This window comes from Falco peregrinus, chromosome 14 (genome assembly GCF_023634155.1).
Source record: "Falco peregrinus isolate bFalPer1 chromosome 14, bFalPer1.pri, whole genome shotgun sequence".
NCBI classification, from domain to species: Eukaryota; Metazoa; Chordata; class Aves; order Falconiformes; family Falconidae; genus Falco; species Falco peregrinus.
In genome coordinates this window covers 20,133,343-20,710,058 of record NC_073734.1, presented here as the reverse complement: position 1 = coordinate 20,710,058, position 576,716 = coordinate 20,133,343, and the positions used below count along the sequence as shown (strand labels likewise).

Sequence of the window (576,716 nt, the reverse complement as noted above, 5' to 3'; positions counted from 1 at the left end):
AAACATTAGTTCAAGAAAACACCCAGAAGTAGTAAATACGCAAATCGGTTGTGCAAAAAGAACCTACAAGTACCCATTATGTTACAGAATTTGTTTAAGGATATTTGATCCTCATGCAGAGTTTATCAGATTATGGGTTTAATTTGTCATTCAGGTATTGTTTTTTTAAAAAAGGGATGATTTCGCTTTTTAAAATCTTCTCTCCCTCTCCTGCTCCAATACTTGCACTGGAGCTATCTCACTTCTGCTAAGATACAAGAAGTGTGTTTACAGTGTAATATAAATCTGGGCTGGAGAATACCAATTTCATATAAATTAGATGGCAGAGTACTGTTCCGCTATTTTGTTGTCTAAATTATATGGAAATTGGTCTTATGCAAGGAGTAAGTCCTCACAGAACAGGGCCCTTAGGCTTTTGGTTTAATTATCATAAGCTTCCATTTAATTAAACTTATTAAATGGTTTGGTGTAAGAGCAGACTATCATTTTGCAGAAGCTTTCTGGAGGAGAAAAATGTTTATGCCCTGGCTGCTTGGGAAAGAGGGAACTCTTTCCTTCAGAGTGTTTCCCTAGGTTTAAGAGTGAGGGTCACCTGGGCCATCCCCCCAGGCACCTTCAACCTCCTCGTACCCAGAGGCATTTCAACCAGTTCCTTACTACAGGACCAGTAAGTTCAGTTTGTCCTGCAGCTGGTATTTCAGTTTACAGGCTAGAAATTCTAGGACAATGTTGGCATAAGAAGAAGCAGATGTAAATGAACCACGAATACCTGGAAACTAAGAGAAAGCCCTAAGCCATCAGAATAGGGAGGTTTTGTGCCAGAACAAATCCCCAAACCAACCAACCCCCCCACCCCCCCACCCCAAACCCAAACCGAAACCAACCCCCCCTCCCAAACAAACCCTTATTTGCTTTCAGATCAGCTCGATAAATTAATTTTGGACATTACGTGAGAAGGTGCCTGTATTAACAGGAGATGGGACCTGATGACATGGGAAGCCTCCTCCAGTCTTTTTTTCATAGTCCACCCTTTTGTAAGCCTTTACTTTCATGAAAATACGTAGCTAACGTGGTTCACCCCAAATGTGCTTTGGGCCACCTTCATATGCAAACATTGCCCAGCATATACATCCATCTATGCAGGAAAGACCTTATCTGAGATTTAGATATTATAAAAATCCTTATTCTGATGATTTTGACTCTCGGTGACTCCCTACAGAATCCTGGCTGGCTTTATTAAGTCAAGTCTATAACACAATTACTGGTACTGCTGGCTTCTGAGAAACGTTACACCTCTAATTTTATTCTGCAAAACATAAAATCTTGTCTGGATTGAAAAAAAATAAATTTATTGATACTATTTCTCCAAACACAATGCTGTGGAATAACACTATGTATTGAAACTTGTGGCACTGTGTACTGACTCCTTTAAAAAAGGAATAATTAGAAGAATAATTAGCTGAACATGTGAAATTGAGATGCTTCTTCAGGCACATTTAAGAAACTGATTAATAAGAGGAAGGAGGGCCACTGTGTGTCATGGACCTAATACATATATTTAAGGACAAATAGGTAGAAAAGGAAAGTACACATTACTAATGTTGATAGAAAGCCTTAACTGCCTAATGAATTTCAGAAATTGGTTGAGAATAGTTAATCTGTGTGATAACATGACCCTCAGGGTTAGTTAGATCTGTGAATTCTTATCCCCCAGGGGACTTAGCAAGTTTCCAGAGATTCACACCAAATTCTTACAAGGAAAAGGCATTCACAGTTAGAAGATTTCATGCAAGTTTTGCTTCTGAACGCTCATGTTACACAAAACCCAATATACTGAGATAGTGGCAGAGAGCAAAACTCGGTACTAGCCGCACTGTTAATTAAAATTTTCACTTTCTAACAAACAATCACACACATTTGGATTTATTATGGAATCACATATAACTCCAGATGGAAGGAAGTCTTTTACCATAACAATACTTGATTCTTACTTGCTTCTCTGTGCTAAATTAAACTCTGCATGTATGCCGAAAAGCAAACGTATCAGTTGGTATTTTCTTCATTGGATCAGGCATTTCTTACACACCCTTTACAAAAATTTCATGGGAAACTCACAGAAAAACCCACCTAAACTTACATAGACTAGAGCTATAAAGTGCTTCGTAATTGCAGTCTCATCAGTGTTTTAGGAACACTGCCAACAGTAAGGCAAAACACGTATTTTAGAGGGTTCAAAAGAAAACCCAGGCGGTGTAACGCGCCGCTGACCTGAGCAGAGGCGTGATCGACAGATTTCTTCTTCCAGATGCAGCGGGCAGCGGTGCTGCTGGGGGATCAGAACGCATCCCTCTGTGAGCAGGGGAGCCTGGAGATGCCGTTTCTTGTGTGCTTGAAAGGCTGTGTCCTGGCTGGCCTGGGAGAGAGGTGCACAATGAACACTCCCCTTCACAGAAGACAGTTTTTACACCCTGTCCCAGAACTATTAGACTGGGATTTCCAAAAGAATTTAGGGCAGTTAGGCACCCAAATCCCACTGAAATCACCTCTGGAAAATCTCAGCTGTAGCCGTTAGTGACACGGTATAGCTTTTTCTTTTGAAGAATAGGATGGATTTAATCTAAAAGGTGCAGAAGGGGGCTAAAAAGGAAAGACCCTGAGCCCGCAGAGTTGGCAGTACTGTGGATTGAAAGGATGTGTACATCCCCATTTGTGTGGGGAATCCATAGATCAGGAGCTGCATTCATTTCCAACCTGTCCTTTTGTCCATACTGTAGCCCAGCGTTTGCATTCTTGCACAGCATAAAAAGAGGTAAGTGAGCGCAAAGGGTGATGATCCTGAAAATAAAATGCAGATACACATTTGGTGCATGTATCTCTGAATATATACCTCCTGCTCACCCTCAAAAAAAGAAAAAAAAAAAAAAAAAGGCAAGATTTGTTTGTAACAGTGACATTAATAAAACCGGTATTGAAGGTATGATTTTCAGCTGATACTGCAAAAGGGAATGCTCACCGCATAGTTCTGCATAGGAGGTCCTGCTGAAAATACTTATATATAATTTAACAAAAAAGAAGCTTTTGTACTAAGAAATTATGGCTTAAAGCTTTCTTATTTGGGAAAATTCCAGCCTCTGTGCACATATCCCAGTTATTACAGTAAAGACTTCCAAATGGGAGATATTTTAGAAGAAAACAGTACCAGAGTGATAAGGATACTGTGCTTATTTTTCTTCAAGCAGTGGTATGCTTTTAGTTTGAGAAGGAATTTTAAAAGGTTCTAGATGAGATGGCACAAATCAAACATATTCTTACAATATTTACATGAAGTATGTCAAGAAAAAGGAATGACAGGGACTATTATAAAACATTGCCTGAGACACAAGAACACGAGCAGGGCCAGAATGCATCTTACTGACCACTGCTCTACAGAGCAAAAAATGCATGAATTGGTCTGCAGTGCAGGTCAATAAAAATAATTTCAGAAACACAAATGAACAACATCTCATTTGTCATTCCATTTAACTGTCCATTAAACATGGCTTTTGTGGGAAGACGTATACCTAGAAGACTTGCATGGACTGCTGTTGATAAAAATACAAACATTGGCCAAACCGAGGTGATGCCTCTTGACTCTGGAATTAGTATTTGCTACTACAGTATCTTTTCCTGTAGGGATATTAACGTACAGATAACATTAACAGAAAGAAAATTTATTAGCAATGACAGAAAGGCAAGGAAGATTGGTGAGGAAGATCCAAGGGTATGAGGGGAAAGATCAAAAAAACATCACAGAGTCTATCATCAGTCTGTACCTACAAGAGAAAGTGAAGCTTCAAAAAGATGAGAAGAAAGCTGATGGTGGGGTGACAGAAGCAGCTCCTCTCCAGGACAATGACAGAACAGTAATTATAGACAACGATGACATGTGATGGAGAGCTTTACCCTCTGACTTTACAGGAAATGATCTAGGCAAAACACATGTATCAACACACTCTGTGATAGGAGGGATAGGGAATGATCGGGAAGGTGAAACGCGGCCTCTGCCACAGCTGTATCACCATGCTTATGGTGCCAGGAGTGAGGCCAGCCTAAGGCAAGGGAGGCAGATAGATGTGTCCCTCTTCAGAAGACAAGGGGGGCACTTCAGGGTCGAACGTGTGGCAGCTGGGCAGCCCCTGCATCCTGGAGGATGCTCGGGGCTGTGCCTGGGAGGCTGAGCCCTCCCCCCACGGCACGCCAAGAGCCTGCCAGACCCACAGCTCAGCACTGGATGCCACCAGCAGCGATCCCCAGAAGCAGTACTTACATAGGCATTTAAATCTGTAACATATATTTACAGCGCTTCAAGATTTCACAAAACAAAGAGAGCGTCACAGGAAATGAAATGCCCGAATGGCAGCTGCTCCTCCAGAGACACCGAGTGCCGGCCGAGGTCGGACGCCAGCCGACAGCCCCTTACCACTGTGACCACCCCTGCAGGCCCACAAGTTGGAGCAGCAGAAAAGCAGCACACAGAGGTGCTGATTCAAGCAGGGTTTTTTTTGAGTCCCTTCTGAAATACGCGGGCAGTGCCCGGCTGCCCCCCCCCACCGAGGGCTGGTGCTCGCCCACGCTCCCTGCCCACTGCCATCGCCTTCCTGGTGCCGCGAGGGCAGCAGTGCCGCTCGTCCTGAGCTTTCCAGCACTGCACCTTGCGGTAGGGCGTGTTTTTATTCTGAAAAGAGGCCAAAGGGAGGCTGGGTGTGAGAAGGACGTGGTCAGGAGGCTGTTTCAGACCGTAGGGTTGGGTGCCTTAGCGTGACTCCCGCCACGGGGCCAAGCCGGTTGGGATCAACGTACCACGGCTTCGCCCTCCGTTACCTCCTCCACGCAGGCAGGGGCAGCCCGTTTGCCTTGGGCTCAAAGCAGAACAAAAGCAAAATACAGAGATTCCGTGTTTCAGTTTCAATAAGGCACCAGAGAAGTACCAGTTAAAGAAAAAAAGTGGCTTCAGTGAATAAAAGTCCGCTTCTGAGACCTGCACTCTTTTCATAGATAATATTCAAAGTCGTAATTTTAATTATATCTCCAATCAAGTCCTACTGACAGCAACCAGCCCACTGCTAAACTAGCAGATACTATTTTCCGTTAAAACATTCCTAGCTCGTTTGGCTATAGTTATTAAAATCTCTTTTACATACCTCATCTTGGCAAGAACAACTGCTTACGTGAAGCTCCTGTCAAAACCGCGTGGCTTTCTGCTTATGGTACATCAGCATCTACAGAACCAGGCAGGGCCCGATTGTTGGTGTAGGACGGTACATCTAATTAACAAAGACCATCTAAGGGGACACACTGAATGCTCTCCTGTAAACTGGGAGCTCAAGGTTGCGCTCCACGGATTTCTGTCCCACCGTACCGCTCACATCCCGACCTGTCCTTTGCTGCTGTGTGTGCCAGGCAGTGGGGCGACCAGCTGTGGAGCGGTGGGAGCATCCTGCCAGTGCCGCCCGCTCACGCCATGTGGTGCGGAGAACTGGGGCCCACGCACAAGCATTAGATGTAGCCGGACATCCCAACTGTCAGCTCAGCACAGCGCCATCGAGAGCGTGCTGTGAGAGTCTGGAAAGAAAGAAACGCAGACATTTTTCCTGCTTGCATGCACACATGTGTGCTCTCTCTCTCTCACACACAGGTACTATAAGGAGCAGTAAAAGATCCAAAGCAAATAAACAAAACAAATTAATGAAAATTAAGTGAAAGGCTGTAATCACACCCAACCATGCCAATAATAATGAAAAAAAAGGGCAGAAAAAAAAAAAAAGCAGCTCTGAACAAATTAGTATGTAATACACTATTTCAGACAGATGTTCAAATAGGAACAAAAGGAAATGAGGAAACCCATACAATGCTGGCTTGAGAGCTTTCAGGCATATGAAAAAAAACCCACCAAAAAACCAGAAGGGATAATTTCCCATTTAGCCTGGAGCAGAAATAAAGCCAGATTCTGATCCATTGAAGATACTCTTCCCGTTGCCTTCAACAAAATCACCATCCAGCCTCTGCAATAACAGCTGAGAAACATGTTTCCTGAACAAAAAAGGGCAGGGCTGTGCCTCACAGGGCCCTGGGCTCCTGGGCATGGGTTAGCAGTTAACCCCAGTCACAGGGCTCTGATTCACTTGCGCAGTATTTTTCTTTCTGTTCCTCTATTATTGCCCACTATTTTTAACCATGAAAATCACAAGCGTTTTCTTTTGGAGCTTTTGATTTCAGTTGTGATTGTAAATAGATAAAAGAAATCCTTCTGCCAGTGTGAGAGCTGCAGTGTGTAACTTTAGGGAATGGCTACAGCGATAAACAGGGTACAGAGCATCACATCGCACCTTTGCAGGCACGACTGCCAGCTCTCCCAAACCTCAAAAGTTTCTCAGTCTGCTCTGTCTACCCCGCAAAAAATTAAACATGTCACTGTCTGAAGGGAGAGGGTACCCACAGCCCTCAGTGCTTCGCAGGAGTTTCACGTGCTCTGCATTTTCAAGCATCAAAATATTCAGTTTTATTGCAGCCATGTAACTTGTTTTCAATTGACTTCTTTAAGACAAACCATATTGGATGTGGATTGATGCCGGTAACTTTTTGTAGATTTATCACTGTTATTTTGCCATTTCAGAATCACATTCTCAGATACTAGAAATGCGTGTCCTAAGATGTAATATACACAACAGATTAATAAAATGGTCTTCTCAGTGGTGCCTGATATTGTTAAGAAACAGAAGGATTTGGGAGCAAAACCAGTTGTTGAAAAACAAAGCAAAACACCTTCCCAGAAAAGATTCACATTTTGGAAAACCCATTGCTTTCTTTGCCTCACAGCACAAATGGCCGCAGGAGCCAGCCATGTGCTGACTCTCATGTCCTCCCATGGTCCGGTTTGTCCCGTGACCTGCAGCATCACCACCTCTCTGCTGCACATTTGGTGCATCACCTGCCCACTGCCTGCACAAGCAGCCCCTGCTCTGCTGCCCTCTGCAAGTTTGGTCTCAAGCGGGTGGTTATCCTTCGTCAAGCAGATGCTTAAACAGCTGGGACTTCCCCCTCAAAAACGCATCAAACAATTATCTTTTTTTGTACCTGTTTTCTGGTTGTCTCATTTCTGATGTGTTTCCACTGGCTGACTTTACTCAGCCATCTGCAACACCTCATTTGAAGGTCAGCAACCTTTACACGTTGATCATCCTGAAGGTCCGTGTTTGTTACACAAGCCATCCTTACAAACAAATAAAACTTGAGCAGCTTGAATTTTCTCCAGCGGACTATCCTTCATCTTTCCTTACTGACTTGAAGCCCTGTGTTTTCCCATGTGGATGGGCTTTCTCATTAGCGTAAGACTCTGCACTGCCCACCTTGTTGCTTGGTTTAGGTCCTGTTCAGCTCTTTCCTCCACAGAGAAACATTGCCCCAGCCACACTGGTGTCCAGTCTAAATTATTTACTGGTACTGTGGAGGATGCTCCCTGGCTCAACAAACCCTTCATCTCCCAGAGGGGCAGGGTCATCGGTGAACCTCAGATTACTGTTGGATTGCCAGATTGTCTTCCACCTGAGGTCTCGACCACCACAGTTCTTTCCACTGCCTTCTCAAGATAGATCCAGAAGGGGCCAGGAGACACCAAAACTTGTCCATTGTTGCCTGTAACCTTGAAGCTGCCACCTTGCCTTGCTGTTGGGCAGACTTGATGATTGAGTCTCTTCAAATGGGGTTTTAAGAGTTCTTGATTAATCTTAAGTGGTTCTTGACTCGTCACCCAGATTGAGCAAAATGCTTTTTGCAAGCAAGCAAAACAGTTGAAGACTTTCCTCAATTTGCCTGCAGTCGGTTCAAGCACAGGACCTAGTGTGCTGCCCTACCTGCACTCTGAATCTTGGAAGAATTTCTGAAGAAATCAACTCCCTGAGTGGTAAGATCATGAGTCTGTATACTGTAAAAGGCTGGAGTCCAGGAACATAGCCACAAAGCTGAAACCTCATCCCTCCATATCTCAGTTACATCTGATAGCTGGGGAAAGGGAGAATTGCTTATCAGTAATGTTATACTGCAGAAGTGCAAGCTGGACCACCCTGCTGCTGTGCATGAGGATTACTCATGACACTACCAAATCAACTGGGAGTATTATTCTGCTGTTCTCTGTTAAAAAGCAGGGTGAGAGGCGCTGGAGATCTGGAGCGCTTATGAGCATCGCAGTGACAACACTGCAAATTTCCTTGTATTGTAATTATTAAGAAGGGAAAAGAAACTGGCCCTTGCTGAGAAGTATGCTGCTGCAGCAAGATTGCTCCTGACCTACCTTGTTTATAAAGTTATACATTTACTTTTGAAGTCAGTGGAGCTATCACGGATTTGAACTTCATGTAATTAGAAGAAAGCATCAAGTCATAAAAATGCGGAGTATGTCCTACCAAGTGAGGCAGGCAGGCTTTGGTGGTCTTGATTGGAAGGAACAACACAGAACCAGAGAAAGTATATTCAAAAGCAAACTGCAAAAATTGCCGTTTGGCTGTGACACCCATCTTGATGGGCTTTACAACATTATCATAATTCATCTGTCCTGTTCCCTTCTACCAGCTTCTTTCCCACCCATGCAAATACTCTTCTCTGAGCTAAAGCTCCTTACTTCGTCCTGAGGGACATGCCTCTCTGGCTTGGTATTATTATTATTTTTTTTAAAAAAAAATCTATTCCCTTATGCCAAAAGATAAACATGACAACTCACTCAAATAATTAAAGGCTTATTATTAAAACAGAAAATATGGAGTAAGTTAATGAAAATATTTAACGCATTGTGTCTTTCCACTATTTTACATAGTGCACCAGGAAAATACTGACACGCTCTTGAAGTGAATATACTCGGAGACTCAGATTCTTTCCTAACTGCCGTAGTACAGAATGGAAGCTAGGAACTGTTTAACAGAAATGTACATTGAGGAAGATTTAACAGAATTAACTGACAGAGAAAGATGCCTGTGAGCCACCATTTACCCTCAAACTGCACATATTTTTTTCAAATACCCTCAACCCTTTTGGGGTAAAACGAAAATGTACTTGATTGAGTACATACATAGTTGTGTGAGGCAATAACAAAGTCTGGAATTATATTATACCAAAATATTTTTGTAATTGCCCCTAAAAGTCAGCAATTTTCCGATGCTTTATTAGATCATAATATAATACCCCTTACCAGCTGAATATATGTCCAGGGCCAAGCAGCCCTGGAACAGTATTTATGTTAATTAAAAAGAATTTATTTGCAAAAGTCTTAGTCTTAGCAAACAATTTAAACTTAATGTGCACCTCTGAATTTACCTTTCTTCTTATGTCAAGAAAGTATTTGCAGCAACATTGTCATTAGGCAGTTATGTCTGTGATATTAGGTACATATGATGGCAATTAGAGGCAGAACCTCCGAAAATCCTGGTAGTACACCCAGGCATGGTTATAGCTATTTTAAGCAGATTTATACTTAGAGCATCAAAGAATGTCACAGAGAGAAGAAAATATGGTAACTGTTGCTTTAAATTATAGCTATCATTACTTCAAAAGGATATTCAATCAGAAACCACTGCAGACTAAAACTATTTATGTCTTCTGACACTGAAAGGAAAGTAGGCAGTTTCGACCTGTCATCTCTTAATTATTTTTTTTCCTCTTTTTTTTTTTTTTTCTTTTTAATAAAATAAAAGTACTGTTTGGTCTGTAAGAAACAAGTTATAAGTAAAGGAGGAATGAGTCAGAACAGGTCTCCTGCTTGTTTTTGACCTTTTTCCCTGCCTGTCAGCCTCATTAAGTACTGCAGGTTCTTTGCTAAAAATTCATATTATATATATAAAAAATATTTTGTATATACAAAAGCTATTGGAAAAATGAAACCAAACTGAGCAATGGTGCTGCTCTGGCTGCTTGGACATAACACGCAGCAGTGTTTGCCCAGCAAAACAGTTCCTGTGCCAAGTAGTAACAGGTAGAGCTTTTTTAACTCACAGGAAAACTTTTCCCTACAAATCAAAGTGACAGAAGTGAAGCCACGGTTGCTTGCGGAGTAAATTTTGAACAAAACCTTAAGCTCATGATTAAATTATCCAGGGGGACTCATGACCTCTTCTAGCAACAAGAACAAATCTCCCATTAGTAAAAAGTTTAAAAGCAAGGAACGTTCTATTCATCAAAACCTTTAGAGGTTGGCCATGGGGTGGCCTGCAAAATTAGCAGTTAGAAGCTCCAGAAATTAAGTACAGTAAGAAAAAATAATATTATAATAAAAACAATTAAAAAAGGGTCATTTTCTTTTGATCTGCTTTCTACCCCTTCCCTTCCTGATGCACTTAATGTGCTGAGCAAAGAGTGACGATGAAGTGTCATTAAATAAAAGAAGAAACACCTAAACATGGGTGAAAAGGATCTTGTGGCATGAGGGAGGAGAAAAGGATTTGTCCTCCACGCAGAAAACATTCCTGGAGCGAGATGAGCCCCCCCATTGCCAGCTGTGGGGGAGAAGGCAGGCAGGCAGGTCTGCCATCAGGGGGGTGGGTGTGGGGTGGTGGGTGCTGGGGGGAAATTCAGGCGACATCGTGGTCCAGGCTTTGAGAGGCTCCAACTTGGAGGTGAGTAATTACACCAGGCAGACGTAAAGAGCTCATGGCTGAGCTTGTGCGGTTCCTGTGTTATGACGTAGTTTGAATTACAACACGTGCATTATACAGATGTATGTACACGAGGCAAGAGCAGAAGAGCCCACATCAAGAATCAAGCCTGTTTTGTTGTTTCCAGAAAGTGGGACTGTTTCTGGAGAACATTTCTGATTTGAACCAAGTGGCTCCAAAAGCCCTGGCCACAACCACAACAGTGACGAAGGGTTTCTGTGAGGGTCTGTGCAGCATGGAGAGCAATACACCAGGTAAGCGGCCAAGCCCCTCCACTCTCAGATGCTTCTTGGTTATTTTTGTTCTCAGGATAGCTGGTTTAAGACCCAGCTACCCAGCAGAGTAGTGCTAGGCAGGATCACAGCTTGGAGGAAGGCAGGGGGGTGCTTCAAACCAAAAAAAAAGGGCAATTTCCAGCCCAGCATCCCACAGCATGTAGTGCCTGGAGTGCCTCCGGAGCAGCCGGCTGCATCGGCCAGCATTGCTAACACCATCCTTCCTTATCCAAGCACTGATGCCACCCTGGTTCTGCTTGAAGTGGATCCTCTGCACCTATGGTGAGAGAGAAGTCAAAGTCAAACACGTTCAGCACAGATCACAGGATCTGAAATTTAGAAAACTGTCCAGCAAAAAAACCAAGTGTACCATGTGTGGCCGCCTTTTTCATTGCTGGAGTTGTAGCTGTGTTTCAAAACATGCACATAGCATTTTTCACTATTTGCTGTTGTGATTTTTTTTTCTTTTTTAAAAATCTTTCCTTGGTAAAATCCATTTGTGGAAAAAAAAAAAAAAAACCCAAACAAGCCACCCACAAACTTTTGCCTTTCTCTGCTTCCCTTTCCAATTCTGCAATATCAGCTAATCAGCAAGCAGTTTGCACTGTTTATAGATTTCTACCGATCACCACAGTGAAAATGCAAGTTACCCAACTCACATCTAAATAAATTAGCAGTCTCCTGTTGATATCTACTCTCAGCAAAATTACTGACAGTAGTTTGCTCAGGCACAGAGTCCAAAACAGCTTTTCCCCACTGAGATTCATGTGCCTTTTGGTCAGAAACGTCATCTCAGCTCGCTATGCTGTTTTTTGCTGCATGAGCAGGAGAGAGCACAAAGACTAGGGAGCAAGAGCAAATATCTTCCCTTATGTGAATTAAAATAAATAAGTACTGCTAAGAAAAAAAATAAATCACTGCACACCTGAAGGAAATTAAAGACATAGCAAACACACAAATGCTACATGGAGAAGTAGCTGAAGAATAAGCATGTAAATGGCACTGAAAACAGGAAGAAACGATCAATACCTTCTAAATGTTGCATTCCACGGGGCCACAGCCCCTTCCCAAGGGAATCACTGCTCTTTTAAGATGTCCTAAGCTACCTCCCTGATGATAGTTGGTCTCAGCGGAGACACAGATGCAACAAGACCGCTGGCACCGGAGCGGTCGGTGCGGTAAGTCATGGAGCGGGCAGAGGGCCGCTGGCAGTCAGCGACGCGTCTTTCCATTACAGGTAACTACCGCTTTAAGCACATTGTTTCAGGGATTGGAATGTAGCAATAACTGATCTAATTAGCGTAGGCTGTAATTTAGGAGGGTTCGTTATGTCACACGCATTATGACTCTCGGGTATTACTAAAGGACTCATTTGTAGTACTTGAAATGAATTTCTCTGAACCCATACAATGTCACCCATATAACTAGTACGTAGCTTTAAGATGATCTGACGTACTTAAAAATCACTGACTTTGAACAGCATGAAGTTTCCAGACAGTAATAAACAAATCAGCAAATAGTACAGATTTACTTCTTGCCAAGAGAAGGGGAAAAAAAAAAAAGTAATTTTAATGGCTATATCAGATTGAAATGGCAAGTAAGCTCTCTGACAAAACTACAAAGGAAACTAATAAATCATGCCAAAGGAAATATATATTGTGATTAAAGACACACACATACAGAGCTCACATACGATACCTGTTTACTTCATCCAACAAGGAAAAAGTTTAACGGCTTCTCAAGAGAAGTCAGTTATTTATTATTTCTGCTCTAAAAGCTCCTGTGAGCCTTCCCGCGGCAGGAAAGCAAGCCTACACTTCAGGTAACCAACCCAGTTCCATGAAATACATAACAAGACAAGCACATAAGCAGGTTTCAATAGTACAATGCTGAAATCAAAACAGTTATAATTAAGTTCAAATCGGTAATCTGAAAAGGTTACAAATATAGCCTCTATTATTTGCTTCCCTTCAGGAGTCTCTCACCGACTAGGTATTTCATAGTTCTTTGCTTTTATGACCTGAAAAGTTCATTCTCACAAAGATACAAATGTGTTTTTCCTTTTTACTTACATAGTGATGTAAAAAAAGGAAAAGTCTTCTGGAGAGCGCTTATGCAAGTGCTTAACATTAAGCAGTCCATGGAGCCCCTGCCTGCACCTTCTTAAATCAATATTAAAGCCTCTGATAATTTCATTTGTTCATGATCCCCACTCAAGGGGAAAACGCTATCATGACATTGACACTAGTGACTTCTACAATGTTCTATTCAGAACACACTGATCTCCAGACCTGATCTAAAATTAACTGAAACTAATTAATTCTTTACTTACTTTCATATGATTTGCATTGGACCTGTCTTATTTGGGGGAGTCAGAACTCAACGTGTTATTTCTTTCTCAGCTTCCTTTTGAAAATCTGAATTTTAGAGAATTAATTTTAAAAGTCCTACTTTATAAGGTAGAATATTGGCATTAGATCCTGCACACAGAATACAGCATTGCTCAATCAGAAATGGGTATGTCAAGTTGTGCGTGAAGCCACAAGGAAAATGCTGCAGCACGAGCTGCTTTTGTTTCGTTGCAATATGTTCCAGGGGCTTGGAGCACCCCTGGGCTTTAAAAGGTAAAAAAAACCCAAACCCTTTAGAAACTTTAAAAATTATTTTGAAAAAAATCTTTCCTGTGAAAGCTAAAGACCTAACTGGATGACTTATTCCCATTACTTCCCAATACAGATGGGGGTTCAATATCTCTTAAATGTTTTTTAAAAATCCCAGATATAAATTTAATTTCCAGATACAAATTAGATTCCCATTCTCTTACAAAACCTTCCTTAATGTTGTTACCACTGGTGTCCTTTTTGGCTGCCTAGGTATCAAATATATTTCTAAGTGGGTACTGAACCAGCTAGGAAGACTGACTGCATTTAGTCTTTAATTAAATGCTGGTGGATTTCCTTCAATAGCATTAAGCTCAGAAGTGAAAAAACATAATTAAATGATGCTTCTACGCAGGCAATGATCAGCATTCTTGCATGCAAGGTGTGGTAGCAGAGTAAGCTAAGGATTACTTCTCAGTTTTAGTTTTCATATTGAAGTTCTCATAGTTCATGAGGAACCTTATTCCGTATGCATGAAACATAAACCAGGCAACTGTCCTAAGGATGCAGTGGATTTATAAAAGTCCATTAATCTGATTAATAATTGGATTGCTGACAAGTTAAGTGTCTCAGTGCTGTTAAAACTAAGTATATTTTAAACGTATCTGACTTCCTCCCATTATCTGTCATCTCACTGAAGATGTGGGCAAATAAAAGGTTGCCATCATAAGAGGTTGCTGTCCCGTGGAAGCCCCTGTAGTGTTAGCAAGCAGAGGAAAGCCCCAACACAAAGAGCTGGTGGATTGTACAAGGTTTTTGAACATACTGAGGAACAGAATGACAGCAGAAAAAGGGCTGTCAGGGTTAATCTTTAACACTCCTGTTCTAAATGGAAATATTTCCAATACTGGCGAACTCCTGCAATTTCCACATGTATATCTAAAACATTCCTTTCGTGTGGACATGTTCTACGTGATGGCTTGACAGAAACCCAGAGATACAGACTCTGATCTGAGCTTTGCCACTGACCCGCCCCATGACCCTGGATAAATCATTCCACTGTTCCATTTCTCTTTTTGCTTCTTTAGAGCACAAGTTCTTCATACGAGGAGCCAACCTCTAGTTACCTTTTTATCCAACATGTTGAGCCCTGATCTCTGATGAAACCTTTAGATACTCCTGGAAATAAGGGGAAGAGTGGCGAGGAACAAATGGTACTGACATTCACAACCCTCATTCCATCTTGGGAAATACACTAGAGTCAGCACAACTACACCTACAACACTTCGTCATGGATTTTGGCCATGAGTTAGGGGCTAGAGCAGCAGATGACTTAGCTGGGGGTACGGGTGAGGAAACAGACCTCTCTAGTCATTTCTGCTCACTGCTGGAAGTCTAATTTACGTTAAATAACAGAGTTATTTTTCCATACTGCAAACATCATACTAAGACCACAAACTCAATTAGTCTGAAGAGCCAAAGGAAATTGTATCACCTACCCAGGCTAAATTGAGTCATTCTTTGTCTTTGACTCCCTTCCCTAGCACTGGCAGAATGCAAAGAAAAAGAAAGAAGAGCTACTCACGCTAGAATAAAGCAAATCTGCTAGTTAGGACAGTCCTGAGATGTGAATTTGAACCCCTCCAGCCAAGTAGATGCCACATCTCACCCACCTCCGCAGAGCACTTGAATGATCAGTGTCCTTTACGAAAGACTGGACATACTTCTGCCTCCTCTTGAGGCTACGTTTCATGAAGGGTTGACCATGCTTTGCTGCTTTGGGCCACAAGCTCAGGAGATTTAAAACCTGCTCTGACTTAGGGTCTCCATTAGGAACACACAGATTCCCAAGAAGGGCACAACTCCAGAAGGGCTGTCTCTAGCACCTCCTAAATTTTCCTTACTCAGCATTCTGGCTGCTATGATTTCTACTCCAAGTTGCCTGAAATCAGCTGACTTGGCTGAATCCCTCTACACCCTCATCTTCCAGGATGACATGCTCCAGCACAACCTTAGCAGCGGCGTTACAGAAGGAGCAATGTAAGGAGGCCCATCCTACCCTCCAGCATGGGGATGGCCAACCGATGACACTGGAGTGTTGTCATGTTCATAAGCTGATGAAGTATCGCTCCCATGCTAAAATTGCATCACGTGCCTGGCACCAGGACTGTGTTGGTGGAAAACCACCTGGGTAATTCACATCTTCAGCTGTGGGACGCTGTAGGTCAGCAAGAACTGCCAAAAACAGTATTCCAGGACTGCGCTGGGATGCAGCTGCATGCCCTCTCCAACCCCAGCGAGTGCTGCAAAGCTGAGATTCCCCCACACAGCTTCCATCACCCTATGCCTGCAAACTTCTGCCTGTGTCTCCAGGAAACGTGTACCTGCCCAGTGCCTCTCAGCCACAGGGAAATTTTGGTGTATAGCCTGAGCTGGAGGAGGGGTTGACCATTTCCTCACTGTCACCTCTGTCTCTGCCAGCAATACCATAGGCCTCTTTCAACACCAGAATTTTGGTTCCCTGGGAACTTCAGCAGAGAGGTGAAAGCTGTCCTAAGGAAATTAGATAAATGAATATATACCCTAAATTGCTAGGGCGGATTATTTATAAGAGCTCTGCACCACTTTTGAGTTGAGCCACATAAAAAGCAAAGGAAACTAGTGCCAGCTTTGGTAAACAGGCTTTACTAAAGAAACTACTGTGGACCCCAAAACCTACTCAGAAATACTGAATAAAGCTAGGACTGTAAGGCACAAGAGACTAACAGTTTTCATCCTTTCCTCCCTTTACCCTTCCTCCCTTTTTTTAAAGTAAGCTTGACCTAGTGTGACTCCTAGAAGTTACCCGCTGGGCACATCAGAAATATATCAGTAACTAGAGAATGAAGAATATATCTTAGGCTATGGAACAGAAACCAAAATGAAAGCTTTACCATTAGGAATATTAATGTCAGTACTGTCTGAGTTAAGACAGCTACAGACTGGAAAAATCAGTTGCTGCTCTTCGTTTGTGTAAGTAGGAATATCAGCAATTCATCCTGTGAAAAATAGTACTTCAGCTGGTAGAGTTGGAAGGGAAGAGAGAGAAATTGAGGCCTTTTGTCTTGGATTACATGTCTAAGGGCTAGAAAAAACCCTACTACCTCTTCTCCCCCCCCCCCCCCCCCCCCAAGAAACGAAGAAATAAAACAAAGCAGAAGGAAAAAAGCCCCACGACCAATATAGCAACATGACAGTGATGTGTATAATGATCTCTGGCAGCCTAAGGTAAGATCACAGCCCTTGGGACTGGTGGAGCCTGAAGCTAACAGACCCCTGCTTTGGGGAAAAAATGAGAAGTGTACAGGGAAAAAAAGTTCAGTTCTCAAAAAGAAAAAAAAATGTTCAGTTCTCAAAAAGAAAGGAGAGGTATGTTGCTAAATCTGTTCCTTCTGAAGAAACCTCCAAAAACATAAATGTATGAAAACATCTGAGTCACTTCTGCATCCATGAGTGAGTGGTCCCCTCTACCCTCACCAGTAATTCCAGGAAGGGCTGCTCGACGCCCCGTTTGCCCCAGGAACTACTCTGTGTGCAGATAGCTCCATCGTTTTTTTTCAGTACAAATCACTCTGCAGATATTATTCTCCTGTTGTAGTCACTTTATGTTTCTTTTTTTTTTTTTTTCAATGCCAACTTGTGTGTAAATTTAAAATTGAGCATGAATGAGGTTCATCTAAATTACTGCTTTCACTATCCTACCTCCAAATCTCCCTCAGATATTGCGATCATGCCTGTTCTTTCAGGAAGGTTATTTGAAATGTCTGTAAGATAATGAAATTAAAAAAAAATAATAATCAGTGCAGTTCCAAGAAAAGATGCAGAAATTCCTCAAAGTCCATAAGTGGCTTTGTTGTTTCGATTGATTTTAGATGGAAGGTGTGAAATACGACAACTAAAAGGCAGTACTGCTGAAAAATCAAGTTATTTACGGTTCTCTTCAGTTGGATCAGGTTCTCTAATTCCTTGGTTATCTGCATTAGTGTTTGGACTAGTGCAGTGCAAGGCAAGAGCGGGATGGAGAAAACTTGCTTTTTTGGGATGCTATTTAAGCACATGTCAAACCGTGTCCTGGCTGCTGCTGAATATCCTGAGCTCTTAGGAAAATCCAGTCCTTTCACTGGGTACCGAACAAAGGCAAGCCATGTTCCTGGTTAGCTTCAAAGCCTGGTACCAAAAAAAAAATATCACAGGGTTGGCAGCCCCATGCACATCTGAACAGAGGAAAAGACACTGTAATCAAATACTGAGTGGGTGGAAAGAGCAGGGAGCAGTGGTTCCGTGAATCACTGCCTCCCCAAGGCCTTGCTGTCACTAGGAGTACAGGTGTGGGGTTTTAAAAACACATGTTGTCCATACTGATAGTTTAACAAGCGTTAGTCAAAGCAGTAGCAGTTTTAACAGGCATTTACTGGTCAAGATAAAGCTTAAGCTCCCCCCTCTGGGTTATTGCAGTCAGCTAACATGTTAAAACTGTAGCTGCCTAGTCCAAGAAAGGATTTTAACATGAGTTAAAACGAGAGTCCTTTTTGTACACGCAGGCTTAAGAAAGAAGAGTCCAAATCCCTTCTTCCAGCCAGAAGAATAGAAAGAAGCAGAAGAAAAAGGATTAGAAGCAGCATATGTGCTCTGTCCTCTCCCTGCTTTCTTCCCTAGCTTTTATTTTGCTTTGCTCCACTTACAGAGGGTGCCGCTGGATGCCGACCCAGTTCATTTCTGTATTACCTTTCAAACCAGGCCCACATACGGAACGGGGTCACAGCAGGGATTCCTGCTGCCAAGTGCCCGCTGGTAGAGGAACAGGTAAATGTTTTGCGAGGCAAACGCTCCTGAACGCGGCGGTTGCCGTCAACTCCAAAGCTGTCATCTCTTTAAAAACATTAGAAACAGAGCGAGGGAGATGTTCTCGCATCTATCCAGCTCTGCCACAGGCTATACGTCAGAAAAGCTCCCTGGCATTTTCCAAGGTGTAAGATGAGGCAGAATTTGCCCCAGAAGCATGAAGGCAAAGTTTACATCCATTGCTGTGCGACTGTATTTACACTAATATTGAATTCGGAGCTCAATGCCTGGTACTAATCACTCATTCTGAGTCAATTTGAACATACCTCTCTCTGGAGGCAACAGAAGTCTAAACTGAAACACCGTAGGAAATAAAATGTCATTTAACTGGGAAGAGGAAAGAGCCTTGTGAAAGTAAGAGAATCCAAGGGGCACTCCTTTCTGCTGTCATTTGTCATGTATGACACAGGAATGTTGACATCATCCTCTGATAAATGACACTGGCACCTGCATCAGAGAGATATTCTTCAGCAAAATAGAAGTTTGAAAATCCAGCAGCAGGGCACTACTAGGAGGTTCCAGGAGCTTGCAAGAAAGGAAAGATAGATGATGGTAATTTTCTTCCAAAGAGAAACATAAGACTTTTTAAGAACCATTCTCTGTTGCTTCCCCTTCTGCTCCCTCTGGGCTTTGGGAAATGATTCTGCTTTCTAAATATAATAGTGGCTTAGACACAAGCTATACGTTATCCGAGAGCTAACCTGTGGCATTCATGCCACCACCCAGTCCAGGGGGTAAGTGTCAGGCAGAGCTCTCTGGAAGGCATGCCTGGGAAAGGGACCCTCAAAGAGGCCAGCCTGGCCGCCTCCGGTCCCAGGCCGGTTAGAGACCTCAACAAACAGCCTAGTCCAGCACTAATCCTTCCAAATCTCACCTTTGCAACCACAATCTGCAATGTGGACACTTTCTCTTCTTAGAGAGCGCAGGAGCACCCGTCTCCATCCCACCCCAGGAGGGATGCTGGGCAGCTGCAGGTTGGGCGTGTGGCAGAGGGAGGTCCTCAAACAACTTCTGCACAGCTGTGCAAAGTCTGCCACGGTGGGGTCTGGCATCAGCAGGCAAAGGTAACTGAAGAGGCCTTTTTACCTAAGACAGATGCATCACAAGTTTTCCGTTTTGAAAAGCTGAAAAGCGGTGGATTACCAGTGTTTGTGAGGGAAAGTCCTGCTACTCTTAAAAACGAAAAGCAACTAGATCCATTTTCTCTGTCAGAATTTTCCACTTGGTTGGCTCATGGAATTTATGTGTAGCTTGACTTTTCTTCTAATTGTATGATGTATTTATCCCAGAAAAGAAGGAAAAAACCCCACCCCTTATTTGCTTTGGAACAGCAGGTTGGGAAGGTGAGTACACAAGCTCTGTGAGCAAGTAGCCTGGTTCAGCCCCAGGAAATCTGCGTCCCGTGCCAGGGACCTCCGTAGCTACCGGCCAGGCCCACTTTGCTCTAGCTCGCTAACTACTGTCCACTCTATTTATCATTTGCCATCTCTAGGGAGCACGGCGCAGTGATACGGACTGATAGCCCAGCAATATGCCAAGGCACATCCTTTTCATCCTGCACAGCCAGCACTGTCTTCCAGACCTCTTAGTGCATGAGGGAAGCTGGAATCTGGATGAAGAACAGCTGGCTTAAAACACACCCTGACAAGCCAAATCTGGCTGAAGGGAGAAAACCCTGGAAGAATGAAGCAGTACACAGGCTCACCTCCATTTGCAGGGCTCTTTCTCCAGGACAGTTAAAATATTATCCTGCTTTGGGCTCTTACTGAATCCACCTTTGGTACTGAGCACCGGAGCAGAAGCACCCTCCCCACTCCTGATTCTCCTGCCGGGATAACAACCCCACATATGTATCTTCATTTTTTTCAGGTTGGATTATCATAACCTGGGCTTCATAACACCATCACTGGGAAAGTAATTCCATCATCCAACCCAGAGAAGCGAAAGAGAGCACATCATACTGTTGTGCTTTTCGGGCTGCTTTGGACTAGAGGGTTATTACTGAAGCTGCAGCCTTGTGACTGGTGAGTCCCAACCAGCCGGGCCGGGCGCCTTCCCCTTCGGAACGCCCAAGCCCTTCTGCATCCCAGTGCAAGGGGAACCAGAACCCCAGAAGCTGGTCCCTTGACTCGGTGGGGTTAGGTCAGCCCCATTGGAAAAGGTTGCTGGGCAAAAAGCAAAAAGGCATTTTGGCTCATGGCGTCACACAGATGCACGGCTGTGCTCAGCGCAGAAGACAGTGCTGCAGTTTCCGTACTCAAGCACATACCGGATTGTAAGTGTTTCGGCTTGGATGAACAACTTTCAGCAGCCTGTTCTTCAGAAGAAAACCGTAACTTCAGGGGTTGAGGGAGAATATGAGTTATTATGATGGAGGGTGAGACAGGGAATTGGTTTTTATCGTACACATTTTCTTCAGCAAAATACAGACATTTATTACCTTTGCAGTCTCGATACTTTAACAACTTTTCTGTAGCAACCTATTACTTGATTAGCTTATACTGTTTAGAGCACAGCAATGATGACATAATTCTGCTGTAATGAAGATAAATATTGTCTCAGAATGTCAGAAGGCACCACATTACCCATAATGATTTCAAAATACCCTGAAGAAAAGTCTTCTGGGCTAGCTGCAGGAAAATACACACACATACGCGTCTGATTTTGATTAGAATACAAGTTATTGAAATGCTCAGTTCAGTCCAAGACTAGAATCAACTGTTAAGCCCCATAGATCAAAACACAGAATAAGAGGGGGGAAAAAAAAATCATCCTAGGGCTCTCCATATTCTTTATGCATCGGCCAGACAATGATCTAATAACAGCAGCGACTCTGGGGATATTTGTTTATCTGCTCTGAGCCCAGTGAAGTGACTCAGAGGCGACAGGGCATTGCACTGCAGTTCTGTTGAACCAAGCTGTGTCTTACTAGTAACTTTATCCTAAAGGAGGCTATTCATGGTAAGCGTTCAGTACTGCTGCCAAAGTGACAATTTGAAGCCAGTTGCAAACACATTTATGCATACAAACGAGGCAGCCACAAGTCTTCCTATTTTACCTGTGCAAATGCAAGCATAAAATGGCAGGGAGGGGGTCCTGAGGGTTTCTCCCAGGGTGGCGACGCTGGACTGATTCTTCTAACATGCAATGGGGTGGTATCTTAATTGTTTTGGTTATTAGACTCCTGACTATTAGTCAGAAGAGCAGAATCAGGCCCTCAGCAGTTACAAAATTCTGAGCTCAAACTTTTCTGACCTCTGATTTGAAAGTATGTTTGCAAAATACAGAAGATTGGGGAGATGGGGGCTAGAAGGAGAAGAGCTGAAGGAAAATCTGAACTGGGTCATATAAAATGATTAAGTATAAAAGACAGCTTTCTTGTAACATCCAGCTGTTTCTCCTAAATATTTCTAGCAAACCTACATATGTACCATTTTAGAAATGTACCAAGAGGGAATATTAGTACTTCGCTTAAAAAAACCCCAACAACCCACTCCATAGGATTACTAGTGGTTTTGAAGCTCTAGCTCTGAGATCTGTCAGGATAGGGCAGGAGTTATTTCAACAGTGCTAAATAGCTCTCCCACAGCTTTACTGTGGATTGATCCATTTTCACCCTTTCTTGCCTTTTCTGCAGTCACACACAGATGTAAAACAGATTAAGGCTCTGTGGAAGTAAAATAAAATAAAAAAGACACCTAGGACTTCTTTGACTTCTCGTTCTATAAGAGTGCAGGGTGAGCTGAATAAAGCCACAGGAGAGACAGTAACAAAATGACAAAGGTCCTGGCTGATAGTTTATTGAGATGACAACTCAGTGAGTTTTTAGACATCTCTGGCATGAAGACTATTTTTTGTCTTTCCACAAGTTAAAACACATGTACGATCAAGACGCCTGCCTGCCTATCTGTTGAAGCTTGTTTCTTCCCATTACCTCCCTCTAACAGAACCCTACCTGGCTGCAAAATGTTCCTTCTGCATTTTAATGTACTTTAAACCAACAGATGACAATGCTTGAAAAGAAACCAAAGCAAAACAATACACCATTATCAATATATTATTTATGCAGGATCCAAAAAAGCTGAGAAACATCGCTAACAAGTCACTTATTTTCAGCCACAGATCTTGAGCAACGTTATCCCTACCTGGCTGCCGGGGAACGGCTGCAGGGTCACAACCAGCAGGGTTTGATTGCTGCCTCTTGCAGCAATTCTCACCACCGTGTAGCAAAGGCAAGAGGCTTTGGCTCTGCCTTGGCAGCATTTTATACCCTGTTTCTTTTGGTGCAGAACTCTGCACGAGCTCCAGAACCACAGAGGACTGATCCCTGGGCTCCTATTCCCTGCTAAGCCCCCGACCTCCGGCACTGGGTCCTTTGGTTCCCAGCCCAGAGCACTGTCAACTGGACCTCGCCGCACACGGCATCTAGGCTCTGGAATCCTCAGATTTAGCTTCAGAAACAATAAGAGTTACAAGTTAGAGAGCACAGTGGGAATAAAAGAGATGGGTTGTCCCTCTGACTATCCATCACTGTTTCTCATGTCTCTGGGCAAAAGCAAAGTAAAGCTTTCTCAACAGCTCCAAGTAAAAAATAGGTTGTATGTGTTTTTAAATGTTATATTTTCCCACTCTTAGGCTAATAAAAGTCAGAAAATAGAGAAGGCATTGATTTTACACTTTCCAAAGTCACCAGCATGACAGCGCCCCTACAATTAATATTTTCAAATGATAAAAATATATTGAAGCAGAGTGAAGTAGTTAAAGTAACATTTTTCATCTCAAAGTGCTTAACACTTCCATGAAATGCAAATTTTGCCATCTCTTTTTTTTTTAAAATCTACAGTTAGTTTAGGCACCAAGCAATTAAACAAGCTGCTGCACAGTCCTATGGCAAGTGAGAACCAGCGAGGTTGTATATTTGTTTTGAGGTTTAAAATGTGAAATTGACTGAAAACTGGATGGTTTTGAAATGAAGAGAATGCTCATACCGAACCTGAGCCTGTCATATGATCGTCAGCTCTCAGAGACGCCAAACAGAATTTAAAAAGAACGATTTTTGTGACGATAATGCCAAAAGTCAGAACAACATTGGATACTTCGAGGAGTTCTGGTTTGTGTCTTCCTGGCCAACTCCAGGAATCTGTCAGGGACTGTTGACTGCTGAAGGCACGACTGTCATTAGCCTGAGATTAAAAGATCTCAAGGTGATGGCTGTAGATGGGGCAAAGACAGAGCGCTGAGTTACAGATACATATGTCTAGTAGTTTATTATTATTAAATTTTAGAAAAGCCCTGAATACATACACAGATACACACAAACACTCATGCACAAAAGCACGCATTTTAGAACAAGGCTTCCCTGACAGCATTTGGTGTACTTTGATGTCAGTCTAAGGAAATATGTTGGCAGCTCCTCCACACAAAAATCTATTTTCCACAAACAGCATATTCTGCCAGTATAAAAATCATCATCCAGCCATACAAAGGACACAGGGCCAAGGGGCTTGAGTGACACACCAAAAACCTCAAAACACATGTCTGAGCTGCCACATGACTTGTATAACACTATTCATGTACGGCATGAAACCGGAGCTCTGCAAGCTGCATCTTCATAATATTTTGCAACATCCTGTAAACTCATTGCAGGGAAACAATAACGGATACTCAAAGCGGTTTGGCCACTGCAACGACAGAGATCCACTAATTTTATGATTTATTTTTTTTTTTTAAAGGGGCAGATGATGAATGGAGGGGAAGTTGGTCATGCTGTTCATTCAACACTAAATACCTGAGCCATGCATCTTGGTAAAGGAAAAAGGTACGTCACATCTCAGCTGCTATTCAGTAGAAACAAGGTACTGCTGAAGTCATATAGCCGGTGACTTGTGACCACAGGTCACCTCTGAAATTGAGATAATTCAAGGAAATATTTTAATGATATAAGGAAAAAGGGCCACTATGGGGAAATATCTTTAAAAAGTATGGGAAAAAAAATAATCTTCATGGAACATTGCTTTAGTTGGTCCTCCAGGACTGAAATGGAAAGATAAATGTCACAGCCAAGCCAAATGGATTTGTGAAAGAGATAAGAATTATCAACATCCTCTATCCTCAATTCCTTCTGGTTTTATCCCACTTTTCAACACTGGGAGAACAATTTAGAAATTGTTCATGAAATGAATACTAATAAACACCGAGGTGTTTTATCGTTTGTCCTGATGGATGATTCCTCAGAAGGCAACAATTTCTGCAGGCTTTAGTGGTGTGCAAATAAACCAGCAACAACCCAAAACTCGGAATCTAAAAACTGCAGAAAAGGAGAATTCAGCTCTGTTTTCAGATCTCAGTTGAATAAATCTTTTTGGTGGTTTTATGACTAATGTAAGACTGAAAGTAGGCACATTCCATCTGTGGTTCATCTGAGCAGGGGCAAACAGGCAGCAACAATGTCATTCTATGAAAAAAGAGCTGGACAATTTAACGTGAGACCTACAATATTTTAAAGGCAGGAAGTATCTTTGTGAAAACGCCCTTTTCCCTTAATTAGAAAAATCAATATAAGTTGAACAGACAGAATATTTGTATTTTAAATAAGTGTGACAGATTGTTACAGACCACTTCTAGCTTACTAATACCTAGCTGCTTCGCCTGCCAACACCAAGAAATATCTTTATGCGTTGGGTGAGCAGCCGCCTTGCACAACAGTTGTGCTTCCTTGTCCAAAGCCGGTTTGTGTGCAGGAGGGTTCTGCAGCCTGAAACCACCAGCGCACAGCCCAGGAATTACCCCTCGCTGTGCTCTCGCGGGTCAGCCTCATACCTGGGCTATACACCCATGACTAGGGGCTTGCAGCATCCAGCTTGTATTAATTTGCCTCCTTAGAAATTATTATTAGACTGCTGGGGCAGTACCTGCCCCAAGGGGGATTTGTTCTCCTTGCAGCAGCCCTCTCCATTGCTGCTTCTCGGGACCCTACGCTATGGAGAGCTGCAGCGAGCCCTGTGACAATATTTCAGGGGTAAATTCTCTTTTGATGCTGTCGGAAAATCCTTGCCAAGCTGACACTACATATTAAAGAGTCCACAATAACAGAAGGCAGAAATTAAATTGAACAGGATATTAATACCTTGTAGTTGAGGAAATGATATTTCCTTTTGATTTTACTTTTTGCTTTGTGCATTAGCCAAAACCTGCAGCCCTGCATAAACTGAACCAGCTCACCAGGTTCTCCACAAAGAAACAGCAGTGGCTCTCCTCCCGCCAAGCACGCAGCGACAGCAACCACCTCCAATGCCTCCCCCGCTAAAAACTCTCTTCAGAAACCTGGCAAGTTTAAAATAATCAGGTCTACTTCATCCTGCATCCCCTCCAGATCTTTTTATCCATCCTATTAGTTTCCACAGCAGCAAATATTAGTTGGCTTGTGATTAACTCATCTGAACAGCCCACAGATCCGAAGAGAAGGTTCAAAACATGAAAAAGGGTTTTCGCAGTCCGATGTTTCTTTCTGCTGTGCGCTAAGATCTTTTATTTTCCCACTCCCTTTATTGCTACAGAGAGTACTTGAGCACACCCATCCAAACCCACGAACAAGCGCTACCTGGGCTAAGGCAGCTGGAGAGGCAGAGCCCCCCCTCTGATAGCCCCTCTGTGTTTTGAGCTGAAACACCACAAACTTAGTAACAAAATTATTTCCAAAAAGATTGGAAGGGTTTTCTGTTGCATGACATATTCTGGCGGGTTGAGGACACTTTGCTTACACAAGAAACTCTTACTGACCCGCTGTGACTTTTTAATGCTTCCCACTCTGGAGCGTGAAGTGGCGATTGCACGTGGCCGGTGAGACATGTATGTTAAGGTTTATGTAGGGTAAAACATGCTATGGTCTTTCAGAGAAGGATCTATCACACTTTGCCAAGCTAGACATGAGAAACCACCTGTGTCAAGGTAAGAAATACCATTTTCACAGCTGCTAAAACTGCCTCTTTACCTTCAGTGGTAAAGAAATTGACTACTGCAGCCAAAAGGTGCAGGTTTGCAAACCTGTAGCAATAGAGGGCTCCAGCCCTGTGCACAGACCCTGGCACCCCCAGCCTGCCCTGCCCCCCCTGCAAAGCATCTTCCCAGGACTCCATCTCCCGGTGTCCTCCAGGGGCAGGACATGGGTCCACGGCATAGACCAGGCTGTTCTTCCTTTCCCCTCTATGCAGCAGGTGACAGGAGAGAGCAAGGGCTGGCTGCCATCCCTTTGTTCAACAAGTTTGAGGAGGGCTGTTTTGGTTATATCTAGGGAGCTCCAGCACGTAACAGAAGAACCACTTCAGGAATAATGTGCCAACATACTTTTGTTAACTGGATCCTTGCTACAATCTGTATACTGGCAGGAGAGGCGCATGCATATATGCACGTATTTAACAGAAACTCATCTGGATGTATGCTCTTTAGGGACTAACTCTTAAAAAACATTAGGTTGCAGTATTTGTACATTATCCAGGCTCAATTTAATACAGCTTTCAGAGTGCTGGCATGGCGCAAATTAGTTGGTCTGCATGCCAGCAGCCATCACTAGTGTAACAGCAGAGCCAAACTGGGGAAACATTAAGAAGCACGTTTTGTGTATATAATTGTATGTTTACAAATGAGGCATTTGAATATTATATAGTTAGTCCAGTGCAACATGGAGATGGGAGTCATAAGACTAAGAAAATTTGGCATCCTGGTATGAAACTCTGGCCAAAACCATCATTTAATCCAGACAAGGAAAGAGATTGATCAATTATGCCAGTAAGTTTGAAACAGCACTATAAAAAGAAAAAGTGACATGGCACAGGTCTGTGGTTCCCAGCTAATAGAGCTAAACCCTAGCATCAGATGGTTTGTATTTTACATTATTGTCAAACAAAAATAAATCATCAAAAACATGGTAGAACCAAGCCTAACTGGCAGGACATACCATAAAAAAAAAACAGCTAGCGGTTGAAGTGAAAATTAAGAAGTGCTGTTCATTCTCCCAGAAATGCCAGGGCTAACCAGAAGAAGCAGCTTGCACTTACAGGCTTTGCAATTAATTCTCTTTTTCTGCAAGCAAAAGGCTGTTAGGCCCTATAGCTGAGTTCTGCTCCAGTGAGATTTTGCTTCCTGATATTCAGAGATTAGCATACTAAGTACATTATGTACTGGATTTACATAACTATTGTATTAGGGCACAGTTAAAATTTTGTTGCCGTTTCTATTGTAAACCCCAGTTTCAGAGCCTAGAGTCGTGATTAAAGATTATCTCCAGACGACCATCTTTACAGGGGTCGGAGAAAGGGGAGATTATGTATTTATTTTTAAAACATATTTCGCATTTCCAAAAGAAACAATAAGCTGCCAAAGACACAGCAGTCTAATCAATACATCAATACTGGAAGGGAACAAGTATTCTTCCAGGAAGAATTGACAGGCAGATGCTCAAATGACTTTATCATTCTTTACATTAACCACCAACCCCAAACATTCACTCACCGTGACCTGGGCCCCCAGGTTAGAAGCTCACCTTAAAAGTCATGGGACCTAAAGATTACAAATGTAGAGATGGTTTTATGTTCCTTCCCCTTTTTGAGGCTATCAGCTTCAACATTATCAAGCTTTTCTTGGCCATTGCACAGGCTATACATTTGCTAACTAAAGAGTACACCATCCTTTGCAGCCAGGAGATAGACCTATGTAAATGAGAGTCATGATACAGCCAGGAAAGTTGCCAGCCCTGTATTATACTGTATTCTAGATTATTCTATGCCTTTTGTACCTGTCAGAAGGAGAGTTTAATTTCAAACCCCTTCTAGTCTGTGTTTCTAATCGCTCTCATTGCCCTGTGCTTTCCCTGGACCAGCATGATGTGCGAGGTGGCACTTTCAGCGACACCCTGGCGTGCTGCATAGCTGCTTGTCCCCCTGGCCCTGCAGCCGCTGCTGCACTTTATCACGTTAAAGCCATCACTGGGCCATAGGCTATGGCTCATCATCAGTGGGCTGCGCTTGGCTTCAGCCACGGACTGATGCAGAGGGCTCAGGAAACCAGGAAAATCTTCCTGGCAGGGTTTGCCCAGCAGAGCTCTGTGCTAGTCTCTCCTGTGGCCCTGGCATCACGGGCCACCCACAGCCCTGAGCGGCCCTGACCCCTGCCCTCCTGGCCAGCGCAGGATGGTACAAGGACTCCATGATTTCATCTACTGCGGTGGGTTTCCCTGCCGGCACTGAGCACCCGCGATGGCAGCAGCACTGCCGCTGCCTCTCCCACCAGCAATTTCCTTGCAGCAACCGAAGCAGAGCGTTGGTTTGCAGCGTTTGCGCTTGATGTCCTCCCGTCTTTGCTATAGTTAGGACGGGGAATTAATTTAGATTTAAATTGCCACATCAAAAACTCAAGCAAGTTTTACTTTAAATTGCTAGCGTAGACAAACACATTGCTCCAGCTGACTTGGCACGGTGTCAGCTCACTTTCTGAGCGCAGGACATTCAGACGTGTCTCAGGGCCAGATTCCCAAATGCAGTCAGGTGTCTGAAAGAGCAGGAAAACCTCTACGTGCGTTTGAAAAACAATGCAAGCGACTATTTGAATCTTTAGATGCTTTAATTCTGGTGTATAGGATTCTAAATCCCAGTGACTCTTGATGAGACTCAGGCTCAAAAGTGCCTTCGTTGCTTTATCGAGAATGAGTCTAAAGGCCAGATTGGAAAAGCCATTTACATCCTTAACTCTCATCTGGCCCTAAGCCACTGAGCAGCTTCGGAACTGGTACCCACTCCCTCTTCTAACCAGAATGGAGAAACGGAGAGGATGGTGACATCTTTTATAACAAAAATTAGATCCTGCTTAAATGAAATGGGACTCTAGAGGAACACTGGGGTTGCCCAGCACCACAGCCCTGCTTCACAGACATCACAGATGCCTGTGCATTGTCACTCAGAAAAATGAATAAATCAAGTCCTCATTCATAATTTTTCTTTGAGAAGTTACTTCTTCAGGATAGAAGTAATACCTTTCTACTTGTAAACTTTGTGTGTCAAAATAGGTTTTGTTAAAAAAAAAAAAAGTTTTTTTGGCTTATGTGACATCCCAGATCTTTGTCATGAGGAAATGTTTATCTATAAATTATAATGTCCTGAGAAAACATGGTTATAGTAGGAATAAAACCACATCCAGACCATTAGCTGTAACGGCAGACTGGGGCAGCGTTGATACTTACACACACATATCATATTTATTGACAAGTTACAGAGTTTACCAATTTTTAAAGTTCTGAAGTTGGAAAGTCTGTACCATATGCTGAGCCAAAGGCTAAGGGCAATATTTCACCACTAAGGTAACTTTTTGAACCCATGAATTTACCTGGCAGTAGATCATCTTAAAATATATCATGTGGCAAGTCCACATCAACGAGCAGTTCTCTCAGTCCCCAAGATTACCATAAATAACATTCATCGCACTGTGCGGACGGAGGTAAAAAAATCTTTAATACACTGAAGCATCTCACCTTGCTAAAGTAAACACCTGCCTTGTTTTGATTAACAGGAAAGCGGTCCAACCCGTGTCGAGCAAACTTGGCCATTCTCCACTCAACCAAACACTTAGGAAACTTCAGTTAGTTTATCCTTCCAACATATTATGGAAATATTAGTATTTGCCGCTCTGAAAAATACTTTTTTTGGCATCTTCATTTCCCATCCCTATTCTAAGATAAACACTGACAGCTGATGGTATTCAGGAACATTGCCATATGTTCCCTCAGAAATGGAATTCTGAAATATGGCTGTTATCCACCAATCGGCATATTTACTAATTAGCACAAGATTGCTCAAATATATTCATTTCTCCCCCAAGGGAGAATCCCTCTGAAGAGTTCCCATCTGATGCATCAGGATCTCCTGCTCACCACTTACCCACTCTCACAGTTTCCGATTTAATGGTTAACACAAGGAATCAAACAACTCTCCTAGGGAGCAAAGTCAAACTGTTCAAACTGTACATCTTCAATTGCTATTTTTTTCCAGACAAGCAAGGCAAACAGCACTCATAGAGTTAATATTTGAATGCCTTTTCTAATAAAACTGGCTTCCAGTTTTTCAGTCTTTTGTGCAAGTTTAATAAAATAAATTTTGAATATCAATGGAGTACATTCTATTTTTCTTGGCATGTCTCTGCCTTGCTATGTCCTTCTATTGCAGGAGTCATGCCATAGGGAGAGCACTTTTCCACAGTCCATTGAAGTTGTGCCATAAGGGCTGGAGATGATTTGCTAAAATGCTCCAAAGGTATTCAAATTTCTTTAAAGAAGAAATTCAATTTATGTGCATTTATATTGCAGTGTCTGTCAGGAAGAAAGGTTATAATCACCAACATATTTTAGATTTACATTTTCTTCTATACATGAGGTAATGGTATTAGAGGTAAACTATGAGGTTTAAAGTTGAATTCGATGTATGGTACTATTTTCATTGCTGCTAAAAGCATGTTTTTGAAGTTCTTGAGGAAAGCATATGTTAGCATATGTTACTGAAATATCAAGAACAGGATGCTGGGTGGCTTAAAGGATAAACCATTTGTCTTTTTTCTCCACATTCTTATATAAAGCATGGCTGGATTTCACGAGCAAAATGAACAGAGGATTCTCAGCTCACAGATTAGCTCACATCAGAAAGTTGCAGCGCGGTTTTGTTAAGCAGAGCTCTCTGTGAGGCGCATTTCTGAATTAACATGCGAGCTAAACGTGCCTTTCAGTGGTACCACGGAGGAAGGGAAGGAGGCGGCTTCGAATTTTGTGATGTCGCTTATGTAACCCTCAGAAGAACAAATACTCATCAAAAATTAAAAGGAAACCCTCTCAACCATATTGCTGTGGGACGCGCTTCGCCTCGTTTTTCTCTGAAAATTTACTTCATTTAAATTTCCTGTGATGGTATTAAATATTTAGATGTTGATATTTTCACTGAGCAGAAAACATTATCACAATTCTTATTGAGTTGGAATCCTTTTAAGCATATGTTAAAGTTATCTGATAATTAAATTGCCACGCTTATCTCATTTAGGACCCCACTAATTATAGCCTGAGTTTTTCAGTGCATCTGCAACCTGTTTTGGAACTGTAGCCGAATGTCCTCTCTTAAATAAACACTCATGGCTGGCCCATAGATTTCTATTATAATTTCATTGCTGCCCCTGCAATCTCTGTCAATAAGGAAGCGTCAAAGCTATTATGCTGGGTTTTTCCATAGCAAGCTAATTGTATTTTAAGCCTGCTTCCAAATGAATTCCCGATAGCTATCCAACTTTGTAAACAGTGGTTTAAGCAGCACTCTTTGGGGAAGCCAGCGTGCGCGTGCACACGCTATTTGCTTCATAAATTTCCACAGACAGAAATCCTGTTTCATTTCTCACAGAGTGTTTATTTTTAATACCTTGTAGCCAGATACAACAACATGTATTTTCTGAGTACCTGAGTGGCCCTAGTCGGGACTGAGCTTCATTCCCTCAGTCAGGTTTAGGAGCTAACACCCCCTGCCATGACTTTTCTGTGCGCAAAGAGTATCAAGATGCAGACATACTTGGGGAAAAGAAAGGAATCTCAAGAGAGCGGCTCTTTTATTTGTGTAATTGTCTATGGTTTATCTATGTGTCAGCCTAATTCACAGAATACTCTTATCCTTGCCCTTCCCTCACAGGCTTCTCCTATCAGATATGACGCGAAACATCGCCATAACATGGGGTACTTTGGGAAGCCTGTGTGGAAAGTTTTGTATGATATTTAATACCATTGCGTGTGCAGACACACATGCAGAGGGCTTCCTTTTGTGAAGCGTGGAAGTTTCGCTTGGTTGCACAAAGGTCCAGATACAATGCAGGACATGAGCATCTCCTGACAAGAGCCAATCCCTTACCTTCTCACCAGGAAATGGCTAACCCATCGGTTGGGAGTTCTCCACTGACATGGATGGACCACCAAGTGAACTCTTGTTTTCAGTCTAAAGTCCTACCCCAAGTATTCTCCATTACCATCTTCCCACCAACTAACCCCCCCCCCCCCCCGCAACAAAACGTCATCTACAAAACCTGACTAGCGGAGACACAAGCAGTATGTAAAAAAGCTTTTGCTGAAGAAATAATACAGAAGAAAAAGAAACTTGGGGTGTACCCTGCACATGGGGCCATGCTGCAGGGATTTACTATAAAGCAGACAACTAAAGCAACTGAAACCAGAACTACCTATAAAACAGGGTAGGAAACACGGGTATGTTTCCCCCATTACTTTGCAGTTTGAGCTTTGAATACAGCTCAGTGTGCTCAGCTTTGGAGGGCTTGTTCTGAACGTTTTGCATTCTGTCCCTTTCTAAATGGAAGTAATAGTTCAGTAATGCATGCATTATCATTTATTTAGGACCTGAGGACTTTTTCTTTCTTTCTCTTGTCCATTCCTACCTTCCAGTTATTTTCCAGAGCAGCCCAAGTCTGTTTTTCTTTTGTTTCTTCTCTGCGGTGAAACCAGCCATCATTAAGAAGGCCAATAAACTGCACCTACCATAAAAGACTTTCATAAAAATAAAGTATAAATTTCCAAAATTGTATGCTTAAAGTCAAAGTTAAAAATCAATCACAAAATTGCTACCAGATTGCTATTTACATTTCTGTTCACTCATCTGAAGGCCATTTGTTTAGCATGGGAAAATTAAAATGTTGCACATGATTTACCTGCTCTACACTTGCCTGGGAACTCTTCCAACTTGCACTATATTTTGGTGCAACCAACAGCGGCAGGAGTATTAACACACAACAGATAACAACGTTCTTACTATGCTGTATTATCTGGGCAGGTTTTGTGCTCTTCCCATTGTTGTTAACAGGCACTGGAAGATATTGCCCATACAGTAGAAATATTCAGAATGAATCCATCTACTGGGTAAAACCAGGACTTTTGTGCACCTTCCAGTCTTTAGTCTATACAGTACAATATGACCAGAGGTTAAAAAAAAAAAAAAAGAAGTCCAATAGCTCAGTTGTCGACAGCATTACTTAATTCTACATGTAGTTTTCTGAGAGCTTGATTGCAAAACGGATTTCCAGCAGCAGCAAAGCCAACTTAAGGAGTTCCCATCACCCTCAAGCTGATCACTTCCATGCTGGGTAACAGCTTGTTCACAAAACCCATCCGTACAAGGTGCTGGGGCCACAGCTGCATCACTACCATGATTAAGGTTAAGAAAGCAAGCATTTTGCCACCAGAGGGAACATACTGACACCCTCCATGCCTCAATAACATCAGCAGTGGTGACATCACCAGCTGGTGACCAGGTTTCCTGAAAGGGTTCCCATGCAAGGGGTTCAGGTGACACCTGCCAGCACCAGTGAGATGCAGCTCTATGACTGTGCTCCTGCATAAAGTCTGTTTGCAGCAGGGAGGGGAGGAAGCTTCCATCAGCCACACAGAAGCGATCAAACAAAGGAGAGGTTAGCATGGAGGAAGGGGCAGGACAGCATGTACAGTATTAGATAGCAGATGTCATTTACAAGAATTCTGCTGACTCCTGAATCTGATGAAGTTTGGAGTGAAATCAGATTGTTTTAATTCTTACACTCTCCATATTCACCTGTAATAACAACAATCTATGCTTCCATACTGTAACTAGAACGGCTGTTTTACCTAGTGCTAAATAACGAATACAAAGAGCAGTGGCCTGCTACTGGGCTTCTCTGCATTCCTTCCTGCACGTTGGCTGTAACAAGTGTCTTTAATGCTGCTAGAGGTTGGGGCTGATTTTCAGCTGAGAAGTGCAGAGTTGCTCCTGAAACACAAGAAAGGAAAGAGCCGAGTGACGGGCCCCCTGCCACTGCTGGATGGGGCTTTTCTACTGAGATCTTTTCAGGAGGAAACACCAACTGATAGAAAAAGAAATGTTCTGTGGCAGCACAATAGATTTTAAACTGGGAGGAGTCCAGAATTTCCAGGTCCACTGCATGGCACGTGATGTGCTCTGGAGCCCAGCACCAAGGACACCCCTGCCCCAGGACAGCTCTAGCAACTGTATGGCACAGGTGGTCTTGGAGAGAGTTGGGAACATGAAATTTGGGGCTCTTGCTCAATGCCATGTGCAACACACCGGTCTCAAGGATACCTGCTGCTGTGTTCAGCCCTCAGCTGCTTCAAATTCAGGGAACATGAGCCCCGAAGGCAGCCAGGAGGTCGGGGCTGCCTGCAGCTGCAGGAGGGCCAAGAACAGACTTGAAACTGAGGTGGCTGAGCAGCCCCATTCATTTTGAAAACGTTGTGTTGATCTTATTTCTCTAAACTTATTTCAACAGGAAATACCAATATCTCTGCATTTTATTCCAGCAAGAAATAACCGCCTTAGTATGTTCCTGTTTCCTCCAGCTGTAGCTAGTGAAGAAGATGGAGATGAGCTGTACCACTGGGAAAGGAAGGTTTCCGAGGCTCAGCAGTCTCGTAAAGGTCTGACCTATGCTCAGAGCTTCAGGAATGGTTTTTTTTTCCTATTTCAGTATTGCTGAGCTTTTCCCCCTCATGATACTAGCTTGTGCTGAGCTAAGCAGGCACAGAGATGCTACATGGTGTTATTGCTGAGCCCAGGACAGCTCCTTTCTGCTTAATGCTCACAGGTAGGCAGGTCTGTACTGGTACGACTGGTGTACCAGGAGCTCTGTACCCTTCCTGCCCTCACTTGGTGAACGTGGGCACTGCTTGCTGCCCAGGTACAGGTACCATGGTGCAAGTCCTCTCCAAGGCCTGGCTCCACAAGACCTCGCAAGCTAAAGAAGTGGAGATTCATCCCAGGAGCACGGAGTGGGCTAAGGCAAAAGGAGGAGCATGGGAAGGGGACCAGTGGAGCAACAGCCTAGTTCACAGACTTCCCAGGTCACCTGGTGCAAAGACAGAGCAGGGTTTTTCCTCCTCACTTGCATCCAAGTCTGCCTTTATACCTCCATATGAGAATTTATGTTGTCAGCACAGTGCAGCAACACGGGCACTTCCTTTTGCTAAACAGATACAGTTTTCTAGAGGCAAAAATTTCCTCCCCCCTTAACACCAGCACCAACGTCTACAAGCAATACAAAGGCTGAGAAGTTTAGTTTATGTGTGAATTGAATCACTTGCCATCTCATCGCAACATGTAATATTCACATTCCTCGAAGGCTCCTCAGATGTACTTTCTGATGCCCAGTTGCACCACTCTGAGCAGCAGTTTCTCACATGAAGCAGCATCCTCCCACCCTGGCACTCAGAGCTGTGCTCTGCCAGGTCACCAGGCACAGCATGGCCACTTGGAGCAACAGTGGGGAAATGCTCCTGCTTCTGAAAAGGTACTTTTGAGTAGGGATGGATTATATTTCCTCACATTTGCATTTTCAGTTGATATTCAGAGACAGAATGTAGTTCCCTTTACACTGGCAAAGCAAATAAGTGTTTGGATTCATGACGATACGGACAAGGATGCAGCCTTGTACTTCCACAAGGCTTTGTAACACTGAAGGGTCTCGCCCACCTTAAACCTCTTGCAGGGCACAGTCTGCAAGTTCCTCCCAGACTGAGAGGAAACTGCAAAATAAGTAACAGTGATAAATCTGTACGCTCATCTGCTGCCCCAGTCCGAAAGATATACATTCCAATTGCTGACACGTGAAATCAAAAACATAGGAAAAAACTTTAGGAGCTTGAAAGAATTTTCTGAAGGGAAATCAATTAAAAAAAAAGGCACATCTGAAATTCAAAACAGTCCTACACGTTTGGATCTGTTGAAAGATATTACATGAGAAATCACAACCACAGTCAGTTCAGTGAGTAGCACAGACACTTGTCTGCACTGTGTTTCATTGCATCCCTGCACATGGTACTTCAAAAAGCATGGTAATTTGCAGAAGTAATTTTGTAAAAGCTTCCATACATCTCCTGTTAAGAGCAATTTGGCTAGTATCTGTTGCTAGCTGTGAGCATGCTTTTAGATATTAGATGGATGAGTGCAGACTAGCAGAAGGAAAAAAAATGGAGAGGATAAATACTTGGCAGTTCTCTAACAACTTTCACTAGAGGATCGCAAAGTGATTTACAAACATCAATTAATTAAGCCTCAAAAAGCCCCAGCGAGATAGGTAAGTATCATTACTCTCATTTCACTAATGCGTAAACTGAGACACCGAGAGAATAAGTCTTTCACCCAAGGTCACACAGCAAGCAGCTGGCAGAGCCAGGGATAGAAACCAAGGATGCTGCCTTACCTTGCTCCTTTCCTACTAGACCATTATATCTCTCTTAAAACAGTCTAAAGCTTCTCTCACAAGTGATATTAGTAAATACAGTGCCCTGCAAACCCAGTGAAGTTTCCCTCTGCGTCTGGGATCACCAGCCAGAAGGCGTCACCGGTGCCAGGCCGCACATTACTCCTCCTGCGTAACACATGAAGGTCCCTAACCCCTTGGTTCCTAGTTTCTATTACCTAGTCCCAGACAGGTCATAGGGTCAACAACTGGAGATAGAATGGACACCCCTGCTCCATTAAAAACAAACCACTCAAGCCAAAACCAACCAAACAAAAAAACCCCTCCAAACCATCACCAAATCCCACGAACCCCGGCTGGGAGCGTGACTGGTACTGTGCTCTGGCCCTGGGATATGCAGCACTGTAGCATTGCTCAGCCCTGACGAAAAATATAACTTATTTTTTATTGTAGCTCAGCTGAAGGAGCAGTCAGATTCACAGGCAGCACTTTTCAGGCTGGGATATATGCATGGATATACAGGCTTGCCCCATACAGAATAAAAGCCAGAATGGTCACGTTGATAGCACTAGGTAACACCATGCGCTTGACAAGTGGTACATGTTTCTGTTTTAAACCAACAACATTCAAGAAAACACCTTTTGGTGCCTAGGGTTACTACTGAATACATTACCAGAGATTAGTTTACAAGGATTAGGGCATTACTTAAAAAATTGGAATAGTGTCTAGAAATAAATATTTGCAATATTTAATAGGTACTCAATACAGCTGCACCAGGACACAGACACTATGTATAAAATATACATATATTTTATATCAGCATATTACGTGTTATCAGCAGAAATAAACTCCCAGAAAACAAACAGCTCTAAATAGATTTGTTTCAGCTCCAATTACGTTCATTTATACACATACATATATACGTAGACAACCAACAATAACCCTTCACAGGCAAACAGATAAAGGATAGAAAACCTTTGCACTGCTGCCCAATAATCCTCAAATTTGGATGAGCCAGTAGGAGAAACAAGTGCCAAAGCCCCTGAACTACCCATATTCATACAAAAGTGCTCTGCCTGGTAATAAAGTTAACTAGTTGGCTGCTGAGATTTGGCAGCTGACCACAGAAAAAACAACAAAACCAAAAAAAACCCCGCACAACTGCCACGTAGCTAGCTACATGGTCATAGAACCAGGAAGGAATTTGTTGTCCAATGACCATAGATATGACAAGAAATGCCCACGTTGTCCATTTAGCTATTTAAAATTGAAAACAAATCAGTGCAGAAAGGAAAATCCTTGCTGTTTGCCCATCCTGCTGTCCCATGGAGAGAACGGCCAGGACTGGCAGAGGAGAGGTATCTTCTTTCACATGGATCCATCGTTACTACCAGATTCCCTCACCAGAGAGCATGGCTTTCTTTTCAGCGAGAATTAGGTGACAGCCCCTGTGATTTTGTGGCTAGGAAGGCCCCTCACATGGCTGCTTTAGCATCACTTGGGTAATGGGTCTGGGAGCTGGACCAAAACGGTTTCGGGAGTTACATCCTCCCAGAGCTTCTGTGCAGCGAGAGTCTACAGCAGAATGGGAAACAGCAGCCGCGGCCCCTCCCCCCCCCCCCCCCAGCCTTCAGCTCTTGCATTGGCCTAATGACTCAGTCTCACTGTATTTGGTACGTGCGGTTACAGCAAAGAACTAATCAAACCCCATTCTCAGTTACTCGTGGGTGAGCTGTCAGGTTGTGGATTAACCCCTTTCCTCTCTAATCAAACGTTCTGCCAGGGGCCAGGAGCATACACCACTTGCTCGCTCTCTACAGAAACCCACCTACAAGCAAACGCACCAAATTTGTCCTTCAAGGGTAACTTACATAGGTTTTATAGTATAGGAGGCTTGGCTTTGCATTTGCCTCGTTCCACCGCTGCCCTGGTTCACAGATGAGTAACAGAAGACAGATGGGCAGAAGGAAGCCAGCATCCCCACGCTTCCCTCCGCGCACCCTCGTTTCTATTCCTTACAGCCAACGCCACAAACTAGCTGCAACCCCAATCTGCTAGGCTAGCACATCCACAAAAACAGAAACATAAGAAACAACTAAAATCCAGGCAGACTACACGCAAGGTCATTCTTTTTACATTTATCCATTTATGTGTAAAATAATATTAGTAAAACTGTAGCTTTTTCTAAAACAATTGGCTAATGTATTTACGTGCAAAAAAGGATATATGCGGTACGCTCAGCTATTGCAAATAATTCTGGTGTACTCCCCAAAAAAAGAATTTCAATTTAAATTATTTATTCAAGATCCCATATTAAATCATATAATAAAATACCATTCCTACACAGAAAATAGATTTATTGCATACAGATGTGCTAAAAGCAAAACATCTGCACATGAAAAATCATCAATACCACCATGTTTTATCTACTTTGTGCAGATAAAGCAACCAACTAATTGCTTTCTGAAAAATTCAGGGCAGAAATTTAATGCACCAAATATTTATGGGTTAAAGAGAAATGTAGTAATTACAGAATCCTGTATCACTTCCATTTGTACATGGTATATTGGGTGTACGCACATGCCATCAGACCTCAAGTAATGCTTTGTAGATTGATGAAGTCTGACTCAAACAATATGTCACAACAGGAGCCTGACAACTGAAAGCATGCTTAATGTAAACTTGTAAAGACTTCGAAAAGAATGCTAGGTTTTTAGCCAGTTAATGATTTGAGCAGTGGGCTCTTTTTAGTGCTACTGAAATGAAAGACTTCAGCAATCCTTGCGCAATTTACAGATGTCCTTCTGTATCAAAATCACGTGCCACTTTTGCTTCTTTTAGAAATCAGATGAAACTGAGCTGGATCTTTTACTTCTTCCTAACTGGCTGCAATTAGTAGATAGACATTATTGAACAGGACTATTGAATGATTTTCTCCCCAGTCTAATCTGTTTTGCAGTTTTCTGATTAAAAATGTAAGCCAAGCACCTCAGCAAACAACTCCGTTCATTACTTTTGATACAAAGGTTCATAACATCTTGTAAGGTGGGTGGTTTTTTGTTTCTGTCTGGCTACCAACGCTGAAGCCATTTGGGACGTTTATTAAAATGCATTCAGCTGCCCTTTCATGTGATGTTAATTCTGAATTTACGCTTCCGTAGAGCTCCGTGTATAACACTATGTTTTTTAGTACTTTACCCACATACAACTTTAGCTTGTTTAGTACTTTACCCACATACAAAAATGCTGGCTGGAAAAAAATTCAAGGAATACTAAGAGTGGTTGAGTTGTGTGAGAAAAAAAACACCCTATAAAGGTAAAAAATCTACTGAAATTGAGGCAAAAGTATTCTTGCCTCTTTTGAAATATACTTTTAAAGAGCAAGGACGTAGGTGGAGAAATTTGATTAGCAAATATCATTTTAAGATCCCTAGCTTCTAGAGGAAAGATGACTATAAGGATGGGTTTTGTACTGTAGGAAGGGATTGTAAAATTTAAAAAGTTGTGCCACATTTTATCCTAAGATGTTGTCTTAAATATTTGATGGATACAGGTGCTCAACCCTACAGCTTATGTGACACACCTGATCTTCTCAGATAACAATACTACAGTCCTCATTTTTATTTAATAAATCTCATGTTGAAAGAGAAGAAAAGAATGGTTTCTGAGTAGGGAGTGTATAATTTGAAGGAATAGGCAAATTGTGACACTTGGGCAGCTGTTACTGTGCCTAAACAAGATGCCATAGCAAAGCTGGAGCTCTCTGTGGGAAGGATGGATACAAAGGTACAAACATTTGGTTTGTGATCAATGTAGAAAAGACAATGGAAAAAACGTCAGTATATCAGATATAGCCAGCCTATAGCACCAACCTGGAAACCAGCCTCACCGGACAAATTTCCCTAAAGGAATATCCCACCTAGTCATCAAAGGGAAGGATGAGGAGTTGCTTCTTTCCCACAATATTTATGAAAGGTGTTGTGTTCAAGCTATTGAAGGGGAAGACGGCCTTTCAAATTGGGTCTTGGAACTGTTATTGCAACAACCTAAATGACTCTATGATAAGCTCTTTAACTATACTTTTTCCACATGTCCAAAATCCATGTGGTCAGGGTTCTGCTAAAAAAAAAAAAAAAGACAAAAAAAAAAAAAAAGACAAAAAGGAAAGCCTTCTAGGAGAGCCTCATACCAGAGACTATTAATTTGTCAGCTGTATATTATCAGAGGCAGTTTCCACATGCCTCTCCAGGCCTTTGAAACTTCATGGTACATCTGTCTCCCTGTAACAGCATTTACAGATGCTCTTTTTCTGGCATGTCTATGGTGCCCGGACCTACGCTATTAGCACAGCAAGCTCTGTTTGAAATCTTGGCTAGCCTCTATAAAAAAAGCACATGTAAAAGAACAATTAATATTTTCTACCCTCTTTATTTTGCAAACCATTAAATATATTAAGAATCAAATGAACATATAAATACCTTTAGTATTAAAACTGTATGTTGAACGCTCCTACATTAAGAAACCGAGTAACAAGCAACAGCAATATTATATTGTACAGGATTCAATAAGACCAATAGCTAAAGAAATTCAGGATTTTGTTTTGCTGCATGGAATCGTGAATGCCTTGATGCTTTAAAATGAGACACTTTGTCAGCGTTGCTGCTATTTAATAGTGCTGTGCTTGTTTGATTTGGGAACCGGCTTTTATCGCAGCTGAAATCAGCTGAGTGTTTGAAAGAGGAATAAAGACAAAGTCTAGTTTCCAGATCTCTTTGGGGATGTGATGTTCATCTGAGGACAGTGGAACAAGCTCAGCGCTGCAGGCCAGCTGGAGAAGGGGAGTGGAAAATGGCAAATGGCTGTAAACCAGCTATCTGTCGGTGGCTTGTTCAGCGCCCGATGAGTCAGGCTCTAAAAGCACAGACCCAGACAAACGCCTTGATTTGAGTCTATGAACGGCCAGTGTTAGGCCTAAGGGTGGCAAGATAAGAGTGAATGAACCTGTTTTCTATGACCTCCTAGAGCCTTGCTGTGTTCCAGCTTTTCCTTCCTGAAAACTCCATGCCTTTCCTCCATGGCACCACCCAGTTTGAGGAGAGGTTTCTGCTCCAGGGTGCTGCTCATACATACAATCTATATCTGCGTTTGTAGAGATTTGGGGACGTGGCGCAACAGGACTGTGATTGCACCTGGGATATTCAGGTGTTATCACAGGCTAAGTACGTTACTCAGTTTAGTAGCATGTGAATGCTCACTATACAGTCATATGGGAGCCACAAAGGGAGTCACGTATTTGTCTTCTTGTTGATGTATGCTTAATAGTAAGAAAAAAAAATAGCAGAAGAGTGACTGGAACCTTGACAATTATCTACAGAGTACCTAACAATTCTGTTGATCCAATTCTGAAGCTTGGAAATGAGCAGGTTGCTCTAAATCACTCACCAGGTGCTCAAGAAAACCCCATAAAAACCCAAAGATGTAAAGAAAGCTCAGCTCGCATCTTCTGGTATTTTACCATAGAGATTTTACATGTATTTTACACAGCTAAAAGTCACTCTCGTGAAGGATCTGGTCGCTCAGATCCCCTGCTGTAGGAGAATTTCAGGGACACAGCAAATCGGCACTAGAAAAGACCTGTGACCATACCGACTGTGGATGTGCGGAACCACCCAGGTCACCTTAAAGCACCTAGGGGTTACCAGGCCAGGGAGAAGAACGTCCTTTCTATTTACTGAGGATCTCAGTCTGTATGTCTCATACCTCCCTGTAGCTCTTTAGCCTTCCATTTTGCAATCACATCTTATTTTGTAATTATTGAATAGTTTTGTGATGCCTGCCCTGTTTTTTGAGAGGCACCTGGAGCATCCAGCCCCTGGCGAAGGCCAGGTGTGCCGTGGTGCTCTGTGCTGGGGCAGTTTCGTTCCTTGCACTGCTACAACTGTTCTCACAAAGCAAAGGTAAACGTCTGACATTTTTGTCTAGCACCCATTTCGCTGTCACTTCTATTAAATGTGAATTGCTGCAATTAATACAAGGAAGTAGAAGCAAATCTTTCAGTAACAGAGCTTTGCACAGCCTTGTTGTGCGTTTCAGTGTTTTCATCTAATCGCTCCATGAAATCCTTCTGCTGTGTCCCAATGCATATGGAGGGAAATCAATTCTAAACAGAACTAGGAAAACAGAGCTCAAAAGGAAATACTTGGATATAAATTATTTCATTTACCGTCTCTCCTAGGAATGTTGTTGCCCACTATTTAAAATTATGTCTCTCTTTGTTCTTTTCTTCCCTTTTATGTGCTTCAAATATACCAGGCCAGTTTCTACACAATCCAAGCTAGAGAATATTTTTGGGGAAGATGGCTGATGTCACATCTCTCGCATGAGAATGGGAGTTTACATCACCAGGAAAGAAGCGTATCACTTAATTCCTGGAGTCAAACTGTGTCCTCCCTCTGTCCTTACAGCACTGAGCAGACATAGAAGAGGAGTTACAGGGATGTTTGCAAATCCAGGTCACATTTTATGCCACGTTGTGCTACCTGAAGGCTGGTGGTACAACAAACTTTTCTGTAAGAGGATTCTGCCCCTTATTTATTGTACAGAACTTCAGATGCAAGAAAACGACAGAATTGAGTGCATCCTGAGAATAACAGTTTGCATTACAACTTTGCCAATGTACGCTTTGACATCGGAGAAATAAATGTCTTCTTGCAGAACATTTAAGTTTCGTTAGAAAATAAACACTGCCAAGCGTGGACTGTGATATGTGTGACTAAAGATCGTTCTTAGCCCTGAAGCAGCGTACTGCAATTCCGTCTGGCAAGAAGGGTTTGATGGTGGGACACAAACACTCCGATAGCTGGGCAGTTGGGTCAAGCAAACATCGAGAAAGCTCTAGGAGACCTTCCCCATCACCTCCGTTTGGAAAACCATTCCACATGCTGACACTGATGCTCAGCTGTTCTAATCCAAACTTAAAACCTGTAACAGGACCTAACATTTGGGAATCTGAAAAGCCTTATTTTTTAACACATGTTTTAAAGAAACACTAACTAAAGTTTGGCTACAGTCAGATTCTAAGAACCCCAGCCTATCCTCCCAGCCATAAAGATGTTTTGCTGCAGACTGTGAAAGAATATACAGTCTTTCATTTAACATTATTATTTCAAGAACTGAAAAATCCATCATCTTTCAGTCACAGATTGTGATGGTGTTAACCATTTCATGTATGTGTACAATGACACACATGCACACATACAAAGAAAAAAGATTAAGTAAAGTAGATGTGTAACCATGCGAGTGCTTATGCAATGAAGACAGATAAATGTCAGCAATCCCCAACCTTAACTGAAATAATCTGCCAAAACAAAACATATAACATAGGGCTGCAGACCAACTCCTCTTTTCTTGCCATGTTCCAGGAATCTTTCCCTAGTAACCCGTTACTTTTCTTGCTGATTTTTTCTGTCCACGTTCTCAAATTTGGCTAAGTCTTGCCAAAGGAAATGTAATGACACTGATTTTATTTAATGTTGTCTATCAGCATTCAAAAGCCATATTTCTTTTAAACTCCTCTAGCTCCTATTTCAAGCCTTTTTTTAAATAGCTATTACATTTTAATCATTTTAGGAAAATGGATGGAGGTAAAATAGCAAAACAGAAGAAATTGCTAAGTTCAGCAGTACAATTAATGCAGTCATCATTGGCAGGTTGGAAGAAGACAATCAACAATCGATGGCTGGAAGGTGACCTGGCATCACAGTTTTCTGCCATCACAATCAATATTATTCTTACTGCGGACAGGCTACTCTAGATATGTGATGTTTAATCTCCATGGCTTTTATTCTTGTATAAATACTTTAAATAAATAGCACAAGGAGAACACCTAGGGCTTCTTTAAATTACAGCCATATCACACAAGGGTGAAAGTACTTCTACTCGGTAGAATTTGCCCTTCTGTCCAAGACAAGATACTTTAAAAAGGAAAAAATGGAACTTACGTGTTATTTACACATTGTGCAAGTTTGCATTATGCTCTTTTCACATTAGCAGAAACCATATCCAGTTTGACAGAATCTAGCCTTAGTAAAATGGCAAATTCCTGTAATTCCTTGTTTCCAGATGAAACTTCAAGGGGCACTGATTTTATTTATATGTTATTTTAAGAACAGCAAAAACAGTCCCAAAGCAAGTACCATTTGTCTAACCATTTTTTTCTTCAGAAAATACTGTATAATTCCCTCAAAGATTTTATGATTTTTTTTTTTCAAAAATTATTTATCAGATAAAACAAGCTTTATCCTCCATCCCTTTTTTGTAATATATAAACAGATTGGAAAATCATTGTGCAGTTGTTCCAAGATAAAAAATAACACAAAACTATTGACAAACAATTGGTTTGGGATGTTGTTGACTAATAATATTACTTATGTTTGGACCAATATAGTCAGGAGCACATCGGGCAGATCCTTTACAAAGACAGTTCTTCAATTTTTTCCATATATGCAAGGTTTCCCCAAGCATTAACACCACCTTTTTCATCTCTACACCCAGACTAGCTTCTACAGAAGCCTGTGGGAGTCTTTCCATCAGCAGAGAGACACAGAACTGTGAGTTTCTTTCAAGTGTACTCTGTTAATTTAAGACAGGCTAAGAAAATGCCCTCACATCTGAAACAAAAAAGTTCCAGTAAGCTAGTAACTAACTTCCATGCCAGGCACTATATTCTCCAGATATGTCCCAAATAAAAGAAATAAGATAAAATTCTTCAGATAGAATGTATTTGTAAGGAACAGTAACACACTGTTTAATTATATGAAATCAAATATTTGAATGGCAGTGCATGACCTTACGATTACTGCTGGAAACCATACTTTTAATTATCTGAACAAATGCATCTTAGTAGCTCCTTATGGCACACAGATTGCGAGACAGTTAGGCACCTTCTTCAAAGCCCCGAACACGGGGTGACCCTGATCACAGAGCAATTTGTCCCCAAGGCTGAGCACTCCCATGCTAGATGGTCTGAGAGGAGCAGCTCATTGCTCCCATGTGCAGATTACGTGTGGAATCGCAAGCAGGTGGCATCAGTTCAGGAATTATTTTCAGATTTGTTTTGTGGTGGCTATGTTTCTAGCAAATACTGAAAATATTATACTAACTACTGAAAGCATGCCCATGGCCCTCAGGGATAGACAAGTACATTTTATAATCAAATTACTATATGCTTCTGGTCCTTAATTCAACAAGCTGTACCAGTACACACTCACATCCTTACATATGGGTATATGTAAGCACATGCTTAAGGATAAGCACATCAATAGATTTATTTTTTTATGGCCAGGATCTGGGAAAAGAAGAGCAAAATAATTTGGGTGCATGATATCTTTAGGAGAAGGACAAAAAATATCATCCAAATGAAAACATACCCTGGACAATAAACTTCTGACACTAACCAAATGCCTGTTTCAAATTATGCCCCAGTCCTGCACCAATTCTTTCAATCTCAAAGAACTTCAGAAAAAAAAAAAAAAAAAAAAAAGGTAAAAGCCAAACAGAATGGAAGTATATACTCAGTAACATTACTTGTCTTACAGTAGTTAATGTTACATTCCTTTGGCTCAAGGAAAAAGAATTTATATTCAAATTGCTTTATTAGTGAAAGATTACAAAATATCTATTGAAAGCACAGAACATTTTTGCCTCTGATTAATAGGTGGTTTTTTTTAAATTATGAAGGAGCTCATCACCAAGCTTTCTTGTTGCTAGAGTCTATTAAAGAATTTCAAAAGTTGCAGAGCGATGTGCTTTTAACAGCCACTAAGCATATGTAAGGATAAGGCCTGGTTTTAAATGCACGGATGTAAGTTATCAAACATAACCATTCATTTGATGTCAGTTGTAATATTCCCAACTTCATATACTTTTGATGACTAACTGCTTGACTTGTATCCTTAGAAGCGATAGCCTTTGTCTCACGACACCCAAAATGAAGAGTGGCAACTAGAGTTTCAGCTCATCTAAGCACGTCAGTAGTCTTACCAACTTTGATTAAACTACTTACACGTTTTAAAGTTGGGCAGATGCTTTAGTAATTAGCTGGATGGGGCACAAAACCCAGTAAGTATAGTTAGATTTCCTCACGTTCCATTATATAGAAATCAAGGCATAAAAATTTTTAATGAACATCAGAAGACTGTGTCAGCATTGTTCTAGGAGAACTACAGATTTGTACAGTTTAGATATGTTCTAATTTAAAGATTTCCACAATGGGGAATTAAAAAGACCTGAATTATAATTCCTTTAATGGCAGATCACTTGATAACACTGCCATCTCCAGCAGTTCTATTTTAAAATGCATGGTAGTGCAGACAAATACTTTTTGAAGGAAAACTGTTTAACATTATCTTTTAACTTTGTCTAATTAGCTGAATACTGTGTTTTTTCACCCTGCAGCTCTTAAAAAGCCGATCTAATTTCACAATGAACACTTAATGCCATTATATTTGGAAATAGTTGCATTTGCCAACTCTTGTGCAATCACCGTTCACCCGGCTGCCCTCACCCCTTGCTTCTGTTTCCTTGGGAAGGATTCTCTACTTTCTGCCTAGATAAGCTCCTTCCATTAAAACAACTGTTTTGCTGATTCAAAAAGTCAGAAAAGTTTCTCTGTGGATGTATGCAGATATCATACCACTACATACTAGCTCCTTTTCAAAGAGAGGATGTTCACCCTCCACATGTATATTCTACCCCTTCCATCCTTGGAAGCTCTCCAACAGCACTGAAATTCAGATTCAGAGGAGATGCCATGCTCACTGTGTCCCTCTTTGCAACTGCCAAGTGCCAGAATCACCCAAAACAGATGAGGTGGGAAGGGACCTCCAGAAAGCATCTAGCCCAATCCCCCTGTTCAAACAGGGTCAGCTGGAATAGTGTGCCCAGGACCATGCTCAGGTCTCTTTTGAATATCTCCAAGGGTGGAGACTCCACAACCTCCCTGGGCAACCTGTTCCAGTGTTTGATCACCCTTACGGCAGAAAAGGGGGGGTTATGTTTAAACAGAATACTCTGTATTTCACTCTATGCTCTCTACCTCTTGCCTTTTCACTGGGCACCACTGTGAAGAGCCTGGCCCTCTGTCTTCTTTACCCCCCGTGGCACCGGGTATTTATTTGCACTGATGAGGTCCCCTGAGCCTGCCTTGAGAAGCTCGCTTCAGCTCAGCTCGCTCAGCCCCTCCTCGTATGACAAACGCTCCAAACCCTTCCTCACCTTTGCAGCCTTCTGCTGGACTCGCTCCAATACGCCCATGTCTCCAGTACTCAGAACTGGACACAGCACTCCAGATATGCTCCCACCACTGCTAGGCAGAGGGGGAACGCGCATCGTTACCACCATTTGCAAAATAAGTTTATCCTTTGCAAAAGCCAGCAAACCACCTGAGCCCTAGGCTGTGAGCACACACGTCCTTCTGAGCTCAGCTCCCTTAGCTGACAGATGCCTAACCCTAAATGCCTGGCAACACTTCCCTTGGCAAAGCGAACAGGACTTGCTTACGCAGTTTTCGTGACTGGTCTATGCCAGGTTCACCCACCCGACACGAAGCAAGGTGCCCAGCAGGGCAGCAAAGGTGGCAATGGCCGGGGAAGGGCAGTCCGCACCCTGCAGCAGGAGCTTCCTTCAGCCAAGCAGCTGGATGTTGAAGAGGGGGTCTCTCCACTGCTTAACTCACTAGTGGTGAGCAGGCTTAACGGTGCCAAACTTGTGGCATGTTCTCGTTGCTCCAAAGCTGGGAAAGCCAGTTTCGGCAGCACCGGCTGTAGTGATGCACATCTCTGAAATTACATCTGTAGTGATATGTACAACTGGGGCTGCCCAAGATGAAATATTAATATAATTGATCAATCAGGACAGCTATTGAGCATTTCACCGCTTCAAAAGATAAATACATTATATAGTAAAAGGAGACATTGCCTCAACCTTCCTTTGACTCTATGGCTGCAGAGGGAGAGCAGCTCCCAGCCGGAGAAAGGGGCCCTCAGCACCTATAAACTGCCCGAGACATGTCTGCATACATTTTAGACAAACATTTCTTCGAAGCCAGGCAATTGTTTTTTCTTCCATTTTCATTTTCCATTTGCTTGCTCAACCTCTGCAGCCCCTTTGTTGCCTGGTAATAGGTGAGATAGGCAAATACAGGCTCCGGGCACTGGAACGAAAGGGCCTTTCATGTTGTCGGCACCGCAGAATGAGCAAGTGGTGTAAGCCCTCGCTGCAGTTTACATACTGTAGTGGCCTGCTATAGAAACTATGTAATTTGGTTTGCTTTGTTATTTGATAAACGGCAAAGGAAGCTTTGTAGCATGTTGACTGACCCTACTTGTAAGGTCATAGGCCAGCGCCGGAGTGAGAGGACACAGCCGCCTGCATGGTCCCGGCATGCCTCGAGATTGCCTGGGAGAAAGCAGGCTTTATTAGAGGTACAAAGAACTCGTGATGAAGAGCAGCAGCTCTTAATCAGGAAAAAAACATTGGAGGTGTTTTCAACAAAAAGATACTGAGAAGTCTTAACACGACACATAACGTAGCACATAGCGCACAACATACAACAGTAAGTCATATAACTAATGCTGCCTGCTTACAAATCTACTCTAGCCCATCCCGGAATGCTCCTTTTTTGACCCACTTTTTCATCCTGGATGGGCCTGTTCAAAATACCCGAGCTGTAAAACAGTCTTCCTTTTACATTTGAGAAAAATATATTTCAGGGAGCACTGTGTTCACTTCACTAGACTGTTACTTGTAGCAACACCCAAGGAGGGGTAAAGAAACAGAGGGTGGAGAAGATGCAAACGAGCCTGTTCATATCAGCTTTTACCTCCAAGAGCTGCCTGACACAAATTTGTTAAGAGGAGGCTATGCTCAACATTAGCTCTGAACAAGGGGGACTTCTGGACCCCAGTTGGGGTTGAAACATGTGGAAATCGAAGAGAAAAGGAATTTTAGTCAACAGTTTCCATCCCTGCTATATTCTCCCCCGGCTCCCACTCCCCTCATGCACCAGTGGGATCACAAACTGGAATTTTCCTTTACCAGGTCCGAATCGGCTGGTATATATTAAAAAAAGCTTGCAAAACACAGCAAGGAAGAGGCTGTGGAGCACCAGCACAGTGAGCAGACTGGGTAGAAGCGATCTGAAACAGGGCTGCCCACCTAGATTTGAATCAGAGCACAATTACAGTACAAGCTGCTGTATTTTTATGTATCACAATTTTTCCCTCTGAAAGTATTTGACTTACCCTCGTTCAAAGCCCTGCATTTCTTATGTACAGTTAGACCTGTCCTACTGCTGAGGATGCACTGACACCAGCTGACCCTGAAGACATTCCACAGAGGTACCAAGTTAATGGGAGTAGCTACTGTATAAGAAAAATTCAGCCTTCCACAGTGGAGTATATAGGGCAAGAATTCAGTTGTCATTTTATTCAACACCTTCTGCTATACAGTTAACTTAATATTCTGAGATGCGTACAGATTATAGACCTATAACCATCATTCAAAGCACTGTGAATCCAAACTCTGTCTCTAACGAAGGGTGGGAAGTTCCCAGAGAGCAAAGGAATGGAGGGGAGCCTGAGCCACAACAGTTCTGACCAGCTGGGAAGATGCTGATCCCAAGGAGCGGGCTCAGTGCTCCCGATGAGCCTGCTGCCAAACGACAGATGTATGACAGGAATAAAAGTCAGTGCCTGGGAAGCCTGCACATTAAAGCTGGAATTTACACCTACCATTTTGATAGTAGATACAAGGTAGATGACAAGACAAACTGAGCTCTCTCTTCTGAGTTATTTGGCTTGCTTCTTGTTTATTTTACTTCATTCCCTACCAGCTCAATGTTGTGAGTCAATGAGAAGCACTAAGTGGAAACTCCTTCTTCATCACTTGGTCAGAGCTGGACTACAGAGAGCGCCTTACCAAGAATCTCTTAAAACACAGAACCAGGGCTGAATTAGCCCAGGAAAACTCACCTGGAAAAGCAAGCTTTTATGAAGGGTCACCAAAGTCTGACAGGCAAGGGACGAGACTCTAATTAAAGCTAGAGAGGGGAAGAGAGGAAGGAATTAAATGCTATTTGGGATCACACAAAATATAAATAACTCAAAATATGAAATATTTATTATTTGTAGCTGTGAGGGGTTATTTGAAAATATTTTATTGCTCTTCCTCTGTCCCCAGTGCTTTTTCTGGGAAGGGAGAAAAAGTGGATTACTTCAAAGGATGTGAAACAGGAACAGGAGGAAAAACTGGGCAGGGGTTAACTCACATACTTCTGGTCTCTCTTTCATTCTCCAACTCATTCCACCTGAGCCTTGGATCTTACTTAGGTTGAAAAGCCAATGCACACAGATTTGGAAGCGGTAGGACTATTCTCACTCCAAGTGATGGTTCACTCTCCTTATCAGGAAGCTGGATTTGGGGTAACTCATGGCACCCTTCCCTGGCTTTGAAAGCCTTCCTCTTCTGGGCAGCAGAAGGGGACGCATTACCGGTAGGAGGTGTGGAGGTATCCTCACCCCCTCTTCAGGGGTCAGGTTGCTCACAGCATAGCCGGGCTGTAATACGCTTTGAAACGTGGCAGCACATATGCGTATAAGCCCTCCTTTGGTTCCTGCAGAAGAGGGATTCAGCCTACTCCTAGCCTCTTTGAGGTGTCAGGCTTACTGAATTATTGAGCTTTTCTGCTCCTTTGAGCATGCTTTCAAAATAGGTACTAGCTAGTCGTTAAACATATGGATGTATGGATTCCCCATATTAAGCAATACTCGTTGCAGTATCTGGGTTCTGTTGATTGCAACACTACTATCCTCCCTTTAATCATTGCCATAAAACCTTTGTAAAATAATAAGTTCATTCTGGATTTTGTTCCCTTTTCCCTGATGCTAACTTTATTACACTCACATTATTTTACAATTTTCTCCATAACTGGATAGGCTACAAATTTCTGTGTGTATATTTTAAATGAAATCTTAAAGCTGGGGTCCAAGAAAGCCATCAGTTATCATAAGACATACAGAAATTCACAGAAGTTGATAAAGCTGGAATCTTCATCCTAAAAGCACATTGTAAATGTTAGGTAATCACTGCAATATCCACCTGAGTAAATAGTATTATCTTCATGTAGTGGGAATGAGCTAAATCCAGAAAGGGACGTGTGTACTACTCAGCCAAGCAGTGCTGCCTCCAACTGCTGCTGGCTGCGGGGAGCCCAGCATTTCACTGCCTCGCAATGCTCTGCGGAGCCGAGCCTAACATAAATTGAAAACTGAACAAGTCATCAAACTGCTGCATAACTTCACACAGTGACACATTTTCTAAGGTGTTTAAAGTTTGTCTTCTATTAAATACCATAGTTATTCATGCCAACTTGCTTATTCACCTAAAACTACCTTCCTTTCAAGCTTTCTTTCCCTGGAGAACACTAAATGCTCTTGTGTGACCGTATCTTTAAGTTAAATAAGGAATTGCAAATGCCTGTCTTCCAAAGGAAATGCCGTACAGATCCAGTGCAGCAGGGGAACGACATTAACAGAATCCTACAAAAGAGAACAGCTTAAAGCAATACAGACAGGACAAAATGAGAAGGTATCCAAGAGTCCCCTGTCCCTCCTCAAGCATCCTAAAAAATTCTGAAGTGCATTTAAGAAAGAAAATTCTCTTTATTATCTTCAAGATGAACTAACACTTTCAGCATCTGGGTAAGGAGGTACCACATAAACAAGGTCTCCAGCCAAAGATTTGAGGAATAAGGTAGCACTGTAGAAACTGTCAAAACTGCACACAGCTTCAGGCAGCAGAAAAGATAAAGCTAAAGCCACCAAAGGACAATGAAGTTATGAACGTAGCCTACAACATTTTTGTGATAGAGACTGCTGCTACCACGCTACAGACAGTGGAATCCCTTTCTTTATATCCACCAGAACATCTGCATTAGCTGCTGCACCAGAAGGGTAGAAGCAAAGCTGGCGTGCAGAGCTAAAACTGCATGTCTACACGCAGGCTGGGGTCACCACCACCGAGCACAGATCCCCTGCTCCAGCACTCATCCAGGCCACCCTCTGCACCCCGAACCAAACCAACACAGGGGCACTCCAGCCTGAGACAAAGAACATCACTGCTTGTTTCCCCAACGCCACTTACAGACCATGTCAAAGGAGAAGCCCCCTCACGTCCAGCTGCCTGCTGTCCAGGCCAACAGAAGAGCCCACCCCAACAGGCTGTCGTGGAGGGTGCGGGCCAGTTGCTCTCCAGTAGTTGGTAATGTCAGAGCCACCAGGGCAGAGCTCATCCCACGGTACAAGATGAAGCCGAGGTCAGGCCAGGAAATCAGTTGAGTTCTGGCTCAGCAGCCCATGGCTTGGCAGGGGACCGGGCGAGCTGGAGCCCAGCACCCCTACAACAAAGCTCTGACCACCCAGGGCTTAGAGGCTAGGGCTGAGCTGAAGCAAAGCACCTGGGCTGGAGGTGTGGGGAGAGCCCAGGTGGGGCTAGTCAGGGCCATTGAGACTTCAGAGTGCCCTCAGGGCCCTGACAGCTCCAGGCCTTTTATCCCACCTACAACACACCCAAAGCTTTCCCTTGGAAATAAGTTTCTGCTGAGAACGGTCTGTGCCCATCTGATAGCAAGAGATGGAAAGTTTGAACACCTAGTGAGCATCTTTTAGCCAGGAAATCCATGGTCTGGTATTCAAACCTGAAAATAACTTGAGGAGATAAGTAAAGAATTAATTCTGGATTAAGGTATGATGGGAATTTAATTTGCTACAGCATTGCAAAGCAACTGAATTAGCTTAGTTAGAAAAAAAGCCACTTATTGTCTGGTTCCTGGCTGAAACTCAGATGGGTTAGGAGGTCATGGGTGCCTCCCCCACACGGCTCACCTCCCCTGAGCCCTGCGGCTGCTCCCTCATCTGCCATGAGCCATTGCTTTAGGAAAAGAAAGTGTTTAAATGAAACCAGATAAGCCTGACAAAATATGACTGAGAAATGTGTACCGTTGTGCCAGGAGATATGGCAAACAGTGACCTTTAGTAAGGTGAGTGTATGTGTGTGGGGGAAGCTCCTGAACTGCCCAACCCTGCTCAGCTCAAGCAGGATGGCACAGCTGGCTCTGCTCCCCTGAATTCCACAACTGGGCTGTTTTCATCTCCCTAAGCTGGATGTCCCTGGTCGGTTCTGTGCTCATGGGATATCCCACTGACTGGATCTGGTTATGTACCTACTCATAAATAATCCCTTGGAATACAGGTAAATGCTCTTTTACAGTTATATCTAAAAAAAAAGAAGGGATATAAAACATAAACTGAATGCTGTTTGTGTTATTTCCCATGTAAAACACCAGGCCAATATTGAACAATCACACAAGCTTTCCAAGAGAACTGGCCATAAACCAGTTCTTTTACCAGGTGTCAATACTGCAGCCAAATAAAATCTTTACACATTGCATTGATCTGCATCTATCACATCTTGATCAAAGTTTCCTGCCTTCTGTATAAGGTGCTAATGATTTCCTAAGCAAAATCAAACATGGCTACTTCAACCGCCTGAACAAGTTAGATGAAGTCACTTTAATTGCTGACTTTGATGCATCTTTTCTTGCATACCAATTTCAGCTAAGTAAGACAGTGAACAAAGATTAAGTGATGAGAAAAGGCGGGTAGCAGAGCTAGCTACAGGTAATCTTGCAAAAAGCATCTCATTCCTAAGCCTCAGTTTTAGGAACTTTTTGTTCTGTGTCCAGACAGACCTGTGACAAAAGGTCTTGCTCCACAACCAAATAAATAAGAATATCCCAACGACAGTTGCAACTAACAAATACAAAGATTCACACTATTTTTTCCTGCTATTGTGCTATTATTATCTGCTGCTGCTTTTGTGGGGAACCTTTTACTCAGATCCAAAGGGGGAATCTGAGGAACAGAATGAAAATTTAAAATATATAGGCCTGAAGTGCCTTCTCAAAACAGCTGTGGCACACGCTCACCCTGAGATTTCCTGGTGCCTCAGCCCTCGGCAGCATCTCTTCTGACGTGGCTCCATCTTTGCCTCTTTAAAATTCCGTATGGAGAGGCTCATGTTTTCTGTCTGTGCTTGCAACGTGATGAAAGGGAAAAATTAAAGGGAATGGGATTCTTATAGTAACATATTTGTATTGCTATTGTTAAACTTGTGTCAAGAGCTTAGAACTTTGCCATAGAATTATTTGTACTTGGAGGAAATCTGGAAAGAAAGTGCTTGGCCCCGGAGGGACTTTCATAAAATACCAAATTAAGAAATGTCAATTGGGTTTTTAAATTACGCAAAGGCAAAGCAAATAAGATATATCAGTGGCTTGAAGTGCTCTTTTGTAATCAAATGATTTGTGTTTTGAACCTGAAATTTGGCAAGTAATTAATTCCTTCTGCAGATTTATTTTGTATGTATTTTTCGCATTTTTTAGAAAAGATAGATTGCATCATAACGTAGAAGAATATAAATTCTATGGCATGAATTTTTTAGTCTGTGTCTGGTTTTTTTTTTTTTTTTAATTACTTGTTAGAATATATGAGTGCTCTTGGAAATTCTTTCTCTGATTTTACAATCTGCGTCTTGCAAATTTTATCTCTGACACGTTTGCTTAATTTTTGGATGGCTGCCATTGTGTGCACCAATTAGGCCTCCTGTTTTGAAGTGCCAAGCCCCTTATCCATTACATTTCCCATTGCTTTCAACAACCATTCAAGCTGGGATGTAAAGGTCCTTCCCCTGCACGGTGCAGGACCGGGCCATTGGGTCACATGTGCGTATCAAGGAGTTGAACATCTAACCTGCCACTTGGTTCTCGCAATTACTGCTCGTGAACTTACGTGCCAGTATTTGCACACATGAAGGTTTCCCACAAAAGAATAAGTTAAAGAACGGTTTTCAACTCCAGTGGGAGAGCTTAGTGCTCAGGACTTCTACAAACCTGTCAAAGAAATGCTTAGCATAGATTTAAAGCTGAGTTGATCAGCAGCCTGTGGCTTCTGAAAACATGGGGAAGTCTTTCGAATAGGCACATACAAGCAGTCAGCATCTGGCAGATACTCTTAATTCACTTTTCTCCTTTTCAAGTCCATGCCTGAGTCATGATGTTTCGTACCTGCATTACACAACCTAGAAAGAAGCTCACGCACCACTCTGTTCACAGTGCAGGTGTCCAAGAGATTGATCACCTGCAAACTACGGGTTTCCATTAGGCAAATTGCAGTGGAAAGGATGTGTGTACTGAAACAACAGCCCGCACGCAAGTACATTTGGAAAAGGTCAAATGCTCACAATATTACATACCACACTAATTTTTGCTGTGCTGTCATATGATACTTCCAATGGATTCGTGCTGAAATTTCCCTCTATTCTGCAAGTCACTACGTACATCTGCCAGGCTTTGGTATGGCCCTGGTTGTCTCTGCAGTCTAGAGGAGGGAGCCCTTCCCAGGGCAAGTAAAACTTTGCCTAGCTGTGCTTCAGCAGCAGTGGTGGAGAGGTATCACTTATTACCAGCCAGCCAGCCCAGTTCTGACCAGAGTGAAGGACTTCACCAGCCTCAGAAGATACCCAGGAACACCTCAGCAGCGAGGGGGACGTTTGCCTGAGTTGTGCTTGCAAGAAGCCTGCTATAGAGCCACCTTTCTAGTCTCAGGCTCCTCTTCTCCAGGCACAAGTAGTCTGTTCTGGGGACAGAAAGAGAGCATTGCCAAGACAAATGTGTTTGTACAAGCAAAAGTAACAACTTGACCCCCTCAGGCTGTTCTGTCCCCTAGCACTAATGACCTGTCTCTTTGTGGGACTTCAGAGGAAGGAGGATACGCTGACCATTCCTCTGCCTTGGGTGAGTTCCCTGAGAGAAGAGATCTGGTGGAGTTGACAGTTGCCTAGCGTGATGGGAGACAGCTCTAATACAAGAAAGTCTTGTATTTTGATCTCCACAGGCAAAACTCTGTGACCACTGAGAACTCCACAAAGTTCTCATGCACGCAGGGATGTACTGGGTGCAGGGCAGGGGCAAAACAAAATAATTTGGCCTAGATCTCAAGAAGTCATTTTCTTCAGCTACGATGTTGCTCTCATTATGACTACCAGCATATTAAAGTGTTAGCATGAGCCTAACCTCATCATATTCATTGTATCAAAGCATAATATTTGTTATCAATGGAAGGAACGCATCCCTACCTCAAGTAATGAAAACAAGCGCCCTTTCAAAGAAAGTAGAACAAGGTACCTTTTCATATACCACAGGCCAAATTACTTCGCTCACTGAAAGGTACATAAATCTCCTTGCAATGTCATGATACAGTTTTTAATTCGAAAATTATTTTCTATCCTGTCATATAATCTGAAAGTCCTGAACCTTCCTTATCAGAGTGAAACAAGGTGCATCTTTCCCCCTCTCTTTTTGTATCTATTGTACCTAATGTTGCTACCATGCAAAAGGTAAACTATTTTGGATTTGTATTTCCCTTTATGCCATAACACTATTCATTTAGCATTAACAACAGAAGTGTTTGCAATCTCCAGGTTTGAATGAATGCATTAATTGTTCTTTGTGTTTGTGAGAGGCTTCACTTTTGAGGTTGGGAAATATTTCTACTGTAAACATTAGACCAAGCAGCACAGATTCCGTTTTCATTTTTCTCCATAGTGATCTTTGCATACAACTTATGACACAAAAGTGAGTCAATGCGTAATACAACAGCAACAAAATGTTTCAATAAAAAGAAATTCCCTTTTGTTAGTATTTCAGTTGCATCTACAAACAAAAGATTTGCTGCTATGCCTGTGAATGGCTGGTTCAGCTGTAAGGTGCAAGGTTTGTGTAAGGCTCACAGTGTATGTGTTGCCCTTGTACTGAACTGCCCTGAAGCAGGATGGCCATGAAATGTCTTCCCATAAACTTATTTATGTAAGACTGAAAACCAGCAGGACTTCAGCTGCAAAGCTGTGAACTCTAGCATGTACGTGGATATATATTATGGAGTAGAACTAACAAGAACTAGTGCAAGTCTGAGACAAAATCTTGCATGCCTCGCCTACTTCATGTGTCTGAGTTTTTTGTTTGTAAAAAGAAGTTCAGTTATTAGGCCATTTACTTCAATTATACATAACAAAATGTTACTCTGTGCCATCATATGTATAGCTCACTCCTAAAAAGCACACATGTGCACAATGTTTTCTTTTTTAATAGGTAACTTTTGTATTAAAGCCTCATCAACAGCCAGCGAACCAGGAGAATGCTTGTTCTCAAAGTCTGATTTCCACTCTGATAGAGGTTCACACACTTCCCAGTGTTACCCACTCTTACCAACACACCCATCTCAGTGCTGCGCATAACCAAAAGCCACTGAAATTCCAACCTGAAATCATTAATTAAAGAGGATGCTCTCTTAAAATAAGTGATCAGTGGCTTAAAATCATATTCATGTTGGAGACTCAACAATCCATTTTTCTACTTTCGTGTTAAACTACTGCATTATGAAGTTATAATAAGAAAAAAGTCTGATTTCCCTTTATCAGCCGTGGGTCTAAGTCAGAGTAAGATTTTTGCTATTAAAAAGCCTCCCTAGGTACACCGCTCTGTCACAGATCTTAACTCAAAATCATTTATTTAACATCTGTTCCACAATAATTTCTTAAAGATTTACTCCTTTTAAACACAACTGGGACACTTGATCCTCCCTTGTTTCAATCTGCAATATCCTTAAAAATAACAGTAAAAGATGTTATGAATACAAAACCAAAGCTGACACCAATAAATTTCAGTGACTCATTTCTCTTGCATTATTCCTGCTTGGCTGCTTTCTGGGAGGAGATGAACTGTAGAGACACTCAGAGGCAATGTAGTGGTATTACAGAAAGAGCCATTCATTCTGGGTTGAAAAGATATTCTCAACATTACAGAACACTTTTTTTGGGGGGGTGGGAGGCGGTGGGGGGGTGGCAGCGAAAGAGAAAGAGGAATTTCTCAGGTAAGAAGCCCCCCATCACTGCCAGAGCTCTGTTCAGAGCGGAGCGTGCCCCCAAGCCTGGCCCGCTGTCCCTTGAGAGCAGGTGATGCACGAACACCATCACTCTACGTGGTCGCTTTCAGATTAAAAAGTTGCTTTTCCTTCGCATAGCAGGTTATCTCTGCAAAATTCACCGTGGGGTTTTTTTTTTGCCTCCTTAAAACTTCTAGTATATTGAAAGTACGAACGGATTTACCAGGTGTTAGGAGATTTTATGTCAGCCTACGATGGTGTTGCCATGGACTTGTCCTCATTTTTCCACCTGGAAATTTTGCCTGGGCTGAATTTAAAGATTCTGGCCCTTGTTCCAGGATTTCTGGCAACCCAGTCAGAGCATTAACTACTGCCAAGCTGATGGACATCCAGAAATGCCAAACAAATGGCTCCCAAGCAAGTACAGATCAACTGTACAGCGTGAGCACCCACCAGCCGCACGGGACACGTGCTGTAGGTCTCGTGTACCATTGATTTGCTGCAAATGCACAGACCATCTGTGCTACACATGAGCATATATTTAAGTCCAGGAAATCCTGGACAGAAATAGGACTACCTGAGCTTGCTGCTGCCCTCCCCCTTCCTCAGCAGGCATGCTCCAGATTACAGCTGCCTTCCCGTCCGTACCCCGACTTTACCAGGTCTACCACGGTGGGCTGCTTTGCCATTGTCTTCAGCAAAGCTCAGGATCCGCAGTGCACCCTCTGCTCCCAACAGCCAAGCCAGGTTACATTTCCAAACAAAAAGATGAAGGTGACAGTGCAAATCTTATCATTTCATCAAGGGTCTTGCAATGGTGGTTGTTCCTGCGGTTGAACTGCTGGAGTCACAGGATTTTGTGAGAATTGTAACTTTTCATTTAAGAAAAAAGTTTTTCAGATTAGAACTCTGTGGCTGGGAAAATGTCAATTATCTGATGATCTGACTCTAGACTATAGCTTGTCCAAACACGTAGAATAAAGAGCTTGCAAATGTGACCTTAGAGACTTGAAAAGCATAGGTATATAAAAAGAATCCATAATATTTTGTTCCTTGTTAATAATTTAAGCCACTCATAACTCAAAACTACTGATAGGTCTGAAAGTCCATATCCTGCTGATAAGCTGGGCAATTTTGTGCGGATGAAAGTTTGACTTAAAAATTAGATTTAAAATGTTGGGGTTTTTTTGTGTGCCTCTGAAGCGTTAATAATAATTGTTGTGCAACAGATTTTCCTAGATGGAGGCTGTAGCAAATGATCACAAGCGCCTGTGCTGGAGATATTTCTCACAGCGAGTGCCCGAGGTCTGCTCCCAAAGGGCTGGAGGGTCCGTTCCAGCCGGCTGTCGGGTCGTCTCAGTGCCAGCCTACTACAGTGTTTCGAATGGTGTGTGGTTGGGATTGAATTGGCATGGTCAGAGATCATGGACCCCAATAATTTGTGTCAAGTATCAAGGAGGGTAAGCTGACATGCAAAAAGTGTGACTTATTCAGAAAAAAATAATGGTGTTTTTCTCAGTCTTACAGTTTCATGCAAACATTTGTAAGAGATGGCAACTGTATTTTCAATTCTATTCTTAATAGCAATGTTTGTGAAAACAGATTTTTGTTTAAAGTGAAATAACTAGAAATCTAAAAAAATTACTCATTCTAATTTTGGTTAGTCTTAAAATTAGCAACACAAGTTTTCTGAATATATATAATCTGTATAGGTTTCCCTTAAAATTATTCCAGACGTATTAGCTTATAGATTTATTTCTCTTTTTTCCAACAGTACAAATCAGAAGAAACCCACTGAAATCAGTGGTGACATGTCAGTATAAGAGCCGTATGAGTAGGTGGAAAATCCATCATGACTGGAGTAAGGCATTAAGCCTGGTCCTCCCTCAACCATAGCACAGTTATACAGCTCCAGCCAACGAAAAGTACTTAAGAAGGGAAATGAGACTCACTGTGTAACGAAAGAAGTCTCGTGGGACGTGGTACCTCTTACTGAAACGCTGTTTCAGGAAAGCCAGTCGGTGCGGATGCTGCAGGAGGGCTCTGCCTCACCCAGCAGCCCTGCCCCACGCACACCAACCACAGCCGCATTGCCGCGTCCTGCCCAGAAGTTGCTTTATTAAGGAAAAGCAGTTCCACATCACTAATATATTACATCATATATTATATTTATATTACATAATATTGTATATTATTATAGTACACAAGAATAGGGAACTGAAAGCTTTTCAGCTATCTCCTACGCCATCATGACTTTACAGATCGCGTTTTCAAAGTGACTCAGAGTTTCCCAAGGTGTCTAGCTTCAAAGAAGCTGGGCAGACCCAGTGACCCTGTGCTAGCTTCCTCTCTCTGCATTACGAATCCCCAAAGTTACTGTGCCGTGCTCCTTCACGCAAAAATCCTGATGGGAACCAGCCAGAATTCAACCAACTAGTGAGCGAACAGGCTGCGGTCCTGCTCCCAGTTGTAAACCCATGGGACAGAGCCCTCATTAGCTGTGGGAGGAGAGATTGCAGGGCTGTGGCCACACTTGGAATAAAGTATAAATAACCAGGAGTTATTTCAGTTGCTTCGATGCCTAAAGGGCCATCACTTTTCTATAGAATCAGCTCCTTAATCCTCCAGTGCCCAACCTGAACCTGGCAGAGAAGCTGGAGGCAATGTCTGCAGGTGGCTTCCTCCCTGCCCTGGGTTTGCCAGCTGTCCTGCTGCTGCATGCCCTCCCTTTCTTGTCACTGCAGCCTCTGTCCCTTTGTCACCAGTCCCCCACATGTGACCCCCCCACCCCAAACGCACCCTATCAATCACACACTGCTCACAGAAATTCCTCACCCACACAGCGCCTGGCTCGCCTCCAGAAGAGCGAGACAGCAGAGGTCTCCACCAAATTCCTTCTCAAATGCCTTCTTTGCCATCACACCCATACAGAATGTGACAGCTTGGTGGTGGCTTAGCTGTGCTCAAACCTGGGTTTGTTGTTCCGACCCTTAGCGCTGTCTGTGCCTTTCTGCCTTGGCCCCCTTGGCTAACCTGCCCCACCGCCACGCGTTTGCACAGCGCCGAGCGCAGCAGCATTCCGGAGTCCAGTGAAGCATCTGAGCCCATAACTACAGCTTCTCAACACTAGAATACTGTAAAACAAGGCGTGACAACTTGCCTTAATCCTTTTTGCCAGAGTCATTGAGTATCATTATTTTAAGAGAAGAAAAGCTATCTCGATTTGAGGATATGCTTGTCCTACTTGTGAGCATCCAAATTTGGAATATTGCTCAAAACAGTAAGCACAACAGCAGATTCCCACACAAACGCAAATGTACACACACTTTTACTTCACCTAGTCAACCTTTTTTGCTGGCGATGAATTGTTTTAAATACTCATCAGTGCTGGCAGCAAAACCTCCTGCGTACAGCAGCAGGAACCACCCCCAGCTGTGAGTGGGTGTCTCTAACTTCTCACTGCAGTGGGCACAAGACCCCGAACACGTTGCCCACTGTCTTTTTTGTGCTTCAGTGCTACTAGGATGATTGCACCCAGGTTTGTGAACTTTCTAGTAACAGCAACGCTGTGCATTCCCACAGCTCCTCCTGGCAGCCCTGGTCCTACACGGCTGAAAGCTGCGTTAGCAGCTGGATGGGTGGGTGAGAGCTAGAGGAATTTCAGATCATGTTATCCTGAATGCATCAAGGTTGCTGCTTGTATTTCAGACCTGAAAAAGGAGCTCGTATGCTCAAATACTTCTCTGTTTCTCCATAATTATGTCTAATGTAACTATAATCCCTGGAGGTATATAAAAGATGTGTAGATGTACACCACTAGATGTGTACACCACGTAGGGATGTGGTGTGGTGGTGGTCTTGGTGGTGCTGGGTTAATGGTTGGACTCGATGATCTTAAAGGTCTTTTCCAACCTAAACAGTTCTATCATTCTATAATGTCTATATTGCCTATAACTAATAAGAGATACTGAATCTTCTCGAAATATCTTGCCTCACTTGTATTCTAAGACTACCATGACTACAACACCACTACTAATATGAACACTTTAAAATCATTAATGGATTAATCTTCACAGCACTATTGTAGAGATAGAAGACAAAAGCACAGAGATAAAGCAAATAGCTATTTAAGTCAGACACATAGTAAAAAAGGGAAAAAAACACCCCAGAATTTCCAGTTGCTTTACGTTCTTGTGTCTGCATTGCAGCTCAGGCTTGTTGTTTGATTTCCATTTTAAGTTTTTTCATAGCATTATTTAATATTTCAGAACTCAAATTTTTCAAAGCTATGAAAACCTTTTTGTTTTGAATTGCAAAGAACACTAAACCTCCACAGAAAATCCTGTTGCAATCTAGAAGAAACTGTTTTGCTCAGCATTTTCCATATAACAATTTTGACCAGTTCTGGTTTTGACAACACAGCTACCAAAGCAAAATATGATTTTGCTGAAGGCTTTATTGTAAAAAATAATGGCTTCTTCAGTAAAGCCAACTTTATAAGTCTAATTACTTATAGGCAAGAAATTATTGTCATTTTACTGGCATAGGGATACTAAATAACTTGTGAGGTTAGGATCAGATAGGAATCTAGAGCATGGTCATTGAATTCCCACAAAACCCCCGGCTTCCCGCAGGTGTGAGCTTTTGTGCGGTTGTTTTCATTTGTGAGCAGGGAAGAGCATCTGGATTTTCAGACTAACACATTTTCACTGGTTAATGGGCTAAAGTGACCAACACGTACGTGCTTGAATACCAGTGAGAAATATGTCCAAACATACACACTTGTGTGAATACAACAAAGTTAATGCTATCTGTGTGTTGGGTTTTTGTTCCCAGCCAACTATATGAAAAAATGGAATTTATTTATCTTAAAGCTATTGAAAAAACCTCCTCTGCTGGATCTGCTCTAGATTTCCAATTCCTTCACTTTTCTGTATCAGCTATCCTGCACAGATGCTTCATTCTTCAATGAGAAAGCCAGAAAATTAAAATCAATATCTTTGTTATGTTTACAGTGTTTTTCTTTTCACCTGAGTTTTCCCTATCTTAATGTCTTACTATAACTTAAAAATCACTGGTTGGTTTTACTGAAATATTCCATCTTTATTCCTCTCATATAAAGGTTAGGAATATGGCAGTGTACATCTTAATTTTTTATAATGTGGATTATGAAAGGACTAAAGTATAAATTTCAGTCTGCTTTCCAAAATGTCCAACTGAGTGTGGTATAAACAAGTGTTTTTATAGTATCTTCTCTTGTATTGTAAAAATAATAATAATTACTCAAAAATGGAACAATTACCAGGGATCTTTTAAATTCATATTCTCATTTCCTGACAATAAGAATTCTTCCTGCACAGCTCTTCTTGGTTTTTTGCATATACAAAAAATAAATAATTGACATTTTGTACTATATGAACTTCATGTATTATTAATTTGATGGAAATGAACACATGATGGAGCACCTTCTTTATCTTTGTGATTGTTTTCACAGATATGTCAGTAACACTGATACTGAATTGTATGATGTGTCCTAGGGACTGTAATATTTCAACAAAATATCTCCAGAAATATATGTGCACCCACAATGTCATCTAACAAACTCACCTTTCATTAAAGTCATCTACAGTAAATCTGAGCTTGAATTTGCAAGGCAAATCTAAAAACCTATTAAATGAACGCTGAAGGTAAAAAAATAATAATTATTAATACAGCAATAGAGCCTTAGAGATTACTTTTCCTATAATTCTAATGATACAATAAAAATAAAAATTCAGAGAATCAGACTTGACGGTAACATAGAACTTCCTTCATGAGAATATTTGGGGTCTTCATTAAATGATCTCATCTAAAATTCTGGCACCTCTTGACAATGTATTCTCCCAGTGATATGCACATGTGTAATCACTCATTTACATTAATGGGATTATGGATGTTTTGTATCTAGAAGGGAATACCTTTTTTTGTTGTGGTTGTGGTTTTTTTTTTTTTTTTTTTCCTAAGAGTAGTTGCTCACTATGCACTTGGCAACTGAGATGTATTACAGTTTTTCTCTAAACAGGAATTAAGTCTGTGCTGTACAGCATGTCATACTTGCCTGAAAGCAAAAATGCTGCCTACTAAGCAATAGACACCCTAATTAAAGTTGCCCAGCATAATATCAGCCCATTAGTATAAACTAAAGACCAAAGAGAATAATGGAGGTGGTATTAGGGTACCCCAAAACATAACCTAAGGTCAAACAAAGATTACTTTGCTTTGGGTAATTTTTTTCCTAATTTATACATTTTCAACCCATTTTCAGAAGCTTTCTGAAGACAAATGTAGATAGGAAAACGCATATCAGTTTTTAAGCCCCTGCCCAAGCAAAACCGATAACAAATAAACTGCAATAAAATAATTGTCAATCAGATGCTTTTGCATCTTGCAATAATGAGATATAATAAATATTCATCAACACATAATCCATAAAGGCGCATAGAAGCATATTTTATGCTTGCGTGTAACCTATTATGCTGGACAGTTACAACTGATCGCAGAATAGTAGCAGTCTTATTAAGCTTTCTTGCACATTTACAGTTTCTTTATCCCTTACACATAGTGTAGCAAATCTGAACCCTAACAAATTGTGGGGAAAGGAGGGGGTAAATACTGTGCACTTTTCAGCCTAGTCCTTTTTGCAAGGCATTTTTTAAAGCGGGTGGGCAAAGCTCCAGAAAACAAGCAAGCTTGGAATTTCTGTTTTCAGACTTCATGTTTCTTCCATAATCACACCTTTAATGGTGTAATTTTGAATATTCTTGGATTGTTTCAGATTGAATCACTTTAAAATACCTCACAAGCAAGAAAGTAATTAATTAATTAATACTGCTGAATGATGACCTGTAAAAATAAGTGTTGGGTTTTGTTTTTTTGGTTGTTTTGGTTTTTTGGTTTTTTTTTGTTTTTTTTTTTTTTTAAGATCCTGATCCTTATAGTTTAACAAATAAAGCAGTAAATTATCCAGGTTCATTAAAAATGGCTTTATGGCACTTCAACAAATAGCAATGTGCTTCAAACCAGGAAAATCCTCCCAGCACAGCTGATAAAGGGAACAGCTTGCAGACAAACTGTTTTTGTTTCATATTATAAGCAGCACCTAAATTGTTTCTGCTGCGTGTCTATCATACAGTTCTTCGAGCTATTTATCACTGGATTCAGGGAAATAAGCATTAGGTGGAGCCACAGGCACTCCTCAAATTAAGACAAAGGGCCAAATCCTGCCCACACAGCCCGCAGCCCTTTCTGGCATCCCACCCCAGAGCTGAGGTTTTTCAATAGACACCTGTCCGAGGTCACTCCCAGCCCTATTTTCTACAGCTCCAGAAACCTGGCTCAAAACATAGGTTGAAGCCTTCCTTTTCTCACCATCCTCACCCAGGAGGACAGGGATTGCGCGCAATGCAGCAAAGCCCAATGATGACCAAGGGGTACCTACAGCTTCAGGCTTCTCCATCCCCCCCCCCCCCCCCAGCCCTATAGGGCACTGGAGAAGATACCTGGTGACAGGGTCCATCCCAGCCTCCACCTGCTGTGAGGAGGAGGAAGGAGAAGGTGATTTGGGGAGCCAGGCTCCCCCTGGGCCGCTTCAAGGGTGACACAGGGCTGCCCAGGAACGGCACAGTCCAGCCCTTGATCAGTTCCCCTCACTTCTAGGAATAACCTGAGCTCTTCGGCTTGTAATTTAGACTTGATTGCAGGAATTCATTAAAATAGCATATATTGTGCCAGGGATTCCGCCTCTGGTGCACCAAATTAATTAATATGTATATCAATATTTAGCTGTTCTCTCTGTAAACAGCTACCAGAAATGCTTCTACATCTAACACTTTCACCGGCTTTTATTTTTCAGAAGTTAGGGGGGGTGATTTGGTGCATTCATGTTATAGGCTCATAGTCTAGATTTTCTCTACGAGAAGTGTGCCCAAAGACCAAATGTAAAAGGAATACATCAGTAAGGATATATTAACAACCTGATCGCCCGCGCCTGGAAAGCAGAGCTCTGATACAGTGCAAGCTTTGTAAGGGCACCTGGAATTTAGACATGATACGTCTTGTCTATTTGCCAGTGGTCTGCAAGTATTTGATAGTTACAAAATTGTCACTGGTAGGTTGTTTGGCTAGAAAATAACAATAGCTGCAAGAAACATTTGAAATCTTTTGCCCGAGTGACTGCTTTAGTGAAGGTCTGAGCTGTTCTCATTAAAAGTCAGCAGAGAGGATCCTACTGCTTTCAATGCTACAAGCTCAAATCCTGCAAGCATCATTGTGCAACTGAAAGTAGGTCTGTAGAAGAACAATTACATAGCACAGATCCCAGATACTTGAGCTCTCTTCAGCTGTGCAAGACTTCTGTTATCACATTTGGCAGTGGTGCTCAAAATAAGGCTTTCACAGGTTTAAAATGGAGATGACAGAATATCTCGTAACGGGACCCTTTGGGTGAATGAATTCCTGTGCTCCTTGAGCGGTGTGATTAGATAGGCCTGGCTGGAAGGCATGGAAAGAATGACCTATCTGTACTGCCGGCGGGCACAGGTTTTTGGAAAAGATGGGTGAGACCTCTCATGATGGATGATGACCTTCCTAATCTTATACGATGGCGTAGCAAGGTGGGCAGGAGCGGCTAGAACGGTCACACATTGGGCAGTAACTGCAGTGCTTGTGATTTGCTCTAAGGAGAAATTAGGGAACCTGGGTATGACTCAAACCCCCCAAAGGTGGCGAGTAAGTACGAAGAGAAGCTCTCTGGACCCAGCCTTGCTATCATTTCTGCCCAGGACCCTTCCAGTAGCACTGCAGGGCTGCAAACCCCGGCCGCTGCCTGATGCTCTGGTGCTGTCTGTGGGACACTCCTTGCCGGGAACAGCTGGGCAGCGATCAAGGTGACACTGGCACATCTGAGCCTTAGCCACCCGCCAGCCCTCCTCAGCCCCCAGGGTTCCAGCGGGCTGGGCTTTTTAGCTGGGCCAGACGCATAGTCTTGTGGGTTTGATCGTCTCTACGTTTCATCGAGGTAGCCTTGGGCCACAACCCAGTAATTGCCAGGGCTTTCCAAATGCCAGGATGAAAACAAACCCCCGTCAAAATTGAGTGGCTCTGCCAAGTTCAAAAGGTGAAATAAATGAATCTTTACACATTATAAGAACAAAATCAACATTCTTCTGTGGCATAAAGTGCCTGAAAAACTAGCAAGTAAAAGCAGGTGTGATGTGCTCCCTGTCAGCTAACGACACTGATAAGCTTGCCATGCCTGGTTCTGCTTCATTTCAAACAGACTGCTGGAAAAAAGGGGGAAAAGCCAGAGCAGAAATAATTGCTGGAGCTTCGAGTTAGCTGAGAGAGCCTGCAGGCTAAGATCAACGCGACTGATTTCATCCTCTTCCTTTTATTTCTATAACCTTAAACGTTCTGCTATTATAAAAGTCATCATGTCAGCTTTCCCCCAAGCCTTAGCCGCGGCCTATTTTAAAATTGTATCAATTGGTAAAGCTCTTGGCTGGAGTATTTTCATCTTGATTTATGGTTTTCGAGCTTTAAAGATGAAGAAAACTCCACTGACCTGATCCAAGCATGTATGCGCGTTGTCCCACGCATATGTTTATAATCAGACCCTACAGAAAGAGCGCACGCTTAGGGAAGTTTTAAAATTACAGGGAAAGCAGCAAATTGCGAGTGAACGCTGATTATCCTGTATTTGTCTTCGACAAAAAAGCTCCACCTATTTTGATTCTCGATGTTTTCTTTCTCTGCTTAATATCAGGGATTTAGGGCTTCCTGAGGCCATTGATAAGGTAAGGGTTTTAGAATTAAGAAACTCGTAAATCAGTGTAACAAATGCGGACATATAATACTGTGGCCTTGTCCTTGCTTCTAGATCAATGTAACTGATAAAAGAACTCAGGCTGGTGAGGAAGGGGGCAAAGGGACTCCTGCTTTTTTTTTTTTTTTTTTTAAGCAGGGAGTGATCAAAAGCAAGCCCATAACTTAGACTATTTCAGCAAAGCAGCAGCCATCCAGTGCTAACGCATATTGCTTCCTTTTAAACACTTGCAGCACGGACCCCAGAGATTGCGTTATTAAAATGTTCAAGAGGATCATATTGGGGCTTCAGAATAAATACTAACTTCCCACAATAATCTTCACACATTCGTCCGTAGGGAACGATGGAATAATGACCCTTTGAATTTGTAATACAAAGGCGAGGCTTTTCTTCTCCCCCTCTCCTTGCCAGCAGTGCAGTGGCATCACACACTACAGAGCCTGCCGTTAGCAGAGAGGTTAAACTGCTGGAGGAGGGGGCTCGAGAAGAGAAACTTCATGGAAAAAGATGGCAACGCAAGCAGGCGCATGGAGGTGAGGCTTCCTCACCGAAGGGGGAAATGCATATTGCAAAGAAGACACACTGGTGGTGCCCCCGGGTTATGGAGGGGATCACCTGCAGGGCCGTTCTGACCAGTCCATGTCTGCCCGTCACACATGGAAAACACTCTCCCTGACACAAAAAAGGTTGGAGCGTTAGCAGCATTCATGAGGTCCTCCGTCCAGAGGATTTCATTTTTTGCTATGAGAACTAACCCAAATAAGACCTTAAATAGTCTCAGGTAAGCCATCCATCACAAGCGCCATTTCTTACAATGTGGGCAGAACAGAAGCCCCATCCAAATCTGAGAAAATTCTCTTTGGCTTAAGTGGAATTTCGACGGTCCCCTAAAAATGATCTATATCTACTCTTCAGACAGACAGCAGGTCAGAAAATGTTGTTGTTCTTTCAAGGCGAGCTGGTAGCCGTGTTTCTGAAACAATTCTTTTTCCCTGTCTCTTCTCTTTTGAGAAATGGCTCGACAGAGCTCACCTTACCGAGGGAGATGCTTGATAGATTGCACGCGAAAAAATCTGATCTATCCCTTTTCCCAGGACAGAATTGTTCCCTACAATATACTTTCGTATCCATTATCAAACAATTAAAACATGCAAATAGGAGAAAGGTCTTTCAAGTTATCCTGTTGCTTTGAAAGAACCTAAAGCCACAATTTATGGCAAGTGGGAGTCTTTTAAAAAACAGCAACTGCTTTAGCTGAGCTGGGGGGAAGAGAGGTTGTGCATGCAGTCAAAGCCATAAACGCAAGCCTTAGTCTGAAAAAAGGTAATTGTGCTGCGAATGCTGACAGGTTTGACAGAAAGTGTCTTCATTGAGAAATTGCATTTTGAAGTTCTTCCCGTTCCTTCAGAAATAAATGGACTAAAGCAACAGGGTTGGCTCTGACAGGAAGCGGGGATTCGGGACTTCAAATACAAACATTATGAAAAACAAGCAACATCTGCAAACAGTAAGTACTTATTTATATTTTATGGAGTGTGTGCTTGGGATTTTGACAGGTTTTTAAACAGAGCCTATATTAGGCCCATACAAAGGCGAGAATGTCCCTTTTTAAAAATACATTATGCTGCTGAAAAGCAGTCTAAATCTGCAGTCCAAGCCTCAGGTGAGCTCTGACCCCTCCTAACCTGGTCTAACAAAACACACATGTGGTGTTTGCAATAGAACAGTTTACTGCTACTTTCTCAAGGTCAGGACAAGACAGACACTTGAGGGTTAGTATTCAGCAAGCTTTTCCCTCAGCTGCCAGAGTGCCTTTGAACTTTTCCCTTTTGAACAAATAGGAAGCGAAACTGTGAGGAAACAAGTGCTTGGAATCATAGAGAGGAACACATACCAAAAAGAGAGCAGGGGGAAAAAAAACCCCAAACTATAAACAGACCTTTTGCAAGCAAATAAAAAAAAAAAACCCATATAAAAAATATCCAAACCCCCAAACCAGCCTGACATCTAATTTAAGGGTTTAAAATTATTCTGTGTGTAGTTCTGAAATTTTAACACACACTCCTTTTCACATGCTGCCCCCTTTTTTTTTATATAACAAATAATATCCAGTTGGCAGGTATGGTGCACTGTGCACTATAAAATATTTAGTAAGGCAATAACGACTCCCTGGGCAGCATAAGAAAACCGCGATTATATTCAGAGAGAAAGCCATGAACAAACAGAGGGGAAAAAAAATACAAAGAAAGATAAAGGAAGGCCTTTCATCAGGTCTTCCTGTCCAATAACACACTCAGGCTTGATCCATATGTTTTGAGAAAAATCAAAGTGTCACGACTACCAAAAATGTCAATAGCTCCAGTAAGGAATATTGTCTAACATTTTCTATTACACTGTTGAAGAATTTGCCTCCCAGCGCAATTTGGAAGAAAAGTCTTTTATTTCTAAAACACTAAAAAAAATGAACAAGGCACGCTTCTGTGCAATGTGTAATACAATAATGCTGTGGGCTTCCAAACTATCCTGGAAACCGATACTTTGATGAAAGTGAGTCCTTCTCCACACCTCTCATATTTTCTGTCCTCTGCGCATAGACAGGGCTGCGAGGCACATCCTGGTCAGTGGGATCTGATAGCCCAATGCGCCGCTCGACTGGAAACTGGAGAAGGCAAACTTTCATCAGCCTTAATATTTTTATAATCCTGCATAATGACCCCCAGGAGTGGCCAACCCAGCAAAAAAGCAAGGAAGGGGAGGGGGGGACACTGTCCGGGAAGGGGGCATTAATTGTCATTTGCTCAAAGATGTGCATCTGCCTGTGCACTCTTTGCATCCCTGTGCATAGCTCGCTTTTAAGGACATCCCATTTCTGCCTGTCATCTGTAAACAGGCAATTTATTGCTGTCTTGGCAAAATGTAAACAAAACTTAGCACCTTGCCCTGGGGAGAGCTGCAGCTAACATACGGTTTGTCAGTACCTTGGTGCACAATTTCTTTTGTATTTGTCTTTTCCAGCACCCTTCAAATTCCAGAGGGAAAAACACATCAGTGCTGCTGTGTCTTTATCCTGTGGAATCTAAACCAGAATTGAGCGTGTTGCAGGCAATCAATATTACTGTGCAAATTAGCCTTTATGACTGAACCACTGTTTGCTCACAGGAAAAGAAAAAAAAAATAGCTGTCCTGAGTACAGTGCACCTAACAAATTGGTGCTGTGAGCACACTGCAACTTAGCTGGTGTCCTGGGGTTCTTTTCCAGAGGGTTCAGCATCAACCTGCGTGAGGAGTGCCCCCAGGGTCAGAGAGCTACTCAGCACTAAGAAGGACCCAGAATTAATTTTTTAGGTTTAGGCTAGCCCGCTCCTAGCGTCTCGCTGGAGGAGCTTGCTGACAGCCAAGGAAGCGGGTGGGCAGGGGTGCTGCTGCCGCCCTCGGGAGGGCTCACCGGGTGCTTTCGGTGCTTGATACCTTCCCAAAGCAGCAGGCACAGCAAGTCCCTGCTCCTGTCCCAGCAGGCTGCCCAAGCCCTGACAGCCTTAGGGAGGAGGTCCAGCAAGATGGTTGGGGATGGAGCGTGTGCCCTGTAAGGACAGGTTCAGGGAGCGTCACTTGTCCAGCCTGGAAGAGGGAAGGCTTTGGGGGACCTGGAAGCGGCCCCCAGAACCTGCGAGGGGTTTAGTGAGGAGGTGGAGGCCAGGCTCCTCGCAGTGGTACATGGTGGTAGAACCAGGCGCTGGGGCAAAAGGCCATGACACAAGGCAAGTACAGACTGGAGATCAGGCAAAAATTCTCCCAGAGGCCAGCCAAGCAGGGGCACAGGGTGCCCACAGATGTGCAGTCTCCATCATTGGAGGTTTTCAAGAAAAAGCCCTGAACAATCACTTCAAAGCCCACAGGTGACTTTCAGCAGGAGGCTGGAGAAGAGACCTCCTGAGACCCCTTCCACCGCAAATTACCCACCCTGGCCGAGTTACGGATAGGAACGCCTCTTACTTCAGTGAGACAGCTTTTTGGAATGAGATGCATGGTAGAGCATTTCAGAATCTGGCCTTTGGCACACTATTTGGCATTAACTTTTGTACTCAACATATTCCAGTACAGTATTTACAAGCTTTTATGTGAACACGCCTGATTACATATTGCTGCATGCAGAAAATCCAACAAGGCTGCCCTGTCAATATTTGGTTTTATAGCTCAGTGCAAAGTAGTTTGTTTTCTACCTGTGTGTTATTAAAGGGGAGAGCTAACACAGTAATGGACATTAGTAGTCAATAAACTAAGCATTGATACTCATCATGTTAATAAGAAGGCGTTCAAAAGTGAAAATAAATATTGCTTGCCTGAACAAATCATGCAGCAAGCGGAGGAAATGTTATAAGGATTTATTTTGCAGAGGATAAACAATAGAAAATAACTATTACTGCGATATGTGCAATGAACTAGTTATTCCACAAATATAGCTCCTTTTTCTTGTTTGCAAATTATCTGCAGATAGAGAGTGAGCTTGTGTATCTATTTGCTACTTAGAATTACTCAGCAAATGGGTCATGTCAGCAAACTGCTGCCCGTGGTGCTTTACTGGCAGGTTTTTTACCACAACTGTTACTTTGAATATATGTTCTTTGTGCAATCAACTACTTGTGCTCAGCACTCCCTCACCTGAGTCACACGGTGTTTTCCCTCCCTCCCTCTCCGTTGGGTTAGCCAGTTCCCATGCCAGCAGGGAATGCACAAGATGACCACCTACTTTTGGCACCAGTGGTTTGTAATCACGTGGGTTCTTTCCACAAATGCTTTTGTGCACAGAAAAGAGCTCATAACGTTCCCAGGAAGCAAACAGAGATGGAACAAATACTGCCAGAGTCACCGCAGCTTTCAGTTGAAGTAACACTCGCATATAATTTTTGCAAGCATTCACACCCCACTGAAAATAACCCCTCTTGACTTCCTGCTGTAATAGTGGGCTATATTCTAAATAACAGTTTTTAAAAGGATCATAGAATCCATGAAGTCTTCCTTCCTTTATGCACTGGACTTAGGGTGTTTTCTTCAGCTATCATACAACCTAGAGATTGCTTATGAGGTTACCATACGTAGGAAAAATAGCCAGAAAGGATAAGACCGGATCAGCAGTCCTAGCTTCATATTCGTTAATCCCCCTTCCAAACGGATGCCAGGATGCGATCCTGCTCCTCCTAAGGCCAGCTGCGTTACTCAGGGCACACTGAGCCATCACTACTTTGTCAACAGCATTTTTATTTGCACTCACTGGCTTTCCTGTGGGTCTGTTAGCCGTGTTTTCATTGTACATCACTCTAGCTGGAACACACAAAGACCGAGCGGCACGATAAGCGTTTCAACCATTTTCACTGCTTACGCTGTGGTTTTTTTTTGAGAAGTCATCCAGCAAGAGATACTACAGCTAAGATCTCAAGCATAATACTGCCAGAGATATGACACCGTCTTATTCCTTCAGAGGAAAAATGGTCCCCAGATGACTGAAATTTTCTTCTAGTCAGTGTCAGTAAACAGCAACAGAAATCAAAAGTCACAAGGGTGCAATTGTCATTAGTATGTAAATTTTAAAAGCTCAGCCAAAAATATCAATACTTTCCACTTAATTTATTACTATATAAAGATGGATGATAGTAAAGTGAAGCATTGATTTTCAATGCCCTTTAAAAAATGGTGACGAAGAAAATACTCAAGGACAACTACTTCAAAATACACAGACTCAAAATTAATTATTGTATTTTTTTACAACTACTTGTTCAGTTCAATCCTATTTGATTGCTTTTTTTAATGAAGAAAAGGAATAGACCATTTATGTAAAGAGCCATTTCAAAATTGATTAGATGTAAAGACAGGTTAGCATTTTTACAGTATTGACAGAAAACCATTAACCAAGCAGCCTATAGACACGGTCACTGAAAGTTAATCGAAGTGAATGGTGATTTGGTAGGGCTTTGCGTGACAGTCATACAAGCTCACCGCTTCTATTCACAGATTTCTGTTGTAACTGATCTCTGAGACGCATTGAACTGTCTCTTTTGAATGCAATGTATAATTACTTTTTGATGACAATCACTGAATTTAAACATTTTTGATAGCGTGTAACTATTGTCACACTCTTGTTTCTAAAAATTAACTACAGCATCTTTAACATTGCATAGAGACTTGGATTTAAAAGCACTGTAAGCAGTCTTGGGTAATAACTTTTCTTTGATTATTTACCTTTCAGATTACTTGAGTCTACATTGTAAGATAAGGCTAAAGCTAAGAAATTATTTTAAAGGAAACAATACTTGTGGGCATTTTAGGTCGATGGTTCTGCAACAAATTCCACGCCACCTGACAAACGTCACATGCTTGCAGCAAACATGTTCTTACTAGTGATAAGCTGCACCCAACCGCTTTGTCAGGTGGTTCTGAAGTACGAAACAACCCGCAGAAGTGAAACACGCAGGGCAAACTCAATAGAGGAGCTGCCGATTAAGGGGATACCCTGTCTAATAATGTAGATAGCAAATAAACATATTTCCTTCCACATGTGTAATTAGACTGCAGATTATTAAAATCAGGGCAATTAAAAAAATTTTTTTTTCTTTTAACTCAACTTCATGCAATTAACTCAACTTTCTTTGTTTCATTCACATTCTTAGTGCGTTATTTGAGCAAAATGCACTGCAGGTGCTCTTTTTTTTTCATTTTATTAAAAATATAGGAAGAAGTGTCCGCCTGAGTATGAGATAGTTCAGTCCCATGTTGCAGGGATAAAAAATGTGGAGCTTTAAGCTTCTTTCTAGATTTGAAATATTTAATCAACTAGCAACCTTGTCGACAACTTCCTGGAAAAGGCTCATTCTAGATAATTAAGCTCTTGATAAAATTTTATTTGCTGGTATCGGGAAGGTCGTGAACTTAATACAGAAAAGACGAAACCAGGGTTGAATTTTATTTGCATTTTCCATCCCCTGGCTTGCATGCCCACTGGCAAGGTTTCAGCAGTGACACGGCTAAGCTGGAGAGCAACGTCCTTGTAAAACTAGTTTTTCATCACCTTATTCTCTAATAAGAACAACAAAACCCAAAAGGACGGAGCATTTTGACACAACTTCCCGAGTGATGCTGAGGGAAAGCCCTGCTTTCCACCAAGCCCTTCAGCAGCAAACGCCCATGCTGGTTTCAGAAGAGAACTGACTGCGGCGAGACCATCCAGAGGGACCCATGTGAACGAGTTTGACTTCCCTGCACCTTTCCCTGGAGGTAGTTTTTAATACAGCTAGAGGAGGCAAGTTAGCCCCTGTTCCCTGCTAACCTAAGGCTACCCAACTACTTGAAGGGCACACAAAGCCACTCTACGGAGAGCCCTGGCTGTGAGCAGCAGGAGTAACCGAGGAGCTACCGCATTAATCCTCCAAAGAAAAAGGCAGAGGCTGTTTTCCATCCCTACTGAAAAGTGCTCCAAAAACATACCTGGGAATTTTTTTGCTGAAGGTCAAAATTTGGCCCTTGAGCAGAACAATATTAATGGGGAATTTAGAACAATGTCCAGCGAGAGAGACAAACTGGTCATTAGGACAATCTTTAATCAGCCGAGCATCCAGCAGCTTTGGGAGACAGAGCTGCCTCCGCACACCTAAGCAACAGCAAGAATCATTGCTCCTGGTTAGCTCCATCACGTAAACGTCATGAAGAGCATGCGCTAAGGAGCTGCAGCGCTGCCAGCGTGCACCACGCCATGGTCGCTGGGAGCCCACCAGGCTCACCGGGTGATGGGTCCCTGCACTCCTCCATGCATTTCAGCTGTCAGGGCATTTTAAAGAGAACAAAATGAGAAGCTGGAGTATATTCCTTGTCAAACCGAGGTGCGGTTCAACCTAGAGTTTGAATATGCGGACCTTCCTAAAAGGCTCGGTTTGAAAAGGCTAAAATTGTTTCCTTATTTGTCTTGAAAGGGAAACAGGAGGAAAAACGCAAAGATGCCAAAAGCTCGGAGGCATGCAGACTCAGAAACACAAACTAACGGCTGTCTCAACCTGCAGCTGTTCCACAAAACACGCTCAAAGCCTTCCCTGAGTAAATATCTTCCTTGCCTGCCTCTTTATTAGCAAAAGCTATGAACCCTGACCCAGCTTAGAAAAATTTAATATTTTCCTCCTAAATACTTTAAAAAACAGATTCAAGGGGCCTGGTGGAGTCAGGAAGTCTGGCGAGAGGTAATTTGACATCTGAATTATTTCAAGGCCAATATGGAAAGCTATTCAAAGGCTTGTTTGGAGATACATCAGTCAAGAGACCACTTCTACCAGAAAGATGGTGTTAGGAACCTAGGCAGCTTCCAGAAAGCCACGCTATAGAGCAAGGGAACTACGGTGGATGTCACATCTCAATCAAAGATGTCTACGATTAAGAAAATTATCTTGGTAACAGGCCTATTTCCACACCTGTAAAAGCATTTAAAATGTATTAAAAATGATAAGCGTAAACAATGAACATGGTGTAAAAGCTTCCCTCTGCTAATTTGGTTGCACTGATTAAGACTTTACGTGATGCTTCTAAATCGGAATGTCAGCCCCGCGCTTCATGGTGGGGCTTCGCAGCTCAGGTCCGCGGTGCTTTGGTTAAACAAGTGGCCTTTGAGGGCTTTGCTGCGTCGGGGGGCTGGCAACAGTAAACATCCCTTCTTTCATTTTAGATAGAGTGTGGATTATTTAATTATTCTTTACTGTCCATGCAATGTGGCTTAAAATAAAATGGCCAAGCTTCTGCATTGCCTTCTCTTAAGGTACTTCACTCCATAAAAAAATAATCTAATTATCCACTATTAAAATTTGAAACTGCATCATGGTTGTAATTATGTAAATTTGGAGCCATTTTGCTAAGAAATGCCCAAGCTGTGTCGAAATGTAAGCAGCAGTGGAAAAGGAAAAAAAAAATTCTGTTCATTTCTGCAAATTATTAGTAGCAGCACGTGGCTAACAGCTACTTGGCAGGGAGAAAGGAGGTGAATGGATCCTGGGATTACCTATGTGAGATTCTTTTTTGCAAGTAACACAGAACAGTTGCTCAGCCTTTCAGTTCATGGCCTGATTGTTTTTATACGAATCCTGTTGTAGGCACTGCTACCACGCGTCGGTAGCAGCAGTGACGGGGTTTGTTGTTCCACCGCCCGGTGCTGGGGAAGAAGTACAGGCAGTTGTAACTGTTCGGGGATCAGCTCTGGCATGAGACAGTTGGAAGCAGTTTATTTTCATGGGTCATTGCCATACATTACAGACAATTAAAACTATTTCTGCATTGTGCAGGGACACATATGACACAGGGCTACACAAGCAGAGCAGTACCTCTGACTGAACAAGGCAGGCTACCACTTTCTGAATGCAGACAGAGTACTTGAAAGCACCCATGCACACATACATTTTAGCTTTAAATGCCCAAGCAACATGTATATATGTAAAATGACATTTCTCATCTATTGGTATAGCTGTGTTTGTGGCATTTATCACCAAATATTAATGATAAAATTAGACATAATGTAGTCTAAGGTGCTGGGCAGGCAGTCCCTCCTAAAGGCAAGGAGCATTGCCTGGATCAGGTCTCCAGGTCTTTGGAACTGCAGCCACAGAGCTAGGTTTAACTTCACAAAAGGTTCTTTTTTCTGGATTTACACACACAAAGCTGCTGATTTGTTCCTTAAAATAAAAATAAAGAAAATAAATAAACTTTCTTTCTTCTGCCATTGGCATTTTCTTAGTACAAGCAGCTCTTCTTACCTTGTTCAGCATGTTCTATGTTATGGCACCCAGGCTCAGATTCCAACATCCAGAATTTTTAGGTAATATCAGAAATATCACCTCCCCCCCCACCCCCCCCCGCCCCCCCGCCCCAGGTGCTCTCCAAGGACAAGAGCCAGGCGTGTGCTGGCCGCCGTGCGCCGAGGCACCTCTGTGCTAGCTGTGCCCCTGCACCTCTGCTGAGGGATCCACTGGGATACAGCCGAGCCGCGGCGATACTGCCCACCTCCTCCCAAGGAAAGAGAGGCCGGTATTAAAAAGAAATCGGCACTGTCAGCTGTAGAAACAGATGGGCTCCCTGCTGCTGTGCCATTTATCAGAAGGGTGAAAGAGCTCCCGCAGGTTGCGCCCTCTGTTCTCCAGTGCAGCCATCTCTCAGAAGCTGCTTTTCTTTCCCGTCACTTGCCACCACTTACATCCCAGCGCGGCAAGAAGAACAGGCAGGCCCAGGCCCTTCCCTGGAGGCCAGCTTCGCTCCAACCTCCCATCAGCTGCCTTAGCTCAGCCCCACTCTTACGCTTCCCAAAGATTTTATCCACCAGCAGATCTCTTGCTAAAGGCTTGCTAATGCAGCGCTGACTGGAGAGATAGCTAACGCCTTACTGCCAAGTGATTCCTACTCTAATTGCATGTTAAGTCTCTTTTAATTGGTCCTCTCAAAGTCTGGCACACTGTAAGCTGCATAAAGTTATACCGTGTGTCTTAACTAGTTGTCTCGCAAAGTGTGTTCTGTAGCAGATTCTGCCCTGGCGTTCTGGCCTTTCCATTCATTACCTGGAAGGAGAAGATTAGCCAACGATTTGGATGTTACTGGTGAAACAGTGGCTCTGGAGTTACAAATCTTCTCCTTCCACTAGAATTTTTAACAATTCCACATATGCAACACAGTGGATGACACCATCCTAATCCTCACTAATAGTTTCTGACCTTTAGCTGCAGGCATATATTTTCCTGGGTTTTCAGGAATGAACCCCAACGTTTTGCTTCCTAGCAAGCTGTTTCATCTCTCGGCACACTCCTGAGTTTAAACTTTCTGCTCTGTCTTGGTATTCGCAAAGCCCACCTATATTAAGGCCATACTTCCATTGACTTTACTTTTAATATTAAACAGGCAGTACATGATACCCTCAGTATTGACTCTACTAAGTCCATTAATGACCCTTTTGTGGCTTCACTTTAATTTATGCTTTGAAGGAAACCTGCTGCATTATGAGTCAGGGGTGAGAGAGAATATTGCTTATATTAAAGATCTGTATAAAAAGAATATCATCTCTGACCTACTAAGGCAAAGTTGAACACTCAAAATAATTCCTACTGTAAGGCACATGAAAAATATTATTATGGAATGCCCAGGCTTTCATCTGACAGGGATGATTTAAGGATTTCATTGTTTATGTACATAAGAGGAAAAGGTCTGTAGTTTTTTGTTGCAGCCAAGCTGCAATAGAGCCAGAGTCACCCAAAGTCACAATACATATATCTATCTCAAAATCCATGTAATTATACCGACCCGAAGTGCCGCACAGAGTGTATTAAAAACATCGGCTGTTGAGAGACATCTTGAGTACTTAAACCATACAGGTCACATTAAAGACAGAGTTTCAAAACTTCCCAAGTCTTGCTGGTTTAAGTGGAATTCTTAATAATTCAGTATAGCTCTGTACGTGTATATCAGACCCTGCGGTAGACCTTAGGCACGTTGTAATGAGATAGGAGCAGATCTGCATTACAGTGAAGGATGACATGGGCTAATGGCTTCAGCTACAGCATAAAGCATGAGATTTAAATTGACTAAAGTGAAATGCAAGGGTGAGATTTGCTTGAATGCGGTCATCTGAGGCATATTCCTTCATATTGCCCTAGGGAAGAAGCAGGTTAGGAAGGACACAGTGGAGTCTGTCAAGGAGACCATGAGGTCTCCAGCCTGCTCCTTTCAGAGCTGCTGGGGGTGAACAGGAGGGTCCTGCCTGTCAGGGCTTGGGGCCCACAAGGCCTTACCATTACCAGCCTACAGACAAGCATTTAAAGAAAGAAGTCCAAAGGCTCCTACTACATGCCAAAAAGGTGCTCGAGACACTGAGCAGCTGCAATAAAAAAGGTAAAAGACTTACAGGTCAATGATGCATTAAGAAATGCTAAAAATAATTAAAGGCAGGGGACAGATTCAGAGGGGGGTTCAAATCAACAAACCTCTAAGTGTACAGGCACAGAAGATGCCCTGCAAAAGGCTGATGAGCTGTATAGCTACTACATAAACATTTCTAGTGCAGGTTTTGCAATAATAAAGGTGTGTTGCTTGGGAAATTGCAATGAACTGTAAGACCATTGCAAGGAACACTTAGAAAATTTTATTTTAAAAAACTTCCTCAAATAGCAGTTGGGAAGAAACTAAATACTAACAGTCACTGGTCCAGTGAAACTGAATTGCATTGGATGATAACTATAAAAAGGGCAATTACTGCACTTTTCCCGTGAGTCTGAAGAATTTTCTGTACCATCTCTGCCAGCCTAACATCAGCTATTGACTACAACTTTGAATAGGAAAAAGACAGGCACACTCATCCAAAACCAAATCTACTGGAAGGAGAATATTTTTCTATAAAGATCAAAGGTGGAGAAATACACATATATATGCGTGTGTGTGCATAAATTGCATCTGGTGCACTGTTTCTCTTCATCTGGCCAACACTCAGTAATCCAATTATATTTAGGTAAAAATGTGAAACATCCCTTAGCATTTTCCAACAGAGTCCATGCAGTAAATTCTCAAGCAGCAACCCTCTCCCCCACCCAGCCACTCACCCTCAGTCCCAAACCCCCTGTTAATTTCCATTAATTAAGTCCAATTCCAACTGAGGAAACCAAAGCAAGGCCTTTTTTAAAGCTGAGCGAAGTGTGGAGTCTCCCAGTCCAACAACAAGAACCAAGAAACCTGTTATAATTATACTGACCCTTTTCCAGCCAACAGCTTCCATAGCCAAAATAAAGCCTGGCAAGATGCAGCTGGGCAAATGTTCACATAATATGCTATTATTATTATTATTATTATTATTTACATTTCTGAATGCCTTGTAAAAATCTTCAGTGAAAAACACAGATGTGGGAGAAACATCTCTGCAGCCTGGAAGGAACAAGGCTACTTGTTGTTAAGGGGGCAACACAAGTTGTTTTGGTCTTCTCCGTAATTGCTCTGGACTGGTGCTGGGGAAACAGACTGGGATCAACCTGAATAGCAAACAACTTGCCTTCCCAAGCCTGAGCTCAGAGGTCAGTGCTCCTTACAGTGAGCAGTGCCACTGAGTTGCAGTGGACCAGCGCTTTGCCCTGCCAATACTTTAACAGGGGGCTGCATCTTTCTAACACTTCCCAAAGGAAACTGTTAACTGAATCCCCACCTGCGTGTCTGTGTCCTGTAGTCACATCCCTGTGCGAGAACCCAGACACGGAGGAAGAACAAAGCTGCTGAACAGAGCTCGTGCGTAAACCAAACATAGGGCTTCATGCCCCCCAGGTAAACACCGTTCCTGTCCCCACACCAGCTGGTTCTGCTCACCTTTCCTCCGCTGCAAAGCTGCGCTGTCTCCCTGCACAACGTCCCTTCCGTAGGGCTCTGCCAGTCTCATTGCCATGCAGGGTACGGACATCGCACCTCCACAGATTCCCATGGAAAGGTGACACAGCAGAGCCTGGGATCCCATTACTTTCACTGCACAATGAGCAGGTGTTCCTGTGCCCCTGGGAGCGTTACTGCAGAGCAGCCACACTACATGGTGCCAGCGGGAGCCACAGCTACTACAGGTATCCTCAGTGTATCAGTGCATGTTTCCTTTTGTGTGTTAGTACAGACATGGAGCACGCTTTTGAGGTGACCTGACCACCACCACTTCCCATGCCTTGCTTTACACTGCAGAGCAGAAAGCCACCGTGTGAACTAGGATCCTCTCAGGTGAAGCTAAACCTCACGTTCTCCAGCTGCAGGCAAGCATCAGCGTAGGGGAACAGACCCAAGCTACATTTGCAAGAAGCTTGCCTGCAACACCCACGGTGTGGCCATCAGGGCTTTAGCATCATCTGTTTTGCTTTACAGAGCCACTCTGGCTGGGTTGGATGACCTGCTGATGTAGGCTTGGCCTTGCAGACCCAGAGACGGCTAACGACAAACAGCTGGTCAGGAGAGCAAACCTGCTCTGCAGGAGCCGTGCAAGGCAGTGTCTCTGCAGGACCTCATCCCAGCCCCCTGCAACCGCAGACGGACAACATCAAGCAATGCTTAAAGTGCTCCAGCTTCCCCCTCTTCTCACTGTCTAACCAGAAATCACCAAAAAACCTCCAGTATTTGGGCTATTTTCTCGATAGGTGCCACTGTTCCCAAGCTGGGGACCAAGTTCTGCAGCTCTTCCCTAATAAATACATGATTGCAGTAGGAATTTTTTGCTGAATGAAAGACTGCCGACTTTAGCCCATTAATTTTACAAATGTCTTGTCTTCAAATGCTACAGTAATTAGCTTAACTCCTTCACACTTTAAGATGCTTTAAAGTGTGCTGCAGGAATGTCTTAGATTTTAGGGCAAAGCTAATTTAAACTTCACTAGCAGTATGATCTCCTGGGATACTGCAGGCAATATTGATTTTTATCTGCAAACTCTCGTCTCTTAACTGTTGCCAAGGTTTTAAATTTTATCATAATGTATTCACAAATATTTATGGAAACTATAACTCAAATATGCATTGGTTAAAATTAAATGTATTTTACACAAGGTAATATCAGGGCCAGTTTATATAAATAAGACTTCTTAGCTGCTTCAGCAGGCTTATTTGTCATGTTTAGGAAAAAAACACCTTTAAATCCCGACAAAGCTGTCTCATAAAAGAAAGCTAAATCTGTGGTTATGGCTTACTTGCCAACATACCTTTCTAGCATTGCGGTAGCTATTGCAGAAGTCACCGTGGCGCTCAGAGCACGGCATTTGTCTGGCCCAGGGGGTGACGTTAGTGTTGAGGTGCACGGGCTGCTCTGTAGAAAAGTCAAGGGTTCATCTGCCGTACAGAGCGCAGCAGAGCAGCACGGAGCAGGGCTGAAATCTCCCAGACGTGGGGAGACCCATATCTCTGAATCCTGTACATTTCTGGGGAATGAAGATTTTCCCATGATTGATCTGACTATGGGAACACTTTTGACACCAAAATGATGCAGGTAAAATAATACTCATTGAAACTTTTCAGAGAAAATAAGGAAATGCAACATGAGAACTCGTCAACTTCTGGACGTTACAGATACGGAACTTGTTCAGTGTAATAAAAGAATCATGGGAAAAGCAGAGGCAGAGGAAACAAAGCAAAAAAGGTACTCAACATTCCCATGGCATATAAACCTAAATTCAGTATTTTATGTGTGAATATTTATTGTTAGCCCTGAAACCTCAAAAATGCCTATAGTATGTGCATGTCATTCATGATTTTCTACAGTTTTAATTCAGCATGGTACTCAAGTTGTGGGGAGAAAATTTGTGGGGATAAAGGGCGACATTGAACAATGGTAAAATTAACTTTGCGGTGACCAAGGCTGGAATCCAGCTTGGCTTCAGAAAAATGGATTTATATGTTCTTTGCACTGGAGTTGGTGCTTGACCCAGATTAGGCTAGTTAAGGGTTTACCTCTGTGAGGACAGTTGCAATGCAGGAAATCTTTAAGTCATGCTGCCACTATTTTAGTTTGGCCTAATTAATTGTAACTGGCAAACCTTCTCATTAACCCCATAACACCATCACTCCTATGTCATTGACTAGTTTTCTACCCACTTTACCTTTCTTCACCGGGTAAATTAGCCTATACAGAGGTCTGTGCTGTTACAGTTTGGATGTACGTTAATAGGATCACTGAAGGGTTGAGGTTGGAAGGCACCTCTGGAGGTCATCTGGTCCAACCTCCCTTCTGTAGCAGGGCCACCTGGAATAGGTTGCCCAGGACTGTGCCCAGATGCAGGTACTAGACCTTTTAAAGTTATTCAGCCAAAAGGAGGATGAATCCTTCCGAGCTCATTAAAAAAGGGAATGGCTACCAGGCAGAGCAGATGCACAGGATACAGGGGTTATAAGAGCACATCTGGTATTCGCTTACAGTGAACCTTTCCTCAGTGGCAGATGACAGTGACTACAGTATGTCTACCTGATGCTGGAGTCACCTGTATGCATGGACCCAGGGAGCTGAAGACAGTTTTAACTATTTTTCCCTACTGCGTTGGACTAGGTTATTGCTCTGTAGAGGCGTTGTGCTATCACAGGTACTAGCTAGGTGTGTCTATCACCTTTAAAAGCCCTCAACTACACTTTTAAACCACTTGTTCTCTGGTTATTTTCTTGACTGGAGTTTTTTAAGTTCCTTTGACTCCAACAGAAATGAAGAACCACACGAGTGAAGCCATCAGCTTAGATTTCCTCCCCCAGCCCCCATAAAAAAGTGTGACTAAACTGACAGTCCTGCCTTGATCTTCTATGCAGGTCAAACAAAAAACAGGGAAGGAAAAAACACTATCAGTATTTGAAACACTTATTCCTTTTATATGTTGTTTTCAGTTACATACTGTGTTGCATGACCCTCTATTTTCTAGGCCTTCTTGGATTTTTTCTCCATTTCCACTCGGTGTATGATATGGCCACTGTTGGAATTATGCTGCAGCCCACCAGGATTGAGAGCTAGGTACTTCTCATAATGGGAGGTCAAACTAAATGAAAGTCGGAGCCCCACCAGTTCTCACAGCTGAATTCCAACACTGGATATGACATGGCCAAGGGGAAAATATTGGATTTATTTTTATGAGTTAGTCATAACCCTAATGCCCTTAAGAGGTACTGTGAGAAGTGAATCCATTCATAAGGCCAGCAAGGTCACTTTTAACTTGTAAAAATAAATCCAATATTTTTCACTATGTCTTATTAGGTTTGTACAATGCAGCAACCACAGTGGTTCGTTTTAAAGACGTCACTTCCCACAACTGCTTATATTGCTTTTTAGCATGATTCTCCCCTGTTCCTCTGCCTCTCAGCTCCCGAGGTCTGTACCGTCTCTTCCAGCCGTTTGTGCTGTGAGATGCACCGACAAAACGTGTCCCCTTACTGAAAGGCCTCTCGAGTTTTATGTTTACCCCTTGCTCTAACACAGCTTTCTTGTCACAACTCTTTCTTCCCTGCCTTACACGTTTAAGGCCTCCTTGGCATTTCTCCTTATTGTTTCCACACAGCCGTAGCCTTTGCTGACCTGTCTCAGTGCCTACTGCTAATTGAACTGCAACCAACAGAAATTCCAAGTAGCATATATAATTTGTGGGTTAGCCTGGTCTGAGAAATAGTCTAATCATCAGCTTAAATCTGATAACTTCTTGAGCTTTCTCTTCCCCCCTCAAGGCTTCAGTAGCCGTCCACTTAGAGAACAGAAGAGCCGGGAAGTGACCTGGGATACCTGTCCGAGCCCATGAAATCTGCCATTTCAGGCCACGGGAAGTCCTGCAGCCCTCCGGAGTGTTTATATTTGACCATCGTTCCCCCCCTCAGCCAGCAAGGGACCATTACACATTTGCCTTATCTCTCTTGTAGCGCACAGCATCATTTCCAAACGGGCAGGAGAAGGCAGAGGCTGCCCCATGTCTGCCACAGCCTCACCGCCGAGGGAGGGAGGCTTCCGGTGACTGTTGACACGCAGGGGAGTGGGAAGACTTGGGGTGGCATAGTCACACCTCCATGTTTGCAAGAGAAAAGCAGGGCAGCACTCCGTGCCCGGTGGAGTTTGAACAGCTGAGCCTCAGAAAGGTCAGGAGAGATTACCGGGGTAAGGCAGGGAGCGCCTCAGAGGTGGTGAAAGGCGGAATGAGATGCTCATCTCTTCAAAACACAGGGCAGAATACTATTTCAGGGATGACACTAATACTTGCCACCAAGAAAGCGAAGGAAAGCAGTGGATCAAAGAACATGGACAGAGCAGAACAGTTTGCTCTTAATATAATTCAAATTTGTTGGCCAGCTTCTGCTTCTGGGCAGAAGCTTTACGGGCATTCATAAAAACCTAATGAGGAAATAACATCTCTCTCATGAATTATTAGCTCTCCTCATATCTGGTTGTAATGCATTAAATTAAAGTCACAAAACTAGCAAAATATACTAAATCAATTAAAAAGGAGATTTTTATGTCAATCACATTCTGTTGCTTCCTTTTCAAACACTTAAAAAGAAATGCTGGTTTGTGCCAAGAAGCCTCTTTAGAAAATATTTGCTTTTTCCCTATAGGAGTGTTCAGAAGTTTCCGAAAGCAATGAAACTTGTGTTTTCTCTCCCCTTTAAGACTAAGCAAAACAGAAACCAAGCTGTGAACAGTTAGAGGAATTTAAACCCCTGTCTCTCTTCTTGGTTTTCCCCATGTACCCATCTGTACGTCCCCATTCAATGTGATGATCTGGCATTTTTCCTGGTGAAGGCAGAGCAGGATTTGCCTTTGACCGATCCATAAATCAGATCTACACCACTATAATTTGTTCACCACCCTTTACCCAAATCCTGAACTATATTCTTTCCCATTTTCACTCCCTTAATACCAATGTAAATGGTTGCATAAGGCGCAAGGGACAAACAGCTCTCCAGCTGTGCAGCACGGGGAGAACCAGCACTGCGCCACCAAAACAGCTCGAGCCGCTCGCACACAGTTCCCCTAAAAATGGCACGGACATATCTGTATAATTTCAAAGCTCCAGCTCCCTCTTTGAGTAGCAGCTCTGGATCATACAGTGCAATTTGAAATCTTGGCACTTGGCTTTCAATAATTCCCTGTTAGATTACTGTCTGTGGAAGAGTATATAACACAACTGCTACAAATGCTGGGAGCAAAATCCTCAATAACAACTTAGCGCATATGATAACTTTCCCAATTTCCTGCATCTACACCACCTATCTCTTTACTCTGGTCTGTAGCAGCTTGTTTCTTTATTGAACATCTGCCTTGGGATCCCCTGTCATAAAAAGTAATAAACACATCAATCCAAAAGAAAGCGTATTGCAAGGCCCAAAACTACTTAACCAATCAAATTGGCAGCTGGTAGCATGAAACTAAAGGGATAAAACTCAGAGGTACTTTTTATACAGAGCATTTCTAATGATATTACACACCTGCTGCCATTTTGCACACCTAGCTGCCTGAGTGCTTCTAATAAGTTAATTATAGTTTCTAGCACCAACTATAGATTTCAACCTTTGTGGAAATACCAAGCAATGGGATTAATTTGTAAATCTGCTATCTCACTGATATTTGACAGCTATTGCTTTGGTTCTCCTTCCTACAAAATACAGATAGATCATCTTGGGAAAAAAAGAAGCAGCATTCTTTAACTAAATAATAATAAAAAAGTACAATAAAAATGCCTTGTAGCTTATTATCTACAGACCCCACAACTTGTAACTGTGACTGTAATTATAGTTGTTCGAGTTTCCCCTGTAGGTTTTGCTAAACAAACAAATGAAAAAGATATCCAAAAGGAAAAACAAAAGCAATTTATGCTTTCCAGTTATCATAATATAAATATCCGTAGATTACTTGCATAAAGAGTAGATCGGATCTAATCTTTCATTGGAGTCTCTTGTAAATTAGAAATTACATTTACTCCAGGTGTATGTTGTTTGCCCAGTTCATATCCAGCTGTAAATTAGAGCAGTTGCCCCTTTTGGGAGAAAAAACTCACTTTTGAAATGTGTCTTATTGACTGTGTATAGATTACCAGCAGCTGATCCATGAAGTAGATTTAGAAGGTAGAACTGCCTATAGGCAATGTTCTTTATTGATTGCAGATTGATATTCAGTTGATTTTAAAGAAAAGCAAAACAAAATAAAGCCGCAATGTAATTGCCAACTCTTTGTAGGAATAACAGAAACATTATTTTGTGTAATGATGGGATTTGACAAGCTATTTGTTCTTCATCCTAGGACTCGGTTAGTATGTCTGGGTCACCTTTCTTTTTGGTGTTCCCTTCCTGTGAGCTGAGGGAGGTGGTAAGGGGAGGGAGCCTGCAGCCAGCTGGCGACTGAGCATCCCACCGCCCCCACAGCCACGGAGGTCACCCGCCTCGCTCCTGGGCAGTGCTAAGCTCTGCATTAACCTGCAGCCTGCCACACATCTCCCTTAGCGAGAAAAAGATCCCCACTTGGGGTTAAAAATTCTGAACAGTTGTTTTGAATATGGTGTTTGCTTTTTAAGCTTTATCACAGTAACAAAAAAGACCCCGGTAGCTCCCTGAGCCATACGACCCATGAATTTTCACTTGCTGTGGAGCTCTGTCCCATAATTTCACACCTGTGTAAGTTAGCCGACTTCTAGTAGGACTGAGCTCTCAAAACAGCCTTTTCCTTACTGGTATTAATAAAACCTCTATTCTATTTTTATGAAACCCGCAGGCATTTACCCTCTCCTTCAGTGAAATTTGTTTCAAATAGGTCCTTGGTTGTTAAGGTATAGAACCAACAGGCATGTGTCTGAGAACACAGCGCAGCTGTGACCATACTGCTTTAGGAAACCAGGTTAATGGTTTATTCTTCTGAAATGACCTCTGCTCAAAAAGTTAGAAAATTGAGGTGCAGAGCACCAGCCCAGATCCAGCAAAGCACTTACATATTTTCTCAAACTTGTAACTTAGATGTAAATATACAACTCTACACAGTGTGTCATGCTGACTACTACAAGCAAACATGAATTAAGAATGTGTGTCCATCATGGATAATTCTTGGAAGCCTGATATACCTTAGCTTTCATACAGCCAGATCACTTTAAATAACATTACCCCTGATTTACAAGTGTAAAACAGAGAAACCCCTGGTTTTCCCAGGGTAACCAGAAGGAAGTTGTTTTGTGAGCAGCAGAACTAATGAAGCCTAATTTCCCATGGATTCACATTCTTTGTCGCCAAGATCCTGCCCCTATCCCTTCCCCACAACAGCCCCGCTCTCTCCCCACCGCTGGGTGTTTCCTGCACCGGACGCAGACCCTGCTGTGACCCCCTGCCCCGCTGGCTGCTGCAGAGGGACGGCGAGGGTCACCTTCTGCCGTTCCTGTACATCTCTCTTCTTCTGCTGTGTGCTGAACTCCACAAAAAATGCTGAACTTTCATCTCTGATACTTGAGTTTTTGTTTCATATTTGATTAAAGTTGGGCACAAATTAACAAGTCTTTAGGACACATTCTTAGAGGCTTCTCCCAGTTTAGGGGAAAGAGTCAAAAAGCATCAGAGCAAGCAACAGAGCCTGCTTTCCCAAGCCAAGCTTGGCCCACAGGGGCACCACAGACTTGTTCCTACAGGTGGAAGTCATCCTGGAAGACTTCCATGCCTGAATTTGATTTAATCACAGAACATGTTAACTTACTCTACCAAAAGCACAACTTTCTGCTAAACACTGTAGTAAGCTCAGGACTGTGAAGGAACCCTCCCACCTACCTTTCTGCCTTCAAGCGTGTCCACCAGCTTCTTCCAGCCTCTTTGAGTTCCTTCCCATCACATTTCTAGCTCACTCCATTGCCACAGGCAGCTGGGAAAGCAAACAGAGCTTGTGGACGTGCGCTTCCATCCCCTGCCACCTCAGGCTTACTACAGCTGTGGATAACCCCGTCCGCCATGTTTCAGGCCCGGAGGGCTGTGGCATCTTGTGACATCAATGAACTGCAATCATCCTTCACCAAAGGGAGCCATCCTTGTGCGTTTGATGCCACTATTTTGATTCTTATGTAAGCCCACACTTGTGGGATAAGCACCTTCATGGCTTACGCAAGGCAAATTGAGGACACAAGAAGCCCACCAAAGCAAAACACTACTATTTCCACTAACACCACCCAAAGTATCGTTACTGCAGAGAGCACTAAGTGGTAACTGTGAACTGTCTATGGAACGAACTACTAAAGCATGCTCAGCAGCGCATCAATGTGATGCACTGCTCCTTCCTAGCTGGGACTTCTCGGTTTTCCTTTAACAGGAATATTCAAAGGACAGTATTTAAGAGGAGAAACTGCTATAACAACAAAAGGTTATACTCTGGTGCACAGTTTTTGAGGTGGGCCTATGTCTTCTTTCACTGTTGATCAATTCATTTCTAACCCAGATTTCAGTTTCCATATTGAAAAAAAAAAGTCCTCCAGCTCCTATCTGGTACTGGTGCCTTTATATAGCTCCACAGCACAGACTCCAGTAAATACACCACCTTTGAAAGGTATATTAAGTATTTTATATCTAAATCCTAATTCCTAACGAAAATCAGCTGGTAGACAGCTAATAATTACATGCAGCTGCTTCTCTTATTTGGGGCAGTTGATTTTGATGTATGTGGTTCCTCGTAAGTGTTTGAGGGGTTTTCTTCTCTCTGATTACATTCTCTCTAAAGCTGCTGGCCAGGCCCCTTGCTCGAGGAGGGTGGAACTGCAGTGCAGTACTTCAGAGTACATCATTTGGTGATAGGCAATCAAAATTACTTCACTGGGTGTTTATCTGCCCTCCTAATGGACGTCAGGTCTGAAAACCTTTCCCTGTACGGCTTTCCTCCTATGCTTAAGTACACGAGTTCTCTGAGCTATTGAGTTTGCTTTTTAGCACTGGGCATGGCACAACGATTTACGTTGCTCTGTGTGACCATACCAATCATCCATCACTATTAGTTACAATAAAATCTTTCTCCTTGTTTTAAAAAGCCCTTTGAATTAGATTCCAGTACGAAGTTACACTGCAGATGGTCACGCGGAGAAGGCAAACGCTCTTCAAAACTACCTTTGTGATCTATCTAGGCTTCTGTGTCTGGAGAAATTCAAGGGGCTTTGATGACTAAAGATGACTTTCTCCAGCCAAATTTAGCTACTTGAAAGTTAGATAAGCAAGTTACCTTAGCTCTCCCTAGAGTCCGTGGGAAGAGAAAGGCTTCTTCAGAGACAGTTCATCCTAACCTGAAATAAATACCAAAACCAGGTGGAACGATTAACCCTCTGGGGCTGCTTCTTGCTTTTCATTTGTTAGGGAAACCATCTTAGAATATGGACCTAATCATCAAAAGATCTTCACTTAGATAAAAGGGACATGCAGTTTCCCCAGTGGTTCCAAAATTATGGCAAACTTGTATGTAAAAAAGAAACAGATAAAAACATCTGAGGGGAATTCATAAATATCTGAACACAATTATGCTATTTAAAAACCAGATGTATCATATTCTTCTACTGAAGGTGGGGAAATCATACTAAGGGTGAACACGACAGATAGTTTTGTCTCTCACAAAAGAAATAGCATAGGCTACCTCTCTTCTCCATCTGCAGAATTTCCTTTAAAGTAGTTACAGCTAGGTGAGAAGACAGTACTTCATTTCTATTCCAAATAGGAAACACAAAAGTATATTTAAACTATGCCAAATCCTTCCAGTGAGGGATTCAACTGCACATATACTGCATCTTTTTAAGCACTGATCCCATCCTATCGCCCATCAGCTTGTATTACGTTTATTTTTGTTCGAGCTGCCACGCTAAACTGCAGGCACTCCCAGTACCGCCACCACTACACGGGGCAGGCAGCAGCGACGGGGCTGTAGTTTTGTTGCTCATATTTCTAACTGCTGTGTCTGTATTTGCCACCTAGTGTCTGAGCCTGCAGAGCTCCCTTCCATTCCGTTCAGCTGTCAACACAAAGCCTAGAGACTGGCTTCTTGTCTGAGAGCTAAAACAACGTTCCGCCAGGAGCACTCATTTCCAGGGCTTGAGGCTTTAAGTAAAATACCAGATATTGCACGCCTTCCAACCGACGGGAGGACACTGATGTGAACTGATCAGTGTTACGGCAAATCAACCCCCTGTCTTTTGATACCTTCCTTCTTCTTGGATTTGGAAGATCCACACAGAATGGCCTGCTTCCCACGTCACCGACCTGCCAGACCCTCAGCCTCTGTCTGGGCCGCTAAGGGCAACTGGAATGCATGTCATAGGTTAAAGATGTTCTTTCATCTGTAAGAGCTGACCTGTGTCTTCTCCCCCCGCCTTTACAGCCGTTTCACTTGTCAGTAGATGAGCAAGGACAGCAAGGGGTGTTGGCAGAGGCAGAGGTGTTGAGGGGGGGCTGGGGGGGCTGGCTCACGCGTGCAGCTCTGCCAGGCAGGCACAGCATAGTCCTTGCTGACATGCACTTGCAGGAGCAGGAGACGTTCAGTCAGCAATACCTTGGCCACTTCTTAGGTAACAGGAACATGCCAAAACCAAAGGCTGAAAGGATTTTTTTTTTTTTTAAATTTTAAAAGAATTGGTTCGCCCCCTCCCACTTCCTCCAGAACGTGGCCGCCACTCCCAGTCAGCAGGGCTAGAGCATTAGCATTGCTCAAGGACAGACATACTGGGATAAGCTTGCACACAGTGTCTTTGTACTACCTGATTTTTCTGGATTCGCTCAGTTTTATGCCCGTATTCTGAAGAAGACTACTTACCGCTCCCCTGAAAACACGGCTCTTGCAGTGCAGAACAACCCTCCGTTGACCTCGCCAGTGGCATACCCACCATACGTCTCCAGTTTAATTTTGCTACTTTGATCTGGTTTATGTTGTAAGGATATTATCCCCTATGACCCCCTGTTTATCTATTTTTAAACCAAACGTATTAGGTGTATTAATGTTTCATCATCTGCTCTTACTGCCAACTCCGGGAAGCCGTGCTGCAGTAAACTGTGGATATTTCAGTGGGACCTTACTCATCCTATGTGTCAAGAACAGCCCTCCGAATGGCTTTTGCTACCTGTCTGATTATGAAGGAGTTAAAATCCTAATTTTTCTATTGCAAGGCACTTGAAAGATAAACCCCTTTTATTACAGCGTGGCTCAAACCCTTGGCTCGCACCAACATTGCTCAGCAGAGCATTTGGTTTTCTCTTTACATCGCATTTTAGCGAATGTTGTGTTTTATAAGATAAAATGATAAATGGCCTGACTTAAATGACCGGAGGGTATCTACTTTCCTGCTACTCCATTTAAAAGGTTTCTGTGAACATTTTACACACCTTATTGTGTGACTGTGGCTGTCTAATAGCAAAGGAAACAATAGCCTCTGATGTCCACAAAGGCAGGGCATACCACACAGGTGCCATGTTTTACAACACCACTATATCTTGTCATTCAGAAGTGCTCCCTGAACAAATTGCCTGTCATATTTAAAGATAAAATCTGACAGTGCCAGAGCTGACAAGTAGTCCTCAACCCTGACATACAACACAGAGCTGAATTTTGCTAGATTCACTGTAGATGGATTTGTCTTTAGAGATTCACAGCAAAGCCAACCGCTGGCAGAGCAGCAAAAATTATTTCAAAACATTGCTAAGTGTCAGACTTTATTAAATGGTTGCTTTAAAAAAAAAAAAAGCAAAAAGAAAAAAAAAGCTTCTGTTAGCTCTGGAAAAGAACTGTACAGAAATGTTTTTACATATTTTACTTCATAAAATAATGCTCTACGGTGTTTCTAAATAACAGAAAATACTGCAGTACATTTCAAGAAATGTATATTCATCGCTCCTTAACACCAGGACGTATTTACACTACAGGAGCTTGTATTCTTTTATCTTTTACCCTGTGAGTCTCTGAAAGGTCTGTACAGTAAATAAGAATTAAGAAGGAATGACACAGCTGTTTCAGCCCTTACCATACACTGCTTGGGTGGGTACTGGGGGAAGTGGGGGGGTTGCCTTGGGTGAGTAAACACGGCTGCTTCGGTTCTATTTACCCCCAGCAACATGGGAGGGAAGAGAGGATTTACGTTACAGACCCATTGAACACAAGTGGCGGAGGCCGCAGCAGACGGGCAGAGGCAGGCGGGTTCCCTGCAGGTGTGTTCACATCCCAGCTCAGCCCCTTTAAGTTCTGTTTTAGGGTTCTGAGGGGGGAACGAGTCACACACACATTTGTCTGCTCACTGTAACCCTTTTATACCCACATTAGAGCACTCCTTCCTCGGCCACAGAACGGAAACTTTCCATGTATAATTGGAGAAATTTTTCTCTTCCTGCTCGTTAGCCATGAATAAGGAGCTGCATTTGCTTGCAAGGAGGAAAAAAAAAAAAAAAAGGTCCTAAACCATTATCTAGGGTTCAACGTGCCACCTTGTGTCAAATCATTTCACGCAGATGGCCCTGACACCGAGATGTCTCTTCATACCTATTCCCAGTCAGGCGCTGCCCTGAGGTAAAGGGAAGATTCCAGAAGCATCGCCCCAGTGCCACTGCCCGGCCAGCCCGCCTGGCACCCCCTGTGCTTTGCCTTAAATCAGCCCCCGCCTGGGGGATGGGGGGACAGGAGAGGACCCCACCGACCTGAAGACAGGAGGCATTACACAGAGCGCGGGTAGGGGCCAGTCAGGCCGCAGGACATGAGTGGGGAGAGGCTCGGCTCATCGCCAGCCTCCCCAGACGGCAGTCACGGCCAGCCCGGACGGCGTGCCGCGGGGCTCCTCTTCTGCAAGGAGAGGGACCCTCGCTGCCGCGTGGCAGAGGCCAGCAGGGAGTGCAAGTAGGTGTGAAAAACCAGGGAAAGAGACAAAGGGGCTAGAAGGGAGGGCTGAGGCGTCTCCCACACTGGGTGAGAGCCAGAGCCGGACAGCGAGCACGAGGGCTGCGGCCACGTTTCCAAAGGGGCTGTGGTGCCACCGTGCAGCTTGATCTGCTGACAAACTAGTGCCAACGTAGGAGGCTGGGCCAGGAGCATGATGCAAGTGTTCTGGGTATCCAGAATGGATGACTGATGCAGGTTAAGCTAGGAGCGATGACTGGAGAGCCTACTGTTACATCCCACATGGAAAACCAGCACGTGCAGAAGGCTGTGGAATTACAAACCCGAGGATGAAGTGGTCAGCCCCTCGGCTGAGATTTAAGCCATGGGACATGCTAAGCCCCAGCAAAGGGCTGCTCAGGTGCGAATTCTAGTTATGGTTCTAACTTGATTGCGGCAGCCGCTTCTTAGTGGCTCTTTCACTCCGTGTCTCAGCCGCCTCCCTGAACTTCAACTCCAGGGGCGGCTTTTCTGTTTTTCACCTGTTGGATAAAAATACCTGTCAGCATCGCCAGCTGTGCTTAGCACAAGAAGAAAATAACTTTGACTTTACCAAGATGACCCGCACAGGGACACTTCTCACTGTCTCCAACAGAAGAGCCACTTACGTGAGCTTCATTTTCTCTCTCACAAAACGTTTCCATAGCACGGACCTATCTGCTAGTCACTACACTACAAAAGCTCCCTGAGAACTCCATCATCCTCTTTCCTACAAAGCATGACTTTGCCTTAGGAACAGTGTTAGTAAAAGATGTAATTGTCATTCTCCTGGGCTGCATTAAATCTTATTTAAGGGTGGATCTTCTCTCAATTTCTCTTAGAGGCACTTTGCCTGAGAGAGAACAAATCCATTATTGGAAGATGTTTTGACCTGATTAGCTGGGCAGATGTGTGTTTGAAGTACAGACCTCTGAGCATCCTCAGCCCAAGAAGACAGGCTCGGGCCATGGTGTTGACAAGGGATGCGTCCTCAGAGATCCCTTTGCATCCCGCCAAATGCACGCTGCGTAGGCAGCTGAGACATCGGGATGTCCAACGGGTGATTGAAATGAGTGAACATAAAGGTATGCAGATGAATAAAAAAACCTGAGAAGTGTTACTTTGGACATACACTTTGTTTAAAAATCAGCGTTGAAAAGATATTCTGTATGATTTATAGTTCTCATATTGGCACGTACTAAAAATTAGTGTGTAATACGGACATTTTTTAAAAGACTGCTCTGCTCCCAGCTTGCTTCATGCATGTTTGATTCTGGCCCTCTGAGAATACCAGAAGCTGCATACTACAAGCGTTTGTAACCTTTAAAAGTGGAAATGTCATAACTTAGTCTTAGTTAGTTAATTGTGGCCCTGACTCTAATGAAAGTGCTGATGCCCAACAAGCTTTGCACTACATTGATTTTTCTTTTATCAGCTGGGAGTTCTGGTAAAAGAACAATAGATCTAATAATATCAGCAAAGGAAAGAAAGAAAGGCACGGTGAGCTCTTCAAAATAAGTAGGTCAAGCCACAATCAATTTCCAGATTTGAAATTATGTTTTTAAAATTTATGTTTAATACAAGACCTTGTTCTATGACTATCAAGTCAAAGCATGTACAGTTTAAAGTTCCTGAACGACTGCTTTATCAGGTAGCCCAGAGTTAGGCCCCAGAGGTTCAGCAATAAAGAAGAAACAAAAATAACTTCACAGTTTCTGCAGCTAGTAGAACCCAGCAACAGCTCCTTAAAACAGCGTTTAGATTCCTACGGTTTGAAATGCCATAAAGCCACAAGATGCACTGAAAAGCTATGAATTTGTAAAGTAGGATTTCACTTCCTCCTGTTATTAGCGGTTATAAAATTTATTAGATGTTAGTAAAATCCTTGTAAGCAGAAAAGATGAAGGCTTATAATAGTGCTCTTTATTCTAACCCTAATAATTAAGATGCAACCAGGAATAGGATAACAGAAGCCTAATTTATGAAGTGCTGTTAGTTCCAAAATCTTAGTGATACTTACACAAAAATTTTCACACATATTTGCTGAAATGAAATATAATTGTGCAAAAAGGATATCATAGAGATTAGATGAAAACTTGCATGTATGCTATCTTCAGTGGGTGAGATGATTCAGTTACGAACTCTCAAATTGTACTCTTCACTCACTGAAAAAGCAAGTATCCAGAGTGATACAGACGGTCTCTACTTCTTTTTACCTATTTACAAACCCCGTGTGGCTCTTCTGAGATGATGGTTCTTTCATTTGAACGATCTTGGAATAAAACTCCCAGCACTTCAGAAAGCATTTTGTAAAAACCTCTTCTGGTTATGACCATATGACCGCAAAATAAGGACGCTCCGGCTGACAGACAAATTGCACGCCCGCAACTTCGATATATCTTGAGACCTTTTAGTTCAGAAACAAAGTCTTATCACTGAAAGGGAAGGGAGAATATCTTTTAGCTACAGCATGGCATATAACCTTTGTGAAACTTATTTGAGGGGTGGCAGCTGTATGTAACAGGGTGCTAGAGTTTTTACAATTAAAAGGACAACTACAAGTCTCTCTCCTCAAAGACAATTTAGGTTTTCACAGCAGATTTTCTACAGAAAGCATGGAATTAGGGTAAAATTCCAAATTCAGCAAGCAATGCAACCTGATGTAGTCTCTGCCTCACATAAGACAAACTGCTTTTGAGTGCAGAGACTAGAAGAGTACGTTACCCACGCCCCCCCCTGTGAAGATACCTACTCTCACGTGGAGCGATGTCTCCTTGTGTTTGTATCCCTCCAGAAAAGGTTCCCTGATAGTTGCATCTTTTTTGGAAAGGTCACTACTGCCATGAAAATATTTTCCTATGAAAAGGAACAGGAAAATCTAGGGAATCTTTGGCTCTGAGAGGACCAGAATAAAAGGAACTGCTCAAGGAACTCTAGATCCCAGGGGTGCTCATACTGGTCTCTCTAGGTAGATGTAATATATGTTACAATGAATTGTAAGAAATGTTTCAGAATAATGCGAGTTTCGCAAACGAGCCTCCATCCAGTTGCTTGTATACTGACTTTTGATTAAACCAATCAAACTTTTTCTAAAGCCAATATAAGAATATTTTAGGCTAAAAAATCAAATTTCTTACCTCTTGGATGCCTTGCTGACTCTAAGCTGGAGTATCTGTGAGTAATGCTGTCAACTCTTCTTGGCCTGGAGACTCCATTCCATCCTGGCAGGGAATGACCTGGCCTCTGTTATTCACGCTTTCGTCACCTCCTGGCTGGAATCTAGTAATGCAGAATAACTTGGGCACACAGCCTTTGGCATCAAGAGAACTCCAAGTAACAGAACACTGCAGTGCATCTCAGCCACACGGGCATGTGCAAATCAAGTCATGCTGCTGCACTCTACATTGGCACTCTTTAGAGTAGGAAATTTGCAGTATTGGTCCTCGCCTTGCTCTGTGACCTGGATCTGGGGTAGCTTGGACTTTAGTCTATCCCCAGCCCTGAGACAGAGACACCTGATGCTAACTATTCCCTTGACGCAGTAGAACACTCGACAAAATCTGCTGAGTGAGAGATTAAACCGTGAAATGAAGTTCCCTGGAAAAACCACCGATCACAAACCTCACCACCTTTTACTCTATGTGCAAGACACATTTCTTTGATATTGCCTTGTTTAACATGACTGTGTATGTTTTAAACTGCAAACTACTGTAACAACCAGAGAACAATCTGTTTATTCACTCAAACAGGTAGATGCAGTGCTGGGAGGCACCAAGTTCCTACTATTCACATAACATAAGCGTTTGTGTCAAGTATGGGAAGTATGAGGTTGCACAGCCAGAGGAATATCTTCTAAACATAGCAGCAGCGTCACAAACTTTTGCTGAAGGAAATTGCTACAGGGGGTAGAAGTGAGTCATGAACATTTATGGCATGTCTTACTAAAGTAACAGAAATTAATCTGCCTTCCTTACTAGAAGATTTGCAATGTAACCAGAATTTAATTCTCTTAATTTAAAAAAGAACAACAAAACCCCAGCATCTTTTTTATCTATTTCCCATTATTAAATTGCCAGCATAAGCAGATGAGGATAACTATGTATTCTAACTTGGACTTGCAATACAGGTCAGGTGGAGAGAGATGCCCCGCTCAAGACTAGATTCAGAGCATCTTTGAGTTTGCTTCTTTGAAGAAGCTCACCTCTCACTATTCAACATCTAAGAAGCTTAGTGAAATTAATTTTCTCATTTTCTCAGTAGGCATCTGAAGTTAGATGGTATGAAAAATAAACTCCTCTTCTTCCATGCACTGCAACAAGAAGGTACTGAAGACAAAGCCTATCACCTTCTGGAGGACAACTGATGGACAAAGAGATTCTTTAAGTGATTTATTTTATAAATGTCAGTAAATTAGCAAATACATACAAACTTAAACATCACTGCATATCTCACAGTGTTGTATAAACAGTCCTTAATAAAATTTACATGTAGTAGTACCAAGTAAGCAAGCAGCAAAAATATTCTAATAAACTGGTTTGCAAATATACATACTTGAGAGAATGCCAATCTGATAAATAGTTTTTAAGTTTTCTCACTTTAAAGACATGTCAGCCTAACAAAGCACACAACTTGTTAATAATTTTACTGTTAATCCTGAGACAAAAAAGGAAAGAAAGGGCACCAGCGGATAGAAGAGAAAGAACAGCAACGGAAGAACTGTGGAATGCTTTGATAATGTTTGGGTAATAAATTATTAGGATGCTCGTCAAAATAACTAGAAAAGTAGTGCTCTCAGTAAAGTACTACCAGACTACCAAATAGGAACCAGACAAAAGTGCTAACAGGTGCATAACCAGCATTCCAGTTTGTTCCAGCAATGCATCTTCACCTTAAAAAACAGCACCCCAATACCCACAGGGTATTTTTTTACGAGTTTACTAGTAGAGCAGTCATACCACCTTGTGGGGTGCACAGTGGACACACTTCAGATAGAGCTAAATGAGTGTGGATTGTATAACATTACATTATATCGTACTATATAATGCATATCTGCATATTATCCATGGAAAAATTGAATAGTTCCAATAAAATTTACCTCTCCCATTGAGACCTCAGGGACTTGCAATGTAACTAAAAGATTCACTGCAAAGTTTAATCAAACATTAGAAGGCCTGAAAGATCTCTGTTACATGAGATGTATTATTGTATGTGATGCAACTAAATAATATGTCAAACATGACATGAGGAGGACAGATTCCAGCTCCATAAGATATATCTTTGGAGAGAAAAAGTTCTACGAGAGCATCTTTTAATCTGTAAACTGAGCTGATTAACGGGAAGTAATTGAGACACATAGCGATGGAGGATTACGTATGCTCGGTTCCAGTGTCAGCAGTCAGAACACAGCCGCACTTTTGACCCCTGCCTCAGTTTCTCTGTGTAAAGCATCCTAAGATCTTAAGATAAAAAGCCACTTGAAAATATTACTACAATTAGATGTTACATTTTTCAGTGAAGCTTTTGAGCAGAGGACCTTGGAAAATTTCTTCCCATTCCATATACCTTATATGTATATGTACATATATATGTATCCTTGATGGATACAATGAAATAGAAGAAAAATGGAGGAAAAGCTTCTGCAAATATACAGGTGATTTCACTATGTTTGTTTTCTACTTTTTTATGTAGACATTCATCTTCTGCAAGAAACCAGGCTCCTCAGGACGTGCTGGATAGCAACAAGCCCTAGTCATACATGCTTAGTTTCAAAGTTACGTTACTCCTCAGAGGGAGAAATCAATGTATACTATATTAAAAACAATCATCATAGCCCTTTAAATGATTGGATGGTTTAGCTTTGAATGCAATTCAACCTAATAGAGGCTTTAATGACTTTTGACAGATTGTTCCACTGATCAAGGGACATGTACGAAAATAACTGCCTACCAAGCCCTGATTTGATTTTAAGAAAAGAAAACTGAAGGTTAATGGTAAACAGAAGTTGATTGTTCACATTTTCACTGAAATAACTCTATCTGACCTGTTCTTAGAAGCAGTGAAATAAAGGATAATGGGAATCCTATACACCTGACTTTTTACTTTAGACTCTAATCAAGGAGACTAATCAGACCAAGATGTGTTGGCATGAAAGCAAGTATTTGATGATACAGAGGGGGAGGAGAACAACTTTCATGACCAAATTCTGATTTGGCATGGACAAGCACTGTAAAACTGGTGGGGTATTAGAGGATGTACACCATGGCTTAGTACGTCCTTTTCTATCCTGTGAATTATGAATGCTATCTCCAAAGCAACAAGAAGATAAACCATAGTTTTCACGTCATGTGTGAAGGGCTCGCACCCAAACATCAGTGTTTTAATGTGGTAATTTTATCAGTTATTTGTTGGCTTTTATTTGCGATGTTACTCAGCCAGTTCCGCAGCCTCACTAAGTACGGTCTTTTTTCAGTCGTATAAATGATCTTCTCTTGTTCAATGAGTGCCCCCAGGCTAAGGTGAAGAGGACATATGGCTGTAAATGAAGACGCAAGCCCAGCCACATTGAAGGCAATGAGTCTCGGTTTGGGCTGGCAAGAGAAGAGCAGAGGCTCCATTCAGGATTCCCTGGGCACTCGCAGGTGGGTGAGGAGACAGCCAGCACCGGGCAGGTTGGGAGTCCTCACCAATATTGAATGTTGGTGGTTTCGCCCGAGTCTTTCATCACTAGCTGACAGCTCCCACCCTCTACTGCCAGGTTAGTGCAGGGCTGAGCTTGTCGCTCTGCCGTGGGCAGTGCAGTGCTGCCTTGTTTCAGCCAAGGCACCTCGCTGTGACACTGTTCTGTTTGTTTGTCTGACCCTTCCCCGCAGCAGCTCGCCATCCCGCTGGGATCGTTCGGAAGATGAGCTGCAGCAACTTCCATCTCAAACGGGAAACAGATGCTGTGTGGAGGTACTCAGTCCATGGAGGTGTAGTAGGATAGTGGCGGAGGTTGAAGCTGGGGATCAGGGTTTCTCCTGCCTGTGCTACAGTGGAACAACTGCTCTTCCCAGCCCGCTAACCTTAGTGCAAGAAGACAGTGGTCGGCTCCTAGCAGAAAGCTGAGGACCAGCTGTCGGGGGCACGAGGAGGGTTAAGGAGCCAACATTAACTTTGCACCAGGTGGTAACAATTAAGGGGGAGATCCTGACCTGCACTGTACATGTTACTGCTCAATGACTCCCATATGGGTTCAGTTAATAAAGTTGTGGCCTTGAGAAAGCTCATCCCTTGTATCTCATCTCATCTCTCTTCCCCTCCTCTCATCCCAGCTTGGAAATCAGCTCCTGGGCTAGTTTAATCTCTGTTACGTTAGCCCAAATTCCACTGCATGGACTATCGGCATGACACTACTATAGCTGAGAAAGGAGCAATGGCCGCTCTTAACACACTATAATATTTGAGCCATCTATCATGATGGATTTCAGTATTCTTTTAATTTCTTTTTTTTTTTTTTTTTTTGTTATGGCACCGGAATCCCTGAATCTGTCCCACAGCATTAAGAAGTCCAGTATGATTTTTAAGCACATCTTGCATCATCACAAGTGGAACTAAAGCTATACTCGGATGATAATAAGACAACTGATTTGGATATTTATTATGTTGCATGTTACCCATCCTGGACAGTCTCCAGCTGGCAATTCCTCATGGCATTCTTATTTATACTTTAGATAACCAGAATCTACTGTAAAGCTTAGAGCATGAGCATGATGCCTTCAAAATCTACTGTACTGCGATTAATATTTTTTATTTACATAACCTTTTAAAAGGAAGAAAGGACCTACAGGATAAAGTATTTTCATATACAGAGATATGAATAAAGCATTACAAAAACATTTCTAATTACATTGCATAACACAGCAGTTTTCTATCAAATACTTAAAAACGGCCTTCACCTTTCATCCCCCAAATCACAGAAACAATGAAATTTTTCATTTTCTGCCAACATTTTCTTTCTATCAGTGTAAAACCAACTCTGTATCAGATTTTTTAAAGAAAGCCCTTGCCTCGAGCATTTCATTTGTATTGGTTCCATGTTTAGTCAGTAGCTTTTGTAAAACTGATGAATATTGTCTAAAGGCAAGTGCAGACAGGCAAACAGATCTGTATCTTCTGCAATCCATTTAGCCTGACACACACGTGCAAGTGAACTATTTTACCTTAATTCTTTCATGGCTGATGAAAAGTAAATGTAAGCAAAGTCGTGAACTTCACCATTTAAAAAGAATCACCGAACCTAATGTTAGAAGCTAATTTATGCTCTCACCTCTTCCCTGAAAAACACTGACCTTGGTCCTCGTGCCTCTGGAGCACCCAGACTTGGCAAACAGTTGCTATACACAGAACAGCGATCAGAGGCTGTGTCTTTCAGCTCATCCTAAATGGAAACGGGTTATCTAATGCTGAAATATGCATTAGATATTCATATATATGAAGAATATATATAATGAATAATAGTGCTAAAATATCATGAGCTGTACTATAACTATTTGAATAAAATAAAGAAAACTTCCAAGTATTTGTCTGCTTCTAGTACGTAATCCAAACACAACAATAATTTACACTTGATCTCTCCATTGCTTTAATAGATCTTTACCTGTAACCACGTCCTCCCTTTGGGGTACCCTTTGGCATTACTACATGCTTCAAACAGTTCCATCCACCTTACTTATGTCTTTGCTATCAGCTCCTGCGGGTTTTGGAGATATGAAATCTTCTTACACTTCTGTACTTCAGCTGAACTCAATCAAGTTATATCCATTTAGGATATACATATGGATATACTGGACTGCCACACAGAGCATTAGTCCCCTTTAACCACTTGATTATTGGGATTTTGCCAGCGAATCCTAGGTCTTAGCCATTCCAAAGGTGTTCATGTGTCTATGTCATTGCCATCCATGGCTCAAATGAGCGCTATCTGACTGCATCGAGGCTAGTACTAGTTCAGCTAATTTAGTAGCTTAAATCTTCAGCACAGACAAGACGTGGAATCACGTATTTTTTAAAATTCTATTATTGCTGCCAGCAGTCTCCTAATACAAGAAAAAACCCAGTGGTTTTTCTTCACTACTGCTGGAAATAATTATTTGCCAATCATTTTTTTATAGCTGTGCCTCCACTTCAGCTAAAAACTACAATGTTATGTGCCTTCTCCACCCTTTATGGCTGTCAGATTCATTTCAATACTGTGATCCCCACGGTTTCTAGCAGCGCTTAATTAAACACAAAATAATCATAAAGTAACAGCATAAACAAACAATCCCCTTAAATGCTGCGTTAACAGTGTTACATCATTAGCTTGTTTGAATTCATCTTGCTCATTTCCAAAGTAATATCTGTTTCTGTGAGAACTGCCTTTTCAAAAGCAGAATTCCCACATCTTCAGCTCATTTTTCTCTAAGTGATCTCCAAAGTAAACAGCATTTAGTGTGGCATTAATCCAAATATATGCTATTTGCCCACTGGTAAAGCCAGCTTTAGCTAGTGCAGGAAAGAAAAAGCTATGCCCACAACAGTATTTCCAAATGTTAAGAATTAGGTGGCACAAGAGACAAAGGACAAATGTACGGATCAAGGGTACAACATACTCAAACCTGCTTTAAATAGTAATTTATTCTTCAGAGACTCTTTACATCCTACAGGGTGGCTAACAGCTTTTGCAGAGTGAAATGCTGGATGCAGGTCTTTCTACTTTTGCTGGCCTAGCTACGTCAAAGGTGTTAAGAGGTACAATCTCTACTCGATGTAATTGTCCTGGCAAAAGCTGGTAGGTGTGGACACAGTTTTATACCACTAGAACTGAATTTTTGCTGGCACAGCTTCTTTAGCTCCAGGGAGGTCTGGCATATGTTATACTGTCACAAGTACAATTTTTGGCGGTACAAGCCCCATCCACACAGGGAGCACGCTGCCAGTACAGTATACTGGTATGCTCTGGGTAAGCCTGGCCTCAGCAGTCATTTTAAACATAAGATTAACACAGGAGGCACATTCATTTCTTGGTGGCAACGTCAAGCTCCGAGTCTTACTGGTTTCTTTTGTAGTGGTAATGCAGACTGAGTGCTGTTTCACCATAATATGATTTGTTTCTGCTTTTTATGACAAAGGCGTACACCAGCTCAAGTTAAAACAGCAACTTAACCAAATGAAAAATCTCTTTTATTCAGGAGCACCCTGTATCATCCAATGTAGAACGGCTCTTTTTTATAGCATGTTACTACAAAACAGATCACAAACAGCCTAGTTTCTCAGAGTCTTCTGGTTTTGCTCTCCTACAGCTCACTAGGTCAACACAGATGCTGCGGTGCTCCGTATCACACAACCGAAACATAATCTGTCAGGGGACCCCACACCCCGAATGGAAACCCCTACTTAGGTCTGTCAGCTCTTTAGACAATGTGGTGAGAAACCTGGCCTCAGAACAGGATTCACAGCACGCAGAAACAAAGTAATGGTTAGGAACCAACCTCTGAGCTCAGGGAGCCCAGGAGGTGCAGATCCACGTGGGAAATCTCCCCCAGTACTACTCAATTGCCATGAAGAACAGCACAAAAGTCTTGGGATCTGCATCAGGACACTCCCCCACAGCTCCTCCTCTGAAAAAAATGCTCCAACGAGGAGCCAGCCATTGCAAAAAGGACATTCTCCACCATCTGCTGCACCTCTGTGTTAGTGGATGAAGAAATCAGAGCTCTATTCTGAAGGCATCCAGCAGGCCCACCCCGAGTGGGGTCTCACCAGGATGCCCAGAATCATGGATCCTGCCTTGTCACAGATGTGAGCTATGCCTTGCGCTGCTCAAACCTGCCAAGCCAGAGGCAATTCCAGGCACTCATGGAAGCGGAAATTTAGATGCCAAGGGAACTTGTGGAAACAGGGATATCCATGGGCTGTAGGGTCAACGGGAGTTAGAGCAGAGAAGGAAAGATCTGAGGCTGGTAGTGTGGACCTCAGGGCTCCAAAGCCACCTGTTTCTGTAGATTTGGGGCCTGTTTTTTTTAAATTATGAGGCGGTAGCAAAGGTACCATGTGGAGCCCAGTAAAATCTGCACTGATGCATAAAATAACACCTGATCAAGGAATCATAAAGCTGAAAAGATTTATGTTGGACTAAAACGCTTCTCTCCAAATGACGAGCATCAATAATTCTAGGCTGGAAGGTCACTTGTTATTCAACCCACTGAACAAGATTTTGTAGATTAGCAATTACTTCTTCAAGATCATATGGCAGAGGCATATTACATTCATCATCTGTCCAGAAGGGACGGCATTCTGGTTTCTGGTCTTCTGGCAAGCTCTCTGCCGCTTCTGACTGGCATCTGAAAAGAAAGGTAAGAAGATGAACTACTTAAGTAAAACTGTATCAAGAAACTGAATACTCAGCGAGGATATATTTGTGATTAATTTAAAGAGAGAGATGATAATAAAAAAGAAATACCCCATCTTCTGACCAAATGGATTGCTCATTTCCAGTGAAGTTGATTTCTGTTGTAGGCTTTCTGTTTTCTATAGGGATTTCTCAAAAAGCCAATCACAGAGAAAACTCAGTTAGTGTACCTTTATATGGTGAATTATTTTTTCATTATCTCAGCTGTTATTTAAAGTATGTGATTAAACCATTATCAGATTTAAATGTTTGCCAGTTTCCAATGTATTACTAGATTATTGAGAAAGATTAAACTGAATTTACTGCATTAAGGTCAGGGGGGATAGATTAAACAATATTAAAGAAGCTGGACTAGCATTGTAGATTCCGGAGATTTACAAGTGTATCAACCTGCTTAGCTCTGAAAAAGGCAATATAAAAAGAGAAAATTCTATAAAGATAAATGGAAATGGAGGTTAATAACAACTTCCAATGATGAATAGGTGGGCAAAACTTCAATAAAATTAAATTAAGAGGTTAGTGTATGTTAGTCCCCAGAGAAAATGTTTAAATTACAGTGTTTTTTATTAAATGGATTATTCATCAATACTAGTGAAGTCTAATTATAATATTCAACTGAACTGCAGCCTGCAGAGGAAAGTTTTATGTGGCAACCATCACATCCCTTAAGATTAGGGTGTAATACAACATGCTGCATCAAAAAAATTGTCACAGTGCAAGGACGATTTCTCCCCTTCTCTTTTCCCCTCCCCTCAAACAATTTGCATGTTGCTGATTAATTAGTTAACATTTGCAATGTGGCAAGACAAAGGAAAACGCTAAGCACCACTGTAGTTTTGGAATATACTGCAGGTCTACATAGCTCTTTGGAGGAAAAAAGCAGATTGTAGAAATACACCTTTAACTCTCGGAAGACATTTTTTAAAATTCATGTTCTGTAAAGCACATAATTACTGCAACAATTTAAAAGTTGTTTTAAATGTATATGCGTCTTTCATCTCTGTAAAACGAACTCTAAAAACATGGACACATGCAACTTCCTTGTCTACACCGTCGGCCTTCTGGAGGGGACTGTTTCCAAATGAAAGATGCCTTCTTCTCTTGGGAATTATTAATGGCAGTGTAATCCCCATGAGAAAACATACTTCAGCTTTACACCCATGTTGGTGTGTGGTTAATTGCCGCACCAGCATCCTGGGCACTCAATCCATCGTACATTACACTACAAGGACAGTATTAACACATAACATTCCAATATATCTTCAGCTCTCCACATCAGCCCCTGATAATAGCATCTGTTAACATGCACTAAGTACTATTATGTAGCACATCACTTCATAAATAATAAGATTAGCCGACCTCAGGGCCCTGGGAAGAGTAATGTGTTTAAATGTTCTCATTATTTATTTAAAACAAGAATTAAAGGAACAGAAGCTACTTGTGACAATCCTCTTAGCATAAATATTAAACTGTTTGCATTGATAAGCTGCACTGTACAGAATAACAGAGGATTTGTTTTGCCGGCTGCTTTATAATAGTTGTTAGAGCAAATGCAGTTTAGTGTATGAGTTCTGAGAAGTACTTAACTGATTGTGCCATCATGTTCTGAAGACATTTTCCAAATTATATAAAGGAACAGGAGAAAATTAATATGCAGGGGAAGCTGAAACTAATTACAGCATAACTCTATAAGGCTTTAAAAATCTCGCTTTATTTTCTGTCTTGGCACAAAATAATATGCTCAGTTTGCTGGGTAGTATAAGATATTCCAGTTAAAGCATTTCAATCTAAAAATGGATAAATTAACCATGTAGAGATTATTGCAGATGACAAATCAAGAAGCGCAGTCGGTAAATACTGCAGGCGTGTTATGTGGTCTGCAAAACTCAAATCATAACAATAAACATCCTCTCCCTCGCACATCTGCTATTAACAGCAGAGCTCTCACTGAGAGGAAAAACATATCAGCCCTTAGCCTCCTCACCATTTCAGTCCGTTTTTACCCTTTGTGTCCTCTTTTTTCCCCCTTGCCCTTGCACATAAATGGATAGACCAGCTTTCTCCTCACATCTGAGGCTCGGGCATTGGTGTTGCCATAAATGTGGCAGCAGCGACGGCCCTGCCATGGCTGGACAGCCCATCAGCAACTCTTCTCATCGTGCTTTCCCTTCTCTGCTTTTCTTACCAGCAGAGCCACCTCTGAAAGGTCACCCCACAACGAATTGTGTGCCCAAACTTCCAGGCACTCATGCGCTTGGGAAGTTTTAGCCATATCGTGTTCCACGTGAGGGATTAGAGGGATAGAAGTGTGTCAGGTCCTCAGAATTCCTGCACAAATCTGATGACATAAATGCATCAGTGCATAATGCAAAAGTGTAGAAAAGGGGAAAGCAGTGCCACAATATTGCAAGTTCTGCAAACCCATAGCTCCTTCATCTTTCTCTCCAGGGTTTCTATTGCTTTGCTTTCTAACACTAGCAAGAACAGCAGCGAACATTACATTTTTACATTTTCCAAGGCACCTATTTTGACCAAAATTGCAATCCCTTGTTCTGGACCTGCTGCCATCAAAGTCAGCTCAAGTTGCTCGTATTTCATATGTAAAGATACGGGCCTGTGTTCTGAGCAGCCATCGCTGCACCTAGCAGTTCATGAAGCAATTCACCAGAGTGGCATCCACAAGCTCGGACGCAGTCACCCAGATATGTGCTTTCTGACTCAGAATTAAGAACAGTCCCAGTCCTTTCCAGAGGATTATATTACTATTTATTTTAATAAATTTCTGTGGGAGAAATTGTTCCTACAGTGGTCTTTAACTTACAGCAGAGTAACAGAAGATCCTGCAAAAGGACAGCAACATTTTTAACTGAAGCAGAACAATCAAAGGCACTTAAATAATTGCACAAAACTGTTTCAAAATCCTTTGTACCTGGGAAAAGATAGCTAATGTAAGTTAGCAATGATCACTTGGGATAAACAGAAATGCTGTCTTTTCCCAGATACAAAAGAATTTATGAGGTTCCACGTAGGAAACACTGCAAACATCAAAGTACGGTGGTAGTGGGAAAGTGCCAAGATTTATAATATTTTAACTAAAATATTAAATATCAATAAACCCCTGTTATAATAAAGTCAAACCTCCGAAGAGCAGATCTAATCTGTGTACATCGCATGCACAGAATGTGTTGAGTGGAAATAACACATGCTCTGAGATACAGAACAGATGCCAAGTCAAGGGACGCCTTTCATACCTTATTTGCAGCAGGAGAGCAGAAAAACTGCTATGATATATTTCAGAGCAATTTAGCTCAAACACCTTGATAATAAATGTTCACAAACATATTATAGAAAGGATGATTTGTCTAAAGATGTGCAGCATGCACAAAACTCCACGGTCCCTACTTTCTTGCTAGAACAATCAGGACCTGTGCCAGTTACAATTAAAAAAGCCCATTTTTAAGGAAGTTAGTTTCTGTTGCAGTGCACATTCTTACTACCCCTCCTCTGTAAACTTCACAGATTTTTGATCCCCTTCTTGACTATTTTTACCAAATGGACTTTGCTCATTAATATTTACCCATAGCTGTATATTAATATAATCTCAACTAAGTCATGACAAACATTTATGTGACTGGATGACTATTTGTATGATAATATATGATAATTTCCCTTGGAAGGTGGCTACTTTCACTGTAGGCAGGTGAACATTCACTGAGACAGACAGTTGCCTGGTTATGGTCCCCTGGGCTACACTAACATTTTGATGATCAGGGTGTCAGCTACATTAGAGGACACTGATCATGATGCTAAAATTAACCAAGCTAGCTAAAGTGTGTGTTAATTATGAGTATGCAAGCAGTCAATAAAAGGTTAATGCAAAAGTCAAAGGAGAAATTTATTTCAGTATTGCATCACTCTACTGACTAAATGACTAACATTATGCTTTGTTTTTAATCGATATATTTTACAGTAATGCGTGAGCAATTGATTTGAAAAACAGTCTTCTTTCTAACTGTTAAGTTTTGCAACTATTAAGTATCAGTATACTTCAAACACTTTTTTCAGAGCAGGTATTTTTTTTGGTCTGTTGTCAGGAACAGGAACGCATATGAGCCAGGAGGTGGCCTCGGGTTCTGCTGCTGAATGTGATTAATGCAAATAAGAATTAGTACCTAGGAACCTAAATAAGGTGCTGTGAATTAGGGTCCCTGGATTCTATTGCACTGTTTGTCTACTCCACAGAAGTGTAGTCAAATCAGATCAATAGGGGTCAAATTGTGGCTCAGACTGCACAGGCGTGTTAAGAGTGAGGAGATGACATGAACAGTCCTGTTTCCTAGATGGTACTAATTTAGCTGCCTACACCTGGCAGCCCAAGGACCAACGGAGATCACGTGGAAGTTCATAAGGTAAGTCAAAGAGCAGGGGTCTGGCCATTTTCCCCATGGACTGATATGGTCAGAAAGGGAGGACGGAATATTTGCTCTACATGTACAGAAGTACACACTCACGCATACATGTTTACTCCAGCAGTCCTGAGATTATTGCATTTTATATGAGAGTTATTTCCTCCCTCCATTCATGCTAGAATAAAAGTGTTATTGAGCTGCTATTCAGAACTTCAGAGCATCATTTCTAACAACGGCCCAGGTCAAACCAGCATTTGGACCACCCTACTAAGCCAAATCCATTCATTAAACCCATGCTGATGTTGGTTAAAATGACACAACACTGGTAACAGGGATGCTGTTCTGAGTAAGAGTAACAGCAGCAGCTTCTTTAGACAGCATCTTCCATTCTTAAGTTTCACAATGACTTTGCAAATTTAGCTCTAATAAAAAATGGGTTACTATTGCTCCAACACAGCGCTCTGCTGTGGGAACACAAATCCTGACAGTGCAGGTACCTGGTACACCAAGGTTTGCTTGCAGGTTTGGATTTGTTCATCCTTGTCCTTCAAACCTTTCCTCTGCCTGGAAATTATTATGCAAACTATGTGTAGTTACTGTAATCTCAGCGTTAGGATTATCCCATGTCATTTCAAGCTGACATTCTTAGTTGCCAGAGCATGTACAAGAGAGTACAGTGCATTCCCAGCAATCTGAATTGTTATGCAAAGCGCAGAGAAAATATGAGATTACATATATGAGAACAATTACTCAAATCAGCCTTGATTTTTCTTTTTTCTGAATAGTGTTTCATCGACAGGTATGATGACAAACCTACTTCTGCTGCTGAATGCGTCACAATTAAGACCACTTAAGTCAAAGTTGAAACTTCCAGTGATTTCAAGAAGGCAAAGATTTCAATGCAAATGCTTTTCCAGAAACCACTCAGAATAGACATGAGCTAGTAAGCATAATAATAAAAAGGATCCAAAAGAAACTATGGAAGGAATGAAATACGCTGAATATAGTATCTCAAAGTGAAATTTAGCAAGGGATACTCCACTTAGATTTTTTATCCATTTAAAATGGTGGTTAAATTACTGGCACTGTAGGTCAGCTAATACAATGCGGAGTAACAAGATGTGACGTTCTGTAACTTCAGAGTTGCCACAGAAAGAAAAAAAAAATATTTATTTTATCAATCTGAATTGCTCAGTAAAGCACAAAAAATTCTACTCAAATTGGTGCTGTGAACAGACATTCTCCTTTACCTCTGGACATGGATAGGCTATTGGGATAAAGTCCCTAAAAAGGATTGAAAAAGTCACCCCATTAAAAGAAGAACTGAACTTTCATTTATCTTCATGAAAAATTAAAAGGTGGAGGGGATAACCGTCACTCACGATAAAATGGAGTGGCGGTGAGTAATCTGAAATGCAGCTGCTTTCCAGTCGAGTGCCCTTTGCAGCGTCAGCAATATCAGAAATTACAAGGTGCCTAATTTTAAGTTTTCTTCTAGTCCAGGCACCTGTTTGGTCACAGTACCAGCTAAGAAGCGAAAATTTCCAACCACTGATGAAGGTTTGAGGCCATCGCATAGAGTGCTGAGAACAACCTTTGACCTAGATCCATTTGTCAGCATGCCCATTACATCCCAGTGGTGGTCGCCACTGACCAGTTCAGAGCTTCTGGCCTCTGCCATCAGGCGTGGGGCACCTGAAGCCTGCCTTGCTGCTCCCTGGCCACATGGAACAACACAGGGGTAAAGTGGCGAGGGTGACTACACATGTCCTACCTCAGGCAACGCTGCTCGGGCGGTAGCGTACCCAGAGTCGAATTCCAGAGCTCAGCACAAACCCGAGACAGCTGTAGGAACGGACGAAACAAAAGGTGCTGGGTTTCAGAGGTATAAGGTGGCTCCCTCACCACTTGGGAGAGCGGGGACATTGTTCTCAGACAACGAAGAAAACAAACACGGTTGAAAAAAATGGCAACTCTCTCACTGGGAGCAGAAAGTGAAATAGCCCTCGTGTCACTGGTGCCTCATCCTGCACGGACACAACTCCAGCTTGGATCAGCTATATCAGGGGAAACCATTCCTACGCTCTCCCAGGAGCACTTTTTCTGGAGAACTAATCCAAGACATGAGATGTACACAGGGAGCTGGAGCTAAACTCTTTTATAGTTCAAAAATGTTGAAATCTTGACTTCTGGTTTGGCTTGTTTTAGAGGAGATAAAACGTAAAAAAATAATGAGTATTTCAGCTGGAACTTCACCAAAATTTAAGGGTGTTCGGAAAATGGGCATTAGTTAAACGTAGAATCATTTAGCTTGGAAAAGACCTTTAAGATTATTGAGTCCAACCATTAACCCAGCACTGCCAAGCCCACACCACCACACCGTGTCCCTGAGCACCACGTTTACACGTTTTTTAAACACCCCAGGGATGGTGACTCCACCGCCTCCCCGGCAGCCTGTGCCGATGCCTGACCACCCTTTCGGTGAAGAAATTTCCCCCCACACCCAACCGACCCCTCCCCTGGCGCAGCTCGAGGCTGTTCCCTCTTGTCCCGTCGCTTGTTCCCTGGGAGCAGAGACTGACCCCTGCCCACCCCCTCCTGTCAGGTACTTGTAGGGAGCGACCAGGGCCCCCCTGAGCCCCCTCCTCTGCAGGCTGAGCCCCCCCAGTGCCCCCGGCCACCCCTCAGAAGCCTGGTGCTCCGGCCCCTTCCCCACCCCCGCTGCCCGTCCCTGGGCACCCCCAGCCCCTCTGCGTCCCCCCTGCCCTGAGGGGCCCAGAACTGAGCCCAGGGCTCCAGGGGCGGCCGCACCAGCGCCGAGTGCAGGGGGACGGTCACTGCCCCGGCCCTGCTGGCCACACCGTTTGGGATACAGGCCAGGGTGCTGCTGGCCTCCTTGGCCACCCGGGCACACGGCCGGCTCATATGCCCCATTATGACACAGGGTTAGGGGGGAATGTCTTCTGATCTCTGCTTCAACTTTTAAACATAATCAAACCAATAATTTACAAATCCCTCACTTGGTATTATGATGAACTTTCATAATTTATAACCTAAAAACTGTTTACCAGAAAAACACAGGATGGAGAAAATAGAAACACACTAAAAAATAACAATACAAAAGATATTTTCTTTATATGGCTATAAATGCTTTGCCTCTATCACCAACAAAAATCTATTTTTTCATGCTAAAACTTTTGGAATTTTGAAAGCTAGTGAGTTCAGTCTAAACCTTAAACCACAGATTTTCTTAGCTTTTTTGATTATCTGATCAGAAAGTTGTCAGCCTTGGCACAGAGTATTTCTTTCAGTTGTTCCATGCTTGTCCCTACTGTGACTCTGCAGAACTAAAACCTTCCCAGGTTTACTCAGCCTTTTAAGAGCAAAACAAATTACATCAATATTTGACTTTGCAAACCAGATTTCAGAAGTACTGGTCCCAAACAGGCAGTGAAATGAAGTGGCCAGATAGAAAGACAGCAGTTCTTTTGAACATCTAATCCCCAGAGTGTTCCCAAGGAGTCTGTCCCATTGACATTGTCACTGCTGATGTTCTTTCATGTGCTGTGAGTGTGCCCAGCCGCAAGTAATAGCTGAGACCAGGGCTGTATTTATAGGAGGGACAAAATGAGTTTGTTTCCAGGTAAGAAATTTGAAAAGACAATGCCAGATTTAGAAAAGGGATGGAGGCAACAATACCAGTTAAATTTTAATCCATGAAAAACACATGTATCAGCTGTACAAATATGCAAGTACATTACACATGATGGCATGTTGGAAGATCTTTCCTGTCTGCCTTTTTCAAAAGTTGGTGATGAGTTGTACTACTGATGCATTTGGCCCTCACTACAGAACCAAAGTTAACAGTCACCGACCCAAGAGCTTTATGCCTCCAAAGTCAGCTCTTCCATTGGAAATGAGGATTCTGCTAAAATATCCTGAGGCATCACTGGAGACATAGTAGGATAGCCTGAAAACAGCCGGTGTCATCCTTGTGTGTACTTCTACCCAGTGAATCTATAACAGAATCCATCTTTCTTCCCTGGCCTGCAGAGTGCATTTTGCTGTTCCACAGGGAGGCAGGAGAGAGATCAATGAACCTGACACTAAAGAGGTTTAAGTGACAGTTCCGTGAACTTGAAAATGCCAGTTTCTATTATTAGTCAAATTGTAAATCAGGCAAACATGAGAAAAACTCAAATTGTTAATACCCTCCAAATGTTGAAATAGCAGCAACCAAAGCATTGGTGGAGTCCAACTGCGAAGGGTTTTCAAGTGGTGCACCAACATGTTTCACACATATTTGTAGAAATACATTAAAAACTCACAAAACTATATTTAAAGAATGTTTTGCTTTGCCTTAACTCCAGAGAAATTAAAATAAATTTTCAACTTTTTTTTGGCTACAATATTAATTAAAATCTGTAAAAATATACTTTAGTCTTTCAAAACTGTTTAGCTGACAAACCATGGGAAAGGATAAAGATTTGCTGCACAGTATCTTCAGCTGCAGAGTGGGGATTGTAAAACAAAGCCCCAAAACCTCAGCGACCTTCCAGCTTTGGGCAGAAAGAATGGAAGGAAAGAGGACACCAGAAGCTCCTTTCTCTGCTATATTAATCTCTACTGTGGGTGAATAAATAAACAGAAATCTACCCAAAAGACACCTCTGATGAGATTACCAATGACCTTCCTCACCGTGTCCACTGATTCCACCCTACCAAAGGGGTAGTAGTAGTAGTAATAGTAGTAATAGTGCTGGTAGTAGTAGACAGCAGTGCAGCAACCGTAATGCCACTGAGAAGAGTGCAGGCATCGGATGCATGATGTAAACTTGACTTCTCCAGACAGAGCTTTTCCTCTGCTTTGTGGCCTCTGTCCAACAAACCTAGAAACTGTCCATGAGAAAATCAGCATGCCTCCTATTCCCACAAGAGACCAGTAGTGTGGGGCAGCCTCCATTCCATGTTTGTTCGATTTTTTAATTAAGAAACATCACTACTCTCTAGAAAGTGTAGGGGGTAGGGAAATCCCCCAGAGAAACACTGAATAAATAACATGGCATTTGCTGAAAGATGAAGTTTAATCCAATTTAACCTATAGGTCTACAAATTTTTCCCTTTCAGCCCTGCTTCTCAGCTGCTTTTGCTTCCTTTTTTTAGAATAATATGTGTACAAGTAGTGTGTCCTGACTGTATGAGAAGCACGTTTATGCATATTTATATACACAGCCCTTTATACCCATACTTGCAAAAAATCCCACCAGTCCAAAAGAGACAGCATTTAAGAGGAAATTTTCAGCACCACAGACATGGATTTAGTTACATACTTTTCATGATCAGCAATGGGATGAGAGTTATTTCCTCTGTGCTGAGAATATTTGGCTTTGACTTCAAACAACGTAGAAATATATCAACCTCAATATAATTTATATTCTCTCCAAAGGAACCTAAAATGCTCTAAGCCTTTGCCGAAGCAACTGATGTTCCAGTCCCCTCTTTTGCACTGTATGATCAGCTTTTATTTCACTTGCAATCCTTGCTTTCCTATGATTTTTTCAGACAAAGAAACAAGATGTCTGCTATATGCTGAGTATAAGCACAGCTGACTCGTTTTCCCCAAAGTATTGATTTTATGCACTTTTAAAATAACTATTTTCATTCTGTTTGCATAATCAGCTGGGGCATTGTTCCTCTACATTTGCAGAAACACAGATGGAATTGCTGATTTGGAGCCTTTGGAGAGATTTTACAGTATTCTCCAGAATCTAAGCTTCTATTAAAATAAGGTTTCAAGCACTTCTGGTTGTGAAGATAGCCTGGACAATGTAAATTGATGCATGGTTATCTTGTTGAGTCCACCGCCAGACAGACAGACGCAATAGCACCAAGGGAGCCGTCAACTTCCCCCACTTATTTTATTGGGTGTTTACGTGGGGCCAGATGCTCCCCTCTGTTGCGCAGAACGGTGTTAAATGACTGAGAAAAAGAGAGGAAAAGGAAATGGAAATAAAAACCAACAAAGAGGAGAAAAGGAAGTCTCCGCAGCCTGCTTCCCAGGGGGCTACAGATGCCCTCCCTTGCCAGTATTAGTCTGCTGGGAGATTTGGGGCTGAGCCATGCATATGGCACGTTTTCCAAAAGACATGGTATTTTCTGAAAGAATGCCACCCGAAAAGTTAATGATGCTTCCACCATCACTCACTGTTCCACTTTATCTTTTGCACTCCTTTTATGTGGATGTCATACAGCCCAAGGAAAAACGTAAACACAAGGTGGTTTTAGATGACATCCTGCAGGATGATGGCTCTTCCATGTAAACAAATCCCATTTCCCAAAGAACTTCAGGGTCTGCAGGCTCTGCCCTTCTGAATTCTGCCCTGAAATGTCCTCCTTGTTGATTGTGCATTTTTCCATAAGGCAACTTTTCACCTTAATAAAAATCAAGTGCCGTATGCCAAACCCCTATTTTGCCATATGGGGAAAGTAAAATCAAAAGAAGCATGACTGAATGCAAATAACAGCAACCACATTACTTGATCCTTAAATCAGACTGGACAGAAATGGGCTATATCTTCTCATCATCAAAGCTGTGTAATCCTCTCAGCCTGAAATGCTTCCTGCACCAGTCATGCCAGCTGCCGCTACAGTCCCCCCTCAGAACCCCACAGCTGCCATGGGGCCGAAGCAAGGTGACACAGAAGGGAGCAGAATGGAACCGCAGAGCCCAGGTATCTGTAGTAACTACTGTGCAAGAAGGACACCGCGTATGGTTTGACATGGAACGGTCCTTTGTGGATGCGAGGTTCTTAGGGAGAGCGGTCACAAGGGGAGAACCGTGCCGCCTGGCTGCCCGCGGGCTCTTACTGAAACACCTGCAGCTCTCACTACCCTCGGTCCATTTCAGCGCATTTGCATGTTCCATCAGCCAAAAGGAAACGGCGACAGAGCACCAGCGAGCACCGTATGGGAAAGCCAAACCACCACGAGACTAACTGTATCTGCAGACTGAAATTAAGATCTTGCTTCTCACCATAACTTGCGATATAAATACGTATGTGTACATACATACATCTTTCTCTGTATATATAGATACATACATAGTCACATACATATATGTGGGGCTTATACCATATTTTCTTCGAAGAGATAGGGCCTTGAACTCCTACGTGGCTTAGGGAACAAACAGGGGGGAAAGAAAAAGAAAAAAAAAAAAAAAGGGTTTACAGTGCTGCAGAACTACATTGTCTTCCCTGTGTTGTGCAACTCGGCTGTAGCCTGCAACCAGAATGTTTATAACATACATTGGAACTAATACTATAAAAGCAATGCAATCCTATGGACCAAAACACAGTTTCCTTTAGGTCAACATGAGGTCAAACAGAAGCAGAAGGGAACAAATAATAGGGAAACGAGAAAACAGATACAAGAAAGGCAGAGACTCTCAAAAAGAGGAAAAAGAAGTTTAGGAATAAACCAAGAAAGCCTCATGGAGCTAATCACATTTCAATCGCTGCAGAATTTCTCCATGGCTGCTGCTTTACTCAGTGATATTTTATGGATAAATCAGTATAAAAATATACCACCAAAAAAATTCCAGTGCTGGCAGAGAAACAAGACTTGATGTCCCAGGAAACAGTACAGTACATCCAGGCACAAATACAAATCGTATGGCAACAATATGCTCTGTATGTTTTTCCTCTGCTTCTGTAAGTGGAGTAAATCTCTCCGATTACCAAACAAGACCTCAGGATTTCTTCTATTTACCATTTGCATTTCAAATAACTGGAGACATTATACAGAGATGTTAAATATCCTTTTCTACTTCAATTTGTGAATAACTACCATCACCATCCATGTACAATGCAAATAAATGCTTTTTTTTTTTTTTTTTTTTTTTTTTTTTTTTTACTTATTTTCAACTGCATTAAGGGAAGAAATTATGTGTAAAAATTCAGCATCACTATCCTTCAAAATTATGCAATTAATGTAATTCTGCAATACTCTTAATACCAACTAAAATTCCTGTACAGACTGAATGATGATTTAAAGTTACTAGACAGGAACACACTTTCCCTTATGGAATACGATTGCATTCCAACAATTTAAACGCACGATAAACTACATGCATCGGATCCTGCCCTACTTTCACAGACATTATTTCCATGAATGCCTAAAAAAAGTGGAATATCCTGATGTACAACGTTCTGTCAGTGGACTTGAATTCTCTCAGCACCACGAAGACTTATTCTCCCAAGTGAGTGCCAAAACACTACCAGCAGGCAAACCTGAAAATATCTATTGCAACAAATGCATATAGCTCTTCATATTATTTTCTGTGGTGTAAAGAATCATTCTGACTGCAGTATCAATGACTTTAAACCACAGACTAAGACTTCAGACCTTTCGGTTGTGCCAACTCACTTGTTTTATATGCTATGATACATAGTCCTGGCTTTCAGCTCTCTCTCACTACTGATGCTTTTGATGCTTTGTTCTCTTTTTACTTTAGGATGGAAAATAACAAATAATGCTGAGTTCCCTTCTTACTCTTGAATTCTTCTGATGTCTATCTTCAGAACTCTTCTAACATCCAATTTATGTCATTCTTTTTCTTTCTTATGCTGTGAATTTGAAACGAAAGAAGGTAACATAATATCATAAGATCTACGGACGACTGAAATGGCCTTCAGAGTAAACTTCAGAGTTACTTGTAAAACTATCTTGCCTCAATAGAAAGTAAAAAATTGCTTTTCGACAGATAATGCAACTACTCTTGAAATTCTTCTTGGATGAAGTTATTGCCATAGGGAACACTCTAATGTTAATAAAGTATATGGTGCCAACGCCTTAAGAGCAGTTCAGGTGGATTATTTTGTTAGTATTTGCAAGGCACAATTCAAACTCATTCTCAAACATTTACATGCTTTCTCTTGACTAACTCTTTATTACCAAATGGCTAAAAAACCTGAAGTTTGTTAATGAGAGAAGCTGTCCTCTGCTGTGCTGATTGACCTGCAATGCTACTCTCACATTATTCTGCAATAAAATTCCTCTTAAAACATCGCATCAGAATTCAAAAGACCTCTTCTATTAGTTAATTAAGGACCTGATTCAATCCTCTATCAGTTTTGAGCAAAATGCATAGTCACATATTGAAATCTCACTTAGTTCAGTGGAACTTTCAAATATATTTCAAGTTCTGCACAGGCTTAAAAGCTCACTGTGCAGGGTCCGCAGAGACCAGCTCTACAGCCCTGCTGGATGCACAGCCGTATATGTACACATGATTAACTACAAGTTTTCTCAAGGACCTGAGGTAGCCATCCCACCCCTACCCCAGTCCCTCTCTGTCCTCACGTTTAGTCTCCAGCCCCTGCACTGCACTGACCCCTTCTCTCTAATTCATCACACAACGGGCACGAATCTCCCATGCGTTATCTGAAGTAACGCAGGACTACAATCGTGTAGTAGCAGCACCTTTCCAGGGTTTCTGTCAAGTAACCTACACGGTCTGGTTCAAATTCTGTGAATAACGGTGTAAATTTTTGACCCTGAGGAAACAGAAAGCTCTTGTTGGGTCATCCAGAAGCCGCCCACCACTCTGTATTTTGTGCAGATTCACGCTAAATCAAGATATACCTAATGAAAAGTACCCGTTTCCTTACTCTCACAAGAGTCCTACTGCTTTGTTCCATGTCTGCTAGAGAACAGTTATTTAAACTTCAAGAGAAGTGGCTGGTCTTGGCCTTCCACATGTTTTATCTTGTCTATGAATGTTGCATTTCAGACTCCATTTCCCCCAGTTTATTGCTTGCCAGCTGAGCTACATTAGTCACTCCTTTCAGTGAACTGCTGATGAAATTTCTTCTCTCCCGGTGTTACAAGAAACACTACTTCCCTGAGCGTGCAACAGACCTAATATCCCTCCTACTTAGTTTGCTTTTTCAAATGATATTGTGATGATATGAATCTAAAATGCAAAGTATGCGTTCACCTTTTTCTTTGCTGAAATGCTGTTACCCTAACGTGTCTTAATACCACAGAATTAATGTAAACTTTAAGGGCTTGGCAATAGCTACATAATCCTCCCTTTTTTTGGTGCAAACAGGAGGTGTCTTTTCTTCTTTTTTCCTTTCTTGAGCACTCCTGAGGAGTTATTAATTTGTAGCTGTATTTCTTGGGTACGTGCAGTTCTACAGGGACATTTCACACACTCTCCTGTTTATTGAAGTGCCAATGAGAGCATCTAGGGAAGCTAATGACATTCCTCAGCAAGACGAAAAGCCCATTTTCTTAGATCCTCTCCCACAGCGTTTGTCCTTTCCACTTGCACTTCAGCTTTTCCAGCATTTCACCACCACTGAGCATGTAGAACGCTGCCTGCCCAGACGGTGCCAGGCCTGGGTTAGCTACTTGCTGTTAGCAGATGTGAATCTGATCTCCCTTTTCCAAGCCTTAATGACTTTACCAGGCTCAGTTTCCTTCGTGTTGGCTTGTCTGCCTAGCCAGAGCGAAACGCTGGTGAAATCACACTGTAACCGCAGGTTCTTTTCAAGCCCTTGAGGACTGCTCCATGCACCTCTTCCCCCTCTTCCCCCCCCCCCCCTTCTGACAAGATATTAGAAAAATACTGTAAATTTACATTTTTCTCCTAATTTAAACCAGGTACCAATCTTGTAGAGATATCTGTGACCTTTCTAGCTGGAAGGCTTAGAATACCTTCAAGAGAACATCTCTGCATTATGAAAACTTTGGTGCTTAAAAACTTTTGTTTGCCAGTCTGCCTTTTGTATTTTTTTACTCAGAAACAACAAAAGGTGTTATTCTCTGCAACTCTGGATTTTAGGAATCAAATCGTCTTCTACCAATGTAAAAAGCCCTCTCTGCAGAGGTCGGCTAGGGCTGTGCCAGGAAGCTTTTAGCAGTGTTGAGACCCATTTTTTTCTCCATTTGCTCCGGAATACACATACACACACACACACACACAAAAGAGCAGTATCCATATCTGCACACCGCCAGCCCTCTTCGGGATGTTAATGTCTGCCACTATGCTGTGGTATTAGAACAGACTGAAGAACTCTGTGGCCCAATAACATTGATTTGAATTCTGGAAATTATAGAGACCGTTACAGTGCTACTATCACGACAAAGGACACGGAGTGATCCATGTATCTACAGGCCCTGTAGCACATCATTCGGAAACAGAGAAGCTGGTACTGGATTCACCTCACAGGTAATGTGAATATATAAAACATGCCAATCATTATGGTTTTTTTCTGGAAAACAAATATTATTGGACAAACCCTTCAAGATGAAAAGTTCAGTTACTAGAAGAAATTATGGAGGAATAGGATGAATTGATTTAAGCTAGCTGGTGAATGACTTTTTTTCCCCCCAAGTAGCACTGAATGTCAGCAGAACACACCACAAGTAAGTAATGGCAATCAAGCAGCGTAAGGACAATCATCAATGGGGAATCACCACTGAATGGTGACCCTCAGAAGGGATTCCTCCAGGGACCAATACGGTGGCTAGTACTGGTCACATTTCTTCAGTATTCTGAAGGTAAATGGTGATGCTGGCAAGCTACTGGACAAAATTGCAGGTAACACAGAGACTGATATGGTTAAAAAGCCTGTGGACAGGACTCAGCCATGCCAGATCACTTAATGATCAGGAGCAAATGTGTTCTAGAACTATCTGCAATGATAGGGAGAAGGATGACTGGGCAATTGATGAGTTTATGCTCACAACCACTGCATTGGAAAACAATGTAGATATTATCCTAGACAACTCAAAATTAATTCCCAGCACAGTACCTAATCCTGCTGTATTTCACTAGGTAGACAAATATGAGAGTAACGTGGAATAACCTTGTTTCCAGCTTTCTAGAAGTATATTGAAGACAGCAAAGAGACTGCGGAGACAGGTGGAAAACAGGCAATAATAATTAACTCAATTTGCTTCACTTACCAGATTTAAAACTGATAGATTGAAGGAAAATATCTTGTATGAAAGAGCTCTCTTGTCTAGCAGAGGAAGCTGGAATTTGAAAAAGAACCCAGAGAAATTCAAATATGCCTGCTTTTTACAGTGAAGTCAATCACACACTGGGACAAACTATTAAAAGAACAGAATATTCTTCATTTCTGACATCTTTGAATCAAGAAAAGATTCCTGCCTGGAACCCATGCAGTTACACAGCTAGCACAGGGATGAAAGGATAGAATTTAGTAACTTGTGATAGAAGTCAAAACAACTGACATAAAAAATCCTAAGTAAAATGATGCTCCAACTTTTACTCAACCATTCTTTAACAAGTTTACTTTGAGTAAGACTTTAAAAATTTCTTGTAATACATCTTGCTGTAAAATTATACATTCTGATTGGAATGGATATTCCAGGAGAATGAAAGAAGACAGAAGACTTCTGTTGTCAAAGCCCCCAAAGTATCAGCTTAGCCTTTGAACCCAATACCACTATGGAGAGCAAAACCCTGATGCAGGGAATAAGCAACTTCAGAAGCATCTGTATTTTCCATTCTCTTGCACTTGGTATAGACAGGTACAAGCCTAACTTTTAAATATACATAGGTTTAACTGAGAAGAGAATTAGCCAAAAGGTACACACTCACACACACACTTAATTAATATTACAGTTTGCCATGTAATTTATGAAAAACATTCAAGATACGAAAATGTAAGTAAACAGCATGTTTATAGTTTCTTTTACTTAATTTCTCTTAAAGCACCCTGGAATCACCAGGTCACACTGAATCAAAGGACATCATCTGCTTGTTCAAAACATCATTATGGAAGAATCAGGAAAAAGCAGCTGTATCACAAGTCGCCTTTCCAGCTCTCAAAACCAAGCTATTAATGGAGAAAGCCAGTCCTTTACAGCGCATTACAAGACCAAGATCACCTGGGAAACCATAAGGCCCCACTGGCTAGCCACAAGACCAACCTGAATAGTCCCAGTGACCTCCTGCCCTTGCCAAGGGACTGATGGAAAGTTCAGTTCTTCAGCAGATTGCTATCTTGGTGTTCAAGCTTTTTAGATGCACAGTTATACAGACTAAAGTGTCTGAGATTCATCTGAGGCACCTGCAGTACTGCACAGTGTTCGCTACTGTCTATCGGAACTACCATGAGCATTGTAATTATGTTGATAGTCGCAAATTCTCCAAGTACAAAGACAGTCTAAACTCAGGGTTTATGTCAGAACTCATGTCTGCTAGAGTGTAACTCTGGCATAGTAACTTGTTCCTTTTGACTGCCATAAATCAGGCAATAGGAACGCATCACCAGGAAATATGTTGTCTTGAAAATAACCTGTAACCACATGCTAGACACTTTTAAGTGCTATCTTCAGAATACAGATAGGCTAAAACCACGCTTCCAATTTCAATACCTGCAAAAATTATGCACTCTGTGTTTTCCATGTACAGAATCCTCCATCACATTCCCATAACAGCAAGCAGTTTGACCTATTAAAACATAACCAGCTCACTCCAATAAACAAGTTACATAGATTATATGAAATGTGTGAGAACCCAGTGCACTTTCCTTCTATATCTTTATTATGTTTTAGTAACCAGCTACATTAGAACACTGGAGAATGTTTCACTGCATCAATGACAGGTTATATTAAATCTGTAGACTGGGGGAACCTCATAAAATAAGGTGATATGGAAAAGGGGGAAAAAAAACCCCTCTAGGTTGTAACCATTTCTTCCACACATAAATATTTGGTTTCAGATTCTCTTTATTACATCCTGTGTACTGGTAAATGAACAGGACTAAGTTCTTTATGTATCTGCCATAAGCCCTTTGAAGATATTATGGTTTTTTGTCATGAATCTAAGAAAAGTCCTGTGATTTTCCTCCTAGGATGGTCATAGTAAAAAATGTGGTATCTTTACCATCATTTTCTCAGTAGAATTATACAAATATGGGCCCACTCAGCAAACAAATTGGTGTGTTTTATTTTACAGATTTTTTTTTATTTGCTAGCAAAAAGCAATTTCTGAATAATGGTGAGAGCACCCCCACCTTCACTGACTTTCTGTGTAACTCCTGAATTTGACCCCAGATCTGAGCCTGGCCTGGGGCATCTCATCTAACTTTATGTTGCTGCAGTCTTCTGAGCTGCAAAGAATCAATCATAGTTTCATACCAAAACACTGATGAGAGGGTGTCCATTATGTTTAATTGTTTGGCTTTCTCTTTTTTACAGCTGTCTCCACTTCAAAATGTTCAGCTGGATGCACCTCTAAGGGTAACTAAGCTGTGAGTTCAGACAATGAGAACCAATATTAGGAGAGACCTGAACATGACATTTATGCTGCTTAAAGAATATATAAACATTTTTCCTGTAATGCTTAAATCTGCCACCTGAAAGGAAATGCAGTTTTACAAATAGCTATAAATTTGTTTTATTTAAAGCCCTATACAATTAAATTAAAGTTTTAATTATGTACAAGTAAGTGCAATTAATTCAGCATTATCCTAAAACAGTGGAGAATTTTGGACAGCTTTTCATTTTGGTAATTTAAAAATTTTATTTCTGCAAATTAGTCATCATAATATGAATCTTCAAATATGTGTATATTTAATTTATTAGGAATAATTCCCCTTAATTTCATTATTACTATGGATATAGAAAGTGCTTTCTTTGACTAAGGCTAGAATAACAGAAGTCATACATCCTATTTGCTCTAATTCTCTGTAAATTTGAAAAGAAGTAACAGCTTGTTTTAATTCTCTACGTCTTTTTAATAACTTGTTCCATTTCCAAGACACCTTTCTTGCATTTTTCTCCAAAGCATTTCATTTGGTTTCAGTTAAGTAATTCTTTGAAACCTCCACACCTAACTTTAAATATACCAAATTTAAAATGAAGACTTCATGTTTTAATAAATGCATTCAGTACTATATACCGCTTCAGTATATTGTATTTACCTGTAAGCTCATCTGCTTTTAGTGCATATTTAATTACTTTCTACGCATCTATGCATCAATGCATGGGAAATCAGCACTTGAACGAGTCAAGAACTGAATTAACTTCACTAATCTTGGTATGGTGCCTAACCCACTGGACAGGCTGCCTTCCCATCAGCATGCTGCTGCCTCCTCCTCCTCCCCGTTCAGTTCTCTCTCCATTTGGCCAACGTGCCACGTGCTTTCAAATCAGCATCCAAACTTACAAACAGTGTGATAGGGAAAGAAAAAAGCCCGCTGAAAAGCAAAAGAAAAGATAGATTATGGGTGTGCTGAGCATCTTTGCAGAAGTTCCAGAAATTTAATTCTGTGATGAAACATATTTAAAACACTTCCTTCAAAGTTCAGAAAGTGCTCTGTCACTTAATGCCTCTTCATCCACTCCTTCATAGATGACAACCGGTTTGAGAAAAGAAACAAGTATTTTTCATCACCGATCCTCATCTGATCATTGCTGTGCAGCAACCTGGCACAAAGCTTCCCTACTTTTCTACAAAAATAAAAAGTTATGACAAACATACCTTTAAAACATTTCCTCATTAATTTGCAGCAATCTCTCACTACTTTGGAGCTGCTAGAACTCTCTGTTCTCTAGAGATTTAATGCTAGAAGGTGCTGAACATTCATTCTCAGTGATGGAAATGGGAGCTGACGGCTCTCAGCAGCTCATCGCATTAGACAGGAGGGATTGCTCACAAAAAGAATGACAGCCATACCTGAAAAATGTTAAGCAAGGTCCTAACAGCTCAGTTACTGCCTGGCGTGCACCCAGAATTGGACCACAAAGTGACGAAGAAAAAGAAAGCATCACAAGTTACGCTTACTTAAAAAGCATTACACTAAAAAAAAAATAAAAGAACCACCTATGCATTTTATGCTTACTTAAAAAGCATCACATTTTAAAGCTATGCTTATTTTAAAGCATTTATATTGTTTCCACTTATCCACAATCTATTCTGAGAGAATGAGCACAGTGACACAAAATTCTCTATCAGAGGTACTCACAGGCAAAGTTTCTGTTCATAGCACGATGCAAAGAACCTTTGCAACAATGACCTAGTCATCTTAAATTTGAACATACCAGTGTAGAGCATTTCTGAGAATTGATCATATTATAATATTTTAAATATATGAATTTCTGTTTAATATTTGCCATTATACCTTATAGTTGCATTAAAAGAGTCTTACTTCCTCATTTAAAAAAATCCACTAGTAAACGTGGTCATTCTACAGCGAGTATATAACTACATTTCAGATTTAAACTTCTTAGATGGAAAAAGATGCATAGTCCAAGTCTCACACCAGTTCTACATTGCCTTAATCAAACTGATTTATCTTCAACCTTGTCTATCAGTTTTACACTTACTTTTAAAATTATTTTTAATACCATTTAATAACCATTGAATTGAGCTCAATGGTTATTCTTATTTACACCTAAATAAGTGATCAAGGCCACCGCATTTCTTTTCATGACTCGAACACGTTGTCCAAGGATCCAGTAAAACTACATGCTTTCAATTCCATGCGGGTTTTTACAGACACATGACACACACACAGACAGACTTTGAACAGTTATGCAGGTGATGAGGACTGATGCCATTTAACCTGAGTCGGTTTTTTTTCCCCCTCAAAAGGCAAGGACATTCAGGCCATTTCATGCAGTCATATCAGGATACATACAGCATGATCTCTACTGGTAAGAAATTTCAATTAGTTATTCTTGGCTTTCAGGTACTGTAGCCACTACAGCAATTTAACTTTAATTCCATCTGACTTCAATTGTGTTCAAATTATAGTAAAAAGGAAGAAGACAACAAGCTGTAAATATGAAAAGAGACAGAAAATCATTGAGAATCATGCCTTTATGAATATTTGATGAAGAAAGGTTAGATCTACTGCTGGTAAATTACAAGAAATTATGTCCATCATGTGACTCTGTCAGCAAAGGTTAATACAAATAGGTTTGGATTTAGTTGAGATGACAACAAGGATTAAAAAAGATTTGTCCTGTCCTTGCTGCAATTAGTTTTTCTCCTATTATTATTGTAACGGAGTTTATCATTGGGATTATGGCAACGGAACTCCTGCTGAATGAAATAATTTTGTTTTTCATAATACTGTGGCAGTTTCGCAATAAATGTTTCATCTCTACTAATCTACCTCTTTATTGCACATTTGCTGGAGTAGAGAAACATTCATTAACCCATTACTTGCTGTAGTAGGTCTTGTTTTGCCTGATGGGCACTTGGGGCACTGTCTCACGGGCTGCAGCCATGCTGCCCCACCGCAGTGCTCCATCCGGCAGCAAGGGAGGAGCCCTTACTTAGGTGGGACATCACACCAGACCCTTCAGACAAAACTAGCGATCACATCTGATTTTGCCTGCAGTATCAGCCCCTCTGCGCTTGTGGCAATGGGAAAGGGGGAATCTGGAAGGTTCTACCGTATACGCATGCACACCAGCCCAAAGGAAGAGGTCTTGAAACATCACACCCATCCTCTCACACTGTAACTGCTTTGCAGCACAAGCTAAAGCTGATTGAGAACTTGATAATGTTTTCCATGGTAAGAATTTTTTCATAGAACAACTATCAAACAACTACGCAACAGATATCAGAAGCTAACGTGAAGTTAGGTTTTCTTCAGGCATGCATTTCAAATTTTAAATTCCAAGTTCCAATGCTACATTGGCTCCTGTTCTGACAAACGGCTTTAAATACAAAATTATGCCATCCTGGAGTCCCTGTTTTCTTTGCCCACTTTTGAGTTCAAATATAGACTTTTAAGAACGCATGTTGTAAGTGAATCAGAAATTTAATTCAGACTTTGTTTATGTCTGATGAAAATAAAACTTTTTGGGTAATCTCATAAAAGCATGAATTAAAACTCTGGAAGTTACATAGTATATTAGCAGGAGTACACAGAATTGCGAGAAAGCATTAAAAGTGACTGGCAAATGACTAATTGGAATTGGCACGCGCAGCACGGTTGATGGCAAGCAGTCATACTTTGGTGGTGTCCACTGAGAGTTACTTCTGCAGCTACACATACTTCTGCCACACTTAACGCCACGTGAAAGAAGGGAATTTAACACATCAGGAAGCTTGCTAGATTATCAGACCATCTAATCAATACCATTGACAATGATTCTGTCTAAAAGCATTGGGGCAACCCTAAGTAAGACATGGAAAGAGACATTCAGGACCTTTGCCAATAGATTACCTTTGACCCCGTGTTTCCACGCCGTACCCCAGAGGCAACGTGGCTTCCTTTCCCCAGCTTTTCCACCTAACCGCTTTCCAGCTGCCTAGTTTAATAAAATGAACCCTTCGCGGTAGCTTTGACCCAGCTAAAACCAAAACAAATAAAAAAAACCCCAAACCCCCACGAGCGCCACAGCTCCTGAGGCACGAGAAGCAGTGATTCAGGTCACGCGGTTGCTACCCCACTGCAGCCGTCTCATCACTTGCATAGATTGGACTTGTGTAAATCTCGGCGATGTTCTCAATCTTATGGGACTCAGTGGGATACAAATGGCTTCTTCATGTACCAGGCTTGCTCACGGAGATTTAAGTTACCTGTGGAGCAACTTTCCCACTCTCTGACATACACCTGGTGGTCCTGAAAGACATCACGACAAATTTCCACTCGCCAGATTTAATGCTCTAAAAAGCACCCAGATTTTATTGCTTAAGTTGAAGTTAACTCTGAAAGACAGAAGACAGGGATGCATATGTCTCGAAATACCTCAGGCAGCGTTAGGGAAATGAAGTGCAATGGAAAAAACATTAAACTCATAGTATGTGCAACATATCAAGTTTGACTGTTGCTCCCATGTACTGGGATGGTAATGGCCACCTTTCTTAAAAAAAGAAAAGAGAAAAAAAAAACAGGGAAAAAAAAAAAAAGGAAAAAGAAAAAAGTGATCAGCCTGTACTGAAAAGGAACATCTTGAAGCACCAATGTACTACACAGGAGTCACGGATCAGTATATAAACTTATAAACATGTTGGCTGCTACAAAAAAAATCAGGAAGGAGTACAACAGGGGGATAATAACTATTAACTAAAATACGCACATAACTCCTAGAAAAAGAATTGCACATCACAGGGCAGGAAAAATGATTTTGTCATGTTATCACTGACTTGACTGTGTGTTTAGCCCTGAGCCCAGGCAGCCTGTGAGAATAATTCTTCTACGTACCACTGCAAGGCAGTCCATGGAGGGCAGGTTATTTTAAGGACAATATCTAAATTCCAATGCTGCATCAGTCACTAAATTTTGTAACTTTTAAATAAAAATGCGAATATTGCTTTATGATTGCCCAAACTGTCACTTTTTCAAAGACTGCTGGATGAGTCCCCAGAGACAGTCCTTTAACTTAAGAATATCTTTTTACAGTGATATCAAAGTGAAAAAAAACACCACCAAAAACAACACCTGAGGCCTTCAGCTTTAAAGACAACATAATGAGATCAGAGATTCTGCCTGCAAAGAAATTAACTTATGGCTGATTAATGAAAGTAACCTTAAATATCTGGCATATTGCCAAGAACAGGATACTATAACATATGGGTAAGAGATAACAGGTAGCTTTCAAGGGGCGTGAGAGCGGCAGCCTAGAAGAGAAATTTGAGCAGGATACCGCTTGCAAATTTGATCCTAGATTCTAGGAATCACCACATAAGTCACATCCGCTATAAAGTCCTCTGTAAATTTCCCCCTTCCGCGCATCCTATAATAATGCAGATAATGGGTTTAATTACTTTTTGGTGAAAAACGTTACTATATACGATCCATAATAAAAATTTTGCTTGTTTTTATAGGAATTCCCAGAAATAAAAAAAATCTCCTAGGCCCTATGAACCCTAAAGGTCCTCAGCTGTACTCAAAATTTGCTCCATTTTATGTCAGCAGTATCTCTTGTCTATTGCTGTAATTCATATTAAGTACCTTAGGACTCACTCAATTACTATTGCTCCCTCTTCACTTTGGTTGGCCTCAAAAGAATGAGCTTCCAAAAGACAGTTAGTTGGTCTCTTTGACCTTTTTGCTACCCCTTCTGGCCTCAAATATGCTTGGTTTCATGTTCATACAGTTGCTTCTTTACCAGCCTCCCACAGGCCCTTATTACATTTTAGTACATTCTCTGGCCCACCCAAAAAAATGATCCACGTTAATACTTTATTCCACAGGATTGTTCAATTTCCTTTACCGTAAGTGCTGAGGCCTCAAGCAGATGTAAAATGACAGGGGTTTTGGTTTTGTTTTAATTAGCTTTGCATATCTTCAGCTTGTTTCACCTTGGTAACTGAAAGTAAAACTTCTCAAAAAATAAAAGTGAGAGGCAAACACACGTTGTTGCTTGGATTGTGCCTCATTTTCTTCTCCTTAATTTGTTAGCAGGAAATGCTTCTAGGCACACAAACTGTATACCATGATTATCATCACCAATGGTTTGTAAGCTTGCCTGGGTGCTTATGTTCATTTCAATGATAAAACTAGTTTCATTTTTACCGATCTGGATGACATTTTTCTTGCCATTTTCACCTGCCTACATTTCTTCCAAATAATATCATAAGCTGCCCAAAAGCTGGTGGAGGTCATTTGTGTATGCTTTTTCCAAGCCCCTGATATGAAATAACAAAAAGACTTTTTATTCATAGTGGACCTCTTTTGTTTTGTTTTGTTTTTTTAATAGGCTTGCTGATATTTTCTTACTATATCTGCCAAAGAATAAGCAAGCTTATAGTCTGGTACCAAGGGAAAATCCTACAGGCTGTAGTAAAGGACGGAGATGCCGTGGCACTCTTATGTGCCCTTCTTTTTTCAGTTACAACCCAGTCTTCATCTGCTTAAATTTATTTTAGATCTCCAAATTATATCTTTAAAAGTCTTCATACTGCCACTTAAAATATTCAAACAGAACTTACCCTTTGCTACTCTTAATAATTCAGGGGGAATGTTTTCAACACCGGTGCTTTGTTGTACCTGAACACTTTCACTGCCCCTTCAATTTTTTCATGATTTGTTCATGTTGTCTATATGTCTGGTGGGGGTTTGGTCACCTGCAATAATCTTAGCACCAGGCAGCTCATTAAAGCACAATTTTTGGCTTTCTGTAACTAGACTTTAGCTACAACTTCCACAATTAAGGTTCTTGCCTTCATCCTTTTGTATGGTATTCAAACACTGCCATGTTTTGTTCTTTGTTGTTCCAGTTCTTATCTTTTACCTGCTTTTATCTCTGATTATCTACCACTCACTCTTCTTAACATTCTCTCAGTAATTTTTCAGACTTTCAAACATGTTAATTGCTATCCAGTGTTCCTGCCTCTACTTTATATCCATCAAAGAGTTTCGGTTTAGATCTGTTTCATTCAGCACTTTACTGTCACCAGGAGAGGAGGACTGGAAACAGTACATACTTTGAACTTGCGCTGATCAGATATCCTTGCTAAACTGAGGGAATGATGGGAGACAGGTTACGTGCAAACGTCACTGTCTTGCAAAAGACAAAATGGCAGGGAAACCGGTCACTGTATTAGCAAACCTACTTTCTTCTACAGGGTAGGAAAGAGTAAGTAACGCTATATACTCAACCATTACTAGATTTGTAATCTAGTAATCAGTAAACAAATTTGCTATTTAGGAATCAAAGGAAAACAACAGAGCACTGAATTCATCAAAATACACATTCTGTCAAAGAATGAGCAAATTTGAGTACGGTATAAACTTGATGAAGAAGTTCAATAGATACATGATAGTCTTCCAAAGTAGGATGTTCAAATCAACCTGTATGACGGTGATGCTAAAACTGAGAAGAAACAATGCAACACCGACAGAAACAAGCCAGTTTAAGAAAAAAATATTTTCATTGAATATATGGTATGCCTGTGAAGAATCTTATTTATTCATGTTAAGAATAATCAAAAGGTATGATGTATGTGCAGAAGGGGGTTAATGTCAATCAGATTAACCATACACTTCTCGTTTCAAGACACGACAGTAATATCGATTACAGCAAAAATCTAGCAGATTAACTGAGTTCAGATTGCTGTCTTCTAGGAAGATGGCAACATGTAGATTTTCCACAACAAACAGCTGAGCAGACGAGCTGCCTAGACCATTTAGACCTAAACATTAACACACTGGCTTATGCTGTCTTTTAAAAGCTGCTACTTCTTTTCCCCTTCAAAAACAGTGAAAGAACGATTACAGAAAAACATTTTGACGGAGCATTAGAGATTAAAATAAAATCAAGACATTTTGCTCAGGCACACTTAAGTATCTTATCGACCCTGCATCTCAATAAATTGCTAACTCAATCCCACAAAATTTTGTGTACTCTGGTTCTGACTCAACGAAGTCACTCAGCACGCACTCATCTTCAGACATGGGCCTCAACAGAATTACTGATTCTCTTACCCAGAGATCCATATAGCCTGCATAAGTAGGCCTGGAATGCTGAGCCATCTGCAGAATGAAGCACACATGCAATATTGACATGAATGTATCCATAGAGCAATTCATGACTTCTACAGGAGGAGGTTAGAAGCTCCAGTTGCCGTCTGAAATCAGCAAAATTACCCATTGCAACAGAAACTGCTATAAATTTGTATGTTATTAGAAATAGATTTTCCTGAAATAAAATGAAATCGTTTCACTATGACCAGGTGAAGACAGTAATTTCAGTGGTCTGAAGGAACGGAAAATGTGTTATTCTACAAATCAGCTGGCTTTATCAATGGCTGTCAGAAGTAAAGAGTTTGATATTATCAGGGGGGTTATATTCATCTCTCAAAATTGCTCATGTGTGGCTTTGTATTTGATAGTTCAAGAAGAAACCAGGCAACCATACATCGGTTTTCATGTACTTCCTCTAAACCTAATGCCGGACACATGAATCTGATACAGCTTGTAATACTATGACATGCTGACAATGAGCTTTTTCTCATCAATCTTATATTAGCTTCAGTGCTCAGTTTCCTGTGCAAATGTAAACTGTGCACTTCTGTAAGAGCATATACTACATGCCATGTTGCATGAAAATTAGCGAAGTTAACATGAATAAAGTGATCAAGATGGGCAATGTTATACCATACCTTGTTTGTTTAACTAATGTCTATTTTAAGGTGTGTGTGTGTGTGTGTGTGTGGGCAGTTTTATCCCTCATATTAAAGACATTCATTCAGAACTGAACCTAACTGAACTCCTACTCCAGGTCTGTGGAACACTGAATTGAGATGCGTGTGAAATATGTATTGGCAGGCTCTTAATAGTGATTATTGTAAATGAGCTCATGGTGCAGACTGCACGGATGCAACGTAAAATTGATTTTATTTTAATTTTTCAAATATGAAAACTTTAAAATGCTAGTTATAACTTGGCGTGAATATGGTTATACATCACTTTTATGCTCCTGTAAGACTAATGATTTAATTGCGTTTCACCTACATAGAACCTAATTAAGACACTGAAAAACCAAATGCTTTGTGCACATTACCAAATGCAGGATTTGTCTTATACAGGAACCTACAAACAACCACTGCAGGAAAAGATCATCCCAGGTCGAACAGACAACACCTAGAAAGGTAAGAAAAAATAAAACCTGCTTTGATGATGTGTGTGTGTGTGTGTGAGAGAGAGCATAGTGGTTAATAGTTTGCACTCCACCTGGATGTCAGTAAACAAGTGAAGTACCACAGAGGTTTATAGTAGGACCTCTTGTTTAATGGCTTCATCAATGGTCTGGACCAGGTAAAGGACTGCATGCTGATCAAGCTGGTAGAAGACACCAAACTGTCAGGGGACATGACTACTAGTCAATATATTCAAGGGCATGGGACACCTACAGACTGGAGGAATGGGTCAACAGGAACCTTATGAAATTTAACACAGAAAAATGTGAAGTCCTCTACGTGGGAAGGAATAATGATATAGGACTAGCTGAAGGATAGCTCTACTGAAAAAGACCCGAAGCTCTTGGTAGACAGCAAGCTGCATGTGAGCCAGTAATCCCTCTTGGCAGCAAGGACAGCCTACAGTATTAAGGGAAGCATGGCCAGCAGATCAAGGGAAGTAATCTTCCCCCTCTACTCAACAGTTTTATACATCTGGATACTGTGTCCTGTTTGAGATCTTCCAACACAGGACAGATGTTGAACAACTGAAGCAAGTTCAGCAGAAGGCTGCTAAGATGGCTGGAGGCTGGGGCACCTGCCCTGTGAGAAGCAGCTGATGGCATGGGGCTTGTTCAGCCCGGAGAAGCAGCAGCTTTAAGGGGACCTGCCAGCAGCTTCCTAGTATCTATGAGGAAGTTAGCAAGAAAACACTGGAGCCAGGCTCTTCGGAGTGCTGCACAGAAGGAGGGCAAGAGGGAACAGATATAAACTGAAGCAAGAGAGATTCTCATCAGATATAAGAAAAAAATTTTCCTTCCATGAGGACAACCAAGTAGTGGAACAGGTTGCCCAGAGAAGTTGGGCAGTCTCCATCCTTGATGGTTTTCAAGCTCCAACTGGTTGAAGCCCTGAGCAATCTGATCTGACCTCACCGACTATAATGCTTTGAGCAGGCTGGCCTAGAGAACCCCTCAAGTCCCTCCTTCCAACCTCACTTGTTCTACAAAACTGCAAACTAAAGCTTCTGACCTTGTTTCATTAAAGATATTTTAAATGCAGATTGTCTGTCTCTTTTCAGAGATGTAATCTTGTATCTGCTTCCATAACAATAGACAACTGAAACCTTCTTATGTTGCAGCTAAAAATGTTGACTTACTTCCAACTTCCCAAAGCAGGATGGGCAAGAAAGACAAACCCCAAACCTTTATTGACATAAACCAAGACAGTGTGGCTTAAGTTTTCCCAAGTATTAACATTATAATTAGGAAACAAGAGGTTTTGTTCCAACTCTGGGTTTCTCACAACATCCTGCCTTAACAGGATCTCTCGGAATTTGTGACTACTTTAAGCACAAATTGTTCTTCCAAAGAGATGTTGACTTTTGTGGTCTATTAAGCAAGCAATACAAAATTGTACAGTGACGCAAGTGCTTCAGGCTAAGCTGTACATAAATCAGCTCCTTTTCCCTAGGGATTTTGTAAAAGTATAGACAAGATTAAAAGTAAACTTCAGTGCTTCAGCAGTAAGTGGTCAGGAAACAAAAGCAATTCATACAAGTTTGCTCACTGTTTCATTTCCAGGTGAAAAGAGATCTGCCTACCTACAGAGAGACGGAGTAATTGCAAGGGGAAAAATACAGACAGCCCAGCCTTTGGGGTGAGTGAACACCAACATGCATTTCCACACCTTTGGATCCTTGTTCCAGAGTATCTCCCATTTACAGAAGGCTGCTGGGGTAGCCCTGGCCAAAGACACAGAAAAATCTGCACTGCTGTCTGTAGGACAAAAAGGCACAGAATCAACAAGTCAGCACGAGCAACCACAGCAGGAACTGTTTTAGCCTGCTACTGCCTCCAAGAAATCCTAATGGGCACGCACCTGGGCTCAGACGGAGGGCAAAAACCAGAAGGTAAAAAGAAATCTTCACAAGACAATGTTTTACAGAGCAGAAATTCCACAGAGGTTTTTTGTTTATTTACTTTTAAATTTTGCTGTTGTGCACTTTTTTCCTCATCGGTGTGGAATGACCTACCAAACTCTCTGCTGGAAGACCAAGTTCACCAACAGTATGAGGAAACAGAAGCAAATAACAAAAAACTACCCACATCGGTGAAAATTCTGATGACCTCATTTGCAGAAAAGTTTTCTATGTCATTTTTTGGCTAACATGCTAGATACAAGGACAGTTTGAGTTTGCATTTGAACTATACAGATTCTAGAGGAAGTCAAGGAATGGGTGGATATGAGGTTTTTATTTTAGGATAGTTCTGTTCTGCAATATTCCACGTGAAAATTAACCTGGAAGCTGCTAATATACTGACCGCAACCAAGGGCCCAGCATAGGACTACTTCCCAAGTACTTAGGCTTTTAGACACATTTTGCTTAATTGCATTTACAGTCAGTGGTCCCCACCCATTGAGAAAGCTGTCTTGTATATAAATAACAAGAAAGTTTCATGAGGCTTTATTTACTTTTGCCAAACATACTCGCAGTTCGCCGTGCCTCATATTAACATATACAGTTTTATTCTGCTGTTCTTATTCAGAGAAGACTTGTGTTCACTTTGATACGATGTTCAGTATTATGTAGGAAGCATGTTCAGAATTAATTTATCCCAAAAGGTAAACAGCAAATCTTTGGAGAAATTATATTAATATGCCAGCAAGATTAACACTATACATTTTTTTCCCCCAAATATTGGATTACCATTGCTTTTTAATGTAGACCTTACTTCAAAGTGTTCTTTTCTTTCTATTCAGATTTCAAAGCACACCAGACGCTTGTGCCAGTTTCAGCAATTAGAAGCATTATTTTCTTCTAAAATAACCTATTTTAATTGATGTTTCATAATGATACATGAGTTCAGGTATCTGTTATATGAATGTAGTAAGTCCACCGTTCATAAAAGACCAAGATGTCATGCTTTGTGAGATACCTTCTTATATTCCAGTCAGCAAAGCTGTAAACTGGTAAACATATTACGCATCAAAATTTTAACTTCAAAAATAAGTCCTTTCCACTGGGAGCTCATGCTCAGTTTGACAATTCATGAGATTTTATTTGGAGGCTTTAATTGTTCAATTGATCTCCGCCTGTATCTCAGTAATCAAAACAACAGCATCGAGTTTTTGACAACTGCAATAAAATATTAGTAATGTGTGTGGAAGTTAACACTTGTACAATTCAGAAGGGGAAGAAAAGGACTTTCTTTTTAAAGTCTTTGACAATTAAAAGTTTTTCTACAGAACAAAAATAACTCTGCTTATAATGTAACTTCCATGTTCCAGCTTCTATTTCTCCCAGCTCAAAGCACTTTATAACATTGGTCCAAATAGTTCATGCTTTATGCTTGGAAGCACTTTCATTAACTATTTATGCAGGTACAGAAAGCAAGATTTGGTCCATGATAAATAATAAATCTTCAATAGATTTAGCTGGGATCTTTTCAATGAAACATGTTTTCCCCAGAAAATCCTAATTTCTTGAAACCATAAAAGTTGGTGGAAAAGGTCAGCTTTAATTTACAAAACAGTTCAAAGGTATTTTGGAAAGACATTTCCAAATTGTAAAAAAAAATTTATCATTTTAACATATTCAAAACAAGTAACTTCCATTTGGAAATTTCAGCTAAATGTATCCAAAAGACTTCTCAAAACTCATATATGTTTGGGGAACACAACATACTGTCACTAGCCTGTGCTACAGTGCCTTTTGAATTGAAGGTTACAGTAAATTATTTTAAAAGAATTTGGCTTTTTGTCTTTATAGAAAATATCCCAAATGTTGACATTTTTCCTGAGACCCTCATCTGCCCTTTACATCAGTATCACTTACTACTATCTACATTTTTCCTGCAGAGATACAGGTAAATTACTTAAGATGACAAAGTAATTGGATTTTAGAACAGCAAGAAACAAACCCAGAAACATGCTGAAACCGTATTGTTCTTCACTTCTGTGAATATAAACTTACTAAAGCCTAACTCACAATCCAAAGGTGGGATCGCGCTCCTCTGAGGATCCCTGAGCTAGCCGGGATGCAAGGAGCGGTTTGGCTAACAGTGGGTAGCGTAGAGTAAATGTCTTTGATCTTACCAAGTAAACCAGGACCTCAGCAAGGTGACCAACCCTATATGGCCATGCCTCACCCGTACCCAAGGGCAGTTCATCTAAAGCCATCTAAGGGATGACTATCCAGCATGAATTTACTGCACTGCACTGTAATTTACAATAGTGGGTCCCATCAGCCGATCTGTAGATGAAATAAGAAGGGACACACGGAGTGTTTCTCCCATCATTTTAATTACTGGTAAAGAACTGGACACAACGCATTCTGGCTGAGTATTTGCTTGTTCTCTAATCACAGTAAGTGCTTAGAACCTGAGAGAGGGAGGAAGCTGAAGCTAAGCAAAAAATCCAAGCCAGACATGGCACAGAAAGAATATCACATAGATGCCAAGAGGGTAATTAAGAGAGCCCTATCAAACTAAGGAACCAGTCTCACCCAGTCTCACCTCCCCAGCCTGCTGCTAAACCCCACAGCAGCTTGCCACCTCAGCCATTCAGTCTTCTATGGCCCCACCAGGCAAATACTGATGTTCCTGCTCCAATTCCCCACCAAATGCTAAATTCAGCTCTAGGTCTGTTCCGAGACAAACCCTTCCAGGATATTACCAGCCACCACAGAGATTCCCAGGATCTCCCACAACAGCAACCCCAAAGTAATGCAGTCATTTGGGTTAAACACCAGAAATTACTGATTTTGGACCAGAAGTGAAGCAAAGGTGATTCCTGCAGCAAGGCGGTCCTGTCCAGCCTGTCCTGCACAATTCCAGAATTTGGCTAGCAACTTCTCATATATGATACATATTACAATATCATAAACATTACAATTACTTATGATAGCAAACAGGAGAGTCTACCATTTGTACATAAATGGATTCTGGAAAAAAATATTTGTAGGATATGTTCTCAGAGGTGGCTTAAAGAACAAGAACTTGAAAGAACTTTCTCTTTGTGATTTAGTTTCAGCAGTTTTATGCAGTTACAAATAACCTGAGGCATTCAAAATTGTCACGCTAAGGTATCATAAAGGCTGAGTCAGGACTTACCGCCACCATCAAAGACCCTGAAAAGTAACCAGAATGCAGTCATTTGTCCTTTGGATGTTGTTTTGGTACTAGCTCATTTAACAGGGTGCAGGGAACCCAACAAAATCAATGTCTCTGCCAAGGTAAAGTTGAGGGTTTGGCTTAAATTAACAAAGCATGCCAGCAGATATATAAACTTAACTAAACACAAAAGTCTCAACTGAGTGAGAATTTTAAAACAGCCCAAGTGGAGAAGTTTTCATTTTCTATAAAAAAAGTAGGAAAAAAGTAGTGATTTTGTCACGGGGGGTGGGGGGGGGTGGGCAGGGGGGCAGGTTTTGAGCCCTCCCTTTGCAATGGCAACAAAGAACCCACTGGCATCCACCAGGAGACCACCCACAGCACATATAGTATATTGGAAATGTCAAGAAAGAACTGCATGTGAAAATAAAGAATATATGCCCTATTTCCTATGAAACACTTTAATATGGCATGCATAATGTTTTAAAATTTTCCACTGAAATATTGGCTGTAGCTCTGGACCAATCTGGATTGTCACTCAAATGTCAGGACAGAAGGAGAAAATGCCAAGCTAGGTTTTTTCCTTTGCTTTAAACTTACCCGTAATTTTCCTGTCAGTCACCACCTCCTTCTTGCTACTACTGGTAGCCCCGACAAATCTGAGAGCAGATTTCTAAAACCAGCGCTCAGCCTACCTAGGGGTGGGCAAGGAGACGGGGACATTACACTGTGTGACCTCGTAGCAGCTGGTCCCCGCAGGTCTGAGTTGTCGGATTCCCACTTCCAACACAGACACTGATTTCTTGAACTGTAAAATAAGGCACTACGTGCCACACTGCTATCACACTGCTGTAAGGAAGGGTCTTTTCTCTACCAAAAAGATGACAAAGCGCTGAAAACAAGGGCACATGCAGCTGCACAAATGTAGCCCGACAGTCCAATTCTTGAGCAGTCAGAATGTTGTTACTGAATTATTTTCCTGAGAAAAAAAATCTTCAGAGAGACAATGGTGAGATGCTTTATCAGATAGACACGTATATTAATACTAGGTCATGCAGCAAATTCCACAAGGTGAAGCTGCAAGGTACAAATATGACATCATATTATAAAAAAAATAATCCTGGTTTAGATTATTTTCCAGTATGGAAAAAAACCAAAATCCAAAAGCGTGGAAATGAAATATGCAGGTCATCTGTGTTAATTTGCTGCTCTGACTCAAACCTCTAGATTTTAACATAGAAATGCAAAGCACAACTTGCTAACATTCCCTGGTAAGCAGCTGCTTTATGAATAACTGGAAGAAAACCTTTATGCTTGGTCACACCACCAGCAGGAGACAACTGGCTTTTCTCATGTAATACAGGGAATTGCAGCCAGTACTTCATTAAAACACAAGACACTTTGGCAGACATGGATGCTGAACATTGCTTACTGTTCACATCTGTGGGTAAATGACAGCAGGCTGAAACTGTTGCCTTCCACTAAAGAGCAAGTACATGATCCAGTGCAGTTAATCAATAAGATAATGGAATGAATCAATAGCAAAGATTTTTAGGAGGTCTTAATTAAACAAACACTTGCAGATACAAATGATGTCTTCAATCTATTGATGATACCAGGGTGAGGGGTTAAACGGGAACAAAACCATCAACTTTATTTTACCAGCATGTATTTCTCTAAAGTACCACATAGCTTCTTGGCCTCTGCATCCCTACTCATTTTTACCATCACGTCACAGAGGCAAATCAGCCCATATTAAAGGAAAAAAAAATAATAAAAAATTACTGAACAATTCCAGATGTGATGACAAAGTAGACAAAAGTCACTGTTATCCACTGCTGTTTCTTCTCTGTGAAAGGTGCGACTACCTAGCCAGAAGTCCTAAGAAAGTCAGTTTCCAGCTGCAAGGTGTACAGTTAGAATAATTAAAGAACACCTAAATTGATGGACCCATTAATGCAGGAGATCTCCAGTGGGCCTTCTGCACAAACATGGTAAGTCGATATTTTTGATTCCCCCAATGGTTCTGTGCTAGGCACTGTTTTAAAGAGACATCAATCTATGATGTCAGCATTTATCTAATGAACCTTCAAAAATCAATGTCAAGATGGCCTGCTACACATATGCACCCAATTTGTCTGTCCTCCAAGGGATACTAGGCAAACCAAAAACATTATAAGAGCAGTGAAAACTGACGGTGACCACTCTACCCAGCCTTCAAGATGTTAACGGAGGGAGTGAAACTTGACCTGGCTGTAAGGCATAAACAAGGTTGCCAAAGACAAATGGTATTCCAATACCTACTATGTAATATATATGTATAAACAACAGATGTTCCAAAGAGAAAAGAAAATGAGGGGACTTAATATAAGCTAGAAGTGCCTTTGTCAGCCTTACAGCACAATGACAACCCGGGGGTTGTCTTTTAAATGACTATCACCAGGATTCTTAAGGATAATAAAATTGCTGTGGCTATTAATACAATCCTCGTCCCCGCTGCCAGTAGCACTTTCCTTGGCAGAATTCTGGTCTACACCCGACAGCCAGAGCTCAGTCCATCTCACGGCCGTTGGCAAGGATGGCCACAGCTCTGCGGAAGCTGCAGATTCCTTTAGCTATTTTCTTGTTAGTGTTCAGACTCAACTTAGCCTCGCTATTCTGTCCACAAGATTCCCCGAAACCGATGTTTTGACACTGCGTCAGATGGAAAGTGGGGGTCTAAGTTAGCTCCTTCCTCTCTCCTGTTTGAATAATAAACTGGTCTCTCTCGTTGCTACGAGGTAGGGCTGCCTCCGGCTTGTAACGGGAGGTGACAGGTATTCTCGAGCAGATGGGCTGTCTTGTAATCTTTTTCTTTATTCACAGCAACTCTGTCTCTTCCTTCTGTTCAGAGTATTTACTCTTGTTGGTAGCATGTAAACAGTTTGGTATGCCTTAGACAGTTCAAAGATATGTTATGTGGGTGAATTAGCTGTTGCAGGATGCCTGTCTGCCTTCATTCATATGCTTCTTTCAAATGTTCCCATTGCCAGATTTCTGCACAATTAACTGACGATGGCGGAGCCCAGTCCTGAGCTCCTCGCCCAGAGGAAACCTCCCCTGGATTCAGGAAAGTCCTCAGGGAGCTGGGGATCGGTCTGAAGATGTCACAGTTTCTGCACTGTAAAACGCCACATTCCAAACGTGTAGTAGACTTGCAAAACTTTTACAGTCTTTTATCAAAGTACAAAGCATGTAATTTAACTGCTTTATCATAAACTTTGCATTTCTTAGTGCTACACAGGAGCTGGAATGGATTCAGTTGGTTTTTTTTTTTTCACCTAAAAATTACAGGGAAAAATTTCCTTAAATACATGTATTCTATGGCAACCAGGGCAACGCTGACAAACGGGACAGTTTCTCCAAAATACTGTCGTCTCACAACACGTACACTAATGTTTCATAATGGCTTTTTTTTTCTTTGCCTGTCGAAGTACTGCTGATTTGTCTTTATTCACAACCTACACTGTGGGGCCAAGTTTTCTGTTTGATGAGATCACATGAGGACTGAATTTGATTGCTGATATTTTGGCAAATGTAGCCAGGTTTTGTATTTTAATGCCAACAATGTTCCAACTCGTCTCCTTTCAGGAAAACTAATTCCTCATGGAATTAAGTTGCCCTCCACATAAACATCCACTCTTGCATGTATATGAAATATTCTAACTTTAAAATTTTTTTTTTAAGCAAGTAAAATTTTTAAAAGTGTCCAAGCACTTCTGGCGCAAACCCCCACTGACCTTCCTAGGGATTCTGTATTTAATTGTGTTTAATTTATCACCTTTCTTTTATTAAACAGAATGCAACTCCATTTTCAAAAATAGGCATGCAAATTAATTTCAAAAACTACGATTCAGCTCTTCAAAAATATATCTTCTGTGGATATCTAATGCTATAACAAGCTTGGTAACACAGTATTTGCTGTGCAACGTGCACCGCTGGTCAAATAAGTAAAAATTTGGCAGTTAGCTCACATTTTAGTGGCACAAGAGAAGAAATTTTTCTATACTTTATAGCACCTACTTTACTCTGATTCTTTGGAGGGTTATGTCAGGTTTCCTAATGATATGTAAACTGAAGATAAAGATTATGGTCTACTGCTGTTGGCTAAAAGAAATAAAAATAGATCTATTTATATATCTAATTGATAACAGTCAATATACATGCTCTACTGGTCAATTTTACTAGGTAATACCATAGGCTTCTACTTCATCCTTGGGTATTTCCTACTGTAAGTATTTTAATTTTATATTCAGGCTTTTCATTCTCTGGGGGATGCTGCTAAAAGCATGTGCCTCCACGGCACTTTGACAGGTTAACTTATTAATCAAAACTTCTGTGGAACGACTGAATAGGACAAGCATAAACCAAGTGAAGTCACTCATTCTTTAAAGATAAGCACTTGCAGAAGGTATTCAGCACTATACACCCATCTCTAGCAAGTGCTGAAGATGAAAGTTGCCCCAAAGTCCTTGTTTTACAAATGGTAGGACATGCAGGGAATGAAATAACTGGCTTTTCAACGTCTTTGTGAACCTAAGCCTGAGCAACTACAGACTTGTACAAAAACAGGTCACCACTGTCAGCATAGCATCCCTAGTATTTATGCCAGAATATTCCTTAATAGCTCAGAATGCCTGCAAAAATAGCCAACTATTCTTTAGGAAGCATTAAGATACTCCTTCATGATGTCTCAAGAACTGACTGGTCTCAATCTTGCTTGAGAGACCTTTGCAAAGCAAATCTAGACTGGAAATATTACGCTCTGGCGATTTTAATATGTGGGATTTGTATTCTTGTTAAAAAGGTTGAACTGAAACTCTAGCCGGACACAGCATGTGTGCTATGGTCTTCTGAAGCATGATATAAACCCAATCTAAAATCAATAGCAAGAAACAATTACAGCATCTGAATACCATTTGGGTGAAATAAGCTGATGGTGGTGAAGCAACCAGCAGATGTATGTCAATACTTGCAACAAAGTATTCTACAGCGTTTGCACAAAGAGGGGTTGAGTAAATATCAATAAAGTAACTCCTACTACAAACAGTAAAAATGATAAAATCAATATTATAAAATAAAAAGTTAGCACACGGATGAACTCTGTGATCTAGACAGTGCCACGTTAGGAGTCTTCCGAAGCTCCTGGATCTCAGTAAACGAACAGACAGTGGCTGGATTTGTCCAGTGCCCTGATTAACCAAGAAACCGAAGTATACAACAAATGGTATGCAAGCATTGTACCATAGATGCTCGTACAAAAACACATTTATGTCCTACAGCAGGAGGAATCACATCTCTCCTGCACCTGCTAGTCCTGTGCACTGTCAAGAATCCATCTAACAGCCCACAACGTGCTGCACACTGCCAGCACTGTCTGCTTAATGGGAAGACCCTGAAGGACTTCACATTGTCCGTGAAAAAGGACAGATTAAGAAAAAATAAACCACCCTTGCCAAAAATTTATATGGAAACATCAGATCTCAGTAAATTCTTTAAAAACCCAGCAACGAAAAGGGAAAAACTGTGAGTGACAGCCCATCTGCAAGATGCTGTCTGTAGCTCTGACCTGCATTTAAAACAGGGCTGTTTAGCCTTTTGAGCACCCAAAGTTGGTTCTGTTGTTTGCATTTCATAGAAACTACTTTTGAAAGTAAACAAGAACCTTTAGTGAATTATTTAGCATACAAATAAACCAGCAAAGAAGCCTAAGTAGGCCAATATGAACTAACTGGATTGAAATATTCATCTGTAAATAACTTTTCAATCTGCTGCTTTCACGTACAAATACTACATGGAACATTAGACACAACTAGCTTCTAGGGATATTTAGGCTCACTGGAGAGCAATTTTTATGTCTACTGGCATCTGTGGGTAGTGATATGGACTGACTGTTAATATAACCAACATAAAATTTATGTGAACACTCACTGCAATAGCAACACACTGTCAGACAGCTGGTGGTTGATGCGTAGCACATGCGGATTTTATATGCACTGTGTAAACTAACCTTTGCAATAAAGATTTAGCAGGTTTATTAGTTTAGGAAATCGCTATAATTAAGGATAATTCATAATGGCCGCTTATCCACTCTGCAGCAATAGCTGCTTTAATTTAGACTCTGTTTCTTTGAGCCATAAATAAGTGTGCTGATATCTTCTGCACAGATGTGGCATTCAACCTGTTCAAGTTGGTTGAGTTTTGCTTGTGTTTTAATCAAAAGAATTAGTAGATAAGCCCATAAAATGCATTTTGCTTGAAATAAATTAGCAAGAAATGCGGTTTGGAAGTTTTGAAACTCTACTAGTAGCTTCTTCTTCTGGGAGGATGGAGGAGAACACAGAAATTTTCCATAAAAAAGGAACACCCTACATGGTCATAGACCTGACCTGAGACAGAACACCAGATTTGCATAATTAATCATAGGAAAAGAGATATGTCTGTGACCTGAGTGTATTATTTACAATCTATTCAGTTTGTAATTGAGGGTTTGACCTTTGTGAGCCCTCCGAGTAACACTGTGACTTTCCTCCTTTTGTGCACAGCCCAGGGCTTCTCCGCAGAAGCATATGTGTGGTGTCTCATTACTTCAATTCTATTAATAATTCCTGGGAAGCAATTCCTTGTGTCCACACCACTTATTCAGTGGAAAGTACTTTTCTTGAATTTTCAGCCACCCCAAGTTCTACCCTGTTGGAAAGACTGTGGGTCTCTCTAACCATAAACACCCACAGAGGCAGTTTTCTTTCCATGCCCTCCCCTTGGACAAATTACATGGTCTCAGCTTAGGTATGACACTGACACTCAATAGCATCACTCCTAAAGAACGGAGAGGGAATTTGCCCTTTCGGGTACCTACGTAAGGCAAGGCAGCCCAAAGCATTTCCCGTTGGGGTCCACTGAAAGGACCACAGATGTGTCCCAGCAGATGTTCCTGGGGTTTTTGCTGGTATCATAAACAAGGGGGCTTTAAAATGTTAAGTTTTTAAAGTGAAGACTCAACCTCTTGTGACTGGTAGTTGCAAGAGCCACTTTCTTTCCAGCAATTAATTTACTAAAAGATGACTCTACTGTAAATGTAACCAGGGCTTTCAGATAGCTGGCCCAACTCCAGAAATGCCCATTCCCCTCCTTATCTAATGCTCCCCAATGCTTCTCAGAGAATTTCCACACCATCTCACGATAAGGGCCACGTCTGCACACACAGACACACACACACCCATCCCCATACCTACACTTACACAATTCTAAGAGCAGAAGCCTCCCTTGGACTAATAGTCTAGTGAGAAGTGCAGTACATGACGTACCAAGCTGTAGATTTGTAGGAGAGAACAGAAAGTGACTGTACAATTATTAAGGAGGATATTTGCAGGAATAAATATCATAAACAATAGAATCAATACCATAACTGCCCTACATTGCTTTTCTCTACACATCTGCTCGTGGTCACTGCTGGAGAGGGACACTCAGCCAGATGGATCCTTACCCTTCCTCCTCTGCACGTGTCTGTATTTGTGTGAGATGAAAAAATATTCTACACTAGCTATGATCCTGATGCAGGAACACCTGGCTTACTGCAGTGTCACACCCAGATATAACACAAGTACTGGCTCTCCACGGGCATTCTTAGTAGAAACTTTCCACAGATAACTACTTTACTAATCATGGAGTAGTACCAAGGCCTACAATAACAGACATATCAAATTAGCTGTTTTGACAAAAAATCTGCTTTGTTTGCCACTTGTGACCCCATTCATACTTTCGTGACATATACATATAAATACACATAGTTCATTTCCATGGACAATGAGTATCGGCCTACCCAACTAAGAAATTACCACCTGAGGTGTCTATCCGAAAACGTTTAATAAGATGGTTGATGCAGCAGCTTGAACTATCAAAACTTTAGAAGTAAATATAATCCAGATTTCCCCGATCCCAATTATGCTTCTTCTCTTTCTTTGGGAGGACCCCAAAGCAAAATGCCCAGTAAGAAATTTGGGCACTGAGCTTTGCGGCAGATGAATAACAGCTCAAGGTATTATTTCCTCCTGTGTAAAGAGAAAAATCTGGAGTGTTATGGAAAACTATCTAGCCTTGTAAGTCTCCTGCCACAAAATTACTAATACATTGCCTTTTCGGGGGGTGAGAGTCTAAATTTTTTTTCCATTTAGATTTTGTAGTTACCTCAAAAGCGACAGCAAAATGACAGACATTCACAGAGTGGCATGGCAGTCAGTGGAACACAGTACACATTCACTCATTGGGACCAAGTCAGTAAAAGATGAAATTCTCCTGGAATTTTTCCCTCTTTTTTTCCCAACAGCCCAATCTACACTTTGCCTGAAAAATGTGTACCAGCCAAAGCACTGGATCTATGAGTTTAGTAGCATGGTCCTTCTCTGAAAAGAAGATACACCATTTTTTTGTAAGGAAGAAAATACAACAAAATGAGAAGTAACCTTGCTTGCAGTCACCAATAAAATGCATGATAATCATGGTTATCAAAGGGAGACGATGTAATCATCATGCATACTGTATTTCAGATTATGTAACCCAACCATTTTCAATCTCCTCATGACAAGTGACCACATCACTACTCATTTCCAGTCCAATCTGAAGAGGTATTCCTTCTGACATTCATAACTCCATTAATAAAAAAATTCTTGGCTAAACAAAATACTAATTTTGTAGGCTATAAAATACTGCTGAACTTCAGAATGCAGAAGCAGGTTCGGTCAGACTATGGCTTTAGCTTTGCATCATCAAACACCCAGGCTAAGAAAGGTAAGTCTTGAATGCAAAATGTATTTACTAGCAAAATCTGTAAGGTTAACTAAGATCAATTCAAGAACACAACTCCTAAAGTCTTTAAAAAGTTTCAATTACACTAGTGTGCACAAAGACGGCATACATTAAAAAACATAGGTCATTCATTATTAGCAATATTTATATTGTATATCACGCACATATTTTATATATGCATAGGTTATACATCAAGCATGGACAGGTCAACATAGCTTCAAAATTCTTTTCATGGGGAAGACACAGACACATAAATGGAAAACAGTCAGAACACCTAGGCAAAATGAACATTGTTTAAAGAAATGTGAGCACAGATACCCCATTATCAGTTTTCTAAAGTAAATTATGTTTCTAATATGTTGAATTATTACATTCGATTTTTTTCATGAGTGTACGGAAGAAAGTATAAAAGCATAAAAAAAAATCTTACAATTCCCTTTGCAAATCCATGTGGCAGTAAAGCACAACTACTGCTTTAGCACCATTCAAAACACAAGAATTGCAGTCATTGTGTACCTTCTGGGGAAAGGCACTACAAAAAGAGAAGGAAAATAAAAAAAAATGTTTCTAAGCAGCGACAGGAAACAACTTTATTTTCCTTCCCCAACTCAGAGCCAAGATTAGAATGGAAATGGGAGAGATGAGCTCTAGAGCTAGAAGTTTTGCTGCCAGTGCAAGACACCTTTTGGCAGTATCCTCTTGCTCTCTGGGTTCCGACTAATATGTTTCGAAGGAGATAAAAGCTCCTCCATTAGCATTCAGTTCAACCAACAAGAGCAAATGACTATAGAAGAGAATTGCTTTGCCAATGGCATATTGCACATAAGCTGAGTGAAAACGCAAATCTCTGTGCCAGAGGAAGATTTCAAATTTCCATTGCTTTTTTATATATTGCATTTTTTTTAATCAAATAATGCCAAAATAATTCCAGATTGCAATGTTCACTGATTTGTAGACCTGAGCTGAAACACTTGGGTTTTAGTCAGTAAAATATTGACCTGGATTCTTCATAGTACCATATAGCTTGATGGGAGTTGTGGCAGGTGACCCTGACATTCACATTCACACTATAGTCAACATCCCTTATGGGAGACCACATCTCCTACAAATTTATTCAGCACTCATTTAACTCCTACAGGCCATTACACAGCTTTATCTTACAAAGTCCAAAATACATCAAAGATATACTATTTTTGCCAAGAAGCTGAACAAACAGAACAGTTCTAGAAAACAATTTCAAATCACGCAAAATGAAATGTTTATAAATAATCAGAAACCTGAACTATTATACTTGAGATCAAAGTCATAGAAAATTAAACAGTTTTTCTTTTAATAATCCAGAGATATTTACCATGGAAAGCTTTAGCTTTGGAAAAAATTGCACTCTTTAGTGAAAAAAGATTTGACTTTATTTTCGATTAGCTCAAATAATTTTATCTCGGCCAAAATGTTGTAAAATGGTAAGAGTTAAGACACCACTTTTAAAATTCTCATTAAAATTTCACAGTAATTGCTGCATCTTTATTAAATAAGTTTTTTGATGTGAATAAAACAGGAACCTTAACCTCTGCTTTAAAAAGGTTCTACCGTTCAAGATTGCAACAGAAATACAAATCCCACCTGCCTAAAGTAGAAGCTGAAAACACATTAGAAAGGGTATTTTAGAATCTAAAAATGTAAGTTAATTAATGACTGGAGGACAGGACATAATCTTTAACACTTGTGACATAAACTGATGTTTATTTAACCAAAATTTATAAATATCTCTGCTTTTCTCCTGAGACTTTTTTTAATGTAAAACTGTTCTACAAGTATTCCACAAAGTGCTGCAACAATCAGAAAGAATCAGAAAAAACCCCAACCCTTACACTAGGCTAAAATGGCCACACATGATTCTCAACAAAGGTAAAGCCTGTGATAGCCTTGGACAAGGAGAAGGAAGCAGATCAAGGAAAAGAACCCACCTGCACAGGCTGGTAGACATCAACAGAAGACCTGCGAGTGACGGAAGGCGTGTCGGAACGGGGACTCTACCGCAAGGGATAGGCAAAATTAAAAAAAAAAAAAAAAGAACAAAACCAACAGAAAAGGCTAAAGCAGTGCAGGAATGTAAGGGGGAACATCCTGGGGGCTACAAATATTTTGACTTAAGCCTGAAAAGTATTCTGTGATGAGGAACCTGAGACAGGGAGGGGCAAGGCAGAAAATACATTTCAAAATCTATCTATTAGGGTTTGCTCTGTGCTTCAGAGAAGACATGGCACTGGAGAAGCAAGCTAGACATTTGCTAAATAGTTCTGAAGTGCTGGTGATGATGACCAGTGTACCTTACCGCACAAAAGCTCGTTATGTGGCTTGTCATTACTGGGATGGGTTCCTGAGGTAACCCAAATTCATCTTCTTCAGGACCTCCAGAGGAAGGCATCCTCAGGAAAAGATGTTCATGCCAGAGCAGCGCAGGGAGAGGGTGCCTGTGAGGTGGGGAGGAGGCCAGAGGGGCCACCATGTCCCACCTAGCACAAATCATCCAGAAAACCAGTGCCCAACGCTATGCCAAAGAGGCAAAGAATAAAAAAATGGAACCACTAGAGTATGAATTCAATAATTTGATAGGGTTTGCATGTGACGTATGTAAGCGTTCAGCACGGGAGCTGGGCCTGGCACCCGGGGCCGAGCAGGAGCCCGTCCCATCCCGCTGCCGCCCAGCTAGGTCACGGCGTTGGAGGGAAGGGAACTGGCGCTGCCGTTCCAGCGTGCTGCCGGCGTTATTCAGGGGCTGGTGGTGTGGAAGGGAATTGAGGACACAACAATGAACTTTCAGTTTAGAAGAAAAAAACCCCAACAAACCCAAACCACTATGGAAAAAATAATCCTGAGAGTCTGGGGTGTGAGGAAATGTAAGAGTGGCGGTTCTTTCTGCTCTCTGTTCCAGGGTTCAAAATGACTTCAGATGCTGCCTGCAAAGGATGGCTTCTTAAAAGTGAAAGCCAGAGGCCAGACCGAGAAGAAAGGGGGAAAAGCAGAGATTATGAACTAAACAGAATAAACCCCCAAGCACATCATCTGCCTTTGGTTGTAACTTATTTCTTTCCTGTGAAATAATCTTTAAATTACCAAATATGAGTAACGAAAAGAAGGTCACGAAGAGCGCCCAAATTCAGAAGCAGTCTTCATGGTTAGATGACATCCCTTTGTCCTAAACAAACAAAAGAAGCACTGAAAGTGTCATTAAGTTTCTAAAGGCTATTTTAAAAACGGGAAGTCACTATCTTTTTTACAAAAAGAAATGCACTTGCAGTAGGAATTAAGACAATCTTGAACATAATAAACAGCAAAGGGTTCGGTACCAACTTCTAGCACCTATGGTTGAGTGCAACAGCTGAAGTACAGTATTTTTAAAAGCAGAATGGATTTGTTAAGTCACAAGTTTCTTCATTTGATTTGCAGATGGGGACCTCTATTGGTACAAAATAATTACTAAACAAATGACACCTAGGAACGGACCCATTGGCTCCCATGAAAATGCCATTGGCCAAGTTCTTATTTTCATTACGTCGATGTTAACCTATACTGATTGCAATTAAAATCACAGGAATCGGCCCAGTCAAATGTAATTAACAGAAGAATTTGGCCCTATTGTGAAAAACACCAAGTATTCTTCTAAAAAAAATAATAAATCCTACAAAGAAGAACTAATATACTTTGAAGTTAACCTTCTCATACTTATGCCTGAGGGCTCTTCTGTGCGCGTGCCTTATGTGTATTTTTACTACAACCTTCGTGTAACCGTGCAGTATTCTAGCTTTGGACTGACATATCTCTGTGTTGGGCAGGATTTTCAATCCTTCATGACTATCTATTTGTCACTGCAGGTGAGTGGTAGCACTCAGGCTGATCCCCAGCCACTTTCACAGTTACTTATCTGTCTTTATGGATTCTTCCTGTGTGTCAAGTTGGTGCATAACAGCATTACTGTCAGGGTGACAAAATTGTCCCCAGAGTGTCACAAATGATTCCCTAGCCTTATGGCTGCAAGCAGGTAGTAACACACCGACACTGCCTTTCTAAGCTCATCTTTCTCCAGTCCTGCCACCTGCCCATTATTCCACACACATGTGCAGACATTCCCCTGTACAGATGTAACTCTCAGTTAAGAATTAAGACGGTTCTAATTTTGGTCCTTTAAAATTACCATGAAAAATGAGCACCGGTTACTTTCAGGGTGAAATATTTTTCTCTGAAGACCGTTCCACTGCCTTATTTTTGAAGAGTTTGGGGGGAAGGAAGAATACACTGCAGAATTCCTGTTTTCCAAATACAAAACCCGTGATTACAAATTCAAAACAGTGGCTAAGACAGCTGTACATAGTGAATTTTGTTGAATTCCTTATGCCACCCAAGCTCTTACCTTCTTGATGTGTTTCTATCATGCAAAGCCTGGTGGTTTTTTTCCCCCTATAATTTTGTTGCATTTTTTTACTTAATTATATTCTGCATGCAGTAACATCTTTTTTTTTTTAAATAACATTTTCCCCACTTCAGCGCTGGGTGTGAATCTGTGATAAATGAAAATTCTTATTTGACAAGGGCTGGTTTAAATAGACACCCCCCACACGTGCCCCCCCACCCCCCAATGTAAAATCATTCCAAGGAGAAAAAAATCCATCAAGTTAAAACAATTTATATGTTATTTGGAGAAGGCTGAGAATCTTGATGAATGTATAAAAAAAGAACGCTTCAGCAGCAAAGCTTGCTCAATAATCTAAAAACTATTTCATGGTCACATAGTGCAATCTAGGATTTCGATGACTCTTACATGAACCGTGTTTTATGTAAATAAGTTTTGTTATCTTTAAGTCCACTGTACTTCAATTCTTCAAAATGCCTTCCAGGGAACCGTTGGTGGAGCTGGCAGGGCTCCATGAAGGAGAGCCGCCGGTGCTCCTGGGCTTCCACCCCCTTGCTGAAACAACTCACCTCCCCCTGCCTCAGTTTCCCTAACCGCGAACCAAAGAACATTACACCTATTTTTCACAAAGGTGCCGCACAAACTGCTGAGCAGCGAACCTAGCTAACGTGAGCCGTGCGCTGAGATAAAATGGAAGCCTTTTGTTTGGAAGATGAACCTTTCGAGAACGATGGGGGGAAACGCACGGTCAGGCTCTGCTGCCTTGAGAGATGCAGCCGGGCCAGGGGTGGGTGATCCTCGTCGATGCTGGCACAAGGGAGGACAGAAGCGTTCCGGCCAACACGCCTTTGGGTGTCCACACACACCCCTGCCACCCCTCAGCCCAGCCGTCCTTCACCTGATGAACGCAGTTGTCTGCATTTCCAGAGAGGTTCGGTATGATTTCTGACACTAGAAAAAAACAACCTAAAAGCAATTTAGAAACACCTGCCCATGAAGTCAAAAGGCAAAATATCTAAAGCTTCTCCTGGAATCTCTGACCTCAGAGGCTGACATGGTTTGATGGGAAATTTAATGTAATAGTCTGAGAAAGCCAAAAGGCCTATTGTCAGCAATGAAGTCTGAAAGTTAGCAGAATTAATATAACTGTACAATGGAAGTGCCCTCGAGGGACAAGGCGGCGGAACCAGGGCAGAGGGAAAAATGACTTTTGAAGTCATTTCACTATGACATTCTGTCATCACTGCTAAACGGAAATAAAAAATCATCTGAATCACCACATGCTCCAGTGTGTGTCCCTTCCTTATCTAATAGAAAGTAATAACACTGACGTCCCGCGCCCCACCTAAGCTGGGAAGGGGCTCTGCAGGGACTCGGGGAGCTCCATTTTGAATTGCCAAATGCAATAAGAATAAATGCAAGTGGGAGTCTGTTTAGCAGAGAATGATGTCTGGTCTGTAGCCCATCAAAGCCCAATAAATCTCAATGCTTCAACAAGAGATGAAAATGGTTATCTCATCATTTCAGTGCCAGGGTGAAATTTTCTCCGAGCCCGAGTATTTTTACAGATGATTTATGTCTGGGAAGGGTAGTTGTTTAACAAAATGGCAGATAATGATAAATAGAAAGCAAATAGAAACAGCAGCAAGGGAGTGGTTCTTAGCTGCAGCAGCGGAATAAACAATATACTTACATAAAGTATATGTCACATATAAGTGCCATTATTCTAAATCCTTTGAGTTATATGTTACTCGTAACACCACGTAAAAGATGCGGTAATGCGATTTACAGGATAGGGAATTTAACATGTATGCAAGGCAAATGAGTATCAAAATTCTTCTTTCTGTTCCACCTGTGTTAATCCCACTTCACTGAAATTACTGGATTTACAATTTTACAATAAAAAAACTGCCTCTGTGTTTGCTAGGTTGAATGCATTATTATATTAACACGACGGGGATCAGGAGACGGGCTAATTCTGCCGTCCTTAGAATATATTTTTAAACACAACACTTGTATTGAGCTTGCTAAAATACAAACACTTTTACGGAAAAGGGAACGACTGATACATACACTATCTGGACATGTTTTTTAGAAAGTCAACTGAAAAGAAAACTTTTTTTTCTTTTTTTAATATCTTAGTTGGGATGACATGATAAAACAAATATTCCTGGAGTTAATGATGAGAAGGAAAAGCGTAAAAAGCACACAAAGCTGCCTTTTTGAGTTTTTTGAATGAGAGACACTGTAAACAACGTCAAATTGGAGATAGAGATTTGAGGTCAGGGTGCTTGGTTTGGGTTTCTTTTTCTTTTTCTGCATTTTTTCCTGTGGCTGTACACAAAGGAAAAAAAAATCTAATTACAGCTTTAAATGCCCAAAATGCCATGTCCACCAAAAGCCCGATGCTCATTAGTACTAGTAATTAACTTTACAACTGTCAACACAAACACCACACAGGCTGACAGATAGATAGTAGCTCTGAGGGTGCTAATAAATCCGGAAATAACAACTTGACACGCAGATGCACAAAAGGATGCAGGTGATAAAGAAATGTTGACATCAAATCTAATTATCTTCGAAACGGCCAACTACTGCACAATCCACAGTAATGCACTGTTATTGCTAGTGATGAGCCCCACTGGAACGGCTCTTAACCACAGCATACAACGGAGCTTTTACAGCCCCTTGTCATATCTAGTGAGGACAATATCAAAAAGGAAATTATGAGTGTCATGACCCCTCCAAGTCAAAAATCTAGTGATGAATATAGGCTCAGCAAGGCATAGCAGATTACCCCCTTACGAGTTTTAAAGCCAGGATGATATATGACATTTTTATCAGGCACTTTCTCAGGAATGTCACCAAGAGGGAAAATAAAGGCCCTGAAAAGAGACGACTAGGTGAATTATGCAACTGTAATTGCCGATCATAACCTGATATGAGCTGAAATTGCTCTGTTTTCATATTGAGATAGCATAAAATTGTCGGGAAATGCAATGGCTCCTTAATGTGGCCTAGATGAGTCTAATATTCTGATCATTTTTCACTCAGCTGCTAGGTAAATAGTGCTTCTTTAACACAACCACCGTGGCCCAGGGCAATCTGGGGGCCCAATTTTACACTTGAATTGAGAAAATATGTGTAAACTACAATTTTTCATATTTTCTGCATACATAAGAAGATGAAACATCTTTATCATGTGTATTGTCTGGCTGAGCTTATACAAAATATTAGTTTATCTCTCCTACTTTGGTTTATTCCATAAGCAAAACACATAGATCTAAAGGACAGGCAATATTCTATACCCAAAATAGGTCCATCTTTTATGCAGCCTCATATGAAGAATTCTACCATCTTGTCTTTGAAAAGCGGGCAATTAGCAAGTGCAGATTTTGCAAAATAAATTAAAATATTCTAAAATGCTCACACTTTTCTGCAAATAGGTGCGAAAAAAACAGAAAACAAAAGGTCACAGAAATATTTATCTGCACAGCCTGAGATATTATTTTAAACAATAACCTCTAGGAGAAAGGGAAGGTGAAGAGCAGTTCTTTATTACCACGCTATAAGAGAAATTTATTTTATCAGAAATCTGCTGTATTAAATGGTTCATAAAATATATTTGCTTAAAAAACAGCTTGAGCCATAACAATAATAATAAAAAACCAACACAAAACCCCCAATGAAACAAAAAGCATGCTACTACCCATTCTCAGATAATAATCAGCAATAATACCTGGGGCAGAAAGGTCATAAACCATACTTCCAAGACAGGAATAATTCATTGTACTACTATGTGTTTAAGAATTAGTTTGATAGAGTCACTATCTAGACTGTGAGATATTGTCTATCAATCTGACCTTCTAAAAATGAACGAACAGACTCACACTTGGTTCAAAACCTCTTTGCTTTTATGATATGCAGCGTCTTATTTATGATGAATTTTAGGACCGGTCTTACGATGACTGCAGCATCATTTGCAAAATACATCAATGTAAAAGTGAAGCAATACAAACTATTAAATAATTACACCTGTCTTTCTAAATTTCTAAACATCTTTTTCCCCAAAAGGTACCATACTGAAATCCAACCTCTTTTGCTCTTCTGCTTAAGAGTCAGTTCAGAAATAAACAAGTACACAGGAGGTCAAGAGGTTTAAATTTCTTTGTTTGCATTTATGTTATCTGCTCATAGTTCCTATACATCCACCTTATCTACGTGCTCCAACGCTAATTGCAAAGCAACACTGACTAGCAGTAATAACCAGCCCTTGGAAAAACCCGGCGTCTTGCTGGTTACTGCAGATAAGAGCCCCTTAACAAAGTTGACTATTTCTGCCTCAACTTAACTTCAAGCTCCCTTTAACATTTTATGCTTTCTAAAGGCTGAGATTTTGTACTAAATAACATAGCGAAGTGCGATACCTCGCTCTACAGAGAGGCTCCAAGCACAGCAGGTTTCCAAAGGCTTTGGGGTGTGGGAAGTACGGTACTGAAAATAACACTGTCATACTTTAGTAATCACACGAGTCTCTGTAAAATATTTCACTGGATAAAACAAAACAGGATTGAAATAGTGTTCCTAGCAATTAATACTGTGTGATCCTAAATGTCGACTTGCTCAGATCTCAAAAGAATTTAAAATTGTAGACCCATCCATATTTATTACATTACCACTAACCCTATTATGAACAGTCTTTATGTAATTAACATACCAGCAGGGAATTTAAGAGGTACTTGGCATTAATTTTCAATCCCTATTCTCCATGAATTTGGTACTCAATTGTAGTGATAAATAGAAGACACATGGTTATGATTATGCATTTTCTGTAACGATTATGCACCACAGTAGAAAATACCTCGTAATGTAACACAGGCTCGCAGTGAGCAAGAAAACATTTACTGCTACATTTTCGTTCCGTTCTAGTAATTCAGAAAGTCAATGACCAGCTTCCTTTTTTTTTCCTTTTTTTTCCTTTTTCGCAGGATCTATTTACAGAAGACTTTTCCCACAGTCGCTGGCACTTAGCAGAAAAATAACTTACAACCTTTATCATTCTCTTACAAAGTCAGCCACGCCGAAACTGTATTTATTTCATCTTCCTGTCTCTGTATCCCCCTTCCGGAGAGTTGGCGAAGAGGCTGCAGCGCCTGTTGCTAAGCAACGACCCCATAGCACTGCATCACCAATTACAGATTTTTTTTCCCATCATTTTCAGCCTCACAAATTTGGGAGCTGGTATAATAATAGGAAGTAGTGTGGATAACAGAAGTATTATCCATAGACCGGTAAGTCAGCAGATAAAAACTAAAAAAGGGACTACTGTAACAGTAACACTGAACAATTATATTTCAATCAGGGGCTTTTTTCTTCTTCTTTTTTTTTTTTTTTTTAATCAGTGCAGTCTCAACAAAGAACTTTACATATTCACTATGTGTGAATGCAAAATTAGTTTTGAATTCTGACGATTTCTTGTGGGCCTTTCTGTGCGAGAGAGCACTGCAATATCTGTGCTGCTGAAAGCTAACATGAGATCTATTAGTAATCACATTTCAGCCCAGATTTTATGGTTAGTCTAACCGAGTTAATTTCTCTAATGTTAGCAATTCATGGAAGAGGTCTCTTGTGGCAGCACAAACCTGGGATCCACAGCAGCTGTCAGAAGAGACTCTGAGGAATTCCTTATTAGCCAGAATGCAACCAGGCAGAAAACTCATTACACAGTGCTAAATATACTTAATCACATCTATTAGAGAAAAATGAACTTGATAATTACAACAAATAACTAAAGAGCAAAAAGTGTTCATGGAAAAACCCACACCAGAACGTGTAAGAAATGGGGCTGCATGCGGACTGTGCGCCGGAGAAAGCCGTGCCTCGCAGGAAACCCTTCGGATTCTAACAGGGAAGGATTGCACCACAATGGAGAAATGATTTAGGTTCCCCTTGAAAGTGAAGCATTTACATTGAACAGCTTACATAAATTTAATGTAATAAGTAAATTAACTCCTTAAATTTTAAAAATTAATTTGGAAAGCTCTTCTGAGAGCTGAGAGAACCAATTCTTCCCAACATGCTTCTTGGAAGAAGGAAGTCTGCTACTGACATTCGGCACGATAAATGAAGGTAATTTCACAATAGCTAATACTGTATTGCAACATGTAACACCAGCGCTCAAGGTCTTTCTTGCTGTCCAGCATTTATTTTCCTTCCAGTGGGGCTGGGTTGTGGGGTGACACGTGCTCTGCAATTTGGCCCGTGGAGCTATCTATACGTTAAAACACAGTTGTTGAAACTGAAGGTATCAGATATTGACCTCATCAGGTAATTAATCATAGGCTGAAACCAGACATAGGGTTCACGTAGTCTTCGTGGAATCACACACCAGACACAACCAGATCTGAACACCACCAGCCGACACCTCCCTCGCTGCGCTGTCCCAGACGCGCCCGACGCCTGCACGTTTTCACCTGCCAAGTGGCAGTGCTCCAGCCTCCCAGCAGTTGATACCTGGATAGACAGGCACCTGCAGGAGACAACAGAGCCCCAAACTGGGCTCCTAAGCCCTAGAGCTGGCCGGACTTTTGTCACTTCCCAACAAACTCCCCCCATATCTGAGGGGCAGCAGCTCATCCTCAAGCAGATCTGTGAGCTTGGTTTGGAGACATTTTGAACCCCAACTTTATTTTAAATTCCCACCCAACCATATGTATGTTTAATTCTATGACATCTAAATAAAGAAATCAGGCATCCTGAAATCACCAAATAAAATCTGAGAAGGGATGCTCTGAGGTTTTCGTATAATTTTTGACTTTGTTGGAAAAAGGCAGCTAAATAATGCACGAAGCAAGGCACTTGTGTTTTCTTTTGTATTCAGCCATAGAACATTTTCACTTTGATTTCTATGAAATAAAATATTACATAGCACCTAGCAAAAATAAGACAACTTCTTCACAGCTATATACAAATAAAGGCAGTACACAATGGCCACAGAAAGTCATTACCTAAAGGCTCTCAAAGACGGAGTAAAAGTCAATGCTTTTGGAAGCCAGAGTTCGGGACCTAGGTAGGTTCCAAGTGAGAGGTCTACACTGCCATCTCCCTCTCTTCACCTCATTCCTTTCCTCCAGCTGTCATGAAGAGAGGCAAGAAATGCCAGATTTCCATTTCCTAGGACCATAACTTAGAATGGTGGAAATTAGGAAATAGGATTTGATTCATTATGTGGCCTAACAGCAGTGAGAGATCCAACCCCTGCATGATGATAAATTAAGAGCAGATGGACAAGACTTTGAACTGACAGAAGAAAACTTCTTTTACTGTTCCTTTGCACTTGCTTTCCTTTGTTTTAGCTGATTCATACCTTCCCCGGGTCATTTCTGCTGTCTCTGTATCTTGTCAGATTCTGAATTTTAAAATAAAAATAAAAAAAAGTAGCCACAAAGCTCAGGCAGTAGCTACTTCACAGACGTTCAGCGCCACATATATACCATTTTCAAATATGTTCCTTCCAATGAGTTGTACTTATGGACTGATGTTATTTAAAGGAAGAAAAAAATGCAAAAGGTATTCTAAAATTGTCTAAAAATTGAACGCTTTTTCTTTTCCGAGGAAAACCTACCATCCCATACATACATGCATACAGTCCTTTGCTTGGCTGGGTTTTAGGGCAACAGAGTGTAATTTGGTGGTGACAGTAATTCTGGGGATCTTTTTGCTCTCTTACAACCCATTGTTTATGGAGCAGACAGTGTTCTTATAGAAAGAAGCTATCTAACCTTGCAAAAATCATTGACTTTATGATGTGCATTACTTATCCTGTAAATCTGAAGAGTGAACCTTACTATAGCGAACACAATACAGCATTCCTCATGTGTGAACAAAGGTATCACAGAACATATATAATTGCTTCCTCAGTTCTGTACATCTATTAAATCATTTGTTTTTATTTGTACAAACTGAAATTCTAATTTTAGGCCGTCACTCAGAATTTAGCATGTACATCACATCATGCTGAAATCAAAATTAATCCAGGCACACATGACTTAAATTATGGGCACAGAACTGTACGTGAAATTTTAAGTTGGCACAGAATTGTACATGAATTTTAAAGTTATTTTTACAACTTTCTACTGTATTTCAACAAATTTAATTCCCACTTAGTTATACCAGATCTCCTTCACATAAATATCCAGTAAGGTTGAGAAGTGGAAAACTGGTTTTTGTCTTCCAGCATCCTTTCTCTCTGCTTTTTATGCTTTCAAAACTGGGCACAGTTCAGATTGGATTACTGAATTAGCTGGACCTTTCACCTGAACTTTCATAGCAGTTTTTGTATTCTTATGACTTAGATACTCTTTACCCTAGAAAGTTAAGTTGGCAACACAGATGTGACATTAACTGATATGAACAGAAAGAGAGCTATGGTAGCAATGATAAGATAAAAAAATGAAACAAGCAAGTTTTAAAGGGCTTAAAAGGCCACGATCTTTCTTTATGTGTACAGAAAATGCCTACAATTGCATCAGGATTTTGTTCAAAGAGTAGAAGTCGTCACTGACTGCTCCTTTTAGAATATCAGCCTTCATTGCCACGGTTAAAGGTTTGGACAAGAAAGGTAGGTTCTGTAATACTTCTGAGTGATACAGTATGAACTCTGAGCATAAAGAATCCATACATGTATAATTGTGCAGTGCCAGCAGTGACACAAAGGAGGTATAATATCCTTATAAAACCATCATGTTCAGGAAGGCTAAACATGATGAGAACACCGTCAGAATTTTACCGTTAGTGTTTTGGGGATAAAGGTCCATTGCAATCTTTTCTGTCCTGCTATTCAATAAACAATAGTAACCCCCCTGCACTTGAAGCAGAAATATCTATTTTAACAAAAAAGTTCATTAGAATTTACTGGGAGTTAACAGGAATGGAAAGGCTGCTGTAGAACTAGAGTATTAATAGTAAATTAACCGCAGATATTTCCTTTTTAATCTAGATAATTCTTGCAGGGTTATAAATCCCTATTCTTATTTTTAATTCTTACTATTAATTTTAATTCTTATTATTCTTATTCTCTCTGTTGGGGAGCTTACGGATTTCTTTTTTGGTTTTTTTGGTTTTTTTCTTTTTTGAGGAAAGTTGTGTTCTTTTCCATAAAACTGTAGTATTCTAAACAGGAAAAAAAGAAATCTGTGAGATGTTTGTAGAGCAAGTTTATGTTTGAACATGAAGAACAGTTTGGAAGTCATGGCAGAGCGATGCACAGCAGCAAACACAAGAGCAGAGGAATCATTCCTTTTGCCCTTTTGCAGTCCTCACTGACGGTCCCAGGATTCCACAGGCACCAACTTTTCCTAAGAAAAAAAGAATTCTATTTCACAGCAGCAAAAGCAGAAAATCTGACTAAAATGCCTAAACCAGAGCTTTGTTGTTACGAAGTACGGGAAAACCTCAACAGCTCCAGGCGTTCCAGTTTGTTGTGAAGCTTTTTGTAGTTTTTTTTCTGATTTTCCAACACAGTGTTGCACCGAACACCCTTGAAAAATATGGAAGAGTTAGGAACAACAGTGACAAACAGCGCAAGCAGCAGCAGCACGGTGTGCGAGCAGCTGCAGTAGCAGAGGACTGGCAGTAGGACTGAACACATGGCTGGCACTTATCAAACAATAGAGACAACCACGATATACCAAGGATGGGGTATATCTCTGCGGGGTTCCACCACAAGAAATGACAAGAAGAACTGTATCTATGACTTTCTCTAATGTTCATAACTCAAAAACTCCGACCTTGATCACTTTAGCAGATGGTTTTGCTCTGCTGTGGTTGCAATTAAACAGAGTGTGCCAAAGTGAAGAGCAAATTACCCATGCTATCTATCCCAGTTAAAAAAATCTGCAGTCCTCCAGTATCTAGTGGGACAATATCCAAGATTCTCCAGCCCCAGCCCATGCTGGATTGCCATTATATTTTATGTCAGTCAGTACTTCAGAGAGTCTAAGACCCTTGGCATATGTTCTTAGTTAACAAAATGGAAAATTAAACTTTGTAGCAACCCCCTGCCACTCCCAAAATAAAAGAAAAATTCTATCTACATCAATGAGCAGGAAGTCTGATCTTCCTGTGCCAGCCAAAAAGCCTGCAATATAAGGATGTTTGGTTGAAGAAAGGAATTTAAAATAAGCAAACTAGCCTAAATTCACACTCCTGCATTTCAGGTACTGAGGAATATCCGTGAGGAATGAGAATTTTAAAATCACCTCTGATACGGACAAGTGTAAGTTAAAACTTTGACAGAGCTTTCATGCTTTTTAAAAATGAGTTGATGGTTCGAAAATGTTACCCCACGGAAGAACTGCTCCCGAGTTTCTTCAGCGCACTAGAAATACCAAAGTCATGAACCCAGTACATAAAAAGAAAAAAAAGTACCGCAATAAACCAGGAAGAGGTATCTAAGCATCGCAGCATTTTCACTAACCAACGATCATGTATAAGACCCCATGGAGTTGGAAGGACAGAACATGACAACTTCTGAGTATGAGACCCAGCCCTCAGTTCCCAGCTATCAGAACATACTTGCCTCTGGGCTACACTGGGAAGGAAACATGAGCAGCATCTGCTCGTTGCTTCCCTGGCACCGCTGAACTGGAAATGCCCAAGTACAGTAGTTTTTCAAATTAAACGCATGAAAACCGCAATGAGCAGACCTACGAAAATGATATTTGAGAGTAGGCATGAAGATGAAGAAGATATGTAGATAAACTACCTCACTGGCAAACTCGCATCAAGTTTTTTACAGTCCAGATGGTAAGGGGTAAATGAAAAGGGCACATTTATGTCAGAGCTTATACAATAGGAATAAGAACGTTGATATGGTTTCTTTTTTTATATATAGCTGGGTAAAGAGATCACAGAACACTGGAACGTTAGCCAAAACAAGTTATCCAGCTGCACTGTGTTTCATCACATATCAATTTTTACTGAAAGAAAACCATACAAATTCAATCAGTTCTTCATATGGTAATATTTAACATTTTTTCCCAAGTTGTTTGATATTATTGTTTTAAAAGTTCCTTTTCCCCCTCCCTCGAACGTGATGTGTGATAGTGGTGAACACAGGGAAAATATCTATCCCTGGCAAGACTGAAAGTCTCATTTACAGTAGACTCAGTAATAAATGCACTGGCGTCTGTGTCAATTGACTGTCTCAATGAAGAACAGGTCGCTATAGGGAACAGTACAAGCAGCGTCTACATTTGAACTCCCACATCCTCATCCCATGCATGTTTGTAGCATCAGTAGAAATTAAATTACCCTAATAAACCTTTCTGCCTCCTTCCCTCCCCAAGAAACGGGATTTTTTTTTTTCTCCTGACATCTTAAACCACATGGGTTTTCCCTCTTTTTTGTAAGGCTATCATATGGCATTTGTATGGCACTTTTAATTATTTGAAAATATATAATAGAGTGGAGACATGGATCCCACTTATATAAATGCCTATTAAAAGGCCATTTATTCTCTCAGTAACCATAAAACATAAAACACCTCTTAAAAGAATATAATTCCTTTGTTTCTAAGCCAAACACATATAATAAGACAGCTTGCTCCTTTTAAGTAAATAAAAATGATTTGTATTAAATAAAATGAAATATTGTATGCACTATATAATTTAACAATAAGACACATCAAAGTATGCATTACGGCGAGCTAACCCATGCCTCAGAGGTGTTGCTAGCCAAATACTTTAAACGATCCAAGAAACATGTTGTTACAGCAAAGCAAAAACCACAGCGCGTCATAAACCATCGGTCAGATGAGATGTAAAACCCAGCTCCTAACCACTTGTGGTCACTAAAATCCCCTGGCGCTTACTGTACCCTCAGAATGTTGATTTTGCCCACGCTGGAATGTTTTTAATACACAAGTTTTCTGCCACCTAGCTTTATTCCTGGGTTCTTTAGCGGGAGCTCCCCCACCCACTCTACGCCGTGCGCCCTCGCTGCACTCCGCCGTCAGAGCGGCTGCCGCTCAAATGCTTTCAAGAAGCGTCTTGCACGTAAACGCGTTCATATGGATCTCTACATGCTCTCCCAGTTACAGCCCATTAAAATGGGTGAAACTAATGGGATTTCTTGGAGGTACTTGATCGTGAAACTTGAGCCATAGTTTGTAACACAGTTTCGAATCCCTCAACTATAATGCAAGTAATAAATAACATGATTATGTTGTATATAACCCCCAAATAAAATGAAACCAAAAATGTAATCATTGAGAATATGGCAAACCCCATGACAGAACACAAAGGACGTTAAAAAACACAGCAAAAATAATCAGCATGGAAAAGCTTATACATTGTTTGTGTCAGTTTTATATGGATTTAAACCACCACAGTGCATCCACATTCCCCATTTATGAACTGTTCCATAGTTCTGACTGCTCTATTTGTAAAACCTTTCAATGGAAATACTGTCCGCTCCATCGGAATGCTTACAAAGATGATGAGTCAGTAGTTTTTCTGAAAAAGGAGGAGTTTTCTCCCCAAGACCACTGGCAAGTACAGTGTAGTTTAGGTTCTAGTTATGCCAACTGCCTAGGAGAAAAAAAAAATCCACCGTTGCTAGCAATAGTAGTAAATTTCTTTTAAGAAATATGCCCTGCGGCAACGAAATACACTGTAAACCTATGGATTTCTATTATTTGTGAGGAGTGCGTGAACGGTGCCACAAAGTGAAATGTGAACTGGAAAGTTAGTGAGTTAGAGAAGAGTTTACAAACACTAAAGCTATTTAATGAAAAGAAACCTCTCCAAAACACGACAGAACCGCAGACCTCCCACTGCATCCCAAACCGTCAGCACTACATCATTAACTAAGATAGTTGCTATATCTTAATTGTCATTTCCATGACTAAATATTTATTATACAGTGCTCCTAATCCTGAAGAGATCAATTGTTGTGACACTTGCCCTGCGGCTGGCACTGCGCGTAGAGCAGCACAAAGAGCCGCTCTCCGTGGCACAGATGGGTAGGAGACGGGAAACTCACGCTCTGCTCATCACAACACTTGTACGTTCCACCCACAAAATGCCCCACCAATGGCAACAGTAATTTATTTTATGCTGCTTGAGAAAACTCTTTTTAAGTAATAAAACAATCCTAACTAAAGAAATAATGAAGCACAGTGGAGTTTTTCCAAATAACTGTAACCCCCAAATATTTTACTTTATGAATCTAAATACATTTGCTGGGTGGGAGGAAACCCACTGACACGAGCACACCATCCTTTTCAGTCTATTTTTACAGAAACGGCAGAAAAGACATTAACATATTTTAAACATTTATATAAAAATATCCACGTTAAATAATAATATTGAGGTAATTTTTTTTTTTCATACCACAATGTCAATGAAAAATGAGAGCATGATTATGTAATTTTTTTTGTTAACTTTAATTAGCAACCGGACCTTTTGCTGTTATTTTGCAAATTAACCTGCACCTGCAGTTTCTTATGGCAATAGACTTCACCACCAAAAGTCATATGGTGGTACAGTAATATTTAATAAACACTTTTTATTAACCTTTCTTCCATCCAGAATATTACTACAGTCAGTAAATGTTACAACAACATTATTATATTGCCTAAAAATTGTTATTAATTTGCATTTGATCGACTCCATGTGTCCTACGAGCCTAACGGCATTGCTAACTGTTTCTAGCATGGAGCTGAAGCTCTTGTGAAGCAGATTCACACCCATTCACACCCGAGAGGATGTGCCCATCGCACAAACAGAAGCCAAATCCTCCTTGGTTTGGTTGCTCTAGGAGCGCTGGTGAACTGTTCATACTGATGGGCATCATTCAGTTTTCAATAAAGTGACAGATACTTGTGGAAATAAACCGTCGACAGATTTGCTAAGTTATGTGAGTAATTAAGTATGTTAAGCTACAGATGTTGAACAATAGTGCCTTCCACCAAGATGTATGCCATAACATCAAAAAATAACCTGGCATCTGGTTTCTTTATTTAAGTACCTTTCTTAGGGTTTGGATCTTAATTTTTTACAGTTGACAGCAATGTTATTTGAGCCAGTCAGTGGCATCTGGTTGCTGGGGGGGTGGGAAAAAAAAAGGAAAAAAAAAAAGAGGAAAAAAAGGGGGGGGGGGGGGAAGGCTCTGTGCACTTTAATTAATTGTGGAGAGATTACATGGTCTTCCAACCGTGTAGTTTGTCATCAGAGCACATTACAGATTTATATTAGATGTTTCTCCACAGTGTCAAGAATAATTAAAAAGGGATAGGAAATGATGCCAGCTAGCAATGCTTTACATCAGTGGTGAAAGTTTTATATTTATTACAGCCAAACAATTTTAAAAGAAGATGTCAATTTTGTAGTTATACTGTGCAAGGAATAAATATTAGGTGGGTAAAGCAGCCAATACATTTCAGCTGCTTGAATAATGAGAGGTTCATGTTTAATCTATCAGACCTACCAGAATTGGTGTGACATGTCAGAGTTATTAATGAAGCAGCATCCCCTTTTCTCATAAAAACATCCTCTCAATACAATAACTAACATATGTTTTTCTTTTCTTCCTAAAAGGATCTCTGCCCAGCTCTTCCTTCTGATTTCTGTAAGAACAGACATGCCAACTGTACACAAATTTTTTTTGCTCAATTAATTTGCAATACCTTTGGTCTTGGGCTGTGCTAACAGTGCAGTGTTTACGTGTACTCGAGCTCCCAAAGCACTCACCATGAAGGGCCACATTTCTCTCCTCCCCTGTGCACAGGGGATTTCTCTGTACGTGGGGATGAGAGAAGCATACGGACCTAAATGCAGCTTGCAGCCTAAGGAACAATTTCTACCCAAATACTACAGGTTTCATTTCTGCCCTCATGTAGAATCATTCACAAATTGCATCTCCCAAATCCCCTCAATGCATTTGCATTTATTTCATGCAGTTTTATTAATTTAGTTTCTGTTGCTTTAAACACTCCGTAGCAAGAAACCAGTGTGAACAAGTCGCCTCCTTTTGCTATGAAATAGCTTTCAACCTCTGAGCTCAAATGGAGACCTTCTTTCATGTGTCAATGTTAAAATGAATTATTAAAAGCAGGTGTAAATTGTCCCCTCTTTCCTCCTCTTTCATGTTTTCAGAATCACGATGAGAAAATGATTTCAGACAAATTACTACACTTAATGGTGATCAAATCACTTGGCCCTCGCTGTTGTTTTTACGAAGCCCCAAACGGGAAACAAGCACTCCTGAATAAAAGGGCTAGCTCTCACATTCAGCACGTCTCCTTCAGTGAGCTATATTCTATGCAAGTAAAAACGTAAGAATTTACATCCTACATCTACAGTGCCATCCAAACACGTGCCGAGCTCCCAAAGCCACGTGCTGGCCCGTGGGAAGCTGGAGCTTCTCTCCGCACAAGGTAGGCGGGGAGCTCTGGCCACACAGCTCCGGAGGGAGATCCCGAAGATGGTGATGCTTGACCTCGGATTGCTGGGAACTCATTTACGGTCTTGAGTAAGTCTCTCTCTTTTCTTTCCAGTTTGCGACTACAGACAGGGCCATTCGTTTCATTTAATTTCAGGCACTTAGGCATCTGTTCTTCGCCATACACAATGTTATCCCAATTAAGAGATGGAGTCCTGTATGTTATTATAACGCGCATAGCTTGAAAAAAAATTTTCAAACAGTCTTTCAATCTTCAGTTGTTCTGACTTCATTTGAGGTGTGTAACCATGCAATACAACATTACTGGCTTAAGGTACCGCAGAACTTTTCTGCTTATTGAAGCTTTTCTGGCATGCTTCGTAATTGCTTCCTAGCTAGCAATGGACACCACACCACCTGCTTTGGGTTGGTTGTGTTTTCTGCTGAGTGATTACTTCATTTACCATAGAAAACAGTGCAACGACAGTTCTGTAATGTTTCGTATCTATAATAAGTCTATTTGGAAATGGTAGCCAATGCACGATTAGTTTCCTAAGTGATGGTTCTCTAAACACTGCAAAGCTCTGCAATGGAAATTTCTATTTACTGCTGTCTTTTAAGCACATTTTAAAATGCAGTTTGTCCTGTAAATTTCTAAAACTTGGGGGAAATTACCCGTCCGAGTGCCCTTTTTCTCTCTTTTCACCTGCCCACGGTAGCGACTGCTGCAACTGTACACAGAAGAGATGCCTAAGAGAAGCAACACCGGCGAGTGAGTGGGATCTCTGAAGACAGATTACTGGCATTTTTTTTTTCTTCCCTGGCATTCCCTTTTCCCTCAGAGTTGAGGAAGCATTCCGAGCAAAGTCAGGTAATGGCTGTGGGGAATACTCAAGAGACTAGCTCTGATTATTTCTAGGTTGATAAGGTATTGGATTTGATCGGAAGAGGGAAGAAGAGAAGAAACTGTTGGTGGTCTTATCAAATAGGATCAGATTTATTTTAAGATTATTTGGAGCACTGACAGCAAGATATAGTAAATAAAAGATGAACACCAAAAAAGGAGGAGGAAATTGTTCACAGCTACATACTGCATTACATACTGCACTTTACTTAGCTGATGTCTTGCAAGTGCCAGTCAAAACAAAGTTTCAGCTCCGCTCAGATTTCTGTGTGCGAGTACATGTGCCACTGACAATTCAAAGCCTTTTCAGTCTTCAGAGAACTAATAAACATATTCCAGTGAATTCAAGAGGTGCTAAAGAGGCAAAGAGAAGATATCTTCCCTTGTGCCCAAATGTCCTTTTATTTTGAAATTAAAAATTAGTCCTCTAATCTCAGTTCAATTTCCTCATCATAAAAGATCACTTGATGAAAACCCACGGCTAAGAGGAAGAGATCAGCTATTCACAACGACCGACACAGCTTTTCACGTACGGCTAATGTCAACGCACCAAACATCACACCGAGTAGTATCTCCTGGAGAATTAAACCTGGACCTCAGTGTATCTCCCGAACTACAACTCCCAGCTCACTCAAAGTTGTCCATCTAAAATTACAGCGTAATACTCCAGCCTCTGGTTTCAGATACAACCCAGGGACTCGAGTATCACAAATGTGTCTGGGAAAATGATCTCCCCACCATGTTACTTTGTCCTCTGAACTGCTCTCCCCCTCCCTCTCTCTACAGTTCGGTGACAGGCAGACAGCAAGAGCCATTAGTAGAGATATGGCTGGTACAGTAGCTACTGCATACTTTGATGATCTGCTTTGATCATCTTGCATCATATTCATTAGAGAGCTTTTTACCCTTTCCATTCTGTAGAGGGTGGATATCTCGTTTAAAAATCCCCTTCTCTGATTACTATCAATACTAGGGAATTCATAGCTTGCAATGTAGCCTTCAGCTCTGACACGCCCAGAGATGACAATGTTCAAATTTAATGCTTCAGTTGCATCAATATACAACTGCTTTACGGTCAAATCAATCCACTGATTAACAATATTTTATTATTGACTTGCAATTTTGCCAGGCAGAACACAAGCAAGTTATTAATATTTGTTCTGATTTTCCCTACCCTAACCAACACTCAGCTGCTACCTATTTTAACTATAGAATATGTATTAACTAGTATTTAGAAAAAGAAAAGGATTATCTAAGTTTTGGACATCTTCCAAAGCATATTAATTTCTTATGAGACCCATTCAGCCTTCCTAAAAAAAATAAGCACAAAAGCCATTAGTTTGCATGAAATCAATGAAATGGATAAAGCATAATTTTGGCTATTTCTCAAAATATTTATCATAGCAATGGCTGCCTTATCCACCCCCCACCCCACCCCGAACTTTTGTAAGGAGTAGGATTTAGAAGAAAAGGTCACAACTTCAGCTTTTCCTAGTCTGGTTCTTTACATTCTATACAAAAGCATTAAGTAATTATTCCACTTCCAGCCCACCCTGCTAACACATCTGGGGGCTGCAAAGGCAGCTAAACCACAGTTAAACCATAAAGACTAATGACAATTTAAAATGTCTTCTTTTAGGAGGGGATTTTGAGGAAGGGACATTGGATGTGGAAGCTGAGGAACATTCCCAAGCCAAACACTTACTGAAACAGATGGTGTTAGAATGCCAACGCGGTTTTCCAGACTTAAAGTTCCCAGATACTTTGTGACTCATGCTACAAAACGATGGTGAATATTAGCAGGACAGTCAATGGGGTAAGAAACAAATTAACTCTTTTCTTCTGCATTTGTATGTTTGCTCAACAGATGAACTAATTTACAAAAATACTTACTGCTTACTTTAGACTGAGCAAGGTCTAAATGTAATCAAAGTTTGTTGACGTTTTTAGTCAAATGAAAAAAATTAATCACAGTATTTTAATCATAAAAATTAAACTCATTCATGCAACTGCCAAAAAAAGTGATGCTTTTTCACCAAAAGCTTTACATCAGAAATTAAAATGCTCTTTCACCGAGATGTTTCTTGAGAGCTAAAGGTGTGCATGGGCTGGCTGCTGTTGCTCTGTTCTAAGTTTCTCAAAGCCGAGATAAACCCACTGGCCTTTGGGAAGGGGATTTTTCAGGTCTCTTCCAACAAACTGTTATTATGACAAATAATTAAAGTGAAATATGCTCTCAAGAATGATAATGTACTGTATATTATCGAGGTCTTCATCAAGATCATATGTTCTTGATAAAGGATATACGCACATTTTTTCCAGAAAAAGAGTTAACACCTCTTGTATTCCCATCGGGTGATAATGCAATGGGTGATTTTTTGATCTACGCCACCATCTTCCAGTACTTATTATGACTCAGAATTATGAAATATTTCACACACAGCAACCACGATTGCAAACATTCAGATACTAAACAAAAAAAAACCCCAAACACTTCAGTGGTGTTGGTACCGTTCCCAGTTTAGCAGGGCCTGTGAGACTACACTGCCTGCTCAGGTGGCACGGAATACCTGGGAGAAAGACAAAACCACACTGGTCAGACTCGGGACCCAACTGAAGCACAGCCAGCACTGGCGATGAAGAATTGGCACCGGTGGCTTTATGCCAGAGCCCACCACTATGTCTGGACAAGCTCGGGGTAGTGCGGCTGCTGGGGCTACAGCCCCTGGCTGGGTGCTGGATGGCAGCTGCAGCCAAGCACTTACCCGGGCAGTGTAAACAAAAACTTTGAGAGGCAGATCTTTTGGAAAGACCACAGCTTTGGTTTCTGAGCAATTCACACGTGAAATGGCACTACGTGCAACCGGGACTGTCGGATTTCCCTGGCTGCACTAACATCACCCAGGCACCTCTGCTTTCGGGTGCAAACCAGCAGCTGTTCAGGCGCACAGGTGAATTTTAGATTCACACACCTTGCTACAGGAGTTTTCATGTGCAGTCAGGGGTATAGCCTTGGGCAGCTGTCCTTTTGGAAGTTAAATCAATCCAAAAATAGCAACAGAAGGAAAACAGAAAAAAAAAAAAAAAGTCTAACTAGGACTTGCCCAGAGTGCATAGCATGCAGAAGCGCAATAAGGAAACTACCTAGGTTCATTTGGAAGAGGGAAACTATTTCCACTTTCTTTTCCTCTACAAATCTTGAAAGCATTTCTTACGCATATCACCAGGAACTACACCTATGTAAAGAAAGATAGGTAGACAGATAAACTTAATGTACTTTAACATATGTTAATATTTCTATTTATTTATTCAAAGCTCATCAAAGTCACCATCATGATTTCTCTTCACTGCCGATGACAGCAAGATTGGATCTTAGTATTATAGTCTTATTTTTCTTCAAAATAACAGCATCTGTTCTAACCCTAGTCAAACTCCAGTTTCTTCACTAACTATAGCTCTACTAATTTACAACAGCAAATATTCTTGAGCTTAGGTACGTGCAGCTGAAAGTTAAACTGAAGTGGCTTAAAAAGTCTCTTTAAGATCTGAAATCATAAGGAGTATAGAAGTGATTCTGTAAAACTAGAGATTATTTTTTGGAAAAAAATGGAAAGCGCTTTTCATTTTTAATCTGCCAAATAAAATGGTGACATTTCCCGGTATTTTTCTTGTGTACCTCCCATCAAAATCAATGGAAAGACTTTATTGGCAGTTGACCTGGATGCTTACTGTTTTTTGTGTCAGTACTTTTGAAAAGAATTTTACTTCTTTAAAAGGCTACTATGTGCTGTACCACAGGTGCAATACCAACATATGTTAAGAGTTTTCTAAAGTACTTTGGGATCCTTGAGGATATCCTTGGGGATAAAAGGTGCTACATAAATGTAAGATGTATATTTTTAAATAACAAAATAGTGTCTCCCTTATAACACACATACATCTAGATGTTTGCTGTCTGTACAAGAAGCTACATTTTTGTCACCGTGAATATCTTATCACTTTGACTCCTTGTGGGAGACCCACTAAAAAAAGAAAAGTTAGTAAAAACCAAACCCAAACCAAAAATAAAACCAAACCCCACAACCCATATATTTAGATTTCAGGCTGAAAACCCGACAGGCCTTTTGTTATAACACCCATATTAAGCTCCTAGTAAATCCTGTTCTAGGTGTTTATGAAAAAATGCATAGATAAATAGGTACATGTTAATTATCACTAGAATGGTTAAAGAGCTTTTATGCTGAATTCTAAAATATGTGCAAGTGCTTCAGAAATAAACAGCTTTATATTTTATTCCTTGATTTCAAATAGTCCAAACATTTTCACATTTGATGTGCCTTTACGCTCACAGACTTTGCAGTGCACCTTTTGACCTTTCAGCACTCAAAAGTGAGGCTGAGATAACTAAAATCTGGGAAAGGTAGTAAAACATGGAGCACATAATAAATTAAGGAGTTGGAAAATTGTGGTAATAAGCCCTTTGGGGTAAGTCTCCTTTAAAGCAGTAGCACTGTTTAACGCTACTGGAACAATTCTTGTTTTATTTAAGACTTGTGTTATGGAGCTTCACCTACAGGTTACAGATATGAAATGTGTTTCTGTTAGGATGACATGATTCTGTTCCAATGAGTTTCTGGCTTAGTTCATGATATCTTTAGCTCTCTGTCTAAATAAAAAGACAACAGTTGGGTGAAATGTTTAGTTCCATGTACCCAGAAAGACAAGCTACTCCCTGCATCAAATGTTTCCATTCTCAAAGCGTGAGGTTTGGGGAAGGAAAGTAGGTGAATCAGTTGCCTAAAATGAAAATTAATTTTGGCAGTCTTCCACAATGCCTTGTTTCTGCAAAGCCATGTATGAACAGGAACCATCATTACTGTCCAGATGTCACCTACGCTCCTTTATAAAAGTGCATGCTAGAGAGGGGACTGCCCTCGCAGAAAGGCAGAAAAACCAACACCTGGATCCAGATGCTGGAACTATCATGGTCATGAGAAAGAGGCAGAAATGATAAGGAATACCTGACACCATAAAGAATATTTGCATGAAGCCCTTAAGGAATGCCAGTAAGTTGTGATAAAAGTAGACTTGTTTTTCATGGAAATTTGGTAATGCAGAGACGGTGGTCATGTACAGGCACAAACTCTGGGGAATTCTGTTCTAAGCCGAGTAAGCTGAGAATCATCGAGGCACAGGAAACCTGAGCCTGTTCTTTAGGTCTTTGACATCTATATGAAGGGAGGCAGACATGTATACCTGGGGAAAACACCCAGCCACCAGGCTCCAGCATTGAAGCTATGAGGACAGGCACTTGATGAAGGAGTTCTCGTTGCTGCCTAACAAATCCGCAATGAGAACAACGGATAAGCAACCAGCAATTTCACAATGCATGAAAATCAGAAATTAATGACTGTTAAATAACTGTTAAAAAACAAGCCCAGGTGACTGTCTAGTCTATCCTCCTGCAATGGGGCAGTACTGATGTAATTATCAGCATTCATGCTCTCAAAACAACCAATGTGAAAACATGCTAAAGGTGTCAGTTGACAAATGATAGCAAACATAGATCAAAATGAAGCAAGCAAATTGGCAGGAAAAATGAGTGACTGAATTGCCTGAGGGATCACACAGGTGTTATATATATGACCATGTGAACAGAAATGCATACAAGTATTCACACAGAGCATCTTTTTACCAAGAACATTTTTTATCTCCTCACCATTATAAAACTGTCAACTCAAATACATTTATTAGCATTCTAAAGAAAAAAACAGAATGACTCATTGCTATTTATTAGTTTGATATGTTAACTAGCAAAAGGGAAAAAATCCGGATGAATTAAGTACGTGGAGGCTGCCGACTCTTAATAACTCTAGCAAATCTTTGATCTATGTTAATCTCATGTTATTGTAGTATGCATGCAGGACCATCACTCATCTCACATGAGCAAAGCACTCTTGCGTGTCATGATAGATTTTATCAAGAAGAAAATGAAGTCAAAGGTGGCTGTCAAGGCAGCTGGGTTTTGAGTGAGTGGAGAACCCCAGAATGGGATTTTTAACTTGCAGAATTTGATGGAGGAACACACACAATACTTCAATGATCATCAAAAAGCTTTCCTTATCTAAATTTGTATAGAAAAAATATCTTGCCCTCTTTACCAGGTAGAGGGAACTTGTAAGGTAATCAACAGCAGTTTGGTGCACAAATGAAACAATAGAGGAGTTTGGTACTGGAAAAGGTGCCCTTTCGTTATTCCATTTAAATGTTACGGAGAGATGGGATTTGAGCACAGCAGTAAATGCAGGGCATGAGACTGTTGACAGGATATTAGAAGGAATCCTGTGGTGGCAAAGTCAATGTAATTCTCATCACTCCACAGAAACAGGTCTATGGTATTTTATGAGCAGTGAGTACAAATAACATTCACTTCGGCTTTTAGCAAAGTAGTGACTGGCAAAAATACAAGAATTCTTTTAAAAACAAAAGCCATAAAAAGGTGTTGTTGTTTTTCTTTTCTTTCATATTTGCCAGGCTATGCTAAAAAACCAAAAAGGTAAAATTAAAAGTACATTTTTCTTTGCCCTTGAGTGTCACTTATTTAACTTTGGGTTTTTTTTTTTTTTTATTATTTTTTTTTTTTAGCTAGTCAGTGTTGCATTACAGGATGGCACACAAAAGTTCTCTCTGACGTGCAGCAGATACTGAAGGCAATTCACTCGTGCTGAAGTGAACCAGCAAAGCATCTCACCGATCATCACTGAGAGGAGTTATTGTCCTCACTGTCTGCAACAGAGTCAGTACAGACTGGATGAGCATTAGAACCTGACTCAGTTCACCTGCTGATACTCTTTGAGTGGTTAGTGCTACTGGCATCCTTACTCCATAGCAGTTTTCAAGAAGTATTTGCACTGGGACTTCAGACAGCATCTGTGCAGGCGTACTGGAAGTCAGGGAGCTTTTGAGCTCCTAGGTAACTGCAGGAAAGCATCTAAAGCATGGTTGCAAAGACCTAGCGTTATGGTTGCTTATTTAACCTCAAGTGAATACAGGCATTTATACCATGGTGTTCTGAGCTTATCACTAAACAACAGTCTATTTCCTATCCCATCTTGCTGTTAGCAAGGTATTAGTGCTGCAAGTTACTGCTACACTGTACTGAATTCCCTCACAGCCAGAACAGTAAAGGGCATTTGGACATTAATTTCTGCTATATAAAACATTGCATCTGCACATTGCTGTTTTCTGGGCTTAGGGGTGAATACCTAGACAATAACTGGTACTTTGTGGCTTTTCCTTTTACTTAATTATTTCAATTTTTAAAAAGGTGATTAAGAGAGAAACTGTACCCAGGCAGAAGAGTTTACATTCTGCTGGTAAGGGACTGCTTTTAGCTCTGCGTTAAGGGCTTTGACAGAATTTAAATGGCACACAATTCTCACGGTAGCCTGCTGCACAAGAACCAGCATCACGTATAACCACCGTCTGCACAGAGGACTTCCCATCACATTAATATGTAAATGCTACCTGGTCCCCACAATCACAAGTACCGTAAGATTAGCATAGCAGAAAGAAGATGTGTTGAGCTGATGATGAAATTAGAGGTCCACACATATATTGTGCTCATAGTAGTGACACACCCTAAAATTAAATTAAATGAGAATAAAAGGTCTATATTTAGGCACTGATGCTTGAAGGTTTTTTCTTCTTCTACATGGAGACAAGACTCCACCCACACTAAAAAAGAACACAAATGAAACATCAATTCTCTCCTTCATTTTCCCACACTAATGCATTATTGACTACAATGTTCCAAACTTGCACTTGCAGTCTTACCCACTATTACAGCACCTTGTATCAGTACTTTAAACATTGCTTAACAAGAAAAATATGTCAATATACAATGAAAGCTTTCATTTATGCTTTCAAATTCAGCAAACTGCTGCAAGCTATGTTGTAAATTACCCCCAAGAATGTTTAACTGGGCAAAATAAGAGAACAAATTTTAGTGACATCAGACGTGACTGGATTCATAATTAGCAACACTTAACAATATATTAAGTTTATCTCCTTTCTATTCCAGTGACCCTTTCAGTTCTGAGCACTGTTTGCATACGCTACCATAAATCATGTCTCAGATTTGTCAACAAGCTCCGAGTACTTTCGTTATTCGTGAAAATTACAAAGTGAACTAACTCCAGGTTCAAAATTTTTTCGACAATGCTTTACAGGATGGGTGGGAGCTGCCTGATCTCAGCTTCACTCCAGTCTCTCCTGAAACTGAAAAAGAACTACAGATAGTGTCTGTGCCGAAGTCCATTGCTGCAATAACTGATGCTACTGACTGGTGGGGCCATGCCAAACTTATCAAAACCAGGTGCTAATGCCAAGTTAGCACTCTGCCTAAAGCAACTGTCAAGCAGTGATAGATTAGACAAATCTGATTGCTCTATCAAAACATTCATCTCAAATCTTGATTAGTAAACCTATTGAATTATGATTAATTCACAAGAGTGCTGCTGACAGATAAGGTACTTTATCTGACAATGTGTAGTAGTTGCTTTGCCTGAAGCAGAAAAGCTCTGAAGTTGCTGGTAAAATAAACAGTATCAACTGCAACGTACCAAGAAGGATAATGAGGCTACACGCACCTTTTAATTTAATAAAGGCTGATCTATGAGAACCTAGCTTCAGCCACGAAAACATAGGAAATGGAGGATAAGGGCCAGGGAATCACAGAAGTAAACGGCAGGAGAGGAGGCAAAACTACCAGACGGAAAGTACAGAGCTGAAAGCTGCACTGGATGGGCTGCAGGGACTTTTAGAGCATCTAGGATGACTCAGGAAATCCAGATATCTCTGGCTTTGAGGAAAAATCTGTTTCAGAAATTCTGGCATATGGCCTCCACCTATCGCATCACCTTGGTTTTACCGTCTCATGCAGGAGTGCTACGCTACAGAATATAATGCCTGCATGAGATGTGATTATCATCTGCCTTGAACATCAAGGGAATGAAACAAGTGGTTAAAAACTGAAAATTTTCTTTTAATACGTTACACTAGAAGAAGAGACTTGCTTCGGTGAGACAAAAACGATATTAAAAGAATATCTTTCAGTGTTTATAATTTGTCATAAAATTCAATAATAATAAAAAAAACCCATTATGTCTCTGCAGCTTTTAAAAGCTACCTACAACAGCAGCATTTTTACAATTAATGAAAATGCAGTGTCATGGAATCATCGAAAATCTCTCAATGCCACCTCTGCACACTCAGCATGAATTTGTCCCAGACTCCGTGTATCATACAAACAGACCTTCCTTCACAGGGTAAAGTGAAACCCTCCCCGTTTCAGCTGAGTTTTGCTATCTTGATAGCTGCATGTGCACAGAGGTAGATCAAGAGAGAGCTCCCCATTACTGGAATTTACAGCACGGTCAGTGAAAAATAGGTATTGTAATACTCGGCTCTGACTTAATGAAGAATCCACCTTCTCCAAGGCACTTGTTAGCTTATCCTGACCTAATAATTTTACAAAAACCCTAATGCACTATAATTATGTTTCTCCCCAGCCAGTATTAACCTTTCTGTGACTCTTTTTTCTTTCTTCTCTCTCTCACATATTTATTTATTTTACCTAGCCTCTGTTAATCAATGTGAACTGCAGATGGGGTCAAGGAAAGCTACTTCCTCCTTTGATAGCCTCCAATGCTTTCACTCCTGGGGATAAAAATGCTTTAAATGGAGTTATATTCTAGGAAAATCAATATATGATTACTGCAAAGATTTGTATCGATTGCCCTGTTGCACTGCAAAAAGGCTAAAGAAAAATTGCATGGCACATTCCCTTCATTTTCTACTTCACAGAACTTGCTGCAAATATTTTGAGTGAGTAAGAAGCGCTGGAACTTTATTTAATAACCTAAACTTTTCTTAGTTTAATCCTGCTTCTTGTATTTTTACTTTGAAAAAAAATCCCCTTTGACTTCTCTTTTGTGATGCCTGAAATCAGAGTGCTGCTTGTGACCCTGACAAACAAACGCACCGCAGTAAATATCTAGCTCTCAATAACTTCACCAGTTTTACGCATTTCACAAAAACAGAAAACCAAACCAAAATTCCTATTTTCACTAGTTTACCAGAATTGTTGATGCTTCTTCCCAGCACAGACACCACACCAAGGATTCAGGCTGGATCTTGTTTTCACAGACTGTAGTGGTGGAGGAACTGGGTTTCCTGGCCTGGTTTCATTTCTCTTGATGTAACCAGAGCTAGGCTTGTCCTCCCCACCAAAAGTCCTAAGGATTGGAAATACAGCTTCAACAAATATTTCACCAAAATAAAATAAATTCTCCAACAGAAATGGATTCTCACTCTCTTCCCCCATGCTCCCAGCAATTAGCTTCAAGTTTGAAGAGGATCTTATTCAAATCCTTTACAGGAATCTCAGTTTTTTTAAATGCATCTTTATTTTGCAAGAATAGCCTTAAATGCTTTTGACGAATCATTTTCAGACAATGGTTTCCGTAAACTTGTTTCGTGTATCACCTATTTTTAATTTACATTACATGGTATATTATCCAAATATCAGACCTTTGGTCTTATTGTTGGAAAGAATAATTTTAAAATGTTAAATAACTTAACACACCATGATACTTCAAAGTCACTTTGGATAAGTTATTGCATTTCTCTGCTCATCAGTTTCCTGAAAGTTAATATTATTTACCTCTTTGTAAATTGTTCAGAGATCTATTGCCAATAAGTACTATGCAAGAACTAACATAACAACGTTTGCGCTAGTGAACTCAAAATACAAAAAAATATTTTAGAAAGTACTGGATTTGTACCAAAATGTACAAGCATTTCCCTGAATGCACACAAATACTTTGAATATTCCAAAGCATTAAAATGAGCTCCGAATTTTCAACTATCTAAACTTACTGCTTTTATTTCCAAACTACATTTTAAAATCAGTTAATCTAATCCTAGTACCCTAATATTTAAAAAGGAGTTGTTAGTCAAATCCTTCCCGATTACAAAATGTATATCATGCAGATCTGATTATTTTCATATGTTGAGTGATTCACATTTAACATACAGCTTCTACTGCGGCTCTGGTAAAAAATAATGAAAAAAAGCACAGAATGATTTTTCTAAATATGTTGATGAATGTAAAGCTCCTTAGATTCTTACTTTCCCCAGTTTTATAAATCAGTGGCTTTACAGTTTTATTAACATTTCTTTTGTACAGAGATCATCTCAAAGCCTTTCTTTCTCTAGTCTTCTGTCCTAGAAGCAGATCGTCCTGCATGTGTGTTTTATGACCTTTGTCCTTTTGCTCAAAGTCTTCAATTTAACCTTTGTTATATGTCTTCTGCTTTCTGTTCCTTTCCTTATCCCTAATATATTTCAGTTTTGAAGAAGTCCTGAGGATATCACACTGGATCCTTCTGTTACCTACATTTTTCTATTTCAGGAGTACTGCAAATTATTTTAATTACATTCAAAGGTACTTCATGGCATGCTCCATTCCAGTATTTGGTAGAATTCTTCAGGCTTTTCTCATATTGCTCATTTTCACAATGAATAAATTCCTGACACTAGGTTTCTTTTGTTAATCCTTCCCAACCTTTCTGTAGTAGGTGCTAAACATACTCATTAACTGAAAAGTCATGTCATTTGCATAAAGAAAGGGTAATACTAAGCCCCATCTGATTCGTAAGATTCAGAAGGTTTTCTTCCAGAAATATACATGGCTAAAAAAAATAAATTATAAAATTCTGTTTAGGTGGAAAGTCTGGTGGATGTCTGGCCATCTAACTGTTCTGGTGAGAGATGGTAAAGACTAGGAATAAGGTTTGTTGCCAGATTATGATTTATGTTAATTATTGGGTCCCAAGTAGTGTGTGTGTATAATTGCACCTTTGACAATTCACAAAAAGTGCCTGGAGAAAGACAGGCACACCTCTTTATGGAATGTATATATAAGCAGAGTAAATATATACATGTACTTGAACTCCTGTGAAAATCTGTCTCCTTTAATGATATTGCTAAATAGAAAGTGTTAATTGCTGAGTTTTTTAAAAATGTGAATTTTTGTATTTTCCCATTCTTTCTCCTGCAAGACAATTTTACTCGGTACCAGACCATGACACGGCTAGCCAGCCTCGTGCACCACTCCTGTATCGCTAGTGTCATCTGGAAGAGAGCAAAAGCAAGTCACACCCCAGTCATGTCTCCACGCTGCCCCAATGCAAGTGTGAAGTGTTATGAGGCTACTTCAACACACCCCTCTGATATACCAGCACCGATGGGACAGCATGGCACGCGTCGGGGCACTCGGCACCGATGGGACAGCATGGCATGTGTCGGGGCACTCGGCATACCAGGTAGAAACCCCCTTCAGGATGCCCCTTCGAGGCTGCATGGGAGCTTACGGCAACTTCTCTAGGGAAAGGTGTCCCTGGTGGCCGTGGCAGGGGGGAGGAACTAAATGATATTTAAGGTCCCTTCCAACCCAAACCAGTCTATGATTTACGATTCTGTGATTTATACCTGCCCTTTTCTTATTCCCTATGTAACTGCATATGGCCACTCTCAGAAACCGAACAGGTTAGAGTTTGATGGTCCCTTGGTCCGAACTAACACCGCTGCTCCTGTGTGTATCTCCATGTCACCCCACCCACCCCTGAAAGGCAGATGCTCCCCACTGCCTGGAGCAGTGATGCTACTCCTCACCATGTCCAACTGCTCTCCATTCTTCTGCAGCAGTGTAAAATGGCGTTAAACTTGGTTTGGGGTTTTTGGGATAGGTGTTCTGTTAACAGAGTAATGCATGGAACATGCACTAACAGTTACAAAGCTAAGGGTAAAAACAGGAAAAGAACTCAATTCTTATTATGATATATAAAATAAATTTGTACAGGAAGCACCACGTGCCCTTCTCTGTAAAATGAATTACACTAGCTAGTGCATTCACATATGCACAGAGGCTTGGTCCTGATAAAAGCAAGTAAAATATAAGATCACTTTATATATTTTTAATAATTCTGCTTTTACCTATGGAAAAATAAACAAACAAAAAATTTGAATTGAATACTGTACATTCAGAATGACTGGCTGTCAAAACACCCCTTAGAATTACAGACAGCTTTTGCTAAAACAAATGGAAGACTATACATAACATTTTGAAAATGAGTTTCTCAAATTACCTTTCAGGTCAACTTATGTCAGATACAGTACATTGTTTTACAGGAGAAAAATCATTACCAGCAAAAAAATAAAGTTTTTTTTTTGTCTGCTATATCCCATTCTAGAAATTCCAGCCAAGTACTTATGACCAAATTTAAAAGCCTGCTACTAAACATTGCTAGTTTACCCCACATGACAACACTAATTATCAAATAATTTAAGACTGTACCTTTTAAAAGGATAAATCTTTACTGAAGCCTAGACCAGAACCCTGGCGGAAGCACACGGCTGTACTGTATAAGAGACATGAACTTTAGTGCCACTCTGGATCTCCCCCAGCAGAGACAAGTAAAGATCCATGCCATACGTATAAGCAAGTTTGTTGGTTCTGAAATGCACATTCTTAACTACCCCATGAAAATAATGCCGTAAAGAAGAAAAACAGCCTCAGTCCAGCTTTTCAGCTACTCCCCAAACTCCTGTAAGAATCAATCATTAGCTGGCATTAAATGTCTTTGTTCCACTAAATTCAGTAGAACTACAGTAGTTCCCGCTAAGTGAAAATCTACCCAAGATTTACATACGAACTCACTCAGTTCTCTCACAAGGATGTTTATGAAAAAGTGTGGTGGTACCAGATGAAGAGCAATCCTCCTGTATGTGTTAGATGAATTCTCTGAGTGAGCTCTGGATACGTAAGGTGACAGAGCAAAACCTCCTCCTCAAGCTTTTCCCCATTGTAAAAAAAGAGAGAAATTATTCAATTAGGCAAACCTAAGCATGTTTTAATTTGGCGATTTTCTGACTGTGACAAATAACTACCCAAAAAGGCAGCACTTTCACCTTGCATTTTCAAACTGTATCGATGGTCACCCACAAACACGTAGTCAGACCCATCGCAGAGCAGTCGGTGTTTAGATCGTGACTCTGCAGTTCAGGGAATTCTCTGGCATTTGAGGAGCACCAAGGACTGACCACAACACTGGGAAAAGGGTAATACCTGCTAAAGGAAAGGTGACGTGATATAGCCCACAGAACAGAAGTCAGGGGTTTGCAGAATCTCTTCCAGACACTCGGGCACCACTGGGTGGTCAGGGAAAGTAAGATTATCATCACCATTAGAAGAGGTGTTAGGCTTTCACAAAATAAATTTTCATTTTAATTAAACCAGATAAAAGATATCACTCAAAACCTGGAGCAATTACAACCAGGCAACCTAGCAAAATACCCTGGGCACTAGTAAACAATTCCAGAATCAAGGCTTCAATTTAAAAATTCCAATAATACCTATGTATAAACATAAACACACGCGTGCACACACACTCTTTCTTGCTTTAGTACTGTCTCATCAAAGTATTAAGTCAAAATTGAATATAGACTCAATCAAATACATGGAAATCTAGACCCCATTTACTCCATACATATATAATTGCTATGCTTGTGTAATCTCCAAGTAATGTTACTTTCAGAAACACAATTTCTTCAATGTACACAACTATAGTTTATTAAATAAACACAAACGGGGATATAATGGCATACATTTGTTTTCATTACAAGTAGTAACACAATTATTTCTCTAAGGCTTACTACATTAGCATTTCTCTCCATGTTCCAAATGCCTTTGAACTTTCTGAAAAGCTGCATCTGTTAGCTCCCTTGTACGCAGCCGAAACTTACCAAGTGAATTAACTTTTAATATAAATTGCTTTGTTCACTATTAAGATTGATGTTGGACACACTGTACTGTAAGTTGCAAACTGCAATTACAATTCGCTGCAATTATCTCTGGTTGTTAATAGCACAAGATAGCATGTCACTTTCTACCAAGTGTATAATTTATCTTTTTTTCCCCCCTTCTTTCTCCCCACCCCCACCACCCCCCCCCTTCATGAACTCTTGTGGTATTCCAAATGTATAATCTTGTTGTATTTATTTCCCAGTGGTCCAACAAAATGCACAGCAAGTGCTGACTAGAACAAACTAAAAGGCAGTGCTATTGACAAGCCGTCACTTGAGCAGTAATGAACACTCTGCCTCTACTTTCACCTCACCAAACTAACAGCTTTAATTTATGATAAAGCAAACGAGAGACAACCTCCAGTTTTATTATACCCTCAGTGCTGTTTCAAATCAAGTAATTAGAAGGTCAAGAGGCAGGTCTAGAAAGCCAAATACAAATGCAAGCCCTCTGCACTGACATTTTTAAAAAAACTTGACTGTTCAAAGAGCATTTTATCCATCCCTCTTCTGCAGAGCAGCGCAAGGCAGTTTTTACCACCGTAACCAACCTGAAACAGTGCGGTTCAATTCTATGCTGAGTAATTCAGCCCATATGTTATGAGAGATACCTAGCAATGTCCCTTCGCCAGGCCTCTAATTGAAAAGAAAGGTACAGGTGAGTTTTAAAAACATGTTTTTCCAACAGAAACTTTCAGATAGAAGTGGGGTTTTTTTTCCTCTTCTTTTTCTTAGGAGTACAAGAAATTTCATGGGATACCATAAAAAAAGCAAAACAAACTATGAGTGAAATATCTGAATTGAATAAATAAGAAAAAAAATATCTGTGCTGGCAAGGTGAGCTTAAATCCTCTAAAAGCTTATTTATAACTTGATGAGCAAACTCTTCCTAGAACTACTGAAGAACTAGTTTTTCTTGAATGTTTATAGACCAGCTGGAATAAAAGCACATAACTATATTTGGTCTTTGCAGTATTGTTATATAAATATTTACAACTAGAGAGATACAATTATGCTAATGCAGCGTGTCTCCATTTTCATTATATGATATCATCTTGAATTTAAAATTCAGTCAAAAGTATCTTCTAACACCTTAGAAGCCAGTGAAAATCGTTCCTCAGCTAGATACAATGAAACCTGTACAATTAGGCATTCTTATTAGGCAGCCGTCTGTCTTACGCTACATCAAAGGATACTCCAGTGCCTTACTACAGTTCTGTTATATGTTGATTGGAAAATTACTTCCCATTAAGAAACTGTTTTTGTTGAGCCTTTGATGAGTTGTCTCAGACTAGCTTCACAACCTAAGATAAATCACTGAACTCCAGCCAGGTCTGAATAAAAGGCAGCAGCTGTTTAACACAGATCAACAGTTTTAGGGAAAGATAAATTGGAGTCCAAAGGAAATGGTTGGGGAACCAAGTCTCAGTCTGCACGGCCACTTGGACAAAGGCTCTCCTCTTCATGAGCCTGCTTCTGGAATACAGGCTAGGAATCTTCACAGTCCCTTGAAGACAGAACTTTTGTCTCATCCAAAATGCTGCTGTTCCGCCAACGCCCTTGGATTTGTGCAAATACCTCTGCACTGATGCTGCCACCCCAGGAACAGAAAAAAAAGGGCCACCTGCCCCACACGCTGACTCTTGCGGCACATTTTGCTGTAATGCCATCTTGCAAAAATGTCATTTAATTTGTATTTCCTTAGCTAAATATGGCAGAAGTCATACACAAAGTTTTACCTGGCTACATCCAGAACCACCGTTCTCAACTACTAGTACTATCGTTACTTGGCATAGACATTAGATAAGTTTAATGTCCACAACCAAAACGGCGCCTAATTAAGGCCAAGGTCTCACCAGCGCGTGCATTAAGAAAACACTGAGATTTTGCACATAGCGGTGCACCACGGGGCGTTTTGAGCCTTTAGTGTATTCTATATTTTGGTAAGCATGTCCTACATGCTTAACAGTCTTTTAATTAAGATTCTGTTGTGTCCTTTTTCTCCAAGTAATTTTTGCTCTATCGTGGCAGACTGACAGAGCAAGTGCAGTCACACTTAACGACACGAGTGGTGTAAATGTGTGATTACATAATTAGAACGTGCAGTTATGCTGTGAAAGTCCTTGTGGAACTGAAGAAACCCCAGAAGATACTGTATACATACATGAGATAATCAACGTAACGCAGTGACCTCCACTTTAGTTTTTACAGACAATACAAAAGGAATTGGTTCAGAGGTTTTCTTAAAAAAGCTGTTCAAACAACAATTCTCTCTACAAACCATTATAAGTAGCTTCTACCTTCCCCCTCCCATAGTTGCTAATAATGGTTTAAATGTTTGTCGTGCTGACAGGGACAGAAAAGTCTGAACGACTATGGTGAAAGCAGAGAGGGAGTTATATGGATGTTCTGGTGAACAAGGACTTCTCCTTCCACATTGTAATTACTGGCTCTTCATAACTGATGCTGTTACCCTGTTACTTGCTCTGAATTCAATTATTTGGTCTAAAAGTTCAAATGTACATAAGCTGTTTTCTCAGTATGATTCAATTCTATACAAAGAAGGAACATCACACAAATACATCTACAGTAGTAACAAAAAACACTTTGAACTGTGAAGTTTCATCCTGGCTTACACAGAAAGTCTGAAGCTATTTTACCCCCGACATAAGCCTTGCAGCGGGTCCACCAGGACTCCATTGTTTTTCTCTGACAATGGTCTTCAGGTTCTACTTCCTCAAAGTGGTGTTTACCATATGAGGTTGAATTTCTTTTTCTCTCTGTTGCGTACCCCCACCTAACATTTTCCACCACACAGACAGAGAACCTGCTTTCTTCCTACTTCACAGGTCAACAGCACCTGCAAAGATCACTCTGTCACCCTTTCTCACAAGAAACTCCAGCTCTCAAGCTTCCACTCTCCTGTACCCTCAGGGTAAAGAAATGGTTCGCTGAGATGCAGCTGACATTGATGGCTGCCCCTTGGCTGTCCCCTCACCTGTATCCATCTTGTGTTTACTGCCTGCCTTAGTCAACTGGGTCACGCACCAACAGTGAACACACAAGTTCTGCAAACCTTCCATGGAACGTAAACTATAAATACACAATGTATGAAGTTCAGAAACATCAGTTGTCTCTGTTCAGCTCATTTTCAGATTGACATAGTTGATGTCAATATACATGATGCCAATATATGATGTCATAGTTTGTTTTATTCTATGTGTAGGGGGCTAAAAAGTAACTGAAACTGTGAACGTTGACAGGTTGCAGCAGGTAAATGTGCGTGTGTGAGACTATAGGAAACTGAACCTTTGAATTAAATACATTAGAGACTCTTCTTTGCAGCATTACCTGCTGAAATGCCATCCCAACTCGCAAGATTCAAACCAGATAATATTCGGTGTTAAGCATTTCTTTAGCAAACCTTTGATGGGTTCTCAAATTTATGACCTTTCGACAAATGGAACTTATGAGGATCATTATGAGATTGTTTTGTGTTTCTTCTTCTTTTTTTTTTTTTAAAAATCATTCAATCCTTGATTCAGATGCAGCCATTGCAAAGCACAACAGCAGCTATCTTCAAACTACTGTTCTAAGATTGTTAAGCAGTAGAGGAAGTACTGAGGATATAAGGAAATCTGTGAATCAGTGAAAGATGTTGGTATGCAAGAGCGAAGACATACCAGCTGGTCTCCTGCTTCAGCTGGTTACCAGAGGGCCAGGAAGAAATTAGTCTCAGACATCAGTTGAAAGAACACCTGGACATTAACCTGGGGCACCAATTCCCTTATGAACAAGGTAATCTTTGTTTCCTCACCCATACATCTAGAAACGAAGTAATGACTATTAAAAAAAAATATAAAAACCTTGCTCCCAAGTCTCCTTAAATCACTTAACTTCAATAAAGAAAAAAACCCCAACAAACCCAAAAACCTATTTAAGAGAAGGGTAGGGGAAAACACAACAACAGACTTTGGTCTAACTTTGAGATACAAGTGAAATAAAATGCAGCACCATCTCTTACCTACTTGCACAAAGGCACACAAACATAGGGCTGTGTGGACAAACTAATTTGGAAGTCTGCATCTAATTTGTGTCTAGCAAAGACAATAATAAGTACTTGATGCTTTCCTCAAGCATTTGGCTTGCTAGATGAAAATGTAGCACCAGGTAATGGAGTTCACTGTTTGGATAGACAGGACTTCTACACTGAAGATGATACTGGTCTCCAGAAACCCCACTATGCTGTATTTCGGCTGAAGACGATACTGGTTTTCAACATAAAAACTATTCTGTATTTTGACTAGTGGCTTGTACTTTCTCTTATCTGGAGATCTTGCCTTAGGATACAGAATGAAGGCACAGTTTGTGTTTGCATACAAAGATCATCCCCAAAATACGAGTATTGCACAATTTCCATAGACATTTACAAAATCTCACATATGGCTAAGTCAAAACTATTAGTGGTGTGTGAATCATATTATATTTGGCAGCACTGACATTTAGACTGCCAAATACCACCCAATTCAAAATACAGGACTAAACCTCTGTTTTAATACTCCAGCAAACTCTGCCCTTCAGAAATCTTCAAAAGAAAATGCTAAGATTTAAATTAAACCATTACTTTTGTGCCTATAAACAGGGCTTTTTGAAAAAAGCTCAATATATTTTTCAGAAGAATGATATTCTTCCTTCTTACAAGGTGTCTGATTGCTTTGAAATCCAAACCCAAGAAAATGTTATATTGATTCATAAAAATTTTATATTTGTCTTTTGGTTTCTGTTATCCTGTGGTGGGGGAAAAGAACAGAATGATTCCTACTGCCACACTGATATACATAAAGAAAAATCTATTTGTGACTTAAATTGGAAACAGAGCTGATAAAAATAATTGATTTTAAAGATGAAATTCAATCCTTAAATTATTTTTATTTAACTGTCAGTACATTTTAGAAGAAAATCCAACTTCCACTACAAATTTGGCACAACCTGCTTGCCATTTTATTTTTTTCTTTAGTATTCTTGGTGGGGGGGATGTTCTCAGTATTTTCATCCTTCTCGATGGGAGCCAGCAGCATCCCACCATAGCATTTGATGATGGACGTTCCGTCTGCTTACTTTTTATCAACAAATTATTGCAGTAAAAATTTACATCGCTGATGACAGGTACCCTGTTACTAGAGAATTAGGAAACCTAGATAATGTGCACACAGAAGGAATGGGGAAGGGAAGGAAAGGAGAAGCAGACGGAACCCCCCGCAAGCTGAAGAAGCTAGAAAAGCTTACTCAGAGACATGAATTGTCAGCTAGAAACCAGCTTGATACTTATTCATCATGTCAGATAGTGGTGCTTCTCATGGGCTACACAGCTTCTGGCATGAAATGTGGGTTACTAACGTTGTAAAAATCTTAGAACGATATTTCTCCAGCAGCAGATCCAAAAATCCAGAAATAGTTTTACATGATCACTTACATTTTCAAATAACTGATGTTTTTTCTACCACTCATGTCTGCAATAAAGTGCCCAGCATATTCTACGTTTCTACAATAAGATACTCTTTTCTCCCAGTTAGTGTTGATACTAAAGCTTCCCTTTGGCTATCACCGTGCAGTGATGGATAACACTAGATCGGAGTTTCCTACCTATATTTGGATATATTCTTATGTTATTACTACCTCATACAAGTACATGCTAATTATGGAAACACCTATTTTGCAAAGATTCCAAAGGGAGCCAAAGTAGTCTTAGCATGCTCTTTTATGCCAATTTTCTATTATGTTTTGCATTAGTTTTAACCATCATCCTTCAGGTGACATGGACCAGAACAGAAATACTCTTTTCTCTCACAACAAATTTTCTTACTCTAGTAATGCAATACAAATGCTACTCCAGCCAGAGAACGGAGTCTTCCATTTTTGGGTCAGCCTTCATTTGCATGTTATAAACACACTAAAGATGTATATTTTATCTCTCAATCAGTTCATATCAGTACATGAAAGACACTTCCTAGAAATTCTTTGCTACAGCTTCTGATTCATGATGTATCTTATGGAAGACAGATTTTAGGTTGTCTGTCCTTTGATATCCTGCAGAAGCTAATAAATAACCAACAAAAATATGATTAAAGACATTGCTTGAACTCTCAGCCAAAATGAATACTAGCTAGCTGAAAATCTTTCTGATCCAAATCTTTTTCTTAGAAACAGAATTCTAACTTAGGTTTTAAAAAGCCTGATGAAGGGTTGATCTAAGTTTTGACAAGGCATTTTCATATTCAAAATAGATCTTGAAATAAGAGGGAAAAGGTTATGAAACTTGAAATTACAGAGGAATGAGATAGAGCTTAACAAACTAGAAAAATATTTATCTGTACTTGCAATTCTCTAAAAAAAATATCCTTTGGAATCTTATTCAACTAATACTTGATGTATTCTTGTGAACACTGCTTTAGGCAACTTCGTTTAGGCAACTATAAGATGATTGCCAACAACAGATAGTAGATTAAAAATATTCTGACTTATGCCTGACTTCCAGAATCAAAAGGTGAGGAAAAACTAAAATTAAATCTTCAAACCAAGTATTTCCTGTAATTCAATTCTCTGTAAGTCCATCTGTTTATCTAAACCTCTATTCTAAACTTCCCAAACATATTCAGCGAATTAGGAAGTGGGCTTATATTATGTTTATTTTGAGAATATACACAGGGCTTCTTCCTTGTCTAAACTTGCCTTTAAAAGTATAGGAAAAAATAGAAAAGATCTGGTTAAAGAATATAATTTATCAAAACATATATGACCTCTAGTCTTTTTAAAGAAGTATTTATTTTCATATAGGCAAACCTGAGATGCTTTTATAGATCAGTTGTTGCTATCTGTAAACACCCAAGATCTGACACATGAACCTTATATTTTGCATTGGAAGAATAGTTTTAGCTCAGAGGAACAACATCAACTAAGTAAACAGAAATTGAACCAGCAAAGGAAGGGATTCTTTGTAAGAAGCTGAGTAGTACTAATCACAATTTTCAGTAGTTTTCACAAAAAAATATTGCTGATTGACTAGTAACTATTAAAAAGGTTGTGTTACAACTCAGTACAATAAATACAACACTTGATAGACTCATATTTTTGTCAATCCTATCTTATTTAGCCAATTCATTACATTTTAGGACTTGGGAAATACTCACCAATTATTTAAATATTTAGTAAAAATGCCAAGTGTGATTTAGGTCTACATTTGGAAAATTGAAAATTACAACATGTTCAGTTTTTAATAGCTTTTTAAAATAAAATAATAACAAAGTTAGTGCATTGGATAGATTAAAAAAAAAAATATTTTAATTTTGTTTTTCACGTCCAGCAAGCATTTAAAACTTGTAGCTCAAGCTCTCTTATATATCAAGTTATTTAAAGGTTAGAACAGGAAAATAAGCTTTCCTGCATTTTCAACTCTCAATTGGTTTCTCAGCTTTGAATGAATTAGTCACTGAACTGAACCATAATGGAGGAAAAACTCTCTCTGCAGGCTGCTACTGCTGCCAGGAGCCAGCTTAGCAGTTCAGCAGACTTGCTCCAGGTGTTTAACTCTTTCAGCCATTTGACTTCAAAACTTCTGCTGTAAAGGAGTGTGCCGCCTGATTATTGTTTGAATACAAATGGGTTTCATCCATATCGATCTTAAGCTGCCTGTACGTTAACACTGACTGGCATGTTTATTTTTAGGTACTTATTTCAAACCGGAATGATTCAAATACAAACCTAGTTTTTTATATATTTCCTTACACCAATTTCTTTTTTTTTTTTTTTTTTACCTACTCTAACTTCTATATAGCACATTTAAACTTGCCTTTCTGTTTTTTAAGAACAGCACGGGCATTTACCTGGCTATACAAATTCTTTGCCAATCGCTTTTCCACAGGGTCTGAGGAGAACAGACCAAACTCTGCTCATTGTAGCTTTCTGTGCTGGTCCTGCTCGGCACTTTCAACAGGTAGATCTCACAGCAAATTTTACAACTGGGGCAAAGAAGTTGCTTCAACTTCAAGATTTAAGGGAAGATCAGAAGGAAATTTTACTTCCTAACAGCATCCGAGGGAATTTTAAACACATAAACCCAAGCAGATCGACAAAATGCCTCCTTCCTCAAAGCCACGCAGATGCAGCGTGTTAGTAACATGTCCATAAGCACATCAACCCCATATGCAGTTACTTAGCGCTCCAGTAAGATGACTTTCTCCGTTCATGGTAATGAGCGTTAGCAGTTTAGAAATCTTGGTGATAAAAAGCAGATGCCCAGAAAAGCTTAATTTCATTTGGAAGAGAGATGTATCTCTAATACATGACCTAACACAGGGACTGGCTCTGTTTTAACACGAGCTGACACAGATTGACTTGCAGTCAGTCTTCTGTGGTAGCACACCAGGAAGACCTCTCAATTTAGAGAGCATCCCCTGCGGTACAGTTGTTTACACAAGACTTCAGATGGTAACAGCTGAGTGATAAAGTTTACACATAATCAGTAGGAACGAGTCATCTTTCAACCCTTGTTTATTCTGATAGAAAATCAAACTGCTAAAAGTTCACAAGCAGGGATAATGCAGTGTTCCCAAGAATTCCATTTTACCAGCGTTACTGCATTCTAAGTACCCTTTTCATATGACTTGAAGCAACTATATTCTCAAAAAAACCCCCAGTTTTCAAACCCAGTGCGGCATCCAACAAAACACAAGGATTAAATTAATCCTTGTGTAGAAAACCTCTCAGTGTGCCAGACTGTTAGTAAGCCCTAAAATATACAGACCTGGTTTGGGTTTTTTTTTTTGACAAAAAGGACCTAAGCATAACTATTTACTACACAACTGAAATGCTGTTCCCCCCTGTGCCCCCCCCCCCCCCGCCCCCCCTTCTATGCAAACATAGTACCTTTTTTCTTTATCGCCTATAGATGGTAGGCAAAATGACTTTACAGACTTGCAAAGAAATTTTGCAAGGGAAATATGAGAATTTAGGTAAGGGGAGTATATACACCTCTATAGTAAACAGTTTATGCCTTTGGAATGTTTTCTTTCATTATGTAATTTATGGGAAAAATCAACAGCATTGAAACACTGCGACAACATTACCTGCTCTAGCAAAAAACCAAAACAAAACAACAAAAACATATATATATATATATATATAAATCTAGCATTCCTGAAAGATGATCCAACATTTGTCAAACGAAGGAACGCAAGCAAGTTTACTATCTCCTGCTGAAAGGAGATTCACACCAGAGTATCTCAATCCAGTCTCGATGCACCAACACATTTCACTAAAACCCTTTTGATTATTGGTGTTGCTCCCAGCACCCGTTAAATGTAATGTGCTAGTGTAGTGCAAACATATCATTTAGCTTGTGAGTAAATGTGATTTTAAACATACTTTACAGATGGAGGCTGGAGACATCTATTCTCCTGTCTGTACAAGCTGCTCCTTGCACTTAACTAACTAATGCTTGCTCACATTTCACGAAAAGACTCATCCAAACTCACTGAGGGAATTCCTGAAAGGACTCCAAAATTTCAGCCAGAGACCCAAACCAGAGCACGAACCACAGGAAGACTCAGCCTTCTTCAAGACATCAAACAGCCTCCAGTCCATAATTTAAAAAGCAATTAAAAATTATGGAAAGCACAAATGTCTGTCTGTGCAATCGCAGCAACCACTCTGTGGGTTGCTTCGTCCCAAAACTGTGTAAACTATATTTTGAAGAAGTATTTCCCTCCCTGTGGAAGTCCTTTGTGCATATTTCATCTCACTTACGGTATTTAAAAGGGAAACATCAACAACATGAGGTGTCCCAGTACAGCTGGCTCAGAACTGAATGGCACACACATTGGCAAATACGAGTGCAAGGTAACTTCCACGAAGAAGCAAAAGGATTTCCTAGCAGAGAATACAAACAGTTGAAAGAAGTTGATTAAAAATTATTTTTGTGCTACTTATACTCAACAAATAAGCGGATAGGATTCAGTTTTCTATATGAAAGTATAGGTCCTTTACGAACCATTTTAACATAAGAATTTTAACAATTCAACTTTACACCAAACACTCTATACTGGCAAATATTTAAAACATCATGGCATCCCACCACGTGCAACAGTTGTATGTAGAGTTGAGCGGTGATACAGTAGGCTGAAGATAAAGGCGCTGCTTATGCACAAATTCGCATAGTTTTAATTGGAGATCTATTGTATATGAAGAGAGAGCTAAAGGCATGTGTTACTGTGCATGAGTGATGAGCATCGATGATAAGCCCTGTAACTCAACCTAAGCTTTGCTTACCTACTGCCTATTTAGAAGAGGTATATTAAAAAAAAAAAGTTTTTGCACTTTTTTTAGAAGAGGTGTATTAAAAAAATAAAATATCTCATAGCAACAGAACTAAAACCATAACTCAGTGAATATACCAATATATTTACTGGTTCCAAATAGTAACATTATTTCTTCCTATGCTCCTCTGTTCTGTTTTGTTACCTTAAAAAAAAATAATTCTGGGATACCATAATAAATACTTACCCATCACAAACAGAATATATGGAAAGGCTACAAATGCCAACAGAAGTGCCAAGAATGCACAGTATTGATAACAGTTTTTGTAGACAAGTTTGTGAATAGCCACCTTATGAATCCTGCCATGAACAGTTATGAGCTGGTGCTCACTAGTCACATTTAAGAGAAAACAGTGAAACCAAGCATCTAGAATTTTAATTCTAAACCTGAACAGTACCAACATCCATTTCTACATAATTAATCTCTGGCACGCATCTGATTTTCCGTAAGATTATTAGGCCACTTCCTCTGAAATGTGATACATACACTCTCTTCGATCCTAGACAACATTTGTAAGACAATATTTGTAGTTCTGTACCTGAAAAAAGCAAAATCTCTACGAAACTCCTGGGTGAAATCCTGGGTCTGCTGTAGTTAATAGCGATATTGTCACAGATATCAACGTGGCCCTGAATTTCCTCATATTAGGAAACTTAAATGATGCAAAATATGAATAAAAAGGGCATGTTCCAGTGGAGACTAAAATACAGGGCTACAGTCTGGCTCATATTGCCTGTTTTGAAGATACAAGGCTGAGTAGCAGCTAGGGAGAGTGAAGAAACTACATGGGGAAGGACAGCAACACAAATTCTCAAGCAAAGCTCCTGAATGGATTTGTACACCTTAAATCCCATTATTGTCCGTTCTCAAGACAATACTACTAACGGGAGAGCGGAGTATCCATTTTGTTTAATGCAATCCACCATATTTCCACTGCATACTGTCCTTTGAGAATGTCTGAAGTGTTTTAGAATTATAAAAACTACCCCCCCCCCCAATTATTGCATCTATAAAAACCTATTTAATGACTATATTAACAAAAAGGAAAAAAATGAAAAACAGTGGTCAGCTGTGATGACCAACAATCATACACTCCCTTCAACCACAGCCACTCCTGTGTCTGAAATACAAACTATTTGTCTTTGAGAATTTTTTTTAGCTTGTATGAGCACAGTTAACTGTTTGACTTGTTCTGCAAGTTGCTTTTAATTGCTCTAATGTGAAAAAACAGTGATAATTAAATTATCATGCAGATCTTCCAACTGTGTTGACAGTTTCAGTAAGAGAAACATCACAGCATAGAGTAAACCACAAACAAATCCTTGGAAATTGGCCATGGTGATACCAGCAGTGAAAGCTGACTAAAAATATTACGTTAATGCAAGATAAAGTGCTATAACAAAATTACAATTATCATTCGTTTCAATGATTATTTTCAGAGCCATACAGAAAGAAGAAGAATATCTAACATACAACTTTTGTAAACTAGTAACCTGGAGGACCGTGTTCAGCTCTGGGGCCCCCAACATAAGAAGGACATGGACCTGTTGGAGCAAGTCCACAGGAGACCACAAAGATGCTCAGAGGGCTGGAGCACCTCTGCTGTGAGGAGAGGCTGGGAGAGCTGGGGTTGTTCAGCTGGAAACGAGAAGGCTCCAGGGAGACCTTGGAGCGCCTTCCAGTACCCAATCAGGCTGAGTGGGAAGCTGGAGAGGGGCTTTTAACAAGAGCATGTGGTGATAGGACGAGGGAGGATGGCTTTAAGCTGAAAGAGGGGAGATTTAGATTAGATATTAGGAAGAAATCCTTCACTGTGAGGGCAGTGAGACACTGGACCAGGTTGCCCAGAGCAGCAGTGGATGCCCCATCCCTGGAAGTGTTCAAGGCCAGGCTGGACGGGGCTTTGAGCAACCTGGTCTAGGGGAAGTGTCCCTGCCCATGGCAGAGGGGTTGGAACTAAATGCTCTTTCAGCTCCCTTTCAACCCAAACCAGTCTATGATTCTATGGTCCTGTTGTATGAAGCCAAAATAAATCCTTTTCTTTAAATTTTATATCGTTGTGTGGATTTGGTATACCATTCTGTGTATATCATCTAGTTTTTTTGAATGCCATTATATTCAGATTTGCTAGAGACGGAACTGAATTCTTCATTGCCGAATACCTCAGATCACACAGCACAACATGACAACCCCTTTGGCTCCTACAGAACTATTCCAGAGAGCAGAAAGATGTTCTGGAAGTTTACAGCATACCTTTTAGCCATTCTGATTTTCACTTGTCTCTTCTGGAGGCGGATCTGGGGTACATGGATCTGCACAGGTGGATTGCCAGTCTCTCAGAACAGTCTTTTCTGCTCAGGCTCCTTTACCCTTCAGCCCTGTCCGACTTCCCACGGTACGTTTCAGAGCTGTACTAGATGAGTTCTGCGCACAAATGCCAGCATTTACAAAGAGTATCTACACACTAGATTCCCACCACCACTGCTGAACTTTCTCAACTTAAGTCTTCCACATTTCTTTGCCACCTTTCTGAAGCAGGCTAAGCTAATGGAATCCACGTCCCAGCTCCTCATCCTCTAGACTACGAATCTCTGGATAAATCCACATAACGTTTCCTGAAGGACACAGGCAGTGACTCTGATGTGCTGCTGATTTTAAACGAAGGCTGAATTTTTATGCCTATGGCAACCATATGAGTTTTCGAAAGGAACATTTATTTCAGATCTTATCTTGAAGAATGACCAGAATTTTGACTAACTGACGGGCTGATGCCAACAGCAGCTCGCACCGAGCGTGGGGCCGAGTCCTGGGGGACGGAAAGCCGAGCGGATGGAATGCAAGGTGACTAACTACCCACTTTGTACTGCCAGCCAGCACATTCCAAAAATAGGGCACTGCATTGGCTAGGGAAGGATCTGGTTACAGCAGCCAGAGGATATTACTAGCACAGTGTATGGCAGCTACTATTTGTCTCTACCAAATAATACTCGGGGCCAAGCGTTTTCAAAGACAGTTGAGACCGCCCCTTGGTTTTGGGCCAGAAGGTTTAACCCCAGAATTCACTGCTACCGTAACATCTGTGGTGTAAATAGAAGGCTAGCAAAACAACGTTTGCAAATGTGCTTACAAATGAAATAAATTATTTCATTTGCAGCTAACCTTTACTGAAAGTGCAGAAGCATGAGGCTACTGATTTTTATTGTAGGTTTCCACACAGCTGTGGAAGCGGTATTTCTGATAGAAAAAACTTCATTAAAACAAAATGAGGCCAGTCCCAATACTTGTACTACCCTTCAGAAGCATAAAGAGCCTCTTCTAGACTAAAATACCCCATCCCCATATATATATATATATAACACATAGTATACACACATATATGTACAGAAACACTATCTATATAGTTTAAGACAAGCTTAGCTAATGTGATTTTGATTGCTTTTCCAAATGTTGTTAAAGGATGTGACTTTTAGTTCAGTTTTATCTGTCGGAATTTAGGCTTGCCAACTTCCCTAGCCTAGCGGAGCGCAGACATTGCCATCTGCAGGGCACACATTCCACCCACCTTGATCCTGCTTCTGCTAAGTGCCAGCAGTCGCCTCGCACGGAACAGCGCTGCGGCCCTTCTCTTTACATGCTCATGGCTCTTCAAGCTACGCACAGCTCTGCTGTGGAAAAATAGGTTCAAAAGACACCATGAGCTACCTTTATTCGAGCATTTTCTCACACTTCCTAGCACATACTAACCAATTTCTTATTTGAGATATACTGGTACGTAATCTAGAAAACGTGCTTCTAAATTTGTGTAACCAAGATTGCGCTGCCTCAGGATTTTGTGAGCCCCTCCCCAGACAGATATTGAGATGTAAATGGCATGGGTATAGCTAGGGGGGTACTAACGGGTGTGTCAGCAGAAACCCAGGCAATGGTTTCAAGCCTTTTGGGAAACCGGGTATCCAAAGGAGCACGTGCCCCTGGTATGGCTAACAGCTCCAAGGACGTGAGAGAAGGCACCAGTCATCTCAGCCTCTCCTTTCACTTCTCTGTCCTTCTCCCTGCGTTCATAATCATGCCAAACTGACACTTTTTTCTTCCATGCAGCGTATTCAGTACAATTAAAATCCAAATAGAAGAACTTGAAGTCTTTCTCTAAATGTTTCAAATGTAAGAACCACCACCTCTTCAGGTTTAGCAGCGCAGACTCCACTTCCAGCCATATTAAACACCGATCTTCAAGTTATTAGAAGCTTAATCTAATAATCACAAAGAAACTATTATCATATTATTAAAGAAACATCTGCCAAATGTGTTTATACTTTTTAAGAAACCATGCGTTAATGAGATGCTATGCTTTGTGTTCAGACAATGCCCAGTAGATTATGTCTGTGCCCTACAAATCCTGCCATTACAAAGTACAAAGCACAGCTTTTACATTTTATCACTCTTATAAAAAATTCAACAAGATTTTCTTTCAAAAATAACACTTTTTTTTTGGATTGGAGTAACAACAAAAAAAAGGACACCTTCTTAGCTGACATCATAGCACCACCTAAATAAAACTGATACTGAGGTTCACGTTAACATGATAAACATTTGAAACACAGAATTTGATTATTTCAGGGGTCTTAAAAGGTTTTTTGAAGAGTGAGACATAAAAAAAAAGAAATAAAAATGTAAAATAACCCACTCTTCTGCTATAAATCATCAAGCTGCTTTTCCCAAATCCATTAATAAAAACAGTGATTGTATTTCATGTTGCAGTTATCTACAAAAGACCATTCTTAATTGCTCTTAAGGCATCATGTTTTATTTTAGCCAGGTTCATGTTTTATTATAGAAGACTAATGGGGCATAGACTCCCAGCAGAACTTATTTTAAACCTTGGACCAGTCAACTATAAAAAGGGTATAAAAATAGTTATAGAGGCAAAATAAAAATTAAAAACTATAGCTAAGCTTTCAGATTTACAGGTGTAATAAAATGTGTCATAAACTTTTGCTTTCATTCCAGAGCTTTGTCGTAAGAACCTGCAGATTCTTTCTCCATTTCAAAAGTGTATGTTCAAATGTTAAATCTTTCTGTTTCCATTCTTATAGTCTTGTTTGGGTACATGTAATTTCTTAAAATGTATTGCTATTTCATTAAATATCCTTGCTGATCAGAATGCAAGAGTGATAAGCAGGAGAACCATTACAGGATAATAATAATAATAACTTAATGGCATTTCTTGTTAATGAGGTAATAACAAGAAGCCTTCAGGCTTTCTGCTTCAAAGTTTATTTAACCAAACTACTTTGTTATTATCTTATTAACCAGAACCCTCAAGTTGTCATTGCCCTAACAATAATTCAAAGACCCACTGGATTCATTTATCAAATTAGTTAAGGAATCAAATAATAAGTTAAAGCTAAAAACTTATAAAACCTAATGATATTAGACAGAGATGACCTCATCTGTGTGTAATACTGAGCTAGCGCTGATTCGAGGCGATAGGTGCTGCTATGCTGTTTGCAGCAAGATCTCTCAGGAAAGACTGAAATCCTAATCATTTAACATACACAATTATTTTCTAATTCACTGGAGAAATTAGCACTTGTGTCCTTAAAAATTCTAGCTCATTTATGCCATCTTGCCTACTTGCTTCTGCTTATCAGGTGCAGCTGGGTATTGTTCCATTCTATTTCCAGACTTAATTGTATTGATGCAGCTGAGCTGCAACTCAATTACAAGTTTCTTGATATTGAGGATATGATTTGAGAAAAGAGTTGCCTTAAAAAAAAGTAAATCAATCAAGTTAGACTTTATTGTCACAGCGGAAAGTGATCTGAACAGTCAGAACTGCCCCAGTCTGGTGGAGGCTGGCTTTATATATTTCCTAATTTTCAATCTGTTCTGCAGTTTTTGAGGTCTATAATTAATTCCAAAGACTGTTTATTTTAATGGTAAAGCCAGATCTTCAAATGGCTGGCACAATTTACCTGGCAAAGAGCCACAGAAACAACACTATTGCCTACCGTGGCAACGAGTAAGGAAAACAGAGAAGGTTATAAGAAGAAAAAAAATGTTTTTCCACAAGGTTAAATGTACCTGAATATTTTGCAACAGCCAGCCTGATAACAAAGAGACAAAAGGACTTGAGTCAAAGTCTACTGCTGGCAAGGTGCAGTCACCCAACGGGTTTTGCTCAAGTCTAACTAAAACCGTGGTTATAGCCACGGAAGCACCATCTCTTGTTCGCAGAGGGGTTAGTTTTTTAGTACAGCACTACAATCCTCAGTTTTATGTACCATTGTGGCAGGTTGCATTCTGCTAAAGGTAACAAATCTTCAGGCTGAAGGAGCTATGAACATCGGTACCACGTGAACTGAGTATAGGTTCTCTAGCTGTTCTGCTCCAGTTCTGGCTGTACTAGAATTAACCAAGGCAAATTATTCATATGGAAATATTCTTATTTCCTAGGTGAACAATAAGATCTCCACAAACTGCTTCATTATGCACGTACGCAAAATGACGTGCGCCAAAATGTATGTGCAATAGATATCTCTATTACCCCAAGATATCAGGAGCTAACAGGTTTATTTCTAATTCCCCGTCGTACTCTCCTGCCACAAACACTTTCAAATAGAAGAATCTTGAACTGGCTCAGGTTTGTTACCAGCAGGCATACTTGTAAAGATAAAAAGAATAGGATTCCCCCACCCCCCACCCTCCCCCCCCGCACTTATGCCCTATTTTGGTAGTTATTAACGAAGAGAAGGGCTAAGGAAGGAATGGAATGTTTAGCCCAGCACCACAGTCTGATCTTGCTGAAAAAGAAAACAAGAGAAGTCAAGCAAAGTAACTATGTTCCTATTTCTGGGTCTAAATTTCCATGCCAGGTTGCCTTTTAATGTCTGGTTTTCGAAGTTTTCTTACTCTTAATCCTTCTTGCTAAAAATTTGTTTTGTTTTTTCATCCTACAGCTTCTGGCAGCAAGTGGTATGTAAATGTTCAGTAGCCCATCTGAGCCCTGTTTCAGAACAAAACAATTTCAGTTTCTAAGTGTCTGAATTACTTCAACTAAATCTGAGGATTTACCTATTGAAGCTTGAGCAGCTCCCTTTCAACTCTGAATGAAGGAAGAATTATGAGACTGGAGTTATTCAATGAGAGCTATCTGTCCTGGCACTTAATCAAAGGGATTAGGATTTGGAAAGAAAAGCCTACAGGTGATCCTCCAGGAAGCATACCAAGCAGTTATCAAAAACATACAAGTTCAAAGCAGCTCAATTTTCATATGTTAAAAGTATTTGGATGAAGCCTCAGGCTTGTTTCTAGGTAAAGAATTGTGTTAAAGCTGTTTGTACTTGCATACTTAGTAGACAAGGGAATGAAATAGCATGTGGTGAAGCAGTACTAGGTCCATCTAACCCTGATGTAACACAATAAATCAATCTTGTTCTCTTAGTGAAACATGATCTGATACTGAGTCCAGGTTTCAATGCTCTTTTCTCACTCTGGCAGTCATAACAGACACCCGTTTACCTCTTCAGCAAAGAAAGCTGCCATAACATAAAGGGAAAGATGTTACATGCTACATCCAGTGTTTTAATAATTGTTATGAATCATGTAGCTATGTTCTCCCCCTCCACACAATATTTTGGATTCAGAACATCTTCAGTATCTTTAGTTTGTAAGACTATTTTTAAACTACGAAAGCACTAATAATCAGAGCTCTTGGTCGATTAGAGGTGCCAATAATCAAAGTCAATGTTGAATCATAACTCAACTACAATGATTTTATTTCCCACAAGCATTACATCGTACTGGCATAAAAGGGCAGGTTAGGGACAGCAAACAGCGTGTTCCACTGCATTGCCAAGAGAGCAAGGAACACCTAAGTAGCAGGGCTGGACCAACTGGGGATTCAGGACAAAGTACTTCAGGGTTACAAGCCTGCCCAGCACATCTCTGAGATGGCTTTCCTTGCCAGCCACCGGCAGCTACACTTCACATGTAATAAATGGAGATACAGTCGTGCAGGAGGAGACAGAAACAGAAAGAATCCACTGTACATAGTATGTTCCTACCTAAAGTCACCATAAATCATGCAGCCAGTCACCACGTAAGCTAACACTGAATCACTGTGCAAACTTTACCCACACGATCCGCGAATACCAGGAGAGGCGCAGGAGGCTGAGTCCTACTCTGCAGCAGCAGCAGCTGAGGTGCACTTGGCACCAGCAGTCTGGAAACCCAGACAGTTCCTAAAAGCACTGAGTGCATGGCTCTGGGCCACACAAAAATGCTTAAAACTCAAGAGGTTTTAAATATGTATAAATACATCTCTCTATTTATACATCTGTGTGTGTGTGTATATATATATATATTTATACATCTCTCTCTAAATCATTATCTGAACTTGAGGGTGAGTACTTCAGAGCCCAGTCCACAGGAAAGGAGAATGCCACTGATTTCCCAAAAGGGAGAAAAAAATATTTCCACACAGAAAGGAGGAGGAGGGGATACGTTCAGCACCCCAGCTTTCAGTCTTTGCCTAAAAATATTTAGAAAAACACCTTTGTTATTCTTTCCGTGTTGTTAATAATACCGTCCTACGTACATATCATATGTATAACCCTGCACAACAGACAACAAATCAACTGAATTCTGTGTGGGGGAAGGAAAAGATTTCTGCATCCATCAACTTCTCTGGCAAAGTAATGAAGAAAATTTGGAATATCTTCTACAGCACAGTTAACACAAAATCAAAAGATAAATTCTATGAAATGACTAAGCTTGGAGTTGCACAGTATATGTAGAAAAAGTACTTTAAACCTAGATGTTTAAAAAACTCTATATGCTTAAAAAATGTTAAGATTTGTCAATATTTACAAAACTACTTAGCAATAATTTTTAACCAAGACTTGGATTTCATGGATAAGTACTAGTCTTTTTTCATTCAAACCAATAAGGAAAACCAAATAAATTATGGATTTGGAGAAAATTGAGTTGAGTGGGCCATTACGGATCATTCAGAATAATTAAGTTACACACTCCTGAAATACAAACCTTGTAGCAAACAAACTGTAGCAGAGCTATCAGACACAACTGAGGAACAATACCATAGTACTGACTCTCTGTGGCTTCTTATCACCTTTGCATTAAATTACCCTTCAGACACAATCTTGAAGTCCTTATTTGGGCCAAATTCACACTTACAGGCAGCAAGATTTAGCCCTGAAGTATTTAATACTGAGGAACTGGACTAAATTCTGTCTCCGTATAGTCTCATGTGCTTATGTTCTCAGCTGCAGAGTCAGGGCCTTAAATGTTCATAGGAAAAAAGTAAGAAGAAAAACATGTAACGATTTTCTTATTGTCTTTCACAATTATTCTCTAAAAGGCAGTTATTGAAGAGAAACATATATTGAAACAATAAAAGTCTACTAAAATACACCCTTGCTCCAAGTAAAATATACATAGTTTATTTTGAACTTATGTTTATATAAGTAAAACTAAACGACTAAGAAGTCTTACTTTATTAACGTGGGTTTCAAGGCATTACATTATCAAAAAGTTGCATGCTTCACTACAAAAGAAACATATTAATGCTTAATGTTTTCAGCCTATTGGTAGAAAAAATAGCTATTTCAAAGGAAATCCAAGTTTTTAAATGATACTAGCCGTCTCTAGAGAACTGCCAGGTACCTGAATTTATTTATATTTTTCATATAGAACTTGACTTACAGCTGTATCAATGGACGCTACTCTCAGTCCTGATACTGTGCTAGATACGATATAAACACAGAGTAGTAACCAGCAATGAAGAGTCTATAATCAAAAGAAATGAAAAGGACAAATACAGCAGGAGGAATTCTGTGTTCCGATTACAGTAGTACAGGACATCAAGTACCTTCTCCAAGTACCTACACGAAGACCAAGGGGAAGCTGGAATTGAATCCGTGCCTCTTATCTCTCTCCCCAGAGCACAGAAAAACCCCCAGAGTCAACAACAGCCGAGGGCACTCGACACTTTCTAAGATCAGCCCAGCAAGAAGTTCATCTTTCTTTCAAATAAAGGTATTGAAAGCCAAATATCACTGTCATTCATAATGGTGTAAACCCACAATGATTCTTTATTTCAGCAGAGATCCTTAGAACGGAATTTGGCTCTGGAAAGAGTCAGTTATTGAAACTGATGAGTTTGGTAAGGAATTTGAACTAACTTCAACAGAGCTCCTTTGGATTTGCACCAGCGTTAACAGTGTACTTGTCCTTGTAGAACAAAAATAAAAGGCAATACCGGTTAGTTATAACCCATGCTGTCTCCCATAAAAATAGAAAGGGTTGTTACCATCACAACATAAACCCTGGAATACATCTTGTGTACGCTATTAAAAAAAATAAAAAAGAAAAATAACGTATTGCATGATTGCTACAATTCTATTCTTATGTCTTTTTGCCAAAAAGAAAATATGGCTTTAATATAAGTTTACATCTGCGTGGTATTACATGCATGTAAAACAGATGTAACCTAATTACATTTTCATTTAAATTGCTAAATAGCTACTTAAGTAAAAAGCTAAAATAACATACAAACAACAGTTACTATAATAACAAGTGTACTTAGAATTAAATGAAAGGGATCAAAGCTACAGCATACAAAATTTGAGCTGGTCTTTGAAAAAGATACAGTGACATAACAGTGCTGTATTGATTTACTCAGTAATTTAATGTCTCTACAACTCAGCCAGAAGACACATCTCAGTTTAGCAGAGACACATGGAGGAAAATCCAGAGAATTTATACAAAGACATTGGGTCTCATAAAGATTAGACATACTCTACTAGAGATTATGTAGCAAAATCCCAAATTGGAAATTAGAATACCAGTGCAATGCAATCAACTTGCTTATAGTTTTAGGCAGACCTGTCTGAACTGGCTGGACTCAGAAATCATGTCTAACAGTGCAATCAGGGTGCGCTTTTTTTATTTTTAGCAGAGAACTGCAGTCTTCAGAAGACACCACATTTATTTCTATTTCTCTCTGTGCAAACAGATGTTCACTACAGCTAAATTTGGGGGACTAATCAACATATAGGCAGTACAGTGGGGAGACTAGAATCAACTCTCCTGGGTCTTTAAAGAAGGGAAAATAAACCTAATATTCCTTCAAACATATTTACCAGAAAGGGTAAAATTTCAAAGCGTCGACACAAATACTAAAGGGTGACTTGCACGGGTAAGGCATGTTTAAGCATGTGAGACAGTCAGGAAGTACAAACATAGGATTCTGTACTTCTGCTGTCACTCTCAGGAGCTTAAGATAGTGGTAACATTTTGTGTTAATATACTCCCATCACATGCAGATAGCTGTGATGTCTATTAGAGTACCACTTTAGGGAAAAAGTAATCATATGTTTTCATCTGCACTAAATCCTACCTTACTTGCTCACACTTTGTATTTTACAGAGTTCACCTTCTTCATGCTTGTCTGTCCAAGCAAATTGTGCAGGCTTTTGTAGGGGGATATAAGACAGTGAAATTTATATGTACTGTTATGAAGCAGCTATTATGTAGGTTTTGTTGTACATCTATGCTTTGCTAGAGACCATTCTCTCTATCCTATTACACTGCTGTTTACTTGTGAGGTTGCATATGACTAATGAAGGTTCAACAAGCTGATAAGCAGAGCTTTGTAGGAACACGCAAAAAAAATGTCCATTTTTTCTAAAAAATATTTTTATATTAAATAAACAGCTACGGACATTATTGAGTATTCTTTCAGAATAATGCCAATGTAAACATTCAAATTAAACTGATGCCTTCAGTACCTGTAGGCCACTTATCACTGGTTGACTTGAATTAAACTCTGTCCTTTTTAGAAACACATCGGTGCAAGGATGGGCACTTGCTGCTTTGTTAAAAAAAAAGAGAAGACAATGACACTCACGCACATGACTGCTGCACAAGGAGGTGATAGAGACGTAGCAGTTCTTCAGCACCAAGGAACTTACTAAAACGTTCAAATTCACATTATTTTCACGAGATCTTATTTAGTTGCCTCTATACATAATCAGTTATAAACCACCTAAATTCATAGAATTGGTTAGGTTGGAATAGACCTTTAAGAAAATTGAGTCCAACCATTAACCCAGCACTGCCAAGTCCCACACCAAACCATGTCCCCCAAGTGCCACATCTACACCTCTTAAATACCTCCGGGGAATGATTCTGTTTTTCCCTAACCTGGCAGACCCTAACCAAACCCCTTAAAAACATTTTAGTAGCAAGTTCAAGCACCAGGTTTCGCAAACCACATAGTTTATTTTGCATATGCCTCTACATACATTTGCTGAAGTTGTTATCTGTTTAATATCTACAAACATCCAAATTCCATCTAGGAATTGCTTTTTTTCTATTAGATCATTTTGTTGACATTGCAAGCAGCAGCAGTCTAACCATATTCCAGTTTGACTCCAGGTAGCCACTCAGTGATAGACAGCACCTCTTGTCCTGTCATTATTTGTCTTGAAATTTTAATCTTGAATTACAGCAAATTCTAAGGAAAAGCACAGCTGGACATGTGTTTCATCTACCAGCAGTTTGGAGACGGGAGAACAAGTTAAGTAAAGAGCACAAGCTATTTAACCTTCCCACTCACACAAAACCATATGTAATTTGCAACAGAAACTTGGGAGTTGTTAAAGTGATGGGAGACACATTTGAAACAACTTCAGTTCCCAACCAGGTCATCGGGAGTTCAGATGGCTCAGCATTTAATTACACGGACTCACTATGAGTCGAGCTCAGGACTAAGTGGAATTCCCATTTAGGGTCCCCAAAATCTATATTGCTTCATTTCTCTTTTATTAACAGACTACTCTTCTCTTGCTTTTATGCATCCAGACATCACTACCAGAGGTTAAATATGTATAGACAATTACTTAATGCATAATATACACTGCGGTTCTGTACAAAAATCCGACCTTGAAACCAAACGTTGAAAGCAAAACAGATACTGCTGTTACGGCACAAACCAACCTGGGGGAATACACGAAGTCAGGAGGCAGAGCTGCGCACTCCCTGCCGCCACTGCACATCGGAAGCAAATAGGACTACTGGGAAGCCCCATTATTAGTAGCCTACCTTAAAAAGACAGATCAAATAACATCATTGACATTAGGTGCAAGACGGTTTTGCAGCAAAGGTTTGGTTTCCTCCTGCATCCTTTATGGCACCTAGGACAAGTGGGAGCCTTCGCTGATGATGCCAGGCTGCTGAGATGCAGAAGTCTGTGGCTTCCAAATAGATAACCTGGCACACCTCTCTTTGTGCACTGAGGCTGAGCGTATACAGGCTGAAGTACACTTTTACATCTTTTGGTATTAGACATGGATCAACCGGAGAAAAGATACATTTATCTCACTGAGGCACAGCTTTTTCTTCCCTTGTTTTAAAGAAATTATCTTCATTAAAAGAAACAAGAATTAACTTGCCAGGCAGATGTTATTCTGGTGGTCTCTTCTGTGCGGTCTGGGTAGAATGAATCATCTTTCTGAAAACTTCAATTTTTGCATAATGCTGAAACCCTGTATTACTATTTATAGAAATCTTGTGATCTTTTGAAATAAAAAAGAACTCAGTGTGGTTTTTTCCACTGGAAAAAAAGCAACAGTAGTTACTTTATCATGAAAGGTTCAGTGTATGCAGAAATACACAGTAGAACACTGACACTTCTAACGGAGGAATCGGCCTCTGACCCTATTTTGAAGTGCCAATACAACTTTAGTGCTTGCATTTTAAAATATTTATTTCCTTCATAGATATTTTATGCGTAGATTTCAGTCCCTCAGCAGTAAATATTCTTATTTTCACATTAGCAGAAGCCCAAGACTAACATGAAATTCTAATATGAAAGACTTTCCTTCTTGGAAATCACATTGTCTTCTCCTGTCTTAAACTCCAAATCAAATGCAAAAAATCATGTGTGCATTTGGTGATGGACAGATGTAGAATCATAAACATGGAAATGCAAATTATTCACTGAAATGCTGAAGAATAATTTTTTAACATTCTTTTCTCTGCGGAGGAAATACTCTTTGTTTTGAATCGTCATTTTTATGCTTTGATATGATTTACATCACTTTCCAATTTGGCTCTATTTCCTCTATTTGTATATATAGCTTTGTAACTTTTTTTTTTTTTGAGGGGCCTACAGAGAAGACTGTGATTATCTAAAAGGCAAGAAACTGAATCTGAAGAGTTTTTGAGTTTTTTGGTTTTTTCTTTTTGCAATTACCAAGTCATCACACTTTCAAGTGAGTTTCTCTCCCTCACAAACAATAGTTACACTTCTGAACGCTGCCAGAGCTGAAGGTAACAGTTCTGCACAGAAACCTGTTGCCCTTGAATCGGTAAGCACTAGCACAGTGGAGCTGCCATTTTTTTTTTTTTTCTTTTTTTTGTGATACCTTCTACACAATCAAAATCAATGCTGCCTGACAGGCTGAATCACTACAAAGCAAAGCACTTCACCTCCTGACACCAGCTGCCTTCCATAACACAAGAGCAAGCCGAGTTACCCCCAAGACATGTATACCCCTTTGTTCCTTAATGGCCAGTATACTCCAGTAGTAAGTCCTTTTGATCGTATTTGATGTCAACTACTAACTTCCCCTTCACGTTCAAGCCCTTTCTTTCCCCATCTTCCCTTCTCTTTTCTCTCAGTCATCTTTATCGGCAAAGCCCTCCCAAAATGCTGATGTTTATTACCATGAGAAAAAAACCTGGTGTTTTAGATCTCAACTTCCTCTTCAATCTTTACTTCAAGTTTTATTCCTCCTACATGCACCAAACGTCAGTTTACTACCATTGTGTCAAGTTCCTCTCGATTCCCTTTCTGATCCACTCGGCCTCGATGACCTTTTGTCCACAGAAATCACTTGCGCTAAATGTTGTAATACTTTCCCCGAAAATTTTTAGAGCCTTTCCCATTTCCATTCTCCTTTACATCTTTACTGCCCTTAACCTTGCTGTGCCTACAGTCCTTGAAATCTGTGCCTGAGCATTTGAGATTCATTTGATATTCCCTCCCACATGTTTTCTAGCAGGTCCTTTTCCTCCCGTGAGCCATTCTTGGTCCACTCATCTCTTCAAACGAGCAGTTCCTTCATATGGAACTTATTAACTTGGCCTTTCCAACAGAATAAACCCTTTGCTGTTTGTTGACATGACTCCACTGTCAAACTCACATCATGTCCCTAACATCTCTTTGCAAATTTCTTATCAACTTAAAAACTTCAAATGACTCATTCATCTTCTACGACTCCCTGAGTCCCTGTTTTTTGCATGGTGTGTTAGGGAATTCAGAAAAATTACTTCACGACACACAATGAAAATACAGTAACATAAAATGTGTTAAATTTAATCTTCGCCAGTAATTGATCTGGGAGCGTACATGCGCAATTATGAGCTGATCAGGCTGCTGCTTCTAAGGAAATGAAGAAATTTTTCTTTCTTTGTGAAATTTAATATTGCAACACATATTCCTTCGCTCATTCCTAAGAGTCAGAGATGTTCCTCACCTCTGTCTTTCTTGTCCTTGTTCTACACTGTGTTTTATCTTGGCATCATGCAAGTCAGTATTAACTTACTAGTTTGATAAAGTAAAACATGCAACTTTTTACTGACCTATTAGAAACTTATCCTATCCATTCATATGCTACGCAGACACAAAGTGGCCACATCGGAGATAATATGCTTCCAGAGAAATGCCAGACCCAGATGAAGGAATACGTAAGAATGCAATCTTTCTGAATTTTCCTCTAGAGGATGAGACAAAATACCAAACTAACTTTAACTATTTTCAAGGGGGCTTCTGGAACCTGTAGGGATGGAAAAGTACTCCCAGGAATTGTTTCTTTGACTGATTTGCATGTTACAGCAGATACTTTTCCCCATGCCTGGCATAACAGAAAAGAGGATCAATTCCCAGACTTGTGAAACAAATTTAGAATTCAGTCACACATGTATATTTCACTTGATTCTTTATATATAAATCTGTTGAAACAAACCTCTGCCTAAAAGGCTAAAAGAAACGTTATTTTATTAAGTAGCATATGGGAAAAAGCCTAGCAATTTCTAAGACATAATATGGAGCGAGTAGCAGGGATAAAATGAAAAGAATAAAAGTATAGAGAGATCCTTCTGGGACCCTTAAAGTTTTATGAGAATAGCCCTAGTGAAAGATCTCTGAACATGTAAATGTAAATTAATTGATGGAATTGAATCTTTACCTGCATAAATTTGTTACATTTAACAATTAAAATCTATTTAAAAGTTAATGATCTAAAATTTTAAGTGTGCCCCCTATTAACAGCAATGAAACCCTCTACAGTTTAATCAATATTAATGAAAGAAAAATGTTAAGGTAACAAAACCTGGTGCATTAGTAGCTATTGGGGAACAGGATTTTTTTTGAATTAAGTTTTCTATAATCAGACAGATTATAGCATGAGACAGATGCATATTGTATAAAGCAAAACCTGAAAAGGATGATTTTGAGAAGAAAGAGACTAACAATTTTGTATACGCTCTGGGAGGTCATTTATCATTAGGAATGTTCCCTTACATACACTAACCAGCAACTTGATATCAGAAGTTGAACAAGCAACTCTTAAGCTGAAGAATGCCATTTGAAATAATCCACTTATCACTACCTAATACATGCCTCCTCTATACATAACGTCAGTAGCAAACTCACTGCCCCCCAAACTGCTAGGCAGCAATCATCTATGGAAATGAAGGAATTATCAGATGTGTTATACTGTATCCTATAGTTGCATCCCGTATTTGAATTCATCACATTTTTATGCAATTGCTAGCAGTGTCTTCTAAAACACACATCCTGTCTGATAGACACATCTTTCCATTGAATGATAATTTCTGGGTGAAGATAAGTAACAAACAGCACTAACTGCTATATACATTTTTTCATATTTCTCATGCCTCCACCCCCTGGCTTTTAAACTTCACATGTAGGCTCTTTTTACTTTCTGTGTGCAATTTATTTCCCTCCTACAATTTTCATATCTCAGGGGGGAGGTAACCTCAAAACCTTTTAGTTGCAGGTAAATCCATACAAACATTAAGACTTGATCGTGAAATCCTCTTCAACCTAAGGCCTTCTAGGAATCATTTCATCTCATGTATTACTAGGTCCTCTTTCAAGATTTGTCTCCTCTCCCTGACAGTAGAAGAGGAGAAGGTGGGTACAGATGAGACCAAATTCAGCCAAAGAAAAATGGATGACTGTTACTGATAAATTTTGCATCCTGGGAGCCAGGACGTAATCTGCAAAACCATTGTAGGTTATTCAAAACCGATCTCAAACCTGGGTGTCTCAAAGAGCTTCTAAGATTAATCTAGGCATTATTGACTTGAAGGACAGGTGGTGGAGATGGATCTGAAAATAACCTTAAAGGAACTCAGCATACAGATGCTTGCCTTTTCTCCTCTAATGTTGCATCAAGGTTTTTATGAAAGCTTAAACATGACCTGGGTAGTGATGGGGTCCCTACCCCTGAGCCGCCCCCACCGCCGGCTGTACACTGTGCCGTACTGCCAGAGGGCACCCACACGGTCAGGGAAGACACCTCGCTGGCATGAACCCACCCACATTTGTAGAAGTCGGTGCTTAGGTTCCTTGTCTCTCCTGAACCCAGAAAAGGAATAATGCCAACAATCAACTCTGAAATGCAAAACTGCTGACAAGAGCATTCAGGGTTAAAAGTCACAGCAATCATGCAGAGTCATTTTAAGGCATTTCTACTCAATGGCACATACCAGACTGGCCTTCACTTATGGTTCTCCAAGTGACCACGGATTCAGCCTAATCACATCCCCAAAATCCCTAAAAATCATATCCCAAAGGTCTTAAAAAAATCCCATGGAACTTTTTACAAACCCCATGTTCTTGTCCAACACCCAGCTTGAATTATGCTGCACAGTGTATTCAGCTTCTCTTTTAATTTGCTTAAGTTACTGTTCTTTCTTTCCCTACCTGTATGAAGAAGATGCAGGCTGGCAGACGTGATACTTTGCATTCTCTGTCAGGTGGCACAGGGCTAAGGGATTTTAAACAATCTGTCCGGCAATCACTTCCCTTTTGAAGAGCTGAATCTATATACAGCATACATTTGACTATTATTATGCCATTAAGGACCATGCAAAACGTTTTGTTTTCATATAAAAGAAAGTCATTAACTGAAAATTTATTAAGTGACTACATATGGCAACCACAGCAAATAAGAAAACACAATGAACGTTAATAGGTTTCCATGCCTTACAAATCACTAACATTCTTGGTATATAATTTTTTTTTTTAAAAAAGACATTTCCTGAAAGGAAATATTTAGTTGCTAAAACTTAACAACAGTTGCTATTCTTAACAGAAAGCTGGCTAGTGACTTAAATAAACAGAAATGCTGCGCAGGAGATAAGGTTTTGAGAGTCATGATGAAACTTCTGATTACTGATAGTCGGGCACTAAAATGAAGTGACAGTCACCATATGCAAACAAGCCTTCTGAACTAAATATTACATGCTTCTTCAACGACCTGTTTATAAGCAGGAGTCCTGCTAGCACAGCTCCTGAATTTAACTTCTGCATAAGTTTTCTACATCCAGTGTGTTCCAGACAGAATACAACCTCAGTTCAGAACAGTTGTGAAGTTTCTTTACATGTACGCTGATATCTCCACACCAGTGTTCTGCCTTGCAAAGAGATCCTAAGTGTCTTTGCCCCTTTATCCAAGGCAGGTAAATAAACTCTGATCTGACTTCAATTCCACCTTGTATGTTTAATAATATGCACAATTAAATGAAGATACAATTTTATAGCTCAGTAGCAGATTCTAGACATCTACTGTGCTGTGAAAGCAATAATTACTAACCATGCATATGTCAATTCCTACATTTCACTTCACAAAAAATACTTGGGTACTTTTAGCCAAAGAAGTAGTAAAACCCCTATTCAAACTAGGAAGAAAAAATTATATGAATATGGTCATTCATATAAAACTCATTTATATGAATATGGTGGTTTGTATATTAGATGCCAAAGCATGAGGAACTAAACAGTTTTTGGTTCCCCTCTTCAAAGGAGATACACTACAATTAAGAAAGACGTAAAGAAGAGTAATATGATTCTCTGTATGAAGAATGACTAAATAAAGACTGCTCAGCCTACAAAAGTGATCGCAAAAGGGAGATGCAATGGAACTCAATAAAATCATGAATGAACAACAAAAAAACCCAACCCCAACTTACCTAGGAAATTACTTTTCACTGTTTGCTAATATAAGAAACAAACGAACAAAAGCAGATAGGATTTTTGGTTTGGGTGGTTTGTTTGGGGTTTTTTTTTGGGGTGTGTGTGATCATAATCTTTAATATGTAGCACAACTGCTCAGAATAGAATATTAAGGCTATTAAAAGCCTATATAAATAAAAAATGATTGCATAAATTCAATGAAAAGAAGTATCTATGCAGACCATTAAATTCAAAGATATCACCTTTGCATTAGAAATTGTGAGCCACAAATTACTGGGGCTAGATCAATATCCAAAGAGAGAATCACTGTATACTTCCCTTATTGTCATTTTTTAATTTTGCTATCTGCTATTGTCCAACATTGTATGACACTGAGCTAGCAACACCTTTGGTCTGACCTGGCATGGTGCTGCTTACCACGGGGGAAGGACAGCAGCACAATAGATTATTATAGCAACATCCCAATGCTCTTCTTCCCGCGCCTCTTACTGATGGTCACATTCTTCTTTACATTACTGTATTAAAACCACGAATGGAGATGGTATTACAACAACAAACAAGGATTCTACTTACAAATTATTAATCTTGACTTGCATAAATATGATATTCAGAATATAGGTACTTGGTATTCAGACCATGCACACACTATGATACTCACTGAACGGAGGGACCACTGGGAGCAACTATGGACCCTAATGAGCTACAGCTGAAGTGCAAAGATGCAGAATTATTCCTGAGTAAATGTGTGTTGGGGATGGAAGTTCATACAATAAGGTACGTCGCTTTCCTGAAGCGGGAAGGTGGAGTCTCTAACTTGCAGTTTTCATGGATGAAACAATGCCAAAATAGGTGGCTGGCTCAAATAAATCTCTCATTCTCAACCCACTACCTTCCCCTCTCTCTACCGCAACAGACTTACCTAGAACAACAACTTAACTACCAGCCTACCATATTCATTCTTGCCAAAGCCTTCCTTAAATCATACATGCACGTGCTTAGATTATTAAGCTATTCAATTTACCTGCCAATAATTACCAGAACTCTGGAATGCAAAAAACCCAAACCAAACCAAAACCAAAAAACCCACAACACACAGACTAGAAAATAGGAGTTTAAAGAACCTAAAAATTCTTTGTAAGTTTTGTAACTTTCTGTAACAAAGAATTTTTATTCAGAATAAAGGACAAATGCTGTCCTTTTAATTATCAACATTTATCTCTGGGACAAGAACATCAGGTATATAATATAGAAGATTCTTTTAATATAGAGGACAGATGGCAACTTCACTCCTGGGACTTCCTTAGACTGCCCCAGAAAAAAAAAAAACTATCAACCCAAAACAAAACAAAACCAACACCAAAACCCCCATAATTTTAAAAGGCTTTGAGAATTCCCAAAGGAACGCTAGTCTGGATACAGGAAAGCTGAACTGCCTTGTTTGCAAAGCAAATGATAAAACATTTCAGGAATGTACTGAAACTCCTCAGGATAACGATGTACCAAATTAACTTAAAGAATATGTTTCCCTGTTGTCTAATCATACAAACATAGAATCCATTCACACGCTTTCAAATTGCACTTGATTCTTTATATATAAATTAATTGAAACAAACCTTTTTGGAAACAAAATTATGTTAGCAGAATTTATCACGATGTAATAGGTGAATGCAGTTTGGCAGGTAGGAACACTTAGGCATGAAGCTCTTTGCTCATTTTGCAACACAAAAACATTTCAATAAACTAACACCACCAAAACAGCCTTCACAATCCTTTTAAAAAGCACTTCTACTTGCCTGAAATCATACATACATCCATATATGCACATGGCATTTCACAGGCATGTTTCATACTTCACTTACAGGGTGTTAATATTGTAAGCTGTGAATCAACACTTTCTCCCTGAGTGTTAATACTATTAATGTCCTGCTGAGTAAACAGCCAGAACCAAACCGCTGCTCTAAACCGCCTCTGACAATAGTTAGCCTTCTTACCCTTGGGTTTCAGCACAGTAAAAACATTTACTTATTTACTTCCATAAATATTAAATTTTCCATGGGGAAATAAAAAGTCTGAATAAAAGAAAAGTTTAATATTGGTTTAAGAAAAGGGGAAGAGCTCCTTCTTGCAATAGCATTGATTGAATATTCTGCAATTGCAGCGTAATGTGATTGTTACTGAGGGTTTACACTTCTGTATAAAAGACTGGAGTCTAGTCGACTAAATCACGTTTATCTCCATTTCTGGTGCTTTGGGCCACAAATGATAATTTCCACCTCTCCCAGTTTTGTTTACACTGGCTTAAAAAGCAGAGAAAGTAAGTTTGGTAATTTTTTTCCTTAAGCCTTTAAAGGTACAGAATGAAAGAATGCAAATATTTTTCCTCCTTCAATTTACACCGAAGTTTCAAAACAGCCATATTTTATATTTCACGAAGTGCCCTTTAAATAATTAAACCATTCAGCTCCATCCCTAAGTAAAAAGATATATAGAACAAGCACAGCCATCGATACAGGATTTGCCCCTCTCTGAATTAATCCAATTATTCAAATGTCAGTTATAACTGTCAGAGAGCAGTTCCTTGGGCTGGACCAAACTGTTAAAAATTAAAACTGTTTTACCTCGTTTAGTCTCTCTGCCTTTTTAATGTAAAATCCACGGTCTTGACAAAAAGTTGTGGGATTTGACACCCAATGCAACACAACCCTATTTCTGTCATACATGCATAATTCACTTTGGAAATTTGCACTTGCTTTAAAATATTACTAAAATATACATGTAACATATGCTAATTTAGCCGCACTGGCTTGCAAGCTCCTGCCACTAGGTTATATGTAAACTTTGCCAAGTGCATACACTGTACATAAAGGGATTATAAATGAAAGAAAAGATCACTGTCCCTAGCTCTCAGTTTCCAGCCTTGGCCAAACTGACAGCCCCAAATCCCAGCAACATCTAACACGCCCTTCCTGTGGAGAAGACAGCCTGTTCTCAGAGTCTTAATTACATCCCAGCTGACTGCCCAGCGTTGCCAAAATCAGGCAACAAACGATGCACCTTCACTTGCAATATGGTCTGCTAAACAGACTCCCAGTCACACAGAAAGAAACTTTCACAACAAGGAGAAAGAAAGGGACAGGCTAGAGAGTGAGGGAGAGGGCAAGCAGCAATCAAGGCGAGGGAAAAAACCTCTTCCCAGACTCCTGAGGGACCGGCGAGCAGCAGCATGTAACAAACAAGGCTATCCCTGGCTCAAAACAAATTCGCAGCCCAAGGTGCCTCATGCCAAGGACTGCTGTTCTCCAAGATGGGCCACTGTAACTAAGACTCGCTAGATTAATGATTGTTAAGGAAGGCTAACCAACCCCTCACTGCTCAGGCCATTATAATTACAGAAGAACAGCATGCCGCATTCTGCAATCGCAAATGGTATCATATGTTTTCCTGGCTGGCTTGCAGGAGGAGCTTTATTTACACAGATGAAATACGAGAGCTGCGGATTTAAAGCAACAGAATTTTAAAATTAACAGAATTACGTGTGCTCGCGGATACCCGCAGAACAAAGTGACGCTGAGATCTGTTTTAGCTTGCAGACCTACGAAGATCAAAGCCTCCACGAGGGAAAATGCTCACCCACCCTATCGGAGCCTGATGGTGACACAAAACATTTACAACCTAGCAAAAGTTGTATTCTCGTAATGAAATGAGCTCAACTGTACAGAAGTGCTAATAAAACACATACTTTTACTAAGACTACATGACTTTTTTAGAATCTGTAATATGCAACTTCGCTTTTACTGAACACGCTAAGGAAACGTAGAAATTATTTTCTACTAATTCAAAGAATATTGCTATCAAAATTAAGTCAATAAGCTTCAAAAAGATGGACGTCATATTATTTTTCACAAAACTTTACTACATGCAAATATATCATTGCATTCTAGAAATATAACGTGTGCACTGACCTTCAGTAAATTTTAATTAACATATTTCCAGCATAGCTTACAGTAGTTTAAAAAATATTTTGGTTCCTCCAAGTACCAAGGTATCCCATTGAAAAAGCTAGTTAGTTCTACCTAGTGATTATGCTTCATTTTTAAATTTGCATCCTTCTCAAACACACATTTGATGAACTAGCATAATATATTTATATAAAAAGATATCTACCCCATCAGCTTAATATTCCTTCAATTTTATCTCCATGTTTTAACTTGTATATGATAGACTGTCTTCTTCCACAAGAGTCAAAGAAATTTTGCCATTGCCTTCACTGGGAACAAAACTAAGCCTGAAAAACCAGCTATGTAACATTTAAACCAAGAAGGATATGCCTCAAACAAGAAATCTTGAGCTTGATGAATGAGGGTACAGGTATCTCTTGAAAATCGTTCCAGATTAGTCAACCTTATTGATCGAAGTTTACCGGATGGAACCCAAACATAACAACTTGCACAGAGCCTGGTTAGACATTTTTTCCCTTTCCAGCACTTTATAAAAAAGATGCATTATAAAAATCCTATAGTCAGAGTACATCACATTTAAACCAAGGACTAGTTACTACCTTTTAATATAAACCTATTAAGGAAAATTCTTAAAACAGAGGACACTTCCCATCAATACCTCAAAGGCAGAAAAATTTAGCTGAATTCATCAGACTGTGCTCGACAGAAGGTAACACTCCTTTTTTAGCACAGGAAAAAAACCCTCTGTTACTCTAAAATTTTATTATTCAGCCCTGAAACCTATTAAATAGGATGCACTGACCTGCTGGGGGGCAGAAGGCCCCGCAGAGGGGGCTGGGCAGGCCGGTCCTGTGGGCTGAGGTCAGTTGTAGAACACTAATTTCTAGAACATTCTATTTCTGTGAATAGCCCTAAAGATCTGGCGACAACGTCTGCTTAAAACAGAGTAAATTCTACATGAAATGAGACAGATTTTGCACCAACTAGGTCAAATAGTTTATTTCTTTGAATAGCAAACTACGAATTTCTGAATAAACTCCACTAAACGCAACGCACTGTACTTTTGCAGCCCCACGTCATTCAGCTGGCAGACCACTGCTTCAGCAAGCACAACGAGGACAGAGAAGTGGCACTGGGGATGCAAGTTCATAGGCGTTAAAAGGTGTGAGGAAACTATTATGACAAGGTGAAAGATTCTGTGACCTTCCTGGAGATGTAGGTCTCTTCTGCATATTGTGTAGACGGGCACATAGCTTTTTGGTGAGTCACGTTAAGTTCAGTGTTATCTCTCTTGCAAAAATATTACAGAAAAAAAGAGCCATATCCAAGCTTTTTATGGTACGAACAGAATTAAAATTGGTCATAACCCATCTATTTCAAGAAATCCAATCCTACAATACCAAAATCCTATTTCAAAAAGAAAACAGACAGTATTTTTGTTGGCTGCTGTTCGCTGTAAAGGACAAATGCTAAACACAGAGGGAAGATAACACCTAGCAATCAGCTGAAATTCTATAGAACTCTTTATATGTGGTAGGAATAGTATTTGTGAACAGAAAAATAATGAACAAATTTTTAAAGCAAAATAAAGTGCATCAGACACACTACTAGTCATACAGAAAAGATGTGAATCAGGTAGTTCTTGGTTATGTAGTATTAATTAAAAATTAACCACAATACCATTTCAGCCAGCAGATGCAGGAAGCCATTGAAAGCAAACCTAAAAATCCTTTTTTATATTGCCAAGTTTATATTACAGCTTTCAGGTATCACTCAGAAACAACATAATAATACTTCTACTACTGATCAACCTGGAAAAGAACAAGGCTTGAACTTGTTTTTTCTAAAATAAAACCCCTTTTCACGGAAAATAAATGATCTTTAACCACTTATGATTAACCAGTTATATTGTCACCCAAATATCCTGAGTTTGGAACCCGCCTGCCTGGTGGCTGAGGGCAAGGCTGTGGATGGTGCCTGCCTGGACCTTGGAAAAGCCTTTGGCACCATCTCCCACAGCATCTGCTGGAGCCAGCGGCTGCTCCCGGCCGGGCCGGGGGTGCCCTGCGCTGCGGTAGGGGCCGGCTGGGCGGCCGGGCAGCGGTGGTGGTGGATGGAGTCACATCCTGCTGGTGCTGGGCACACGGGGGTTCCCCCCAGGGCTCCGTGCTGTCACACGTGTCACCCCGTGGGCACAGCGGCTGGGAAGCTGCCGGCGGGAAGGGGCCTGGGGTGCTGCTGGCGGAGTGTGAGCCGGCCGTGTGCCCGGGTGGCCGAGGAGGCCAGCAGCACCCTGGCCTGTATCCCAAACGGTGTGGCCAGCAGGGCCGGGGCAGTGACCGTCCCCCTGCACTCGGCGCTGGTGCGGCCGCCCCTGGAGCCCTGGGCTCAGTTCTGGGCCCCTCAGGGCAGGGGGGACGCAGAGGGGCTGGGGGTGCCCAGGGACGGGCAGCGGGGGTGGGGAAGGGGCCGGAGCACCAGGCTTCTGAGGGGTGGCCGGGGGCACTGGGGGGGCTCAGCCTGGAGAGAAGGGGGCTCAGGGGGGCCCTGGTCGCTCCCTACAAGTACCTGACAGGAGGGGGTGGGCAGGGGTCGGTCTCTGCTCCCAGGGAACAAGCGACGGGACAAGAGGGAACAGCCTCGAGCTGCGCCAGGGGAGGGGTCGGTTGGGTGTGGGGGGAAATTTCTTCACCGAAAGGGTGGTCAGGCATCAGCACAGGCTGCCGGGGAGGCGGTGGAGTCACCATCCCTGGGGTGTTTAAAAAGTGCATAGACGCGGCTGGACCTGATGGTCTTAAAGGTCTCTTCCAACCTAAATGATTCTATGAGTCTTGAACCCAAGACTCTGCATGTCACCTTACTGTGTGAGTTAAATACCCTCATAGATCTCAGTTGCCAAGTTGCTCAGAAACAAGAGAGACAAGTGAGATGACAGCTGTTTGTATGTGCTTCCGTAGATAGAAAGTCCTGGACACTAATGGGTTTTTTTCCTGTCTAGCAGAAAAAATTATAGTAAGGACTGGAGACTGAGAGATTGCTGAAACCAAACATGTGAATAGAAAATAGAACTTTGAAATTGTGAGGCCGATTAACAACTGAATGAAACTCCAGAGAAGTGGTAGACTTTCAGTTTCCCAGTGTCCTCAGACCAATGGACACCATTCCAAAAGATGCACATAAGCCCAAAGACAAATCATTGTACTTAATACAGGAACAGCCAAGTAAAATGTAATGCCTTATGATACACAGGAGGTCAAACCAGATGACCTTATGGTCCCTTCTGGCCTTAAACTCTAAGAATCTATGAATCACAGAAAAAGAACACAGAACAAATACAGGAGATGGAAAATAATCTACAATTTTAAAAAAAATGTTTGTTCCTTTAAACAGAACTGAATTTTACTCTGTAATTTCAGCCCCGTTAATTTTAGCAACGGCATGCAATTATTTTGATGTGCTATTTCAAAATGTATTAAATTTTAATGCAAGGTATTTGTTTAAATTAAGAGTGGATAAAATCACAAAGGCAAAATTTATCTTCATTACTAAACAGTACAGACTTAAAAACGGCATTCCTTTCAGATGAAGGAAAAGAATCCCCTTACCACGGTATTCTGTTAGCACAATCCTTGAATCCAGCTCTGAACATCCACCGAAATGTGCTTTTGAAGAATGCACAAGATGAATGTCATATTCACTCAGCATACATAAATCAACTTGAATAATTTAATACCTGTTGAAATTTTCCTCCAATTTATTATATGAAATAATAACATGAGAAGTAATTACAATAAAGAAAAAGTTCAGGTGCAACAGCATTAGTTCAACATCTAGGATCAAGTGTCAGTGGAGATTAACAAATTTCATTCATTTTATCTCCAGTACTGGAGACATGCTGCTCCTAGCTTTAATAGTCAGGAATGTCTGTTAGTTAAATGACTTTGTAAAGGCAGTCAAGTGAGGGCAGACAGCGACAGTTTAATTAGGGAGCTTGCTATAACTCTATCTGGGAGCTGTAGGCACTGGACTAGAACAAGTGTAAAACGGCACTCAATACTGACTAGCAACCCCTGCCCCCCCAACCAGAAAAAACCCTCCCAACACAAAAAAAACCCCAAGAAGATACTTTTCATGGCAGGTTCTCTTATTTATTCTGGCGTCAGGTTGGCTACAGGTGAACAGGCGCAACATAACCGCTGCAGCAGAAGAAAGGTGAGGTTAGGAGAGCAATCATTTATCTTGTATTGATTTCTGGACACTATGTCCTAGATACATTGCAAGATAGAATGACAGCTTTCTGGTTTGTGTCGGTAAGAGAAGAAAATGACTAGCACCAGTACCCATTGTTTTCCTATCATATTTCCTTTTAGAAACATGCCACACTTAGATTTTTATTCAGACAAGGAAATCCAAACAAGTTTATCACAGAAAAGGAGGGTTAGCGGATGGTTAATCAGCCATTTGTCTTTGCTGCTGGGTAGTTGGGAGTCAAAGGGTCAAAACTGAGCACAATTGGACCATTTGGTTTTATCTCAGGTAACCCTACATCCCTGGTAATTGAACCCATTTCACTCGGTCAGAGTTCCTGTCACTCATATTCAATGTCTGTCATTACTGAGAAATGCTTCATGACATATTACACTGACAGAACCACCACCGCAAGACTAGAAAGAATCCCCAGGCACCAGAAGCAGAAGACAATGGAAGCTTCTTTCAGACCAGTGATGTTTAACATTTTATGTGCTGACATTGTGACTGTAACCACAATACAACGAAAGTATAGCAAATGGAAGATCAAAAAAAAAAAAAAAATCCATAGTTTATCTGCTTCAGGGACTAGCAGGCAACATCAGAAATAAAACAAACTGGCAGCTCCAAGGTTACTTGCACATAACATTAATACCTTTCAAAAAAGTTGTATGTATAAACACACACACTGAATACCGGACCTCAATATGATACTGATTTTATTTCTGATGGGTATTATAAATATTACACTGCCGTTAATGACAGGCATTGAAACCCTTTTCTTTCTTCTACAGGTTCTTCACTTACAAGGTGCAGACAGGAAGCACAATTTGCATACCCTCGGATACCCTGAAGACAAGGGAAAAACACCCTTGCTTTTTAAAACCTCTAAAATGCTCCTGTACATAAATTCTAAATGCAAAAATGCCAGTTATCCCTCCACTTTTCAGCTTTATAATCCATACATGTGTTCCCCTAGTTTATTTTTTTTTCCACAGAGGCATTACTACACTTTGCTAGGTCACCTCTACTGTGTTTGACAGGCACACCACTTACCACCACCACACCTGACTTCATCACAGACATTCAAGACAGCTTCCTTGGACCATATATATTTTTGCCAGAATCTGTCTCAGTCCAGGGGCTTAAAATTTTAAACACGTATTGCACATTAACATTCTATTAGCACCTTCCTTAGAAGAAACAGTGGATGGAAAGCTGAGAGACTTGGTCTGGGAGATGGGGGAGGAAGCAACAAAAGACATTGAAAATTTCATTGTGATCTTGATGGCTTTAACTCAATTTTTTACCTTCTTTTGATAAAAACATGGAAGCAAGTTATCTAACAAGCCATTTAACTGAATCTCTTCAAGTAACGGATATGAAAATTGATTTCACCATATTTACAATTTCATTTCTAAGAACCAGCTTTAAACTGAGTTACTAAATTCCCAAGACCCTTTGCTAGGTGTACCCAGTCCAAACACGAAGACTGTATTAGCTACATTCTACTACTTATAGTAGTTTCTTGTGCTGCTTTAGCAATGTCCAAGCCCAACAAGCAGAAATAATTTCTTCCCATCCTAAGTGCCCCGAATGAAAAACAAACAGGATTAAGTTCTTCTCCCAAATTTGGTGGAAGCCCAGAATTTTAGCTGAGATTATTATATTAAACACTCATAGCTTCAAGGCTGAGGCAATACCAAAGGAACATCAATAGTGTGAACAGTTAGCTTCCATCCTAGGATTATAATGAATTTCACACAGAATAATGGAAAAATATCCTTAAACTAGATATCTCACGTTTTATGAAATCCATTTTGATTAATTTATAGGATTAAAGCAATTTTTTCCACTGCTCTCACGCAACATGCAAGTGACTGCTTTTAAATAAGGAGTTGCTAGGAATTCTGAGATCAATAAGGAACTTCAGCATTATTCACTATCAGCAAAAGAAATTTGAATGGCAAACATAAAGTCATCTTAAACTATGAAATTGCTCCATGAAGATCTGAGAATATACTGCCTGAAGTTCATAAAAGTTCCAATATTAAGTACATTATTTCTAAAGCAACCATTATTTTCTCTTTGAGAATAATCTGTATTTCATTGTGAAGTACATTCACACAAAAAAAATCTTAAATAGATTTAGAAACTACAATTTGCAGCAGTAAAAGCAGTTAAGATGTCCAGTAAGAAATATATGAAATAGAACAGCACAATAATTCAACCATTAATAAACGTGGCACAATAACCGTTATCTTGTCATAAAGTAAGATAATACATCTCCAATCCCTCCATGCTGGATTTTTATACTGTATTTATATGCTAAAAGCCTTCTTAGAAGCAGATGCTTCTATTCAAAGCTCCAAAACCCCACTCACACATACCAGCTCTATTCAGCTACCTAATTCTGCCCATTGCCCTACGCTGAATATTTCTATACTTAAAGCAGTGAACAGATTTTGGAATACTATGCCCAAAGAATCAAAATGAATGATATCCAGGTCTATAGCCTAGCAGGGAAAAATGTGTTGCAACAATTTTTCTAATGCTGAAATACCATTTCACCAAATGTTCCTGTCAAGGCATGGTTTAATTACCTTGGCACCCATGCCACTTATAATCACCTGTCATTAGCAACAACGCTTGCATCTGTTTACACGTCTGTCAGAAATGCCAGCCCAGCTGAAATCCAAGAATAAGACAACTTTTGCTAGCAGTTGACCCCAGATGTGGAAAGGTCCTCTTAAGGTTATCTACCCCCAGCATGAAATGTGTAAACTAAAAGGCTCTTCATTAATTCTTTAGTTTATAATCCATTTGATTGCTTCTACTATATAGAATTAGAGTGCTCTAAGCTAACAAGACAATACAAGACAATATCTATATTTTCTCAAAACTCTCTTTCAAAAAAAATTAATTTTTTTGCATTTGGAGAGATTTTTGTGAAACCATTTCCAAATTTAGTTATCCAGAATGCAGTTATTTGCTCTAGTCCATTAAATCATAGAATCATAGAATAGTTTGGGTTGGAAAGAACCTTTAAAGGTCACCTAGCCCAACCCCCGTGCAGTGAACAGGGACACCTTCCACTTGACCAGGATGCTCGGAGCCCTGTCCAACCTGACCTTGGATGTTTCCAGGGATGGGGCATCTCCCACCTCTTTGGGCAACCTGTGCCAGTGTTCCACCATCCTCGTAAAAAATTTCTTCCTTATATCTAGCCTAAATCTTCCCTCTTTTAGTTTAAGACCATCACCCCTTGTCCTATTGCAACAGGCCCTGCTCAAATGTTTCTCCTCGTCTTTCTTAGAGGTTCCCTTTAGGTACTGAAAGGCTGCAGTACCATCCCCCCAGAGCCTCATCCTCTCCACACTGAACATTTCCAACTCAGCCTGTCTTCATACGAGATGTTCCATCCCTCTGATCATTTTTGTGGACCTAACTGTTTATTGACTAGCTGCTTTCCTCAGAGGTAACTTTAAACAGAGAAAAAAGAATACTATTTTATGGCCAATACTACCTTTAAATCTAAAGCACACCAGTGAACATTTTAAAAAGCTGAGTCATTAGGCAGTGACACTGTGAAAACTTCAGGTTTTGAGAGACTACAAATTCAAATGTCATCTTCATCCTGACTCTAGAAATGTGCACTTTAGGCCAGCTGCTTTAATAACTGGATTAATGGCTTTCTCAAAAAATTCTGGTTTTAAGCCATTTCACAGCTATCTGGTTTGCCATTTCCTCCACACAAGGTAACTCTCTACTGAGGCAAATAGTTCTGTTCTCTATGCTGTTTACATGGATAAAGGATTGCTGTGAATTTTTCAAGTACTGAAAGTCAGGAGTATTTTGGTCTTTGAACTCTAGTCAGCGACTGGGAGTTGAAATTCAGAGCAAACATTTTCCTTAAAAGAAGCAGAAGAAAGAAAACTAGGTAACAACCTATGGCTCAAAGAAACAAGTACTACATTCTTTGACAGAAAAATATGCAATGTGTATCTTTGTGGCATGCATTTAAACTAGATGTTACTGATTGTTACTTCACTATTTTGATTCAAAACTAATTACACACAAGAAGGGTCTTATCCTCAAATGCACACTCTGGTAGGGGTCATTCTTGACACGGTTTGTCACAGTGTTGTTCTACAGATGACGTACATCTATCTCAAAGGCATTCAGCAATGGGTAACAATGACATTCAAAACTCTTCCACAACTTTCAGCTGTAAATAACTCAGTACTACAATGTTTTTGCCATACTGCTTTCTCAGCGTGGATTTTGCAACCATGCAGCTTCTCTCTTTTTCACTGTCACACATATTGCATGGCGATTCATCTAGGAATTTCCAAGCACTATATAAGGTAGAATAAATAGTCTAAGTATACTAAAAAGATCTTTCTGCAATTCTATTGTTGCTCTGCATCTCAAGTTATTTATAATGCAGGAGGACAGGGCAAGACAAGACAAATTCTGAATGATATTCCGGCAAACTGCTTACTAGAAGGACTCATCATGTATCAACTGAGCATATATACCAGAAAATCAGGTGTGCATGCAGATGCATGTTGGGTGGTAGGGCAACAACATACTAAAATGAGGGGAAGAGCCCATTTTGACAGTTTTTATAATTCTATGACCAAGACTCCTGAAGCAAAATGAATATATTTTCCATTTCCGTGCTATGCAAAACTGGGACACTCACTATAAGCTAACCTAGCTATTTGGCAAGCACCTCTAGAACAAGTAAACAAGTAAGTTACGAAAGCAGTTTTACAGCTTAGTCCTGCAAATACTGTCTGCTGCAGCACTTGCTCTTTAAAACCACGGCAAGTGAGCTGTGCATTCAGAAGCATTTTAAGGGATCAGAACTCTTAATACGTGTCAGCACTCTAAGGGCAGTGCCCCACACAGAACAGATGCACACCTGCCCTTTCCTTTGCATAAGCACTTGTAGGGCACCGGTGCTATCACTGCATTCTGGCTTTTGCTTGAAGGACTGGAGATGGCTTTTTGCATACGCTGTTTCTAGTAAGTTAAAGGGCCATCCATCAAGCTCTTCAGCTAGTAAATTAAGAGAGTTTTCTGCACAGGTATTTTCACATCTTTATAATGTTGAAAAGAAAAGCTTGCAGATGTTACAGAAACACGCAGCTATGGTGAGTACCACAACTTAAATGCACTTTCTAACCTTGTAAGACACATGAAACAAAGCCAAGAACTCTCTGGCTTTACATTCTAGTGAAATCCAAACTGGTCTGAACGACTATAAATGGTTACTGTTTGTCTTGGCTCCTACCTATATCAGATTCAGACTGAAGAATCTTAGTGAAGAAATTATAAGGGATAAAATGGATATTTCTAAATTACAAGACTGCAATTCCAGTGGCTCAGTATATCAGTTTTCTGTTTCATCTAAGTCTGCCATAAAGAAAATTGTGGGATCTGACAACAAAGGATCGAAAACATTTACTTTTGTGAGCCAAAAGCTTCTTGCTTTGATTATATTGAAGATTACCCCCCCCCACCCCAACAAAATAGATGAAGATCAGTTACATTTTGTTAATGACTCAAAGGGGCATAGGTTACCAACAGAATGGTTACCAGCAGAATTTTAAAGTGCACTCAATTAAAAAGGTATATAATTGCAGTTAAATTAACCTAATGCTGAATTTTAATCCCAGAATCTTGTGTGTATTTCTCAAGTAACCTTTACGTTTGTACCATTAAAAATTACAGGGAAGCAAGCACTGCCATTGCATCTTCCGTTTGACGGGGAGACATAACGCTTAGGACTGACAGTCTACCACCACTGAAAAACGGCACCTCTTGTTTACATTGTTTTTGTATCTGACATTAATGACTTCTTGGCCAGATAGCCAGGCCATGTTAGTGACACATTAGCCTTCAGCACTACCCACGTCCCGTGCGGAAGGAGGGTGCAGCATCTGTGAGAGTAAAGGAGACCAGTATTGCCAGCTTTTGTTTCACTTTGAGTCAATCAGCAGAATTGGATGAACAAGTAGAAAGACATGATCTGTTGTACACAGAATGCTCATCAGAATGAGAACTCTTTCCTCAAGGTTTGTACCAAAGCCATAACTGGTACCTGAATAAGCAACATCATAATCATGAGATCGAGTTGAAACATAATGCTCATGGTAATATTAACACTGATATACAAAGCTTCCTACAGTTGCTACATGGTTTGCCGGATGGCAAATATAATAAAATGTATGTGTTTAATCAACCAGAAGCCAGCTAGAAGTGTCTCAAAGACCAAGCTAATCAGTGCTGAGGACGCATGCTTCACAGCAACCCATGCAAGTCAAGGCACCCATCAAGGCAACTACCACTGCTACCCTTGGCCATCAATAATTGATTTCCTAGTAATCATAGACGAGATTAATACTGACAGAGCATTTGGCATCACATAAGCTGAGAATCATAGTGGATGAAGCACACAGGACAAGACAGACAAGGATAGTTTTCCTGCCTTAAGTGGACTATAAATTCTATAGAATATGGACCATACACCATTCTTGCAAATGCTCCCACAGTCAGCACATGATGAGAAGCTTAAAATATATCATTATTATTTTATTCTATTATACCTTCTCATAATAGATGATGAATATAACTAGAAGAGAGATGCATTAATACAACATAATCCTTAAATTCCAAAAATGGAAAAGGATTAGGACCAAGGATACACAGATGGCAGGGCAAGGAGGAAGCAAGGAATGGAAAATTTCTGGAAAAAAAAAAAAAAAAAGTATTTCCCCTTATTTCCCCTTGAGGCCTTTGTTGAAAGCATTGAAATCTATGGGGAAAAAACAAAGAAGTTTTTAGATTGGTTTTGTGTTTTGGTTTGTTTTTTTTTTTTGAGTGAATACTAAACAATTTGTGGAGTAACATTTCAACTATTGTGAATGGTTAGACAGAGGCTTACTGACTACTAATGAAAGACCATAAAAAGTTATATTACTGCTAGAATGCCTCATTCTGAATATGGCTTAGTTTCATGTACATAACCCTAACATAACCCTAGCATTTCCTCCTTTCACTCCATTGTTCAACAGCGATTAAAGATGGGATGTTATGTAAGAATCACTCAATATTCCAAGCCGCAATTTAAGGTGATGCACAATGCCTAAAGTTTATGGGTACTTTCTCCCATGAGGTGTATTGAACCAAAAAAAAAAAAAAAAAAAAAAAAAAAGCAAGCCTAACTGGTATTATTTGTATAAGCTCATTATGTTCATGCTCTTCACTGTCCTATAATTGAAATAATTATTACAAATAACTGTCCCTTAAAAGTAAGCTCGTGGATACAGAATTCAATTGTGAACCATCTGGTTAGTTTTCCACCTTCCAGCATCAGTGGTGATAGTGTTTATACACTCTAAAATGAAGTTTTAAATAATTTTATCAATATGCACAGCATTCAAGTAATGAGCCCCAGAAGTTTCAGCTTTCAAAGATATTTTTATATCAGAAAAGACAGATGACTTATGAAAGATAAGGTAGCATATCTGCAATAAACATATTACCACAGTATAACATAAGACATAAAGCTTGCCATTTGCACCATTAGGTTTGCCACAACAAATGAGACATTGTAAGTGATGTATAGCACAGGAAAGAAACCACAGCTGTTTGCTTCTGTCGAGGAGTACGTAGGTGCTCTGCACCTGAGTCTGCAAATATTTATTAAGCCCTTAACAGTGAGGTTGTGATGTTCAGAACAGCTACTGCTGAAAACCATTATCTGTGGATAATTAACTATGTCAGGACACTGAGGTCCTAACATGAGGTCCTCATAATTCCCCACTAAGGGAAAGACAGTAGAACATTATTGTAATATATTAGTAATATTTAACAACAGGATCATACTATTTGTGTTTTAATAATGAAGGCTGAATACCATAGCAGGGTTTAAATCAATATTGGTTTCTGGTGGTGCTGTTTAAGCCAGGCTTAACAAATTCTCAGCTTTTGTTACTACCAAACAATGTGATACACCTACAAACAAGGACAACATCTAATTAGAAAATGATTTTATTTATAAATAAAGTGTTTGTGTCCTTGCAGGTTTAATTATCATGAATACATTTTTTTCTGTCTTTTGCCAGCAGAAGTCTAAACTTATTGGGAAGAAAAAAGAAAGGGGAGGGGGGAGGAAATCTTATTTTTTACTTGACCAACATAATTCACTTGAACTTTGGAAGCCCTTGTATTTTTTTCAAGCATTTTTAGAAACAGCTAGTAAAAAAAAAAATTTCATCACGCAATAAAAAGGCTTTTTGACACATGAAGACAAAAGCTTCAGGCCGTTTATTAAGACTACTTCCTACTGTGTTGGGCTTTGTTTTATCTCATAATTAAAATCACACCTGAGCTGGGCCATCTGTGAGAGTGTATTAAGTTTCTTACAAAACATGAAAATCCTTTCATTTTTTCCATACAAACGCCAATAAATCTTGTAGGGGTTTTTTTGTGTGTGACACAGAAAAATAATATGCTTAAATAAAGGTCAGGCTTTGACCAAAAAAATGAGCAGGCAAACAAAATTATTTTTCTGTATTCATCACCAATTGCACCTCATAATAACCAATACATTTTTTAAAAGTTGTGCACTTTAGCATAAGAATGAAACCTTTTTTTTCCCGCTATTTTATAGTATATTGTTTTCTTACAGTTTCTTCTGCAGGATAAAAATAAAAATCAGTAAAAATTGAAGGATTATTTTTTTCCATATTAGTTAGCCATTAAAGAGTGTACAGAAAAGGTCAGTCAGCACTTTTCAAGATCAGCAACTACGTTAGGATGCTAACGCATACGCTCATGGGTTCTAGTGAGAAAAAAAGTTTTGTATTTCATAAATGTAGATACTTTCTGAAGTCCAAAGCGTTTGGTTTTTTTTTTTTTGGTTTTGATTTGGGGGACGTTTTTATTTGTTTTGAATGGTTGGTTTGTTTGTTTAAAAACACTGTGAAGATAGACCACGAGGATTTCCTTTTACAGAAGGACATCAGGGAGTGAGAGAAATCCCTAAATCCATCAAACCACAACTATGTCTTTTCAACAAAGTACTTCTGTGTGCACAGTTAAACTGAAGTCAGACATACACTTAATGTAGCTTTCTTCAAACACCTGAAATTTCAAACACTGAAGTGATTCCGTTTACTTTGTTGCAAGCTATATTCCTTCAAAGAGACTATATACATTCTTGAAGTTATTTTGTTTAATGCTTCAGTCGTGCCAGGAACCAAATACATATCATCATCATGCTTATTAATCATGTAACTTTAATTACACAAATTTGCATAATATCTTTACTAGTCTAGCAATCCTACTCAGAAAGTTTTGAGCTTCTCACCCAAGGCGCAGTATAAAAGTATAAAACATCTATCTTACACATAGAGAGCAAATAGATCAGAAGGCCCTAAAACCAGCAGCAAAGAACAGTGATTTTCCATCTTAGAGTAATGGAAGAGGCAAGGCATGGGAATATTGCGAGATGAAGGAGATTATTTCACATCCAGTCGCACTATATTGTATATATACAATTCAATAAGAGAAATAAGCAGTATGTAACAAGTAACTTGCTTGCACGGGCGAACTGAATATGCAAGTGGTCAACGACATGCAGTGCTCCACTGATTTCACAAGATTCAACATGCACAGAGGTCTTCCCATGTTACTGGAACTTCTAATTAACAAGCAGAAAACACAACCCTCCATTTTTTCTATTACAACAATATTAAAAGTTATTATTTCTTTTCTTTATACATTTTGAAGCACCAAGCTTCAAAACTGATCCACACAACATATCACTGATTTAAAACCCTTTGATATTTACATATATTTTAGCTACAGAATTATTTTTATTCTTAGAAATTAATTTGGCTGATAGTGCACTTGGCAACTATATTTCATTTGAGTTTCTGTTCTTTTAAATTACTTCTTTTACAACAAAAACCTCTAAATTCTGTGTGTCATGAATAAGACTCTAAAGCCATAAACCCCACCCTTTCTTTCCCCCAAATGTTTTTTGGAGTCTAACAGCTATCTCATACTGACGTTATTTTGAAAATTCATTTTCTTCTTAGGTTGACAATATGAAAGAACATACTAAGTCATGTTAAGCAAGAAACAGCAACATTTTTTAAAATGCGCCTGCCTGTGACAACTAAGTGGTTGGGATCCAACTCTTAAGTCATCCTCTCTCCCATTATTTTACAGCTGCTTTAATCCATCTTCCTAAAAACCAAGTTTGCAATACTGTAGAGTTCAAATAGCTTTCCAAATGCAGTTTTTCCTATTGAAGTTGGCCAAGAGCCAAGAAACAAAGGCACTTTATTCGGAAAAAAGGTTTTCTTATTCAACTGCACACACACACACACAAATTTTTATATTTAAAAGAGAATTACTTTGGTAATGACCATTTTACATGCCAAATTACAAACCATAAAGACTTTTCCAATCAGATGCATCTTTCTGCAGCGGCGTCACAGTGTAGTCTGAGATTCCATCACAAGAAAACGGGAAGGATATTCACCAGGGCCTGTGCCCTGACTCTCTGCTCACTTACACTAACTTAAATCAAGAGTAACTCTCCAGCTCAGTGCTACTGCAATGGTGTAAAATCAACCTGAGAAGAGATGATGATGGCAATGATCATGCAGATACTTACACGTGATTTTAAGCAAGAGGAGTGTTACATTTTTGGGTACTTAGCAATCATCTTGGATTTCCCTTTAGAAACCAGTAAGGGACATGAAAATTCTCAGACTTCTTCCCTGTCACCAACCTTCTCTACCTACACAAATTCCTCAAAAATTTAGTGAGAACGATCCCACGGCAACTGTAGATACCACCCAGTTACGATGCGAGACTGTAACTGGGAAGTGCCCAGCAGTGGAGGAACTGCTTTGGCAATATGATGGATAAACTTTGTACTGTAACTGACATCCTACAGTGTAGGAGATGATGACCTAGATGGCCAGGTGAGCAACCGGCATGGAATGGTGCATATATGCTAGCAACAGTTACAATTTTTCCTCTCTCTCTTCTGTGAGAGACAAGGAAAGGATGGATGAAGCCAAGAAGCAACTCTGCTTCTGGAGAAGCAATGCCTCTGGGTCTGCTGTTGAGGCGATCCTGGTTTTACACCTGACTTTGCCCAAGGCCGTGCCTAAGCACAGCTCCCACCGAGTACGCTACACTAACAGGAATACTGGAGGTTCTCCTCTGAATACACTGAAATGTGTACTGTTGACTCTGGGGAAAAAATGGACCTCTGAAAGATATCCCAAGGCACATTTACTGCAAATTCCAAGGGAAAAGTAATAATGAACATACATTAGAAGTGTACTAATTTGCACTCTCTAATCAGCCTTCCCCTCCCCCAACTTTGCAAACATATGAGGTACAATCTACAAACTCAACATTATTTTGAATTTTTTTTCTTCCCCGTATAATGAATGATCACAAATAATTAAAACTGACTCAAAACCATCAAAACAAATGGATAATGTATACTTAGACACAATATCCTTGCTGGTTTTCACTATTGTGTTTGTTCACTTTCTCCTCAACCGAATTCACAATGTTCACTCCTTCACAGTGGGTCTGTACATTCACATCCATGCAGTGGTTGCCTATGGAAATGCGTTAAGTATCAGCTTTCAGCGCTCCTTCTTACATACCCTCCCAGCTGAAAATGAGGTTAGGAAACAACACTGTAAACACAGAAGTCCTTTTGAAAGGTAAAATAGTGGAAGGGAAAAAAAAAAAAAAAAAAGCTTCTCAGGAAATTTGATTCACACTTAGGTTTCATTCTTAAAGGAACACCCAAAGCTTGACAGCATTTAAAACTACTGAAGTACAAAATATTAAAGGAAGAGACAGCAGAGTAAGGCATTATATCTTTATGGCAGCCCTGTATTATTACTACAAAGAGCAGAATAAGGCATTATAGTAATCACACAAGCGTACTGCAAAAATAGAACTAGCACTGAACGCCAAGCTCATTGTTCTGAGGGCTGCCTTATTTAATTTTTTTTCCGTCTCTTCTTTTAAAGATGACGAGTGTTTGCAATTCCTTCGGCAAAACCCCAGGACGTGCTCCCGCAGGTGTCATCAATAATTCCAATAGAAACGCACGCTAATTTATCGAACGTGAAACGCCAACGCAAATGACTTAGCAGCGAAATCGCACCTCCTCGTATCGTGCGCGCGGAAAAAGCAAACAGATGTGCTCTTCCAAAGCGAGCTACTGCTACATTTAAACCTGCAGTCATTTTACAAGCCAGCGAGCTATTTCATGTGCGTCTACAGCGCTAATCGTCTTTTCCTCGCCGCCCCGGCCCCACAGAAGAGCAAGTTATTTATAGAGTTATCTATCTTGCACTTTGCAGATGATGCCTAACATTATGACAACAGTGAAAAGGTCTCCGTACCTGCCTACCTAAAACAAGTTTCTGTAAAGTAATGAATAGAGACAGCTTGGGGACTATCCACCTGCACTGCCTGCCTTTTACTGCCTGCAAAGTGAAACCACCAGGGACTGGCAGAAGGTACGTGTCTGACAGGGCCAGGACAGCCTTTCTCCTCGGTGACAGCCTGGGCCTAGCCTCTTAAACCTGACCCACCATAATTCCTTCACAATGCAGCAGCGAGGCAGCTGACAGTAGCAGCTGCACCTCCTAAGCGAGATGGATGGAATTTTCATAACTAGTTCCCCAAGTTACATTTTACCTTCAAGATAATTTATGAGCTGCTGTGGAGCCTTGAAGAGACAATATGCTTGCCATAAAATTAACTGTAACAGTCTTGTAGGTTATAATTAACACTGGGAGGGTAGCACCAACTGGATGAAACACATGGCATAATTGATGGTGAAACTGGAAATTAAGGAAGCTAACAATATCATTACCGTACACATCACTTCAGTGAAACCTATGCTTTCCAGGGGTTAATTACAATCCCCTTCTAACGTACACATTCTGACGGGGAGTGGATGAGTGTCACAGCTAGAAGGAGGCAGGTTTGCTGGCAAGGCCACCTTGCACCTGGACTGATGTATATATTGTTTTTTTGCCTGGAAGAGATATACATGTCAAAGCAGCAGCACCAGCACCTGAACATCTGGCAGCAGGCACACTGTAGCTTAGAGATAGATGATTGCTCAAGCCTCATAGAATATTTCATTTTCTCTGTAGCCAGGATACGTAATGGCAAAGAAGAAAAAAAATCCTCTGTGAGATTTCACTTAATGGCACACATTATTAATTTAAATGACTTGAGCAAAGAAAAACATTTTAACTTTATATTGCCATAACTTAGCAGCAAATTAAGACATTTTTTTTCTTCTTCATCGGTGTATTATCATCTTGGTTTATTACGTTAGTCTTTAGAAACATGCAGAGCAATCCTTTTAGCATCTCGCCTGTCAAGGGAATACTGAACTGAAGATTCAGCGCAAGTGAGCTAGTTAATCAGAAATAATATCATAAACTGCTGCCATATTTGTGAAGGAGAACATTCAATTCATCTATCTGTACTAAAGACTACTCTCTACCCAAGGCTTAAGGAATCATTAATGTAATATATTTATTTGAATCTCTCTCAAATTATTTTAATGAAACATTTTTTTTTTTTTTGTCCCTGGACAAGATATGTGAAAATGTACAGATAAATGATGCAACAGTGTCACCTACAGGCAAGCAAACCAGTTAAAAACCTTCTCCAACATTGCACCCTCTTCCCTCCCAAACCCCTTGCCTCTCCCCGCCTCTCCCCTCCTCCAACCTCCCTCTCAACCCCCACACACACGTCTGGATTTTGGGATAATCCGTATCTCCAAACACAAAAAGAAGGACGAACATCTAAAATGCTTTCAGGATGGCCTAATATAAAATAATTAGACCTTAGATGTAATAAACTGCCTTACAATAAATGTGCTGTACAGCTAGCGAGTCATCTATGCCGGTGTTGCCACTTTACAACTGATTACCTTACAACCCCTATGCAAGTGTTCAAATCCACCTTTTACTAGGTGGTCAAAAATAATTCTGGTAAGAGTATTTTTCAGATCTCATATCAAATGCTGACATTACTACATATGAGAAAATAAAAATGAGAAAATGTTGACTTGCTTAAAAACAGCTGGCACAAATTTAAAGACTGTCATCTAAACTTGTACCAAAAATGCCCTCCAGCATTTTTTGGAACTAAATCTAACTCTAGAACATCCACAGGCATAACTGATGTATCCATTCCATTTACCTTTGCAGAAACAGCAGATCACCCTTTTATTAGTAGCCCTTAAAATTCACATAACTCTCCTTTTCCAACAGAATACTTTTTTTTCTTAGTGTTAATGCTTTTACTTTAACACTCTAGAGCCTTTTCTTAGCTTCTCCCACAAACCCTGCATTTTGAGAGCCTGTTTCTCAGTGAATCTTTTTGACACATCTCAAGATATTTTTTCATTTCAGTTATTTCTCTTGATTTCTACCTATATCACTGATGTTGTTTTAACGACCTTCTCCCCCGTGAGCCCTACCTGCTCCACCACCAACCCAGGCGAGATAATCGCTAGAATACAGCAATACGGAAACATGAGTATTGTGAATTACCAGTAAGCTGGTGTACTGCATACTCTAGGAGTGTTCTTGGTTGCCCAAGCTACTCAAGCAAGTTACAGCAGGATTTTCTTCTGCTACTATTACATATGCTTTAAGCACTGTCTCCATTTGGGACTGCTATCATTTACCAAAATAACACAAAGTATATGGAAAAAAGGCATGCTATGTAACAAGTTGCCAAGTTCTGTTTTTACAGAAAATCTAAAGCATAAGAAATGCCATCTTCCATTTTTAGCTATTTTAAACATCATCACAGCTTATAATTTAATAAGTTCACAGCAATGCTATGTGAAGAATTCAAAATTCAGACAAAATAAACCGAACCAATAACACAGCCAAACTAAAGTGTTAAAACGCGCAAAAGATCTCATCAGTAGCAAAAATAAGCAAGGAAATTTAATTCTCTTCTCCAGTTGAACTTTGTTTCTCTGATGAGCAGATACACCTCCAGCCATGCTTTGACCTCCCAGCAGACTGCCCTTCCCTCTCGCCCAACGCTGGGGTAACGCTGTCCAGTAATTCACCGCGGCGCTCACCAGCACGTGACTATCGGGGTAGGTTTCCATAACTTGTAGTACAAGCAAACTAGAGCAACACAGCAGACCGCCACGCTCTTTTTGCCCACCGTCAGCTACGACATTCATTGCCTTATCACCATCTCACAACCACGGCCCAGACCGCTCAGAGCATTGACAGCGCCTCGCTCAGTTTCTACATCCATTTAATTTTTGGCTGCTTGGAAAATGCCAGCAAGGGTACCAATTAGTGTCAGCTCTAACAGTTGCTTTACGTGATATACACACCTGCCTACTAGGGCTGGAGAACCGACGCATTTTACATAGGCCATCTAACACAGATACCCAATGGGAATAATCTTTGGCACTATCTACCTGAACCATATTTGAACCACTGACCTGAAAACAAAAGGCTTTGTATTTCATTACCAATCCTTGGAGCCATCAAGTTCTGTATATGTGGAAAAACTTTAATAACATAAGGCTGACAGCAGTTAAGACTGAAGTCATGAACTTCTGTAAGCATCTGCTCACTCATGCCTCATGCTAGTACAGAAGCACGCCATTTGGCTAGGTAAACCCTTTAAGTCACCCTCTCTTTCTTCTGTATTCATAATGTATACAGATTTTTTAATGCAGACCCTCCAAATCAAATTTATTTAATTCAGCTTTACGACAGAGAAAGCTGCAACAACAGTGGTACTAACATCATTAACAATGAAGCCCCGTATGGATAAGGCTTCTATTATTTTACAGAAGTGAGAATTTTACCTTTAGACTCATTTAATTTTAAATGTCTAGTTTAAGTTTTAGTTCATGCTAAGTTTGTGAGTAGTTTTGCGGACACGTTACATCCCCGTGACATTAGCACGTTTTGCTGAAGGCAAAGGAAAGCATGGATGATATTGCAGAAGAAAGAAACCCTGGAAGATAAAGCAAAATAAATCTATGATAATTTTTCATTCTCTGGACCAGTCAAGCTTTATCCCTAGCTTATAACACCAGGTCTTTAGCTAACATGGGCAGCTGCAGAGCACTGTACAACCCACTGAATTCTCCCAGCTTTTCTCCTTTTCCCCTGCCTCTGGTGGACACCATTCTCTCTTAACAGGAATGATGACAGCTGATGCTAATGCTGCTTTGTGGTTCAGCTGTCTGATGATGTGGCTAGCACTTTGTCTCCACAGATTATAAATTTGTCACCTCTGTGATCTATTCAATCTCCAGTATCCTGCGGCCTGCAAATGCAATAATCTCCATTTCCAGCATTCAGATCTCCCAGTGGTAGTGAGCAAATCATTGTCAAAGCACTCGAAAAACAACACTAACTATCTTTCTTGTACTACAATCATGAAAGCTTACATAAATAAGGAAATGTCACCCATGCCGACTTTAAAAGCCTGTCCAGGTGAAATACAGTGGGAAAAAGAATAAAAAAAAGTAAATCCTCAAATGTACCTTGATACAGTGGGAAAATTCTTTATGACTTTTTGTTTTGGAAACTTTAAATGCACTACAAATAAGGATCAAATTTGTGTCGGTTGTGGAAGTGTCATCTTTTGAAAATCACCTTTTGAAAAATCAAACACAGCAAGAAGAAAAGCATAAAGTCAGAAAAGAGAAATGTCAAAGCATTTTGGTTCCGTAGCTGTTCAGGTATGGGATGATGTACCATGATGTGCCTCTTTAGGGTTTTCAGAAGCGGAGCGCTGAAACTAAACTAAAATGATGAAGTAAACCCTTAGAGTAAGCAGTCCCTACGAAGCGCCTTGATGAAGCAGTCTGATGCACAAAAGCCACACACAGCTGAAGTTCGGCGCCTGTCACTAGCCTGCCCTGCAATGCCATTTGGAGTCCCCACACCAAAGGACCTTCTTGGCACCCCCGTTTGCTGTGCACCCAGTGACAGCACAAGGTAAGCAGCAGCTTTTTCTGCAAGTAGCCGCAGCTTGTAAACAGAAAGTCTTCCCAAGGGTAAAGGGTCAAGACAGTTTCAAAGGAAATAATAGTGGTGGTTAAACAGCAGCATTTAATCAAGCAGTATTTCCATTGTTCTGCAGAGCACTTGTACCTATTGATCCCAAGCCTGGCCACTTCAAAGACTCCTCAATACAAGAAACACAGGTGAAAGACAGAGGCGGAAAACAGGAAGGGTCACGAGAAGCAAAAGGAGTCTGGTAATAAGCAACTGGAGAAAAGTCAAAGGTCAATCAAGGCAGCTGATGTCTACGCATAACTACAGCAGGAGACCTGACAACTTCATTGAAGTCGCAGTGTTTTCTCCATTCATTTGAAGGCTGCGAGGCTGGTTTTCAGTCTGCCTCAAAGCGTCTTCCTGATTAACACACCGGATTCAGCATTATCACCTAAGTCACAAATGTACATCGACTTTCTGAAAAACTGTTTTAGGTTACACACCAAACAGTTTGATTTTCTTCTTTTAAAGAACATACACAGGCACCCATACAAAATATGAATATCAAAGGACGGAAAGATAATTTTCTTTATTTCCCCCGTGATTTCCAAAATGACGACTTGAAATTTTTACCTATGCTTGTTGCTAACTTACTGAGTATCCATCCCAGCTGATGCACATATTGTCCAGAGAGGACAACTGTTACAAAAACAAAAAAACTACAGAAGTTTTAAACAACTCAAATACTTCCCCCCTGCTCTGTCAGACGTTGACACCTCTGCAATTTGTCTGTTAAATCTTTAGAACTAGTGTAGCTCCCACTGCAGTAGTTTCTGTAGAGTTCACAATATTTCATATATTTCTCAACTTGGCAGGCCTGTGAGAGTGTAAAAAAATTCAGTATTTGTCAACTAGTCTTCCAACTGGTATTACCATGTTTCATTTAAAAACTAGCATTTAGTCAGGTCCTGAAAAATACAAAGTCTGTGACAGAAGGAAAAAAACTGCCCCAATTTTCCCAAAGCCCACGATAACTTCTTAACCCGTGGACTTTTCTTCTGTTACAGTAGGAAATATGTTCCTTCTTTATGCCAATGCTTTCTCCTGCTGGAGCTAAAAAGCATCAGCTGTACCTCAATTACCTTCGTGGATACGATCTAAAATTCCAAGGCAAAAAGAGGGAAGGCATAAGAAAAAAGTAAGTTTTTCTTCAAAACAGAAAATAAAATACATATAAATCTTCCTGTTTGTCTCTCATTTACCATGCATGTTATTTCAGGATTCCACTCTCATATTCTTCACTGCCCTTATTATAGAACCAAATAGCCTTATCACAGATTAGGACTCACTTATCAGACTGTGTATTTATAATTTAGATTCCTATATAAATATCCACATAATAATCCAGATTTCATTGCTGAGATCTAATACTATCTAATATTAATACTGATATAATACTATCTCAGTAGTATTATAAGCATTCACTGTAGCTAGAAAAAACGCATACCTCTACATTGTTATGTCAGAATTGTGAGGTCTGAGAAGATATTTGACAAAAGGCAAGGAATTATAGCTCAAGTTTGACTTCAAACCTGAAACGTATATGAATTGCCGTGAGCAACAGGTTCTTTTTCAAAGTGCTGTGCAAAGATGGAAAAATATAACAATACTGAAGATCTACAAAATGTTACGGATTGTAGAATGACCTCATAAACCAGATTTTTTTTCATTGTGTTATTTCAATAACGCAAGGTTTTAAGTTATTGATCTTACAAGATATAATCACTTAACACTTTTCTGGTGTTTATCTCATGAACCAGAAGAATTTTCTGTTTATTTTGGTCCAAATTATTTATTGAATGTTTATTCTGCTTTCACTATCTCAATTTGTCATTACATAATGACTTAGAGAGAACCTGAGATTTCAGAATTTGGCTAAATAGCACAACTATGAAATACAACAACATAATTTTATTCGTCCTATCAAACTTTCCGCTTCATTAGTCCTTCTCCAAAACTTAACGTTTTCCACTACCTGGCTGAATTTCCCTTAAGAGAAATCATGCAATTTCACTCAGGAAAATAGCAAAATGGGCATAAGAGCTTGCGTCATAATAAAACCATTTTGGACTAATAACATTTCTGTGTGAAAAAGATTTTAGTAATGGTTTAACTAACCATGTTTTTTCCTAGCAGTTAATATTTTCAATGCAGTTAAACATCATCCTTTAAATCAATCTATTGTTGATTTACTGATGAAAAATTAGTTTGGTAGTAAATGTATCTTTATGGAAAACACAGCAAAAAAGGACTAGGAATTAAGTGCACCATGTCACACAACCATTAAAGACATTATTATTATTATAACATGATACGACTTCTATTAGGAGAAATAAGAGATACAATTTTTATCGAACTATAGTCCAGTTCTCTTGGGCATTTACTGATCAGGAAAAGTGCAACATTCTCTCTTGAAATTCAAGTACTACTTGTTCTTTTTTTTTTTTTTTTTTTTTTTTTCTGTCCAAACTGTTTCTTTATCACCACTTTCTGGTTGCAGTTAAAAAGTAAAATAAAAAAAGTCAATAGCATCATCAATGGGGTAAAAATATTAAGGCCTTTTCTGAAAATGAATCAGGTGCAGATATTGAACTGTACTTTTTCATCCTTTGTCTCACTTTTCAAATGATAATTTCTTCCACAGCCACCATTAAATCTTGATCTATTCCAGCTCTCTGTATGGGTCATTGATTCTAGATGTACCATGGTTATTTTTAAATGTTTCTCTTTCGTAGAGAAAAAGAGGGCTGTCTAGAGCCAGATGGGTAACTTCACACTTCATTTATCAAACCCAATGCGTGAGACCCCACCCTCTCTTTCCCACTATTGCTGTTAAATTTCCATATAATTTGGTAACAATTTTCATTATCATACAGTGACCCTAAAAAGTCTATACAGGTTCGCATGGTTAGTCCAAAATTCACAGCTGTTCCCTTCACCCTCTATTTGTTACAGTAGAGTCCAAGGTTCCCCTTACTTTATAAGCTGAAGGGTGACCTTCTAGAAGCAGAGGTCAAGAAGGGGTCAGTTCAAAGGGCTAGAGCAGTTCCTTAACAGCTATAACAACCTGTCCATCAGGCACTATCGTGCAGTATAAACAAATCTGGGGCTTTAAAAACTCTGGACCATTTCTGTTAACACTTAGAGGACGTTCACTGAGTCCTACCTGAAGTCTTTGGGATCACCGCCACTCACCCAACAGAGAACAACTTGAAACCCCGGAAGACCTGCTCGGATACTTAAGATACTGATGGCACCTTTGAGTCAGAAGTATATGAAACAGTGAACCGTAACACCGAGCGCACTGCCATGTGTTTTGGACTATGGAGCTGAAATAAAAACTTAAAAGAGTAATTTCAGCTCATTAATATGCGGAAATAGTGGTACCACTTAAAAACAAATAATGCAAGGACAGGCTTCAACCAAGTAGATACATATCAAAACAGTGTGTATGCCTTTTTCTGCAAAAAGCTAAACTTTAAAAAGTTGGATCAGTTTGTATAAACAGTTCCCAGCACATATATTATTAAGGTGTCAATGACACAAACAAAACCCATGAAAGAACAGAATGTCGACCTAACTCTGCGAAGACCAAGCACAGAGTAAAGTTTTTGCCAGCTGCCCTCCCTTCGTTGACCTAAATTTCTTGAAGTTGTACTGTTCATAATGTGCTCTCTAATGCACAATGTAAGGTAATTAGAGTCATCTGTATTTAACTTCCAGAGGAAAAAAAAATTCTATTATCTAATCTAGCTGATCCCCTGATAGCCTGTTGAAAGTAAAATACTGTAACCTATTGCCTGCCCTTTGACAAGTGCTAATTATTTCCTGTCCAAGCACATTTTTCTCATGTAATTCCAAAGTACACAACAGCCTGATCTCTAAAACATGGGCAGCCCTGCTAGTACCACGGTGGACGTTTTATAACTTTCACCGCCGTATGCTTGATGGCTACCACAGTCACTGCTTCATTCCAGACATCTAGCTGAGGCTTTGATGAAGTAAAGTGAGGTGTACGGTAACGGTCTGTTTATGCAGATCATATGGATGAGACACTCAGATAGGTCACTGGAATGGGAAACATCAAATGGAAAGAAAAAGGATTATGGATATTTAATACTCAAAGGACACTTTCTTTCAGAACTTCCGAGGCACAAGGCTCTTGAAACTTTCTTTCAGGTGTTTAGTTTTAAGAAGGCCTGCACTTCGTCTGCTTGTGCCTCTCCCCACCCCTCCCCAAGAGCTTTAGCATTTCTGTGTCAGACTAGACTACGTCTACAACCGCAAGGCTGGCCCCAGCCTCCGATCCCAGGGCGAGCGGCGAGCAGAGCCCAGGAACACCGCAGCCCGCATTACATTTAAATGAGCCCCCATGGCCGTGAATCCCAACAACTTCATATATTAGGAAATCATTAAACTAAATGAACACTAAAAAGATGTTCTGCTCACTAAAATTGTTTATCCTTTTCTTATCTCTAGCAAGCTTTCTGTTCCAGTTCACAGCAAAGATGCGTGCGTCCCACAGAAAAGCCTGAAGTGATTTCCTCAGTTTCCACTGTAGCCAAACCTTCTGCACTATTTGGTAAGCATGGTGATGGAAGGCAAGAAAACCCCCACAAAATCCCTTAAATCCCTCAAAAAGGAAGCGACAAACCCCACCTGACAATACAGGCAATACCGTATTTACATTGCTGAGCTCTCTTCCGCTCTGAGATCTTAATGGATCGGTGCGCAAGTAAACATTCCATACTGATAAGAACACAAACTTATAAAAGCCTTTAATTTCTATAATAATTGCTACTATGTAATAACATTTAATTTATCTAAAGCTTCTAAAATGTTTCAAGTCCATGGACTCTAATTACTGGGAACCACAAAGCCACTCGAGTGCCAGACCCAACACCTACAATTAAACTTTCAAAATCAATCCCGTAGAATTTCCAGGAACTTGACAAAATCACACACTGACAAAACACAGGAGAACTCCTTTAACTGGAACATTTAGCACAGGTAAAAGAATCATGCCAATTAAGTCCTAATTTGAATTAACAAAATCATTAAAAAAATATATATTTGACTGAAAACTGTATTTAATTGTAAGCACAGGTTGTCTTCTGGTTTTAAAGGAAAGCTGTACATTTGGTAGAAAAGTTTAGTGGACTGTTAGATAGTTTATGTAAATATGATAAATAAGAAAAAAAAGAGATGATATTAAATCAGTATGAATCTGTTGCTTTGAGAAATAGATGGGAAAAAAGGTAACATTTAGCAGCTAAAAAGGACACAAGGTGGTATATGGTGGAAATTCTTTCCAAAATCCACATATTTCTGAGCAAACCAGAAGTATCTGCAGTTTCTGAAATGCATTCACCTGACTACATTCCAGCAAAAACTTTTTCAAATAAAAACATAAGTAACTTTTTAAAAATATTAACATCACCTAATTTATTACCATAGCAATGAGTTCAGTTTAAAAACTCAAGTATAATAAAACAGCCACACGACACAAACTCCAGCAATGCGAACACTTAAGCCAATCTCACCCAGCACAACCCAGTTAACCGCAGTAGGGCACCACAAGAACATGTGAGGACCATGAAGAAAGCGGGCAAGAAAGGTACCTATTTGCATGGCATGCCAACAAGGAGTATTGCTCATATTGTTAGCAACACAAGGAAAACCTTAGAGCACTTAAGGTGATAGTAGTCCTCAAATATGTATGCTGCCTATGACGCTGTTACCAATAGACTGCAATATATAAGCACAGTAAAGGAGCATTCTAACCCACGAAGTAACTCTGAAATCAGAAGCAGAAACCTCAACTATTCTTTTCACGGAAAAACACTATTTGAACCGTGAAAATTTTGATTTTTTTTTCTTTTTCCCCCTCCCAGTGTCAGCTTGCCCCCCTCCCCACCCAGGGGATTTAAAAGTGTATAGTTGAGATAATTGTTTCTAATTTTGTTTTCTTAGTATTTTTCAAAAATATCTCACCTTGCTGCCCATTCTTTACGCAGCTTTTGTCGCTCAGTAAGAACTAGCAAGAAGCAGCTGATGGTTTCATTCCTTTGTTCATCAATTTGTTCCTCTTTTCCAACTTCAGAGAGGACCAGGCTTGTCTTAAAGGGAAAAAACCACATAAAAATTATAATCTAGAAATAGGAAACAATGTGTAAAATTAATAAAAAACCCATAAGCAAATAAGGACAGTAAATCAATAGGGTTTTTTATTACAGTTCCACTGCTGACAAATCAATACAGTAAATGATGGTTAGAAATGGCCACCATATATTTGGTATTTAATCAATATACATGGCACATAAGGTAAACCTTAAAATCTCATTGCCTTAAGTAACACAACAAGGCATTGTGCATTCTAGCTCTCACTGCCTTGAGACATAATACTCTTGTTTTCTAAATATTTACTTGAATCAAATCATACCCAAAATGTTTCCCTTAACACAGCATTCATTTGGGGGGGTTTGCCCCTTCCCTTTGATCCTTGGTGCTAAAGAAGTTCCTTGGAGCTAAAGAAGAAAATGCTTGTTTTTATTCTGTCTTCTGAAAAGAATTTCTGATAACGTCCCCCCGTTCCCTTTATTGTGAAATATTTCAAGTAAACAAGCAGTAAAACTACCTTTTTTGCATTTATGGAATAAATAATAGATATATAACCACACAATGGATTTAGGTCATCTGTGGAGTAGGATGATACTCAGTCTCCGCAGAGCAAAAGCTACTGGCCTTCCACAACTGAAACATTGCATCGACAGTTAATGCTGATGTAATGAGACTGCAGATGGTTTTTTTGTCCTTCATTCACCCGGCAAGCTAACTCCAACCCCCTCCCTCTATCTTCACCTTCAACTACTAACTCACCCACCGTTTTTTCTCCTCTCCTTTCTCCTATGCTTCCCCACGTCTGCCAACTTGGAAAAGACACGGCACATGCAGATGTTGATGCTACTAATGCACAGGTCAACCGGTGCCCACGTGGTGCTGTGATGCGCAGCAGTGCGACCGCAACAGAGATCTAGAGTGGACGCTGCAAGCCTTTTCCTTCAGTGAAGATTTGCCTTTCTCGCCTTAATCAGCCACTGATATTCGCTTAATTATTTTTGCTATTCTAACCTTCAGTCACATGTTCTGCAAACATATCAAAGCATTTAAATGGTTTCCGGAAGGATGACTGAATAGACAGAATGCTTGCACAAACCTAGTTTTTTCACAGAAAAGGAGGCAAAAATATGTTTCTAACCCGAGCAATTGTAGAAATGAGTTTGAAAGCTCATCTCAGACATCACCAAGAACTGCACTGCCTACTCCCAGCATGGCCTCTCTTACAGGAACGACACAACGGATCGCCTCCTCCGCAACATTGCATACACGTTACATCTGCCCTGCCCAAATGTACACCCACAAAAATTCTTCTGGGAATTCTGCCAGATAAATGGTGGTTGTTATGTTCAGTTTGTTAAAAGGGGAAGATCTGTCCTTGGTCTGACAGGTGGGGTGTGTATCTTTCCCCCCACAACACCCAATAATATGCAGATTGTACGCTACTTAAGCTATGTAAAGTTGCAGTAACATTGCTACTGCCATGGTGGTTCCAAGAGACAAGTATGACAGGGTTCATAGAGTCAGAAAATACTTCTATTACACCAACATCAGATTACAAACAGCAAAAAGCATCTCCCTCCCCTCCTCCCAGCTCTATCAGTTGCCCTACCAAAAGGTATTACCCCATCATATGGGACTTACACATCAAAAAGAACATTTTCTTGTAAAAAACCAAAGCATTCAAAACTGTCTATACAGATCACATTCTTGACCCTGCTTTGACATTACAAAGCAAACAAAAAGCCAGAGAGCATTTTCAGATAAGGATTCCCTGACATGGTTTCCCTTACGCTGACCTATAACATCTTTTCCACAAGCTCTAATATCCGCCAACCTCAACAATCCTGATCTTACAGCCCCACTTCCAGCAGCTGCACAGTTTAAAGCAGCATTTGACAGAGGACTTCAGCGTGTGAGAGAACATTCTCACATAATGTAGAGATGCACATTCTTTAATTGATGTAAATTAACAGACTTTGTCATTCAGAATAAATATACCCATTTAGGCTTTAAGTTTCATATTTACCAGACACAAGGCTTGACACGGCACTGTAACTGATGTGTATCTCTGTATTATAGGGCGGTCAGACCTCAGCTAGATCACTGTACACCAAGATTTCCTTTTCAGAATCCTCATGCGGCCTTATTAATCACAATGGGATAGATAAACCCACTGGTGACGATGTAGAAGTCTACTTCTCTTCAAGACTGCAGAAAAGCCCCAAGTGCAATGACGCTACGCCTCACGCAGCTCACAGGATGGTCATTTGCGGGCAACAAATATCAAGATCCTCCTAAATAAGTGATTCCCAAAGCATACAGCGCGGAGAACTGAGAGTCCTGAAGCATTTTCAGTTAAAATCTAATGAAAAGATGATGTGATTAGAGTAGTATCAGTCAGAGAAGATGGGTGAGCACTTCTCCAAGTATTTACAATCACATAGCGCTTCTGTACGAACCCTGATGGCCTGGCCAAATTGCAGCTCTGGTGCCGAGTTCTACTGCCTGAAGCCCCCTCCACCTACAGAAACATCATAATTCTGCAATTGAACATAATTTAACTTTTACTGAGAGAACAACTACACTGCTCCAGCCTTCTGTTAACACCTGTCAGTTCTGTGGTGACGGACGCAGTTCGACTCAAACTCATAGTTTGGGACCGATATCATAAACACTTCTTTACTGAGCCCTGTGAGTACCGCTGCAACTACCTGGAGGGTGAAATAGTACTACTAAACCACATACAACTACAATACATAGCAATTGAACTGATTTACTTGTTTTCTAAGGGTGCTGAGGGCAGTAAGGTTACCCGGAACACGAGGGCAGGGTTTGATATGTAGCTTTTACAGAGGCATTTCTTAATAACTCGCTATTCTTATCCTCTCAATAAAAATCCCAAATTGTAACAAATAAAGCAGCGATATGGGTAAAATAATAGAACTGCAAAACGTATTCCTTGGAAAGTTTTGTTTTCCATGCAACTTGTTTTGGGATTTATTTTTAACAAGGGGATTCGATATATAACTTGACTGATAAAGGTCAAGGGTTCAAGAAACTCGGTCAAAGATGTTATCAGCTGGGAAAGCCATTTCCTCACATCAACACTGATAAAAATCCATCAGAAACTCAGCCAATACCACCCCTGCTCTAAAGGGCAGGAATGACCTTCTTTTGAACATCACTATAGCCGCACATCCCATCAAAGAAAATCCGATCTTGTGTCTCAATTCTTTTAATGTTCTTTAATGACAGATAATTGTCTGCAGAGGCCCCCTTCGCCCACTGCTGAGTGAAGCCTTCACATCGCTGAGCTGGACTCACCACGGACTCGGTGTTTTCCAGCACGCTTGGGACCACAGGACAGTAGAATAAATAAACACGTAACCAGCCCTACAGCCTGTCTTATCTCATCCTAGTGTTCACAGAGATTCTTGAGGGTGGTAATGTTTACAAATTGTTGAAACTTTCTTTCTTCTGCTTCCTGAGCTGGCAAAAACGTATCCTGGACAACCTAAGCAACAAGATTACACAAACTGCTTATCACTTGAGGGAAGCAGCTTCTTGTCTCTTTAGCATGTCTCTTTAATAAGTAGTACTATTCATATTTGCAGTAAGCTTTCCCTGTGCTCTTTACAGATCTATTACTGTATTTATGGCATCTCCGTGTAAATCCCAAATGGCGTGGTCTTAAAAACACACACACAACCTGCCTCTCAAAAAAACCCAAACCCATTTATGCATATATATATAAATATATCTATCTATCTCGGATTCCAATCCAGCCTTCCATGTTAAAGATAGTATTTAGGTAATTAGAGCCTTTACTCTCCTGCTGGTACAGCGGCAGAACTAAATCTAGCGCTTTACTGACATATCAAGCAACAGCCATTGAAACATCTCCTCTTAGTATGTAAGAAAAAGGTGCTACAGTAAGATTTTAAGAGACCAACATCATATTCCTCTTACTCCCACGGACAAAATGCACCAGCGACACAGGACTGAATAGCAAGTGTTATAACCAAGTCTTACTCTTCACCCAGGATACACACCCAAAACCTCTTATGAGACTGAACAGAGCTAACCTAAGTATCGTTACAGGATTACAATAGACATTTTTTTTTTCTTAAATACACAGCAGAAGAAACTACGTTTCAACATTGATGGGCTGCTACCCTGCTTAACTGTGTGTATCCTGGGTGACATGCTTATGAACAAGAAAAAAACCCACCCAAAAACCAGAAACCCAAACCAAACAGCAACCTCTAAACACTCCAAAACCCACACTGGTACATTTTTAGTCTTTTAAAACTAGATTTCCCTTCCTTCAACACAGACCTCTCGAGGAGCCAGACTTAAGGTTAGAAACACTGTATAGCTGGAGACGTGAAGCCTAGTATTCTGTCAAACAAATTAGCCTTCAGTCTGAACTAAAGTGGCACTTGGGACAGTTTGTCTCTTGGTCCCACTTTATTGGGTCAACAAATCAGATTTTTCACTCTGAGTTAAAGATTTAATTTACTCACCACCAGTTTAAATAGGATAAGCTTCTGAATCTTTACTAACCACTTCTACTTTAATATAGCAGTCATCTCTCAATAATCAATAGCTAATACAGAGAGGAAAAACATGAAGTGTAAAATCTTTTAGCAGAGCTAAAATTTTAAATGTTGTTCTGCACCTTCCTTGTTATGTCGGTGACTTTATTTTGCTTTTAGCACAAAAGGCGTCCTGATGAAATTCTGTAAAACTGGAACACTGTGTCTTTTAGAGAAGGGGGGAAAAACAGGGCCTGAAATCTATTAAGCCATGTTAATTTAACATGTCATAACTTCTGTGTGATAAAAAAGCTAGCAATTGCTTACAAACCACTGCTCATTTCTTCTTTACTTTTAAAATTTTTACGTAACATATGAGCAAATGCACCCATTTTAATTGATACGATGGAAGCAGGCAGTAAGGTTTAAGTTATCACCCAGTAATTTGGGCACATTAAACCCACTCCTGTGCCTTTTGTTTATTAATCCATTATGCCAGATATCACAGTTTCACTCAGCAACCCTCATGTTTTGGATGATATTGAAAAATGGCTCATGTTTGTCAAAGAAAGAAAGGAAAAAAAAAAAGGGTAAAGAGGAAAAAAAGTGTTGTTTATAGAAGCCAGCTGCTCTGGCTTCGGCGCCAGCAGCTCTTCATCCTGCTATTTTACGCTCGCAACCCCCACTGCCCCCACTGGCACAGGTACAACTAAATGTTGACTTCAGTGCTTCAGAGAGCACTCAACTGATTCTGTACATGATTAATTGCCAAAGACATGGCTGACCATATGGAACAGAGAAAGCATCAAGTAATTCATACTTCTGTATATGATCATTTGGCCCCTGTTGTTTTAATGTACAGGAAAGAGCTAGTATAGCACAGACCTGGTGTCTTGCCCTTGACAGCCCATTAAGAAATCTCAAAGCACCTAGTTGAAGTTATGCTGTTGGCTTTTCAATAGCAGCCTAATAAAACAGAAGCAAAGCTTTCCAACTAGTCTTAAATCTTTCACATACAGTACATTAACCACTGCTGCTAAAACAACTGGTTTCTTATGATAGGAAATGGGATTTGATTTCTAGCCTCTGCATACTTACTGAAAGCCTTTTTCTGACCTTTGGAGGGTTTACAAAATCATTGTTCGTTTTTCCTGCCATTTTCCCCAGTTTCTTGCCATAGTGATCCTAATAGATTTGTTTAAGGTTCAGTACATTCTACTCTTACTAGCTGTTATATGCAAACTGTACAACAAAGGTAGGCTCGTGGGAGCCGAGAGGAAAGAAATTGTTATTAACTGTTTTCTTCCTGAGAGTCAGAGAAGTCACTGCAACATCTAAAACATAATTTACTTGTAAAGAGCCTATAAAACAGAACAAAAAATTCCCCAAAAGAAGCAATATACTAGCTCATGCTTTCTTTTATCAGACTGGAGACAAATCATCAAATTTCATTTGAGAAGGAAGGACAATTTATTTCAAAGCTGCAGTATTCTCAAGGATGTCTGACACAGAGCTCAATGAAAAGAAAAAGGTGCAGACTTGGAATAGATGTCAGTATCATTAACTGCTTTATATTAGTTTTATCTACCGTTAACATCTTTTCAGTCATATGCAGTCAAAGAGAAACATTTAAATAATGTTTCCCTGTCAAGGCCCTTAAGATGACAGTGCTAAAAAGTTAATCCCCATCCTCACAGATCTTCTGGCAGCTTTGACATATGTTGGCAAGGATGTATTTGCTGGCACCTTCCGTTAGAAAATATTTACATGGACTTTTCTTGTCTGGATTTTCTAGTTGTCTAAATGATCCTCAAGGTCTTATGTGGGAAATCCTAATCACTGGACACTCATCAGCAGCAATCTCTCAGGCTGCTGAATTCAGCTAACGCTATTAATACTCCAACAGAATACATGAATAATCCACAAGACAGCATAAAACTCCGTGACCATTCTGGTTATTGACAGAGCACTTCCAACATTAAAACAGCTCGTCACAGTCAAATATTATGTCTGTATTTAAATGAAATATGAAGAGAATTTTATGAAAGACACATCATTTTTGTATTTTTTTTAAAGGTAAAATAAATGGCAGCTCAAAGTGCTGGTGTAAAATCTTTGTCACAGAGATTATATCTTCTCCCCCACCATTATATTCAGTGGTGCACATCTAAACTAAGCAAGTACATAACCCAATTATAGAGCAGAATGCTTAAAGTTAGACATATGCTGAAGCTCTATATAAAAGCCTACATGCATTAAAATGTAGGGAGCCCTGCCTGTCTTTGAGGTATTCACTGCTGACAACAAAGGATGAATACCTGACTTGATAGATGAGTCGTTCGACCTAGAAAAACCTACAGAGAGTAGATCACTTAGACATTTCCAAAGAAACTTCACGTCTTGCCTATGCTAGAAAGTTGTACAATTTAGCTATACCCGTGGAGCTCAAGCAGTACATTTTCTAGCTATATGAGTTTAAAGGTCATAAATAAACCAGGTAGAGCTTATTCAGAAATAGCCACTACCTTTATGCCTATATAAGCGGATTTATACTAGGGTCTTGTACCATATATTTAGGAAAAAGGAATCCAAACAGAAGTAATGACCATGTAATTTTAGGTTACTCTGGCATGCCAAAACTCAATGAATTTCCAGTGGAGAAAAAAATAATATCTTTTTTTATTGAATGACTCAATGCAGTTATGATAGGTCTCCAAAAGATTTTCAGTATTTGGTTACATAGGAAAAAAAAAAAAAAAGTATAAAGACCAACACTGTCCGAAGTATTTTTGCTGCGTTAATCTGTTTGACAATGTTCTAAAGGTGAAGTGTAACCCATCTCATCAAGAAAGAGCAACCAAACCACTCAAGATATTTGGAATAAGAGTGGCTTAGCATCTTCAGATGTATGGGTGAGCAAAAGGTTACCCTTTAGCCACATTCTCCCAGAGCATGGCCCCTCCACCTCTGAACCATCAATAGCACAAAGGCTGAGGCAGGCCTACCATGCACAGTGGATTATATGAAGTGTAAAACATTGTGGGGGAAAAAGCTTTTGAAAGAAGTCGGGAAAAAGAAATCACGCTTGCAAGAAGATCCAGCTGACAGGCTAGTCCCTAACAAGTGAATATGTTTGAAAACATTGTGAATGCAAGAAAAGAACATGCCTTTTGTTTCCAAACCTACAGTGTGTCTTTACCCCAACTGTTGCCTGCATGGCTGAACATATGTTTTCTGAACAAGAACTGAAGCAGAAAGTGTTCTTTGTTATAATTCACTCCTTTGTATACACCTCCCTTTTCCCATTTTGGTCACATGCAAACAGTAGTTATGCTGAACACTTAAGTTCTGAAGGACTGCACAGCAGTGTATGCTTCAGTGGTTATTTACTATTGCTGAAATCAGTTGAACTAAGATGCAATACAAGACTCACTTCACTAATGTGCACTCTAGACAGCTTACATTCTGCGATACCGAATCATGCCGAGTACAACCTGCGCACGGTCACTCAGCCAGCAGACAGAAATTTCATCATTAACGATTATGCGCAGTTCTAATAAGCACTGAAGAATCTTACAACAAATGATCTTATGCGTTCACAAGAACTCAAGAATACCCTATAATTTTCTTAGCATATCAAAATTAAAATGATCAGCTTTTATGAAAAATTTAGGAAGGCAGGGAGGAGAGGAAAAAACGATGGGCTCCAAAGCCAGAAGCAGGTAATGCCATCTCACAAACACTGACATGACCTCTAGTTTGAATTGAATACTCATATAACCTTAATGATTCTTATGAAATAACTCTCCACGTAAGCAAGGCTTTGCTTTGACTCATTTATACCGAACCCCTAATACGCTGAGCTACATATACAAGGTTCTTCTAAAATATTTACAGATGCAAACTTGTACCCAAATCTCCAAACTAGCCACCGGTCCTTGTAGCACTCAAAACGCACGCTGGAATCACCGAACTTAGTATTACTGGTCACACGGAAAATTGTTTTTAAACATACCCAAACCATGAAAAAAGATGGAAAATAGTGAGTGCTAGCTTCTGAATTCATTATCACATTTTTATTTGCAACTGCCTCTTAGTGTTTAATTACATGTCATACTGCGGATTTCCTTGAACAGCACATCTTAGTATCTATATAGTATGGAAAAGCCTAGAACACCAACATTTTCCTCCCATCACTGAAGCCACTACCTGATGGCATCAAGCCACTTACTGCCTTCGCTACAACACTTTCTAGCACGACCTTTAGCAAAAATACACTTGCGCAAAAATTTGGGACACGTTCCCGATGCCATTAAGTTTACTGCAATAATTTAAAACACAGAAAGCCAAGTTACCAGAATGGGTTAAACGTTGCAGAACGAAGAAGCTGCAAGCCACAATCAAGTGGAATAGCAAGCCACTTGTCCAGAAGTGCCTGTGGGCATGCTTCATCTAAGAAGCATGCCACAGCAGAATAGCAATTCAGTACATATGCAAGATAACCACATACAGCTGAATCGTATCTTCAAATGGCATAAGGGTTTCAATGCCTTTATGGTCCTCACAGCACTAAACGCACTCGGTCTGTGGATATCCCTGTGAGAATGGGACTCTCACCATGTTGTTTCAGAACTGAAGTTTTGTCACATTTGGCTCAAGTCAGGGCTTCATGACCCCCAGCGACACCACGGCACACCGTTATGAAGGTTTAAAACTCCTAATCATGTAAGTGCAGTAGTAATACTAGCTGTCATGGCAGAAGGGACAGAAAAATAATTTAGAGCACACTCCTGGGAAGAGCATAGCAAATAAAACCAAAACAGAAGCTGATACCCTATATGTATTTAATGTATGGGGAATATGACATTGTCAAGCAGCAAGAGGGACACCACCACCCCTTGCTAGGTGTTAATTATCCAAGATCTGGAAACACACTTTTTTGCAAGCTATGATCCTTGTTACTCAACTGAAAATTACACAATCCAGTTTCAGTGCCTTATCCTCCTCCAGCCTTGTTACAGCGTGGAATTGTATTTTTATATCAAAACATGTGCTAGGTACTTTGTGTGCAGGCTTGCAAATGGTGATGACCTGCCACTGAGGGTGTGCAGTGTAAAATGTACAAACAAAGGCAATATACCAGCAAAGTAAAAAAATGGGGGACTGACAAAGAAAACGTACAGAGAAGTTTAATAATTTCATTCTCATCCAACAGTCACCCAAAATACGTAGTCACTATTTCAGATGCAGTACGTACAGTAAACAGATTCCTCCTGGGAGGGCAGGAACGACTTCTTTTTAATTCTCTTGCATTCAGACCATGTTTAGGAACAAAGTTTTGCATGTCACCCTGATTTATTAGAACATAAAGCTACATAATCCTGTAATACATACGTGCCACCTCTATATGGACACTAATTTCCCGTTAAGAGTGATAAAGGTGAACATACCTTACTAGTATATATAGACAACACAAATCTGACAAGAAAAGAGATAACTGCAAAATTAAATCAGTAGTCCAGGTACACCTGCAGTGATAAATAAGGCTATGCTTCATCATAATTAATATGTCTGATTAAACTTATCAACCTGTGGGCTCAAGAAACCTATACTTTTTTTCCCCAAAATAAAAAAAAACCCAAACCATCTCCTCCTAATTTAAAGAAAATTAAACCCAAAGTAAACTCTGCCTAATCTTGTATGTGTACGCCCGTACATGCTTTACACAGACACACACAGACCAGGGTACAACACCCCCGCAGTCACAGGTTTGCTCACGTCCTGCTCACTTGCAGTATGCCACCATGGAGCTGGAGCACTAATCCCTGGTCCACGCGGGCAGACCCGACCCTGCTGCGGACCAGTCACTCCCACAGAGGTTCTCGTCCTCCTGAGACACTCCGTTGCCTATCGCCGTCATGCCAGGAACACTAACATTCCTGGCTGTTTATTGTTCTGCATGCAACGTGTCTGTAAAACCTACGCTTTACAAACCTGTTAACGCAAACTGTAGCCAATTACTGACTATTCTACTTTGATAAGTGTTGTGTTCCAGTAAAAGTTCCCATGGTTTGGCTGTACAGATATGACAAATACCAACATGTTAATAGTCTGTGCTATCGAAGCACCACTTTTCTTCCATCAGTGTTCCCTGATACCCCATATGTGTTTGTTTCCACTTCATTCTGATTTTGAGGAAGGATTTTTGCACTGTTTCACACTCTCGGGAAGGGAGCAACAAAGCTCTCAGTAATTAGTTTATCTCCTCAGGAGAAAGAAAATAAAAAGATCATTTTTTAATCTTAAAAGGAAGATTATCAACTCATTAACCCAACAATTAAATGTACACACAAGGAAAGATCACAGAAGAGCAAAATAAATCATTTAAGACAATTTTAAAGCTTACTTCCTGTCACCTACTAATGCATTACAAAAAATCGTCTTCTGGAAATATTTTTATTTAGAGTTTAAACAAGTTCTAAATGTTGTCAATTGGTCACATTCATTTCTCATGAACTTCCAAGTATCTATAGATGGATACTAGAGAAAGAATTTAAAGCTTGAATAGCCAACTACTTGAAAACATCACTATATCAAAAATATAGACAATTTTCACTAATGACACAGCATTCAATCAGGGAAAAATAACCTTTCACTAATGAGTCACATGCCTAACAAAGAAAACTAACAGTGTGATCAACAGATCACTGTGAATATGTGCACAATGATTACTCTCTGAAACAAAAGTCACACGCTGAAGATTCTGGCGGTTCAACAAATATGACATTTGCATGATGTGTTCACAAATTATGACAATACAATTTGGAAAACAGAAAACATGGTTACTCTGTGACACCCTGTAATGACACATTCTGTTAGGCTGCACTGCGACATTCACAGCTCCTGCCTCACCATTCACTAACATCTCTTTCTGTAGGCGCGTGAAATAAGATACGGGTTCTCAAGTTCAGCTGCAAAGTCCAACTTAAGAGAGAGGTCAAAGGTGGCTGACTAATCACTTCTGCACTATTCAAGAAGGATCAATTAATCCACTAGCAAAAGTTAAAGCAATGTCAAGGATTAACATAAACTAGGCAAACGTCCTTAACAGACCTGTAGTGAGGACATGCCACAATGGAGATGTTCTCCACTTACCTAAAAAATGCTTTCGAATCTCCTGGCTTGCTGCAGAAATGAAAAAGAGCAGTTTGTGGAGGAGCGTTTGACCCGTGTTCTCCCATACAAAAACTTCTGCCCTTAAAGATACACCATGACGAGCTACACTACAGCTCTAAATCTCCATTTAATGTTACTGCCCACCTACTTCTCATTCTGCTTTGACATGGCACTACAGGGCACATCACACCTCGCAGCACTCAGATGCACACAAAAGAGAGAGAGTCTATGTCAACAATCATCCAAACTATTAATGTGGTATATACAAATATTTCTCTTACAGAGGAAAAAATGTAATTTGATTAAAAAAAAAAAAACAGTCTCTCTCACTCTCCAGTATTTGGATTCTGGAGTTTGTGGTTGGTTTCAGGTTTGTTCTTGCCTTTTAGATTTTCATTTAAGATGTTATTATGCAATCTTTTTATATATACCAAATCAGTTTTTAGGGATAACTTTACATTCATTTAGGAAAAAATAAGCTAAACCATTTTCATTGGGATACAGATTGCCTTTAAAAAATATTTTACTGTTTTTTCATATTTGTCAACAACAAAGACTGCATGCTGGAAGATGTATTTGTCATATAGTATTTAAGACTGTAAATAAGTAGCACATTTACTTTTTGTTTCACAAAAACGTTTCTTAAATGTTTATTAACAGACAGACCTACTCTAATATCAAATGAACATTATGCTCTTCAGTATTGAATAACCTTCTTTCAAGGTTGGCAGATATCACCCTGTTTCAACTGCTATGACTTCCAATCAGTTATTCTCATACTGGAGAGGTCACTTGATATAGTAAGTTGCTCTATAACACCTATGAAAAATAATGCAGAAAGTTTCGATGAGTTGTAAGAGATCTAAAATCAAGACAAAAAATCTTTGTCAAAGGCTAAGAGCGTAGCAGTTATTATGAGGAAAAAAATATTTTGATAATCACTTGTGAAAACATGTTGCCACAACACTTCGTTTTTAAAATACAGCAACCAAATACTATCAACTGAAGTTCAAACTGAAGAGCTCTCACCTCAAGGAAGTCAGCACTCTTGTCTCAACTGGAAGTTGGCAAACAAACCCCAATTTTCTACCTTGATTAACAGTTTGAAAATCACCAAACTACTATTCCTGCTAAGCTACAACTTGCTGTATTCAGAAGTGCTTTACTTTAATAAGCATGTATTATTGCTTCACCTTCTAGAGATAACATTTTCCCCTTGCCTTGTTCATTCAGTGCTTATAGATTCAGTACATGCACAGAAACTGTTGCGTACAAATCAAATCTTGGATCAAATTCATCACACTGGATGGATCACAGCCACACGTATATACTCTTTCATGTGCTGGTACAAATCTATGTGTCTCAAAAGCAGACACGACTCAAAATTGTATTCATGGTCCAAAATTATAACCAAATATTAAAAAAAGCAAACAAACTAGAATGGAGAAATCCTCCCCCCACCTCCCCAAAGGCTCAATTTTTGACACAGTGCAGCACTTAAAAGCACAAATTCCAACTTTTTTTGGCCTGCAAACACAACCACAGATGCCAGCCCCAGATAACAATCAGCACTGGGTTTAAAATCACCTAAAATCCTGGGACTCAGGGCCAATGCTAGATAATCAAAACCAAAGTAACTCGTAAGATTTCAACAGTATTTCTCCTCCATACTTCAATGACTCCAGGTAAAAAAGCACAAGACTTAGGTAAAACTCCTGAAACCGCTTTAAAAGGCTACACTTTGTTCATTATTAAACTGACTCAAGGCACTGAGCATGCTACTTTGACATTTCTACGAAGTCTTGATTTTAAATTTCTACATCAACTCATGAACAGCAACTGGTAAATTGTTATGTAAGGGGTTTTGGGTGGAAAAGAGTAGTTCCGGTCTTGTTTACTACGTTTAGGATATCAGGAAGGGAAAGAGGAAAAGCTTCTACGTTTTGTATTATTTGAGGTGAATCCATCAGCTCAGTTTCAAAAAGAAAGAAAAAAGTATCACAGGTCAAAAGAACAAAATGACACACAAAAATCCATTGCCAAACTGGCTGTCGGTTGGATGCACAAGAGTAATGCTAAACAACTGTGGTATGGAGACAAAATATGCTTTCTTTAAGACAGTTTTACAATAAGTTATTTAAGCCTTGTGAACAGCTTTGCCTTGCACCCACCCCTCACACATTAATGAAAACAAAGGGGGCCCATTTACATTGTAACCGTGCAGTGGGGTTAAGCATGTGACCTTAAAGTATGGTGCGCTTGTGCTCAGTGGAAAGGTTCTTGACAATATAAACAAGAATTACTGCTGTTAGAGAAAGGGAAGACAATTAAAAACAATCTAGGATGCATGTTGTACAGCTGTTCAAGTTTCAGCTATGTCTGACCTCTAAAGATGCTACGTGTTTTCCTTCAGAAACTTAAGCCATTTTAGTTTTATTAAAATAAACCTTCAACAAAACCTGAATTTGAATGACAAACATTAGGTTTTATACGGGTAACGCAATTACAATTGTGTATTGCTGGCAAAACATGCCACCACTGCAGTTAAAAAGATGTTGTGGTCTGCACATCATTTCCCAAACCTTAAGCTTACAAACAGCTAAGCAAAAAGGAAAACCTGAAGAATGCTTAGAAAACCTAAGAAAAAAATCAGTCATCGTTCTTGAAACAAGAGATTTCAACAGGTCAACAAATGCCACAGCCAAATTTGTTTGACAGAACTCTGGGCCCAAGCAAAAAACAAGAAACCTGTGTGATTTCAGCACAACTCCGCAGGCACAGTGTCCCAGTATAGATCAAATTGCAGGACCAAGCAGCCACAACATTTTTTTAAGCTTAATTTTGGATACCGCCGATTCCAAATGCAATAAAGACAGACTGCAATTATGGTTAGTATTTTCTTTATAACAGGCCTACAAATTTTCTAATAACTAAATAAATACTTAAGTTTTAAGGACAAAATGATAGAATGAGCTTTTTTCCATCAGCCTCCACAACTAATTGTCCTAATACTGTCCTTAATAGGGTTAGAGAAGAAAAACTTCTGAGAACATGACAAAGATCTTGGCTAAGTTTCTCAAAACCACAATTTTCCTGCCTGTTTGATCTTTGTACAGTCAGCATAAGCCACTGAAACTCCTCCACAAATGAAAGGCATTCATGGGAAGCCATCAGAAAGCATTGCCCTTCCTCTGGGACCCAGGACAATAAAAGAAAAGTTTGTGTCTGCCACGTGGGCCTACGATTCAGCTTAAATGAACAAACCATTGCAATATCCTTCGGCTTTGTGAAAGCGATACTTCCTACTTTTTTGGAAGAAAGGAAGTCATATATAAACAGAACAAAGGGAAGAGGCAACACAAGTAGAGCCTCTCATAATAAATATTACAGTGAAAGTTTTGCTCATCAAACCAAGATTAAAAACATATTTTAATCTCCCTAGTTTTACGCCTTTGATGTATGTTGAAAAGGAAAGCTTATATATTTTGTAAGTTTTACAACATTTCTAGTGGGAATAGCTTTATATTTTGGTTTTTTCCCTGTTTCTGAAATTAAGAATATATCGGGTTGATACCCCTTGATGCTGTGTCATAACGAGCACTTCTCTAGAGAACAGAGGTTAGGATGTGCTTTGGACGTTTTTTTCCCCACAAGCAGGCTAGCGTTCCACTGAGCAAAGCACTGCAAAATCCTTATAGTGCTGTAATGGTAATCTCTGTAACTATGAAATACTTCTTAAAATGCCAGCTTTCCTATGCCACAGGAAAGTTCAAATATTTGCACTAAACTCCATAGCACAGAGAACCACTAAATTACATTTCTTTGTGGTGCTAAAACTAGGAGAAGGTTATATAGCTTCAGTAGGAAGAGTAGTCATTTATTACCTGTAATTTCGCCACTACATGCCCACAACAGCCTGATGGAACACACAAAGTATTAATTTTCAGAATTACAACACAAAAAGCATAAAACTTGTGCATCAGGGACTCCCATTATAACATCTGTTAAATTCCACATAATTTTTTTGCCATCCCCCCTGCACCTTTCTGTGCAGCTTTTCTTGCTCTCTCTTGATATAGCACCCATCGCTACGACAAAAGGACCTGCACTTAAAATCCTTAAAATCGCATTATCTTGCTGTAACACAGTCACACAGCTGCTCCTTTCCACATCCTTAGGTGAGGGCAAACCCAAACACACTAATGGTCCCCTCAGGTGGCCTGAGGCAAAACAGCTGGAAGTTTCAATGCAAACTCTCCGCTTTTGCATGTTGAACAAGGCTGTTGCTTGGGTCTGAACAACCAACCATTAACCTGGGGGGACATCATCAGAGGAGGAAACTGGCAAGTATAGTGTCACAAACACCGAAGTCAGAAGAGCAAAGGTGAAAGATGCTGGAACTGACATTTTACACGACTATTACAGTAAAGATAACTATTGAATATTGGTAGACTTCAAGTTTGAAGATTCTGTTAATTTCAGACAAATATGAAACTAACACAATAACAGTTTTAAGTGAAGAAAATTCTCGCAGGAGACAGGTTTGTCGTTCAGCGGGTGCAAAGGAGGAAGCAGCTGAGGAGGTGACAAAAACCTTTTCACAGCTGTAGCAGCCCCCATAAAGCTGATGAAGGCCCTCCTATGTATGGTTTCCACGGCACACAGACCACATAGCCATCTTCCCAGAAACCAAATCCTTCCAATGTCTAGTACTAAAGTACTCTCAATCAGTTCATTCCATTCCAGAGATAAATGAAAAGAGAGATGCAGAAAGTTGTCCAGAGATAGTAACTTGCAGATAAAGGCAAAAAAAGAGGATGCAGAGATTTCAGAGACAGCCGTAACATAATCAGAGCAGACTGGTGTTCTTCAGCAAGGTGAAATGCTCTGAGAGAAGAAAGGGTTATAGTACCGGAAAACTAATGCAGATATCAACCTGGGAACAGTCAAGGAAGGAGTCTTCTAGAACTATTAGAAAAACGACAATAAAATCATAATCAGAACTGCCAAAGCTGGAATGACACCAGGGAAACTTCAAGGAGCCTGACAGGGAAGACAGGTGTCTTGTCAATAAATACTGTGCCAGAAGAAGGTTCAGGCACAACTTCTTAAGTCATTTGCCCAAAGCAAAGAGCAAGCAAATGGAAGTGTGAGGAATAATAGGATTCTTGTCTCCCACTCTCCATTTCCCTTCATGTTGCCATATGGTATCCATATCTGTGAGGATAAGCGGTACTTTGTACCCTGGTGTTTCAGTTTTCATGACACTTTACAAGTCTCATTGCTCATTTCACCGCTTTCCACTAGCTACTCCTTAATGACACCCGGCCATTGCTTCCTTTGCTTTCCTATAAAAACAACATACTCAGGAAATAATGAATGTATATTTGTCTCTTTCAAGTAACTGCAGCTCCGTTTTAACCATTTACTTGGTAATAAACTTTTTTAAGAGAGGTTGTTTTATTTTTCCACAAAAATGTCTATATATCTTAAGGATCACGATATACTGATTTTTGAAAATATACAAATAAGATCCCACAGCCTATTTCCTGAGCTACAACCTAGATGAATTCCCCCACTCTGCCAAAAAATAAAAAACACGATAGATGCAACAACTGAGCACTCCATAGCTCGTTTTGAGTCTCCAGCCCAAACAGAAATACCCGGTAACTGGTATAGTTCACAAAAAAAGACTATCAAATTACTTCTAATAGTGAACTGCTACAAAGCATACTTTGCTGGACAGAGTTACTTAAGAAGTTGCCGTGGAAACAAGAAAGCATCGGCCCAGAGAGGAGCAGCGTAAGCTTATTAACCACCGCACGCTTAAGCGCTTCAAGCCTTAACTGAAAGAGCCACCTGAAAAGACAGAGTCCCTCCAACCACTCTGACGAGTGCAAGCAGTGGACTCAAACCAGTTGTCAAGACTGAGCAGGTCTGGTGAAGATGCAGATAGAGCCCGAGGAGAGGCTAGAAGGGAAAATGAATCCTCCAGAACTACAGAAGACAGGAACGGACCTCAGGAAAAAAAAATAAAAAAATTGAGGTGAACATAACTCAAAGATGTACCTTTTGGCAGGGCAGTCTCTCTCTGCTTATTCTTTCTCAGTGCAGAACTGCTACATAGTCTATGTGAGAAAATTCTGCATCTTTCTGCATCAAAGTAGCCTCTGAAGCAGGTATCAAAACTTACGAAGAACAGAATTCTCTGTAGAAGACTCAGTATCTGTGAAGTATCTTAATCAGGGTAAGATACTGCTTAATATTGCTGAAGCCTCTGAAAACAGAGCACTGTTCATAATAAATTAAGAGAAACAAAATTCCTGGGAAACTGGAAATCTTGCTCTTCTCCCCAAACCCCAGTTTTTCATAGAATTTTAAAGCCTATTCCATGCACAGACGTTGAAACTCTCTGGAAATTATCCTGGAGGGTAAAATTTCCCTGTGTTCAGAGAAGCGTTTGTAATGTGCTTGATACCATAGTCTAGGAACGACATTCTAAATTTTTCATCTTTAAATAATGAACTTAAATATGAAGCACATATAAAGAAACCCAAGTTGGATTTTTTTCCTTTTTTTTTTTTTTTCTTGGAGAATACAATAAAATTAATACAGCAAAAGGAAAAGATTCATTACTGCTCATAAGAATTCATTCGCCCACGGATTTTTTTTCATCTGTCCTCTCCTTTACTTAGGTAGACAGAAAATAGATTTTGTTGGCTATGTTTAATTTCCACAGCTGTCACTGTGATCTAAAACATTTATATTGGACCAATCACATTTATCCTCAGGAAACCAGGATCTGGAGTACCGGTTCAAACACTGTGCAGGCTACCCACTATCTTCTGACCCCAGTGGCATCTTATATTTAGAAGTAGTACTGTGCAAATAAGCAGTAAAATATTGACTAAAATAAATTGTAAAAAAGCAATTAGTTCTTGAAACAGCAAGAGTTGACATGGTTCATACATGCTTATTGACTGGGTTAGTATAAATGTAAGAAAAAAGGCGATACGACGATAGAATGAAACCAGGATACAAGTACTTAATATTTTTGTGTACATCTCTAAGCTTATTTCAAGTAGGTTACTTTGTATGTCTAGTAACAGATTTGATTGTATAAATTCTGCTTATCAAAAGAGTCACCAAAAAAGAGCAACACAAGTAACAGATTCACAGCCCTGGTGAGAGAGTCATGTTATTTACTTAAGTCCATTATGCAAACTTTTCAAACAGTTGTTTTGAAAAAAAAATAATATAAAAATTACAGCACTTCTGCAAATATTTATGGTTCAAGTCAAGCGAATAAATAGTTGTTTGTGACAGATGTAAAAAGGAGTCAAGCAGATGTCAGCAGACTTTGAAACAAGACTAGCAAAATTATAATAGTTTTTATATTGAAGATTATGTTGTGTACAAATATAAGTACATTGTTCTAGTTATAACAGCCACATCAGCAAACAACTTTCTCCATCTTTCCTGAAGCAAACCTTACTGACCAAGCTGGATCTTATTATTCACATTTGAAGTGCTGATATTTATATAAGTTTAACTTACACCTTCAGTTTTATGTTCTTTCAGTCTTTTCTTGCTACACCCTAATTCCTTTCCTTGCCGCCCCCCATAGTAGTAAAAATGGATTTACACAAAACCTGTAACAAGTTTTACTAAGAAATATATTCTGGTTTTAATCAGGCAGCTCATCACTTAAAATTCCCCACATACACCCTTTTGCAAACGTTCTATCTGCAGACTTTCAGGCTGAATGTTCTGCTACAGCAAGACCATAAGACAACAACTTCTTCAGGAAAGCTGACTCAGAAATATGTCAGCAGACAAACAACTATTGTTGACATATAAAAGCAAACAAATACATGCACACAGAAGTCACATTTTTAACTGGTTGCATTATTTCTTATTAGTACTTTATATGTTTATTTTTCAAGAGCAAGACCCTATTAAATGCCAACAAATTAAACAGATGACAATTCAGAACTTTGTATTAATACCTCGCAGTTCTTTTGATCCCTGAAAGCCAGTATCTGCCCAGTTTCTCTTTCCTGTTCAGTCACTCACTGTGGTATTTCTAACTGTGAGGAGTAACAGCAGGTAAAGAAAAAATAATTTTGACAGATGAGGCATCAACTTTGACATTAGCTTCATTATGCTGACTACAAAGTTTAAAAAGTACAGACACTTTCTAATTAATTACTGTTCTCTTCCCTGTTACACTATTTCTTGCTCTTCCAAGATTCTCTAAATTTCTGTTACTCTTATTCCCATTTCTCTCTATTTTTAATTCCTTCTCTCACTTTGTTATACTATTTTCCTTCCTGCAGTTGTCTCCTTTCCTTGTTCCTCCCTCTTTCCTGCACTTATTTCCTCTCCATTTCTCTCTCTGCTCCCATCACAAAACCACCTTGGCCTTTAATTCTGCCTCATACTGAACCCTCTGTCAAGTTCTTATGCTTTCCATACATTTTGCGGTGCCAGCCTACTCACAACCTCTCTGCGAAAGTAGAAAAAAACCCATTTTTAAGCATACATGAAACCACTAAACTACAAGCGAAACACTAAAAGAACAAAAGAAGGAGGAACGCAGCCAGTGTCGTGCTTAGTATGTGTGCAGGGGAAATAAAGCTAACCACAGGCCAGCGGCCTAACGACAGACGGCAGTTAAACAATCTTAAACAAAAAAGTCATGTAGGAAGCCACAGTGCTATATGCTGAGTTCCCCTGGAGCATGTACAGGAAAAAAGTCCCCCTAAAATTTTAGCATGTCTGCTTTTTATCCCACAACATCGGACTAATTGTCCCCTGTCTGAGCTGGATTCCTCGCACGCTGGAGCAGAACAAATACTACTTTTTCACCTATCTGTCACAGCAAACATGAAAGATTATGACAAAAGCAAACCAGCACTAATCTTAGCACCTCACAGAGCTCTGAGCAAAACACCAGAGAAAAGCAGAGAGAAAGCTAGCACACAACAGAGAGTAAAAAAAAATAAATCATCAAACGAGTAGCTGGACAGGACCACCTTGCTTCCGTGCTTCCACTTACTTAATAGTCATCCTATTTGCTGCAGAGCAACATTAAAACACCCACAGATTTGTTACACAGATTAAACATAGATGATTATAATATGCTTCAGGTTTCTGACAGATTGAACGACTTCATCCAGCAGTTCAGGCATTAAGCCCATAGCTGGTAACTGAGTTAAAACACAGCTTTTATACACCAGTGAACTCCTCTTCCAGCTCTGCAAAATACACATTGTTAACGCTTGATCAGCCTAGTCTGATGCTGAGTTTTCTTAAAACACCAAGTCAAGACCAGTTATGTCTCTACTGGAAAATGCAGAGGCAAGCTATCCCATCCCTTTACAGTTTCCGTGATTAGCATCACTTGAGCTGAGAACATATTATGGTCCTGAAGCTTGAAATACTGACCCCGTCAGACAAGCTGCTCTCCTTTCATTTTTGGCCTCCTAACATTAATGTTTCCACCTTTGCTCTTCCATCACCTTCTCTGTTCACATGCACTATGTGAGTCAAAACATTGCAGAGGGCTACCGTGTATCAACGCAATTCTTTAACGGTCTTCCAGCAGCTTCAGGTACTACCAAAGAGGTTTTAGAGTGGAAAAATGCCAGTGAGAGAACCCTTGCAGGTCATCTGCCATCACCATGGTTTTCCAGATTTGCAGCTGGTGGAATGCCCAGAGCTCAAAGAAACTTCCAGGTGGAACACAAAGCTCAGCATTTATAGTCAAGGAATGTGTTAGGGTTGTCTTTATAGTGGCAAGCAAAGCCAGTGTCACAGCTGATGATTGCCGTAGACCACTGGGAAGTCTTTGCAGTTGGACACCGCACCTCAAAAAACCTGGATGCCTGACGGAATTTCCTGGTAGAGGTATGAACGGTTACACAATCCCAGAACTGTGTGAAAACCAAAATGGCAAAAAGCCTTTGCTGCTTCCCTCTCACCAGCTCGAGCCCTGTAAGGAACACAGCTCAGCAAAACACAAAAAAGATGACGGTATTTAAAGAAAGGCTTGAAATACGAGGGGTAAGGGTAACTTCTGCACAGCTACAACCTTGGAAAGAATTGAAGGCTTTGAATGCAGCTCCTCAAGTCTGAAAACGCAGTAATTGGGAGACAGCTGGCAGCTGGACAAGAATCCCTACAATATCTCCAAATCAGCTGGAACGATAGCCATATCTATTTATTTATACATTTTAAAGCTTGTGTGTGTATATACACGTACACAGAAATCCATATATAGTGTATACGTGCACACACATATAATCTTTTCTTTAATAAATCTCTCCAAAATGGCTTAGAATGAGACACAGGTAAGTATCTACTCTTTTAGAGGCCAAGCAGAGAATGCCTTCTTCCATGTGCTTCTTTCAGTTAAGAGACTGTCACTATTTTTAAACGGAGGATTTCTGGAGCACTTACTCATAGAAAAGAGAATTTATGTTTTAATGACTACAGCTTCAACAGATTTGGGCCCCTAAGGAAGAAGGATACTACTCTTCCTCACCCAACCCAAATTACCTCAAAGTAATTTTCAGATAAAACAGAACAAACGCTTTAGTAAAAAAAAAAAAAAGAAACACTGCAAAAAAACCCCACCATATAAAAGAACGTACCTTTGACCTCTGGTAATTCAAATAGAGTGCTAATCACCAAAGGATTAACACCCTCTGCATTATAAATAATATAACCAGTCGTCAGGAAATTATAACACCCCATATAATCAAGAAACACTGAACTCTACCACAGAATTATGCCCAAGCAGTGGGAGGCACTAAGATGAGATACTAACGTATTGTATCAGTTCAGTAAGATTCTCCAACTTCAAGCATTACAGAGAACAGCTCGGTACTTGAAGAGATAAACCTCTTCTGTGTGTGCACACCCAGGTGTTTACATAAATAAACACACAAATAATTCATGTATTTTATAATTATATGCATTTTTTAAATTGTTGAAAATCTATGCGTATATAATCTCCGTGATTTTTTTCCTGGGTAATTTTATGTGTTTGTTGCATTAAAAATCAAATAATTTTTTACATGCCTTCTTCCATCTGACGTAATTATTTTTTGCTTAAACAAGGACCGTTTCTTCCTTATTTGGTTCCGTAGCATAACCCAGTAGCATATTATATGTAGTATTATTACTGCACAAAAGCATCAATGAAGAAATGTCTTCAACAGTTTTTTTTAAAGGGATTAAATAATATATATTTTTTTTAAAAAAATTTAATAAATCACTACCCACAATATTCTGCTTTGAAGGAGACACACAGCTACCTTATCTTCTACCATCTTCTCTACAACCACTTACCCACTGCAAAGCTTCCTCTATCCCATTTTCTCTCAAACCACACCACACCTTTTTGCCCGAGAGCCTCTGTCATCCTTTCCTACTCTTTCTCAATCTCCAAAGCTTTTCCTGCCAAGCTTGTTTTCTATTCCCACTGTACCCAAAGGTCCATTCCACCAACACATCCAGTTTCAAGTTTTCCAACCCCTACAGCACTCCAACACTCCCGTCCCAGGAGTCCTCACCCAGATTTCCTTGGGTCCTGCCATTCTGCCAACACAACGGCTCCCAGCCCCTCCTTCCCACCTCTTCGCTGGCTGCTGGCACCTGCTGCCACTCCTTCCTTGGCCAAATGCAACCTGCAGTCTGCTGTCCCACTTGCTTTTTTCCCCCAACATCTTACTCTTGCAAAAACCTGTGCAGGTAAATAAGCAAACATTAACACGTGAGATGAACCCAATGAGATGGGACACAGAGCTTGCTCAGCACTCACTGCTTCCAGCTGTGCCTGTGCCTTGCTAATCAATCTTCTCTTCCAACCTCCCAGGCAGGAGGGTTCCACTAGGACCAGGATCCCAACGTTTCCCCAAGAGGAAAATCAGACCTGTTTTAATGTGGAGTACCTCATGAAAAACATAAGGAGCAACTCATCTCAAGGAAGAGCAAATCAGTTCAAATGCCTTAAATCTGTAATCATATTTTCTGCTGAGACCCAGAGATCAGGGAAGAGAAGATCCACATCCTCACAAGCACACCGCACTAGTTCACCTTCTTCCAAAGAATGACAAAAGAAGGCAGTGTCACAGACTCTGGTGGCACATCTGCAAGCAGGCAGGGCGAGGTCAGGATGAACACGGACAGCTCTTCCCATCGATAAAAATGTTAGAATTAGACAGGGAGAAACCAAGAAAAGTAGACTTTCTTAGTCTGAGAAGCCTTTACTATCTAAACTGCATTAGAATTTCTCCTTTAAATCTTTAGTAAAAAGACATACTCCTTTAATTCACGTCTTCACATTGCAGAATAACTAGCAAATTCCACCTTTTTCAAGCCCACTATAAAAACTCACAGAATTTCTCCAACTCTGTGTCATTCCATAACTATGAAATACTGTTTCTACATGAAATACACTTTAAGGCTGTACCATGACAAAAAGCACAGCTTAATTAACTAAGCTGATTAAGCCATGCTCTTTCACCTATTACAGGAAGTATTTAGCCCTGGAGCCATCCTAAAGGCACTTCACACTGCGTATGACATGTTTTCCAGAGATACTGTATATATTTAGTGACTGCAGAAGGGGAAAAAGCAAACACCCCATATGTCAGCATGCCAACAAAAGAACAGAAGTATCAGCTGATAAAGCAGCTGTTTACATCTCACTCTTGTCTACAAGGTGGGTATTTCACTGTAAGGGAATAGATGAAGTTAAGAAAACATTATCCCAACACCTCAGATCTGACTGTTACAAAATAATTGCAGTAGGAACACTCTCTCCCAAAATCTCAGTCACTGATATTATTACTGGGATCTTTGTATGTTTACAAACAACTCTGACAGATCAATTTAAATCTGAATAATTACAGCAGCCCGATTTTTAAATTATTACGATTAATTTTTCTCCTTTGTTTTATTGAAATGAGTTTCTATCATTAAAAGAATTCTTTAAAAATTTTCAATCCTTACAAAACATCTAAAAGCAATTTCTAAAATAAAGGTGCAGCTAAGTAGCATTATTCTTATCTGGCTCTAGCTGGTACAAGGGTGCTGCTCTGTGTCTCACAAAGATTTCTGGCAGAGTGAGAAAACCTGGTCAGTATCAGAGTCTTTCCTGGGACCTGTCTGAAGTGTCGACAAGCAGCTAAGCTGAATATTAATACACTCTCCATCATCAAAAGCTGTTGCATACCCAAAGGATGAAAAATATTTTAATCAGCTTTCAGCTTGTCTAGTAGAAGTCAGTTTATTCCTTTGGGATTATACATCTACGTGCTCAATTTTTGTCTTTGCACTCTCTCTCTATTACTTTTGAAACTAGCAGCAGAGAGCCTAAATCTGCTGTTTTGTTGGAAAACGCCAACTAATGCTGCAATTCAATTACAGTATTTTAGATTTAACCAGAAAAAATGTAGAAGGTGAAAAGCCAAGAAAAAAGTTGAGAAAACAGTTCAGTAGGCTGGATTTTAACATTAGGAATTCTTTAGGAAAGCAGTGTGATGACTTTTGTTTTGTTCAATGTTTGCAAATTTTATGAGTTTTCAAGACCGATTCATCTGTTGTCTTACCCAGCTTTTCCCCTCCCCAGCAGATTCCCAAGTTTTCATACTGGAAAGTCACAATTCCTTTAGCATAATGACCACCAGCAGAACTGACCCATGAATGTATACACGTTTCATAAACATGTGTATTAAGTATGTGCCTACACAAGAGCCAACAAAAGATCAGTAACGGAATAATGGTCTGAAAAAGCCTTGACTGTAAAACTGTAATTGCATGGTAACCTCTCCTTTCTCTACTGTCGCTCCTCTGACAGACCAAGTCAGTCACTGGAAGGTTGCATTAATGAAGATACCACCTACCACTGCGGGCGGCGGGGGGAGCCAGCCAGCCGCTGCCTGGCGTTCAGCTGCCTACCAGGTTAAACCATGACAAAAAGAAGACTTTTAAAAGTCAGAAATATTCATAATCCCAATTATGTGTATTTTTAATCCTTTTAAAAGCATCATAACATTTCAGACTAAGATACAGCCAGGATTTGTATTAGCCTTTGCACTGAGCATCTACATAAACGCAATATAGAATTAATTTCATGTTACTTCATCCCTGCTTCCTTGGGGATAGATCTATTACCATTGTACATGTAATACCGTGGTGCACTTTCCTCTTCCCCGTAAGAGAAGACAGAAATATAAAGCTTAGCTGCTGAACGATTTTCAGATACTCTTATCGCCTCAAGAAATTCTGGGATGTACAATGTTTGTGTATGCTGGTACTGCACAGCATCAGCCTAAAAGGGTTTGTACAGGCTGATCTTGAAATTTCTATCCAAATCTTCCATCAGCAACATAACCCATCATTAGTTTCAAGCAAATAAGTGAATTCTGTGGTCCTACTGCTGCAAAGATTTCTGCACAGAAACTCCTATTTCATGAAATGGAAGCATGATGTTGGACAGAGTAGGAGAACAATCAGTAAGGTACGACAAACAGTAAACTTACTCTGACATGTGTCAGAATTACAAAGGTCTTACAGTTCACTTATCCTAGCCGAGTCCCACCACCACAGTGACAAAACAACTGACCTTCTAGCCAGCTAGTGAAGCTTTAATCCATTAGCGTGTAGCATGCAACTTTAGATCAAGCAAAAATGCAATTATTAGCAGTGTATATATGAACACATATAGACACAGACATAAAAATAACCACTTCATTTTTTTTGCAAAATTATACTGATCCCTAGGCAGCCAGACAACACAAACTGGTGCACTATTCCCAGCTCTTATCAGCACACTCTGCAGAACCGCGCATGCTAGAGCAAGAAGTCGGGTTCACCCTGAGCATAGCTCCATTGATGCTATTCCTATTCACAGGCAACAATCTGGCCTGTTCTCACCATTCCTTTAATCATTCTGTATATTACAGATATTCAAAATTACTCCGATGAAAAGAGATGCCATTAGTCTGATCGTGATAAGCAATCACATTATTTTACAGGAATAATTTAGAAGATTTGCTACACTTAAAGTTTACATTAGAGCCTCTGCTGCGAGACATGGAGTTCAGATTCACTAGCAGTCCAAGGAGAACTGCCAAAACCTGATGTTAACAAGCAACATTCGAGGAAAGCCAGTAATTATCTTCCTACTGTAGAAGAGTAAGCATTACATTATGTCTACAGCTTCAGGTTTATTAAGCAGAAGCATGCATAGTAAGAAATGAAAAGTGCAAAAAAGATTCACGCAAAAGCTCCTGAGACCTAGAACTGGGAACTGCCAGGGGACAGTCAGGGTCAGCCAGAACAGAGTCAGCTCCTTCTGCCATACTTAAATGGATAGAACTTGCCAGTCTAAAAAAAAAATAACAACTTAGATGTGGTCTAAATTCTACAATTTCCAATCATGGTAGACAGGGAGGCAGAAATTTGTTGGGTTCCTTCAACTGCAGAACGTTGTCTCCCTAGGACAGAGCCAGTAAGTAACCGTCTCTCAGTTACAGTAAAAATCATAGCCTCATTTTATTGATGAGGAATATAAGCTCAGAATTAGTCTGCAATCTAAAACCAAAGTTAAGACCTCAGTGTTTTTATCTCCACACTGATTTTGAAAAACCACACTTAAGTTACTTGCACAAGTTAAACAGAGGGTCAGTGGCAGAATTAGCAGCCAATTCATCAGACCATAATGCTTTCCACGGCAAGTACTGAAGCCAAGTTTTATTTTTTTATATGTGAAATGAAAGCTGTAATTTTGATCAAAGATGAAGTAACTGTTAAAAAATACATTGCAAAAACACTATTCAGCCACGACCTTGTCAGGACTTAGAAGGACTGATGATCAGATAGGAAGGAAAAGGTATCAATGCAGCAATAGCAGGTTTTCGGAAGGCGTCACCTCCTTTGCTTACAAAAGCTATCTGGAAAGTAAAACAGCTGTAATCTAGTTTATAGCAGTTACATAGCCACTAAGATACAATAGCTATAAAACCATGTTTAGCGATACTAGTTGTACTCTAAAAAAAGAAAAAAATTACACCATGTAGATGGTGACATTTTAGTCATACTGCCATTTGCTTTCACTTTCATTCAAAATCACAACCTCCCCCAGTTTAAATTATTCCCCTAGTAAAAATTATTTATGCCAAACCATTGTAATTCAGTTTCCACGCCAGACCAAATCTTTTGTATCTGTGTAGCACGTCCATAAACACACATACACAAATGTACAAATCCCTAAGCTCTATAGCTGATCATTTCTGACTGCATAAACGAGAGCTAGAAATCACTTTAACTGCACTTAACAATTAATCAAGTTTTATGTAACATACAGATACACAGTTTTTCAAAAGGCAGAAGAATTTCTTTTCAGGAAATGTTATTCTCAGTGTTCAAATACAATCTTTTATTCAGTTTTTCTACTAGGAAATGGATTTCTAAGAACATAAAAGGCTTTGCAAAGATCATTAGACTAGCAAAACAATAGCACAATACTACTACTTCCCTATTTCCACAGCAAATAACAAGCCTTGACAAACACTGTGTTGATAAAAAGTTCTTTTGTTATTCCTGTATATGTCCGTCCAAGGTTCTGGGGAAAAAATGGTGGAAACAGCACACAATTTTATCGAATCTACAGTAGCCTCATCACACGGCTTCTGCTTCCACTGAAATTGATCACGCAGTTCCCATTAGCAATGAAAGGGTGGCAACGCCAGGTTCTAAAATATCCTTCCAGTTCCAGGATTGACACTGGATTCACAGGGATGCAGCAGGAACTGCAGTCTGAGCTTTCGCCTCCCTGCCACACACTGGGTGACTTGCAGTGCTGCCAAGTATCGTCTAACGCTCTCTAAACTCTTTCCCTACGTTGTTCCTGTTGCCAAGCAAGCAGTTGCCCCCAATGCTCATCCCCTATAAACGCCTTCTCTCTAAACATAACTTTCTGTGATTCAGAAGTTACATAAAGAAGTTAAGAAGATGATCCTCACAGCTAAAAACCCTGGTATACCTGTGTGTATATATATTTGTGCATAGAAGGACGCACATACCGCCACGCTATGGACCAGCTCTGGCAGTCTATCCAGCATGAGAAAACTTTGACACGTGCTGGAGAACCCTGTTTAAGGCACAGTGCTCAGCTGAGACTCAGAGATCTATTTACACAATTCAAATACAAGATTTGGGCATAACCTACATGCACAATTTTTATTTCAGCTGATTGTGTGCATTTATGTTTTAAATACTAAGGCAGAGCTCATCACGTTTTACACGCAAGTGCGTGTATCTACTACACGCAATCATATACATCTGATAATCTAAGGAATGTTGTGAAGGTGACAGAAAGAAGCCATGTCACGGTAAGAGTTAAGCACAAGACAGGAGAATTCTAGTCATCCAAAAGTGAAGCTCACCAAGACACAGCTGTGTGCACACCTACAGACGTCAGACTTGCAACTCAGGTGCAAATCCCCCCCAACGGGCACGCAGAAGCCCGACAGCATGGCCACCTCCACTGCACCATCTGGTGCAGCACACACCACCAGCCACATGACACGCACAGCTGCACAAGCCACCCATGGTCCTCCCATTTGTGCTGTCAGAAAGACATCTCGCTTTCCCACAGGATATAAATTGTCCTAAACTTTTCCTGGCTTATGCCAGTTTACATTATAACCTTAATGTTTTCAGCGTAATTCTCACCGTCTGCCGGGTGAGTTGGACGACTGCCCTTTTAACAATTCTCGTTTCTAACAGAAATTTTATAGCAGTTCGTATCAACACAGCTTAGATCTCCACCAGCTCACCTAAGGGTTAAAAATAGAAAGTGCTATCCACTGGTTTGCTCTGATGTTCCTGTAGATATTGTCACTGGATGTATCCTCAGTAGAATTCTATTCAACACCTCTGTCTTTAAGTACAAAGCTGTAGGCTGTAGCAGCTTTAGGAAACATAAGTATCCTTTTTTCTGCTGCACAGTATCTGTGTGTGAAATTCTCTAAAGGGGTTTAAGTATTTACCCTGAACACTATCAGACAGTTTCTAAAATTTTCCTTATCCTGTTGCAAAAACACTTCAAAGAGAATCATAAACACAGTCCTTTGTGCTTTCAGCACAAACGTTGTTTTGGAAGCTTAAGTCTGAATTCCTTCAGAATTGTAAATATTTTTTTTTTCTGAAAGATGTGCAATACAACTTTTCTTTTTTCTTTCCTTTTTTTTTTCTTAAACATTGGTAGTCATTCTATGACACACAATGCTGAATCTTTTCTCCCATTTCTGACAGCTAAAAATATTGGGGTCAAGGAAATTATTGACAAAAAAAAAAAAGAACAAAAAAGAAAAGAACACCAAACAACCCCCCTCCAAGTTTTCAGGATCTTAGGATCAGATTTTGTTGTTGTTGTTGTTGAAGATAAAAGGTACATTTCCAGAAACATCTGACTCTCAGTCCATATTAAATAAAACCTTTCAAAAATACATTTATTTAAAGGGTCTGGCCTAAACAGATAAGAAGTGCCCCAAAAAGACAAGAAATATGGCTAAAATTTGGGTCTTTAAGCTGCCATGTTGTGCCTACATTTCACAGCTCATTAGGCAAATACGATCACCCACCACCACATGGCCCGCCAATAAAGGAGTGTGACACCGCAATACCTAAGCACAATGGGAAAACTAAAAAAGAGAAATTAAAATAATACCTCAGAATTTCTCGAATTTTGGCTGACCAGGTCAAACCAATTCAGTGTCAATTAAGTTGCTCTCCGTTTTCTGAAATAAGATAAAGCACCAACCAGCCTGTTTGTGAGCCCATTGTCTATTTTTTTAATATAATTGGTTAGGTGTTTGAAGTGTCGAGCTCTACAAAAGCTAGGAGGATTCCTTTTAAAACCATATTTTATCTTATAGCTTTCCATAGTTATTGTGGAACTGAAATACTCTGATTTAAATACATATTTAAGCTCTTGTTTTAATTTGGGGTGGTGGTGGTGGGGAATTATATTATGGCCCTGGGCTGAGATTTTGTAGCTCAAGTTTCAGCCTAAACTCAATTCTAACTGTCAGGCTGTAAGCCCCTGACAATAGTGGCTTCTAGCTGAAACTATGACATACTTCATATGAAGCAATAGTAGAAAATAATGAAATAGACCTCAAAAAGGGAAGAAAAATAATTTTACAAGAAAATAGCCTTGCTCTCCGATTTCAATTTAGTTGTATAAACTGATAAAAGCATGCTACTGAGAATAACTGTAATAATAACATGATGAGTAAATAGGATTTGTAAAACTTACTAAAAACTAAGACAAAAGTTATGCAGAAAGGTATCAGTTTGCATGAAATGCCACTTTGCTCGTAACTAAACGGAGCGCGCACACTTCTGCTTTTATGCCACCTCTATAAATTAAAACGTGTGCTGCATTTCACTATCATCAGCTGCATTTTAGGAAGCCCAAAAGTGAAACAAGTAGTGTAACGATTGCTTGTGTTTCAGTTACGCCATTAAAAATCAGTTCTTGAAGATCTATGTTGCGTTCCTTTAAGCAGATCCTTTATAGTCGGCAGACGGTGATGCTGTTAAATGTACCTCCAGATCAGTCATACTTTTCTCTACATTTTAGTTCTACATTTTTTTTCACCTTGCCAAATTCCTGCATAAATAGGTGGGATTAAATGGAGCCTACCCTACCTAACATAATTATATATGTTGTGATTTTATACTGCAATGAAACGGATACATTTTAATAATCCCAGTCTTGGCTCTTACCCACTGAAGTCAATAAAGGTTATTAAGGCCAACTGCCATATAAATACATTGCTACATTGCTAAATGGACTGTCAAAGCAGGAAATACAATTCACACCATACAGCACTGCTAGGGTCTATTTTTTTTTTTTTTTTTTTAAGACAGGAACGCTAGATATGTTAAAAAGTGTCTTTAAGATTTGATATTTAAGTGTAATCCTATACGTTTACATTTCATTCCACAAACAAAAAATGTTCCATTGATTTACATTTTACTTATTCACACGTGAATCAGCCTAGAAAAAAAAAAAATAAAACCCCAACCAAACAAAAAAGACAGTAGGACCTCTGCAGTTCTTACTGATTTGGCATGGTGTTAAAAGATTTTCATAGCTAAAATAAATGTCAGATTGCAAGGTTTGCATGATATCAGACCCTGAGAGACAAATTGTCTCTCCACTGAATCTCAGAACAGCTACAGCAAGACTTCCTCACATCACATGAGATTTCAGCTTTTCAGACTTTTCTTTACCCAGAAAGCAAAGCTTGTACAGTCTTTTTTCAAATGGTAACTCTCCCTTTGAATTCAGCAAGCATCTATCCTGATGCTGCAGATGATAACGTGTTAATCTTGGATGACTTTTAAAAAAAATACCTCAAACATTTGAATAGCCTTCATATTTTCAAGGGAGGGGGAAAAAGAGAAGAAGATTGGTTAAACTGCTTTGGATTTAATGGCTCATAAATTCATGAGGTAATATTGTGGGAAAAGTGATGTTTTATCAGAATGTCATTCAAATGAAAGGTTTAACATTTACATCACAAGAGTGAGCTCTAAGTAAAACTATCCTCAGGGAAAGAAATGCCAGGAATAAACATTATGATAAAATTGTGTGCTTGCTGTGATGTACAGAAAATATTAAATAAAGCCCAAAGGTTTGAAGACACTGGGTTAAACTTCCTACAGTATCATACTCTGCTGTGACACTGGAGTAATTACAATTAGCAGAATCTAAAATTACTTTGGAAAATTTATTTCCTTCTTTATAGGGCTTTACTAAACAAGGGCAAGGGCGGTGGGAAGTGAAGGGGGGGCATGCAGGGACCCCAAGACTGACATTTGTACCACTCTGGACCCTCCAAGACAAGACCAACAACTCCAAGACATTTTTACTATTAGCATTTTGGAATGTGGGTGTTTTTTTTAAAGAATCATCCAGCTAAAATTACAAATTTGGAGAAAAAACCATCAACTGTAGACTACTGGGTACCTTCAGAAATACCTTTTTGATTTAACTTAATGCTGTGGAAGCTAAGCATGCACCAAAACACTGCACTTTTTATGTTAAATTGCTGTTGAATTTGTTAACCCACAATTGATTTCCTGTGTTATGGAATCTTAGAGATTACAGCTAACTTGAAGCAACAGGGATAATTCTTGATGTTAATGCTACATTTCTATGTATTTTTATTAAGTCAGTGCCTGTTGTTGCATGAAAACCGCGGCTCAACATTGCCCCCTACTGTCCCCTTGTGAAACACCACGGGACAAAATGTAGGTTAAACCCAACCCAAACCCACCCTACCTCCGAATCCCAAACACAGCAAGCATCAAATTTACTTAGAGACTCAACAAAACAGACATTCTCAATTAACATTCTCTTCTGTCTCCTTCCATAGCTGAAATTAATTGTGATTAATATGTTATAAGTCATAAAACATTAAAGCGATTTTTAAAATTTAAATTAGAAGCAGCTTCTGTCTTGGCCAACCTTCAGTTTGCTGATAAATATCATCCTGAGGCCTGTTGAAAGGAGATACACTGACGCCACCGTGTTTCTAATTAGAGACACATGGTAATGTCACACCAATTGCAGAAAACCTAGCCCTTGAGAATTCCTGAGTTTGCTGTTTTTCCATGTTCTCAACACACAATGGATATAAAATAACAATCAAACATTCTTGTCTCTACCTCATCTAAGCCTGTGTTACGAGCGAGTAAGTTGTCATTTGCAAGAAAAACAAACCAAAGGATTTTTTTAAAATTATCACAGCGACTCAAGAATGTGAGCACTTAGGAACACAAAAATGAGGGAAAACCCCCACATAAACAAGTTATAAATAATTTCTCTCTGTTTGTAAGAAAGTTTAACGTTCACTGATTCCTTGCAGCAAACTGATTTCACAAACGACAGTTCCACTTTTCCACGCTTATTTTCCAAGTCTGAAACCAGCCATTCCTGGGAAAATCGTACCATACGTTTGAGCAGGTTAGTGACTCCCCACACTTCCCTCACAATTCAAGAGCATATTCATGTTGCACCGTACCTCCAGAGATTCAAAACCAGCTCTACCCCAAATCATGTCCAGCATCCTCAGCTACATCACAAACTTTTCGAAGTCAGCTACGGGAAAAATGAGGCTTATGCTGTGACCAGCAGAAATGGCCGAGAAGCAGCTTCTAATGCAGACGTACGGATATGAGCAAGACAGGTTTGTCAATATAGCTCCTTCTGTGTACAAATCTAGAAGCAGGCACGCTGGCAATCGTATCGAACACCTCCACTAGCAAAGCCTCCCAAGGGACTCTCCACTGGCCAGCAAGAGCAAGCAGGCTAACGGCACTTGAATCCGTTTTCAAGGAGAGCCGGGATGTACTTTCAAGCACACAGGAACCACCACTACTAGAATTCCTTAAGAAACTCTTCTCCTCTTGTCAGTTCTAGCTACGGTGTAAGTGTGCCCGTGGACTACAGACAGATAGCTATACCTCCAGACCATCAATTTTATTCTCAGCTTCCCTCAGAAGCACTCACCATTGTCAGCACTGGCAGAGTTGTCTTTCAGTGTGGTATGAAAAAGCTGATAATGCACAGTTTCATGTACCAATTTGTGTGATGTAATATACAACTGTCTTCTTATGAGGCTGTCAAACTTTAAAACCAAGCAAAGTCAGGAAATAATTAAGATCTGGGGGTTTTGGATCTCATTTTGCTCACATTTCTTCTGGCTACTGGGGGAGAAAAATAAGAGGAGACAGTGGAAGGCTGACATTGATTCTACTTTTCATATGTTCTGAATAAAGTTTAAAACCCGTTACAACAGTACAATTAAAAACAAACATAATTGTGAGTGCTCTCAGAATTAAGCTCTAGAGGCTTTAGACTACAGAACTAGTACTTACCATAATCTCCATTTTTCTCCAAAATTCTTCCAGTTTAGCTATAGGCTTAAGCCACCAATCAGTGCACTTCAAATATCGCTTGCCTTGAAACCAAAACTGCCTAAGCCACTCAAATTCAACCTGCAAGATAAAAACATATGGGTTTTAACACAAAAACATAAAAAGATACAGTAGCATAAACATCTGTGTTTGTTATTTGGGGCAGGAAGGGGGCAACACATGAATCCAGCTCTGCCTGGACAGTCCCACAGAAAAGGAGAAGGTTACCAAAGGACTCATTTCTATGTGCACCCTTACACCCAGCTGTTCATTTTATTTCTTTTCCACATGAATTTGTGACCTGAGTGACTCCCTTCAAACCCAGAGAGGTGCAAAACCCAACTCTTTTCTTCAGATGCGGTGCACACGCAATGAATGCTAAACGCTTGGGCTCACTTGCAATGCAGTCACATGAGAACCAACTCTGGCTTATTTTGATTAACGCTGCAGGTTTCAAGATGTTTCAGCTATACCAAAGATTGAAAAACTTGTGGTCATTCAGTGGCCGGAAAGCAGCCTAGTGAAGTGGGAGGGATGGGGCAGCAGCAGGATGAGGAAGCCTGGTTGCTCCCAGGGTAGCACAGTGCATGTGTGCACACTCACCTGGCACCAAAAAGTGGGTTTCAGCTTGCTGGGGCACCAGACACAACAGGTTTCTCTAGGACAAAGCTTGTGTGGGAACTGTGTTTTTCAAGGAAAACAAACGCCCCACTGAAGCAACAAAAATTCCATGCAGAGCAAGCTAGTACTGGTGTTCAAAATATGAAACACAGCAAATGATATAATGCTTCACTAGTTGGGGATTTTTTAAAAAAAATAATGTATGGATGGGCCGATCAGCTTTAAGACACAAACATAAATATCTAACTCATCAAATATTCCTTAAGCAAAATGATTCTATTCATCCTAATTTCCACTGAGCCTTTTCTTCCTTTAATAGTAATCCATAGCTCTGCTCTTTAGCATTCTGTAGTTATCTTTCTTGTGGTAGTTATGTTTCACACAGAGTTCAAAGCTGCTTTAATCATTATTTGTACCACAAAGAAGTTTTTGTTTATCCCTGCTCAGCTCAGAGGATGCAAACAAAGACAACCTGCCAAGGTGAAAGAATAAAGAAAACTGCCCAAAGCTGTCACCCAAGGCTTTCTTTCCTGCAAGGGTGATCAGAATGGCTACAGAACTCTGAAATGCTCCAGTTAACATTAGCCAAATATTTGGTCAAAGTAGGTTAAAGATTACAATAAAAGATACTTATATTTGCAGTGTGGAAAAAAAAATACTAAATCAACTCTTTTGGTAAAATATAACACGATCAGTTGGCAGACACTGATCTTAAAGGTATTTTAAAAAAACCCTGACTGCTGGCCTAGTAACTTTTTAGCACAGAAGTTTGAGGACATCCTTCTTCAAAAAAGCTGAAGGGAAGTTTGCTTCCTCTACAGTCTTAAGGAGGAATGAAGAATCAAGTTACGGTTTGTTAAAAAACAAACAAACAAAAAAATCAGTATACAGAGTTTGGGAAGGTGGAGCACATCAAGGGTTCAACTACAGTTTTAAGCACTCGATACTTTTTTCTCCCCTCGCTTTTTGGTTTTGCTGGCCTCTACCACGAAAGGTCTATAACACATGGTGTCTGGCAAGCATGTTTCATGAAATGAATCACGAGGCCATTAATCAATGAAAATTGTTTTAATTCTTAAAAAAATATATGTTACAATATGGCTGGCTCATCATGACAAGAATCCATTCCAGTGAATTTTTGACTAGTCATATTGATTTGCTACATTAATCTACGTAATTTCAGTCTAATTCAAGTCTGGCACATCTTGGCCAAATTTTAACTGTATATTGATCTATATAGAATACACAACCTGACACAGAAGACCTGTTTTTTAAGTATAAGAGGTAAAGTTTAGCAACAGGCTAGTTAATTTTCTGCAGGATTAGCTAGTCTCATCAGAGGTCAGTGTACCAAATTGCAACATGCAGCTGTCTAATGATGCGGACTACCATTTACTAGCAAACTTGGGTCCATACATCTCAATGTCTCCATTTAGCTCTAAACTGAGTTAACAAAATGGGGGCTGGGGAGGAAACCAATGTTTCACCCACCAGCTTAGCCATCAAGCTGCTTGACAAGTGACTGGTCTGAACTGTCACCTCTGAACAGGTAACTGTTGATTCAGGAAAAAAAAAATCATCTTCATGAGGCAATGTGGACATGATTTCTCTATCACTCTATCTTTGTTTTAGATATATGCAAGCATAAATACTTAGAGTTGCTAAAAATCTCCAAAGATTCCAGTTATACTAAGTCTGACATTTTTAACACATGAACACCTTTCACATCACAGCCATTACCAAGGACATACTTTAACAAGAACATATGCTATCTGCTTTCCAAGTTGTTTTAAAAGCTATACATCCTTTTGCTTTCATTCAGTACCACCCTTCCCGGCAGCAGGAAGGCACTCCTATGGGCCTGCCTCCTTCCACAAACACCAGGAGCTGCACCGCAGAAAAAAACCCGCAACAGTAAATACTGCAGAAAAATAAAAAGCTCAACTCTGGCCTTGGTGGAACTGAAGTTCCAGAACATTTGTGTTCTGTGACAAAACTCTCAGGTTAACAGCTCTTGCCAAGGCTTTTGTCAAGGTGTTTTAATTTGGAGACTCCCATGTATCAGAGCTAACTTTAGGTATCATTGGGAAGCATTTCACGTGACTGAACAGGACAAAGCTTAAACATATTTACATGTAAAAATATGTACGCTATTTGAGGACGAATTTTCTTCTCCTAATCAATATGACTTCCATCTGTGCAAGTAAGCTCAGAATCAGGCCTCACACATCTAACCTCAACGTATTTTCAAGTTGTCCTTTAAACAATGATTAAAAGCCAGTTTTGGGATATAGTCAATACTGGGTAGTAAAAAGCCAACAGTAGCATTTGACATTTTGTGAGGCAGTGCTCCTCAGTCAATTATTTAAAAGTATTGGTTATTAAATGCCACACATGTAGGTGATCTATATTTTCTCTCTGCCTTACTAGCCAGCCACCAACCGTGCTGTCAGCTCACTGTGATGTGCTAAAACGTATTAACCTTCCTTTGGCGGCGTGTACCACTACCCTTTCTCAGCAGTGACCTTAGTGTCTTAACACCGACGTACCTTCAACACAGCTAGCCCAGGCTTTGCTACATCCTTGTGCATTCACCACAAAATTCATCTACTGCTGCCAAACCCCCAGATCGGCTGTAGGCAAAAGTGAGTGTACCTCACAAGCAACAGAGCAACCAATTCAGTCTCAAGTTTTAATCACAGTAATCAGCATTTGATAATCACAGCTGAGCAAAACCGTGATGAGAACAGACCCCTACCTTTTCCAACTTCAGTACTTTGAAACCTGCTACATTTTCAATACAATCCCCAGATGCTAAAAAACCATTTTCTCTAGCATTTTACTTCATAGAGAACACCGGATTATTAGTTTGGTGTTGGCAAATAAAGAAGCCTTGAAGCTACCTCATACAACATGAACTATTACCAGGTTCTGCATTACTCAGAGCAAGCAAAACAAATTTTCTTTGCAATGTGAAGAATAGGCTGGCAATGATCTTTTCTGCAATTTATTTTTAAACATATAAGCATTTACATTGTCTGTCCAGCAGTGGTTTATTACTTGAAAAAGCATTTATTTGCCAAAGGGTTTCCCCAGGTCCCCTGCAGCTCTGTTTGGACATACCCAGCAGCTGTATATATTTTGGAAAGCCAACTGTGATTCAGTAGGGGCAAGAGGTTCACATGCAGTGAGCTCTGCGAGATCATTTATTTCAGGATAAATTATTACTGGCCAAACAGCAATGGGACTGCTTAAAGGGGTGACTTCAGTCTCCAAGACTGTGCGCGCATTGTTAGGCTATTGTACTTGACAGCTGCCCAGGTAATTACGTCTGTTCACCCTGCTACACCGTTCACCAGATCCCTGCCACTGAAGTATTCCTTCAGACTTCAGGCCCATAAGCTACTCAGACAAGCAGCACGTGAACACCCTTAATTAAGGTTATCTTTACTTACAACTACAAAGTACATACTGGGAGTGAAGTGACTCACACATCTAACAAACAGCACATACCTCGCAATTACTCAGACATTCCTTTGAAGGCTGTTTTTCGGGAGGGAGACCATGACAACAAAGCCAAGGCTAAAGAAATATTAAACTTCCAGCATCTCTAGTGGGCAGCAAGGTAAAAAGCTCCTCGGATTAGCATCTTACTTTTTTGACAGGAATACTTCTGTCAAGACATCCAAGACGGGGCTCTGACAAATGAACTCTGGGAAATCTAACATCAGTAAAGGCAGCCCCCAGATACTCACCCATACCTCTTTTAGAGGTTTCTCTGCCCACCACAAAAATGGAAAAAACTGTCTACACCTATACTTCAGATCTTCAGTTCAAACCTACTTTATCAGCCCTGCAAGTCAATTTCCCTGCCCAGGAATACAAAAGCGAATGCACAGAATCATACCTCATTCTTTCAGACTTGCTCTTGGGCTTTTTCCCTCCAGCAGACACAGGTAATTCATCCAGACCTCATTTGGCAGAGCAGTTAATTCCAGCACAGACTGAATCTGTGCTAAACTACTGTATTTTTAGCTTAGTTACACATGGGGTGATGGTACTGTGATGGTTCTGGTTTGGTCAATGATTTCAGGAAGATCAAGAATCACGAACAATGGCTGCACCGAGTTATCTGAGTTAAACCCTGTGAAGAACTTCAGTTACAGTTATATTTGAAAATAAAATATAACTGTATCACCATCTCTAGAGACAGGAATATTTCCTAATTTCAAGCTGATGATCTCTGGTCCAGAGGAATAGAAAAAAAATTACAAAGATGTTTAGAACCAGCACAGAAAGCTGTAGATCAGACAGAAATACACAGGCAAAATTTAGTGGCCGTTCTTCATTAATTCTGTTTGGCTTTTTCTGCAATTTTGTGTTCAGTATTTAAAAATGCTAAGAAACTAAGAAAAAAGAGCCAAACAACCATTGACCAAATCCTGACCACACTGACCAAAAGGAAGACTCATTTTCATCAGTAAACAGTTTGATTCTTGAAAGAAATAAAACATGGTCTTGTTCTCCACCTGCTTGAGAACCTAAAACCTGTATTAGTGCCTGCAAATACAAAGATTTATCATACAGTGAAAAAAAGAAGGTAAAAAGCTCTTACATGAAAAAAAAAAGTTGCATCAGCCTAGCAGATCTGAAAGTTTTCACTTCAGTGAAGTTCAAAAAATAAATGTGCATTTTACCACAATGATAAGCCACTAGTAATTTTGTCTACTTGTGCAACAAACAAATGAAATTTAAGTAGCAATTTAACACAGAATCTATCCTTCAAGTGAAGAGGTGACCTTGGCATTAAAAACCAAAACCCCACAAACCCAAACAATACAAACAAAAAACCTCCAACAACAACAGCAAAAAGTGAGTGGGTAGCCTCTTTTCAAATGAAATCTAGATCCAATGTGTCTCAGAAGTCCAGTGTGCAATATGTACAAGTTAAACAATGAGTTCTGTTGGAGTACATCCCATGTGCGTAACAGGAAACATCCCTGTATGTCACACAGCAAAATTACTCAGGTGACTGCAAACACCAGGGGCTAGTCTCTCACCTGATGTAAACGGCACACGTCTTTGATGTTCAAGGACCCGTGCAAATTTACACCAGCTGTGCATGTGGCCCTAGCTGGGCAAACCACATATGCGTGTAGTTTTATGGACTAAGCCTGATTAATGTTTTGTAAACCCCTGCATGCATCAGACTTCTTTAAATTGCTCTAGGAGCTGTTTTGCTAGAAGTCAAGGGTGCAAATCTTTTGCCATCACTACACTCAATTTACCAACTGTAAACACAATACAGGCAAAAATGTGTTCTATTAAGTTTTAGAAACAACACACAATATTGCATTCCTCAGCAGATAGCAATTTAAACAGCTGATAATTAAAAATACTTATGTACTATATGGCTTCTAAAAGTGATCACACTTAGCAGAAATACAGCACATCTCCTTCAAATTGTCTGAATACAGGAGTGCTGTAAAAACTGATATTTAAGTAAAAAGTGGTTCAGAAGTTTGTATTGTGGTCGCTATAGCTGTTTTAAAGGAGATTATCATTGGTGGTTTACAGTTAGGAACAGCTGAAAGGGTTTTTTTTTCCAGGTAGAGGACAGCTTTCCAGAGCAGCTAAACAATCTGTGATTTTAAACTCTATGTAGCCTTGACTACATTTTCTGTAACTTCAGAAAAATAAAGAGAGAAAAAAAAAGTACTAAATTTACCACCTTCAGAAACACAACCCTTGTAAGAAGACCCAGTCCACTGTGTCACATTTGTGACTATCCACTAACAGAGAAAAAGGCAAATTACAATTTTTGTGATACTCCCTACTTTTATACCACAGGAGAAACTACTTCTTCCCATAGTTTCCCTAAATATTGTCCAATATTTTAATTTAATTTGTCAAATCAGTGTGTTTGTTAAGACTCCAGACCTATACTTCAAGCAAAGAAGTGCTGCCAGCTTCACTGGCATCCTGTGAAAGCGTGTTGTTACACATGCATATGTCGTAGCACAGGACAACCTGCTTAAGTGTGTTCCTCACAATTATTTCCACTGTATTTTCTTTAGAATATACTTTAAAGCACATAAAACTGTGTCACACCTGACATTCTTAAAACACTGGTTCAACACCTGGCATACAACTGACAAATTTTACCTGCTCTTTCCCTCTAACATTTTTTCTCTCTCCCTTTTTTTTTTAAAGCAGCACTAGTTTGGTTTGTCCACTACACTATCAGATATGGTATAATACGGCTGCAACTACTCTTTTACTCTACCAGCAGAGGGATCTTAAAAAAGAAAAAAGAAAACTTCACGGGAAATGAAAGAATCAATCCATGTTGATCCCAATTACTGTAGCCCAAGTAAAAAAGTAATAAAAAACACACTTCAAACTTGTACAGAGCAATGCCTTGTGAGCAGCCAAACACACTTAATTGCCATTAACTCCACAAGCAGACGGCACCTCCCCAAACCTGGCTGAAACATTTTCAGTGCCCATCATCTCACCTCATTATGTATTTCTTCTACTTGCTTTACAACTGCAGTTTCCAGTGATTTCAAAGATAAAGCCACTGAATCAGAATCAGTCTGTAAATTCTGGAGTGCCAGTTCACATTGTCCAAATATGTATTCCAATGTTCCTCTTGAACACTATAAAGATACAACAAAAAATTTATATGTAGCCGCTTCAAAACATATGTATTTCTCAAATACACTGAACTACTTGCTTCTGAAATAATCGAAGTGAAGGAGTAGAACGGATATATTTCTATAACTTTATTTCATAGTCTTTTAAACAAAAGCATAATGCTTCTGCATTGTCTGCATGGTTATCAATATAACATATGCAAAAGTCTAATCATCAAACATCTAGCCCACTAGTACAGCATAGACTGAAAGGAGAAAGAAAAGAATTTCTTTTAGATTTACAAATACAGCATACAAAACCACAGCCATGCCCTCCCTTGCTTCCCAGCCAGTTTTTGACATTATTTCAGAATCAGTTGTGTGGGTTCCTAGTAACACTAGAATGGAGTTCCATATCCAGTCCAAGACAGTATGGATTCTCACAGTATGGAGAATGAACAAAACAATTTTGCACTTCTGTTCCTTTTGTTTTGTTTTCATTAAATTTCCTTCAAAATTAGAAGGAAATCTGTAAAAACCCTTCTGAAACAAAAGAACAATGACATCAGCATATTTTAATTATTTTCAGTTAAATATCTGTACCTTGAGTTAAATTTCCAGGAATAATCTTGAATAAGGACCCCCTGGCCTCACATTATTGGGGGGGAAAAATAAAATCCATACTATACAACTTGATATCATAACAGTTTATAAAAACAAAGCACAATCACTTAACAGAGAAGTGTGTGAAATAAGTTTGCATTTTCCTGCAGAAGTAAACACACAGACGAGAGCAGCAGGTCAGACGACTCTTAAAATGAAACAAAACCCACAGAATTATTTGTTGTAAAATGTACAGTGTGCTTCAACTTTATGTCAAAACCCAGTTCATACAGGCAGAGTGTGTATTTTTTGGGGAAATAAAGGCACTTTTTTCGTATTACAACTTATATGTGTGTATATGTCCATGTTTGGTGCTATTGCTTTATTTCCATTCCTGCACAAATTAGAAAGAGCAACGGGGGAAAAAGAAGTCCCTAGATACATGTATCTCTGTTGTTTCAATAGGGTATATTTTGCCTTGCTGAGAGAAGAAAGTGGTGATCGTAATTTTTTTAAGTACCTTTTTAAAATACAGTCTTTTTATTTTTCTGTATGTCTTCCCATTAGAACACTACATAAACAAAATTACTGCTAACACCACGGAAAGGAATAGGGAGGAGAGCTTTAGTAAAGAAACCCAAAGAACCCCCCAAAAAAACAAAACCAAAAGACCACCCCAAAACGTGTCTTAGCACTTGAGAATTTCAGGCTGAAGCCTTGTTATCTCAGCATGACTCTGAGACAAGGGACTCTGTATCACTCTTCTGTTTCTTCGATCCTCAGATGCTCAGGAGGATCCAGCGTAAAGCAGAGTCATGACTGCTCTTAGCTGTGCTGACCTCCTGAAGGCCATTGTCGGCAGTGCACACTGCTGATGTGTTTTGAGTATTTCTTTCTCACCACGAATGCTGCCTTCTGACTAGGACCAGGATATGAACACAGCAAAGAAGTTTTAAAACATTTCAGGCAAAAAACCAGTTGTTTCTACATTTCATCAGTAATTCACAACGTGTGGTGTAGTGGATTCTCAATTCGTATCTTGCATGCCTGAGTTTAGGCAAGCTACCAATACAGAAACAAGTGTAACCCAATCCAAAAATAAACAAGCAGGAGCTGTTCAAGAAAACCGTTTTAGTCATAAGATATTGTGAATCACAGTTCGGATAAGACAACACGATGCAGTACCAGAATATTAGTTTTAACAATGACCAAACAGCAAAGCATTTCTCATACTTACATCTGCTACTCTGTGAGTAGAGCTGAACCGAGGTGAAAACCCAGCCAGAACACAGTGCTGATGTGTCATATTGAGATCATCTAGGGACAGATTTGAAAACCTTAAGTACATGGGAAAATTATACTTAATAAAACTTATTCTGGCTGAATATGAATTAAAAACACGACATTAAGCATTTAAAGGAAAAATATAGAGAATTCAGTCAGTACTACCCTCATAGCGCTGCAATGTTTAGCAGAGCATAATTACTCACTGTCCTGGCGTTACAAAGATGTCTATTCATATTAGTTTCCTCCCAGTTTACACAGTTTAGAAGTGGCATTTTCCCACCTCTTATGGGAATAGTTCAACTAAACAAATCAATACTTTCCAAAGTTGAAGATCACTTTAAACAACAAACTACTCAGAAATTACAAACTCTTTTCTCAAAAAGCCCTGAACAATACTGACATGGGGGTGGGGTGGGGGGGGGAACAGAAATAAAGAAAGAGAAAGAAAAAAACCCAAAGATGTTATTTCATCTTTTTATCTGAAACTTATCTGAAGTTCTCCCTTCAGCTCAGAGCCAAGGGACTGGGAACCCAGAAAGCACAATCTGCTCAAAGACTTGTCTCCAAACTTTTCATAAGTGACTTTCTTGCAGACTGCCAGTGAGCTGTCATGGACTTGGGTTCACAAGCTGGCAAACCAACAATGCCACAAACCTTATAGATGGAACCTATTTGGTTGCCATCGGAGTTTTGTCAAAATTACCGTAACTGAAGAATGCTTGAATTCTGCACTTTTAAGAGGAACTATATTCCTCTGGAAAATTTCAGACTAAATCTAGTATCAACACTCACACTAAAAACCAATCATGAAGCTTTCGATTCAAACAGTTTTGGTGCTACGATTTTGCTGCCCTCTCAACCTTAACAAGACATTCAGGAAAATCTACCAAAAATTTCTGTAAAATCATCCCTGGGTTAGATTTTTGTAAATCAGTAGAAAGAGACTAAAAACCCCCACAAAACAGGTGACCTAAAGTGTCACCAAGCAAAAAACAATCCTATACAAAATTAGAAAAGAACAGGAATAGACACTTACAAGATGCTAGTTAAGTTGGAGCCTGTGTTTTCAACAGTATCCATTCCTTCAGGGAATTTAGTTTCAGTCATCTTAGTATGACATGATGGAAGGATGAAGCTACATAATTTCTCATCACGTAAATTCAATTTCTCTTTAACAGATCAATATTTGCATACCTGAAACCTGATATCCCAAATCCCTACTAACTTTTGAAAATGCTCCTCTGACCATAATAAGATTATCAGACTGAAAAGAACACAGTGTGTGGGGTTTAATGGTATTCTCTTTATTACTGAAGGAAGAGATGCTCTAAAGCCTTTACCTTTACATAGACCCAAGCCTTGCAAGGGCGACAGAACTGTATTATCTCTGGACATTGCAATATTTAAATATCACAATTACTTTCAAGAAGAATTGCGACAGAAAACAAATCTAAACACTTCCACCACTCCATTCAGTGCCCGTTCACGGTGGTGTGTTTTATGTAGCAACCACAGCATCACAAGTATTACATTTTGATTTGCACCTTTATTCAAACCCTTGGCAAATCCTTCGTTGTAGGGCTCCCTCTTGAAATTGCTTCCAACTATCTTTAATCCTTTATGAGTCTTAGAAAGAAGCCTGTAATTTTAATTTATGAGTTTATAATTCATCTAAAACTGTAATTGTACAAAAATAGTTGCAGCTTCTGGATTGGAAGTCTCAAAGGATATTTGAAAAATACATTCTAGGTCTTAAGAGATTACAGTAAAGATTTGCTTTACTTTTTCTTCTAAAACTATATTAATCAAAAAGAAAAAGCACTCCTTGTTAAATTGGCCATTGTACATTTGGCAGCAAAAGCTTTTAATCAGATACAGAACGTTACATCCTGATTCCCATGCTGGTTTTAGAGCCAAACCAGAACTGTTACCCCCCTTGGACACCCATGTCAAAACTACCATAGTGCTCTCGCAGTTTTAGGTAAAAATACATACGGAGTTAACATCAGATCTACATGCATAAACACTGACTGGTGAGGTTTGGAAAACCGAAACACAGCCTCCAGTATCATGCATCACATAAAATACATGCATATAAAAGTTGGAATACACATATCAGTCCTGCTTTGGCAAGTTAATTGTCAGACAGTTCTCCTGAATTTGTGGTGAGGCAAAAGCCAACACAGCATCTTACTGCCACCAAACTGCGGCCCCTTATCTTGCCACAAATTCAGGACAATGATGGCAGGGGCATCCCGTTTCAATATCTACTACAAAAAACAAAACCATGCAAAACTTAGGTGAACTGTATAATGCATATGAGAAATTACCTTTTTTTTTTAATTTATTTTATTTTAAATCACCATCAACACCAAATTTGCAATGTATTTAGCACAGTTTCAATAACCGTCACACGTTCCCTTCTTAAAACAGTCTCGCCTTCCATATGGATGCCTCTGAGATGCCAACTAACAGCTAGATAAGAAAGAAGTTTTGAGAATTGGACTACAGTCTTCTGCTTAGATGTTCCTCTCCCAAAGCTGTCCCACGTCTATGAAAAATGCTATCACATGCAGACTATTTTTCTGAAGTCTGATCAGGCCTTTCACTTGTTTATAAATTTTAAAATGCTACTAATTATCCAAATTTAAAACAGTAATTCTAGAAAACAATCAAGAAAAAATAATGAAGTCCAGTACATGCTAGAGTGGCTATCCCGATCAAAGAATTTTCTCAATCAAAGTCTGATCACACACATTGAAGCTATTCATATTTACCCGTATGAACAGGATTCCATTGTGCCACCAGTCACCGTGCAAGTGAGGATGATAACCTGCGCTTCAGGCAGCGGAATGCCTACATCAGTTTCCTCAAAACCCTGACAATATCACAAAGGGCTTGTTTGCATTTAAAGGAACACAACTCGGTGGGCAACACATGCTTGGTGTTTGAATGCTGGAAAAAATAACTTCATTTTTCTGTCTGAGGTGGAGCACCTAAGAAACTAGGAGACTATTTCCTGCATAGGTTCATATGGCAAAAATTCATACTTCTTTTAAATGGATTGTTTTATTCTTTTATTTCTACTAGTTTCTGCCTGCCACTTCCCAATGAATCATCTGCCACCTTACGGCCCGATCCTATTATAGGGCTACTATAGCCAAGGCAAGATTTATTAAAAGAAATTAATCACATGTATGATAGTGTACAGGTGGTCAAAACCACCTTGGAAAACAAAGTTATCAACTTGAAGTCTGTTTAAATGATGTGGAGGTCAGATTTTGACTTTACAGATGAAGTACTAGTAAGTCAAAAGAATGTTTTGCAGATGATCTGATTAGTTGCAAATGCATACCATTATTGGACAGAGAATTTCCAACTACAGAAACTTCAGACCTGTATGAAACAGTTGTAAAATGGAGGTTTTATTTAATATGGATGTTTATTCCTCACACCTGTAGGAAAAAGAAAAAATATAAACCACCAAAACCCAAGCAATACAAAACCATCTAAGGTCCTTGGTGCTTTAACACATTTATCCATGCAAGGCCTCCGTACAGTTGGTAACCGACACAGAAAAACGTATGAGTAAGGGAGCTTAGGGGACTTACCAAAGTTTGCAGTGAAATTCTGAAAGAAGCAGAATTACAGCCCCTAAACCTAATGCTACTGTTTTAACACCCGAGCACGCTTCTATTGTCAGATGCAGTCTGTTCTCTATGTGGGCTGCCTTACCAGGCAAGCTTCTCGGTGATTTTCCTGCTATTTACAGACAATTGATACATTTTGGAATTCAGATGCTGCAAATTCTATTTCAAATTGTGGGAGCAAGTTCACGTCATAGACCTTTCTGTCCCTCCCCTGTACAGATTTCTGCCATCCTGCTCTTTTCTCAAATACATCCTCCCAGCACAGAATCTCAGCCCGGTCCTCTCCACTGCTTAAAACTACTGCAAGTTCCTCTCTATTCTCTCTGATCCTGTTGTTCTTCACCCCTGCCCCGCTCTGTCCACACCTCACTGTATGATTTCTTCTAGACAGCTGAATTGCCTAGGCACAAATGGCACAAACACTGAAAGCACTGTGCGTGTACAGCCTTTGTCAAAAGGGCTAATGGATACGTACATGTATATACACTTAAATTTTGAACATATACTTAACTAATTTAATAAACTAATTATCAGAGCACCGGTGAGATGAGGAGCCAAAGCACTCGAGAGAAACAATGACTGCATACACATGGCACTGCAGACTATTAAGATGTAACAAATACAAGGTGGAGAAAAACTAAGTTAATTCTTAGCCTGTCCTTACTGAAAGGAGTAGGAGGGTCTAAAGGCCCAAAACTTAGTGCTTCTAGGTAAAGTAGTTCCCAGGAAAACACAAACCACAACGGGAAATGCTCTCAGACTTAGCAACAGGGGGTTATAGCACCTTTCCCATCTTCAGGTGGTCTTCCTGAACTTTTTAGATAGTTGTCTTTTTGTCATCTATTTCATGAAGCAGATAAAAGGAACAGTGGGGTTTACAGCACTGGCAAAAGCTTTGATACTCCAAACATCACAAATGCCTACAAAAGTGAAATGAACTTGTGCTATTTTTTTTAAGTACCCTAAAAAAATAAAGAATTTTCTCTTTTTAACTGTATTACAATGCAATTTTCAAAAGCACTAAAATGCTTTTCCACCATTTCCAAGCCTACTGGAATCCAACCGCACACAATGCTTCAACAGGAAAAAACCAAACCAAAACTGATTTTACTGTAGGTATGTCAGCAAGAAGCACCAGGAAGGTACGTCTCCTTCCCCAAGAACTTATGGGTCCATGGAATACTACTTCTGTAACAGAAAGCTAGAGGGATGATCTGTCCCTAATTAACAAATATTTTTAGTTTTTAAATAAGAAAAGCGTGCACAAAGAAAACACAGAATGAATTAAAAGGCTGAACTAAAAAAAAAAAAAAAAAGGGAAAAAAAAGAAAGAAAAGGAAAGATAGATGTCTGGGATTTGCCAAACTTCATGATCAAAGTTTGGTAACGAGAAAAGCGTTTCAGGGGTTCGAAGTCTTAATAATCAAGGAATATAGCATTTGGATTAAATGTGGACTCAAGGAAAAAAAAAGGTCAAAAAACTCCAACACATTCAAGATGCTAGAGAGCAAAGAGGGTTCAAGTTAGTTTGTGGAAATAGAAGCAGATTAAATATCTAGAAATAGTTTAATGAGCCACTACATACATGTGGAAGTGTTTCCATTAAATACTTATCTTTAACCACAAGCCAACCTCTGCAATGTGTGCACCCTACTTCTGGTTGGTTACGAAAATAATTTTTTGATGCTTCTTGAACTCTAATTTGCTGGGGGTGGGGAGTGGTATAAGATTCCAAGTTCATCTTCATGCTGTTTTAAAACCCTAACCTTCAAGCAAGAGCTTGATCTATGGGAAACAGCTGCAGAAAAGTAAATCTCCCTTTGAAAAAGTCCAGAATGTATTTTTGTTGAGTATGTTTTGAAGTCATGGTAGGAAAATTAGGGAAAATTGTAAATCTGCTTGCAAATCTGGTCATGTCTAACTCAAAGATTAGGGGAAAGATTCCAATTTAATAGTAAGACCATGACAAGCCTAGTTAAGCATGCTCTAGGACAGAGCAGATGGGGCCCTTTGCTCACCTCCACGCGTTTTGGATTTATTGCATGCACCCAACACGTTTCATATTAGACACCCCTTGACTGTGTACTTGAGACAGCAGGGTTCAGTATGCACTTCCTCTGCAGACCAATATATTATTCTAAATTGAGCTAAACTGTTTCCGTTTCATGAGTGATATAAAGTTCAGATTTGAGTTTTTAGGCAGCAGATCTCCCATCGTTCACCAGATTTTTTTCTTCATATTAGGAAAAGTAAGTCTTAAAAAAACCAAAAGAATCGAAACAAAACCAACAACAACAAAAAAAAACCCCAAACCCCAACTGTCTTACTGAATGTAATTTTGAATTTTGTTCCATTTTGCTTAAACAAAATACATCTATATTTTTGTAATAGCTTACTTGAAGAATGGATTTGATCACCTCATGTTTAGGACTAACATACATTTAAATTATGGCTTTGGCTTATGATTTCATCTGAAGAGGACTGCTGAGAATGCAGGTGTCGATTTATATTTTAAGGCTGCGCTTTACTAAAATTCTACCTAGAAAAAATGGAAAGCATTTCATAGAGCCAAGGAAGAGAGGAACATAAGCATTAATAAATATCTACTGAAAATGCTAAAACACCACCCTGCTCTTTTGGTTACTCTGATATGTCCATTGATCAGGATTTACCAGTTACTGTAATTGCATTTACTATTAGAAAGATCAGGTTACCACATTTTCTTATCTGAGATTTGTGTGTATAATAAGAGGAAATAGTTGGGGTATTCCAGGTACAGGAATTGGTAGGACCTGACTTTTTAACTATAAGCAACAAACTTAATTCGACATGCCGGTTGACAGAAAGCCGTAAATACTATACCATTGCAACAACTGGAAGAACAGACCTACAAGTTGCAAAGTTTTTCCCTAGAGTTGGACGAGTCAATGGTAGTCAGAAAAAGTACACAGTCCTACAAATTGGCCCCTGTACATTCGCAGCTAATATGACCTGCAGTACTCTTAATGCTGTGTTTCCTAGATGCCTTGCATACTGCTGCCATTGCTTTTAAAATAAGGCCAGCAAGAAGACTCTGCTTACTGAAATGAGGTTCTGGAACATATGATGCATAAATGGACAAGATAAGTCACTCTAAAATTGGCTTCTTTATTGTCAAGTTGATTCCTATAGAGAATTTTCATATTTTATCTTTTAGATGGCACCCTCAAGATGCCTCCTCTTAAAAGTCAGTTCCAAAAAAATCTGAACAGTAAAAACATACACTAAAACTGTATATGCCCATTTATATAGTCTTTCATGTCAAGTAAAAATTATAAAGCCGGTTCTGCTGTACTTCAAAGCCCAATAAAAGGGCCAATTTGAGAATATTCTCCCAGACTGTATAAAAATTATTTTTTAAAGTGTTTGAGGAAAAAAATATACAAAGGCTACAGAAATGCAGAAGAAATTATCAAACACCTGGCCTACAGAGCTCAAATCTGTAGCTTTCCATGAAGTATTAATAAGAAAGTGATTTACACATCATCTTCAAAAGAATGTTTAATATATCCTTTGTTTCCATCTAAACATGATCATGATGTTGTATGTTAAATAGATGTTTAATAAAATAGCTTTCTGACCCACCCTTCATATAGCATCCCTGATAGTACTTTAGTTACTGTATATAAATTCCATCGGGGAATGAAAGAAAGTCCTTATGATCTGGTAACCCAGTCAACGACAACGTACAGTATTTTGCAGTAAAAATACTGGTTAGACCCCTTCTTTTATTAATTGCCTTCTGAATGTGTGGCCCAGCAAAGCTGTGCATGCACAACCTTTCCAGTCAGGAAAGATCGCAAAGGAAGTTTAGCTAAGGCCTCAGTAGCTATTCCACAAAACCTAATTAATAATTCCCTATCCAGGAATGTTTAGCTGCCACTTAAAGCTTCCCTTTCATATAAGAAATGTCTCAGTTTCCCCCCAAGCTGCTACTCTATATCCTCACAAATACAGAAAAGGGAGGCACACCCACACCACTGTGCCAAAGGACCTCACATAGTCACACTGGGTCTGTTCACGTCTGGACATACTTCAGAGCACAGACATACTTAGAGTCCCGTTCTTTTACACAAGATTGATTGCAGTGCACAGGATCGGGTGAGGTAACTAAGAACAAGGAATGGTATATATTTTTTAAGATTGCCCACAAATGTATTGCTTGTAGGAAGTAAACTGTTTTCCTGTCGCAGCACTCTCCAAACTATTAAGCTGCAACAAGGTCTTTTACCATCTCATACCAACACACTCTTCACACCAGTCCCTCTGCTGCCTTCTCCTGGTCTCTCCTCACCCAGGGTGTGTGCTCCCTCTCTTCTCTCTGCTTCTTCCTCGGCTGCCCAACCACTTACCAGAACCAGCCACAGCTGCACCTTATCTACATCAGCCAACCCCCGCCCCTGAAGCCAGCCCACAGCTGTATGTTATCAATCCTAATTAACGCAGCTTCATTCCTCTACATTTTCCTATTTGTTGGAAGATAAAAGTGAAAGGTAAAAGTGAAAAGACTGTTCAGGCCAACAAGTCAGAAGCATGACAGGTCACACTAGGGACATTCCATGGAAGATACCTTCCAAGTCACAAACACATAAACAGGGAACACCGCAACTGCTCTCACTCTTCAAAGATTGTGTCTGTCCAGCCAAGTCACAAAACAGGTAAACATGATGTTGTCAGAAGCACTGTTCATGTTTTGAGTCATACAATTTATAACTACATTTGTTTAAACAAAAATGATAACCTAGAGAAACACAAGCCAAAAGAGAAAGTAACAGATTTTGTGCTAACAAAACTTCGCCACCATTCTTGCTTCATTTATTTCAATGGAAAAACCTTAAGTGTGTGAGCTCAGCTGCTCAAGTAAATTAACTGAATTTAATTTTCTTTTTTTAATCCTCTACACTTGAGGCATTGGGACTCACTCTTGGAGTATGACAGCTCTGTTTATTATGATCTTAGTATAATCCCACTAGTAGAAGAAAACCTATGTTTGAATACATACAAGAAAAAGTGTAGCAGAATGAGAGAAGCATTATGTCTAAAATCGTTGACCAACAGATCATCCACAGATTGTCATAATGGTTGAAACTTCAAGAACCATGGTACTAGAAAGCTGTAAGACAGCTACAGTCACCACACATAATACATAGCCACTCTGTAATGCAACCTCAGGAACCGGATTTATTTTTGTTGCTGAACAGAACAGACACAGATTCTCACAGTTTCTCAGGAAGACTGTATTAAGAATAGAAAAAGGAACCAGCATCTACAAATACACAGATGGGACAGATACAGCTCAGCTTCTCACAAGATCTGGGGAAATCCTGCTTATGGCCTGGAGCCTGACATGAACTAGCAATTCTGACTGCACAGACAGAAAAGGCTCAAAAGGAGTATTGCCTTTCTTAGCCATGAAGCAAAACATTGGGAAAAAAAGTTCCCCAAAATACACTGGAAGAGGGCAGGGTAGGAGGAATTTATTATACACTCTAGCCAGATCTCATGTTTTCCTAAATAAGCAAAGTCCTAAATGAAAGGAAGGTGTCTTAATTAACATTGTGTCATTTTCTCTGTTTTCAACAGCAAATTCACCTTCTTAGCCCTCGAAAATTACCAAGCATCAAGTAGAAGTCTCCTTGGTGAAGTGGTATTGCTAATCCAGGTGTCTCTATGTCCCACGCTACCTTCAAGCCTACGTGCCAAACAGCTGGGTCTCTTCCCTTCAGTTTTTGCTCGTTACTTTCTTCCATGGCTGAACCTTTAAAGAGAGAGGGAAAAACACCACAAAGACGACAGACAAGGTGAGAACCATAAAATACAAAATCTGCTCTAACAATACAGACTTAACAATATCCCACATTGGTACAATCTTAATAGGCTTAAACTTTTTATAATCTCCATCTGGTACAATCACCGTCTCCAAATCCAGAAGTATGTAATAGGTAAAAAAAAAAAAAAAAAAAAAGCCATATGAGATGAAGAATTTTTTATAACCAAGTGTAAGATTAAAACTTCACATTAACTACAAAGTAAAAGCAAATCAAGGCAAATTTTATAATGGACTCACGCTTTTCTGAAGTTCTCGAGTACATGCAATGGGAGTTTTAGTTAATCTTCACTCAATCATTTTTTTTTACTTTCTAAAACATTACTAAAAACACAAGCATAGAAGAAAAAAAAAAATAAAATGCAGCAACACTGATATAAAGCCAGACAACTTCTGAAAGAATTTCAAGTCAGAAGCTGCCAAAGCACTTCATAAACAATTTCATTTGTTTACATACTTGCAATTTCACCAAATCATAAACTGAGGTAAAGTAAGGTAAAATAATGGGCACAAACGCCATCTAGACCAAAGCTGAATGCATCTCAGAATCATATCTGTCATTCCTTTCTCAAAATTATTAGTCAAGCATGCTAGATAACATGTTCAATAGCCAACGAAGCTTCAATACATTTGTCACAACATTTTTCTTATCATTAAGCAACATGAAAATGTTGAGCTTGGGGAAAAAAAATAATCCACTGCATAGAAATAGTATTTAGAGCTTAATCCCTCAGAACTATTTTCATAAGCTTACTTCACTGCAGTATAAATTGAAAGATACAGTCAGCATTTATAACAAGGTATTGGGGAGCTATGGTATAACAGCTTTATGGCTAAAGTAACAGACCATTTTGAGAGAGGAAGGATGAAGTTTTAAAGAAGCAGTTGGCACAGGACAGCAGTGAATGGTTAGAAGCCATCAACTATGTAGCATGCCTAATTGTTGCTTAGGAGTTAGCGACTGTGTGTGTCCATTTCACCGTCCATTTCAAATGTGCTTTCATGTTATTATTTTTAAAACTTTTGTCTTCATCTAATTCCAGAATAAAAATGCCAAAGAGATCACTCTTATTATAACACGCACACATAAAGAGTGACCTTGAACTCACACTTTCAAAATACTCAAGTCAATCACCTCACATGGCTACTGCAATGTTCAGTTAGTTGGGAATAGCCTTTCATAATTAATAAATTGTCTTAATTTTCTATGTCAGTTAAATACTGCTGAAATTCACGAAGCGGAGAGCCAAACCCTTTTAAAAACCCAAACTAAAGTTCTTAGTTAAAACTCCTACAGTAAATTCCCTGCCTCGATGGCTGCAGCTCTCACGCAGCCGAAGCCGTGGCTCAGGAGCAGCTCTAGGCCTTTCTATCAGAGAGCACACAAATGAGAAAACAAGAGCTAGCAAACACTCAGAAAAATCAATACTAAAGTCTTCAAGGGGCTTTCATATTTTCTGCCCTGTTCAGATAAATTGTAACTTAATTTAAGAAAAATGTTTTCTGAAAACTGCAAATAGGATGGCTTTCAAGGCATTTTTAATGCAATACATCATGGATATTATAAAAAGAGGTAACCTTTCTGGGTTAACTCTCTCTGTTATGCTGCTTTCCCATTCACTTTGGCAGCAGCACTGCTCACAATATGGCACCAATAAAATATAGAACTACAATCAGAGACAGCAATTTCAATCAAAGTTTCCTGGGGTCTCCTCATAAATCCAGCACCTCTGGAATGTGCTCGTTAAAATGACTTATTTTTTGCAGTTTGATAAATTTTTTATTGCTTAAGTACAGAGTTCAAATGTAGCTCACAGTCTCCTTTTCTCCATATTCTCAATTATTGCACCTTATAATTATCAGCAGCAATTGAAACTGATTGCTCCTACCATGTTATTTTGGTAACAAATGGAAGCAAGCTGCTACTAGCTTTTAAATGCAAGCTATTTTGAAAGTGAGAGCAAGGGGGAAAAGAAAAAAAAAAAAAGACACCTTAATATTTGTGGTATCTCTCTAGGTAGCACTGACAAACGTTTACACAACAAGAAATTGTTACTAAATTCTGTCACACCTCAGGCATGACTGAAGGCTGTCTATTGATTGGTATAATTACAGTTCTCATTTAAGTGAAAACATTTGGAGGAATCTAAACCATAGTTATATATCAGGGTAAATCATGTGGATCTTGCACACATACACAGCACCTTAAAAACATGTATTTATTTTGGGGTAGACCACACAGAAATGGTCAAATGTAGGCATATTCAATGGAAATATAATAAAACTATCTGAGAATTTAAATTCTGTGCATTCAAGACTTAATAATTTGGCTGGCAAGAAACCTTTATGCTTGGCACCCGAAATGAAATGGTGAAAGCAGGTAACCAGCTTACCACAACATAACAACAATACCTCATCAAACCTGTAATTAAGGTAGAACCATGAAAGAGAGAATGTAGCTGCAGAAAATTGGCCGCAACATTATGCTTCTAACTAGACAGCTCCAATTTCAGAGATGTTCCAGCTCTAAGACCTGATCTTATCACGTTTGGGTCATGGTTAGGTTCAGAACAACATGAGACTTGTTTTCCTGGACCTAGTTTGGTTACTGTTCCACAGCACGGAAAGTAACAGTAGCCTTGAAAGGTTTCTTTCCTATCCGGTGCCAAAATCTTCAAGAAGAGTTCTAAGAGTTTTTTTTATACTCTGAAACCTGAATGTTCTCTATTCAAGTCAAATTGTAATGTCAAACTATACCCTAAATGTACCTGACTTCCTGAGATGACAGAATAACTGCCAACACATGGCTAAAACCAAGGACTGTAAACACCTACTTTGCCACTAAATCCAACTGACCATTTTTATATAGATATATATTTTTTTTTAATTTTTCTTTTTTTTGGTTACAGATGGAGTGATTTTTCCAGAATTTAAAGGCATTTGGGTACATATTCAGTGATTAATGAAATATATACATTATTACTGTCTTCCATAGCAATTTATATGTATATTATATGCCCATATATGTGTATATAGATACGTATATATGTAAAAAAGTTTGGAAGATTTGCCAAACATTGTTCGTATCAATTAATACTTGAAATTGTGTCCAAATATATCAAGAACAAAAGCACTGAAGTAAGAAAAAAGAATATTCTGTCATCCCCCTCATTCCTGAGAGACTTCATTTAATCAAATCAGTGAGAGGATGGTTAAAAAAATCCACAGCAGTTAAGTCAAATGACAGTTTCTTTTTAGAAAACAGAGATTCAAATGTATTATAATAAAAGTAATTGGATCACTAAAAATTTGTGATTCTCTCACAATCTCATTCCAACTGGCCAGAACCTGCAAGTCACAGACGTGACCGTTTCACTCTTATATTCATTTCTTAAGTAGTAATACATATTTTTCTACATACCATTTCTATTTTTTTCAACGAGCAATATTTCTACTACATTACTGACATTAGAAACCATACAATATAATTGTTCTCATCCTGTACAAATGCCTACTCCATGACTTTTATCCATTAATCAGTACATAAAGAGAATTATTGGTTAACTACAAATTTAGATTTACTTCAATTTTGAAACACTTTTGCAGTTTCAGGTTGTTTTGTTGGGTTTTTTTAACCTGGTGAAGAAAGATACATCTGTAGTTAATCCCAACTATTTTTAGTCGCAATTACTGTAGACATGAAATAGCCAACAACAGCTTTAGTGCTACGGTATTGCTTCATTTGATTTTATTCTTATTACACATCACAGTGTAAAAAAATCCAAACAGCATTTTACAAAAACCCCCAAACATAACAGCTCCTCCATGATCAGTCCTTACTGCAACCAGGTTTGTTAAACCTTTCAACATCACCTTGTCAGTGAACAGAGCCAGTTGCTTAGTACTTCAGAGCAGTACAAAGTAGGCATTAAGCAAGATGACAAATGAGAAACGGTAAAGAATCTAGAGAAAACTACTTATCTAAGCTCAAACACACTTTGTGGGAAATCCAGGTAAAAGAAAGTTGGATGTTTCCCATGACTAAATTATTTTCCGTCTCCTTTAGGTTGGTAACTGAAACAAGTCTTTACTTCAAAGAACATCTTTAGAACCAACTAGTACTCTGCTAAGCAATAAAACTTCCTACAAAACTTACAAAGACCTGAGGGAAAACTGTTCATTAGGAATTTTTCATGGATAAAATCCAATTTTTGAAAATGCCCTTATTCCACCAGTGTTTGGATTGAAGTTCACTTTCATAAATAGAGCAGGAAATAAAAATGAGTTATTAGCTTACCGTATTGAAATCCTGAAAAAAGTTTTTACCTTAATGCTCTCATGTGATAGGATATTTGTAAGCTAATTTTTAATTAAAAATCCTAAATTGGTCAAAATTTGGAATTCCTGTTCCATGGTAAATTCCAAAAAGTAAATTACTTCCAAACAGCATTAGTGACAGTACAATTTAACACACATTCCCTAATGTCTTCAGTTCTGCGTATGAACCATGACTACCACTCATACACTTTCATGCAGTGCACACATTAAAAGAAAAATTCCCCAATTTTTGCGTGGGCCTATTCTCATCACCTGATAACCTACTTTTAACCTAGTGTAATCTAATGTGTTTTATTTTAATGTAAATAAAACCAAATACTATTCAGATGAGCATTAGGCAAAACGTCTATCTTATTTTGTTGTTAGATATGTACCTCATTTGAAGTTGCTTTGAAACAGTTTGACACTGGAAACAAGAACATAAACAGTGAGGCTAATTAGAGTATCAGCTCCTTCCAGTATCTTTATGTTTGCTCTCAAATTTCTTTTCCAGCATATTAAAAACTGCTTCTACACCAATTAATACTGATCAAAGTTTCAAACATTAATTTTTCATTATGGCATCAAACACTGAACAAGCAAACAAGCAAATAAAGTTGTTTCACTTACAGCAGTATCTGTTTTAATACTATTTAATCAAATAAGTAGGTACCAAACAAATAGTGATATAAAAATGCAAATTAAAGTAAAAAGAAAACCATATAACCCGGGTTAGGTAACTCCCGAGTCCAGCAAACAGCTGCCATAATGCAGTAAGATTACTCGACTCGTAGGACTTCTGCTGTTCAAACCCTGGAAACCTGGGGATTCTGCATTTGTGGCAGGATGGATTGGTCCTAGCGATGAAGCTCTGGAAGCCCAAGGTTTCCCACGCTACAGGCTGCCACAGATCCTCAGTGTCTGCAGTACCAAGAGAGCAGTGAGAATTTGAGGGATAGAGCACTGGGGAGAGGGGGGGAGGGGAAGAGTGCAAAACCTAGCAGAAAAGAGAATCAAGCTACTTTTAACAAAAACCCAACATGCTTCATTTGTGTTTGAATTTCTCACAGAATCAGTGTTTTCTTCCAGAAAATTACTAATCTATGTAATCGCCATCTTGTAAGGAAAAATTGTTTCATCAAAAAAAATTCTGACCACCTCTACTCTTTTTATTATGTATTCTGTAATGATTCTGCGATGGTCATTATACACTACAGTGAGAGTTTTGCACTAACTCAATACTAAATGAATTAATGGAGTAACTATTAATAAAAGGTACTGGCATGAAAAGCAAATATATTTATGGCAAATGGGAAAAGGAGTCAAGATACAATTCTACGAAGATTTAACAATGATCTTCAAAAAGACGTGGAGCTTCCTCATGCTTCACAGTTATGGAGAGCTTGGTACGAGATACAGTAAATATTGACATAATTTTGAGTTGAAATATCTTTGTGAACCACAGAAACCACCAACACACTGAAGTGATACGCAACTGGAAAGAATTATAAGCACTGATAAGCTTTTAACCACTAGCATTTGAAAGCTATAAACAGGAAATCAGAAGAGCAAAAAAGACAATCTGTTTCTCTAAAATCAAGTAGACTATTTACCCCTTTTGGATATGCCGAGTAGAAAACTTCAACACACAAGTATTTACTGTCACTTTAACTACAATGCTGTATTCATAAACTATAAACAAGTTCCATTTCCTCCCATTTATGAGTAAGTAGGCCAACTATAAATACAGCTCCACCTGAGGGATATGCAATGACAACCACAACCTGGACACAGACAGATGTGTGAACTGGTTTCACATTGAGGTAGGCTCCAGGACGTTTGCTGGTGATGCTCAGGGAGACACACAAGGCACCTTAAACTCCCTCTACAGTTCATTAAACCAACTTCAGCCACGCTCAAGAGCTATCAAGCAGAATTCAATTTTGTTCAGATTTAGATCTGACTTCATAAATAATTTTCTTCCCCAAACAGTGTCTTTTACACTATCTCCAGCTACACTGAGTTTTTAATATTGCCACCTCCTGCTAAGAGCTTCCCCCCATCAATACATAATCAAATTTCAATTTGATCAAAAACTTTTGGAATCATTGCAAAGATACAAAAATTCCAAGTAGTAATTTTAATTTTTTCCGCAAACATAAATGACAGAACAATCAAATTATTCACTGGAAAGCTCTCAGCGTTTTGAAGTTTTCATGGCTATCTTTAAATCCTTCAGGAAAAAATATAAACCCTTAAGTCTAAATGTATGGAAAAAATTGTTTGTGGCAAAAAGATTAATTACATATAAATATCAGAATAATTTTTCATCTAAATGTATAAAATGCATCTTTCTACCCTTGACAATTAAATCTTGCATAGAATTTGCAGTGGTTTTAGATATAGGTACAAATTATACTATTTTAACTTGCTGAACTTGAAGTAACAAAATCAAATGACAAGCTATGAATAAACATAGCAGCCTTCTTTGTCGTTAATTTATAGCACTCCGAACTTAAAGGGACTGATTTTTTCCCCTCCACAAGCAAGTTTTATGTTCAAGTAAAAAGTTTTAAAACGTATTATAATAAAATCTCAGGCACACTATTATTATTTCAAGTTCATGGTTATGTTTTTAATGTAAAATGTTACTGAAAAATATTTATCCTCAGTACTACTGAAAAATAATAAATTTAGCAGATATAAAACATCAACGTCTTTGGAAAATAGGACAGAAAAAAGCTTATGAAAAAAAAGACACTTCTACTGGTCCTGGTCAGGGAATCTCTTCTATTCAGTTTGCTGAGCCAGCTGATATTTTATGTTCAGAAAAATGTAAATATAACGATTTCAGCTGAATATTAAGTAACAAAGTGATCCATAGTTTCAAAACTAACAAGAGAATGCACATGAAAGCATAAGCTATTGTTTTTACATTATAGTCTTTAGCCAAAACCTACCAAAGTCAACATCAATTCTTCCCGCGTTTGAAGCAAACATCAAAGGACTTTTGGAAGGACCAAAAATCAGTTGTGAATTACGAAACATAACGGACCATTTGCAAATTCAAATCAAGCATCTAGATTCTAATCTTATGTTTGCAAAACCGGAAGCCATTAAAAAAATATTCAAGGGTTTGTTCATTGTTAGGAAAAAAATAAACGAAAATCCTCATGTTTCTTAAATGAAGATAAAAATAGGAAAGGTACTTTAAACTAAAAATGAAATATTTAATGACTCTTCCAGTACACTTCTTTTCCCCCAATACTGCATTTAAATGGTTTTTAAAGAACTAAGAGCCTGCAAAGCCTGTCAGACAGCAGGTCTTTTAATGGAAAACTTCCACCCTTCTCAACTTACAGAAACGTTGGCAATTCCTCCACCAAACATGCATTAGCAGTACAGCATGCCTAGACAAAACGTATATACTTCCAAGTAAATACAGCAATACTTTTATACAAAACCAATTAAAAATGATCTTTCCAAAGAAAGAAGAGTAGTAAAATAAGCACCAAGAACAAGCAAGTCTGTATATGATAAATAACACAATAGAGACTGTGATCTCAACTACAATGACACATTTCACAGGACAGAAAAATATACATGTGTCAATCCAAAATAGGTATTTGATGGCTTTTGATTTCCTGGCTCTTAGAAAGTTAATCATACCATTTTTTAAATCTACTTAGAGAACAACTGATAAACCAGCTGCAGTAAACACAGGCATATTTTGTACAGCTTTTAGTAGAAATAAAGATAGGGCTTCAATACAAGAAGTACCACAATGTGTTCAGAAGTACATGACAAATCCAGACTAGCGCGCAGGTGTGCTTATGCACGGACACCCAAGGAAGCACAAGAGAGCTTCCAGGATTTAAGATATTTCTATCACTAGTCAACTCCTACCTCCCAGAACTCACCTTCACAGCTGTAACTGTACACAGCTACCGTTGACCTTTTAACCAGATTCTCGTCATGATGCCAACTCACTGCCATGTTCCCCATTCCAAAATAAGGTTCTTGTTTCAAGTACAGCATTTGTAGTGGATCCATATAATTTAATAAAGTCAAGTTATAAGCTGTTCTGTTCTTTAGACTTATGTAGTCATCCTCTGGTACACAACAACTGCTTTGATCCTTTGAAATGGACCCTGTCTCTGTAATAGAAGTAGCAAAATTTTTCTCTCCATCTAGACTAGTAGTATCTTTAATTTCTTTGGTCTCAAACAAATTTTGTTCTTGTAATGCTTTGACTGCTTCAATATGCAAGTAGTCATTAAGTCTGATTAATGCATTACAAGCATCACGTATCTGAGGATTGCAATAGTTTATATCATAACCTTCAGTAGGCCAAGGAACTGTAAATAATCTTGTGTTCAAGTATTTGTAAGTGCATCCTGGGTTTCCAATTAATATACGAGACACTGGGGTAACAAAATCTTTTCCTTTGATCCTTACAAGATCTTGAAAGAAACAATCGTGTTTTCGCAAGGTCAGAAAGCTTTCTTGTACCATTTGATGAAGCTCTTCAGGTACTGTATCAGATTTTCTTAAAACCAGGTTGGAATATTTGGTCTTCCACTAAAGGAGAAAAAAACAAAACAACCAAACAACAAAAACAGTAAAAGAATTATTCTTTTTATAGGAACCAAAGTATTTCATACATTCAAGAACAGACAAAACTAAGTTGACAAGTTATCAAGCATGAGTCTAGAATATGGTGAAGAAATAGATGCCAGTATTTGTTACTTTACTTTCATATTCTAATATATTGCACAAACTGTGGATATGTACCAGTGGCCTGTAGCCAGAGAGTACCTCCAGGTCAAATCTCAAAATGAATAAATAAAATTGAGGATTCTGGCAGAAATCAATAGAACATATAAGCTCCCCTGTTGAATCTGTAGATAATGCTACCTTTAAGTATAGAAACAACAGAATTATCAAACACTAGCAAAGCCACTCCTCTTTTTGCAATGGCTGCAAAGACCATCCTGTTTCATTCTGATATATGGAATTCTAGAAGGCTACATGGTAAACTGAATTAATTTTCTATAACAACATTCGAGCAAAAATAACAAAATGAAAATGTACATTTTCAAAAATGGTCAACATTCTGCTGCACTGGCAGGTCTGTCTTCAAAACAGTCCTCAACATAGTGGTCCTTTCTATATTCAGATTCCTCAATGCGTGCCAATTAGCTCTCCTATTTTATATAAAGGTTCCCCTTTTAGGTAAAAGAAAATTTCCAAACTTCTTTTCTTCCTCATCTCCCCACCTATAATATCCTTTTTCTTCATATCCTCTTCTGACCACACCAGCTCTGGTACCAGTTGGAGTTCAGAATCCAGCAGTGAGTGGAGGCAACAACTCCCAGCAAGGTATAACACTGCTAATCAGCAGTATCTTGCTTTGTATGCAAAATACTGCCTCCCACTCCAGGAAGGCTTGGATAATTTTATTCTGTTAATCTGGTTTTCTAAGGAAGTGAGTATCACACAATCACACCTTTTATTGGTTGCCTGTAAATCTGCTTTAACTACTGCTGAGACTGTTTGGCAAACTGGACAAAGGCTAGAGAATAAGTTCTTAAATAGACTAAGTTCCTATGCATTTCATTAAACATAATAGTTAATAAATAAATAAATAAATCAGATGCAAACTAGCGCCCTTAGTAAGGGAAAGGCTGTAATGTGAGTCTATCAGGTATCAATTAGCATGTGCGAAGCTCAGAACTATTCACTACACTTATTTCCTTTTGCCCAGAAATTAGTCACTTGTCTGGGGAAAGGGTAGATAGATGGTGGTGTGGGGAAATAAGAAAATAATTAAGGTAAACCGAAATCTGAAGGCATTAGGCAATGGGGCAAGAGCACATGGATGCACAAAACTGATGTCTCAAAACTTTACTAAATAATAGCTTACGTTCAAAGAGCTTTTAAAAACCAAATAAAAACCACCAACACAAAAGCATCACACTGACCTACAATCCATCCGTGGGCTCCTTCTGGTACAAAGCAAAACTACTTTACTGGTACTATCTACTTCCAAGCCAGACTTGAACCCGCCTTTCAGGAAATTAATTTTAAAATCTAGAAAAGGTGCATTTAAAAAACATAAGCCAGGCCGTAAAGTCAGCATGCACATTTTCTACTGCACAAAACCAGACTTCTGCATCATAACACGTTGTTATCCCACAACAGTGAAGAGGTGGCTTTGTAGGATCATTTGTTTCTACTAAAAAGAGGAACATGAAAGGAAGCCTATTTTAAAACTAATGATTACACATAATAAATCTTAGTTTATAGATAAACCTTGCCACCATTTCTTGTGATTTTTTTACAGTGAAGCTAACTCCCTTTCTTTATACACTCTAATGGTTTTAAAAAAAACTAGCTTCCTAGACAGAGGGAAAAAACCCCTGTAACAGTATCTACAGATAATAATAATTTCTGACAACAGTATTTACATGTTAACTTTAAATACCACAGCTTGAAAACAATCCCAGATATCTGTTTGAAAGTCCCTCTACAATCCCCAGCACAGAACACTGGATCCCAGCTTTCATTAAAAGAAGTGAATATGATAAACGCAATTCGCCTGGTCTTGCCAAAAGGCGGAAACAATTCCTTTCGAGATCCTGAACTGCCCCCTTTGTTTCAATCAGCACTCTGTATCTGTAACCTTTGAGGAGTACAGTGAAAAAATACAAAGAGTAACTACTGAAATCAGTAGCTGCAAATGTGAAGGATTACAACTATAGGCTGCAGTCAGATGTGTGGGTTTATGTTGATGGGAATCATAAGTATTCTTTCACCTTCATACTTAATGACACAACATTATATACGGTGACATAAAGATTATTACTGCGTGATTTCTTTCATTATGCAAATTATATTTATAAAAGAAAGAGCACTAACAGTTCTACAGCAGTATCCCATCTTCATACATCTTTAAATAACTCTATATTGAACATATTCAGGTCAGATTCACCAATTATCAATTACATATGCTATTATAGTATCTTTAAAACGTGACTATTACTACATGTTTTTAAACCATTTAATAGACTGAGTTTCTGACAGCAATCACACATGTGAAATATCAAAAAGAAGGGAGGGAAATAACAATACAACGTGAAACAAATAAATGTCTGAAAACATGCCCTAGAAAGGAAGCACACAGATTGTACAAAGGTAAGAACATTGTATTCCCCTCCTGAACTGCAGAGGTAATGTCTTCCACATTTTATTGCCAGCCAAGTCAGATGCGTGTTACTTTAGGGTTCTGTTATAAGATTACATGCTTCAGAACTATTTTTTTCATTATGTTTTACACAGTATACTCAGGATTCTACCTTAAAAAAACACCTCACACTGATAGCTCAGAAGAAATCAGGAAGCGGAAACACATTTCCGACACGACACATCACATGAAAACATTTGGTCTTCTTTAAATCTCCAACCAGCCGTTGTGCTATGTCCTACATAAGGAAAGCATTAAGGGATCAGAACACAGGGTGAATGCTGGGTTCACACTGGACACCTTGTTATTTTGGGGGGATGGGGAAGGGGGAGTAATCATGTACTCTGTGTTGTAACTGACAGCAAGTATTAAAGGTCAATTCATCGTTCACTCCAAAAGAAGTGGGTACGTTACTGGCAACCACAGGCCCAAAAAAAAAAAAAAAAAAGTACATTTGATGCTTAATTCTTCATATGAGTGTTACACACATGATTTTAAATATATACGTGCTTTCACTTCTAATGGTGGTATTCAACACACAGAATCACCCTACAGGTTGATCCAAGAGATAAAATGAAGTTAGAAATCAGCAATAAGGACCCTTCAAAAGCAAACTGCCACTTACATCATGAAATGACAGTCTGTATTTCAGGTACTTGTCATTTGCCTTTGTTAACAGACTTTTCCTTGTTCATAACTTCAAACATTACATTATTGCAGCCTATGGTTTCTTAGTTATGTTCAGACTATACCTCTCCATACCTGACAGGATACCGCAGTTTTTTACTTGCATCCTACCCAACCTTTTCAACACATTCAAAGAATACTGCTTTCTAAGGGGTGGATCCTTAAAGGAGTAAGGCAGGTCTCTCCAGGAAAGAAAGACTCTAAAACTAAACTGTACGCGATATTTTATTTTGTTAATTTGTTGTCTTCAAGCTCTCACCCTTCTTTTCCTCCCCATCTGTAGTACATTGAAGCTGTAATATCTACAGCAGTGATTACAGTAACATTTCATAACCACCATGAGAATTTAAAAGGTGCCTGTGATGCTTATGAATATCACCTATACTTATAAAAAGATTTAGCATCCACACAAACACTACGCAAAACATATAATTCTATATGATGCAAAAAGAATGCATCTAAACTTGTAAGGCTTGAACAGGTCCGATTTCACTGCTTATCTTGTTCCCATTGTCTTCTATATTTATGGGTTAGAGATACTAAGCAAAAGAGGTACCACTTGGGCAACCATGGCTCCATCTTCTCTTTTCACGTCAGCGCCACAAGACTTGGATTTACAGAGGTGAGAAAAAGAAAAAGACGCCATGCATAGCAGCTCTTGGCAGCAACAGATATAAGAGAACAAACAGGAGGGGATGTAACAGGACTAGGAAGGAGAAAACAGTAGGCTGCCTGAGTCTCAAAAGGGGGAAGAGCTTCCTGAACATTAGTTTAAGAGTGAAAAGAATGTTTTGGTTTGTTTTTCTCTTTTGTAAAGAAAAAAAATAAAATCATTCTGTTTGGCTCTTCTACATTTTTCCAGCTCTTCTACACTCTTCCTTGCCCTTATCCACAGAAGTGCTTCTTATAGTTAACAGCAAGCTATGTGTTGTCATATTATCCTTAGAGCTGTTAAAGATGCCAGTCAAGACCTTACTTCCACTGTCTTCAGCACTGCAAGAATACAGAGAAAACCATGCTTTCCCTGAGCACCCTACAACCCAAATGAGTGAGAAAGGTGAGGGAAGTATACAAATCGCTCAATATCACCACTGTAATCCCACTGGCAAAACCAGTCTGACTTCATGCTTCTGAGTCGGTCTGGTACCTGACCCATAAATGCATCTTTCCTTTTCTATAGTGTGATGGGGACTAAATTTTCCTTGGCCTTGGAATCCTGCAAAAGAGAAATTCATCCTTACAAGGAAAGAATCAGACCTATTTCCAGGCTACCATATACACTTCGAGCCATATATCAATACATGAAAGGTGACATGCCTATAACGTAAGCACCCTTGCTGTAGCTGTTCAAAATACAAGATCCCCTCTTATGCTTTCCATCTTAACTGTGTTTCGATTTGATCTGATTGAACTTTACAGTTCTTGCCATATGTTTTGGAGCTGACCTATAAAGATCCAAGATAGATAGATATTTTATTAATTTCAATACATTCTTCCATAGACTAATTTGGTTTACTATGTGGCTACTTTTTTCTATTTTTATTTGGTTTCATTTGAGGCACCCATTCCAGTTTTCACAGTTCATCTTGTAAGTAAAGTTTTAAGGCTCACTTACTGTTTGAAAGTAGAATTAAGCCAAAAATTTTCAAATTTCTACATTAATATCTTCCCTGTTTTGCCAAAGGTGAGCTATAAAGAATAGGCCTTCCTCACAGGTCAGAACAAAACCAAAAAAACCTTAAAAGAATGGTGACATGTACATTATTTGAACAAAGCATAGGAAACTGTGATTCAGTATTACACATGTTACCTGGTACTCAGGACTGATACTTAGGGCAAAATACTAAAAATAAACTAAGTTTAAAAAGTTTTCATTATTGAATATCCCAGTTCTAGAGGTCTTATTTTGCACCACCTGGAAGTACACTATCAGCCAGCAGGATACTTCTGTCATACCAGATTTCACAGTGTCTCTTTGCAGAAAGATTTATTTGTTGTTCAGTGCAAACAACCATTTTAATTTAAAACAAGTACAGCTAAAAGAAATACATTACCAACTGATGGAAATCATCATCGGCTGGTGTCTTATATGGAAGTGTATTCTCTCCAAGTTCTTCAAGGAGCTTTTTTTTCTGTTTTGGAGAAGCAAAATTGAAACAGAAAATCAGACTAAAAGCCAAGTAGAAAAGCAGTTGTATTGAAGAGATACAAACATATGCAATTATTTCTCTCACTATCTTCAATTCTGGAAAATTAAACATGGAAAAAAAGATGCAAAAAAAAAAAAAAATCAGTGGAGTTTTTCCACTTACAAAGCAGTAATTCAGGTTAAGTAGTTTCAGAGCACCTAAGTGTTTCTCCTCCTAAATTCTTTTTTAAATAATCAGTTGTTATTACACTGATGAAAATCTACCTTTGTCTAATGGTCTTCAGAACTATGCCTACTTTATACCTAGATAATAATTGCAATTTTTTTCATTTTATTTTCTACTTCAATTTGTGGATCCAATGGGTACAAAGCTCATACTCCATTAAATGGCTCAATAATATTCACAATGAGCCTTAATACTGAGCATAGTATAAAAAGTCCTGAAATGGTGTATTAAGGAAACATCATCCACTGCACACCAAAGCCACTACAACCTGACAACATTTAAAATGCCATCCTCAAGACCTGCCATCCCAGCAGACAGCCAGAAACCTTGTTGGGTGTCGGGAGTGCACTTCGAACCAGCTGACTGTGAAGAGCCAGTTTTCTCTGTCCCCCTTGTTCTCTTAACTCCCTTTTTCCTTCTGTTTTAGACTGAGAGTACCTCCACCAATGTTTAGTCAACATGACCACTAAGAAATTGTTAAGATTAAAGCCTGATTTTCTCCAAACTGCACTTTCCAGATTTTTATTAATAACCATACAGTTTTTGTATGCATTATACAATTAAATGTGCAGCTAAAGATTTGGAAAGCGCAAGAGACTCAAAACATGCCACCAGAATTTTGGAATCAAACAATCCCAACCCATGACAAGTCCATCCACACTTATCCATCCACAGTCTAACTCAACCCTAAGTCAACATGATGTAAGTACAGAATAACAATGTAAAAATCATCACAGTGGAAGCACTGGCCTAGAAAATTAATACACTGTTGCCTTTATTTCTTCTTTCTTTTAGCTTGCAAGGATGGTTTCTTTACAAACTTTGATCATTAACAAATATTTACTAATAAAAATGCAACTCAAAGATTATAAAACTACATCTGCCATAATGCTTAAATATTTCAGATAACAGGATTCAAATTCTCATTTTTATTGCAATATTTTCAACTAAATAAACACTGTCACAAGAAATAATTGAAGTTTCAGCTCACTCCATACTTTTATGTTGCAAGAACAAGACCAGATGGAAATGAAATACATTTTTTAAAAGAATGGTAAGGGCGTAGTACAAAGGAAAACAGAGTAAGTTAAAACCAGGTATCACTAACACTTTCATAAACCCAAGTTCTACGGGAACAACTTCCTATTTCATCACCCAGATGTCACTGCAAATTGATTATTCTAAAGACAACATAATTCACTGTTAAAAAAGCACTTTTTTTTTTTCCCCACTTGCAAATTCCCCTTTTCATAATGTTTTGGGTTGCATACACAGGTCAAAACAGATCTTCCCTACTCTGGCAATCCTACTTAAAAAAAAGACGACATGACATGTAGTAACTAACTCCTGGCTTACAGCAAACACATAAACAAGGAATGTTGAATTATGAAAAGTGTTACTGTGTATTTTTTTCTGTGACAGTGAATTTCCTTTATTCAGATTTAAGCATCAAGGAAGATGACAGAGGCTTAAAATCACAAGGAAGTGTAGAAGATGTGAAGGTTTATAGCAAACAGATCGGTCAAATTAAAATACGAGCAGGAAGCTCTCACTCATCTCTGCACTCACGATCTAATGATCGCCAACTCTTAACTAGACTGAGAAGAGCAGCACTGAAAACGATGACCCAGCAATGTAATTTCTCTTGGTCCCTAGTTTTCTTTGGGGACAGGTTGTTGGTATGTTGACATGAAGTCACTGGTGAAACAGCACATAATATGGCTTCAGATTAAGTTGGCAGAAAATGACATGCTAATTTGCTGCATATTCTAAAACAATAACACTTCTCTATTACAAAAAGCTTGCTACAATTCTATTAGATGAAATCACTGACAACATTAGATTGGCTTTGTTGTCTATAAGATAAACCATATTTAACTGCAGAAAAAAGGTATATATTTCAACATGGACTCATATCTGTGGGGGAAAAAAAAAAAGAGGTGGGAAGAAGAGAGATTCTAACGATTTCTTTGTCAAGTAACAGCCTCTTGGCAAAAAGCACACAGCATTAAAATGCGCTCTTGTGTATAGGTAATAGTAGTTCACATTTGATTGTCAGATCTGGCTAAGTGCCGCTCTTCAGCTTGATGTACAGACTAATACACACAGCTGGGTGGTATAACACATTGCTCATCTCTTATGCAAGAAGCTGTCACACAGATGTCAAAAACATCAAGCTACTCACAAATACCTCCACAAAGTAAAAAAAAAAAAAAGAAGATCTGGCTATACCAACTGGCTGATGTGTAAGTCTAAGCACTGTTACGTAAGCACTGCTCATAGACTCTTCCAACACCTAAACCCCTAAATAAAACATTTTAAAAAATTGCTTTTACTTGAAGGTATCAGGCATCTTAAAAAGCATTCTTCTACATCTGATTTTTAAATTTTAAAAATTATGAAAAGCATAACAGTTTATTCAGGTACCAGTATTACGTTTCTTACACTTTAAAAACTAATGTGGTTTTTATATATATATTAGCGATGCTAATACTTGAAAGACAATCTTACATGCACCATCCTTATAATGCCATCACGCACTGTGCACTGGTCAAGAAACCTTGATAAGTGTTGTACCAGGGCCTAGGAGAAAGTATCTGCAAATACCTTATTTTGTAGGCTGCTGTAAGTGTTAATGGATCGATTATATCTGAGACTGATAACTGGAATGAAGACCTAATGCATCAATGCTCAGTTTTAGAGTGTGTGATGAACTTCCTGCAGACATTAACAATCTCTGCTCATTTATTAGTAATAGAAGGGTTTATTAATGAGATTGTTGGTTGTAAAATTCAGCAAGTGGAATAGTCATAATTGGAATCTCTCAATCACTATACACAGTATTTTTATTTTTTCTAAGTTTCTTTGTGGCAATAGCAGTACTGCATTGTATGTTACACAGCAGAAGTAACAGAAACACAGCTAATGCACGTCAAAGTCACAAGACAAAATGTAGTTATGTTACAGACACATGGTCTGTTATTTTCAAATTAAGTGGTATAAGGGAAAGATGGACTTAATGGCATTTTCTGACAGTGTGAAAATTTTTGCAGTTGACATATTTCCCTGCAGGGTGTCAATAACATTCTCAAAAGGTTTTATTTCTCTCTTAATTGTAAGACAAAAGTTCAATATCTAGGCTATAAGGGCTTGTGAAGGCCTTAGACTTTCCAACACAGAATTCCCACTTAGTTTCATCATCAAACAAGTCAGAAGACAATAGCCATTTTCCAATTCACAGGTTGTTGTCTTGGCTGAAACAACATATTATAAAAAACTAATTTTACCGAAGCCACATTGAAATATTACTGAAAGTAGTTCTGACAACAAATCTTAAGGCTGCACCATCACAACAATTTAACATGTAAAACCAGTGAAAACATTAAGAAGCAAGTTTGCTTTCCCTCCCCAGTACTTAGCATAAAACACACTGAAGAGTTTATTGAAGAAATTGCATTTGTTAACACAAGGGAGACTTAACTCAATAAAAATTGTATTCACCTCTAAAAAGATAACCCTGTTTGCTGCCCTGCATTCCTCCTGAAACAGGGAAAATGTCAGCTTCACTACACCAAGTAATCTCTCTGGACCTGGAGCAGCATCCCATACAGGTGTAAAAAGCCAGTCACACAAGCCCAAGACATGGAGGGATAAAACAGTGCCTATGAAACATTTAAGGATGTTAGGTTTTAGTTATACAAGAACTCACTCTGACGAGCAGTTAAAAATCTATACTTTATTCAAACTAGTAGACTGCCAAAACCCATGACTGTTACTGTTCCGGAAAAGTCTATCTGATTATTGCCTAATTTTATTTTTTTTTTCAGGAAAGACAGCAATCTGAAGCTTCTAAAAGGCATGTTCCTGACATCTGAGGGGATGCAAGCAACCTTTTTTTCCCAGCCATTGATTCCTTACTTCCACCTTACAATCAGCATTACACAGAAATGCTATAAAGACACATGAAAGACAACAATTCAAGCAAAAACTGAATATCCCACCATTGCATTTAACCTCCTATTTTAACAAGTCTTGGATATTTCTTAGTTACAAATATTTCATATACACACCACACTAGGGAATAATCATTTTTAATGGGTGAGAACCGGCTGGACTCTTTGGGCAAGCAGGTGCTTGCCCAATGCAGAGAAAACAGCACAACCAGCAAAACAATTTGACGTACTCATATACACTCTTCCCCGCAAAATAATTGAATTTTCTGATTCACTACCTGCCTCACCTTACAGCGACCTAAAGTCCCACCTAACATTGCCTTGTTTTCATTGGGTCAGTGATTTTTTTTTTATTTAATTTTTTTTAATAAAGATTGAAAATGCTCCTCATTTTTACTCCCCTCCAGCCCAGCAATCTTACAGCAAAGAAAGGTAGCAGAAAGCTGAACATTTTACCTATCTCATGTTTAGATCTTGACAAATAATCTTCCTGAGGCTAAAGGAGGGAACAATATATATTACGAGGGGTGAGAGTCCAAAAGGAAGGCCTAGTAGCTTTGAAACATCGTCACCACTCGCAGCCTACAAAAGCCCTTCTGCCTTAACTCCTTACATTAGAAGTCCTTTGAACACTGGCCAATTCTTTTGTCCTAAAAGCTTTGCTAACCACCCGTTGCAGTTTTCACACTTTTGAGAACGCTGACTTGTGACCAGAACTAATAAAACACTGAAGTTTTTGTTTGCAATGCAATCCAATGTGTTTGCAGAAATTTCTGGGGCAGCTCCTAACAAACAAAAAAGTATCTATTCAAAACAGAAGAAAGTATCATCTCCATCTCCAATACTGTTTTTCCCAATAGTCTTTTGTTTTCCAAAAGCTTAACTGGTTTAGCAAGGCACTCTGGGAATGCATACTGTCATGAAGGAAACATCTGAATCACAAGTTCAGATGCAAATCTTTGGTTTTCCAAAAATCCCTCCTTTCTGTTAGCTTCTTCCCCACATAAGAATGTACATTAGGGCCTGTGTTTCCCTTTCATCCTTTTTTTTTTTTTAATCAACTATAATAAAACATGGATTTATTTCAAGTCATGCATGAAGAAAAGGGCTAGTGCTATGAAGTGAGAGCTCAATGGCTTTGTAGAGGAGGAAGATCAAATACTTTATACAGTAAAAATTTTGTGACACGATACTAAGAGCCCATCTACAAAAAAGCCATGACTTTACAGGAACTTCCACAATCTTACCTCCTAATATTCTTTCTCAGATTTTTAATTTATTTTTTTAAAAAATGACACATTAACTTTTGGATAGTTTCTTAAGGAAGGAATGTGATTTTTAAAGTTGACATTTGTTTAAACTACAAGGCTTTCCAAGTGTTAGCTATTAAAACTTCATAGCAACCAAGATCATTCAACTGGCTCACTAAAACCAGTTATGTCAGAAATGAACCTAGAGTAATAAAAAATACATTCTAAATGCACTATTACAGCTTTCATTTCTCCATTATCACATATATTAGATTTCAGATATTTTTTTTCTTCAAATTATTTCTGTAAACTCCGATCATTAAAAGATCTTAAGGGACCGGTCAATTTTACAGCACCATTTACTCACATGAGAAAGTTGTATTTCCAGGTTACCCTTCATTACATTCAGGTCTTACCAAAAGCCTTGTCTGTGCTACAATCTTTCTGTAATCCAGCCTTGTCAAAAATACTGGCAGGCATATGACCACACTGAACCATACTTTGTATACTACAGCTCCCCCCACCCTAATACCATATGCCAAAACCATTTTCATTTTAAGGACAGAAACTTGCATTATTCTTCTTCTATATAAATTACCTATGACTCTCTAATACTATTTGATAGCCTATAAATGCATTTCCTAACTATACTATGATAAAATATGCTGGTTATTGTGCGTCTTGCTCTCCCACTGAACAAACCAGTGCAGTTACAGAAGTAGCAAGATGCAGTTCAAGTGATCCGATCATGAAAAAAATTACATAATGAACAATCTACTGTGATGCAAAGACCTAAGGCCTAACATCAGTATTTCTGACCGAGCAGCTGTCTAAAAGACTGTTTGATATACCGTCCTGCAAAGGTACTGTTTGGCTTTGCTAACTAATTTCAGTCTCTTTTACCCTTTCTCATAAATCAACAGGCCCAGATTTTGGTTCACACACACACACAGATCAGTCACGCGTATGCACAACATACTTGACCGATGTAACTGAACTAAGAGTTAATTTATGCATTGAAGCAGCTTTGCAATGTGTGAAAAATGTCTTTGCTACCAGTACTCCCTCTCTCCCCACCCTGACGTGTTAACAGCCCCTTAATTGTTGTTTCAACCTACAGGAACTGTTAATGCAACAGAACTGGCAATTTTCTTACCCAGTTTAGTGTGCATTTGTCACACATGGATTAGCACTTTAAGTAACCGTAATAAAAATTTGAGAAGATAAATAGTTCAAACAGCCACTTTTTGATGGCAAAACACCCCTAAGCCTCCCCAGCATAACTGTCAATAAACTTCTACTACCACTGCAAGCATCTTGACGACAATGTCCATTTCTTGTTCCTTCTATCATTTGTGCATCCTCTTCCAGCGGGTACCAGTTGGTAAATGGATCGCCTGTATTAGGTGACAGTATTCAAACTTCATTCAAAAATAAAACCTGGAGATCTGATTGAAACTTGGTCTTTCAGTTTTCATCTTATACATACGGACACAAGAGCATACACGCACCTAAGAGAATGCTTAACACAGTGGATACTTTCAGATAAACATGTTTTGACTCACAAGGAATAGATAAGGACACCAGGCCATTCCTGCATGTCATTCTTTGCATAGTTTCACTGAGAAATGGCCAATCGTTGCTGAGAAACTAGATTTCTTCATCAAGCAGTTCTTACCCAGTTCACCTCCTAAAAATTAGCAGACAGAAACTTTAGTGACTGTTGCCAATAACTGATGCTGCATGATATAGAAAAAATACCTCTAAATACCCAGTCCCAAGATACCAAGAGTGTTTGACCAGTTGCAAAACACTAAGCACCAATCCTTTAACAGGGAAAACACTCAATAAAGACTGAAAACAGATGAAATAAAACCACAGATTATAACAAGGGTTGATGTTGAAAGGATACATTTGGCATTTCTGTCTGTAGACCTCTCACGTTCTAATGGCACTAAGAAGTTATCGATGTTGCCTAGCTTCTAGTGAAGGCTATTGCCAGTATGTAGGGCCCTAGAGCTGTGCACCCTTAGGAGCTGATGCTATGCTTGTGAATGGGAAATGCACCGATGTGGTGCTGTTTCTCCTGGAACAACCCAAGAAAACAGAAAGAAGCGTTAGGAATCACCGCAACATTTTGGGAAGCATTGCATATGTGCAATGTGGAACTGTATAGCCTTCACTAGGGTATAATATCCAAGGAGTGTAGCAAAATAAGAGCAAACATACTGACCAGCAACCAGAGAATGAGCCACCCGAGGACCTCCAGAATGAAAACCAAGGGCTGGCACTGCTTGAGATGCAGATTCAAAACCTTTGCGACAGGCTTGTAACTTTTGTAGATGCAGACAGACAACTTGCAAACACACACACAAGCAGGTCACACTAATAGTTTTTCAGAACCGCTAGCAAGATCAAAGATGCAATTAATTTTACTTGCAGCTTTTCATCATTTCCAGAAAATAATGAGCCTTGCAGAATTCCTGGTCTGGACATATATTTTGATAAGTAATGGTAGAAGTATCCAATGTGTAATAAGGATACTTTAAAAACTGGTGTGTGTGTGTGTAGAGAATTTTAAGTGTTAAAGCATCACCCAGAAGAAACAGCAGTCAAAAAGTAAAGTAAAAAGAAAATGGATACTTGAAAAAAAAAAAAAAAATTTCCTTAAATATTTCAGTTTAGCATCAAGCATGGTTTCCAAAGTCCCCTTGATAACACTGCTGAAGATGGCGTTAATGTAGAAAGAGCAGGTGCTAAGTGCAAATGCATGTGCCATGCAATCGGCTACACAGAAGATCAATAAGGAGCTAGAGCATTAAATTTCACATACTGTAACTGTCATGCCCATTACATAGCATTTGAACATCTTCGTAGGCCATTACAAAATTGTTGACTCTTGATATTTTTTATTGAACTAAATCATTTCCTAGAGATTTTATTAGCACAATAAGTACTATGAAAGTATAAAAGCACTTACAAAAAAACTTGGCAAAATTTGAAGACCTTTACAGCCTTCCAAGGCATCATATCTGATTATTTAGCTGTATTCTTCACTGTGGAATAAAAAGACAGGAAGGTGGTTGAAAGACTTAAAGATAAAAGGAAATGCATTCCAGGAACACTTCTGTGTTAGTCACATAACAGATACAGAGCCGATGTATTTTAAAGGAGGTATTTACAAGATAATTCTTGAGAATATATGCCACAATTAACAAAACCACTGCAGACAGAACACACAGAAGGAAGGGGTATGCTAGGTCCCCCGGGGTTCAGCTGCAGAAGCAGCACCATGCTTCCTGCCTCTGCTCTTCAATCTCTGTGATTTGTCCTTTTCAAGGACATGATAAACACAGATTTTCCTTAAAACATTTCTCACACTAGAGGAGCCTTTGAGCAGAAGCTTTGTGCAACTCCCCCTCCTCTCCCCAAAACAATTTAAAGGCAACCATCACTGATTTGTTATCATAGTTACAACAAACTGGGTGTCATACAAATAGTCAATCTCCAAAACAGCACAACCATCAAGGTGTTATTTTTGAAGCTACACAGGAGTACAAGTGTTAATACAGTTGCACCATTTTCTACAATTATTTTCAAGGACACAGAAGTTACAAATCATATTATGCACAAGACAGGAAATTGAAACTTATGTATCAATATTTGTACAAGACTATTCAGTCGCCAAAAGTGCCATTTGTAACATTTTGTACATTTATAAGAGTAATCTGTGTAATAAAAGCATGGCCATTGTTTAGTACTTATAATAATTTCCTAATTTTGCATAAACTATGCCACTGAACAAATAATAACAACACTCACTCAGAAAACCTATAAACTGTAGTTGTTGCCTCAACTTCATAGTAAGACAACTATTAACGAAACATTGTTGAATTTTGACATCTAAGTTCAAGAAGGATATTGCTATATGTGGTTTCCTGAAAGAAGAGGGTGTGGGGTTTTTTGTAACAAAAAGTAAAGAAAAAAATCATTGTGAACAATGCAAATGCAGTGAAGAATTCAAACTTTGTTCTGTTTAGCTGGAAGGCTTTGTTTCGTTCACAGCCTCTGGAATAGGCCACATGGGGAACAGAAAGCTGACATTTAACATTTAAGTTGGCAGACAACGATTAGCAAAAGTCAGGGTCTGAAGAAGGTTAGGCAAGTTCAGACCAGAAACAGGGAGCACAATTTAAAAGAAAGGATAATTAACCATCGGAGGAGATCACCACTTTATGAGATGAACTCTCCCTTGTGGGAATTCTTTTTTATAGCAAGTTTGGATGTTTTTGCTAAATGATACATTTTGGTTCAGTGGTTCCCAAACTGTTTAGACCAGCAGACTACAATGAATCATCCATATTTCCTCATGAAGTACTGCACATACAGCCTAACCAAATCAACTGGCGACAGCAGAGCCACACAGACTGAAAGTGTGATGCATCTTATTCCTCACTTTGGTTGTGATTCATCACTTCACCAGTCACCCACTGAATCCAGACACCCTGGTCTACTTCTATAAGAATATATTTTACTGAAGTCCTAAAGCTGGTGTTAGAAATTCTCTTCTGCCTCACAACTCACACAAACTGAGACAAGAGTTTGTCAAGATCTGTATTTCATGGTACTTGGAACATTTACAGTAACATCATAAGGTTTAAGAACTACAGCTAAAGTATGGACTACTCAATTTTCTTTCACTCTTAAACTGACTTAGCATAATTTAAAGAATAAGCTTAGGGTAAAATACAAGAGAGCACCGATTTGCTATGAAAGTACATCTGTTAAGTCATTTCCTTTGTGCCAAACCCAGGCAAATTTCGTAATGCAAATCAACATTTTGCTTAAGAATACATTTGTCGACCAAACTTAAGGCCTGTTACTTTTTCAAATAATGCTGTTTTAATAAAGCAACCATAACTCTTGCAAATATTTGCAAGTTAATCTCCAGTTTTCATTTTAATTACTTGCATATACACACCTTATTTCTTGTTAACTTTTTCCTTCAGTTGCAGTGATGGCGTGTATAATTCTGCAGAGCAGCACTACTCCACTAAAATGGGCACGCACAAAAATTATTTCTTAACTCTTCTGTGTACATCTGTCCAGGGAAACTTTTGTCTGTCCTTTCTCCCCACACACTTATATTCCTAACTGATCTACAAATCCAGATAGTCCTGCTACTATAAATGTCTGCACTTTGTATTTGTGAAATAGTACAGTAGTGACAAGACTTTTAAAAAATCATCTCTTACCTCTCCATGCTATTCTCGAATACAGGCTGGTTTTCTGAAGGTGAAAAAAAAAGAGGCTGGCAGAGAGAACCATTCCAGATTTCAACACAACTCTCCTTTGTCCTACCTGCTCCCTTCTGCTGAAAAAAAAAAAAGCAAAAAACCCTCAACCAAACAAACCTAGACTTATACTACTGCATATTCCTATTACCAAATTTAATACACAATTCCTACAAAGAGTACTAATTCATTCTAGAACAGTTTGGATTCCTCATCTAAACAAAGGAAGAGAGACTGCCATACTGATCAGTAACAGATACTAAAGCTGTACAAGGCTGATAGGAAAATACAGACACGTTATATCAACTGTGTGGTAACATTCAAAACTGAATCCATGAAATGACCCAATAAAGAAAAAGCATCAAATAGTCTCTTGACTATTTAAGTAAATATTTGCATATGTTAAATAAGAAGATCATCAAAAAGCCCACAGGGAAATTAGCACAGGGGAAGGAACAGGGATGGCGAAGAGAGGTAAAACCCCTTTATTAAAATGAGATATGCACACCCAGAAAAATCCTAATGTGGATGTACAACTTGACAAAGAGAAGGACTGGTCTGAACTATGGTAAATTTAAATGCACACAGGAAAGTCCCTGTCCAAATGAAAATACTGTGGACACCTTAAAATTCTAACCTCTGGCTTCCTCAGCGGGTATGTCAAAATCAAGAATAAATAAATTTCCTTCAGAATGTCTACAACAACTGGAGTCACCCATTTTATCATTCGATAAGGTGGTTTTCTATGTTGGGGTACTCTCAACCTGACATTCAAAAATCTAGGCCACCTTTTTTGACACGTAGTATGCATGTCTGTGGTAAAAGCATCTGAGTGACAGCAGCTCAGATGCATTAATAAGGGAGGCTGAGGGCAAGGAACTGACATTAAGAGAAAGCTGCCAGAGCCACCTTTGTTCTCATTTGCTGGCTTAACATGCTGTATTACTTCCCCTTCTACCATGGAGTCTTCAGTGGTAACTAGAATTCAAGAAGGGTTGGGTGAAAAAAGAATGAACAATGTCAGCTTAAAAAAAAAAAAAAAGGAAGGGAGGATTTTAAAATTAACTACTATCAGACAACTGCAGGAGCTTATGACCAGCGTTTAGCACTACGTATGCTGCAATTCCCACTAAACTAGAAGTGACAAAGGTTTGATGGTCTCCATGGAGAGCTGGGCTTCCATATGACAAATGCCTCAAATCACTGTTATTTGCATTAATTCATTATATAGGACTTAATTAGATTTTTACTTAGGAGCTTAACTAAAAAATAAACCAAACCCAAACCCCTTTTACCCAATACTTTTGGGAACCCTTAACTCCATCTGTCCTTGACACTGCATTTGGAAAGAACCACAACAGGGATCCCTACCACAGCATTTACTCAAGGACCTTTTCTTTTCCTTTCCACCAGAAAAACTTTTAACATACTTACTCATTTCCAGCCAGTAAAGCGCAAAAAAATAGCAAGAGGTGTTTAACGAGCTTCCCACCTGTATTGTCATAGTAAGCAGAGTAACTGTTTAAACATCGTGACAGCAGAAAGATCACCTTTAGCATGCATATGAGTATGCAGCAAACTTCGTAAAGCATTACAACAGGCTTCTAAAGCATGTTGTTAAAAGACAGTGTACTCTAATTTTTATAGCTCCTTGTTCAATTTCTTTTGTTCTTTACCTTGACAAGTTAACTGTTCTGTGCTTGCAAGTTTTCAATAGTCTGTTACAAAAAGACTTAAATTTGTTTGCATTACACACCACAGGGATTAAAAAGGAGTTAATATATATCTATTCAAAACTATTGTGCAGAAAATAGCTGTGTTGTACAGGGCTTAGGCTGTGACCCGCTTAACTTTATTCACAGAATGCACAATCCATCACGTACAAAAACACAGAGGAAAATGTGAGGTGTTAGTAAGTACCGCTGTTAGTGAGAAATTCTGCTAATTATTACACCAAATAAGCATAGTCAACAGGCTAGAGCTGTGAGAGGGCGTGTTTCAGGGCATTAAATGGCTGCCTTGGATGGAGATGAATATATTACACTATGCCCTTTAACAATAAAACAATTTCCCTGACACTTACAAATCCAGGCGGCTCTGGTAGCGCAGATGAAGAGCTCAGGACTGTACTGGGCATACAACGAGGTTTCAGTGCCACCTAGTGACGTGCACTTTAACTTTATTGTCTCTTAAGATTTACGGTATATGAAAAGTTCAAAAGCTAATTCAGCTCAAGTGCAGAGTCCACACAGTACGGACAAGAAACCTCACTCTTTGCCAAGAGAAGACAAAGAGAGGTCATGACGAGACAAACTCCTCCCCTTTATAACTAAAACATACGCTTCCTTAAATAGCTGATAAAGTGCTACATATGTTTTTATTACAGCCTGCTCTTACAGTAAAAAAAAAAAAAAAAAAAAGAAAAGAAAAGAAAAGAAAAAGAAAACAAACAGAAGAAAGCCTTGCAGGAAAGGACAAACCCTGATATATTTTAAAGCCTATACTATGCACAAGGTAGCTCAGATATTGATTTTAGGAAAATATTCCATCAACTTAATCATTTTCAAAATATTTTTTCCCCATTTGAATGGGCTTTATTTATTATTTTTATCTGGAGTGCTTCGGCAGCTTGAGGAAGTGTTTCGGAAACCGTAAACTTTGTACATTCGTTCCTTGTTTGCATTTTGATACTTTATATACTTCTGCCACCATATTTATTATCACTGCAATGGGGATTACAGCCATTTCACACCTCCCTTACCCTGCTGCTGTGCTCCAGCTGATGTTTACATTGAATATTTATGTTGAATGTTTACGTTGATACAAACCAAACTCTGCAGTGCAACCTAGCCCAAGAAAAGCTGTGAAGAAGCTGAAATATTTTGTGCTGAATATAAATTGGTGTGTATTAAATGCCGGCACAATTGTCCACTGATGCAAAAAAAAAAAAAAATTATAAATTTACACGCTTAGGTCAAGTTAAAAGCATAGATTGCAAAAAAGATGCTAACATATACCCTGATATTACTCTGCATTTTTATTTCGCAAGATTTTTTACAGGAAAAGGCAAGCAGAAATCTTTGTGTTCGCTAGCCATTTTAGCACATAGACACCATTTATTTATGGACATATAGATGAATAAAATAAAAATTCTCCATCTGACCCCCACATCTATCATCATGACATGGATAGCAACATAGTACTGACTTCAGTAGAAAACCACCCTCAACAAAGCTGCTTCCTATTACTGGCATTAAATTGCCACTTCAAGCGCCTCATGACTCTGAATTTCATATTCTTAGCTTTATTAAGCTCAATGAAACTAATATATTCTAGGGTACATTTTTGAACTGCATACTATGGAACAAGGAAACAAAATCTGAAAAAAAATCTAAAATCCCCACAAGGCAGACTTACTACTACAGGAAGACACTAAATGCCTGTTCTGATTGAAATATAACCTCTACCACAACATTTAAAGAAAGGTGTTTAGAGATTGCTTTAAAAATAATGTCTCCAAATTCTGAGACAGCAAGGTTAACTGTGAGGGAGAAAAATGAAGATGAGGAATAGCAGATTTTAAACATGGTGACAGTATACAGGCTGCAACAGAACTATACGTGCAGAAAGTTTGTCTAATGTAATTATCTTACTCCAAACTCAGTGAAATCAAAATACAAGATTTTAGTGAAGTTTTGCACGTGCATAGATCCTGAATATTACAGGCTTTGGACCTTGAAGATTATACGATGAACAAAGATCTTCATTTATGGATCTGCATCAAAAAAACACTGAAATGAGATGTAATGAAAGAAGATTCTGAAGTTAAAATTCTCACCTTGACGGTTCGATTAAGACAACACAACCTTGTGGGTTAAACCTTCTTCTGTATTAGGCAAATGGTTACCATGTAAAGTGCTTAGATACTGCAGGACTAAAAAGCCCTTAGAAGTCCAGCTGGGAAAAGCTTCACTCAGTGAGTGGGAAGCACACTGTAAGTTTGGAAACCTCTACTGCAAATATACATTAGATGTCTTAATCTGCACCTCACCTTCAGACCTAAACTGCTGCCACAAGGATCAATATTGCCCCTACTTTAAACAGCAAATAAATAAGGAGGACAATCTTGCTCCTTACACATCATAAAGAATTCTGCTCGTGGCTTCTCAAATTACACTTCCAGCTTCAAAGAAAGTACTTGCGCTTCCTGGAGTACTTTCACTGCTATCGCATCTTGGAAAGCTTAACCCAGAAGACTGGAGGAAAGATGTGCTGGTACGAAGCAATGAACAATGGTACAACAGTTCTGGAACCGCAGTGTCCACAACAGAACACAGGCAATACTGACAGCAAAAACCAACTATAACCCCTGTTTCTGTTTACCATAGTGATTAAAAAAAAAAAAAAAAAGCCCAAATTTGATGATCACTGAATTGTATTATTGTCCAAGCTTTTAAGAATCTGTGATTTTATTGCTTTTACAAGAATACTTCATTTTATCTACCAGCAGTTGTGTTAGAAAGCAAAAGGATTTAAACGAGTAACTTCTGATTAGCTTGTTAGAAGTTTTCATCCAAAAAAATCCCAAACTACTAGCTGCCTTGAGAAATAAATACAGATCTACTCCAAATCAGGTACCTTTATTTAAGGATCCCAATACGCGCAGCCCTCTGAAAGCCAGGGGTATGCTACTTCACTAGATTCCAGATGCAATCTTAGAAGTTGAATGCTGCATCATTTCCAGTTCTTGCCATCCAAGAAGCAAACCAGGAATATGGGGCAAATTTTAGACAGTGGAATGAGCCCACTTGGGCTTCACTTCACTTCAGTCTCCATTCAAAACATCTCTGCGCACATCCACTAGCATCAGGTTATCAACACTCTAGCTCTGTAGTCCACATCAATTTTATAGCCACAGAGGAACACTTCTGAGAACAGCTACCACCTGCAAAACTTTTTACCTCAAAGTAAAACTCATCCTAGAAGAGAACATGTCACATTACATTTATATCACATTCTTTTTGTAAAAGGTATCATTCACATACGTGCAGGAATATAATATTCCCCACCCCCACCCCACCCCCTGGCAGTATACCAACCCTTTCCTCCACAGGATTAAGATTCTTTCCTTAAAAGCTGGAAAAACACATCTTCCCTTATAGCTCAAGAAACGTTTGACTGACCAATGATTGATCAACTAGTCATATGCCTTAGATATTCACTCATATTCTTAAGAATCTGATACTTACAAACACTAAATGGCTACCCATGCTGAAGCCATCTGTAAGAAATGAATTGTTAAGCATCTTTTTAACAAAAGCAGTAAGCAGGGGAAGCATTCTAAGCAAAAAAGTAAAACAGTTTCCAGTGTTCCAATTCCAAGGAATTATCTTCACTATAAAATATTAAAACAAAAAACAACCAACCTCACTGATAAAACTTAAAAGCAACAAATTCTAAAATTGTGGTCTATGTTCTCTTCTGCTATTACAAGAAAATAGATATATGACAAAGTGGCTTGATAGTAATCCATTTTACTTCATTTTCAATATTGTTTTAATTACATGACATGACAGATCATTAAATGTAAACAGGTTCATCATAGCAATACAAGCATCATGAGTATTTAAAAAAAAAAATCAGTTTACTGTGACCTTTGTTTTATTTCTTTACTATAAGTGAAAGCTATTTGGAATGCATTAAATAGGCTAAAAACCTCTACCAAAATTCATCTACTCTTCACTATAAAAACTAAGTTGTTATCTTATGCATCTGATACAGTAATTTCCTTTTAAAATTATGTGGAAAGTCAATTGTGACCTATTTTTAAATGTGCAGTGCAAGCAATACCAACTGTTCTACAATCATAATTTGCAGGTTCCCCCCAAAACCCACAAAACCAGGGCACATAAACAAGTATATCATGTACTTCAAGGACTCTGGACATCAATAAAATGGATTTCCTTCCATGAAACTGCTCACGGTGGAGAGGGTAGGAGGGAGAAGGATACTGCTTCTTGCTTTCATGAATTCTTTTGAGTATAGCCACAGTACAACTTTCTTTTGGACACAATTCTCAAGGCAGTTCCTATGCTGGAAAACCCCATGTAAAACTAACGATAAAGGAGAGTGATTCTGAGCTTCTGGTAACATACAAGTGAAAATGTACTTTTGGTTAACATTAAGCATTTTATTATTTCCAATCATTAATTCTTATTCCTGAATTTAGTAATATTTTTTAGATTATCATAGGTATGGAGTCATATCAACACCAGGAGATTATAACAATGAAGTTTTAAAAATGGTCTTGTATGATAGTAGATTCAGAGATTTTAAAGTGTTGTGTACAATGGGTACACTGAAACACAGGACCTGAGAGTCCCAAAGAACTACTTTTATAATATATATAATATAATATATTATATATATATAATTATAATATAAGTCTTACAGAGAAATGCTACTAGTTATTAACAGAAAGTAGTCCTATAGAAAGGTACAGTATATTACACCGAATTTTATCCACCTTACTGCAGATACAGCCTCTTTTCTGCTGTCAAGATGCTTTTGCTATATGTAAATATTTAATGTTATTACCACAATTCGCTCAGTGTTCATATTGTCTGTTCAAGCATCTATTACTGTCTGCTAGATACACTTGAGGATAACATTTATTCATGTCTGCTACTCAGTCACATGCAGGCCCTACTTCTCAAAGATTCTTCAAAGTTCAATAATTTATTAAACACTGTACACAATGGTCTGTATCATTTCCAAAAACACCTAACTGTAGAGTATGCAAAACTAGGATTTTACTTGTGCAAGTGTATGCACCGAATGCGGAGCAAGCTAGAGCAGTTTATGTAATACCAAGAATGCACTTCTACTTAGGATTCTGTGAGCAATTTAAATTACAGAAAGAAATTTTGTTACCAGAACTCCCAGGTAAGAAAAACAGATTTTAATAGGAGCACATTTTACTTAACATAATTCTCTGAAAATAAGTCAAAATAGACATCAGCAGTCAGTTTCATCCCTAGCTGTAGTCACATGCAACACAACATTTTTGTGTTTACCTAAATTCATAGTACTGTCTGTAATAGACACATCATGTGTCATACAAGATTTTATCATCAACATTATCACTTGTTACACCTTCCAATAAAATACCTTAGAAACCAGATTTCCAAAACACCAATGTCCTGTTAAGGCAGACAAGACAAATTGCCAGAGCCCTCAAAAGGTTTGCCTATAAAACAGGGTTTTATTTATTAAAAAACCTAGGATTAAACAGGTGTCTTCAAATCAATCTCTCTGTTAGTATGTAACAGAGAAATCTGGGTATGAAATACATAAAATGAGGCATGATATTTTATAATCTGTATAGCCTTAATTTCACCTCATACAAAACATCAAAAGAGGACTATACAGGTGTTTAAGGCTGGTCTGTTTGTTCAGTCTTTTAAGACTTAAGTAGAAGCACCTAAGCAGGGAAAGCTTATAAAAGACAATGCTGTTGAAATAAAAGAAAAATAATTAGCTATACAGGAAGCGGGACAGTCTCTCTAATGGACTGAAACAAGTTTTTCTTTCAAATCTCAGTTTTAGTTTACACCAAAGGGGATTATTTTTTTTCTTTCCTTAAGAAAACAGTAAGCATCACAAACAGAACATCCTAGAAAGTGCAAGACAGCACAATTATTCCTTCTATCCCAGTGGACCATCACCCTTTATGAACGTATGACTAAGATCCAGCTACTCATCAATGAGGCTAGAAGGAAATGAAAACATTGAATTCAAAAGATCTGCCTTTCAGTTAACATCCTTAATGTAAATTAGGGTTAAATGTGAATGAAATTAATATTTAAACACTTCAAAAACTTCAATTCCTTTCTTCTCTTTAAACACTAAAACTTAATTATAAAATAATGTAAAACAAGTGTAAATTTAAAAGAATCATTTTGAGGATTTGCATTAATAGTTCAAGACCTACTGACACTGAAGAAAAGAAGGGGAATCCCAACATTATGTTGCTTTAAAGTAATGTGTGATTCTATTCCTTGCCAACAGACAGCAGGAGCCCAAAGACACAGGGGAGAGCTGCGGTAGGGAAGAAAGGAGACAGCAGCGTGGAACGGCATTGCAGGAGGACAGCACGGCAAGGCTGACCTAGGTTCAAAAGGCAGTCAAGTACAACTGCAGGGGTGGGGGAGTGGTGGGGAGAAGGAACCCAACGTTCAAACTCCTAGAACAGGCTCTCAATGTATTGCTTCACATATCACCATGAAATAAAAAGTTCACGTCCTATAGGGGCGCAATCCAGTATTTAATTATGATGCAGCATGATACACAGACAATAGTGCAAAATCAGGAAAATAAAAGCACCTGACATCAGCACAATACCTCCCCGAAGTTTTGCAGCTCTTGTGTAATGTAAACTGCTGCCCTCTCATACTTTCACTACAAAATCCCACACAAAGTGAATCCTATATGCCTTATGGTTTGGCACAGTGGTTATTGTTACACAGTCTACATTTACCATCAGTTCCCATTCCTTTCTGGAACATAACTGAAAGAATTTGTCACTTGCAAAAAACACTGAAGTGGTTTAACACCAGCCAGCAACTCATCAGTACCACACAGCCGCTCTGTCACTCTTCCCACAGAGGGATGGGGATGAGATTCGGGAAAAAAGAAAAATTCATGGGTTGAGACAAGAACAATTTAAAAATTAAAATAAAATATAGTAACAATTAATAACAACAACAATAATGATAATAACAAATGTAATGAGAAGGGAGAAGAGACAGAGAGAAAGGAATAAAATCCAAAAGGTGAAAAAAACAAGTGATGCACAACACAATTGCTCACCCGCCGCTGACCGATGCCCAGTCAGCCCTTGAGCAGCGACCAGCAGGCCCTGGCCAGCTCTCCCTAGTTTATACACTAAGCATGATGCTGTATCATACGGAATATCCCTTGGGCCAGTTTGGGCCAGCTGTCCCAGCTGTGTCCCCTCCCAATTTCTTGTGCCTCTCCAGCCTTCTCGCTGGCGGAACCTGAGAAATGAAAAGTCCTCGACTTAGTATTAAACATTACCCAGCAACAAGTAAAACCATCAGTGTGTTATCCACAGTATGTTCATACCAAATCCAAAACACAGCTACTGAGAAGAAAATTAACTCTATCCAGCTGAAACCAGGACAAACGTACACAAAAGAGAGGCACAGTGAGCTTTCAAGGTCAGCAGCCATCACACAGGGTATGCATTGAAATGCTGAAAATTCGAAGCCAAGAACTTCTTTCAAATCAGCTTTTGACTACTCCGAGTTGAAAAGTTTACCACCTTCCTCTCTTACACCCTAAAACTTCCCCTTGCACCTGTGCTACGCTTCTTTTGAATGGAATTCTCTTAAAGTTATAGCCTACTATAAAAAAGTCTGCCTCTACGAGGAGGCAGCACATTCTGCAAAAAAGTTACCGAAGTAACATGGCGAATTCTAATGTTAACATCATTCAACAAACAAATCCAGCAGCGCTGTCTATCACTGAAGCATACCACTCCCAAAAGGTCGGTTTTACCAACGTGAACATGCCACTAACAGACACCACTGCTCAATCTCACAAACTGTATTTGAACATAATGCAACTTTTGCTTCCAAAGGGAGAACTCCAAACCAGTTGAGTGTTATGGTTAACCTTTCCAAACATGGACAAGCTCAGTTGCTGTACAGCATATTTCTCCCTGGAACAAGCACAAATGGTCATTTCCCTGCTCAAGTCAAAGAGAGAGATATATAGAGACATATAAAGTTGTTTTCAGCAAACAGCATCAAAATAAGAAAGAAGAAATGGATTACCTGCAAAATATTTTTTTCAGTACAAAGAACCGAACACTCCACCAAAACTATAAAGATTTACTACACTTGACCATCACAATGCTGGTATTTTGTTAAATCCTTTTTTCTACTTATTTAACTCCTGCTAATTGAACTTTACTCATGCCTAGTAAAAGAAAGTGGTCTTATGTCCTGTCAGATAATAGGTTTTCTTGCCCCTTTCTGCAATCACTTTGTTTACACGGACTTTGTTGACTATACTCTACCACGCAACATTTTAAAATGTGAATCCCAATCAGGACTACCCTCATTAAAAATATGACCTTTCACCTTCTATGAAGGACTGCTAACATAAATTACATTTTGTTGTAGCCCAAAGGTGATAGAGATGAGAGTAGGATAAACAAGGTATAATACAAAAGCCAGTTGGGTCAGCCTTTCATTACAGCCCTTTCAAAAGCTATTAATCTCGCTTGTAGTCAGTACGCTGAAAATAATTACTTCTTCTAACCTATGTTGTACTCAAAAGTAGCAATAAGGACAGGTCATGCAAGACACAAATAATTCTTGGTCCTCATAAAACCACTTCAAATGGTATTAGGTGAACATCATGGCATGTTACTTCAAATCTCACTGACAGGAGGAATCTCAACAGTATCAACTGTACGTGAAGCTACATCATATCATTTGGCCATAATATACCACAAAGAATGGAGAAGAAATAATCATGGTAAATTCAAAACAACTATAAAATAGTTCTTTAGCTTTTAAAATGCTAATAGAAAATTAAAATTCAGCTTAATTTATCTTTTAAATCAGGGCCCACATTTAAAGTTACAAGAAGAAAATAATCTTAATTTTCTTCAGTCTACTTAGTGTGTCTTTGTTGCCTCCTGACTTACATGAATTAACACTGACCTTTATCACATTAAAAGGAAAAAAAGATTCTCATGTTGGTAGGGAACATAAGGATCCTGGGAATCACACAGTACCTGACAGCAGCTCAGGAAAAAAATGAAACATGATAACTCATTGACAGTACTAAATACCGTCTGGAGAATAGACAGTTACTTCAAAACTACACATTAAGAAAAGCTTGCTGACAGTGACCGGGCTACTAACAAATTTGTGATGAACTGAATACACAAAAGGTAGCATTCCCCCAAATAAAATTTGCTTAAAAAAAAATTCTACTGAGCATAATTCATGTGCAGATGGTTCTAGAATAAAGTGAATTTAAGTACCTGAGAGTTCCACCAACTAACAGCAACCTAGTCCTCCTTCATATGGACTAAATAGCTACAAGGGAGGTGTAGGGGGAGAACCACAGAAATTTTGGGGTGTGCAATGCGAACAAAAATTCAATGCCACATTTAATCCCATGAGAATTTTACACATAACTGGGAGTGACCACATGCATAATATGTGGAAAAACAGAGGGGCTATTAAGGCCTCTAAGAGCTACTGTAAGATGAAGAATACTGTGGGACGCTAACAAACTTCAGTGCTTCTTGCTTTTTTTAATCTACTGGTCAACTAGTAACCCAATTACTTAAAAGTTATAGCCAATTCTTATCAAAGCCCACTACACATCTTCTACTGAAACCTCTGAAAAGACAACTAAACATTTCACGCATTAGTAACAGATGGCTAGAGAGAGAGGGGGAAAACCCCAACAAAACCACCTCCCCCCAAAAAACCCAACCAACTTTCCATTGTATTTTTCAAGTGATAGCTTAGATTTCTTAAAGCTTTTTTTTGGGGGGAGGGGTATCATTGCTACTAGTATTATAAAGTGCTAACCAGTAAGATATGCTGTTAGAACTGACATGGAGCCAGAAGAACCTTTTATTCTATTTCCAGTGCTAATATCCTAATTTTGCTTTGAACACTACCAAATCAGTTCTCCTAAGGCTTATTTCTCCAGCCGTCTCTCTTCCTCAAAGATTGTTTCAAGACTCAAAATACATCAAGACACTCTCATATTAATAATTTCAATCATATATTAATTTTTTCCCTAAACTAGCACATAAACAAAAACAGTCTGTTGTAAAACAATGACATCTGCAGATATAGAAGCGATAACATCTGGTTAAACTTGGATCCAGGCAAAGAGAGTACAACGCCAGCAACTTCAGCACAGCTACATCATGCCACATCAGATCTACCTTTAATGTTCGAGAAAATCAGAAAAAATAGGTTCAGTGCCTAGCTATACAGCTATCAAACAGCTCAGGAATCTGCCCAAGGAGAAAGGTAAACATGCCAAAATCAAAACAACAAAAAAGGCAGATACCAAATACCAACTAACATTCAAGAAAACAAAAGCAATTCTTAAAGAGACTAATGCAACTACAGGCATTTTAGATACCTAACCTCACTTAAGCAGCGTCAAAGGACCCAGAGAAAGGTCCAATGCTTTGGAAATCTCTTTCTTCCCCTTCCAAATAAAAGTAGGCGTTCCTGTATTTTAGAGAATGAGGCACAAACCCAGGTACAAGCCAGTTCCTATGAAATACAATGACAGATTGTAGTAGTAGGCAACAATGATTTTGTCTACCTGCACCTTTCTTTTGGTACTTCATCGCCAATTACAGTAAAAGTTGCTCAACAGGATGCATACATAAGAAAATTCCTGTCACAGAGCAGATGCAAATTTAATTACTTTAACTTAAACCTTCCATCTTGTCTAGAGGTCCTTCAAAAATGCAACTGTAAACAAGTACTACATTGCAATCAGGTGTCAAAGGCTTATTTGATCTCTTACAAAATATGTCACAAATCACTGGCAGAAAGTGGGTCGAGAGGGAGAACAAAGGAAAAAACTGTCAATGGACTAGGTAGCTCATGTGAGCGTGCCTATTAGTGCACTGGATCTTTCTGCTCCTGTCTAATGCTGTCCATATAAAACCTTCTTAGTTTGACAGTGTTCTGTTATCCTGCATTTGATGTAATTTTTCTGTAGTAAGCAAAAAAAAAAAAATTAAAAAAAAAAAATCTGTGAAAAGAAAGGATAGAGTAACCAAAGGAAACATTGAAGGTGCCAAAATTATTCTGCTAAAATACCAATTTTGTGTTAATCTTCATTTGTTACATAACTTCTAAAAGCTGTACATTTCTGAGGAAAAAAAAAATCACATAAGAGCTGGAAGTAAATTAACTTTACTTTGCAATAGAATTATAGATGGGCCCAAACAAAAAACAGGTAACACACTCTTTTAAGAAAGAAAATTACAATATTTTACAACTGGCTGGAAGCAAAGCATGTGTTTGTGGTGCGTACAGCTTACCTTTCACTGAAACATCAGGTACTTTTAGGGACTAGAGGTAAAAGAGCAGAGAGCTCTCTGCAGTCCTCTGGAGGTCCTAAAATTCTAGTAGATCACTGCTTTTATGAATCCCTGCACTATGCTGTAGCTCAGAATGGACAGAGTTTACATGACCATGTATCAGTAATGTTAAAAAAATTGTGAATGCACAACTATGACGACATACCTCGTACGACAGGAAGACTGGGTATTTTATTTAGCAGAAGAATCCCCTAGATGTCCATAGGTGTACCGAGAGTTTCCTGTACATGCTCAGTTAAACCCTTCGCCACACAGTTAAAAAACATAATTTTAAAATCCATTACAAATTCAAGACTGAGTATGCCAAACATCTCCGGGAGTTCTTTTGAGATCTGTGGTGTTAAACAACAGATGAATTGTGCAACTTCAGCAACAAAGATTAACTGGTGTGCATAGTGCAGCTTGCCTGTTATGAAGCACACGCTGGGGGGGGGGCGGGGGGAGCTAGTGCAAACTGCAATGTGCTGCGGTAGCCGTGCCAGTTGGAGGCAAGGTAATAGCTGCAGTACGTCTATTATAAAGCAACCCAGAACCACTAAGCAAAGTCAGACTACCTCTAGGGCACACGGGCCCTTCTTCAGCCTTGCCTAACTTTTATAACCTTACAAGCTGGTCTAACACATATTACACCTCTGCCTATCAAACTCGTCTTAGCACAAGGAGGAAAATACCAGAACTGCTATTCTTGCTTACTTAAATACACTGCCAGAACTCTGAACATCATTTTTGCTGACTCAAACAGCATAACTTCTACATAACATTAATTGGAGATTTTATGTTTAAGTGCCTATCTACACTGAAAAAATAACTGAAAAAACCCTTAGTTGTGGCTATTACTTATGGTTCCTCTATGTACTGAATGAATATTCCAACACATTTTCATGAAATCAAAGCATATCCTTACTACCTGTGATACAATGACATTTTCAAAAACAGTATCTTAAGGAGTCAACCTAGAAAAGCCCTACTTAATCAGACAAAACAGGCTAAGGAGTTTCTCTTTCATACAATCAGACTAGAAAAGAAAATCAGGAAAAAAAGATTCTTTCCCTTTTAAGCTTAAAAATCCAAGCCTGCCTATGTTGATCTAAGCCAAAAGAGCAGACAGAGAACAAGAAGAGATAGGAAGCCAACTGCCTAAAAGTCATTTCCACTTAGCCGAAATTTGATTAATGCCCACCTTCTGATGCGAGAGATAAACAAGAAGTGAAAGTAACTTGTGCTTCAGTAACACACAAATACTTTTTACTGTTGGAAAACCGAAGGTGAATCAAAAGCTGGAGGCAAACAGACAAATCCTGTATGTAAACAGGAGGAGTCCCAAAGCTTCTTGTTTACCATCTTCCTCTAGCAATACTGGCAACCAGACAATCCAAGCATAAACCAGAATTTTACAATCCAATCTATTTTCCTATGGAAATTATTGATTGCTCCTTTAGAGGGACAGTCCAGTCTCTCTCTCATCTTGAAGTACACAGTCCGAATACTATGAATTAACGGTGGGGGAAGCAAAGTTAACACAACTCAAGAAAAGAATCAGCACTGCTGTGCAAGCTCCTCAAACCTCTCTCAAAAAATACGTGTATGAAGTGAAAAAATAGACAAAAGCAAGAAACCATCAGAATTCCTAAATCGAGGAGGGATACTACATTGGCCAAGGCCTTACTTTGCTTCCTTATATACATGCTGCTATTTTTCCTATTTCAATAGAGCTGTATGTCATATTTACCAAACTGGTAAATTTAGTTTAGCTGCATTTAATAGGAGATACACACGTCATGTACACCTCCTCGCTACTTGGCAGAGAAACCAAATTGCCAAGGTTTTCCCACCTAGTTCCCTTTATTAGCAGATTACACCCCTTTAAAAAAAGAAGTTGAACAGTTGATACTCACTTCTGCCTTTCAAAAGGTAATTTTCCTCTTGGTCCAAAAAAACCTCCCCAAAACAACAAACCCAAAACAGTGTTTAATCTAAATTATTTTATTCACATATTAGATAACAGAGTAGCTGCAATCACTTTGCCTAGAACTGACATTTTTTAAATCCACCAGATGACTTTAGACTGCCTTTACCAACAAAATGCACTAGATCTATTTATCTCGTTCCAATAAAATTTAAATAGTGCAACACATTATTCATCTATCCATATTATAAACTGTTGTGTACATTAAATGGATAATATTATTAAACACTAATGTCTCTGTAGGCTATTCATAAAATAAATGGTGGACAAAGTAATTCCATCTATTACACATGGAGCTCAATAACAGCTGTAAATGAGAAAATTGCAATAGACATACTGAGCAATAATCAGAACTAAAACGACAACTGTAACAATATATCCATTGTGTAAATGTTCTGATTATAGAAACACAGACTAATCTGTAATTTTTCATCACTGATAAACATTGGTAACCAGCCAGAATTCAGATTATACTTTATCCAGTTACTGTCTTAAACACAGCTGCAAAACCTACTTGATTTATTAATTTAATGAGATAGACATAATAAATATGTTGTTTACCATGATACAGGAAAGTGTGCAGCACACGACACCAAATCATTATACCTGCCTAAAAACTACAGTTCGCAAAATGTACTATACCTTTCCATATATGTAGCTACAAATATGACATACACAGTTTTTCCAGCATACTGTCATAAAGCTATACTGGCTTGTCAGTTAAGTTCTCTAAGGCTTCTTGTTAACATTTACAGGCACCACGTGATCCCAGTTTAAAGCCTACAAGAGCAACTGCTCATGTTACAAATAAGATTGAGGTAATTTTCTAGAGAATTATTTTTCTAGAGAAAATTTCTCTAATTTTGAGAGCTTTGGTGGTCAGTTAAAAATCTTTTAATTACCTCCAATATCTTAACATTTTTACTACTGTGTATGTAATAATGCCTAGAAAGTATCTGTAGAAGCACCAAAAACTATATGGCATGCTACAAACACAATTGAGTTACACTATAAGGTTAGCCAAGAAAAGTCTGGCTAGTTTCTAAGAATGACAATAAAAGTGCTGATACCTGGGACATGATGCACTAAGTCAGCTGATACAAAATTGCTGCAGTCGAAACACCAGGCATGATTTTCTGTAAACAGTGTTTATTTATTAACAGGAAAAGACTCAATGTGGCAAACACCAGTGATTATTATATAAGGGCTCCTTAGGAAAATACCATCTATTTCACATTTTCTGTGTGACCAAGAGTCACACAAACTTGCCAGCTAGAGATGAAGGAAGGTGGGGTGTGGTCCAGCTTCAGGATACTGACCAGATGGGGAAGATGCTGCAGTTGGCATAAAGCCCAAGCAGAAAGAGATCTGTGGGGAGTTAGGGAGAGGCAAACATATTTGACAGCAAGACAAGAGCTCTCTCCCAGAAATCATCCATAGGGATCCTTCATTCCCCTTCGCTTATATTGTCACTACATATGCACAGGTTGATTGAATATATTATGCATGGGAATTAATCATGCCACTGGCACTGTCAAGAAGTCACTAGGCTGTTATTATGCATGCAAAATTCTACCAGTTTGCACATGAAGATGAAATCTGGAATTCTCAAACAAGGAATTCCAAAACTAAATTAGAAAGGAGAGAAGATTAGGCCCAGGGTCCCAAGAGCAAAGATTTCACATACAAAGGAGATTTTCTGAGAATAAGTGAAGAGGTCCTGAACATTCTCTCCTCTGACAGAAGAATTCAGACCTTTTCAGCCAGGTACCTCTCTAAAGGACTCAACACCATGTCTCAGCAGGTACTTATGCATGAGCAGGCCATGTGTTCTCCCCAGCCCTTCTTTTTGTTTTGTTATTGTTTTTGGTTTTTTTTATTGTAGCTATGTTAACATTCTATGCTAAAAAAAACAAACACACACTTTTTTTCCCCTCAGTGTCACTTACTCACTCTGCTCACTACTTTCCATAAAACAGGAAGCAGCAGATGCCCAAGTAAAAAAATTACTTGTCCTTTGAAAAAAATGATGCACTTATATTGCTGAACAGCCTCACCTGAATTAATCTAAATATTAAAAATAGCACAAGCACAACCTTCTCTTTCTAAAATTCAGTTCCAATATCACTAAAGGTGAGGGAAACAAGGAGAGAAGCAAAAGCATCCTCCTCCTGATCAGGCTGCTGGGTTTACAAAAGACTTGCTCCTCCTCCTCCGTTTGGCACAGCAGTCATACAAACGTGGCTGGAGAGAGCAGCTTGTGACAAGAGTTGGATTGTCAGCCCTTCACATGTCCTTACGGCAATAGCTCCTTTTCACAAAATGACAGTAAATCTTTTAAACAGCAAAATGCACATGTATATTCATTTATATATAGTTTACATAACATTCACTCATTACATTCTGGTCAAATAAATGCTTGGATATTACACTGGAATCCACTAGGTGTCTGGCTTTTTAATTCATGTCTTATTGATTCTCCATCACTCAATTTTGTGTCACTTTTCTGCTTATTTAATCTCGGCAAAAAAAATACCACATTGCCTTAATATTTTACCATCTTCCAGCAAGTCCCTATTTGCTGAGTTCATATTTTGTTCCTTCATCACTCATTGCCTGCCTCCACTACTGATTTCATTCTCTAATTTATTTTTCTTAAGAACTGGATTATCTCCAGATCTTGACTTAAATGCCTTGGAATAAAAGTATTTAAAAGAAAAAATTAAAAACCACAGAGATTATGAAACAAACAAAACAGATGGTCAGTAAGTGGGCTTGTTAATGCAAATTTCTGAACACTTTCTCAAAACTCATGTAAAATGAGGGCCAGCCAAGTATGAGTCAACGTAATATTGCATTCCATATACACTCAGAAACTGAAAGAGAAAAGTTCTGTAAAGCAATAAGCTTTTACTTTATATCTAGCTACCATCTTTCTAGGTTACCATTAAAAACATTCTAGAACACTTGATAAATCCAAATTCTTGGGATTTAACTGTTCTTTCACTTTTTTAATCCATGTATCGGTTTGTAACCATAGCTAAAGTTATAAGGATTAAATTGGTATTTCCACAGATATTGCTATCCTTTAAATAGTTAAAAATAAACTCTATTTAATTCATTAACTCATCAGACTCAAAATACTTTCAAGTGGAAGTCAACTTTATAGCACTTGATACCATGGCAAAGCACCAACTTCAAGGCTACTGCAGACTTCTGAGGCAAAATTGTCCCAGCATAAGTACCATTTCAACAAGATAAAAAGAATTGCCTGCTTAAAGTCCTTTCTCAGGATGGTCTGACAGCTATGTCCTTTTCCTTAAAAAAAAATTTAAAAAATATTCTAAACAATTAGGGAAAATGAAAGCTAAACTGTTTAGGCTTCTGAAGAAGAATATAATACCAGAACATCCAGGATCTAACAAGACACTTCATTGATCTGATTTAAATGTGTTAACAATTGTTTCCTAGTTTCATCTTTTTCTGCTGTAATTCAACCCAGTATCAACAGATTTCTACCACCTTTATGAATACCTGGAGCTTCAGGTTATACACAGTTTCAGGAGTTTCATTTGCAAATGGCAGAAACTAGGCCTAGGTTTATGCTTTTTACACTTTAAGAGGCTCCCATGCCTTTTAAAGAAACTTTTTCACTTTCTCTTACGGATATCACAGCTTTACTTCACGCAGAAACAACAATTAAAAAAAAGCACATTTTGGCCACAGATTTCAGTGTTACAAAAAAAGTACCAGTTTGGCAATAGGAAGTCAATTTCCTATACCCTGGAATTTCATTCCAGTAACAACTTTTTTTTATTTTTAATTGAACACTCGTCAACAAGCACCAAATTAGCCCATCTAAGTGGCCAGATTTTAAGCTAATCATTTATTTTTCAACTTCCAAAAGTTAAACTATATAAAGATAGAGTTATGCGTTTTCATTGCTTCAACAAACTACAGATTAATTCTCAGGCTTTTCTGACTGATAAGGAATAAGTGATAGAAGTGACTGATTCAGACATAAGGCCCACAGAGCTCCCAGTAAAGCACTGGTAAAAGATACTGTACTTTTAAAAGGATGCTGTAAACAAATCTAATTTATGGACCTGTTTCATCATATCTCAGAAAGCTTTCAAACCAAAGACAAAATGATTATGAAAGTAACTCTCACAAGAAGCACCTTCTGCATTCCATTACCATCTTGCAAAGTGTGAATGAAAGCTGAAACACACCCTATTCTTAAATATTGATAAAGAGCACAACAGAAATCTTTCCTTCATCCTGAAGTCCAGTTCTGATTAGCACGAAGAGCTCCTTCATTTAGTTTACAGAATACCATAGAAATGTTACTAATAGCTTAAAGTACATTTAACAGTTTGAGACGTTCCAGCTCTTACAGTTGTCATCAACTCCCAAAGTTATTCATGTATTTTTATCACTCAGTTACAGTAAATGACTAACCATAGTAACTGCTAAATTAATTGTTACATAACTATAAATGCTTTGGAATACTACAAAGACACCAGCTATTTCTAGAATATAAGAAATATTGTTACTTGTATTACCTAAGTGCATGATTAAACTAAGTTGCTCAATGCACAGGTACACCATAATTTCAAGATCTAGAATCATTTAGGCTGAAAAAGATCTTTCAGATCAGAGTCCAACCATAAACCCAGCACTGCCAAGTCCACCACTAAACCACATCCCTAAGTGCCACATCTATGGTCTTTTAAATACCACCAGGGATGGTGACTCCACCACCTCCCCAACAGCCTGTGTTGATGCCTGATCACCCTTTCGGTGAAGAAAATCTCCCTCATACCCAATGTAAACCTGCCCTGGCGCAGCTCGAGTCTGTTGCCTCTTGTCTTATTGCTTGTTACTTGGCAGAAGAGACCAGCCCCACCTCACTCCAACCTCCTTTCAGGTAGTTGTAGAGAGCAATAAGGTCTCCCTGAGCCTCCTCTTCTCCAGACAAAACAGCCCCATGACTCAAGAGATGTCAGCTTTTTGTATACCAAAAGGCCACAGAAAGCAGAAAGTAGGGTTAAATGCACAATTTGAACCTTGAGTGTCTGAAGCGGTCCAAAGGAATCTCTTGATATGTATCACATGTCCTGTGACACCAAGGGCTTACACTATAAAGAATCTCTGCATTTCTTCGCAACCTTGTTTAGTAGCATAAACCAGTTCCTTCTTTCTACCCCTGAGTATATTTTATCAGTAGCTAGGAATGTCAAATACTTCTATGGTAAACAGAAATATCCTGGCCTTTTTTATTTTTCTACACACCAATACTGAAGAAGGTGACAATATAATCTGCCCCAGGCAACACTATCACCCCCCACAGTAGACAGGTCATTTTCCTTTTTATCAAAGAGGAGAGCAGGTCATCACATTTTAGTACATGTTGACACCACTGCTAGTAAAAAGAGATAAGAATTCAGTGCCCTTAAGGTGCCTTAACCTCTATTTTACCTAATACAGATATTTCACAGCTATTGCATTAAAGCCAGAAGAGAGACAGATTTGTACCCTGAAAGAATGCACTACAAAGGTCTCAACCTTTGTGACAAGCTGATATTTGTACTGCAGAGAGTATAGGTGACAACAAAGCACTTCCCTTAAGGTATCTACCTCGCTTTTATTTTGGTAATAGGATTTATTTTTTTCCTATAACACCATGGAGAATCATGGATGTTTAACCTCTCAAGTACAGGTATGCAGTTTTTGAACACTTTTGGAAGTTGAAATGAAAAGCACACATACACCTCCTGTCATTCTGAAAACAACTTCAGAAGTTTCTTCACTCAATTAAAACATTTTGCGTTCAAGTCAGGATACTCTTAATTCAGAACACATAACAAAAACTTAACTGCTGTTTTCTTTATTCACTGTGTTTTCACTTTCAATCATTTGATTCTAATGCCTAAAGAAAGTTGGAAAACACTTATGGCAATGTTCTTTATATCCTTTGGGACAATTAGAAAAGAAACCACATCGTAATTATTAATACTTAGCTATCTGTACATTAAAACTTACTTTTCATTGCATTTTCTGTTAACAAAATGGTTTCTCTACATCCTTTTAAAATAGCAGTAAAGCAAAAAGATCTGCAGGCGAAGAGCAAGAACATCAACACAAATTGCTTAGTTATTACACAGGCTGGACAGCATTCACAAAAGGACTTTTTGTATTTGGAAAAATAAAGATGTGAACACATTGCCATAAACTGCACAATGATGATCAGTTTCCTCTGCACTGAAGTGTAAAATGTTATTTCAAAATGGGCAAAAGAGCCGCCTCTGGTTAGCGGAAGAACAGGTATTTCATACTTAAAGTGAAATAATAGATTTGTGCTTGAAGAGTCTAAACTTTTTTCCCCAGGAACCCAACTACAAATAGTATTATTAATTCCATTTATTAAACCTTGATTTGTAAGGTAAAACAAAGAGCAACATCTTCTTGAAAGGGAAAATAACATGCCATTATTTTGAAAACAGTCTGCTCAATTTTTCAATTTGTTTTGGTTACACTTTCTTAAAGCAACATCTTCCTGAAAGGGAAAATAACATGCCTTTATTTTGAAAACAGTCTGGTCAAATTTTCTATTTGTTTTGGTTATACTTTCTTAAACCATGAAGAGGCCAAGAAAGTAGTTCTGAGTTCAGAGACCATATCAATGAACACAGTGGCCCATTATTTAAGAGCTCATTGCTTGTTTGTATACTTAAACACATTTAAATGATTGCAGTTGCATATATACACTTTTAAAATTCGGTCCTCCACCAAAACATACTGCGCACGTATACATTACACAGGAGGAGACAAACACAAATCAAAACTTAGTAACAGCAACTTTATGACCAAAATAAAGTGAGTAGAAGAACATGATTTTTAAATCTAATATCAGACCACTTTATTTGCCAAAGAGTTTTGTACATTTATGGCACGCATCTATACATATATATAGGCAAACACGCATCTCAATGCATGCACTTTACACTCCAGTTCAGACTAGTGACACATTAATGCATTAACAAAGACTGAAATCAAAGGATTAGACAATTACAAAACAGCAGCAGCATTTAAGATTAAGAGCAAGAAGACCAAAGACTAAGAGATCTCCATGACACAATCTAACTTTTTCGATTAGTGCATCTGAACTCAGGTCTCTTGCAAATGACATTGCAAGCAGAAAAAGCCCAACCAACAACCACCTAGTCTGGAAAATACAGAGGGTAAAAACATTAGGAAAATAACACTCTTTTTGTTTCTAAGCAATCTAATCACTAACCACTTCCTATGATTCTATTGTTTTTTCTAAATAAGCATGAAGATCTTTTGAAACATGAAGAAAAAAATAATTCCATAACCAGTTAGCAAGATAATGCTATTTTTATGCTTTGGATAGAAGTCATTACTAACAAGGTCTAGTGAATCTCTGTTTTTTCAAGCTGATACTTATATTTTGTGATGTCATTTTGATATGCCATTTCAATTGCAAAGGAACTGGGATATTTTGAGAGAAGAAAACAGGTTTGAAATTCAATAAAATAAATTGCAGTTACAGATGGCTTTTGCCCAAGTGAATAGTGAATATTACACTAAAGCAGGATATGACTCTTCCAAGCATGAAGCAATTGAAGGTATTTGTTAATACATGGTACTTTGCATAAGTGATTTACCTACACACCAAGCTTATGTTCCTAATTAACCCAGGAGTACAAATCCCATTCGTTAAATTAAGTATGAGGTTCAGCCCCAAATGTCTTCAGCATTCATTACCAGAAGATACAAATGTGTCTGCCTGTTAAATATTTTCGATGTCAAGCATTTATTACTTAGTTAATTTCAGCCTTACTGACTCTTCATGTTGAATTTTGATGATGTTTTATGCACCATATTCTGTACTTGAGAGAAAAATAACCATTTTACATTGCCTTCGGTTTCTTACTTTTTCACAATATATTCTATCTTCTCTTCAACTCTTTCAAGAGGAAAAAAAAAAGTACCCGAAAAACAACACTTCAGTCATTTTAAGTTCACACAACTGCTTTACAAATCACACAGCCTGACCTCCTTCTATAATATTACATTACAGCAAGATCCAGAATAACATTCCAGTTTGACAGCTAACCTCAGGCACCACTGGTCTAGTATCTCGCTGCTTACACTGCTGGCTGAAAAGCTGATAGGATACGCAAGACAAGCTGAGAGTTTAACTGGCAGAGCTGTTCAAATCTAAATTGTGCTATTTGAAACTTAGACCACAGGAGACAACAGTTCACTTTTTACCATGGCAGCAGATTCAACCTCTTGGCCCTGTGAAAGTCATATGAATACATTTAGCACACACAAAAAAATATCTCCCTATATTATGATCAAAGACTTATTCAACACACTTTTTTTTTTTTTTTTATGCACATTTGATCGTTCTGTTGACAGTCTTGGAAGTTAAGTAATATGGACTGCTGCACATAGGTTTCAAACCTTGATGGAGCCCAATGGCAGGCTACTTTTGACAGTCAAATAATGACAAGCACGTTGCAGGCCAATGCCCGTCATTCATGAACATCCTGGCCTGCTCCAAGCGTTGCACAGCAACTAAGTGGACGGTCAAAGGTTAAGTTCGAAGAAGACAGCAATGAAGGGCAACTGTCATGCACCACTGAGTACTGTGAGGCAGCAAGGAGTGGTTGTCTTCTGAAGAACATGCAAAATGTTCTCATTCTGTCCAGGCAGACACATACTTGAAGGTCCTAAATGAGACCACTGCCAATTCATGAAGAGCCAAACTGACAGCGTGCCATTCAAACTGTCTCTCTTAAATTTGACTGGTTTTTTAATATATATATATATATTTCAAATCACAAATGCATGCAAACTATAACGTTTAACAGTACTCCCCGCAGCTGTTTTAAGCAAGCCAGATTTGGCAGGGCAGGAAGGGTGAGGGGAAAGACACCTAAACTTTTTCCCTTTTCCTTCTTTTAATATTTAAGAGTTTAATTATTCCACAAGAAATTCTTCGATCTTCTTGTAACGACACTGATTTATTTCCAAAATTACATGTTGTACCCCTTGTTCTAAATATCTGGGGCTTCTTCCAGTATTAAAAAACAGAGCCTAACACCTTATAATTAGGACTAACACAATCACCTGTAATTTCAATTCTGTATTTGTATATTAACATACAATAGCAGCATACATTAAAGCATGCAAATAAATACTTTGCATCAGCCTCTAAAGATCCTAAGCATTTCTGTTATAAATGGTACAATAACAGCATTTTCTATTTGTTTAAAAGCATTGTTTTGTGTGGAGTTATGGCTTGAACAGCATGATTAACAATGAAATTGCATTATTTTGCATAAAACATATACATCTTACTTTTAACCCATTGCCACTAGAGATGTGTATTTTTTACTTACTACTTAAATTATGTGATCATGTTCACGTTTGCCTCTATTAACATATAAAAGACTTCAGGAAAAATAGAAATACTTTTTTTTATTAGATAAACAGTGATGCCGCTCATCTTTCACATGAATGAATGCTTGACACTAAATTTAATCAGGCTGACAAAGGATCATATGGGTTAGCTCTTTCTGCCCTTTTCATGAACAGCCCATCTCTCCTGCACTTACAGGGCCAAATATTGCCCTTTAACAAAACAGATCAACATGCAAAGTGCTTGTTTCTTTTTGCTGGGTCACTGGTATTATCCCACTTGTGACATTACTGCTTTGCACCAATTTCTGTCATGATACCAACACATTAAAGACCCGATTCACAAACTGCACTTTGCAACCCGAAGAGAAAATGAATTGTCATTATTTATGAGGAATGCGTGTGGATCATGAAGCATAAAACCTCTTGTCTGTCATGTACACAGACACACACACACACAGAGCACAAACTCTTTAAGCGGGAATTACATTTGTATGTTTTACTGCACAAGTCATACTGTCAATGCTTTTCAAATAATTGATTACGACCAACCTAGTGTCCTGATCACAATGAATGGCTTTCAAGAAGCCAGAAGCATGAAATCATAATTCAACTTATTTTGGACTCAAGGACGAATTTCAAGGCTTTTCTACATAGGCAAGAGGGTCCAATCTATAGCAGACATTTTAAATCTGGGGAATGCTCATCAGCATCTTTTACACTCTAGAAGGGTGAGAGGAAGAAAAAAAGCATGCTTTAATTGTTAGAGGACTTGCTTGGTTACACATCCATTTTCCCCAGTTGCTTCAACTCTTTCTGTCTTATAATGAGGTCCAAATCAATTCAGGAGCACTTCTGTATTAGTCTCAGATTTCCAGATCTTAAACTCCATGTGTCCTGACTTCACTCTTCACTGTTCAAGAGCATCATGCTACTGCACTTCCTGGCTCTTCCATCACGAGCTGCACAGTGCACGCGTGTGCACACACACAAGCTATTTTAGGTACTCAAGCTCTGTCTGACTGAACTGGACTTACTGCACACACACCACTCAGTCACAAGGAACATAAGCAGCGTACCTGATGCCTATCAGACTCTATCAGTTTTCTTATTATGAGAAAGCTAAACTTTCCCTGCACTTTAACTTCCATTTGCAGAAGAGGGGAAAATACCTCCCTACCACAGAGATGTTTTGTGAGGATAAACTTATGAAATAATATGAGATGAGAAGATACTCTAAGGAGCCACAGCTGTACACCATATAACACAAATACTTCAGTAACTTAAGACATTTTTAAAACGATTCAGGGTAAGACTGACCAACAATATCTTTTTATTATTATTATTACAAGGGTTTAGGCTAGTATGCCACTAAAAACTCTGTTATATATATTCGCAAGCACCACAACTTGCAACAGTCAAGTGATTATGAGAAGTTTTCTAACGTATCAGTTGCTGGAGTCAGGAAATTTCATACAAGTTTCAGCTCTTACCTGCAACAATACTGGAGCAAAGCTCATGGAACATAACTTGAAAATATGAATACTAATAAAGCAAAGAAACCCACAAGAACGGAATAGCTCTGTTCCCAAATACACAGAAATTCCCCATAACACATTCAAGCCAAACTGGTTAAAGAGGTACGCATCCAGGAATACAAGTTTTTACTGATGCAAGTAAAAGCCTTTTTAAGACTTCTGAAGTGAAATATAAGACTAGAAAATCCAAACATTGGCAATACTCATAATCTGCTTTTATCTCATTTTTGTCTAGGTATAAATGGTTTCCGTAAACACTTTCCATTGAACCAAGACTGATGTCCATATGACTATATCACAGGACTATTTTTCAGACACCAGCAACAGAAGTACGAGAAACGACAGACAGCACATACAAGAAAGCTTCCAAGCTTCACAATGCAGAAGTTTAACAGTTTCTGTTTTCAGGAACAGGAGAAATCTGTGCAAACTAATATCTGTCCCCGCAGTTTTCCTCTTGAAAGGTTCAGCTACCACCATCTTCATGAAGTTCAAAAGGAAACAAAACCATCAATATGGTACACTTTTAAATTTTGCATGCCAGGGCAAAAACCAGAGCACTGAACATCTATTAAAGGTAACTGCCTACTGACCTAGTCATCACAGTAAAAAAAAAAAACCCAAAACAAAAGTTTATCTTCCCTATTACAAAGATGCAAGGAGCCACACAACTGATTCAACCCATCTTATTCTAAAGGATTGACAAGGGAATGGCTGGTGGGAAGTGGGGAATGGAGCTGCCTTTTGATCTTACCTCCTATCAGGGCAGTTCCATTATATTCAGTAAAAACAAAACCTGAAATAACAAATTTAGTAAATATTACCTTTTGGCTTCTACCTGGATAGAAGACAGAAGTGGATTTTTAAAATTTTGTAATAGCTGCAGTAAATCATTTTTTTTTCTTCTACACTTCAGAAAAATGCCAGGCTTACAAAAACCATTTCAAACTGATCAGAACTTAGGTATAGTTTCCAGTGTTTTTACATAATTGAAGTACTCTATGTCATTGGAACAACCTTCCACATTTTTTCTGTGTAAACGTCTTGCAATTGTTACATTTGACAAATCCTAATTTTCTTTAAAAGAGTCCATTAGAAATGTCTATCTAAACTCTGACTCTAAGTAAGCTTTCCAACTTAGAAAGATGCTCATTACCTTGTTGTTTACATGCACCGTTTACAGTGAAGGCCCCAAAAAATTTTCTCCTACATAGTTTCTTTAGATAAATTATTTGTTCTGTTCTCATTCTGCAATTAGGTACACACATACGCACCACAGTGCCCTGTTCAGTATTTTGCAGCCATCTGCAGTTGTTTGTCATCACACGATTTAGATACCAATGAAGTACTTTACTTTGAGCACAACACCATCATTACCTGTTGCAACAACATCGTTTCCATTAGAAGTAAATGTGGAAGAAAATCAGAAGAGAATACAGCCAAATACAAATTGTTTCCAGATGTACAAGCGGTAATTTAATTAACTTGCATAAGCATGTCCTTCTGTACACAATCTTCAGTTCGTCCCTTCCAAATACAGATGTGCATTTCAAGCAGCCTACCACTTTGAGACAACAGGCAGATTTTTTAAAAGCTTCCTGCCCAACTTGAGGGCACAATCAATATCCATCACATTGGGCTTCTAAAGTCCTTTAAATGCTTGTGAAAATCCTACCTATTTCCATTCAAAGTTTCAAAACTAAATAAATCTATTAAGTGAGTATTTGAACATTAATTTTACCAGTTAAACTGTTAGGTGTATGATTCTACAGAGCAGGAATAGCAATGTTTTCCAATCCCAAGGTTGCTTAAACTTACTGTTCACTTTCTGGAGAGTAAAACCTTACCTGATCTTTACCTCCACCTTTTCTCTTATAAGCATATACAATGTAACATTCCTGATCTTTCACTGGCAACATCCAGTGCCTGAAATTTTTTGCATTCAAAAGAGAGGACGCACCATGCACCAGAAGTGGGGGGTTTTGCTTTAAGCAAAATCTTTTGCCATTATAGACTGGAGTCTCTCCTGTAAATTACAGGCATAAGTTTCAGTAATTTTATTATCTGCACAGAAATACACAAACCAGACCCTGAATTTAACAATATGGGATGTTTGATTTCAATAAAATTTAAAACCTTAGAACAGAATCAGCAACATATTTTAATCAGGTACCTTTTCAAGTATTCACTGCATGAAGTACCAGTTGCCTGGGGGTTATGAAATAATACTAAAAACTTTATAATCATTCATTGATTTAGTTTTGAGCATAGTATATCATTTGAATCCAATGGGAACATAAAGAGCTATTTGTGAGGTCAACCACAGTACAGACAGAGGCTGACATGATATCGATGGCAAGGTGGAAAGAAATTGCCAAATACAGCAGATCAATACCTCGTTTCACTGTTACACCCTTCTGGAGACATAAAATATATATCTTTACAGCTACGAAAATAATAATAATGGAAGTGGGAGATAAATGCTTCCCTCAAGGTAAACTATTTGATTAGCTGAGGGCAAAGGTGACAACAGCATTCACACTGAAGTAACTTTACAGTCTTAAATAAAAATGGTGGGATGAGCAGCAGATAAAAGGGCAAAATGAAACTCAAGTTCTAGGAGATAAAGACGTAATTCTTTTAGAAAGTGGTGTAGCATGTGTACGAAGGCAAAATAGCTGTTAAGCTAAATAAGGTAGAGCAGTTTACTCCTATAGAAAGACTCAAGTAACTAAAAAAGAAGTGTTTTGAAATTACAGCACTATCATTTTCTATCCTGAAGACTTCAAATACACATTTTATGTCCCATACTTTAAATGCCAATAAATATTCATAAGCATGTTTTGCACTTCACTAGTGAACCTAATAAAATATGGTAATACACTATAGTGCTTGTTAGTCTCAACTGAAGGGAAGAGAATCATCTGGTATTTTGGATGCTCATGGTCATTAAAGGTTAATCAAATCATTTAAGAAATGGATGAATTATTAAAAGCACAAGAACCCAATCCTGCTTCAGCTGAAGCAATGGCACTGAGACCAGAAACAAGCTTTAGGTATTCACTATTTAGCCTGTCCAGTTTTCACTAACCTGGGTCAGATGAAACTGAATCCTACCTGTTGTAAAAGGGAGAAGTATAATCATTCATTAAATGTTTTCCAAATCTATAAATAAAAGTGAAAGTGGGCCCAGTACTGCACCTGCAGCAGGGTCATTTCACTATAGCTTCATTTCAGAAATGCCGATTCCCATCTGAAACTTCTAAGACTATAAGCTAAGCTCCAAACCAGAAGAAAACAGGGTCTGGGTGACCTACATCTGACACGACCTAGCTTTCTGAAATTGAATCACCTGCTAACCACTTGCAAAAAATCTCTCTTCAGAAAGAACTTCACTCAAAACAAAATATCTAATCCACATGAATTTTTATTTTCTACAGAGAATGGGAAGGTTTTCCACAACACACTTTCCACCAGTTTTTTGAGGTAAATTTAATTTTCCTGAATGCTATGTGATAGAAATATTTGTAAAAGAATCTAAACAACTAACATCAATGTTTTTAGACACTGTCCTACACTAGATTGTATATGATAGTTTTCTTTGTCTCAGTGTTGCTGTTTGAGAACATACATTTAGTAACAGCCTAGTTGCAAGTACACAATGACAACAGAAAACTAAAGTTCATCTTACATTTGACAGCATAGCTTTCAGCTGAATAAGTCAACTCCTCCAAATCAACACATCATCGCACAGGATGCTTTACTGTATGCACTTCTAGTATGTTGTGTTGAAAATTACAGTAAAGAGACTGTTCAACAGGGAAACTGGAATTAAGCAAGCAAAATATGCTCTGTTCACAGTATTTATTAGAACAGGAGAGAAAAAAATTAGTGTTCTGAGGCAGTCAAGGAATCAAAACCTCTGCAAAAGTATTGATACTCCCATAACTTTTAAGAAATGTGACAACTTTCTAAATGATACAAGTTGAACGAGTTAAATTATGACAAAGAAAGCAAGCAGAGGGGTAGTTAGGCAAAATAAACATATGGTTCACTTTGCCCAAGCAAAAATGTAATTTACAACAACAAAAATAATCCAAAAATGCACGGAACACCACCAGATCCTTTAAAATAATCAACCAGTTCTGCATCTTGTCTCACTTCTAGGATACTTCTTGCCCTGCATAAGCTGGCAAGATACCAATGGCTGTCATGTGGCAGGAGCCCATATTAATATGTCTAATGAAAGGTCAGGGTTAATGGAACCATTTCATGCAGCCATGTCCTACGAGGTATCGTGTACCTGTAACAGCTATTATACTTGTGGCACGCAACCGAGCCAAAATTCTAGTTGGCTAGAGGCTATACAAGTAAAAGACATGAGCTTACAATCTTAACATACAAGACTATGAAAAAACAGATGAGGCAGGGATGGAGGGAGAAAAAAAAAAAAGGATAAAAAAAGAAAAAGACAAAGGAGAAGCCTTCCCAAGAGTGCATATGTGTATCCAGATACGGAATACGCACAGCTCCCACACCACTCACTGTCTCATGTAGTGGATCACTAAGATCAAAGTAAGCTGCAGACCTTTAGATCCTCAGCATTTGACTTCTCTTACATTACTCTCATACACAACAGCCTTACAGGTCACAGTCAAGAAAACAGGAATTAGTGTTTTCAGCATCCATGCTCCTCGCATCTTTTGCTCTAAGATCTTAGAAGATTCTACAATGTGAAGCATAGATCTGTTCTTATTTACAGCAAAACCAAGAGACTGAATGTAAAACAACATGTTTAATAAATCTGCAGAGCCTAAAGTACCAATATAATTCAGAGCAGCAAGATAGACACGCACTTCTTAATTAAGTGGGTGATGTTCTAGTTAAAACAGAAAGACAACCCTGGGCCATAGCTAAGATTAAGCGCATGCTCTTGCAAAGGAAGCTCCTACTGTTATCAATACAAAGGCTTTAAATCACAAAAAATAAACCATCTAATAGTCTGTATTCAATAGTAAGTAGAAAGTCAGGACACAGACTGATTTGGATTAACACATTTTCAGTTATAACAAGTAATTTTACAGAGGATTAGTATCTTGATGGTCTGATCAATACCAGGCACTGCTGCTATTACAGATGAAGAGAAAATTACCCCTCCAGTAATAAAGTGTGTATGTCTTGGTTCTCCTTCATTTGCTGAGTCCATTACTGTAATGGTTCCAGCATTAGCAGCTGAGGCAATTTAAGCAGCAGGAATGTGACGAATTTAAAAGCAAGGAACATTTGCCACTCATTCTTTCTTGTAGTTTATTCTGCATATGCAAGGCTCCTACGTGAACATTTCCAATATACAAATCATGTGTTACGTGACTATCAACACTATTTCTTAATTATTGTCTCATTAATAATGGGAAGGGCCAATAATGCGATTACCACAAAAATTGCTACTGGCATATTGGCTGCTGATTCTGCTAAAACTCGCACACCATTTACCTAAGCAGAAATATGACATGACCAGAAGCTTACTTAACTGCATCTAAGCTGTTCCATTAACTTTAATTTTCCTAAATACAACTCCTAAAAGAATGTATTTCATCTGTCAATTAGAAAATTTTGCATGGTTTTTTTACCTTAAGACACAAAACAAAAACAGGAAACAAGAAAAGAACATAATATTTAAACAAACTATGATATGACGTTAAAGATCATTATATTCCATTGCATGGTATGCGTGACATTTTTCAGCATTAATCCTAAAATCATTCCCCTGCTCTTAAGTGCTCTGAGAATATTTGCTTCTTTTTTTTCCCTGAGTATTAATATGTTGAAGCAATCTATTTAATCTCATAAATATATATTATTTTCCAGCCAGAAAAAATGAGGATGATGCAGAAAATAAGACTTTCATTAAAATCTCAGCTAAAATACTGTATATTCCCTTTTCCTCCTTGTAAATAAAATACATGCAAAGCTTTGTGTGATTTAAAGCTTTGTATTTCCTTGCCACTTTGTCTAACACGTCTCACAAATGTGAAATTGTGCATGAATATCTTTGTAAAAGCCCTTGTGAATATTCAGATATGTGCATATTGATGCATTTATTATTTGTATAGCGGTAACTTTATTGGATTGGGGTCCCAGCTGTGCTGGGAGCTGTACAAACATAACAGTAATGTCTGTGGAATACATTCTCTGTAGTCAGTTCTGGTTTCACAGTAATGTGAATTAGCATAAACAGCTACATAAGGTAATTGTGAACTGGGCTTAGCGGTCTATTCCAAAGACCTGTCAATGTAATCCTTTTAAAGTAAAAGAAAATAATACTCCAGACTAGGGAGCATCTTATCTTTCACACGGTAATGACCCAAGGTCTTAATATGCAAAGGCTGGCAAGAGAAGGCATATAAAGGTAGTTACTAAAACTTGACATCTGTCACACTGAAACTTACCAAAAAAACCCAAACACAAACTAAGCAGGTCTTGAGCACAGTCACACTGAAGTTTAGCTTATGTAACTAACCTGTGAACATTAATCAAGATAATAAACATTCTAAAAGCAAACAGCTTTCTTCTCAAGTTTATAAGGAGAAAAGAGTCTGAATAGACTACAAAATAAGAGGCTTGTGTTTTGTTTTACTTTACCTGGTACCTTTTCTTCACCTGGCAAATAGTTTACTGCAAGCTAACCAAAACTCTGACCAGCAGTGGAAAGAGAAAAGAATCAAAATAACTATAAATTATACTAAATAAAACTGAATTCTAAGTTAAAACAAACAAAACACAGGTCCACTGGACGGTTTCATTAAAATGCCTTTCCAGCTAATGAGCAACATTCCTATAACAGCTTTGGTTTTTATGCACAGAAGTAATATTTGCTATGGCGAAGACCCGAGAAGGTGATGGCATGCAACATCTCTAAAGATGTGTTTAGAAACTTCAGGATAATTGTGCCTTGCTGTCCACTTAAGACTCAGAGAAATATCCCACGGGACACTAGCATCCCCAACATGGTGTTTAAGACAGTGAATAATTAACTTCTGACTACCGTTTCCCAACATTTTTCAGGCCCTTTTCCCAGGAACAAACTTGCGTCCTCCTCCTCTTGGGCTTAGAATACCAAACACTAGCATAAACAATTTCATTTCTGCTACACACTCAATCTTACTCAATCCAGTTGAGTGATCTGCAAAGTGGAAATTACTATATGACAGCACTGCACTCTAAAGAATGTCTACCACATGTACTTGGAACAGAAATATTCTTCTATAACAGCATAAATCAAAACTTGCTATACACATGAAAATTTGAGAGAGAACATATAAGAAACATACTGCATAATTACAAAGCAAAAGCCAATCACCGGGCTTCTGATAGATAGCATTTAACTGTACACAGTTGTAGCAAAACAAGGACTTTTATTCAGGATTCAATTCTCCAGAACAGAGACATTGCCAGGAGATACATAATCCAAACCAGCTTCTCTATCCAACCACTTCCCTCTCATTAGTAGGCCTCATAAATCTTACTCTCCAGAAGAGGTCGGGTTAACCCCACTGATATTTGGTTTGCTATGAAATATTTTGATCAGGACCTAAATGGAAGTTTTGGCAGAACTACTACAGTGACTATACACTTCCCTTGGCCAACAGCATTTCTCAGGTGAGCAACACAAACGAACAACAGTTAAACCTAGGGAGTGAAGGGTGAATTGGCATAGTGCCAGGAGCAGAAAGATTACATTTCTAATTAAGTTGTATCAAATAATACGAGTATGAGTATGCTCTTGTGACAAGAACAAATACATTTCTTCTTGTATATTCTGTCCACTTCTTATTGCTGCCTTCTCCTTTGGCACCTACTCTTAAGACATTCTACAGGCTCCTTTTGCTTCACTTCCAATATACTCAAAGCTTCTGTCAAGTAGCACCCAACTTACAACTTCCCTCCAAGGTATATGATAAGTATTCACACCTTTAAATTCTTTTTAAGGATTGCTTAAGTTTCATCCTTTCCTGTGGACTCGCAACATCTAAACCTGTCTAAGGCAATACTTTTTCTCTCTAGCTTCCTTGAGTTTTTCCTAAACATTGCTCCTCTGATACCTCTTCAGTGCTTTGTCCTCCCACAACATTTGCCAGTGTAGCTTACAGTTCCACCCTCTTACCCCCTCACACACATCCAGAATGATTACCTTGTCAATGGCAATTATCCTCTTAACGCAAATGATTCCCAAACACATTTGAGATACATTGCAAAGACAAAAGCCCTTGGATGGATAGCATAAATATATAGGCTAAAAGACTTCCGGGTTCCTTTTTCTATTCTGCAATGTAATTACATTGGATTGGATGGGATAGCTTACACCTGCATGTGTTTCACTTACAGAGAAAGAGCTGAGCACAAACAAAACATTGAAGTTACTGTCCTTCAGCAACGAGGGAGAGCAGAAAGATTAATTACAAAATGATCAGGTTGTCCTCCAAGAATTAAGACACTTACTACTGTGAATAAGTTATTTTTCTGTTAAAATATTTAGTTAAGAACTTAGGTCAGACCTTTTCCCTTCCCCTATAGTGAAATAATTTCTAATGTAAACCAGTAAATTAATAGCAATACCAAACCCAGTAAGTTCTGTATGCAAAGACAGGTGAACCAGATTACCATTTTAGAAAGTTTTTGCTAAATTTATAATGGAATTAGCCATCACTAAAATCAGCGCTGTGCTTTCAAACAAGCAACTTGCTGCTTTTCTGTACTATTTTGCAAATATAATCAGCAGGGGTACAACAACCATCAGGACTCGCAGTCAAATATTGTACAATGCAGTAAAAAAAAAGCCCTCCAAGGGCACCTGAAACAGCAAAACGTTCAGCAACACTGTGTGCTTACACAAACTTTGTTAACTTCAAGAGTTACTTTTAAAGAGTGTAACTACACCCTGAGCGTTGGCATGCAACAGCATGGCACCTACACACGTTGTGGAGCAAAACCATCGTAAACCTTGGGTGCTGTAAAAGTTTGTTTAGCCTAGGCTTGGTGTAAAGTAAAAGTGCTTGTAAAGTTGAAAATAAAATGACAGTTACGTGAATTCACCGAGGATGTTTTGCGAAAACAAACATATATTTACTTGCCTAATTTTTTTAATGTACCACCACAGAACTCCCTTTTGAATGGAGTATGGAGACATCTTGCCCAGAAGGTAAAAATATTTATTACTAGTTACTGTAAAAGCTGTTACGAGGTTCTCCTCCGTAGAGGGAAAGGGGAAGCGGCGATGTCCGAGCTAAGCAGCGCGGCGCTGCCCAGCCAGCCCGCCCCGAGCAGCCCCCGCCCGCCCGCCGCCCCTCCTCCCGGCCCCGCGGCGACTCGGCACCCAGGGCAGCTTGCCCAAAGTGGCTAAAGCGGCCAGGGCAGGGTCGCCAGCGCGGAGCGGGTCCGCCAGGGCCGGGGCCTGGCGCGGTGCTGCCGGCGGCCCGGCGGAGCCGCGGCAGAGAGGGGCGGCCGCCGGCTGCTGTGCTGCCAGGCGGGGCAGGAGCCCCGGCTGTGCCCCTGCGGCTGGTTGCTCGGTGCTTGGCTACTTCCCCTTCACAATAAACTTCGCGGCGGGCTCGGAGCCACGTCACACGGGACTCCGGCTCCAGGAGCGCGGGCGGGCGCGCTCTGCCCCTCGCAGCCCCACAAGCCGCGCCGCAGCCGCGGGAACAGCGCGCTCGCCGCGGGCGGGAGCCCGCCTCAGGGCGGAGGGGCAGCAAAGAGAAGGTACCTTCCATTCTTTCTCCCGCTCCCCTGCTCTCCTTTTCATGGTGCCGCCGACCAGCCCGCCCGCCCGCAGCAGAAACCGTCCTCCCGCCGGCACTCGCCCGCCGCGCCGGCTCCAGGGCGCCTACAGCTCCCGGCAGGCACCGCGGCCGGCGGCGGGGGCAGGCGGCGGAGCGGGGCTGTAGTCCCGCGCGGAGCGGGGCGGCGCTGCTGGGCCCGGCCGCGAACTGCAACTCCCGGCGGGCAGCGCGGCCCCGCCGCCCCGGAAGTGGAAGGGCCCGGTTAGCAACGGCAGCAGTTGCTAATGGAACGTTGAGAGGGCTAGCAGTGAGCTGTGAGTATGGGGGAAGCTCGTCCTCCTCTGGGGCACGGCGGGGGGAGGACAGCGATGCCCAGGGGGGTGCGGTGTAGTGTCCCCAGCCCGGGGGGCCGCTGAGGAGCGGGGCCGGTGGCGGGCGGCGCTCGGCCGCGCTCCTGAAGCGGGCGCTCCGGACCAGTGAGGCGCCCTCGCTCGCAGCTTGGTGCCCGTGGGGGAAGGCAGGGTGCCTCACCGTGGTGTTAAGAGCAGCCCCGTAGTCCCCCTCAGCTGTGGCCCCTGTTGTGAGTGTAACGAGGCCGCTGGGCCCGAGCGGGAGCTGTGTCCCTGTGTCCCTGTGCCCGAGGGCGGGAAGGGACGGGGAGCGTTGCCGTTCCTCCGTGAGGCGGGCGCTGCCTCCCTCCCAGCCCCCCCCCCCCCCCCCCCCCCCCCCCCCCGGTACGTTAGTGTCGGGTGCGACGGAGCTGAAGAAAAAAATAGAAAAACTGTGGAAAAAATACGTTGAAGGCTAGACACGGCTGTTTTGATGTTTCTGCGTTGCTGTAGGGCTTACAGGTCTTAACAGCAGTGTGTTGTGATCTACTTTCATAGTATCTTCCCATCTTCTTTTTTTTTTTTTTTGTCCTTCCTTGATGCCTCCTAAAACTCACAACACCGCAACAGATGATATTTAAAAGATCATATGTGTGTGTATACTCCTACGAAGTAATAAATGAGATTATTTTAGATAACAAGCCCAATAGAATGCAAACGTTTATCTCTAAGGAATCAATGGGGAAAGAATATAGGCTGGAAATACTTTTTGATAGGCTGAGATAGGTGGGTGGTCTGTCTCTCCTTTTTTTTTTTTTTTTTTTCTTCTTCCTCTCTACCAAAGAAGTGGAGTCGGGTTTTGCAAGAAAATCATCATCTTGGCCATGGCTAAGACTCACGAAATTCTAGAAACTGTCCCTTCTAGCCCTACTGGCTGAGAACTTTTGCAAATTTAAGTAATTCTTCAGTTTTGCTACATTTGAATGATGTTGGGAGAACAGTACGCTTCTGTGAGTTATGTAAGAAGTTGGACCTAAGCATGAGCTCTGATACTGAAGTATTCGTGCTCATTACTGTCCGATCTCGCATAAAACTGCAAACTTGTGTGCAGCGGGTTTTTTAGTAATTTGTCAGATACAGGTGGTGATAGCACCAGTTTTGTAACTAGTGCAGTGTGTAAAAAAGTTAGTGCTTTTTTAACTTCAGTAACTATATCTAAAGTTCTTGCTTATACCAAACTTGAAATTCTTGTAAGTTAATCCCAGCGATATGGAATTTTTTCCCTTCTTTGTATGTGAAATTATTTTTTCTTATTTTTTAGGAACGAGAACTACTGAAGTGACTGTAGGGTAACTCTCGGAAATAAAAACTCTATTAAGTTGTTGAGATTCAGCATGGAATGTGGATCTGTCCAGATGCAAAATGATCTCTCTTTTGCCATATTATGCTTTATTTTAGGAAGTGCAGGGCTCTTAGGTGCTATCACTTTTGTGGCAGTGTTGCTGTACAATTTTGTCAGATTTAATTGCTTTAGAAATGCCTTCCAAAGAAATAATAGGGAACTCTGGAGAAATCTCATATGCTTTTAGGAATAAGGCTGGAACTGTTGTCTGCAAAGGAAAGTAATTTTGGTTTAGTGCTTGTGATAGACACAGAGGTAACATTCAAAAAGTGACTGTAACATATGTAACACATGATTTGCTGTTTGAAGTGTCTTCTCTGAGAAGTATAAATGGTGGTTGTTAGTGATTCTTGAAGACAAAGGTGGCTCTTACGTTACTAATGAGGCAAATAAATTGCCAGGCCAAATTCTAAATCTGTAATTATATTTTGCCTCTCTGAAACCAGGAGGCAAGTTTATACTGTTTCCATCTAAAACCACACTTTTTTATAAAACCAGTTAATTTGGTTTTTAATTTTCATGTGGCCCAGGACAGAAAAGAAAACAGAATACTTAATTTCTGTGACTCTGTAATGAAAATGAAACAATTAATTCTTCCTTTTACTTTTGAAAACTTCACCTAAGTTTTCAGAACTTCAGATTTAGGACAGCTTTGTCACTGGTCTTCAAGTCATGTTGCCACTAAAAACTGGCTTTCATGTACAGCCCTCCTATGTTTGTTTGCTTACAACTTAAATACTTATGTTACTTTTGCTACATTTTGCTAAATATTTTTGCTACAGCCAGTAATGGATTACTACTAAGTGGGGGATTGTTTATTTATTTGAGGGACAAACATGTGTTGTTTCGTCTTTGTGTTTTAGATCAATGGATTTCTTTCACACTGAAAAAAACAGGTAGATACCCATAGTAAAGTTTCTTTGGCAGGTGGCAAATAGTGAAAACCAATGATGTTTGCCTGTGCCCATTATTGTGCAGGAGTTTTGGAAGCTTGATTTTGATAGATCACAGACAAAAATGATAAAATATTTGTTTAGCTTTTGATCTCTCTGAAATTTGCCAAATAACTCTTGTCTTTTTTGAGATGGGAAGACTAAGACAGCCACATTTTCTAGAAAGACATATGATGGTAGCATGTTCTTGCTGCCATCAGGACCAAATTTGGATTGATCATCTAGAGATAAAGGTTTCTGTTTCACTTTTAATCTCAGTTGCTGTAGTGATATTGATACAGTGACATATAATAATGACCACAATAACTAACCTAGACCTGAGTGAAGTCAATGACTACAGATAGTGCTAATTTAACAAATTACAAAAAAGTTCTGAGGGATTTGAGTAACACAAAAAGAGCTGAGAATGCTGAGGATCTGGATTCCAGCAGACATGTATCTGTCATTAGAATTGTGCCATTGGTTACAATGGCTGCATGCCATGGACCTCAACATTGCAAAGTATTATTCCCCGTTTCTGTGACTGACAGCAGTGAAACTGCAACCTGATTGCTAATCTACAAGTGTAGATCAGTTCAGGCATTTCAACAGCCATGACAAGGAAACATTTGTTCCACATGAAAGAAAAATGTGTTCAGGTTTCTATAAACAATGAAAGCTGGAAATAATACTTTATCCTGAATTTTAGTGATGAAAAAACAAAAGATTGCAAGCAAGATTGACTTGTTGGAAACTAAACTTCCATTAATCCTTTTCATTCCTTTTGGACAAAGCCATAATGAGACTTATGATAGAAAACTTCACTGGTAGAAGAAAGGCGTATCTTTAGCAGCAGTTTTGGTTATGACAGGATTGACAGATGCTTCATAGATGATCTGTGGATTATACTGTGTCGCTTCAGTCCTCTGATGCAAGTCTTTAGTAACATCATTGTTAATTTCCCTATGCTTTCCTAGATGTCTTTTGATGCACTAAGGATTTATATCACCTGAAGAGTGTAACAATAGGGGGAAGACTGTCCAAAGGACTTTATGTCTCTCTTTTCATGTTTTTTCAGCTTCACTTGACTCTATGGCCAATATCTAATTTTCTGCACTGGAAGAGAAGAAAGAAACAGTAGTTCTTAACAAGTATCTTCATATATTACACTGAAACAAATGTACTTTCTCACATTAATACTTTCCTAATCTCACTTTGTCATGTAGCTAAGCTTTCTGTTGCCTCAAGAAAGAAATGTGTTCAGATTTATGAGAATCATTCATAGGAGAGTCTCTATCTTAGAAAGTAATTTCTCTTATGACAATGATTGAAAGAAGACTAAGAGAATGGTAGGCAACACTGAAATGACTTCATAACCCCTAGCACCTCTGTTTCAAAGAGTCCCATTCAAAATGTGGAAGATGGCATTACTCATCTACCAGTTGATGCCTTAAGCTCTGGCCTGTCTTAAATTGAACAAACAAACAATTAAAAAAAAACAAACAAAAAACCCACACAGGTCCACCTCCCACATGCACTTAGAAATATGGCCTTAGCCCAAAGATTGCTGAAGACAACAGAACTAGAACTTAAAAACTAATTCTGCATACGTTAAGCACAATTGAAGCTATTGCATAACAAAGAAGATGTATTTCACGCAGAGTAAAACTGGCATAACATTAAACTTGAAAGTTTAGATCGTCATGTGAGTGATACAGTCGAGAAACGAGCATTTACAGTAACGTACGAACCTGTAATTTTAGTGAATCTGTCATTTGTCCTTCATTTTATGTAATGTACCGTAGTTCATTCTAGTCTCGCAATTTAAGTTACATATGGAGAAGAATTTAATTTGAATTTTGTTATCCATAGATAAGCCATGGCTGTTCCAGCTGATGAAACTGTGGGGGACCTGCCTGTGAGAGATGTAGGTCTAACTGTGGCTGGAATTGGAAGATTACAAGGTTTGTACCAGCTGCTCTTTATTATAGTTACAGACTTTGATCGGTGGCTTCTTTAGTTTCTTTCTAAAAATGTTTCTGACATTCCTCCTCACAAAATTTAGTTTAAATACCATTCAGAACCTGGGTTAAATTCTGGAAGAGACTATGACCCATTCTATGTTCATGTGACTTGTTATAAGAGGGAAGTTGCTGTGAGGTGCTTAAAAATGGAAATCTCGTTGAGCTGTAACATTCAACCTTCCAGAAGAAAAGAGGACTTTTTTTGCTAGATTGAGGACAAGGCCAGACCCATTTAACAAAATGAGAGCCAAGAGTACTCTGCAATTCTGAAATGTTACTCAGCTGCTATTAGAATGGACCTACTGGGCTTACTCATGTATCTGAATAAATTTAGAGAATTATGAGTTAATCTTGTCAAGTTTCAAGTTGAGTATGTTAACTTTGAAACAGACTAGAAAGCTTCTCTGTGATAACTGTGGTCTTAATTTAAGTAGTATATTTGACAGTACGTTGCTCCTTGTTAAACTGTTTCCTTTGTATTGTCTAGGAGGTAGCCAGTTTGCTGTATCATTTGAATTACTTTTTTTATCCATAAGAGGGAAGAAAAAGGAAGTGATTTATATGCTGAAAAATCTGAAAAAATTAATCAACAGACTCATACAAGTGTAAAATATCAAATTACTAGAAAACTTTATGGGTTTTTTGTATTTCAAAATGACTTAGACTTTGAATTAAATGTTTTTGAATGTATTGAAGGTAATTTAAAGTTGTCTTGGTTTGGGTAGAATCATCAACTACACAGAATGTAAAAGCTCGACAAGCTGTATCACGAATCAGTCGAGAGGAACTGGAAGACAGATTTTTTCGTTTACGTGATGAGAGCATCTTGCTCAAACAGCATGCAAATAAGCAAGAGGAGAAAATTAAAAGGTATGCGTTTTTATTTTAGCTCACAATACATTTTGCCCTTTGAAGCATTGTCAACAAATTAAAAATCATGCTGATTTCTCTCAGAGCACTTTTTAAACCATTAGCAAACATCACTCATTAGGATTCATTTTTATATTGATTTCTGGTTGTCTCTGTGGTATGTGGGCTATTTTTTGCAGTGGAGAGTATTAGATCTCCATGCAGGGAGGTACAGCGTTCATAGATATGCTGTCTGAGTACAAATATAACAGGTATTCTGAGAACTGAAGAGGCTATAGAAGCCTAATTTTTCATCAGGAATTTCATCCTAGAATCAAAATATATGGAGAGTTTCTGCCCCTTTTTTTGTCTTTCTCTGTCTTCCAAGAAAGTAAATAGCATCTAGCCTTTTATAGTTTAGTTAACCGTAAAATATCTTTATAATTACAATCAGTTCCCCATTATTCAGGGTGATAGATAACTTAATTGAAGAAGTCCCAAGTAGCATGGGAAGCACAGTATACCCAGTGTACCCAAACATAAGCAAGCGACTCTAAGCTTATTATTAAACTTAATGCCATGCTGGCACCCCAGTCCGGACTCAGCAGAACTGTTTGTGGTATTACTATATGCCAGGAGGGCTAATTAATCCAAAAGCACAGTGACTCCACGTTCACATTTTGCTATACTCAAGCTAATAAAGTCTTACTGCATCTAAGCTAGCTTCTGGTCAGAAGCTAAACAATTCATGAAAGGGCATCTGAAGATACTGCCTCGGTAGACCATTTCATGCTTATCTAAAGTCCAAAACTCTTTCCTTTTGACTCGTTATTGAGTGAATCAGGATCAAATTGACCGGCATAATTTCCATCTTTTCTGTTCAGGCTACTGTCAAATACAAAATGGTGGAACAAATGAATTGTTTGCTTATTCCAAATGTAATTTCCTGTTTTTTTGTTAGATGACTTATCAAACACATTCATCATCCACTTAGGTAAAACTACCCAGAAGTACAAATAGGAATTCTTGAATTAATATTCTGAGGCACAGAAAATATAAAATACAGTGTTTGTTTAGCTTGCCAGAGAAAAATCTTAACTACTGAAGCTAAATTTCTTTCCCAGCATCCCTCATGCCAAAACCCTTGTAACTAAAAGTTTGGAATGAATTTGCAGTAGAAGTACATTGAAAAGAACCCAAATAAACAAAAAACCTGCTTACAGACAAGTAACATTTTGTGACATCCTAAAGTTATTACAGATTTTTTGGGGTTTTTTTTTTTTTTGTTCTTTTAAGTAGAAGCTTCTGTCCACAAGTATACAAAAATAAAACAAGTCCCTTTAAACAAATGAAGTGTGTCCTTATTTTCAGTTTTCTTTCTGGGCTTGCAAAAATAGATTCCCTGTAAACTACATACAGGTCTTGAAGATGTGCGACCAATTTTGTCAAGTCTTGAACTTGTCTCTCTCATCAAAGCCACCTTTTCTTTCTTTATATGCCAAGTTTTTTCCATTCACTGCTGGGTATGTTTTCTGTTCTCGTATATTACATCACCCCCATATGCCCTTTCTGCCTTTTGTTCTAGCTTACCAATGTTTATCAAAACTAAAGGAAATCAAAGGTACAACTCTTGAGATGCCAAAAGCAAAATTTGTATCCTTTTAAAGATAGATGAAAACCATACTCTCTGTATCTAATTATATTCTTTGGCTTACTGTTCCTTCTCTGAAGCACATTCGTAATATTTACCAAGTATAAAATTGAGTATGGTAATGAGAACTATTAAGTCTCTTTTTCCGGACTACCTTCTTAAATATCTCTACCTATATATTTTAGCCACTTTAGAATGGAAATATATATTTAAATCCTAAAATACTAGAAATGATATATCATTGAAATGTTGCATATTATTAGCATTCTTTCAATAGTTGAATGTTTTGTGGAATTGTAGCTTTTAGAGTTTGCCCCACCGCATCCCGAATCTGTAACTTTACTTAACAGCATGCAGAGGTTCCTATATAAGGTCATGCGTTAAAAATTACATTTAAGCAGCATATGGAGTAAATATGTGTCCTCCCTTTACTAACCTTAAATGATAAGCCCTAGGAAACTGTTATTTGTCAGTGCTATAAAGCAGATTGCTGCACAGTGGTTTCAATTATCTTCAAAGAGTTCTTCACAGGCAGTAATAGTTATATCAAAACCTGAAATTTATTATTCAGGTTCTATGCTGAAGTCTTCACAGTGATTATGTTCCTTTCAACAGAATGCTTTTTATGCTGACTTCTCACATTCTTTTTCATCTTTTTTTATTATTTTCCCCAGAATGGCCACCAAGTTAATGCGGCTTGCTAATGATAAAAAAAGTCCTGAACAGGTTGGTGGCGGCCCCAAGCGGCTGGGTCAGGTTGTGGAGCTGGAAGAAATGATTGAACATTTGCAAGAGAGAGTTCGTGAGCTTGAGAAACAAAACGAGAGCCTCCGCAGCAAACTCATTTCAACTAAACAGCAGCTCCAGATTCAAGGCCACAGGCCTAATCCGTACAGCTATGTTCAATCTCGTATTAACACGGGTCTCAAAAAAGCGAATGAGGCTGCTGGCCTGCCAGAGCTCACAAACAAAGGTATAATTCACATTTGTTAAATACAGCAGTTTATATAGGTACCACTAATTGTTGCTTCACAGTGACAAGTACACGCTCGTTTCTGTTCATCAGTGGGCAATAGTACCTGTAGGTGTAGGCAGAAAGGCTGTTCTTCCCCCTTTTTCTTGAATTTATTTATAATAGCAGTCATGATAACTTGTTTGCCTTTAAAGTCCTTGTTTTGAGAATCTGCAGTGGTAGATATAAAACAAAAGCACAGATTTGAAAATAAAGGTAGTTATCAAACAAGTTTTCCAATAGTTAAAAATCATGGGATTTTCCTGGTATAAGTTCTCTACGTGTTAAAGGCTTATAAAAGTAGTATATGAAAAAGTTTGCATTATCATGTTATAACAAAGTTTTACATCTGTAGTGTGTTTGCACATGTTTTTCCTTTTTTAATTTAAAGTTTTTTTCTAGTCTCTTGGTACATGTGTGCACAACACTGCAGACTTGAAAAATCTGTTACACGTGTGGACTTTCGAAAGTAAATACCACAATGCAGCCATCTTTAATGATGTTCTTTGCTGTCAAGACTCACAGCTTAAGGCAGCCTCACTCCCAGTCCTTTATTTATGGTACCTACATTTGGAAATTGCGTTTTAAAATCTTTCTATTTTCATATGAACATTTGTAGAACTAGCTGTACTCAGTTAACTTATACACTGTGCAGATAACGTGTGGGGTGTTTGTAAAAAAAAAAACCAGCTGTGGCCTTGATTCAAAACTGAGTCAGCAGAATTGTCTCTTCAAATTCTACAAGCTATGGATCAGGCTGATGGCCAGTTATATTGTGGTTTTTCGCTATCTCACCCTCCCACTAGTCTTTATTTTGGTTACATTGATTATTCAGGTATATGAAAACAGAAACAATTCTCATGCTTTTAGACAGGCAATAAAAAGTAATTGGCTCTACCAAGTTGCTTCTTTAATTTGAGTATAGTGCAAGTTTTGATGTTTTAAAACATGTATATTTTAACACTTTACATAATGACTTAAGCAGGTTTATTCCCCAAATCAATCTTTTATTTGTTTTACCAATGCACAAATAGGGTAGAAATATAATAAATTTATTCAGACCCAGTGCTAGAAGAGAGAAAAGGGCAACTTGGTTCAAGGATTAAAGATCGTATGTTGACATGGCATGCTGTGAGGACTTATCTTGGCATGAGAACAAATCCAGATCAGAGATGTCCTGTGCAGAGCTAGGACTGGGGCCATGTTGATTGAAGCGGTGGTTCATAAACTGAAGACAACATGAGGAAGAAAAAAAACCCACCAACTGTCCACAGAATATCCAGTTCAGATAAGAATGTTCATAAGTTCTAGTGGGCCTATCTCAGTTCTAAGACCATGTCCTAACTAGAAGGGATTCTGATAATTTGAATGTTATGAATATGTAGTTTCCTGAAGACACTTTTCTAAGGTGAAGGCTATTATTAAAAGTCTAGTAGTCAGTACTCGGAACCTGAGCTCGGTAGTGTTGTCTTCCAGAATGTCAGAGAACATTTTCTATAGTATTCGTTAGCATAGGGTGTTTTGTGTTTTTTTCTTGCGTGTTTCCTCATCCTACCCTTTTGATTAATGATGATAAACCTAGCAGTCTGGTGTCAGGTAGGTGCCTCCTATCTTTAGAGACAGCCAGACTCTTAAATTGCTCTGTGAAACCATGAGGCTGAACTTCAAAACATATTTAGTGCAGATCAGAAAATATTCAGAGCAATTATCCAAAAATTAAGATACCTGGAAAAATTCAGGAGACCTTAGCTGTCTCCAGGGTATGAAGAGGTAGGAGGAACCCACAAATAATAAATACACCTTCCTGTATCTCTTTTGTATTTGGCTGATTTAAGTTACCATACAAAGTGGACACAAAAGGTGTGGTCAAGTATGAATGTCCAGTAAATTTACTCACCGGTTTCTCACATTGCTTTCTTTATTGAGTACAACCATCTAAGATCTACCATGATTTGAACAAAAAAAAACCAAAAAATATATACTCTTAAGCATTTATATATACACATATGTATATAGCACAATTACCAGTACCTTAAAATAATTCTTACAGATTGAAATTCAAGATATATAAATAAATCAAGTTAACTCAGCATGAATGCAAAGTAGGCAGTTTGTTTTTCAAGTCATTTTGTGAACCTGCTGGTGGTGGTGTGCCTTGAACCTAAATGACTGAGTTTTGGGGATTAAGGGAGCGCAGCCTTAATGCTGTATTTGAAATTTAACGCATAGTTTGAGCCTACCTCAAACTTCACTAATTTCTTCATGCTGAAGAAGAGGAGAAAGAGATCTGGAGAAACCATTGCTTTTCCTGCTGGACTAAAAAGTCTTCCTCAAGGAATTTCTCACCCTTCTTCTTCACCAGGAAATTAGTATGCCTCCAAAGGACATATGGAAATTATTTGCACTGCTGCTAAAAATGGTGCTGTAGTTTCTTGTCTAGGTGAATGACACTCGTGATTTTGTAAAGAAAGTGCTATCAGAGAAAAAGTGATTACAAGTCCATGTTCCTGTTTTAAATTCTTCTTTGAAAACACCATCACCATCTCTGTTCTCTGTTTTTAAAAGTAAAATCTTCTAAGAAAACATTTCAAGACGTGTTTTTAACACCTCTCTTAAACAGTGCATGCTGTATCACCCATAGTTCAAATTTTACAGCAGCTATGTTCTGGATATTCTGATTATCTCTTTCCATGTGAATCTGATGTAAAAATACTTTTTATGGGATATGTGTATGGGTTGTGTTTGTACTGCATACAGATTGTTGTTCTATTAAAGGCTTTTTCATTCAACATGACAGAAATTTATCTTTCCTTTGTTTTTAGGAATGAGATATCAGGATTTAGAAGTGAAATCACCGAACCTTGTGGCCCCAACGTATGGACAAAGTCTGCTCGATGATCCAAAGGCTGAAATAAGAAATTTGTATGATTTTCATATTTCTTAATTTTTGTCGTTATGATTGTTAAAACTTAACATTTTCTTGAAGAAAAAAATATATTTTTCAGAAGTTTTCACTTCAGAAAATGAAGTGAAGTTGTTGGATCTGAGAACAGTAATACTGGTAACAATGCAGAAGTGTTTTATTATAAGGAAAACAGGATCAAGAGTTTAGAATGCAAAATGTAGGTACATAAGAATGTAGCTGGAAGTTAAAATTGATCTTCAATGGTGAGCCTCTCTTTTTGCTGGTGTGCAATGCTGCTTAGCTTACTACCAGACAAAACTGACAAAAGGAGAAAGAACCATAGCTGCAATGTTATTGCCAACACAGTCCTGAAAGGTGTGGGGTAACCCATGCAAGTGGGACTGTATGGATTGTGTTATGCTGATGTGTTTAGGCTTCTAGAAATGAGTGGTGGTCAGACTTTATGGATAAGTTGTAAATGCACAGTATGGGATTATAATGTAAATTATTTTGATGCACTTCTGCATTTTGAAAGTTGGTTTATAGTCCCGTTGCACATTTTGACTGAAATTGAAGCTCGGGAAACTCTTGATAACATCTTTAACGTAGAGACTGCGTGAAGACAGAGAGGTGTTACACAGGGTGGAGAAAAGGTAGTTAACATCTAGTTTAAAGGTACTGAGGTCTGATTAGGACATTTTCCTTCTCCAAAGTGTATCGGAACCAATTATTCTTTTAAGACATCTGGTTTTGTAGAAGCTACTTTCAGTGTGTGTGTGTGTGTTTCTGTAATGATTTACATAAATCAGATTTACTACGGTATCAATAAATGCTAAATTTCCAATAAATGGGCAAACTAAATATACAAATACATAAATTAATGTGCAATTATGTGTTTTGTAAACACAAAGATTTAGTGGGATCTTAGGAAGTCATTTTATAGAAAAGGTCATAAATTATTATAATAAATAAATTTGAATTCTTGAACAATCTTGAAATTGCACTTTTGCTAGCATCCTGTCTGAATTTAACCCTTGCTGAACAGATACTCTTTAAAAAGAAAAAATTATATGCATTAAAATAGAATGTTGTTACTGAAGAAAAAATCTTTAGTAATTTTATAGTGATGGGCCTAGAAAGGGCTATTTCTCCTATACCTATCACTTTTGAAGACTAGGAAAATAAGAGCTATTGACTAAAACTGCCATGTGTTATAATGCAAGAAACATCGAAATAGCATTTTTTTTCAGAGATTTCAGGTCTCTCAAAGGTAGAAAAAATAACCACGGTTGCTCAGAATGGTACATTCAGGTACAAAAGCAAACAAGGCCAAAAACCTCAAGGTACGTTTAAGTCTATGATAGGTATATGAAGTAATGAATAACTAGCTTATGCATGAAAAGCTTTAGAGTGGAAAAAATTGTAGATGAGTTGTTGCTTATTCTTATTAGAAAAAATGTTAGTAGAAAGGATAGCCGAGATTAACTTGTCAAAAAAATCAAAATTGCAAAATATAAAATAAGAATAAAAACTTAAAAATTATTTTCACTGCTCCATCCATTGAAGTTTTCATATTCTTTTGATAGCTAGTGATAGTGTTTTCCTGTTCAAAAAACACTTGGTACTAATAGATTAGGAGGAGGATACATGTAATACAGAGTATAAGAACCCATGAACGATGTTTTCAGCTGCGTTCTGCTAAACATTATTTGGTCCACATAAACATTTATTTTAAGAGTTAGTGTTGGTTAATAATATGTTTGAATTATTTATCTATTTGTTATACTATTCACATCTTTTCATGTGGTGACATTTTATTTAATTTTCATAGTAAGTTGAACTATTAAACCTCTGCTGTAATGCATGTAATTAAGAAATACAAATTTTGCTGAACACTTTTAACATATTTGCTCTCTTGAATATTTATTTAGGTTTTTTTCTTTTATTAAATACTTGGCTGGTTTGGGAATGTAAGATGCTTGTACTTGCAGGAAGACTGTGATTGAGTCCCAAAAGGAACGCATTGAAGAACTGGAACACGCCAGAGAGGTACTTGTGAGTCAGCTAAGAAGAAAGGACAAGGAAATTGAAGAATCCATCCTACGGCTGAAAGAGCAAGAAGCAACAAGCCAAAGGTATTGTGAAAAATGAAAACCTCCATGGTGGAAACATTATATATAGCTGTGAAAATTGCTTGTTCTATTAAGAAATATGTGCTTTCTTCGTTTTTTTTCCTTTGGTCAAACTGAAGTCATAAAATGATTTACCATTAGCCATGGGTAATTCTAAGCAAGGAGATTGTTATGATAATGTTATAATATTTTTTCATAAATAAACAAAGGAGTTTATAATTACCATTTTAGAGAATTCATTTCCAGCTGATTCATATTCAGTTGAAGTTTGACTCATTAGATTTTAATCATCTATTGTTTCTTCAATATAGTTCTTTAAAAAATTCAGATATAGGTTCATAGTGGGTTATTTAATGTTTATTAAAACTCATTGATAATTTGGAGTCTACAAATAGTAGAAACATAATGGCATTGTAAGGGTAAATTAGCAAATTTTTGAAGGAATGTAGTATAGCTGTGCAGTGAAACAAAGTCAACGTGTGGAATGTGTTTCGCAATAAAGCTTCTATTAATCTCTTCTGTTCTATCATTTTTAAAAAAATATATACGAGATTATATAATTTAGCATATATTTTCCCTCTTTTGACTGTTTCATTTTCAGTCTGTTACTTTTATTTGGATTAAGGATGTAATACTGCATGATCCTCCATTCCTTACTCATTTGATTTTAATGCAAGTTTTACTTGGATGAGAAATACAATTGCCTTTGAAGGAGGGACCCCGTTATTATGTGTGAGCATTCTTTTGTGCATCAGTGGTGCTACGTATATAATACATCATAATGTTTGCTATTAAATTATTCACAAAGTCATAAGTTTCCCCTATTCAGAATTTCCTTTATATAGTTTAAATAGGTTGAAGAAGTTGTTATCATAAATAATTTCTTAGTCTGTGCCTACAATGAAATCAGAACATATTTAAGATTTTTTCATTATTTGAAAAGAATCTGATACAAATCTGAAAGAATTTCTGTGCTCACTTTTCTATAGATAAACACTGTTCTTTAAGTCAGAAACTGAATGTAACATCTAAATTTGATGTCAACTACCATATTTCTGTGAAACTTTTAAGAGGTTTTAAAGCATACAGGTTAGAAAAAGTGGTGCAGATCCTTTTTTATTTACATTTATCAGATTGCGTATATGCAATCCATGATACCTGACCTAAGTTACTATCTGTGAATTCATGGTTGAAGTTCTGGAAGTATTTCCTTTGTAGTCTATTTCTTGTCTGAAACCTGATAAAAGATACATTAAGAGTTCCTGTGTTTGGCTGAAGACACTGGGAGAGAAATTGAAAAACATCCACTAGTGCATGTTTAGAATGGTGTGTGCATTCTATGATTTTGCCACTAGAATACTTTATGGAGGACTGATAATCCCCATGTTTTTTGAGTTTTGGGGTGGTTTTATGCTGAATGAACTAGAGCCAGAACTGAAGAGGGATACTATTCTCTCCAGGTTTAACTGTAACCATGGGTACCTATACATAATATCTTTAGGAGATTTTCATTGGCTTGCTTTCTTGGAAGTCTTGTAACTGCTATCTAGAACAGTCTGTGTTAGTTGTTTTATTACACAGATAGATTTATAGGTTCTGTGTAATTCTTATTTTTATTCTTTGCATTAGCAGAGAAGAAACTGTCAGTACTAGAATATTGGAGGAAAAATTGGAAATCTGGGTGACTGATGAGGTCATCTTATTTCATCTTTGTAGCTTTTGTCTTTGAATTTTGGTGCAATTGGCAGCTTTTTCTTGTTTAAGAATACACTTGGCTGTCATGTAGTTGCATTACTACCCAAACCCAGTTAATTTGTTAAAACTCTTTAGGAACTGTATGGTGCCAAAAGGACATAATTAATGTGCTTCCATCAATCTTCATGTTGTAGTACCATTTGATCTTAGCCTGGTGTTAACAAAATTAGGTTACTTCCACCCTTTAGGAAAACATTCTTTATTCTGCTACATGATTAAGAAAGTCTTGTGATTGAAATAACTGTAGCTTCCAAGTAGTGAAGCAGCCACAGTTAATACTCACTGATCCATCAGCGGTAAGGGAGGGAGGTACTATTTATCATGAGTCCTATACCCACAAGAAATCCACTAATATTTTAAAGCCACCATTGCAGCTTCACTCCAGTTCCTGTGTAACAACATGAGAGCTACATAACAGAGCTGAGTTCATATGCAGTGTACTCCTTGAGATGGTTATTGTAATATGGCTGCAATAAATGTTTTTGTCAGTATTTATTTAATAGAGATTGTTTGGGGATTTTTTCAGGAATATATAATTCTGATTTAATTCCAGCTTAAGGGAGAAACTTGGCCTGTAGGTTGTTAGACTAAACACATTTTCTTAAGTACAAAATTTAACTGCATTTAGCTTGACTGTTTTTAATTTCAAGATGGCCAAAACCAGAATAACCTCATGGTTTGATGTCCATGTGCAAGTTAAAACATTGTCTAAACAATCACATTTTGCAAGCAGCTAACTTCAACTAACTTAATTGCTCATGGTACTATCTGAAAACATTTTTAAAGCCACCCCAAAATGCATTTGTGAAACAGGTATTTGGTATTTGCACATGTTTATGTGGGCTTTTTGTGTTTTGTTTGGTTGATTTTTAATGAAAAAAACTTATTTGCCAGTCAGTTTTTAATTCCTTTGGCATTTTTTGCTGCAACATGACTTTGGAATTAACCCTATTACATGTGTGGATTTTTGGACAGGAATATCATATCTGACACACTTGTGACTTCTGTGTTTGCATTACAGCATTACAGACCTAGATTAAAATGTGGAGCATGTTAGTCACAATGCATTATCTAAAGGGTTTTGAGAGACTACAGCATGTATACAAATTTGCTAAATCATGTCTAGTGTAAAAAAACCAACCCTTATATTTGCATTTGCATATGTGATTTTTTATTTAACCAGATTCCCTAAAGATCATTACTTTTTTTCATTTGTTGATAGCCAGGCAAACAAATACAGTATTTTATGTTGGTATTTAAATAATCCTAATAACTTAGATGATGGAGCTATTGATGCAATGTTGGCGTTTTGCCTATTGCAAATATACTATCAATTACAACGTAAAGGTGGTTTTAGAAGGTAAACATCGTTGGCTGGGGTTTTTTTCCCCTGTATATTTGACTTCCTATAAGAAGTAAGAGGTAAAGGAAAGAACATAATGTCTATCAACATATAATCCTGTTAGTTCCTAAGCATAGTAGAATGAGAAGAGTACTTTACGTTGATGTTCCATTCTTTACTTCTCTGCTGGGGAGTCTGTGTATGTACATCTTGGCCATTGAGGCATTTCTGATATAGAACTACTAGCCTAGAAACGTTTTGTTTGTTTTGCCAGACAGAATGTAAGGGATTGTGAGAAATATGGTGGTGATATGTGTTTACTTCCTTGTTTTTCTTGTTCTGAATGTGAATGGGGAGCGTTTGTGAGCCACTGGTCCAGTGGATACAATAGTCAGGACTGTGTAAGAGGAGTCTCAGTAGTGTATCCATGTTCTGCTCATATGGAAGAAAAGACAAGATGCAAGGGATGTGGTTTAATTAGACCTCAATTTTATTAGCTTAGCCATCTGGGATTTACTGGCATAAATTTGTACAGTGCAGGTCAAGATCCTTTCTTTAATCATTTCCTTCTGGTGTAGGTTGCTATCAGTCCCCCATACCCACACAGCTGGTCCCCAGCCTGTTATTGGGACCCCACTCTCTATGCGTTTAATCCAAATGATAAGAGGTCTGGAAAAGAGATTGTCTTTTTGGTGTACTTCAGACATTAACCCCAAATGTAATTCTTAGCTTTTTAAAGAGTCACTTTCTCCTAACTTCATTTCCAATTTCAGACTTTTTAATCCAGCTTTAAGGAGGATAGTGTTCATGTTCCTTATTTCTGCACTTGTGGTAGAAGGCATGCTACAGCTAAATGAGTATGCGTGTTAATTCAGGTTACTGCCCCAAAAGGGATGTTAGTTACTTTTCTTGTTCTAACTTCTGCTCCAGGTCTACCTCCATGACTTTGGCTTCTATGGCATTTGTAGCTTTTTTTGGCAATAGAGAAAATATTGAATGAGGTATCTTAGTACAGATTTATTCTTGTGCATTATTTTGTATTGTTTGAGCAAAATATTACCTAAGTGAAAGGTAGCATTGACTTTTACATCAAATCTGTATATAACCACTATTTTCAAGTTATTTCAGAATACGTGGGCAGATGTTCTGGGAGCAGAATACAGCAACTACCTGGGAGGGAGAAAGCTGTGTAGATAATGAATTCCTATTCTATTCCACTCTTTTGTGACTTCATTTATAGAAAAAGTCATCTTCCCGACAGAAACTTTCTCAATTCACTTTGCCTTGCCCGCAAAATCTGAAATGATTTTGTTCTTCAACAGCAAGCTCCTTGTCGTGTACCTAGATACATTGGACATTTCTTAGACATATTTTATTTCAATAAATAAATAAAATATTATAGAAGTACTGTAGAAAAATATTTTTGCTCTAGCTTATAATGAGAGCTGAGATTGTGTCAATGTAATGCACTAATAAGAAACTAATTGCACATGCTTTCTGTAGCTAGAAATTTCATGAGATAAATACTCCTACAATTGTAAGAACTGAAATGATCCAAATAAAAGTAGGTTTTGATTTCTGAATTTGAATAATACACTTCATAATATCAGTACCCCAAACATCTTTAAATCAAATGCTGTTTCATTCACTGCTGAAAAAATAGTTAATGTTGATTGTCAGAAGCCATGGAGTTTACATCTGTACATCATAAATTTCACTATCATCTGCTCCTTTTTCTACTTAAAAAGAAAAAAAGGGAAAAAAGCCCCCTGCTTAAAAAAGAAGGGGATGGGGGGGTGGGTATAGAAAGAAAAAGCCTTTGAAGGCATCAGAGCCTTTTGTTTGATGTGTGGAACAAGATTAATAAAAACATGCCACTACATTAGCTTTTAAATAGCTAGCATGAGACACTGCTGCTGTCTATACTCGCCACAACTTTAATTTATGTAGATAACATGTTTTAGACACATGATAGTTTTAGGATTGAGTTAAGGCTGTTTCTTAGGGAAGATCTCAGGTTTGTGAGTGTGTTTATCTTCTGTGTAATTAACTGGGCAATGCCAAAATACAATAGGATTTTATATTTTACAGAATAAAAGGAAAGTATTTCATGTACTCAGCTGGTTTACAGATGTGTAAGCTTTGTAGTCCATTTTCTTGCTCCAGAATGGCATTGTGACAATTTGTCCAATATGTCTAAAACAGATAAATATTGGAAGATAAATGACCTTTTCAAATGCTAAATATTTATTCTGGTTTTATCATTTTATATTAATACAAATCAAAATTGGTCTCTCTTCCCATACGTGAAGAAGCTGTGAAAATAATGGGGTTTAGTTTCACTGCTTGAAATAAGAGAAAAGAGCAAAATAAATATTTATTTAAATTTTTAATTATTCTAAACAAACTTTCTGTTAAACAGCACATTCTCAAATTAATCTTAAAATTGTGACAACATAGAATATCTACATGGATATTAAGTGATTTTCATGTAGTTAAGACACACCTGCAGCTTGTTTGAATGCCAGTCACTTTTTCTTAGCGACATTTGATAGGTTTAAAGTATAAGAGGAAACTCCATAAAATGGTGATGTACTGGTAACAAATACTTTGGAGGGTGGAAAAAAGTGAATGGAAGACAAATGATCTATTTAGGTATAGGATTTTTTTTCTTTTCCTGTCACATAAGGTTTCATACAATAAACAAAGACATTAATGTATTGATTAAAGCTGCTATGTCATCTTTCGGTACAATATTTACTTACCTAAATTCTGTAATGTGGATTATAGAAGAAGGAATTAATTTGGGTATTGCACACTAAATCTTCTCCCAAATGTGTTGTAGAACACTGATTTGCGAAGGATTTCAACTTTTCAGAAAAAAAAAAAAAATACATTTTGTATCTTTAAGCTCATGATGCATGTCTTCTTAATACAATTTTGAAGGTTAAACATTCGGGACAATGTGGAAATGATCAAAGTCCGTAAACAGCTGGTTGAGAAAACCAACGCTCTTTCAGCAATGGAAGGAAAATTTCTCCAGCTTCAAGAGGTAATTGCAATTTGGTCAGTAACATTCCTTTACTCTCGTCACATAAGCATGTGTAAACAGAAAATAAATATACAAAGTTCTTGATTCTGACTCAGTGCTGAGTACATGAAAATGAGCCACATAATACATTGCACCCAAGCTACTCCAAATGCATGGGGATTTTTAGGGGTTTTTTTGGTTTTTGTTTTTTGTTTTTTTTCTTCCCCAGAAGGGTCTAGCAGGTCTTTAAAGAGTTTATCTGCAAAGCCATCCCAGGCAGGTTGTGGATAATGAACTGAGTTGTCTGAATATTGAAAGAGATTGCTGATCATGTAAAGAGAGGGCTTTGACTTAAATGTACTGATTTACCAAAGAAGAGGTACCAGACCCCCTTCACTTCATAAGTCTTTGGTAAAGTTGGGGAGGTTTGGCTGTTTAGAGTTCTGATGTTAGGGCTTAACTTGTGTTCATAAGTTCATGGAACATATTTCAGAGGGCTACTGTAAGTAATAAAATTGTCTTCATAAAAAGAGCAGTTTTATGAAAATATCACCAGAACATGAAACTGCATGGTAGGTTCTGTATAAGATTTAGTTATACAGCATTTTCCTGCTTCTTTCTGTATGTATTTGGAGAACCACATGTGCATACAGGCAGAGGTAGTATGGTAATGACTTGGAAACAATAGTTCCTGTGAGTAGCAATCCTTCTCACAATGGAGTACAATAGAGCCTTATAAAGTATCCTACCATTAGGAGGTGGAAGCACTAGATACTTGTTATTTTAGCATGCTAAATAACGCTTGTGCCATTAGATTTTTGTTCTGTTCCTTCCCCCCCCCATGTTTCTGCCACCACATTTTGCTTTGCTTTCCTCCCTGCCTTCAGTGTAATACATATATCTTCTCTGCCAAAGCAGTTTTTCCTAATTTTTCACAAGGCGAGCTATGTAGAATATAAATTCCAGGAGAGACAGGTTTCACATGGCTTTTTGTGCTCTTAAATAGAAAGCAGTAAGTATATTGTTCCATTTTAAATCATATGCAACTTTTTGGTACTTTACAGCAAACGTCAAGTACTTGTGCCTCTTTCTTGGCAGCAGCTGAATAGAAACACATGCCTAAGATTCATACTGGTATTTGAAGATATTGTTTCTAATATTCAGAGTGAAAGTTGCATTTTTGCAAAGGATGAGTGTGTTTTCTGTTGTTGGGGTTTTTTTAACAAGATAATGGGTATGATTTTCCCATTTCCTATCACTTGAATGTTTGAGACGTGTCTATTAAACATGAATATCTGAAAAGCCAAAATTTCTAGTTTAGATGGCATGTAAAGTACTTATCAACAGAGCAGGCTTTAGTATTATTTTTTTATGTTTTCCTTCATGATTTTTCTGCCTATTGTGCTTGTTATTATTTACTTTCAACTTCTACCAATTGAAACCCATATAATTCCTCCATGTTCATCTTAGAACTTGGGTCAGCCCAAAATGTGAAGCCACAAAATAAAGGCCTATAATTCTGCTCCATCTAATGGTATTGAAGTTGAGCTTGCTACCCAACATTTACAGGAGAGTTTTGTTGATAAAGAATTGTAATTAGCCAGTTGAATGAAGGAATTATGCAATCTGCTTAGAAGAACAAAGGCCCTTGAAATTGTTTGGATTATATATTTCATCCCATTCGTATATTTATTTGCTTTAATTACACACTGACCATTCAGGGTTTAATGATTTCTAATACAAAATGTGCTAACCTGTGCAACTACCATTTAAAATACTATAGAGAGTTATTTCTCTTGAAAATTGCTACAACAGTTTCACAACTGTAATTAAGAGCAGTTTATGTTCATTTGTGCTATATTTCTAGGAGGTGTTTATATATATATATAGAGAGAGGCGTGTTTCCAAAAGAAATAAAATTCCAGACTAGAAATATTAAACTGCAAGCATCATCCTACTTGTTGCTATGATTTGAGTCTTGAGATACTTCAGGTAGAGCAGGATAGAAAACAGTATGAGCGTAATGGAAAAACAGTGCTGACAGAATGCTCAGATATAGAACAATATCCAGGTAAAGACTTGCATTTGGGGGGGGGAGAGGGGAAATAGCAATGGTGAAGTCATGGTTCCCCTTAAAGTTGATGAGGAAAGTTATCCAAAGTGGTCAGGAGAGCAGCAGAGACACTGAAGGGTTAGAATGGAGTTGAAGCAAGGAGATTTCTCAGGAAGGTACTTTTAGTGCTTTTAATGAGATGGTTCAGTAGGATGAATATGATTGTTGAATTATTTTTCAACTGTTTTTGAAATTAAGGAAGGAGCTGAAGGTGAAACAGTCTATGAAAGGCAGCTTTGCCAGGGTAGTTTGTTTGGGGGTTGGGTTTTTTTCCTTCATATATTGTCTGTCGAAGAGACACAAGTTACTGAAATGGAAAAGAACTTCAGGAAGAAGTAGAAGGTGAGAGATGGGGAAGAAAAGATTAGTTCGCTTTGGACAGCTGGGAGGGTTAGAGCGTAAGGATTTTGATTTTTAGGAGAAAGGGAAGATACTTGGAGAGAAAAATAAAACAGTGTGAAAATTATTTTTAAGGTGTCATTGTGTGAACTGTATGGAAATACAGTTTCCAGACAAAGCAAGAGGAATACTGTAGAAAGACTTAAAAATTGATAATATAATTATCTCTGAAATAAGGCTGATTGCTAATATTATTTATTCTCCATTATATTTTTCTCTACTGAGAAATGGCATGTGGAAGGTTGAGAATCAGGTTGGTGATTGGGTTTTCTGTGGGTTTTTTGTTTGTTTCTAGGATATTCAGACAGCATGTGAACCTAAACAATTTGTACAGAATTCACATTCAGCTTCTCCATTTAACTACTTTGTAGGAATAATATATGGAAAAAATGAGGATAACTTTTGTCTGTCTACAATCATTAAGCATTATCTACAGTCTTACATTTATTTGTCATAAATTTGCATAAAATCACTTTATTAAATGGAAGATTGGCTTTTGGGCCGTTTTGTTTCAACTTACACTTTGAGTGTGGTTTACATTTAAATTCTTGATGAATGAGGCTTTATTAAAGCATTGTGGAACGTAGACAGTGTAATATTAACCGATATTCTGGAAATAGAGGTTCTATCAGTATCCTCCATTTAATACTATAATTGGTTAAACGTGCCTTAATATAATCCATTGAAGTAAATTAAAATCTAAAAGAAATCATGAGTCCTTAAGCTACTGCTAGGAGGGAAATAGAACCGAGTGCATTAGGAATATGAAACAATTATCCATCTAAAATTAAGGGTTAACAGAGCTGTTGCAAGCGCTGTGATTAACATAACTGTGGTCAACACTCATTTTTGCTTGCTACTGCAGTGTTTTTGGTCAGTATGTCGAACCGCTGTAACCACAGCAAAATCTTTTAATTGCTTAACAGATGTATTTCTTGGTCGTTTTCATCATGACTGAACTGAGGGTTTAATGTTCATGAGAGCAGCGAGAATGCCACCTTGTCCTGGCCATGCGTAATGAAAATTGCTTTCAGTTACTTAGTTCAAGAGTGTCTCCTGTTGACCACATTGAGAATATGTATTAAATACTGCCATGAGAGACCACAGGTTGAATATGCAGTGTTACATTCTACCGAGTGTGATTTGTTTTCTTTCTGAATTTTTCTTCCTTCCTTTTCACAGAACCAAAAGAACTTGAAGACCAGCCATGATGCTTTAATAGCAAAAGCTGATGAACTGAATCTACAGCTTAAAGAGGAGAGGTTAAAGTGCCTCTGTCTTAACAAAGAGTTGCAATCAATAACTATTTCAAACAGAAGAACGGAGGAGGTGGGTTTGCGTTCAAGAGAGCTAGAACCTGCTTTAGGTAGTACACATAGATAAGGAAAAGGTTAACAATGGGAGATACCTTTTAATTGCAGAGATGTGAATAGACCCTTCAAACACACTTAGAAGACTGGCCTGGTAATATAAATACTTCTATCCCATTAAAAAAAGCCTGTGGCTGCTGCTTGCATTTCACAGAATCATGAACCATACCTGATGCCCATACCACATAATCACTGCACCGGTGTTTGGACAATATTTGAGGTTAAAGCATAGGATTTCACATCAATTCTGATACTATACAAGTGGTTTGTTAACCAGAAAAATTTTTTACTTGATTTATTGATCACATATTGCCAGGTTTTGGTATTATTTCAACCTAATTTAATTACTGTACAGTGTAGTATTACATCTTACTCAGCAGTCCAGATCAGTCACTTATTTTGTCTAGTGACTCTTAGAGACTAGTGTCATCACTAACAGTCACACAGATACAGGGCTAAAAATCAAGTGGTTTATTGCTCTTTAACATGTGAGGAGTAAGAATCTGCAAACATTTTGTAGCAACTGAAGTTTAGTTTTACTATGTTGTTTACCTGTTTTTAATGTATTTTACATGAACTAAGTTTACAAAAGTTACCTCAGATATTTTCTCCAAACCTTTAAGCTATTGTAGTGCATGTAGGGTATGTCTTCTGAGTTAAAGCATCTTGTATTTTTAAAACCATATCCTGCTTTGAGTACTTTAAAAGCAAGGACTTGTTGTTTCTATAAGGTTAATAAGAAAATATTTATGATACAGGATCTATTAACTCGCTAATACCAATACTCACTTACAGGAATGGAAATAAAAAAAATTAATGCTATGGATATTTTGCTTTTTTTCCTTCTAACCCCCCCCCCCCCCCCCCCCAAGGCAGAATTTTATAAGCTATTGTTCAACTATGACATGCTTGTCTCAGCTTTGTATAAATAACATGAAAAAGACTGGGCCAATTGTAAACCCATGTGGTAAAGAAGGTGTTATTTTGAAGCTTCTAAGAGGCTTTTGTATGAAAAGAACAAATAAAAGCCTGGCAATGCCTACAAATTATTAACTATTTGCCTTTAAACATTCATTGTAATTTCCTTTTGTGCTGTGCATTGCTTGAAACGTCCTTCTTCATATTAGTTACAGGCAAGAATAAATGATCTAGAAAAAGAGAAAGAGCTTATGAGGGAAAACTATGATAAACTGTATAACAGGTAAGTTACGGTTTCTGTATATAGAAAACTTGATTCCTGCCCTGTTTAATAGGCTTTCATATACTGTGTGCTTGAATGTGCATGTGCGTGTGTTTATGCACACGTGTAATTATATTCATGCTACAATTCATCAAATCAGTAAGTGTATATGGAAACTTTGATGGTGTTCTCTGTATTACATCTGTTCTGTTGAAATAGAGCAGCTTCCATGCTTGTCCTAATATTCTCAAAATAGTAGATTACTACTTTAAAAAAAATTAATGAAAAAATAAGTAGAAGTCACTTCGAACATCAATGCAAAAATTTTTTAATTGAATTTCTAAAAATTTTTGGGGGGTTACTATTGAAAGAAGACTACATCTAGGTAGACATTCCTTTGGGTTTATTTTACTTTATTCCATTTGGTTTGTTTTATTTGGGGAAAAGGGGTGTTTGAACTTTTTATATAAGCTCTTCCAGCACTTCTCAGTGGATATATATCAAGTCTGATATTTGACAGCTTCTCCAATGTTTATTTCTGAGGGGTGGTTTGTTTGTTTCACTAATAGCTACCATTTCACTTGTACTGGTTCTGCTTGAAATTTTTTATGGCCTTATACGAGTTTTCACAAAGGTTCCTATACTTAAAAACATAAGTTGTATACATTGTATCAGTAGTGCTTACAATGAAAATACATTGCGAGATATGATTCAGAAATTCTCTGGTACAGAAAAGTAATTATAGTCAATTGCCAGAAGCAAAATGACCTTCAAATGAACTTTGCCTTTAGTGTGGATTCCATGTGGTCTTCTACACTGATGAGGGCTAGAAAAAAAACCCAACATCCTAGAGCTAGTGATTGCCTCGAAGTAGTTAAAATGCTTGAAGTCTTTCCTCATATCAAAATTATTTCCCCTCTTAAAGCTGGTTTGTCAGTGTGATGTCTGTCAAAAATACCAATGACTAAACACGATGTTAGTGGTATCAAATGTCATTTATAGTATTCTTACAATTTTTATTATACTTTTTGTACTTTTTGTGGTGAAATTAAAAATTACAGTAGTAAAAAACTCGTTACAAATAGATTAAAACTTTTTTTTTCTTTTACATATGAGATGTAATAGTTGTATAATCACAATATTTAGAGATTTGTACAGGGGCAGTTGGTCAGTGGTCTCTTACTTAAGTTCATTGTTGTAGATTCCTCCAAAGCCTGATCGTGTTACAAATATTTCTGATTATGGTTTTTTTTTTCTTCTCTATCATTATGCAGAGAAATGACTCTTACTAAAAAATCAACTTACAGTCTTGCCTTGAAATTTTCTGTTCTATTTAATTCATAGTCAGGTAACTTGAAAAGATGTTTAGCTAGCTAAATTTAAATATGATTCTATCATAATGCAGTAATCTAAAATATGTGGGTTTTTTTACCTAAAATGGTCTCATTTCATACACTCACATTTAAACTGAGATTCATGTTTCATCATTCCATGTTATACAAAGATAAGAAGAAATCAGGGAGAGAAATGCATCATTTCATTATAACTGCTCTTTCATGGCCAGATTTTTCTGTTGCCCATTTGAACAGTGCAGCTTTGCTACCCCTTGCCTGTTCTTACCAGTGGATAGGCCAGTGTCTGCAGGTGCCAGATAATTAATAAATATTTCTCTTTTTTTAATGGAGGAAAAGAAGCATGAACTCATTCTTTGCTAATGTTATTTTTTTGGAAATTCATTTGAAGTTGAAGGGGATTTTGTAAAAGCCAAGACTGCAGAACTGGATCTGAAAATTTTACAAAGAACAAATATAAGTTTGTCAGTTGACTCTTATTATTTAGTCAGTATCCAAGAAAACAATTCATTTGGATAAAAGGTTTGGATGAATTGTTTTCATATGACCTTGTAATGCAAATCTAGCAATGCTTAAACTCTCTCCAAAGGAAACGTTGCCAGATGTGGTTGACCAATTATAGTTACCCAGATGGCTCCAACTCCAGTGAAATACAGTAATTGTGAAAGAAATTCAACATGAATTCAAGTAAAAGTAATCTTAACATTCAAAGGAAGAAAGCGACAGAAGTGGACTCAATTCAAAGTGACATAAACATTGGCTTGGTTAAAACCTGTCTTCTAAAATTTTCTTCATTTAAACATCTAAATTCTGAATTAATATCATAGTAAATGTTAATGATTTTTCTGCTAGCATAGTCTTTTGACAAATTGCAATAATGTGTAGCTACATCTTCATGTGAAGTAATTGTACCTAAAGCTAACAAATGCATGTATAACTAGGTATTGTGGTCATTAAAACTTGGAAACATTTTGAAAAGTGTGAAAACTAAGGGTATTTGATATCCCTTCTTGCAATGATTTATTCTTTCCTTATGGGCGCCACTCAAACTTTGAAGAGTGGTAAGTCTAGGCAATTACAGAACACACTGTGTCTGTACCTGTGCAGTATTATGGAAATAATTGTGGGTTCAGTGCGTTATATCTGCAAATTATCTTCAAAATTATGAGTGAAGTATGTATTACAGTAGGACTTAGAAGCATTGTTTAAGTTCATGCATGCTGTAAAAGACACACTGTAAGATGGTGTATGCCTAGAGGACTGTATAAATAGGTGAGATAGATACAGTATGAGAAAAAGACAACATACAGAGAGGTAGGACTGTTTTTGTGAAGATCACAAATCAAAAATATAAACTCTTACTATACACTTTAAAGTCTACATTCATGCTATAATTGTTTTTTCTTTAATCTTAAGGTCATTCTTCAAATATACTAGAAACAAATGCGCTTATGTACTCAGAACCACTTTATGTAGTCATAGCCATCAAAACAGGCAGTTCTCTTTCAGTCAGCATGTATAGTCTGCAAAGCTATGTGGGCTGTCCCTTCTACAATTTTTATTTCTTCTCCTTTTGCTTTTTTCCTTGAGGCTTTTGTTACATAGATCTCTGGGAGAGATCGATAAACAGATATCAGAAGGGGGTTTTTTGCACATTTATATATGTAAAAAATAACCTTTTAAAACTATTGAGCTTCACCAAAGTGAAGAGTTGAGGAACTGACTCTTCCATTTAAAAACAAACAAACAAACAAAAACCCCCAAAAAACTACAATTTCTCATTTTTAACAGGATACAAAAGTGAATAAGCTGATTTGTGCTTGGTTAAGATGAAGGACACTTTTCCAGTCCATAAAAATGCAAGGATTGAATAATAGTATGAAGACCATAATACTTAGTGTCCAAATTATATGCAAGCACGTTGCATTGCTTTGGTTTTTTACCTACTGGGAGTTATACTGTAAATTATGTGATGTGCTCAATTTTGTTTCAGTTTGACTAACACATTTTGTTGTGGTTTCAGCAGTTCTGATTCTGTGTCCATGCAATCCTTATTGCACATGGATTGGTAGTTTACAAGTAAATAATGTGTTACAGGCAAAATAGTTATTCTAATTTCTTTGCCCACCTCTGGTTTTTATTTCTTAAAGTAGGAGAAAGATTACTTTATATGCGCTTCTTAATCAGTATCAGAATTGTTGTTTTACAGTATGAGAAAACTGTTGTCACTTTGTGGTCAACATTTCTTTGAACAGGCAACTGACTTCAGGCTCTGTATGTTTCACAGATTTAAAAGAAATCAGGTGGGTGATCCCAGTCCTCTACATTAAGAGGTTTTGTATGCGGAAAGAATGGTTTTGTCAGTTGTCAGTTGCTGAAGTTTGGAGTTGTGGATTACTCTGGGATATGCATCAGAATTCCTTTTCTCGTCCCACAAATGTTGCATGCTGCCAACTTTTCTGACTTTGGAGCTCTAAATTAAGGCCAGTTCCTTTGCTCATCCCACAAGCTCTTTCATGTTTTTTAACCGCAGCCTGAGAAAGGCGCCTTGGTTTCAACAGCAGCAGACCAGCATATGTTTACTTAATTCCTAAGACATGATGACAGTAGTGTCAGTGCCACTAAAACCTTCTTTCTTTATTATTTTCTGTTGAAGTTGATTTCTAAAAGTTTTTCACATGCCACATGTTGTATTGCAGTGTCTTCAGTATGACCCATGAACAGGAATGGAAATTAAAGGAACAGCAACTGAAACTGCAGATTGCTAAACTGGAGGCTGTTATTAAATCTGATTTAGCAGAGAAAAATGAAATCCTTGACAAGATCAAAGTAGAAAGAGGTATATTTCTAAAATAACTATCATTTTCTTGTGATTTGAGATTCTTCTGTGTTGGAGTTCAGGTATATTGCCCAGAAAAGTGTAGATTATATTCTTAGTGATTTCAGAGCTGCCTTTTAAGCATACATTTGACCAATGCACTTATGTTATGACCAGCTATTAAGTACAAAAATTGACCCAGTGCGGGTTACATGCTGTATAAGGATCGTATAACTCCAGGTATATTCATTTTTCATCTGTTTGGTTAATCCTTGACCTTTATTCTGCATTTGCCCTCTCCTCTGCATTGAAAATTATTATGGAAAAGAGGACCATCTGACAGCCCCTCTTAAATTATAAATCAGTATTCTAATTCTGTTTACTGTACAAAGTTGCATGCAGCCTATATAGACCCTTGAAGATGGTTGCCTTTCATGTTTGTGAATTCAGAATTTTTAAATGTTTTCGGTATACACTTCTTTTTGTTTTACAGTTTTGTACATTTACAGCAATGCAGTTTTCTACTAATCTAATCTAAAACCAGATTAGTTCAAGTGTGGTTTTCTTCCCGTGCTGTAGGACAACTTCTCAGTGAATCTTTAAGACCTTGCAATCTTTTCTGGTTTTTATCTCAATACTGTGATATGCTGTGGCAACTTAAAAGTTTACAAAACAAGAGCATAGCCAGGAAGTAAAATAAATATTTTTAGAATTGAGTCTTCAAATGTGTAGTTTTAGAAGGTGTATTTCTGTGAACAATCTAATGGAATGAAGTGGGCCAACTTGTGAATAATTCTTCTTGTGGTTGTGGCTCAAGTTCAGCATGTGCTTACCATTAAGATTCTGAGTAGCTCTACTGACTTCAAATACCGGATAAAATATTTAAACACATAGTTTCCACAGCAACTGTTTGCAGAATTAGGCTTAAGTGATACTAAAATAAATAAGATGCCTTAAGCTGAAATAATACAAAGTTATGACACTGACAGAGACGGTTGTTAAGATGGTTTGATTATGGAATGCAAGCTTTAAAGTGATATTAAGAGCATGAAAACGTTATAGGCCATATTATTATTTGGTTAAGTTGAACATGGAAAATCAGGGAACACATTCCATTTTTATCCTTCCTATGAGCATTATGTTCAAGTGGCAAGTCTTTACCACCCCTTCCCTAGACTGGCACTGAATGACATCTACCCTTAAACTGGATCACCAAGTTACTACACTCTCCATTTCTGTTGAACTGAACTTGCTGCAGTTTCAGTAGATGTTGCAATACCCTTCAAGATCTATATATCTAGGATTTGAGTACAGCTTCTTGTCTTTGACCAGACTTAGGCAGTATAAGTTTCTTCAATCATACTTCAGAGTAACATCCTTTTTTTAAGTTCAGCAGGAGAACTGAAGTACTGTTTGTCTTAACCTGCTGCCAGGAACTAGTGTAGAAATAGTGTCTCGTCTACCCTTTGTAGTTTAGCATACGAATCTTTCCTCAGAAGTTCTTTTACAGGAGTAAGATAGATGTTAAAATAAATGGAAGTCTTGAAAAAGACTAACATTGCTGGCTTAATTCCATGTCCTCCTCCTTCAGTATTTCTCTTTCAGAGTGATTATGTAATTTGGATCTAAATTTTTTAGTAGTATTTTTCTGTCCATAACTTCATAATGTGTTTCATAATACTTAAGAAATACATTTAGACAGAAAACAGAGTAACTAATAACTTATTTTATATAACTTCAAATTGTGATTGCTTTTTTTTTAATGTGGTGTTTGCTGATGCTTTATCACGCTTTGGCCACCATGTTTCCCTTCGTCATTTATTCTTGTGTTTCTTGTCTATTTTTTATATCTCCCAGATTCTCAGCCATAAGTAGCTGTTTGGTTCATGTTCATTATACTTTCCTGACAATGTTGTCTCACGCAAGCCTCAAAAGGCTGAGATAAACTAACAGTTACTATGCCAAGGATTGGTGTCACTTGTCATGAATTCATACAGTGTATGTCTCTACTTGGTAATTTTTATGTCTAAATAATTTTTATTTTTCGTTATTAGAATCTCATGCCTTGCTGCATTTGTTGTTCATAGTTACAGTACTGTTTGACACAGAGTACACTATTTACTCACTGAAGTTTTTTACAGTTTTCTTAATGGGAAAATATTTTTTCTGTGTCAATAAAAGCTGACATGTGAAATATATAACTAAAAAATATTATTTCACTCCCTAAATATGGTTCCTCTGTCCATAAAACTACCAAAACCTCTGCACAAATGCAGTTCTGGTTTTATTCCATGGGCTAGCAAAGAAGGCAATCCTGTTGCCCTAAACTGGACCTAGAAGACAAAGAGAGGGTTTGGCAAGGAAGAAGGGGAGGTTAGATGCTCTTATACATGTAGTAGGTGGATTATGGGATAGTGAGCAAAATAGGTCTTAGTCATGCAGGTGTGTGCTTTTTATTTACAGGAAAAGACAGTGACTATTTTATTTTCTTCTGCCCTGCTACCTGGTTGGTACTGGTTGGTCTGTGAGAATACTTTCTATCAATTTATGTAGGAGGTCAACAAATGTGGAGCCTTTTGCTGATTAAGATTCAAATTTTCTTGTTTTGGCGATATGTACAAATATTTAATGTGGAAGACACCCACGCGAGGGTATTCAAATTCTGATTTTGGATGGGATTACATATATTGGCACAATTTTTTATTACAGCTGAGAACAGTATTATTGCACAGTCCCTGAAGTGTCTTGTTAGGCCTTTATCAACACAGAGGGCTATCTGCAATTCTGTAGTCTGCTTCCAGTTGTGGCTTTGCAGCTTTTCTTGCAAGCTGCTGCACCAATGTTTTCCAAAGCATCTGGGGCAGTATTTTTTCCTCTTTTCCTTGTGCTGTTACTGTCATAGCTTTGCTGATGAAAACCCTGATAGCGTTGGAATGATGTGTTCTTGTGGGATGTGCTCACCAGTGGTGTGTGAAATCACCTCTGCTCTCTCCCTTCTTCTTCCCCTTCAGTTGCAGCTTTTGGGTTAAACTAGTGGAAGCAAACTAAGCAGCAGGCAGCATGCAGGACCAACCCTGATCCAAGTATGCTCCAATCAATGCTGATAGTGCTAGAAGTGGAAAAAGAACATAGAGAGTTTGAGTGGCTGCTGATGAAAAACAGTGCAGTTATATGGGAAAGCTGAGTGGCAGGACCAAGGCTATTGCGGAAGTGTTCAGTTTCCTCCTGCCTCTTTCCTTGCATGTCTTGCACTTTTTATCTTTGGTTGCAGTCATGGAGACACAGCCTGTTGAGAATCTGGAGAGGCAGCATGGACAGTGCTAAGACAGACTGAGCTGCACTATTGGAATATTGGCCCATTTTGTTTCAGCAAGCTGTTGAAGTTGCCTCGATTTGAACAAAAGCTAGTTTCCTTTCTATGTAGCATTTACAGTTTTAAAGTTAACTTTTAAAGCATCAAATGTGAATGAGTATTAATAATGTGTACAAAAAATTCACTGGGGTTCATGTTAGAAAAAGAGTGGACGGAGCTTGCTGCTCTTGTCAGAAAATTCAGGACTGCAAGATAGAAGTACCTGAGGAGGGATATCTTGTCTCCTTAATCCTGGAAAAAGTGCCAGTTCAGATGTCAGTTTATGTCGTAGGAAAAAGAGACATCGGCATGATGGCCTCTTTTCCGCTGTGGGAGGCCTCCCAACAGACACAGGTCTTTTGGGTATATTATTTGGAAGGGTCCAGAAGATGCAATTGCTGATAAGTGTTTAACCATCTTTTATGAAGGCCTGCCTTCTCTGCTCATTCACAAGGATTATTTTAATTGTTTTCATATTAGCGTTCTAATTTTTAGCCCTTAGTGTTTCTAATTATATTTTCTTCTCAATTGCACAAATGCATTGCATTTTCCTCATCACTACAGAGAATTAAAACCTTACTGGTGATTATGTTTTTGAATTGAAGGTGACTTTTGTGGAGTCCCAACACATGTATGAGGCAGGCTACTGTGTATAGGAGCAATGGCATTACAGATGATTTATTTTTAGTGAAGATGTCATTTAACATATAAACTGCAAAATTAAAACTAACCTGATGTTAGTTTTTGAAACATTTCAAAACCCTTGAGACTAGCATGTCAGCCACCTGTTTCCTGTGAAGTTCAAGCCTCTAAACTAAAAAGCTATTCTTTAAAAACAGTGAAGTTGTGCATCATGCCCTGAGGGTCAACAGGAAAGATACCAGCATAAAAAGATTCCACCAGATACTGTGGACTTTCTTGCTGAAAGTGGTAGAATATATTCTCAACTAAGTATTTAATGTTTTACCAATCAACTCCCAGAAGTTCAGATGGGAATTAAAAGGCTAATACTTGCACGTCAGGTTGACAGTTAACATTTATATAATTCTGACCGAAAATATGAATTTATAATATTTCAGTACTTAATATGAAAATATTACTTCAGGACTTTCAAAAAACACAAGGGGGAAAAAAGGGAAGGAGAAAAAATATTGCTATCAAGATAATTAAGAGTTTGGCCAGGGAAGAAGAGTGAGAGAGTAGTTTTCTTCCTTTGAAACCTCAATGATTTCAAGAAAAGCTTGCTTTTAAAACTTTTCTGTGTGAAGGAAAGTATGTTGTTATAACTAAACTAGTTTGCTTAAGCTTTTTCTTACATCTTATTTGAGAAATCATTGAGGATTTAGCTACGCCTAAGTGGGTATTTGTGTAAAATCTGTGAAACGTTCAATTGATAAGTTTAATGGTGTTTAGTCATTCAGATTGACCCCCCAAAACAGAAAGCTGTACTTACTTGGGCATATCTTTCTATTTAGAAACACACAAAATATAAATTTTTGATGCTGACTTCTAATGAAAGAAGACTGTTTTGCTTTTTTGTAATCCATACACCTATACATGTGTATGGATTTAAACCAAACACGTCCGTTTCTGTTTGTTAATACCAGATTTCCCAATACAAAATAAATCAGTTTCTAGATTTGAAAATGAAATTTTCATGCATAAGTTAATGTGAAAAAGAAAGTTTATAGGTTTTATAATCATGTTCAATTAAGTAGAATGTTTTGTTCTTTTTCTATGTTAAGACCAAAAGGAAAAGCTGATGCAAGAGAACAAGGACCTGCAGTTATGCTACCTGGAACATAAGAAACAACTAGATGAACTGAAAAATCACGTTAATTGTTTGACCAAGGTGAACTCTTTTTGGTTAGAATATGAGCAAAAAAACCTCATTCTATGTTTTATGCATAGTGCAAATACTTCTTGAAAGCAAAAAATAGAAAAATATAACTGTTTGTTTATTCATGAAATCAAGCAAGATGTCATGTCTAGTGGGAATGCATCTTGTTATTCTGAATGTATTTCTTCGATATTCATTCACATCTAATAACACCTTTTCATTAAATATTTCTGTTTCAGGAAGGTGATATTGATGCGGCAGAACTCAGTGAAGCCCTCCTGCTTATAAAGGTAACTTAGAAAGAATGACCACGTGGGGTGTTGGAACTAGATAATTTTTAAGGTTCCTTCCAACCCAAACCATTCTGTATGTTTATATATTTTGCATTTTTTCTTTTTTCTTTTCTTCTTTTCAACCTTTACTTGACCATTTTATGTTTTCTTCACAATGCATGGAATTTTCAAGGGCTGAATTATTTGTGCATCTTTTAGTAATTAACGTTTTAAGCTTCTATGCTTTTGTCATTTTTCAGTTACTGTGAAGCAGAAGGGAAGACAAAAAATTGCCAGGATGAAATCTAGATTTATGTAGATAATTTGTTATAACATCAAAAGTGAATTAAACCAGGTTTACAAGCATTTTTTTAAAAAAACTTACTTTTTCTCAATTAAGAACAAGATGGCATGATAATTTTTTTTTATAAATTCTGTAATTTATGGGAACATGCTATAAGCATGGAAATTCAAAAATGCAATACGGTGATGCTTAGCAATTCTCTGTGTTTATTAAAGCACAAAGTCCAAAATACCCAGAAAATTTTGGGGTTTTTAATCTTGCACAAATTGCAAATGAAGTGGGGGTGGGGAGAAGGCATCAGTGAAAAAACAGGTTTGCATTGTTTGCACTGTTCCAGTGACTAAGGTTTTATTTTCTTGAGGAAGTGTTTACTGTAAATAGAATAATAAAACCTACCCCAGATGAAATTTAAAAGCCCAGTATTAGTAACACAAACAATGTAGATTTGAAAATAATAATTCAGGTTTTGTACATTTACTGAAGCAGGATTATTAATTATATAAAAAGCAAACATATTAAGGGGTTTCTATTTTCATTGGAGAGGAATGATTGCTTCTGAATATCTCATAAATTTTAATTGGTTCCTGATAATCATGAGATTACATTACTGAATACAATCCTGACACTTACTGGTCTACCTCATTCCTATTTTTTGCATTACCACATGCTCAAAATGTAAAGTTATGCTTACTGTCTTGTTGTTATTCCAGAATTATATCCCAGTGTTACATTTAACCAGGCACAAATACATCCAGATATTTTGCAAAAGTTTTTCTAGTAATTTTTCAAATTTGTTCCAGGTTCAAAAACAGCAGACGAATGGGGACCTTATGTTTTTGGAGAAAGTAGAAGATGATATCAATAAAGATTTAGAACGCTCTATGCAGGAGCTGCAAATAACACATGCAGAAACAGTGCAAGAACTTGAAAAGACAAGGAGTATGTTAATTCTGCAGCACAAAATTAACAAAGATTACCAGGTACAAAACTCTACTTACAGTGGAAAGTAATCTGACAATAACATTTTAACATTTGTAGCACTGGAAATTGTTGTAATTAAGCAACACAAATTCAGCAGCAAAGCCAGTCTGTTTACAGGTAACCTAACATAAGATTTGCTGTTGTTAAAAGTATTGTTTATAAAGCGTGAGATTCAAATGCCTCTAACTTTTAACTCACCCTGATCAGATCCCTCAGGCTGTGCCTTCTTGGGATTATCTCTGAGCTCTTATCAGGTCCTCACAGGAAAAATATTGAGTGTACTTATTTGATAAGCCTCCTTTTCCACAACACTCTGCTTTTACTCTCCTCTGCTGGATTATTACAGATCATATTTTGACTTTTCATTCAATTAGTCTAAATTTAAAATAACAAAATCATTACAGACACTATTAGGAACATTGTACTGAAAGAGTAGCTAGTCTGCTTAATAATGTTTTTTGGTGAAATTCGAACTGACTGCTGTATTGTTGAATAAAAAATTGCTGCTATTTTTGTGTACTTTAAATGTTCTTTCCTCACATCTAACTGTATTTTAATTTGTAGTCAAACGCATGTGCAGCATCAGTGCATACAAGCCTCAAAAGTAATTTTTAAGTGCAAATTTTTTTCAGACTGAATTAGAAGTAGTAACAGAAAAGATGGAAAGTCTACAGAAAGACTATGAGTTAAAACTGCAACAGTATGTCCATCTTCTTGATATTAGAGCTGCACGCATCAGAAAACTAGAAGGTATCTTTAAAACATATTATTCTCTGATTTTCATATTTTATCTCTTGAAAATTATTGTTGTAAATTTGTTCTTCATTTGAAACACTTTTCCATTCCTGAAAGTAGTAGAAAGGTCATTCCTTTCATGGAAAATTATCTGTGTGGTGTTTCGTTGACTTAAATTATGAAGTTATCAAACAAAATTAAAAAAACAGCTTATGCTGCAGCTGTTGCTGAGTAAGAATAAAACTACTAAACATAGATAGGTTTGTTTGTTGGTTTTTTTAAAGAAATCATAAATTTATGGTCAGCCTTTTATTCTCCTGTCCTGTCATTACATAATGAATTTATGTATTGCTAAAAATCCCAAAGTCATGGTGTCATTTACCGATGGGATATTTCAATATGATGTATTGAAAATGCTGTTTTAATCGCTGCAGTGTGTAAAAGGTGCATAGAAAGCCTGAAACAGAATACCTTACAAACCCCATAACAGTTTTCACGTTTTGTCTGCAAGTTGCATCCCATGTACTAAATGATTACTGTGTGATTATTTGTGTCCTGATTCTGTAAGCATGCATTTTGATTTGTTCACCATATACCACCTGTGAAGCCGGGCAATGGGTAAAGGTCTTTGCTGTTAGTTCTGTCCGTTCAAAATATTACAGAGGTTAAAAGTCAGTTGTATTCTTTCTTTCCCTGGCAAATTTAGTTCAACCCTACAAAAAGGTGTATCCTAAGTCTCTGCTACATTTGCACAGTGATACTTATTTTGATCATTGCATAAGGTTTCTGAATTTTTTCTTGTTAACTCTCTTGTAATCTATTATTGTTAGGGGCCTGTGTCTATTTTTATGTATCTTGAAGCAGCTTTGTTTTGGAGGTATTCTTGAACATTGTCAGTGTGCTAAATGAGCCATAGATGCATGATTCTAAATGTGTGATTGCTTTTTTGGTAATGTGTTTAAGAAAGTAACATTCTTAATATAACTGAAATACTGTTTTTTCCTCTCCATTCATTAAATTATACTTGATTTTTAAAGATGATGATCATATTGTAGCTTATTTTATTTTGTTGCAGCCCAACTAAGAGAGATTGTCTACAGTACAAAACCACATAAATCCAGACCAGAAAAACTGCCAGATGGTCCAATGGATGAATTTGATGAAACTGTACACTTAGAAAGAGGAGAGAACCTTTTTGAAATTCATATCAGCAAAGTGACCTTCTCTTCTGGAGCTATACAAGCTTTTGGTGACCATAACCTTGCAACTTTTTGTACTTATGCATTCTATGACTTCGAACTTCAGATAACCCCAGTAGTTTACGGGTGTACCCCATCATATGACTTCACTTCTCAGTATCTTGTGCAGGCTGATGACTGCTTCTTCCACTATATACAGCAAAACAATATCACACTTGAGGTTCATCGTGCATATGGCATAGATTATGAAACAGTTGCTACATGTCAACTGAAGTTGCATGAAATCTTGGAAAAGAATGGGAAGATCTACAGCACAGCAAATTTAATTGGTAATTAACATACAAAAAAGTATTCTATTTGTGGTGTTGTGACAATTAAGTAATGGGTATTTGGCCAACAATGAATGTATGCATTAATATTTAAAAAGAGGGGGGAAAAAAGGTTTACACAACATGCTGTTTCCTATTGCATGGGTCTTCATATAATAGTCATAGGGCATCAAAAGTGTAAATAATGATTACAGTTAATGATACTTTATATAGTAGCATAATGTGTGGGAGGAGTTTGTTTAGGTTTTGTGCTTTTCTTTCCTTTAAATTTTGGTTTAAAATAATTTTAAGATAACTTGGAAAAACCTTTTCTAAGAAGTACTCGATATTCTGTGCTTCTTACTGCTTCTTTAAGAAGCATTTTGTCAGATCAGTATATTCAGAGACCTCTAACTGCCCGCTTTTGTCAAAAATCTGGTTTAATAAGTATTATAAAGTGGTATTTTTGCCAGTAATTTAAACTGCATACCACTTTGTGGGACACTTCCAACTGTTGACATACAAAAATGTCCTAAGCTTTATTTGCCTTAGAAAGATTAAAATAAAGAATTTGACTTGACTCCATAGCTTGGACGCTCAATTTTGCAGAGTACAACATGAAAAAATGGTTATGTTTCTGTTTCGGGTCATACATGTAGAGCCAGAGGAGTTGTTTCTGTTTCTAACATGAGCTACATATCTCATGTAATAAACATTGTCATACGGCATAGTCACAAGATAACTTAACTTTAATTTGTGGCATTTCCCTGCTTTTGACGTAAGTACTTTGAGTAAGAAAATTAATGCAATCCCATATGTATTTATTCCTTAGGAATCAAAAGAAACACACAAAATTATGGTACCTTAGAATACTGGATCAGGTTACGAGTTCCTATGGATCAAGCTGTTAGTCTCTACAAGGAAAAGTCAAAGGCTCTGGGGTATATGACACCCAGTTTTAGAGAACATGAACAACCATTCCAGGTATGTTTGGGTTTGTACTTCATAGTTTTGATAGAGTAAAATGTTCAAAGTTACTTTCTGGTTCAAATGGTTTACTTCAAGTCTTGATATGTTTAAGGTTAACAAAGAACCAGTTGAATTACTGCTTTCCTGAAGAAACAAAGTCTTAATCTTCAGTCACTTATTTTTACTGAAACTAATATTTGTTAGAATATTTGAAATTAATATATTTACGTTCCTTAACCTGTGAGTGCCAGATTTTGTTAACATTTTGTTCTATTACAGTATTCACAAATGTTAAACCAACTGGGTGTCAGATCAGTAGAACAGGTGAAGTGGTTGCTCAGAAAAGTCTCAAAATTTGTTAATATTTGAGTAATACAAGATTGAGATATTTCACATTTTCTTTCTTATTTTTAGCTGGATAAATAAGATAATTTTGCTAATGTAATGCAGTGAATAATCACATTTAAATAAGGGTCACAGAAAAAGGAGGGACTTTCAAATGTCTTTAACAATTGTTTAAGAAATAAAAACAATCAGGTTGAAATGTATAAATAATATAAATATAAAAATAAATACTTTAGAGTTGCTAATGAGCAATTTCTTTAATCTGTAGCTGTTTAAAATACTGTAAGTCTGGAGTAACTTTAATGTTTTATTTTGTTCCATAATGTAAATTTCATATTATAATTGAATCTCAATGGATTCCAAGATGTAATCTGAGAAGTATGTTTACTGTATGAATTCTATTAAAGGCCAGCATAGGCATTTTCAGAGTAACTTCATGTTTGATAACATTGTCACATTTGCTTTAAATCTGATTTTTAAAATAAGCAAAGATATTTTTAACTAAGTCATGAAATCTGGCCGTTGTTAAATGCCATAATATGTTATTTAGTTTTCTCTATTTTTGATTATATTATTTCTAGCTGTGTTAGCAATCTAAATACAGTTGAAAGGTAAGGCATGTGGAAGAGAGCATTTTGTTGTAATTATTGTAAAATTGCAAATTCAAACATGGCAACCAAAACATACTGATTATGCAGGACAAAATAAAATAGAAAAAAATGGCAGAAATGAAGAACAGCTTCTACAGAGTGTTTGAAACACTGCAGTTTTCAGAAATGTTTGATAGCAAAAACTGAAAGTCATATAGCTAATAGCAGATGGTTACATTATGTTAAGGCTTCTGTCAATCTGCATCTGCAAAAGTAGCTTCAGTTGTGCATTCCAAATTTTAAGTTTTCACTAGTTAAACATACATATAAAATTTTCAGTCCTGTATAGTGGCAGAAATAACGGAAACATGAACTGCACATAAACTGCTGTAAATTATTTTTTTTCTAGTTTTGTGTGTAGCCAGAAATAGTAGCCTTGAAGTTGAAAACTGTCATGTTTGGTTTTCTCATTAACTATTTTAGTGTGGGTTATTTAATCAAAATATGTTAACATTTTATCACACAAAATCAAATTGATACATGTTTCCCCATATACCAGAAGACAGAACTCTGACTTTGACAAGCAAGATAATTATATACAATTCATGAAAATAGCTGTGACATATTACAGTAAAGGAGAGCCTTTTGAGATCAATATAGATGGGGATTATTCATTTAAGAGTCATGTTATTTGTTTTCTTCTTTAATTTTTATTAAATTGAGTTTCCCGGTTTGCCAGCTATGGGTTTCACAGTATCTACAAGCCGTGCTGATAGGTAATTCAAAAATATGTGTGATATCATTGATCTCTTCGGTTTACTTCATGCATTTATTATTTCTCTTCACATGCAAATTTCTAATTTTTGCAAATGATCTAAGTAAAAGTTTTGGAGGAAGGAAAAAAAATCAGAGGCATCTGCAGTGCAATTTTAATTACTAAAAAGTACATATATAAAGGGACTACAGTTATAAAAATTTCTTGACACATAATAGCTGTCAAGATGAGAATCCTTAGTGGCACTAGATATGAATCACTCTTAAAACTGTGATCTTCACTGCTTTGTAGATAATCAAATGACAAGTAGATCATAAAACTTTAGAAGAATAAAGCAAACGATCACAGATCTGAAAGGATTAACCTCTTATTTCCTTATACCAACAACCCAAGAGAGATGTCATTGAATTTATAGAGCAAGTAATATTTTGACATACAAATTTAAACAGTAGTTTGAGTGTCATTGAAATAATCAGTTATTTGTTCTATTTATATAGGTCTTAGAGTTCACCAGCATAAGAATTCTAATGTTTTTAATTTAACTTCTTTTTCATTTAAAGGAACAGATACTCAGAACTGCCCAAGTCAGCACTTCAACAGATGGCAATTTAAATGAACTCCACATTACAATAAAATGTTGTAACAATCTACCATCCCGAAAAAAACATCTTCAGCCAAGTCCTTATGTTATCTACAAGTTCTTTGATTTTGCAGACCATGATACTCCCATCATTCCTAGCAAGAACAACCCACAAATAGATGACCATATGTGTTTCAAAGTGCCAATGAATGCAGATTTAGACCGATACCTAAAATCAGAATACTTAACCTTTTATGTATTTGATGATGGTGAAACGGAAGAAGGTGCTTATGTAGGGAAAGCCAGTGTGCCTCTTATTTCTTTAGCACATGACAAATCTATCTCAGGTAAGAATTAGACCTCTTTAAACTTAACAAAATCTTAACTTCCTGTTTTGTATCTTTTTTAATATCTTTAAGAGCCAAACTAAAGAAGGGCTCTTCAGAGGGATCTGGACGGGCTGGATTGATGGGCTGAGGCCAATTGTATGAGATGGAACAGGGCAAAGTTGCCAGGTCACAACAGCCCCATACAACACTACAGGCTTGGGAGAGAGTGGCTGGAAAGCTGTCGAGTGGAAAAGGACCTGGGGGCTCAACATGAGCCAGCAGTGTGGCCAAGTGGCCAAGAAGGCTGACAGCATCCTCTCTTGTGTCCGAAACTGTGGCCAGCGGGACAAGGGAAGTGATTGTCCCCCTGCACTCGGCACTAGGGAGGCCGCAGCTCAAACCCTGGGTTCAGTTTTGGGCCCCTCACTACCAGAAGCACACTGGAGTGCATCCAAAGAACAGCAATGAAGCTGGTGAAGGATCTAGAGCACAAGTCTTATGAGGAGCAGCTGAGGGAGCTGGAGTAGTTCAGTCTGGAGAAAAGGAGGTTCTGAGGAGACCTTATTGCTCTCTACAACTGCCTGAAAGGAGGTTGTAGCGAGATGGATGTCGGTTTCTTCCCCCAAGTAACAAGTGATAGGATGAGAGGAAATGGCCTCAAGTTGTGCCAGGGGAGATTTAGATTGGGTATTAGGAAAAATTTCTTCACTGAAAGGATGGTCAGGCATTGGAACAGGCTGCCCAGGGAGGTGGTTGTGTCACCATCCCTGGAAGTGTTTAAAGGATGTGTAGATGTGGCACTTAGGGTTTTAGAATCAGAATAATTTGCATTGGGAAAGACCTTTAAGATCGTTGAGTCCAACCGCTACCCCAACAATGCCAAGTCGACCACTACCCCGTGTCCCTATGTCATTCATCTGCCGTTCTTGTCTGACATAATTTTAAACTCCAGTGAAATCCTGGAAAGAAGTTTTGTGTCTCAGTGTTATTTAAGCCATAGCTAGTGAAAACTCTGTGTCAGAGTTTTGAAACTAGTGAATGATTTATTTTTTTAAATATAAGTATTAAACTTTAAATATTACAGAAAGAAAAGACCTGAGGGAGAGAAAAAGTTTTCAATATATCTTTTCTTTAATAAGATAGTACTAATAGAATGTTCCAGCATTATTGCATTTTAACTCAATTTTTAAGGTGGTCCTTGGTTTTGTGTCTGTTGGCTGTCCTCCTTTTGCGGTGCGCCTCTGGTTCTGTCTTTTCCACAGCCTCCCATGAGGTGGCAATAAGATCCCCTCAGCCTCGTCTCCTGAAGTTTCTTTCTTTCACTTCTTTCAGCCTCTTCCTTGTTATGTACCTCCAATGCTCTGAAGCTCTTTGTGGCCCTCCACTGGACCTGCTCCAGAATGTCAATGTCTGTCTTGTCCTGGAGAGGCCAAAACTGGGCACAGTATTTCAGATGCCATCCGATAGCTGTCGAACAGAGAAAGTATGAAACTTCCCTGGACCTGCTTGACTGCAGGCTGGGTGCAGTTGGCATTCTTTGCTGCAAAGATGTAGTATGTCTGGCTTATGTTATTTAACAGGAACAGCTCTTTTTCTGCGAGGCTGCTTGTGGCCAGTCAACCCCCAGCCTGGACTGCTACTCGAGGCTATTCCTGGGCCAGTGCAGGACTGCAAGTGCTTTTGTTGAGCTTCACGAGGTTTCCCTCAGCCTATTTTTCTACTGTGTGAATATCAGCCCTGCCTTCAGTGCATCAACTGCTCCCTGCACGTTGATACCAGTTATGAATTTAATATGGTGTTTTTAATATAAAAGTGCCTTACTGATTATTTATTGTCAACTATTTGAACATTTCAACATTTATGAAAATTTAAAAATATGATTCAATAATTATTCCATGTAAAAGGATAATAGAACTAGAATGGGTAATAGAAAATTTGCAAGTTAATTTAGCATGTTTCTTCTTCAGTAAAGATTTAGCAACTCACAGATTTGTAAAACTCTTATATTTAACAGAAGTTTAGTATTAGTAAAACATGTAAATGTTTTAGTTAGTTCTTTTGAAAGATGTCATAGGAATTAGTTACCTGGTATTGAATTAGCTGAGAAACCTGCAGGACATCTCAAATGAACACAGTAATCCAATCTCTTTTACATCCTGTGTTTTTGAATGTCCACGGTGTTATAGTGGATACAGCTGGATCTACAGAACACAATATTTTGAACTTACTAGCTTCTGAAGTGAAGGCTATTTACTTAATTTCTGAATCCCATTCAGTTTTGCATTGCATTTTCTTGTATATGTATAAATAAGATAATCCGACAAGATTTGCATTTTGCTTTCAGGTACTTTTGAACTAACAGATTCTGAAAGACGTGCTGCTGGCACCATCACAGTTGAATTAAAATGGAAATTTGTCTACCTACCACCAAGTGGATTGACACAGGCTGCAGACTTAACAAATTACATTCAAGATGAGGAATCAATAGCAACTAAATTGGTAGTAGAGGAAAAAATGAAAACTCCATCTCTTTCTCCTTCTCTTACTTCATCAGTGATAGTAAGTAATTTAACAAACACAAAGAAATGAAAAGATGTTCTGTAGAGTTTTATACCTGCTTGTGTCTGAATTCCAAAAGGTATCTCCATTTGGGGGCAGAGGGTGTTTCTCATTCAAACAACATCTACATCATCTTGCCTGTTTAGAATTGAGTTTAGTGCAGTTAGATTTGGCTTTGAGAAAACTTAGGCTCCCTCAAAATTTCTATAAAACAAGATGGTTAGAATATGGCAATACATGTCCTTCAACTAATTTATTTTATTACAGAAACCAATACCCAAACCAAGGCAACATGCAGCCAAGGCAGATAAGAAGGTGACTTTTCTGGATCCTTGTACAATACAGACAGCCGTAAGTTTTAAGAATTTTGCTCGTGCGTGTTGAAGCAAGAAAGGCTACTTATGTCTCAGTATGGACAATTTGTTGAACTAATAATTGAGAACATTCAAAGATTTCCCAGGCAGTGAATGATAGCATAGTACTGCATATATGTGGGGGAACCAATACAAGGATATTTGTGTGACTCCTTCAGGATTGCTTGCTATCCTCACTAGTTTACAACCTTCAACTTTCATAGACTTAGGGCACATTCTAACAGGACCAGTTAACTGTCTCTGCACTGTGTTTCTCAGCGTTCTTGGTTATTAATTAAAGCATCTTTGTACAGTGTACCTCTTGTGCATACATATAAATGGCTCTACAGAAATCAGCTTGATCCAAACAGATCCTGAGTGTTGTGCCAATGAGATACGTAATTCAACACATTTCAGAGTCACCGAGTCACCTCTGAAACAAGGTTTATCAGCTGAGACTACATACACTGTGAGCAAAATTGTACTTCTGAGCCTGGGATGCATTATCATGTGTACATCCTTCCAGACTCTAGGAGAGTCTTCATAGAACAAACTCAAACATATCTGCTGTATGGTGTAAATTTTCATTTGACCTTAAGTATCTGCTTTCAGAGAACTAAGAATAGTCTGTATTTACTCTTAATTAAATCCAGTAAGTTAAGGTAGATTCATTAACAGCTAACTATAAAAGATTATGAGTATTATTGTTAGTTAATAATATAAGTTGCATTAATTAATTAAAAACTAGTTGTGATCATTTTTTTTCCATTTGTAAATGCCTTGATTGGATTTATTTCCTGAAATGTTAACATCAGTTTTCCGTTCACAGGTGGTCTTGCTATTGTTTAGTTTACCCTCACTAGAACTTTATTATGAGCCATACAGTATAGACTGGAAATAAGAATTAAGTCAGTCACTTCTATTTATTAACTTAAAAAAACCCTAATAAGAAACAAAACAAAACCAAAAAAAACACAAAATGAAAACCCACCAGGTTGAATGTTGGTGAAATCAAATCCTTTGAGAGCTTAGATAGGGAAAATGAATAGTTTCACTCACCCAAACCATTTGTAAGCCTCTTAAGTAGAAGCGATAGCAGAAGATACAAGCAGGAATGCTAATGCAGGGAAGCAAAGGAGGACATAATTACCTCTCCAAATGCTTCTCCACCAGTAAAATTTTACCGACTTTTGTGTGTCAAATATCTACCATATATTAAAGGCTTTCCCTCATTTTACCCGTAACTTAGGGCTCTGATGTTGAAAATAACATGGGACTTGCACAGAAGGTGAAGGCTTCAAGATTTGCAGAGGTATGAGTTTATTCGGGTTTTGTGGTTTTATATGACATTGCATTTGCATTCCATGTGTATGTTACTACTTCAGAGTCACGCATCAAAAATCAAACTACAGTAAAGTAAGATCTCAGACTTCTCTGAAGTACAAGAAAAAGTAATTCCTTGTGATGACCATCTTTTTTTGGCCATAAGAAAGGGAGGAATATCTCTACTTACTTCTATGTTTGAATGAAGTTCATTTTGTGTTCCCCCTAAAAATTACCATTATATAGTGGGGGCAAATGAAGAAGAAATGGAGTAACTATAGAATATTACTAAATATGTAACATTCCAAGGAGAAGAAAAGCGTTAAATATTGTAACTTGTAATGGTCCAATTGGTTGTGAAAGTAAGTTGTGGCAGATTGGCAAACTGTAGTTTCTAGTAGTGTAACAACATTTAATCACTGGCTTTTATTTTCCTTTCACTGTTCTACTTTAAAGAGAAGTTAAGTCTCCCACCAGATCATGTGGTCAAGTAGAACAATCAAAAAGTATTCTCAGTCTGAAAACTTTATCCACAAAATGCAACTCTGTCACTGAAGGGAATGAAAAAGAACAGCCAAACGTTGCCTAAAACACAGTAATTATAACACATCATCTATGCCAAGGAGGAGCATAAGAAGTATAAAGACAGTTTTCTACCACTTGAAAACTACAAGAACTTTTATTTTTAGAATAAGACACTGAAGTGTTTGTTAACATTGTTTTGCAGTGTGTGGCTCCAAATGTGTTAGAATAGAAATAACTCTTCAGGTCCAGTTTTGGCAAACCTATTCTGTGGACAGCTGAAAGTTTTATCATGGAAAGAATCTTATGGATTCCGAGGGTGGGAGGTGAGGCATCAGTGTCTCTGTAGAAAATTCAGTCCTAGAGGAGAATTGTTGGATAATAAATAATGCATAGGTCTCCAGCAAATTTCCATGGAAGATGCCATGTCTTTAATGTTATATTCATTGATGAGGTTTTATTCTATGTAATTGTACTCAAAGAGGAAGAAGGGAATAACATTACTTCAAGGTAAGTTATGCACTAAAGATATTTTACCTTAGGTAACATGTTTGTATTTTGTAGCAAAACAGAGTCTTTTTTATATGATTTTAGTTTGCTTTTGAAAGAGAAAATCTTGTATAATTTCTTATAAAATTGCCAACTGAGTAAGGTGGTGGTGGTGGGGTTTGTGGTTTTGTTTGGATTCATTTTGAAACTGAGTCTTGTAGAACGGAAAGAGCTGAAATATAAATGAATCTGGAAATCTCACAGGCTGTATATATGTTGACAGGTACCAAATGATTATAATAGTTACATTTTCACAAATATACATCGTTAGAGAATTGTCTTTTTACTGTACCAATTATTTGTTACCGCAGTTGACAACTTATTATTGTTTCCTGCACTGCATAAACAATGTAATTGTTTAAAGGCTTTGTATAATGAATGTGAGCCATAACTCTTCAAGTTTTGAAATTCAGTAAGTTTTACTATTCAAGGAGTGTTATAAAGACTGTATGTTTATCTATTTTTATATAGCATGTGGTACGTGAATTTAAACAAGAAAGGCTAGCAGATGATAAGGTGAAGGAGGTGGCAGAAGAAATTCAACAGGAAAAAGACCTCTCACATCCATCGGAAGGACAGTTGACTGACCAAAGCTCAGTTACTTCTGGAGATGAGACAAAAATAACTGAAGAATTGGAATCAGAAGGTAGAATTCATTTTTATGAATAAGCACCTGTATTTTCTTAATAAAACTATGTCTCTTTACACTTCCTTAAGTGCTTCTTACTAGCAGTGGGAGCTGCCTCATTACGAGAAGCTTCATGACAGGAATGATATTCTGGTGTACTTTATAGCTGAAGCTGGGTGGTGGGTATGGTGGTGTTATTTTCTTCCCAAATGGAAACTGTATTGTAATTGAATGCAAAAATCCGGTATCTGACCTAGATTCATAAAATATTAAAGGAAACCTGGCTTCTATTTTAAATGTCTTTATATTCTCCCTTAGAACTGTGCTGTTCTAAAGACTATTTTAATGAATATGCTCCTTTTGTCTGCAGATAACAGCCAATGCTGATATCGGAAATCCTTTCAGACAGTGAGAGGGGTAGTACGTCTTATCACATCTGTGACATAAAGTTGTTAGAGGCAGATTTATTTAAAGATTGTAAAAGCTGGGTCATCCAGTTCCACCTCTGAGCTTAAAACTGTTTATCATTGAAATAAACTAAGTCCACATTACCAAGTTTAAAGTAAAAGTAGAAGCAAGATGCTAAAATTTTATGTTCAGTTGTTTGCAGCTTCTGCATAAGAATTCATTAGAAAAATTGGAAAAGCGTGATGCTGAATCCCTGTTGCTGTTGTAATTTGCTCCAGAGAAAAAAAGACCTGAACACTTTAGAAAATAATCCCCCTGCATACAGAACTACTTTTTTTTTTTTTTTAAATAAAAAAAGAAAAATTAGTACATTCTGCTTTACATGTGCATGGTGTTAAATGTAGTCAGAGGAAATCCACAAATTCAGGCCATATTCTTATATAAAGCTAACTTGTTCATGCTTCGGTTCATCACAGGACTTAAATAGTTTTACTCATCCACTTTCATCTGGGAAACATTACAAATTTTTTTAGCAAATCAGAAAAAAATGGAGTTTAGATGACTTGATTTGCCACTGTTAATCTTCTGCAAGGAAGAGAAGATTTACTTGGCATTTTGACTTTATTTATTAGAAAAGCAAATATATTGCTATCAGGTTTCTAAGCAAGTCTCAGATGGACTACAAATACAAGGGGTATTTAACTGCACTGATTGGTTTTAATTATTTTGTTTCAGATCAAGGTGATAGACAAGAGGATGATGCCATTGAATCAGTAACAACTGACAGCGATGACTGTATTGTTTCAAGTCCAATATCCAAGGATGTTAAACAGGTGAGTCGTAGTATATATGGCAATTATTTGCTAAGTCTAAGAAAAATATTTTCAGCCTAATGTTCTCTAAGACTAGCTTTGCTATATGTAGCAGATTCTAAGGCATCTTCAATGAATATATATTTTCCCATTTCCTGTTCAAAAAGACACCTTTTCACAGAAAAAAAACAATTCACCTGACTGTATTGTGCATCTGATTTATAGGCGTTTTTTTTAAATGGGGAAATTTGTTGTCATCTTTTCCATTATTGGCATACACACTTACAAGTAGACATTTCTAATCAGTTTCAATCTGAACTAAAATTTCAGTCCTGCACAGAATCTCCCAAACAAAAGTTACCTAAAATAATGTGAATGTCTGAAGAACTTAAGTCTTGTTGTTCAGTCCTACCTGTTGCCTTTATGTGGGAAAATGTGCTTTTCTGCCTCTTCCAGTGCTTTCTGAGAAGGTGGAGGATAATTTCACTTGTAAGGCTTGTAGTAAATCTACAATGCTTAGCTACCCACTGTGTTTATCCCAGTATGTTGACTTGATTGAATGTTGTTGAAATGGCAATTGTGTTAGCTTGAGGCTGTTAAAAACACGCAAATCATGCATAGATTTTCTAGTTCATTCACAGATTTGTTTTTGTTCCCGACTTCCCAACTGTTTTAGAACTGAACGTCCGTTTTCAATAAAGCTTGTACTTATACGGTATCCAATCAGTTCAGTTTACTACTTCTTCTATTATTATTTGTGGGCATTTACAGTAATGATAATCTCTTGACTTGTTCTTAAAACTAGCCATTAATGAACATAAAGTCATACATACAAAATAACATAGCATAATACAAATTCTGAAAATTTACTTTGAACAGTATTTCAATACTATAGTTCTCTAAAAAAAAAAAAAGAATTCATACTCTTAGATGTAACATTGATTGAACAATCTTAAAAAATATAAAGCTATCAGTTAAAATTGATAATAATATTTGTAACAGTTAATACCTCTCTGGTTTTTCTTAGCCTTCTTTTAAAGAACCAGAGGTGTACTCTTATATCCTGTCGGTCTTAACTTTTTTTAATGTTCTGAAATGTAATAACCTAGAAGTAGTTTGAGGATTGTTTTTTTATTTTTTACCCTTTTTTTCAAGACTGTGACATATTACAAAGTAACTAGCAACAAGAAGCAATGCTTCATATGAGAAATATTGCTCCTTTTTTTTTTTTTTTCTAAAGCTGTAGAAGGGATTTATAAATGCTATCACCTAAATGCTAGAGAAGGGTACAAAAGGTACTTATGAATACAAAATTACATTGTTTGTGTAAAATGGTAAAAACTCTTCACCTGTAATTTTCAGAACTAAAATGACTGCTACTATCACCATTAAGTCAAACTATAGTATGGTTGGTCTATAAATTTCTAGTCATCCTGTATTTTATTTTATCAAAATTATTTAAGAACAATTCTGAGAGGATTTTGAGTGTAGATTCATTTCAGGTACAGTCATTTCTACCTCTCTATTGATCTGTTCCTCTGATAACAAAGTGCATGTTCAGGAAGAGTAGATAAGACAACAAAAGCTATAAACTGTTAAGGCAACATGTTTGATACAAATTGGATTTTAAAAATAAGCATTGGTGTATTTGAAATCTTGGGTTAATTATAGAATAGAGCATGTAAAAATTGCGATTGAATTTTTTATTTTTTAAGATTAAAAATCAGAGTCTTTTATCTTTCAAGATAAATATCCTGCTGGTAATCAAACACTGTAAATAAGACCTGTGATGTTTAGAGATTGTTATGCTAATTATCCTATAAAACTGAGTTGTGTGCCAAACTGTTTAAGCCATTTAAGATCGTACTGTTCCTTTTTTGCATGTTGCAAATTAGACAGTTCATGGTTATTTCTTAGATATGTTGATCATAAAGGGTATCTAACAGATTTTCCAGTACTTAGCTGTACCACTTGCTTCTTTCTCTTTTATTCTTGTCTGTGATGTATAATTAATCATAGATTACTTCATTTTGTTTCATTTCATTTACAACATTTATGAGCTTCACTTTGTCGGTATGAAATGCTTGTCCCCTTCTTTCCTTTCCAAAGTGGCGTAATTAGTGTTAGCATCTTTTTTAACAGGCTACATAAAGTTTAGTGGCTGGATTAAATCAAGTCATTAACATAATGTGCTATACAATTTGCCCCTATCTCTTTTCGTTTCCAGTACATCAAAGTGCCACAGAGTGCCAGTGTAATTGGGCCTTGCTAGCTTGTCAGGTTCAGTCAGGCTGATGGCTGCTGCTTTTACTAAAAAGCTTCCAGGCATGATAATTAATAGAGAAAAGAAGTCTGAGAAATGTAAAAGTTTGGACAGTTCTCTATGAATATTTCATACATTTGAATAATCAGAAGTTAACATTATCAATTTGATGTATAATACATTGATTAAAAGCCTTGTTTCAGATCCTCAAAATAGACATCAAAACTGGGAATTTGCATTTTCTTTGGCATGGTCTTTATATTTTAAAAAAAATATATTAAAAAAAAAAATCTTTTCTCTTCCATCTCCTCCTCCCTTTCACCCCCATGTCTACACTGTATCCTTACAGGAGATAATATAGCATTCAATTATCACAATAAAATTTACTGCTGTCAACTTCCAAGTTGTCTTAAAATGGGCCCATAAGGCAATTACTGGCAAAAAGAATTTATTTGGTGGTGGTCCCATTTTTTCTATAGGTGTGCTTACATCTTTCTTTTTTGTTGCAGATATTGTGAGTGCGTTATCTTGTGCTAATAGTAGTTTATTGAAAACTGTCATTATCAGTTCTTGTAAATTAAGATCTCTGAGTCTAAATAATTTTGACATGAAAATCTCTTATTAATTAAAAAACAATATCAATCACTTGGGCTTCTGCTGGTCAATGAAATGTGTTTGTGCAAAGGTGGGAAGATGTAAAGCATAAAGCTTATTTATAGCAAAACAATAAAGACTTTTCCTTTTATTATGCCTTTTCTGTACAAATACTTTAATAGTGCATTTTCTCCTAGGAGATATTGCATTCATTGAAAAAAAAGAAAATTACTTGGACATTGTATTGCAATTTTCAGTTTTGACTGTCTCGATTTGTCTTTACCGTTATTTTCTGCAGGACTCGAGTACCTTTGGTGTAATTCAGGGAGATTTCTGCTCAATGCTTTTCTTAAACTGGCTTGTTCTGTGAATATCTACTCTAAATTTAGACAACTAAAATTTTAAAGTTTTAGTATTGCCTTGGGTTGCTGAGTTGGCTTGATTCTACTGTGCCAGAATTACTAATCCTTTGTATTCTCTTAGTGTTGCCTAGATCTAACCTTATGTTGCTTTGTGTTTTTCTTCTATAAGAAATTGGGGAAGTGCTGCACCAGCGTATTTAATAAAACAAGAAATAAAATTCATGAAACAGAACTATCATACAAGAGTAAGATAAAAGTAACATTAAAGCTTTATAGTCAGTATTTTCAAAGACTACTGATGGGTCTAAGATTAAAAAGGAACATTTGACTTTCTCCATCTTTAAGGTGATTGTTTGCTATTGTGGTCACTACTAGACGGGCACCAAAGTAAAAGAGAGGAAGTTTGAAAAAATCACGGGAAGACCTAAGTTGTCTTTTGCCCCTGATAAAGTTTGAGATGACAGTAGTTTGAATAGGCCGTACGCTGAAATGATGGATTTACAACTTCTAGTGCTTATCAAATATGCTTTGAAATAATAAGCAGGAGCATGTACTGCAAGTCATTCTTCCTGATGAAAGAACTGAAAGAAGAGGGAGACCCCAAACACCAGCTTTTAAAATTATTCAAAACAATAGAATCTTAAGTCATTAGGTAACCCATTAATTTTTAGGTAACACCTAAAACTAGTTAGGATATTAAATTACATAGAAAGTAAGATTTAACGCTAAGTGCGTAAGCCCACAGGAAAAACATTAACAGGAGCCATTCTTAACCGAGCTGGTAATATTTTTTTGTGGTTGTGAATATGAATGCCCCTCAGTTGCTTGCTTGAGAGGCTGTATTTATCAGAGCTCATTGACATCTAAGTAAGTTATGGTGACTTCACAAGTAGAAAGGAGCATTTTTCTAACTGGAGGTCTAAAAAGCAAAGGTTGGGATTTGAAACTGAATTTGAGTTTTGATTAGCTGTGATATATATCACCAAGCATAGTTTTTTTCACACTGTGGGTAATATGAGAGAAAATCGGATTCTCATTTTTGACATTTTTGCATGTCTATATTATCCCCACATAATACTATCTGGGGGGCAGGGGATGGGGGTGGACATACAGTATCAAATTTTAAGTATTAAAGCTCTAAATGAAAAGAACAGCTGTATTAAAAATGTGCAATTTGATAGATTTTTTTTTTTCGCTACAGATGCACGTTTAACAAATGAAAATGCTATACTGATACTTCTGCTCTACAAAGAGGTTTTTTCTAAATGGATTAACTTTCAAATACAGCTTTTTAAGAATTTATTTTTAATCAAACTAGAAGTCTATTATCTACATATAAAAAAATGCACAGGTATTTACAAAACCAGAAATCCTATTATATTTGTCTTTGTATAGTTTTTGACATAATACTGCTACTTATTTCATCTTACTTCTTCAACTTAAATGTTGACATGTACGAGCATACGGAAAATGTAGACAGAAAGACCTATTTTTTATCAAGAAATTTTGTAGTTCATGCTTATTTACTTAAGGATCATGCTTCCTCTTGAAATGAAAGGTAATTACGGAGCATTTGAATTACTTAATTGTGTGACTGGTTGGTACTGATGTAGCTAACTGGCTTTGAATTTTGATAAAGTTGGTATTTTTTTTATTTTATCTGGTGATATAATCAATGGAGAGTGTTTAAACACTAAAAAAAAAAAAAAAAAAAAAAAAGAGAGAAGAAAATTAACTATCCTCTTTGAGATAATCTGTAATAGAGTGTATAGCGTATATCAGGACCGTAACAATATGTAGCCTTCCCCACTCCTTGGGGAGAAAATGAAACTTAAAGTTAAGGAAGGTTGTATCTCACCAGTCAGATAGCTCCAGCTCTATCTTTATTCATCCCTAGAAACATTTCATCTTTAAAAGCTGTTAGTTGGGGCAGTGCCACAGGCAAGTTGTGAAACCAAATCTTTAAAAAAATTCAACTTCAGGAGAAACACTGAACAATTTTATGTTTATTCTTCCAAAAGGGTGAGGGAGGCAAGCCATTTAAGGGGAAGAAAGTGTAGTATTCAAGTTATCAAAAGCTGTATTATGAGCAAAGTGCAAATGTGACTAAGTTCAGATGTATGGTCACCATGGTGGTGGTTGGAAAGCTTCACATCCCTTAGGAACTTAGCATAAAACACCAAACATTTTATGAAATACTGAATTAGAAATGATCTTTTCTGTAAAAAAAACCCACAAAAGCAATGCATTGATGGGCATGTTTCAGATGACCATAGAATTGCATAGTAGAGATTTGCATAGAGGAGGCAATAACTAATCATTGAATTGTCTCAAGCTGTAGCACGTAATTGATGCTTTTGAAGATACTAAAGATGAATTCATGCTCTGAAAAAGATGAATTTGGACTCTGTGCTAGATAAAATGGCAGCAACCAGAGACGTACTCGTTGTCACAATAGATGTTAGTGTATTCTAAATTGCAGACAGAGCTGAAGGGATTGCATCAAACCTTATGACAGTGCAAACCTAGTGCCATTGTGTTGTCCTCCTAGCACGTGACAAAACCAGCAATGCTGGGGCAAGATTATATGTGTCTTTCTGTCCTTCACAATAAATCCAGCTCCAAAAGAGCTATTGAATAAGGAGAGAACACTTTGCCCCAGGTCTTAGGGAGAGTCTGAAGCCTGTGCGCTTTTGCAAGTCACATCCATTTGAAGAAGAACCAGGAAGCATTTCCATATCTCCCTTTCTATACTCATGTCTACACCGTTGTGAGGAATATCTCAAAACAGATGTTGTTCCTAACCTGAAAAGTCAGTGTATACACTTAAGGACTAGAATATTTTTTTATAATAGGTATTTTTCTCTGTATGTGTAAGATGATAACCCATTAATCATAGTTACTTAATGAGTAATGTTTGTTAACACTCTGCAGTTAAATTAGATTGACATTGAAGTGATAGCATTCCTTTGCAGCTCTGTTCTGACATTGTTAATAGGATGATGACAGGAATTTGGCACTTGCTAGAGGAAGAGGATGATTTTTTCATTCAATAAATATTTGCCAATCGAGTAATATTGATAGTGTTTGAAGTATTGATAGCAAAGCAAATGGGTGATTACTTGAGCTCATTCAACAATAGCTCATAGTTTATCTGACGGGCTGTCTGCTTGAAATAAAAGGGAACAAGTAAGTGGACTGTGGAAATAAATACATAAAATATAAAGGAGTAAAGCATAAATATTGTGGAGCATTGGTACAGATAGGATTCAAGTTGATCTTACAGTTAAGAAGTTTCCTTTATTTGGAGTTGTTCAAGGGCAATATTACTGTGAGTGTAAAAAACAAGAACATTATTTACATTGTTCCTATAAGCAAAGCATTTTCAATGTTGCTGTTCCATGCGGAAAGCACAGACTTTTTTTGTAAAACACTTAATTCTTCAGGGTACTATTGCAGATCATTTGAATCAATTGGAATTTTATTATTCACATCAAAGCCTTAGCATGTTATTGTGACCAAAAAGGATATTGAAATATGGACTATACAGCTTCTTAAAGACAGCAGTCAAGACTTTTATGGAATTAAAAAAGCTTTTTTAATCATAGAAATCAGAAAGATGAGAAAAGTTATGTTGACTTTTCAAATTCTCACGTAATATCCAATGTATTTAGTATTTGCCCTAATTGTAAAACTTGTTGGAGTTCAGTGATTGTTCCAAATCTCTGGGTGGTGTTAATTACAAAGAGTCAATATTAAATGATAAAAAAAGAATATTGACATAGACTAAGTATGTTGCCCATGTTTTGTTTTCAGCACTCTAAATGAAAGCACAGAGCCAGTTTCTCAGAGACAGTCTTTGAAAACATTTAGTATTCTTTATTTTAATATGTCTCTCCAATCTCTCTGTTAGAGGAAATCTCATATTTTATTTCAAATAGCAAATTTAAGGACTAATTTTATTCCCATCAAAGTAGAATGATTTGTAGGAAGTAATTTGTTATGAAAACTATCCATTTTTCACTTAAATAGTACCTAATAAAGGAGACCAAGCCTTAAAAAAAAAAAAAACCAACAAAAAAACCCACAACAACTTAGAAAAGGTTTTAAATAATATACTTCACCCTGCATCATAGAAATATAAATGATTGTTTAAAAATTAATTCCTATTGTATGTTGGATGCTACGTATATTTTCAGCATGGCTACATAATACGAGCGGTTTCGTATTAGTAGTGAAATATGACATGCTAGCTATGCTGTTCTTAAGCAGTTATATTTTTTTTTATTTGTAAATATCTTTTTTTTTTAATCAGCTTGTGTTCTCCTTTGTATATGCTGTATTTGTGTTTAATAAACCAGGTATTAAAATGTTCTTGACTGTTAAGCTCTAAAGCAATTTATTGTATTTTTAAATTTTCTAACAGTATGACTCAGTTATTTGTTTCCTTATAAGTTAGAAAGCAGAATAGTTTTTACCCTGCTGTCCTTAAAAAGCTGTAATATTCTTTGCCTACAGTATGCAATTACAAGTGTTAAGTATGTCAAACAAATTTTAAGGTATGTAAAAGGAATACTGTATAATACAGGATATTGTGTTTGGACTCGATTCATAAACTACTATCTGTGTACAAAATAGTCTGACATAACCGCTAAATACTTTGGGGTGAACAAAACCACTCAGCATATCACTTTAAATGCAGATGCTAATACATCTGTTCAGTGCAAGAAGAGAGTTGTTTCTGAAGTAAAATTAGACAATAGAGCCAATTTCATTTTTTATGCATGTGAATGTAGAGTGCTTGAGGTTATTAGTTGAAACTGAGTAACCTTTCCAGGCTTTCATCTCTTTCTTTTCAAATTTGAATATGAAAAGCATATTCAAGTCAAAGACCATCACTTTAATGACATTTGGCAGTCATTTGATTTATTAGATTTTAGAAAAAAAAAAATTCCTTTAAATATTTCATCATTCTATGCTAATCCTAGTAATATTGCCAGCTGAAGCCGTGTACCTGTATTAGTGGAGACAGAATGGTGTGGAATTTTCTCTGTCATCCTAGTAAAATTTCCATGAATCTACTGAATAATAAAACAACCGTATTGAAATATTCAGATTTGAGTTTTTAGTTAAAGTGTCTTAGGATACATAATAAAAGGAAATGTCTTTTGAAAGGAGGGGGTAAAATTACTTCATCAAATATTGAAAGGGCTTGACAGCAATGGAAATTGTTCTATATGATGGATATTTTTACAATAGGATACACCTGCTTTCCAGTTTGATTAATTATGTAATTTGCTTGGGAAAATATAAGCTATCTCCATAATAAATTAGAATATTGACTTGCAGTTCTAACACTGTATCTAGAAAGCTAATCCTTTGAATATAATTTATGACTTCAAGTGATTTAAGTTTACAATCAGAAATTGTCAAAATATTTCCATATAAGGGGATTTCTTTTAATAAGGTTATGAACTTGAAAGGCAAAGAAAGAAGTAAAAAAAAATATTTTTGACATTTCTGAACTCCAGCATGTTCTGTTTGCTCTTTGAAGAATCACATGTTTGAACACTCACCTATGTACTCCAATTTTGAAACCATAGTAGCTTTTCATTCTTTGAATTACAGAGTTACCTAGGGAAATATTTGTGACTTTCTGTCGAGTCTGACATTCCCACTTAAATACATAAAGCTTATTACAGTTTATCTGTACGCAAATAATACAGACTTTGCCAAACAGTATGAAACTGTTTCATATGAGCAACAGAAAAATGAAATTTTAGTTTAAGATAATAAGAAAAGGCTCTAGTGAAGAGCAATTGGGATATTACTTTTATTATCATTTTGTTAATTGTAACTTTTAAATGTATATTTGATTTAACTAGAAAAGTTCAGTACATGAAGTTGAATTCCATATAAGCATTGTTACTTCACATGCCTAACTACTTTGTGACTTGATGGATCTTTATGGAACTATTTGTTGTATAGTTTGTAGTAGGTACTGAGTAACAATCCTCTTTCATTTAGAAAACTTTGGTACGTAATATTACTGAGATCATTTCAGACAGTTATAGGATCAAGAAACAAATCACTTTGCTATGCAGCTACAAATAATGCCAACTGGAATTCCTTGTTCAAATATCATTTGTACATGAAGATAACCTTAACCTATCTTCTCCAGCAGCCTTGTGACTATTGCAAAAATAATACCACATGTAAATCTGTACCTGTTGCAACAGTATTCTTAACTAGAAACTTTGGGCTTTAGAATCTCATTGTGTTGTAAGTCAAAATCAATCAATCGGTGTTAATCATACAAAATAGCCAATAATGTACGTGTTTGTTTGTTTTGTGTTAACACTTCAAGAAACAAAATAATTTGTGTTGTGTTTTGTTTTAAAATAGGCAGATGAAAAAATCTATATTGAAATTATGTCACTCAGTCTTACTGACTCACAAATTGCTTCAGATGAAACAATACAGCAGCTGTTTGTAGAATGCACATTATACAATTTCCTTTGCGAGGAGACCCCACTGTCACTTCCAAAGCCAACAAGTGGTCAGAGGATTCACTATAACTATAGCAGTGGTAAGTATGACGTATTCCTGAGCAGGCTTCTCTTAAATTCTGTCTTACGGTAATGTCTGCTAATAAAGCCTACTTCCTCTATGCATTATAGTTGCATTTATGATTATATTTGTCTATTTTCCAAATATTTTGGGAAATATTGGAGTGGTTTTTAAGGATGAAATTATCAAGTGTAAAATGAATTATTGAAGGAGCCTTGTTTATGAGATGGTAGCATCTCAACATACTTAAATATGCTGCTAGCGCATAATTTTTTTCATGTATTCTTCTTAGAAGAACATGAACAGATTTCTCTATTGGTACATGATGATACAGCAAAAGAAAAACATTCCATGTAACCTTGTACAATTAAAATAGAGTTGAAAAGAGGAAATACGTAATAAGACTGGATCATCACTTGGGAATTTTCAGTGTTCCTTGAATAAGAATTTTTTGAAAAAGGAAATTTTTCAGCCACATTTAATACTAATACATGGCTATTTACTTAATAATACTTAATCCAACATGCTCCATATGCTGTTCTCTAATAAATGAATGTTTGAAAATACTTTATGTCAATACACAATTTAATTTACACTAATAGCATACATAGAACTACTGTAATTGATAATTCTCTTGTTAATTATTTTCCTAGCTATGTCATAGGATTTCAATTATTCATTAATTTTGTGTTTTCCCTGTTAAAGTCTATTTCATTTAATATTCAGTCTGAGTGCTCCATGTTGGCTTGGACTTGAAGTATTGCATTTTTAGCTGAGAGTATCCTGACCCAGGCGAATCAGTTTGCTATTTGTGACACACCATTAATACAGGCATTCAAATTAAGTGTTCTTTTAAAAATAATTTTGTAAAAAGCAGCTTTGCAAAAGTGTGTCACAGTCAGAGCTTTACAATAGCTACCACCTAGAGACCTGATTTTAGAGGGAGGCTTGCCAAAGAATTTACCCATTTATATTCTCCTAGTACTCAAACTATTGGTTTACCCTGTAGCTGAAGACTGAAGTCGCTCATAGATGTCACATCAACCATCGCTATAGTGGGATTGCCCATTTTAGAGAAAATACAGAGGGCGGGGCACAGTCTGTTGGCTTCCGTGACTCTGAAAAAGGCAGTAATCTTTGTAAGGCTCTAGGGAAAAAGAAGAAAGAAAGAAAAAAGCCTACAAACAAACAAACAAAAACCCCACACCCCAAAACTACAAAAACTGATAGCACTGCAACCTCTTTCATTCACTGAGGCTTACTTCCATTCAGATGGGATTTCTGTCATGATATTCTACATGAGACATCAGATAAGAAAGAACGCGTTTGGTTTTATTGTTTTGTTTTTAATTGAGCTGTACAATATTCATTTTGCTAGCTGCTGTAAACACTTTTCCAAACATTCCAGAAAGGCAGGTAATAATTGAAATAAATTCTTTAAAACTTAATTGAAATAATAGCATAAGTCAATAAAAGCTGTTTAACACTCCTAGTTTCTCTTGCTTCTTCAATTTTTATTGCTTTGAATATAAGAAGTATTCAGAGGGTGTAAAAATTCTTACACGTTATTCTGTTTCCTGTGTACAGTCTATATGGTCTAAGTGTAATATTAGTTTTTTAAGCATTGACTGCAAAATTAAAACTAGCAAAGTGCAGCAAAGTTATAATGACTACAGAATGAAATTTCAGACTCTTAAGACAGTTATGATAGTTAAATATATTTCAAGCTGTGATCTTTGAAAATAGTATCAAGCCTTCTAGAGACTGTAACACATAAGGGGTTCCAGTCTGGTAGTGCTGTATTGTACTATTTCTGCTAATCATAACCTGGCTTCATAACTTTGTTTTTTCTATTTGCTGCTTATGTACCAAATACAGAACTGTTTAAAATATCCTAATGAACCAATATCCAAAGGTGTTTTTTATCTTAAATTGCTTCAGGACTGTACTCTGCAGCATAATACTGATGTGGTTGTTATTTGCAGAGTTTTGCTTAGATAATTGGTCATCTAATTTCTACTCAAGATTAGCTTTGTGTATAGGGGGAAAAAAAATAATGAGTCTCTTTTTATAATGTCAGTTGGAAAGCCAGTAAGATAATAGTAATGAAATCTGCATGTGTGTTTACTATAGCTTTACTGCACCTCTTATTCATGTCTAATTAGATTTGAGTATGTTGAATATTTGAGGTTAATTGAATATTTTCTTTAATAAAAATGAGATTTGCATGGGTAGAAAGAAATTTACTTTGAGCTTAGAAGAAAACTAAGTGTCTTATTTTTGCATGGAGAAAAGCAGGGTAAGTCCATAAATCTAAAAATCATTAGTTCTTATAAATAAAACATTTTATATTGTTTATAAGTGGAACCACTTGGCTGTTTAGAAAACATGTTAACTGATACAGAAGCTTCATAAAATCTGTTGCTTAAAAACTTTTTAAGTTTTTCCATACTTTTAGCACATCTTCTCTGTCATTGCTTGACATGTAAGACATGGAAGATTAACGGAATCTTGTTGAAAAACAGTACAGTAGAACTCCATTGATGTGGACATACGGGATGCTATGAATTTCCTTTTTCACGTGTGGTTACAGCATGTAACTTGACATTAATTATTTTGACGATGACTTTTTGACTAGGAATTGTCAGGTCATTTTCTTTCTTCCAAGGTCTTGAAACAGAAATTTGAATGGGCAGTTTAAACACTCTAGGATTACACCATGTAACTCTTTGATTTCCCATGACCTTAAAGTGTTACATCTGATGGCCATACTAACTGAGGAGAGGAGGTTTTGTAGTTGTGGAAAGCATTATTAGAATATCCAAGAATGCTTCCAAAAACACTACAGTCCCATAAATGCAGAGAAAAGTGGAATTTGTCAAATTGTGCTCCCACTGTAACTCTGTCCTGTAATTTGGTAAAAAGGAAGGTTTCTGATTTTTTTTATGAGGTTTGTGTTAGTATGATTTGGGTTTGATGTTAGGGTGTGTTACAGATCATAGTTAGCCATGAATTAATTTTTTATCTTTTGATATGCAGTTTAAAATAGTGTGCCAGAAATTATTTATTTCCAGTCATTTTACAACATATGCTTTAAAGTGAACGTAATGGCAGTTTTGCTGTCAGAATAAGAGGGAAACATTGCTTCAAGCAAAGAAAGATCAGTCTCCCTCACATGTAAATGCATCTACTGATATTTGACTCTTAATTTCGGTACAATAAACATTTTTCTTGTCAAGGCCGCAATAGTTCATAAATACTGTTAACAGAAAACATTTATATTTTATTAAATATGAAGACTTAACTATGAAAATGCTGAGATGGCAAGAAAGTTACTAGAAAGTAAGATTGATAGAAGGTGGGAAATGTGTCCTTATCACTGTTTACAGTGGTTCTAGAGAACAGACAGCAGAAGTAGAAGAAAGATTTACAAAATTCTGCAAAGATTTTATTTGACATTTAATCCAAAAGCTTGAGTTCAACAGGTGGTTATTTGAACAACTTGAAGTACAAGTGTAAGCAGACCAAAGGAAGGGGAGGTGGGGTAAGATGATGGGGTTTATTCTTTATTAAAAATAAACTTCTGAAGATCCATATTCTAAAAGGTGTATTCCTCAGTATAACTCAAATGAAAATGTTAAGGCCTTGCATCAGAAAACATCGTTACACTTGTAATGTTTATTCCTTTTCTCCATTACAGCTCAACACTGTCAGGCATTTTTTGTTCATCGTGATAAAATTCTTGTTCATTTTGTTAGAAAATGAACTATGACAAAGACATGCTATAGCAGAACCAGCTACGTTAATGTTTGGAATTGCAGTGATTTTTAAAGAGGTCCCAGGGTCATTGTAATCTTCAAGTTTTAGTACTTTTTTAGGACAAACTTTAAAATTATAATTTTACATGCAAACTGTCACAATTTAATTTTTACTTATGTTTGCAACTAATTGGACAGACATATGAGGTGTTTTGTGCCTTGGAGCAATGTTATAATTCTAAGTTCAGGCAGTACTAAGGGGTGATAGGAAAACATGTTACTCATCAGGATCTAAAAATATTTTTTTTACTATGGTTAATCATTTTCCCCAGACTTGAATAGAGTTCTTGTGCTGAATGTTTTACTTGCTAGTCTGAATTTTTCCATGGAGTGAAATGAATTTGAACTCTTTAGGTTTGTAAATAACTTCCATTTAAAATTGTTTTAGTTACAGAATTAGTAAACTTAGGAAATTCCATTTGGGATGCTTATGGGAAAGGGAAGAATCTGTTGATGTGGCAGCTCCTTTGAAGTTCTTTGGCTGTCCATCTGTCTCCCTGCTGCCTCCCCATCACTTCCTGTGGTGGCCCCGGGAGCACTTGGCCATGAGAGTAGCACATGTGGAAAGTCACCCACATGCCCAGAAGAATAGCAGATGGCAGTAACAGCTTCTTTTTAACCTGTCTACGAACGTAAGAATATTGTGGGTGGAAAATAAGGATTCCAAGATAGGGCACCGGTATTTTCCTTTCTGTTAGTAGAGGAAAAGGTGTTAAATTGCAGATTCCTTTGAATGATTCAGATACCAGTTCTACTGGCTGTTTTCTGAAAGAAGTTTCTAATAGCGATGCTGCTGGCCAGGTAACAGCTGAGGAGCTGCTTTGGAGAAAACTGGAGAACTAGCAGCTCTGGAAGGTTTGCTTCCTAGAGGACTTTTAATAGAGATATGTCTCTCAGTAAATCCCTCTGCAAGGAATTAATTTGAGCCTTCTTATCTCTCTTCCATACTCTTGTGTTTCAATACTCTTTGCTTGATAGAATTGCTAATTTCTGCTTATACAAATAAGATTATTTTGGATAGTAGAAGACAGTATGAAATATGTTAAAGACTTCTGTCAGCGCATAGGAAAAGGAAAACTTAATGGGATGTGGAGAGTAAAAAAGAGCTTTTTTTGAATACAGCATCAGAGTAACTAGAAGAGAGTGAATATTAAAGATGTTGTAATTTCAAGACAGGCAAATTTCTAGCTCTTCCTCCTGCTCTCAAAAACAAATGTAAAATATTCCTAAGAGCTGTGTTTCTCAGAGGTTTATATTCATCCTAGGTCTGTCCTAGCAACATTTTCTCAGCTTCATTTCTTATTTTAAGGGGGGAAAAAAGTAAGTCCTTTAACACCATTTTTCAGTTTTCACATCCTGAATTTTAATAATCTTTCACAGTAGTTTACTGATACTTGTAGGCTGATACCATTTGCAAGAAAGCAGCTACTGTCTTAATGTAAGATGCTCAAAAACTTCTTAAAGAATGTCCTAAAACCCTGTTTCTCATTATTTTATTGTTTTTTCCGAACCAAGGCTATCTTTCACTGTAGGTCATATTAATGGTACACAAATTAAAAGCTGGTCCTTGTGTTTGTATTTTAAATTAAAACAATAAAAAGCTTTTAGAGCACTCACACACACTCCCCAGGCTGTGGATTTTCTCCAGTCCATTGGTCTAGATGTTTCTCTTACTGAAATATTGTGGCAGGAAAGGAGGATTAAATTACTGAGGCTGTCAAAAAGGACAAGCACTCTGCCATAAGTTATCATTATCACTAGCTTCCTCAGTGGAAGAAAATGCAGTAAATCACTTCAAATACAAAGCAATAAAGACCACTGGCTTTTAAAATCATGACTGCTATTGCCATTAACAGAAAATGACAGCTATGTGGCATGCTTAGATGCTGCTTGTATCTTTTTTGACAGTGTGCACATAAACCTGCCAGTGACATGCCATTAGATCACATGACCTTTCAAATTTGATTCTAACATTGTTGCTTTTCCTTAGGAAAGACAAGGGAAAAAACCATTTATTTTTCTTTCTTCTTTTCTTCATCCTCTTTCTTCTTAAAGATGAAAAACAATTGATAAATAATTATATGAATTCCTATTTGCTTTGCAGTAATACATGTGGATAAGGTGAATAATCTTGCCAGAAGAGAGTACCTCAAGTCTATGCTTCTAAAGCCAGATCTACATACTGACAGGTACATATTAGTGCTGAAAAACTGTATAAAAGGTCTCTGTAAATAATGCTTATTGTCTGCCTTGTTTGACTTCATTGAGGAGTTATTCCTGAGAAGTTAACTCAACTAAAACACTAACTAAAGAAAATTTAGTTTCAGCTAGGAATGATTCCTGTATTCTGATGTGGCAATTGATCTACATTTCTTAGCTGAGTAGCTTCACATGGCATGGGATATTGCAACCTCTCTTAATATTGTTTTAATACTGTGTTTTGGTTGTGTTGTTTTTTAACAGCCTCATTTTGCAAAAGAGAGATTCTATCAGCAGCATTCTATCAATAATGAATTTGAAAGGCACATTATCTACCTGATGGTAGCGTAATACAGCTTTTGCTTTCTGAATACGTAGTACTAAAAGAAGTGTAAGAGCTTCCGAAAGTGTTCCTCGGCCCCTGGAATTTCCAAAAACCTACATATATATTGATGAATCAGACATCTATTATATGGATACGTATGAGAAAGAGTATAAATTGATCTTGTACAAGCTTATAGTAATAAAACTTTTCTTATTCAAATTTTTGATTGAGATAGCATGCGCATTACTTTGAGAGAACGAATGACATCCTTTGTTTGTTTCCTCTTGAAGGTCAATCTTCATTAAAATGGAACAGTTATTAATTTAAAGATTTATTTAATTCACAGAAGAGTAGAATAGCTTCTGATTGTAGTTGAAGTGTACGAGTTACTGTAAATCTTTTAAATACGTATTTATTCACAAATCACAAAAGCAGTCTGCAGTAAGAAAGAGGGCGGTCTCTCTTCGTTCTGTTTCCCTACTAAAGCTGCATTACATATCTTGGCTAGAAAACAGATTTTGCTGGAATGGAGCAGGGAACACCATGAAATGATTACATGTTTGGATGGCAATATCACACCAAAACATTGTTAGGTTTGGAGGTTTTTTTTTTAAAAAAAAGTCTTCACTTAATAAGCAAGCAGAAGACTTATTTTACCATACAGATTAGGAAAGTGGGTAACATGTTCTACTAAGATTTTCACAATACTGAGGACAAAATACTCTTTTTCCTGAGGGATAATTCAGCTAAGGAAAATAGCTAGTCTGTGAGCTGCAATTTCACCTATAAATACTTAGACATCTATACGAAATATTTACCAAACCGAAGGCAAGAATAAGGTAAAATAACAGCAGTGAGCTTTTTTTGCCCACAAACAGCATTTCTTTTTTGCGTGTGCCATCAAGGTACTGTCCTCTTTGTTACTAGGTAGGTTGTTTTCTGCATTTATTGGTGCCTGCGGTGACTAAATAGCAAGGCAGGAAGTTCATCGCTAGTCCAGTTCTTCCCCACTTTATCCCAGCAAGAGGACCACCAAGAAACAAAATTTATGGAGATTCTGCCTATACACCAAATGTTTTCAACTCTATGCATTTTAAACCTGGCCTGGTTATATCTTCAACACATGTTTTCTATCACAAGTCTTACAAACTAATATCAGAGTTTTTTCAGCTGAAACAGGAACTGAACTAAACTAATGCTTTAAAGCTCAGGAAACCAAATTATCAAGGATATAAATATCATTGAAAATTGCCTGCACATGGTTTAGCCTGACACTTTATTGGTGTATGTGCTATGCCTGCTTACAGGAGCATAGAATAGTGTATTATGTATATTAAGCGGTGTGTTAAGATTTCAGGTGAATTTTCTCCCTGCCACAATAAATGTTGTTAGTAATGATACTCATAATGATTTGGTCTCTGTTAGAATATAAATAAATAGATACATCACGTGCTTATTTTGTCTTCACAAAGGAGAGTCACATTAATGAAGGTGTTAAAAGAGATACTAATACAATACGTAAAATTACTGCAAAGCCAAAGTTGCAACTACAGCCTAATCCTGTAGTTGAAACAGGAGCCAACTTGGCCCTGAAAATAATGTATTTCACAGCTTTATACTCTTTTAGTTAATGCGTACAAATAAATGTAGCTTCACATAACGTTTAAGTGGGAAAGTTTATTTCATAGAATCATGTAATTGTTAAGGTTGGAAAAGACCTTTAAGATCATCAAGTCCAACCGTTAACCCAGCACTGTCAAGTCCATCCCTTAACTGTGTCCCTAAGTGCCTCATCTACATGTCTTTTACATACCTTCAGGGATGGTGACACAACCATTTCTCTGGGCAGCCTGTTCCAATGCTTGACCAGCCCTTTCAGTGACGAATTTTTTCCTAACATCCAAGCTAAAATTTGTTGGGAGTGGGGTTTACTGTTCATTAAAAGGTTTCAAAACAAGGTTATTTTTCTCTTCTTTCAGTTTCATTTCTTGATATGGAATCATTTTAAGAGTTTATTAGAAATGTTGATTTTTGGTTCCACATTCGAATAAATGGCTTTAGTGGCAGAAAATGCAAGAATATTTAGCATTCAAGGAAGTAAAGAAAATATATCCCTAAATAGAATGATACAAAGTCTAATATGTATAAGCATGATGTAGGAAAAAACTAGGAAAATTGTTTAAAGTCCCATTTAGATTATTAATTGTTGCACACCACAATGATGGTTCTTTTCTTTTGACAAGCATCTTTGTCTTTATGTTTTCAGACAGACAATGTCTCTATCATTGATATGGAAATTTTGCCAGAACACTTGCTTTTTCTTATAGCTGTATCGTATGACAGGGTAGCCCTTTTTTTGTTTCTTTTTCTATATAATAAGGGTTCAAATTGCATTCCTTATTTATGTTAGGAAGCTATACTTATTAATATTTGTCAAACAAACAAAAAAAAAAAAGACAAAATCATTTTACTTTTATCATCTGAACCCCATAGTTTACTTACACGTTGAAGTCTGTAGATCAGTTAATAACAGGAAGCATTTCTGGCAGTCCATTTAGCTTACTGTAACTGTGTTATAGTTATCTTTTATTCTTTATCCTGTTTGTATTCCACTGTCAGCATTTTAAGTGTGTAGAAATTTGGGTCTTAGGAGACTTACCTGATAGCTCATGCCAGATTGTACTCGCAGTGCTTGCAGACCTGGCAGTAGAGTATATGCTCTGCTGACAAGTGTCAAAAGAGACATATGAGAAGAATGGAGGAATCCATTCTTCTAACAGTAACCCTGCTGTGATAACAAGAGTGAACAGGTTTATGCAAGAGGTTTCCAGGCTGATCCTGACAGGTGCATCATTTCTTGGTAGGAAATGATTGTTACTCTAAGAAACTGACTATATGAAATCATTGTTTTCCGAAGTAACAAAATCTATGCATCCATGTTATAGGAGTATAGAGCATGTGTACAGTGTTAGCTTCACATAAATATACTAACTATATAACACATGAGGTTTTCTCCTTGCTGCTTAAAAATGACTGATCTCTATGAATAAAGAATTAGAATCAAAATCACCTGCATCACAAGCTTTTTTCCAGGCACTCCAAATTACCTGCTGGTGAATTACCTTTAAGTGCAATCATAACAACAATAAATATTTGTCCAGGTTTTCCTGCTTCATTGTATACCACATTTTAAGCTTAAGGCAATTATTTTTTTTTTTACTTTGATTTTGACCCTTAATTAGTAGACAAGTTTCATTTAGTTCTCTAGTCTTTCTTATAGTGGCTAGCAAATATGTTCTCACACAGTATGTTTAAACAGGTTGTCAAAGCTACTTCTAATGCTGCCTGTAGGCATGGGGTTCCTGCAAGGAAGTGAGTACTGTTACCTGGTATGATGGAAATGTAGAAATGAGCTAGAAAGAAAGTCTAGGATTCTAGAGCGAAGTATGGGAGAGGAATACTATGCATAGCTTTATGTAAGAAATTGTAGTAGAATTTGGTATTCCAACTTCCTTCAAAGTTTCTTGCATAAGTGAGGCAGGGTTAAGGTAACACTGGGTACTAGCTGCATGTTGTGCATTCTGTGCTGATGCAGGGCGAGGAGCCTGTTAGTGTGCAGTACGTTCCAAGGCAGTGCAGCCTCTGTCTTTTTGTCCAGCTTAACCTGAAAACAAAACTCTTGCAGTTTTTGGTAAATGAATCAAACAAGTTAAAGCATGGTGAATATCATATTTAAATATTTTCTAAGCCTAAAGCATTTGTAATGTTTTTTAAAAATGCAAAAGTCCAAGTGATTGTGTACCATTTTTGTGGTCTACCAGTTGGAATATTCCCGTGGGATCCAGAATTCAAATCGCCCCTTCCTGAATAGCAGCAAAGATTTAATCCAATGATCTTTTAGGCATATTGGAACTGTAAGGTGTTAGAGATGCAGTTCTTTTGATCTGTTCTATTGAAGCTCGCTGTATGCCTGTAAAATGCTTGCATATGAACCAAACCAGAAAGTGGACCAGTATGAATGACTGTCCTATAGACTGTCCTGACTTGGCTATAAGGTACTTTCCCAAATGTTACTAGGCTTGCTTTTAGCTTGTGTTTCAGTGAAAATTTTAGTAGCAATTGGCACCTTTAAGGGATAACAATCCAGCACTAATCTCCTCCTCTTCTATCACTATCTTAACTGCTTGGCTGGTTTCTCCAATTTATTCGATTTAATATGGACACTGAATCATAACAAAACAGATCTTTTCCCAATACCCAACAGTTTTATCAGTTATTCTTACAATTCTTTATTTCTTTTTATTTGATTTAAGATTTATTTTCAATACCTAAATATTTTTCTTTTTCACTGAGTTTTGGCAGTTTTGCTGCTGCTTAGCTTTGTGCCAAAATCATTAAGTTAGATCCATTATACTCAGGAAAGCCACCTGCTGTGGGAAATAGCTGTGATTTTTCCTTTTTTTGCCTTCAGAATTTTTTTTTAAAACACAGATTTTTAATAGGTGTCTGCTTTTAGTAACATATATTTATGTATATATTTCCTATAATAAATATTTGTCAGTAAGAGCCAAGCACAAAAATAAACCACTATAAGCACATATTGCAGTTATGTTTGAAGTCTTTTAGTAAGATTTGATTATACTTTGTCTAAGATATCGTTTCCTGTAGACTTGATTTTATGCAACTTGATTGTTACTTATTTGGAATTATGTTTATTGTAACATCTTTAGTCTGTAAAGCTCACAGTTTAAACAACATTGCCAAGACATACCAAAAAATTAGTTAGCTCTGAATTCCTGTCATTTTGTCAGTCTCTGTGTTTTTGGCCCCAACACAAGCCACTCAAATCAAGTCAGCTCCAGCACAGTACTGGAATTGTGTTTAAAAGAAAAGCCATACTTGGATGCAATGTGTGTAATTTAAGTTCACAGGAAAAATGCAAATATTTAGCATAGTTGTTGGGCTTAGATGTTTGGCGTGGACAAACAGGCTGTTTAGACAGCACAGTAAATACTCAGAGACTTTGTATCCAGTCTGTGCTCACAGGTAGTTTTTTATGTGTAAAACAGGAACAGAATAATGAAGATAAAGCGTGAGAGGGAACAAGTGCAGGAGAAATTGCTGTGTAAGGTCCAACTTTCAAATAATGAATACACAAGACAACATTAGAAAGATACTATTTTGAGAGAACTGCCTTTAGGTTCTTGTTGGTTTTGTGGAATGTGTTCTTGGCTAGGATATGCTCTCCAAGTATCTAAATGGGGTGTGAAAATTCTCAAAGACTTTCAGCTAAATATTTTACACTTGGTGTTTGGAAAGAATTGCTTCATTGAATGTGGCTAGTATTTCTGATATCAGGAAAACATTTGATATGGTTTGTCTTTCTGAATTGTTTTTCTCACGTCTCCCACACCACTCAATGTAAAGCCAAGAAAACGCATGACTTAAAATTTACTAAGGCTAGATCTAAATTATGAAGTGGTACAGACCAGAGAATCTCTAGTGCAAAGCAATTGTTGCTAATAGTCTGTTATTTGCATTTCATATATGTTTAGGATGATTTTGAGAATTAAATTGATCCTACTGACTGAATGTCTATTGCAGTGAAGTGCATTAGGTGTAGGTACTCCTGGCGCACATCTTCAGTTTACTTTAGTCTAGTCCAATGGGAATCCAATTAACGTGTTCCAAAACTACTATGCAAACAAAGCACCATAACTGGGGACAACTGGAAAGCTCTACATCATAAGCAAGCTCCACATCAAAGCTGAAATTTTCGTACAGGTTCATCTTATGTGGCCTGACTGAATTGAAGTAGTTGAATGTTTTTAACAAGCCTCTGATATTTAAGGTTTTAACCAACAAAACATAATTACATTGAACCTAAACGTTCCATTATTGCTTATGAATTGTTTTTATTTCTTCGCATTGACTAATTTGCGTGGTATAGTCAACACAGTAAAAATCTAAAAAAAATAATATCAAAAAGCCCCAACAAATCACTCAAAAATAAACCCACTAAAAAATCCCTAACTATATTTTTAGTTACTTTATATAAATGAGTTTTTTCTATAAAAATATCAAAGTACATGGATATAATCTTGGTTTTACCTATGGGGAAGTAGATATGAAGAAATTGTGACAGAACAGTTGGATTCAGCAGCTTAGCTAAACAAACTTATGAGTTTCAAATGTGAAAAAGTCTTTAATCCTTAGACTATTCTGCCTGTCCCTGCCACATGAACAAGGATTGTGCCACAGGGTGGTGTGGAGGGGGGAGAAAAATCAAAAAATTCTGTAAGCCTGCAGATCTGCGGTTACAACCTCTCTGCCCTTCTAGTACTGCTAAATAATGCTAATGAAGGCAGGAATATTTAAAAGAAAGGTTCTCAGGCGATTCTTGTCATGGTAAATGTTGAATATAATTGATAAAGAGTTCTGGTTTATGTTTAACTGGTAAAATAGGGTGTGATTTTTGCCTTTTTTTTTCTTGTTTTGAGTTAATTTTCAACCCTTTTTGAAGGTAAAATTTCTTTACTTTTTTTTTTTCCTTTTTGTTTTTACACTTAGTCTACGATTTACAGTGGTCAGTGATCCTCCAGAAGATGAACAGGATCTTGAATGTGAAGATATTGGTTTCGCTTATGTCAGTTTGAGAGAGATATTCCAGAAGCAAAGAGATATCCTTGAGCAAGATATTGATGGTATGCTTTAGAGATTAATTTCTTGAAACCTTTTGTACCCAAAAAACTATTTGTTGAATTTCTGCTTTACTCTGCAAGCTTTGCTATGTAAGTAGTTGTTTGACATTGTTTCAATAAGAAATTCTTCAGTATTTGCTAGTGGCTTTTCCATTTGTTTGCAATAGTCAGCAAAAACTGTGTACTATTGTTATTCCTTAAAACCTGGTTAAAAAAACCCACCCAACAACAACAACACACTACCACCCCACCCCACCCCAAAACTGAACAACACTCCCAGCTCATAGTAATTAGTTTCTAAAACCTAAGAATTTTCAGGACATGTCCACTTAACTATAGTTCTTTATTTTGTACAACATACTTCATGCTAGTAGGACTATAAACATATATTTTCTTATTAAAATTTATGTCAGTAATTATGTACTGCTAATGTCTGTATCTTATCTGAAGTTATGTTATAACCCCCAAAGTACCTCAAGCTTGTGTCCTCTATATGAAACCTATATCTGAGGCAATGTGAAATACTCGTGGCTTTGGTTAGGAATCAATTTAGAGTGAGCATCCTTCTGTAACAGACTGTGACCGAACTTTCACAGTGACTCATGAAAGCAAGGTAAGGTGGGTAGGAGCTGTGGAATCTTCCATTTCCTGGGTCTTACGGCAGCATTTTTATAACGCTGATAGGAAGCCTTGAGAAGGCTACTCAGTCCTTTCATAGACAGTGAAGGAAAATATTCTGCTTGCTTAGACCTTCCTGTTCCCCGTGGTAGCAGGGACATGGTTATCAATGGTACATTTTTCTCCTTATCAGCTCCTCTCCATCCTCCTTCCCCATTGTGGTAAAGCTCAGTGAAGAAGCTGTGAGTGTAACTTACAAAACCATTCGTCTCCTATAACAGCAAGTGAACGCACATGATTACTAGATGCAGTGCACCCATGTTGACAAGGTACTCTGTGATAGCGAGCATTCTGGTTAGCCCTAGTAGAACGCTGTGACTTTGCGACTTCTACTGCTGTGTCTAATTACCATACCTTGAGTGACAGGGAACTGAGTAGTGAGGAAAAGAAACAGGCTTTCTTATCCATTTGCATTATCATGCATGATTTGCATCCATGCTGTAGCTAAAATACTCAAAGTATGTATCAAAATTCCAGGAACACGATAAGGAAAATTCTAAGAAGAATCAAATTTCCATACCCTGGAAAAATAATATACAGATTTGATGCACTTCTTACTGTGGCTGAACCACTTAATCTTTTATCCACCAATAACTTTTCCCTAAGTAGTTCTATGAAAGCCCATCTCCAAAAAGGTATTTCATAGTGTCTCACTGGAAAATAGGTTTTGTTTTGGATTCTATGGCCATAATTCCTAATGACATAATTCCCATTTGATAAGATTGATTAGTGATATAAATATAATTTTTTACCCTTGAAAGTCGCCTATCACAAAACTTAGAACTGATTGTCACCGCTGTGATAATTATAATAACAGGGACAGTTTTTGTTACTACTTGTTGTTCCATCAAAAGGTAATCATTATTATGTAACGACAACTACTTCAACACTGTGAGGGGAGTTTCTTCCCCTAGTTATAAAACATTTGAACTATTTTTTACTTATGTACATTATTCCTATCATTACTATCACCTTCATAGATATATTTTTATTCTTATTCCTGTCCACGCTTCTTCCCTTCCCTGTAGGTGTTGTACAGTTAAGGTATTTTTATTGCATCTGTAACCATATTTTCTGAAAATGTAGAACTTTCAGAGAACTGAAATGCATTTCACCATAATATATGTCAGATCATGGCAAAGGTAGAATAAATCAGTATATTTTCTTGGATGAAGTCATTGTAAAATGATGTGTTCGTAAGATCTGGACACAGACTTCAATTACATGTAATAGCACAATAAATATAATTCCTAAACAATATTGCACACTTTCTCTGAGGTAGATGTTGGTTTGAGGGAAAAAGAATAAACCTAGACACAGGGAAATTCATATGAGGCTACCACATGACGATCTAATCATACTTAAGTTAGATACCATAAACTTCATTCTTTTTGAGGGCTGCAAGCATATATCCCTTTCATATCTTTTTCCTTTCATTGCCGGTGGTGTGAAAGTGGCCTGTGTGAAATCTGAAGCAATTAAGTGAATGGGTAAGCAAGAGGCTGGATGAAAAAGAATATAGAAGCCTGTCCCCTGAAGTCTGCTCTTCACGTTGACAGTTCACAGAGTGATTTGTCCAAGAATATACAAAACGGTTTGGACCTCTCAGAATAGCCTCCAGTCTGTCCTGTAATAGCTCCATTAACAACGTAAACGATGGAAGGTTTATCCCATGTTTTTCTTTTTCCAAACCTCTTCTGAGCTGTCCCAGCGGCCTAGAAGTAGTAGTAGCATGCAGTATCATTGCATGTCCCAGAGTACTTACCCCAGTTTACACAGTAAATGCATAACCTTGCCATTTGTCAGCTGTATAATTTGCTTTGAAAAGATGTGCTGTCAAGATTATTTGTTTTCATTCAAATTCCTTTTAGAGTCATGTTAGGCAGCCTCATTGTTTTTTATGCAGGACTGGGAAAGACCCCCATTTTTGATTGTTATCAGTGTGCTTTTAATGACAGCAGCAGAGATTGTGGCTCTCTGGGCTTAGATGTTGTAAGAGTGCAGTTTAAAATCATCTTCGCTAATTTCTGTAAAACAGAAATTTTAAATAGTCCTTTAAAACCCACATACACAAAGATGAAGGTAGTTAAATGGTTCTGTCTAGGCGAAGTACCGTCTTCATCTACACTTCACGATTTTACAACACATAGAGGCCTGGAATAAGAATAATTTTGCATTGCACCAACTGTAAAAATTTACATACTAGTAACTGTCCAAGCTGATTTAGACCAGTCATACACACAGTGTAGAAAATTCACTAATCGGGTATTTTTGGGGTTGGGGGTTGGGGTTTTTTTTGCTTATAACTATTTATAAGTATGCTGTATATGTCTTTAGCAGAAAATGGAACCTCTATATTTACATATTGTGAAAAATGGTGAATTTATATAGGCAATTATCATGCAGGTAATATTGTTTATTTTAAGGATAATTCCAACACTATACTTTTATTGATGTACTTTCTAGTTCTTGGAGTGCTCTGCTTCTGGTAGGCTGAGTGCCTGAACTGGAAGATTTCTTATTTATTTATTTTTCTCTTTTTTAAGCATACGCTAGGAGCCTTTTGATCTGTCCAAATGCTAAGGAAAATTATCAGAACAAAAGCAAAACCATAAATGAAATTGCTAATGCTGTTTTCTGATGTTTCCTTTCTAGTTTTCGATTCACAAGATGATAGTGCAGTAATTGGAAAGCTCAAAGTAACAGTGGAAGCCCTCCATACGCTGCGCTCAATCTATGAGGAATGCAAAGATGACTAGGAGGCATGAAAGGGAAGTTTGCCTACAGAAGCTCCGTCTCCCAGTGTAAATACATGCTTGATAGTGCTTCAAAGATGAGATCTTTGTAATTCTTACAGTATATTTAATGTATAATTTATATGGAAAGGATGCTTGATTTGTAGTTGTAAAGTTTTGTATACTTTTCAGTCTGTTTGTTTTTATATTTCCCCCCTAAGGCTAAGAGTCTCTCCGAGTCTCTCCACAATGGACAACGTCTTGTAAATAATTAATACCTACATGATTGAATGTTGTGCTTTATTTGCATTTTCAAGTTTTTTCCTACTTAAAACAGTAATAAAAATGCAAGTAAAATTTTTAATTTTTAATAAAAAAACCATAAGCCTTAGAAAACTGATTAAAAATACTTTTATGTTATCCCTAATCACCCCACTAAATGGAATGCCTGTGATTAGCCTCATTAAGAATTTTACACTGTGAAGATTTTATTAAAAGCAATATATGAAAATTACTTGGATTAATGTGTTAATCTGCCTCTTTAAAATGCTAATATCCATTTTATGCACATTAAATCTCAGTATGTGTTTTCTTTGATGCATGCAGTTCCTATCAATTAAATATAAAAAATGAAGCTAGTTGCAGGACTTATTAAATTACTGCAACCTTTTTTTAAATAACTTTTACCCTTCTACGAACATTATAATCAGCTGTTTATGATTACCATGATTTGAAGTAGGGGAAGGGCAGGCACAATCATTTTTCTGTACAGTAAAAGATTTACTTGCAGCCAACATCTGTCAAAGCACAAAAAGAAGCCATAGAGTATGAGGTTTTGCTTCACCTAGTTTGAGCTGTAGGGACAGGCAACTGTGTTTTCATTTGGTTTTTGTCACTCTTAGAACTTACATCAAACATATACAATGAATTGTTGTATCTGAATAACCAGTGTCTGGCTTGGAAAGTTAATTTTCCAGCTTTTAACCAATCTCAGTGAAGGATTTAATTGATATTTTTAATGGAGCTGTGAATCAATGCTGCAAAAGGATTGTCTCTTGAGAACGAGGATATAATACATTTCATTTTTTAATTTACTTTTTTATTTGTCATTTTCTTCAAAGGATTTTATAGGCTGTGGATTTCCACTGTTTGCAAACAGGCTATGTTTCTTCATAAGCATATGTAAAGTATTCAGAGAGATAAGTAATTTATTAAAATCTACCTAATTTGCCGTGATATATTAAATCTCTGCTTCAGTGATCACAGACCATTTCATTTAGAGAATTAGGTATTCCCTCTTTGTGTGATTAAAGCTCTGGAAAATGAGTTCTTTGCTCCTATTTGTGAACATTCAAAGCCTGCTAATGGCAAGAAGATGGAATAGATTATGAGACAATTCATTACAGTTCAACAGAAAAAAAAACCCCAGCTATAATGCAGAAATGCAAGTATGAATATCTGCATATAGTTTGAACCATCTGGGCTCTAATGGCTTCAATAATAGCTCTTCGTCTTCAGTAGGCTTTGAAATGACATCCATACAATATTAATTTGTTGATGTACATTATGAGGCCAATGGAATGAATATATTCTGACCACAGAAATCTCTGAATTCCAATGTGAACCGATGGTTGACTCCATTTTAGGACTTACCATCTTCAGCAGCACTTCTCATCCAGACTTTGCCAGTCCTCGCAGTGTTTCATTCCTCTGGAACTTGTACGAGACCACAGACAGCTGCATTCCTAAACCCCTCCATTCTTCAGTTAATGGCCATGTGTTTGTTGTCATTTGGGCTGGCGCTTAGTTCATCATTTTGGCCACTATTTCTAGCTTTTTTTGGCTCTGTGCATCTATATTGTCAATAAGACTGTTATTATACATTACAATAATTTGAAACAGCTAGATTCAACACTGAGATTAACTGAGTGGCTTTTTAGAAATTTAGTTGCGGTATTGTGTCAGGAGGTTCTTATTATTCTTTTAATACTTTGCAAACCAAACTAAATATCGTGCACATAAACAAAGAAGCAAATTGTATTGAGTTTTCCTGTGTGACTGTTTACTGACTTGCAGGAGAACTATGTAACTGGTGCTTGTTTTCTTCTGAAATAAACCATGTGGTAAAATTAGAAAATCAGTGATGTTCATCTCACTTAAACGTTTACAGTAACACCCTTAGCACTTAATCTTCTCCATCTGAAGTTGAAAACTTAGAAACCAAGCGTTCATATATTCATTAAACACAGACCTCTTCAGTAAGTTACTGCAAAATACTCCAGTTGACATTTGGTTACATTGTGTTAACTGTTCTCAGTGACTCCAACATTAACATGTATAATTTGCCTCAGGTTCCTAAACATATTTGTAGGGTTCACTATTACTCAGTTTTGGATTTTTAAAAAATCTTGATTTCTATTCATGTTTATTACTAAGACAGATAGAACATTCCATGAGGATTTTTCCGACGGATGTATTATATTATCTTATGCAACATAAACATACAAACATATTAGAAAGTTTTGTTGTTGCATTAAGTAGTCTGTATTTCCAACGTGCTCTTAAATCATAAGTCTAAATGCTACACTGTACAGGGAAAGTGGAAAATATAATCTAGTACTACTTTGTCTGGATTTTAGCTATGAATACTTTGAAGAAAACTTCCATCTACATACTCTTTAGCCTAAGGCAGAAAGTACCCTTTTTTTGTGTGCAGTATGTAAGCCCAACCCTTTTAGCATTTGAAAACAGAATCCTTATTAATGCTGGGTACTATCACACCCAGCATTAAAATGTTACTTAATTAAAACTGATCTTTGTAGAATAGATAATTTTTTTCTATGGTGTAATTTGGGTTCAGCAGTGGTCCTGCATCAGATGAATTGGGCAGGGTCAGATGATCACTGTTGTTATTTAATATCTTTCCCTGTTAATTGTTACAGCTTATAGCTTTGCTGTGATATCTTCTTATGTGATAAAATAGCTGCTGTTCTCCAGGTGTCCCGGGTATGTTTATCAAGATGGAAATTTGAGTTTAGTTTTTTTCTTTTTTCCTGTTAACGTTCTAACCGTTCTTAACCTTAACCTAGGGATGGAAGTTATAAAAGCAAATACATCATGAACCAAGGTGAACTCAACCAATTTTGCTGTACAGTAAGTTGCAGTTTATTATGATATATGCTTATAAAAGTAGATAAAACAGGATAAAAAATTATAATAACTTGCCTCACAAAATTTCTGCAACTGAAGGTCAGTATTTAAGTTAATATTGTTTTAAAATAGTTTTTACTATTTCAAGGCATAGTAAATCATTACAATAACTCGAGAAGTCACTGAAGATAGACTAAATATTAGCTGTTAAATTTAAATTTGTTTTGTATTAGAACTGAGAAATAAATTCAAATACAAACTTAAAATTGTGCAACAAACCTTATTGCATGTTTCAGAGCCAAAGAAATATTTTATGTTGCAGTTAGATAGACAGGTCTTTTTGCAGGTGATGATATTTATCCATCAGGTTTTTGAGATATTCCACAACAGAATACCTGTTATAAGATGTCCTTAACATTACTGTTAATAGGACTAGATCGCAATCCTGAACTTATACCGCATTGAATGTGTTATGTTGCCTGTATGAAATGATTGCTGAATAGAAATTCAATTTGATACCTTTGTATGCATGTGACAAAAATTTGCTTTTGGCACAGTATGCTACAGGTGTACTGCTCTGTACCTTTCATTAGTTCCTTTTTAGTGTTGCTGACAATTTTTAATTCTCTTTGTATCTTTCAAAATGGGATGAAATAACTTTTGAAGAACTTGATTTTATCAAAATTCTCGAGAGAAGAATTTGACCTTTATCCTGTTCCTTATAATACTATAATATTGGCACTCACAGGACATGACCCTGAAATTCACATAGAAACTTTGATCTTAATTCATGAGCACTAAACTCCTAAATCATGCGCCTGTGTGTTTTTGAGGTATATGAAAGCTTTTCTTATTTCTAAGGTTCTTGCTGAATCATGCTTCAAGCTCTGAATGCTTCACAGGATCAAGGTCTAACTGAGTCCTAACAAAGTCTCATTTTGAATGAAACCTGATGGTAAATTACCAAATATCAGTTGAGGATATTTTGTCTGAATAGAACAAGCAATCATGAACCTTCAAATAAATGCTTATAGGTTCTTAGTAGTAGTAGTTCTACCACAATACTGGCTCAGGATAGGTGGGACCTCAGGCAGTCTCCAGTCCAACCTGCTGCAGGATTAGCTGTAAGGTTATTCCATGTTGCTCAGGGCTGTATCTAATCTGGCATTGAAAACCTCCAAAGGTAGACACTCCGTAACCTCCCTGAGAGCCTGTTCCAATGCCTGACTGTCCCCAGGGTGAGAAAAGAAGATACATTTCTGTACGTTACTTCAGTCTAGTTTGAAGCCAAATATAGAACTAAGCACATGAAAACAGCTTTTGCACTTAATATACCACCTAATGACTTTATTCTTTTTCATTCTATGGATGGCATAAACGTGACTTAGTTTGTCGTTTGTTTCAGTCACGTGACGTTTTGCACAGAAATACAAATAACTAGGTGTTTTAGTGTTGGGGTTTATGCCTATTGCCTTGCATGCCATCAAATTTCTATCCAGTTTTGTGAAGCAGTTGACTAAAAAATAGCTGTGTTGTTGTTAACAGTGTGGTTTGTTCAGGTAATGTTTTGGTAGATTCCAGTAGTAACCAATTTACCGTGGTTTAGTCCTAGTTTTGTTACATTAAGCTTACGTTATTTTAAGAGTAAGAAAACAAACAGATAAATCAAGCAAGACTAGGCTTACATTGAAATTACACTGTTTATGACCCTGATTCATTAATTCTTAACACATGGTAGATTTACTAAGAAACTGTGTTTCCTGAGCTGTGAGAAACAGGGATATAAACCTGGAACCTCTGTCCACACCCACCCTCTGTATCAAAATATATCTTACTTCAGTAGTCCTACATCAATAGCTGCAACAGTGCAAGACAGGTCTTGCACATGATCTACCAATGATTTGTTTAACATTTTTGTGGATTTGGAAAGGACTCTATTTTCTATTTAGACAAACTGTCATTCTTGTTGAATGCGAAATTATTTCCTTACACATTAAATCTGCAGGAACTGAACTTTCCTTAAAAAATCATTGGGAAAATGTGGTCCTTCTACTACAAAAAAGATAATTGATTTTTTTAAAAATTTTATTTTAAGTGAAGGGTTTTTTTTCTTGAAGAACTGTCATGCAACCAGTGATTATTCTGATTACCCACTTATAAATAGCTACAATAGCTGATAGGTTTTGATTTCAGTGATAATGAAAGAACAAAGGTGTTTTACTATATCTAGGACAATTTTCCTGGAGAAATGAAAGGTGGAAACAACAATCAACATCTGATTCCAAACACACAGTACATGAATAGTATATAAAACACAGTAAACTTGAGAACATACAGAAAATCTTTCTACATTTTGAAAGCATTCTTTAACCTTCATTCCTCTGCATTAAGCAGTCATTACAGTACACCAAAACCAGAGCCATTTGGAAACTTTCTAATAGATTGGTAATGCCAATAGTATAATTTACATCTTCAACGAAATGCACAAAAACGGAACTATTTGTAAAGCAGTATCAGCTGTGTGTCAGCATATGGTAAATATAACCTGAGCAAGAATGCATGTGGGCTTTTTGTAGCCTATCTATATTTGAGTCAAACAAGTTAGCGTAACTTGTAATTTATTTTAGAGCGGAGTTTACAGTTATCTACTCAGTCTTTAGTAACAGAGCTTTTCACAGAAGTTTGTGAGAGTAAAAAGGGATTACGTTTCCACCCACAACATCAGGCAAATAGGATAGGGGCCTGTAACATGGCTCCTCTACAGCTGTTAATGGATCCTACATGTTGTGGAAAGCGCTGATTACTGCAGCGTCCTTAAATCTCTCATCAGCATCTTCTCTTTTTGAGTTGGCCTGTTCAGGGGGAGCACAAAAGTTGACTGTTAGGAGGTTTGTAGGCTATGAGGCACGCTGCTTCTCCATTTTCATCGTTCTCTGGGGGACAGTTTCCCTACAGCAGGTAAGTGGAAGGAAGACTTTTCTACTAAAGGTGAGTTTTTTAAATCAACGTATAGAAAGGCTTTGGGAAAAATGGACAAGAAATCCTTAGCTGCTATAAATCAAAATACTTTTTGCATTTGACTTGCATTCTAGTAAGTGGCAAGTCCACACCCTGTCAGGCCCATAACCTTAGTTCTTGCAATTGGTTGATCATCAGTTTTGATGAACTTTTGGCAAGTTGCAATGGTGACAGAAAAAAATAGAGCTCAGAAAGATACAGAGCAAAAAGATTAAGTTCTTGGGATATAGAATTAGTTTAATAGTTCAGAGGGCAACAGATTGGGGTATTTCTATATTGTCAATATTATCTGTTAGAATTTCTTTCCTGTTGCACTTTCAATGACTTCAGATATTTTCTTTTTAACCAGAGCGCACTGCCTCAAAAATCACAGGATGGCAGACAGGTTGAGGCTGGAGAGGACCTCTGGAGTTACTTCATCCAACCCCACCATTTCCCCAAAAGGTTCCTTTCCTCCCAACAAGAAGAATCCTTGAAAAGGTACCAAATAAAAGCATGTGAGGTGTTAGTGAACTAGAGGCCTTTATTCAAATGAGAGGTGAAAATAGTCAGTTTCTGGAAGCTTCCCTTCTATCTTTATGCTTACCATGTGAGAAAAAGAGGCTTTCTAATTAATGAGTGAAGAAACATAGCGACTTGCGACTGTCTGTTGTAGTTAAGACAATCGTACACCTCTGCACCAGTCATCTGGGAGAAAGCAGAAGGGACTAGCGATCTGTCCCAAGCTTTCCACTTCTGCTGGGGCCGTTGGAGGAGCAGCCCGGTGAGTGCCGTCCTCCAGCCATGGCACACTGGGCACGGGCGGCACGGCCGCGCTCTGCCCTCACCAGCCGGCCCACCTGCGCCGCGGTACCAGCTGGTGAAGAAGAAAGTGGAGGGTAGGACCTGTGAGGTTTAAAAGTTAATGTCTACCTAGAGAAGTTAGGTGGCTGCAAAGGCTGTGGTGATTTTTGAATGCCCGAGGAAGTCGGGCTCCTTGGGATTGCTATACATCGGTGAGGAAATAGAGGGAAAAGGTGTGTCTGAGGTGGGCAAGTCATACAGAAGGTATCCTGGGAGACAAGGAAGGAGAAAAAAATAGGATGAGGAAATGGAGAGGGAAGTGAACATGTCGGTGTCCAGTACAAAGTGAGCTTTCAGACTGAGCTGCTCCTCAGCTGGTGCAACCCGGGTGGCTGCAGGCGCAGAGCGGGGGGCTCCACAGGAGCCCTGGCGGGGCAGCGGGCAGGCCGCCATGCCAGCCTGCTTTGGGCTTTGCCCGTTGGCCTGCTTCAGTGCCGAGCCTGTTTTCTTGGAGCTTTTACGTCAGGAAAAAGGAGGTTTCTATAAACCTCTGTGGCATTTTTGCCTTTGGGGCACACTTGTCAGGGTTTTAACAGAAATAAGTCTTTCATGTATAAGTTGTTTTGTGCTGAGGGAAGAGAAGGGCCACAACTGCGCTTCACAGTCCGTTTGGCTGTCCCCCCAGCATGACCCTTTTCAGGGCCATCTCAGGAACCATGTTTCCTACTGTCCATTTGGAGTCAGACCCTGGATACAAGTGAGGAGACAAATGGACGGGATGTTGATTCCTGGCACACAGCTCCGGAGAGGGCCCTCAGAGAGAAAATAGTCAGGGCAAGGAAAAGGGTGTGGATATCAACTCTTGGGTTTCACCTGAAGTTCAGTCCTGTCAAAACACAGTGTTACAACAGCGTGATGTTTCTGAGCCATAGGTCAGAAGACCAAAAAAACCCAACCAATCAAGAAAAAAAAACCCCACCCAGTAATTTGTAGAACAGCACAAATTATGGGATCATGAGGTAATCTCCAGTAATCTCTTGTGGTAAAACGTCTACTCCGCTTTTTTTACTATGCTTTTTATGATTAATTTTGCTTGTAAAGTCGTACTGTTGATACCAGTCACACACATGCTGTCTGAGTATTAACATGAAAATGTAAGTTCATTTCAGGAACTGCTGGAGGGTGGATGTTTTTTACATCTTGTAATCTTTGTTTATGTTATGCTCTGTCTAATAAGTAAAATGTAGTTTAAGTGCACTAACTGAAACAGGAGATTTATATTTTAAGGTGGGGTTATGTTTAAAGAAATCACTGTTGGCCATATCACTGAGAAAAACAAATACATAGAGTGTTTTCTTTGGATTTAAAGTCAGACGAGGCTTTCTTAGTAACTTATTCTGACCCTTTAACAAAGGCTGTTGCATTTACTTACCGACCTGAATTGATGAAGGATCTCAGGACACTTCAGGAGAAAGGTCTACAGCCAGTTTCTCACTTTGCTACGGCAGTTTGTATTTTATTCTCAAGTCTGAAGCTTAAATGGAGCAGGAAATTTTGTATGATTTGGTTCCCAGTATATGACATCCTTCACTTGAAATCATGTTTCTGCCCAGATTTGCTAAAAGCTCACCCTAGGCCCAACCACTTCATTCTGTGAACCCTATAGCAAGACTAGCTCTAGTTTTGTGGGTTTATTACAAGTATTGTTGTTCTACTTGACTATGTTTGGTGTGAAAATACTTTCAGTGCTACCCTACTTCTTTACTTTCACCAATCTGATCATTTTAAAAATTAAATATAAACGTTAAAGGGAAATGATTAGTTGCATATTATATAAATTCTATCAACTTTTAATCCACAAATAATAGTTATACAATATAGTTAAGCACGAGTGGAAAAAAATACTACTTTGTGTGACTGGTTTTTTCCTTTGATGGCATGCCTACTTTTCGCATTTGCTGTCAGGGGAAATTCATGGCAAAACGTTCATTTCTCAAGTGATACAAAATTTGACAAACAATATAGAACATCAATTAATTCTTAAATATGGATTTATTGTTAAACATACTCTAATTATGCATGTTAATATCATTAATGAATATTTTGCTTTTGATACCAACTTTCATATTAGTCTGCGCTCTGGTTTTTAGGGTATTAAATTACTGCTTTTATAATTTGCTTATTCCAGGAAGAATTATTTATCAAAATGTAAGTGTGGAAAAATAATGGTTTTGAGATTGGTGTATCACAAATCCTGTGACAGAAAACTAGAGGAAGATAATTGTCCTTCTCTTTCATTTCTCAACAGCTTTGAGATTTTAGTTTGCTATTTTATCTTGCAGCATTTTTCTAGTATGTAAACCAGATATTTCTTCAGTGCACTGCCTGGAGAACAAAATGGGAGTTCAAAAATGAAACCTTCCACTTTAGAAAATTGGTATAGACCACACAATATACTTAGGTAAGTACTTATACTTAGGTAAGTACCGGCTTCATGTCATTGTGTTATATATAAGGATGCATAAAGTATGACTTGTGGGTGAAAGTTGCCCCCTACTGTCTGATGTGCCATTTGCATACAGAATAGTAATTCACAAAGTTTGAAATTAATTTGTCTATTGTTTCTTTAAAGAACGTAATTTAACTCTGAATTTCAGATTATCATATGGATATATGGTACATGCAAGATCAGGTGTTACAGGAAGAAAATGAGCTCGAAGTGTGCACCAGTGAAAGCTAACAGGTAGCACTGAGCAGATTAAGTATTACAATTAAATGATCTGTTCAGTTTTATTTAAGCCTGTAGATGCGTGTAAAGCAGATCTGGCATTCAATTTTTAGAGACAGATAGATAGATAGATATAAAATTGGAGGAATTAAATTGAAATGACCGTATTGTTTTTCCTACTTGTTTATTGCAGTGGGAATTTCATGTATTTCTGCACAGTGTGACTCTACCATTCAATGCATACAATGTTAGATAAAAGGTGAAAAACCAGTTTAGGAGAGGAAAACAGAGATTACAGACACAAGGAAATAAATGTGTACTTAACAAAAACATTATTGAGATACTGATTGGTGGTTTATTCCGTATATATAAGACTTGGAGTTAAAAAAATATGTGTAATTCTTAGGGAATCTATATCAATGCTGGTGTTATGAACCTTTAAATGGATTTTGTTTAAAATACTCATTTTCAGTGTCTAGGTAGTTCCTGTAGACTACCCCTTTCTGACCTCTTATTTCAATTATACAGTAATCATAGAGTATCCTTCTGTGATATACCAACCACATATGGTTAATTTGAGTGATTGTCTTTGTTTGGTGAAATCGTTGTGGACATTAAGAAAGAAGGAAATATACAAGCTCTTAGGGTTTTTAAACAACCGTTTTCAGAATACTGTAAATTAACTTTTTGTTTATCCCTTAAATAGTAGTAGTTAGTTCAGCATAACTACCTATGGATGCTTACTGAGAATTTTTCAGCAAAGGAAGTTAACTGTTCACAAGCATTGCATGCGTTAAATGATTTAACGACTGAGAAGAAATTAATCACAAATAGCAAACCTCTGGGAAGCCTGTAAAGCATTGTGCTAGTCACAATATGAGTGTGTGTTCTTACTTACACTGCACAAATGGTACTTGAAAACAGCTACAGTGGTAACAAAGCAATTGCCAATGTTTATGCTTCCAAATTATGTCTGTCAGAACAATTTGTGTGTAAGGATCTTAAATGATTCAGTAATAAATGCCAAACATAAAATTGCAGCAGATGACAACTGGAATCATATTGATCTTATTAATATTTATTACATTATTATTAAGTTTTAGGTACCATTTTTGTTGGATACTTTTATGAAATAACATTTTTTTCAAATCCAGTCTTTGATTTGCAGTTTCCAACAAAGAATCCTTAAAGCGTTTTACAAACTGTATAGCACATGGAAATTATTTTGAAAAGACAAAAAGTAGAAAAAAAAATATGCCTGGAGGCAGTTGGTGGGAATTGAAGATATGTCAATGACGAAGTGGCAACACAACTGTACAAGGATTGAGATTGCAGGATAATGGTATATTTTTGAAGGCAACGCATATTCTTTTCCTCTCAGTCCTAGTACCTGTTGCTCCCGTCTGTACTACTTAATTTCTGTGGAAGACCCGTTTCCCTTTTTGACGATTCATTGGCACTGTTGGAAATATATCAACAAGGAGTGGCAGCTTCTCCTTGATGTCCCTCTAAATATTAAGCTTTGCATGCCTATAGGGGACAACAGGACAAGTTTAAGGAACAGAAATCCACGGAAACTTCCTAAATACTTTAAAACCACTTGTGGCTCAGAAGTGCCCTGAGCTGAAAATAGGCGGAGAGTGAGAGAACATTAGGAGGATGTGTTATCTATTTTTTTCCTGTTGTTATTATTTAGGCACTCTTAGACATTGCAGCAATCAGGATAATCAGCTAGACGAACCTTTGATCTGACTCCACAATATAAATTTTAAGTCATTTAGATTGGAACATAAAATTAAGCCTTATATGTTAGTAGATTGTTAGGCTTTCTACTTTGTTGCTCAGAAGAGCTTTTCAATACTATACAGCATTCAGCACAGTCCCCCTTGGGACAACAGTATAGCAGATGCTTTTAAACTGGAAAAAGAAAAAGCAGTCAGGAACTGACACTATGAAAACTGAGGCACAATACAGGTCACGTATTCTAATTGCTCAAGTTCTTTTTTTCTTCTTGAATTCCTTGCATGCCAGAGGTCGTGAACTGTACACAGTTTAAGTTTGGGGTCACAGTGGAACTTAACTATTCTGTAACCCAGTAATCAAATTATCACTCTGTGGTTTGCTGATTTGCCACTATCTCTGTTCTTCAAGCCACTACTACGGTTTCAAGAATTTAGGGTTTAGAACATATGCTTTGAAGTCATTAGTATATGTGAAAATACATACTTCAACAAGCAGCCACTGTTGCGCAAGTTTGAACTTCCTCTCATTTGAACTGTGATGTGGTCCCAAAATGTTCAGTTTAACAAGGTTTCACTATAACCCAAACATACATTGTAAATTTATCTGCATTAAATTAAAACCAAAAAGAACAACATAGCAATCATATTTGTGAGCATTCACAAACAGGGTCAGTCCAAGGAACTAGATCTGATTCAGTATTTCTGAAAGGATGTAGAATGAACCACCTGAAAAGCGGGCATCTGGCAATATTACAGATGTCTTTCTCAGAAAAAGAAGGGGGGGGGGGAAAAAGTATATTAATCCTAGAGCCTTAAAGGTTGACCAGATATTTGAAGAAGAGATGTTTCCAAAGTTCCAGGGTTTAGCTTTTTGACATTTACTATTGTAATTCAGATTTTATCATATGTATGAATGTTGAGTCACTCCTTAATTTCACTTTTATATTGTCACCTTTTAAATCAAATGTTATTGAGTGCATTGCTGTTGTGGCACAAGCATCATCGCCAGTGTGTTTTATCTTGCCTATATCTACCATGTTCCTGCTGATAAAAGTGACCAGAAGTGAAACCCTACCATTAGTTGTGTATGTAGCCGTGTACAGTTGAGACAATATGTTGTATAAATTTAAAAGCATGTACTAATATGCAGTATAAATGCAAATGTGATCTAGACTATTGACTTTTTGTATTTTCCTGTCTATTTTCACCTTATAGATTATCAATCTTAACATATTCCTGAGCTGCTATAGCACAGACGTTAGGTAAATTCTTCTATCGATTGTGCCTTGGATCAGCATAAAAGCAGCAACAAAGAGAGATATTACACCGGGCAATCTGAAGTATCCCAGGGCAAAGGCTGGTTTTTGTTTTGTTATCAAATGTATAGCAAGGCAAAAATCTGTCTGTCAAAGTAATAACAAGGTCCTGTTTAAAGAAACAAATTCCTACTTGTGTCAATACATTTACTGTAGTTTCCCATTAAACCTTGTGCAATTTATTTCCTTATTCACTAGATGCAACGTATTTGACTGAAGAATAGTTGCAATAATGTGAAGTTTTCTGGAAAGTCATGAATACCTTATGTGAGTGGAAATGCGTTCAGTTGCCTGTTGCTCCACAGCCATTAATCTGATGAATAAAGAGTTTGCACATGGGTTCACTCAGAGAGTTAACATCTGATTTTACATGGAAATATTTGAAAGAAAAAGTACAGCGTAGCCTGAAGCCTGTTAGAAAGATTTTTAGAGATTTATTTAATGCAGTTTCTTGCCTTGGTTCCTATTGTCTACTTAGAAAAGAATGTTGTTTTGAAATGTAAAACGAAATAAGGGGAAACAATTCAAACAACATTTCTACTGGACAAAAAAAAAAAAAAAAGGAAAGAAAAAAAATCCCTTACCTCAAACACATACAAAACCTGTCGGTTTTCATTACTCATCTGTTGTCCTACTATTTCATTATCATCTACATCAAATCAGATGATTCCCCACCTCTACACTGGCGCTTTGGAGATAAAATAAAGGGGCAGGAACTACCTTCATTTATCAACATGAAATAACATCAGCTTTTGTACTGGGATACTATTTATGTCAATAACTCATTTTTAGAACAAAGGATGAAGAGAATTAGTAGTTATTGTTTCTATCTGTGGAGATAAATGCTCGATGCAGTAGCTACCAGTTTAGTTGAACACCTTAAGTTACAGGGCAATACCAAATCTCAGTTGATCTTAACATGGATTCTAGTTTCCTGGTGAATTCAGGAAATCTTCAAACATAAGTTGTGTCTCTGTTTGCCGTTTCTGTTACTGCTTTTGAGTTTATTGACCTAAGGATGTTGTTACTTGGAGTTGGAGAGAATGTGAAATAGGTGGGACATCTGTGTTAATTAGCTGAATATATTGAGTGTTCCTATTATTAGTAAGACTGTAAGTACATCACTGTTTCCTTATCACAGCGCACTGTGTGTGGATGATTGGAATAATACTTGATTGGAATTTCACTTGCTTCTTTCTTTGTTTTTTAATGACGTTGAAGAGACTTAGGACTACAAGCTAACTCTCACGCCATCAGAAATTGCATTGCTTTGACAAAGGGTATGTCATGTTGCGTTCATATTCTGTACTTGGCTTTAAAAGCAAGACTAGATGTACCACTTAAATACTTTTGTCTTCTCCAAATTCCTATTTAAGATGCACTTTGCCTCAGATTTTTTAAATCTAATTTTAGAATCTTTTCTGACCTGAATTGTCTTCAACAACCTTGTTGTGATACAAAAGGCTGCATGAAATAATCTGTTCCGTGTCTAATGCCTTTGGTTTAAAATCTGATGCTCACTCATTTCTGAGTGAATTCTGTTCCTTAATACAGTTGTACACACAAAGTTTTGGGTTGTTTTGTTTTAGGGTTCGCTCTGCTGACTTCTACAGATTTTCTAGTTACAAGTAGCTGTGAACTATACTCAAATGGCAGTCGAGTGTCCTTAGATTATAAACATACAATGTTCATATTCTGACCTGTGCTCTAGTGCATATGTGGGGTTGCCCGTAGAGACCAGCTGGCCCATGTGCCTGCAAGATAAGCCAGGACTGTTTAGATAGTTCATGACCAAATACAGAGAGCCAAGGGCAAGAAAATGAAAGCTTATTTCTTTACTTTTAGCTGCTCCTATAGATAGCAAACACTGACTATGCATGAAAGCCTCAGATCCTTCAGACACCACTTGGAATGTTTGGCTGTGACTTGTCTTCTAAGAAGCTTCTGTAGGAAGGCTTCCTTTTCTTGCCAAATCTTCATGTATTGGAACAAAGCTTGTTTCAGAGCAGGCTTTGCCTTCATTTAGCTTGATTATTAACTTTGGAAGATTATAAAAAGATACAGATACAGGCTGTGCAAAAAAAGGGGCTTTGTTGGCCTGCTTGAAGGGTGAAAATTAAAGCCACTGTTTGAATAAGAATGGAGAGTAAAAATAGTGCTGTGAAATGAAATGTTGGTGAGGGAGGAAAGGCCTTTAACTCTGAGCTGCAGTCACTGCAGTGTGTGCATTTTATAAGATGTCTCCAGAAGCGAGTTATTCCAAATAGACCATCATTGAACTGAGATGAAATTACTCCTATTATATTTCTTTACCCAGTGCCTGAGAGATGTAACAGCAGGTACTCAGGGTATGTTTTCAAATGGGGTATTGACACCTATTGGATGCTTGTGAAAACTTCCATCTGTGTTCCCTTGATTGATAAGAAAATATGCTGTTCACAGATCATATCCTGTTGTTCTATTACGAAATGGAATTTACTTAAACTCGGCTTTCCAGAAGAGGTCAAATGCTCTTGAATGGATAAAACCACTGTATTTAAAGAGCATATTGAGTAAGTAAATTCTTTAACGTCTTAATATATTGTCCAGAACAATAGAGGCATATATGCCCTGGAGTTAATACACGGATGTGTGTGGCAGATGCAAGGCCTGCATATGGATGTTCAAATCCACATCAAGGCTTGTATCAACTCAGCATGATACAGCAATTGAGAATGGCTGTCTGTAGAGCTCTGGTCAGCATTAGAGGGAAAAAAAAAAAGGCAAAAAAAAAAAAAAGCAAGCAGGGCTTGCATTCCACAGTGCTGTTGTAAGTCAGCCTCTGTAAACCTTCCTTCATGTGGGTGCACATCATTCTTCAGGCACATCCTTGGTCTGGAGTGTGACTCACATGGATAACGTGTTAATCTGACAGCTAATCTTGCTAAAAAATGGATTAACTACGATGTACACATGACAGAAAATATCTAGCAAGAGTCATGATTTTGCTTTTCAAATACTTTTTTCCAGTGGACTTCTCCTTTTGTTCAAGGGGACCATCTATCTGCTCATCACAACTGGGTTATACTTGCTTCTATTTCTTGAAGAAAGATGGCTCCTTATTGCCATTTAACCTCAGAAAACTTTTTGAGATTTTTTTTCTCCCTGATAATTCTTCTTGACATTTTCATATCATCAAAGTTCACTATCTTGCTCATAAAGCTATTGAGGATGCAAAAACATCTGTGAACCATGCCCTGCAGTTAAATACTTCCCAAATCAGTATTAGCAGTCACTGTTTTCTTTAGTTGTTTGGTTTTGGTTGGTTTTTTTCCCCCAAGGAAAAAAATTGCATGAGTCCTTAAACAGAGGAAGGACTTCTGATTAACTGAAATGACACCTTCTAATTATTAGGTTTCTGGTAATAAAATGTGAAAATAATTAAATCTTACTTTCAGAAGACATTGACTTCTGCAGTATATTGTTCTTAAAAGTCTCTGAAATAACTTGACAAGAGCCTCAAAAAACACATTGTAAAATAGGAAGGGTAAAGGTCATTCCACCTGCTGCGGCAATACGAAAACTGGCTTTGTCGGCCTAACTGAAATTCACAAAAAAAGCAGGGTAGGACAGAAATCTGAGAACAATAGTGAGGTAGATTATATACCTTTTATTCTTGGAAACAGAAGTATGGATAACTGCAAGCTGTTATCCAAAAGCATAAATGGAATTAAAAACATTTAATTGATAACCGAAGATTCATTTTCATGACTATCATTCAGAACTGTCATCTTCTACAGTTAGTAAAATTAAGAAAAAGTTCCGCAAGTGTTATCATATAGATTAGATAAGCTGTAAAACTCAAAATGTGTTATACAAAATATTGGAGATAGATAATGCAATGTTTTGGTTTGATTTTATTGCAGATGTTCCAGTTGTATTTTTTGAAGTAAAAATAAATCCCAATTTAAATTTTCCATTATTTTTTCCCAGTAAATGCTGCAGTGTATTTGTTTGTATTTTGACTATCAGAGGCCTTCTTGCACAAGGCTGCACACATCCATGTGTTTGGAAATTTGCTTGTGTATTCACTGCCAAGCAGGGTTTAGCTTCTTCAATAGTGATCAGATATTAGTTTGACTGTGTGTGGAAATGTGCAGTAAATCAGTGATGAATTTTTCCATATGTCTTGCATAAAATCAAAAAATGGCTATCTAATGTAAGCCAGAACACCAGAAAACAAATTCTACTGCCATATATTTAAAAAGGCCTTAACAGAGTTATGAAATAAATAAATAACATGTTGACCTTAATAAAATAAATTGCTATAACTGTTTTAAAGGATTCTTTTATTTGGCTAATGAATTTTTTGAAATATGAGATTATTTTGTTACACCTAATTATGTAACGTATTTGCTCCAGGGTTTAGAAGCCACAGATAACACAATTCAGTCTGTGGGTCAACAGGTAGCCAAAGATGCTTCATTTAAATCCTGTTTCCTCACTTTGCTTATGTGATCCAAGTCACAAAGTAGAAGCTCAGATAAGTGCTTTCAAACACTGGAGCTCTAAGGGGAGTTCTCCGAACTATGTTGTGCTGGTTTAAATATATTGATTCTGCCACCATAGGACAGAACTGACCTTTTTTCTTCATTTTCTCTCTGCTCATTTCTTTTTTTATCTTTATAAAGAGAGAGAGTTAAATAGATCTTGATGTTATAGAGCATCTACATCTATTGGACAGTATTGTATAAGTGATTACAGATTAAACTGATAAATAGCTCACCTAGGAATTTATTGGCTGTCTTTTGGACAGGTTAGCTTTTAAAAGCAACGTAACTTTAATCCATGAGAATCTGAAAAATTGTATTTAAATAGAACACAGAAACATCTATGATATTGCGTACAATGTAACTTGGAGCATATTTCAGCATCTGGACAAGACTAAATTTAATGTCATTCATCTGCACTGACTGCTTTTCCTTGAGTTAAAAAAAATCGTATGTAAAAATTACCAGATATCCTTGTCTCATGACTGAATAAAGAAATTAAAGTAGCTGAAGAGGGTTATTATCAGTCATTTAGGGAAATTTTCTGAGTGATGAGAAGGTAACTGTTAGCTCATTGGCTTAAAAAAATTCACCTCCCTATAGACAATTTTGTATTTTGTAAATGGCTACTAAATAATTGATTCTAAAATGAGGTAAATTAACAAAATCAATCTGCAAATCAGTATAGTGTATTCTTAACCTTAAGTACATTTATAGTCCAAATCTAACTGAAAGAAGCAATTTATAATGAATAGGATATATTGTATTCCTCTTCTGAGAATCCATTATCATGCAATAAACCTAGGTATTCCCAAGTGCTTTTATTATTAACGTAACATGTTAATTGAATCAGCAAATAATTTTCACTCTGAAAATCATCTTCACGGCAACTACTGATATTAAATACACAATTTATATGAAATACATAGGCTGTGTAATTGACCCAACTAAACTGTAGTTTGAATTCTAGTTTATATTCAACTTATTTGTCTATATTCAATGTAAATGTAGTGAACCTGGAAGCACTGGCTTGTTCAAACTGAGATATCTGTCCCATTATCAAGTAGTGTAACATGAACTGATAGTTGTACAACTTTACCATACAATCAGAAATTCACTTTCATGAACACATACTAAAAAATAATGTTTTTTGACAATTAGTGCATGGTAAAACTGTGAATTTCACAGATGTGTACCCAAAGTTAACCTCTGTCTCAAAATGAACTCATGTACCTGTTCATTTCACATAAATTAAGGGATATAAAGTATTTGCGATCCATTGCTATCTTTTACATCACCTGTGGCTCATATGTATTTAAGCGTTGGTCAAGAAGCTATGTCAATGTCAATAGAGAAGGCAATATATGGGCTTGGGATTACCTTAAACTGTGGACTTCAAGAGGTAGTAAGTGAATGAATCCCATCCCACAGTGCAGTACAGGGTCCCTATTTCTACTCTACCTGGAAGCTGTGCTGTTCCTGCCCTTTTATCGCTCTGGCTCTCGAGTGACTTTTGGTCGTGTGAACTTTTTGGTATGCAGCTTTTAGAACCAGAGAGATTTGCCAACCATGACCTAAATTCAGGGTTTTCATTAACTTGGTAAAATAATAATTGTAATGATAACTACTAGTAATAGTATTCTCAAAGTGTTTTAGTAATTACAGCTCTCCATGTACAGACCCCGCTTCCACATACCAGTCCGATACCAACAGCCCCTACGTATATATTTTGACTTCCAGAACATTAGTGATACCAGTTGTTTCTTAGAGCTTGAAACAGACCAAATACCTTGAAGTATGAAAGAATGCATTGTTTTGATATTTCTGCTTATTTGTTTTGTGGAGGTTTAAGTTTGTTTTGCTACAAGGAATGAAGAAATACTTTGTTTTTTGAAGAAGTGAGTTATAGGAAGGAAAAGATTAATTATACTCATGAAGCCTGTATTGTTAGCCACGGTGATAACTGTAGACATATTTTACTTCTATAAATAACTCCTCTTTTATCTAACATCTTTCAGTCAGATGGTGCTAAGATCCCTCCTTCCTCACTAAGATTCCTACATCTCATATTTCAGCAGCATGTTTTATATGTAATACAATAGAATCCACAAAATATGCTGTTGCCTTGCATTTTAGTACAGTAGCATAAAAATTATGAAAGGACTAATGGGTATAGGGGATGAATCAGAATAGCTGGGTTTGGGTTTCATTTCCTAAATCAATTCAGCTGGACTGACAGCCCTAGAGGTGCCCTTAAGTAGAGAATTTGTTAGAGAAGGTTAGATTAGGTGATAATTGCAGGACAGAATAAAAGTTGAACAACTGTTTTTCTTTTGTTCTGGATTTCTGCAGAGAACTGGATCAGTTTGGAATATTGAGAAACCAGGAAAACAGCGGGCTCCTCACATTGTTTGTCCGAAATGAAAACCTCAATAACGTAAAAATATTTGAAAGCCTCTGAACAGATTCTGTAGAATTCCAAACTTGGATTGCTGAGAGGGTATTTACTTATGTTAGGGCTCCATCTACAGTTATGAGGAAGAAAATCTTACCGCTGATGGCAGCTATCTGCTTCTGGGGCTTCACTGATTCACCACGCTTAACATAATAAACTCTCTCCTTTTATTTGGGTCAGCATACTTCAAGCTGATTTGCAGCCACAGTTAACGTATCTGATCTCTAATTAGTAAAGCAGCAAATAAGTTTATATTAACTGTTTCTTAATATGCCAGTGTTCTGGTAGGGTTGGCTTAAATTTCAAGTAGTTTTATTATCAAAAGGCTAGCAGGCACAGGGAATCTTACCGTATGATCTCACTCACAAATTTGTTGAGTTCCACTTTTAACATTGTTAGGATTTTTCCCCCGCACTATTTCAGTTTGAGGAGCTCTTCAAGAACGTCATTCCTCAGATGTTGAGCACCATTCCAGTACTTTCAAGCTAACTGTATTAATGGGCTTCTCTTTTGATTTTAAGCCACTATTGACTTTGAGTTAAAATAGATTGACTGTAATCCTCATCCTTGATTTAAGATAACATATAGAAGCAGTTATAGTACTTAACATAACTAAATAACTGAAATAGTGCTCTTCTATGTGGTACATTTTGCCAGCAACATATGAATTGGAATTTGCCTTAGGTCTTCCATTTCTTCGGAACAGGCAACCAGAAGAGCCACTTGTGAGGTAAACGGAAGCTGAACAATATATAAGTGCAAATATATAAGTGCAAGAATGTTTATTTTTCTACTACTGTCTGTATGCTAATTTACTGAATAATTAATCTTATATAAGTAAAAACAAGCAAACAAAAAAATACCGAAATCATGTACTTATGAAACAGGTGGAAGTAGGTAGTAGATTAGGGGAAATAGTTAAATATAAAAAATGGCAATAAAAAGGAAGGCTAAACGTGGGACAATAGAGAGCATTGCCGTGGCTTACTGAAAGTCTCACACTTAAGCAAATAGACACATGAAGTTGATAGGACACAGCTTAGCGGTACAAAGATCAGTCTCACAGATTTTGTATATAAACAGTTAATCTGTACAAGTGAGAGTTCATCTCCTGACTGCCTAATAGTAGCTAAGAAATGGGTGGAACAGTGACCATTTGCTTGGGCATGACCAAGCATTTTAAAAAGTTGTAAGAGTCTAAACAGAGTGTTGTTAAAGAACGTGACAACTGTCTAGTAACTAAGGTTGAACGGTGATCTTCCTAATTAGAAAAGAAAAACTGAGTAATTGAAATAATGGAGAAGCAAATAATTATTTAGGGTTTTTTTGGTAAAACAGTCGATAGTTTTTCAAATAAATAGCACAGAAAAAGATCCAGTTCTCAACTTTCTTCTAAAATAAAGCTCACACAAAGCAAATGCTTCCTCTGCATCCATTTGCAGCAGTCCTCCATGCAGTTGCAAAAGTTGTAGCAATCGCTGTCTATTGAGGATGAATTTAAGTCGCTTAATTCCAGCAAGCAAGAGCAGCAAGGTACACTAACTTCCTATTCACTGCAGGCTTAGCACAGTAGGAGAGTGCACACAGGATTACTCTGGAGCAGGTGATGGTACCTTCTGGTAACCTGTGTGTCAAAACTATTATTTGCTAATGTCCCTGTGAATCTGAAACTGGAATGGATGTTTTCTGAATGTTTGTGAAAAGTAAGAAAAGAACGAAACAAGAGCTGTGAAGCAGCTCTAGCAGATGCTGCTATAGGAAAATATTGTAAATAAAAGAGAGTTGGATGTGAGCCTCCCAGAAAATCTCTCTAGACTAGTCTTGTTGCAGTGTTCCCCACTTACATGAGGAACAGCAAAATCATTAAAGAAACTCCCTGCTTAAAAATCAGGAGTAGTGCTCCAGATAAACAAGACTGAGCAAATGTACATTTGAAAATATGGGAAAAACAGTTGTCAGTGCAGTTATGTCGCTATTTGCCAGTAGGGGGAAGGGAAATTTCTTTACAGTTCTTAGAGAGGCACAAAAAGTGCCCGCAGATCAACTAAAGAAAAAGCTTCAGTATTAGGTCTTTGGTGAACTATAGGAAGTTCAGTAAAATAATTTTGAAGGGTTTGTGTGTTGGGTTTGGGTTTTGTTGTTTGGTTGTGTTTTCTTTTTTAATGATGATTAGATCATATCCTTAACACTGTGGCAGGTTTCTGTTGTTCTTCTAGAGTAGATTATGAAAAAGATACCAGCAGTTAGAAGAAAATGTGGATGACAAGAAAGAACCTGCTTACAGAGAAGGACAAGGTCTGTGGTCATTTCAAGCAATGGCTTTTTGTCTTGTGGTGTTGTAAGTGTCCCCATGTTTACAAGCTTACAGAACATTGAAGCACTCCTTGTATTTCAACCTCCCTAAATTATATTTTGATGCATGCAAAATTTTGATGAGCAGGAACCAATATATTTATAAACACAGTAATCCTACAGTATGAACTTAAAACTTAATCCAAAGACATGTGAATAGTTCTTAAAACAAGTGAAATATTTTGAGTATATAATCAACAAGCAGAAATTTTGACAATGAAAAGTAGGCAGAGGCTGTCCAAAACTTGCCAACTCTTTGGATGCTCACAGATGTTAAGGGTTTTTAGGCCTCCTGTTACAAAAAGTTCATTTGTAGGTTGGTCAGAACAGCAAAACCACTACATAAGTCGGGTAAAGAAAGGAAACCATTTCAGGGATCAGCAGGGTGTGATTTAGCATTTTGAGAGTCAAAGAGGCTCTTGTGATTGCTCCTGTTTTAGTCTCCCTGCTTTTCAGAAACCCTTTCATATTGTGCCCAGCTGCTAACACTTACAGTTTGGGGATAGTGTTGACACAGGAATACAAAGGGGTTGAGATATTGCTAGCTTATTACCAGGGTGGGGGAGGTCACGGGGCGGATGTGTAGAGGTAGGAGTTTTCCAAAGACAAATTATTGCAAAAGTAACTCATAACTATAGTTAAAGACTATTCTCTTAGTTGGAAATTTATGGTCAAGATAGACTATGCATCTCATTCAACGATTTTGTAGGTTCAGGTATTCTGAGGGAAACTTGCCAAGCAGTTACAGATCTACCGTACTGTGCTGCAGACTTGAACACAGTCATGGCAATGCTGCTGTTGCACTTATATGGCATTTTGATTGCTAGTTGCAAGTATTTCCATAAACAGGAATGAGGGAACTTGGTTTAAAAAAAAAAAAAAAAAGCCTTTTGATTCTAGACCCATGAGTTGCTGAAACTGACAGTAGAATCTTGAAATTTGTGCTATATATGAACAAACAGTTGGTAAACTGCTTACTTGAGGAAGTTATCTTTTTGAGCTATCGCAATGAAAGCTTATTGTTCACAATGTGAAATATGAAGTATTGCACAGATGAAGAACAGTTGATGATAGCAAGGATGGGGGGCATTTGTGTGCAAAGGTAATTGTTGGTATGTCAGATCACAGGACATACAGAAAGATGATAGAATCTGCCCCCTCTAAGCATGGGCTCATTTTAATTATGCTGCTTGGGCCTCTCCAGTGATGTCACATTAAACTGTACATAATTTTTTGATAAAAAGGAGATAATGTCATGATTTCTAAACTGTGGGACTGCAGGAACCCTTGGCATTTTGTCACATTATGCTTGGACCCAAGCGAGGTTCTCAGGGTCTAGCAACACTGGACATTTTCACAAAACGGCCTATAAGAAGCCATGGAGAAGTTGGTTGCACTTGGGCTGAATGCAAGACCTAAATTGTTTTAGTAAGTTTGTCAAGCTCTTTAGTCTGTAGAGAAAGGCAGGTTGTTTGCTAAGTGACTTAGATCAGGAATTTAACTGGAGCTTGACAGACCACCTTTTGGGTGGAATCATTTCATACCAGGGAGAAGAAATCAAGAGGGCTTGGACCACTAGGTTAAGCATACCCTTTACCTTCAAGAGATTAAATACAGTGTCTGCTAGTGAACTGAAAAAAATATTGTTCTCATGGATGGAGTTCCTAAAAAGAAAAAAAAAAAAAAACCCACACAAAAACACTTGGATGATGTAGAGAACTGTAGATGAAAGTCATGTTTCTTTCTGCAAAAATTAAACCACTCTAGCAGGTAAGAACATGTAGTTGTACTTTTTATAATGTCTCCAAGTCTCCAAAAGACTTTACAATCCTACGAGAAAGAAAAGCAGGATTCCTTTGAGGCATCCAATAAAATACTGATACATATATAAGAAGTATTGAATAGGATACATTAGGTCCCAAGACTTTATTCAGAATTGTTCATACGGAGTAGATGATGTGATAACACTGATTTCAGTAAAATTGCCTCAATATAATAACTGTATGATGTGCTGACTAACAAAGACTTTGAAGCAAGAAGCAAAGAAACAATTTCCATCTGTTCAAAAATGTTGCACATTCTTTATAAATACACAGGATTAAAGGGAAAAACCACCTGATTTTGGCATCTGTTTCTTTTCAACTGGAAACAAATGAAGGTTAGTAAGCTTCTGGCTGTTGGGAGTGCTTTTGGTGGGGTTTTTTTTTTTTTTTCTTTCCTTGTTTGTTTTTTTCAAAACTCAGGTAAAAGAATGGAGTAATAATAAGTCCAATAGTAACAACTTGGTGTTGCATGCATAAAGAATCTGGATTCCTATGTGAAACATACGTTTTCCTGTAAAAGTCGGGGGGGGGACCCCACACAAAACTATGAAGCTAAAGAAATTTTGTACAAAACAAACATGTCAGGATGCTTCAACTGGTGAACAGTGAGTTGCCTGTGAACTCTGCGCTGTTCTTACGCTGTGTGACAGTCACTGCATAGAGCTGCAGTATCACCTCATCACTATGATACAAGCGAGATCTTTACAATTCCGTTCTCCAGCTTTATTTCTGTGAAAATTCTACATGCCCTAAACCATTGCTCATATTCTGCTTGCAGTAACTCGATCTTAATGCTAAACTGTGCTATCAAATTAATTTTAGTGCTCACTGAAAACCGAGAAGAGTTGAAAAAGTAGGAAAACTTCTATTCCTTGACGTATCTTGCTGATCTTAACATCAAAATTCACGCTTTAACCAGCATGATTCAAATCAATCTGCCTTGTTACCATTAGAGTGCAGAGCATCCATCTAAAAAGAATGCTTAAAGCTTTGACACGTAAGGTGTCTGACTGGTCTTTCTCTCTGCTCTGCAAAGCATCCAGCAAACTGCTGCTGTATAATTGGATTCATAAAAGTCTCTTGAGCAAGGTCTCGACTTTGTCTCCTCTTTCGTCTGCTATCATGACCTGTTGCCTTAAAGTGCTAATGTGTCAAGCTCAATTGAAGTTGTTTGCAGCTTTCTAGATGTTTACAAGGTAAGTTGTATTTGTCCTTACTGGCTTTTGTCCTGTGCAAGGAAGTAAAGCACTCAGAAACTGATGGAGATGGGAGGAACATATATGGCTTTCAAACATTACAGGGGAGAGGCAGGAAAGACCATTATGATGTACAGACTTCAGTCAGAATTAAAGCAGTTGTATGGTTGGCCTTGATAGTTTTACTTTGAATTTATATTGATACTGTAGTGGGAGCATAAATATAGCATGCATGTGTGCTTATTGCTCTTTTCCAGTCAAATGTTTTACAGACAGAAGTTTAATTGTCATTTATTTTTTCTGGTTAAATATGTATACAGAAAATACAGGGGACAAAACACGGGTTTGTTAGGACTGAAACCATGAGACATTTGTACCTGTGGCAAGCAGAGATACCATGTAAATAACTGTGAACATTTTCAACAGCTTTCTTATCAGCAAACAGAAGAAAGTTCTGCTTTAAACAATACATATTCAATCTGCTTAGTTTTGTGGTTGGATTTTGGTTGGTTTGAATGTATTAGCCAGCATAACACGGCTCAATGATAGATGTATGTGGTGGAGAGAAAGGAGCTAATATTTGAATTGTGTAAACGTCACAGATGATGTTTGCTTACGTTGCCATGAAGTGATGAGACTGACAGAAAGTAGATGACACTCAAGAAAGACAAGAAGCTAACGATGAGATGTGTAAAGTTTCACAAAAGGGGTTAGGTGTTTTTAAAACTATTCCAAGTATGATGCATGTTCTCAGGCATAATCTGGGACAGACTAAAAGGCTGCACTATGAATGACAAAGGCTCCTACTCCACCTCAGTACTTAGCATTTCACACTATGACCTGTAATAATCAGGGATATTAACAATTTTGAGCAACTGTACGCTAAAGAAGTAACAATTACTTCTTTAAAATCTCTGTTGTGATTTGAATATGACTTTGTTGATTCTTCACTAGAATAATCAACAGGAATTGTTGTGTTATTCCTTTAACTTTCTAAACCTTCATTTGTGTTCTCTGAAAAAATGCCAGTATTAAGAGAGTTTTAGGGCATGTGAAGAGATGCTGCTCTACACCCAGAAGCTGTGCTTATGGTCTTAGTTCTTGGTAAATGGAATGTACCAAATTTGCAGCTTACCAAAAGACATTTAAGATACCCTACACCTATAGATCTGTCAGTCAGCTTCCTTTGCAGTTGGTATTATTGCATAGCAGCAGTGCTGTCTTTCTGCTTTAAAGACCACGTGTGAGACACAGAAGGTCACTTGCCCTCCCCTGCTATGGGAGAGCAGTCCGGCGTGGGGCCGTGGCCTGCGAGGGGTTGCAGGTATGGGTCTGCAGCTGAGAAGTGCATCATGCAGCAAGGCGCCTGTTCAGAGGAGTCCTTTACAAGCATGTGCATCATAGTTGCTAATTAATGCCGCTCAGTCCATCGTGTTTGGTATGTAGTACAAGGATTTGCATAGGGAGCCAGGTCCAGACCTAGTTCACCTGGAGAAGCCAGTCTCTCCACGGATTTTCTAGCTTAGGGAGACTACAGCACCCTCCTGGGGCCTAACTGAGATGTGGCAACTTAACTACTCCTTTGTAAGTTCATACGCTAGTTTACTGAGTAGTGATTTTCTTGTGCAACAGATCTAATTTTCCTTATTGTAGTCGATCTCAGTAAATGATTAGTTGTGTTAAATAGTTATTTTTTGTCAATTGTTATTTTTTAACTCTGAACAACCTGATTTTTAAAAGTACAAATATTTTGCTTAGTAGTAAGATTTTTTCAGTTGTACTTCTATACTTGTATAAAGTTTAATTTTGGCATAGTTTTTTTAAAAACATATTGTGCACTATCAAGCAGTTATCTTGCTATTAGGTAGAATGATAACTATTTGACATTTTCTGTACTTTTATGGTTGCATGTTTAATGAGGTCTAACAATATCTATCTAACAATGTTGCATCTTCATTTTTGTAATCATAGTACAATTAGTAAGGTCCTATGATAAACACAATGAAGTTGTACTAAAGTTGTACCATTGTGTAACTGCCATTTCACTTGAGAAAGCTTAGCTATAAAATGTAACGTGACTTGCCTGAAGCCACACAGCAACTCTAAAAAAGCCAGTGTGGGTCCAGATATATTCTTTCTATCTTTTGTTTTAAATATAAGATATATTTCTTCTTCCAAATAAGTTAAGACGCGTAGGAAAAAATTATCATGGTTGCATACCCCAGAAAATAAATGTATTGTGCAGTAGTGTATATTAGCATATATGTTTGCACTTGCAAGTTAAGATTAGTCATCAAAACTTCATATTAAATGAAAATTTTAATAAGTATGTGCATTTGAACAACTATACAGTTTTATTATCTGAACTGTGCCTTTCTCTAAAAATGCATAAATATGCATCTACTTGAAAGATTTCTAATATTGCTGTATTAAAATTCTTATTATCAATAAAAAAATCCTGCAGAATAACAAATGATTTTTCCATATGCAAAAATCTTTAGAACTGTGTGGTCTAAAAATGAGACATTTCCAAATAAAATTGAGCTATGCAGAAGAAATTGAGCGAAAAGTCCTTAAGGTGACTTTTAAATGAAAATGAAATGTCTTTTAGTAAGTTTCAGAGGTACAATATTACAGACTAGTAGAATTGTATCTCATTAATTTCAAACATAGATTTTATGTGAGGCTATTTGATTATAATTTGATTATCTGACCCTGTAATTAAAGTTTATTGCCAATTTCAAAGCTTATGTGTAAAATGAACTGGTTTTCTTCAAAGCAATATACAATCCATTGGACTCATTCACTGCTAGTTTTGCATTTAAATCGAAAAGTCTGTTGTAACATGACAAACAGGTTCAGTTTTTGATCATTAATCCTGCTAAGCAATATTCATAAATTCGATTTTGAATCAGTTGGAATACTTTTCTTTTATTAGTTTCTGTGTTATTAAATGAGATTGTTTCTGACTAATATATTTCTGGACTCAAACTGTAGCTCCAAGCTGTTATTCAAATCAAATAACATGCCCCTTACTTGTGCCTAGCACTAATAAATGCCAACTTGTGATACATTTGCTGGAGACTGTCGCGAATATTAAAGGAGGCAATAATGCCACTAATGTCTCATAAGTAAGCTTATTTTTCTAAAGGGCTGAAATCAGTCATCCTACTGAGGGGGGCAAAGGGGGAAGAACCTTTAAGACTTAGAGCCTAAAGCACTGTTTTACTCCGCTAAACATTATTATCGAGGAGGTAAATGACGAAGAAATTACCGCTGGAAAGAATGAAAAATATAACATGTAACTTCTGGTGCCACCCTGAGCAACAGAAATGCATCCACCGGTTAAGCATATGCTGGATTTAGTAGAATTGCATGTTCATTGGGTTGGAGGCATGTTTTTCTCCCTCTGAGTGTCTGAATTAAAGGAAGAAAAAAAAAAATCCCTTTGACTGTTATTGTCAACCACCTACTTCAGTTCTTTTGAGATATTACTGGTAATAGTTAGGGGGTTTGGTATAGAACACAACTTTAACGTGTAACATTAAATTATTTAAATAGGATTAACTTGTCTAAGTCGTCATTCCGCAATCTGTACAACTTGGGAAGGAGGGCAATGGGTGGGGCGGGTGGTATGACTGGGGCTGAGAGACCCCACCTGTGTCCCAGTTGAATACAAAGGCAATGCTGAGATTTAGACACAATTGTCTTACCTATTTTGCTTTCTCCTAACTCAGATTCTTTCCTCTTTTTTTTTGTTGGAGGTAGAATATTAATAATGAATGTCCATTCTATGATTCTACATATTTTTTAACGCCACTTTGAGCCAAATAGTCATCCCTTTGTTTCACTAGCTTTTCCCCAAATGTTTAAAACAATTTAAAAGTTGTAGTTGTGCTTTATATTTTGTGTAGTGTGAGTTCTTAGCTTTCCTACTTTCTCAAAAGTTCTGTGTCATAACTTCATTTTTTTAAAAAAATTAAAAAACCCCAACGCATCTTTATTAAATTTCATTAGTGTCAGTATCGCAGAATGTACCAATATAAATGACAGGTGCTAGTAGAGCAACTAATGTGTTTGAGTATGGTTCACTTCTTTTTAAAAACAGTGATTTGTACATTAAAGGTGCTTTTAATTGGAAAAGATGAAAGGGTTGAGACAAAATCTGATGGTCTGTTTTATGATTGCCTTTGGTTTTCACAAACTATTCTGCATTGTGCAGGATGTATTCCAATTTGATTAAGTTTACAAATTGCCTGTGACCTCTGCATTAGCTGTTTCAGAAAGGTGCTGTTTCTTACAGACGTCATTGAGAATTTTGTAGCCTAGCTGGAACGCCTGTACTGCTCACACACTTTGTTATGGCCTCCAGCCATACCACCTTACCTCGGGCAGTGATCTTGTCAGAGCTCATAAACTAACAGGTCATGTGAGATGAGTTATGAACTGGATACCTGCAAGGAGGCACCACTTTACCCTCTGAGCTAGCAGGCAACCCCTGACCTAGCATTTCACTTTTAGATTTTCAGTTTTTCACGTAAAACAGAAACTAATAATTACTTCCCATCACTAAAGATATTATTGGACTATCTGGAGCTGAGGTGGAGCTACAGTTCACAGAACAGATAAACTATCTGCCTGAAGGTTAATTTAGCCGATCACATATTTTTTTTTAATTCTAAAATGTTGCACAGTTTAACAAATACTGTGATCCTTCCCAAAGAGGGTTTCATGTCAGTGCCTCTTCTGTCTGTAGTATCTCATTATTTCTGAAGTGCAATGGAACTATTTGGTTTGCACACTTCTCTGTTATTTTTTTAAATGGCGAATTTTTGCTTGGCACTAGTTATTATGGACATAATACTTAGTTCTTATAATGAATATAGTGAGGTGACTGTCACATACAATGCAGATTAGGACTGATAGCATGTGATCCCAAGCTTGGATAGTATGATGCAAAAATGACTTGAAATGTGTTTATATTTTCATCTTCTTGTGACCTTGAGATTTTTCCTCAAACTGTGAGTTTCAACAGCCTCAGCCTGTATGGTAAGAAAAGCCCATTCAAAAATTACTTTGGTATCTAACTGTCTTACCTACTTAACAGTAGTCAAGTTCTTCTGTCTACAGTTAGAAATACATTATATATTAAGTAATATATATATATTTATATAATATATATATATATATATATATATAAATATATATATATATTACTTAATCCAGGCCAGGATTTAGTGGCCAGGTCCATTTCAACATGTAGTTTTCTCTAACGATTGAGTGCTTCTTTTCCAACTACATTTTCTTTCAGGTTTTTTGATTAAAAATAAGTTATTTTGGATGCAACCTATTTAGCTGAACAGGCACTTGATACCTGGATTTAATAACCAAGAAAATTTGGCTTGTTGTAACGAAGTTATCTGATGCAATGCTATCTCCATGATGGAAGAAAAGGTATTTTTTAATCTTAAAGGTACACTTCTTCTCATAACATGTTCATCCCAAGTTAAAAATCTAACATCAAAACAAATTGTGTGGTATACCAGAACAATCTTAATAGGTAACTTTCATATTTTTGGTTTTAAGAGTAAACTTGCTGTTATTAGTTCACATCACATCATCATCTTCCGGTTTGTAAAGATAACAATTTAGAAGTGTGGTTAAGACCCATATCTAGCATAGTCAGTTATATTAACAGCAGTGCATTGATTGCAAGGGATTCTCCAATAAGCTTTGTGAGAACTCCAGAAGGATGAAAGCTTTTGCCTAATTAAAAGATTAAGAATCTAGGGCCAGATGCATTGGCATTGTGGGTGCTTTTTCCTGCTTGCCATAGCCTTTTCATCTCTATAGCCATCGGTTAGGTTATACAAACAGATAGCCCACAATATGTTTTGGTTTGTCCTTCAATAGCTTATATCCTCCGGGTTTTCCAGAACAGTACAAGTTTAAAGTAACACTTAGCACATGCTTACTCTTCAATGTGTGCTTAAACAATTCATTAAATAAAGGTGGGAATACTGAATGTGAAAGTTAACAGTAATGTTAGTGTTTTTGTAAGTCCTTAATTACTATTACTTTTTAAGGAGAGCAGTTTAATTTTTCAGAAAAAAAAAATGGAGCATTGGAAGATGCTTGCTGTTTGACATTTAATAAAAAATTCATTAGGCTTGGCATGATGTTTAAACATTGCTTAGGTTGCAATTCTGCTTTGAAGTATTATTTTAGAGAAACATTATGATAGTGGTTATTGTAACATCTCGTTAACTCCCTGAAAGTGATCCCTGAAAATAATTAAGAAGTAATATTTTTAGAAAATAAATGTAAGATATTTTCAATTCATATTTTAGCTCTGGAAATATTTCTTTTCCAGTACTGGACTACTAGCAAATTTTTGATCCTCATAAATATTGTATTAAAATAGTCAGATAGGTAAGATTTTAATGATAGAAAAAAATGTATTGTCAGTGAATGCTACTTGCTCCACACTTCATTTCAAGAACTTGAGACTCTTGGATTAGGGTTTAAAATCTGTCCTCTCTTTGTTTGATTCATTTTTTTTCCTTTTCTTTCCTTGCAGGAGAGCCAGCCTTACTACGCATTAGAATCAATTCTGATTCCACAAAAGCAAGGAATGAAGACTGTATCCCCAAAGGGCTACCTAATATTTGCATACCCTGAAAAGTGGGGTTACAAAGTGAGTCAATGTTTTGATCTACTCTGCAATCATGGCTAAGTTAATGCCTGGTTTTGCTCAACTTACACACTTGCATATCAATACTCATTTTGCATAGAAAATACAGACATGATTTTTTAAAATATAATTGAATTGTTTCCTCACAGTGAACAGCTGCATGTTGTCTTCTCCAAAATTTTCAGGTTTCCACTATAAGCACAGACATTCTTCTTACTTTTCTAAAGGGGATCATGATAATTTTACAAAGAAGTAAGACCATAGAGAATTCATTCATCCTCTCAGTCTTGTTTCCCCAACTGTAAAAAGTTCAGGATTTTTTTTCCTTTACTAAATTTTCAGAAAAATAATAGCTTTGTGTGTGAGGATTACTTAAATTTAAATTGAAGATGTGCACACCTGCCATTTCATTGACACTGTTAAAGGAGCCTAAAGGTTGAGGAGGAACATGTGAAGTTCTAGACATACTCTAACAGGTTAAGGAGGGACATGGGAAGTTCTAGCTGTCCACTGGAAGTGGAAGGTAGTGCTTCACCACTCAACAAATTCAGTTCTTTTAAGAAGAGTTATTTATTTTCTTTTTTTTTTTTTAAGTGTGACAGAAGTGACAATAATTTTAATACAAAAGATATTTTTTTCCAGTGGTTGGCAAAGTCTTGAAATTGTTCAGTACTCCAGATTAATACTTCTCCACATTGTCAGGGCAACAGGACAACATATTACTATGATTTTTGTAATAAATTTCTGTACTACTTGACTTTCCTATAAAAACTTTAAGTCTCAGTAAAATGAATAGAGGTTAACACTCTTCTCAAATCCACTCTCTGTAGCCTCAGAAAACATCACTGTGTCAGCTAACTTTGAAAATGCGTTTAATATTTTTGTTTCTAATGCTTAGAGGTTCTAAATTGTCTCTTAAAAAGAAATTCTGCATTTTAGATTTGCATTTGCACTATTTTGGAAGCAACAGTAATGATGTGATTATAATTTACACCAGAAGGCTCACAAGCACTTTAAGAAAAATCATAGAACTGTTTTAAGTAGTTGAGATTTAGTTTACCTATCAAATAGTTTACTTCAAATTTAAATCGTAATATCTAAAAAATCATGTAATTGTAAAATATCAGACTTTCTCCTAGACGAAAATTATTTTTTTGAATGAGATGGTTTGGATATTCAATTGACTTATTTAGATATTTGTTTAACTGCTTTGTGGTTAAAAATGCTGCATATCAGTAATTTTGTTTTGAAGATGATCAAAAACTGGTAGCCAGAGTATTTACTTTTATATTTAATGACTAGGGTGCATCAACTTAGATACACTTTGAAGAACATTGAAGAACACTCAAAAATTGTCTATATTGTGTTATTTCTTAAACCTATTTACAAAAAAAAAAAAAAGTTTAAAAGTATATTCAAAATATTAAAAACCCCAAACCCACAAACAGCAATGTTAGAGCATAGGTAATTATTACACTGACAGTTTTTTTCCTGCTGTGTAGATAGTGCTGTCTATATTTTTGCTACAATTTGCCCCAAAACTGCAACTGTATGAAATTTCATTCTGATCTTCATGGGAACAACAAATTGCTAATTAATTTCCAACAACTGGACCAGGTTAGTACAGTGACTTATTTTACTGAATGCTTTAGTTCTTTTTTTGTGGAATTAATGTCATCTCATGCTTGTAAATAATAAATTACAATATTTGTGTGAGCACAATTTCTATTGTAACAAATGGATTATACAACAAATTATATGATTTTGTACTAAATATTTTATTGTATTGTCACTTTTTTTCTTAGTTCATACCTTTTGGACTGCTCATTAGAATATTGAGGGCTTACACAATGGAAAAGGTACCTGTGATATCTTTCATGTAAGTTAGTTATAGAGGAATTCAGTGTTTTTTTATCAAGCCTCAGTTATTCTGAGCATGTCAGCTCTTGAATGCCTCTGCTGAAGTCTACTTGCATAGTTAAAATCAAGCACAAAATTTGTAGGAATCGGCTCAGAGTATGCAGAACCTTGCAGAGCCGGTCTCTTTGAAATACGTCCAAATAGATATTCAGATCAGTATTACAGCATAAATCAGAAATGCTTTCCACACTTTACAGTGCACTTCATATGACAAGAACATTTCCTCTCAGATATAATTCTTTTTCAAAGAGTGAAAATCTTCAGCTTGATGGTACTTGATGGCAAAAGAATGTTAACTGAAGTGTGGCATAATGCTGTTGCTTGTTCACATTCAAATTTAAAATAAAAAAAAAAAAAAAAGGAGTGGAGGAAAGCAAGCTATTTATCACATGGTTTATCCACTAAAACAATTTCAACTTGTAAACCCAAATTTATTCATGATGTTAGTACCATTCCAGCACAGGTGATTTTATCCCCGCTGCGAATTTTCTTCCACGGGTGTTGCTGTCAAAGCTTCCCAGTCACCTTGGTTAATTCATTCCATGTGCCAAAAGTAATTATCCTAAGTTCCACACTGACTGCAACGATGTGAAACTTTGGAATCTGTGCCGCTGTGATGTCATAAGGGAGTCATTAATGTAAGGGTGGCTTAGATGGAGGCCTGAAGGCCCATGCCAATTAATATGGAAGGTATTGATTTAATCATTGCGATGGCAGGCCTGTCAGAAACCTAATTGTCCGCTGAAAGTGCAAATGTGTAAATGGACATCCCAGCAAAAGGCAGCAATCTTTCAAAGTAACATTATTCAGATCATTCCGCTTGTTTTTCCTCTTCCTCGTGCCCCCAGCCTGGAGCCTGTTATTGATATAAAGGTTGAAGCTCAGGCAGCTTAACCGTTACGTGGAATGACCTTTACTTTTAATATTAATATATTATTGTAAAGTCTATGAGACTCATAAATGCAATTTTAGAATTCATATGAAATGCCATGTGCTGAACCTATTGCAACTTTTCCTCTAGTCCTGTGGCAGGTTGCAAACTATGTGAATTAATATGCATCATACGCTTTCCCCTTTATTTACTTAGAGAGGTTTGCCGAGCAACTTTATCAAGAGTAACATTATCAAGAGCTTTCCTGCAAGCTTCTTTATCATATTCACATCCGTGTCTGCTCGACACTTGTCACTGTCAATCAAATCGCAATAATACGCAGATGATTTGCTCATTTGGTTTAATAAAATCTCTCTGCTTATTTGCACTGCAGTCATTATGCCACATAATTGCTCTGCCGCTGAGGTGAAAGGCAGCCAGTTGCCTGGGGGATAAGAAGAGACTATTGCTATATGAAGGATTTGTTTCTTTGCCTCTGTCTCTCCCTAGTCACTCATATCCCTAAAATTAATATTGTATTTGAATCCAGTCCTGCTATTCTTATGCAGGCTAACATTGTTATTACTTATTATTTGGATGTGAAGTCATTTATTTTTAGTTTTGATGTCCAAGCTGTCAAGCTAAATTTCATTGTGTACTGCCACATACAATTTTTAACTGCCATTTAAACTCGATTCAAAATCCAAATTATGAAGAGAACATGTTCAAAGGAATGGGCTGACAGGAAGTATAGCTACAATTTTTATTTCCCAGGAAATCAAAGTATAGATCTTGTTATTGTTCTGTGGTGGAGATATGTGCAGTTTTCATACTTCATAATCTGTTTTGTATTGGCTGGACACTGTGATTCAGAAACAGAAAAAAGGGGTCTATTTATGCATATGAGCAGCCCTTAGGGCGCAAAACAAAGGCATTCACTTCCAGAAATGATATAGCACAGAACTAGCTCAACTTACTGCTGTAAATTTGTGAGTGATTTGTACTCCATTTTCCAGCAGATTCTACTACGATGGATGGCGGAAGTAAAAATGAGGAATCTGTCCGTGTAGCACAAACCTTAGCACCTTCGCTGCACAGTTAATACAGCGGTCACTGCCATGTGATAACGATAATAATAGTCCTGGGGGTTTGGGTGATTCCATCTCAGTGGCATACTCATTAGGAGCCTACAATACTGGTGTTTTCAATTGTATTCCAAACAGCAAGTACTTAATGGGAAAATGAAAAACCAGACTACAGTTGTAAAATCTATTTTTCCATAAATAAATACTGTAAAATTCTATGAGAGAATATGTCTGTGTTCAGCTTCCTTCTTTTTATCAAAGTCCTGCACTGAGCTTAACCATGACTCTGTGGGTAGGTCAGAGGAAGTACTAATATGTTAAGGCAGCTGAACTTGGGGACATATTTTCTATTTGTATAAGCCCTGTCTAATAGTATTCAGATATTGAAAGAGACAGTGATTAGTTATAATATTAACATGGGGAGCGTTTCTTTAGCTGCCTGAATTCAGAAAGTCCACATTTAAACAGAAGAGCCTGTTAACTCACAGAAGACCAAAAAAGGCCTAATAAGCCACCTCCAGCCTTGGCGGTAGGGCGGCGGGCCATCACGATTGACCTGGTCAGCGCGATACTGAACCCAGTTGCGAGATAAAACAAGTTTAGACTGTGAGATTTTCAAACTCCCTTTGAAGAAATCAAGAGATAGAAAATAACCCCTTTCAGTAGTTACAGTGGTTGATCACTCTCACTCTTAAAATACTCGCTGAACGTCTTGTTTGAAATTGCTTCCTGTTACGGCTTTCCACACTAGATTAAAAAGATATTTATCTCCCAGCATTTTCTCTCTGTTTCCTTTTGTCTTGTAATTGAGTTCTTTCACAGTAGTTTTTAGCAAAATTAACATATCCTTTAATATGGCACTTCACCAGCTTTTTATGCATACGTGGCTCTCTGTTTTTATCAAATGTAAGTAATGACATCAGATATCTGAGCAGTGCTTGGTATAACATTAATCTTTATTTGGGGGGGCAGGGAGGCATAGCAGTTGTAACAGGCAGCTAATATGGAGTTTTTTTAGTTCTGTATTTTTTTTTGATATAAGAAAGGACTGCATTTCTTTTTTTCTTTGCTGTAACATTTAGTTTTCTTTTTTTGTTTGAATGACCATAGCTATGAAGCACTTGTGATCGCCCTTTGACTATGTTGATCTTTATTTACCACTTGATCTTACCAATGATCAATAATCTTGTTCGTTATTTACCACTGTGGAATGGATGGAACATTTTAATATCTAATTATGCTCGCAACTTCTGTTTCCTAAGGAAAAGTGTTAGCAACCCGGCACTGGGATCTCTCGCACTAAGACAGGTTATGATATAAAACATTCTAAATCTGACAGCCTGTGCCACAGAGTTCAGCCGGACCGTGTGCTGCAGTGATACAGAGGTACCCGATCACGCCGTGCGGGGTGTAGGTATCAGAAGCACACTCTAGCCAAATGCCACAACGTTACTTGCCAAGGCTGCTTCTACTTCATGAATGATGTTGGATGCTCCACTTCTACATTATGTGTGGCAGTGCACATTTATTCTAACTCCGAACTTGCATTATCCTTCCTGAATAACAAAATATTCATCAAAGTAAATGGGTAAAAGCATATGCATTTCCTTCAGGTAATTAAACATCCACAGATGGAGATGTAGTGAGTAGGAAAGTGAGGTTTTTCTCTTAAGTTTGAGACCACTGCAGATATTTTCACCAGTCTGCATGGCTATTACAGTTTATACAACATTTTTTTTCTGTAGAATACAGTTCCTCGTCCTGTCGCCTTCCACAGTTTGCCTTTGCTTTTACATTGTGTTCTGACCCAAATAGCTGTTCACTACAGACCAGCTGTTGCTACTACTTCACAGTAGCCTCTACAAACAGATCATGAAACTGAAGGTCTTGTGAGGAAGTAGTGGAACAGGTTGCTCGGAAAGGCTGTGGTGTCTCTCCATCTTGGGAAATACTTAAATCCCAGCTGGATGTGATCCTGAGCAAAGTGATCCAGGTGACCCTGCTCTGAGCCGAGGGTTTGGGCCAGACAATCTCCAGAGGACCCTTCCCACTTCATCCTTTCTGTAATTCAAGCACACAAAAGTGCCGTAAGACTTGTAAAAGTTCTTTATATAAAGGATATAAAGATATATTATTTACTGTTGTAGTCTGGTAGGGAATAATTTTATAGTGAGATCAAAACATTAATCTGCGTTACCAGTTTTAAAGAACTTCATTTTGCCTGATTGATTTTTGTTAGGGTTTCTTTGTTTCTGGGTTTGAGTGTTTTGTTTTGTGGTATTGTGGGTTTCTGTTGGTTTTATTTAGGTTGGGGTTTTTTTTGGAGGGATGTGGTGGTGGGGGTGTTACCAAATACAGATCTACTTGGCTGATTTTAGGCCTGACTAATTCCATGCCATTTTAGTCAGTAGGAGCAGACTGAAAATATTTTCTGCTAATTAAATGCTAGGTAGGTTTTAAACCAGATTTCTAAAGAGGCAAGCCACAGCAAACTTGAAGACCAAGCCCTAAAGATTGTTTTGAAACAAAACTTTTACTTCAGATGAATCACAGAAGCACTCCGAGAGGAAGGAAGAAGAGTTTAATTTTCCTGTCTTTATGGTATTTGTAGATCCTTTTTAAAATCTAATATTAAAATGTTCTGAATTCTAAATATGCTTATTTTGTTGTGGTGGCTGATTTGGCTTTAGGAAACGTAATGAGTATTTGGAAGAAATGTTAACTGTTGTATGCTTAATGGTTTTTTCGTGTGGAAGTGCAACTGTTGTGTTACTATTATTTTAATGCTGGCTCGCTTTATCCTTTTTGGTCTACAATCCATTGCCTGTTTCTCTTTAAGAGCATGCTTATGCACTTTACAGCGGGAAGTAGCAACAGTCTTAAAAAGACATTGTTGCCTGGATTTTTTGTAGAGAAATTTTCTTTTTAAACAAATTGTTTTCAGAAGTTGATAGGATATTGAGTTGTGTATTACAGAGAATGAAAAGAGGATGACTTCTAAAAATACGGTGCTTAGCTTGGTGTGCAGCTGCCATAATTACTTAAGTAAGGTATTGGTGTGTTTGGATTAGGACTCTGTGCATTTGTATATGCAGACTTGTGCCTACACATACACACAGACTCAGGTTATCATATGTCAAAGACGACTGGGAACTTCCCTGCAGCCCACATACCCAAAGCACCTGCCCCTCTTCAAAACTTTGGTGGGCACGATTTTCAGAGGTACTGAAAAGAGAAATTAATTTATAACTACACAGTCTCTCCTGAAAAATGGTCAGTAATTCAATTGTGATAGTAGCTCTTTGCCTGGCTATTGAATAAGTTACTTGACGGTTTTTTAGCAATATGCTCTGCTATAAATTAGAACCAATGTATAAAATAACAGAAAATACTGCATCAGGGAACATATTCCTAAGAGAGAGGAATCTAGTATTACACCCTGCTATTAATTAACATTAGATTTACTATCTGAAAGAACGTGTTTAAAATTCTGCAAAATGAGACATGTTTCTCTTCATACAGTCTCTTTCTCATAATCTTCATTTTCTAAAGGCACAAAGGGACATTATATTTGGAAAATGGAAATTATTTAAGGGTAGTTAAGATGGAAGTTTTATTTGGTAGAGGAATTCTCATAATGTTTGGAAATACTCGGTTTAAATCTCATCTCAGTTCATACTCTTGCTTTTTAGAATGAAATTCTGTGTAACGAAGGGAAACCACAAAGAGCCAAGCCACGTTTCAAAACTGGAGAGACATTACTTGTGTCCCTTAAAGAAGAAGAAAAATTAAACTTCTCAACATCCTGCGGTTTTGGTAACCATCAAATGGATAGAAGATAGGACTGAGTTAAATAAGAATCACAGTACCTTGAGGAAACAGAAAGAACTGAATGGGAGGTACGAAAATACACTAACCTATAAAGAAATTGTTGCAGGTGGCATAGAAGGGCTGCCACATTTCAGCTAAAAATTAAAAAACTTGTAACAGATGTGGGCAGAGGTATTCTATTGAAGACTTTTTTTGCCATCCTAAGTTCTTATTCATAGATAAAGTGACTCAACTGATATCTTGTTGAAGTTAACAGGAATTTTGTCAATACTTTTAATTGGTCTATAATGTTCTGAAAGCATTAATTTGTGACTGGTCAAATTGGTTGTGAATAGTCTGAACTGGGAGGTAGACTGAAGTTTCTTGGTCATGATGCAGTAGAAGCTAACAACAATCTTATTTGACTTTAAATTGCTTCCTACTGAGCAGATATTTGATTTTCCATATGCCAGTGTTTGTTTCTCTGAGCCATACCCTGAAACCAGTTGCTTTTCCAAGATAGTTAGCCATGTGAGTCAGTGTTCTCCTTGCTTCTCTCTTGCTCATTGCAAGGAATCCATTTGCAATGGAAGCAAAATGTTACTCTATTCCTGCCCCCCCCCCCCTCCCCCCATCAGTTCAGCTTGTCTTGGCTAAAAATTTGAGAACAAATCTGAGGCATAACCAGCTCCCCCATGCCTGTTTCCAGGGGAGGAATGATGACTGTACCACACCTACTTCTACCCTAAATGTCAGGATGTGCAGGCTGTGGGAAGACGCTGGGCTGTGAAGTCTTTTACCTCTCTTTGTCTTCAGTCTAGCTTTAAAAGGAGCTAAATGTAGTCATTTTTTCTTTATATACTGCCTACTATATACTAAATTGTTTACTTTAAGCCAGAAATATCTGTAAAGAATATAGAACTAGAACAAAACTGGGGAGCAAGAGGGTGTTTCTGAGGTTTCATTCAGTCCTTTATGTTTGCAAACGTAGCCTCTCTGTCCTGAGTTATAAACTCCGTAGCGTTGGCTGTATTTTTTATATGGAGGGAAGAGAAACGATTTTTCTGACAAACTTGTCATTTATTGGAATACTGAGGTCACCAACCTCACATGTTAGACTGCACGACAGGGCAGGTAGCAATCAAGATTGGCTCACTGAGGGGTTGGATGAGCCCTAAAGAAGACGCGATGTTATGGTATGAATTGGAAGCGTGGGACAGAAGGTGCTGCTAAGTGGCATGCCGTTTATTTAAGCACATTTCTTTCTGCCTGGGAGTTTACTAGATGACATGTTTGTATCCTGCTTTTTTCTTTCTGCCTTTGAAGCAGGGAGCCCAGTACTGTTTCATATGGTTGAGATGTGTTTGGTTGTTTTAGCTGAGAGGAGATAGTGTGTGTCATCTTTTAAAGTCTCGTATTTGAGCTGTGAGGTTTACCTGGTCTGTTGTGATACTTTTTTTTTACAAAGAGAGGACGATCTGCATCATTTCTCTAAGTATCAGATCTTGCTTATCCTTACCGCTGTGTTCTGGACTAAAGAGCCCTAAATCATCTCTGTTTGGAACTGTGTTAGTTGAGCTAGGCAGACACAATCTTTGGTAGCTTTTCATAGCTGTTTCCCATTGAATACGATACCTTCCTTTGCATATTCACCTTCTCTCTCCAGTCTTTACTCTTCATACTCAGTTCTTTGATCAATCACACACTAAGTTTTTTAAATATGCAGCTTTTTAAAATTACCAACCACTTACCTACCTGCTTAATATGTCACTCTACCAGGAAAGTAATAAGAAGATGAAAGGAGGAAAGTGACTTTTGTGTAGAAATCTGGCTCAAGGTGTGAGTGGAGAAAAAAAATAATAGTCCTATTTCATTATGTCTTATCATCTTTGAAATTATGTAGGTATTTTTCAGTCAACAAATTAATTTTCAGATGGAAAATTACGGTATGAATTGGGTTTGGTCTGCCTTTCACTCATCATATCATACCATTACAGCAAAAACTGGAGTTCATAATGATATTGTGGAAACTGCTGATCAAAGGTTGTTTATATGGACTGTGTTCACTGATTTGCAAAGGTGTCTCATACAGATGCACTTTGATGACTATTCTCTGCAAAACTGTTTTTTCAGAAAGATCCTTTATGCTGATTGCTCTGTAAACTTAGCTATTCTTGAGAGTGTGAGATTACATACACGTTTGTTTGAAAGTATGTTTACATGATTATGATTCAAAATGTTTCATGAAAGGAAGGTATCGGGAAAAAAATTAAAACAAAATCTGATTTATAAGGAAATAGCAATTACAGCTGTAAGTCTAATTAACCCATTATGAAAATCATCAAAAAAATGGCTGTAAAAATCTAAAATGAATTTGAATTCATCAGTAGACATATGTAAGTAAGAATTAAATATAGGCTTTTATCCTGAAAACGTCGAACTAGAAGTAAGTTGTACGGATTTGTACTTTTTAGATTAATTTTACATGTTAGCATTTACAAGGCAGAGGATTCATATGATTTTGATACCCATGGAACATATTTTCAAAATGTATGACAAACAAATTAAGCACCTCTCAACCACTCTTCTGGGATATTTTACCCTATAAGCAAGTATTCTCGTAAGCAAGAAAGCAGTGCAATTGGGATCTGAGGCTACTTCTATGGAATTTATTCTGACAGTATAAGCCTCTAGTCAGATTCAAGAATCCAACTTGAAAAAAGAAAATAATTGATGAAGTAGTCCTTCCTATGCTCAAAATGGGGAATTACTTCCAAAATCATGCTGTGCAGAATCAAAATTCATCTCAGAACTGTAATTCTCACCATTCAAGTAAGAGCTACTAGGTAAGCAAATAAAAAAGGATTTTTAAAAGTACTGTAAGTCAGTTTTAGAAGTTTCATTGTTCTGAATTCTGCACATTGGGACTCACAATATGTAAGGCTTCTAGCTCATAAATTAAGGAATCCGAAATACATTCGGATTTAAATGTTTAATGTACTTTTTCCACAATGTGAGACATATTGACAGGAGTGTAGTTTAAACAGCTTCTGCTATCCAGGAACCATTAATACTGCCAGTCCCCCAATTTGTTAAATACATCAACATCCATGCAAATACAAAAATGTACAAAAGAATATTATATACATGTGTGTTCTTTTTTATATGAAGTTGGGTCTAGGTAGATAGGAGGCTTCCTATGGGGAAAATGTAAATTTATTATTTCTGCCCCTCTGTTGTTACAGGGTGTTTGCTGCTGACTGTGCAGAGACCAACAGTAGATCCTGCGATTCTGTTCTCAGAACTAAATAACAAAATTGGTGAGCAGTTAGTGCTGTTTGATCTTATTTCTTCTTCAGGGAAAACAAATATGCAGTCAAAAGTATTTTTATGTTAGTGCATCTATAGCTACATCCATTCTAGCAATTTCATTGTAATAAAAACATTAGGAAAAATAAGTACAACATCTTTAACTGACAGTACTATAAGAAAAAGTTTCCAGCTTATGCTTGGTTTAAAGAAACCAGAGAAATATCACACAGTCCAAGTGTAAGCTAGAAGGGGGTCTTCTATTTGATTTGCTGTTTGTTTCCAATCTTGATCCTAAAAAAACCCCCGAGTTAGAATTAATCTTTACTCATTTTGAGCTTTTTTTTTCTTTACGCTTTGTTAACAGGCTTGGTTTGTGCTACGGTAAATCTGAGTGAAAGTGAGAAAAATGGGACTTACTTTCAAACCCAAATGGAGCCGTGTGCCAAAGCAGCTGGGGAGACCCCCACTCCAGCACACGGGACAGGAACCACGGACCCGGACAGCATTTTCTGCCAGGCTGTGAAGGCCTGTGTGGGAACTAGTGTTTTGGGTGATAAGTTATACAGAGGCCTTCCCACATCCAATACTTTTCTGACTTATACCTGGCATTACCTAGCGAGAAGGGCCGGGGATGTTCAATAGCTCTAGCCTTACCAGAAAATACCAGTTCCAAACAGTTTACGCAGATATTGTTTATGCTACTGCCCTTCAGAACGATGAAGGAACTGTGATGTGCTCTATTCCTCTTTATGGACAACTTCTGTTGCTGTGCACTGTGAAATGACCTCCTTCCGTTCACTGCTTGAGAGATGTATTTAAATGAAAACACCATTTTTAAATATTCCTGTATGTTTATCATTATACTTTAGGGAGCTGACAATTTCTCTATCTTGGTTTACTGAAAGGAGGCACCCTGTTATCAGGGTATGTGTGCAGAGACCAGCATGGAGAAATTAAAAATAATGCCTGCGTCAGAATACACTGTTTCCACAAAGGTAAGAAAAAAGAAAAAAAATATTAAATTGATGGCTGCTTTTATTTTTTATTTTAACGTAGATTGTTCTCTAAAGTGTCGACAGTGTGTTCTTCTAGTATACAAATCACAAAGGAATTGCACTTGAAAGTACAAAAAAGACGCTCAGGGGTTGGGGGTTGTAACCACGTTTGCAACCCTGCGTTTTCGCTTTGAAAGACAGCACACACCATCTCTCTCCACCTTTGCGTTTGTGCAGAGCAAAATGCCCCGTTGCTCTCGGTAGTTCCGAGGCGCGGTCACGTCAGGGCAGGGACACCGGGCGCTTTTCCCCGCGCCCTTTGGCGCCCCGCGGTGCTCCCGGGCTGCGGAGCGCAGCTGCGGAGCGCCACCTCGCGGTGCCCGCCGGGACCTCCCCCGGCTGGGAGAGACCTTGTCACTTCCACCTCCCTCGTCCAGGGCCACTTCCCCAAGCTGCCGCCACCGCAAGGTGACATTCTGACTAAATTACATGTTATTAAATGTAAATTAAATGACAGTTACATGTGATACTGAATATACCCGAAACGATGTGGCCATCGCGCTCTTCCTTCTCCCGCAAAGGTGCAGGTAGGTGCTGGGCAGTTTCAGGTTTTGGCTTATGATTATACATGGGTTTGGGGTATGAACGCACATATTACGGAAAATCATGGCCAATAGTTTTTTTCCTATGCTAGCCTAAAAACGTTGTTTGAAATGAAACTCATTATGGTATTTAGACTTCTCGAAAAAATGGGTACGAAATATGTAAAGGTAGGGGAGAAAAAAGTATCTAAAAGTTATTTAGACTCATATTAATCATACTATGTTTTCTACAGGTAACCAAGCCATAGGGAAAGAAATCTTTCAGAAGGTAAGCGATATCCAAAAAGCATTCTAGACAGGTTATCCTCTGATACCGGCCAAATTACAAAGGTTTTGTGGAGTTCATTCAGACCTGGTATGACTAAGAAGGGGATATAGTCTACCATATAATTTTTTGAGACTTCTATGTTTTAGTTCAGCTGGCAGGCCAATTTTTTGCATTCCTTTTCAAAGTCATTATATTTAGACCTAGCTATTCTGGTATTTTCGATTTACCACTGTGTAAACTATATATTCATCTAACTTTCCAATGTGTAAAGCTCACCTGCAGACATCTATTTGAGTGGTCTTAGGGTTTCAGAAGCAAAAGAGGGAGTAAGTTTTATTACACTACAAGCTGTACGATCAGTACTGCTCAGTGAGGCTTATGCATCTGTCCAAGGATTTACCACCACATTTTACTGAAGGCCATGCTTTCACGTTTCCTCGCATGATCACAGGACAAAATGATGCAACAAATCCAAGGGCCTAAGCCAGAGTGCTCTGATATTTTAGGAAAACATTTGAGCACAGAGACACTATTTTAAGTGATGACTTGCCATCCAGATTGCGAACAAATACTGTTTCTGGATTCACATAAACGCTGGTGGTGTAGATCTGTACAATAATTACGGGTGTTTCTAGTAAAAAATAATAGAAAACTGTTTTCCTTATCAGTGGTTCAGAAAAAAAAGCATTTAATAATACGTATTAGGCAGAAATTTGCTTCTTTCTTGCCAAAGTATTATTTCTGTAGTTGGCAAAGCAGGAAACTAAAGCAGAGTGCGGTTTGGAGGATTGCCAGTGCTAGGCTCAAAGGCTTGATAAAGTATTCCTCTCAACCCGTGGTGGTATCAGAGTCAAAATATTATTCACACTATGATTGTGACATAGTTTTGCAACATCCTGAACATGTATATTCAAGTAACACTAAGACTTTGTTCAAGCCACAGAATTTTGCGGTAGGAGATCTCTGACATCTGCATAACACGTAAATGAGCATTTAATGATCATCTTGCCTGCCTTAGCACGATCAGGACCTAATACAGCCAAGACACTTTGAAGGAAGTTTCGTCTGAAAAGCCCGCTGATGAAGGTAACCATGTCAAAAAGATTTCTGGAAATGCAACCTTCAAAGGAGAGATGGTGGGAAAAGATTTAGAGCAAAAAAAAAAAGAAAATACATATAGCAGGAAAGAAATTCAGAAAGAAAAGGAGGTAACAGGTGATCGCTACGGCATGTAGCGGAGAAGGTAGATCGTTTCGGAAATGAACCCAAGTGGAAGTTGCACAGCACTTCAGAGGTGCGGGCAAGGCGCTTGCATTTGAGACACTGAAGAACAGGAAATTGCAAAAGGGTTTTAGGAACTGAGACAGTGGTTTGGCCAGAATAATAACGTTATTAACTGACCGGAGATTTTAAAGTGGCACTGTGAGGAGAGGAAGATAGCAGCAGGTTGCGGTAATTGAGACAATGGAATAACCTCAGCATGGGATTTTTGGTCACAGTTTAGGAACAAAAAAAGAAATCTGCCCTGTATTAACTGATTTTTAATTTTCTCTTACTTTTTTATACTTGACATAGCATGGATTTTGTTGCCATTTTCCCAACCTTGACAAATTGCTTCAGTTTTGGTTATAGCATTTTTGTAATTCTACTGTGCTCAGCAGTAGTCTAATTACAAACAGAAACGCCTCAATTTTGTTCTTATTTTATGCCTTCTCTTCAGCAGCTAAACTTTGTATGTGTATGTCCGTGTCTGTGTAGTTAACACTGTGTGTATGTACACCTCTCAGCGGCAGTATCGGAAGCTGATCTGTAGTATTAAATTAAAGGAGGGAAAAATCCAGCTGAACTGTCGGGTGCCACGCCGGTTTTAGAAGCCTGCTAACATCGTGGCGAAGGTCTGTGGCTGAGGGAGGCGGCGCGGGTGCGAGGCGGCAGCGCCCGTGTTATGTGAGGGGGGCGCCGCCCGGCAGCTCCCTCAGCGGCTCCCGCTGCCCTGCGGCTCACGGGCCCCGCCGCGCCCGGCTCGCCGCCTTTTCTCCGCACTCGTAACTCCGGCGGCGGCGACCCCGCCCCGGCCGCGACCCGAGAGGCGCCGTCCGGCAGCGACCGAGCTCGCCTCAGCCCGCGCCCCCAGGCAGCTGCGGACCGGCCGCAGGCTAATGGCCGCCCCGGCCCGAAGCCAATGGCGCGTCTGCCCGCTCCCGCCGTCGGCCAATGGGAGACGCTCGTTTCCCTAAGCTCCGGCCCCGGCGCTTTCCTCCCGCTGAGAGAGTGGCAGGTGCGTCACCGCCGGCCCGCCCGCCCCAGACGGACAGGCACCCGGGCCACTCCGCAGCCGCAGGGCGGCGCCCTCGGCGGCCGCACGCCCCGCGCCCTGACAGGAGAGGCGCCGGCCTTCTTGCGCCGCAGACAGGACTGTGGCTGTGATTGGCTGGATTTCTCCCCGCGCCCCGCCCCGCGGACCTTCCCGGAAGAACCGGGCGGTGATTGGCTGAGGGGAAGGCCGGGTCCGGATGTGCGATGGTGAGGGGCGGGCTTTAAATGGGGCAGTGGCGGGGGTAGAGGGGAGCGGCGGCGGGGCCTGGGCCGCGCGTGCAGCGGAGCGGCGGGAGCCTCGGCGCGGGTGAGCGAGCGGCAGCGCGGGGCCCGGCCCGCCCCTCCCGGGCGCGGCGGTGGTGGCGGGGAGCCGGTGCCCGCCGGCGCGGGAGGGCAGCGGACAGCTCCGGCCGCGGGTCGTCGGTGCGCCCCGCGGGGCCGTCACCTGTCGCCGTGAGGAGTCGGGCGGCGCCCGCTCGTTCGCCCCGTGAGGGGCTGCCACCGCCGCGCTGGGTGTCCGCCGGCCCGGGCGGCCCGCTCCCCCGGAGGGGCACCGGTGCTGTGTGAGGCACCCCCGGCCCTTCCCGCCGGGGCCCGGCAGCGGGGCCGGGCCTCCTCCCCGCCCTGGTGAGTGGCGTCGCTGTGCGGGGCCAGGCGCAGCCCGGGCCTCGGTCGGGAGTCCCGCCGCGGGCGGGCAGAGACTTGGCCCGGCTCGGGCTTTCGCAGGTGTTTCTATTTATTTTTATTTTTTCTTTCTCCTGTGACCCACCGGGCCCCCAGCTGACAGTCCCCTCCGGGTGCCCAGCTGCCCGCTGGAGCTTGGCAGGTGCCTTTCGGGCTGTCAGCCCGTGTATAGGGGCCGGTGCCGATCTCGTTGAGAGGCGCGTTAGAAGATGAAGCCGTAGCAGCAGGTGTTGGCCTGAAAGGTGCAATCCACCTGCGGAGGAAGGGTTGGCGAACAGGCCCAACTGGTCAGCATGCCTGTTCCTTCAGCGACTCCCCTGTTGGCCAGCGGGTTAAGGGGTGGGCTAGCCAAGTCCTTGGGCCCTAAGAAGATCGGGGGTAGGTGTGCTGAGGAGAAATAAGTTCTGGTGTAAACTGGCGGTTACAGTTGCTGGACAACCATGCAGTAGTGTTGTAATCAACACGTATTGTTCTCTAGTGCTCTGCTTAGTCAGCTCTGTTTATTCTCAGGCGTACAGGTGGTTCCTTTTCCTTCTAGGTAGGGAACAAAATGCATCAAAAGACATGCATAGAAATATACCTCTATTATAGATTTGTCCATATGTGTTTCTTTTTCTTGAGGAATTGTTTGTTTCCAGAAAATACTTAAGTACTCCGTTCCAGGCAGATGGAGTTTTTGTTGAATTGACTTAGTGTTGTATTTAATCTGATGACAGTGGAAAAATATGACACATGATATGGCGGTAGGTAGAAATCATAGAATTAACCTTTAGTGAGAATAACTACTGTAGAGAAAAAAAAAGGTGCAGAACCCAAGTACTTAAAATTTTGGTTTTCATCAGCGGTGAGTTTGGTTTTTGACGTGTCAGCGTGGTGATGAAGCGCTGCATGAGTTTACACTTGCTGTGACTGCCCTCATAGATTGTGTACCTCAGTGCTGGTGAACATCAACAGGGGCTGTGCCTGGCAGCAGGGGGCTTTATTGGCCCAGGTGCGATAGGACCTTAGTAACGCAGTTCTGTGTAGAAGTTGGAAGGCTGTTCCACGAAGCAGCGTTTGAAATAATGTTTCTTCACAAGTTTGTGTTGTGCCTTGTTTTAGTTGCAGCAGAGAAAAAGATATCTATAAAAAGCCCATGGGAGGATGACTGGTTAGGAGGGTTGTTGTTACGTTCTATTCTTGAGCTAGTGGAAATTAGTAGAGTATTACTGAGCAGTACTGTTAAGCCTTTTCTTAGATGAGGCACTGTGAATGATGACTGTAAAGGGAGACAGGGTGATGATTTTTAATGTATTTATTCCCTTTTCATAAAATGAGGAGAGTGTATAGGCGTTTTTGGGAAGGCTGATGGTTTTGGTAGTTACAGTACCGTAAGATGCTGTAATGGTAAAATGCTCTAGCCCCGTGTAAGACTGAATGACTAGGCTGCCTAGAAATTGCACATAATGACATTGGGACTTTGCTCTTTGTCTGATGCAGACCTTTGGCATAGAGAGAGCTAGGATAAACAAACTAACTTAAATGTGCTGTTAGTAGATTATTTTTTTTCCTCATTATTCTCCTGATCAGCGTGGGGTAGTAAATTGTGAGGTGAAGCCACTAGAGAACATGAACAGTTGCAGGTAAGTTTCCTGTACTGATGCCATTCTCCAGTTCCAGGTAGTGTAGCTGGAAGGAGTGAGTGTGACTAGAAATAAACAAACTCTAAAAAGTCTTGAAAGGCTTTTTAAATGACCCTTCTCTGGGAAGCTGGTACTCTAAGGTTATTAGTTCTTAATCGTAAATGGTGTTTTAACAGGTAAATGAGACTGGAGACAGTTTAACAATAAGTTTAGGACAACATCATGTATGACTTTTTCCTAGCAAGCAACTGGATAAAAGATCTCTGTACGGGATAGTCTCTGGGAGTTTTTTTTGTAGTTTAGCGAGAGCTAAAGTAGTGTTTGATATGGAGATATAAACTGCTCTTAATAGCCTGTAAATTGGCATCTCCGTAGTGAAAAGCTTTTCAACAAAGCTGGAAGTCTGCTGAGGTGCATACTTTCTGAAAGGTGGAGTCAGTGACTGAACTCCTCTAGCACCAATTATCAAGCTTCTAGATCAGTTCCTTGTTTTACTGGTAATAGGTTAGGCTGTTTTTTATGTACATGCATCATTCTTTGTACTGCCTAACTCCTGTATTTCATATCTCTGCTTCAGGAATAATGCGATTTATATTACCTAGTCTTAAAAAGCCACTAGGCTAAAATAAACAAAGAAAAAAAAATCCAAACCCATAATCACTCTAGATTCCAGCTAATTGTCTTCCAACCTGTACCTCAGCTTCCAGCACTTTTCTGTCTTGTCGAAGCCTTAGCACTCGGGTGCTCTCTTTGTGCGTCAGTTCCTCCACCCTCTGGTTACACTGAAGTTTCCCAAGAAAATATCTTGTACCTTCTTAGCCCAGTGTCTTGCTCTCTTATTTAGTCTGGCTGGATTTCATGGAAGAGAAAAGGCCCTTGGCATAGCCCTGTGGCCTGGCTCAGCTTTCCACATAGGGGATGGGGAAAAATGAAAACATTTTCTTCCTGCTATCATAGGGCATGCCTCAGTGCAGTAGCCATCTCTTGACTTGGTTTTCAGTGGCTCGGTGTGATGAGAGACTCTCTCTGGCTGCTGAAGAGAAAAAGTATCTGAAGGAATCATGTGGAATGTTTGAGATAATTTTAGGGTGGGGTAATTTAATTTTCGTCACTTTTCTGAATGAGGTTTGCATTTTTTGAATGCTTGGCTGCTATATAGTCTAGAAGGATACCTACAATTTGCTATCAGTCATCCTTTTAAAAAATTATTATTGCTAGACTTTCTTTGGATAAATTGTCTGGCTTATTTATTTTTTAACAGGATTGACTTGCTTTCCTTTCAGAAAGATTTTTGATCTCAATGTCACCATGTTTTCTAAACTAATCACGGCAATGGGTGAACAGGTGGTGCCGTTTACTGCAGAAAAACTTAGTGTGGACCACAATAGCCTGTGCTGTTCTCTCTCGCATCCTGTGAATTGCCTTCATCAATGTTGTACAACCTCCTGTTAAAGAAATTGAATGAAGTGGATTGTCTCAAAACCTTAGTTAATGTAGCCAGAAATGGGGGCTGGGGAGTGGCCCTTAGGGAGGGGAAGGGAAACTAAGAGAACCGGAGAAGAAAGAGTAGAGGAAATGGGCTATGCCAGACAAGAGGTGCTGTAGTCGAGAGTTCTTGCACAAACAATAGCAAGACTTCGGGGGGGAAGAGTAAACCAAGGATGTATTCAGTAGGTGACACACTGAAACTCCAAATGCTGCTGAAGTCCTTGTTATTGAACTGCTGATCGGAAGAGCTCTAAGCCGTGGTGCCTGTAGTGAAACCATTAAATAAGCTCCAGAGAAGCTTCTGTGTTCTGCGGCTTTGTCTATTCCTGGTGGTGTTCCAATGCAGATGAAAACAAAATGACACATCCGTGATACAAGCTCAATGGGAGGATCATCTCTTTCACCAGGAATGACAGAGGGGTTTTTTTCAAACCGGAGCACTTCAGAACTTTCAGAGTCAGCAGCATATGCGAGGGGCAGCACTTAACTGTGCTCCAGGAGTCAGACACTGTGGTACTGTCTGGTGCTGGACTGAGAAGGTGAAGTGATAACTTCATATTTCTCTGTGTAGAGGATCTTCCCCGAGTGTGGTGAGCCAACAGATGGTTTTGGTTTTTTCCAGTTAGCAAGACAAAACATGGAATGCAGAATGTAGAGTCTCTTTCTAGCAGAAAGAAGGCAGGGATTCATGTGCAAAAATGGTTTCATAGACCACTGTAATATTGTCCTGGAGTCTAATACGTAATACAGCTTTGGCAATTTTAACTGTTGGCAGTTTTAACTACAATAAATTTTCTTCTGAAGTGACAGAAATGTCAGCCTGGTTGCAGAACTGGATCTGAATCCTATTTATATATTGAGTCCTGTTTATCTGTTATAAATGCCTATGTATTGTGTCTATTTTTAGGGTGTAAAACAGAGGGACCCGAGGACTCTCTGAAGAAACTGAGAAGTTGCAGGCCTTTGTTTGGAATACACGTTATGAACCCTTTCTGGAGCATGTCTACGAGTTCTGTGCGCAAGGTATTTAATGAATGGATGCCGTAAGGTGTTAACGTGCTTTGAGGGGTGGTAGCCGTGCTGGGAAAGACCATCAGATGATCTATAAATGAAGTTGGAGTGTGCCGTTTATCCCAAGAACTGTGAATTGTCTTCAATAAAAGTGTAAGCTAGCTTTGAGCTGCGTTACCTGCAATGTACCTGTGGATGGAGTCTACTCTGGAATTTGTTGATTTTTTTTTTTTTTTTTTTTTCTTATCTGAAGTAGGAAAAATGAAACCACCTTGTTCAAATGGTTGCGATGCTTGTTTCTTAGGACATTTGTTTACTGTTGTGTAGAGCTCAGCCAGGTACTGCGTGTGGAGGGATGTTGACAAAACTGTGCCTCCATAATGCTATTGCTTCTGTAGATCGTAGCAGTGATAAAAGCGTCATAGTTCTAGGGTTAATCGCTTCCTAGGTATTCGGTGCTAGGGCCAGTGAGATAACTTCGATGATGCTTGTGACACAGGTAGTATTTTCTAGTCCATGTCTCGAGTGCTTCAAAACACTGTAGCTTAAATTATGCCTTTAGACGCCACAGCTAGCCTAATCGCAAGTCTGCAGCCTGCAGGTTTGTCCTGGCAACCTATAGAATGTACATAGTACGGTGTTTGCTAGCAGTGACCAATTAAGTCAAAAAGTTTTCTGGGTTTTTCTTTTCTTTTTTGATAGAAGACGACATAAGCATAAAAATGTTCCTGGAGCAAAACTATTTAAACTTGGTATCGCTGTCAAATGGTGATTCTCTCACGGTGGGAGTGGGCTGTATGATCAGTTCCAAGTGGGATGTTGGTGTCTTAAGCACAGGCAGGAAGTGCGATAACGTGAAATTTTCTGTAGGAAGTTCTTATTTCATCTCGGCTTTACTGTGCTACTTCTAAGGACTCTTTGAAGTCTAGAACATGAGGATCCTTGTCAGTAGAAATGATTTATCTTGATGCACTGTGTGCTAGAAATAGATTGACTTCTAAGCTGATGTTACATGCTATCTGGTTCCAGTTTCTAAATAAATGTAAGCCTCCTTAAGTATTTGTCCTAATCTGCAGATTTCCTATCTAGCATTGATTACTTTTGTACTTGTAGGCTAGGTTTGACTGAATAAAAGTCTGTTTAAAAACAAAATCCAGAGACACCCCCGCAGCAATAGAACACTGAAACACAAGATACATTGGCCAAGCTTGTAATGAGCAAAGTTGGGTTTAAACCTGTGTTAAAATATGTTCATATCTTAAATGCTTATGAGATGCGGTCTGTAATTTCATGGTTCTCTTTTAATCTAACAGAGACCTGATGCTGAAGAGAAAACTTTGAGTGGAGAGCTGCGAACCAGTCCTCTACGAGCCTCTGCAAAGAAACAGTTGCCTTCTATTCCAAAGAATGCTGTGCCAATAACCAAGCCTGCTTCACCTGCCACGTCATCCCAGTCGACAAATGGAACGCATGCTTCCTATGGGCCTTTTTATTTGGAGTATTCCCTCCTTGCAGAATTGTAGGTTTTCACTTCTTTTCCTCTTTCTTTTTAGGTCACTGGGCTTATGCTTCAGTGGAGAAAAAACTAATTGTTGTGTGGTGCCTCTCCATAGTCCTTGGAGTAAAACTGAAGTTCCACAAAAGTCTTCTGGAGCAGCAGTCTCAATCTCTTGAGGTAGAAGGAGAGAGGAAAAGAGATGAGATTTTTCAGGAGTGCGTTTAGATGTGGTTTTCTTAGTCACTGTATTGCTCAGCCTTGAAGTGAACACATTTTGGGTTTAGGCATCCTGACCAGGTATCCTAATAGCTTTTTGGTCAGAAATACCAAATTTTTGAAACAAATATTTAACATAGTAGCGAGCAGATGTCTGGTGGGATGGTGGTTATGAATATATGGTACTGTCTTAATGGAGTTAGGATGTGGGAGCTTCCTTTGGTTGTTACATGGAACACTTGAACACCGCCTGATACAGCTTAAGCGGATATTAGAAAGACTATATTCTTTCCTGTCTACCAGTGATATTTTACATGAAACTCATGAGGGAGGAGCTAGTGTGATTTTAAATGGCTTTCTTTGGATCAGTTGCATTTGATCCAATCTAGTGGTTTGTAGACTGCTGTGGGAGCATACAGATCTCTGTCTGCAAAACTTTCTAGTTATATAAAGTTACATAAACTGTTTTGTGCTACAAAGCTGAAGGGACTTCCTCTGTAATAGACATGCTGGATTCTCAAGTATGTAGTGCTTTTTGGAACAAAATCCCTGGAGTCCTTATGCAACACTCTGTTTTTGCGTTTAACCATTCAGCTGAAAGTGAGAACTCTCAAAACAATAATTTATTTTTTTCAGGGAACTGACACAGACTTCTTAGTCCAAGAAAGATGTTTTTCTTCTGTAGCATGCGAAAATACGTTGTTACCCTAATGTAAACTCCTCTAGTTTAACAGATTCATTATTAGAAAATAGTAATGAATTTTATGGCAATTGTAAGTAGAGAACTGTGTTAATACTTTGCTTGAAGATTATTGTGTATTTGCGCAGGCATGTGGAATTCAATGTAATGGACCTGTATGCCAAGTAACTGGAAAACCTACAAAGTGAATAATTTTGTTTATCGCTTATAGTGTTCAATAGTGTCTGCATACCATACAGCTACAGCTGGTTAAACTTACTAGGAACTTCTTGTGCTCATTGGTTTGAAAAATGGGAAAAATAGCACATTTTGCCCCAGTAGCACTGTTAATTATCAGTGGACTTACCTAAAAGGCAAAGGACGAGGTAGAAACTGTTTTCATAGTGCACCAGTCACTGATGGCTGAAGGTTGTGACTGCATTATCAGTGCAAGTGAAATGGCAAATAAGTGCAAGTTTGAGAAAATGGCTTGGTCCATCCTGTTAATGAGATGCCTGAGGTTGCTCGATCCGGATCTGTAATACACCTTGCTACTTGACTGTCCTTTTTATTCTCTGTTACTGTGTTTTGTCAGTTGCCAGTGTAATTTGTTTGACCTGCAGCATAATCTCATCTGAAACTGAAAGACTGCTTGTTTAAAATTGAAGTTAAAGTTTGGTCACGTTCCAGAATTAACTACAACTGACTGCAGATCTGCTTTCAAAATTAGTTACATTTTTTTTTTCCTTCTTTACTTTGAAACTGAGGATTCAGTAGAAAAGTGGAAATTTTGATACTGACATGACCTAAATGGGTTGACTGGGGAAGAATTTATTTCTACTTCTCTACTTACAGTTTTATCAGGAGAAAAAATGTTTCACGTTAGTAACTCTAAGCGGAGGGGTGGGAACAGCAAGAGTTAAAGAACACGCTTTCGCTGGTTTTCTTCAGTCTCCTTCTGTGAGCAATCTGCCCTTGGCAATTGAGTATAAGTTTGTGGAAGAAGTCCCCAGTTAAGCTATTGTTAGTAAGTTCTGGGTTTACTGTTGTCAGCTTGCTGTAGGCTTAGTGTTGTTGTGGGGCTATTCTAAATACCGATTTTAATTGCAGTACCTTGGTTGTAAAGCAGAAATTGCCAGGTGTCTACGTGCAGCCATCTTACCGATCAGCGTTAAGTAAGTTTAAACTTAACTTTTAAGATTTTTATGTATGTAGATTTTTTTTTTTTGGTAAAAAATCTTTCACTCAAGCAAACTTTTTTTCCCTTGCAGTGTGGTTTGGTGTAATATTCATAAGACATGGGCTGTACCAGGATGGTGTGTTTAAGTTTACTGTTTATATTCCTGATAATTACCCAGATGGAGACTGCCCGGTAAGTGGTTATGTGTGTCTTGGGTTTTTCTTTTTTTCTGGTGTTTTAGGTATGACTTTCTGTTAAAGCTGATACACTGACTAGCTTCTCGTTTCCTTGAACTAAGTTTATTCAGTTGGCTGCACTCATTTGTGATACCTTATACATATTTCCTAATATCTGTGGAGGAATCCTGTTACTCTGATTACTGAGACTGGTGTAGAGTGAACTTCCTGAGGTTAGATGCATTAGAGTCTTAAGTAATCAACCAGTTCTTTACCTCAACTCTTGATCTGCTACTTCCTCAGCAAGGTGGTCAATGCTGAAACACTTGAAGAAGTATCCAAATTCTGAGTAGTGATAGAATGGAACATAAAATCCGGGCACGCCGGCTGTAGTGCTGAAGGATTTTTTGCCTGTTTTTCTTCTAAATTACGTTGAAACAAAGAACTAAAAAAACTTGAGGATAATGTTGGTGAAACAAAGGGAGAAGGAGATAGATGGTGTGGTGTTACTTTCTATCTCTGCTTTCTCTTTTTTCTCTAAGGAAAAGTATCTAGAGTTATTACATCAGTTAAAAAAAAAATAAATAAAATAATATTGTGCCAATCTGACTCTCCAGAGCAGAGCAGCTGGCTCCCTTGGCCAAATTCCTTTAAGGGGAGGATTGGGAGATGTGTGTGTAACTGCTGTAGCTGAGAACAAGTTGCTATGTCAGGAAGCTGTCTGTGTGGTGTCAAGTTTTGTGTAAAGCTATCATCTTTAAAAGGACAGAACTAGTAGGAAACAGTTTCTTTTGAAGATTAGACTTTAGTACTTCTGGTACAGCCATCATTCTCCTGCTGGAACAGGGCTTTAAAGCCTTCCTGTCTAAACTAAGTTTTCTTTTGGAAGAATGCACGGACACGAGAGGAAGCTAGCTGTACGGAACTGGAGACACCGCGATGTCACTGCGCAGTTTACTTGCAAATGTGTAGGATAAAAAAAGTATTGATTGTAGCTCAAGTATGTAAAAAGCTTTCAGTCACAAATAGCTAAACCAGAAAAACTCCTCTAATCTGATCTTATCTCATATTATTACCTGTGCTGGCACCAGTGCCTGTGCAGTTAGCTGGATTAGTTTCCTGATTTGGTGATAAGCATGTGAGAGAGGACAAGACCCTGCATGTAACATGGGTGTGTTGGGTTACAGTTTCACAGTTGGTATAAATCACTTCAAGTTGCTTTCTTTTCACACAGAAACAATTAGTATTTGGAAGCAACATCTGACTGACCTTCACCCAGTGATTTTAGCATAATAAATTACTTTTTTCTAATGCAGCGCTTGGTTTTTGATCTGCCCGTCTTCCATCCACTAGTGGATCCTTTATCTGGTGAACTGGATGTGAAAAGAGCATTTGCAAAATGGAGGTTAGTGGTAACATATTGATGTATAATTGGAAAGAAGTTTGTTCCATTCTTCATTGCGTGGTTTTTTTTTCTTTTTAGGCGAAATCATAATCACATTTGGCAAGTGTTAATGTATGCTCGCAGAGTCTTCTACAAGATTGATACAACTAGTCCTCAGAATCCTGAGGCTGCAGTGCTGTAAGTATCTTCAGTGCATACAGACACGGTCTTCTGAAAGACTTTTGCATAGACTTGCAGAAACAAGAGGTTTATTAAATAGTTTGAGTTCGTGGTCTCTACCTCAACAGTTGGTTGCACTAGGAACTCAAGTTGAGGCTTTGACAAGCCTATCTGTGCTTCTAGAGCAAACCTGTGCCTCCTTGCAAATACTTAACGTTGCTTCTCTCTTGCAGGTATGAAAAAGATATTCAGCTGTTCAAAAGTAAAGTGGTGGACAGTGTCAAACTATGCAGCAGTCATTTATTTGATCAGCCCAAAATAGAGGATCCCTATGCAATCATGTAAGTCCCATGAGCAAATTCGCCATGCCCTAATGGTTCAACAACAGGTTTTGGTATAGTTGTTGGTTTGAAGCCTTTTGCTGCCAAGTTCTGACCTGTTTTTTCATACATGTATAGCAATATTTTGAATATTCCTACCCTCATTTCTGTCTGTTTTGAGTTGAGTGAATCTTAAATATAATCAGATGCTTGTGTTTGCTGGTTTTTTTTCACTAAGCAACCAAGAGTTAAAAAACTGTCAACTAACCCCCGAACAACAACAACAAAAAAAGGCCCAGAACACCCCACCTCTCTTGGAGGTACCCATGGAGTAAATGCTGCTTTTGGGCTTTCTTGAACTCAGTTTGCATTACTGTGGCTTCGGTCACACTTTTTAAATACTTCTGACCTTGACTGCATGGGGGATGGAGCAGTCAGCTCCATGGTGAATATGAGTCACATATTTCACATAGCACCTGCTGAATTGCTGGTTCTCATTGCAAACAAGAACAAAAACCTAAATACTTTTTGTTGTAAAGATCCATGACAATGTAAATTTAATTCTTAGGTGTATGTTTTAACACTGAAAACTCAGACCTGTAGTTTACTTGAAATTCAGCGAACTAACCCAAGGGAAACTTCTGCTTTCTACATGATGCTGCAGTTTGCAAAAATACAAAGTGAGACATAACTCTACTTTCTCCATAGTTTTTCTCCGTGGAATCCAGCTATACATGATGAAGCTAGAGAGAAGATGTTGACTCAGAAGGTATGCGCAAGGTCGAGATCCTCGCTGTAGGAAGGGTTTATTGCCTGATAAGGGAAAAAAGGTTCTCTGCCTGTTTGTGATGAATGAGTATGAGACAGACCTTATTCTGCCCCTCTTTTGGATCAGCTGGCGTGCTGGAACAGATTCGGACTCCTAACTAAGCAGTTATGTCACTGTTCTAACTTCAGTGTGTTAAGCAGTTAATCATTTGGCTAGCTTGAAAGCTTTGTCCGTACAGTTGTTGGCACACTTGGCAGATGTGTTTTGTTTAGGGATGGAAGGGAAGGAATAAGGGGAGAGAGGAGATTTGCTGACAGTCTTAACAGCTTGTCCTGCACTTGTCATGGCCATTACCGCTTCTGCATAACCTGGCAGCCCCCAGCGTCTTTGTTCTCTTCTGCTGTGAGATCTTTCACAACTGAACCAGAGCACAAGCAGAGTACCTTGCTCACCTCTCCAATGCTACTGATGTCTAATGAAGACGTCGGCTAATTGAAGGGTGCTTAGAGTTACTACTGACACAAGGCACTCTTACTGACACAGCAAGGATGTGTTGGTTCGTACAGCTTTCACCTGAGCAACACCTTTGCTGTTGGGGGGGAGGTGGTTGTTGTTGGGGTCTTTTTCTTGAAATTATTTCTTTGCCCTTGACAAGAGCTGTCACACAGCAATTCTGAGTCTGCACTGAGTGGCATGACAAGCCACTCCACTTGCAGTGCCTAAAGATTCTGAACCTGTGGCTGGTACCTTTGCCTGACATGCAAGGAAATGCCCTCTACGTGGTTTAGTTAGTGACTTGGGCTCCTTGCTCTAGAGCTGTGGTGTGGTTTGATGCTTTTTTGTTTTTTTAATTAATTGTTTGGGGGTTTTTTTTGTCAGTCCAAACCTCAGTCTTCCTTGCTGCAAGCCTTTAACTCGTGTTTTTGCATGTCTTCTGGCATGGGTGAGATTTTTACATTGATTTTAATAAAATGTGCTGCTCATAAACTCAGTGTAGCAATGTTCCCAACTGCCAGAGTCAGGGCTAGAGGTGAGGTGGCCTTTTTCCAGCCTTAGAGTGCACAGAAAAACATTTTGATCAGGTTCTTGATGTTCTTATAACTTTAAGAAATACTTTTGACTTCTCCCCCCTTCCTCTCCTCCATTCTCTACCTCCTTATTACCTTTCAAATCAAAGACCTAAAGAAAAAGAACAGGTTGAGGTGCCTGAAATGAAAGGGGTATGATGTCTTGGAGATTGATAGCAAACAGTGACTTTTCTTTTGTCTTTTTTTCTTTGGAGATGCATGTTAATTTCTTTAAGTGAATGCTGGTGTCTTCAGTAACTGTTGCATGTGTGGTACTTTAGTGCTTGAGTAGTTCGTTGGTAGCAAGAACGGCCCAGCTCCTGTGCCTTAGATTTGTTCCAAAATGTCAGTGCAGCTGAGAACTTTCTCTTCCTTCCCTGTAAAAGGAAGTTTCCTAATCCTGGGTCCTTGTTTATTACCTGTGTAATTCCTGTGCCTTGGGAAACGGCTGGGCTATTCTAGAGCTGTAGCCCTGGGAAGGCTGCGAGTGTCCCGGTGCCCTGCTGAGCACTGCTGAGCACTTGGCTTCTGCTAGACGGTCTCCCGTGTGCAGGAGCTACTCTGCCAGGCTCAGGCTTAACTGGTCCCTCTTGTTTGCCGTTTTCTGATGTGGTATGGCAATTGTGTCAGCATTTTTACACCTTTTACTCAAAACGTGGGGAGGGGCAGAGGAAGTGCAGGTTCAGTTTTCTTGCTGGCTTAGTTTACTTTGTTAGGCAAAGGGCTTGCCGTAGTGTGACAAAGTCTACTCACATAATTACCGCTTTCGAGAACTTGATGCGTCATTCCAGGGTTGCTGTGCTCGGTGTGGAGGTGCTCAGATGAGCCCATAGCAGCGTGGAGGCAGGGCTAGTTCCTGGTATGCAAAAAACACCTGCAAGCTATTCTGTTTTTGACCTGCTAGAGTATGTATCCAATTGACTCATCTTAAACTACTTTAAACCTACAGATGCTTGAAGTTGCATCTTTCTTCCTCAGCTTGAAGACTTATTTGTCTTTGAAATCTCAGTAGTCTGTCTTGAATGTTTGTTGCATGGTGTTGGGTAGGAATAGTTACTGTTGAAGCATTTAACTGCGATAAATACTCGGAAGAGCCATCCTGGGAAGGCATTTGGAAACTCCATGGTATAGCAACTGTGTGTGTGTGTATATATATATATATGTGTATATATATATAGCTGCTGCTTTGCCATGTTAATGTGTGTTGGGAAGCCTTCAGGGTGGTGGAGTGCTCCTCCGCAGGATGCCCAGCGTCACAAGGTACTATGCGATGGTTCTGACTTCAGGTTAATGACAGAAGTGTTCGGATTTGGGTCGGTGCGTCTCTCTGTAGAACCGAGCAGTTGGGCAAAGAGCAGTGCAGTGGTGCTGGGCCATGGCCTTCAAGCAAGAGGCACTATTCAAAAAGTATCTTTTAATCTTCATGGTATGATAGGGTGGCAGTGCAAGGACTAAGTCGGTAAAACTGTCCTGTACCATCAGGGTGTTTCTACAGACACCCCACACGTTCCCAGAAATGAAAGCAGTGCTCGCTTGGCTGTTCCCCTCTGAGCAGGGGAAGCGATGCTAGCCTCTTCTATGCCTGTACGTGCCAAAGAGAAAATGGATGGGGTGGGACTCGGGGGGGGTTGGGGTACCGAATGATTCTGACTGTGACTTTCTTCCACCTAGAAGAAGCCAGACGATCAGCACTGCAAAAGCATGCACGTTTCTGGCCTGTCGTGGGTAAAGCCTGGCTCCGTGCAGCCTTTCAGCAAAGAAGAGAAGACGATGCCTACTTAGCTCTTCCGGACGATGGTGCACAAAACACTTTCTGTGGGCGGAGGGAATGTAATGGAGGGAGAAACAGCGAAGCAGCAGTTTCCTTCTTGACTACGGATTAGTAAAAACAGAATGGTAGCAGTGACTCCAGTAAACCTGTTCAAGGGATTACTGACTCTTAATGTTTTACATATGCATTAGGTTTTAAAGGCTTGCCTGGAGTTTGGAAGTCTCTCGAACACTGCAGTACTTCTACCTGAAGACTGTTTAGGGTGGGTAATTCCTCAGGGCTCTGAAATGCCTGGAGGTTTTGGGTTGGTTTTTAAGCTTTTATTTTTTCCCTCCAGGAATAGCAATTTTTTTAAAAAATCTAAAATTACTGGCAGAAATATTAGTATTGGAAATATGATGCCAGAGGTAAGCTGTGTTCATGTAAACTAATATAGCAGAGTTAAACACTATATTTAATGGTTTTAAATACTTTTGGTTTCTATTGTAAATATATTAGGATTTGAAATTGTAAATAGTTGGTCCATTGACTCCATTTAGCACTTTCCAGAGATAAAGGTGGGGATGATGTATGATGTAGTATTGATTTGTAAACGGATATTGTCACTAAAGCGCACATTAGTCTGACAGGGCGAATGCAGAATGTCAGGCTTGTTAGACTTTTATTACATAAACACTAAAAATAAAGCTTTTAACGGTGGTCTCTTGAGCTAATAAAATCTTAGAAGATTTTAGATTCCCTAGGTGTCTAGGGGGGTTACTTAGGATAGCTTGACTAATGTGTGTTAGTAGTGACATCTTAAAATAAAAAGAAACCATGATCTAGCTTTTGTCCCTCTGTTTGTCTATATTGTAGGCATTTAGCAAAGACTGGAACCGGGGTGGAAGCACCTGGCTACACGCGTACTTGCCTGCGAGTGTGTTCAGGGTGTTAGCAGCCAGCAGGACGTTAGGTGCCAAAGAGGCTGGTTAAATAGTGGTGTTCCACTCATGGGAAGATCTTTCAAAAGCGTGTGTGAGCTCGGGGCAGAATCTGTTGCTTTTCACAAGAGTCTTCCTAATGTCGTAGCCTAGCATAATGCCTTATTCTGCCCTAATAGGATTTTCCTATCAAAACCTGTAATGTTAACCCTTTTGTAGCTGGGCTGCTTTTTCTTTAGCTCCTCGTACCTGTAATGTTGGCATTAGTGCAGAGCCTGCTGTTGTCATGGGGTAGTATTTGAAGTGGTGTTTGGGGAGGATGGGGGAAGCGGTGTGGTGCATGTCCTGGGTTTTGAGGGTTTTTTTTCCTCTTTTGGTCCTATCTGACAAGCTAAATCCACTTGTCACGTAACAATGTTTCCCTCTTCTCTTTGAGAAGAACCTCTTGGCTCTTAAAGAAATACACAAAGACTTCCCAAGGAACATGCTACCATATACTAAATGATTAATTTAATGTACTGTGAAGGATGACTTGAATGGTTTCTGTGCAGCATGTAACATTGTATAAATTACTTTGTTTTAGGTAACCTGAAATCTTACTGCATGATGTTGCCTTCAACCTTTTAAAGGTTCTGCCTTTGAGATGCAGTGGTTTCCTGGGGCTGCCTGGGGTGTCCCTAGTACTGCTGGAATGCCTCTGTAGCCAGAAGAAAGCAGAGGGTACGTGGTGAGCGAGGATCCTCTTTAAGGCAGAGACGTGCGTGCATCCAGAGGTGCATTTCTTGGGGCTACTCTTTCCTCTTTTTACCTCCCCTCATCTTACGCAGTGTCTGTTACAGGACCTGGGTCCTTGACTAATGCTAAAATGTGCTTTCTAAACCTTAGTGTATCCGTTTGTACTTGGTGTAATAAGAGAAATGTAATTTAGAGTGGCTCCTTCCTAAACAAATTTGAGGTTAAAAGTAAGGGCATAAATTACCAAGTGGGTGCTTGTGAACAAGGTATTTGCAACTGAGCTATTGCCTTCGGCTCTCTGAAAGCTTTTGCTGCCTCTGTGTGCGTGAGGTGTGGGCCTAGCCAAACTGAAGGCTCTGGCACGCTCTGGTCATGTGAATTAGTACAGCAGACGTAAACATATTTAATGGCTTTAAGTGCACTGTGGTGTTTTACTGCAAACTGCGCTGTGTTAAGCGGTGGTTGAGTGCAGATCTTTCCCAAGGACGTTTTGGCCTAGGTTGAGTCAGTCGGTGAGTGACATGTATGTGACTCGGTATGATTTTGTAGGGCAGTTAACTCCAAGTAGGCTCGGTTTGTGCTGTCTCCGATACAAATCTATCTCCGCTAGCTCAGAGTTCAATCCGACTTTGTTGGGAGGCTGAGAAGATGATGTGTTAAGGCAGTGGTGTTTAAAAATGGATGGGGAGATCTAGAGTAAGTCTGCAGCCTTTAGTGGCGCTGACGGTAGCTGCTGATACCTTTTCAGACAATTGCAAAATTGTTATGAGAATAATTCTGTGTGTTTCCACTTGCATCCCTATAGCCACGGCATCCCCGGGGGAGCTCCTCACACCCTGGTGCTTTGATGCATCAGTAACTAGGGTAAAGCCGACAGACTCGGTGTAGGACGTTTTGCTGTCTGAGCCTTGAAACGGTGGCTGCTGTTGGGGGAAGCAGTATAGCAGTGCTACAAACCAGCGCCAGCAAGGTAACATCAAACTAAATGTTGCTTTCTTGCTGATGCTGATGGCTTGTTGGAGCAAAATGTTCCACTGCAAACCTCAAAATAAACCTGTGCAAATAAGGGATTTGACATTTTTAAATGGCGGTTTCTCTTTTCTCCCATTCCTGCCTCTTTGGAAGGAAGGAGTGGGAAAAGGCTTTGGACTTCCAAGAGCTTTGCTCTTACTCCTAAGTATTTTTTAGAAAAAGATATGTAATATAAACTGTTAAGTCCTGCCTTCAGATCAAAAACTTTGAGGAGAGCGCAAAATTGTGAATTGGCACTTTGGTTTGTGTATCCTTTCCTACAGTAGGAACATTTTACCTCTGAATTAAAGATTTATTTTTTTTTTTCTCACATGGTTTTTGCATTCTTTGTCTTGCATGCTAAAGTTAGTTATTTTGTGAGAACGGGATTTGGATGGCAGGTAGCTGTAACCCTTCGGTAACTTTGTACATGTATCAGTATAGAAAAGGAAAAACCTGTGGATCACGGGAGAAGGCAAGCGATTCTCTCTGTTACGTTCTCAGTTCGGTGACAACGTGCGCAGACAGACTTTGTCCTTCCCTCTCTTCCTTGCCCACCATGGGAAAGCCAAAGGAAGCACCAGCCTTCTGGAGCAGCTGCTTAGTGCCACAGCTGTTCCTGGAGAGCCAGTAACGGTGCCAGAGAGCGTGAGCGTGCGCAAGTACATGCGTGTGTGTGTGGCCGCTCTCCTGTGTGAGCGAAGGCACCAGTAACTGGGCACGGAGCGCTTCTCCACTCCGGTCCTCCTCATTCAGCGGCCTTGGGGAGCTGCTGCCATTGTAAAACAGGGGTTTGAAGCTTAACTTTTCAGTCTTCCGGAGCACAGCGTGCCATTTTTACGCCATGTTGCCAGCCACGGAAGCTCCCTCCGTTGGCGGGAGGGGAATCCTGCGGGGCAGGAGGCTGCGAGTGCCCGCTCCGGGGTGCAGCGGTGAGTGTGTGCTGGCAGCGCGTGCGGCGTCTCCTGGGCTGGCGTGGCCACGTGAAGCTCTGCAGACAGCTCCTGGCTTCGTCTCCCAGCACGGGTGCGATGGCTTCCCCCCGGGATCTTTGCTGAAGGGATCGAAGACTGTGTCCAGCCCTTGTGGAAAAGGGTGAGTGGTCTCGCTGCTGATCCCCTCCTTCGAGAGGGCGGGAGGGAGGGAGAGGGGAGGCGGTAGCGGGAGCCGGTTTCTTGCTCGGCCTCCCTCTTGCAGCAGGAGGAAAGGCTGGTAGGTGGGGCAGGGCTGTGGCAGCAGCTGTGGTGTGGGGCTTCAGCCGGCGTCTGCCTCCAGCACTTCTGAGGTGCTTGGTAGAAGCAGAGGCCTTGGGCGCGCACGCAGCGCGGGGCTGAAGGAACTGCCCCAGGACCCCCTCGCTCTGGAGCGCGCTTGGCCGCGTTCCGCTCCTCCCTGCTTGCGGCTGGGCCGAGCTGGCGGTGCCACGCGTGGGGAGCGGCCTCTCGCCGGGCCTCGGGCAGGCCAGCCGTGCCCTCACGCGGCCGAGATCCCTCCGCTGCTTTTGGGTATCTCGGCAGCTCTTACCGGAGCTGCGCCCTGCTCCTCGTGGCGCTGGGAAGGGTCTGGGCCCCAGGCGGCTCCATCCAGCCTGGCCTTCCCCAGCGCTTGGTGCCGGCGGGCGGGTGTGTGGCACAGCACAGGGCAGCGCTGGCGGCAGCCGCGGCTGCTGCTGTCTTGGGCTTCAATCAAACAGCTTCTGGGAGCTGCTTGACAGCTAGCTTAATAGTTGGAAAATGTTTCTTTGGTTGCTCTCTTACCTTTTTCTTGATTCTTGTGCAGCTGACTCACTGCTTAAAAAATAACGACGATGATAATCCTTCATAGTGTTCCTGGGTTTTGTTACTTGCATTTCAGGGAACAGATTTCCGCTAATCCTAAATATGCGCTTGTTCAGTTCCAGTCCATCCTCCGTGTCACGTGCGGCTGGTTGTTAACCTTTCTAACAGACATATGGCCTTAGTCGAGCACGGCCCTGCTGTGGAGCAGCTTGCTTTCAGTGGTCCCTTGCTGCCGGGGAAGTCTCTAGAACGGGGTACAGCACCGAGTGGCTTTAACGCAGTGTTCGACGTGTAAACAGCCATGAGAGAAGCAGCCAGCTGCTCTGTAACCCGGTACAAGGGCGAGGAGGTGGCTCCGTGCCGCATACCTCAGCTGGTGGTCCCTTCGGTGTGGCGTTCAAGCCCCCGCCAGCCGGTGCCCTTGGGACACCTGGCAGGTTATGCGGAATTGCGAGTGCCTTGGCATGGCCCGGTGCCTCTTCCGAGTCGGGGATAGAAAACGGCGATGGAGGAGGCGCTGGGAAGGCTGAGCGGGTGTTGCCGGGGCAGTGGTGCTGAGGTGTGGGCGTTGGTTTGTTCCAAGGAACGTGTCTGGGAGACGTTTCTGCGCTAACGCTTCCCGGGAAGGCTGAGGGCGAAATGTAAACGCTTCGGAGCGGGCATGAGGAAAGCTTCGGTGCAGGGCTCCGGGTGTGAGGCGGGACATGGGGTTCGCGCTGTGCCCGAGCACCGGGTCCCGGCTGGGTGGGGAGGCACAGCTGGGCTGCACTGCAATGAGAGAGCTTTTTTTTTTTTTTTTTTAGTAATTATTCAGAAACCTCTGTATTAAATCACTGACTTGGGAATTTCCTAAGCCACTTAGGTGAGGGGCTTGCACAGAATTTTAATCCCTTCCAGTCTTGGGGTGCTCTCCCACGCGAGCTGCAGCAGGGCAGAGGCAGGGCTCGGTTGGGTGTTCCTGCCCGCCCCCGCAGTGCTGGGGGGCCTCAATACGAGGCAACGCCTGGGGAGCATCACCCGTGGCGGGCTCAGAGATGTGGCAGCTGCTGTTTCCCTTTGGTTGCTGCTGGGGTTTAGGAAACACGGCAGTCTGCAAAAACAGGGAGAAGGGAGAGCGCTCGGGTGGCGCAATAAAAATGAGGGTTGGTCAAGTAAGTTTTATCTTTGGGCTGCCACGGGCCTCTCGGTCTGGTGAGCAGGTTGGATTGCTCTAAGCTAGAGCCACGCTAATAGCAGTTTGACTTTTTTTTTTTTCTGTAGAGAATGTGGAATTTTGTTTAGAAAGAATAATCCAAATAATAATTTTTTTTTTAGTAGACTGAGAAAGGGGAGAGAAGGCAATGTCTTCCTGCAGTTGGATTTGTGTGTTAAAAGAAGCTGTTCCAGCAGCAAGGTAGGCAAATGAGTACTGAAGCAATAGCACTGCGATCGGAGCTTTTTCTCCTGGCGTGACCGTACGGGTGTATCATTGAATGAACAACTGCGATGAGGTCCCTGCCAGGGGTTTAAGGGCGGTTCTGATGGTATCTCTGCAATTCTGAACTCCAGAAAGAATATTTCAGAAACTGTAACTTGTGCTAGCAGGCTTCAGCAGCTGCGTGTGCCCTTGGCCTGGGTGGTTGCTGTAGGTCCCTTCCAACCAAATGACTCTACTAAATCTTGAAAGAAATATTGTGAAGCTACTTCAGATTTTTTTTTTTTTTTTAAATAATAATGTTTCCGTACTAGAGTTATTTTCCTTTGGAGTGCTTCTGTTGAAGTAGCTTTTTTGTTTCACAGCGTAACACCCTGTGCTGCTGTTACAGCTGAGGGTTACTGAACTATTTGGTTTCAGAAAGGGACAGAAGCAACAGAAGCTGCTGATGCTCAGTGCCACCAGGTGATGACACAGATGACATCCAGCAGGTACTGAGGGGTAATGGTGCAGCACGTGGCCACCGGCAGCCGCAGCCCTCAACAACTTGATGAAGAATTTTTAGAAATTCCCCTCCCGTAGTTCGAAGGTGAGGGTGTGGGCTGGTGCACAGGACAGTAATTCTCCTTCCGCTGGAGCGCAGCGCAGTGCAGCCAGGCGGCCTCGCTGCTGCGCCCCGAGAGCGGCCGGCCAGCCCCCTGCGGCTCCCCTGTGCCGTGGGAGGAAACGCCACGACTGAACTGGGACAAGAGAAAATCCTTACCTTGTGTGACTAATAAGCATAATTATTATTTTATTATTATTTTATTATTATTTTTAAACCATTAATTGCAATGTTTGACTGAAGTTTTTCTGCTTGTATACTCCACCTATATCTATGATAGTTCTGTTAATTTGTATTTTTTTGCACGTTTAGCATTTGAGAACTACAGGCTCTCTTCAGCTTTGCACACACGCTGCTTTTTTTCACGTAAGAGTGTGAGTTTATAAGTTCTTTATTGAAAAATACACTCGCAATATTTTCATACAAAGTAACGTAAATGGTACAGAGTAACAAGAATTGTCTGACAATTTCATAAATATTTTTACAGAGACATCTACACAATTTCTTGACTTCAGCCTTTTTGTTACGCAGGTAAGAACAAAAGATGCTTTTATGTTGCATGAATTGAATTGACAGTGGAATTAAATCCTAAGTTTTCCAATAATTCAGAGGAGCAGGAATGATTAAAAACACAGAGCTTTTAACTTTTGTTTCCTTATATAAGCTTCTGGGAATCCACGTGTGCTACGTTCTCCGTTAACGCCACCGGTGTTCCCCATTGTGTCACTGAAGCCGTAAGCTGCCCTGCTGTACCAGGTGTTAGTATGTTTAATGCTTTCCTATTAAGTCTGGTATTTTGGAACTATTTTATAAGACAACTATAGTAATATACGTGCCGCTTCCTTATCCTGGTAGCGGGGAGAGATTTCTCCCAGGCTGCCTCATTTAGTCCACTAAAAAAAACAAACCCAACCCCCTGCAAGCCCTGTCCTTTACAAACAAAGTAAAAAAGCTACATAAATGTTTTAAGAGCTGGACCCCACCGTCCTGCTGCTGAGTGAGGTGGCCAGTTCCTGACTCTCAAGAAAAGCGCGCTGCAGGAACGTTACAAGTATATAAAATTCCTCGGAAAAAGCCGACGTCCCTAGCATCCTGCATTCCTTACTGCAAAGGCACCGCGCTACAATGAAACCTTAATGCCATTTGCTGAAGAGGGGAGCTATGGGCTGTCAATTTGAAAATAAATACAAAAATCAAATTGCTTCAATACAGAAAAGACAGCTGAAGTCAGCCTTTGGAAAAAAAAAATAATTCACATTTAGAAAGTGCCATTGCAAATATACAGCAAAACTACTCTGCCTTACACGTGGTGCTTCACAGCCCTACCAAAGTGCCACCTTTGAACGTGAGTTCACTTGAAAACATTGCACAGCTAAAACCAAGGCGTCACAAAGCTACCTACTTCTGTACAGGGCGCCCCAGCAGCGGAGCAGAATGACATGATGGTTGGCAGGGGCCCACGGCACATCCTGGACAGGGAAAGGATCCACTCGGCCAGCTTCCTTCGGGGCTTGGAAAGGTTATTCCCATCTTCCCTTCCCAAGCAGGACTGGACTTTGCTGGAATATTACCTGTAAGTCATTGTTTTTGTGGAGGTGGTTACTGTTAAAAAAAACAAGACACCGCTGAAGCTTGGTGCAGCGCTGCCACATGTGGCGCGTGAGTAACTTCCCAGTCCAAAGGTGAGGGCGAGGGGGGAGCCCCGACACAAGCAGCGCGAGTTGACGGGTTAGAGCAAGTGGCTGTCGATACCTGTCGCAGGGGGGAAAGCTGGGTTAGGGGTGCGACCGCTCAGCTCCTTGGCCCCTTGCGGCAGCCAGAGCCTGGAGGTGGGCAAGGCAGCCGGGGCCCGGCCGGGCTCCTCGGCACGCTCTGCCCGGGCTGAGCAGCAGCGAGGGAATACCTGTGTGGGGGCACCGCGCTCAGTGGGACCCGCGGTCATTTGCTACGTCTTGTAGTCGTCTTAACAGAGCCGTGTGATTCTCCTGACAGATCCGCTTAGCTGGTGCTTCGGTACCATCTTCTAAGAGAATGCCTCTCTTCTTGGTCGGAGTTTCTCCGGTTCTAACCATGCTGTTAATTTCCTTTAGCCTCTGGAGGGAGAAAGGGGCGGGGGGGGGAAGCAGAATTACCTCTCGTTGTTGTTGTTGTGATGAGCAAAACATAAAGTGAACGGCGGTTAGTTGTGTTACAGCGGGATCATGTAGGCTTTGTTCCTGGCGATCTGCGCTGTACAAGGCGCTGCCTGTGACAGACCAACCTGTTTAATCCCCGTACTGCTCGTTGCAGAGCTAGAGTACGCCAGCCCGGCTGGAGCTCAAGCGAGCCGCTTGTTCCAGCACACAGAGCTGAACGGCCCCCTCCTGCCGCGGGAACGACCGCTGCCCGCCCCCGCAGGCGCCGCCACTGCCATCTAGAGTGAAGATGCTTCTGAGGGAAGATTCCTACTTCATTCCTGGTGACCAGAGGTGACAGGACCCAGCCTGTTACGTATCCACCTGGTAAGTCCTTTTGTGTTAAGAGCCACTTGGAGGACTCTTTCCCCCACTAGGTAGATAAGGCATGTGACTGTATTTAATGTTCTCCCTGAGCAGTTGCCATGCCACGTAACTCAGCTGTTACCTGAAAGCAAAGGGTGCCCTGGCTGCGCCTCCCCAGTCGTTCGTGTGGATCAGCGACAAGAGTAACTTTTAAAAGTACACAAGTACCTTGGACGCCTAATTGCTTTACAACTTCTCAGAGGCCTGAACTGACAGTTTGAAGAGTGTCAGGTGAAAAAGTACAGGTTAAACAGTGTCAACAGAAAGGTGTGTTGCACCACCTTCTCTAATTTCACTACCAAAAAGAAAATAGCGAAGTAAGGATTTATAAAAGCAAACTAAACCCCTGCAGTCTCACCTTAGATGGGCTGCTGCTGAAATAATAGAATATTTTCTCTCGAGGAGAGAGAGTAGACTCGTTTTTGTGTGGCGAGATGTAGACTGGGTGATTCTGGGACAGCTGGATTCTGCGAGGGGAGCCAATCCTCACAAAGGGGTAGGGCGAGAGCGGAGGAGAGTCGGTCTGCACAAGAGAAAATGAAAATCACGTGATGGTTGGTACCTGGTCTCGGGTGTTACTGCAGTAAGGCTTTAGTGAGTTGGTTGCCTTAAACACAGTTTAGTGTTTTTCTGCTGGTGCCATACCATCCGTTTTTAGAACAGATGCAAGTTTTGTCATGTTCTTAGGCCAGATTAGTATTTTCTTAATTTACTTTTCTGACCCTGTCTGAGGCTGGCAGTTGATACCGCTCGGTGCTGCCTGTTTCATCCAGGAGGAAATGGCAAATTGGCATTGAAAGTACTTGGTGTTTTAGCAGCACAGTCTGCCCCTGAGGTGAAATTCCTGTCGTAAAAATATAACCCTTTGAATTTGCTTACGGTGAGGTTAGCTCAGAGTATTTTACTGCACGTACATTACAAAAAACCCCAAACGAATTACTAATGAAAAGCACGGAATTTAACTTACTGCATTTGAAGTATACTTCAGGGCAAATTCTTTAATCTGCTCGATATAGATGTTGTTGTAGAATTGTATAAGATCCCCGCGCTCTTCCTCCTCTGTGTCACTGTTGGCACCTGTCAGCCGGGTCGGGGTGGGGGGCGCGCTGTTGGGGTGCGGTACGGGCAGCGTGCTGCTGGAGCGCATCACTGGGCTGGAGTCTCTGCTGGCTGCCGAGAGGAGCGCAATCCCTCTGTTACGCAGCCACAGCTGCCTAACGCGCCCCGGCCCCTCACCCCCAGGCACGCAGCCGCGCTGGGGTCCTGCACCGCAGTAGTGACCGCGAGCCCGGTGTCAGTGTCAGCGACGCTAATTCTGTTCCCTTAGCATCTTCCCTTACGAAAAAGCAGTCTGGTGTTCGAGACCAACCACCTGCTCTGCAGGTGTACAGAAATGTGTTTGATTTCTAACCTCTGCCTGGATAAACTGCAAGTGGCTTTTCTGCATAAGCGTGAGTTTCGTCACGATATAAGCAGAGCTGAAACGCCATTTTCCAGGCATTTGTGCTATACTTCCAGGAGCTGGTCTCACTCGGTGCCAGCTGGCACAGCCTCGGGTAGGGAACGGTAGTCTTTTTCAGCTAGTAGTAGAAATACTTGGCTTAGTAATACTTCCTGCTGGTTTAATGTGGGAAGTTGCAAAATAGATATAATTATTTCCTCCCCTCCCTGCCGCCTCTCTGTGACAGAAAACATCAATAGCTACAGTTTATACTGCCGTCTATTTAAGTAAAGTGGGGGTAGGAGTATACAGCATCACTTACGTGCTTTCCTGTATAAATGTTATTTCAAGGAAAATGTGTCTGTTCAAATACCAGGGAAAGAGTCTTCAGGGATGTCAGAGATGCCCCAACAGCTGCTGCGGGTGGCTGGGCTGTTGCGGCTCTGCCGTCAGCCAGCTACTCTAAAGGAAACTGCTGCAGCCGCAGGAAATAAAAGCGGCCGAACGCGGGCTAGCACTCATTTTCTTGCATTCTACAAAGACACCTGCTTTGGCGAACAAACTGAACTCGGGGAGTCGAGGCCAGCTGTCACAGTAAACTCTTGATGTAAGCACATGTCGTGGATTCAAAACTGTCAATGTGGGTGTAATGCTAAGCTTGAATTGCAGCAACTTTTAAATGTTAATGATATATTCCTAATTGGGTCCAAGTTTACCAAAGAAGGAACTGTTTGGGGTGGGGTGACATAAAATCCCGCTCTTATGCACACTGCTTTGGAAATGGAATTAAAACCAAACATCTGGGATGTGGAATCACTCACTTCTTTCTTTGTTTCTTTCTTTACTTCTGTCTGTAGGCGAGTTCTGCTGGCTATTGCTGTCGCTGCTGCCAGAGCGGCACCGGCGTCTCCTGCCTTTTATCAGGACACTCCGATACACCTGCGGGGAAAAAGAGGAGCGTGGCAAAGGCAGGATGACTAGATACGCAGTTACATAGTCTGGAAAGAACAGTCTGCATCACATTATCTCCCTTTTAGAAACTTATTCCTTCTTGCAGAAAATACAGCCTCCTAACGGGCGTATTATCCAATAGGCACTGCCTCCTTAGGTTCTAAGTAAAGATCTTTCCTGTTGTAGCTATGGTTTAGCATACAAAGCTTTCACTGGTGCAGGATTTTGGAGGAGAATGGCTCGCAGGCTGCATTTATTTAATGTTAAACGTTACTTCAAAAAGTGATCCGTTCCTGAAATAGAACCAAGGCATTTAATAAAGCCGCTACCACATGGCGTAACGCCAACTGTACTTACATGGCTCTTGGCTTGCGGTTGTGTCCGATAGCAGCGCATAATGTTCTGAAATGATCTGTCCTCCTTAGTAACCTAAGGGGAGATGAACAGGACAGGTTCGTAGTGTCTTTGTGGTTTGCTGTCTGGGGCATTTTTGAGGAATTGTAGTCTTTGGAATACTAAGTCTTAAAGTTTTGGGGTTTTTTTGCTTGTTTTCTTTATTCACGCCTTACCTTAGCCATGACATAGATGGCACACATCAGCAGCTGATCCAAATGTCTGTCCATCATGATTTCAGGGCAGTGCACCAAGGAATACTCGAAACACGTCCAGATCTTTTTCCGCAGGTCGTCAGATACATCGAGCTTGACACAGAGATCCCTCAGACGAACGCTAGCTAAATGATACACCTGTTGAAATGGAAGCTGTGCTTAGGGCCACAGCCGTCCTGCTTTTCTTACCCGGCTAGAGAGTGGCTCAGCCTCGCACACCCTGTGGAACTCGTGCAAGTGAGAAGCCAAAAGAAGAGTCACTAAATATAACTTTTTGGCTTACAAGACGCAGACATTCTCGGTACCGGTATCGATGCTAAGAACAACATTTGTTTGAAACTTAGGAATGCTGAGCTGTCCTGCCCACAGGAAGGGCACTGCACAGCCTAGAGAAACCACGGTATCTCAAAGGTGAATTTCTTCCTTTTAAAGAGCCTTAAAGAAAACGGACACCTTCGAGTACCTGCTGGCCAAGAACATAATCTACGTCACAGGTAGTGATGCAGTAGCTGAGGTGACGGGACTCCTTTGCTAGCGAGAAGGTGCCTGCGTAAGAAAACTACTCCTCAGGTAGGTGTGTGAATAGACAAAGGGGATAGATTAGCTCCGAAATGGAACACGCTCTCAGTACTACTAATATAAGCATATCATTTAGAAATCACTGCAGGCTTACTGAAATACAAACTAAGCAAAGCACAAATTAGACCAAAAAGTACCTTTCTAAAGAAGAGTGACAGTGAGCCCATCTTCCGAGGCCTGACGGATGTGGCAGTGGTAAATGGCTGGGTTTGTCTTTGCTCTCCGGGGGAGATCTGCTGCACGGTTAGCTGGCCGGGTAACTGCAGCGTCGCCCCGCTCATCGGGGGGTTCAGGGTCCCAGCAAGCGCCTGGGCGCTGAGAGGCTGGATGGGACCAGAGACAGCTTGAGGCTGCGTACCTACGTTCACTTGCACTGGGAAGAAAGTTATTCCTCCATTTTCATTGGCAATACCTGTAGTTTAAGAAAAAAAGAGTCCAAAGTAAGAGCAGGTTGGGGTGGTTTAATTTTGTTTGGTTTTTCGACTAATTCAGTAATTCTTTTATTAGTTGCTTATAACTATATTTAGCGTATTATATATGAAATTGTTTTGTTAAAATACTCTGAATTTTCCACATAAGGAGATAAGATAATGAAATTGGACCAAGTTTTTCATGCTAATACAACTTTTATCCTATGCCAGGTGAGAAAGGAAGGCTTACTGAAATAACTGGTTTTTATAAAATAGACATAGGCAGCCAGAAGTTCCTGGGTTGTCTCTAAATTCTGCTCACCTAGTCAATTTTTCCCCACTATGAATCCTTAAGCATACTTCTTTTTTCCCCCCCCTCCACTGGCAGACTGTTCCCCCCTCTCCCCCTTACTGTGTCCTAATACTGTGATGGGAACAAGTCGAATAATTTGGCTGTGCTTTTTCTCTCACCTTGTACTGGTATTGTCACAGTTTGCCCATTATTGGCTGTGACGGTGGCAGTGGCCACTGTAACCAGCGTCTGGCCGGGCACTGGAGTCACGGACATTGCTTCGGGATTCATGTTCTGCACTGGCACGGTGTTTACCACGGGCTGTTGGGAAACTCTTACTGGAGTTCCACTGTCAGAGTTGTTGTCGTTGTCAACAAACAGTCTTCTCCTTGTAGGATTGGCGGCAGGAGAACTGTATCTGTCATACAGGGTAGTCGGAGAGGACGACAGGCCTGTGGATGAAAACACCCCCCCCCCTCGGTGTAGTTGGCTCTTGTTGTATAATCCCTTATTAGACAAATATGTGACAGAAATCTAATGAGAAACAAACTCCGTCCTGCAAAGCTCTTCAGGAAAAATTTTTTTTTAAATTCCTTATGTCTACATTTGTGGCTTACAGAGTGCTTTTAGAGGCAACTTAATCTCAAGTAATGCTTTGTTTAATACTTTTCTAACCTAAACATATTATATGTTTCATTTTTCCAGAAGAAAATAGTTTGAGACTTCACATAACTAAATATACAGTGGAACTTCTACTCTGGTATAACAGCAAAGCAACCTGTTCAAGTGCTACCTATTAGAGCACAAGTAGTGTATAAATAAATAGCATATGTATGTATACATATGTATATATTATATAATGTTGACGTAGCTAACTGTTCTGATGTGGTGTTGTCAGGTGGTTAAGACAAATGCACTCAGTATTTTGTTCACACTGAAACCATGTGACTTGCAATGGAAAAACCATTTATGAATGTGTTTGCAATGAACTGTACGTTGACATTAAAGCAGCCTCCTTGCTGTGCACAACTTAGACCACGGCTTTAATTTTTAAATCTATGAAGCTTAGTCTCACCTTTTCCTAGGCCTCCAGTTTCAGCACGAACCTCATTTATTCGTCTTGGTGTCAATGGTGAACCGACAACACTGTTCCCAGCAGATCTCTCAAAATACTGAGGTGGCATTACCTAAAATATTTATACTCCTATTAGAGTGTCTGTATCACACATGGACTACATAACAAATTTCTAAAAGCTTCTGTACTACAGATTTTGAACAGTGAAACAGTATGGGGGGGGGGGGGGGAAATAAAAACAGGAATGCTGAAAAACTTACAATAAAGCCTAACTAAAACTTTGTTGTGACTGTACTACTCCAGAAGATACAGTACTGTAATAATCTTTCTGTGCCTACAATTAAAAGTCTGGACTTTTTACCACATTTCTGCCTGTCTAGTAATTTTTTCACATGTGAGTGACTGGTTCAGCCGTCCCAGTTTGGCCACAGTAAATGGATGTAAATGCAGGGTGAAAATCATCTCAGCTGGATCCCTCCATAGAGATGTCCCCAAACAGACCGGAGCACACTCCGTCTGCTGTTTTCTCTGCACTGGTTAGGTTGCAGGGTGAAACTGAAATCTGGACAGCTGAAGCCTCTCTTTCAGGGGGTAACGTCTGCTCTCTACCCTCCTCTCCAAATAGAAAAACTCGGTAAAACACTGCAAAAAGTCCTCACCTCTTCACAAGTAGGAACTTTGTTTTCATTCTCTCTGATTCTGTCCCACAGTATGGATTCCTGTTTCCATGCCATACTTTCTAAGATCTGCTCTTCGATATGATTAAGGTGCTTTACCACTTCCCGACAAAGGCCGTCCTCTGCTCTAATGAAAACCTCAATTACCTGTAAGGCAGATAATCGTGATCCACATGACGTACTTGTTTCATATATTTCTTACAAAAAGATCTCATTTTAATTCCCGATATTCAAGGAAAAGAGATGATGAGAAATATTAAGGCTGCATTACTGTGACTCAGTCAGATGGTATCTCGAAGATGGGTATTTGTATCTTTCTAAACAAGCAAACATGTCAGGCAGTGTTGCGGAACAGTTGCAACAATAGCTCATGATGAAATGATAAAGCACTAGTTTCTATATAGATACTTGGACACTGCTCCTGCATTAAACCGCTATTTTGATTTTTAAAATGCCCAAGGCACGCCCTGGAATGACAGACACCTGGGTAGTATTTTTTCAGTACAAAGAGGGGCAAAGCTGAGCATGAAGGGGGTAACGTGCCAGTTAACGTCTAGGCAAGGAGATGACCTAACACAAGTCAACAGAGCACCCATGGCTTAATAAGCATTTCTAGCTGTCAAACACTTTTTACCTTATAAAAATGATAAACTGGAATGTCAAATATTTCAGTGATGAATGGGAAGTTTCCAGGTGGTTTATATGTAAAGGTAATTATCTCGAGGCAGCATGCCAGCAGAGATCTGTGAAACACGTCTTGCTCCAGGATTGCCTGCAAGAGAGGTGCAAATTGTAATGCTTAATTTACAGTAACTACAGAACAATGAAGTGCTTTCTGTTCTGCAGCAACAGCAAGATTGTCAAGCTTATAAAAAGAGACGTTATCTTGCAAGACACAGAAGAGAATCCAAAAGGAGCCATCTTTAGTCATTAAAAATCTCACATGTCTTTGTGTCTGGAAACACAAGCTATTTTTCAGAGATTTACCCTCCTGTTAAATAGCTGCCTAGTCTGCTTTACAACTGGTTTCCTTTTTTGTAGGTCCACCTTTAAAAATCAGGTACAATTTGATTAGTTGTCCTTACAGATAAGTCAGCATCTCCCAGTCTCCTCCTCTCCTGCTCAATGACTGACTCCAAGACCTTGTAGTACAGCACCTCAGCACGACGAAAATGCTTACTGGCAACATCTGCGGGAATTATAAATAGAAGCAATATTGTGATGTAGGATAAAATAATTATATTCTTATCTTAAGCTATAGAAATACAGCAATTCAGTAGCTTGTGTGGATTTCCATGCTGCTGCGGCTACAATACTGTCAGGACTAAACCAATTAGTCCTAGGTTAAGTTGGGAATCCTTCTCCCATGCTGCACTGACTTGTGAATGCAGAGCAGAATAACTTACTACTGAACCCAGATTTTGAGGAAAACACCACCTGTAAGAACAATCCTTAACATTGCCGTAATATAATGTACGTATTTCAAGTTCAGAAAACACATTGAGAAGTTATGCCTCTGTGGAACCAACTTGCACTGTGCAACAGAAAACACAGAAGCAACCTGCTGACAAGAACAGAGTAAAGCCTTATTAAGAAACAAGAAGCTCAAGAGCATCTTCCTTATTTCCAATCCCTCTTCACACACTTTCAACAACTTTGCAAATAATACTTTGTGTTTACACTGGCAGGATTTTAATATCCATACTAATCCACCCTTGTATGTAAGCCAAAATTGCTGCAGGATTTTTAAAGACTACAGTTAGTCAGGTTTTTCGTGCCAGAAATCCACGCCACCACTATTGTATTGGAGAGACAAAGCAGTGCCCTTAACAGTGCTTTTCATTTCAGCTCTGTAGAACTGAAAGTATCATCAAATTCCAGTGATTAAAGCTAAGGCTGATTATAAAATGGTATGCAGTGTTGAAACCTGCTATGTCTTAAGAATACAGGAAAAGACAAAATAGAAGAAACACTTGTGCCAGAGCATAACCTATAAGTGAAACTGTAAGTTAATTACAAGTTAATCGCAGAAGAGCAATGCGTTTACAGGCATTTTAATTCTTTTCTGTACAAGTAAAATGTTTCCCACCTTTGGAAAAATTACTGAATTCTCCTTCAGACTGCACGCTCTGGCAGTACACTTCATGCATTTCTTTTACTCTATTTGCAATAGATTGAGAAGGATCCCTGGAACATGCCCTGTAAATAAAAACTAAACATTGACAACATACTCTTCCTACCAAGACAAAAACCAAAATCCCACAGCTATTTTCGTAATATGATGAAAGCATGAAACTGTAAAAATATTGCATAGCAACCCCCCCCCCCCGTATGTGCCCAACCTGTACATGCACTGTAAAACGTCCATAGCATATTGTTATTATATCCATTGCAGTAAATATGCATATCTTTTTGTGACAAGGGGTAAATACTTCAACACCATTTTCCACACGATACAAAAAGTGTTTTAAAATATATTGTACCTGAAGCAACGTTTATCTGCATGGAGAATAAATTTTATTTTGCATCTCCTGCAGTATGGAGTGATTTGCTAGGTAGGAAGAAGAAAAGTCTTGAAAGTTTTGTATTAGCAGTTTGCTGTCAGAGCAGCTCAGAACCGCTTGTTCTTACAGTCATCAACGTCTTAAGGACAAATGTATCTGAATAAAGAGAACAAAATCTTTCCAAATTTAAATGTCTCGCTGGGTCCTATTTTATTCCAGAACTTCAAGACTGACTCACATTTTAAATTACACTGGTTAGCATTAATGGTTGTTATTAAAACTATTTAAAAAATAGAAGTATTTGATTAGCTGGACATCAAACTTACCTGAGTATTTGCTCCAGGTTTTCACTGGGGGCATTTTTCAGTCCTGCCAGCATCGTATGAAGGCGGCTCAAACTGTACGTTGCTATGGAAACAGGTGTCACATATGGGTTGCTCTCTTTAATATACTTGCGGCCAGTCAGTGGGGTTGTAATCCTAAGTGATTTGGACTAAAAAAAACCCAAAAAATAAGCATACAAGTGTACGCTGTTATAAAACCGAGATACAGGTCACAACCTAGAAGTGTCAAGCTGTAGATTTCTTACCCTGTGTTACGATATAGGCCTGGAAAAACTGGCTAGGAATCAATCAGCGCAAACAAACAAACGAAAAAAGTTAATAGCCAGCAGTGAAAGATTTCTCCGCGTCACTTGGCTGTTTCTATAAACTGAGATGATGTGACCTCACACAAACACAGATACTGGGAGTGAGGTGGGAAACAACTAGGCCAACCTGAAAAAACGCCAAAGCCCCTAGCAGCCCCCTCCCGTCCCCTGAGCACCAAAGACAGCTGTAGCTCACAGGAAAAGCATACTGAGCCAGGGTTCCCTTTCAGCAGGTGTAACTCCTGATGTGAGAAGGCCTCCTGATTAGCATTTTAATTCATTTGCATCAGATCAAGCCATCACATCAAAATAATTTAACATCAAGGATGCTCCTTCAATTAGTGTACAAGGAAAACCACTGCATCTTCTAATTATCTAACCACACAATTACTTAACCAAGAAACACTTCCCTTATTTTAACAACTACATTACATTTCGCAGTCTTTTCACCATGAAGTCTAGCTCCCAATGCTCCTCCCACTCCCCCCCCCCCACTCCTAAGTGTGTTTTACTTCTGTGCCCATACCCTGCCAGGGAAGAGGGCTCCCCAGCCCTGCCGGGACGCCCCGGAGCACAGACAGCACAAGCACTGCAGCTGCGAGCTGCTGTGTTAGGGGCCACGCCGTTTCATTGCTACAGAAACCTACAGGAGTTACACACCCAGAACTACACCAGCAAAACTTCGTGGTTGATTATTTCTTTAAATAGATCAGACGCAAAGAATTAACTCTTTGCACTGATGTTGCAAATAAGGTTATTGTGATCTTTTCTCTCCAGAATGTTGAAAGCCATCAACCAATTCTCACACTGGGAAGAGCTCACGTTAACTATCTCAGTGACCTAGACTTTTTACCCCCTTGCTCCCTGTCATCTGATAGTGCTAATAGAGCTTATATCCCTCTTTTATTTGCCTGCCTTGTGTCCTTCCTCCCTTAAGACATCTTTTACATCTTCAGGAACGTTTTGACGTTCTGTACTCATAGGCATACATGTAATTTCTAGTAGCTGCTTCTCCTCGTCGGACACAGACCAGCTCAACTTATTCTCCATATAGAAACAGCAACACAGACGGTGTCATACTCACCCTGTCAAAGTGCTGCTGCAAATTATGCTTCACCTGTACTCTTTCAGCTGTTTCCATTCCTGAAGTTGTGTTTAAGCACCTCGTGAGCGTTCCAATTTCTTCATCTGCATCCTCCCCGAGAAATATTCGCTCATCCAGATTTCCTACCGACAACACATACTCCTCGTAGGCCTTGTTGATGGCTTTGCTACAGCAGAAAGGAAAAGGCAGATACAAACCCCTCTGTATTTAGACAGTGCTTTGTTCACTTGGTTATTACCGAACACAGTTCTGGCCTGCTGGATGTCTACTTCAGAACTTCCTTTAACCCTGAATTAAGCATTGGAGTGCCTTTAAAATCTACAGTATCTCAAACGTGACAGTGGCAAGAAGGTTATTCTCCCATTATGCCTGATGGCTTGCCACTTAGTATAGCTGCACGAGGAACACAATAAAACATCGAGAATTTGTATTTGGCTGGAAACTCCTCCAAACTTACACAGCATCACATCACCATAAACTCTGCTTACCATTTTCATACTATTTCAAAGAAAGTCCTACTCATAAGCATCTCTGGGTTTATACAGAAAAAAATACCACAAAACCCCATTTTTTCCCCTCCCACTTCAAACTCATTCAGTGTGCTCCCACATCTTTTAAATACAAACACTTTGAGTTATATAATAAAAAAATATCTGAGGCAACATAGAAACATAGGAATAAAAGCAGACATCAAGTAACACCCTCCCGAGGAATCACTCCTCATTCAAATACGCCTCAGACCATACCACCTCAAAGAGAAGGAACTGAAACACAACATAACATGTAAACTTTAACAAATACGCAAGTCAGCTAGCTACTATTACTGTTAAGATACAAATAATAATGCAAGTGCAATTGTATTAGAGAGGGATGCTAATGCAAACCAAAGCACAAATACAGTGACTCACAAACTATCTCCAAAGTTCCCAGGGTCTAGAAATCCAGTCAGATTTTCATCTTTTCCTTTTAAAAGCTGCAAGGCAGATAAGAACAAAGGATGGACTTGTCAGTTCTTAAAAAGATAATGAGTAAGAAGAACTTTTTCTACATTACAAATTTAGGAACCAACCTTTTTGTCAAAAAGTTTCCGAATATATGGCTTCCAAAAATGTTCCTTTATGCCTTTTGCTTCTAAAACTAATCCATAATGTAATGAACACAGTGTTTCAATGATGCAGGGAGGATCAGAGGATACTTTATAATCCTTACTATGAAAGTCTTCGGGTAAACCTATAATTAAAAATACTGTATTATTCTATTTTGCATATCCATATCCTGTTTTCTTACTAAACTTAAATTCTATGCTGTGTAGTCTAGTTAGTGTGAAGTTAAAATAGGAAACTAATTAGTTTCCTTGAATTAATTATTAATTATATAATGCCCACTCAATTTGATAATGTTCTCGAAAGTCAATTTTTAGTCAGAGATTAAAAAAAGTTAGATACCGAGTAGTAAAAATTTAAAATATAAATTCTAATTAAAAAAATAGATCAAACTTGTGAACCAAAAGATTTATTCAAATAGATCTGAGCTAATGGTCCCGGTTCACATCCAAACCACTACAAAGTAAACGCGAATACTGTACAGCACTGAGAATGAAGTATAAGCCTGGAAAGAATTACATCAGAAATTCAACGGAAACTTCTTACCATTCATTTGCATTTGTGGTTATCAAGCCAACCTACACTTCCATTCTTTTCAGAAAAAGAAAAGCAGCGATCCAGAAATGAGAGGAACAACCAGCTTGCCACTCTCGTATCCAAGCACTGGATCTTCCCAAGCTGCTGCCTCACGGGAACTCTCCAGTCTGACTGTCTGCAGTAATGACTGCATCATGAGGCACTCTGTCACTGCGATGTCATCAACTGAAATTCTTACTCTGGAACTTTCTTCCATGGTATTTCCATTGTAAATTAAATTCTTGACTTACTATATTATTGACAAAATTCGGTAGTCTGTTACGACATACTGCATTAGTATAAATCTGTGTGGCCAGATATGCAAAATATTAATTCCCACATATTTCAAAGCAATTATTATTCGACTTGCTCTCTGCCACACAGATTCATACTAGCTTCAATAGCCTTAGAAGTTCTTGCAGGCTTTGCATAGAGAGTTTTTTCCAGCATACCTTTAAAATTAGGGTTCAGAAGTTCTTTACGGTTAGGACACTGGAGAGCATTTCCATACACTAGATCCAAAGCACATAACAAGAGGTGGTAGGAATTGACCAAGTCATCACTGATCATAGGAAAATTACCTTCAATATTAAAAAGACATACAACATTTAATTAAAATTCACATAGACTTAATATTCTTTTAACCAAGAAATTGTTGATATTTGCATTACGATCAACCATGGAGTCTTGGAAATACAGACTCTGGTGACTATAAATATCTGGATAGAAACGCAGGTAGTAAACCAGACACACACTTAATAAAATATAGCCAATATAATAGGAAAATATGTTTTCAGAAACGGCGGCAATTGTGCAGGAACTCAAATATATTGTGCTGTTTTGAAAACAAACCTTACCAAAATGTTGATAAACATGATACTGCAGACTCCCTCATGCACAGTAATCTGATTAATCAGCGAATAAATAACTTGAAGCAGTATGAACTGTATAACGCAAACTGCCTCAAGGAAGAAAAATTTGTTACCATAACTCTGGCAACACAAGCCCCACTGCCTGGCAGCGCTACGTCCTTCACAGATTCTTACTCCATCTGCCTGAAGCAGAACGTTATGCTAAAGGCGTGTTAAGGGGGAAGAATGGGTTCTGACTGAGACTTTCCCTTTCCCCAATTTTGCATCACTGTGAAGTGTTGCAAACAACTTTAACGTTAGCTAGGCTAGACCCAAGCGTTCAGATGTCGCAGAACAAGAAAGCACCACCCCCTCCGTCAGTCCCTGCCCTATTCTCCAGAATAAATCTATATTCAATGCCAAGCCAGGAGGTCATTTTTCTTTACCAATCTTTTGTTTACAAAAAATGTTGTTGGGGGCATGCTCATTATAAACAGTAATAAATTTAACTTTATATCTCTTGTGCTTTACAAAAAGAGTTAAAACGGCTGCCTCTGATCTGGTTCACAATGTAGCAAGTATTTTTTTATTTATCATCTTCCTGCAGAAAAGAATCCCTGTAACCTCTTCACTCTTATTATTACCTTTCACAAAGATCATATTCAGCTTCATTCGTCTTTTTACTGAACTCATTTAGGTTTATGATACTCCTTTAGAGGAACAGCCATAACTAAAAAGAGTCTGGTAAAATAAACTGTACCATTAATTAAAACCATAAATCACAATTCCATTAATTTCTATGCACAGCATGATTTTCTATTACTCTTTCAATACTAATAACTCTTCTACTCTCTCTTTTTTTTTTTTTTTTTCCTCCTCTCTTTTCAGGTAAGCTCCAAACCACTTAGCTGAACCCACTATGAAGAACAGTTTTAAATCCTTGAAGAAATCTAACACACAGTAATAAAATCACTTAGAACACATCAAAATGTATACACGATTAAAAGATTTTTTCTGAATTACGCTGTTACTTTTCTACTAGTAACATACTATTTCGTTCAAATTTATATTCAATTTTCTGATTCCATGTCTGTTAAAAGAGAAATAATTCCAATACACATATCTGGATCTATTTAAAACAATGAAGCCTACATGAAATTTGAATTACCTGTACACATTTATCAGTTATCTGCAAATCATTAAACATTCACAGCAAAGCCATGAAAGCTAAATACAATAGCAAAATGTTAATAAATCAGAATCTTCAAGGAGTAACTCTTGTAATATAGCTTCATTTTCATAACCCTGAACTCCAGCATGGCAATTGTTACTGTCAGCCGTCAAAAATAAATCCAATTTTACAATACCAGTAGTTTCATACAAATAATTTGTCAATGACATTTCAAACAATAGCTTACTACTCCCTTTCACAGCCTTTTACTAAACAATTAAAAAAACAGTTATCACAGTGCAGCGTAATTTTTTTTCCATTTCCATTTTAAAGAAAGACAAAAGTCAAGGTAAAGAATTTAAATAGAAATTCTTAAAAACAGTACCTAAGAAATGCAGTATTGCTAAACAAAGTCACTGCCTTACTTTGCAGCGCATACCAAAGGCACGAACAAGACCTGTACTTTCCGCCTTTGTGAAACCGAACGCAGTGATCTTCAGGCTTGCAGAAATATCAGAGACAAGCCTGAACTTGCACTGATGTGCGGTTGCCATGATAAGGATTACTGCCAACCCTCTAAACACAGTGAACAACATGAATACTTAAGTGCCTTAAATGATCAACATTTAGTTTCCATTTCTGTGCTGCCACACTTGAATAAATGTACCACTAGTCATTTACTAGCTTTACAATTACTGTATGTTTTCCTTTTTTCTTGTCACATTTATTTGGGTACGTCATCAACATGGTATTCTGTACAAAGTTAATTTCTATCTGAAACTGCTCGCTAATAAACATGTAGTTAACGATGATGCAGTTCCTCAAAGATATTAACCAATAATTTGGCAATAGGAAGACTCAAAAAGTCCCTCTGCATCTTGTCGACTGTCCAGTGTACCCATAAAAGCAGGGATTTTATAGAATGGAAAAGAAAACCCTGTGATTTTTCAGAATGACCTACTTACTCTCTCAGTTGCCTAACTATGCTAAAGAGGTAAAGTCCTGACTGACTAGAAATAAAGTACAGGACCAGCTCTCCCCCGGACTCAGTGGAATACGAATAGATATTTCATACTACTTGCGAGCGCTATACTGGACTGAAGAACAAAAAAAAAGAAAAAAAAAGAAAAAACCCAACAATCATACTGTTTGAGGGTTGCAAGCAACCAACTTGTTTAGGAAAGGTTCCTCTTCCCCAGTGAAGTGGAATTTGCAGCCTACTGGAAAATGGCATCTTCTACATAAGATGCAATGTTCAGTACCGCACTCGTGCAGTACCACACCCCTCTTGATCCTTGCCCAAAGACGTGGTGGTGAGGGTCCAAGTAATGTGGCCAGTACCTTTTCCTAAAGGGAGTTGCTGGCAACCCCCTGCAATGTGGTACAGTGTAGAAAGAAAGGCTAATCTGTGTTGTACAAAACGAGTGCCAGTTAATTCAATATTGTAACAGTCTACTCTGTCCTATCCTCAAAAGCAGCCAATTAAGGAAATTACAGCACACTGCAGGAATCTTAACACTGATTCACTTCTAAATCGGAAAACAAACACCCCACCACACACCTCAAAACCAAACCAAAACTCCTTTTATCCCTTTCTTTTAGAAACGGAACTGTTAGTTTTCTTCTACTAGAAGTTATGGTACGGACAAATGTAAAATGTCTCTGGAAATTATCGATGGACCTGAACCTACAAAGGCATTCTTTCAGTGAATGTAAATCTTGTCTTTATTTTCCTCAAAACACTCTCTTATACAGAATTCCCAGCGAACACCCATCTAAGCAGTACTTGAATAAAGCCCTAGGTATGCAGAAACTCTTTAAGACGCAGGTTTAGTGAGGGAAGACTTCGGACTACATGTGGTATGACCGGACAACTTAGGCCTAAAATAAAGACTTAATCTCGTTCCCTCCTGTGGCTTTTTCTCCATCAGTCATTATCAAGAAAAACTGTGAAATCCTCTACTATTCTTATTAGGTTTAAGGCTGCTATTATGATAAAAGTTGTATATACGTTGCAATATATTGCCTGTTCATTGCATTATTTCTACAGAAGCATACTAACAGAGGATCCCCTCACATCTTCCAAAGGAATCTGAGTCTTCAAGTCAGCCATTTCTGTATATAGTGCTATGTCCCAAAACCAAAAGAAAATCACCCTTGCAAGACAGGCGTGTGCAGACCTATTTAGTAATGCATATAGTTATTTGGTACAGTTGCCGTGTGCTCATTTTTCAAAAAGGTAGGGGAGCAAACAGGCTATCAAAAGAATTAGAACGCTGTCTGTGATACTAGCAGGAAAGTATACAGATCTAGCATTTTAGGATAAATTTTTAGTAGGTTGTAGAAAAAAATTCATTAAATATTTTCAGTGTTGCTGGAAAGGTAGGAGGAATTCAAATATTCTTTGTTCCCAGTAAACATACATATACACCTTATGTTAATTACAACAACATCTAAATATTAATTCACTAAAATGCTAAGCTAATTTTTCTCCGTTGAATTACAGCATAAAACTTCTCAATACTGGTAACTTTGTACAAAATGTTCCATATAAAAGCCACCTATTAATTTATTGCATATAAAAGCAAACTGTTTGGTCATATGGCTCACCCTACAAGTGTGGTAAAACAGAGACCTGGGGAAATTAAGACGAAATTCATTACTTCGGGCTGTTCTGAGAAGGCTCCTTCTCCAAAGGCATTTCTTAATTCAGCAATGCTTGCACCTATTCAGTATTCAAGGACTGATGTAATGACTAACAAAACCAGGTTTTCTGGATTTAATCCCTTTCAAATCTCTTACCTTTTGCATGAACAAACAGCACCCAGCAAAACTGGAAAACTTCAGTCACAGTACACGGTTGTCGCCTTTTGGGGAAAAACACAGCAAGACGACACCCAATAAGCTCCATGAATTAAGACCAATAGAACATCACACAACGTTCAATCGTTCCAAAAGAAAATTAAGTGTTACAATAGCGTGGCCAAAATCTTACACCCTTCCAACAAAAACCTCACTAAAACAAGCTGCACACTGGTTTAGTGCAGGCACAAAGTGGAAGCCCAGTCTCAGCGTGCACGTAATGATTCAAATACCACTACAGCAGATTCCATTAAAAGTAGGCCAAGACTTGAGCAGAAAATCACTTTAAATTTAAATACGGCTCGCCTAAACGTTTCCTTTTAAGACAAAAGTGTGATCTGAGTTCCAAAGAACAGGCAAATATCTGTATTAAAATCTACAGAAAATGTTATTTCTGCTTTTGCTTACAACAAACGGTACATAATATAGTCAACTGAAATAGTTTGAGAACCACAGTTGAAATTCCTTCTTCATAAGCAACCTCAGCAATATAAACATGTGTACAGGTTCCTGGAGGAACACATCACACAGTGTGTGTTTATATTAATATATTCACACAGGCGAAACTTTCAGAACTGTGTCTCATCTATATACTGATGTAAAGCATTTTGTATAGAACTTTATATAGTATAAAGAATTTCAAAATATATTAAATTTTATCAGAACCAAGTTCCTCTGCTTGTCTTAGTTTTAAATACTTTCAAATAAAATAAAACTCATTCATGAGGACTGCTCTTAAATCAAAAGTTTTGCAGCTATTGAGGATTTGTTATTTCTTAATACTATCATGTATAACATACTGGACAGTTTTCCTAAATCTCCTGCCTACTTTCGTATTACTGGCTAGTAAGTTTGGTTTGTGTTCTTCGTAACATATTAATAAACATAAATAAATAAATAAATAAAGACAGAACAAAAAAACCCACCAAAAGACTCCCCCAGCACTGATTCTTATAGCTTCACAGCATCATTCCTTGTTTCCATATACCATGTTATACCATATCCCTGGAAGTGCTATTTCATATATCGCAGCTCATCCCCAGGGCGGCAGAACATTAGAGCAGCAAAGAAAGAAGGTGGCACAGAGATGTTTTGCCCAATATTATCTCATCCCTTCTAGTTTTTTTTTTTTAAAGTGCATTTTTTAATTTAGTTTGTAAAATAGGCATGTGAGCCTCAAAACCAAGCAGCATTTGCACAATGTAAACAGTTTTTATCAGGTTTCCTGTTTCTAGAAGCATTGCTTGCTCCATAAGACTGTATTCAGTATTATTTATTTCATCCAGTATTATGTATTTAAGTTGGAAATTATTTCATTAAGGCCTAATTAATTCATGGTGAGGCCATAGTCTTTTCCATTTCTCCAGTAGTTTAATCAGCCTTAATCTTTTATTTTCTTATTGCATCAGGTTATGCTAAGTATGGTATTAAACGTCAAAATTAACCTGCATTTCACCCCAAAATAAGTAAGTATCATCTTCCAACTTAAAAATTACTTCACACCTTACTATCCAAGCTAACCAGCTAGAAGGGTTTACTCTAGTTCTAATCATAGAATTACATACACACCATATTTTAATTCCACCATTATATGCAAATATTGATCTCAATACATAACTCTATTCCATCTACAGTCCAATGTGATTTTACTCACCTTTTGCATTCTCCAACAAAATTACTTAGGAACAATCCTGTCTTTTATTATAGATTCAAACACCTTAATGCCACTAAGTGATGCTAAGTGAATCTAAGAAGAAAATCACTTAGAAGAAAAAAAAGCCAAAACCCCCACCTAGAAATAGCCTGTAAATGCTAGAAAAAGAAAATAATAAAACCAAAACAAACAAACAAACAAACAAAAAAAAAAACCAACCCAAAAACCCCTCAATATAAAAGCAACCAAAAAAACACAGTTCACAGCAGCAAAGACTAAAGAAATAATGAAAGGGAATAAATCAGTCTCTACTAACTACCAGGAGAAATGACAAGCCAGGCTAAGTGCTGGCACAAACAGATGAAATCTTGTTAAGATCAAAATAACCAGAAAAAAATGCTAGCACTAATTTCCACAGCACCTCTAATATGAACAGGAACAAAGAAACAAAGCTTCTACAATAAAGTAAAATATCCAGAAGATCTGCATTGATGAAGACGACTATGGGAATGAGTAGGCAGTGAAACAGACCGAGTTGTTCTATGAGCTATTGAGGCTATACAGATCATACAGTGATCAAATTCTTCCAGCCTTTCTCAGCTTAGAAACACTAATGTTACGCTCGTCTACAAACTGATTTTAATTCCCTGCCCCCTCCCCCCCAAATCATAGAAACTTAGCAGCTGTGGGATTTCCTGCACCTTGTCATATCTGAGAAACTGAAAAAAACCGATTCAAAAATTACTGTGAGCCAGGACACAGACCAATTCCGATATTATAAATAACGGCTATGAAAATACAGTCAAAAATACAACTAAAACAACCAGTGGCTTTGTTATATTTTTGTAACAGAAATGCTCTAAAATCAGGCTGGAAGTAACAGGAACGTACCTCTGTTTCCTTCCTCTCTGTTGACGAGGTTGATCTTCTTGAGGATATCTGAAAATGTCCTGAAATATGGGCTCGTACTTCTTAAAAATTACTGCGGAAACTGTAAAGTTTCTCTCTAATCTCTCAGTTCGTTCTCTGAATTGGGACGGTAGATTTGCCATGTCTTCCCACTTTTTCATCTTGTTAAAAAACTCGATCAAACTGAAAATACCAAATGGGTTAGATGTGAAAAGCTTTTTTTCCTGCAGAAATACACATTCTCCACAAAATTTCTACTTCCCAAGGTACTGATAAAAAGGTGGTATTGCAAACATGACAGTGTACCCTCAGCTAGTCCTTCACCCATAACCCATGAACTCAGACAGCTCACAGAATATTTATAAAAATATCTATAAAAATATAAAAATATAAATCCTCGGCTGATGACCACGTTAACTATAATTCACAGTTCCGGCTTTGTCTCAAAGACATAATCAACTCCAACAGATTAAAAACAGATTTCCCTCATTTTTTTGAATAATTCATTAACTTAAATAAAACAAACTCTGAATTCTACAATGCTAAAAAGATTCTACAAAGTATGAATAAACCCTAAGTTTCAGTAAATTTCACTCCATTAATCTGGCTTTCATTTATTTTTCACTCTTCTTTTTTCTACACCTACTTTTTCAGTCTTACTAGTCTTTGATGGCCCAGATCACAGAAACATTTTATCCACATTCAGTTTGCTGAATTTCTGATTCAGGGGGAAAAAACCATTAAGTTTGTAAAGAAACACTTTTGCATTGTTTAAACCGATAGCAGTGCTCCAACACTAAAGGAGATAGGGAGAAAAAGTACATAAGAACATTCCCGCTCCAAATCTACTAAATTGTTACAAAACAATCAGATTGCTAATAAATAAAGTCAACTGTTTTAGGAAACTGCTCTTCTTGTTTTGTAGATATAAATATTTGATACAAACTTGTTTGTCAGATTCTGACACCACTGCAATTTCATAAAGCAAGTAAAACTTCAGTCTTCTTAAAAAAAAAAAAAAAAGAGAAGAGATAAATTGTGTGCCTATTTTCACAATCAATTAAAAAAGGTTTCTCATGCGAGAAGTTCACACTTTGCACACTCTTCAAAAATAGGCTATTACTCAGGGACCAGTTTCTTTCTCCTTTGAGACAGGGAATCAATCTCCGATTTTGAAAACCAGTGTTTCTGCAACACGGTAATGACCAAATGAAAGTGTCTTACTTGTGTGGCAACGAGCTCTAACACAAAGATTCCAGTGATATATATATTCTGCCTGTAAAAGCAGGAAACTAGAAAGACATTTAGCCTCCGTTCTCAGTTTCTAAATTTCATAAGCTGATAAGCAATCTTCAAAATTTTGTAAGTGTGTAAAAATTAGCAAAAAGAAAAGTTACCTTTGTTCTGAACAGCGCAAAATTCTGGTTAAAGATACGTAATTTCCCTCAGCTGTCCCTCTGCTCACAGTTGGAACTGCTTTTCTGCAAGCCACGTACAAGGCACACGCTAGCCAGTGCAGATCATTTCCCTGTGAATTAAAACATCAGGCATCTAAAAGACTTCATGGAAAACACCCCTTCCAGATATGCACCTACGGGGGGGGGGGGGGGGGGGGGGGAAGGACCAGAACTGCGTCCTAAAGAAATCAATTTCAACCAGTAACAAAGTTGATACCTTGTTTCAAAGTTCTCTTTAACTACTTTGTGTTTTCAACTACAGGGAAAAACAAGGGCTTAAACAGATACTTAATACTGAACAGTGTCAATGCTACAATTACATAGTTACTAGTTACCTTCGTCAATTTCACACTTGACCCAAAGTTTAACAATATATTTTCGGTGTTGCTCTTCTCCAGTAATAAGGTTTGAACTGCTGCTCTTCTATAACGTTTTGTACTGCCTTGGCCTTCAAAAAAATATTATTAAAAGCTCCAGTTCCTTGCTGTCAGAACATTTTTCTGCCGTGAACAGGCAGCGGGAACGGAAAAACGTAGTTTCCGTTTTTCTCTGTATTGCACACCACCACCATTCCTCGGTCTGGTACTTAAAGAGAGAAATTAATTCCAACGAAAACCTTTTGAATCATACTCTCCGTCTTCGGTTTAAAAACCCATATGTTTTAATGGGAAAAAGACAGTTAAAAAACCGGGGCACAGAAGGCTGAATTCGACGCCGTGGGTTTCTCGGGCTATGCGGTGTCACAGGGCCAGACGAGCAGAGGCTTTTAGCAAAAGGAAAGTTTTATTTCTGAGCTTCCCAGCCCCTTCCCGACGGTGAGGCAGCGTGACAGAGGTGCCCGCAGGCAGAACAGCTCCCTCGGGCCGAGCACACGGCCCGGGCACGGCAGGGCTAACCGCTCCCGGTGTGCCAACGGCCCGGCTGCGGCAAGGGGAGCCCCGCAACGCCCCGAACAGCCCCCGGGGGCCGAAGGCGGGCCGCCACCCTCAGCGCCACCTTTACGTTTAAAACGCCACCCGGTAAAAGGCATCGCCCAAACAAAACTGCGTCATGTCATGTCACCGCTTTAAAGAGCGATGTTACCAACCCCGCCCGCCTTCGCCCGCCTGCGAAGTTCTGCGCCGCGATCGCGCAAAACCCCGTTGGTTCTAATTGAGCCGAGAGCACCTAAGCGGGCAGGGGGCGGCCCCGGTAACCCCCCACCGCGCCCGGCAGCTGCGCCGCTGGAAGCAGAAGCACCACAGCCATACGATCGCGTTTGGTTTTAACGCCTTTTTACTGCTACGGCCAGGAATGGTGGTTGTTTTGGCTTTTCCCCCGGCCCAGAGCCGGGCAGCACGGCCAGCCGGCAGCGCCCGGGCCCGCGGCAGCCCCGCTCCCCGGCGGGCATGGGGGCCGCTCACGGCGGCGGCGCCGGGGGAACGTCCCTCCTCCCGCGGCTGAGGCGCGGCCCCGACCGGGGGCTGGCGGGCCGGGGCCGGGGGCTGGCGGGCCGGGGCCAGCTCTGCGTGGGCGGAGCGGACGGGAACGTGCCCCCTCTCGGTTGCGAGCGAAGGCCCGAGCGGTGTGAGGGAGCGGCCGTTGCGCCTCAAGAACCGTCCCCTTCCCTCCCCCCCGCTTAACTCTCTCCCTCCCGCTGCGCTGACCGACCAGGGCCGCTCACCTTGGCGCGGCCGATCCCCCCGCCCCGCCGCCGCAGCGCGACCGCCAGCCCCGTCGCCCCTCACCTCCAGGGTGTAGTTGCGCTTCATGCTCTGGTAACTGAGCCAGGCCTCGGAGCGAGCGCGCTCGTCCATGTTGAGGCTGCTGCAGAGCTCCTCGTAGCGCTGCCGGGTGTCCCCCTCCTCGGCCGGCGGGGAGGGGGCGGTGGCGGGGGGCGCGCCCCCGGCCCCCGGCTCGGCCTCGTCCTCCTCCTCGCCCGGCATGCCGCACCCCGGCGCTAGGGGGCAGCGCCGCCCCGCCGCACACCGCGCTTGCGCCGCTGCCCCTCGGCCTCGCGACGCGCATTCGAATCCAAACACCCCGGCGCCGGGCCCCGCCCCGCCCCCCGCCGCGCCCTCTCATTGGGCGGCGGGAGAACGCCCGCCCCGCCCGCGCCCTCGCTGCGCGCAGGCCCAGCGCGCCCCCCCCGACGCCACGGCCCGCCCCGCCGGGCACGCACTGCGCCCTGCTCCCGGCATGCAGCGCGGCCGCCCCTCAGCGCGCGCGTCACGGCGGCCCGCGCCCCGCCCCGGTGACCCACCGCCCTGAGGGGAGGCGGGCGCGGCCCCGCGGCGCGGCTCGGCCGGGGCCTGACACGGAGCGGGCGGTTACACCCAGCACGGCCCGGAGACCTTCGTGAGCCTAAGAAAAGCGCGGGTGCGTGGTTGTCCTCAGAGAGCAAATGCGGCGGAAAGAGGAGGGGGATTGAGTTCTGGTGGAGGCAGCTGTGCAGAGCGCAACCGCGTAGAAACAAGGGCAGTCAGTTCTTCAAATAAACTTGAGGAGTTTTAGACTGTTACTAAGAGAAAAAAATAAACTGCTGCACAAGACAAAAAAATACACAAAAGTAACTTGGGTCAAAACGATGCTTTGTTGAGCCAAAACTTTTACAAGGCTGTCCCAATAACGGGGTGGGAATCAGGCGATTTCCGTTTCCAAAGGACAAACAGCATCTCATCAGAAAGAGACAGCAAGGGCGGCTGCTGTAAGGCCCCACGGGGCTGCGAGGAGGGGCCCCAGAACAGCTTTAAGGAGAGGTCGGGCTTACAGGAGCTACAGTGAAGGAAGGGAGCAGCAGAACAGCACTTTTTTAATAGAGATTTATTGTCTATGCCTCTTTGCTTTTGTACTGCTAGCATTTCAAAGCTAACAACAGTGACACCTTTGTGGGAAAAAAAAAAATGTCAAGAAAAGGTGATCTGGCGAACCTGAAATATTTTGCAGGACACAAGCACGCACTTTCACCCCACAGCGATGGCACCAGACTGCGGCAGAAAGCCCAAGATGAGAATGGCAGCGGGGTCTCCCGCTGCCTGCAGCCCCCCGGCCTGCCAGGGACAACTTGGGCACCTTGCCCATTTCAGTGTACCATTAAAAACTAAGGGTTAGGCTGTTATCTGATGTCTTGGATTTTTATTTTAACATGGAGGAGCTGTGAACTTTGCGGTAAGGTAGCAGCTGCTCTGAGGTACCCAGGACATTTATAGGATGCTGTCTGCTACCCCCAAGTCTGTATATAATACCATAGGGCTTTTCTGTTAAGCCACATTTACAGTATTTGTTAAAGCAGAAAGCAGCAATAACTTACTACAGTATTTTACCTTCTACGGAGAAAACACGGATCTACTCTTTTGAAATCATTTGGACACCTAAAAAAATAAATAAATGTAACAACCCCCCACTGTATAAAAGATAAAGCCTAAGGTTAAAGGTGAAGTGGTTATGCTGTGGTTGTACCTACATACTTTCCTGTGGGTTTAGGCATCCAGACTTTATAAATAAATAGTTCCACTTGACTGCTTCTGTGTAGAAGACTTTAAAAAAGGTATTTTTTTCATTTAATGGTCTACTGAAAAGTTAAGAAACACTTTAGACATAATAGACGCTTAAATCTTTTTCATCCCTGAGGACTTAACTTCACTTGTTTGTCCACTTAACCTCTCCCCCCCTTTTTTCCCCCCTTACAAAGAAGCAAGAATTTTATTCAAGACAATAGCAATGTTCAACATGAACACTGAAATGAAGAGATATCCTCATTTGGCATGTTAATTTGAATTATTTCCACTACTGGATTCCATATTATATCTACCAATATTCTAAGTCACTGCCACCAATGCAAAACTCCAATGGAGACAGCACATGCACCCTCTCAGCCTGGGTCCTTGGCAGCTGCTCGGCTGTCCTACAGTAAAATACATCTCCTACTGTTTTGCAGTTTCAGAAATTTAGCTTGTGGACATGCTATGAGATGGACTTCTCTGTGAACTACAAATGGCACTTGGAGCATCAAAGGGCTGCAAGCATAAATATTTCTTTGTATTGCCCCCCGGCAATGTCACACTGGGGAACGCAGCCATGGCAACCTGAGCTCGTCAGGTGGCACTCCAGAGACACAGCTACTGTGTGCGGCTCAGAGAACTGGTGAACCCTTTCAATATAGGGGTGCAGAGAAACAGGGCTCTGAACTACCTGAAATTTTTTCTATGCTGGTGGCTTTCACAATAAAATATAGTCTCCTCACAAAATGTAAGAAACAGGTAGCAAATCTTGAGGCCAAACAAATGCTGCAGTGTCATAGCACAGACTGTACTGGCATCAAGTAGTGAAGACTGACTGTGACAAGAAATTTTTGAAATGGTGGTTAAAGTTGTTTACCTGCAGGGAAATAAAGGGGCCTCCCAGGTAAGGCCAGATACACACCAGGCAAAGTCTGTTCTCCTAACAAGGCGAGTCCAAGATGACCAACTCTTGGAAGTGTGTACACCACTAGAAAGCAAAATACCAGTTTATTTAGGCTAGAATTGCTGCTGCATTAAAAAGAATGAAGCAGTATACGCTTATTTTGGGATTGGGAGTTAGAAACTCTGCCTTACAGGAGCGAAAAGCTGAGCTACCACCGGCATTGAGAAGTTGAGCAGACATCAAACAACATGAAACAGAGAAGCTGACATAGTAGTTCCCAAATCAAAAGCTGTTCTCAGATAAGATTAAGAGCTTAAGGACATGCTTTGGTGAGCACTGGTGAAAAAGAGAGACGATGATGCCATCTCTGACATTAGGATCCCAAGAATTTTCCAAACCAGTTTCCCTTGTATGCACAAGAAACCTTACCTGGAACACTAAGGAGAATTTCGCACTCTTAGGTTTCGTTCATGGCTGGAACAGACAAAAAGCTGGGGAAAAAAAAAAAAAGTCCCTCATTTTGCAGAATAACTCTATGGCAGGATCTTATGAGTGGCATCTTCCTTCCTTCCTTCCTTCCTTCCACGAGAGCCTGAAAAGAGGCAGCGTAAAAATAAAAATAAAATCATAGCCTTAATCTGTTTATTCTGAAAACATCCCTGGCTACTTTCAAGTAGAGAAATGCTAAGAGTCTGATTAATGCCAAGCAGTTTAGCGTTTTTTTAGAAAGAAATCTGAACATCAGCTAGCTAGAGTACAAAATAGTACAAAATTCTAAACTGAAACTAGAATTTAAATTATGTAATGAAACATGTTTTGGCATTGTAACTCTTCTGAATGGAGACACTTACCTGTATTTACCTCTCTTCAGCCCACCCTATTTTGTGGAAAGTTTTCCTTAATTCTTTGTGTTTATTCTCAGTGAACTGTGTTCCTAAATGCTGGGTTGAACAATATTTTGATGGCTGTATTCGAATTTTTATAATTTCTGGCCAGCTGGAACTTTTGACAGTAATGTATGATGTAATTAGTGACACCACTAGAGTTATAATGCATTTCAACATCCTTACTCTGCGTCTATTGTCGTTATTTTCAAAAACTTATCTCACGTGTACTTCATTACTAAAAGATAGAAAAGCTTTTCTCCAAAAAGAACAGTTTTCCTTGGGAAAATTTTAACTGAAACTTGTCCTTGTCATCAGAGACACTTAACCATGAGAAGTCCTTGCTGTTATCTTTTAACAGAAAAATTTCATTTTACAAATCATTAGTTAAAAAATGAAGTGACCAAGATTTTCTTACTGTTTAGTTATGGAAAACTATTATCTGTATTTCCTTTTCCTCTAAATGTGACAAAGATATATGCAGAATGTTTGCATAACATTAGGGACATTCAGATAAGCCAGGAGAGTTATTTTGTAAACTCCCGTAACTACACTAGTGTAATTAGCCTGCTCTGCAGATACCAGCATAACCGTGATGTTCCAGCAATGCACAGCTGGAAGTGTTGGTCAACTACAAAATTTGAAGTGTTGGTCAACTACAGCAGCGTAGACCCCACATTATGCTGGCACAGCTCCCTCATATTGAAGATAATTATGGGGTGTAACAGAACTCGATCAGAAACTGTTCATACAACTGAGTGTTAGTAACCTTCCCATTGCGAGTGATTTCATGCAATGCTGCACTGCAGATCCCTTTATACTAGCCACGTACACCAGGCACACTTCCTCTCGCTGCAGCTTAAATGCAGGCTTTAACAAGTAAACATTCATTCTGAAGGTGCGAGTACTGTCGTAAAGAGCAACAAATAAAAAATATATTACTAAATAACATGGCAGAAGGAATTTTTTCAGAGACGAGAGGTAACACAGGACAGCAATTTGCGTGGGACATCTTGTTAATAGTCTCACCTAATCACAGCCTGTTGCAAAACACCAGATACTGTTTCAAAACAGTTCAAAGGAGTGCAAGAAATTAAACACCGATACTGCGCCTAGATTCTCTGTTCCTTGGAAACAGTTACATCGAAAAATAGATCTACTTATATTTCCATTTACAGACTAACAGGACTGGATTGTAAAATTACAAGACATGATTCCTCCTCTCCCCTCTCCTTTTTTTTTTTCTCCTTTTTTAATTCTGTGATGTTTCTAATAGACCTGCTAGAAATATACGTTAAAAATACTCGTAGGGATTCTGCAAGACTTCGAAGGAAAAAAGACGCAGGGGAGAACATGAGAACAGAGCTCCTATGCATACGTGCATTTTTATCACCTGTGTACAGACTTGAGAAAGCAGCTCAGAAAGGACGATCGTGATCTGAAGACAAAATCCAGACTGGAATAACTACGGATACCACTCAAACACTCAGCTGCAATGACAAGTTAAAACAAGTGGGCAGCTGACAAGCAGCAGGCTACTGACGTTCAGCAGACATGTCCGTGACCTGCATAAATACACAAAAAATAGCAATAGTAAGTGCATTGTACGTAATTAAAAGATTTAGCAAATGCATAGAAAGTAATGCAGCGTTTTAAAAAGAAAGATTCCAAAGGTACTTTGCTGCTTACCCTGGAACATGAGATGCGTCATTATTTCAAACTTTCAGACCAGAACCTAGACTGTATATTCCTTTCTAACCGTAACTACTGAATGGCTGGAACAACAGCTTGTTTGTAAGACAACAGAGTAACAGGAAATTCATTCCCAGAAAAATTATACATCAGTAAGGCATGGTCTTGGGGGAGGAGGGGCGTGGTGGTGGTGTTTACATGCTTGGCTTGAGTTTGTTTTTTTTCTCTTACTCTTTTTAAGGCCTGAAGAATAATTTCAGCATTAAAGCTTAACACTGGAAATTAACTTTTGCTGCTGAAAGATACATGTTTAATCCTAACACAGACAGCATTATTTTCACATACTGAGGCCAACATCATGGGTAGTCAAAGAATATGTTTAATAAAAAATAATTAAACTTCCATTTGCTCTATAGAACATCATAGAAAGTAATTCAATAAATTACAAATGACTTTTTAAGACGCTTGTTCAACTACAGAAAGCAAATTCAGACTACACAGAACACAACTGGCAAATATTGCAAATGTCCAAAAAAAACCTGGACTAAGACTTGGATCATGAAGCCTGAAACAAGGGATAGAAATACAAGGCAATAACAGCTAAAGTTCTTTTAGTAACTACCAACACACACTTTTATCATCACCTTGGATATCCTTTTAATTTTAACTTCAGTATTAGTGTAATTCTACTGAGGTTTCCTTATAACCCTTAACTTTATACAACCGTATTTGCATATAGTTTAGCTGACAGTGGGACATTTTCTCCCCTTCTGGTTCAAACCGATTAAAAATAAACCCAATATATTATGTTCAAGTCTACACCAGCCTTCATTACTTGAAACTGTAATTGCCTTATTACATAGAAAGAATTACTAGAATGGTAACCAAACTCACTTGACCATAATTAGGAAAATACTTTATTTCATAAATCTGATATAAATTAGGTTTTAGCCACAAGATTTAGGATTTGTTTTGTGGGGTAAGGGTGGGAACGATGGTATTGTTGACATACTCCATCAGCAAACTAATTTAATTACTGTTTGTAAAACTTTGGCTATTTCATAGATGCATCCTAGTTAAATAAAAGTGCTATATTACAAAGGGCAAAATATTAAATAATACCTTTTTTTTTTTTTATGGTGAAGAATTGCTACCCCCTTCTCTTGGCAGTTTTTCATTTTTACTATTGCTAAGACACTGCGTGAAGGGCCAAAAATCAGAATACTATTTGGGAAAATACATAACCAGCACAATCCAAATGGTAGTTGTACAGTTGTGTAATTACATGTAATACTGCTTCTAATCATGGGGCTAGTTATTTTGCACATAGAAACTTATATTTCATTGGTAAAGTTCTTGATAAAAAAACAACACAGTTGTTTTACTGTACAAGCAAGCAACAGAACTATATCAAAATATACAGTTTTTGTTTTCTATTTTTAAATTTATCCCTTTGTAAAGCTTTTTCAATGACTTCTACTAGTACCTGTGTCTATTTTCTCTTAACACTTGCCTATTCTTGGACCGCAAACGATGTAACAGAGGTCAACTGAAGTCAGTCAGTTCAGAACTTCTGTAAATGTGGATCTGGGCCTTTGACTGTGTCAGAGTAATAGCAGCTTAAGAAGAAGGAGGAACCATATCGCACATCAAATCTTCGACAGATTTCATATAGTAAAGGGTTCTAAGGATTTGGACTCAAACAGATGCCTTATGCCCTGTTACTGTGGTTTCTAGGAATAATTTGTCTTCCTTACTATTCAAAGTGCTTTTTCTTCAGTGGGTAACTCAGCATAATATATGAAGTGACATCCCAATAATGATTTTGAGTAATATTTAATATTTAGTCAGATTTAAATCTGCGGAGAAGTTTAAACTCAAAAGGAGTTCGAAACTATCGGTACTTTATTTACCATTATTAACTGGTAACTCCAGGAGGTTTTATGACATAAAACACAAATAGAAATCTACACAAACAAAGCAAACAAACAATTTTTACATGAAGTATGCAGTGTTGAAAGGTCTTTTCAGTGGCACTTTATGACAGTTTGCCTCTTCTGAGTCTTGGGGAAACTACTCCTCATTTTGGGACTTTTAATTCTGCAGAGGGAGCCCAAAACTTTGCAAGGTGTAAACTAAATAGATCTACATGGTGCCAAGTAGCATGAGATAAGACAGTTTTTGCTTTAATTTCCCCCTTACTGCCGTCAAAGAGAACAGCTGTAATAAGGGGGGGAAAAAAAACAACCCAACAGTCATATCTCAAATAACTCAGATTTTAACATGATATACAGGATGTCTTTAGAAAACAAAACAAAACCTGAAAACAAGTAATAGAAACCAATGTAAACGTCCTAAACTAACTCAGCTGAGGTAACAGGTAGCCAGTTCAATTGGCTGATTGGGAAAAAATTTATCTTCTTTTAAACACACTTGTACCTGAATTGGAAACAGCAGTGCATCACAACACTAGAGCATTTTCATGTAATTAAAGCAATGGATGGTGATGTAGATTCTACAGCTTTCATGACATTCATTAGCTGCCCAAATTATTGCTGAGTTTTGATCTGTAAATTATAAGTGTCAAGGAGGCTGTAAAACTATATTCAAATTAAATCAATAATATGCATAAAGTATTCTGTGTTCACTGCAAATATATTAAATATACAGCTCTTACTTGAGCATTATTTTCATAAAATTAACCCCCCAACAAAATTATAATGCCTTTTGTTGTAATTTTACACCATTGTGTATTTGATAGTACATACAAGTTCAGAAACTTATGAACTTCAAGAAATATTACATGCAAAACGTCTCTGAAAGCAGTTTGCACTTCTAAACAAATACTGAAATGTTCGGTCAGTAAATCATTGATGCACTCAACACTGGGTTATTTACAATGAAATAATTAAAGAATAAATTCAAAATCAGTTTATAATTTAAGTGCAGAGTCTGGGGTCAGTCTTCATCACTAGAATCTGAATCCTCAGATGAAGACGATGTACTATCAGATCCAGATGAAGCATCTGCTTTCTCTGAACCCTCATCTGTGCTGTTTTCGTTGTGAGAGCTTGGCTCTGTTCCCCCTTTGTCTTCCTGATCTCTAACCCGAGAATTTTCCTCCTTTTCTTCTGTGGGCTTGGCTGAGCCCGTGTCATTGCTTTCACTGTTCTGTACATCAAAAATATTAGACTGAGACAAAGCTGGGATATGAAGATTAAGGCCTGGAGTGAGAAGCATCCCTGGGTAAAGTATGTTGGACAAAAGTAATGGATTAAGAGAGAGAGGATTGGCAGCTGCAGCAGCCGAGGATGTTGAAGGAGAACTTGAAACAGAGTTTTCACCACCAGTATCCGTATTTTGGTCTTCTGTCCTTTCTTTCTTTGTATCTGCCTCTTTCGAATCGCTTCCCTTTTTCTCCTCTGAAATTGATTCTGTAGACTTTGTTAGAAGTCCTCCCATGCCCAGCAAGTTTGGTAATCCAGCCATCCCTGACAGCAGCATGGGGAACATGGCAGCCATGTTCTTAGCTTCTCCTCCAGTAGTTAAGCCAGCTGGCATTCCCATTAACCCTGCTGTTACTTGCAGCGACTGCAGGTTTTGCAGGTTTTGTTGTAAGGCCTGAAGACCAGGCAGATCCACTCCTGGAAGCAATCCGTTAGCTAGCAGAGGGTTAACTGACACGCTTGCAGCGGTGGCAGCTGCTGCAGCTGCTGTTGCCTTAGCAATCTCGCTTTTGGGGCGCCTTCCTCTCCGGCTTACTTCTTCCCGCACAACAGGTCCAGTGAGAATACGGTCAAACATACCTTCTGGAAGAAATCCCTGCAAGAGACACATCGGGTATTTTTAGTATTTTGAGAGCTCAAAGATGGAGAAGTAAAAGCCAACGTAACACCCAAGTGTACAGTAATGGTGTCAAAGATTATTCTGGTATGTTAGCACAGCAGCTTCATCTCCAGACAGCTCACTGCAATTTGTGGTGACTCCATGCCATCACATCTGACATGTCTAAAGACCCATTTCCACAGCGAGGTCTACTCAGGTGTTCTCTCGCACCCTTTGCTAACTTGTCCTTAGAGGTTTGTTTGCAGATCAAGCCAAACACAGCTAATTATAGGAGCAATCTCAATTTAAAACATAAACCAGCATTGCTTTGCAATACTACCACGTTCCAATCATTGGACAGCTTAATTAAAAAAATTAGTTATTTAATTTAAATAGAAATGTGTGATTGCACCTAGACCAACGAGCTCTAAGCCCTTTTTATTGTTGCTAGTGTCTGTTAAACATCCTCGTACCTCACCTCACCCATAAACTTGACAATAAATAGTAAAGACTCAAGCTGTATTAAAACGAAACTGAGAGCACTTCTTTTTAGGGCTTGCACAGTATTACTTCACCTCTGTAAGCCCTCCTACCTAACAATGAAGAAAGAGTTACAATGGACCTAATATTCCCTTTGAAACACATTGTCTTGAAAATTCCTCTTAAAAATGGCAATCTTAAGATTGCAACTATTACTTATCTCCATACTACACCAGCCTTTTTTTCTCCAGCAGCTCTCTCTAATTTAAACTAGTCTAACACAACTAGAGGAATTCAGAACTCTTGCTCTGTTCTTCTGTCCTGCGGGTAACGACTAAATTCTAAAAGTAATTCTGCTATTATTTACACCTTTAATCACTGCAGCCTAATCCTATTCCTAGTCACCTATTTTTCTAACAGAGTGTCCCACAAGGGTATTGGAGAGCCTGGCATTTGGAACTTCACAGAAAGATTACAAATTCTGCTGACAGTGAACTAGGGAAAAAAAAATTAACTTGGTCATTTCTTTGCTAGAGGCTGAAGTGTAGCGTAAATATAATATATGGTCATTTCTTTGCTAGAGGCTGAAGTGTAGCGTAAATATAATATACTTCTGAGAAGTTAATAGCAGGTGAGGAAACAGACTTCACATGAACCTTGACAAAACCACCCTCATTTCTGTTAGACACAGGGAACGGAAGAGTAACTGGGTTATCCAGAAACCATTCTTCATTATACAACACAACTTTTTAAGGTTCAAAATATTGTCCTTATCTTCGAGGCAAACAGGGAAAGAACTCAGAACCATACACCATGCTTGAACCAGCCACACTTAAAAGGAAAGAGATAACGGCTATACAATAATTCCCATAATGAAAATGCATACCTGCTGTTTTGTTGGAACTGTGGACAAAGCCTATCAAAAAACTTCCTTCTTTTAAATTTAATGAAGTACAAAGCTCAGACAGAACAAACCCTCAAACTCCCTGAGTGCATATGCAACTAGTAAGAAGCTGACTCGGGACTACCAGGGTCTGTAATACTCTGTTGGTATTCCATACAGAAGGAGCACATGGGCAACGCTGAAGTTGTAGTGGAGACTATTATCCTTGTTCCCTCCACTGGAATCTCAACACTACTTTTTAGTGAGAATCTTTAACAAATAGAAAACAGACGTTTTAAGTAGTAGAAAATAGCTATATTAATTTTTTATTTACGTTTTGATTGAGGATACCTATTTCTTCAAGGTGCACATTGAAAGTGAATTAATTCAGAAGTAAAATGAATATTTAAAATCGTATTTATCTTCCTAACTTAACTTTAAGAATAAGGAAGTATTCTGGGGGCTAATACCTTTCTTAAAAATCTTCAAGGGTACATTTATGAGATGAAAACGTCACAGTATTACAGCACCTTCAAACAAATCTCTAATTTGGGGTTGCCAGCCACTGTTCCTCCCTTGCTCCAACTCACAGCTGTGCCAGCAAACCAGCTTAGGGAACTGAGCTGGCAGAAAGAAAAGCTAACATTGACTCACATTCCACACTTAATGCAGTACCCGAAATGAAAAGTGTGCCTGCTGGCACGCCTTTTTTTTCCCCTGTTTGCCTTCTTTGTTTTTAAAATACATTTCATGTCATGGTTATCTCGTTCTGCAAATACTCACAGACTGTTTTACAACTTCTCCCCATTCAGGAGCCACTCCATACTCTGGATTTTCTTTCAAGAACCTGCACAAATCCTTGAGAGGGGGAGCAAATGCACCCCCCACCTGAGAAGAAAAAGATAGAAGTCAGGAAATACTTCTCATTCAGTAAGAAAAAAAGGCAACATTCATACCTAACACTTTCACTTTTGCCTTTTATGTAAAACAATACAAATAAAAGCCCCACTTTAAATTATCAATGAGTATGACACGGGTTTTGACCGATTCCCGGTGAAGTTATGTGAAATATTCTTTGGTTTGTTTTAAGTCTACTAAACTCACACTCATCTATTAAACTCACGCTTTGCAACTTTCGTATTAGACATCCCTACTAATGTTTAATATCAGAGTTTATGAAGACATGCAATGAATGGAAGAGCAACCACATGAATAGCTAACGGTGGTCCAGGTATTACCGAGAAGGTTGTAACCACAAACCTGTTAAAACTTTTCCTTTATCTACTACATCAGTCCTATCATCTCAATCAACTTCTAAAAACACTTCTATTAAAAGGCTCTGCTTCTTCTGTGAAATTATTTCTTGTATTTTCTTTCACACAAAAAAGGCCAAGTTAAGATGGCTAAACAGCATGTCCTAATAAAATCATATAAGCAGGAGAGTAAGCTCTCCGGTTAGTCAGAAGTATTACTCAGATCCAGAAGGAAAGAAGAAATGGTAGAAAGAAGGAAGGAGAAAGAATTCCAGTTTCTGTTCAACCTTCTCTATAAACAGCAACTTAAACTCACATTTTCCAGGCTACTTTTGGTCCCCTCACCCCCTGCTACTAAATGTGTAACTGAACTAAAAAAGACAATGAGACAAAATGAGTTTTGTCTGGAAACTGGTTATAAATGGGAAAAATGAGATTAATAAAGTAACAGAGTCTCAACTATGGTGTAGAAATCTGTTAAGAGGAAAAAAGCCATCATGAAAACATAGGCTTTAACAGCAAGCACAGATCAAATCTCTCACTCCTTGATCATCAACTTTGAAAAGATTCCTCAGGGCATGGATTACTGTAGAGCAGCCGAGGGTCTGTGTTTCAAGAGACTGGCAGCCACACAGGTTGCTCTTCAGAGCTGCTGTATCAACGCACCGAGGAGATTAAAGACTCTCAAATTCTGCCTCACTCTCCTCTATGGATGCACAAAGCTTCTGACCTTAATACAGTAGCACACAAAAAAAATAATCCCGCTTTCCTTGCAAGTGCTCTGTAACAGAAGGACAAGCTAGCAGTATCACAAGACAAAATGCTCCACAGGTTGACACAATACCTCAGAGACTCCCACCGGACTGCTGTTCTGGTACTACACTGACATTCAAAGAGACCATCCCACACACCTGTCCAAATTTATTCAATAAACAACAGTAACGTTCTGCATGCTTTCCTTGAGCACTGCCTTTTAGCTTTTCCCAAGGCCTATTCAAACGCATTATTCCATTCCCAAACTTTAGGCAATTTGAATTCGGCACCTTATCTCCCATCTTCCACTGTCGGGACATTAGAAAAGAATTCCCCTGTTACACTACTGTTTCGCCTAGCAATGTGATTTACAACAGACACATGCTGCTGAACCACGACAGTCAAATGTCAGAGAACTCAAAAAAGAAAAAAGCAAAACAATGCAGTAGACAGGATTTAAGCAATTCCAATGGACAAGGTTCTACGCAAAATATAATTTTCATCATGTCAGAAGTAGTAGTTGGAAGACGTACACATTATTTAGAACTTCTGAGAATGTTGCTACTTTGATCACAATGACATATATTTCAGTGCCCATGCCTCCATATTAGTGGCATAAATATTGCCAAATATTGAGTGTTCCATTTTATCTGAACATAAACCACAGGGTAAGTTTCTAGCTGTATCTTACATATTTTCATAGTTGCAAAACACTGACTAGAAGATTATTGTTTACTTTCTTGCTGGGTGCCAAAACCTTACAAACGTTTCATTTGTGCGCAGTGTTTTAGCATGGGCAGTAGACAGACAGCAAGGGTAGTTCTTCATTTTGGGGAACATCAGAATGGCAACAGCATTATGAATACCTTTCGGGCGTTTCTTCTGTTTATGAGCTGAACACGTTCTTCACCAGTCAAACTATTGACATCCAGTTTGTTAGGGTTTCGACAACGGTGTCTTTTTTGTTTGGGCCTCCCATCATGCAGCTGCATCCTCTGTTTTGAAGGAATTAAAAAGCCAATTATCCTTCTGACATATCTTGCCATTTTTAAAACAGTTATCTGTGCAATCTCTTGAGTCAGGCATTCATCTGAAGTAATCTTTGATTTCAGAAATATTTCAGTAACAATACTAATCACAACCACAGAAGCAGCCCAGCAAAAAGCACGAAATCCTCCGATTCCTCTAGCCATTGCTTTGTTTTAATAATTTTACAGTTTTCAACAGCGCTATACTTTTTCCAGGTATTATTATTTATATCTTTTTGAATACAAATCCAAATACATTCTATGAGAAATGTTTTGCTATTTAGCTAAAGCAGAGCTGAAAGGAATACTCACAGGAATACAAGCTCCTGAATCTTCCACATAGCCGGGATGTTCTTTAAGCCACCTTTCTAAATCTTTTCTTTTGGGGGCATCATCACCTGCAAGCCTTGTTCCATCTTTTAGGTTAATAACAGGAACTGGACTCTCTGCATCAAGCATGCCTTGGGACTGCGTGTAAGTGAGTGCTGGGTTTATTCCTGCAGCAACTTGACAGGAGTTAATACCTGGGTTAACCTGGAGAAATTCAAAACATTTGACTAAGTTCTCCACAGAAAAATTATTTTGTGTACCATACAACGAGGGACACAGTCCTGCAGATCATTACGCACGCTCAGGGACTCAGTGAGACTACTCATGCCTTGGACAGCTCTCCAAGGCACTGTACAATCAGGTCCCATAAGAAACGTATGGGGAAGGATGTCCTGAAGTGTTGCTAGGTCAAATATCAAGGTTTTAATAATACATTGTTAATTACAGTTAATCAAAGCCACAATTAAACTTACTTTTTAAAAACAGTTACCAGTATTGTATCTATCTGGTGTTTAGTAGAACTCCACCAGTTCTCATTTGTGTAGTCAAACTCTCAGTTAACAGTCTCGGAAAAAACCCAAACCCAACAGCATTTTTTGTTGTATGTTGACAGCTAGTTATGCTCAGTTAGGGGATTAATAGTAATCTGGACCTTATTTTTGCATACAAAAATGTAACTTGACTTACATGATTAGGCTGTTTATTTCTATTTATGAAGAGGACATCAACTCCCTCCACATTCTTCCTCCTTCCTCTTCTCTTTTTGACTGCAGGCTGACTGTCAACTATGATTCCATTGGCACTGGCTGTTAAGTGACTGGAAGTACCTAATTAATGATGTAATAAAATCAGCGTCAGATGCTTGAGCTGTTTATAACAAGAAACACGTCTGGAAATAAAATTAACTAGAATACTGCAAGTGCATTTAATTTCTACATGTAAATACTAACAGAAATTGCCTATTGTTTTATGACTGGTTTAAACACTATTAATACCAAGACTCTGAAAGCGACTCTACTACGAAAGTTTCCTATTGCTGCCCCCTACCCACTCCAAAGAAATCTGTACAGGGAGGTAGAGCTGCTAAAAACCACTGACACCACACACACACGTGAAGGCAGACATCCCTAAATAAATGTTTATAACAAGACCTTAATGCTGTGCTGCAACAAGAAAGTACAAAATGCAAGTGACAGGTAGTACTTTTTTTTTTTAAAAGGAGATTGTCTCCTCCACTTACATATGCAGTCTCAGTGAACTGCAGCCATTTAATCAGTAGCTGGCCTGAATCAAGCACCCAATTCTAATTATTTCAAATGTTTTAATAGAAATTTTAACAAAAAAATTTGCTTTAGGCTCCTTTTTATTTGCCAGTGTACACTTACTCTTACCTTTTGTGAAAATAAGCTACGCATTTTTGGCTGCCAGCCAAAAATTGGTTCTAGATCCTCTACTGTTTCTCTGCGTGAAATGCAGGAAAGAATACGAAGAGTGCGAATTGACACAGGCATAATCCAGAACTCTTCATCTTTACTTATTAACTAGCCACACTAAGTTCCGAGTTAAACTGATTACTGTCAGGGTACAGTGATGCACTTTACAATTAGGAACACCTTCTTGTAAAGATATTCATAATGTCTAACAGCATCATTCTATTAACATTACAATAACTGACACTGTCAGAGAGTATTCATGTGGTCCAAGCTCATGCCTCAACCGGTGCCCAGTTTGCTAACACACTGGGAGAGAATTCCCCCAGACTGCAGTTTAGAGCAAACAACACTGCAGACATCTCTTTCCACTGCCTATCCACATATCTACAGAGGTCAACAGAAGAACCCAGAAGATAAGATTTCATACCAACCCTTAGGACCCCAGATATTTTATGTACCTGATTTGGGAAGTGATTTTGGGAAGTTGACAAGGCTGGTTTCTGAAGCATTCTGGAGTTCACGTAGCCGAGCCAGGTATTGCTGCTGTCCGAGTGCACCTTCGTCACTTTCAAATGGCCTTTTCTGAGACAGTCCCTGCTTCTGAAAAGTCAATTTCAAACCACCTTCCTGTTAAATAAATGCCAGGGTTAGAAGAGTCTCTTCTGAAGCAGAAATATGTACTTCATCATCAGGATTCTCACATACAGTTACTCCAGAAGAGTTGAGGAAGGATGAAAACCTTGTATTAGACCTTAAAAAAAAGTCTTGCTTCTCCTCCCTGTAAAAAACAAAATCTGAACAGAAGTTCCATAGAATTGCTTCTATGAATGTAAACTTTGATTATCTACTATCCTAACTGAAAAATCCAGACACTGAACAGGTGCTTACCTCCCTAATCCAGTCCTAAAGAAATGCCAAACCCAAATACAAGTGGAAATTTTGGTGTATTTTTACATGCTACAGGTTTCAAACTACAGATAAGAAAAATGTTGGAAGCTTCCAGCCTGCACTTACTACTGTAACTCTTTAAAAGGCCAAGAAATAAGAAAGTGCTTGCTGGATACAACAGGCCGAAACATTTAGAAAAGTGCCAACCACCAGAAATACCCCTTTTTTACTAACCAGATTTCTTAGAAACAGCATGAAACAGGCTGTCTGAGGAAGCTCCACAATGGCAAAATTTCAATTCAGAGAGAGAAATAACAATGATTCCTTCCAGTGGCTTATGTAAATCGGAAAACAAACAAAAAACCACCCCCCCAAAAACAAACCCAAACCCCAAACACTCAATGCCCAGAAGCAGCAGACCCAAATACCCACAAACAAGTGTGTGAAGGAAGTGAGAGTGAGAGCAGGCAGCCACTTGCAGGTAAAGCATGCCGCACACCGCAATCGCAATCAGGTCCTAGGGCAATAAAAATAAACATACGTCATTGATTTTCACTGTAAACTCCTTTTCTCGTACATGCTTCTTCACCTTTGACATCTGCGGTGACTGATCATATTCTTCTTTAACACCTGCAAGAGGGGGTGTCGGTGCAGCGGGCTCGCTGTAATCTGCAGCTGCACCAGGGCTATCCAGAAGTTTGGTTGTGTAGAAAGATGCCACCGTATTGCTGTCATAGCTCCTTCTTGCTGAAGGCCATTTACCTTTCAACACTGTTTGACAAATACTGTCAAGCCGATTAATCATAACTCGATCCTAAAAAACAGAAAGTATCTCTGTAAGAATAATGCTTACCAACACCGTACACATTACATTTAAACATTATGTTCTAATTCTAAAAAGAAAAAACAGCATTTTTCATCACTGGACTTGGACTGAAAAGATTTCTAAGTTCCTAGATTTGTACCAATTCCTTGTAAGAGCTTGTGAAAGGCACCTCTGTAACTAATTTCACCACCTGTAAGCAAATATGCAATCTCTCTCATCTATACAGGGTCTGGGGCCCACAACCACTTGAAACACACTATCTCACTGATTTTTAAAGGAAAGATATATGTTAACTACCAAAGTAGTATCTGAGGGTCTGGCTTTGACTCACTGGTAGCAGGTTCTGAACCTGTGAGAAGCACCATAACATATCTGACAAACGTAATTGAGAAAACTAAATCTACAGACTGTTACTCATATCTTGTTTTAGCTTTCAAAGCCGTATTTTTCCTCATTCGCATTCTTTAGACACCAAACACAGATTTGACTTCACACACCTGCATGACACACAGATCTCAAGCCCCAATAAATTCAACTAAGTACAAGCAGACCCCAGAAACATTTTCTGGTAATTTCAGAGTGCTAAAATTACCTGTTCTCTAAGCAAATTTTTTTTTTTTTGGTCAAGTTCAAGACTCTTCCCTGTATTTAAAAAAGTCCAATTTTGCACACTCTGAATGTAATCTGTCACAATCTGCCAAGCACCTGTGACATCAAAGTTAGGCTCCCCTTCTCAAAATGAACATTCAAAAACTATGAAAAGTGGTATTTAGATTTAAACGCACCTTCCAGGAGCAAAGGTAAAAATAACCAAAAGCTCCTGAGGATCAGATCCTACATCTGTTTTCCCTGCTTCATCACCTGTTTTGTCTCCTGCACTGCCTTCTTTTTCAGACTTTCCTCAACTGCTTGACCTTGAAAATTTTCTTCGTTACAAGCTTGTGATGTGACTCAAATTTGCAAGCTGACTTGCAACTCATGCCTGTTCCCCAGAAGATTATGAAATTATTCTTTTATTAAAATACCAGTGTTCATTGCTTTATATAGCATATGCCTAGCAACACACTAAATACGCTAGAAAGATGCTAAAATTGCTTTAGAACTATTGCAAAAACCCAAGCATTTAAGAAATCTGTCACAAAAATTAACAGCATGTGGGTTTTCCTGCTCTTAAAAAAAGAAAAGTCATACACTACAATAAGCGTAACACTGACTATAAAAGCAAGTACATTTGTCAGACCCAGAAAATGCTGCAGTCAGTCTCATTCTCCTTATATGTCAGGAAAGAAAACTATCCAAAAATATATCACAGTTACAGTTTATGTAGTGAACAGACATCCCAGCAATTTACAATTTTTGCTTCATCTTGTTAGTTAAGCTAGTTAGCTGGAAGTGTGAGAGACTGCTCCACGGTCTTCCATGCCATGTCAGCCACAGACATTCAGATATGACTAAAGATCTTCAAAATGGTATTTCAAGCAAGATGAATTTCCAGTCACTCAGTGTTACTATCTTTTCAAAGTATGCTTTAGAATTTCACTAGTTCACATACGGAGCCATATAGTTAAGTTTTAACGTAAAAGTTGTATTACACCAGTGCTTCGGCCAGCCTACACATTCACATGACTCAGGATTCTGCAACGTACCTGAAGGAGTCCTACTACTACTGCAAAAAGTTTTGTAGTATTTAGCTAACTAATTTCTCGCTCTATTTAATTTTTTACATTCTTTTGTAGTACTGTAAACAATTCTTCTCACGGACTTAAGAACATCCAAACACCTGATAAATTGTCCCATCTTCATCTTAAATACGCTTCCTTTCATCTCCTATGTGACCATCCTCCCTTTTACATACCACTGATGTATAAAATGCTGTCGTCATTCTACTATAATTTACCATAAACGAAACTTCTTTTCCCAAGATTTCCCCACAACTCAGTGGTATAGGTTTAACATTTTTAATCGAGTACTAAAGTCACAGCCCACCTTCCCCTACAACTTTTGTTTTCATAGTAGTGATATAAACTTGCCTTTGGCCAGTAGGATGCAGCCAACATGTATCCACCTTGCAGGAGATAACTGGAATTTGGAGTCCCATTGTTCATCTGGAAACTGTCCTGCGTCTCATCTTGTGTTGTACTCAGAGAGGCTACACTCTCTTCATCATATGCTTTTATATGTGGGGTTCCTTCTGCTAAATAAAACCACTAAAATCATTTGATGTCACAAACAAAAAGTTAAAACACTCAATGTAAGAGGTTCAGGTGAACGAAACACACAGAACAATGTTCAGAGGAAGCCCAAACACAAAGTTACACTGAAGAATTCATCTGATAGGCTTTTCAGGATCACCGCTGATCCTTCTCTAGACATGTAAATTCCACATGTATTCCCTTCACTATTTCGAGAGCTTAACATGTCATTTAGCTATTTCCAAACAGACATGCTTCAGAGTAATCTGATAAGACAGTCCTTACTTAGGCTCACAAAGGAAATAAGTGAAACAACATGCACTAAAATCTAGAAGTAAACTGAAATTAAAGTGCCCATCTCCAGAACATGGCAAATCTATTGGGATACTACTACAAAAAAACCACCCCATTTCATTTACTGGATGGAATGCTGGATATTCCACATCTTGAACACATGTCTGCATGAGATAATTTTTCAAAATTTTAATCACAGAGGACTTTCTCCTACTTTCCAATGTCTCCTTTGACTGTCTTACACTCATTATTATTATTTTACTTTTGCTTCCATCCAGACAACAATATAAACTTCATTATGACACGGGGAAATAGTCTGAAACTAAAGAAAAACCAACAGAAAACCACCAAACCCCAGAACAAACAAACAAAACCACCCCACTCCCCACCGCCCAAAAAAAAACCCAAACAAAAAAGCCAACCCGAAAACCATAAAACCAAAAAGGTGCTGCCTGAAAAGGTAAACACTACATCAGCACAGCGCGTATGAGGGACAACCGTCCAGAACTCCAATTTGTCCTTAACAATCGGTGTTTATCAAGTCATCTGATATAATTTAACTCTCCCTTTAAAAGACTATTCAAATGGGAAAAATATGCCAAAGGTTCACATTAACTGTACAACATATGAAATAAAACCTGGGCTTAAAATTAATATACAGAAAAGGCTAAGAGTTTTGTGGCATTTACCCATCTCTTCAACACCAACTCAGCAAAACAGCCACAAAAAGAAAGGCTGAGTGATTTATGAGATTTTTGCAATCTGAGCATGGCACTAATACTTGCCTGATCAGACTCAGCTGGCAGAAATAAAGCCTAATGTTTGGACTTGTAGCACATGTTATAATAGCCACTGTTTAGATCTAAATATTTACGCCATATCAGCATTCCTTTTCTCTCACTGTTTTAATGTTTGCATACAGCTGTTTCCCTCTGAAAGTGTCCTTCCACTGCTACAGGCAGCAGCATCTTAATCATTTTGTTTAAGTGGTGTTTTTACTTGCCCAGTAACCATTTCCCAGCATATTAAACCCTATGGTTTCTGTTTGCCATTTCCACAGACAAGAGAATTTATCTGATCAACACAGTGCCTTTTCCCCTGAGGTACTGGGAAAAAAACCCAGGTTTTTCACTTGTGCTGTAACCCCACTGCCTAACTTCATCCTCCTCCTTTTCTTACTACCATTTGTTTTCACACAGTAAAGGTATCTTTTCGCATTTTGAGTTTCAATGGGGCAAGAGTAGGGGACGCTTCATAGTATCAATAAAGAACGTATTAAATAAAGAGTGACTGGCTTTGTAAAAATTTTACATCACTTCACTAATCAGAGATTTCTGCTTCTACTTCAAAGCTTTCGAAAGTGTCTCTTTTGTTTAGTCCTATGCTCTACAATTGCCTGCCTCAGTCTTTTCTAAGCAGGTACATATTATAAAGTGTTTGAAAATTTCCCGTGCAAGTACACTGCTCGGCCACCTCCAATTTATAAGAAAAAGCCGTCTGCATTACCCTATAGATTGGACAGAAGGAAGCTTGCAGATTTTGTGAAAGCACAGTGAGGAAGCTACAATGACAGGTGAGCAAGAGTGGAAAAAACAGAGAAACCAGGAGAATCTCTGTATTTTGGAAGAAAAAGAAACAGTAGTAGGGAAAGCACACAGAGCACATATATCCAGGGAACATTAGCTATTCAACTCTCCTCCCACGCATGAACCACACGCACAGTAGGCTTGCTCACGGAACTGGTCAACAAATTTTAAGTACCTCATCCAGGGCACTGATATGAAGGAAACAAAATGCTGTATCCCTGAAATTCTTCCAACTCACTTGAAGAATCAAGCAAATGTGTTTAATTACTTATGCTGGACTTAATACCCTTTTTTAAGACATTTTTCCATTAAGAATGAACTTTTTCAGTTTAAAAGTTACACTACAGAAACAAGACTACACACATACCACGTTTTTGTGCCTCCTCTTCATCACTATCACTCTCTTCAGACGATGATGACGACGACGATGACGACGATGATGATGATGATGAGGAGGAGGAAGATGCTGAAGAACAAGATGAAGATGATGAAGAGCTAGAGCCTGACCGAGAGTGTGAACAAGATGAGGAAGATGAAGAGGATGAAGAAGATGACCTGGAAGAACAGGATGATCTATCTGAGTCAGAGTCTGAGTCCGAGCTAGAGTCAGATCCCCTTTTGCTGACTCTCTGTTTTTTGGAAGCTGGGTTTGGAGTTAGAGGCTCTGTCCTTGCTGCCACCATGCGCCTGTCTGTGTCAGTCTTCACGTTGGGTTTGTGGTCTGCATTTTGTATTGGTGTGCCATTTTTTGGACTCAGAGGTTCAGATTTCATTATTGTCTGTGTCTCCTCTGTAGACATAGATTCCTCTTCAGAAGACTGAGGGTCCTCTTTCAGATTTTCATTTTTAGTTTTCGTGTCCTCAAAAACATTCACTTTAGCATCTGACAATCTTGACTGAGGTGTAAGAGGAGAAGCAGATAATGCCATCTGGTACTGATGCAAGAGTGGAGTAGAAGTCCTTGAGAGTGCCACTTTGTTTTGATTATAGTTCCTCTGCGCAGACATAAATGAGAGTTCAGGATCACGAAGAATATGATAATCTGTCCTGCTAACTCCATGCTTAGCAGCTCCAATAAGTAAATCCCTGTCATGCGTCCCACACTCCCACCAAACAGGTAAGTCTGGGTTCGGCTGGCACAGTTTTAGACGTTCAAACAACTGTGGGTGTCTAAGAGCCTGTTCTCTCACTTTCCTTAGGAGCTCAATGCGGTACAAAGTCCGAGAAGCACGCTCCTCTGTAATTGGCTGGATAAAAATGTTTGGGTCTACAAGTTCTGTATTAAAAACAAAACAGAGATAAGAATCTGGCAAAAAAAAACCCAACAAAAAACCCTCACTGCAAATCAATACTAGAAATAGATGGCTTTAATCAGTTAATGCATGTCTCCCCATTACAAACTTTCAATTTTACATTTAGGACGTTTCCTTATTTCCTTGTGTCATGTCTGTCCGCCCCCCGCACCCCCCTTACTGTTTTTTGGAACACATGAAAAAAAACGCTTTCTCAAGACAAGCACTGGCAACAGAAATTACAGATAAAACTAGAAGTAAAACCATTTACACCCACCTTCTTTTGAGGGGAGACGACAGACTCTCCGGCACATTGACATAAACGCATACAAGTACTTCTCTAAGCTCTCATCAGTTTTCTTATGTAGCCGAGCCATTGCCCTGAATTTGGTCCAATCAAACCGTCCCCTTTCAGGATCAAACACCACTCCAAATGTGGACACAACTCTGTAAAAGTCAGCTTCTTCTCTTCTCGTCCATCTTGATCAACAAGTAAGAAAAAATGGAAATGCTGTCACTTTCCTCACTATTTCATGCAGCTAGCCATTATTATTTCTTCAGTATTTTTTATATAAGGACATTGATCAAAAATGTCTATTTGCATGCTGCACGTACCTTTGCTGTCTTTCAATCTTAGCAGCCATCTTTGGATTCAGAGCAGCTTCTTCATACGGAGGCTGCATCATACTAGTTTGTATTGGGAACGCTGGCTGGATCTGCTGGGCCTGCCTATTTTTACTTGTTCGTTGATACGCTGTTATTAGGCGGCGAAGACGTGTTGTTAAGGCAGACTGAGTGGGCCAATAGATTTTGTCACCTTCCATCATTTGTCCATCTGTATTAAAACAAAGTTACAGGGCAAAGAAAGAAATTAACCATTGCTGGTGCCCTACGGTTCTACACTACGCAATCTATATACATTTTAGCTGAGTCAGGAGAATTGGAACAACTCAAAATAGAATGAATTAGCTTGGATTTAAAGTTTTCTGTATTTACCTCCATCTGCTATTACTAGATCACCTGGCGATGAAACATCATCCTGTAGAGAAATGAAAGTGAAGCAAAATTTAAAAAGTAGCCCGCTCCACAAGATTTAGGTTAAGCCTGCATCTTGCAGGCAATTTATAAGTATGACAAAGGAACAAAGTAACATATATTTTAGACCAGTGGCTAACAAGGCACACAACAGAATTAGACAAAAATTCCTTCCCATTCCCCCTTACTCACACAACTGCAGAAACACATGGAGTAAGTTCTATCAGTTTAGAGAAACACAGAAAAATGAAGTAATTTGCGTAACAAAAAGGTGGAAGTATTACATCCTAGGTGTGTTAAAAGGAGCTATTAACAGTTGCCTACTATACCTCTATGTCATCTTTAAACATTGCTGGTGCCGGTTTATATTCTGGATCTTCTACATCCCTGTTAAAATTTCAACACAAAAGAACCCATCTTAGTAATATTTTAAAGTCCTTACATTCATTTCAATCAACCAAAACTCATTTAAATTTAGATAGATATATTGTATTTCATTTTCTATTTGAAATGAGGGAAATATTTCATGGCAGCTTTGGTTTGAATACTGCCCCCCCCCCTCCCCCCACCCCAATTCATTCTCTCATTAAAAGATGCTCTTTATGACACAGCTGCTAACCTCACTGATGAAGCAATGAATAAAAGCTGTTCTCCCTTTCAGCAGTTATCAGTGATATTCAAATCGATCTGCTGGGGTCACCACTGCTTAGGTACGCGAGACTAATACACTAAGCTGACCGACCTGAAATAAAGTTAAATAGGTCTGTAGTACTCCGCCTCTGAAGGCTTTTGCACTTCAGTGCCTAAGTAATATTTCTGATACAGCAATACAAGGTGAAAGTTCTTGTTAACAAGCTGCTGCCTTTTTCCTTTAACTGTGAAATCCAAAACTTCAACGGTTCTGGTACACTGTTCCTAACTCTCTTTCACTCTGTGGGAGTAAAACCAAAGTAGTATCCTTCACAATGACATCAAACTAGTAGAAAAACTAGTTGAGAAGACAATAAAGGACAACATACAAATTCAGTCTCGTTTACTTTAAGGCTAAGAAACATTCGTGCCCACTTTTAAGTGCTCATACCCATCCATGTAATCATTTGCTCTCTGTTCAGCAGCAACTGCTTTTTCATCTGGCTTGCCAACCCTCTCCAAGAAGCACAGCGCTGGGTCTGCTCTGATAGTGTTGTATTTTTCATAACCTATAAAGGAAAAAAAAAAGAAGTGGCATAAACTCAATTTTCAGAGTAAGCTATAAAAAAAAAAAAATTGAGCGTAGGGTTTTTATATTGAGGGGTGGGGAACATACATATGCAGTCATCCATATTACTCACCATGTTTAAAAACTCCAATTAGAAGGGATTTATCTGCATCTGCATCCCACCACTCAGCAGGAACTTCAGAATGATCTGGCTCAGGGACCCAAACATCAATTTCACTAAGGAAAATCACCAACAGCACACCAACATCAATAATATTCAGAGGAAGAAATAAATTTTTGTTTTCTTTTTGTACAGTTGTACTTTATGTGGGTTTTGTAAACTTCTCTCTTCCAAGTACACATATACAAAAGCAGCAATACAAAACACCCAGACAGCTTGGTATTTTGCATTTGACAGAGACCAGCAACAGGGAAAGAATACGAAAGCAGTACTAGCATAGAACATTCTTCCCCTCTCAGTAAACTGCCAACTGCTAGCGGTTTGTGATTGCAAAACTTAGCAAACCAAAGATTATCTGCTTTTGTGTTTAACAGCACTAGATGCACTGCTCTTCCACAAATGTTTGTAACACTTTCTGAATCAAATTAAAACTTTCTATCCATCAGAAGCTCCTGCAGCAGTGAATTTCCAAATGGCAATACCACCATTATAAAAAAAAAGTAATTTAAAAAATGGAATATGCAGCACATTAACCAAAACTGTGCACAAAGAGGCAGGAAAAACCTGCCAACTGGAACGCAAAGTATATAATTCTATCTTTCACTTGCTTTTTCAGACTACTTGATTTAAATAGTTGTTACTTTATATAGCTAGACTCATAAACAGGAATCAGGACTTCCTCGCGTCAAGTCAATACAAAGTGCCTAGCAGAAAGTACACAAAAACATTTTTCTCACAGCATAATTATAAAAATAATTGGTTTTAATATCTCTTTTTTAGGTCTAGGAAGATTTCTGAACTTTCATTTAACAGTTTACATTTAAAACAAACAAGGTAAAAAAACCTCTATAGTTCACCTGGCATCAATTCCATCAAACACCTTTTGGAATTCATTACCAATGACTTCTTGTTTTAAGTAATACAGCATTCTTACTCGAAGCAAGACTCTAAACAAAAAGAAAAAAAAGAAATACAAGTATTAGCACTCAAAGTTTTCAATAGTTGCGTGTGGGTTTGTCTTTTGTAGTATCACAAAGCTTTCACATCATTTTCCCAAAACATATTTCCTTCAGTTATAAGAGGAGAACCTCCAGTTCAGGTCACCTTTTTATTGCAATCACTTTTACAAATTGTTTCATTGCAAAAATTCTTTCAAATCCAAGACACAGACCAAGGCCAGCAGAACACTCCTCCCTAGCTTCATAAAACACTGCTAAGAACAAACTGCTACTCCCCATTTCCTACTTGGAAGATTCCCTTAGAATGAATCGAGCGGGCTGACAATGAACGCTTTCCCCTTTCCATTCCTTCTCACTTAGCATTTGGTGCACGACCCCAATGGCTTCTCCACGCTTTATCTCAATTCTTGACTATAGCCGTAGCAAGTTTTCAAAGAGAATATAACAAGTTTTGCTATTGAAAAATATTTCATGGAAACCAAGCTCATTCATGGCTACGAGTGAGCTTTCAACAAACTAGTAGCTCAGATTCTCAGAAGCCTAGAAAGTGCGCCAGGTAAACAGCATGTTAAGACAGAGGGGCAACTACTTTAGTGCTTTCAGTTCCTTTCCGAAGTTATTAAAGAGCTGGCTGCTACAAGGCTCCCCAAACATGCTAGTAATATCTCTCACTCTTTCTCTGTACAGACACAAACACTGTTGCTTTCAAAATAACAACAGAATTATTTTAAATGTGAAATACTCTGTCCACCTCATCCACCTCCTAATACCCTGCAATCTATTTATTCTAAACAAGCTAACACCATTAAAACTTGTTCCTTCATGGGGCGACAGTATTTGTAAGTCTAAGACAACGAGGAATTAGAAGAAAGAAGTATCTTTACACAAACATTGAAAGACATTCACACTTCAGCTACCGCTTACTTGTTGCAATGGTGTTTTATGTGCTTTTTGTATCCTTCATCTTGTAACAGATGTTCCGGGTTGTACTTTCGAAGCCATTCCGCTTTGTGTATATCAAAAGTGCTAGCCTGGGTCTTCACTTTTTTTCCTTTTCTTCCTCTGGGCACAGGGGCTGATAAGCCTATATAATTTAAAATATATTACAGTAACAGCAATAGGGAGGTATAGATCTCCATGATACTTATAGTTCCTATAGCCTATACCAGTATCGTGACCTGCAGTGCAGAAAAAAAATGCTAGCACCACAGCCGCTGGATCTGAGGTTTTTTTCTCTTTTGTCTCTTAGAGCACCTCTAGAGTACATTTTACCAGCTAAGGACAAAGCAGGAGATGGGGGGCAAATAAAGTAGTGTGTGTTGTCACCTACTACGGAACACAATAGGTTCTTACAAACTGAAATGAAAAGAAAGCTTACACAGAGTATACCAATGCATTTGGGTAAGCCATCCAATACAAAGAAAAGCAGAAAAAAATGTTTCTTTTCCCATCAACTGAATTGCTATCTGAAATAAGTTCCATTTATTTTAGAGTAAGACTCATTCAGAGAGAATTTTTAGCTGTTTTCACCCCAGTACCACATGTGTATGTTTATTAATCTATTTAACTGCAGAAACATGTAACACCTTACCAAGGTGATTCTGTAACTCTCGTGTCTGCCCATCCTCTGTTGGGGTAATAAGATCCCATATAAAACTTTTTATTTTCTCATCCCCTCTGTAGTGAACAAGACAATAAGCTAATAGAGCTCGGCAAATTATCTCCACATCCTGTTCGTTCAATTGTCTCTTGAAGCGACCGTGTGATAAAATTTCTCTCCATCGGCCCCACCTAGTCCAAAGCGAAACACAAATCAGCACTTAGAAGTGAAACACTTGGGTAGCCTGTCGGTTTCTGTTATACAAGGGAACTTCTCTGTAAAATATTTAGAATTCCGATTTTTTCCTTCAGCTTATGTTAAGGAGTAGGAACATGAAAGTAACATTTGCAACAGAATTCCACCTATTTAAAATGAGAGTTTTAAACAAAACCTGCCTGTTGTAAGAAAAAAAAACAACAAACCACACACACACACACAAAAAACAAACCCTGCATGATTGTTCAAGCTTCTAAGACACAAAACTGACAGGAACTCGTACTGATAAGCACACAGTCATTTATCTTATAAGGTGGGCAGAGAAATCCTAAGATTTTACTTCCAAACCAACATACCTGATTTAAGTATGCTTAAAATAACTGCTTAGATTTTTCAGTTCCTGTTTGCACCTCATCGAAGCGCAAGACATTTCGCAATTATGAACATCAAGTCACCTACCAAGCCTTTATATCACATGTTTATTTAAGGTTTTGAGACTGCCTGCAGCACTTAGGGTAACAATTTTGAGAGACTACTGTAATGCCCTTGTTAAATGCCAGTCTCCCTTAAAGAAAGGTTTTCACCTCTCCCCTCTCAAGTGTTTCTTCAATTGCAAGTTGTTAGAAAAATTTATACAGGGTGCACGATAAATTCATGTACATTCATCTTCTAATAAAATTCTATATACACACACCATGTTATTGCCAATATAGCTAAAAGTTATGCCATAAATATAATTTAATACATAAAAAAGTAAGTGTTTTGTAACAAACTTCCTAGAATCAAGAAGGATGTATACAATACCCATAGACCAGTAAGTTTTTTTCCACCCGAAAGCACTCGGTTCTTCCATATCCATTGGAGCGGTCACAAGGTCTGCGGAGTTTTGGTTTATCGTCACCCTCGCTCTCCACTTCAGACAACTCGGCCAGCTCATCTTTTGTAGCACTAAAGGGCCGTGTTTGTTTCCTAATTCTTGGAGTATCAATAACCAGGCTGTTCTGCAAAATTTCAAACAAATCAGAGAAACAGTTGATAAATTTTTCTTAAAGTAGACTGCTTCAGTACAGAAACCACAATTTCTGTCTAATGTCATAGGTTTTTGTAAAGACATCACCGTAAACATCCATAAAGGAAGTAAAACATGGTATTTAAGGCAACAAAAAATGGGTTTCATACCATGACGCTAGTACAGTAGTTACAAATGGTATCGAATACCTCTCTGAGCTGAGTATTTACACAGACCACGCTGCAGTCTCTCTGAGTAAAAAAGGAGCACTAAAACCTTTTTAGAAATGAACGCCATGAATGTCTTCAAGCACAGGGGACAACTTCCAGCATTATAAAATTGATACCATTCGTAGTCAGCTATATTGCAGCTTCCAGCCCAGGATTTACAGACAGAGAAACAGGGCAATCAGAACAATTACACACTTTCAACCATTTCCAGGTCTTCGACAAATATCAAAGACCCCCAAACTCTTTTGGGACAGCAGGGAGCTAAGGAGTACTAAAGCTAACCGCAGGCTGATTACTCATGCACAAACAAACCAGCACAAAAAGCCTGATTTGTTGAAATATTCATCCAAAAAAGCACCAGAAATCCTAGACCTGCCATTTCAGAATTAAACAGCAAGCACATACTTGAAAAAACATGCATTAAAAAAAGAGAAGTACTTACTCTACCACTGAGAGCATCTATATCTATTTCTGCTTTTTTGGCCCATTTCTGCCAGAAGTTGGGATCATCTAGTGAAATATCAGTCCTGTTTCCAGATGCAACAAAACTAGCCTGTAATAAATAAAACAAAATATTACCATCATCATATATCAAAAGTTTCTAGAGTTTGAATGTCTCAGTGCTGTGAAGCCTGCATAACCTTATTTAATCAAAAATCTCCCCAGCAGCTGTTAAGACTTTAGAAGTTACAGTGCAAAGCAACTCAAAAGTTCTCCTCCCACTTCATTTTTTAAGATCAGATCCATAATATATCAAAAAAATCTAATGAACTTTTATGCCCTATCAGGAGAGAAGAACACTAAGCAGCAAGATTCTTTGGCTTCTAAGTCTGAATCTAAATTACTTGAATAGGAGAAAATAGAATCTTTTGAAGCAGCTTATCAGCATTTGGGGATTTCATCTCATGCAAAAGCACTCGCTTGAGGGAAATTTCAAAGGAGTGTGTAAACTACCAACAATCAAAGCTTGAGAGCATGGAATAAGCTTAATTTCAGATGGCATTTAAAAAACCCTGATACACTGCTTTTGGGAATAGTTTAAGTGCGTACAAAAACTTCTTACTCCTCCGATAAAAAAACAGTGATGATGACCTTTAAAAGTCTATTTCTTATTTAAACCACAATCAGCAAGATGAGGGCCTAAATTAATGTATAATTAAGTAATATTTATGAATATTATTTAAAATATAGTAATATACATTTATATTAAGATTTTCCTTTTTCTTTACCTTTTTTTAATTGTCACAACTGCATTCATAAAGTACCCATGTTCCAAGCTCAGTTATACTGTTTGATGTTTAAAAAAAAATTACGAATCAATTTTTTAATTTACCTGAATTGCTATTTGTTCAGATTCATATTTGCACATACTTTGGAAATTAAGGAGTCCAAATGTTTTTGTTCTGTTCTGTTCACCCAATTTTCCAGCACAGCTTTTTGGCTGTTATGATATTACTGTTTATCTCTTACCCTCCAAAACTTAAGAGCACGTCGGTCTAATATTATTCTACACTATTACTCCTAAGACCTTACACTAATCTCAGCATCTCTCTACATATGTATATATACACACACACATACACTCCACCCCATGCTATTTTAGGAACTTTCTTATTTTGCTTTTCAAACTCTTACCAAAAAGCTCAAAGTTCAAACTATAACCTATGTGTAGGCATTTTCAGAGTAAGCCTGACAATTTTTAATCTTACTGTTTTACATAAATCTTCCCCTACCTCTAATATATCTGAATATAAAGGATCTACAAACAAAGCTGTTTTAATGTTCTTGGTTAATGCAGTCCATTGTATGGCCTTTTCTAAAGCAGCACACACCTATCACTCATCTTTCCTCAAGCATGCTCTTTGCATCTGGCTTTTACACAATCTGTACATGCAAATCTGATTTTGCTATGTGCATGTTAATATAAACAGATTTAAGAACCTCAAAATGTACTTAACATACATACACATTAAACAAAAGTAAACATAACTTTAAAAAAAAAAAAACAAAACTAAAAATGCATAAGCTTTACAACATTCAATTACATTCACAGCTCTATACTGTCAAAGAACAACTTGCTGCTTCTGCACCTTGGCAAATGTGGAGCCCCTTCCTTCGGATTCAATTGTGATAGTTTTAGTACGACGCTGCAAAATTTGGTCAATGTCTTCCTCACAGAATTTAGAGCCTTCATCTTCTTCATCCATAATTGCACCATATGCACCTCTTCGAAGCAAGTCTTCTATTTCTTTTTTGGAGAGTTGCTGGATCTGAGACAATAAAATAGGTTTCAGACATATAAGAAAATAAATCCGCCAAAGTCTTTTCTGTTTCTCTTTCCCTTTCCAATGTTTCTGCAACCTGTGCTTTATAATTAATAAGCTTAAAATCTAGATTATTAAAAGCTAAGAGAAAAGTCTAGTTGACTGTCAAAGTAATTTGTTACATGGTTACAGTAAACATTTTTACAAGTATGGGTCTTTTTTTTTTTTTTTTTTGGCTGTTCTCAACACTACGATGAACATAGCTTAAAAAATTTACCTGTTAATAACAGACATAAATCTCACCTTATATTAAAGTAACACATGATATTAATATGAGAAGATACAAGGAAACAAAGGTAAACTTTACTCATTGTTTTAACTTTGACATTAACTATCTTGGACCTTAAACAGGCAAGAAACAGTGAAAGATTTATCAGAGCAACTGACTACATTTAAAATTATGTCAACTATATTGTTAGTCCACACGTAAAACGTAAGAGATGCAAACAACAGAAAAATGGCAGCTTCTGTAATTTAAAATAGTTCCCACACAATTACAAGAGGAAAAGGAAAGATATTTCAAGAAATAAGTTTACATACGCCACCGACACTGTTTTCTCTTCCACTCATACTCTGTAAGACAGCCTTATCCAGTCCCAGTTTCAGACTTGCTCTGTCAAACATCTCTCTCTCGTAGGAGTTTCGCGTTATCAGCCTGTAAACCTTCACTGCCTTGTTCTGACCAATCCTGTGACAACGGGCTTGAGCCTTTTGGAGAAAGGGAGAATGGCAATAAGAACTTCGACTTATCTAGGAGAGAGATACTATTCTTTCAAGAAAGTATTTCTGCGGTAGCGCAATCTGAAAAACCACCATATGAATTCAAAAGGAAGTCAAGTCATATTTAAGTCAACAGAAGCTATCAGGCATTCCACATTGCGAACAGTTTTCTAAAAACAGTATAGTAAGTCACGTACAGATGAATGACCTGTGCTGAACGCTACTAAATGGTATTTCTCTTGCAGCAACACTCAATACAAACACATGCTAGCTTGTAAGTTATCTGCTCTCCAGACACAAATGGTGAAGTAGTTGTGACTAGGACAAATTCCTACATTTGATTAAATCACCGTTTCTTAATACATATTAATCCTTTTCTATAATCTTACGTTTTAGCTAAACAGCTCTATTTCGATAAACTGTTAGTCACTATATGCAAAATCTAACCCCTACTTTCATAGCGCCTTCAAAATCTTCAGGGTTTTATCAACTCACTGACTTAGTTTTCCTGTGTTGTGCTTTTATAATGTAACAAATGTGAAAGAGAAAGTTAGAACCCAACCAAACCCAGATGACCTCTCCTATCCAAGCAGAAGGTATTCATCAAAAACCATTACATAGCCGCCTTAAGAAAACCTGAACCTTTTAAAACCATGCATGTTCAGAGCACAGACAATATTCACAGTGACCAAATTTATATCAACCAGGTTTTCCTTCTTAGGCCCCACTATTAAGCTCAAAGGAACTTACCTGCAGATCATTTTGAGGATTCCAGTCAGAATCAAAAATTATGCATGTATCTGCTGCAGTCAAATTAATGCCCAAACCACCAGCTCTGGTGCACAGAAGGAAGACAAAGCGATCGGAATCTGGTTTGCTGAACCGGTCTATTGCAGCTTGTCTGAGATTCCCTCGTACTCGCCCATCAATTCGTTCATATAAGTATCTGGAAATTGTCACAGATAAACACACATAAATAATTCTTTGTTTCTTTTTTTTTGTAATTTAAAGGGGGATTAGAACAGCTCTGCTTGCATGTTTATTCTTTACAGTGAATAAAAGCGATACAAGCTAGCTTTGATTCTCAGTGGATAACATAACGAGGAATCATGACAGAACTTGCACATCTGTAGCATTAATACGCATCAAGAAGTCCCAACACCAGCATTTTAAGACAAGTGCTTCTGAACTTGGTCCACTAAAGCAAGCACCTGATTAAACGTATCAGGAAAACATGTATGACCCTGACACTTAGTTGCATTAAGACATGCCACAACCTTAAAGTCACATGCCATCGCGCTTGGATCGCTGCCTAAAGGTCACAGAAGCAGGACAGTGTACTTCTGTGTTATATACCAAATTGTCTGAATGTGTTCAGGGGTAATCAAGTAACCAGCAGAAAGCAGTACTTGGTGAGCTGTCACTGGACAAACTGCATATTGATTCTGTCAAGATTAAGAGAAATGGAACAAAAATTACATGACAGCACCTCTAACAGTCTATCAAGGCATCAATGAATACAGGGCTTCCTTAACTGAAACCAGCAAATTTAAAAGCCTGAAGTAAAACTGTCATTTCAGTTACCTTTGACAACTACAAAGACGCCTATGAAACTTCTGACTTCAGGTGAAATGCTTAAAAAGGGAACAGATACTTTTGTACATTGTAAATGGAGTAAGATGCTGAACGTGTACCTACTAGCCAAAAAGCCTCACAACAGTTTTTCTTCTAATCAGCAATAAAATGTCACAGCAGACAATCCACAGGACCACAGGCATTTTGGCAGGCAGCCATCTCCTACAGCCATGAATTCTCCTAAGTCTAATCACGTGTGCACTCTAACATTTCTAATCAAACAGTAGCATAGACCAAATTTCAGCTTCTATAGATTTCAGAAAATTCCACCTGTAGATATGATGCAGTGGTCTACGTGTCGTACAACATTATAGAATAAGGAGTACATGCCATACTGGATTATCAAGTCCTACTACAAAGTTAAAATTAGTCTATTAAAACAAAACATATAAACTGTTGAGCTCTTGGTTCAAATTGATAGCTTTACGAAACAAAGCACATCGAAACACGGAAGTCATATAAAATTATCACAGAAAGAGGTATTATGCCCTACTAACAATTTTCAATATATATTTCATTATCTATTGCAGGAAGGCTTGACATTTTTACTATTGTTTTTACATGTTAACTCCGTATTGCTATGTAGTTCACTGCTAGATATACAGTACGTACATTCCAATAAATCAAGTACTAAAACCACCGGAACCATGCTTTTTTATAGTTTTTCAGGTTGAAAAACTACTGATTGTAACCAAGTTTAAGGTTAGATTTTTATGGGCTACGGCTTTACACACAGTATTTATTCACGTGCTTAAATAAGCTCTCCATTTCCGTGGAGTCAACAGTATAATCAAAGGGTAATATTACGTGTGACAGCAAGAGCCAATCTAAGGAGCTGCTTTATGGCTGGCAGTTCAGTTCTGCTGCAAAATTCAAAGCAGTAATAATTCAGGAAAGATAGGAAGCACCTTTTTATTTTTACATTACCAAAAAACAAACCTCCAGTCGTTTACCACTTTGTATTTATATTCTGCTCGGATTAAGGAGCTGCATTTCCCCTGTCTGCTCTGAGTTGAACAGATGTAAATAAAGAACATGTTCTATGCTTCCCAGAGTTTTGATCAGCAATGCCAAGATTGAAGTTACTTGGTTTCTGACAGGCAAGTATAAAAAGTACGTACATACAAGAATGCAATAGAAGAAGCATCAAACTCAAGGCATGTGGTTTACTCAACCACCTCTCTTTAGTTGCTCTCTGAAGTTTTTCATTTGTTGGTGAATAAATGATAAGCTATCACACAACACAGCAAGTCACACAGTGATTAGCGGAAAAAAAAAGTAAATCCTCTCTTTGGTATGTTGTAATCATTAATCCTGCAATAACATTCAAAGATATGCCTACTGAGAACCATGTACTATCGGAGGCAGAATATGCAGTATCTTACCTTTTATGTATAAGGTAATCCTCCAAAATATCAAGGCAGCGCACCATTTGAGAGAAGATAAGGACCTTGTGGCCTCCTGCTTTCATTTTTGGAAGAAGTTTATCAATAAGAACCAATTTACCAGCAGACTGGATCATTGCTTGCAGATGGAAGTCAGGCGCACTTGGGCTGTAAGTTTCTTTAAACTCTCCAAGGATCTTCTCTTCAGCACCTGGCAAAGAATGTATTTCTGTACCTATAGGTCTATCTACGAAACACCTCCATACACATACAAGACTAAGTTACTAAAACCAGTGCCTAGACACTAAATATCCCCCATTAACCACTGCTGGAGACAGAACTGAATGCTGGATGGATTTAAAGTCTAGCAAGAACACTTCTTTCTATGATCTCTGAAAACAAGTTTTTTAGCAGAACACCACAGAAAAAAACACCTAGAATGAGCAGAACCCCCGCCCCCACCCCCAGAATTGAAACCCCAAAAATACTATTTCTCAAGTGTTGTTCAACAAAAACAACTAAGAAACTCTTGAGTCCTTTTGTGTCTGTTACTTTAAATGGGTTGTACAGTCTTAAAAACAGTGTTTTGAAAGCCTTTTCTGAAAGTCCCACTACAACTGAAATCATTGCAAAAACTTTACGAGCTTAAAGGGTATTTTCTTGCAAGCAGGAAAAAACATCCAAGTTAGTTATAGCTAAGTGAGAAAAGCAACGAAGAATGACACAGACCATATCACTTGCAAAAAGCATTCATTTAAAAAGTTAGCTCTAGAAGTTTTTCATACTGCTTTTAAAGAGATCTAATGTTTCCATGAGGTAATTGCTTCTGAACATCCTGTGAAATCCTACAAAACAACGATTTCATGCTTCAGGCCGCAAATATGCAACTGCCTCACAACTCTGCCTTACATCTATCCAAAAAATGCTTCCACCTAATCTGATCCCTGGAAAGTCTGATGAAAGGTTACATATTTTAAATAAAAGTACAGAAGTAGTTAAAAAGTAGTACAAGAATCAGTCTTTATAAGTTATTTACCTTTGATGAGATAAGGGTGATTACAACACTTCCTGAGTTCCATCATAGTGTTAACCAGATTGGGTACATTTGCTTGCCCTGCTCCTTTGGATAAGAAAGCAAAATTTTTCTCCAAAATTGCTCGATAATATTTCTTCTGAATATTAGTTAGTTCTACTTCAATTATAGTTTCCTCCTTAGGAGCCAGCTTTTTTTCTACATCTTCCTTTAATCGTCTGAGCATCATGGGTTTCAGGATAGCTTGTAGTTTCTGAACCTAAATGAAACACAACAGTTTGTTGCAACATGAAAAATTAATAGCGTAGTTCATTTAAAAATTTTTGAACGCTGGATCACTCATGATTTTTTTTCCTATAATTACATAAAATGTTTTCCAGGTGGGATACAGCCTTATTTTTAACCCCAAATTACTGAAGAATTTTTTCACGTACTCCAAAACAACAACAAAAAAGGAGCTTTTTTACTAAGACTTGTGTTTACAAAGCCAGTAAATGCCACTTTTTATTATTCTCACTGTCTACCTGCCAAATTTACAAAGCCAACCCCAAAAAAGTTAAAATTATTCTTTAACATAAAGTATCATATTTAAAAGACTTCTACTGCCTGTACAGTTTAGAGAAACTGCATGACTAAAGAACTCACAGGGGCTATGTGGGGTGTGAAGAGGAGGGTGGGGGGATTGATTAACTGTTACTATCCAAAACAAGGTTTTCCTTCAAGGAAGTTACTCTTACACACTGAAGCTCAAAGGGAACTTAGCATGCAATACCTGTTCCTCTGTTTTAAGGTCTCCAAATTCTTGCATGAATGTAGATTCAGCAGGAAAACGCAACGGTTCAAGAAAATGAAGGAGGCTAAATAATTCTTCTACTGTGTTCTGCAGCGGGGGTACCTGTTAACAGCACTTTATGCTCCTGTAAAAGGAAACAAAACTCACACGACCTATGTGCACACATCCGCAAAAATCTGTGTTAGGTCTGAGCATCATAACCTGAAAGTACCAGTTCTGTGTGTCACTAAGCACACATGTAATACGGATGAACAGACTTATAAAAGAACAACAGTAAGTATCTTCTGCTAGCTTGTCTTTAAATTCTGGTCTTCCTGTATCTGTAATGAGGAAGTGACTGAACACTTCAACAATGACTGTAATATCCACACGTGTGAATTCACACATCCTCTCTATAGTGTGGAAAATATACAGTAGCCATGCATCAGAAAGCAAGTAAGACAATTTCAGAGAACACGTAGCAACAAGTGTATCAAAATAATAAAGAAATCAAAAAAATAATGCAAAACTAGTCATGGTGCATTTTGTATTAATGCACCAAAAGCATCAATATCCACGGTAGTATCCACTTTTTAAAAGCTTGCACTCTATCAAATGAAAGCTTAACTATGGGACTAGACAATAACTCTGTTTTAAATTCTGCTACTTGCTTGCTTTTATTGTAAAATAATTTGTTTAAAAAACTTTCCAGATTTTTAAAGATTAATTAGTGCACAAAAACTATTCTGGTGTAATAAATCAAATTTTAAATGAAATCGTCATCACAATCAAACTAAACTATAGACTAGTATCACCAAAAATAGATTCTGCTTGTAGCTGGAACTTGCCATGTTTTATTTAATCAACAACATACCAGCTATACATAAAATTGAAGAGACTATTAGGAATAGATACCTCCTGAGAAAGAATGCTCGAGAGGTCTTTTTTGGCAGGTAAAACAAATTTGTAATTTATTACCATATGGTACTTAACTAGAATCCAACACAAAGTGAAATATAGTTACTCACAAGGTTCATTAATTTTAGTCCTTCCAAGAGTTTGCAATTTTTGTTCTTCAGTCTGTGAGCTTCATCAATAATAACGCACCGCCATTCAATTGCATTTAACTCTGGACACCCACCAAGAATCATTTCAAAGGTTGTGATAATGGCTTGGAATCTGTAGGTACCTCGAACAATACGTCCCTAGAGATTAATCAACACAAAAAGATCTGTTACATTACCTTGAATCTACTCTATTAAAAGATATTGTTGCTGATATTTTATCCAGAGCCAGACGTCAGATTTTACATTACAAATGTGTTGGGATGACAAAACAATTTATTGTATCTCTATAACTTCGTAACTAATACTAGTGAGTAACTACCCATAGCCACAAATCCAACACTGTCTAGCCAACAGTGAAATTTTAACCTCTTCTAAATTACAGATATAACTATCTAATAAAACTATTTCAAAAGGTACATGTAGATTGCATCACATTTTTAACTCTGGGAAAATCTGAAAGACTGACAGGAAAAACCCTACAGTCGATCAATCCAAACATACGATGGGAACATTTAGCACTTGTACAGTAACGCAGTAAAAATATCACCTGAGAATGAAGTGAACCCTTTTTGTACAGCTTACTCTACTCCGCTGGTCTGACAGAGAGAACGCGTAAGGCCTTCACTAAGGCAGTATACAGTAACTGACTAGAGAAACAAGATATCATTTTAATATTTAGCACTACTTAAAAAAGAAGTTTTTCGCCTTAATGATTTTGTAGAAGTACCATGACAGTCTAGAAATACTTTGTTGTTGCGGAGCATATAGAAAAGGCAAAAAACTCATTTTAAAAAAAGGCAGCGCTCAAGGTTTTTTCAAGTAATTTAATGTGAAGTATTCAGACAGAAAAGCACTGTACACGGACAAAGCTAGTTTACACGAAGAGAAGGAAATCGACAGCTACATAAAGGTAACATAAAGCTTAATCGGCTGTACTTTTGTTCTCACTGCTCTTCAAATTCAGGACCCAACAGCAACCATCTGTGTACACTTTAATCTCCGCATGAGTATCAGCGTCACTGCTATTCAACTACAAAATTACTCAGCATACCGAAACAACACAGAGCTTGCCGCAACCACTTTCATAAAATCTACTCAGTAAGCATATGTTAAAGACTCTTAATATGTACAAAGCCTAAAAACGCACATCACAGGATGTAAAATGATTTTCATTCAGACATACATACAGATAACGGAAAGTATACTTTTCATTACTACTACCTGAAACAGGTTTCGGGTAAGTTATTACAATCAAGTGACATTACACTACCTGGGAGTCCCTGAAGTACATTTCATACTGCTGAATCATCTGCCGGCTGATCATACTTCCATGATACACAACAACATTGAGGTCAGTCCACGTGCGAAATTCTCTTTCCCAGTTTGTTATAGTGGAAAGCGGAGCTATGATCAGAAAAGGCCCTCTTATACCAGCCAGGAGGATTTCATAGAGAAATGTAATTGACTGAATGGTTTTGCCAAGACCCATTTCATCCGCTAAAATGCAATTTCGTCTGAAAGTAAAATACAGTTCTTTATCAGCATCAAAAAAGTACAGACGCTAAAGCTGTTACTCAAACGCACAATTTATAAAAATGAACCTCAAATACACTCACAGAAAACAATAGTCAAAATTAAGGCCCTGTAAAAGATGCTTGCAAAAGCTCCTTGGTTATGGTGAAACAATGTACTCAGTACACAAAACCACAAGCTTTCAATCACGGTTTGCACTGGCTAAACCTGAGAATTACATGTTCCATGAGGAAAATATTCCAGAAATATTCTTTTGGAGCTACATCTGCCCTAATTAAAGGAATTCATCAGATTTCCTACATGTAACGCTCACCTTGACAAAACTGCTAGAAGTTAATGAAGATTCCTTAAAAGTCACAAAGTACCCCAGCTACACTCATGTAAAAGGAGTGCATTACAGCACCGCTGACCAGTTTCCCCTCATTTCCAAAACTGAAACAGACGCATATAACCAAATCACTACATGGAGTACCGCTGGGCGCTCTCCCTTAGCCATACATTCCAGCCCTTTGGCTCTGTTTGCACAGGCGGTCACACAGCTACACAGTGCTTGACTGAGAATGCAAACAGTATTTTTGCAGATCGTGAAACTGTATGTGAAAATCATATGCTCACTGATGTAACCTCTATTAAGGACAGGCAACTGGTATTTTGGAAGTAAAGAAAGCAGGAAGATTCATGAATAGAAATCCAATTCAGATACAGCAAATAGATCATTCTGGTAAAAATATCTTTAGGATCATCACATTCCTGTTAATTCGCCATAGCACTGATGAACGTAAGTTAACTTCAGCTTAGAATGTAGAAAACAGAATTATTTACTAGCCTTGTTTTTGAAGAGAGGTAACTTTATTTGAAATACATACTAATGCTAGAAATCATTTTCAAAGACTCAAGGTGTTTCCCAGTTGTTCCAAAAATTCTAAAAGCTTGCACTTTAGTGGAAATTGCTTTTTTGTTTTAATTTCCTCATAGCTATTGAATATTTCTTTTCAGCAAGGTTAGTTTTGTCCTTTTAAGATTTGGTTTTTGTTATTCTTGTGGATAAAAACATACTACTTGTATACCCAGAGAAATTTGGTTTTTCCAGTTACACCCTTTTAGCTATAAGCACAGAAGGTAAGATAAATTTAGTTTAAATAGTATTCATTCCCAGTAACAGTGATTCACTCCATATGGTTTAAAATTTTCATTAGAAAACATTCCATGCATATACCTATTGTACCAGTTGAACAGGAGCCAGTTAAGTCCTTCCAGTTGATATTCCCTGAGCTGATTGCCATTTTTATATTCCCTGGACTGTTCTATCTTCTTCCAGGAGTTTGGAGGTGGTCGGTCCTTTGAGGGAAAAATTAATACATGTGCAAGTTGGTACATGTCTTGTTTTTCTGAAACCTTTTAACCCACTATTTCCCGAGTGTAACAATTTAGATTTAGAATGTAAATATTCAACCTTAAAACTGGGAAGGTATCACTGTTAACATTACTTACTAATTACTAGTCTGTGGAAACTTGATTTTTTAATTTATTTGTATATTTATTTATATTTTTAAAATTAATTTAAGACTATTATAATAACAATTAAATGATTTGTAAAACTAAGAATACAAATAGTTTAGCACTGGTGATTTTAAACACTAATTCATTTATACAAGAAAGTTCAAGAATATAAAAAGTTTCACTTTGAAAGCTCTAGGAAAGCTGTCCTACAACCAGACTAAACCACGTACTGGGACTACTAAAATCCCCAGAGTCTTAAGTATATCTGGATGCTGATGCTATCCTCCTGAAGCCATTTGGGTAATCTGCACTGAATTACTGTGATCTTGCCCTTTCCCTTCAGCACTTGCAGAACCTGGTCACTGCTGATCACTTGATCTTACAGCCAATTCAAGAAGCATGCGGCAAGACTACAAAGAAGTAAGACTTGTGAGCGGTTTAGTTCCCTGAATCAATTTCACCAAGGGATCAGATGAAAGACAGTATCAGCAAGTGCAGGATCATGATACAAAGGACATGACAAAACACACTGTAACAGTATCAAGGCATATAATCTTAATGTCCCTAGCAAGCTAAAGGAAAGCTGAAAGGCTACCTATCACAAAAAACCAAACCAACCAAACAACACGCACACCACCCCACCACCCCCCACTTGCCAAGCCTGGAGACTAAACAGGCTAGACACGAGCTTAACAGGCAGCTTAACAGAGAAATCATGAAGTTTTTGGCTGATACTAGATAGGATTCCAGCAGAAAACATCTCTTATGGTTAGCTTTTGCATCCCAATGTGGACAAACTCGCACATTGAAGTATTTTTAGTAAGAGCTTTTCTGGTCAGCTATACATAGCGTCCCGTCCCCCCTCTGCATTTCTCAGTATTTATAAAAGCCTGCATTCACTCTAGACTCACATGGCCTTATCTGGTAACTCTGAATTTTAGATTTGAATTATACATCTCTGCATTGCCAACATCAGCATCACCTGACACCAGGTCCTTCAGCAGCAGCAGTAGCTGTCCCTCCCCAGCAGCTGTGGCTTCCCCCCCCTCACCCAAAGCAACCATCTGTCCACTCCCCCACACCAGGAGCAGCCATGCTCCCGCTCGCACGGCTGCAGTCAGCAAATACTTTCTTGCAGTTGCTGAAGCTTGGAACAAAAAATACTTGCTGCTGATGCTAAGATGACTGTCAGTTGTACAGCTGCACTTTAATCATCTTCTTCCTCTCAAAGCCAAACACGGTAACAGAGAGGTATAAAAGCCCTTTTTCCCACATGCCAAAATAGCAGGATTTTAAATAAATACTAGAGAAATGATCTTCATATCATATGAAGGTGTTAATTGTGACTACTGCCGTGATCTGTAGATGGAAAACCCATTAAAATAAAAACCAAAGCTTACAAATTAAAACAGTTATGTAAAATAAGTAAGTTAGAAGAAGTGTTGTATTATACCACACAGGACACATGTCTTACTCTGACAATGACATTTAGGACTTTAAAATAGAACTAATTTTTTTTTCTCCTGCTCTGCGAGACAGAAGATTGATAATTTAAAGAGAAAACGCATTTCCTTATTACACGTGTTTTTCTTCCTTTCAGTTAGCCCTTTATGACAAGAAGAAAAATAAAAGCAGGAAGTAATTATGGAATCCGTTTGACAGATCTCATTTGCCAATTTCCTTCAGTGCTGAAGTACAAGACCTAACTCTGTTCTCTGTAAAAGGATGTTTATACTTTATTCTGTTTTCTCCTCGCCTTAATGGTGTTTAGATTCTGCGATAGCTAGTTTCAGTGCGTTGCTCATCTTTCCGTTAGAAACTCAGAAAGTTAAAGCACTTCATATTTTTCTTAAGTATAAATTATTTCTTTTAAAGTAACAAATTAGATGAGAGTATTTATCTATGCCTACCTGAAAAAACATTATTCCTAGATAACAAGGCACACAGATCCTTTACAGTGAATGCCAATGAGCCTTATGTTTAACACAAGTTTAAAGTTGGGAAAATCAAATCCAATTTGCCAAGACAGACAAGTAAATTAGGTATAATTTTACCAATCTCCTTGAGTCAGGCCTGGAAGCTTGCAATTGTTCAAATTCTTCTATTTTTGCTTGATCTACATCTTCTTTCAGCTCCCACGTACTGTCTTCATATGGCAACGAACACCACTTTACTAAATAGTAAATAACAGGCTGCAGAAGAAAATTCTGAATGTTATCAGCTTTTAATTTAGTGTACAGACTGCTAATATGCCTTACTATTTGAGCAGCTAGCTCACATGAGAACTGGAAACAAAAGCACATTTCTCCTATCTTTTAAAACGTTTGGTGCAGATTCTTGCTGTCTACCTAACTTATCCTTGGCTTCTCATACTCTGCCATTTGTGGTAGGCCCCTGGAGTACTTTTTAATCCCACTTGCCCACAAGTACATCTTAGTTTTAGGAAAAATAAATTGCTACATTTGTGATGTTTGCGGAAACAGGGCGGGGAGGGTGGAAGTAACTGCAGCGGTTAACTACAGAGGTGCTACCCAGAACATTTGCTCCACTCTCCAAATCAGGTTACCTGACTCTACAACCAAGACCCTGAGAGAGTTCCTCAACAGGTCTGCTAGGCAACCTATAGAAAAATTTAGGAAAAGTCTCAAAAGATGGAACCAACGCAGATTACTGTAGAATCAGTAAATAAATATTTACAAACCAAATAAAATGTCATCTTTCAAAAAGCTGGGGGCAAACCTTATGACATCACCACACTTCTTCTAAAGGCGTTATGACAAATCTGCTGCATACAATGAAAAGTAATTTTAACCCTCAACCCTGCTTTAGGAAGATTAAAGCAGAATTCACTGGGTAAGTCTGCTCATTTTGTTATCTAGAAAAACAGAGTAAATATCATAGCTATTCCAACAGCCTTAATCAACTACTTTGTCAGCTCTCTGCCTGCTTCAGACTCTTTTTTGCATATTGGCAATTTATTTGCTTTTCTGATTTTTTTTTTTAAATTTATTTATTATTATTTTTATTTTCTAATGTCATGGGTTTGTTCTATAATAGCATTCCAGAAGAGGTACTTCAAGTTAAAAAAAAGTTTCGATAAATACAGAGGAAAAGGTCCACTTGTGGCTGTCAAAACACCTCTCAATCACTGGTTGCCTAAAGCCTAGGGACAGAGTTAGAGAGGAAGAGGCAGTCACCACTGCCCTGCCTTCAGCTGTGACCCCTTCTCACTGTCAGAGGTAAGGACAGTAGATGCAATCAGTCTCTTGTTGGAACTCACAAGGCAATTATCAGACCTCATATTTATGGTTAGTAACTACCTAAGCTTTCTCTATGATGACCTATTAATACTCATAATATAAGCCACTGAACTCTGATTTCTATTTCAAAATAGATGTCTAGCATAGGAAATAAGATCGTCATGTCCCATAAAAAAATGTTGCTGAAGCTTAAAATCATTAAGGCAGTACTCTGAAATCTGCTAAAATGATGATTACCAAACAGTGCTTGGAGATGTATCTTCTTGATTTGCTTTAAGATTTATTTACCTCACCAGTGTCCTTATCTTCACAAAGAGATACTTCTAATACCCGATCTACTTCAACATAGTCAGGATTAAAAGGTTCTTCTTCCATCTGCAATGCAAGATTAATAAAGTCAGTAAAGAGGCAAAAAAATGCTGGTATATGCTGACACTTGGTGTCATCGTAAACAAAATTAATTTGGCAGCTGGAAACTACTGAGGCTTTTGCACACATCTTAAAATCCCTCAACCCCCACAGCCTTTTTTAAAAAATTATTTATTTGGGGTTTTTTTTGGCAACAGGCACCAAAGAGGGATCTGACATGAGAATAGAAAATGCAGTCATTTAGGGATGAATTGCTGTTTTGGGAAAGCCATATAGTAGTGAAACTAGTGATACTAACATCATCTTTCCCTCCTTACCCCTTTGAAGTAGTTACCCAAACAATCCCAATTTTAAACCGTGCAGGTCAGGTTAGTTCAGCTACTCCAGAAGACTCGCTCTTAAAATTACATTAAACAACCAATCCCCTGCCATAATCAACCCCTCAACCCCCGACAGCTCATTCTTACTTCTCAACATTCAGTTGTTCTATTTAAAAGCAAACTATTAATCACAACTTTACAAGGAAAATAAAGCTTATTTAATTGTGTATCTCATACTCACATCTGCAAAAAAGTGAGCTCTTTGTGCTTGCCTTAGTTTGAATCGTTTTATTTTCTGCTGGATTCTTTTATCCTTTAAAAGCTGTTGTTCTGTGGCCCACTCACAGTGGAGGTAAGAGCTAAATTTACAAAGATTAACATTAACGTGCTAGTGAAAGCAAAAGCTTACTATTTTTAATATACAGTTAATCCAGTATATTTTATAAACCAGAATTTCACTCAAAAAGAACATTTTATCATTTAAGACAGAATTCACTATAAAGATCAAAGATTTATTCCTCCAAAAAATCGTCTCACAGCATCTAGTTAAGGCAGAATTTTTTGGCTAGGACCTCTATGGATTCACTGATTTCCTTTATGTGTCCTAACGAGAGAAACAAGTGTATTTAAAGTAAGCTTAAATAAATGAAGTTTTAATCAAGTTTAAAATCTGACACCTCTATCAGAAAATACCCAGAGATATGAAGTACCGAATATACACCGGAGCTAACTTTTTCATGTACTTCAGGTGAACATTTCTTGACAAGTACTGCTGAACTATACAGCTGAGCCCATTAAAAGATCAGTGAGGAGCGTCAGAGCCCATGGCAAAAAGGAACATGCCATCAGACTGGACTGGGAGAGAACACAGCAAGTCAAAGGAAGGAGGAAGCATGAGCACCGGTACCTACACCACCTGACTGCACCCCACGTGAGCCTTTCTGAAGTTAGACTGGTTTGACAGAAGTACATATTTCTTCCTCACACTCCCTTTTTAATATGTTTTCATCACTCTTTATGCTTTCTAAAGATATGGTAGAAAAAAAGAGCAGCTGCTGCTGGGTATTACTCATTCTCGGATGAAAAGACAGACTTTACCCTTTCAGAAAACAAGGGCTAAATGGTCTCCAGAAACATGTGAACCCAGAGTCTCAAAAAAACCCAACCCAAACCACCACATTTATTAGCAAGAATCTAATGAAATTACTCACATATGTAAAATTAGAAATGTACTGGCACTTTCAACATCAAGAAGCAGGTAGTGACAGAAAAATAGGTATGACATTTTAAATAGGAAAATACGGAAAAAGCTCTTCTTCGTTCTTTATTTCCTGCTTCAGATGTAAAAATAATTTCCATTGCTAAAAGTTTTGTTCTTTTTAAAATGGTACAGCTGACTCCTACATCAAGCTCTCCTCAATGTATGATCCTGTAAATCTAATTTAGGTTCACAAAATAGCTCTGATCTAAATTCATGAAATTATAACTAGCCTCAGACATGTAGCCGCTGCTGAATTTAATAAAATATATCTTCTCTAAAAATTCTGTTCTTTTGGCAATAACAGCTGTCAGTTTATTGGCCAGTGCTGGTTTCACAATACTGATAATTTTAAAGTTACTACTAACAACATAATGTAGATTCTTAGCAATTTTAAGATTAAATCTGTAAAGAAAAATTTCAAAAAGATGACAAAATCTGATTATAAGTCACCTTCAAACAATATCAAACTTTAGCACGTGCTTATGGTACTTATCATTTCAGTCAACACCTCCAATGAAACTTTTAATACTTACTAGTTCTTATATTTCACAAAGAACTCTTCTGTTTCTACTGTCATCCCAGCAGATATCTAGGAAAGGAAATTCACAGGAAACATCAAATAATAAATACAAATCCCTTTTTTCAAATAAGCAACTTCAATTCATGACAATCACTTACTTCTTTCTTTATTACCCTGGAGGATAAGATCTTGTCTACAATTGCTGCATCTTCTTCACTTGGATTTTCCTATAAATGCAGGAAAAGACTTCAGTCACACTAAATTCCCTCTCTTCAAAGTTATCAGGCTTAAAACGAGATGTCCTGGTTAACCCCAGCTTGGGTTAAACCACACAGAAGAAAACAGTATCATTATAAATTGTAGTAAATACCCTCTCTCCAAACTCATCAGGCTTAAAACCTTCAAACACCAGCAGCTGGTTAAAAGATCAACAATAAAGGCAAATTTGACCTCTACCAGCAGCACTCTTTTTTTAACAGTCTGGGAGTAAAATTTAAAATGCAGGTCTATATTCAGAGCGAAATACATGCAAAAGTACAGCAAGTCTGGCACTTCCAAAGAGCATCAGATGCAATGCTCACCTGCAAAACACACTTACAGAGCAATGGTGACTCTGATGCCTGCCAGACACAGACTCCCTGTGAATGCCCCGCTGAGTTGATGCACTACAGTGAACATACCCAGAATCTCGTTATACAGATAGGGAGAAATAAGAACTTTGGCAGATTGGTTAAAACAAACAAACAAACCCCAAAACCAAAACAAAGCAAAACCAACATATGTAGAACTCAATTCAACAGATTTACTCTGAACACAGCTAACAAACGTGCTGTGGAGTCAGGTAGACAAGGTCATGCTCGGGTATTCCAGCAGGGCTTAGGTGTGACACTGATAGGGGATTACTTGGCTCCACCGAGAGCGAAGCTGTGGTTCCAGAGATCAAGAGTCCATGTTTAAAAGGTTGCTTGCAATAAAAAAAATCACCTTTTCCCTCTTGTCTTGATTTGTTCCCAATCACACTATCTTTCTCCTTCCAACTTTGTCACCCTTCAAACTTCTCACGAACACTTTTTTTCCTGTTTCTTTCCTGCCACTTCGTTTACCTAGAATGGCTCAACAGCAAGTTTGAGTACCAGAGCTGGCACAAGTTAAATAGTGAAGTGCAAACCTGAAGGGGGGTAAAAAGGAATGAGTATCCTTTTTAAAAATCTCAGTAAGCAGAGACCCCCATAGGGTCATTTAATGTTATACTTCTGAAAGTCATCTTTTTATCAGCATACAGGTTTTCCATATGCCTACAGAGCGTAGCGCATTATTTGAGACATACCTAGCCTTAGCCTCATCCTTCAGCTAATGACTGTTTATAACAGAAAAGAAAACACAGTAGTAAGCAATTTCTTCCAGTTTTCAAGATCTTAGCAAGGTGTCACATTAAATGAACCGTGGCTTAGTAATAACAATGTATTCCTTCCAAATTAGGAGCTTTATTCACTGAACTCCATGAGAGAAATGAAAAGGTCCCACTACAGACCAAGCCAGTTTTCACTTACCACAAATAACTGTAAAGGCTGTTCAGCAGGTAAAGGGGCAGAATTCTTTTTGATTTTCACAGACACTTTAGCTTCTTCTTCCGACTGTTTTCCTTCTCCTTCTTCAGCATATTTTTTCCTTTTAACTTGACGATTTGATCTTCTCTTCTGCATGCAGGCGAATAAAACCAGAAGCGTCACCAAAAATTTCCTCTAACATGAACTGCAAGTGCTGGGAAACTATAAGCAACACTTACATGTAAAACCGAAGGCCAACGTTTGATAGAAAAGCATGTGAATCACAAAGGGACAGAAGTAGCCACATACTATTCTAGATAAATTAATTTCTTTTTTTCTGTTTCATATAAACATTTGCTACTTTTATTTTTAGAGTTTGAAAGCAAGCCTAGAACAATATTTTCAGGGTATAGAAGCAAAGCGGGCATATAACAGATCTCCCATAAGCATCAGTATTTCAACAGCAGTTCCATAATGCAATGTAACAGCAGTGTGTTACCATTCTATTAAAGATATAAAATATGCTGAAGCGTCTCTACTGTGCAACAGTCCTATAAATAAAAAAAATTATGAAGATTTTCATTAGATCCCATTGGTCAGATTGGTGATGAAGCCTGATTTGATGGCTAATAAAGCCTGTTGCTTTGTTAATGTATTTGTTTTCTCCTCCACCTTAATCAAGCTTGTTTAACAGCAGCGTTTGGCTTACTTTGTGGTTTCTCTCTCCCATCTTCCACTCCTGTTTCTGCAAGAATCTGAGGATAACAAGTTCCAGTTGCAGAAATAATGTTCAGTCTAAGAAAGTAATTCCTTCTCACTCACTGTTTAAGTTTCAAATACTTGGATTATTAAGATATTGCATATCCTTTCCACCCCTCAGTACCATTATACAGGACACTGCGTATTTAACCATAAGGTTAATTTGTAAATCCATTAGACAGATAATGACAGAAGAATCAAACTATTCAGCCAATATTTGAAAGCACTGCAATCTGCTTTAGAGAACAAAGATAAAATCACCTAAGTAAAATAGTCTCTATAAAATAAATTAATTATATTGAACAACACAGCAAGACGTATTTTTGTTTAGGAAAAGCCACTTAATACACTTACTGTGGTGCAATACACCACAGTAATGAGTTGGGAGAAGAAGAAGAAGAAGTTGTGAACAGAACAAACCCCAAAATCCTGCGGTCATTATATCTGCTCCGCTGAAACCAGTAAGTAACAGTAAGATTGCAGCACAGGAACTTTCTTCCTGACTGTTAATTTCAGCACTTGGTCTGGCTGGTATCTGGTAAAAGACCTAGCTATGCTATAAGTATTTTAGTTAAGTATAGTAGAAACATTTTAAGTTTTTTAGTAAGGTAGAGTAGAAATACCACATACAGAGTAAAAAACAAAGAATAGGCATCACCATTCATCTGGAGAAGCTACATATATGAAACTACTCAAATGGATTTCCACAGTAACGTAGCCAGATTAGGTATTCTTCAGTAAAAAGTTGACTGTATGCAGGGTGGGGTGTTAGCATAAAAAGAAACTTCAGATTTAAACAGGCACATTAATGTGACATAGAATGTCACATTATAGTCAAGTCAACAGTTTGCTGACAAGGGGTAGATTTTATGTATTTATTTTTAAAGTGTCAGCTAATAGGAGCAATGCAAAATGATGTATGAATTCGGAAAAGAAGGATTAAGAACCACGCTAAAGTTTTACTCATTAAGCATTGGTTGGATTTTTCAAAACCTAACGAGGCATTAATTGGCATTTTCAATCCTTCTCAGTGTGTCTTTTCTTAAAATACGAAGTGATGAACAAGACATCAACAGACACGTTCTCCGACATATAAATACATAACCCGAGTCGTCTGAAAAAAACCCAAAAC

General features: G+C 38.9%; 5 protein-coding genes across 18 annotated transcripts in view; 2 read left to right on the top strand and 3 right to left on the bottom strand.

Annotated features, from left to right (window-relative positions):
* Positions 1 to 99,333: 99,333 nt before the first annotated feature.
* On the bottom strand, positions 99,334 to 359,848 carry FTO (FTO alpha-ketoglutarate dependent dioxygenase). Its single transcript, XM_055818513.1, has 9 exons — positions 359,654 to 359,848; positions 312,924 to 313,001; positions 306,857 to 307,517; positions 298,407 to 298,550; positions 289,054 to 289,133; positions 287,094 to 287,237; positions 279,916 to 280,035; positions 245,102 to 245,226; positions 99,334 to 106,320 (listed from the first exon to the last, which is right to left on the bottom strand). The coding sequence occupies exons 1-9, from the start codon at positions 359,690 to 359,692 to the stop codon at positions 106,170 to 106,172; spliced, it is 1,542 nt and encodes a 513-aa protein (XP_055674488.1). The 5' UTR covers positions 359,693 to 359,848; the 3' UTR covers positions 99,334 to 106,169.
* RPGRIP1L (RPGRIP1 like) lies at positions 359,518 to 434,757 on the top strand. Of its 7 annotated transcripts, none has more exons than XM_055818507.1 (26): positions 359,518 to 359,649; positions 364,205 to 364,296; positions 365,082 to 365,226; positions 367,531 to 367,829; positions 370,691 to 370,790; positions 372,765 to 372,908; positions 378,949 to 379,054; positions 382,728 to 382,874; positions 384,043 to 384,116; positions 388,147 to 388,286; positions 393,363 to 393,469; positions 393,697 to 393,747; positions 394,834 to 395,013; positions 395,647 to 395,764; positions 396,825 to 397,277; positions 398,089 to 398,240; positions 400,496 to 400,862; positions 403,189 to 403,403; positions 403,671 to 403,754; positions 405,006 to 405,068; positions 406,622 to 406,796; positions 407,922 to 408,019; positions 417,623 to 417,806; positions 423,710 to 423,794; positions 430,700 to 430,833; positions 434,164 to 434,757. In XM_055818507.1, the coding sequence occupies exons 2-26, from the start codon at positions 364,212 to 364,214 to the stop codon at positions 434,265 to 434,267; spliced, it is 3,810 nt and encodes a 1,269-aa protein (XP_055674482.1). In that variant the 5' UTR covers positions 359,518 to 359,649; positions 364,205 to 364,211; the 3' UTR covers positions 434,268 to 434,757. The 7 variants fall into 7 exon arrangements, with proteins under 7 accessions (XP_055674482.1, XP_055674481.1, XP_055674484.1 ...); XM_055818506.1 differs by lacking the exon at positions 359,518 to 359,649 and adding an exon at positions 359,864 to 359,983; XM_055818508.1 differs by lacking the exons at positions 359,518 to 359,649; positions 367,531 to 367,829.
* Positions 434,758 to 481,354: 46,597 nt separating this feature from the next.
* On the top strand, positions 481,355 to 496,077 carry AKTIP (AKT interacting protein). Of its 5 annotated transcripts, none has more exons than XM_055818494.1 (10): positions 481,355 to 481,415; positions 485,910 to 486,025; positions 487,327 to 487,532; positions 489,517 to 489,581; positions 489,678 to 489,778; positions 491,079 to 491,167; positions 491,246 to 491,344; positions 491,560 to 491,667; positions 492,355 to 492,415; positions 495,157 to 496,077. In XM_055818494.1, exons 1-10 carry the CDS (start codon positions 481,406 to 481,408, stop codon positions 495,262 to 495,264), a joined length of 963 nt encoding a protein of 320 aa, XP_055674469.1. In that variant the 5' UTR covers positions 481,355 to 481,405; the 3' UTR covers positions 495,265 to 496,077. The 5 variants fall into 5 exon arrangements, with proteins under 5 accessions (XP_055674469.1, XP_055674468.1, XP_055674470.1 ...); XM_055818493.1 differs by having other exon boundaries at positions 495,154 to 496,077; XM_055818495.1 differs by lacking the exon at positions 481,355 to 481,415 and adding an exon at positions 481,423 to 481,515 and having other exon boundaries at positions 495,154 to 496,077.
* A 6,013-nt stretch (positions 496,078 to 502,090) lies between these two features.
* RBL2 (RB transcriptional corepressor like 2) lies at positions 502,091 to 527,156 on the bottom strand. Of its 4 annotated transcripts, none has more exons than XR_008749768.1 (23): positions 526,857 to 527,156; positions 525,070 to 525,200; positions 523,655 to 523,855; positions 521,050 to 521,114; positions 516,678 to 516,806; positions 515,616 to 515,776; positions 515,455 to 515,519; positions 514,526 to 514,712; positions 513,119 to 513,285; positions 512,378 to 512,487; positions 511,374 to 511,477; positions 510,923 to 511,060; positions 510,271 to 510,435; positions 509,612 to 509,723; positions 508,716 to 508,988; positions 507,972 to 508,246; positions 507,217 to 507,393; positions 507,005 to 507,076; positions 506,518 to 506,635; positions 505,223 to 505,425; positions 504,614 to 504,778; positions 503,585 to 503,808; positions 502,091 to 503,521 (listed from the first exon to the last, which is right to left on the bottom strand). XR_008749768.1 is itself a non-coding variant. In XM_013300398.2 (23 exons), exons 1-22 carry the CDS (start codon positions 527,052 to 527,054, stop codon positions 503,638 to 503,640), a joined length of 3,387 nt encoding a protein of 1,128 aa, XP_013155852.2. In that variant the 5' UTR covers positions 527,055 to 527,156; the 3' UTR covers positions 502,091 to 503,467; positions 503,619 to 503,637. The 4 variants fall into 4 exon arrangements, 3 of the variants coding, with proteins under 3 accessions (XP_013155852.2, XP_055674466.1, XP_055674467.1); XM_013300398.2 differs by having other exon boundaries at positions 502,091 to 503,467; positions 503,619 to 503,808; XM_055818491.1 differs by lacking the exon at positions 526,857 to 527,156 and adding an exon at positions 525,465 to 526,119 and having other exon boundaries at positions 502,091 to 503,467; positions 503,619 to 503,808.
* A 5,293-nt stretch (positions 527,157 to 532,449) lies between these two features.
* CHD9 (chromodomain helicase DNA binding protein 9) overlaps positions 532,450 to 576,716 on the bottom strand; it is a 99,699-nt gene continuing 55,432 nt past the window's right edge. The window contains 36 exon segments of the mRNA XM_055818474.1: positions 532,450 to 535,910; positions 538,060 to 538,164; positions 540,149 to 540,277; positions 540,623 to 540,844; positions 541,328 to 541,467; positions 542,532 to 542,700; positions 543,503 to 543,775; positions 545,818 to 545,978; positions 548,227 to 549,135; positions 549,429 to 549,631; positions 549,767 to 549,986; positions 550,148 to 550,190; positions 550,516 to 550,573; positions 551,268 to 551,385; positions 551,518 to 551,621; positions 552,423 to 552,512; positions 553,449 to 553,608; positions 554,116 to 554,315; positions 555,145 to 555,341; positions 556,022 to 556,132; positions 557,670 to 557,849; positions 558,444 to 558,611; positions 559,374 to 559,569; positions 561,644 to 561,854; positions 562,680 to 562,935; positions 563,449 to 563,565; positions 563,567 to 563,593; positions 564,477 to 564,653; positions 565,786 to 566,029; positions 567,265 to 567,386; positions 569,603 to 569,740; positions 571,097 to 571,183; positions 571,739 to 571,856; positions 573,292 to 573,347; positions 573,437 to 573,505; positions 574,829 to 574,975. Coding sequence (XP_055674449.1) covers positions 535,047 to 535,910; positions 538,060 to 538,164; positions 540,149 to 540,277; positions 540,623 to 540,844; positions 541,328 to 541,467; positions 542,532 to 542,700; positions 543,503 to 543,775; positions 545,818 to 545,978; positions 548,227 to 549,135; positions 549,429 to 549,631; positions 549,767 to 549,986; positions 550,148 to 550,190; positions 550,516 to 550,573; positions 551,268 to 551,385; positions 551,518 to 551,621; positions 552,423 to 552,512; positions 553,449 to 553,608; positions 554,116 to 554,315; positions 555,145 to 555,341; positions 556,022 to 556,132; positions 557,670 to 557,849; positions 558,444 to 558,611; positions 559,374 to 559,569; positions 561,644 to 561,854; positions 562,680 to 562,935; positions 563,449 to 563,565; positions 563,567 to 563,593; positions 564,477 to 564,653; positions 565,786 to 566,029; positions 567,265 to 567,386; positions 569,603 to 569,740; positions 571,097 to 571,183; positions 571,739 to 571,856; positions 573,292 to 573,347; positions 573,437 to 573,505; positions 574,829 to 574,975 — 6,789 coding nt within the window. The 3' untranslated portion in view covers positions 532,450 to 535,046.

What these genes read in the sequence shown, in the direction of transcription:
- FTO (XM_055818513.1), bottom strand. Translation starts at nt 359,692, where the DNA reads ATGAAAAGGAGAGCAGGGGAGCGGGAGAAAGAATGGAAG. An exon ending in AGCGGGAGAAAGAATGGAAG is followed by an intron (nt 313,002 to 359,653) that starts GTACCTTCTCTT and finishes TCTCCAAAACAG; the next exon opens with AAAAAAAAGCTCCTTGAAGA. An exon ending in ATGATGATTTCCATCAGTTG is followed by an intron (nt 307,518 to 312,923) that starts GTAATGTATTTC and finishes TTTCTCCTTTAG; the next exon opens with TGGAAGACCAAATATTCCAA.
- RPGRIP1L (XM_055818507.1), top strand. Translation starts at nt 364,212, where the DNA reads ATGGCTGTTCCAGCTGATGAAACTGTGGGGGACCTGCCTGTGAGAGAT. An exon ending in AAGGCTGAAATAAGAAATTT is followed by an intron (nt 370,791 to 372,764) that starts GTATGATTTTCA and finishes TTGTACTTGCAG; the next exon opens with GAAGACTGTGATTGAGTCCC. An exon ending in TATCCAAGGATGTTAAACAG is followed by an intron (nt 408,020 to 417,622) that starts GTGAGTCGTAGT and finishes GTTTTAAAATAG; the next exon opens with GCAGATGAAAAAATCTATAT.
- AKTIP (XM_055818493.1), top strand. An exon ending in CTACGAGTTCTGTGCGCAAG is followed by an intron (nt 486,026 to 487,326) that starts GTATTTAATGAA and finishes TTAATCTAACAG; the next exon opens with AGACCTGATGCTGAAGAGAA. An exon ending in ACCCAGATGGAGACTGCCCG is followed by an intron (nt 489,779 to 491,078) that starts GTAAGTGGTTAT and finishes TTTCTAATGCAG; the next exon opens with CGCTTGGTTTTTGATCTGCC.
- RBL2 (XM_013300398.2), bottom strand. Translation starts at nt 527,054, where the DNA reads ATGCCGGGCGAGGAGGAGGACGAGGCCGAGCCGGGGGCCGGGGGCGCG. An exon ending in CAGTTTATCATTTTTATAAG is followed by an intron (nt 510,436 to 510,922) that starts GTAAAAAGTGTT and finishes TCTGCCTTACAG; the next exon opens with GTAATTGAGGTTTTCATTAG. An exon ending in CCATCTATGTCATGGCTAAG is followed by an intron (nt 507,077 to 507,216) that starts GTAAGGCGTGAA and finishes ATCTCCCCTTAG; the next exon opens with GTTACTAAGGAGGACAGATC.